Source organism: Anser brachyrhynchus, assembly GCF_964034855.1.
Source record: "Anser brachyrhynchus genome assembly, chromosome: 3".
NCBI classification, from domain to species: Eukaryota; Metazoa; Chordata; class Aves; order Anseriformes; family Anatidae; genus Anser; species Anser brachyrhynchus.
This window is the reverse complement of record NC_137696.1, coordinates 106,012,027-106,588,742: the sequence shown is the minus strand read 5'-3', so window position 1 is coordinate 106,588,742 and position 576,716 is coordinate 106,012,027. Positions and strand designations below refer to the sequence as shown.

Below are 576,716 nucleotides of genomic sequence, written 5' to 3'. Positions count from 1 at the left end.
AGAAATTGATGGGAAATTTCCTATCATTCTGGTGATTTTGTTCAAAGTTACCTATTTACGGATTTTTTTTTCAGAGCTATTAGCTTACAGAACTTAGCGTTTTTGGCAACTACTAGCCTGTTTTGTTAGAAGTTAAGAGCACTTAAAAATGAGCCTGAAGCAGATACTAGAAATAAGCAACACTGTCTTTAAGGCATTGCTATAATCAGGTAAAACTTGCAAACAGAATAGGATTATAGATTAAGAAGTGTTGGGTAACTGAAAGAAATATACAATGATGACCTGTTTTTAGACCATCTTTTGTACAAGTTGTACTTCATACCTTATCAATGTGTCATTTGTTTTTTTAGTGACTCCTGTGTTTGCCAGTGTTCCGAGTGACATGACAGTAGAAGTTGGCACAAATGTGCAGATCCCATGCAGTGCTCAAGGAGAGCCAGAGCCAGTAATTACATGGAATAAGGTAATAGATATTTCTTTGGTTGTTTCATAAAGGCGGTGGCCTCTCCATCTCTTCATAACAAACTGCTTAAAGTGCAAACTAACACAATGATCACTTTGATTCTGAAAACATTACCTTCAGTCTGATCAGCAAGTCAACTGCAATACAGAATATGTATGTACATAGCAAACCTGAATTGTGTGTGTGTGTGTGTGTACGTACACAGACATATATATGGTTATGCAAATTTTTGGAAACATTATACAGGCCAGAATCAGTAATATAGATATTAATAGTCCTATATATTTCAGTGACAGTTCTTTGTTAATATCCAATAAATATTCCCACTTTCAATGACATTATAGCAATAAAAGCATATAGCACCAAAACAATGAGAACTACTATATTGCTGAGTCCTTTTATGCTGTTAGGGCTTCAACTAGGACATGTTTTGGTAACTCTTTGGTAACCCGTCTTTCTGTGTCAACTTTTCTAAGTGTTTCCTCTAACAACTGTACTGCAAATGACAGAAGATTATTAAACATAAAAAAAGTAATTGATAAAAGCAAGAAAAATCAGGCTTTCACTCTGGTTTTGATTTCTGTCAGTGCAACATTTGTAATATTAAACATTTATAAAGGTAGAATTACTGGTGAATTCAAGGGTTTCTACTATTAATCTTCAGTCTTCCTGATTATTTTCAGTTAGTGAGCATTAAAATAAATGTACCTTAATGTATCTTAAATGCATAGTATATGAAGAATTGACACATACGCACTCTGGAGATCTTTTTAATTGACAAATTTTGAGTAAGATAATGCGTACATATTCTCAAGAGGTGCTATCTTATTTTGGGGGCTTAAATTCTATGTGGTGAAGGCCTAAACTATTAAAATACTTTCATTTATAATAATGAGTGCTTTTAAAAGTAAATACACTGTATGATTTAGATCTACATGCAAGTCCTCCTGTCACACATGACAACTGCGTGTTGAATTTTGTATAAGTTTATCTACTTCACTATTGTTTTTTGTTTACTAAGTCACTCTTTGAGGAAAAAGAATGAAAATTCAGGTCTGGAAACTAGGATTGGATATATCAGAATAAAAAAAAAGCACTCTTCTTTGCTGCAGGATGGAGTACAGGTAACTGAGAGTGGAAAATTTCACGTTAGTCCAGAGGGATTTCTTACTATTCGTGATGTTGGAACTGCTGATGAAGGTCGATATGAATGTGTTGCCCGGAATACCATAGGATACTCCTCTGTTAGCATGGTGCTTAGTGTTAACGGTAAGGTGTATGAGTCAGTTGGAAGTATGAACTAGATTACTTTTAGAATTTGGCTTATTTGTAAGATGCAAAAAGTTCATAAAATGCTGAATTCTTTCTTTTATCCATTTTTTTACCTTTCCCTTAAACCTCTCATTTTTATTTTTTTTATTTATTTTTAATTCAGGCAATTATCCGCACAGATGTGAGTAAGATGGGAATATGTCAGCCAAAATGTCTCTAGGACTTAAGCTTCAAAACAACGTTTTGGGCTCCTGTTAGTCATGCTATTTTCCTCTTGATTTTCAATTTGGACCAGTTCAAATTTTCTTGTTGAATACGCAGTCTAATTGACCAAATTAGACTTGACCAAAACTCCAATGACATCTTTCAAGGGACATTTACAGCTATTGGTTGAAAACTGGGCTGTAACCACTATGACAGAGTTCAGGAAAGTTGTAATACTCTTAAGAATTTAAAGGAGAAAATAGAGAGGAAAAAAACTACAACAACAAAACCAGAAAACATGAATTTATAATAATGATTTGAAAGTAACAATGACAAATAAATATTAATTATTATATGTAATTGTTTGTAATAAAGCAGTCAAAAAGGCTAAGGAAACAACTTTGTTACATAGACTGATCCCAATGTTTTCCTGACTCATCGTACAAACAGATTTTCCAGTCTTATTTTGATTGAAAACCTTAAGGAAATCTTGTGATTTTTTTTTTCTTTCAGTAGAAAATGAAATAACATGATATTTCTGTATCATTGAAAATGACTATTGAGCATGATTTCTTTAACATATTGGATATTGTTTCCCAGTGTTGTCTAATGTTCTGTATTTTGCTTATTATATTCATGAATAAATATCAGTGACTTTTTTTAATGTACTGATTATCATGAGATATCAATCACCTGGTATCTTGAGTTCTGAGAGAAAAATTGCAGGGCTGGGAATCATTCACTGATGAGTTTTCATCTCCATTTATAGTCTGCGAATGTATGAATGTAGGAAAGTCCATAAAATTTCAGGTCATCTTGGCCACTCTGGAGATGCAAAGAAAGAAAAGGATGGGTGGTTTGATTTATCTGCAATCAATCTGAAACTGTAAATGATGTTTCTTCTAAAAATTAGTGGGATATCAGATACTGCTTCTCTGGTTTTGCCATTAAAAATGAAGCTGTCAGAGAATCAAGGAGACAAATGGGCAGATTATCAGTACTGGGTACTTGCTATCTGGATAGTATTAATAATGCCAGGAGCGCATAAAAACTTGCATGTCAATATTTCTTTTATACAAAGTTAATGTTTTATAGATATTTCTAATACATAAATATATTTTCTTACCATTGAGATGGAAAAAATCAAATGCATATAAGCTGCGGGGCAGTTTTTGCTGGCCACATTTAATTATATTTTAAAGACGTTTTTCTTTTGTCATTTTCTTCTGACCTTATCTGCTGCTGTTTTGTAAAAGCCTCTAGGTTAGGTTTAGGGCAGGGCATGTGTAGATTATGTTTTTGTTGCTTAAAAACTGTTAGGCTGCTTTTAACAGACAAAGTGACATTTTTCTTTTCCCCTGAAAAAAGCATGGCCTGAAAGGCTCGCATGTAGCTTTAACTTTTAATATTTATTAGTCTAAAAAGTGAGCTACTGGCAGCAAATAGTTCATACAAAAATAAGGTTCTGTATAGTTAACATCTGACCAAGGTTTATGATTCAGCCCACATGCACCATTAATCAGAAAGATAACCCTGCAGGAGACATATCTAAGGTGAACGCTGAGATTACACCTAGTGTAAGCAGCCACAAGGAAGGTAAACAGCCACTGGATTTTTATATGTATAATGTTGAAGTGCTAAGATGGTTCATGGCATGCAAGCACTCTCTGAAACAACTCAAACAAGGGCAGCAAAGCCATAAATATTTCTCCTTAAAATAGGTGGTTTATCTCATTATGCGTCTATGTGGCTGTTATGCAAATGAAGCTCCCAAGCAAGGAGGGCGGTTGGTAATTAGCACAAATCAACAATTATTGCCATTAGGTCAGCCCATTTTGGATGCTGAGAGTGTGTTGTCAACAGCCCAAGGCAGCTGGCCTCAGGGCAGAGCAAGGGGCTCCAACTCCACCTATACAGTGCCAGAGACCATTTTATTTGACAATATAGGTGGTAGAATTTGATTGCCCAGATCTAGTCTCTGAAACTCATATGGATATGACCTAAGCTGCCAGTAATGAAGGATTAATGAAATCTTGCCTAGAAAAGAGAGAGAGAAAAAAAAAAAAAAAGAAAAAAAAAAGTCATGAAAAGCTTGTAAACAACAATTTTTTTGTCAGCTGATTTTGTACATCTGCTGATTTTATTCCAGCGTATTTTCTTTGGATGTTTTCCCTACTTTACCCTTCTTCCTGTGTGGGTTTTCCAATCTAAACACACTCTGGAAATTGTTAGCTGTTGCCCCTGGATCTGGTAGTTCTTAGGTTAGGCTGAAAGGAAGGTTATTAGTCTTAGATACGCTATACAAACATCCAGCTGCAATAGAGCAGCACATAAAAAGGCAGATGGATAGGCCCATGTTTCAATGTTCCTGTACTATGAGTAGAAGAGCTGTAAATAGAATCATAGAAGCATGTGATTTTTAATGTAGTGTTATAATGTTAGATAATTTTAAAATGGAAAACAAAGTAGTGATCAAAATAAATGAAATTTTTATGTGTTGCTTATCAGAGTAAAATCATGACAGGAGCAGTGGTAATTATTGTAGCTGTTTGGGAACATGTGCACATCTGTATTCTCTCTTCCCTTCCTTTTTTTCCAATTTAATTTTCTGTGTTTTATATGTTTTCATGAAATCTCTTCAAATTTTTGTGATTTATATATTCTAAAAGGAAAAAATAAGTCTATAAGTATTTTCCTCTCATAACACATACCTTTTAACCCCTTAAATTCTTGCATTAATGCTTTAAGAACAGAAGTTTATTTTATACATCTGAAATGATGTCGTGCCTAGACCCTGTCTTGCAGAAGTATCTTTTTGTGTGTGGTCATTTTTGCAATAACGCATGAATTCCTCTTCCTGTAGTCCCTAACGTCAGCCGAAATGGAGATCCTTTTGTACAAACATCAATTGTGGAAGCAATTGCAACTGTTGACAGAGCTATAAATTCAACACGGACACATCTTTTTGACAGGTATCCCCTTCTTTTTTAACTGAGAAGTCAAAATTAATATATATAGTAGAAATAATGAAACATTTAGTAAGCAAGAAGCCATTTTATTATTTAAATGGCAATGTTAACACATCTGGTTAGTTCTGGGAATAGTAGTCATTTAGCATGGAAAGATTCCTATTACTTATAGGAAACACTAAGTTGCAGAGAACAAATTTTTTATCTGTTGAGATCTCTGTTCACTAAAGTAGTTTTTCCAGGGAGACAGTGCGTTATAAAAGTCTAGTAAATGTTTACTTCCATATTCTTTTATTAAACATATATGTTTATTTTTGTTTGCCTTCCATTTTGAGATGAGTGACCAAGGTATGTTCTAATCATGTTGAACTTTTACAGTATGCAGTGTTATGTTGCAACTCCTGTGTGCACTTACTGGTTGTTTTTTTTTTCCAAATTATCTATTAGTCGTCCTCGTTCTCCAAATGATTTGCTAGCCTTATTTCGATACCCAAGGGATCCATACACTGTTGAGCAAGCAAGAGCTGGGGAAATATTTGAAAGGACATTACAGCTTATTCAAGATCACGTACAGGATGGTCTAATGGTTGACCTGAATGGAACAAGTCAGTATTCTTTCCTTATTTTTCAGTGATGAAGTTTCTTAAGTCATTAATACTTCAAAAGAGATTGTCAGTATCTGGGTCCCAATTGTGGAACCCTTACATTGAAATCAGTGGAGTATGATTTCACAAAACTTTACGAGAAATATGTTTATGTTATTCAGTCCTTGGTTTGCACACTGCTACATTATGGTCAAGCTTGATTTGATTGAGCTCTCCTAGTAGAGTGCTTCTACTTTTCATCACGTTGACATGTTAGGGAAAAAGTCATGTTCAGATTCTTCTCCTGATCATATTTGGTATAATGGATTTGTCTAATGCATCCTGTTTGTTAACTGTGTGTTAATTCATTAGGATCATTATTTCATTGCAAACCTTCTCTGTTATGTATTAAGAATCAGTACTTTATTGCTATTTCTTTAAGTAAAATTTGGTATCATCATGCAGAAAAAAAAAGATGATAAGAAGGATTTATGTTCTTTGTGAAACAATGTTTCCACAAGTGCCCCAGTAGTATTCAAAGAATTATTTGCTACTCATTCTTTAAGTACTGTATCAAATTAAGCTAATTGTTTGCTTTAACTCTGATCTCATGTATTGAAAAACACATTTTTTTTGCTGGTTTTTAAAAACAGTGGAAGAATGCGGTATTTAGTATTTCTGCCTTTTAGGTATTGAACTCCCAAGTACAAATTCATGAAGTCCAGATGGAGCATATACAACTAGTGTGTGTAGATATGTGTGTGGAAATGCTGGAAACATAGGACCGAAGCATTTGGAAATAATGATGGAGTTTTAGGAGAGCTTTTGAGACTTGAAACATAGCCAAAAGTGACACTGAAAATCTAGAGGAAATATTTTTTTCTTATTATATTTCTTTTGATGTTTATAATTGAGTATTTATTGTAACTTCCGAAAACTTTAACTCTGACTGACCCTGAACTAGTCAAGTATTTATAAGACCAAAGACTGCAGGCTTTGTGGAGTACTGTAACATTTGATAGTAAAAGAAGCTTGTTACTCATTATTAGAACTGAGTAAATAATTTGTGATAAAGTTAACCACAAAAACTTGCACTAAATTCTTTAAAGGTTTGTATTTTATAAGAGCATGTGATTGAATTTGCCTCTCTGATTAGATGGGTGTGCAAACATATCAAATATAATACTCACACAGTGCATTGTAACAGTAAAGATATGTAAAATCTGATGTGTGAGAATAACTTGACTGCTTTTCACTAGTATTTGTAATAGAGGAAATCAATCACCTAAGGCTTAAATCACCTTAAAAATTATCATTAAAGCATGCAAATACAAGGTAATGAACGCAAAATCATCCAACTTTCTGTGATACTGTGAATTCTGTTCACAACCAAAGCTTACTTCTCAGCCCTACAAAATCTATAGAAATCTGGCTTTTAGAGAAACTTGAATAATAAAATAAATCTGTTTTCATTTAAACAGCCTAATATTCAGATTTTGGTACTCATATTTGTCCTTATTTGGTTTTATTTCAAAATGCAGGGCCCAATGAAAGGTGTTATTTAGCACTTTTGCATTGGGAACAGTTGAGAAATTTGACAATTTCCTATTCAGAGACTTTTATGTAAAATCTTGGACTATTGCAAGGAAAGACAATGGAGCCAAATTTTCTTCCACAGTGCCAGACAGTATAACAAGGGAAATGGCCACAAATTGCTGCTTGGGAGGTTCAGATTGGATGGTAGGAAACGCTTTCTCACCAGGAGGCCAGTGTAGCACTGGAGCTACTTATGCAGAAAGGCTGAGTAGTCTCAGTCTTTGGAAGTTTTCAAGACAGCTAGACAAGGTACAGCTGAGCTGGTCTGTTGCTAGAGACAGCCTTGTTTTGGCAAGAGCCATTGAATCTAACCTATAGATGAGATGTCACCTCCCACTTATATTTGAACTTGAAGCAATATATATGTCATAGTCCCAAAGGTGAATGGTATGGATCCCAGAGGAAATCTGTGTCAAGTGTTATGCAAACAATAATTTTCTTTACAGTGAACTGCTGAGTAACGTGAGTGCAGATTACTCCAGACCACTTGTCTAGGAGACCACTCATCTGTTTAGATAAATTGGTCATGATTTTTTTATGTGTTTTTTGTTCTTTCTTTTTTCATTTCTTGCAATTCTACAACTTTTTTTGTGATAAAGCAAAACAAAATAGCAATATACTCACTGAATTAGCAAGTCTCAAAAGAGAAAGTCTTGATATCTGTAGAAATGTTGCTGAGTTTTCAGAATGTTTTTACTGACATGGGGAAATTTTTCCGTTCTTTTCAGTATGAGGCTGTTATTTCTGAAAATATCCCTACTTTCTTTGGTGGCCAAATAAGAAATTAGTTCTTTTTGTGAATATTTTATAAAAGTTCTGCTTGAATTGTCATTTTACAAAATCACCTCCTGACCTAATAGTAGTTGTTGCTCAAATGACCTAATGCTCTAATATATGTATGTGATTATTCTTTTTTTTTTTTTTTTTCCTGAACAGTAAGGGTATTAATCATGTGGAAAATACAGTATTATAAAGTAACTTTCCAAAGAAATGCATGATCTTTGGGGACCATGAGTCTACAAATCTTTGATTTTCTTTCTTCTTTCTTCTGGTTTCAGGTTATCACTATAATGACCTTGTATCCCCACAGTACTTGAATTTGATAGCTAATCTCTCAGGCTGTACAGCCCATCGACGAGTGAACAATTGCTCAGATATGTGCTTTCACCAGAAGTACAGGACACATGATGGAACATGCAACAACCTGCAGCATCCCATGTGGGGCGCTTCTCTGACAGCCTTTGAACGTCTGTTAAAATCAGTCTATGAAAATGGATTTAATTTGCCTCGGGGAATCGAACCCAGGAGGCTCTCTAATGGATATGCACTCCCAATGCCTCGATTGGTTTCAACTACTCTGATTGGAACTGAAACTGTAACTCCTGATGACCAGTACACTCACATGCTCATGCAGTGGGGTCAGTTTCTTGATCATGACCTTGACCTCACCGTTGCTGCCCTAAGTGAGGCCAGGTTTTCAGATGGTCAGCATTGCAGTTCAGTTTGCACAAATGATCCTCCATGCTTTTCTATTATGATTCCACCAAATGATCCCAGAGTTAGAAATGGTGCACGCTGCATGTTTTTTGTACGCTCCAGTCCAGTTTGTGGAAGTGGCATGACATCTCTCTTGATGAATTCTGTGTACCCACGAGAACAGATCAACCAGCTGACTTCATATATTGATGCATCCAACGTGTATGGCAGTTCAGACCATGAAGCACTAGAAATCAGAGACTTGGCAAGTCAAAGGGGTCTTCTGAGACAGGGCATCGTACAAAGATCTGGCAAGCCCCTTCTTCCATTTGCTACTGGCCCACCAACAGAATGTATGAGGGATGAAAATGAGAGCCCAATTCCCTGCTTCTTAGCTGGTGATCAGCGTTCTAATGAACAGCTGGGTCTTACCAGTATCCACACCTTGTGGTTTAGAGAACACAACAGAATTGCCACAGAGCTACTGAAACTCAATCCACACTGGGATGGTGACACAATATATCATGAAACACGCAAAATTCTTGGTGCAGAAATGCAACACATAACATTTAGCCACTGGCTACCTAAGATCTTTGGAGAGGTAGGCATGAAGATGCTTGGCGAATATAAAGGTTATGATCCCAGTGTTAATTCTGGCATAACTAATGAGTTTGCAACTGCCGCTTTTAGGTTTGGTCACACACTCATTAATCCTTTTCTGTATCGACTGGATGAAAATTTTGAACCTATTCCACAAGGCCATCTACCTCTTCATAAGGCATTCTTCTCTCCATTTCGGATTGTAAATGAAGGAGGCATTGATCCACTTCTAAGGGGATTGTTTGGTGTTGCTGGTAAGATGCGTGTCCCATCACAATTACTCAATACAGAGTTAACAGAAAGACTCTTCTCCATGGCACGTACTGTGGCTTTAGATCTGGCAGCTATGAATATTCAGAGAGGCAGAGATCATGGAATTCCTCCCTACCATGATTTTAGAGTTTACTGTAATCTTTCTTCAGCTCAGACTTTTGAAGATCTGAAAAATGAAATTAAGAATCCTGAAATCAGGGAGAAACTTAGCAGGTGAGCCTGAGGTGAAGAAAAACAATCCATTATCTAAGTGTGTATGTGAAATTAGTAGCTAAATGTCTTATCTGGAAGAAAATATTTGTTAAGAAAATGGTAAAGAGATTTTTTTAAGAAACTTCCAACCATATCAGGAAATAGATGTGGAAAATTCCCACATGCAGTTAATTACTCCACTTCTAGATCTCAGTGAACAATATGAAGTTGCATGCATTCATGAAAGTATTGATTTGAAACAATTGTTTTTATAACTGCTGCTAAATATGAATGTTATTTTAAGGTGAGGTCATATTTAATGCCGATCTCATGCAAAGATTTACATGCTCAGTTCCATCCATTCCATACTAAACAAGAACTAAACTAAGACAGGAATATCAATCACTCTATTTTCACTGTATTTTCATGTGTACATCCTTCATCACAAGTAATCTGGTCTTCTTTAGAAGGATCAGTGTCTGAAACTAAGCCTTCAGCTACCTTCCATCTCTTGCTTATCTACACAAAATAAAAGAGAATGAGTCTTTGGTAGCGTAAAAGGAAAAGTGTTCAGAGGGGCAGGAAAGAGAAGCTATTGAAAAGGAACGTTATTAGGAATCAAAAGAAATCTACTGGGAAAAATGAAATTGTGGAGTAGACTTACAGTCCCCCATGCTATTACTCATGTACATGCAATGCACATTTCTGGATTTCTTGCAGTACACCATAGGTTCTTCACAAAATATGTAGCACTACCACTGTCATTTTTATTGTGTGTTATTCATATATTTTCCCCTTAGTTTTATTACTTACTGTTGTTTTGTTTTTGTAAATGAATAATATTTGATACTAAATCTTCATGTTATTCTTTTTATAGGTTGTATGGTTCCCCACTGAACATAGACCTATTTCCTGCTTTAATGGTAGAAGACTTAGTTCCAGGGAGCCGACTGGGGCCAACTTTGATGTGTCTGTTAAGCACCCAGTTCAGGCGCATTCGGGATGGAGACAGGTAAATTGAAATACCATGGAAACCAAAAATAATTTTAAATAGAGGACGCTTAATAGTAGTTGCAATGTCTTGTTTCAAGATCAAACCACATTTCTTATTTTCATTGGAAAGGTGAAGAAATGAGGTTTAAAACTTTGTTACAATCTGTGATTAATTCATTTTTTAAATCTATTACTTTTTATGATGAATGTGTCTTACTGAGCTCCAAAAAACACCATAGCCAACATATGCTGATCAAGCATGGTTCTGGAAGCTAGAAGTTCATTCATGATTTTCCTGTTACCAGTTATTCAAGTCACTTAAGTTTCTGCAAAGTGGGTGTTACTTGTCTTTTATTAGTGTTTAATTATTTTATTTGCAGAGAAATTGGGATGCTTGAGACCCTTTCATCATCTCTGCTGCTAAGCTTAGGTTGAAAAAGTACTTTTCTGTGTAGGTGACCACACCATACATTTCAATAGAAGCAGTCTGTGCACTTAAAGTGCATTAAAAGCAGACAGGTTGTCCCCAAGTACACAATTGAATAATTGTTCTTAAATTACTTTACATGCAAATTATGAACAGTTTCTCATTGTGAGTTTCTATAGTACCAGGAACAAAAACAAATGAATAAAAAAAAAAAAAAAATCATTGCTTTTGTTACAGCAGCCAGAACTCCTCTGGGTAGATTTGGCATACACATTTGGAATTTGAAAGTCAACATTTTCCTCATTTTGACATCATTTGTGACCTACAATCCTGTTCTTTACATGGCATGATGGTTGAAAGACTAATACTGATTAGTTCTGTCCTAGTTGAAAAAGAAATAGAGGATGAATTAGGAAATTAGATGTGATTTACATTATCTAATATTATTTGCTTTATCTTAGTTATAGAATTGCTACTTAACGTAGTATAAAGGCTTTTTTTATTTCTGTAGTCAATAGCAAAAGTCTTTTTGTATGCTTTATGTTTTTTTTGTAAAAACAGCTTTCTTATATAAAATCTGTTTAAACATTAAGCTGTGAAACATAAAAATCTCGTGCCTGGAGGCAGAGAGAGTGAAAGTAGAAATATATGTAGTATGTGCTCCAGATTGCTGGTGACAAGTACCTATTTGTGTCACAACAGGATGATTTTGCTTTTTTGTGTGTCTGTGTGCATTTTTCCAGCAAAAAAATTCTCTCCCCTTCCTGAAACAATATTTAGTAACTATAGGAAAACATTTAATATTTAGGAAATGGGACTCTGCTGTCCAAAGAATACAAATATTTTGAAGCAACCTGCCAGCAAATAGTAAAATATTATTAGACATAATGAAAGCATCTCTCACTTTGAAAAACCCTCACAATGGGCAGAGGATCAAAGCTGTCAGCACCATGCAAAACAAATGTGCCTGTGCAGGGAAAAGGAGTAATGTTTGAAGTGGGCCTAATTTCATGTCAAGATGGAGATTTCTTAATCTGTTTATCTGATCCTAGTGCTTGAAATTGCATTGGCTACTATCCAACACCTTATGAAAATGATACAATAAATTTCTGTAGTAAATTTAACAATCTCAGTTATCTTAATCTTAAAATATGTGTAGATTAGCCATTCTCTTATCTTCTCAGCAATTCTATATATATATTTTATATATATATATATATTTACCCATAGGAAAGTTGTCTGGAAAAAGAAATGTATGGTAATCTAAACCTACCCTAAAAGAACCTTGAACCTGGTAGTCTAGATGATGTCTAAATCTACCCATTTTAGATGTCTGAAGGTATCCAAGACATTAAAATGGAACAAGAAAATATGTCAAAGATTTTGTTGACAAATTGGGCCCTTTCACAGTTTCAGCCCAACACAAAGTGGGATTGAAGTGACACCATGCACTTACCTTTAGGCATCTGGATCACACCTTCAGATACATTCCACTATGTGCTCATTATGGCCAAAGAACCAAGGAGCATGGGCTCAGGCTGATGCAAACCCAAAGAGTTATGTATGGCATCACCTTAAACATTGTGTGTGTTTCTGGGCTCCATAATATAAAAAAGATGTTAAGATACTTGAAAGCATCCAGATGAGGTCAACAAAACTGATAACAGGGCTGGAAGGCATGTCCTGTGAGGAGAGGCTGAGGACCCTGGGGTTGCCCAGTCTGGAGAAGAGGAGGCTGAGAGGCGGCCTCGCTGCTCCCTGCAGCTCCCTGAGGAGGGGACGCACAGAGGGAGGTGCCGGTCTCTGCTCCCTGGTCACCGATGACAGGACATGAGGGAACGGCACAGAGCTGTGCCAGAGGAGGGTCAGACTGGGCTTTAGGAAGAGTTTCCTTACACTGAGGGTGGTCAAACACTGGAAAGGGCTTCCTAGAGAGGTGGCTGATGCCTCAGGCCTGTCAGTGTTCAAGAGGCAATGCCCTCATTAATATGTTCTACCTTTTGGTTAGTCCTGAAGAAGTCAGACAGTGGACTAGATGATATTTGAAGGTCCCTTCCAACTGAACTATTCTATTCTATTCTATTCTATTCTGTTCTGTTCTGTTCTGTTCTGTTCTGTTCTATTCTATTCTATTCTAATGTAAAGATGTCTGGTAACGGGATCTATAGAATAATTAATTTAATTCTGAATACAGTATTGCAAAATCTGTGCATGTTTTGTATTTTTTTTTTCACTAGCAAACCTGTCTTTTCTGTGAGATTACAGGTTATGGTATGAGAACCCAGGTGTGTTCACGCCTGCTCAGCTCACTCAGATCAAGCAGACATCTCTTGCCAGAGTTTTGTGTGACAATGGTGACAACATAACCCGGGTACAACATGATGTCTTTAAGGTGGCTGAATTCCCACATGGATATAGCAGCTGTGAAGATATTCCTAAGCTGGATCTCAGGATGTGGCAAGATTGCTGTGAAGGTCAGTATACAGGTGGATTTTGGTGTATTAATGTATGCTTTGTTTGGTGTTTGTTCATTTTATTTTAAGAAGATATTTGATTCATGTTCACTTTTTGTTAAGATATATTGCATGGTTACAAACTCAGATTTGGAGCACATTACTATTTAACTTCCCAAGAGAAAAAAAAAAAAGAGTGAGGAAGATTCTTATTTACTGAAGTGTCCTCTTTAAGGAGTTATCTGTTCATCTGACATTCTACCCAGGGATGGATTCTCTCTTGTTGCTGATCAGCTTTCATGCTGAACAATCTCTTTGAGATAACCTTTTTATCTCCTGTAACTGCAAAGCCTTAAAGGAAAGAAGTGTAATAATGTTCCTTGCTTGCTAATAATGAAATAAGATACGAAACAGCTACCACCACCCTTGTTTAATGAGTGATCATTCATATATTAAATTACACATGGTAATCATAGATTTGAGCAGTGCATGTTGTAGATAACTGCTTTCGCATTTTCCTCTTTTTGTGGACAAACATTCCTGCTCATTGCCATCTTCTTCAACAGTTAGGACAGTGGGAAAACATTTTCTTCAGCAATAGGCTGAGTTTTCCCCAGAAACAGAGTTTACTTAGCACTGTTGTCATGTAGCAAAAGAAATCGAGAATCCCATGCTGCTTGGTAGCCAAAATATTGGCCTCTAACCCATGTTGCATACAGATTTTCAGAATGACCTCTCTTTAAGCATCGGCACATCAGATGTCACTGCATCTTTCACACGGTTAGAAGATCCCTTCCCAAGAGAATCTTCTGCATCACACAGATTTATGGAATGATTTGCAGTAGCATCAACAACAACATTCTTCAGAGGACAACGACATCTCTCTGTTGAGCTCTCCTTGACAGTATTATCTTCTCATGATGCAACTTAATTGTTATCTTCATGGCTGAAAAAGTAGATTCAGGAATTTCATAGAATATAATTATTTAGGTTGGAAAAGACCCTTAAGATCACTGAGTCCAACCATCAACCTAACAATACCAAGTTCACTGCTAAACCACATCTCTAAATGCCACATCTTTTAAGTACCTCCAGAGGTAGCAACTCCACCACCTTAATGGGCAGCCTGTTCTGATACCTAACCACCCTTTACATGAAGAAATTCTTCCTCATATCGAATCTAAACCTCCCCTGGTACAACTTGAGGCTGTTTTCCTCATATCATTTCTCACCTGAGAAAAGACTGACGACTTTGCTGCTTCCAACTCTTTTCAGGTAGTTGTAGAGAGCTATGAGGTCTCCACACAAGATGCTTTCTTCTGGAATAAACTAAGTTCCCTGAGCCCAGTTCCCTGATCTGCTCCTCATGTCTTGTTTTTTAGTCCCTTTACCAGCTTCATTGCTCTTCTTTGAATGCATTCCAGCAACTCAATATCTTTCTTGTAGTGAGTGAACCAAAACTGAACACAGTACTCAATGTGCAGTATCACCAGTGCCATATAGAAGGGGACAGTCACATCTCTAGTCCTTCTGACCACACTATTTCTGATGCAGACCAGAATGCTCTTGGCCTTCTTGGTCCCCTGGGCACACTGCTGGCTCTTGTTCAGCCAGCTGTTGAACAGCACCCCCAGGTCCTTTTCTGTCAGGCAGTATTCCAGCTGCCACTCTTCCCCAAGCCTATACCACTGCATGGGATTGTTATGACCTGTGTGCAACACCTGTCAGGAATTTTTCCATGGAACTCTGCTCATCTAGAAATTACCATCAAACAAATTGCTAACTGTAAAAAAAAAAAAAAACTTATTAAAGAGGATAATGGTATTATCTGTTGATGATTATTAGTATCTTAAAATTTACTTAGTAAAAACCTCACTTTCAATACCAGTAGTGCGTGGAAACACTGATGAGAGGTATCTGGATCTGAGATATTCTGATCTGAGATACTCATCTTTTCTTCTGGTGATTGTTTTGGATTTACTGCTGCTGAATGAGCTAGTGAAATTCAGTGAAAAGATGTGCATGGATGAAGAACCAGTGGATTGTACTTCTGAGAAAGCAGTCACACTCTTTTAGTAGTGTCTGTTTAATTCCTTTGGGAAAAATGTAATTATCCTGAGGAACAGAGCATCCATTGGTGACACATCTCAGAATTTAAGAATTTTACAGTTTAACTGTAAATTGTAAACTGATGGAGGATGTCCCTTCAACCTAGTACAGACACAGTTACTAATGAAGAATTGTTCTATTATGTCTTTACCATGACAATAAACTCAAGTGTCATTAAAAGTGTAAAACAAACAAACAAAAAGAGAGATTTACTGCTCAAAGATGTTGCATAGTTTAGCTTTTAAACTGATGATTGTCCAGTACTGTTTCTTTGAATTTATTACTATTGTTTGTTTATTTAGAAGAAAAAAATATATAAACCATATTCATTTTCCACATTTAAAATACTACTCATTTTATAATTAAAATTCTTCTAGAGTTTACTGAGTTAAAAAGTAAAATACAGAATACTATATCATTGCACTTTATGTATGTTTAATAAGCGACCCATATGTTCAGCTGTTTTAGTTTGGTTAAAAAACACATCTGTTTTTGTTATCCTTCCTGTTTTGTTAAAGTCAAAATACTTTTCCACATGAAGAATAGAAGAACTTCTTAGTTACAAAAAGCTACTTCTTAGATTTCTTGAGTAAAGCCAGTGTTTGTTTCTTATAAAGCAGAACATTATTCCTTTTTATAATAACAATACCAGATTACCTTTACATTTCAGTTAACAAATCATACAACAGAATTACTAGTTTATGGTGTGGAAAAAAAACCATGAATTCCACTGAAGTACACAAGACCTTCTTCTGGTTTCCTTCACTTTCTATCTTTCTTTATATTGTTGGAAATAGATCTATATTGTTGGAGACAGAAGTTACTGAAGAATTATTGCAGTTCTTTGTTTCAGCAAAGAGCATCCAAACTTCAGATTTTCCAAAGAAGCACTTTTGGTGCTTTATTTCAGGCTTAGCGCAAAAAGGACTTTTTAAAAAAGTACTCGGTATAGTTTCTGTGATTACTGTTACTGACTTTTTATTTCCACTTTTTAATCTCTTCACTCAAAGATGAGCATATTATTCTGAACATGACAAATGTTTCTGAGATGAATTATGTGAGAATAAAAAAAGAAGGCTGGAGATTACGTGCAAACAGATAGTAGCTCAAATGGAAACATGGTTTTACTCCAAATATGTAAAGTGGAAATGTTTTCCATTGTGAGTCTTTAAAAGTTTTGCACAGTTTTTATAAATCAAAATGAAAAATATCTTTAATCTTTTGTTTTATGTCAAATAATAACCCAGTAGGAAGTGATTCATTCAAGGCACAATTTATCCCCCTAAGCATAAACTGGTTTATGAAGACAATTTTCCTTAACAGTTTGTCAGTTAGCAACCAACATATCTTCTGAATCAGATAATCTTCTTTTTGGATTAATTCTGGAAAACACTGTTATAGAAATTAGGATTAAACATATTTAAATCCCACCGGTTCAGACACATACTTCCTCTGAGTCCATTTATATTTGGTCTTTCGGTGGGATAGACATAAATTTATGGATTCTTGCATTTTAAGACCAGACCACGAATTATGTCATAGTTTATGTTTGTATTGACCACATTAATCTCTTTAATTAAGCATGGCTTTCAGAAAGGCATCAACTATTTGTTTTAACTATTGTGCTTTCTTCCAAGCTACAGCTTGTCTGACTTTTACTTCTAGTATTATATCTTATTATGTTCTTATTATGCCCTTTTGTCTTCAATGAAAATACCAAGTAACACTGGGCTAGGCACTAAATGTTGTGGAAGACTTTACAAATTTCAAAATGTTAACAGCAGTCTCGGGGTGAGACTGCAAGTTCTTCTGCAACATTGAAAATTGTTTACCAAGAGATCTTCAAAATATCAAAATGCAATTCATGCCTGGGCATATTTTCTTTTCACACAGATCTTACATTTAAATGTACATTTAAAGACAGTGTCTATTAGCCTCAGAAAACTTCTAAGTATATCAGACTACTAAAACGAAGTTCCATGGTCTGAGATTTAAAGACCTTTTAAGACCATTTAAAAACCTTATTTTTTCTTTGAACTGAATTTTGTTTATTATAGTCCATTATATCTGCATGATAACACATTTTATTAAGAGAATCAATGTATATATATATATTAATATTTCATCCAAATCAATAAAATTATTTTTTCTGCCTATGTTGAGTAACATACAGTTCTACAGTTCTGTTCTCTGACAGTACTGCATCTTTGCTAGCAGGATTTTCATGCCAGTAGTTTCTGTAGCTAGTGAAAAGCAAGGGGAAGCAGCAGGCTGACATTTATTCCATTTAAACATTCCTGAACCCCAGAGATAAGACCCCAGTCTCTTGAAGTCTGCTGCAGGCAGTAGAGAAAGAGGTGTTTCTACAGGACAATTCAGGCTGCAATCTCCTTTTACTTTGCCTTTGTCTATGTCCATTGACTGTAAAAGAAGCATTTGTAGGAAGGCATCTTAATGTAGGTGTCTCAGTGATTTGTAACAAAACAAGGCAGACTGAGTCTCTTTATTTGTGAACTATCTTTCTCAGACACTCATACCATCACAGTCTTATGTGCAGGTCAGTTCTTGGGGTCCCTTACTTCACAAATTTCTATTTAGTCCATGTATTATCTGTCTGTCTGAATCCACCTTTTCTGACTGTTCTTTGTAGTCCAAAGATATGTGGTTTTAATCTGCATAACTTTCTAAATAGTCCTGTTTAATTTTTCTTCTGAGAAGATTGTATTTGCCTTGCCTTGTTTTTTTGTTTTGTTTTGTTTTAAGAACCTAAGGCTCTCCTTTATTTTCCTGTTCATTTTTTGTAAAGAAAATGAATTGGACTGGTTATAGCTAATTTGGGCAAATTTTAGGTAGACTGAAAAGAAAAGCAGAACTTTAGGCTGATTTTTAGGCTGATTTTTCTCAGTTGCCAGTACCGATAAGGTGTTAATATACATATATAATACATATATATATACACACATAAACTTCTTGTTTAAGTCTTTCTGAAAGCTAAAGCATTTTATCCTGCAACTCTCAGCAATAACAATTTTCTCCCTTAATCCTCTGAAACTGAAACCAATAACTAGATTAGTTCATTTGGCAAGTTGACACTTTTAAGTCCTTAAAAAGTGCAGAAATGTCAGGTCTGGGTACAACTAGAGTTGCCCCTGAACATATGTTTCTCATATTTATCAGTGTAAGGCGCTAAAACTTTCCCAGGATTTTGGTGCTTTGATTGTAAACACCAGTTTAGGATTAGAAATAAAGAATAGGCCATTGTGCTTTTGTACCAAAGAAAAATCTAGAGAAGACCTTAGCAGCGATTAAAGAAAAGAGATTTTTTTTTTTTTTTTCAGAAATGACTTCCAAAAGAAGCTAAAATTTCTATGGCATTCAGGAAAATTTTAAGCAACAGATTGCTTTAAGAAAAAAATTCTTCTGACCAAAACTAGTTCTTTCTCCAGTGACCCTTCAGAGTGACCCTTTTCTCATCACACTAAATATAGAAGTATCTAGGGGTAATCAAAAATGTCTTCATGGCAAGTATCTTACAGACACAGCAGTCTGTTCCCATCTGAAAGAGCTTAGTTTCTGAGTGAGCAGCAAGACGTTTATGTGAGAAGCAGCAGAACACACAAGAAGAATGAACAATATGTTGGCAGCCAATATCATGTAGTTCTTTAGTGCTGCATTTATTATAGGAGGAAGGGAATAAATTTAATCAAGGAGGGAACAAGCTGCAAGGAAGGAAAATGGAAGGAGAACTGAGTGGATAAACTGTTCAAGAATGATTTGCAGGTACTGCCTTCGAATTGAAAATTAATCAGGGCTTTTTTCGTCGGTCTTACTTTTTCCCCGTCTTCATTAATATCAAACCATGAACAAACTGTTTTTTTTTTTTTTTTAAAGTAACAGATGATAAGTCTTACTTAAATAGAAGTCAAAAACAATAAAAATAGCCCAAGATACATATTTTCATATAAGTACAGAGCAACCAATATATTATTTGTTTAATTTACATGGGACAAGAACTTTACATTCGTTTTTCATGTTGCTCAGTTCAACAGTGTTTTGAGACTCTTTCTTGACTTGAAACTTGTGCAATGATTTTTGTTAATACTTTTAAGTATTTGGTGTAGATACCGCTAAATTCCAAAAGAATATTTGCGAAGATTTTACTGCCTTTTTGAATAAACTTGTTCTGCTGCATGTTAAGAGAAACATCAGAGAAAATATCTTCTTCCCCTATTCAGTTGCTTTCATTGCTCATTCTGCTAATACCAGACTTAACTGGGATAATATATCCTGTTATTCAGCTTTCCATTCTGTTATGTTAGCAGACTCTTTGCTTCTAATAGTTGAACATGCTGTTGGTTTGTGCAACACCCTGGCCCATGATGACTTTTTGTTTTTAAAGCTTCTGCAAACAGAAATAAGAAAACTTCTATTTTCTAATTCTCTCCTCTCCAAAGTGCTGTTCCATTTTTTTTTATGGGAATCCTTTCAAATACTCAATGTTTTTGGAAGGCTAAATAATAACTGGAAAGACATACTTCATCCTGTGAAGTCATCCTCTTTGGATCTTAGGAGAAAATTTCTGTTATAATTGTTCTCAGGCTTGAGACTTCTACTCTACCAAATAAAGTGTTTTAGTTCTTAGTGACTGGTGATACCTTCGAATCTCTTAACTTTGTACATAGTGCAAATGTTCTCCAGGGTTTAATTAAATATTCTCTTTCAAATGCCAAATATAACAAACCTGGAATAGATGAGAAAGCAACAGGCGTTTTTTTCTATTATTGTTTTCCTCCATATGTAACTATCTCATTCCAAAAGAAGAAAATAATTAAAAGCCAAGAGAGTGGAAATTTTGGATATGAAAAGGATGGTTAAAGTAGCAGTGATATATTTGTGAAAAATAAATAAAAAATTGCTTTGTTTCATAGCAAAAAAGCTGGTCTGTGGATAATAAAATTTTCTACTTCCAGCTGACTTAAGTATTGCATCCCTCAGAGATATTCAGTTGCCTTCAAGCTGATTCCATAGGGATATACCTTTGCCAATTCAGAAGATACTGTGAAAATATATTAACTGGTGATAGTATGGCTTGTAACGTTTAATTTCTTGCTTAATTTCAGACTGTAGAACTAGAGGACAGTTTAATGCATTTTCATATCACTTTCGGGGAAGACGTTCTCTTGACTACAGCTTTCAAGAGGACAAGCCCTTGAAGAAAATGAAGATGTCCAAAACAGTAAGGTGAGAGGGTTTCTTTTGTTTTGTTTTTTTTTTAAAGTAAGAGAAAGCATTTGTTTTCAAAATGGAATGAAACCGAAGGATTTCTTTGTAAGTGCATACCGCTTTTTCTCCAGTCTCTGCTTTCTTCAGTTTATCATTGATGTATTTCATTCTGACACTTCTGCATAGCCACTAACAGTAAATCAGTTTCTTTTCAAGCTCAAAATTGTGTAAGTCTCTTTGTGTGTGACACAGTATAGTTCTTCTTCCTGTGCTTTACAGGAAAAACAGCCAGTAGTAAAGTGTAATTTGGGGGATTTGGAATCCCACAGCCCTGCTGTGCCTGCAGAAACCAAACTAAATTTCTTCCTTTTCTGCTCAGAGCTGCCAGGTCCTCCTGTAGAAGTAAGAGGAAACCAAGTGTTGATAACACTAACATAAAAATTTATTATGATAGGGGAGATTGCTTCTAGTACCTCAAAGCAGGAGTGGAGGGCGGGGTGCTGCAGAGAGACAATGCTGTTTATAGCTCTATAGTCCTCAAAATACTCTAGCAAGGAAGTAAACCACAGTGTAACAAATAATCTACATAGTGTCCCTGCAGTTTCCAAGGAACCAAAAGTTATCTTTGAATTAGTGTGATGAAATGAGTTCTGCTTGGACACTTTATAAAGAATATAAATGGAGATCCTTCACTCTCTTATTTAACTGAACATTCTTCGTTGTTTCCATATATACATGTTCTTTTAGCAAATAAAATTATCTGCTTGACTGAGAAGAACATTGGTTCATATTAAGAGTCTACCCACTCAAGGCAAGGAAAGTATCTGGACAGATATTTAGAAAGTTATGTTTATTTCAGCAATTTCAAATATTCAAGTGAATGTACTGAAGATACACCAGCATTATATTTCTCCTAATTGGTAGGAAGCTGTCCTGAAGAAACAGAGCCTTTAGATGTTAATAGTAAAAAGTTTCTAATCTTAAACAAGACAAGGCAGTAGCTAAGTCTAAGCTTACTTAGAAACAATAGAAAAAGAAAAGAAAGGGTCATTGGAAGGAATCCTTGAATGAGGATGTTTCATGTGGTTATGCAAGTGAACAGTTAGAAGCCATTGAATTTACAAATTAAAGTAATTCATTTTTAAAAGAAATTAGTCTCATAATTATAAAGCTGCAGAAGGGTTAAATTGCATAAAAATGTAAGCAAGAAAATATAAACGTATCTGAGAAACAGCTTGTTTTTGTTAACATGCTGTTAACTTTTTCAGAAATGAAGCTTAAAGATCTACAACAGTCAAAGTACTGATTAGGACTACAAAATTGTAAATTTACAATAATTTATTTAAACCATATATAAAGCTAGAGCAACAACATTTTTTTAACATTCTTGTCAATTCTTATGCTCATTGTATTTAAATTACATTTCTGGTGAGATCTTTTTTTCTTTTTTCCTCATTTTCAATAACATAAGCAGGTGGAGAAGATTAAACATTTAGTTACAAAATAGCAGCTGGTTTACTCGAATTTTGGCATGTTATGTTGTTTTGAGTTCTTTTTCTTTAATTTAGATGAAAAACTATGGGAAACTAAGTAGCTTGAACACCTGCCAATAAGTGCAGTTTTAATTTATACGGGAAGATAAATCATGAGTCCTAATATAAAAAAGAGTACTTTGCCTGTTCATTCTTTGGGTATCCCTTAGCTCTGGGGAAGACATGCTAACAGAATAGGAATGCTTGTATGGACTCAGAGATCTTAATGTAATAAGTGTAATTAGTGTTTTCCTGGTTTTGAATACATTTGTTTTTTAAGTCTTGCCAAATAATATATTATATATTACAGACAGTTACTTTCATAACTGTATACGTTTTTCCCATCAACAGAGTGAAACAAGTAACACAAGTTAGTGTTGTATGACACTTACCAGGAAAGTGCTAGAAAGTGCTATAGTCAGAGTACTCTAGACTTTGTCTATGATAAACAGCATTCATTTCAAACATTAATTAAATTGGACACAGGAATGTGTCTATATTTAAAAGTGCTTTTTCTCATTTGTTTATGAAAACCAACTTCTTTTTAAAGACATTTCTTTAAATACATTGTTTGCTAATGAGTAAGTAGGGGAGAAAACTATGGATCTTAATATGAGAGATGAATTTCATGTTTTGAAGTAACACTTTTTAAAGCTCTTTCAGTTTAGTCTGCTTTCCTATTTAAGGCTCAAGAGATTCCAGGGCTCTTTTCCCAATGATTTTAAGGTGATGCTCTACAGTGTCACAGATGACAACTTTGTGTTTCCCCATGCATTGTATATATACATTATTCTTCTCAGCAGAAGAAATTCACTGTCACTAGTGACCTCAACAGTAATTCATAACTCACCTGACCTGAGGCTGTCTTCAGCACTAGTGGGTCTGGTGTACTGTTGTGGCTTACTGGTGTTCAGTGTGGCCAACTGCCTACACTTGTTGGTTCCTCTGATTTACATTTGTGCTAAGTGTTCTAAAATATCTAGACAAATAAAAATGAGCTAGGTGAATATCCTGACATGGCATCAATTTCTTGCAGTTCTATGAAACAGAGTAAATATTTTCGTAATGCCACCTCAGCATCTGATGAAAATGCAAACGTGCCCATAGTGAATGACTTCAAAGAATTTGTTTTGGAAATGCAAAAAACTATTTCAAGCCTCAGAAACCAGGTAAGGTGCTATACTGAATATTTTCTAATTCTAGATTTAATTTATAATGTTCTCCTAACATCACTTGTCTTATGTTTTTAATATTTAGACATCCACTGCAGCCAAAAACCACCACATAGTATCTCAAACAAAACACAACACAGAACATGGTGTGTTATTATTCTTTATTTCTATATTCTTCTGAAATCATATCAAAATATTCTTTGATCTATTCTATAGAACTTTTTGACTTTTGAACCTGAAGCTTTCTGTAACCATTGTATTCTAAACATGAGATTAGTCTTGCTCTAAAAATTTGCCTGTGTAGTTGAAAAAAATCTTTTTTTCTTATCTGAAATGCATAGAATCTAAGTAAAACTATGATTAAAATGTAGAGTCCATAAGAAATCATATGCCAGATTGCCATGAACATAGTTAAAATATAGATCACTTACTTTTACGATGCAGCATAGCCTCCTTATTCAGAATAACTCAGACATAATGACTCAATATCAAAATAATATCAGAACTTGGTTTCAAAAATGTATACTGTATAGGACAAATAAATCCAAAATAGGCCAAAGATTTTGCCTAGAAAATTAAGTTCCAGCTTTTCAATGTTATTTATAAATACACATTGTGTATTTATTTACATAGCAGATTGCTTCCATCTTTGATGGCATTATTTAATCATTGTTACACTCATCATCAATGAGCGCTTTGACAGTGGAAATGCTTTGGTAGGCCAAGTTAAGTCTTACTACATTTCAGTCTGTTTTTCTGTCCTTTTTGGATGTCAAAAAGACCAAGGGATTTTTAAAGATGGTTCCTTTACTGTTCCCAAGCGGCACACAACCAGCAAGCTATAACCCCTATTTTTCATCATTAAGAAAAAAAAAAAAAAACAGTCAAAGATCCAAGATAACTTTTTAATTAAGGTTATGGTTTTTTTTAACCTCCTTTTCATTCAGACTTTTTGGAAAGTTTATATTTGCCTTAGTATATATATATGTCAGATGTAGTTTGCTTGTCTTTGTATGTTCAAGATGTATATTCCAATGGTAGGAAAGATGTATCCTTTGTTAGTTTTCCTTTGAAAGGCTGTTTACATATTCATTACACATTTCCAGGTTTTTAGCATTATGCAAACTAGATAGAAGAAAAACGTATCATGGGTGGCATAACATAAGAGAGAAGACAGAATAAGTTGCACGAATAAAAACTTTGCTTTTATTCAATTTTTTTTAATACTTATAGATAAAAAAACTTGAATCACGCCTCAGTAAAACCGATTGCACTGATGAAAAGGGTAAATCATATTCCAGCAATGAAACCTGGAAAAGGGACCCTTGTACTGTGTGTGAATGCAAAGTAAGTATGTGGAATTCCATTTTGAGATAGAAATCATATTTGATTCTGTTTCTAAAACAGTATTTTCAGTTTTGTGTTTGGTAATTACTGGGTAATAGTTTCTAATTATCTTTTAAGGATCTTCAGTTATTTGGTGCAAAAAAAAGATTCTGTTCACATATCCCTGCCCATGACAATGTTTTTTAATCCACCTCTTGTTTCCCTTTATTATATTTCCATTTTTATGGATGGTACTGGCAAAATTAGCTACAAAATTAATTGGACTTCTTGAAAAAGTCTATTAAAATCCTTGAAAATCAATAAAAGCATATCTAGCTTATTGCTAAATTTTCATTTTCTTTTATTATGGTAGCATTTTAGAAAATGTAGTCAAAGAAATATGGGGGTACTTGGCATCCCAGTTTCATGCCTGAATGTTAAATAGGATGACATACTGTTCAGGTATAATACAGAATGTATTATAAGGCATAATAAGAAGGTATAATACAAAGAGCCTTCTCAATATCAATTGATACTGAAATAAACTATGTGAAGGTTTTTTTAATAACCAGAATCTTAGAGAGGATGAATGAAAACACATGGTTCAATAATGGGAAAGAGATATTTCTTGTTTGGAAAATGTATCTAAATATGGTCTGTTTTTGTTCCTTGTTTTCCTGACACAGGTTGGTCAGATTACCTGTTTTGTGGAGTCATGCCCGCCAGCTGACTGCGAAGCTCCTGTGAAGATTAAAGGAGATTGTTGTCCAGTCTGCTTAAAAGAAAATATTAATAAAAAGAAGCCATAAGTCTTCTTTTTTTTTTAGATTTTAGGGTGCATACTCTTCAGATCGTATCAATGCCTGCTGATGGCAAAAACAGGTAACTACAGGCTTAAAACAGCAAGAAATCAAGATTACAACATTCTAATGGTGCTGTAACAGTATAACGTAATGTATCATTGTATTTTCTGCCCATGAAGGTAATCACAATGCAAAAAATAATGAAAGGGAAACTAGCAAACAGGTCAAAGTTAATTGTGTGTTAAGCTTCTCAGGTTAGACAAACTAAAAACTGGTGCTACTTTAAGAGAACACTGTCAGGTAGTTTTAGGTATCCAAAATGGCTGGGCTTCAGACTTAGGCTAAAATGAACACTTTTTTCCCCATCTGTGATTAGTAATGTTGAAAGTTCCATTTTCAGTTTCAGTCTGACTTGAAATTTAGCTCTTTATTATTACTTAGTAAATGACAGGAAAACAAAAGGTCACTCACTGTGCCCAAACGAATGCAATAGAGGACCAGTTTCTGCAAACCACATACGCATGGAAATGCTGTTGAATCACACTATCGCTTCTACGTATGGACCACCAAGAAAGTAAAGAAAAACAGTGCACCTTTCAACATCCTCTTGTTAATTCACTGAGCAAATTTTCAAACTAGAAAGGCTGGAATTACTAGAGAAACATGAGTAAATGTAATTGGAAGATAGAAAAAGCAATTGAATGTATATTGCAGGTATAATTGACAGTGTTCCTCATTTTAGGAAAACACACATGGCAGAGTAGCATTTGATCTTAACATGAACATAATCTTTTTTGTCGAAACATATGTAATTGCTTGGCAACTTATTTTTGTTTCATCTATTTTAAATCATTGTAACATGACCATCCAGTCCAGTTTTTAAGCATGCTTCTCTTAATCTCAGATCAGCTCACATATATGTATGGCTCTGTTTTGAGAATGTGAAACCACGTCACATGCCATTTTATATACAAAGATACCTACTGACTTACTGTGCATATTGTCAATAGACATATGTTCCTGATTATATTGTGGCACTGTTTGTTGGAAAAAAAAAAAAAAAGAAAAAAAAATAATCTAAATCAAACATCATGATTAATTGTGGATTGACTACTTTTTCTGACAAGGTATTTGATTTTTTTTTGTTGTTGTTCAATTTCATCTAATGCATATATATTTTTACCTCGTATTTTTATCATTCATGTTAAAAATGGTCTGCCAATGGACTTTAGTTCCCATTTAATAAATGTTTAACATAATAGAGTATATGTCTACACTAGCATTTCAAAGTTGTATACTTTTTAGAATACAAACTGCATATTTTTGACCAGGAATTATATATTATATTCAGTGAAGGACAACTATCATACCTCATTTTACAGTTTTTTTTGTTTGTTTGTTTGTTTTTTGTTTATGCAGAATTGATTCTCTCCCTAATTACTTAATATTTTAGAATTTATGGCTCTGTCCTTAATTCCCAAGTTAGGATTAACATGAACCAAGCTCTTCTTTAGTTTTTCACTGATTTCTGAATTTGTTGTTCAAATTGAGGGAGCAGAGATCTGGAATCAAAGAACTCCGCACAAAATTTAACATTCTCATCTTAAACGCTTCAGATTATGCAAACAAACTGAATACTTAATTATTGCATGGTAAATCAAATACCTGTCTAATAACTAACCTTGCACAACAAAATAAGTTCCACTATTATATTTTGGCACATAATTTCTCTGATTACTAACATTAATAATTTCAAGTTTGATAATCAGATACCATGACACACATTCAAACTTTGGTGTATCTTTAAAGCTTGCTACAGAAAATCATTTCATACTATAGTAAGAGCAATATGTACATGTGAGTGGTGTGTTAAAGATGTGTGGTAGAAGGTACACGGAACTGCAATTTATATTTTTTAGAATATTTTAATTGATTTTATATACAGTGTTTTGACTTATGTAATTTTCTATTTTAATACTATAAGAAATCGTATGTGGCGAGCATGTTTGAGTATCATATGGTTTCTAGAGGCTGTCATTCCTGTATTTCTTTGATACTCTGGTATTTTGTTGACTTTTGCTGAGAGTCCAAACCACATGTCTCGTCCTGTAAGTCCAACTCAGATGGAACTCCCATTGACCTATAGCAGGAATTCCTCAAAGAGGAAGGATTGCGGAGCTGAACCAAATATAATTTAACCGTCTAAACAGATATATAAATCAGTAATACATCCAGCTGGTTACTACTTACATTCTTTTATTCCAATTTTATATTAAATAAACTTTCTCAAAATTTCCACTTATTGGAGAAAAGAGTTTCCATTTATACATTATAAAATAGTAACATATATCCGATTGTTCATTTTCTTCAGCCTCCAGAATAAAGAGGGAGGTTTTCTTCGATGTTCACTGTTTATTCATATGGTATATAAAATGGGCTTAGGAGTCTGGATATGCTTAAATAAGTGTAATTTTGAGTTATTTTCCGCTGTCCATCTGATTATAAACCATTCAGGAAAAACAAGTCTTTATGCACAGTTTAAAGTGTAATCAGTCATGGATTGTGCTTGTTTTATTGTCATGTCGCAGAATCAGCATTAATTTTAACATTTCTGAAACAGTGGCCAATGGCTAGATGACCATTTCCTCAGTATCCACTGTGAGAATATTGCTGTAATATGTTGCAAATTTTACATATTTATTTTCTTTTTTTAATGTTACCTAAAGCAAAGTCTTTGTTGTTTTTATTTTAATCAGTAAATTTACCAAAGAACTGTTTGCACTGTATAATGAATGCTTTTCAGTTAAAATAAAATGGGCCACATTTCCAAGTAAACACGATTTCTTCTTGATAGATATATTGTTTAGATTAATTGCTGAAGATTCCAGTATGAAGATTTTATTCAAAGAACTATACCACTTCTCTTATGCAGGGTAGTCATGACTCCATTTCTGAGAACTAAAGAATGAGCTAATGAATTATGTAGATAGATTCTTTAACATTATGACATATCTATTCACTGTTCTAATCTAGGTGATGGGAAAAAATGCATGTAGGGTCACAAAAGAATATTTAAATGCACTCTTATTTCTTAGTATAAGTTTATTTGAAAATGTTCTTAGTGTTGGACATTTTTCCCAAAAAATTTGGCCGAGAGGTGAAATATCTCTTGATGGAAATGACATAATACTTGCATACAGCCTGGTCTTACACAGTTTCTTTACTTTCCTTGGCTCTTCAGATAGATCCAGTCCTGAATTGCCTTGCCATGCATTTGATTCCACATTTGTTCTTTATTGACATCATTCCACAAGTACAGGAATACAGGTTCATGGAATCCCTTGTCTGTAGTTGACTACTTCTAGACTTCTGAGACTGTAGACAATGTATGAAGAAGTCCCACCTTGTATCTGCTCCATTCTGTGCCTTTTTATGTTTTGCTCTGAAACAAAGCAAACAGGACTGTCACCTTCCTGGTGATAATCCAAGGAAAGCAATGACAGAGCAAGATTAGGATGCTGAGAGGGTAAAGACAGTCATTGAAACACATGTGCTTGGTGCAGCTCTGAAATTAGTCTCCTGTACAAGAGATTATTCTTTTTAGTCATTAGAATAAAATTCTTGATCTGCTACTGATATATTTTGAGAAAGATTCAGAGATTTGAATACTCTGAGTAAATTCACTTTATTCCCTTTGGTTGAATTCACCTAAGAATCATTTGGTTGCAGTATGATTAAAGTTTTCATTACAGGGAATGACCTCCCATACTCAGTAACTTTGTTTTGTAAAACAAAAATGTTCTGCTGCCATACTGCAAGTTGTTATATGATCAAAAATTTTTTTCCTTGTGTTTTCTTTTTGATCCCCCTGTAGCATTTGCCAAATCAGTAATCTTCACAGTGAGAGTTTTAGACATTCAGGGGCTGTTCCTTGGCTTTGTGTTGGAAATTAAAATGAGGTATCAAAAGCTGGTATATTTGAGTAGTTTTATCAAAACTTACACATTATTGTATTGTACTTTTCTGGAAATAGATTAAGCATTGTGCATATACAGTATAGTACAATTAGAAAATTACCATCAGAAAGAAAGACTACTACTTTCTCATGGTCTCTCTCATCTACAATGTGGGGTTCAGCTTAGTATATTTTTGAATTCACTACACTGATTTTTATTATGTACAAGAAAAATGAGACCTGGTATGTGACAAAAAGCTTGTTAGATGGAGTACGTGAACAACAAATAACAATATGACCATACCTCTAACACTGAAAGATTGTGAGTTTGTGTTAGGTTCCCAGTGGAAAGCAACAATGTTATACATAATAAAACTAACGAGAAACAGTAAATTAGTAAACATGTTACTAGATTTTAGATTACTAGATACTAATATTGCTGCAATCAGCTTTGCATTATGATGTACCTAAAGAGGAGATTGTACTGAGTGATGAAAAGGCAGCACTGTTGTCTGCTAATACCATATTTTAAAGCAGACAACCTAGCAATATTAAGCTTTTATCTTACAATTATCCTGGCTGCCTAGTTCCATGCTATGGTTGCTTTTCTTTCCTGTTTTCACTCTTTGCCTGCTGTGACATAGCAAGGAAACCTTTCCACCTCCAACGTAGTTTTCCTTCTGTTTTCTGCCCAACATATTTGCTATCCACCCTCAGTGTTATAAATGGTCCTTTCACTCTGCTTTAGCATTCCAGCCCCGTAACAGACAGAGCTGAGTACAGTTCAGATATAAGTTACAAGAGAATCTCAACAGCTGTGTTTAGCAGAAAAACTATGAATTGAATATCTCTGTTTACACTCAGAGATGGAACAGAACAGAAACTCCTGCGATAAAGGAATAAACCTAATTGTTGCATTCAGTAAAGATATTTGTATCTGTTTGATGCCTCCCTCAGTAATACAACTTTACAATCCCACAAGTCACATGCTTTAAAAATGTTGCCGTGTTGCCAAAATAAATCGCATTACCTACTAATATCTTTATGAGATGTTGTCTGCTGTTGGTTAAGCAGCCAGAATGGCTCACAGCCATTCCTAGGATAAGCCCAGTAAGCACTTCTTGTCTCTTTTTATAGAGATTAGCATGAAAAAAGTACCCTGAGGGACAAAAATAATAATAATAATAAAAAAAAATAGAAATAGTCCCAAGAAAGGAAAAGGAACTATTGCTTTGTTCTGGTGGGGAGAAAAATAAAATAAAATACATCAGCTAGTACTCTTAATTTTTTCAGGCAGAATCAGACAGTTCATTAAGAATATAGGAACATATTAAATATATCAAAGTAGCACTTATGCTAGATTGCAATAGAGTCCCCAAGCAATGGGAATCAATTTGGCCATTTATTTGACCAAATATCGGAGTGGTAATAGGGATGGCTTTCAGTCCCCCACCACAAAGCATTGCCTCTCTTTCATTGAAGATCACCATTTCTTTTTTCTACCCCATAGTTTTACAACTAAGGGACTTAAAGAAGAACTCAAGACAGCAAGGCCAAAAAGTTTATTCTGGTAAATCACCAGCCCAGCCCCTCAGAATGGCAGGTCTTAGCTGGTGAATTAGGACTTGGTTACAGGCCTGAATGGATTGCTCGGGAGAAGGATTCAGAGCCAGCCAGTCAGAAACATTAGACAAAGGGGTATACTGGGGTTCCTGTCCTTTTCCTGTACTTGGGCACTAGATTCAGCATGGTCCATTATGAATTTCCATGATTTGGATTTCAAAGTTCCCAGGAACTCTTGAGAAAAGATACTGAGCACAGCACTTGCTCTTTCCTAAATCACTTTTACTGTAGAAAGCAATCATCTTGCTACAAATAGGAGGCAAATGTGACAGCTTTCATAATATGGAGAACAATTCCAGTTACTTTCCATTTACTGAAGGAATACTCAAGCTATTTTAATCAAGGATTTTCACTCCCTCTGGACAAAATCCAGTTATTTTGGAAATTATGCTTTTATCTAAAGCATCAAATGCTGTTAACAGAAAATGCTAAGCTTTTTTTTAGTTGTAGTTTTTATTTTATTTTATTTTACTTTATATTTTATTTTCATTATGCATTGTAGGAAGGGCCTTCTTGTATGCAGTGAAACAGATTGGAGACATTGTAGGAATGGAATAAATGTTTTCTTTCAGCTGACCTGGCTCGACATGGTTGCATATAGCCTTATTTGTTGCCAGGCTATTCTCTTCTAGTGAGGGTATTTAAAGATTGCCATGGGATTATTTGGATTTTCTTTTATATCAACAATCAATTCAAGCAATAACAAACAATAGCTGCCTTGAGGTCAGACCACGACAGATTGTTTCTGGTGCAGGCAAATGCTGATGTGGATTTTAAAACTGTTGTCTTATGTTCCTTTCTTTTTTTTCTCTGGTGGAATGCTATTGTTACCACAAATCTTACCTCTCGAGTAGCAATATTTTCCATTTGAACTTTAGATGTACTCAGAAAACATGTTGCCTGACTTGTTTAAGATCAATGACTTTGCACATTGGGAATGATAAAAAGGGGCATAACTCCTCTATTGCTTTAGATTAGTAGACTCAAAACCAGGGGAAGTCAGTCTAGTCTTGTCTAGCATCTGCACAGCACATTAAACTGAATTCATGCAGTGTTTCTCACATTAAGACAATATCCTGTGTTTCAATAGAATCTTAAAAAGACATGCAGTCTTGACTGAAAATTTTAAAATGTTACTTCTGCATCATCATAATACACATTTTAATAGTGGGTTACTTACTCTCAAAAAGAACATTCAAGAGTGTCTCTGTGTGGGTATTTGGCTGCTGAACTGCTCATCCTGACACCTTTGTTTCACTTTTATATGCAAAATAGATCATGCTCCTCCTCCTCTTATTTTTTTTTTCCATTACAAGGTTTTATGCATGCACACTTGTAGTTTAAGATGAATCTGACTCACTAAATCATACCAAGAATTCATATTCAGCCAGATTCTAAAACTGCTTTTAGGTCTTTTACAGCCCCCATTTTTGAAAGTAGAAATCATATTCTTTATTCCCCTATGCATGATTTTGCATTTAACTATGTTATACTGATTGGATGAGTTCAGTCTAGAAAACAATCTGGATCTGTCTATAATTACTTTAGTTATCATTAAAGTTGTTTACTTATGGTTTAAGATTGTTTAATAAAATCTAAAAGTAATAAATCTAATAAATCTAAAGTAATTCTGATGCTGCTACAGGTTTATCCCTCTCTTACATTCCTTACACCAAAATCAGCCAACAGTGACTGATCACACTTGAGAGACCGAGAAAGCAAAGGAAAAATAAAGAGAGATCCTGCTTTCTTTCTATAGTGAGAAATTGTTCACAAAGGAAAAAATGCTGATGACAGCCACTCTTGTTTTTCCCCATCTGCTGCTGTTTACTTCATTCGTAATACATTATTGAAAAGTATGATAGCTTAGAGAGAGAGGCTTTGATAGAAATGTCAGGATTCAAGCTGCAGTAACATACTGTGGAGTTTGTGTGTTCCTAGTGATACTCTTGTCTCTCCTTTCCCTTTCAGGCCACAAGCTTGTCTGTATTACTGCCTATGGTTCTGTCTTTAATTTAAATTAAATTTAAGCAAGAATAGCCCTTATGAAAGAGCAGAAAAATATGGTTGGGGAAAATGTTTATATTACAAGTTTAAAGAGTTTGGGCTACATTAAGCTATAGCTGTGGTCAGGAATTTTGCATATTTTAGTGTTGGATTTGCACCACTGGAAAATAAAATGCCTTGTTGGCCTACTGAACAGCCATGGTTCGCAGATGTGAGAGCTTCCCAGTGCCAGTGAGCTTCACCACAGCTTTGGAAATTTCAGACACAGATGAAGACCTGAGTTCATTCAGGCCTTGGTCTTGGTTTCTCTACTGAGACTAGCTCTGCAGGTAAGTACCTGCAGTGGTAAGTACCTGCTGGGCTTTGTGACAATTGCTTGTTTGCAAGGGAGTAGAAAGGAGTAACTCTGTTCTGTGCAGAAATACTGATAATGTTTTTGCTTCTACATTAGAAAACTGCACGCTGCCTTATCCATATTCTAGAAGCACTGACAGGAGCCATCAGTAAATGATGACTCTGGCCACCTTGAAACCCAAAATATGTATTATATGGGATATTAGAGTATATCTTCACAGAAAAGTTGCTTGTACAGTATTTTCTTTCTTTTTTTTTTTTTTTTTTTTTTAATTACTGCTTTGAATGGCCAAGGTTGTTTTAGAACAGAAAAAGAAAATGCAAATAGCACAACAGTCACACTTAGTTTATAAAACAAATATTGAAGTGTAGACTGCTAATTACTGGATTACAAACTAACATGTTAATCCCAGACTTTATAGAAAATAATATAGTTCCAAAGTCCCTGATACTTACAAAGCAAACAAGATGGTAATACTAAGTCTGGTTTGACAAAATCTGATGGCAATAACTGGGCCAGTTCACTTCAGCTGTATTAAAATCATATACTTTAATTTTCCTATGAAATTACAGAGAAAAAAAAAAAAAAAAAGATTTTAATAGAGTTTGACCTTGTGGAAGTGCTATAGAAATTACTTCCTTAAATGGACCATTACTTTTCAAGTTTGCCTTCCTATCTTCATCTAGTCAGTTGACTTCTCGTCCTTCTGAAAACCCACGAAAATTTGTTAACAGGAGATAAAAGACAGGGCTGGAGTCTTGTCTCTAATAAGCAAATGTGGTCCTTCCCACACTATCTGGCTGGGATGGACCCTGGTTGGGCCAGGATTTCCCCCCAGATATTCTAATAATATTCCCATGGTTCTGAATTTTGTGTCTTAAGAGGATTAGGAATTTGCTGTCTAGGATACAAGAGATCAGTTTCAATAATGCCGGTCTACTAGAAGTCAGTGTGAAAGTGCTGAACATTAAAATGTATTCCTAAAAAAATCCTATTTGTAACATCCCAAACTTGCATCCTGACTCTTACCTGTTAACGTATGCACAACAGAATTGAACAGACAGAAATGTTAACAATTGCAGTTCCTGAAAACAGAAGTAGCCCAAGCAACATTTATATCTAATTTCCCTACAAATCTTTCCTAATTACATTAGTATATGCATATATACTATAACAATAGCATGTGACTACAGTTTAAGGGCAGGATTCCACTAAAGGTATGCCTTCTATTGGAGACCATCAGGTTTGTCATTTTAGAATCAAAATCTCGGCAACATTATCCTAGAAAATATTTTTACATTTTTCCCAGGTCATCTCTGTTACACAGGGACCATCCCTGTGAGTACCTAGATAAAAGTAAAATTGAAATCCATGTTAACTTACAGGATTTTGGCCAGATTTCAGGAAATCGTTTGCTCTTTAGAGATTACCCATAATCCTCCCAGTATAGATACCAAATTATCCCAGGCAGCTTGCCAAACTGTCAAGATGACGGCTGCTATCTCAGATCTCAGTTAGCACATTTCAGTCTTCAGTGAAGATTCCCAAAGTTGTTACATCAGTCTTGGCAATGCACCCCAAGGAAGCATGCACTGGATCATTACTTACATTAATACATTTTTCTCTCAGGCCCTGAACAAAAATTCTGGCAATCAGGCAGAAAAACCACACTTCCCTTTTGTCTTGTAAAATTGAGAGCCAATTAGTTAAAATATCTCTACGGAGATATTCTGTAAGCATATCTCTGTAAGCAGGAAGGCAACTTCCACTGAATATAGTACTCCTTTATTATATATATTTTCATTTTATTTATGAAACATTTTATGTAATTATATTTGAGACAGTTTTTCTGTGACTGTAGTGGCTACATATAAGAAGGCCCTGTATGTACTTCACAGATGCATGTGATATTTCTTAGGCCCATCCAATGACACCTATAGTCCAAATGCCTCTCTCTTATATGACACTAGTGACCCTGTACCTAAACAATGATCTAGTCTGAAGTATTCTGTAAAGGGACTGGATCTGTGAAATAAACATTTCTGGTACCATAGGGACTGATTTCATGGGGAAGGTCAAATGAGCTTTTGCCAAACAACCATCAGGAAGGGACCAAAAAAATCACAATTATTTTGAAGGAAATATTTAGAAAAAGCATATGGAAGGAAAGGATTGTTTAAGGTAATTTTAAGAGAATGCAGTTTTGAAGAAAAAATGTTACCGAACATTAAGCAATTCTCTAAAATTCTTCAAACTGGAATAATCACTGAAATAAGCTCAAGAGTTTCATCTGTTTAATTCTTGGTAAAATTTTCACAAAATATTAAGTACAGAGGGCACAAAAATAGTAAATTGCATAATAAAATCTTTATTATCAAGAATTGTAGCATATCTAAACACATCATATCTACTTTTTATTTTTATGCTGATTTCATCAATATCTAGAAAGTTCCACTCTAAATGAAATGAATACCATAGTGTAAACAGTATCTACAGTATCTGATTTTTTTTTTTTTTGTCACTGTGTTACTAAATTGTATACTCCTTTGCTAACAATATTAATATGACAGCATTATCCTGATTAGGAGTCTAGCTCTCAGTATCTGATATTTAGTACTTTACACATTGATTCTGATTTTAGTTGCCTATTTAGTAATTGGATTTTCTCTCCTCTATTAAAATTCTTTTCCCCTGACCTGAAGGAGGCACAGACCTGTGTATTGAATGGCACAAATAAGCTATTTTGGAGTACTCTACAGTCTGTATAGAATATCCTCTACTTCATGCGTTTATGTAAATGATGTAACTAGGATCAAATTTATTTTTAAAGTAAATGTCAGAGGTAGAATTAATTGTCCAAACTAGAATAAGAAAGAGAGAAATTGGTTTTCAGCTCTGCCAGTGAAGATATAAGTTAGCTCAAGAAGTTAAATGGAATTTAGAGGAGGAGTTTTTGCAGTTAAAGACATCAAAATGGATTGTATTTTCAATGGTGAACTTAAAAGGATTTGGCTGCAATATGCTTGTAAAGATTGTTTATCTGAAGTACTCTAAAGAAACCATCTGGACTGATGAATGGTTAGGGAGGATGCACGGCTAACAGAGCTGCTGGCCCTCCTGCCTCCAGCAATGCTGGATTCTACGTTGACCCTTTGTGTCATCTTGATCCTAAAAAGTATTCTGGAGATAGCCACAAAGAGGGGAAAACATCTCTTAACCGTTGTCTGGCTAAATCTTGAACAGTTAATTGAAGGAGGGGTGGCCTTGAAGATAAGAAACAGGATGGTTTTATTCTTGGATTAGCTTTTGGCATGCTTGGGGAAATCATTTGATCTCTCAACATTTAAGCCTCTCATCTGTGAAAAAAAAGGCACAGTAATGCAGGCCTGAAGTCTTTTAAATCTACTGAAGCTAGTCTTTTTTGACCAAAGGTGGTCTTTTTTGTCTCAGGGAAAACCTACTGTTATTCCTTCTTCTTGTCTTATTTCCCTTTCCTGTTTGTTTTTCATTATTACTGTCACTGCCTTTGTTTTGAATATGAATTTGTTTGACCAAGTGAAGACAACACTTCCATGAACCTGAAACCAGAAGGGGAAGTTGATTCCTAGATGGCCTGTTAGAAGTTTTCCAGGTCTGAGAGTGGCTGATAATGCCATTGCAGTGCCTGCACATTCCCATCAGCTGCTCTGCTGGGGACATTAAGGGTTACAAGTGACATTCTCTGTCCTTTCTTCATTCCTTTCAAGTACACAGAATTAGGTATGTGGAGAATAAGTAACAGTGAGGCCATATATAATTATGCATATCTCATTCCTGTCAGAGAGCCTATATATGTTAACATTGTTTTTACTGTGATATGAAAATTAACAACATACAAAAATTTTACAATGACATCATTTTGGGCATCTCACGAATTTATTGCTAACTAGGGATAAAGCATTGCCCTCTTGTTCTTTGAGAATTCACTTCAGATTTAGATTTTGATTACAAATATCATGATTCTGGTAGCCCCATCCCAGAAATTACTGTCTTTCTATTAACACCACAGATAGTCTTTATCAGGACTCTATGCTCGGAGTCCAAGGAACAAGACTCTACATTGCAGGAGACCAGATTAAGATGGTTTTGTTTTGTTTTGTTTTTCTTTAGATTAAATTTGTTCCAAAGCACATAACTAATAGTATACAAAAGTCTTCAAGTGACATTCCAGTCTTGCTCGGTGGACATTTTAAATTTAAGTGCCCTGTGGTGAACTAACCATGCTATTATTATAAAGGCATGTATGAAGTACAAATAGTCCAACTTTTAAATCTTTTTGAATTATTACTGTGCTGATGTACTTTTCCTAATGGCTGAAACACATATCAAGTAACTTCATTTCCACAGTTCATGTTTCCGTGTTAAAGAATAGCTTTTTATAAGTCATTCTTAAATGAAAAACAGTATTTTTGTGTCCAAATTTGCATTAGCTGTGGAGTAGTCCCCATTGGTCTTGATAAAGGGGAGCATCAGCTTCACTTTATTGTTGCAGTTATCATTGTAGACCTCTGTCGGACTCGCTCCACAAGGTCCATGTCTATCTTTTGCTGGGGAGTCCAGAACTGGACACAACACCCCAGTATAGCCTCACCAATGCTAAGTAGAGTGGAAGGATCACCTCCGTCAATCTTATCGCAGTACTTTGCCTAATGCAGCCACAAATACTGTTAGCCTTCATAGCTGCAAGGGCACACTGCTTATTCATGCTCAACTTGGTGTCCACTACAACCCTAAGGGCCTTTTCTGGAAATCTGTTTTCCATCTGGGTGGCCCCCAGCGTGTCCTGGTGCCTGGAGTTGTTCCTCCTCAGGTTCAGGACTTTGCATTTCTTCTCCTTGAACTTCATGAGGTTCCTGTCAGACCATTTCTCCATTTCTCCAGCCTGTTAGGGTCCCTCTGGATGGCAGCACAGCCCTCTGACATGTCAGCCACTCCTCCCAGTTTTGTGTCATTTGCAAGCTCGCTGAGGATGAGGCACTCTGCCCCATCATCCACATCATGATGTTAAACAGGATTCACGTATGGTCCAGCATTTATGCCCAATTTGATTAGTCACAGTGCACTGTGATTTCTTGGCTGTGGTATATAAGTGGTCCAAAGTACAAAGTTTTTGAAAAAAAAAATCTGAAATGTAAGTGTTGGATATTAAGTTTAATATAATGTGTTATGAGAATTAAGAAACTGAAAATGGAATGTATGAAAAAAAAAATATGCTGAACAGTTAGCACCCTACACTAACCTAAAGGGAAACCCTGAAGATAAGGTTGTTTATTAAATATCATCCCTGTCTGGATTTTATATTCCATTTACAATGGAGTCCAAAAGACCATTCCTTGTTCCAAGGGCCAGCAGTGGACGTATGTTTTAGCCAGTCTTTAAAGCAATCGCTTCTGTGAATTCACATTTTCCTTCATACATAACTGAGAAAAGACATGCTACTGTTAATTTTCAGTTACATGCTAACACTTAATTTAAAACTCTGCTGAGACATTACTTTTTCAGTGCTTTTACAGTAATTTGATGACTTGTAAAGTGACAGAGGAATACTTGAGAGGCTGAGAACTAGGTGTTGTCTAATGTTAAATGCTCATGGAATGAACACAGAGAAAATTCACAGCAAAAAAGAAAAAGAAAAACTTTATACCAAGGCTCGGCTGTTCTAGCAGCTGATCGTAAGCCAGGACAGTCTTGCTGCCATGCAGCTGACTCCAAAGGATTGGGATGATGAAGCTTTGTATGACAGTAAATAAAACAATGTCTGTCTCCATGCCTGCAAACTTTAGTGCTTTCTTAGAAAGATCCTGCACACTTTCAGCTCATGCCAACTATCACTTTCCAAAAAGTTACCACTATCAAGCCAATTGGTTTTAAAGGGTAGCAGTTTTTAGACATCTACAGACTTTGAGGAACCAGTGAACTAAGCGATCCCTGGGATAACTGGCAATTAACCTGCGCTGCTTGAACACTACAGTTCTATGCAATTTCTACTTTGGCTAACTATCCCTATTTGTATGTAGTCCATAAAATAGAGGGGGGACCTATTCATATCACTCTGTTAAAGAAAAATATAAAAGGAAAATTCAATATATTCCAGTGAATACATAGTTTTAAAGTACAATAAATGTTCTCAGATAACCTAGCTCCTACCATGTTAGTCCATTTTCTCCAGAAATGTCTATTAATTGCTAAAGATTGACAGATGCTTGAGATATGGACTGTCAAAATTCAAGGCAATTATTTTCTAACAGCTGCATATCCTGCAGGTTCCTGTGCTCTGCTGACACTTCTCTGATGCCTTTTCTAGTGCATGGCCACCTTTGTTGCCTTTTTTATTTTTTTTTCTTCTTTTTTCTTTATTTCTTTTTTTTCTTTATTTTTTATATTTTTTTCCCTCCGTGCATCCTTAACCTCTCATCTTAATCCTTCTACTCCCATTAACTTTTTATCCAAGTCTGCTAGCATCACTCCCACTTCGGCTCCAAGTTGGGCTTAGCTGGAAGAATCAAGCATGTCAACAAGCCCCAGCAGAGCAATTTTGAGTCTAACATAAGCAGACATTTCCTGTAAACCTGATACCTGGATTATTTCCATGTTACAAGGATGACAAATGGCTCACTAAATAATAGTCTTCATAAATACATTATCATTTCAATGAAATGTTTCATAGCATTTCTGAAAAGGCAATAAGAAGTGAACTGTAGTGCAATTCTCTCCTGAGCTTCACAGCCAGACCTAGTTCTAGGTTCATGTAAGATGCTGAAAAACAAACAGGGACATGATATCATCACCAGATGTTGGATATATAACTTGATGTATTTCTTGTGGTTAGTGGGCTGAAGAGCTGATCGAACCATTATTCCTCTTTGTGTAAGAGCAGCAATACATCTGTTAGAAATTGCACTAGGACTTTTGGGATTTTCAAATGCAGCAACACAGTTTTGCAGATGTTGCTAATTTTACACTGCTAGATAATGAAGATTTAGATTTTGAGGGTGGGTGAGGGGAAGGGAATGTATTCCATATTTTATTTTCTTAGGATTATAACTAATTGTCTTTCTATCTGATTTTGGAGAGGGTAGGCTTGAAAGCAAAGCCTTTTATTCAGTTTTATTTTTTTAAGAAGTAGCAGCTACTTCTCTTACATTGATTCCTTTACACGACACTTGTCACATAAATGTCACAATATTTCAAAGATGAGATGAACTGACTGTGGTAAAGAGTTGGTCTTATGCATGGCAGCACAGAAGAACAATGCACAAATTTTATCAGTGATACATAAAAATTTGTTAGAAAATAGTGTTTTAACCATTGTCTTTTGGATTCTAATATGGAGATACAAAAGAAAACTTCAGTTAAACTTTGTATTTTCTTGACAATAGCTTCAGATTATTTTCTTTGAAATTTCAGTGCAGGATATAGGACTAAAACATTGTTCTTTGGAAATCCCTGTGTACATGTCTTAGAGCTGAGCTGTAGCATGTAAAGGAGTGGTGTGATTCAGGATTGTAAAGCCGGCAAGCAAGCACATCTGGTCAGAAATTTGTCCCTTTTGGAACGCTATCTACCTACTAATATATCAATTTTAGGCCAACAGTTTAGGATGTTTGATGAGGCAACCGGTTTTTACATTTACTGATGAAATGTGTGTATCTTGGACAAAATCTCTTGTCTTTGACCAGTGTTTTTTTCTGCACATGCTACTCCTCCCTATTCCCAGCAGTAGTTAAGAAACGCCTTACCTCATTTACCTAACAGTGATGACATTTCAGGTCATCTTGTAAAATAAATTCAGGCAATGTATTTTTATCTTAATGTGGGAAAGGTCTGGTCAGCCTGTGAAAGTGGTTAAAAAAAAAAAAAAAAAAAAAGATTCTGCTTGACCACGTGAGAAATCCTGAAGTTAGCTAGATGAAAGTATTTGTGTTTGTAATTTTCATCAACAGTAGCGAAGGCAAAGAGAAGTCAAACAGTTCCTGTCACCTGATTGTTAATCAGATATTCTGGGGATGCAATGCAGTAACTTGGCTGTTTATATCTTTTCAATGCAAAAGGAAAAGGTAGGCTAGCCAGCAGGTTCTTTCCTTGCAGTCCCGTATTCCATAGATTAGGATAGTTCGCTTGAATGATAAAAACATTATAGCTGTGCATGTCCAGCCTTGGTCCTCTGGGGTAGTGTCCATGGGATGTTTTGTGACTGAAAGTCCTTTTCTTTAATCATGACTAAAGACAGAGGAATAAGAGGAAAGAGACAAAGAAATGAGCACATATATTTGATATGTGCTATAGCAGGGGCAGAACAGAGGGGCATCAAAAGAGTGCTTTAAAGGCTTGAACTAAATATCCACTTTCTGTAGCTCAGCCTGTGGCTCATGAGCCTCAACTCATGGCCTCTGCACATAGGAAGGCTCAGTGTGCACAGTCACTGTGAAATTACAGCTACAGTTGAGAATTTCCATCTTGAGCCAACTTTGGCATTTCTTCTTTTGGGGGCCACCACTGATCCTTTGAGTCCACACGATTGTATCTGAGCAGAGCAGCAAATCAAGCTGTGAACCATCTGCAGTTCCAGTGCTCCCTGTCTGAAGCTCTGCTCCAACTACAACCTTGCCATCAGTAGGTGAAGTTCACTCAGTCTGCTCACAGGCTCAAGGGTGCTGGACACATGTTTTGTTTTTCAGCCTAAAGAAGGAGTCAGATGCCTGTCTTTCAAATGAGGGAATGGGGAACACAAACTATTTGGGCACATTTAATTGTATTGAGGGGAAGCAAAGAGGGACTTCAGCAAATTATATGGCTAGTTCTGTTTGTGTATATGAAATAGTTTGCCTGTTAATTTCAAGGAGATCTGCAACAAGCCGAACATCCCACTAACGGAATCAAATCCCATCCTCTGGGCTGCCATTTGGGCTTGGCCAGTTTTCACAGAGATCTTTTGCTCTCAACCTCAAGTGTATACTTCAAGTGTATCTTTTCCCCAGTAAAAGAATTTAAGAACCTAAAACAGCCTCCTGAATTTCCTATAACGCCTGCTAAAGCTGTCTAGTTTACACTGAATTGCACACAAGTTTGAGGTTTTGCTCTCTTCAGTTTCTCTATTGCAGCATAAGACTGAAAAATACATTCACAAATCCTTAATGTCCCCCCAAAACAGGACACCAGGCAAGCTACTGTATGTTAATTTTAAGCCTTGCTAGTCTCTTGACATTTTGATTTCCTTGAGAGAAACCAGCAATTATATGTTTAGCCATTTGTTTTGCAATTGGAAAAAAAAAATCAGAAATATTTTCTGTCTTATTAGCCAGACCAGTTTGTGGACACCAGGGAGTCTTTAAAAAACAGCTTTTATCGATATTTTACTTTCTTCCAGGTGGCTGAGGAAAATAATGCATCTGTTCCAAATCTCAGCAGACCTACACATTACGGACGTCACCGGAGCCCTAAAACAAACACGTTGTATAAAGCTGGAAATGTTTCAAGAGTTCCCACAATTATGAATTCATCTGATATTCACTTGAGAAACATAACAGCTTGGAACAAATTATCTTTTCTAAACTAGCTAGCTATAGCTACATTTTCCTCTGTGTGTGTATGTGTGTAAAGAGGTAGGAAGGCAACAGGGCAGACAGATAGGTTGAACAGTGTCCTGTCCTGAGCCAAGAAGGGACAGAGGTGGTTTCTGGCAGCCGCAGTTCTATGATTGCGAATGAGGTAATGACTTACCAGTCCCAGTTTTTACTCTTCTCTGGTGGTTTGAGATGTAGTACCCATTGATTAAACTTGTCAGCAAAAGATACATGAGGAGAGAGTAAGTTCTTAACAACTCAAAGCAGACCCCTTCTGCCAGAATTAACTCCCTTGCTTACTTTATTGAAGCTATTTATACATTATTTCATCAGGAAAATCCCCCTTGTGACACACTTCATATTTTCAAGGAGGTCCTGGGAAATCGTTGTGATCTCATGGTGGATATTTTAGCTGTCTTCTGCTTGGGACATAGCCAACATCACTCATGTTTCCTTTGACAGGAAATTTTATAAAAGTTTTTAAATTTTTTTCAATAACATTTTATCCCAATTTAAACAACAACAAAAAAAGTTCCCCTTAGAGATACTAGGCTGCTTTATTATGGTATGTTACTTTTTAAAATTTGTTTACCCTTAAAATGGCAATGTTCAGACATTTTTGTCTCTTCTGAAGTGTCTATACTTTTATTTGCCTTTTAATTGAGCCATAATACTGTAAAATAATTGTATCAAATAATTAGGTTGTATTCATTTAGTATTTAAAATCTCTCCTTCTGTCAAAGATACCAGAACAATACTGTTGATTACAGTGTAATTTAAAAATAATAATAATAAAAATTAAGAAATCTGAAAAATACCTTTCTGAACATGAGGAAAATTATCTACAAGGGATAGGACCTGAGAGAAGTGACAAGATACATGAGAAAACAGGGAGAAGAAATAAAGAGAAATAGAAATTTTACTGAATAGTAGGGCTTAAACTGTTGATACAGCCAAGGCATTTTTATGACTTCTTTTTAAAGGTGACTGTCTAAATTATTTTAGGTCCCATAGCTTGAACTGATGCCAGCCTGTCTCTATTTAGACTGTTTCTAGATTTTAACTTATGTCTGTTTCCAATTTCTTTTTTATTGTAACCTCTTTTCAGTCTTTCTGTATTTCTTTTCCTTTATTTATATTCTTCATTAGTTCCCCTCCTATTTTTGGCCAGGAAGTGTGTGGCAGGGGAAAGCAATGATCTTCTGTCTACCTTTGGACAATTTTCTTAAGGCTCTCCCTCAGCACACGAAGGAGTGAAAAACTGCCCTTCCCTTAGATAACTAAATTGGGTGCACGGTACAAGATGTTATATATATTTGCAGTCCTCATATAATTTAATAGCGAGTTTGTTTATTCCAGAGATATTACTCTTTCTCTTCTTTTGTTATATTCTCCCAGTTGCTGGAACTGGCAGGAGAAAGAGTACGACTTTGTGAGGCCAGGACTATTTTACTGTCTAATTAAGTATGTGTTCATTTGAGTATAGTAGCACTATTAAATCCCTTAGGACCCTGCAAATCCAAGGACTTGCACTAATTTTATAAGGTACACTGACAAACCTCATGCCATTTGGGATGCCCTGGAGCAACCCACCAAGAGTAGAAAGAGGAGGGTTTTGATGAAGGGAAAAGGAGAAGAAGAAGAGAAAAAAAGTGCATACATCCTTGCTTTGAAGATTTGTCAAAAAGTGGATCTTCTATTCACCTTCTTCCTGATGCTGATGACCTTTCTGAGACTTGTATCCTCCTTTCTGAGAGAGAAGGGGTGTTGACAAGTACATAATATAGCAAAATTAAGCACAGCATGCATAAAAGAATTAAGAGGTACGCTGTCAAGAATTAAGAGGTGAACTGAAAAGAATCTCATGAAGTTCAGCAAGGAGGAGTGCAAGTCCTGCAACTAGGGACAAAAAAAAAACAGGCACCAGGATATGCTGGGGGCCACCCAGCTGGAAAGCAGTTTTGCAGAAAAAGACTGGAGTACTGTGTCCAGTTCTGGGCCCCCAGTACAAGAGACCTAAAGGTACTGGAAAGAATCCAGTGGAGGGCCATGAGGATGATCAAAGGACTGGAGCATATCTCCTGGGGAGAGCCTGAGAGAGCTGGGACTGTTCAGACTGGAGAAGAGGAGGCTTATCAATGTCTATAAATATCTAAATGGAGGGTACAATGCGGGCAGAGCCAGGCTTGTTTCAGTGGTGATCAGTGACAGGACACGAGACAATGGCGATGAACTAGAACAGAAGTTCTGTCTGAATATCAGGAAAAACTTCTTTACTGTGGCAGTGCCCAGAGATGTTGTGGAGTCTCCTCCTTGGAAATCTTCACAAGCCACCTGGATGTGGTCCTGGGCAACCTGCCCTAGGTGTCCCTGCTTGAGCAGGGGAGTTGGACCAGATGACTTCCTTAACCATTCTGTGATTCTAGGGGAGATTTGGGTTCCCTGCATAAGAATGACAATAACAAAAATGACTAAACTTTTCTGCTTTGTGATATGTAGGATGGGGAGTCCGGTATTTCTAAGAGATGAAAAAATAAATCCTGGATTTAAAAAGCAAATTCATACTTGATGTTCGTATTCCCTAGAAGCAGAGTTCTTAACTGGGTGGACATGGATGGGTATGTCCCCTTTTTCACCTGAAAATTTTATCTGAACAGAATCTATGAGGAAGATTTGTCCTATGTTAGCCACTAACTTTAGCCACTACAATGCAGGCTAGTAGTGTATTACGTGCATTGGAACTGCGCTATTAGCTGTATTGTGCATATGGTTCGTTGATAATCCATGTTTTGGATGGGCTATAAATTACAAATATATGCTTCTGCTTAGAGAGGTCAGTCTGTGCATCACTTATGCAGTGGGTTCCATGTGTCCCAGATCTGTGTCCAGCTCATTCTATTTGTGCTGTAGGGCATGTGTACATATTCCTGCCTAGGAAATGCCAGTTAAAAACTGCCTAGACTTCAGTTTACCTTACCTGGGGCAAGACGAAATGAATTTGCCACCCTTCAGGTCTCAGAAGCTTTGCTAGTTGAGTTACAACTGTAGCCAATATTTTGGAATTGGTAAGAGGAAGGAAGAATATGTTTTCTTTATTTAACAAAATTAATGTGTTGGGTTTTGTTCTTCCTCCTTTTCAAGTTAAGGGAGAGAGGTATTTCAAGGGGCAATGGCTACTGAGAACAACGAGGTGAAGAATTTATAACAACAGTTTTCCTAGATTTACCATGAAAAGCATCATTCAGTGGCAGTCTGGCAAGCTGCAGGAGAGAGCTCTGACTATTAGAGTAAGATGCAAGAAAATATTTTTAAGCAATCATCTATTTGGTAGAAAATAATATTTTGCTAATTTGAGCATCATGGGAATGCTCAATTAGTTATTGGGACAATTATTAAAATTAAGTAAAATAATTAAAATATAAAAATACTTATCTGAGTGTGAACTGCAGGAATATCGCCTAATAACGCTTTGCCTTACTAGTTGCTTTACCATCTGACATACCCTTGATGAATATGTCCTGTGTCCACACTGATTCCTGTGTTACAGTTTCTTGCAAAGCTGTTCATTATTGCAGTTATTAATATATTGCTGCATGATATTTTTATGTTTCAGAGTATAGCTGTATGTTTTTAGAAACTGCATTCAATATATGTAGTTTTAACTGCTTGGTACAGATATAGTGTTCTCATGTAAAATCATGTTATGAACTTGAATTACTATGCCAGGTGTTCACCTTCCCCAGCTAGTTCCTCCAATTCTCTGCTGAAAATTCATGCATCAGATCATCTTCCTTTCCCCTGTGTAGCTCGGTAACATTTCCTTCCTGCTCTCTGTGCTCTCTACATCAAAAACAACATGATTACTTAGCTTCAGCATATCAAGCTGATCTTTTATACATTCAATTATGAGCAATTCACATTTTTCACTTGTGAAAATTCACATAAGATATTGCTGTGACACGAAATCCAGCTTAGTGAGCTCCGTCAGGAGTGAGTGCTGCAGTTACATTACACTGATCGTAATAGGTATTGCTGCCCTGGAGTAAGGAAATTCCACTCATGCCTGGCAGTGGCTTGGATGCACCACTGAAGATGATTGATGTTGATTGCTGAGCAAAACGAAGAGACTGTCAAGGGAGAAAGTGAGAATTCAGGAAAAGAAGGAACAGCAGCAGAGCCACCTACAGTGCTTAGGAAGTATTTGGAGACCTGCTACTATGTGGTAATTTTATTGTGATCATTGCATTACTTAGAGCCATGGGACTTTGTTCTGAGGATATCCAATTAGGAACCCTGAAAGAGGAGAGATTAGTCTGGGGAAACCTTGGCAGAGGCATGGAAATATTAATTACAGGCTGAAAATTACCTCTGTACCTTAAGCTCCATCATAAAACCTCAGAGCCTTGGGCCAGCTCTTTATTTTTCATGCCCTTTGTGACACTTGGATCTCTGTTTGCATACTTAAAGTTATAATCACAGTGTACGTTATTGCTAGGAGGCTGCAGAGATCATGCCTTTTCCTTGCTGTAGTCAGGAAGGGTCTGTTTTTCTCATAACATTATTTTCCACTTGTCCTGAGAACAACTTATTACTCCAGTGGTTACCATAGGGACCAGAAGATTTTCAGCATATTCTTCCACAGTGTTTTTTCAGGCTGCTCTATGAGCCTGCACAATTACAGTAGCGTGACACCATGTTATCTTTATTTGTTTAAGAGTTTATCTTCTCTCTTAAGGAAAAACTTATTCCAAATTCTGAACAAGTTCACAGGAAGCAACAAGTAGCACTGGCCATCTCATTAGCTCATTTTTTTTCCATTTATTCGTTCTGTCTTTTCAAAGAAACCATTTTTTTTAAAAAAAAAAAAAAAAAGTTACTTTAAACCTAAAAATCTCTGGATCAAAAAACAGAGATTAACCTTAAGCTAACAGATTTGTAGTTACTTTTGTCTTGCCCTCTTAGACCTACAAGACATACAGACATAGTCAAGATTACAGAAAGTTAACACAAAGGCCTTTTCGTTCGTGTTCTGGGAGTAATAGAACAAGAATCTTTCCTTGTTATTAGTCGTTAGATCAAAGCTACTTTATGCAGGAATGTTGTATTTATGTTCCAAACTTGGATTTCACTCAGCAAATGGCTTCAGGCCCAAGCTTTGGTGATTAAATTAGGTACTTAAAGTCTGATTAAGCACTTTAATGAAAAAAATTAAAAAATATTTGACCTGTAGTTCACATTTATTTCTGCCTTGTTTTACTGGGGAAAAAAAAAAAAAAAAGTCTTTTTTTTTTTTTTTTTCAAAAGTACCCTGGTGGATTATAGTCCTGTTTATTTTTCAGTGCACCTAATTATTTACATGTCAAGTGACTTTGGATCTTAAGGGTCTTAAAACTGTCCGCTGTTTGGCCTACAAAATTTCAGGGATCTGAAAACACTCTGGAGATCAGAGACTCTTACCTTATCTTTAAAACAGTGCCTTCTTTAAGTGGAAACTAGTAACTACTGTAATTGTTCTATGGCTCAAGTAGTAAAACCTCTACTTCTAGCACTGGGATGGGTGGCGTAATAAGTGGCATTCTTACCCTTTTGGAAATAAAGTGAAATTGAAAAACCTCCAGAAATGTTCCCAAACTTGACCCTTTCGCTGAAGTTCACCTTCTCATGTGAATAGCTAGGTTTCAAACTAGACATTTTCTGAAGCTGACATTCCCTGGGCATTCTTCATAAAGCTGGCCCTGTGTTGTTTTCTTCTGTGAAAGTGCTTCAATGCTGTTTGTCAGATGGTCAGGCCAGGAGTGAAATAAGGCTTAATTACTGGGCATGAGTCAGGACACTACAGTAGGCCCAGCAGAAATCTCCTATTTACAGAAAATTTCCCTTCTTAATAACCTTCTTAATAACACAAAAGGCATGTGGCTGTCTACTGAGTATTAATATCCAGGTTACCGCAAGCAGTCTAATGAGTTTTTGTTCTGTGCTGCAGAGCTATGCCATACTCATAGCCCTTTCTGCTTGTCTTCTCCATTTGCTTCTTATAATATATTTTGCTGGACTGTAATGTGTGGCATGCATTTTTGTGGAGATCTTCACATCTTCAATATTTGCTGGACATTCAGCAGGAACCAAGTCGTGCGCTTAATCTGATAAGCCCTCACAGCCCTGACTCTGTGAGCTGTTCGCACTATGAGGTTACGTGAGAATTCATGCATAGTTGGATGTGATGGGCTTCTAAAAATATCGCACTCCAATGTACATGCACACTGACAGAGAAATGCCAGACATTCCTCACCGCTCAAGGCTTTTCTGTTGAATGTGTGTGCATACAGAAAAGAAACCAGTTCGAGGAATGAAGCCACCTCCCAGTAAGGCAGTATTCTAAGAATTCTTTTAGCAGAGTTTCTTTGCTAATTGTTCATAGGTTCTTTGTTTCAAATAACCAGCAGCTGTAGCCTGAAGTACTGTAGATCTTCTCCTGCCCTCAGCTATTCAGTCAACTTGACTAACTGTGAAAAAAATCAAAGGCATGACTGAGGGAGGGCTGCAGTCAAAGAAAAATTGCTATTGAAACCAAAGTGAATCCGCTTCCCTGCCAGACTTTCCATGGACAAAAGGGTATTTGTTTTCCCTTTGGTACCCACGGTGGCATGGCTTTCATTAGAAAGTTAGCAGGCCAAGGTTACAGCTGTACAGGATTGCCAGCCAGCTTTTTGCAGCCAAATGGTGTAAAGCAGTCCATGAGAGCACAGCTGTCTCATAGTACAATGAGGTGAGGAACACACGATGAATAGCTACGTCTGTATCTGTGGGTGAAGTGAGGAAGGAGAAGAGATCACTGAGGCTATCACAGAACACAAGTAATACAAATTATTCCGAGAATTTGCTGTCAGCTAAATGAGCTACGCATCTGATAGTGCCTGAAAGAACAGATGGGTTGAAACAAGGATGTCACATCCAACTCATCTTATCCATGTCCAACAAGGGAGGGGAAACATTTGAATTCCCAGCTTCAGCATCACTCTTATGCTTATGGCTTGCAGTAAGGTCCCAAAGCTGGAAGAGCCTGTTTCCCATTTAAGATGCAGCCACATTCTCAAAACCCAACAATTCTCAGGAGATTTCATGAGCTTTCTGCCAAAACTCACAAAACTGTTAAAAAAAGATGTTGGCATGGCTGCCAATGGTTGTTTGCCACCAACCCAAACTATAATTCTGGTAAATTTAAACCTTCAAGCTTCAGACAAGACCAAAACATTGCCCCTCAGCCCATCTTTACTAGCAAACATATCTGATATTTTACTGTTGTTGGAATTGACTATATTTGAATTCAATACTAGTGAATAAATCATTGCATTTATTTAATTTTATATTTTATCTTTAGGACTTACAAGTGCTATGTGGAGTTAACTAATTTTAAATAAAAATGTCCTTAAAATCAGCCAGGTGTGTGTTAAATCAAGAGTATGCAATGTTTTTGTTCCTTTGAAATTTTCCACGTGTCAAGGCCACAAAAGCACCAGTAGGCCTTACTGGTCCTGCCCAGCCTCCCCGTGTGCTTCTCCCCATCATCCTTGCCCATGGGCCCTGGATCCTAATTTTAGCTCAGCCTGGGACCTTCAATCCCTGCCTGAATAATTTTGCAGCTGTGCCTGTTTGCAGCCATTTTTATGGCCCCATCTCCCTTTCCTTCTTGATGGGATACTCTGGATGGACCCTGGACCTGCATCCTGGCGCATTTGATGGACCTTGCAACTAGCCCACAGATCAGCCTTGTTGCTCAGCCCATGTGAGACTGCACCCCGTTGGTGAGGGCATGGCTTCAGCTGGGTCACCTTCAACTTGCATGCATTTATGCAGCAGCTGGCCCTTGCTTCTCCCTGACAGCAGGTTTTTATCAGTGCTCTTATTTATTTATTTTTAAATAGAAGCACATTTTGTGTACAACTCCGCAGCACTGTTGAAAGAAACAGAGAGATGGTCAAGCTTCTTCATTAAATTATTTTTGTAGCTTGCCTCTGTTTCTAACTCAGTCAGCTCTTTTATGTGGTGTAAAGTCTTCACACAAATGGAGGTTGATACCCAGTATAGGGTAAAAAGACATTACTAGATTTGGACAATCCTCAGTATTTGGCAATAGCTCCACATTTTCAGAGAGCCTTCTCCTGCCAAAAGTCTTGCTCTTGAGGGTGAGCTAAGCAGTTGTGATGGGCTGTTTGCATGGAACCCGATTGTGATGCACACAGAGGGGAGGATAAATCAAATAGGCCAAGCCTTTACTAGGCATCAGCACCAGAAATACCCTTGCTCCTTTTTCTCTTCATTGTTACTCTTAGAGGCAGAAAAAGTGAAGTCATGCCAAATACCATCCTGTCCTACTCAGTGTTTATGAGTGACCAATGAAACTGCTGCATTATCCGCCTACTCTCAAGCACTCTGTGCTGCTAATGGTATAAACTACTTATATTGTTAATACATCTTAGAAAATTAATGTGAATTTTTATCTGTTGATGTGTATGCAAATATGCCAATTCTGAGCCAAAATTTAATTTGTAGGCCAGAACACACACACACTCTTACATCTCAGAGAATTTCTGGAAAAAAAAATATCTTTACAGTACAAAATGTTTCTCTCCCATAGAAAGTCAGTGTTACCTTTGCTTGGAGGAAAGACATATTCCCAAATGACATGCCATACAGCCCTTGCAGAAATCCACTTAAATATGCACCTTGTGAAACTTTCTCTAAAATGCTCCATATATATCAATGAAAGCCAAGCTAGAGCTGCTCTCCTGTCTCCTCCAATCTATTAATTGACTAAACCAAACTCAAATCTAATTCCGGTGTCTTCTTTCCATATTTAAAGAACCTAAAGGGAATAGGAAAAATCACCACACAGGTGCTTCTTGAGAATGAGCTGTCCTCTCCTTTATTTTAAGCCAAACCATGTGTGAGCAAGTATCTGAATTGTCACAGAATCAAAAGTTAGAGATAGACAAAATTATAAGTCTCCTCTTACTCCCTAACAGAGCTCTTAAATACATGCTGGGGAATTCATTTATGCATACACGCACCGTCCTCTCGATTTCTCCTTTGGCAAATATGCATCAACATTGTCTTTCTCTATACAATCCTACATGCAATCTAGAATTGTATGCAAACAAACAATCATAGGAGATAGGTGTAGGAGAGAATCAGAAGGTTTTCAGATTGATTCCTGCTTGTACTAACCTGTTGCTAATCTAAACCAATGGCTAAGATGAGATTCGTCATTATCAGTTCCAGTATCAGTTCCAGTACTGCTCAATGAATCATGGGCGTATGGAAGACTTTATTTTCTTCCTTTCTGTGGATAAGTTTCACATATATGGTTGCAATTTGTTTTCTCTTCTCAGCTCTATCTAGATTGCCCAATCCTAATTCATTCAACCTTTATTTATAGGCCAAATTTTTAAGACCTTCAGTCATTCTGGCTGCTTGTCTGGACTGACCCACATTCTTCTTGATCTGCAGTGCCCAAAAATGGACACACAACTCCAGCTGAGGTCATACTACTGACAAGTAAAATGAAGGAGTTACTTCATGTGTTTTGCAGACAAAACTATTGTTTATCTATCCCAGTATGGTATGTTCTTTTTTCCCTTCTTTTTCTTTTTGTAGCAGCCTAGCGTTGAAAAATTTTCAACTTGTGACTCACTCACAGACCCTTTTCTGTAGCACCAGAGATCATAATTATTCATCCTGTCATTACACAGCTGATTGCTCTTACTTATGTGCAGAACTTGACATTCATTCTTGCTGAATTGCATTGTATTCTTCCCCAGACAATTTCTCTAAAATTGCTCAGTGATTCTGCTGTAAGCCTATTTTTAGAACCACTCTTAGCAGAAAGTGGCTAAAGCCACTGTCACTGATGCCTCATTATCATAGGTAATGTTTGCAGTGTCACTTCTGTCACTCTGCATTAGGGTAGCCTGGACACTGATGGCACTAAAGACACCTCCATTTAGATACTTGGGAACAGATATCTACATGCCTGTTAAATGTCTAAACTTCCACTGCAAGAAATTAAACTTTGGTTTCATGTGATTTCTGAATGTTTGAAGATTATTTGCTTAACCAACCCATCGGCACAGTGGCTCTTGAGGGCTACTCAAGATGCCCTAGACTGACCCAGACACACACAGCAGAATGACAGAGGGGCTATGGAACCTCCGTGAAGTCTGTGCCTTTCTGGACGGCAGCAGGATGTCAAACAGGAGATCATAGGACCTTTCAAATGGCATCAGATCCTTCCTGTAAACCGAATCAAGCCCTGTATATTTAATGGAGTGGGAACAGAAATATTCTCCAGGCTTCACTGACTGCACACACTATACAGTGTAATTGGAACGTAGCCTGTCAGGCTTATAGATGCTTAGGTGTCGTAATTACAAATTTAAGTCCTTAATATATCCTAGAAGGAGAAGGAAATCCATTGTTGAGAGGAAAAAAATATATATATTTTAAATCTTCACATAAGTGCAATGTAAAGGATTTCCTCACCATTCATCCCTTCTCTGAAAAGAGAAAATGGGACACTGGGATTAGGAAGGAAAAGGTAGGGATTTCACCCAAATCCTAGGATATGCTGTTTTAGGTAGTAGACTTTCTCCATGTTACGGAGAAAAATTAAAATCCATGATGAATGTTATATTGTATTTCCTTGTGAGCAGCACTTAAAGGTTCAAGATGATTGCACATATTTTGGAAAGGATAACCAATCTCAGCTTAGCTGAGTTACTTGTCAAAGTCTAAACAATGACTGGGAATTTTCCTTCAAGTGCAATGATCTTTTATAATGTGATTAATGAGATTTTCACTTGCTAGAAAACTCAAGGAATGCTAAAATCAAATGTTTTACAAACTTCTAAATAGAATTAGTTGATTTTTTTTTTCAGGATCTCTTTTGTAGTTTTTTTTTTCTTCCAGAGAAATGTTGCAAAAATAGCATTTCCTTTCCTCACACAGGAGTAGTCTGTTGTACTTAAATATTTTAGTCCTTGAGGTTACTTCTCATTCTTAAAGAGAAAAACATTTGGAATCCATTTCTGGATCATTATTATCTCAAAACAAACACGCAAACAAAAACCTTACAGTATTTCAGTTTCAGGGCTATGGCTCTACACCTCATACTATTCTACTTATTACAATCATAGAATCAGAGAATAATAGAATATCCCAAGTTGGAACGGACTGAGAAAGATCATTGAGAACAACTCAAGGCTCCACACAGGACTACCTAAAAATTAAACTGCATGTCTGATAGTGATGTCCAAATGCTTCATGAACTCTGGCAGGCTCAGTGCCGTGACCAACTTGCTGGGGAGCCTGTTCCAATGCCCGACCACCCTCTCAGTGGGTAAAGAACCTTTTCCTGATATCTAGCCTGAACCACCCCTATCGCAGCTCCATGCCATTCCCTCAGGTTCTGTCGCTGTCACCAGAGAGCAGAGATCGGCACATGCCCCTCTGCTCCCCTTGTGAGGAACCTATAGTACATCCCAGGTGTACTTTCAGGATGTCTCTTTCATATAATTACTTGTTCACTGTGGTGGTTTAACCCTGCTACACAGATGAACTCTACCACAATTGCTCTCTCACTCCCCCTGATCAAAGGAAAGGGGGAGAAAATATGACAAAAAGGGCTCAAGGGATGAGACAAAGACAGGGGGATCACCCACCAGCTACCATGATGGGCAAAACAGACTCAGCGTAGAGGGACTAATATAATTTATTGCCCGTTATTAGCAGACTAGCACAGTGAAAAACTAAAAGCAAATGAAAAACACCTTCCCCCCCATCGACCCTTTTCTACCTCCTCCCCCAGAATAGTACAGGAGAATGGGGAATGGGGGCTGCAGTCAGTCCCTAACGCTGCTCCTTCATGGTCACTCCCTGCCCCTGCTCCCCGTGGGGTCCCTCCCACGGGATGCCGTTCTTCCCAAACTGAGCCTGCAGGAGCTGCCCACAGGCAGCAGCTCTTCAAGGACTGCTCCCATATGGCTCCGTACCACGGGGTCCATCCCCCAGGAGCAAACTGCTCCAGCACGGGTCCCCCACGGGCGGCAGCTCCCCCCAGACCCCTGCTCCTGCGTGGGCTCCTCTCCACGGGCTGCAGCTCCGGCCCGGGGCCTGCTCCTGCGGGGGCTCTCCATGGGCCGCAGCCTCCTCCAGGCCACATCCACCTGCTCCACCGGGGGCTCCTCCACGGGCCTCAGGGAACTTCTGCTGCGTGCCTGGAGCACCTCCTGCCCTCCTTCTGCACTGACCCTAGGGTCTGCAGGGCTGGCTCTCTCACACTTCTCACTCCTCTCTCCCAGCTGCTGTTGTGCAGGAGTGTTTTTCCCTCCCCTTTCTTCAATCTGCTCTCCCAGAGGCACAACCAGCGCCTCTCCCTGCCTCGGCTCTGGCCAGCAGCAGGTCCCTTTTTGGAGCCGGCTGGAGCTGGCTCTGATCTGACATGGAGCAGCTGCTGGGCTCTCCTCACAGAGGCTACCCCTGCAGCCCCCCTGCTACCAAGCCCTAGCCCCATAAATCCAATGCATTCACCCAGTTCTTTACACTCATTATGGAAGTATTTTACTCCTGATCAGTACCTTCAGAACATCCCCAGATTGGACAGTAGTATTTAAGTGTCTGGCATGTGCAAGGGTCATATAAGGAGATTAACTTAAAGCTTAACTGATCACTGTATTTCCTTTTGTTTCACTCTGCTCAAAAATAAATTACCTTTACCTGTTTTCAAACCTTATTGTCACATCCCTTAAAACTGAAGGATTTTTTTTTTTTTTTCCAAGGGAAAGAATGGAGCTCATAGAAACAATGTTTTATTACAGGCCAGTGAGAAGTCTTCTTCCATAAAAAAATGTTCCAGACTACCAGGGGGAGGCTGGCCATGCCTGGTTTGAGGGTACAACTTGTGTTGCAAAAGGGAAGCAATGGGTGTTGGCGGTCAGAGGCTGCATTCTGCGGGGAATGGCAGCACCTATCTGCTGACCAGGCCTGGGAGCTCTCTTGGGAGCTTCACTGCTTGCCAGAGGCCTGGATCCATGGTGCTGCAGAAAAATTGCTGAGGCTCATCTGGCACAAAAATTACTTCTCTTCACTGCAGTGGATGCTGTTTTGTTTGATATTAGCAAGGCAAGAAATATTAACAAAAGGGAGCAAGTCCAACAGACATTCACCAAGGTAGAAAGTGCTCCAGAGCACATAAAGTATAAGAGGCTAAGAGAGTAGGGCTTGTCCATCCCAGTGAAGAAAAGGAAAAGGGTAACTATCTAATTGTGGTTCTCAACCACCTGAAGGGGAAAAAGAGTTTTAAATTCATTTTAGATACAGTCAATGAAAGGAAGCAACAGCTACAAGTTAGAGCAAGGTAAATTCCAGCTGTATATGAATATGAAGTTTTCACTGTGACAGTGGCCGAGCACTGGAGGAATTGCCCAGAAAGGCTGTGGGCATCTTCATCCTTGAAGCTGTCAAAACTCAGGTCCTAAGCAACCTGGAAGCGGATGGACTAGATGGCCTCCAGGATTACCTACCAACCAAAATTATCAGATTCTAAACAATATGCATGTTCTCAAACCAAAGCAATATTGTTTTTTCATTTAATATTGCTTTCATTTTCACATCATTTTTAATTAGGATACAGATGGACAGAAGAAAATAAGAGAAGGGTAGGAGGCACCAGTAACTGAATCTGTTTGCTTTTTTTTAACTGAGAAAAAAAAATATGGTCATGGCAACAACCGAAATTCACTTAATTCACCCTTAATTAAAATGAATATATATATATACTTTTAAAATCAAGGCTGCTTATAAAGTTTATGTTGTATTTATTTCTTATATGACACTATTATTGTCAGCCATGAATTGAGAAACTTGACAAAATAGAGAAAGAACAGCAGTTCACATGCAGAATTGGGAACAAAATATGTTTCTCCCAGAGCAGTGTTCAAAGCTTTGGACATCTTTGTCTGTTTCCTGTCAGGAGAGCTCTTGTTCTAACTGCTGTCAGTTACAATAGATATTCAAAACTAGGTGACAACTGTGCATGTTCACAGTCAGACAAGACATGGTTAGCTTGCTAGATCATGTTAGAAAGCTCTCCTCTGAAGTAACTTCTCCTATTTTCTTTGTCTTAAATGTCATTCACACCATTTGAGTTCCCATATTCCAATGAATTTATGAACAAAGAAAAGGGAAAGCACAAATGGAGTCTGTTTTTTCTCCCAAGATCCCAGCATAAAATAGAAATGTGAAGAAATAGCCACCATAGGAAAAGGTTCTTCTGTTCCAGCTGTTCTATTATGACAGCTTGAGCCCTTGAACGTTCTGTCTCCTGTTGAGCTACTCCTTTTCCTGTCTTGTTTTCTACAGCCTGACAGCTAATTTGCTGGCTCCCTATTCACTTCTGCCTTTCTTCAGACTTTTTTTCACAGGCTGTTTTGTAGCTTTGCTATCCTTTCTGCTTGCATTTTTGGATCATGGTGGTGTGGATTCTCTTGGCAGGTCATTGTCATTAATCATGTGCATGCGTCCAATCTTGCTGTAAGACCTCTCAGAGAAAACATACAGTGGGATTCCAGTTTTCCTGGAAATTTTTAGTATTTGAGCTTCAATGGGTTCTCCATACATTTTGAATGATCACACACAATTAAGTCCATACACCAAGTGGATTTGTAACTTTCCTTCATATTTATATAGATCTAAAGTTAAAATTTCCATTCCTTTTTCTATTTCTCACTCAAGTAAAAGGCTGAATTTTCTCTAACTTCAAAAACTTTTTTTTTAAGCATATTGACTTTTGAATCAACGGCTTTGTATTGGATAGTGGTGTAAGGGGAGAAAAAGCCCTCAGAGATCCTATGAATAAGCACAGTCTGTTCAATAGAAAAAAAAAATTAAAAAAATATTTACAGAACTGAGGAAATACTGAGTTCTGAGGAAAGTAGTAAAAATGTCATTAAAAATTAGTTGTGTAACTCAGGGACAGGACTGGATATTTTACTATTTGACTCTTTTTCATTTGGCAGTAAACCAGAGAAACCTAAAGTCAGCCACTGTTGCTTGACTTGCAAAATTCGCACGACTGGATTTATTTATTTTTTTTTTCCCCTGTTGGCTAAATTCATTTCTTATAATTGACTTCCTGACTTGAATGCGTACACCCACTTGTTTTCTACTTTTTTTTTTTCATACGTATTCATTTGTGCAAACATTTATGATGAAAGGCAGTAGTAAGCAGTGGGTATGACATGGGCAAATTTACTACGTTAAAACTATGAATAATTTAAACATTTGTGAAGACTGTTAATAATGATGAAAGGAACAAAAATATGTAAATTATTTTCATAAAGGTATGCGTGTCTTTCAGGCCAATATGTCTGGAAGCAAATGTTTCAACTTGGAGTAAGAGGCACATATTACCTGTGGGGAAGTTCCTTCTCCTCCAGCAGTTAGATGCTGACTTATATATCAAAGAAAACTTCTCCAAATGTTTTCTATCCTCTGGACAATTTCATTATTCATACACAGGTACAATAGTTTTTGGAAAACTGCTAACTGATTTGGCTTCAGTAATGTCATGTCTGAATCCTGTCAAAATATATTTGCTCTTCACAGCCCATAAAACATATGGGAATATTTCACAAAACAGAGTAAATTCAAGTTGATAGAATTAATGTACTGGAAACAAAATAAAAAGAAGAGAGAAATTCTGCTAAAATTGTGGGCTAGAAAGAAAGGAAGATCTGGGTTTCTGTGTTTAGCACACGGTACGTGAATAGTATTAGAGTAAATGTGATGACTCAGTATTGTTAAACAGAAGTATTAGCATCAGTCCCCAAAGGAAATAGCTTGTTTTTAATTTTCATATCCAACTCCCACTTGCAGCAATAACAGCTGCAAATGAAGGTCCGGGTTAATAGAAGATTGTATGTGTTTTAAGATTACTGCTTCTGTACAAAAAATATTGGAAAAAATGTGTAGTGAGTAATATAAATCTTTCCCATTCTAACAAATATAATCCTAGAACCAGTTAAGAAGCATGGGCTCCACTAATCAAATGTATCAGTAGTGTATGCTTTTCTGGATGAAAACAGAGAAGAAAAACAGCTGGTAAAATACAGTACTTTTTTGAAGATTGTTTCAGATATGGAACTGTGCTAATTTTGGATGAGATCCATTCCACCTAAAACATCTACAGCAGTAAATTAAACAGTACTAGAATCATTCCAGAAAGGCAGTTTGGATGAAGCTACCCTGCTTTGGAGTGGTAAGACCATTTATTATTAACGACACGGGCTGTTTCATGCCGGGTTGCCTCAGTGCCAAATGCAGCTCCTGAATATTTTTATCTTAGTAGTACAGATGTACTCCTAAGGTCTCCCTTCTTAACTTAGAATTTGAAATCCCAAATCTTTTCTAAGTTTCAGAAAGGAAACTTTCAATTTTAACTTCAAGATGTCCTAAGATTTTGCGCACCAATATTAATTTGTCACATCTTAATTTAGCTTGGAAGCTCACATGACACTTCTCAGACGTTTTACATTCATGTGCAGAGGGGCTGTTCTGAGCAGAGGATTGCTTTTGTCTGTTTCAACAGACACCAATAGCACTTTTTTTCTTGTATGATACCCTTGTGGTTAAAGCACTAATTCTTAAAGTGGGGTGCACTGGTTTCAATGCAAAGATATTGAACTCCCCTCATTGGACATTTCCTTAATTCATAAGCCATGAACGTGGAGGAAAACATTCCTCATTTCACATAAAATCCACTGCACACTTCAGTATACAAGCTGCTTTGTGTGAAAACCAGTAGGGCACAGGCACCTCAATCCTGCTGAGAGGCCGGTGCTGGGTTGATTTCAGTTTTCAACATATGTTTCCTGGAAGGTGTACATGTTTTATCTTAGACGACTAATAAAACAAATAAAACTTTCTTGCAAGCAGGCACCAGATCTCTGTCTCTGCTTTGTCTCACCTGCCTAGTTGAGCAACAGCATAGGAAAGTGGTGCCATCTTCTCAGCTCTGGTACAAGCTCCAGCACAAACTCCAGCATACTTCAGTGTTCGGCATTTTGCCTTCAAAAGGGAATGGTAGGCAAGGAGCTTCCACCCAGCTATTCCATGTTTGTGTGTTTAAAGGTTTCTCTTTTGAACAAAATGGACCCAAGAACTCAGATTTCTTCTTTGGTTCTTGAGTGCTCTAGTCATTTTAAACTGTTAGGCCAAAGATAAGAGTGTATGCTGAATGCAGTTGTGTGGCCTTATCTAGAGAAAGACAAGGATCAGATGCATCCTCGCCCTGTGTACTTTTAAAGGCAGACAGACTTCTGAATTACTCTGAGTCTTAGGGTACAGGTGGGCTTTGGGTATGTCACTGGAGCTGCAGAAGGTGCTTTTGCTGGGCAGAAAGGCTCTCCTTTACTGGTGTAGGGAGGTTTCATAGTCAAAGCAAGGAACTTGGGCACTGATTTTAGACAGGTTCACAAATATTATATTTGAAGGTATTCAGGTAGGCTGTGCCATCATTCCTGAAATGTTCATTCCATACCACAACTGTCATGAAATGGGAACCATCATCAGGAAATCATCAGTCTACACCATTCTAAGTTTGAAAGTATGAAACATACACATTTCAAGGTTTTCCCATATTCTCCTTTAGGAAGCTGATAGATTTGCTTTGCAGTGCTAAACAAAGTCATGCAGAAAAAAAAAAAAAAAAAGAATTAAAATGACTGAAAAACATTCAAGGCCCTCTGATCCTGATATGGAAAGGTGCGCAGAAAACTGGGTCTTATAGTAGTAGAGTATGAGGATAATTAAACCCAAAGCATAGCTTGAAAATAGTCAAATAAAATGACTTTGGCCTGGGAACAGTTAAAAGTCATGGTTAAAAATATGATAGGACATTGGCTCTGGATCTGAGGAATTAATTCTGAATTTGTCTTTATTTGACCTGACACAAAAGGCTATGCATTTATTAAGAAGCTGTGTGCCTGGAACTATCCTTCAGCAGTAGGGCATGGGAAAGAACCATTTTCATCTTAGTCACCAAACCACTTTGGGTGACCATCCCTTGAGACCAGTCCCTGTCCTGCACTCTCAGTCCATGCCTCAAAGTTGTTTGGTAGAGCAATTGTTGGCCTAGGGAGAAATGGTGCCAGGGATTTTTTTTTTTTTTTTCTCAGAATTCAACACATTCAACTTCTAGTCCCCAGGAATTTTCCGTGTCACTGCTTTATTTGTTAATGCAGATGCAGTGAAAATCCTTTTGCTTTAGACACTGAGGATGACACCTGAGACACAGATAGCAAAGATGAGCTGTATGCAAAATTAAAGTATTCAAGTATTCATAGGAGAAAAATAGCACAAAAGGATGAAGAAGATGGTTGAGGGGAAATATGAAAATTGCACCTTTTTTTTTTCTGGATAAATCACTGGCAAAATAGATGCTGATTGATCTCATTTGATTTTAAAATTCTGAGACAAAGAATGGGACAGTACTTTTAGAACTATCATTCTGATGGCATTTTGCATGTCCATTCTGAGGCATTACTGTGCTTCCTTCTAAATTCAAAAAATACTGACCATCACTTTTTACCTTTTCTGTATCATTTTAAGGATGTATCATTTCTACAAAATAATAGACTGTTACAGTTTTAATTTTTATATACTATAATGTTTTTCTCTCTCTCTTTTTTTTTTTTTTAGTCAGATTTCTGATTTCTTTCTTGCTTTTAGGATTATGATTTTCCAGGCATAGAGCAAAATGTTCATAATTTATTCCCAATTATAATATGATTTGCCTGCTAAAATTTCTAATTCCTTCTACCAGCTCATAATCCTTTTCAACTTTGGGGAATGTCTCCTTTCAAGGCACTAATTACCTATATTGCCTCCTCAGACTTCATTGTGCTTAATGTAGCAAGGGTAATCAAACTTATTTCTTGTACTTATACTACCATTAATTTTTATTTATATAACCAATTCCTCTTTATCTCTCAAAATGAGATTTCACCTTGTTGAGAATATAGTCACTGAATGAGGGAACTGCTGTGTAACATATTCTGAAATTCCAAGGATGGTTAAGTCCTGGCCGTTCACATTTTCACGTCATTCATATTGATTTCCTCATATAATGAATTAATTTTCTTTATTCATTAAGCAGATGTTTACAGAACTCACTCTATTTTGTAGAATAAGTTGGAAATTTTCAAAACACAAGTAATAGTCCAGCTTGTACTCTACTGTCTAAGGCATAGATCCTTAAATCTTTAAGCCTATTTTAGGTGAAAACTATTAATTTTGCCAATGTTTCCTATATAGGTTATATAGCACTAATTTTAACATTCCAATCACTGATTAGGTTGATTTCACTGAATCAATTATTCCATTTCATATCTATTCTGTCTGCAGGTAGGGAAGAAAACAGAGCCCAGATCACTGTTGATGTTCTACTGGTATTTACCATGAAACTGAGTTTAGAAAGCGATTTTCTTGTTTCCAGTTTACATGTTTAGGGAAGATTAATATGTCTCTTTAATTATTTGGGCTTCCTTAATATTCAGTGTAGAGCTCAGCCCTGTTTCCATTACAGTGTAGTGGGTTTACGTGGCACGGTTTTGGTAGCAGGGGGCCATAGGGGTGGCTTCTGCGAGAAGGATCTAGAAGCTGCCCCATGTTTGGTAAGGGCCCCACTGCTGACCAGAGCTGAGCCAATAAGTGATGTTGTTTTGCGCCTCTGTGAGAGCATATTTAAGACAGGGGAAAAAAAACAAACGCTGCACCACACAGCAGCTGGGAGAGTGAGAGGAGTGAGGAACAGCCTTGCAGGCGCCAAGGTCAGTGAAGAAGGAGGGGGAGAGGTGCTCCAGGCGCCGGAGCAGAAGTCCCCTGCGGCCTGTGGTGAGGACCATGGTGAAGCAGGCTGTCCCCCTGCAGCCCGTGGAGTACCACGGTGGAGCAGGGTTGCACGCTGCAGCCCGTGGAGGAGACCACGGTGGAGCAGCTGGACCTGCACCGACGGAGGCTGCAGCCTGTGGAAGACCCCTGCCGGAGCAGATTCCAGGCCGGACCTGTAGCCTGTGGAGAGGAGACCACGCAGGAGCAGGTGACCTGGCAGGAGCTGCTGCCCGTAGGGGATCCAGGCTGGAGCAGTTTGCTCCTGAGGGACGGACCCCGTGGTACGGACCCATATCTAGAGCAGTTCTTGAAGAGCTGCTGCCTGTGGGCAGCCCACGCCGGATCAGTTCAGGAAGGACTGCATCCCGTGGGAGGGACCCCACAGCACAGGGGACGAGAGTGACCGAGAAGGAGCGGCGGAGAAGAAGCGCTATAGACTGACCATAACCCCCATTTCCCCGTTCCCCTGCGCCGCTCGGGGGGAGGAGGTGGAAGAGGGTGGATGGGGGGGGAGGTGCTTTTGGTTTCTTTCCTTTGTTTCTCACTTCTCTAGCTTGTTAGTAATAGGTAATAAATCTATCTCCCTATGCTGAGTCTGTTTTGCCCATCACGATAATTACTGTGCGATCTCCTCGTCCTTATCTCAACCCTTGAGCCATTTTCATCGTATTTTCTCCCCGTTCCTCTTTGAGGAGGGGGAGTGAGAGAGCGGTTGTGGTGGAGCTCAGCCGCCCACCCGAGTAAAACCACCACGACTCTTTGTTGACTTCATGACAGTTGTATTGTCACATAGCATATATATCTATATATATTTCTTTTTTTTTCTGCTTCCCTATTTTTGATCTATGAGCACTGCTGTTAAATGCTACTGATGTAGAAATATTCACATTTATTTTTTTTTTCGCAGTTGTGCTATCTGTATCCTAAAAGATGTGTGAAAACAGTTAAAGAAAGTTTTTTTTTTTTTTTTTTTTTTTTTTTTTTTGTAGCTGTAGGCAATGTTTGACTGTACAGAGAGGAATCTGAATGAAATCTTACGCACAATTTGGTATTTTTTTTTTATGGTAGCCCATTGCAACAGGTAATAAGAAGATGAATGTGAACATGTGTGCTCTATCATCATAGTTATTACCTAAGTTCATATAACATGGATGTTTTCTAACCTAGGGTAGGAGTCATAGGCTGTATAAAAATTGAAACAGTTTCTAGGGAAGAAAGTAAAGCGTTGTTTGGGGAATTTGCCAAATTAAGGTAAGTAGAAGAACTTTTCTAACAGCTCCATCACTATAGCTGGAAGAGAATAGGATACTCCATCTCATCCCTTGGATTGGCAAACAATGGATGTGTAGAAAAAAATAATATATTTTTTCTGCTTATTTTGCTCTGCGGAGGAATCTGAATCCTCAAGATTTTGTCTGTTTCCATTACATTGTTATCCTGCTAAAAATGGTACTGCCCACATTTTTGTTGTTTTATTCTTCTACAGAACCAGCAGGATTACAGCTTTTTCAGTGTAAATATCAGATCCTGCCCTATAAATACCAAGATGCTGAAAGAATTGCAGGTGTTTCTGACTGATTCTAGCTTGCAATAAGAAAATATCATAAGCAATCCAAATTGGAAGTGCTCCATATAAAAGAACAGGAGTGATGTTGGCCAAAAAACACTCCTGAAGGAATCTTATTTAGATATTTGGAAAAACCAGAACAACCACCCAGAAGAAAATACAAACTAACTGTAAGCTATAGTCATAGGCAGACGAGGAGAAATTAAGTTAATAGGTTTGAATGCTTAATATATAAAACTGGCTGTGCCCTGGAAAGTCTCAGACTGCAATCTGTAATTTACTCCATAATGGCTGCTGAACTGCTAGCTCCCATTCAGACATTAATTCTTTGCAAATGTTTTTTTGGTGCAAAGGCTCAAAATGTTCAGTCTTGAAAAAGGCTCCAGCTTCAAAGCAGTTTGTCTTTCCCCCTCACACATATTCCAACTGGATGGTCTTCTTTCTCTCTCCTTTTTTTTTTTTTTTAAACTAAAAATGGGAAATACCTTTCTCACTGTGAGATTTACTGCTCTTTACAAATATCTGACAGTTAACCTTGGCACTGATTTTATTGCAGAAGGATGCAAGAAAAATTTGTGAAAGTTCTGGGACTGCTAATCTGGCAGCTAAAGGTTTCCAGTGAAGCCTTGCTTGGCCTGAGACTGAAAGTGTGGAAGTTTTAATTGTCCATGTGACTAATCGAAACCAAAGAATACCCTGAATATTGAGTGGTATTTGCCAGTGTACTAGTCTGAGAGAATACATGAGAGGTTTGGCCGTTCCTGTGAATGTTTCATAACAGTCTTGTTGTAAAAAAATGTTTTATACTCCTTTGTATTCATTGAATGTTTACACTGTATGATTATTAACATAGATTAGGCAGATTTCCCTATTATTTTCCTGAATAGGTCATATAATGTAATATTTCCCATTGATGTATGATATATTTTCTAATGATTTGCAACAAATATATGACCTGATGCACATTGATGTTACTGGGACTACTTCCATTCACTAAAACAGTCTGTGGATCAGGAGTGTACCCATAAATTTCTCAATAAATATTTCTGGAGATTTTTAAAAACACAAAATCTCAGAGCTGGGAAATTATGAAGTGTGGCAATAAGCTTTTTAATAACATAAAGATGCAATAGAAGTAATATGATAATTCCACAGAAGTCAATGGATAATGAAGTTGTTCTTCAATAGGATTTTTAATGTCCTAACATTTTTTTTCTCCTGTAAGGCATTTGACTTCCTATTATTTCATCAGGAATTTGATTAAGACTAATTTACTATGGTGATCTATTAATGCTATCCATCCATGGATAACCTTATAAACACAAACATTTGTTGCCTGAAAAACATTTCTGCAGAAGATAAAATAGTCTATCCCAAATCAAGAACAGGTCCATGCACCTTGCATGGAGTCAACTGAATAGGTAAAATGCTATTCTGTGAAAACAGTAGTTGTGTGCATAGTAGCAGCATAAATAGGAATAATATTTGGAGAATCACCAGTTAAAGCTCCATTATTTAGTCTAATGTGAGGCTTGGCATAACAGTCACTAAGAATCAGATGCTTTTGCTTGTGCAGACAGCTTCATTCAGGAATGTCCCTGCTCATCCCTGCTTTCCCGTCTCCCTGATGCATCTCATCCAGCAGGAGGGAAATGAGCAGAAAAATCCAGTTCTGAGTTCTTGGACACAAGGACTGTAGAACCAAAGTAACATTGCAAAAGGATTCTTAATGTCAATATTTTCAGTGAAGTAAAGTCTGTACCTGCTGGTGATCTGAACCATATATTTTAAATATTGTATGTCTGCTACTTTTTGTGACATCAAAAAAAAAAATCAACATGTGAATATGTGAATACAGAAAATAGTTAATTAGAAACAAAGAAACAAATAAAAAAACAAAACAAAACAAAAAAACAACACCATCCTGTGATCTGTGAAAAGAACTGGTTCCATTTTTCTTTTCATATATTAAAGAAATGACGTTAAGAACAGGTGTCCACTAAAAAGAAGGCCAAATCAGACAGAAGAATTTATATGAAAAAAAATCTCATATTAAGTAAAATTTAAAAATTGTGAAACCAAACAACCAGCAGCAGAGATTTCCTGATAATGAAACAGTTTAAAGAGAGATGGAAAACAAAGACACCTGCATATTTGCAAAGACACCTGCACATGTTTGGCTATCTGCTATTTTTCTTCCTACTCGTTTGATTTCAGATTTGAAACTTTTGGCTGAATCACTGCTGTTGGGATTTTAGTATTAACAAATTCTAGAGCCACATGCTATGATTTACATTAACACAATTATACTAATGTTATTTACACTAACAGACATGTTTCTGCTTAGAGGTGTCAGAAGAGTAACTCTGTGTGAAGCAACACTTCCACTGACATTATACAATATTTTTATGATGGATGAAGAGCTAAACTATTTTGGGATCAGCTTTAGGTGTAAGTTAAATTTACATTAGAAATAATCTCACTGAAATTATACATAGGAATCAGTAGCAATTCTTTGCACTTATTGTAATGCTAGTTTGGAAGTTCTTTTCTTTTTACACCTAATTGTTAAAACAGGGTTTATACCTAATGAAAAGGACTTGCATTTCTGCTGGTCTATAGTGTAGAATTTTTGTGCAGACTTCTTGGCAAGAAATCTTTTTTTCTCAATAAAAGATTGCCATGGACAATACCTTTCAAATCTGCTCCAAGTATCTACTGCCAGAATGGCTTGACTCCAAATGTTTTGCAAGTAGATGTTTTTGAATGTTGCCAGAATTAATTCTGAAGTCTTCTGTTAGTAATATAGATTCAGTGCAGACAAAACTGTCAAAAGTTTTAGCACATTGCCTCTTGTATGGCTTACTTTATTAGAGAACGATGTATTGCTAGATCTTCAGTCAGCATAAATCAATCTAATACAACCACAAGGACTTTTGCCAGCTCTGATCTAGTGTCTAGTCAATCCTTGGCTTGTCCACTAAAACAACAGACAAGTTTGCCAAGTTGGACCAACTATCTTTATTTGTATGCTTATGCTTAGATATAGTGTGAGAAATATGGGCCTATAATATTGATTCAGAATGTACTGTTTGGTGTCCCAGGTAAAGAATCTTCCCCGCTATTAGATGAATTCATTTAACCGTCCCCTTTCCTTACACTTAAACATGTATTTTTCACCAGTTTATACAACTCAAAATAGCAGTCTTTGTCACTGTTTGTTCTGGATCTTGACCCAGCTTCTGTTGAAGTCAAAGGCTAACTTCCACTGAGACAGAAGATCAGTGATCAAAAGCAAAAAAAGCCAGGAGTACTAGTTTTTCACAGGGACATGCAAGAGAAGATTATCACACAGCAACAGTAGTCACTATGCAGAAGGGAATTTTTTCTGGGAGTGTTGCAGTCAGGATGTTTATCAGAGCTTTTGTTATGTTATGTTCTGAAGTTATCATGCTTTTCCACAGCTAAAGTTCTTTTATTAGCTGGCTTCTTGCCAAAGAGTATTTTTGTTTCCACATTTCCTTGCAAATTTCCCTGGAAAAAAAAAGTATTACTCCAAACTGTGCCTGAATATTAAACTTTTTTTTTTTTTTCCTCCTTTTTTTCTGGTACCTGTTAAAAAATTGTTTGCACTAACATTTAAAAAACAAAACAAAACAAATGAAAAAAACAACTAATAGAAATAAAACAGGAAGCAGTAAGGAATGTAGGTCTGATATACCAAAGTTTTTATATACCAACTTTGATGGTATTCCCCAGGAGAATTAAGTATACTTAATTAAGTACATTTCAGTGTTGGAGTCATCCCTTGAAACAAAGATTGGGTTCTGATAGAATTTTTGGGTGAATCCCAGAATTTAGGTCTTAAAACAACACTGGCATCTTAAAGTAGAATACCATTCTGCCTTTATCAGAAGTTTGCCTGTTGAATAGAGGCTTGGTTGGAAGGAGTTGAAAGGAATTCCCAAAAGAGTACCCCAAACAGCATTTCAAAGGCTGATGACTGGGAGAGGGAAATCTTACGGGGAAAAGAAGGGGTGTTTCCAGTCCTTCTCCTTAAGTAATGTACTCATTTTTTTACTCATCTTTTCCAACCTGTCTTACATGAGCTCAAGTTTGTGCTTCTCACTTACCATACCATTCACTTCTTTTGTGAGGCTGCTGTGGACAGTATCATGGTTCTTGGCAGTGTACTGGCACAGGACAGTATTTGTATTGTCAGTGTTGCTAAAGGATTTGGAAAGGTTTGTCCTACAATATCAGTGTACAGTACCGGGTTATCCAGACAGTGCAAACTGGTGGTCAGTCTCAGCTGTGATAACACATAGCACTTATCGCATCATACTGGTGAGTATGGTTGGCTACCTTTACTGTAGTTGGGTGCTGTGGCGTATAAGAAGCTATGATTTTATATTACGGTACCCAATAAAAAGCTCAAGAGATTATTATTTTTGTATGTTTATTATCCTAGCTGGCAACATTTGTATTCCTGCTTTTCTCTTTCTTATTTGCATAAATCTTCTGTGGAATGTACAATTTTTCTCCACATGTTCTTATAGCTATACATTTCTAGTCAGTGGTGGGACCCCATAGGATTATAGTTAGTAATCACTAATAAATGGACATTCATTTATTTCAATGGATTCAACTGGCTAAAAAGTGTTGTATTAAGATTTTTCTTGAAATTGTGTCTAGTCTTTCCATAGCCAGTTAGAAACTGGTAACAGATGTACCATAAATTCTCACTTTGACTTTGGTGTTTTGAGATTACACAGTTCTATAAAATATACTTTGTTCTTCGTTCAGCTTAATCTCAGTGGCTATCATTAGTTTTTTCAATGTAGCCCCATTATACTTTTGCCCTCCATAAAGACACATATTTACATACAGACAAATACATATGTACAAATCCCAGTTTCTTTATCATAGTCCATCATACCAAATGCAGATTTCCTTCTATCTCCTTTTTTTTTTTTTTTTCAAGGAGGATAAATTTTTATGAGTCCATAGAATTTGTAGTGGAAAAGGGCCTGGTAGGTGATGCTTATGGGGAAAAAGTTTGAACTGATTTCGAAGAATGAGCTTAAGATCATTTTGGAACAGTCCTTGGCCACTCGCTGCTCAGTACCATAACATACATCTCCTATAATTCTAGCTATAAATGAACTGACTCTTAAATTAAGATTTTTGACTGTCTTACTGAAATCTCTTCATATTGTGGGAGAAATTGTAACATTTTCATTAATAGATGTTATTTTTAGTCCTGCTTTTACTGGTTTTCTTTGCATTTTTATCCTTACAATAATTTTTGAGTCAAAACAGTTTTTTTTTTTTCAAAATATCCTGGGAAGATAATGTGACATAGCAACATTAGTGAATGACATCTTGTATGAAAAAGTTGAGATCTGTATGAGATTTAAAGGTTTTGTTTATAATCACTTTGCAATCATTCTGGACCATAAGCTTAAAAACCATCATTTCTAGTAGAAGTAATGCAGACAATATAGGATTTGAAGCTGTTTAAGTTGGTTTTGTTTTCTGAAACCGGTAGTTCTCATGGATGTGGCAGACATTCTGTGGTGTCATTCGCATATGTTTTGTCAGAAACAGTCTCATGGTTTGAGGGATAATCTCATTTCACATGGTACAGGGCAGGGAGAGGAATTTTTAAGTGCAGTCAGTAAAATGACATTAACTACAGTGAATACACATATGCAAACAAACACAAAGTTCTGTGTGAACTGATCCCCAGCTTCCTGTGGGAATGACATCTTCAATGGATTATATCTGAGCCCACTGAGAATCAGACGGGATGACATCTGAGCTGGAAGCTATGCAAGAATACTGGCTGCCGTCTGGTTTCATATATGTTAGTGATACCTATACTTAGCCTGCTGTCTGGGGTAGAGACGGTAAAACTGGTATGAAAGATGGCAGTAAAATGAGCCTGATGTGTGATTCTTCCAGACAGTTGTAACATTATTATCAAGATGCTTACTGAAATGTGTTTTCTATTTATGACTTGCTTTATGGCTGAACGACTTTTGCATTCAGTTGTTAGTACTGGTTATTGTCATGCCTTGTTTGGTGCATTTTTTGATAGGAAGGTAGCTTCTTGAAAATAAAAACTCTTACTGTGTCAGAATTACATGCATAGAGTAGAATTGCAAAGTTACATACTGCACATTGTAATATGAAGCTCAGGATAGAGATCTGGCCTTTCTATCTGTGAATATATATTTAAAATAGTATAACTTTGCTTCATCAGAAATGGCTTTATATGTAGGGCTGGTATGTGAACAGACTAAACAAAAAGCCTTTGAACAAAAGCATGAGCGTGATGTGTAAATTAGATTCCCTTAGTTCCCTCAAAAATCCTGTCATCAAGTAATGCTATTAGGATCACTTAAAAGCGATTTACTGATGTGAAAATGATAATGGTGATATAACTTACATTTTGAGAAGCAAGAAAAAAATTCAAAGAGGAATAAGAAGGTTTTTATATACATTGATTGAGGTTCTCCTGAGCCTTCTCTCCTCCAGGCTGAACAAACCCAGCTCTCTCAGCTTCTCCTCACGACAGATACTCTTCATGCATCTTCATGCCCTTTTGCTGGATTTGTTCTAGTATGTCCATGTCTCTTCTGTCCTGAGGGGCTCAGAGGTGGACCCAGCACTCCAGATGGGTCTCACCAGTGCTGAGTAGAGGGGAAGGGTCACCTCCCTTGACCTCCTGGCAATGCCTCACCTAAAGTAGCTCAGGAAGATGTTGGTCTTTGCCACCACAGCACTTTGCTATCTCATGGTCATCACGGTGTCATCCAGGACCCATCTGGTTTCCAGCTGGTTGCCCTCAGCTTGTTCCGTTCCATCCACATGATGTAAGTCTTGCTCTCAGTCTCCCTCAAAGGAGCTGTTTTCCCTACAGTTTACATAAGGAGCTCAAGGCATAACACCCTTTTAACTTAATCAGCCAAGCTGGATGTATAAAGCTGAGTGTTGCAAATATCCTTCCTGTCAGCCTGTGGAGTATTTGTAACTATCTTGTCACACCCTTATAAAATAAGCATTAAGTATGGGTAGCAGGCTCTGTCTTAATACTTAGAAATTGTTCTGGAAAGGAATATAAAGAGCAGAAACATGACAGAAGTGTTGAAGTGCAGTAGCTCTATAGGACTCTGGTGTGCCTCTTCACTCTCTTTCTTCCTTCCACTGAAATAAAATCATTTTTTAAATTATGATTACTACTTTAAATTCATTGCGGTGACATTTAATATGTAATTAAAAATAAATAACTTAATAAACATTTGTTTAAAAAGCTAATTCATATGAATTCCTTTTTTTCAACTTAATTCTAGCCAGGGCTTAATGATGGGTCAAACTTTTGCTGTCTAAAGGTATCGTCTATCCTTCTTTGAATGTGAATATCCTATTTCCAGACTGCCAGTCAGTCAATGCTAAACAACTTCTTCAGTCCTGATCTGTTGTTCTTGTCTTTGTGCAATTATCACAGCATCTTAATTCACAATATTTGAAGTGATCCACAAGTTTCCCTGCAGTATTAAAGTTGTTTGACCCTGGCATATGATTTGTAGGTGTAACGAAGAATATGTCCAATGTCTCCTGTATTTATAAAGAATCATCAGAAGTCACTACTAATGGATAGCTTGCTAATTGGGCAATAGTTTTATAGCATTCAATCTGAAATTAAATTCATTAAAGTGGATTGAACAGGATGAAAGTTAACAGCTGACAATTTTAAAATAATTATTTATGCTAAAATCTCCAGGATGCAAAAGAAAACAGAGTAGCTTGGCAGTATAAAATGTTGTGTGTGAAGTTGAAGGATTTCCTGCTAACATTATTTTTGGCCTTTTCTGCTTTGTACATTGAATCAGTGGCACTTAATTCAATGTGTATTTTCCTTGAATAACCTGAGAAAGAGAGGGCCAAATGGAAAACTCTTTAAAGGTCTTGTTGATTTAGTTTAGGAATAAGTTCTGTGATTTATTTCATATACTATTCAAAATCACGTTGTTTGTCATAATTATGTAGCAGTCTTTCACAATGTGTTTTTAATTCGCTGCCTTTCTCATTTAGACTGAGCCTCCATTTTATATATAACACAAAGACAGTATACAAACTCTGTACATATTATACAATCTCAGGGTACCTCAAGTGTAACAACAACAAAAAGATATCTAAGTCCTCGTTTTCATTAAATTCATGTCATTGGTCATTTTGAATGCCTGAATAGATGAGACCATACCTGTATGTACCTTTAAAATACACAAATCGTTATAAACATTATACCATAAACAGAGCTCTGCTCAATTCAGCAACATAATGTCTTGAGTTGGAACGATAAATTGGATTAGACTCAAGAGCAGCCCCTTTTCTTACCTTGAAAGGAAGAAGTTTCTAGACAAGCAGCACTGTAAAACTTCTGTATGACACATTTGAAAAAAAATGATTAAGTATGTTATGTAAACGGTGTTTCAGTGCTCTGCAGAGGAAGGAGCTCTCTGCTCCCATCTACTGGTTATCAGCGGGAAATCTGCTGGTTTTGTGTTTTACAGTGCATTTACCCAGGGCTCCATCTGGACAGAGACTCCAGGTCTCCTGACGGGATGGATCTTGCAGATTAAGCGATCCCTGTACTCGAGAGCACTTCTGTGCACTGATAGATGGAGAGCTGGATGCTGCCTCCAAAATCTTTGCTGCTTATAGTTTTAGAAATCACTGGTTTGTAGCACCACAAGAGTCAAAAGGGAGAAAGGGCTCCTTTGGGTGCAGGTCCTTCCCAAGAGAAAGAAATTCTTCAGCCTCCACTCTGGAAAGGTTGCTGAAAACTAGCACAGGTGACCTTTCACCAGGATACCCCGAAGGGCTGCATGATCCCAGTGATCACCTGCCCTCATTGGAGTCATGGCATAGGAAGAAGAGGAATGGAACAATTTTTTTTATTTTTTTTTAACTTCCTGAGACACTGACAATTGGCCAACCTGGCCTGTTACACCCATACACCTGGAGATGAGATTTTCACTAACATCAAAATGTTAGCAAGGCTTGAGTTGTGAAGAAGAGTGGGATAATGTAACAATTTAGCTCTTAGCATTAGCATTTAGCTCGGGTTACCATACCAAACACAGAATTGATTTGAAGAAGACCTGTTGATGTCAGTTAAGTCTATAATTGCTGTGTTTTCTCATGCAGATACTGCATATGCTTCTTTCTTCATTGCAGTCTTCCTTGATTTGTATGCATAATCAGTGCTTATGAGGGAGGGAAAATTGTCCATTAAGGGTGCTTTGGGAAGGTAGATGATAGTCTTTAGTGCAGGCTTGAGATGACTGATGATGGTTATCTGTTTTAAGGGGACTGCAAGTTGTTGGGTCCAGGCCTCTCTGTCAATGATCTCTGGAAGGAAGTTCACACTTACACAATGAAAGTGCTTTCAGATCTCAGTTAGTTACTGTTTTAGAAGAAGAAAAACCAGCATATGGCAGCCTGAGAATACAGTGTAGGATACCTATGCAATACATGAAATGACTCTTCCAGACAACTCAAGATTTAAGGATGTAACTGATACAGTTTCGCGACTTTATCCCAAAGGATGACAGCCACCTTCCTGCATTACCTCCCCAGTGATGCCTAACTGTGAAAGCAGTCACTATGGGGGCTCCACAGAGGGCTGAGGAGCAGAAGGTACTCATCCTCTTCAGCTCTCGCTGAGCTCCTGTCACCTTGCCTGCCCATTGGCACAGAAGGAACTGAGAGGAACAAAAATCCAGTTAAACTTTGTCTGGGTTCTGCATTTCCTTATGGATTACTGGCAAAATTATAAGAACCTGACAACCTCAGCATTTTTTGCAGTCAGCTGAACAATGAGATTTTAGAGAATTTTTTATTATTTTCTTAGCAAGACACCATAAATTCTAAATTTATTTCAAGGAAAAAGCTGATTTTTCTCATTGTTTGTTCTCACTTAGATAAAAGTTGAAATTCTTGAAGATGCCTGTCTTTTTCCTATGTTCCCTTTTAACATGAAACCGATACAATGATTCTGGACTGCTTATCAGCCTGTTCACCCAAGTAAGGCAAAAACTGGTAGGAAGAATCGTAAATAAAAAATGGAAATTTACATCGCTGGAATTCTTTGTAACACACAGTAATAGTCAATAGTCAGTCTTAACACATAATTAAATTTTAACTCATCTTCTTCACAGTAGGTAACTCAGGTTACCTGGGCCAGATCTGGCATATGTAAAGGTATACATGAATTAGTTTTGTTTACATTACGTGTGCTTCATTATTTATTAGAAATTCAAAAGCTGCAGACCTAAGCATTGAATGCTGTAGATTTGAGTGTCTTCCAAAAGCTAATCCATTCTGTTCCTTAGAGATGATTTTGGTTACCACTCACTCAAAATGGAAAGAATGCCCCAGGATACCATAGATACATAATGTAACTATACAGCATTGGGAGTTGGCGTTAGATGATCTTTAAGGTCCCTTCCAACCCGAGCCATTCCGTGATTATGTATGTGTCTGTACATTATGCATATCATAGATACAGGATAAGTGCAAGGTGCTACACCTGTGTCAGGGCAATCCCAGACAGGAGTACAGACTGGGAGAACTCATGGAGAACAGCCCTGCAGAGTAGGACTTGGGGGTTCTGGTAGATGAAAAGCTCGACATGAGCCAGCAGTGAGCGCTTGCAGCCCAGAAGGACAACTGCGTCCTGGGCTGCATCAACAGAGGTGTGACCAGCAGGCCGAAGGAGGGGATTGTGCCTCTCTGCTCTGCGCTTGTGAGGCCCCACCTGGAGTGCTGCGTCCAGGCCTGGGGCCCCCAGCACAAGAAGGATGTGGAGCTGTTAGAGCGGATATGAAGGAGGGCCATGAAGATGATCAGAGGGCCGGAGCGCCTCTCCTATGAAGAAATGCTGGGGGAGCTGGGGATGTTCAGCCTGGAGAACAGAAGGCGCTAGGGTGACCTTATTTTAGCTATTCATTACTTAAAGGGGGTTTATAAAAAAGATAGAGAGCAACTTTTTGCTCAGTTAAATAATGACAGGACTAGGGGGAATGGTTTTAAACTAAAAGAGGGGAGATTTAGATTAGATGTTAGGAGGAAATTCTTCACTCGGAGGGTGGTTAGGCACTGGAACATGTTGCCCAGAGATGTTGTGGATGCCCCATCCCTGGAGGTGTTCAAGGCCAGATTGGATGAGTCCCTGGGCAACCTGATCTAGTGTTTGTCAGCCCTTCCCATGGCAGGGGGCTGGAACTGGATGATTTTTAAGGTCCCTTCCAACCCAAGCCATTCTATGATTCTATGATACAGGATACTAATTTTAGGGTTGAAATTGATGTAATTAACTTTACTCCTAACTGCAACACCCTGCAATGTAATATCTAAGTAGTATACCTGGAAAAAAAGATCTCACAAATCAGTAAACACTGTTGTCTACGTGATGTCTCATCCATACCCACTGCAAAACTGGAAAGAACTTCTGTATGCAGATGTTTTGGTCTTCAGAGGAGGAACTGGACACATCTTTTCTCTGTAATTTATTGACTTATAACTGTGAATGAATAGTCTTCAATCTACTTTTTCTCTCAGAGCATCATTCCCAAACTCTATGTCACTCAAATTCTACCTTCCCATCCCTGGATATAACATTATTGCTACCTGAAGTAAAGAAACAAAACAAGTCCTAGCCCCAGTGGACTGCAGTGAAATGGGCAATGAAAACCAAAATCAACCCAGAGTATTTGAAGTGCAGCTGTGACGGAAATGAGGAAGGAAAGAGAAATGTGGGAGGATGAGTAACAAAACCAGAGAAGTGTATGGAAACTGCTGGATTTTCTCAGGGGCATTCTCCACCCCACAATACAGAATGCTGGTTAACTTTTTGTCTCCTACATAATTATACAAACTTTTTTTCTCTCTCTCCCATTGTACCCAGGATGGGTTTCACCTATGTGCCATTGACCCCTGTGCAAGAATGTGAGTGCACTGTTTGAGCCAGAAAATGCAGATCTCTGTGATTTGCTGTGAAGCAACTTTAACCCATAGCTAAGATGTCTGGCAGGAGATTTGATTCTTCTAGTTTCTTAACCCTGGGGCAAACTACAATGTTTTCCTGGGCTAAACTTTCTTTCAGGAAAAGACTTTGCAATTGGACTAATCTTTTGAGCTCTCATGCAGGGAACTCTCTGTTGCTTTGTTCTCACAGGATGTTTCTCAGAAAACAAGTGTATTTATAGTGAATATGGGAAGATGCAAAATTAGATTTCATCTGCCTTGTTGATAATCGTGACAAAATACACAAGGACTAAAATGAATGTCTTCAAAAGCTGCCCAATTGCAATAAGCATCTTTTTTTTTTAAGGAGATAGCCTCCACACCCTGAAAAGCAGACTCTAAATTTATCAAGTCCCAAATATTAAGGGAAAAGAACTTGTATTAGATCTGAAATATGGGTGTCATAATTTCAAAGGAGCTAGTTATAGCATCCACAAACAAAACTCCTGAATTTTATCCATATTCAACTTCATTATATATTTGTAGTCACATCTCAAAGGAATTTTAGTGGAGATTCTGGTTTAGGACATGTGGTGACTGATAAATAATAATAAATAAATAATAATAATAATAATAATAATAATAAAATAAAAGATAGTGTAAGTGAAATAAACAAACTCAGAAGTTTCCCTGGACACCAATCAGTTTTGCAAAGAAATGAATTTAGGTTTATATTTAGTCACAAAACTCTTTTTCACAGGCTAGCAGCCTGAGAGCAAATGTAGGTTGTTGGTCCAGAAACTCTGTTTGGACAATATTGTGTCCAGATGTGCTTCCTGCAAATAAATGGAGTCCAGAAACTGAGATTTTGAAATATTAACCCAGTTAGGATGAGACACAAAGGCTCAAGGTCTAGTGCCTGAATCTCAGTTCCTCAGAAGGCAAAATGCTAAATGAAAGTTTGCTGAAGGCTGATGTTCCTGCTTCAAACCTTCCTAGCACTTCTGTGTGTAATAGTGTGTAGAAGTACCACATGTAAATGAATGAGTAGCAAAGAGAGATCAATGTAGTACAGAAATATTAATAGAAGTGTTGCTGTTTATTAACTGAAGTCCTATCTGCAAGGATGAGGGTGGAGAGGAAAACCTGGATTAAAAAGCAGTAGATGTTAACAGAGTGCAGTGGGAGTCTGGACCCTAAATAGGTGACCTTAGCCATATATCACTTTTAAAGACTCTTTTAATATCTTGGCTTAACTGGGCATGAAACCTCATAAACCACTGGTAATCCACATCTGCAGACATTTATTTTGTGAATGGATTTTTGTGAACTGTTTGAAGACACAACAATCAGCACATCTGCTTCTTACACTTTCCCCTTAGCTCTTCAGAACCAAAAAGTCACCTCTTACCCCATCAACGAACCTCTTACCCATCAAAAAGGAATTATATATATATATTTATGAAAATAAACATAATGTTTATTCTTCCAAAATGACAAAATGATCATTTCAAACAGAGATATAGTCTCTTGGGAGACTCAATAACAGCAAATGTTAAATTCTGTTTGTTTGCCTGTTGTTTTTTCACTGAAAATTATATCCCTTTCAAAGAAAGGACTGGCTTGTTTAGTCACCTGTACTGGCTTTCCTTTAAGATCCCTGTTTGAGTCGGGAGATCCTTGGAAAGGCTGCAAAATCTTAGCGTGAGCAGAGTGATAATGCAGGCAAAGGGGAGCTTTCAATTATTTATTGAACACAGGAAAAAACAGCTGCTCTCCTACTTTGTCTCTTCACTCTGCTGCTGAAGAAAGAGGAGATAACTAATAAGAGATAACTAATCACCCTGAATAGAAGTTACTGTATTGCAGTCCTTCAGCCTCATATAATCCTCGAGGAGTGAGCTCTGAATTACTGGAAGGTACTGTTATAAGGCAATCATCAGCTTCTGTGTCTCAGCATGACTTTGAGTTTTTCAGCATACAAAATTACTAAGAAGTGTGGAATAACTTGTTAAGCGGTGAATGAAGCATTTCACTTGCACAGCATATTTTTAAATTTAACAGATACGGAATCATTGCAAACCTGGCACTGTCACAGCCTTTACAAAGGTAATTATGCAAAGGAATTTACTCAGAGATTGCCTTTTGTTTTGTGACAGAAATCTGTGATTTAGACTGCGTAGCTGTGCCAGCACAAGAATATATGTCATGCTTTAATCAACTTGAATGTTTAACTCCAGTTCACTTAATGTGACATACATGGAAAATATGAAGTACTCTTGATATTGTTACATGTAAGTGCTATTTTGGAAAACTGCCATACCTCAAAAGAATTCATAAACAGGAGAAAAAAAAAAAAAAAAAAAAAGGTCAAAATTTCAGTTATAACAGAAACAAAAGTCCATAGAAAGAAGGCCCCACACTGAGCGCAGTTACATGATGAAATAGCATAACTACCTTACACTGGGTGCTGATCAATGCTCAGAAAAGCCCCTGGAAAGTTTGGCCTTTATCAATAGGATGGACTCTAAGGAACTGAGTAATAGTTAGGAATTAGCAAACTAGCCACTGCTGGGACACTACTGAGACACTCCTTGGGCCAATTTGCTGCTCTAGCAGGGCTCATTTCCTGGAGCAAATCATTCACACAACTGTCTATGGGAAAAAAAATTGTTAAACTGCTCTGAGGAAATTTATTGAGAAGCATCCATATGAGAGACATGTGGGTATATTTCCCTGGACAATGCAAAGTGTCAGAAAGGAAAGAAAAAATCCAGAATATCTTGAAAAGGAAAGGAAAGACTGTCTTTGATACTATGAATATGAATATTCATATGAATATGAAAAGCAGAAAGCTTGGTTTTAAGGCATAAAATGAATGAATGAAAAAGAATCATGAAATTTATATGTTTCAGAGTGTGAAATCTTTTTTGCTTCAGAGTGGGGAAAGAAAAAAAAAAAAAAGCAACACTTGAGATTTTACAGTCTTCCACTACTGAGCGTTTCTGGCATTTATAGTCATTGCTGTTGAAAGAGAAATGCTGAAAAATTTAATTTAACAGGTCTTTTCTATATATGTGATTTGAACAATCAGTGAGACAGAGAAGGAAACCTAAAAAGAACTAGCTTATACATCTGCTTCAGATGTGCAGCCACAGGAAATATTAAGCCCCTAAAGAGTATCTGGGCAAAAATAGGGACTCAAATTGCATTACATTTACAAGCTGGAGCTTTGCACCTGTCACTGCAGAGCACTTGCAGTCTGCAATCAAGAGGCAGAAGGGAGAGGGTATTCTGCTCTGCTGTAGTAACACAGAGGGTGATGGATGCAGGACAGAGGAGTTTCGCAAAAGCAATGGGATGCTAATTTGTGGGCAACCAGGGGTGCAATATGTAACCTAGTCTGTAATTTACATAATTTGTAACTTCTTCTTTCATTGCTTGTTTTACTTTCTATTGCACTTTAAAGATATTCCATCTTTTTTGGAAATTTCCTGGGAGGCCACCAACCTTCTGAAATGCTGTGTTATGGTCTATACCTAAACAACAAAATCACTGCAACACAAAAGACAGGTGATAGACAATTCAGATTCTTAAAGAACAGCCAGGACCTGCTTGGTTTTGTTCTACTTCACTTTAGAAATCTATAATGTGAGTGTCTGTGCTCAGATAGTCAAGCTTATTTCCCTTTACCATCAATGAAGAAAAAACAACACTTTTACATTTGATAGGATATAATATTGTGAATTTGTATGCTAAGGTGATTCCTGCACTAGACACAACTCACTCACTTTGTTGCCTGCAGAAGAAACCAAGGCTGACTAGCTTGGAAGTAAATGTATATTTTGCAGGTATCCAAAGTTAAATGAGATGGCTCTCACTGAAATTGTTCTTTATAAGCAGACAACTATGTTTTGTGCCATTTTGCTTTTCATTGTCACAGTGAAGGGTCACAAGAGCTCTTTAAAAATGTCAGCTTCAAAATATTTTCCATGTAGCAAGAAGGAGAATGTGTAAGAGCAGCCATAGTACCCACAGTGAGTTCCAACTTTCCCTTTCCTGTGGATGGTTAGTTAAATCAGCACAACATTTCTTCAAACTAACAAGAACCTTATGAATATCTTCACAAATAACACAAGCTCGCTTTTTAGTGGGAATGACATTGTTAACTGAGAGCAGACGGTTTAGGTCTCTGGTCATTTAAATAATCAGAGAAGCAAGAGTGACCTGATGCAAAGGAAATTACAACATCAAAATACAGAAAATTATTGCTGTTCCTATGTAAATGAAAGCAATTCACTCTGCTAGGTATGCGTTTCTAGTCACAGCTGTGTAAAGGGGATAGTCATTTAAGACCATTCAACTCAGTTACTATTTCTAACTGCAGCTTGTCTGGCAATGTTAGACTTGGAAAGCGCTTACAGTTTGGGTTCTGCAGAATTTTTTCCTTCTGTCTTTCTGTCTTTCTTTCCTTCTTTCACAGAATGTCATCTACAAGCTACACTATTTTTGTTTTCTGATTACAGAATTCACCTTTATTATATAGTTTGGATATTCATAATTTATACAGTTTATAAGACATACTACATAGTAAGCAAATGTTAGTATGGTACCTCCACTGTAAGACGATAAAAATCATAGGCAAAATCAGAATTCTGCCAGTAGGTCCCACAAAAATAATAAAAATATTTTACTCAATCTCAGGTTCCTAAGCCCAAAAGCTATATTGAATTATTTTATTAAAAATACAGTGTAAAAGGCTCAAAAGTGTAAAACACAGATGTGATTTCAATGATTCTAACTCCACTTTCCCTGATGTTGATTGTAGGAGTAAACAGAAGTGTCCTAGAATCATCCCACTGATTACAAGACAAAAGCCAAGCTCATAGGCAAGCTGGCCAAACCACCTGGCTTCCTCCAAGCTCACATGTTAGTTAGCAGACTCTTCCACTAAAAATGATTAATTTTCTCCAATCTGGGACAATGTTTGGGGCTGTTTTGTTGTTGTTTTGCTTGTTTGTAGGATCATGAAGCAAGCTCTTTATATGAGTATGACTTAAAACAAAGAAGCATTCAGTTCTCATCCTATTTTACCTATTAGTCTTTGGACTTTTGTTTGTTTACTGTACCACATCGAGAAAAATGATTGATCAGTCTTGGCAACTGGTTGCATACACAACCTATGTGGGCAAATGTCTACTGCTCAGGCTGTCTGCTTTGCTGAGTATGGACCTAACCTCACCAATGAACTCTGGATTCCTTTTCTTCAGTTCCTTCCTTCAGTTCCACCTTGCTTCCGCTGTTCTGTGATACTGGATTCATTGGCCTTAAGTAGGATGCCTACAAGGTAAATGTTTATACTAGCCAATGAGGTGCCCTTCATCCTTGGGTGTAATTCATCTCATCCCAGAAGAGACATCCATGCTAACTCAAAGGAATGTGCTCTTTCATGCTTCTTTCTATCCATGGGTGATCTGTTCAGCCCAGAGGGCGAGACTGAGGGGCATCTGTCTGTATTTAAAAACTGATGACACGAGTGTGTCATTTTCACAGACTTCATACCTCCCCTGAGCAGAATCAAGGAGAATAATGTTTGTCCAAGGCTCCCATATATGCCCAGTAGAAAGCTATTGCACCCTGAAAGTTTTTTTACTTAGCATTTCTATTATTAGATGATAGAACTTAGGTGGTTGCCAAAAATACCTTACTTGCTGATTAATGTCTTCTCCTGTAGCAAGGAGCAACATGTTCTAAAGAGACTGCTTGTCAGGAATGACTGACATAAGTTTAAAAAACCACCCACAACAAAAAAAGAAGTTCTAGAAAAATGAATGTTATGTACTGTCACATTACTCGAATATATGGATTTTATTTATTTCCATGTTTCATACACAGCAATGTTTCAATGTCATCCCAGCACTTGAATGGTATGTTCCAAGATTTTTATCTAATTTTTTATCTCGAAGGCAGTTGAAATTGCCTCTCCAGATGTTGCTAAATAACCAAGGCATGCTGTAATCAGGCAGCATAATTCCCTGGAAAGGGAAATTATTTCCTGTACCTTATTTACATATCTCTAATTTCTTATAAAGCTTACAAAAGAGACTTATGACAATGGTTGCTGATGCTGTTTTCCCACTTAAGAACAAACAGTTCAAACTCTCTGCTGGCATTAACCCCATTCACTCCCATCAACCAGCCTCCTGGGAATCCTTCAAGAACAGTTCTGGGTCTGGGTGGGTTTGTCACTTTGTAGTGTAAGGATTTAGCTATCCCACAGGAAGAGCATAAGAAACTGCGTGGAAAATTGATGTAACCTTTGCTTCTGTGAGCTTGAGAGAGCTGGGAGAAATAAATGCATCTCTTATAAGAGAACTGGTTGTGTTCTTGCTCTCTTAAATGCTAGCAGGATACACATGCCTTTAATTGGATAATATAACCCTTGCACATTCCACAGTACCATTTTAAGGGCAGCTTCCATTATATAGTCTAAAGCTGTAACTTGTAGCAATAAAAAGCAATTTAACACTTTAAACTAGTGGTCTCAAAACATTTGCAGACTTAGACACTTTCAAGTAGTGCAGCTCAAAATTAAATTCATTTTCAAATAAATAAAATTTAAAAGAGACATTTAGTTTCTCCAGTCTTGCTCCACCCTATGTACAGTTTTTGTCCCCCATCACAAAACTGTACAAAATTGAGTAGAATGTAAGCCAGACCCTAAAATAAAAGCACATGAAAGTCACTATCTAGCTGACATATGAACTTAGCTTGAAACCCATCATTTGTAGCTGGATACTAACAGGCACAATGTAGTTTTGAGCACAGCAGGAGCAGTCACGTTAGAAAAAAATCATTTTATAGTTGTGATGTACACACCTAGCTTAAAGTTTTTTTACATTGTTCTATGTGTGAACATGTAATCTCCATTCTTGAACTCTACAATGACACAGATGGAATGAGAGGAAAGCAAAGGTAAAAGAATATTCTGAAAAAAAAAATATCTCTTTTTTATTTCTCAAGGGGACACTGGGCAGTTTCTGTAGCCTAACACTGGAGTATGAAATGTGAGAAGTTCCTCTCCTCCTTCTCCCTATGCATCATTAAAGGCCAAACCTAGTTAGACCTTTCTTAAGATTCATTCCCTTGAGCCCCTTACAAGTTGGTTCTGTGATATCCTATTTCAAGAATTTCCCATTTGTTCAAATGAGGCCTCATTAAATGCTAGATGAAGTCCTCCAATAACTTCATAACTCAGTAGACGTGTCCTGGGACTTTGTTTGCCCTGTTTTGTTGCTGCAAAATAACATGCAGATGGTTTATTATGCACAATCACTCCCAGTTCCCTTCTCTGACCTATGTCCTATGACATTAACATTAGACATTATAAACCTCAAGTGCATTAACATTTGAGAGCTTTCATCTTAGCAGTCATATAGTCTCAGTGAAAGACATCCATTAAAAGCAGCTCACTTTCACAAGTAAACTTTCTCATTAATGTTCCTTAAAGGTCACAGAGATGATGAAGGAAAAATTCTGTAGTAATAATTAATAGTAATGGTTTATATATATAAAGCACTTTTACTCTGAATATTCCAAAGTACATTAAAACATGATGAAGAGAAACATTTGTACTTCGGATGGCTTGTTGCAGAAAAACATTAATATCAGTGAAACAATTTTGAATAATTTGCCAGACTACACAGTGTATCATCATTGTAACTATTTTTTTTTTTTTTAAGTTCCCACTAAAACACCATTACGGTTGGTTCTCCTAAGGATGACAAAAGGAGCCCAGGTACCAAGTCAGACCTGAGTTAATATGACACTTCTCAAAATGGGCACTCAGAAATTTCGCAAAACCAGTGATTTTTTGACAAAGGCATCGTGCAAGCTATTATGAAACAATTTCCTTTCTGTTGCAAGTGTTTCCAGAGTGTCTGTCACTGGAAATGTTCAATTTTTTCCTTGAAGAATAAATGAGTCTTCTCATTCACCTCTTAACCTTGACAGGTGACAAGCAGCATTTCTCAATGAAAAGCTGATTTACACAATTTGCTGTGCTCTTACAAGGAAACTGGATCTTTATAAAGACACACACAAGAGACAGAGCATGCACTTTTCATTTCTTTGCAAGGGCCAGTAGCATAAATGGCACAGCAGTGAAGCAATAACCTTTGACAACTGACATCCAGCATCATGGTATGCAGGCAGCCAGATAGTGTGAAAACAGCTTAAGAACTAAAGTATACACAAACTAATCACTGTATGTCTACCTGGGAAAGTGATTATCCTGGAAATTCCTTTCTTGCTGAACAGCTCCATTCTTTAGTCCTACTCCACAACTGGAAATTTGCTGTTGACTTCTGTAGATTTTGAATAGGGTGTAATTCCTATTTAGGCCTATGCAAATGGCGGTACCCAATTCTCAGTGCGTGTTGCTCCTTTTAGCACTGCAAAGCCAACAAAGAGGTCTGCGAGAGGGAGTGAGATAGGAGGCAGGCTTGTGCTTCATCAGCAGATCTGTCTCCTCCATTCTGATTGCAGTTTCCTTACGGCTGATGATGATTACGAGCCAGGAAAAATCACAGCTGTTGTTCCAAAAGCACTTGAAAACAGAATAAATCCAATCCCATATCACTGGCAAAGCAATTAACATGAAATGATCTGATGCTGATTTTTCAGGCTTACTTTTTAGAGGCTATCAAATAGAAAGCTCAAGAATAAGGATCTAAATTATAGACACCCCATCTACATCCTCTGGTTCAGGAGCAGAAAGAAAAGACTCCAGCTGTCCTTATATTTGTTTTAATTTGTCCAGGACACACAATTTAGAAATGTTAATTAGGATCCAGAACACCCTCTGACTGAGTATAGAAACAGGTTGATTGGATTTGATGTATACAGACTCCATTTACAAGAGACACAAAATGTGCAAATTCCTTTTTATTGTGAATTTATCACATATAAAATTATTCTAAATATATCATATCATTCTCCAGTGTAAAATTAGATTTTACAGACATAGAAATGAATGGCAGAGGAATATTTGTGTAAAAAAATATATGTAGAAAACATTGTTTTGAAAGATGTTACCTTGAAAGACAACAAAAAAGATCAGGAAGCAAATGCTATTGCAATGCTGCCACTTACTGCTTTAACAGGAAAGAGGTTACCTTCTGCTTTGAAGTGCTCAGAGTAGAAACATCAGGCTGTATTACAGTTTGGAGACCTGTAATGCCAGATTTTTTATTTTTTTTTTGGTCTCTCATACGTACTGAGCCTACAGTCTTCACAGCAGGGACTACTGCTGTGAGGTTTTGTGTAACATGAGTGTGACTCCTAAATACCATCGTAATCCTGATGTTTTAATTCTAATGATAAAGCAGTTAAAGATTATGAAAAAGCAGGGAGTCAAAGTCACAGAATTACACTTGTCTATGCAGCCTTAATTCCTTTATGGTGTTTTAGAAGTGCTGGTAGAACTAGACATAAAAAAGAGTATATAGAGGAGTATGTAGGAGAGTTAAATGATACTTCTGAGGGAGGGTGACATGTCCCGTAGAATGACAGCGAGCTCCAAATATCAGAGTTTTCTGCTTCTTTAAGGTCTTGAGATAATCATAGAGCTGTTCTGCAAATAAAATGACGACAACTTGGATAAATTGCAGAACATAAACTACTTAATATCTGTGTCTGCTGGTGCTCGGCAGTCTCCTGGCTTTGTTTGCCCTTTCTGATGTGAAAATTTACTGTTCAAAATGACATTTGAACAGCTGGTGATGTTTGGGAATTTCTGTACAACAAATCAGAAACTGAAAAACAAGAAGACTAAGTCCTACACTGACAAAGCACCTAACTTTCATTGACATTGATTTAATTGACTTTGGTGCCTAAGTGCTTTCGAAATATGTAATTTAAAGAGATCTGGCCCTATCTCAGGGGAACGATATTAGAGGAAAATGATTTGAACATTAGTTTATAGAGTTCAAGGCTGTCATCAAAATTGCCCAATGGCTGGATCAAGAATATTTCTTTAAATGTTAGTAGTCACTTTGTATTACCTGTGAATTGAATCCAACTATTTATTTTTGAATGTGACCCATTAAATTCTAATATTAAAAAAAAAAAAAAGTTTACTTAAGTAAATATAACTATCACATAAACTACTGAGAACAGTCTTTATTAACAGTGAAAGACTTAAAGAAGTAAAAAGACCTAATGATGTAATAGACCTTGGGGTCTATTTTGCCATTAGCATATGTGTGGAATCTTAATTGGCATTTATGGTAGCTGTGCCGGCACAGAAAAACAGAAAAGACCCTTTCATATTAACTATATTGGTAACAAAATCTTTAAAGCTCTTTCACAGTGAGTATTTCAGCTTAAAAAAAAAAAAAAAAAAAAAAAAAAAAGTTCTCATACAAGCAACCTATTAAATAGGCTAAAATAACAAAACATATTTGACTTCTGGCAGATATATGAAAAATCTACATTTGTACTTGATTTATTCTGGAGCCTAAGACCTAAATGCATGTGTTTTCAGTTCACATTTATTTTATGACTAGTTCTTTCTATTTATTGCCTTCAAATCATAATCAGGTGAGGAACATCTTATCTGATAGAACAGTTTCCTGCATTGTGTATTTAGTGTAAACAACACATTTTTTTTTTCTGAACATGTGGGTTTGATGATATTTTTGAAGGATTTCTCCAGTTTCCCTCCAGCCTCTCCTTGCTGTGGCTCCAAAGAAATAAGGAGAGCAATAAAATGAGAAAGATGGAGAACCTTTAGATTGCTCTGCTTGATACCTGTTACTACTTGTCTCGCTTGCTAGTCAGAGTTTTGGTTGTTTTGACTGGATCCAGTTGCCAGGCTACATGCCCTTTTCAGCTCCATTAGTCTCTGGATGATGACTGATTGCTATTATGAGCTTCAAGCACACACAGCTATTAATCCCACAGCCATGGTAGTGGGTCTCCTACAGTCAGTGTGACTTCCCAGGCCTCTGGCATGGCACTTGGGCTTGTTCTCAATCAGGTATGATCTGTGTCTCAGAGCTTGGGATTCTAATCGCACTCAGGATTGAACAGCATGGCATTCGCAATGTTTGGGGAGAAAAAATGTGATCTGGTCATCTGGACCCCAAAACACAATGACTTTAGCATAAGAAACAGCTAGAAGCTGTGGCTGTCTATGTTAGCAACTCATTATGAATGGCTTTCTAGGGAGGGGGTTTGGTGCTAGCACTAGACATCCATGCTTTACACATTTTGGGCAGATTTTAAACTACCACTAGTCTTGTCTCTGTATTTCATTTATGTGGCTAGGGCTTGGTAGCAGAGGGGCTGCAGGGGTGGCCTCTGTGAGCAGAGCCCACCAGCTACCCCATGTCACCATGTCAGATCAGAGCCAGCTCCAGCCAGCTCTAAAAAGGACCCTTGTTGCTGGCCAGAGACGAGTAAGGAGCAGAGACGAAGTGTTAGGGACTGACCGCAGCCCCCATTCCACATTCCCCTTCACTGCCTGGGGGGAGGAGGTAGGAGGGGGTGGATGGGGGTGAAGGTGGTTTTGGTTTGCTTTTAGTTTTTCACTGCCCTAGTCGGTTACTAATAGGCAATAAATAATATTAACCTCTCTATGCTGAATCTGTTTTGTCTGTGATGATAATTGTTGAGTGATCTCCCTGTCCTCATCTCAACCTCTGAGCCCTTTCCCATTGTATTTCCACCCCCTTTTCCTTTGGGGAGGGGGAGTGAGAGAGCGGCTGTGGTAGAGTTGAGCTGCCCAGCCAGGTAAAACCACCATAGTCCCATAAACTGAATGTCTCCCAGTAGTTGGAGCACACTTTGTTTGGTTTATTCAAAACCGGTCTAGTTTGGGTGCTCTAAGACCACGAGCATGATAAATGGGGGTGACTTGGAGATTCCCTTCAAAAACAATGTTCAGATTTGGAGTGAAATGCTAATGTGATTCTTATCTATAATCCTTCCCTGTGAATCTGATATGCATCAAGGAGTTTAAATGCAGTGCAGATAACTGCTGTTTAGTAAAACCTCTCCTGAAGACCTTGCCTGGGTAGCCCATGCCCAATGCTGGCTGCTGGGAATTTCATGCATAGATCTGTCACTCTCCCTGTACTCACAGTATAAGGATGGGAGTACCTGAGACAGCACTGTCAGCTCCATGTGTCCAGCAAGGAACCCACCTTCAGGTGTTGCAGCCCTGAGCAGAACAATGTCTTAAACTTTTCTTGGCTCAGGAACAAACCCCACACTTTAAAGAATCATATGCTTTTCTGTCTAAAGAGGCTGCTGTAAGCTTTTTATCAGGAAAACTCTCAAGATCCTAGATTTGCAATGTTCCTTTAGATAGCCTGTTTTCATTAGCCTACACAGTACTTTAAACATGTTGTGCTATTTTACTAGGTTCGCTCATTCTTAGTGTCTAATATCTATGCTGAGATAGCAGTCCACACACATCCACGGAGTAGAAGTGAAATAAGTAAATGCGCTTCAGATTGTGACACTTGCTATTGTGAGGCCATTTTCCTCAGACTACTCCTTTTACTATATCTCCTGGAGTCAAAAATGACAAAAGTTTTGAAAGGTTTTCATTCATTTTTTTAACATTGCCCAAAAGCTCCTTCCATGTTTTTTCATGCTATACATTCATGCTGACTCTATGAATGTAATTAAAGCCTCCCGAATCATTGTTTGATTATAATCTGAGTACGTTTAAATGCATCCCAGGAAGAGCACCTTTTGAAATCTTGGAAAACTGCATTTAAATTCTTCTTGTTTAAATACTGCACAAGTTAATGTGGCAACAGCAGCCCCAGAGCCTGCTCTACCAACAGCCCCAATCTTACACCAAAGCTTCACCTCCCATTTGGAGCCTGGCCTTTGATTGTTATAAATGTACATCACACTCCCTATCTCACACCTGCTGGTAGCCAGAGCCACCTGGAGGAGGGAGCAGCTGCATAAGTTCTCCTGCAGTGAGGATGATGAGCTTAAGGGCAGTGAATTTTTACTTATTGAACTGACAATGTCCTGCCTCTCAGGTCTTATCTATTCTTATGTACAGTCTTCTACCTTAATTTTTCTGTTTGACTTCTTCCAGTAACCTCATTGCCATCACTGTTTTCCTTTCCCCTGCACATCTTTTCATACACATCAGATCAACTATCACTCTTATTCTTGCCTTTTAAGGCTATAAGTGATAGATATTTGGCTCCCGATATGCCCTTTCCACTGGCTGGAGTCAAAAAGTTTGTGATTATTTCTTCATTGGTGAAAAATGCCATATGGAAATCTATGTTTTATGAACAACAGGAGAAGGCATGATGGAGGCTGTGAGCAACTGGACAAAAGTGCTGTAGTTTGGAAGAAGGATCTGCACCAAAGGTATAGAGGTATAGATAAGCTGTGCCATGGGCAGTAGCCTGGATGGTGATTGCCTCCTGAGACTTACAGTCTGTGATTTGGTATTATCCCACTTAAAAAAAAAAAAAAAAAGTGACCCTATGGAAAAAAATGAAGATCTGAGACTTTATGTGTGTATAAATACATATTTGCATATGTAAAGAGATTGCTGAGGCAACTAAGGTGAGTGAATGGATGAAGACAGTTAGGAAACAACTTTACTCACTAGGCTCATTGGGAGTGAGGTTTGAAGTTTTGGAGGAAGTGATGCTGGACTGGGATATACAGTTTTGAAGTAAGAAGTAAAACATTTCTAAAACGTGTCTATTCAACTGGATTTGTGCATAGGAGTCCAATTACCCATATCACGCAGGTGTCGTGGAAGATGATATATGATTAAGGGAGTAGTCGGAGTGAGGGTAGTGAATAGAGGAATACATACTGAAACACATGAGAAATGTCACTGAGCAAATGCATAATGCTTTTTTGTGGCTCTTTTGTAGGGAAAATGCTATGTGAACTCCAGAGTGCAACTACGGGGGGTATATTATAGACCTGAATTTTCACTGAAATCTCAGCCAGTTTTGAAGATCATCTGGTTCCCAACTACAGGCATCAGATTGCATGAGTATGCTTCTGTAGTTTTGTTCCACTGGAAATAATAAAGAAATATATCTCAGGCTTCATGCAAATAGGGAGCAAAAATACAGTTTAGAAGTTATCAATGCCAACAGGAAACACGCTATGGATTTATTGCATAATTTTCAGAAGATACTGGTATGATTTGGATATAGATATTCTCTTCCCTTTCTAATAAATAGTAAATGAATTTGTTGAATTCAGCGGATTCAGTGGATTTAGCTAAGAAAAAAAAAAAAAGCAGAAGTGCGTAGTAAATCACAATGGGCACTTGAATTTTTTTCTTTAGTGGAGAAGAAATGCTGCTTCATATTCATGTCTGCTAAAACTTTTTTCACTGGATTTTACTAGAACATACATTTTTTTTAATTCTTGACCAAAAGAGTTTTTCAGGAAATATTCTAACCATATAGGCAAGTGAAAGATAATTACGGAAAATTTCACTCCTTTCAGGTACGTGGTGTGGAATATATTTTCATACATTTTCTCTCTTTTTTTTTTTTTCACATTATTTGCAATCGTGTAACCTTACATAATTAGTAATGGCATTTGTGCAATATACCATGAATGGACAGTTGTACTTAATAACCAAAATTAGTATTTGTGGTTAAAGATTATGATATGGATTAGAAAGACTTGGAAATTCTATGTAATTTAAAAAATGTTAATAATTAAAGAGGTAACTTGAAAATGTATACAATAAAACAACAGTATTTTTATGTATTACTGTTTGATGAGGTAGATGCAAAAGTTAATGTTTTATACATCAGACCAACTTTTTAATGTTATGTTCATTGCTATTTCCTCCCACTTGTCTAGGTTTGACAAGCTTCAAAATACCCACATATCGTACAACAAAGCTCCTGCTCTGCTATTAACAGCATGGGAAATGTGCTTATAAGCACTTTGTCAAGCCCTGTAGTTAGAAGAGTCAGCAAAACCTACTCATTCATGTTTCTCATGAGCCTTTCCCCTCTCTTTCCCCCTCCTCTCCAACTGTCTCAAACAAAAAGCTGGCTCTGTGTTTGCAGTGCACTGTGAACTGTTTCATTGCTGGTGATTAAAAACAAAGGAAGTCAAACCTTTGTGGGAATTTATAGAGTGGTAGTAAATCCAGTACATGCCATCCACATGTTTTTTAAACTTCTTCATATAACCTCTGCTTTTTTTTTTCTCTCTTTTCTCTTTTTCCCCCTCTGGGATAAATACCATGGACAACTACTTGAAAGAAGGAAAATCCCTCTGTCATGTACTGTGCCCTCCCCCTCCCATGCTATCTTTATAACAGGAGATTAGGGGTGGGAGAGTAGTTCACCAAAGCAACCAAAAACCTATAAAAGTTGGACTCTACAGATGACACAATGCTGTCTTTGCTGTTGTCAGACATAACAAAAAAGAAAGGCCCGATTAACAGGAGCCATGGCAGAGGGTAGTTACATAGAATGGTACAGAAGGAGTGAGACTTGAATTTAATCCTTTATAACTACAGATTTGTAGTAGTTACACTGTTGTACCTTTGGAGTAGAATATAATCGTGTGAGGTCTAAATCATCCTTACTGACAGCAAAGTTTGGACCAAAGTTTGGACTGGTCAAAGCAGAAAGAATGATGTCTGCAGTTAGTTTTGTGCTAATGAATATTTGGGAGAAAATGTAAAACTCCATTCACGGTTCAACTTTCTCCTTTGGCATTGCAGAATCAACTGAAAATGACTCTGCCTTGCCAGCTGAGGACTTGCCTGTTCAGAGAAAGTTATAGCATGCACACTTGGAGGATGATTTGTACTTGGCAGGGAGCAGAGGGAGAAGCGTGCCCGCTCTGTGCTGTGCTCCAGGAGCCATCAGCTGGCACTGCCATATGAACTGCCTGCCAGGGCAAGCGGACTGAAGGATCGCATTTGCTCTGAAGACTTAAAGAGTAAAAACAAACTGTATTGCTCCCTACTGATTATGTGCAACACTTACTAAAACATTTAGCAAACTGTCTTCTGAGTATTCATCATAGCTGTTGTATGCATAATTCCGAACAGAACTAGTGTCATAAGCAGCAGATAAAGTGCTAGCTAAAGCCATCAGCCCTTCCAATTTGAGAATTTTGATAGCTGGCTGAAGTACTGAAGCTGAACACTTTTCATCAGAGAGCATAGCTAAAGTGAGAAAGGAAACAGTAAATAGTGTTTGTTTCAGTCCTCCAAGACAGGGACCAGGGAATGGGAAATATGGACTTTGTGCCTTGGTTGACAGACTTGATTGCCCAACATGGCAAGGGGACTTTGTGACACCCTATAGGATAGAACTGCATTTTTCCAGGAATTTTTCTTTCCATTCCTCCCTGTCTCATTCATTTCTTGTCACCTCTGTTCTGAGACATATCAGGCAGAGGTCCTACAGGTAGCAAAACTATGAAATTATCTTCATGTTTTTTTTTTTTTTTTGAATCTTTATTTACTCATTTTTAAATTTGGAGTAAAGAAAGATTTTAAAGTCTTTCCAAACAGCCCTTTTGGCCCGCACACATTCATTCATCAGTTTCACAACATAGCTTGCACTGTGTTCTCATTTCCTCTTCAATCACTTGAACTCAGTGTTTAATTGATAGCAGTAATGAGTTGCTATCATCTCCGCAATAGCCATGAAAGGGATCTGAGACTGCTTGCCAATAGGCTTCATCAGAGCTATTTTGGAAGGAGTGAACTAAAGTGCCAGAACACTAACACCAAACAGTACAGATAGCCGATGGGCAGAGCCGTTCCAGTACACACTATTTTGGATCGTTCCAGCATAAAATTAGCTCTGGCCCTCCCTGTTATGTGCCGTCATGAGAAATGTCGATGCTCAGGAATGAGGATCTGTGTTTCAGTTTTAAGGGTGACTGTGTTGTACTGGATACCGACACTTTGGGCCATATCTTTTCCCTAGGGGAAACCTTTTTCCTGCTGTCCCCACCTCCATGCTTGGGCCAAGACTCCCTGCTCTCCTAGTTCCTCAGTCAGGTGTTTCCTGATTTTTACTCAGTCAGTCCACGCTTTTCCTTCTGAGACTTTTATCCAATATAATTTCTACCCACTCCAGCTTTCAGCTCCAATCTCCCCAGCAACAGTGTCTCTTATTAACACCCCCACAATCTTCTGGCCTGCTCAATCATCCTTGATTATGTCCAAAAAGATCTATTCAGTCCTACACCACACTGCCCCACTCCATTTCCACATTTCCTCTCAAAGCACAGTACTGCCTCGCAAACATCTCCTCGCTCACAAACCTTATCCCATACGCTCTCTTTTGGCCTTTCCTATCCTGTTCTTTTCCCAAAGTCTTCATGCTTTCTGAGCTGCCTCTTCCCCTTCCTTTGAAACCCGATCAGATGATCTCTTAACTGCCCCATATGCTTCTTTATTCTTGTTTCTCCATCAGCTCCTCCTCCTACCTCATTTCCTCCACTTGGCTCCTGTTCATTAGCCCCTTTTTAGTAGCAACCTCATTAGTAGCAACACCGCTGCTCCAGGAACTAAAGTTACCCTTGACTGAGTCCCACTTCTGCAGCTCACGCAAAGTACTGTTTAGAAAACTTCCTCGTGTGTATTCCCATTTTGGTTGCCAGCAAGAGCAGTGTCTGGAAGCCGCAGCTGGAGTAGAAACAGAGGGGTGGTGCTGGGGAGCTTAGGAAATTTGGACTGGCTTCAAACTTCCTTCAATGAAGCATAGGGAGGCAATTAATGGGGAAGCCTGGCACAGTGCCCATCTTCAGAGTCTGCTTGTGTTGTACAGCTGGCCTTATTCATTTGAACATTTTCTTTGGTTCAATTCACCACATGGCTTTACTTCACTAGGATTAGCTCTTCAGTTGTTGTAAACCTATGCAGCCTTATAGAAAGTAATGTAGAGATGCTGGTTTACAGCAAATAAGGATATGGTCTTTTTTTTTTTCTTCTGTGTTTGAATGGAACTAAAAATTGAAACAGAATTTCACTTGGTGTCACGTCAAAACTCCAAGTTAGACATAATTTCAGTGTAAAACCTCAAAGTGGTCTGGGTGAATATGAAAAGGCTTATGAAGTTTAGGGAATCTTTAAATGGGCTTGATTTCAGTTCTGTACATGCAATTATCTCATGTGGTTCCCAGTGTCAGGTTTTATTACAATAATTTTACATTAATTAATTTGCAGTTGGCAGAAAAGACATAAAAATGTGCATGATGTATTCAGACGTATTTTTTCAACCATATTCTGAATCCTGCATTTTTATCAGTCTGAAATTCTCAGTTTCATAGGGTTCCTAGGCATTAGGATAGATTTCCAATGGGAAGTTAGCTTTGTGCCAAGAGAGGATTTAGGGATCTTGAAGTTAGGCAGTGCAGCAACTCTATTTTAAGCACCTTTCTTTGGCATGCAATCCAGAATCAAGAGTTACAGTCCCCAGGGCATGGGAAGAGTTGTAAAATTCAAAATGGTACTCAGAACCCCCTGTGCACTGAGAGGGGAAAGGTAAGCAATAGAAATGGCCAATGATGGGTAATGGTGAACATTTTTGGCTTGTTCGAGTTTAAGCGCAGAGTCAAGGCTCCAGGCAGGCTTACTGACTAATTAAAATATGTTTTAGAGTTACCTTAATTATCTAAGAATAATTAAGACCATTTTCAAGTTCATGTTATGAACAGGATTCCCATGATGCTCAAGCTCTGATGTCAAAAACTGTAGCTGGTTCTGTGCCACCTCCAGGCATTAATATGTTTAGGAATTTGTGCCAGACCTCAGTGATTATACATTCTTTGCTTATGCTAGACTGGCATCAAAAATATAATGCTTCTACAAGATGACTATGGAATGGATTATAAAGGTGGTACAAAATTCCCATCTTTTGTACAAATATTTTTATTTAGGGTCACTTAGGGTCAATTAATTAGGTTTATTTACTGCCTCAGTTAAAGGATATATATAACTTCAAATTAATTCCTTGTTGAAGAGCAGCTCAAATGTGAGACTGAAGTGGGATGGGAAGTATTGCCATTGCTTCATTTGGGGTTTACCAGATGAAGGAAACAATGCAAGAGGTAGCCAGAAGGGGAACAAACACAGGGCAGCCTGGCTTGGTAGCTTAGTCATCACAAAGTATAGTGGAAGGGAGACAGTCCTGAGCTCTAATTCCTGCACTATGAACATCGCACATAGGGAGTAAAAGATGAGTAACCCTGAGTTGCTCCTGGTGTGCATAGAAATAGGACAGTTTGGTGATGATTGGATGACAGTATTAAGATTTTTTTTGAATTATATATCAGTAGATAGCAGATGCTCACAAGCACATGATTCCCCAACTGAAGACAGCCCACACTGCACATGCTCAAAAGATAGCAGGGAAAATCCTCAGGCAGAAACCCTGAAGCTGAGTTTTGCATGCTGTCACCATCTTAATGTAAAAAAGTACTTGGCATATGTACACAGCAAGTAATGTGAGTAACCCTTCAATATCTTTATTGATGATCTGGATGAGGGGATCGAGTGCACCCTCAGTAAGTTTGCAGATGACACCAAGTTAGGTGCATGTGTTGATCTGCTTGAGGGGAGGAAGGCTCTGCAGGAGGATCTGGATAGGCTGGACCGATGGGCTGAGGCCAACTGTATGAAGTTCAACAAGGCCAAGTGCCGGGTCCTGCGCCTGGGGCGCAACAACCCCAAGCAGAGCTACAGGCTGGGAGATGAGTGGCTGGAAGGCTGCCTGGCAGAGAAGGACCTGGGAGTACTGGTTGATAGTCGGCTGAATATGAGCCAGCAGTGTGCTCAGGTGGCCAAGAAGGCTAACAGCATCCTGACTTGTATAAGAAGCATTGTGGCCAGCAGGTCTAGGGAGGTGATTGTCCCCCTGTACTCAGCTCTGGTGAGGCTGCACCTCGAGTACTGTGTTCAGTTTTGGGCCCCTCGCTACAAGAAGGACATGGAGGTGCTCGAGCGAGTCCAGAGAAGGGCGACGAAGCTGGTGAGGGGTCTGGAGAACAAGTCTTACGAGAAGTGGCTGAGGGAGCTTGGATTGTTCAGCCTGGAGAAGAGGAGGCTCAGGGGCAACCTTATTGCGCTCCATAGGAACCTTAAAGGAGGCTGTAGAGAGGTGGGGGTAGGTCTATTCTCCCACGTGCCTGGTGACAGGACAAGGGGGAATTGGCTAAAGTTACACCAGGGGAGGTTTAGGTTGGATATTAGGAAGAACTTCTTCACTGAAGTGTTGTTAGGCATTGGAATGGGCTGCCCGGGGAAGTGGTTGAGTCACCATCTCTGGAGGTCTTTAAGAGACGTTTAGATGTTGAACTTAGTGATATGGTTTAGTGGACGATTTGTTAGTGTTCAGTCAGAGGTTGGACTAGGTGATCTTGGAGGTCTCTTCCAACCTAGACGATTCTGTGATTCTGTGATTCTGTGAACCCTCTTTCACGTATGTTCAAAAAAAAAAATAATCAAAAAAAAACCACAAGACTCACAGATTAAGAGCCTAAAGGAAGCAGTACAGCCCAGTTTCCCAACACACAAAAGCCACAAAAAAGGGCAGCTTTAGCTATCATTTAGATTAATTACTTTCCTCTTTTGTCTTTTTTTTTTTTTCCCCTGAAAATAAGGTCATTGTAGTAAAATGGACCAATGCTCAATTGTTTATCGTTAACTCTCTTCTTCCAGTAAGGCATTTATTGTTCCTTCACTAAAGCACTCCTTTCCTACCAGTTTGAAAAATAAAATATTTTAACCAGACTGTTTAGCCAGGTAATGAAAAAAATATATATTCAAAACATTTTCTGCAAAGAAAATGCTTTAAAAAGTAATTATATAGTGACTGCAAAGAGCTTCATAAGAATATACCGCGAACATGTTAATTATTTTCTCATCTAACTTCTCCTTAATTTGATTCAAGGCAAAAGCAAAAACAAATCAGTTGCTAAGGATTTTAATATAAAACATCCTATTTACAAAAGTACCTTCATTTGTCTCTTCTTAGGCTAAGGCCGAACCCTCAGTGTTTTTGGGAGTTTCCTCTTAGCTGCCTGCAGTCAAATTTTTGCTGCATTTTTTGTTGCTGTTCTCCATTTGCAAGCTGTTATGTGAAGCAATACTATTCAGAGCAGGTCACTCCTCACTCTAGATAATTTTATCCTAGAAATGACTGATACAATCAGTGCATTTCATAGCTTGGAGTAAAAATACTTCCTCTGAGCTGAGCTTAAATGTGTTTCTCTCACATGATTGCAGATGCATCAGTAACATTTGCAGACCACCAGGCTTCCTGAAGAAACCACTGAGTGCCAAAGTCTGCTTCCATTTATGTGAAAGTTAAATTCTGCCATTATACATGCCGGTGGCCAATGAACCAGGTTGTAAAATAGTAATTAAGAATATCATTTCCCCAGTGTGAATAGTGTGTGCATTTTTGAGGGCAGATTTTAGCTGTTTTACCATTGTTTTCCAAAAGTTTGTTTCCCATGCAGTTGCACTTAGTTACACTTTATTAAGATTGTTTTGGGCTATGCCAAAAATTTGTACAGAATTTTACTATACATAGACTGGTAATGTTCAGTGCCATATTTTGACTGAAGTGAAAATCTTAGTATCTGATATATTCTCTCACTATAGATATTGCTCTGATTAAAGGAGAAATGTGATGCTTCAGCAAAATAAAGTTTAATGACTTTTTACCAGGTTTAATGTTCTAATACGTATACGGCTGATCTAAAGCTGACAGTCTTTGCATCTATAAAAAACCTTTCCCTTAGAAATGACATGCCAATACTGTTAACAATGTTTTCAGATTTGTGTCTTCAGACACCACTTCTGACCTGATGTTTTGTGCAGCACAACACCTGTATACTGATCCTCCCTGGAAAAAGCCACTTGCAACACTGCCTGATAAACACCGAGCAATCATAAAAATGACCCTTTCTATCTCAAGTGCACAGATGGTTCCAGATAGCAACGTTTCTGATACTTTGATACAGATGTTTTTTGGCGGATTGGGATATCAGCCATGCTGTGATATTCAGTTACTCAGTTCACTTTCCAAAATAAGTTTAAGATAGGACAGACTTACTGTCTTAATAACTACAGTGATATCTGAATTCTCTGCTCCATTTCTCTTTGTGTCTGGGAGTGTTTTCAGCTTATTGCCTTCCTTCCTTGCACTTAAAAAGCACTACAATGTTTGCTGTTCTTTCAAAATGGGCATATAGCTAGAAAACACCACTCTGAAACTTAATTGATTATTAATTTATCCAAGCAATTTTGAATATTTAGTGATGAACACTGATTTTTAATCAATGACATAAAAGAGATTTTTTTATTCCACCATGCAGTTTAGCCAATTCTCCATTCCGCACAACTAGGCACACTGGCCATCAGCTGCCCAAAACCCGCAGGTGAGCTGCTGAGAACACTTAGAAATGTATGTGAGTGCTCTGTCTAGCTAAGATCCAACACCTTTAACCACACAGAAAAGCTTATCCTTCTGCATCTCTGTTCCTGGGTTCTTAAGATAAAGTTACTGTCTAGGTAATTCTATGTAAAGATAGCTACAAAAGATATTTTAATCCTAAAAGTTGAAAAAGTTGGAGTAATCTAACCTTTTAATTAGAGAAACATGAGCTTAAATTGTACTGCTCTAGTTACATGAAATGGCATGACATTTTCTTCCTTTTGGAAATACAACTGTTTAAGTTTGTTGCAAAACAAAAATACTATAAGACACAGTAATATCACCACCTTGTGGGGAAGAAATGTGTCCCAGCATGTACAAGTATTCTTATGTCTGTGAATATTCCTGGAGCTCCTATGTACTCAAGAGGGAGAACCAAAACCAAAATATAGTTGAAAACTGATGAGTTTAGAAATAAAACAAATATTTTAACAGAAAGTAATTTGTACTACAAATTAGAAGGTATTGCAATAGATGGGTTTATCTTCTGATTTTTGCTTAGCAGTATCAACTGTCTACACTTCATAAAACATTATGATTTAAGTTTGGATTTGTAAAGGCATTTAAAATTTATAAATACGTTTAATGCATGCATAAATAAAAAAAGGATAAATGTATTTAACAGCCAGTTTGCACAGTGTTTCCAATAATTCTGCTCACTGTCATAAAATATGGTTAAATTAGGTTTTCCTGAGAATTTGGACCTCTGGCAGAGGCAGAAAAGTACCCAACCTGTACTCAGAGAATTTACAGACAAGACCATCATTTCTCCTCCTTAAGCCTCCCTTTTTTTCCTTTCCTTTTTCCTTCCCTTTTTCCTTCCCTTCCCAACTTACAAACTCTATCAGACGTAAGGCAGGGTTTGTACAGACAACGGTTTCATTCACCTCAGGCCTTACAGTCTATCCTATGCACTGAATGACGTAGCATCCTGTGGAAAATATAGTATATGCTTATGTTATTAAAGGGTGTAGTATAAAAGCTATACTCAAGGTTTAACAGCAGAATTGGAAACTTAACTCTATAATTTCCTAATGCTTTTGGATAATTTTCAACATGTTTTACAGAGAAAGGTGAAAACTTTTTTTTTTTTTTTTTTTTTTAATCTGTTACTGTAACACCACTGAGGTACTCCTCTAGGTCTTAGAAAAGTAAAAGGAAACTTTGAAACACTTTCTAAAATATAATAAAACCCCTAAGAAGGGGTTTTGTATTTTTGAAGAAGGAAATCATTTTACTACTAGAAATGTTTTTTTTTCTCTCTCTTAGTACCTATGTAGCAAAAAAAAGAAGTCCATGTACAGCAGAATGCTATCAGGATGAAATAATTATTTGATAATTATAATTAATAATAATAATTTAATAAGAACGACATAATAATTTCAAGCATAACTTAGCATAATTATGTTATTTATGCCTTTTTAGAAGACATTATGGCTTTAACTTTACATAGGTGAAATTGTTGTTGTTGGTTTTGCTTTGTTTTGTTTTGGCCTGCACTGGAGAAAAGCATCGCAGAAAACCTACGCTACTCAAAGATAACAGAAATTTGTCACTCAGACTGCCCACCTGATGTATTTAATTCAGATCCTTCAGTACTTAAAATCAGACTCCAGGCTTTCATGAAATTATTCAGGAAACCTAAGCTGCTCCTAGGCTTCCTACCCAGACATGGGGGTCTCCAGACAGTGATTTCAGAGAGCCTTGGTTAGGAGTGCACCACTCTGTTACCTGGGAAGTCCCAGATTGGTGAATAATAAGGTGACCAGCTTAGGATTCATAGCAGGTACTTCTGACAGCTTAATATCCAGACACTGGTTACTCTTTTGGGAGAAGGCACTTACAAGCAGGATGGCTTATTTCAAATTGTGATACAGCAGTTGCCAAGAAATCAGGAAAAGTCTCCAGGTTTGTACTAGCCTGAGGATGTTTGCATTACAATTTCTACTGCATTGTAGCCCCCCAAATGGCAGAAAACTCAGAGTTGATTCTCTTTTGAGCTTTCTCTATTTAACCTGCAATTTTTACAGCACAAACTGTAAAAAAAAAAGAAAAAGCAAGTAAGCTAAAGAAAGCCTAACTCCTGGGCGAAGGGGATTTTACTGAGAGAAGTTTCTAGTTTTCCTCCTCCTGGAGTTGGTTGTTCACAATGACTCTTAAATACACAAGTTTCTGAGTTCTGTGTATATATATATGTATACACACATATACATAATTTCAAGACAGTTTCCATGTCCCTTTTCTTTTTTTTCCCCTCATTATATAGACGTTCTGAGAGCCCAAATGCATTCATTGTTAGTTATTTTTGTCATCTAATTTGTTTCTTTTTATCTAACTTTCAGACATAGTGTTCTTTCAAAAATCCTACCAGCTTCACAGCTCCACCAGATCCACAGCCAAGAAGAGGAATTTGGAAAATCTCACCTCCAGACCATACTTGTGACTGCTGTCTACATTTTGCATTTGTGAATTCCCCCAGATATACAAACACAAAGAAGATTTTTTAGTCTTCTGTGTCTCGCCTTTGTCATGATTCAGAACTGAGACAAAGAGATTACTAAAACCCTGGAGAAAGCAGTATCTACTGGGTATCATCTCTGTGCACCACTTGCCTCACAGTAAGTACTGAAAAGCAACCACAGATGGTATCACCTGAGAAAGGGGAGTTGTGCACCACTTTTGCAAAACAGACCAACAGCTAGAGAACTCCCTTGGGAGAGGAGAGGGGAGGTTCTCATGTCGGGTGTTTATTCTCAAGAGTATTTCTGTTTTTCTTATTAGCCTCAAAGGGAATGCAATGAAGATGTATAATTGATCTGGGGAGAGCAGGCATAGGTCTGTCCTTAGTCATCAAGCTGTGTCCGCATCACTACGTGACAGTGCTACACTTTGTGTTTGTTCTCAGCCCGATTTCAAATAGAGTTGATGATGTACTTATTCTATCAACCATTGTATAAGGCATTCACAAACATGGTGGAGAAAATAGTTTTTTATGTCCACGGAGGATAAAGGTTCATAGAATCATAGAATCATAGAATATCCCGAGTTGGAAGGGACCTATAAGGATCATCAAGTCCAACTCCTGGCACCGCACAGGTCTGCCCAAAAGTTTAGACCGTGTGACTAAGTGCACAGTCCAATCGCTTCTTAAATTCAGACAGGCTTGGTGCAGTGACTGCTTCACTGGGGAGCCTGTTCCAGTGTGCGACCACCCTCTCAGTGAAGAACCTCTTCCTGATGTCCAGCCTAAACTTCCCCTGCCTCAGCTTAACACCGTTCCCACGGGGTTCTGTCACTGGTGATTACGGAGAACAGGTCACCTGCCTCTCCACTCCCCCTCGCGAGGAAGTTGTAGACTGTGATGAGGTCCCCCCTCAGCCTCCTCTTCTCCAGGCTGAACAGGCCCAGTGACCTCAGTCGCTCCTCATACGTCTTCCCCTCTAGGCCCTTCACCATCTTCGTCGCCCTCCTCTGGACACTCTCCAACAGTTTAATGTCCTTTTTGTACTGTGGTGCCCAGAACTGCACGCAGTACAGGGTAGTACAGGTAGGCTGCATGCAGCCTCTGGTGAGGCCGCACCAGCGCAGAGTAGAGCGGGACAATCACTTCCCTCGACCGACTAGCGATGCCGTGCTTGATGCATCCCAGGATACGGTTGGCCCTCCTGGCTGCCAGGGCACACTGCTGGCTCATATTCAACTTGCTGTCAACTGCAACCCCCAGATCCCTCTCTGCAGGGCTGCTCCCCAGCGTCTCATCGCCCAGTCTGTACATATAGCCAGGGTTGCCCTGTCCCAGGTGCAGGACCCGGCACTTGCTTTTGTTAAACTTCATGTGATTGGTGATCGTCCAGCTCTCCAATCTGTCCAGATCTCTCTGCAAGGCCTTTCCACCCTCATCCGAGTCCACAACTCCTCCAGGTTTGGTGTCGTCGGCAAATTTGCTCAAAACACCTTCTAGTCCTACATCCAAATCATTTATAAAAACATTGAAGAGGACTGGCCCTGAAGTGGAGCCTTAAGGGACGCCACTAGTGACCACCTGCCAGCTAGATGTGGCCCCATTTACCACAACCCTTTGAGCCCTGCCCATCAGCCAATTGCTCACCCATCGTATGCTGTTTTTGTTAAGTTGTATGCTGGACATTTTGTCCAGTAGGATCCTATGGGAAACCGTGTCAAAAGCTTTGCTTAAGTCCGAAAAGATCACGTCAGCTGGTTTCCCTTGATCGACTAGATGGGTGATCTTATCATAAAAGGAAACCAAATTTGTTAGGCAGGACCTACCCCTCATGAACCCATGTTGGCTGGAACCAATGATGGCATTGTCCCCCAGGCATGCTTCAATAACTTCAAGGATCATCTTTTCCATAATTTTACCAGGCACTGACATGAGATTGACAGGCCTGTAATTGCTAGGGTCTTCTTTCTTACCCTTCTTGAAAATTGGCACATTTGCCAGCTTCCAGTCTACTGAGACCTCTCCAGATTCCCAAGATCATTGAAAAATAATTGAGAGAGGTCCCGCGATGACGTCAGCCAGCTCTTTAAGCACCCTGGGATGAATCCCATCCAGACCCATGGACTTGTATGGATCCAGGTGGAGCAGCAAATCCCGCACACGTTCAGGGTCAGTTGGGAGTTTGTCATTCCCACCATCATGGTCCTCCAGCTCAGGGCACCCTGGGTCCCGAAGCCCATCATTAGTGTTGAAGACAGAGGCGAAGAAGGCATTAAATGTCTATGCTTTGCCTGTCATTGTCTGTGAGGAGACCTTCCCCATCAAATAGCGGACCTATGTTTTCTTTGGTTCTCCTTTTTCTGTTCACATATCTAAAAAAACCTTTTTTATTGTCTCCCACAGACATGGCCAGCTTCAACTCTAGTTGGGCTTTGGCCCCACAAATTTCCTCCCTACAAACACGAACAGCATCCCTGTATTCCTTCCTCGTCGCCTGACCCTCCTTCCAGCAGCCGTACACTTTCTTTTTTTGCCTAAGCTCCAGTAGAAGATCCCTGGTCAGCCAGGCTGGCCTTCTGCCCCGCTTGCCTGACTTCCAATATTTTGGAATAGCCTGATCTTGTGCTTTTAGGAGGCAGTGCTTGAAGATTGACCAGCACTGATGGACGCCAATGCCTCCAAAAGCAGTTTCCCAGGGGACCTTGCTGACTAGTTCCCTGAGCAGCCTGAAGTCTGCTTTCCCCATATCCAGGGCTGAAGTTTTGGTGACAGTTTTCCTTCTGTCACCATAAATTCTAAACTCAACCACTTCATGGTCACCATGACCGAGATGGCCTCCAATTGCCACATCTCCCACAAGACCCTCTCTGTTCTCCAGCAACAGATCTAGGAGGGCACCTTTCCTAGTTGGCTCCCTTAGCACCTGCTCCAAGAAGTTATCATCTAGATGCTTTATGAACCTCCTGGATTTGCTTGTGTCAGCCGTGTGGTGATCCCAGTTGACATCTGGCAAGTTGAAATCTCCCATAAGGACAAGGGGAGTTGATCTCGAGGCATCTCTTAGTTCTGCAAAGATTAATTCATCAGCGTTGTCGTCCTGGCCAGGTGGTCTGTAATAGACTCCCACAACGACATCCCCTTTATTTGTTTGTCCCTTAATCCTTACCCAGAGGCTCTCAACTTTGCTGTCACCAACTTGAAGTTCCACACAGTCCAGCCCATGCTTCACATACATCGCCACCCCGCCACCTCGCCTACCCTGACACTCCCTCCTAAAGAGCCTGTAACCATCTATTGCAACACACCAGCCACAGGACTCATCCCACCAGGTTTCACTTATGCCAATGATGTCGTAGCTGTGGGACTGAGCCAAGACTTCTAGCTCATCCATTTTATTCCTCATACTGTGTGCATTTGTGTAGAAGCACTTCAAATGCGCCTCCCTACACGCAGCACCTTGTGGAGCTGACTGAAGGACCTCACTAGCACACAGTCCCTCTGATTCTAGCGCACCATCCCTTAGCTCATCACCAGCGTGCCTGGTTTTATCCCCTTCCCCCTTCGACTCTAGTTTAAAGGTTGGTCTTTCTTTTAGGATATGTTTTTGCTAGTTAGCAAGGACACTGGAACCTGATTGTATGGTTAAATTTTCCCTAGGTATGCCTACAGCACAGGCTATCTTGAAATTTTCCAAACAATCCTGGTTTCAAATCAGCCCTGGTTGTCCTGATCAGTTGATGCATCCCCAACTATATCCTTTGTTGCTCACGTTTTCCATCAATTGTTATACCCAAATTTCAGCAGCAAGTTCTCAAGGTTAGGGTACCAGGATGCACCCTATGTGAGTAAAGTGGGCGAAAGAAACACATCTTCTATGAGGAGCCAGTACTTTTTTCATTTTAGTCTAAAGTAGGCAAAATTATTACTAGGCCAGTTACAATTATATTTACATTTAATTCTGTCTACCTAGCTATTACAACTTTTTCCTAATAGTGGTACAGTTAGCACAGATTTATATAATTCCTCAAGTATCTAACATTTTCTTGCACCAAGCTCATCTTTCTGTATTTCTTATGGTTCTGGCAATGATACCAATCTGCTTTGGTGTTTAAGAGAATTTAGTAAACAGTGTTGTCCAGATTCTACCAATTTCGTGCTCATGCATTACTACTGCTACTGTAGTTGTGGTGTTGCTGATGAGTGCTTTAATTGCCAGGCTAGACTGCAGATGAACTCACACTAATCATGTGTTTGTCCTTAGGATGGTAGAAGGACTTGAAATCTCAAAGCTCTGAAGCCCAGAACAGGAATATTTCTATCCTGATGCTCTGTGCTGGCCAGCTCTGGGGCCTCTGCTTCACTCACCTTTGCAAACACCTGCTGCAACAGAGTGCTTGCTGTCACTGTATCACAGAACTAGGCTGGTGGTCCAAGGCCATCCAACCCAACCTCCTTCTCCAAGCAGCACTGCTTTCCAAGTCCATTGAGGTTGTTCATGGGCTTGGCCAGACAATTTTTGAATATCTCCAGTGACTGAGATACCACAAGACCCCTGGCAACCTGTTCTTAATCTTTTTCATAGGGACTTTCTACATGTCAATAAAAACTTGAAGTTGTCTTTGTTGCAAATTGTAACTGGTACTTCTTGTCCTTTTGTTGATCACTGATAAGAAAGTTCTAGCTCTGTCTTGTCTATAGCCTTGCATTAGGCAGCAATCAGATAAACCTTTATCTCTCTTCCACACTAAGACATCTTTGAAAACAGGTTTTGTTAAAGTACCTCATTCCAAGAAGATAAAAATTAAGTACCTGGTTTCAAAGTCCTTTTCAAACTTCTGACTACAACTTACAACCAATCCGTTACATTTCTTAAATGACCGTAGCAGATGAAATCATTAATTGTATCTGGGAAATAAAAACCAACCAATCAACCAGACAAAAACCACACACGAAAGGTAACAAGCCCAAGTGCTTGAAAGCTGTGTGTGTGAATGTACTACCCTAAACTTCCTGCAAGGGTGTTTGTCCCCAGACTGGTGCTGCTGCAGAGGAGGATGACTACCAGGCAGGTTAAACAGTAACCAGGCATTTGCCAGGGGACTTTTGATTCATGAAATGGCTCAGCTTGAAAGGATGCATAAAAGACCTTTTTTTTTTTTTTTTTTGTTTTAACCTTGGGGATGAAGGTGTGAGAAAAGCACATGAGGCTAGTTTGGCACTGCCAGGAGTTTCTCTGTGGCATCACAGACTTTCTGATGACCATCACAAGCAGCCTGCTTCTGGCTGGGGGCCACATGTGGGGACCCACACCTTGATGTGCCTGCAGGACCTTGTAGGGGATTTCACACAAGCATGAGCCCCATCAGGCTGTGGAGAGCTGCAGGGGCACACACAGAGCTGGAGCACCCACATCTCCAGGAGGAAATAGAAGTGTAAGTTTGTAAATGGGCAGCCACCAGCCCCAGGAGAGGGGGTGCGTGTGTAACCCACAGGGCCATGGAGAGGGCACGCGCGTGCTCATCTGTGTGCGTGTGTTGGCATAGGATTACAGCCTTTTGGAGCTCATTATAAAAGGGCATCCAGAAATTTGTAGGTGTTTGTTGACATTTTGTATGTATCTAGTGTTGTGGTTTTGTCATATTGCTGATATTGATTGTGAATGTATTGTTCACTGATTAGCTGTAATTTTTCATCATTTACAAATCAATAAACTGCTTTGATCCTGATTTGATTCAAACAATATGAATTGAGTGGTTCTCCTTGCATGACTCTATTAATGCATATCTCCCACACCCTGTGGCCAGAGACCCAGCAAGTGTCCCAGCTGCTATTTTGGGATCAGGCTTGCTTGCACAGAGGTGCTGCTCTGGGTGTCAGATTCCCCCAGCAGGCAAACATCTCACTAGGACTGGACACTCCTGCACAGAGTTTTAGTTTGGGTGAATCACCACGAAAAAGTTGAGTCAAAGGATTCATAATCCACTTGATTTTTTGTTTAGTTGAGACATCAACTTTAATTTTGTTGTTTTTAAAAAGTAAATGAAATATTTTATGCTTTAAGTCTTTTGTATATAAATGCAATAAACCAGGCAATAACTTAGATCTACATAGCATCTGGTTGTGTTGAAGTATCTATTCAAGACTATGTTTTTATGTGTGGCATCATTGAAGCCTCCTTAGAGTTTCGTTCTCACTGCAGACCTCATGTTTATGTCACAAGCTCATTTTCCCCTATCTGTTACAGAAATGGAATCACAAGTGCAAAATGAGGATATCAGATGATCTGACAGCTATAGAGCAGCAAAGAGTGGCCGTCACCTGAGTTTTTTATCAGCTCTTTGTACTTATCAAGAATTAGGGTGAATTTACACCTGTGTAGAGAGCAAGCACTGACAGCAAGCAGTAAAACATCATATCTTTGAAACGTTGTGTTACAAGTGGTAATTAAGTGCGAAACTTGCTTGAGTTTTGATATACATTCTTATACAGAACTCCTTCATATAAACCAATTTCAGGGCTAATCCCTGGAGGATTTTGCTAAAAACACTATAAATTAATTGAAAGATATCTCATTTTCTCAATAAAGTCATCCAGTTTTCTAATAGACATTAAATAAAATTGATGGAATAACTTTGACAACTTGTCTGACAGATGGCTTTCAACCACTGCAGCACTGCCTTGCTCTGATATATGGACTTTAATGATTTTATCTTCTGAGGAGATGAGTGTCTTATAAAGGCTGGGGCAATGACGACAGTTGTCTGTTTCTTATTCAAGATCAAAAACTTAAAATCTTTTTATTTTTTTTTAACCACAAACACAATTTTCTCCTTCCTGGCATGACAGACCAGGGGATGAAAGTCCAAGTCTTTCCCCTGCAGTCAGATCTGGGCTCCCTCTTTCCTGCCCTCCTTCTTTCATGACTTTCCACTTCTGCACTTTTGGCTCCACAACTATAAAAGGAGTGGAGACAACCCCAAAAGCTAGCAGTTAGGGCATTTCCCTGGAAGAGAGGGGAAAAAGAGTTTCGTACACAGCTGTCCTGTTCTGACCACTTTGCTATAGTCTTTAAAGGAAGCCAGCTCTTTGGGTTGCCAGGGGATGTAGGCATTTTCAATTAAGTCAACAAGAGAGGTAAATACCTTAGTGTATTTTAACTTTATAGCTCTCCAAAGGCCTTAAAAGCTATAGTGTTTTTTTCTGCTAACTGTAGAAAGAATTTCAGTGAGTAGATTGAGTTTTCCCCACTGGTGCTGTTTGCCCAATATTCAGATCCCTTTGCACCTAAATTAGGTACCTCAGTTAGTCACCCTGGCTCTGTGGTATGATTTCTACCTTCTTATTGTGACTATATTTCATTACCATCTCTCCTATGTGAAAATGAAAATGTGACCTTTCTGGCCACAGAGTATGGGGAGTCTGGTAATTTGCTGATGCAAATTAAGGCTTCTGGGTTGCTCTCTTGAATTGACAGGTCACAGCTTCTAAGATCTGTTCTTTTGTCCAGGATCATTGGATTGTATCGTGTTGCAACTGCCTCCTGGGAATTTGCAAGCAAAATCTTCTGGTAATGTTTTCAAACAACTACTGCCCACAAAAGAATATTGAGACCACATGGCTGACAGCAACAAGTCCAAAGTTCTGCTTAAATTTCCTGCTGAGAATTATGCGTGAGCATGCTATGTATAGCACTTCAGAGAGCCCAACATGTCCAAAAAGCATCAGGCATACTCTACATGCCCTATACCTTTTTTTTTTCTTTTTTTTTTTTTTTCTATCTGCAGTAACCCCAACATGTCCAGACATGATGACGACATGTTCAGTAGAACAGGATCAGAGCTGTAACACTGGACATTTTGATGCTGTGATGATGGTCTGAGGTTTCATAGTGGGCAAATGTCAGCTACAGACATTATGACTAGAGCTCCTGCTATGCTGAAGGATGTCTGGAAATCCTGGGAAAATACTGAGAAACTATTTCGCCCTGAGAAGATTTCCAGGAATGAAAAAAGACTGTCCTTGCAAAACTCCAATTCATATTAACTCATCCCTTGGTCAGACTGGATGAATTATCCCATTCTACACTTCCGTTCATCTGCAATTCCTCTTAATCATATTCCTCCAAATCATACCTTATATTGCCTTTTAATGAAGTTAGGCATGACCTTCACTTACTGTATTTTATTTTTACATTTTTCATGAAAGAATTTGATGCATGATGCTCTCCCAAAGGAATTAAAGGATTGTAACCTAATTAATATCACTATTTTTCTATAGCTATTAGGTCATTCTACTAAAAAAAATAACTTTGACTTAGGAAGGATTTGATGTTTAGACTACTAAAAGTCAGCTGATGTAGCACTGCATAGTATTTGGATAAAAAATTTAACATTATAATTTCAAGTCTACACTAAAATAATTATCTTATCCTTAAAAGATGAATGTAAATGGTTAGTAATTATTCAGTAGGTACATTTCAATTGAGATTCTTCAAGCAAATATTCTTAGCTTCCTACTACCCTGAAGAAAACTGTTAGTGATACAAAACCTTGCTGGGACAGCTGTTTTCCAGAACAAACTTATTTGTGCAGCTAGCTGAACTCATTTGAACAATACATATTTTAACGCAGCTAATGTGAGGCTATATTCTAGAGAAAGAGGATGTTACTTACAAGTTAGGACAGCACAGACTCAGAAAGGGAATTAACCTTATCATGGTGGATAACAAACTGGACAGGAACTTATAAGGTACTGCAATGCTAAAACAGCTGATATCAATCTCTAATCTGAGTCTAGCAAGAAGCTGAATCAAAGTCTTTAAGTACCTACATGCGAAAAGATTTCTGAGAGTATATGGGTCATTAATCTTGCAAATTGAGGCATAAAATTGTCCAGTAACTGTCAGCTAAAGCTAAACAAGTTCAAAATAAAACAAGGTATAAGAACCTTACTAGGAAAGCATTCTATTTACACATCTTGAGAAGTGAAGTGAGCCCTCCTCTATCTGACCTCAAGTTTGGAAGTCACCCTAAGCTCAGCAGTCTTTCCAATGCTGTTGCTCAGCTGAAGTTGTGATCCATGCAGGAAATACTGAGGTGTTTTTGCAAAAATGCAGACTAACGAGAAAATATTATTGCAGAAATACGGTGATATACCTTCAAATATACCAAAGTGATCCTCCATTATAAAGATGAGTTGTTATGAGACAATTATTAATCAAAGCTATTTTGAAAGATAGTGATGATTTACTCTTCATGCAATCCAATTACATAGGTATGTATAGATACACCTGAAATGACTGGCAAGGCATACTTTAATATCACCACGGACCTATCTTATTTACAGCTTGTGCCACCATCTGGCTATGATCCCCCAAGGAACACAGGTTGGCGGAGCCATTGTAGTGATTTTTGAATGTGTTGTGAAAGCAGAGGACCAGAAGTGGACTGATGTGTTGGAGATGAGCTGTTGGCCAGAGCCCATCATCGAACCAGCTGGGGTGAGTGCCACATTTCCCCGCAATTTGCCAATAGCAGGAAAGCAGATGAGGAACAGGAAAGCTTCAGGAGAGGTTGATTCATAGAGTATCAACATGAACACATAAATATATACATTGAGAGAAAACAAAGCTAATATATCTTTCTGCCCTGAAATAAAAATTGATAGTTTTATTCAACTCTGGTTTCAAGTTCCTACAAATGATTATTTAACATCTGACATAAGAATGTTGAAAAACTTGAAAGGAGTGTTTTGTACTGTTTTAGTCTCTAAGTGCATGGCTGTGACTATAACTTTAGCAATGCCTTTGTATAACCCCTGAAGACACACATATAAATACAACAACCTGACCGAACCCCAAAATATTTGGCTTATGGTAGATTGAAATTTGACATGCAAAAATATTTGCACATATTTATTTTGGCATGCTGGTCACTTAAATGAAGTTCTGATGATAAAAATAATAATTCATCTGTAAAAAATGCATATTTGAACTGAAGTATTAAACAATTAGGAGAAAAACTAAGGCAAAAGAGAATCTGGCTGGGTGTTTCCAGGGTTTCTAGCCTCAAATCATCTTCTTGTGCTGAGGTGTGAACTTAACTTACTATGATACCCCTGTATTTTTCTTCACTGAGGGCACTGGCAGCATTCAGAGAAGCTGATACTCTCCTCAGAAAAGGCTGTTTTCTGTTTTTCTTGTTGACAATTTCGATTTATTTTTTTAGGGAATTTTATTTTTGTGTATATGTTAATGTTTATGTAGTTTCCAAAGGCCTGCTGAACCATGACTTGGCTGTCTGTGTCCAGAACTGTCCTGCTGGTCTAATCAATATATCAATGGTAGTGAATGTATTCTGCTGGGAAGAGCTGGGAGGGGGTTATGAAATCAGTAACTCCCTCACCTAAATAATACTTCACAGCTTTGAGAAGCCTTGTGGAGGAAGCTATAACAGATAAAGGCAGAAGGATTTTGAAATGTCTAAATGTGTGCATGTAGTCTGTGCATGTACTAAACCAAAACAAGAATACAGCTTGGTCACGGTTTGGGAGGTTGTGTTCCAGGTCTGGGAACAATTCCCTTTGGAATTATAGGAAGATGTTAAAGGACTGCTGACGTTTGTGGTTGGTAATGTTCAGCCATACCAGCAATGAATAGTGATGAAAAAGAGTTTCAAGCACTTGCATGATCTGGGAAATTCAACTTAGTTTGCTGCAAATCACAAGACATGATTTAAAACCCTAGGAAGTCAGCTCACTGACTTAGACTCAAAAGTCATCAAAAAGGACTGGAGTGGTTGTATAGTATGAGTATGTAGAATATTTAGCATGGGGATCACAAGCCAATAAAGCTGATATGAAAACTGCGACACAGGTAGATTTTCAGTGGCATGAAATCAGCTGGGCCAGGACCAGGACTGAGAGGGTACTAAGAGGGAGCCTGTATCTATGACTTTCAGTAACTGAGCTCCTCCAAGCTCCACATTCAGTAAGAGCCAAAAGCCTCACACCTCTCTGGAAGTACTATAAGCCAGACTTCTTACAGCTGGTGGAGCTAAGAGTAAGGTTTGTTATGACTAAACTGTGTGTGAGCATGTTTTTATTAAAAATTATGTCATGATTTTACTTCAAGTTACCGAGTGTGGTGTTATCTTCACAATCTCTTGTTAAACCACTAAGACTATACCCATTTTCTCTTCGGTGAGACAACTTCTGAAACAATTTTTATTTTATAACTTCTAACATGACTTTTCCGTGTGCTTCTTTCAGTCTCTATTGATTTTGTGGGAAACTGAAATATTTCCAGGAGAACGTACAATCATCTAAATTTTAGTGTGGGACTGTGGAAAGGAAGAAAACCTCAGGTACTTGTACTGCTTCCAGGACCTTCTCATATCCAGTGAAAGTGTTTGAAAACACACACTCATTTCAGCTGAAAAGATATTCTGCTTCTTCCCAAGTAAATGTCTTCTCCACTAGGCTAAAGTCAGGTTTTCTGTCTTGTCCTACTGTCTTTGCATTTCTGCTTGCTTCTGCATCAAAATGGTGAACAGCGTTCCTGGTACTTTTTATTTTTATGGATAGTTTGGGTCAGTCATGGTCTAAGCTGTTGGTAGCTTCAGCTCCTAACCTAATGAGGATGATACAGCTTTAGCATTGGTACTGCTTCACAAAATGGTGTGAAGTATTAGCTAAGATATACAAAACCAATATGCAGTCTGTTCCTAATGAAGAAAGGGATTCTCTTCTAGAAATAGGCATCTCAGAAAGGTCTTGAGTAATACAACAGAAACTTTCAAGGTACTACTGTTTCAAAAAAAGCTGATGTGATGCTAGCTTAAAATTTAATACAAGAGAGAAGTGAGTAGTGGATGTCATATTACATTCTATTTATACTCAGCACTGCTAGTATTTTAAAATGTTGAAAAAGTTGAAGAGGTGCAAAGAGAGTTTCAAAAATCAATTGAGGACTACAGAAAATACTTTGTAGTAAAAACTCCAGCTTCTTTAATAATAATAATAAAAAAAAAAACTGTGACTTTTTTACAAAATCTTAATATCGCCATGAGTAGAAATCATGCAGCAGGAAAGGCTACAAGATGCAACTGAATCCTGAACCCAGAGAACTACATTCAAAACAAGGCACAGAATCATTAACAGCTGGAGAGGACTACCCATGAAATGAGGGATATCTTCTCTCCCGCTCTCCAAATTATGACTAATTCTCAGCCAGGGAGGCACAATCATGCTACAAATGAGGTATCAAATATAATTAAAGCTAAAATGACATCTCATGCCCATTTAGAAACAGGGGAAGAACTGGAGGCAGCAGGTAGGAGAATATGACAGCAACCCTAGAGTGTAGGAAATAAAAAGACAGCACCACCATGAGATTAGGATGGACAAGTGGCTTAATCCAGTCATGCAGAGTTCTCACTGTTTTCTTATTTGTTTTTCATCTATGAAAAGATCAGAAAACCTTGCTGAAATTTTGATCAAACATAAATTATGGGGTTTATCATAAATCACAGGATCTAAGGCAGGAGTAACTATACAAAAAAGAATGGTGTGTCAGACATGATATATCAGACCAGTCAGTCTAAAGTTTTTTTAATTGCCTCAAACCTTATGTGTCATTAAGTGAACAGGCTGCACATAATAAATTTCTCTCCCTCTTAGTGTACAAAAGGCCATCATTTCTTTCTAACTGGAAGATATATAAAGACAAATGAACACTCTTGGGAGGACTTTGTGATTGAGAAGACTATTGAAACTGACTCAGCATTTAAAAACAAAGCACACACACCACCACCACCACCCCGCTGAAATGAAGTAAATGCCACATCCAGTTACCTGAAGTTATAAATTACAGACAGTTTGGAAATTTTCAGACATCTCTGTTGCCCTGCCCAATTTACAGGAAGTGTTAGCTGGCTTTTCAATTCATGTACCTTCTGCTAGTATTATTGAAAAAATGGAGCAAGCTGTGCAGCAGCTGCTTTATCGTTTCAGATGCATGTTACATTACACATACCTTCAGGAATTATTCCACTTAAGAGTCAGCATTAGGCCACCAGTACAGCTCCAACAGCTCCTCCTTAGCTCTGCCAATATTTTTCTGACACTCATGAGGTAAAGTTATTAACTGTGAAGGCTGCTTGCAAGGAGCCATTATTCCAGCTTACAACAGAGTCTTTCCATACATTGAACTCCTCTCTTAAATTAAATAGGATTGTAATTCTAATTCCACCTGTTTCTTAGGTCAAACTCATGAGCTGTGAGAGGAGAAAGTATGAAATGAATCATCTGAGACTGCACTATATTGTCAGAAGGAAAATAATTTGCTGAAACTGTTCAGAAGTATTTGGTTAAGAAGATTTGCCGTAGGACACAGGAGAGATGTTTTTAAGTTCCTACCCTGGGACTTCTCATACTTCTGCCCCATGCCTCACCCCCTGCCTTACTTTTTTCTTTGCCTACAACAGTTTTTTCTTTGATGAGTAGAATTAAAGGATTAAAGGGCTAGTAATAGTGCAGAAATAAGCACTGTAACTCATGCGTACCAGTTTCTGGTGCAATTTGTTCATGTGCTCTTTTCTACCATGACAGTAAGTAACACAGAATTGTGGGTTTAGAATAAGTTTATTTTGGTCAAATAATTCAATTTTAAGCTTTAGAGCATTTGGGAGGGTAGCGTATAACCCCCAATCCCACAGTGCAAACTGGTATAAATTAGTAATAAATATATACAGGGAAATTATTTGTTACACCTTAAGTAGGATTTAAAGAAAAGGAAAAGATCATAAGCAATGGGCAATTAAAAATTCTGTATTAAACTACAGATAGTTCCAGAAAAAGTTACACACTTAACAGAAATACTGAATTTAAATGCATACAATGAGGTATACAGTGACCTTGTACAATTACAAGGATTTCAGAGGAGGGTGGGATAGAATGGAAGACCAGAATGAAAGATGTTGTGTGTGATAGTGCCCTCTAGAGATAAAACATTTACAGCAACTCAGGTGGTATGGAAGAAAAACATGATTTTATCTGTTCTCCTTCGCTTCGGAACAAGAAACAACCAAAAACACCTGGGAACTGCACTCATGTGAAGCTAATCAGTTCCTTTAAGAGCAGTTGGGCGTGATCTAACACACATGTTAGTGGATGACCAGTGGACCAGAATGTGGGCACAGTGGGGCAGCTAATTCATCTGGCAGCAAGCACCTACCTGTTGTGATAAAAAAAAAAAGAGGTAAGTGAAGACACCTGGTCACAGACCACAACGTGTGACACAGCTGAGGAGTTAAGTTGCAGATCTCTGCTTCATTCACAACATCTGATGTGACCTAAATACTCCTAGGTCTTATAGAATTAGGAAGAATTACAACAGACCACAGTATTATCAAATTGAAAAGTAGGAAAGCTGGTATATAAAATATAAACAAGTGAAACAAACTTAGAATAAGAATCGATGAGAAAGCAAAGGTTATCATCAATTAATCAGAAAATAAGCAGTTTTGATATTGCAAAGGGAGGCTATTGGGATTAACCATAAGAAGACCACAGACAAATGTAAATTCAAGCCTATGGTGAGATTTGACATCTGATAAAATACAGTCAAACTTTACTACCAGATATCTCAGTCCTTACTGTAGATGGTGCTGTTGCATAAAATATGCCTTGCACCCTGACTGCTAATTTAAAACCATTTAGCTATGATTAACATAGTTATTCTGCATTCAGGATTAACGCACAAATCATTGTGAACAGCCATGTAAACATGTTGCAATTTATGTGTGATTTATATTTGAACATAGGATTGTTAAAAAGAAAAAGAAATAATGAAAAATATGTTGAATTCTTTGCCATAATACTAGTATGTATTGTAGCATATGCTATTTAGTGAGGTTTAGAAAGACCTCTGGAATATCCTTTCTGAGAAGGATAAAGCTCTTGCTTATTTCTTTTGGTTGCTCTGCCTTGGATGTAACAAGGCGAGGAGATTTCATCCTTATATTTTTCCTGAGAGAAAATTCCAGCCATCATTGTTTTATGGACAAACACAAAAGACTTCTTCCTTCATTGGGAATCAATGTGAATTAATTTTCACTGCTCAGGGAAAATACATTGCTAAAAATCAACTTCAGTGCATATGGCACAAGCAATTCTTATTCCAGGGACGTCTCAAAGGACATAAAGTTATGATGCCCTGCGTCACACTGAAAGGTAACCTGTGTTTGCAGAGCAGAAATGAGTGGCTGAAACAGCTGCACACTGCAAGCTGGAGCTGGCCTTGGTGACACGAGTGGCTCCGGCAATAGGGTGGGAGTGGAGGGGAGCAGAGCATTGCTCTGTTACTGCCCATGCCCCTACACCCCTACAGCCCTATCCCCAATCTCACAGCAATTTAGGGAATTTATGTTTGGGAAATTTCCAGTTCTATTGCACATTGTCTGTGCTACCTGTTTTGGAGTTAAAACACATTGCTTGTCTCTTTCAAGTGGCCTATGCTGATGCTTTTGATATACTGTAGGAAAAAAAAAAAAAAAAAAAAACTCTCTTTTGTCTCAGTGGTGACTCAAATGGACTCCTGATGGTAGCAGAAGCCACCCTATTTAGATGTAAAATGTGCGGGAGGCTCTCCTCACAGCCAGTAACAGCAGTCTGGCTGACTCCTGCAGGCAGCCTGAGCCACAAGCTCAGGCTTTGCAAAAGGCTCAGAGCCAGTTGTCCAGCTGCTCAGGGTCACCCCTGATCTGCCTGGAAAGGTGCTTGCAGTGGGCAGCAAGCCGCTGATCCTGAAGGTGATGCATTGCCTCGCACTAATGCAGAATGAGCAGGTCTCTGTGATGTTTCACTGCTTAGCATTTCTGCTGAGAGTGCTAAGTAATCCCCACATTTTTGCCTTGTTACAGGAACATTTATCTCATGGACACACACACAAAAAAAACTTTTCTTCAAAGTTGTTGGAGCTACATCAGCATACAACAAAGTAGGCTCAGGCCCACTGAACACAATAATTGTAGGGTGAAGTTAGCAATGAAAACTAAGGAAATTTATTCATTTGCCATGGTAAAAGAAGGTGATATTACTCAATGTTGCAGAAGCAAAATCAGAACACCTAACATGGAATAAACTTCTGATTATTATTCTGGATTTTGTTTAGCATCAGAACACACTGATAGAAGCAGATGAGAATGTGGGTTTTAGGTGAATGTTGCATGCCCCTTTGCTGCAAAATATAATGTGTTTACTTCACTGGAATACCAAGACTGAGAAAATTTTTCATCCAGTTATATGTGTATGAATCCAGACATCTTTTCCCATGTCACTGTGTAAAAACCTGGCTTTTCTTTCCTACAAGCTAACTGGTTTTATAACAGAGAAAGCAGCTTCAGCTCACTGTTGCGTACTGAAGATTTGGGTCCCCTTCTGCCGAATGAAGGCTGCAGCCCCACTTTCAGGACCTGTGTTCGTCAGGAAAGGTAAGTGCTTGAGAAGATATTTGCAGAGTGCATGGACCAAGGCGCTTGCTAATCTGACCAAGACCAAGTGCACAGATAATGGATTTTCAACCACACCACAAAACCTTTCCTGGATTTTCATTTCATGTTAAGTTTCAAATGGAAGTATCTCCAGTGTAGCAAGATTTCTGAAGTTATCACATTGAGACCTTCTCTAATTTTCTTGTATATCTTTGACACCTTTGAGACTTCTGTTTTTAGAAAGGAGGCCCAACCTTGCTTACCTTGTCTTCTCAGGCTTGCTTCTAGGAAAAGAAAAGAAAAAAAAAAAGAAAAAGAAAGAAAAAGAAAAAAAGAAAAAGAAAAAGAAAAAGAAAAAGAAAAAGAAAAAGAAAAAGAAAAAGAAAAAGAAAAAGAAAAAGAAAAAGAAAAAGAAAAAGAAAAAGAAAAAGAAAAAGAAAAAGAAAAGAAAAAGGAAAAGGAAAAGGAAAAGGAAAAGGAAAAGGAAAAAGGAAAAAGAAAGAAAAAAAAGAAAAAGAAAGAAAAAGAAAAAAAAGAAAAAGAAAAAGAAAAAGAAAAAGAAAAAGAAAAAGAAAAAGAAAAAGAAAAAGAAAGAAAAAAAGAAAAAGAAAAAGAAAAAGAAAAAAAAGAAAAAGAAAAAGAAAAAGAAAAAGAAAAAGAAAAAGAAAAAGAAAAAGAAAAAGAAAAAGAAAAAGAAAAAGAAAAAGAAAAAGAAAAAGAAAAAGAAAAAGAAAAAGAAAAAGAAAAAGAAAAAGAAAGAAAAAAAGAAAAAGAAAAAGAAAAAGAAAAAGAAAAAGAAAAAGAAAAAGAAAAAGAAAAAGAAAAAGAAAAAGAAAAAGAAAAAGAAAAAGAAAGAAAAAAAGAAAAAGAAAAAGAAAGAAAAAAAGAAAAAGAAAAAGAAAAAGAAAAAGAAAAAGAAAAAGAAAAAGAAAAAGAAAAAGAAAAAGAAAAAGAAAAAGAAAAAGAAAAAGAAAAAGAAAAAGAAAAAGAAAAAGAAAAAGAAAAAGAAAAAGAAAAAGAAAAAGAAAAAGAAAAAGAAAAAGAAGAAAAAGAAAAAGAAAAAGGAGGAAAAAGCTTTTGCTGCACTGTAGTGCTTATAGTTCAATATCTGCTTATCGTTTTGTTGGAAGCAACGTCTCTTGGGCCTCCTAGGCTCACACGCAGCCCATTTCAGTAAGCTCTTTCACATCATTGTACACTCTCGCTCACCTCATCTAGCTATGGAGGCTCCACGAGTCCTGCTGTGCAACACAGATTTGTTCCTGAGCCAAGGAAGCAACACACAAAAAAGAGACGTGAGGGTAGCAATGCAGGGAAAGAGAAAACACTGACTGGATAAGCAACTTCACATTACAGTGGATACTCAGGCAAAACACTGAGTTATCAACATCTTATGAGAGTCTTTTCCGGGTATTTTTTCCCTACTTTTGTATTGGTTGCCAGTCACAGCTCTTATTTTTTTTTTTTGTTCTGGGAGAAATCCTGCACTTAATCTTCTGGGTGCCGATGGAAGTAGTGGAGCAGGGGCAGTTGCAGGAGGGTGTGTATTTCTGATCCTGACTTATTTTGCTTCCATTGAAGTGGAACAAGAAGCAAAGTCTACCTGCTTTTTGGTGTGCTGCTTTGAGAAAGATGCTCATGCACGTGCCTCCCCTGGCCCAAGTTTTTTGCATGTGGCTAGAAGAAATGTAAAGCAGTGATATAATGTCCTAAAAACAGACAGTCTAACTAGGAGTTTGATGGTATGACTATTAAGTAGTTAGAGGCTAACACTGCTATAATAATGCCCTGAGTAAAGGTGCCAAATAACAGCACTGCTGTCAAGCTGCATCATATGGCTGGGCAACGCATGGGAGCCTGGTCTGTGAATGATGCTGGACTGAAAGAAGAGGCTGGAGCAATGAGTTTTGGTCAGCCTGTGGTCACCTTCACTGAAGAAGGCAGGATGTGATCTCCTCTTTGGTGGCCACCTGTCCCTGGAGCACCCTGCCTGCCAAGAGGTGGGACAAACCCTGGAAGCATCTGCCAGGCACTTTCATCCAGCTTCTAATTTAACACCTGAGAGTTCAGCTATGTTTTCTGCCCTCAGCTTTTTGTTTTCTGAGCCTAGCTGCTGTCTCCCACATCTTTCTCCTTCTCTGCAGTGTTTTACAGGACTGAAGCACTGAATATATGCCACTTCCAGTAAGAAACTATGAGAAACTATGAGAGAAACTATGAAAATATGCCACTTCCAGTAAGAAACTGGAGTAGCAGCAAGCTGCATGATCACAAAGTTCATTAAGATGCAAATTTGGTAGCAGAAATTGTCAGTCCCGATAACTCCTTGAAGTTATATGACAAAACTGTTTGTCATCAACGAAGTTTTTATTTATCAATAAAAAACTGACATGGTTAACATGATTTAGTCATAAGCTATTTGTAAGAAATAATTGATTGTTGATTTGTCTTCTCAGTTCCTGAATTTGCAATCAGATTTTTGTTAATTGTCTTAGAACTATTTACAATATATATATATATATTATTCCAAAACAACATCAACAACAACAACAAAAAAGCCAATACTTTGAATGACCATTGAACAGGAAAGAAAACTCCCACCAGTTTCAAAGGGGTTTCTTATTTCCCACTGCACTGCTGGTGTTATACCATTCTCTTACCACTGTGTATGTCTGCTTTAGCTTTGCTGTAATTTCTTTCCCTGACATGTATTTACAGTAACCTGATTGCTCCTATACCCTTCTAAATGTTCAATATATTGATGTAAGCAACTGGTTCAATTCTATATAGTTTATCCTGATGACCAGATTTACATAAGAAAATAGCTCAGTTTATAGATAGGAGCTTAGAGGATTGTTTTGAACACTGAACTCTTGTTTCTTATGCTTTTAAAATCCCATTAGGTTGAATGTGCTTGTACAATCTAGTTCACTGTTAACATTTCTTATCTCCTTCCCATTCCCCCAGTCCCTGTCTCCATTCCTTTTGTTCTGTCCCCAGATCTGCCCTCTCTATTCAGCCATTCCTCTTCTAAGTGTTTTTGTCTTCTAAAAGTGAATGTGAGTTTTGCTGGTAATCTTGAATAAATTGAGGTCCCTGGAGTACTGCATGTGGGGATCTCGCCTTTTAATGGTTACCTATTTAATGCAACTAATAAATCAAGAAAAATGTAATTTCCAGCACTCCACATATAGTCCTGAGAAATGCAGCTATGTCATTTCTCCCATATGTTCTGATAGAGTTGCAGTGTTTTCATTGGTATGCTTTTCTACAACTGCTGGAAAAAGCAATGAATATCTTCAACTACAGAAGGACACTGGAATACAAATGAGCATCATTACCATAAATGAACTATGTAGTATTTTTAGCAGACGTTAATTAAAAAATAAATAAATAATAATAGCACAGCTAAAGGCTAGTTAATTTAAATAGTTTCCACCATGATACCTTATCTATTTCATAGTATACCACTGATCTGTTCTCTATATTTTTAGCCATAACAGAAGCTTGAGTGCTGCAATTAAACTGGATGATACACATTTAGCTTGAATATACCTATTCTAAATAGAGATACATCAGAATTTTGATGTAAAAGTGAAATTCCATTGAATTTTATTAATTTGAACTTTCATTCATTAATTTCACTGTTGTTAATAATGCTTTTAGTGTTCTATTGTGGGATTAATACTCTTAATGTGTATTTATTTGATGTGTATATTTAACCAATTTATATTTAAAACCATAGTACTTGGTTTTGTAGGGTTCCTAGACTCATAAGTACAATATGAACCAAAATGGGAGTCTCTTCAAAAGCGTAACTAATAATAAGTGAAATTCAACACTCAATATGAAAATAATTTTTTCTCAAGTACCAAGATTTATGGACTCATGCATCATTTTTATCTTAATGGATTAGGAGGAGTTGGTACATGTCTTCAACAATTATTTCTGCAGGTTTGAAGAGCAGAGTGAGACTGAATGAATCAACCATCTCTGTTAAGCGCAAATACAGAGCATTGCAGATATATATTTTTACAATAAAAATTATCTGAAACAACTGATATTTATGCGCCTTAATTCACTAACACAATTTATAGTTTTATTTTTAGGACATTTCACCCATTTTCTGAGTCACTCTATGTTTTCTGAAGTACAAAAACCTGTACTGTTTCAGTCACTTGTATACTGAGTGACTCAGTTTGATAACTATTAACTTCATACACAAAAGAAAGGGGAAAAACAAGAAAGTTTTCCTCATTTTATGTTTTCAAAGATTGAAGTTGAGGGAAAAAGAATGAAAATGCTTTGCTGTATTTCATGCGCTTCCACTTAGACAAGCATATCTAAAGTGTAAAAAAAGGAGGAATGTAAAATATTGCAGCTAACAAACTCCTAACCAAACTCCTTGTCAGCCAGTTGTGGCTGCTGTACCCATAATAATACCCATAATAATAACAGCAGATATAAAGCTGAGATAGGTTTATACCTTTCCTGTCTTTAGGATGTTTCTGTTCCCAAGAATTCATTACAGATAAACAGTGTACTACAGGCTTTGATTCAGAGACTTTAAGCCTTGTTCTAATGCAAAGCGAGGTCAATTATAAGCGAGGTGTTCAAGATTGGGCATATAATATCAGAAACATTTGTTTTTCCCTCTCATTTAGAGTGAATTGGTGAATTTTCAGCTATAATAGGAAAGGTTTGAAGAAGAAAATGCCTGTGCTGGCTTCAGGGACATTCTCTCAGCTCTACTTGACAGATGTAGTCGTATTTGTGGGCTGAGCTCAACAAGAGAGTATTTCAATTGCATACAGTATCATTTCCCCTAACAGCCTGTTCAGTTAGAGTGGCTCCCATGATGTGCAACTCCATCCATGGTATATTCATTTAGTTTTCAGATGTAACAGAACTTGCATTAACATTTGCATTCATTTGAATTTCAATGTTGACATGAAAAATACTGGAAATAGTTATAAAAAAAAAAAAAAAAAAGAAAAGATATATTTGCCCATTTACCATTTTATGACTAAGAAGCCCCATGGAGGGACTGCAGTGACTGGCAGCTTCTGATAGTTACTTAAAAAGATTAAGGTGCTTTGGTTTGTGCCAATTTATGGCCTCCTGCAGGCAATCAAAATTCCCATGAAATCATTAAGACCAGAAAAGAGGCTTACTTCACTCACATTTACCTCAAAACCTACAACTCCCTGTTGTATCTTTACACTTCCCACAAACCGTTCTCAGCAAAATGAGCACCGCTCCTTGCTCGTCAGATGTTCTCTGACAGGTGCACTAAACACTGATTCTCAAGTCTCCAGCCCAAGCACTAAAAAATGGATCACTGCCTGGAGGGGGAGACTACCGGTGAGAAACTGGCTGAGTTGTCAGGCTCTTACAGGAGTATTCAATGCATTGTGCTCTATGCAAAGATCTGAAACAAGTGAAAGTACCTCAGGGTCTCTAAAGCTTTCAAGAGTCTTACAGACTCTTTCACAACAGCAGTCATAACTATCAGCTTTGTTTCTATCTTATGTACATGAATCTCCTTCTTACTCTCAGTATTTCTCTACAGGTGAAGGAAGAGGTTTTCCTCTGCCGTGCTAAAGAAGAGGGTATAAAATGATGGTAATGATTTCTCTTCCTGTCGACTACTGTTCATTAAACAAATATAAACAAATGTAAACATTTTGCAAACATCTTACATGAAGTCACACCAAGATTTTGTCAAAATCAATACCAATTACATACAATAAGATGTTAATGATGTAAATCATATGAAGAGAATTTTCATACATATTACAAAACTTCACACTGACACTGAAGATTTAGTACACAATGGAAATAGCTCACATAATTGAGACAAGCAGTTTAAGTACTTGTGTGTATTGCTGCCTGGAAATTTTCGTAGAGCCGTCTGGTCACAGATGCTTAGTCGCTAGTGCTATGAAAAGATTCATTCTTGCTCCCCAATATTGTTGCCTGAAACCGTTCAGAACAACGATCACTGTACAAGCTCTGGAGCAGTTAGCCAGTGCATCTTCACAGCTAAATAGGGCACAATACAGGAGCTCCCAAGCTATTACGTTAGAAATGCACACAGGATAGACACGATCAATGTAGGCAAATTATTATGGAGCCCCATCCACACCAATTAGTCTGCAAGGAGTCACAGACTACTGATTTCTCACTCAAGCTGACTTTGATCAGAAAATTGGTTTTCAACACTAGGAACTACTCCTGTGTTATGTGGGTATAAGCCAGGCCAGCCTAAATGCTTTTGTTTCTGTTGATTAAATATATTCAGAGAGGGACAAGAATGGTTCATGACAGAAATATGTTTTATGCATATCGTGGTAATCTAGACTTAATTTCTGCCGAGGAAATGCTTTGTAGATATGAACAATTAACAATTATTGGCTTAACAATTATTAAAAACACCTTTACACAATCAGTGAATGACTTTCTGTTTGTAATGCCCAATTCTTTGACCACTTAAGCAATCTTTTATAAAACTAAAAAGTATTAATTATAAAAAAGATTATTATAATCCAATGTCTCACTCATGACCAAGAACACAATTTCTGGTGACTGCAAAGATTTTTAAACATTAAATTTACACTTTTGCTTTTCAATATGCTATGTACAGTTATGTTGACATTACCAAATTCAGAGAGGTTGGTAAAGAGGTAGGGACAGAAATTAGTTGCCAAGTTGAGATGGATTTCAGCATTAATAATGCATTTCTTTCACTGTATTAGGTTTTCATGGAAAAGTTTTAGTAGCAGAGGAGCTTACAGGTGTGGCCTCTCTGAGAAGAGTCCAGAAGAATCCATATCTGCCCTGCATTAGATAAATGCTAGTTGTAGCTGGCTCCAAAAGGGACCCACTGCTGGCCAGAGCTGAGCCAGGGAGAGACGGTGAGTGGGCCTCTGGGATAGCAGATTGAAAAAAAGGGAAAAAAAACTGCTGTGCAACTGCAGCTAGGAGAGAGAAGAGTGAGAAAGTGTGAGAGAGCCAGCCCTGCAGACCCCAAGGTCAGTGCAGAAGGAGGGCAGGAGGTGCTCCAGGCACGCAGCAGAAGTTCCCTGAGGCCTGTGGAGAGGCCCCTGGTGGAGCAGGCTGTCCCCCTGCAGCCCATGGGTCCCACACGGAGCAGATCTCCACGCTGCAGCCCGTGGAGGAGCCCCCGGTGGAGCAGGTGGATGTGGCCTGGAGGAGGCTGCGCCCCATGGAGAGCCCCCGCAGGAGCAGGCCCCGGGCCGGAGCTGCAGCCCGTGGAGAGGAGCCCACGCAGGAGCAGGGGGTCTGGGGGGAGCTGCCGTCCGTGGGGGACCCGTGCTGGAGCAGTTTGCTCCTGGGGGATGGACCCCGTGGTACGGAGCCATGTGGGAGCAGTTCTTGAAGAGCTGCTGCCTGTGGGCAGCCCCCGCAGGCTCAGTTTGGGAATGACAGTATCCCACAGCAAGGAGCACACATGTCCTGGTTTTGTCTGGGATCACAGAATCTTAGAATGGCTTGGATTGGCATGGACCTTAAAGATAACCTAGTTCCCCCCCTTCCGTCCAGCTATGGGCAGGGTTGCCACCCACTAGACCAGGAGGTTGCCCAGGGCCTCATCCAACCTGTCCTCGAACACTTCCAGCGATAGGGCATCCACAACATCTCTGGGCAACCTGTTCCGGTGCCACACCACCCTCTGAGTGAAGAATTTCCTCCTAACATTTAATCTAAATCTCCCCTCTTTTGTTTTAAAACCATTTCCCCTTGTCCTATCATTATCTGCCCAAGCAAAAAGTTGCTCTCTGTCTTTTTTATAAGCCATCTTTAAGTACTGAAAAGCTGCAACAAGGTCACGCGGAGCCTTCTCCAGGCAGAACATCCCCAGCTCTCTCAGCCTTTTTTCATAGGAGAGGTGCTCCAGCCCTCTGATTATCTTCGTGGCCCTTCTCTTGACTGCTCTAACAGCTCCACAGCCTTCTTGTGCTGGGGCCCCCAGACCTGGATGCAACACTCCAAGTCAGGCCTCACAAGGGCAGAGCAAGGCGGGCAATCACCTCCCTTGACCTGCTGGCCATGCCTCTCTTGATGCAGGATAGAATTAATTTTTCTCCTAGTAACTGGTATGATGTTATATTTTGGATTTGTGATGAAAATAGTGGTGATAACACATGGATGTTTCAGTTGTTGCAGAGCAGTGCTCACACAGTGCCAAAGGCTGTTCTGCTCCTCATGCTGCCCTGCCAGCGAGGAAGCTGGGGGTGCACCAGGAGCTGGGAGGGGACACAGCCAGGACAGCTGGCCCAGGCTGGCCAAAGGGATGTCCCATACCGTGTGGCCTCATACTCATCAATAACAGCTGGGGGGAATTAGCTGAGGTGAGGGGGCTTCCCCTGCTTGGGGGTGAGAGGGCTGGGCTTCAGTTGGAGGGAGATGAGCAATTGCATTGTGTATCACTTGATTTGTATATTCTTTTATCATCATTATTATTATAATTTCACCTTCATTTTCTTTCCTATTAAATAAACTGTCTTTGTCTCAACCCACCAGTTTATACACTTTTTTTTTTCTCGTTTGATTCTCTCCCCCATCTCCCTATGGGGGTAGAGTGAGTGAGCGAATGGCTTTGTGGTGCTGAGCTGCCTGCCAGGCAAAACCACAACAACCACAGTGGAGCAGGGGAAGAGAGTGATCATGAAGATGAAGCATTATGGACAGACTGCAGAGATGAAACATTACGGACTGACTGTAGCCCCCATTCTCCATTCCTCTGCACTGATCGGGGGAGGAGGTAGAAGAGGATAGATGGGGAGGAAGGTGTTTTTAGTTTGCTTTTAGTTCTCACTGTTCTAGTCTGTTATCTGTTAAAAAATTATATTAATCTCTCTTATGCTGAGTCTGTTTTGACCATGGTGGTAATCGGCGACTGATCTCTTTGTCCTTATCTCCATCCATGAGCTTTTTGCATCATATGTCCCCTCCCTGTCCCCTGTGAGAGAGCGGTGTGGTGGAGCTGAGCTGCCTACCAGTGTTTAACCACCTCCAATTCATATACAAATATGGGAGAAAGGGAAGGCATTGCTCATGCAGGAGATGGAAAAATAAATGGAAGGAACTCAGTCCAGGACAAGATTGCAATGTGAAAGTCTGCTCTGACTCTTCAACTTGTTTTAGTCTTTAAGAAAGCTCCACAACACTGAATAGGGTCTAACTCTTGGAAGCTGATTTCCTGGTTCCCCCCTTTTTTTTGGTTTGTTTTTCTTTTGTGATATGTATATCCAGTTGTTCCAAAGCTCTACAGCAGGGAAGTAGAAGGACACGAGGCCAGAATACAAAAAAAGGAATAGGTTTGCCACACAAAAAAAGCATAATTAAAGCTGCAAATTCAAATAGAGATGCCAGTTTGAAGATCATCTGTGATACTTCAGTCCCTTGTGTTTCTGCTTCATTTCCTTAGCTTTATGCTCATATATTATCTTCTTTTCCACATGAACCAGCACAGCTCATTTTGTGAACAGCATTTTCTTGCTCTTCAGCATTTTCTTGTCTCGTTCAGTATGTGACCCCATGCCATACTTACTGCACACCATTTAAATTCAGTTCCGAATAAGAATTATTAAATTCTTTGTGGATTTCATGCTAAGATCTCCACCTTCAAATTCAGGCTTGGAGCAATCCATCTCACACTCTGTGCTGGAAGTGGTGCTTGGAGCCCCAGCATTGTATAGGAGAATGTGAACTGATACAGGTCAAAAAACCACATGCATGATTGTGAGAAAAAGACCAAATCCAAGCCCCAGCCTTATACCTTAATATAGATGTAGCCTATATACAGAGCTAAATTGCATTTTTAGACTGCCTGTTCTTGTCCACAGGATTTCTGGGCTGCATCTTCTTGTTCAGCTTTCTACAGGCTTTCTGTTGCAAAAAAATACCACCTAAAATTTTACCTCTACTTGTATGGTTGGGAAGAGTTAATGATTTGGCTAAATCACTAGGAGTTGTGGACTCGGATGAGGGTGGAAAGACCTTCCAGAGAGATCTGGACAGATTGGAGAGCTGAGCGATCACCAACCACATGAAGTTTAACAAAAGCAAGCGCCGGGTCCTGCACCTGGGACGGGGCAACCCTGGCTATACGTACAGACTGGGTGACAAGACGCTGGAGAGCAGCCCCACAGAGAGGGATCTGGGGGTTGTGGTTGACAGCAAGTTGAATATGAGCCAGCAGTGTGCCCTGGCAGCCAGGAGGGCCAACCGTATCCTGGTATGCATCAAGCACGGCATTGCTAGTCGGTCGAGGGAAATGATTGTCCCGCTCTACTCTGTGCTGGTGCGGCCTCACCTCGAGTACTGTGTGCAGTTCTGGGCACCACAGTACAAAAAGAACATTAAACTGTTGGAGAGTGTCCAGAGGAGGGCGACGAAGATGGTGAAGGGCCTAGAGGGGAAGACATATGAGGAGCGGCTGAGGGCACTGGGCCTGTTCAGCCTGGAGAAGAGGGGGCTGAGTGGGGACCTCATCACAGTCTACAACTTCCTCGCATGGGGGAGTGGAGAGGCAGGTGACCTATTCTCCGTTATCAGCAGTGATAGGACCCGCAGGAATGGTGTTAAGCTGAGGCAGGGGAAGTTTAGGCTGGACATCAGGAAGAGGTTCTTCACGAAGAGGGTGGTCGCACACTGGAACAGGCTCCCCAGTGAAGTCGTCACTGCACCAAGCCTGTATGAATTTAAGAAGCGATTGGACTGTGCACTTAGTCACATGGTCTAAACTTTTGGGCAGACCTGTGCGGTGCCAGGAGTTGGACTTGATGATCCTAATGGGTCCTTTCCAACTCAGGATATTCTATGATTCTATGATTCTATGATCCTAAATTTAGGCATATCTTCCTCACCCCCCCCCCCCAAAAAAAAAAAAAAAAAAAAACCAACCAACCAACCAAACAAAAAACACCAACAATCCAGCAACTCCTAAAATATGCATCCTGCTATCATTTTCACATCTGTGTTCGAAAACATGGATAGTTTCAAAGAACAGTTGTTGGCATTTTGTAATTTACTTTTGAAGGGAACCCCTTTCATGTTAGTTTCCATTTTGAAAAAAGACAACATCTTCAGGTGAAAAATTTTAAATAATAAGTTCAGACACAGAACAAATCTTATAGTGGCAATGCTTAGTTCATAAAGGGACGAAATAATTAGGAAACATGGATCATGGTAACTTGGGGGAATCTCAGTAATAGGTAGTGGTACCAGACCTGCTTAGAATTTAGGTGGTTTAATATCTTAGTTTCATTTGAGGTAACTCCATAACCATCTTAACACAGGACTCCAGAATCACAGAAATGTTGTTTTGAAGAGGGGTCTGATGGCCATTTGGGCAAGCTTCCTGCTCACAGCAAAACTACTGCCAACAGAGAAGTAGGTTTGCTAGGGCTTTGAATCTTGAAGACCTCTGAGGATGGAGACCCATTACCTATTTGGATACACAATTTGATATCATCTACACTTATGTTGAACATGTATTTCATGTCACCTGTGTTACAATGAATAGTAACCCTGGTATTGACCCTTGGTTTATGAAGATAATGGGAAATAGCTTTCAATCCATCAGTTTTGTAGCAAACTCACAAATCATGTAAATGCTTAAGGGTACATCTGTAACATATTGTGCAGTTTTGTCAGGAAAAAATAAAATTTAAAAAAAAAAAAGGCTGGTTCTTACACGCCATATCCGTGAGTGCCAGATCCTGTCTCTATATTGTGCTATGTAAAAATACCAACTCATTTGGAGTTAAACAGAATATTTCTTTGTGATGCTGCATTCCAACTGTAGACTCTATACAGCAAGTAATTGATTCTTCTTACTGCTACAGAAAAGAGTTTAAGACCAATTCAGTCTTTTTTTCTTTTCTTTTTTTTTTTCTTTTTTTTAATATTGTAGGAAGAGTTTAATATTTTGTATCCCTGTGGTGCAGGTGAATTTGTCACTTCAAAGTGATAAATGCAGCTCATTAGAAGCTCCCTGTTATTTTGTAATGCCTTATAGTAAATCTGTATTGTACCATAGTATGTGTCTATTCTGCCTTACAATGCAGAAATAAGGCATTGTTCAACCATCCTTTTGGAAATGCAGTGTGAATTTTAAGACAGAGAGCAAGGAAAAATTCTGATGGCACAGTCTGAAAAATCTTAGCGCTACTACTTTAAACAGGTTTTTGATAGCCATTGGCAGTGACAACAACTCAAATAGTTTGTGCTAGGTAGCATTACAGGCATTTGTTTTCTGCTTTGTGCATGCTTTCGTGTTTACATTCATTCATATGCCTTAGGAAAAATAGTTTGTCAAGCATTTTTTTACCTCAGCTTCTTCTAATTTTTTCATTCACAAGGGAAGACTACAGATTTTTCTGTATGTCTTTGCAGGCTTGTTGGCTGTCTTTTACAGATATTTAATTAAAACCAAACCAAACCATTTCAAATAGCTTTTTTTTTTTTTTTTTTATAATGTCCTTTTTTCAAATAAGAAATTAATATGTAAAAAATCTGTATTCTTACTGGTGCCTGAAACTCCAAAAAAGAGCTCTGAAAAAAGAAGGAGCAACAGAAGACAAAGCTTTATTAGAAGGAAGGAAGACCATATTTAAAATTAGCTCAACCAACATCAATAAAAATGAGCTCTTTTCTGAATACGCAGTCAAATGTATCAGAAATGTAAATAAATAAATAAATAAATCACAGACATTTTTATGGTTGGTTGTATACATGGGGAAGCTAAAACATCACCTTCAAACCTGCATGAAAAGACAATCAGCATCAAGACACTGTGTCTTAACTATGAGTCATGTTCAGTGATCTTTGTGGATATAAATATCAGCAAATATGACAATCTGAAATATTGCTATACACTTATGTAAATGCAATTGTTTCATTTCAATCTTCATTTCTTAGGATATGCAGCTATCTTGCTTATATGTTCCTAATTTGTTTTTTCGACAAAGGTTGCCAAAACCTAGGATCTTTAAAGATTCTAAATGGCTAGCATGTGAAAGTGGTAATTTGGATGAATAGAAAGCGAGGAAGCTGTATGTCAAGTGGATGTGCTAGTGGCTTGGAATGAAGCATTTATGTGCATGAAATGGAAATGAATGAAATTGAGAGAGTATGACAGCTCATTGTTTATTTATTTGTTTGTTTGTTAAGTTTTTGCTGTTTTTTCTCTTGCTGAAGATTGCTCTGGAGCTAGATAAACAATACATTTGTTCAACTTTGTATACCATGAAATGAAGAGGACATCTTGGACTTCTCAGAATAAATAATGTACTTCTCTTCAATTACTTCAAAACATTGGAGGATCACATAGATTTAAATGTACCATACTATGAATGAGGATATTAACAATATACAGGATACTAAAACTCTGAAGAGTTTAAAGTAAGATATTAACTATGAAAGCTTTTTGTTAAAGGAAGTTCATAAATGTCTGGATATTGAATGCTTTCAAATTAATTAGATATATTCTGAATTTCTACATTATCTTCCAAGATGTTTTAAGACATTTACATGCTGATTAAATTATGAAGAAGGAAAAGAAAAAATAAGTTTTACATCTAATGCTTTGCCACACACATGAAGAAAATCTTCTGCTTATTTGGATCGTAAGTATCTAATTTTAGAAATCTGCAGCTGATGAGTGACTGCACCGACAAAACTGGCTTATGTCTCACAACTCAGAAGAGGATTTTCACACTACACAGCTTCATCAGGCAATGGTGATATTGGGCACTAACTTTCTGTATACATGCTGCTGCACAGGGTCTTAGGTGCCTTGTGTAGCTGAAAGCCTCCTCTGTGCAGGTGTGCAGCTTCCTTCCACTGGCAGACTGCACAGCATCACCTGAGCCATCCCAGCGCAGGATGCTCTCCTCCTTGCTCTCACCAGTCAGGGACAACAGCACGATGAGCAGGAAGAACCAACTGGACTATGTACAGGTTATGATGAAACCTGTGTCATTTCTGCAGGAGACTGTCATGGGGAGACCCTTTCCTTTTCTCTGTCTCTCCCTCTCTCTTTCCTTTTAATTAGCTCCCCCACCTCCTGTCCTCTCAAGTAACTTTCAGTGTTAGAGTTGATGTATGCCATCAGCTATGAACCTTGCTGGTAAACCTTTGTGCATATGGAACTGTCTCAGCATCCACTGGCTCTTTCTGCACCTTGCTAATATAGTCCTGCACTCACTCATCTTTTCTTTTCTTGACTTTTAAATATTTATTTTCTGTGTCTCCCAAGGTCCACATTCCTTAATTTACACAGAGTATAGTTGCCATCTGCTCTTTCATATGTGTGCTGAAGTACTCAATGTCATCATCCACATCCTTTCTAATACAGTTTCACTGGCTCCCTGCTTATTTTGGGATTCAACTCAAAGAGCAGTCTACAAGCAAAGTTTTACCCCAGTCTCCATCTAGTGTTCTGACATCTGTAGTATTTAAGGCTTATCTGTAATCTTCCTTCCATATCGAAGGAAAGGAGAACTAACTTGATTTCAAGTTCCTGAACAAGGGCAATTATCATTATTATTATTTGTATCAGTATGTGCCAGGTTGTCTCTGACACTGATTCAAGTATTTCACATATTTTCAAAGATATATTGAAATTAAAAGACAATAATCTGCCCCAAACTACTGAGCAAAATATTAGGAAAACATGTAAGAAAGTCTCAAGGCTTCTGCAGGGTTTTATATGTCCACTTTCAAATTTTCTACTGCATCCATTTTCTATACTCTTACACTGAATTTGGAAACTGGATCATTCTTTGATAATACATGATTCTGTGAAACCACTTACACTTTTGTTAAATCATTTTTGGAGTTCCGCTGAAAATCTTTTTCTAAGTTTAACCTACTCTTAGCTCTTTAAAACCACTTCACACTTTTTTTCAGACTATCAGTAAGGTAGGACAAAGGATATGCTGTTAAAATACTCATCTTTAAGTTGAGTATTACATCTCAAACATCTGAGAGTTTTTCCGTTTTTCATCTCCCTTCAGCTAATTGACAATTATTTTGTCAAACAATATGTGTACATACAAGCAAATACACATATACACCCACAGACAAGGACATACAGATCAGCTTTAACATTTTGCAATCATTCTTCTTTTCAATATAATTTACTATACAACAACAACAGCAACAAAAGCCAACATAGAATCAAAAAAACATAGACTTCTTTATTACTGGCATTTAAGTATTTCAGCTAGGGGCCTTAAATGAAAATATCTCTGAGTAACATTTTGTAAAAAATATTTTTAAAGCATTTATATTTTAACATTTGTTAATTAAAAAAGAAACAAACAAACAAACAAAAAGACAAAAAGCGATTTTAAATCCTGTTCACATGTTTCTACCTACGATGGCAGATAAATTATTAAATATGAATAAGATGGTAGCAGAGGCATTTATCTCTGAATTTAGGATAGGGATTTAACACAATATTATTAGAGAATACTGACAAGACATTGTTAATTCATCATCTGTAGAGTTCTTCTGCAGCAGGTTGGCTACTAAGTAAGCTGCTTGTAGACGTGAGGTCAAACATAAATTAGCTCAGTACAGGTTGTTCCTTTCCTCCAATTTGCCTAATGGAGATATGCTCTATATGCCACACAGGCAATAGATTTAATCCCATAAAGAGTCCCTTTATTATCACCCCGTATTTTTTGATAGGGAAGACAGTTTAACAGGTCCTATCAGTCATGGCATGTTTATGGGAAAATTAAAAGAAAAAAAAAAGGCAACAACAAACAAACCCTCTTTTAAAATAAGTGCCACGTACTAAGACACCTTCTTATATTGCTAATTCATCTTCACTGGATATCAGTGCACCATGGCACAACATCAAGCATCAAGTTTAATCTTCTAATTACTGGTCTCCCGGGATGTGCTAGATGTAGCTGTGAACCCTTTAAAGTCTTCTTTTCTCCAGCCTGTAAGCTATTAGCTGGTATGGGTCTAGCTGAGAAGGAAAAGGTAGGTTCCAGACATTTTTTCAAGAAAACTCTTATCAGGGACAGAGTCTAGTTTTTGGATCCTGAATACAAGAATGCATTGGTTTTCAGCCTTCAGCTAGGTACTGAGATCTATGGGTTGCCTGGACATGCTTCATACTTAGTATTTTCAGACAGCCTAATTATAGACATTTCTCTGTGTGTGAGTATTTGGTGAAGGGAGCTGAATGTCATTCTGATGCAAATCTCTCACTGAATAGCTAGCTTAGCTGCTGCTAATTTGCCATTCTTGATCTAGCCCTTGGGCTCCTATGTACTTTAAAAAAAGTTGTCTGAAGAAAATATGCGAAGTGTTTCTGTAAAAATGCTCATTAGTAAATATAGTTTCACTGGGAATAAGCACAGGAAATTCAAAAGGCTGTGTAAACTCCTGTTTTGTATGAAAGTCAAATTAGAAGATCAAATTTTATTGAACAAATGACTAACCTATGAATGACCTAGTCCTTTGCAAGAAGACAATTTTTAAACTTTTTTATTATTATTATTATTTATTTTTAATGTATGCCAGCTCTTGGACCATATGTGAAAGAAGGCTGCAGAGAAGAGAAAGAGGTCAGGGGGTGAAAAAAACATTTTATTCAGAAGAGGAGAGGAAAGATCCAGGCTGTAGCAAGCATCAACTTACTGATCTACCACTCTTCCCTTTGTGTTTTATTAACACTATTAATGTTTTAGGTATAACTTCAAAAACTAGAGTTGCTGTAAAGCTCATGCAGCAGTTTAGAATATATATATATATATACATAAAATATATATATATGTATGTATATCTTTAATTTGTTTTGTGCTTTTTCTTATGGGTATCAGAAAAATAGCTCCCAAATATTAGGTGACTTGTCATTACAAAATCAGAGTTTGTGCAAGAATGTAAAATGCAGGTCAGTGTGCAATGGATACAAGGAATAAAGTGTAGATCTATTATTTGCTGCAGGCAGGAAAGCAGTCTGGGTGTCAAATTTACATGTGTTCAACAGTCTTACATAAGTAAATGAACTGGATGAGTTTCTTTATCACAAATTCTTATTAACCAACGTAAGTACATCTCAGTAATACTTTTCAAAGTATTAAGCCTGTTGCTGATCCTAATTTTCCAGTTTGCTAGAAATCTAATTCCTCCATGCTGTTAAAACCGAAGAAGTTGGTTTGTGTTCTTTCTTTTCTAAAAAAAATAAATAAATATATATATATATATTTCATTTGTCACTTTTCTAGTGAAGAAATGGTGCTGTAGTTATTTACAAATCCAATTATGTAAAAGAGTTTAGACTGGGCTAGCCGTCTCCAAAGTATTTCAAGAGCTTACAGAAGAAGAAACTCTTTGCAGAGATAAGATTAATCATTATTAATTTCATTAAGTAAATTTCAGTCTTGCCTATTATATGTTTCTGTAGTGACAGAATAATTAAATAAACAATTCTCCTAAGCAAAAATTTCAAGATGTATCAGAAATTAAGTTCAGACGCAAATAGTTTTCACAGAAGGTGTCTCACTTATTAAGTGTCATGCAGTCTTTATTGTAACAGAGAGAAACCTCAGATTGCAAAGATCATGAAGACTCCGTAAAGTAACCACGAATCCTCATTTGTTCCAGAAAAATAAAATATGCACCGTCTGACCCCAGTGCCCCCCGCCTCCCTGGTCCTGTCTAGGGTGATGGGACAGGCCCCAGCTGCCAGGCTGTGGCCAGCTGCCCCCACCACTCCTGGTCCCTGATAACAGACAATTAATCTCATCCTCATGTAGACAGCTAAAGTAGGTCAGAAGAACTATATCAGAAGAACTGTACCCCAGGCAAGCCCATTTTTCCTAGACTCCCAAAGAGGGAGCCTGATTTCAGTTACAGGCAGAAATTAAAATTGATATAAATCCCTTTCTCCTTTCTAATAAAGTATATCATAGTTTGCAAGATAATGTTGCTGGAATGCAATGCCTGTGAATTAAGAAAACCAATGGATTGGATTCACAGTAAGGGAACTGTCTAACTTAAATCATTGTAATCTCAGAAGTTATATATATATATGCATATATATATATATATAAATTTTGGTACTTTTACTGTAATACAAAATTGGAAAGAAAGTAGATGTTATTCCACTTGTGAAAAATATCATTGCTTCTTTCATAAGTACAAGTGACAAAGAGCTTGACTTCATGTATCATCATTTTCCTTCTTTTATTTTAAGCTAAGTTACTTATGATTTTGCTTTTATGCAGCATGCCTCTAGCTGCAAGAAATCAAGGGCCATGTGTGTTGCAGGAAGACTTCTGGAGGGAGGAGCATACCTTACATTAGCTGTTTTAATATTCTTTTTTTCTTTCTATTGTTGCCAAGCTTTTTTCATAGAAGTTATACATAATAATTTGGTTTTATGCTAAACGTAAAGAAAATTAATACCAGAGTTTGCCATAATCTAAGAAGAAACAAGTGTAAAAACACAAGAAAGAACACAATAGAATCGCTCTGTATAATATACTCACTTCAGTACTTCAGTATTCATTGTACTCACCTCAACTAAACAGAAAGATTGCCTTTATTTTAAAAGTGTAATACATACCAGATAGAATCCAGATATCACAAGCACAGAAACAGGTCAAAAAGAACAGTAATGCTTTATATGGTAACAGCCCTAAGGCAGATTTTTTTTTTTTTCCCGTGGAAGAAAATGGCAGAATTTTGTAGTGTGAGGACTTGATCTCATACCATGATAAATAATTTCATTTACTGAGTTTATTTGAATAATATGTCAGAGGGATGTCATGGAATTATTCATTCAAAAAGTCAAAAATAGGTCAGAGCTGGTTATGAATAGCATCACTCTGAAACATAACAATTATTTTATTTCCTTCTGGTGAAATCTTATGCAACTGCCACTGTCACTTTGTCATATTTCTTATATTTTAATTGAAATTAAGAATTAAAATTTGAATTTATAGGATAGAAGTAAGCATCAGCAATTATTTACAGCCAGTGAGCTCTCTGTAGCCACCAACTTTGCTTCCAAACCTGACAAATTTCTGGGGTGGTCAGCAATCTACACACTTGATATTTGGAGACTGTTTGCAGCAGATCAGAATTCCCAGTGAAACCCAGAATCCCCTGTCATGGCAGAAGTAAAAAACAAAAGATATCTCCAGAGCTATTCTAGTTGTAAGATGACCTGGCCCAGCCGAGAGTTTTGTCCTTTTCCAAAAAGTAAGAACAGAAGGCAGATAAATCTTGCAAATTTGATCACAGAATGGAAAATAGTTGAAAGCAGTTATTAATGCCATAGGCTGGCATTTTGTTTTTGTCAAAGAAAGTAGTGTTGTTTAAATACTTTCCAGATGACATCTTGGTTACTTGTCATCTCAGTGAAAAATGTCAGAAACTCCCTGAAGCATTGTGGAGTATATGAACTTTGAACCATAGCTCTAAATCTCTACATTCACACAAGACCTCATGGGATTTTAATGACCTCAACGGGTCAGTACCTTTGATTTAAAGCTCATCTAGTGGGGCACTAACCTCAGCCTGTGCTTGTTTACCTTTACTGATATTTGGCTGTACAGAGTGACAGTGTACATTTTTCTTCTTTCTAGGAGCTCAAAAAGGAAAGGAAATACAAGACTTTTATTTCAGTCACGTCAAAGATTAATGAAGATGTGAAACTGAGCACTTGTAGTGTATAGTGCTCAACCAAGCTGAACGACAGATAAATGCTGGGAAGAAATAACTGGGAAAACAGCAGTTCATTTGGAACATTGGTTGAAATCTCTCTTGCTACCTTCATGGGACTGATCCAATATTAACATTTCTCGTGTTCTTCCAAAGATAATGTTCATCCTGTCCCTTGTGGCCAAATCTCATTCAGCAATCAAAGCAGTGAAGGTGTAATTAATTACGATTAATATACTAACCCCTTAGAAACCATGAGTGGGAATAAAGGATAAGCACTGTACACTTTTATGATAAAAAAGCAGAGAAAGAGCTTGCAGGCCACATATGTGATAAGAAAGCAGGTACATTAAATATATAAAAGGAGAATGGAAAAAGGATGATAATTCTGCCTGAGCACTGTCTGCCTACACCTTTTTCAAGCACTACACAGGCAATTTGGCAACATTGCTCTGCAAAAGCAGAGCATCTAAAATCGTAGCTCCGACTCTGCACCATGTAATAAAGTGCAAAACATCACTCTGGGGGAAATGCTCAGGACACACACCTTTGGCTTTTCACTGGCATTTCAGCATGAGTTCAGCCCTGTGGTCTGGACTTGCTTGCCTTGAATTGGTTGCCTCTGAGTTAACCCTGGGTTAACAAGGTCTACATGAAGGTTGGCTGTCCATGCTGTGTCCACTGACTTGGGATTCACATTTACATATCCACACACCCTGTGCTGATAGATATTCAGAAGCCCATCACAATGAATCTATTCTGCTGTGTCAAGTGCCAGAGCATCTTGTGCCTTTTTTCACTCTACTGTGCTGTCATTCTGATGCAAACAGAAGTATGATCAAGTGCAAACAGGCACATGGTGATTAAGTGACAAAGCTTTCCTGGGAGGGTGGAATTTGTGGCCGCGCAGTGATGGGTATGCAATGCATCTTCAGCTGCCATCTGTATCCCAACAAAATTGGTTTGCTATCTTGGGAGTGGGCATACTTCCATCAGCTCAGCAGATGTGTATACTTCCAGTGCCATGTTGCAGGCCATATAAAATAAAGCTGACCTTCCAACCTGGGAAGTCTCATCATCAGTTCAACTTAAATTTCAGTATTCAAGAAATGCAGTCACAAGACTGACAGACTTCTGGAGCTTAGTATGGCAAGTTCATTTGAGCCAGGATGTTCATGTGAGCCAGAATGGGAAGAATAATATGAAGAAATTTAATTTCTCATTAGCTGTCCACCAAAAGCCCTACAGAAGATCTGAAAAAAATTATTAAATTGGTTGCATAGTTGTGTCATTGTCAATGCCATTAACTTGTTATAAATGTGCAAAAACTCTTCTTATGTATACTGAAATGCTGAAAGCAATTGTCACAAATACCCACAGAAATCGTAATTCAGCCTTAATATTTTTCATTGAAATAATCTAATAGAAGAAGACATATCTGAAAAGAATGTAACAGCTGCTAAGTATTGAAGAAACAAACTCCAATTCTGCTTTCATTCATGTGCTTTGTTTTGCTTTTACACATCTCAGTCATTAGTGGAATAAAATCATGGTTTGAGTTCAGTACATTGTTAATTTGAAGTGCTGTACTCTTTTGCTTCAATCTATTCTCTTTACAGCCCCCTGAATACAGCTCAGTATTTATCTTAGTTTCTCAGTTAAATATTTACAAGGACATCAATCCTTCTAAAGGAAAATAAAAAAACAGTGTGTCAAAATATTAGTTTTTAAAGACCTGAATAGCACGGAATCCAGGGATTCCTTTGGAAGAAAAAATGTTAAATGAAGAATAAATCTTAAATAAAGGAACCATTTTTATCATAGCTTTGACAAAGGTGTCAAAAGTCATGGTTTTTGTCACTTCAAACCAGCTGGCTTTCTCACCCCCGCAGGGGGCAGTGCTGAGATTACTAAGTGACTGCAGGCCAAAGCACCTGCTGAGATGAGTCACTTAGAACATCCTGCATTTTGCAGCACAGCAAAGAAAGTTTGTCCTTTATTACATTTCGAGCAAAGTTTAAAGAAGTATCATTTTCAGGATTTATGTAGCTTTGACATAACACTACAAGCACACAAAAAGGTAAGAACATTTCTCCAAAGGTTACAATCTGTCACTGTCATAAATTTCAGTACAAAAAAAAAAAAAAAAAAAAGCCAATTAAAATTAAGAGGCCAATGACAAAGTTTTGGGTTGAAGGATTGTGAGGACATTTTATTGTGCTGGGGTAAAATGAACTTTAATAGAAAGGTATTTCTAGTAATAATTAAGGATGATTATATACTAAAAAATATAAAATTAAAAAAAAAATCATGTAGGCTAAGCTGTATACTCAGAACTGTATTAAATAATAACATTTTCACCAAAATTAAATTCTGGCATATTATGGAGATTGACTTTGAAAATCAGAGCTTTCAGTTTCCAAGTTCCTATGGGAAAAATATGCAATAAATTCAAAAGTTCTTAGAAGCAGCAGTCAGATTGTCTAGAGTTGTAACTTCATGATAGACGATTCAGTGTCCCACGTATTGTCATGGTTATTACTCCTGATCTTATCAAAAAGACCTCAATAACTTCATTCTTTTAGAATGCAATGAGTCAGAAAGGTTTCCAGGAAAGCATAGTCTTAGAGACATACCCAGGGTCTAATCCATTAAATCCCAGGTTTTATATTCTGTCAACGTTGCTCAGGTAGAAATGTAAAAACAGCAACAAGTAGACAGAATCTGATTTTAAAACACATATCAAAAGAAACCATTTCCCCTTTTTTTACTCAAACTGTATGTTTTCAATACCGTTTCATTTTAATTATGTTAACTTCAAAATATACTGCATGTGCTTTGTTGCATTGCTTGCATGTGCTTTGTTGCATTCTACAATAAGTAAATGTAAAAGCTTAGAATGCCCAATATACTCTGCTAAGAAGGAATATTACGAATGTTCAAAAGTTGGAACTTTCCATCTGCTGCTATACAAAACTGCTACATGCGGCTATACAAAACAAAACAAAACAAAGAAGCAACCCCCCCACACACTACCACCACCACAACAAAAACAGCAACAACAACAACAACAAAAACAAAAGGCAGAGGTTCTGCAAGGAAGAAAAGAAACGTTTGCATGTGTAGCTTAAGATAAAATGTTGGTTAAAAATACCACTGACTAAATACTTTAAAACTTAATATCAAAACAAACAAACAAATAAATAAATAAATAAAAATAAAAAATCATGATGACTTCTAAAATGAAGGAAACTAAAGATTCTTTAGGAAGTGTTCCAGAATCTGCAAAATCAAAAAGTATGCCATATATATGGTACCATACAGTACTTTTTACATAAACATTCTGCCCATACAGTAATTTCAAATTTGAAAATAAAGGTGTGTTTCCTTAGAAATATTCAGGGTTGACAATAGCCTATTGATCAAAAATCCTAAGTACTACAGAATTAGATCACAATTGTCATACCATTGTTTTGTAATACCTCCCATCATATTTGTAGTATCCACATCTTTTTTCTTCTGTCTGAACTATAAGGAATTCATCTAACAATGAACTGGTGCAGATCTTGCTCTTATTGGACATCAATATTTGATACAGAATTTACCTTGTCTGAATGAATCATATTTACATAGTAAAGCTATTTGGCAACTAAATTTCTTATGTACTGCTTTTCTAAAGTATATATTTAAAGTGAGAGAGAAAAGGTGAGGGCACATGCTCAAATATACTGTCACTTTTGTTGACAATTTTATCGGAGATTTTAAATAGACTAGGTAAATTAAAATAATTTGATTGTGTTTGTAAGCACCTTTTCCCAGAACAGAGTATATATAACACATATTCACAAGAAACCACAAGGTCCATGCCCTGAATAACAAAAAAACAGGGTTTCACCATCACTCTATTTTTTCCAGCCAAACCAATGAAAATGTCTCATTTTCATTCTGATTTACACTGAAAATATTTTATGTGAAAGAGCACCATTACTTCTTGACAGCTAAATCTCATTTCAGTAGTAGAGATGGAACTAAATCTTACATTTCACTGTGTTTTTTCAGAACGTTTGGTCTTAGAATTATTAAAATATTATAGGTAAACCTGACATGCCACTTTTGGCTCTGTATCTTCTCTTAAGTTATTTGGTGCTTGGGATTAACAGTTAAGGACCATATCTCACTGGGAGTTGTCCTAAAATGAAGCCAGTAGCAGCTGCAGTAAACAGTTTCTAAATTGCTCTTTTGTGTGTGTGTGTGTGTATACCATAAAAATGGGTTAAACTGACTACAGAAATATTTATGTTCAGTTCTCAAGATATAATAACAATAAGTTATTATATCTTATATAAGTTATATACTATAACAATGTTATTATATCTTACATTATATCTTATGTTATAATAACAATAAGATATAATATATATAAAGATATATAAAGATATAATAACAAAAAGTTACCAACCATATTTTAACATCATCCAAAGAAAAAAGCAAATAGATACTGTATAATTTCAAAGCTAATAGTTATGAAGGCACAAAAGGAAAGCTACTGAAGTAAAAACAGCAAATACAGCACTTGCAGTTGAATGATTAGTAGCAGGTGAATTAAACTGAGTGGAAGGAAAATCAAGTATCTGAAGACCAAGATCTTTGGAAACAAGGTTTCTAGAATATTGAGACTAAAGGGCTTCAGAAAAACAGAACGTTTACGAGTGTTAAAACTTCTAGTGAGTTGGGCTTCATAGCCTTAAAAAGTAAGAAAGGTACCAGGTATATATGAATATTTATGTCAAAGCAGACAAGTAATTGTTAGCACTGCGGGAAACAGCAGGGTAGAATGAATGAGTTTCTTCTCAGTTTGAAATTACATTTGCTGCAGTATGCAGTGTTGGAGTTACTATTAACCTGCTCATCAGGACTACAGAGATGAAGATGAGACTCTTTCACACTTACTTATACTGATCTTTTAATTTTAAATCTATCCACTTGTTCGTGCTAATTCTTTTGGTCACCATTAACGACAGAATTAAATCTTTACTGCATTTTGAATGAAGATCTGAGTAAGAGTCCAATATTGTTTATTTTTTGTGCACAACATAGACAGGAGGAAGACTGAGGGCTTTCACATAACAGGTTCTTATCCTTCTAATGTATAATACATTCATATAATAATGGCACTCAAAGATCCAATTAAGGTTTCAGAAATTTAATACAGTGGATATATTTTTCATGGATTTATCATGTAATTTAAAAATTAAAGTCCAAACTATATTACTCATTGAATTACACAGATGTTTCCCATGATGACTTTGGATAATCTTCATCCATCAATCTCATAAGCACATACTAGTCTGCAGACTGAATGTGTTTTTAATACAGCTGTTTTAAATTCTAATGTATTTTATATTTTTATACTTATGTTGTTTTTGTAAATAGTGGCTAAATACATTGAGAATCCTTTTAGTTTGAGATTAGTTCAAAGAAAACAAGATTAAAAAAATCAAGCTTATTTCCATTGTTAGAAAGGTAGGAACATGTAATTTAATGTAATCATAATGTATCTTATGATACACTTTAACTTAAAAAGCTTCTGCCAATTGACTAAGCCTTCAAAAAGTATTAGTTTTAGCCTATTTCATCTGGGGGGCTAAACATAAGTGTTTTAAATATCTGCATATTGTGTCAACATAACAGTCTTTTTCTCATGGTTAGAGTACGCACAAATCAAAAATTGGTACTTTTCAGTTCAGCTTTTTTTTTTTTTACTTCAAACACTGACAAACAACAGACCAAACTGGCAAGGGGTAGTCATCTTTGGTTTGAGGATACGTAACGAATTCACTTCCTTAATGAAATTACCATATATAAGTTTCCATCTGAGTCAAAAACATTATCCAGCCTTAAAAAAAAAAAAAAAAAAAAAAAAGGCCATGTGCCTACTGACGAATTCTACTGATAAAAATAGGAGTGAAGGTTATATGGATGCGCAGTATTGAACAGTTAACATTACTAGAGTTCTTCAAAATTTTAAGAGCACTTCCGTTTTGAAGATTGAAATGCTCATAATAATATGAGGTGATCTCATAATTTTAAATCACTCTATACTGCAGATCTCCAAATTCATATTACTGCTAAAATTCAGCTGTTCATTTATTATATTCAATATGTTGGTTTAGAAAAGTGTTGTACTGTCTTTTTCATTAAGGTTCAGAACCTCATTCCAAATAAACAATGAAATTATCTGGGCCTTATGAATGGTGTTCATAAAAATGCAAAAACAACAAGCAAACAAAACCAAGACACCAACAATATTCATAACACTTATTATATTAGCTAAAGTAAAAACACAGAAAAGCTGTTTTATATAAATTTGTCATAAATATTTCTAACATGGAAATTGAACAAAGTAGAACACAGTTGACTCTTGGTGACATTCTCCTTCCACTTGTTAATACAAATATTTTTTAGAGAAATCTACCATCGAGTAGTTAATTAACTACTTCTTTCTCAATGGAAACAGTATGAGAAATGACAGCAAGACAAGCATATGGGCCAGTTTACAAAGAAACCATATAAAACACTACTAGAAACCTCTTCCTCATCATACCTAATTACAGAATCACAGAATTGTTGAGGTTGGAAAGAACCTTCTTCTGAGATCACCTAGTCAAAATTCCCCATATAAGCAAGTTTTTGGGGGTCCTGTCCAGTCAGGTTTTGAATATCATCACAGATGGAGGCTCCACAACAAATCTGGGAGACCTGTTCCAGTGTTCAGTCACCCTCACAGTAAAAAAGTGTTTTCTTGTGTTCAGTTGGAATTTCATGGTTTTTAATTTGTGCCCATTGCCTTTTGTCCTGTCAGTGGGCACTACTGAGAAGAGCCTGGCCCTCTCATCAAAATTCTCTTTCAAAAGGCATTTATACACATTGATAAGACCTTCTTGAGCCTTCTCTCTAGGCTGAACAGTCCCAGCTCTCTCAACCTCTCCTTGTATGAAAGATGCTCTGGTTGCTTCATCATCTTCATCACCTTTCACTGGACTCAATGTAGTAGTAACTCCATGTCTTTCTTGTACTGGGGAACCCAAAACAGGAGAAGCAGTACTCCATATGCTGTCTCACCAGTGCTGAGTAAAGTGATATGGTCCACCTCCACTGACCTGCTGGTAACACTCCTCCTAGTGCAGCCTAGGACACTGTTGGTACTCTTAGCCACAAGGCTGCCTGTCTGGCCCATGCTCAGTTTGTTGTCCACCAGGACCCCGAGGTCCTTCTTTTCAGAGCTGTCTTCTAGCAGTTGGTCCATAGTGTGTGTCACTGCCAGGGATTATTCCTCCCTAGGTGCAGAATTTTGCATTTCTTTTTGTTTTTTCAGCCAGTTTTCCATCCATCTCACTGTACACTTATCTAACCCATACCTTGTCAGCTTGTCTATGAAGTTTCTATGGGAGACACTGTAAAAAGCCTTTCTAAAGTTGAGGCAAGCAGAATTAGTGATCTTCCTTTATCCACCTATCGAGCTGGGTAACCTATAAAGGTTATCAAGTTGGTTAAACATGATTTTCCCTTCATAAATCCATGCTGACTATTCCCAATTACTTTCTTGTCTTTCACGTGTTTGGAAATGTTTTCCAAGATTAGTTTCTCCATCACTTTAACATCCTTTTCCACCAGAACCCTGTCCCATTTTAGTCCCACCTTGGACTAGCAGACCCTCATTTTAATTATGCTGTTTAGGTACCTTTTTTGTTGCCCTTTACATCCACTGACAGATTCAACTCTAGGTTGACCTTGGCTTTCCTGACCCCACCCCTGCAGGCATGGTTGGCTAGTAGCTCTGTATTTCTCCTGGTTCATCTGCCTCTGCTTCCACATCTTGTAAACTCTCTTCTTATGTCTCTGTTCAGACAGAATCTCCTTGATCATTCAAGAAGACCTCTTGCTACCTCCTGCTTGATTTTCCACTTGTTGGCATGCATCGTTCTTGAGTTTGAAGAAACTGATCCTTGAATATCAACCAGTTCTTTGGGACTGCTCTTCTCTCCAAGCATATCTTACATGGGATTCTTCCAAGTAGATCTTTGAAGAAGTTGAAGTCTGCTGTCCTAAAATCCACGGCTATGGTCCTGGTTTTGTCCTGTCCCCTACTCTGAGGATCTTGAACTCCATCATTTCATAGACCCTGTAGCTAAGGCTGCCTCTGACTTTCACATCCCTTTCCTTATTTGTAAGGATCAGATCCAGAAAAGCAACCTTTCACTTTTGTCTTCTGGATCACCTGTGTCAGAAAATTGTTGTAGAAAACTCCTAGATTTTTGTACCCTGATGCATCATCCTTCCAGCAGCTATCAGGGTGGTTAAATTTCCCCATGAGGATCAGGGTCTGCAAATGTGAGTCTTCCTGTTGTTTGAAGAAGGCCTCATCTAATTTTTCCTTATCAGGTCTGTAGCACATACTCCCTAAAACAGAACCTATGTTGCTCTTTCCACTAATCTTTACCCATAAGTTCTCCACTGATTCCTGACCTATCCTAATGCAGACCTCTCACAGAAAGTGCAACATCCCCCACACTCCCTCATCACTTTCCCAGCCTGTCCTTCCTAAACAGCCTGTATCCATCCATTGTATCACTCCAGCTGTGTGAGCTATCCCAACATGCTTCAATCACCTCATGAGATCATAGTCTTATAACTGTACACTGACTTTTTATTCCTTCAGTTTGTTCCCCAGTAACGCATATCTGGGTTACAGTTCACATAATCATAACAGTGGAACTTGGACGAAGCACTAATTCTTCAGTATGTATACCTCAGATGTCGCTTTTTAGAAAGTTTAATTTTCAAACATTTTCCTTTGCTTAGTTTAGGACCAGTATGGAAGTAAAGAATAGCTGCAATTACATCTTTGAATCTAAGAAAGGGGATGATGTCATTTAAAAGTTTGTCAATATAAATTATAGCTAATATGTAATGGCTGACACTCTGCAGTGGCTTAAATCACTTGACTGATTAATGCCACAATTTTGAATTAACCAAACAATTTTAAATGCAGTTATAGTGGAGATATTGTAAAGTAAGACATATTATTTCTATAAAATACTGCCAGGAATACTTGGGAAATCACTTGCCAATTTTTGTCAGTCGCTTGCCAATGAACTCTTTCTTCCGTATCTTAAAACTTTAAAGGGAAGAAATGAAATCAGAAATCTGTGTCACACAGCAGAAACTGTTGTAACTGACTCCAGAGATCTAGCAAACCAAGCTTTAGCATCAGCATACAAGGATAGGTCAAAGATGGAGGCAACAAGCTCTAGTCACTCTGGTCTACAGGATTTTGCTAGCCTTACATCCTAGACATTCATCAGCAGACTGGGTTGCTGTACCTGCACCTGTATGTTTGAGTTGTCAGAAGGCCAATGAGGCCTTTAGAAAAGCACATTTGGCTTGGTCTGGGACAATGATTACTTGGCACAGTAGCACTGTCTGTAAGCACTCTCTGTTTCCTCCCTTGAAATATAAAATTTAACTAATATTTGGAGCTGTCTTGGATTCATGCCAGTGCAGTGTCCTCATACCTAATCTCTTTTATGCTGTGAACTAATCTCTTTATGCTAATCTGAAGACAGGTTTTGTCTCTGGATTTAGAGCGGTAAAGAAATATGACCACGGTTGAAAGGGTAAAGAAATAAACTGTAAATAAAGATAAGAAACACCTACAAAGAAAGTGTTTTTTCTCTTTTTCTGGTATTTTAAAAGATGAAACTATGAATGACAAGCACCATTCCTTTTTAGTTTTATCCCAGAAAGAAATAAGTCCACAGACCAATAAAAAAGGCTCAAAGAGTGGTCCTGAACAACAGCTAGAAAACCAACTGCATATACATCATATTATTGAAGTATTTTGTTTGTTTGCTTGTTTGTTTGTGAGACAATATTTTTTGCTGGGGAATTATCATCCTGTGTTTTCTTTGTGCAATTAACAACAACGGACAGCTCAATCTCACATCACGACCAGGGTATTCACTGAAACAGGAAACCAGAAATGTGCCTTCAGTGAGATTCAGAATTCGCATATAGTTGTGTGGCGTACAGCACTGAATATGCAAGTTTTGAGCACTTTAAAGTTTCTGTGTTTCTTTTGGGCACTTTGGCAAGGAAAATATTCATCTACCTGAGTTTCTATTGTAGGTTTTCATGGAGTTTTAGAGAGATCTAGTCCCTCCTTCCCCAGAACAGTAGTACCTGTATCACAGGTATATCACCTGTATAACAGTAGTACCCAGCATCAGTGTGCAACTACACTCAAGCTCCCAACCTAGAGTTTAAGGCCCAATACAGCTTCCAGATGTGCTGAAATGATGAAAAAGAAGGAAGTGCATAATTTATGCTATCCCTAAAAGGTTTGACTGTTTGGGAATGTAATAGGTGGAAATTAGCTGATTCAGATGCTGAATTTAGATACTAATTAGAACTGAGACAGATTAGATATCCCTTCATAAAAACACTCAGGAATAGTGGTTTATTTACAACAAGAATGGAAAATGAAAGCTTACTTCTGTGTCTGTGTTGTTTATTCAGTACCTTCATTTATTTTACAGAATCTGGCTGTACCTAAGACTGTGTGCATAGATTTTTTAAGTATGTTAACAGCTTTTCCATAGATCTTAATTTTACGATTTTTACAGCATTGTAAAAAAAAAAAAAGAACAGAGAAAATCTTAATGGGCAGTAGGCTTAAAAGCATTACCAATGCATGTTCTTCCATCTTCTGCCAGCTTGTAAGGATCAGTACAGAGACATATATAGCTGCCTTTAGTGTTAATGCATTTAGCAGATGGAGAGCATGGTGGATTAATTTCATTTTCACATTCATTGATGTCTGCAAAATAAATACACAATGATCAATAATCATTATAAATTAGATAGGGATTACTACCTTCTTATACACTCTCACTGAAAGGATCTGGAAGTGAAAGTTATCACACACTTCTGGTGTGTTACACATTGATACTGCCAAAGGTCCTCACTGTTAGTTTAAAGCACAAAGTTGTTTTTACTTCATTTTCATGCTACTTCTTCTTTTTTTTTTTTTCTTTCATTTTTTTTTTCTTTTTAGCTGGAAATGATGAAAAATAAAGATTTTATTTTGGTAATCTGCAAGAAGCTATAAATGTAAACAAGCTGAATTTTCAGAAATACAAACCATATACTTGAGAACAATTCTTGAATGTGTTTGTGTCCTAAGACTTCGAGTTCTTCTATAAACCTTCTTCATATTGTGCTTTATAGCAATAATGAAAGTAATAACACTGACATGGTTCCATACACTTCTAGGAATAATTTTGACGAGTCAAGCATTCAGGTTAGCTTTGGATACAAAATTTATAACGGTAATCTGTGATATTACTGCAAAAATGGTTGTTCCTAGAAGCTATGTAAATTCTGTGAAATGGCAGTATCTTGGCAGAATGATGAGCAGATGCACAATTACCCATTTGAAGATGCATATAAACATATTTTCCCTGAGGCCACTCAGGACCTTTCACAGTCTTATTATGCAATGAAATGGGAATCAGTGTAGAGTGAAGGAAAGAAAATACTCAATGAGGAAAAGAATACATTTTTTTCCTAATTTCTCTTTCTCTCTTCTTTCTGTGCAATTTTTGTTTACACTCTTCATTTGGTTACTTAAAGATAGATGTCCAACACTGTTTTAGATGGTTTCCCATCAGTGCTGTATAATTGTCAGCCTATTCAATGTCTCAGACCCCTTGTCTTGGGAAGGACTGCAAGCCCATACGTGGGCAATAGCCTTCAGTAACTTCTCTTTCTGGTTATACTGCTTCCCTTCATTCCCTACAGCAATGTTTGATCTGCTACTTCAGTGTAAGTAACTCTTTTTTCATCAGTAGTAGAAACTGATCCTGTAAAAACAACTTACTGGCTTAGCTTAGCATTGTCTCTCAGACTACTTAGGGAAAGCTGTCATTGGAAATGGGATCAAACCCGATCCTTTCTTAAATTTTAATACAAAGCAGCAGCTGTGTCCAAATCTGTCAACTGAGACACTCAAAATAATCTTAAATTTATGAATCCTTAAGAAATATCTCCCATAATGCCTCTGTGAAGCAGGAAACTGGTCTGTTGTTTGGGAGTTATTAATTTTCCTTAATGAGTGTTACACACTTCAAGACCACATTTTCGGTTAACTTCCACTGGTTTCATCTTTGGGAAGGAAAAATCTGAACACGCTTTATCTGCACTGTAATTCAAAGGTGCTATTTCCGCTTGCATAGGCCCATAGTCATGTTATCTGTTAACTAACTCATTTTACGACCACCAAATAGTGTATGTCAGATCTCACCAGCCTACACTACTGCTCAAAGACAGTGGTACTTTATTGAAGCAAAGTAAACACAGTTATGTATCCAGTGTAAGATAACACTTAATATAAAGGTAGCACAGTCTAGCACTAAATGACTTCCTGAATCAATAGAAATGATTTCTGTCAAAGCCAAAGTTAGTAAGCAGGAATTAACAGCTCTCAAATTCCTATGCTTTTGCCAGCAGGCCACTCTGTCTTTTCCAGAGCAGCATGTAATTTTGAAACCATCTGCAGAAATGCTAAGCTCTATCCTCCTCATTATATTGCTTGACTTATTCCTAATTTGCTGAACATTTAAAAGAATGGGAACACATTGCACAGACATACATGGAACAAAGTGCTTTCTACTGTAAAACTCAAGTAGCATCTGCATAAGTGGGTTTTGATGGTTTTCTTTTAATAAAGGCATTGCTTATTTAATATATGCAGCAGCTTGTTTTCCTATAGCAGATATACAGTCTTTTGTTTACATTGCTGAACATATTAAAAGAAACTAGGACAAGGAATGATTCATTCATATAACTTATTTATTCAGTTTGCTGCCAGAACATTAATCTATTGAAAAGATTTTATTATAATTCATTTAACAGCTTTATTTCTTTATATGGTATTTATGTGGGTGGAATTCAGTGGATAAATAGGATTTGAATAAAGGGAAGAGCTGCAAATTTCATTTGACTTTTTATATACCAGGTATACAATTAGAATGAATAGCTTTCTATTCTGCTGTCACAGAAATACTGATAAGCAGACTTTATTGCAGATCAGCTGCAGCACTTGCATTCAAATTAATTTACCACCATCCATAATATATTCCTAAATACAACCTTTTCAGGTTTCATTTTCTCTCATGCTCTCATAACTCTGAACAGAGTATGCATATAGAGATACGTATATATACATACATATCATTAAAAACACTCATTTGAAATATGAACAGAGAAAGACTTCATACTTCATAGTTGTGAAGAGTGAAAGTCTTGTAATGAAACATTTACCACATTCTCTTTCTCCCTATCCTCTTCCTTTCAACAGCAAAAACAAGGCAAAAAGAAGAGAGAAGATAAAAATTAATTAAAATAACAGGAAATCGTTCCTCTGAAATTGTTCATGGAATGAACTGTTTTTAATGATTTCTTACTTGTTCTACTTTTCTACCTGCAGAAATAACTCACTTCTGGCAAATCTTTTCATGGATTGGAGTGAAGAGAGAGAGAGTTTGGAACAGAATGATAAATAATTTGTTTAATTTCACTTGTATTCATTATTTTTCTCTTTGCCAATTTTGCTTAACTTATTAGGATAATACACCAACTACTGGTGCAGAGTTCACTTTCCATCTAGAGAATCCATTGAAGCAATTGCAGGAAAATGACAAAGTCTGGTTTGCTATTATATTGAATGTAGCAGGGAGCAATGTATAATTCTGACTTGCCTTTTTTTTTTTTTTTTCTTTTCCCTACTGGTTGTTAAATGACTCTTTTTTTTTTTTTTTTTTTTTTTTAATTAGGTAATTTCAAATGACATTTCCCTATCATCAACCTGATTGCTGAATCAGGATGGGAAGATATTAAGATAGCAATGCTGGATCAAGGAAGTTTCATGTTATTGTGTCATCCTACCTATACATACAGAATGCTGACTATCTTTTAATCTTGTGAACTACATAAGATTAATTCATACATACATCCAGGGAACACAAAGTAAAAAAGACTTTTAAACCATACATTTTGGGACAACATAGAAAGGAATTTACTTCTAATAAACTGTGATAGACTTTAGCTTTCAAAAATTTCAGAAACAAATATATATGTAGAGATATACCTATACAAACAGGAGCCTGAAAATTCCATCCTTTACTTGTGCAAGTTAATTGCTCTTCTCCTTGTAACTGAAATCCATGGTGACAAGAATAAGTCACTGTAGATTTTCCCAATTCTGAACAGTATACAAAATCACCATTTTCCACCTGTTTTGGTGTTCCACATGTTTCCTCTACAAATAAAAAATAAATTAAAAAAATTTAAAAAATCACATAAAAAAAATGCCAGCTTAGCATCAAAAATTGACATTATTCTCCATTATTGCTACAAATTAACTTAAGTTTAATTACTCACATGCTTGAGGATGATCAAGAATTTAAATTTTCATTTCTGGACAAGAATTTATATGGAATAACTCATGATTGATTTATAATTCTCATAAAATTAACATTACCTTCTAACAGTGTGCTCTACAGAGATCTTAGTTAATTTTTATCTGTCCAAGAACTCCTGCCTCAATTACCATAATGTCTGGGTATCTCACAAAACCATTCATGTTATCAAGGTGAAGCTTCAAACAGTAACCTGATATAGAGGGGAAATTTGAGAGAGACAAAGACCAAGATCCTATTTCAAAGTGATAGAAATGCTAAAAGTTTGTGAAAGACCAAGAATTCAAGACCTGCGGTAACCATGGTCAGTGCTCTAACTGCTGATTACTCATTCTCCCATCAGGAAAAAGAAAAAGAAAAAGAAAAAGAAAAAGAAAAAGAAAAAGAAAAAGAAAAAGAAAAAGAAAAAGAAAAAGAAAAAGAAAAAGAAAAAGAAAAAGAAAAAGAAAAAGAAAAAGAAAAAGAAAAAGAAAAAGAAAAAGAAAAAGAAAAAGAAAAAGAAAAAGAAAAAGAAAAAGAAAGAAAAGAAAGAAAAGAAAAGAAAAGAAAAGAAAAGAAAAGAAAAGAAAAGAAAAGAAAAGAAAAGAAAAGAAAAGAAAAGAAAAGAAAAGAAAAGAAAAGAAAAGAAAAGAAAAGAAAAGAAAAGAAAAGAAAAGAAAAGAAAAGAAAAGAAAAGAAAAGAAAAGAAAAGAAAAGAAAAGAAAAGAAAAGAAAAGAAAAGAAAAGAAAAAAGAAAAGAAAAGAAAAGAAAAGAAAAGAAAAGAAAAGAAAAGAAAAGAAAAGAAAAGAAAAGAAAAGAAAAGAAAAGAAAAGAAAAGAAAAGAAAAGAAAAGAAAAGAAAAGAAAAGAAAAGAAAAGAAAAGAAAAGAAAAGAAAAGAAAAGAAAAGAAAAGAAAAGAAAAGAAAAGAAAAGAAAAGAAAAGAAAAGAAAAGAAAAGAAAAGAAAAAGTTAATTACCAGATTACCAGATTACCTTCCTGATAGATTTCTTGCCAAGCTTCTAAATTCATCCCCTCTATATAGCCACAATGTTTAAAATCCTGTGGAAACCTTCCAAGTTGAAAGGCATCTGCTGGCACTTCAGAAATCCCTGTGTTGTCACAAATCACGCGGGACAAAGAGTGTTTTTTGAGTTCATGTTTTTGAGCCTCAGTGAAAATATTATCATTTTCCCACCAGAATCTGGAAAGGTTGATAGAATTATTTTGAAAAGATTAAATTCAAAGAGCTGATTATTCTTGCTTTCACAGTATCCTACGTAAGAGACCAGAGAATAAGAATTACAGCAAAATGTAGGTGGATACAACAATAATAAGTTTAAACTCCATAATCTGTTGTTTTGCATACCCAAAATACAAGTCATGGCAAGACTAGTGTGAGTCCACAGTACTGTTGACCTCAGATGTCTTGTAAAAGTCAGATGGGTAAAATTATTAATTATTCACGTATGCAGAATAATTCTTTAATAATGATACAAGACCACGAAAGTTACAATATTGAGAGAAAAATTCTTGAAGGTAAATTATTTGAATTGGATACTTAATCTTATGCAAACCAGCATTCACTGTGCATTCATAAATTGTTCTAAATATATATTACAGCGAATCACAGGAGCAGCCATAATAGATACCCATACCATAACATTTGAACTTTTCTTGCTATTACAGAATTGTTGCTATGAAAACGGGTATCACTGAATGCACTGAATGCTTCTTTGTATATCTCCATTCAGTTCTCCATTTGCTAAAAAGATGTAGGTATGTAGATTAGCTATAGCAGAATATTTACAAACAGCAAATGTCATTTTGATCATACAAAATGGAGAGATTAAATGCTTCTTCCATTTTGTCAGATCAGAAGCATGCTGGCAGAAAAGAAAAAAACAGTGCTAGTATTGCAGCACCATATTAATGTATAGGTATACATAATATATATTATGTATAATATATAATAAATATTACAAATTATATATTAAATAATAATATCATTTATTATATATTATATGTTATATACCATGTACTACATACTATATTATAGTATATATTTTAGCATATATACTATATAATAATAAATATAAATAAATAATATATTATGTATAATATGTACATGCACACATACAAATGTATATAAATATAAAAAAGCTTAGTGAGAAAGGGAAAGGAAAGAAAAAAGATAAACAGGATATTATCATTTTTATAACAAATGGGGCAACTCTATGAAAGATCACAGAGAGTGTATTTGGCTTAATTTTATACATTGAGACATCATGAATTGCACTTTTTTTTTTTAAATAATTTATTAGCACATCTCTGTTTACATATTAAACACTATCAAGCAATGTTAAATTGCTAAGATAGTCCCCTGTGGTAGTCAGGTCAGTTGTTATTTTCCCCACCACTAGGCAAGCAGGATCTGAGCTAACATCACCTTGGACTATTACCAGTAGAGTATGGATGAAACAGTTGAACTCAGGATAGAATCAATTGAACTCAGGATTGAACCAATCGAACTCGAACCAATTGAACTCAGGTTTGGGTATCTGTAATACTGGGGGATCAACACTAGGGTTTCTAGTAAGGGCTGTCTGTGGTGTTCATGTTTACACCCCTCTAATTGGAAGGGAACAGCAGTGGACCCTGTACAAAATCTGCGTATGTGTGGTATGTTAGGTTGAATATGAGCCCTTTGAAATGTTTCCATGCAAATGAGAAATCTGATAATCCTGTTTGTGTTCTGGGGAATATAGGGGCTGGTGGTGTGCCCCATGGGGTTTTTCAGGACAAATTGCACCCTGTTGACAACAGTTTTCTCAGAAGTGCAAAGTCACTCAGAGTCATAAAACTTGGTTAAGTAAGCTAAGTGCATGTGAAATTTTGCAGAGCAAGCTTTAGGTACAGGAAAATAGTTGCTTATGGTAAGATAGTTTGGGGAGAAGCCTATCCCACTCTGCCTGTGTTGGAGGAGGAGGGAATCTACACAATCAGGGATGGGGTGAATGTCCCGTCCCATACTTCAGGAGCACTGTGATAAGAATCACAGAAGAGAGAGGGGCGCTGGAGAGAGAGAGAGAGAGAAAAAAAAAAAAAAAAGGCACCTTGCTTCTACTCTCACCTACACAGTGACCCCAGACTTCTCAGAACATCCTGAAATGTCACTGACTCTTACCAGAATCTTTCCCATATCCAAAGCTGTCAAAGGCTTTGCTTCACTCAGTTCCCCTGTACCTTCTAATTTCTTCTTTCATGTACATTAAAACTTATTCTACTTTCGTCACAAAATTCAGTTTCGTCTACGCTGCTGAGAAGGCTTGAGCAGATCATTATTTTTTAATCTACCCAGCAGCTAGGGGATTGCTCTAACAAAAGTTGCTCCAAAAGATATGTATCAGATCACCAACATTTTACAGGTGAATTTTACAGGGTTAAAATAAAAAAGAAGAAAAAATAAAATAACATAAAATTAAATAGAGGCACAATCCTCTGCACAATCCCTATGCAAATAATGACAAAGTCAGCTACAGGCCTTTCATCCAGTCATTACAAATTCTGAGATCAGAGAGGGATTCAGAGCAGGAAGGAACAGAAAAATAAAGTAACATCCGATGGAATGGAAACAATTGGTTCCAGGTGACCAGGTGATTTGACCAGATAGGGCCTGGGTTTAATACATTGGAAAAAGAAATCCCTTTGTTTTGGCATACTACTGACTGAAGATTTTAAGGCTATGAGGATGAAGTCAGTCAAAAATTCTGTTTATCCTTGATTTATGAACTTAAACCAGTACGTTCAAAAAGATGTACATGGATTAGTGTATCTAGTATGCATGTAGTGTTGCTAATGCAGACACAGGTAGTATCTGATACAGCATGTGACAAGTCACTGCAATGAATTTTAGATTTTTCCATTCTTACTCTTACTGTGAGACAATGATAACTTTATACCCTCCTAACTTTCATAAATAGTTCCATATCATAGTCTCAATAACTGAATATCATTTCACATCTAGGTTAGCTGTCATAAAAAAATTATGACAGAAACTTGGGGAATTCATTTAGCATTAGAAATATTCTTTTCACAATTTGGAGTTAACATGTTAAATTATCTTAGGTTTAATTAATGTTAATAGTATCATAAGACACTGAAAAATAGAAGCAAGGCTAGAAGGACCCCAATAGATATCCTTCCCCAGATAGGGTCAGGGATACCTATACAATTCAGAAGACTTACAACCATTTTTTCTTAACACTGTTGAGTGGAATGTTTGCTGTATGTACAGTTTGTGTTAATAAGATACCACCTTTATGATTAACGTTGTTTTTTCCTGTGAGCTAATTACTTAACATTTTTTAAAGTTCAGATTTAAATTCTGCCTCGGATGCTTATTTACATAATGGCTTCTTTCCACAACAGTGACTTATGAGAGGAGTGTAAAGGTGAGAGAAAGGACCAGATAGATGTACTTAAAACACAACTGCTAGCGTGGTGTGAGTCGTTTAAAATTAGTCCTCTCAGAAGATTCAAAATTACTGCCACAAGTATATATCACAGAAATGAAGAAAGAAAGGTTGGTTTTGTAATTGCTTCAGGAACAGAAATATGATAAAGCAACACCTCACACCCTTTTGTGGCCTGAGACTGCATTTCTGCTGCCTTCCTGGTGTGGACTGTTGTACTGGTGGCACTTGTGCAGGATTAGGTGAAGGAAGATCCTCTCCTCTGTCTGATAAGGCTGTTCTGGGAGTACTTTGCATTCCTGAATCCCACAAGACCAACCTGGTGTTTTTATTAACCTTTCTACGAAGCCTGTATTACAGCTCTCCAAATCTCTCTTCTGAATTTGCTGTTTGCTGTGGAAAATGTTGAGGTACTTCCAGTTAAGGACCCTGAGCCTAGTGCAGCCCTCAGGGACTGGATAGCTAAGACTGTACAGTGCTACATCCATCCACACAGAATTTAATCGCCTCGGCACAATTAACTGCTGTTGGCACCTTGCATTTCCACCAGAAGTACAAAGTTGATCATTTCAGTACCATAGAAACAATCTCTAAGTCTGGATTTGAAACTGTATACAGACTAAAGAAGGAAAAGCAAAAGCTCACCCAACAAATCCTAGAGGAACTAGGATAAAAATTAGGAATTGGCAGTGAATAATTTGTTTAAAGCACGTATAAGCATCATGTTGTCTTACATTCTGGGAAGTAGCCTTACATATCTGTAAGATGACCATTGGTTCTGATTAGTATACAAATGATTCCACAGCATGAATCAACTTACCGGTCACCATCCCTTAGTGCTTTCATTTGCTTTCCAATTATACATGCAAACAGGGGACCAGTTCTAGCACCTGGAAGAAAGTCTTCTACTAAACCACCAAGCCAAACATCAATATTGCTAGGATTATGGTACAATTCCATGATTTTTTCAGTGACTTTCTGATTGGTTATTATTGTATTCAGGTCAGTTTGAGTTTCCAGTTTTGGTAAGCCACAGAATTCACGCCAGTCATTATAACCTATAAATATGATTTTAAAAGGAAGATTAGACTTGACTATAAACATGATATTTTAAATTAATAAGTTTAAAAGCACTGGATTCTGACAACCTTAATCTCAATTGTGGACAGTTATGTCTAAAAATAGACCTATTATTATTGATTAAGTTGATTGGAGAAATTATGGCAGGATCTGAAACAACAAGATATGCAAATGTTACATCATTTCCATGAAGGAAAATAAGGTTCTTCACTATTTATTAAGCAATGAAAACATGATAACAAAGGGTTATTTCTGAGCTGATCTAAACAGAAGCATGCACTATGTGTTGACATTTTCAGACCAGATTGGGATGAAGAAAGATCAAGAAGTAACCTGAACTAAGTTAGTGACTAAAATACATTACTAGGGATAGTATCCTAAGACATATGTACAATTCCCTGGGGAGAAAAAAATAAATAAAATTACACATACACACACATACACACACACACACACATATATATATATAATTCTTTTGCGTCAATAGAATTAACTTCCCCCACCTCCCAACAATACTCGTATTTTGGTCCTGGAGACCAAAACTCCATTTCTACTCTAGTGTAGCTGAGAGCTTTAAACTCCAGGCTGGAGTCAGACTTCATTTCTACTGTCCAGGGTCACATTCCTAGCTACAGGGTCACACAGCTTTAACAGGAGAAATGGAGAGAGTTGTCATCCAGAAATATAACATCTTCAGACAATCAGTCAGTCCTACTTCTGTGGGTAGAACATCAGGCTTGGAGCATAGAAGGACAGCCAGATTTGTTCCTTATTCATGCAGACAAGTGGTCTGATCAGGCAGGGAGTCAGGATTGAAAACCTACCGTAGATTTAACAGCCAATGTAATTAAATTAACTAAACTCCAGCACAGTCTTCTCTAAACTTGTACATCCATGGCCTGATAGGCTCATAGTCCTTGAGAGTTTATTTCTACCCTGGGTGCACAGAGCAAGAAATCTAATGCAAAAAGTGGGCATAAAAATGTAATGTTTCTCAAAGTGACGTGTACATCTAACTAAGCTACCTATACCACTCCTGGGGACATCTCAACACCTTTTACTCTCAGTCCAGCCAACGAGGTTGTGTCTAAATAGACCTCTCCCACAGGCAGGGTGCAGCCTGCAGACATCAAGTAGCTGCTGCAGACAAAAAGTCCCTCTCCTCTGGAGCTGGATTCAGCAAGAACTGGTATCAGTTACCTGCACCAGGCATACCCACATCCACTCACCAATACTGGTCTTCCACATTCCAGAACTGAGAGGTTATTCTAATTTCAAATGCTGGGCAATATTTTGGTTTCATCAAAGTCAAAAATATTAGCAATATTAGCAGAAGAAACGTGTATTACTTTTCTGATAAAAACTTATTATTAAACAACTTATATACCAAATACAAGCAATGATAGTTCAGCTACTGATTGGAAGTAAATTTAAGCAAAATCAGTAGACCTGGGAGTCCGTGATCACGGCCACGCTGTAAATTTAATGATGCTAAATCAAGTGAACCATTATTGGACAACACAAACAGTTTTTCTGTTAACTCTTCATTCATCAGTTGATTTTGCACCTGTAGTTTTGCTGAATGTGCAAGAAGACCCCTTAGCAAAGGATCCAAGCCTCCTTTAAACATAAAAATAATATAATGTTAGAGCATGTATATAAACCATTATAATGTTCTTAACAAATGTAAATGTATGTATGCTTCTATATATTTTTTAAACATTGGTCACGTAGCCTTTTATATTCAAACAAATGCAAAAAATCGCTTCAGGTTGACATAACAGTGGTAATCTTACGAAACGGCTCCACCTATTTCTTCAGGTATAAGAAAATTTTAAACCTGATAATACATGTATCCAAAAAAAAAAAAAGTATATAAGATATCATCAATTTATTGTCAATCTACCAGACTGATTTAATCTGGAGAGTAATTTCTATTTGATTTAGTGGACTATTTACCTAAAATAATTGTTCCAGTATTCATTCTCTGGAACCTGTTCAACAGCCTGAATCAGTGATGTAATTAAATAAATGTTCCTATTCTTAACTTAAGACCAGTAACCTTAAAAAAGTTATAATATTCTGGGGGAAACAAACAAAACAACCCCATTCCCCCTGCCCCCACCCTCCACACACACACATAAAACAACAGTTTAAATAAAAACATACCTTCTTTAATGAGCCTCCAGGGACTAAAGAAAGCTTCATGCAAATGAAGATTTGGGAGTTCTGGATCATCTAAATACTGTGAATTCAATCGCCTTACTATTGGTTGGATTGTTGCATGACCAAAACGAAAAGCAGCTGTTGAAAATATGTTAGAAACTGTAGGATTTATTGTGGGATCATAACCTGTATAAAGGCCAATATACTGATTAAAAGCATCTGGACCAATGATTTTGGGAATGTAATCTCTGAAAGTAATAATCTGAAAGAAAAGAGAAAGAAACATATCATTAATGTTTTGATAGTTGAAAAGTAATGGTTTATATGTATAGAATACCTTTTTCATCACTCATCTATTCCCAAGCATTTGGCATGATGAACATGTGAGTTGGTGAATAATAATGTACTTCTTGTAGTCAGGAGACAAATGACTGAAGAGAAGCAGTGGCAGGGTTCAGTACATTAGTGAGGTTCCTTTAACCTCCTACCAAAAAAGCTAGACCAAACCCTCCTCAGCAGAGAGTACCAGTATTGCTCACTTCTAGTCCAAAGGGGGTAAATCCAGCTCTTAGGAGCTCTGCTAATATTTAAAACTTGGATTGTGATAGCATAAATTCTAATGCCCTTAAAAATAGAAAGGAAAGCATGAATTACTATAAAAACATCCATGAATGGTTGTTGATAGGAAGAGACTCTATTCTCAGACATATATATGTGACACAAATCCTCTTTATTGAATACTTTAAATACCCAAACTTTAAAATACTGATGCCAAGAATCCCTTGATAGACATTTTATACTAAACTCAAGCCAATTTATAGACTCCTAAAAAACACACTTCAAAAATGAAAATGGTGATAAACACTTTCTGACAAATGTTTTTGCAATATGATAGTATTCCAGTCACATGAAAAAAAAAATCATATAGGTAATACTGAGAAAAAAAAAAAAGTGGGAAAAGGTCTAATGTACCAAATAAAATGAAAGTGTATTATAGGCTAAAGATTACACTGCACTCAGTAAAGCATAACAGGATGAATATGAAGCATAGTGAATTCAACAAAACACATTATAGATTCAATATATTATGCAGTAAAATATACTTTGTGTAAACGTACTTTGAGCTTGGTATAGTGAATACTGAATAGCTAGCTGTCACAAAATGACCGTATGAGAAACTTGTATCTTTATTTTAAGCATGACACAGAGAAACAAGCCCTTGCTGAATTCACACACTTTTCTCATAAGGCAGAGCTCACAACATCTTTGTTTTCAGGTATATTAAGTCAGGTCATGCAGCAAACACAATATTTGAAAGAATAAGTTAGAATTCCCTTTACAGGTCCTTTAATACAGCTTAAAATTAAAATCAAATAATTGTTGGAAATTAATACTCACATCGTCATTGGAGAAGTTAAACTTTTCCTACATTCACAAAGGTTTTGCAAAGCAACAATTCCTTCTAATTTTAGATTTAGTTAGTTTTTATGGGCAAGATAATGACACATTGTTTCATTACTACAGAGGGCAGAAATACAGGTTTTCCAAGCCTCATTCATCTTGACTTGGGGTTAAGTGTGACTTGAAAGTATGAATGAGGCACCTGTACCCATAAATTCAAAAGAATGGGTAGAAAAGGATATTTTTTGCCATCATCTTAACAGACATGCAGAGACCTTAAATAGGTCTAGATCAGCCCTGGACACAAACATCCTGATATGACTCTCATTTTTTGGCTCATTGTAAATGAAATCTGAAGCAAAGCAGCCCATAAAGGCCAGATTGCCCAAACAAAAGGGCAATTCAGATTTTTCATTTGCTCCAGAGGCAAGATCTGAATTTTATGTTTCCTTGGCAGGGAAAGAGAGATTGTTGTTTCTACACAAGAAAACTAAAAGGCTAAAGGTAAAAAAGAGTCATACGCCTGCCTTGAGCTAAGAGAGACGTATATTTGATGGAAACTTACGATGGCTAAAAAAAAGCTCCATCAAGCAGAGGTGATTTTAGACGATATAGACTAAGGTGATAAAGCAGAAAAATGATACTGACAGAAAGAATCTGGAATCTGACAGAGAACCATATCCAAAGTAGCATGTAGCATCCTTCATGTAGACTCTGAACATACTTTACCTAAATTTGTCTGCATGAAAACAAGGAGAGGCTCACTACAAGTTCTAACTGACACATAAACAAGTTTTAAAGAAGGTGTAAACAGCTCAGAAACAGCAAAATTATTTTTCTTAAAATTATTTTGCATGCACTCCCTGCTATGAAAGAATTATTTGAAAGGTTTTTTTTCTCTTTCATATTTGGCATAAATAAGCATAATACATAATTTCAATACAGTTTTTCTTCCACAATTAAGACTCTTCTGTGGAAAAGAAGGAACATTCTTGTCTAAAAATATGTCAATAAAATCAGAACCAGAAAGAGGTAGTTCTATAACAAGAAAGTACAAGCAACTGCAATGAACCATGCTGCCATTTATTACTTATTTTGAGTCTATTTATGAAGAATAAGTTAACTTTGGGTGTGGTCTCAGCTCTTTGTGACATTTATGACATTAGTGGATTAGTGATAATCCAAGTTCCTCTTAAGAGACATTTAGCACCTCATAGAATCAGCTCAGAATTCCATAGAAACCTCATAAAGAAGTTAACTTTAATCAGAAATGTCAATATTTCTACTGTCTCAAAGCAGTCATTGTTTCAAAGGTACAATTTAGTAAAAAATGATGAAAAATGAGCACTATCTTTTAAATCGAAGCCATGTGCTCTGTATTTAAATGACTTTAATAGCCTGTATGACCAGATAGTAACAGAGGTATTAACAGTATTTAAATGTTATTAATTTAGTCATGTCAGAGAAAATAAAATTCTGATTTCCTAGCAATACAATCAAACATCTGGTAATTATCCAGAGAGAATCTAAATAATAAAACTGTCAGAAGAGGCCTTGTACAGATTAATCATAGCATGAATCGTATTCACTGTGTATAGAAAGTAACTGAATCTTGACATGCAAACACAAATGCTACTCAAAGTCAAACAGGCTTCGTGGGAAAGGCAGCATCCTTCAGAAGGCAGAACTACAACAGGGAGCTGAAACTTCCTTATGTACTCAGCAAGCATCCTGACTGGATTTGCCTCCAGGATGGGCCACCTCCAGCTAAATTCTTCCATACATTAGTTAATTGAAAATATCTTACAAAATTTCATATTATTTTTGAGATTTTGTTGTTGTTGTTGTTGATGTTAAAAGCTATCTCAAATTAGGTGCAAAAAATATAGAAATTCATAATACTTCCTCGTTAGGTTCAGCAGACTTTCCTTTCTTAACCCACTCCAACATTTTCCAGAAAGCTGTGAATTTGTCATAAAGGATGGAAAAGGAAGATCAAAAGAAGATTGCAGAAGAAAATATATGAATGACTGTAAGAATAAGTAAGGTTAAAAGGGCAACTAATCTTTGCCATTGGCCAGAGGTAACTGCAAAGAATAATAGTATCTCATTGAGGCAGTGAAATGCCAATTAAATGAAGCTCATGTGCTTTGGAAATATTTCAGAAATAATAGAGAACAGGAAAATCTATTGATGGTGTTTAATCTCTTAAAGTACTACGTACAGTTGTTTGAAATTCTCATAGTAAATATTAAAGGATTTACAGCCGATGTTGAAGCCCTAAACACTTTAAAAAATGTTGTTTGTATGAGAGTTCAAGTCTTAATAAATAATGAACACATTATAATAGCTCAGTCAATAGTCTGAACTATACTTTTATAGACATGAGTTATGTCAGAGTGAAACACATTCTTTTATAATATATATTATTTATCTATTTTTCATCTATCATTTCATAGTTAAAGCTTAAGTTTAAGCTCTGAGAGGAGTTATTTAATGATCCAATTTCACAAACAAGTTTCATCCATGTTAGCCTGGTGAACCCTATAATTTTACTTCAGTTAAAGTATGTCAGCTGTTTAAGAGACCCATTTTCAGCCCACACATAAGTATAAGGCAGAGAAGGATGCAAGATACTTTGAGAACACAGGAAGGTATACAAGGAAGAGAAAAAAACCCACACACTGAAAACTAAATGCAGTTTTCAGCTACAGGTGGGATCAACTGCCAGTAACACCATTATTTCAGAGATCCTTCTCTGAAATCATGAAAAATTAAAGAGAATTTGAATCAGACTGATCTGTGAAACTCTTGCATCACTCTTTGACTAGTGCCACTTCATTCGGCATTCACAATCAGAATGAAACCAGCACACATGCATGCAGTTTCAACTTGCAAACCAGATATATAAGAAACAGTAATGTTAAGATTCTAGCAGTTCCACAACTGAATGGTTTTCCTGTTTTGTCTACACTTTTTGTTTAAAGGAAAAACAAATTTAAACTATTTTCCCTCTAATAGCTTTAAAGGGGTTCTTCCAACGTTAACCATTTTGTGATTTTGTGTCCTAGTTCTGCTCATTCTGTTTTCTCAGGTCAAAATAAGAATAACTGAAACAAGGAGTAAGTTTCATTTTGTTAAGCAGATGACAATAAAAAATGGTGTTTTTGTTTTGTTTTTGTTTTTTTTTCACAAAACACTGTATAAATCGAGGTGTATATTTTTTACTACAGCATATTGCAGTGTTTATAGTTTAGAGTTAAGCATGTGTCTCTCACATAAAATACAAGAAGAGAATTAACCACTGTTATGGCTTATTTAAACTACTACTTACCAATGAAACATGCCAACAATGCAAACAAAAATCTGTTTTGTCCAAGACAATAATAGGCAAATGTTATGTTTGGTAACTTTGTCAGGTTCCTACTATTAAATGCTTGCCACTAGAGCTATTTATGCTGTCAGAAAGCATCAAGGAGGAAAAGCATGGTCTAGAGACATCTACTTTTTTCATTTCCTTATTCTAGAAAGAAAGGAAGGCTTTTTGTCCAATTCCCTATAATTACATAGCAGCAGGCAAAAATTATGTTTGAAATTATTCATTCCAAAAAGAGAGAATTTGAGAAATGTGTAGCAACTGAAATAAAATTTTAGAGTGGAGATCTCAAGGTAAGTTCAGCTAGAGCTGTTATTACTGTGCTGGTTAGCATACCACATTAACAGAGATACTCCAATTATCTCTCTTAAATGAATTTCTCTGAACCAGCCAGATATAACTGAAACACAATTCTAATGAGCCATAAGCAAATCTCATTAGACTGTGATACTGGTAGAGATAATGAGTAGCCCAGATTTATGCAGCATATTGCCTTGCACAAAGTATTTTCTTTCAGGCCATAATGCTACTGGACATAGATCAGAAGTACTTGAACACATAGAAGTCTGCTTTTGGATTTTCACTTTTCTTCTAACAAATACTAACAACCATTTTGACTTGTCAATGCAATTATTTTAAGCAAAGAGCACATTTACAGCAAAGGAGCTGACAGTTAATGTAAATAAAATATATAAAAAATGAATGCCAATTTTTTCAAAAGGACTGACTAAACTAAATTAATGTTATTTTTCTGAAATTATCTGTCTTTAAGTGCAAATAACAACACGCCAGAGAAGGAAGGTGGTTTCTTACAGGAAGTATTATGCACATACTTTTAACTAAAACTACTGGCAGAAGAAAGGATATGTGTTTTATCGTAATAGTGAAATTTTCCTACCCCTCTCCCAATTTAACTTCATAACAGTCATGTTTTGACACCAAATAATCTGTTTCTAACAATCAGAAAGCATATGAAAATCATCTAGTTTTCAATTTAATCTGGTCCTGATATAACATTAATGGTGAATCTCCATAAAGACAAAAGCCTTGGTGAGGATCAGAGGAGCAATGCCAGGTGGAGTAACCTGAGTACCCAAACTGTCAAAAAGGGATTGGCTGTTCTCTGAGGCAACCAGAGAGAGTGCCCATACCCCAAACGTGAGGATGAACCCACCAAGATGAGGCAGTGAAAGAAACTGTCACCTGAATGTTGGGCAAGCTAAGTGGGTGATGGCCAAGAGGAGGTAGGACACATTGTGGGATGCAGGGAGAAGAGGATTTGAGGACTGTGTAAAACTTGGTATGCAATATTTAAATCATTGCATTGTTGGAATGTGTAAAACACTGCGGTGAAACACGTGATTGTTGGAATGTGTGAAACACTGGGGTATTCAGGGTTGGGAATAAAGGTGGTGAAAAGGAGAGATTGGTGTGGACTTTGTAAGTAAAAGAGGTTGTCTGAGCATGAAGCGTTGACTGATCAGTTTGCTTGTCTGACTGAAATGTGCTTGATCACTGCAGTTTATGCTATATTCTGCAGGAGCAGAAGCTGTCCACACTAAGCATATGAATTGTAACTGTGAGGAAAATAAAAGTTAAAGCCTGAATAGCTATTTTAGCTATTTTTAGCTATTTCAGGAAGAAAAATGAAAAATGAAAAAAAAAAAAAAAAGAAAGAAAAGAAAATACTGAGCAGGAATAGATTTTCCAATTCACAGGTGTAATATAAATATTGTTACGGTCTCTTATGTACTTTTGGCATATTAATTTCTCCCATCTCCTATAGAAATATATCTTATAGAGATCTAGATTAGACCTTAAAGTTTATATATTAATACAGCATTAAGGAATTCACAAGCATTTTTACACAGGGAAGTTACTTATTTATATAATTATTATAAGAAAATAAACATTTGGGGCACTATAAAAATGCAGAAACATAGCTTTTTAATTGCTTTCTTTACCAACCAAAAAAACAAAACCAAATCATCCAACCAAACAAACAAGAACAAAAAAACACACCACAACTGCAAAGAAATGCATCCAAAATTGCTTAGACTTCAACAGACAAAATAGACATGGGAGAAATCTGCAGAAAGATGAAGCAGAGTAGAAATTGCCATTAAAATCAGAACACTGAGATCTGGGGTCTGAACAAACCAAGGAGGAAGACATCGCATTCAGGAAAGTGAAGAACAGAGCGAACTTTAAACGTGCCAGAGTGGAAGCACAGAAAAAGTTGGCACAGAAAAGCTAGTATGATCTCCAAAACCACTCAGAAACCTATTTGAAGTTCTGTGATTGGTTCTGCTCTACACTGCAACCAACACTGCAATGTGTTGATAAAGCAACTAAATATCCCACCTGATGGAGAGCTCCGACAATTTTCCGTGCTTCTTGGTAGACCGTCTCAGCGCTCCAGTGGCTGTTGATGGCTTTGAGGGCCCGGGCCAGGCGGTTGTGCTCTCTTAGCCACAGTGTGTGCATGGCTGCCAGCGACGTCACCTCACTTGATCGGCTGTCCCCAGCCATAAAGCATTCAACCCTTTCACCTTCACTTGCATTTGAGTCCTGTGCACAAGGTGATGGGATCCGGTCTGTAAAGGGTAGGTATTCCCGGCTGTTGTCATAATATTTACTGTTTACTCTAAGAAGACCTTCTTCACTTGTTAAATTCCTCAGCTTGTTTTCAACAGCGGGGGTGCTGCCATAGACGGTAGAAGCATCAAGGAAAGATGTTAAACCATTTATTTGTTGTCTTGGAATTAGGGCTGATAGATTTCCAAAGAGAATACTGTGATCACCAGTGCCACATGCAGGAGATGAGCGGTAGAAGGGCAGGCAATCCATCCCTGTGGATAATGTGTCATTGCTAGTTACCTGTGTAACAAAAACATATTTCCTGAGCTAAAGGCAACATAGCTGTGGATGTTTAATTAAGGTTTGTGTAAATATTTCCATCTCATCTCCATTTTCAGTTGTCCTCCAGATCTCATCTACTGGCGTGACATTCTCTAAACTCACAGAGATCATTTTCTTTCCTCTCAGATTGAAGTGAAAATCAATTCAATGATTTTTAAGCCGACTGAAAAAAAAATAATAAAAAAAAATAAAAACCTTAATCATAAGATCAGGTTACTAATGTAACCCTTTTTGAATAGATCTATGCCTGAATGTCTTCACAAATAAAATTCCTCACAAAATGTATCACAGTGGAGATGTGAACATCTGGTCAAATTATTTTGTACTGAATACCAAATGAAACTGCAGGTTTACATGTGTACATAAAAATGTAATGAAGAGTGTCAGTCTGCAGCAGCATGCTGTAAGAGCATTGTTTCTATACTATTTTAATCCTGTTTCCTAACTAAAAAAGTCATATATAATTATTCACTCTGCTGGCCCTCCATAAAGATTCCCCCACATTATTTTACAGGGACAGCTGTCTTGCAAGTGTTACATTCTGACTATCCTTATAAAAAGCAAAGACTGCTTTTTATAGTCCTCCCCAAGTGAAACTCTTCCCAGCCCTTTGACCCACAGACAACCAAGAAACTGAGGTCAAAAGGTAATCCAGCATTTGTCTGCTAGTCAGCAGAGGAAATACGAGAAAGGTTTTATGTGCGTAGTAGGATATCTAAGAGAAAAGCTCAGGCTAGCAATTCTATTTCAAGTAACACAATAGCAAAAATCATCAGGTTTCAAAATGACTGAAATCTATCTTCATTATCTAATGCATATTTAGCTTTATGAACTTTGTTTTTCAGAAAAGAGCATTATTTCCAAATTTTAACAACGGTTCATTGTGCACCAACACAATGAGACATAGCTGTTTCCACTTTGTGAGTCAGTTCCATGAGTTTCAAAAAAAAAAATAAAAAAATTAATATCAATTAAAATTATTAAAAAATGAAGGAGTCTGAATTTCAGGGAGTATAAAACTAGCGTTTTCTTATCAACAGGCCAATATGAAATAGGTACAGATAACACTTACAATAGATGCTTAAATATCTCAAAACAAATAAGTCTTTTGACGAATAGAAAATGTTTTGTGCAGACACCTGAGCTAATATTTTTTCCTTCTATTTTGCTTGCTGTTCATTTTTGAAAAAACTCTTTGGCACATGACAGTGAATACTGCAAAAGCTATATAAAATGATATAATTTATTCTTTTTACTTTTAACAGTGAAGGGACCAGTTCTGAACCAGAAGTTCAGAACAGTCCCTTAACTGGGATAAAAGTAACAGGGCAACTTTCGAATGGAATTAATGAGCTTCATTTAACAACTTTATTACCTCACTTATTATACCAAGTAATATTTTCTTATTACTGAGAACTTGTGCCAGTAGGGATTGATATCAACAAAACATTTAAGTTAAGAAAGGGTTTCATTTGTTTTTCAAGTTTTGTTTGGTAAAGAACTTCTATGAATATTTTTTCACTAGTTAGGTTTTAACAAATTAAAGTAGGCTATTTCTGAAGGAAATACATAATTTCTTTTTCTTTTTTTCACTGATGGCTGAAATCGGTAATTTTACTGCCTTGGGTTTTCCACTTAGTATTTTTCGCTATGATTAAATCCCCTGCTATTTTTTTTTCTCTTCAGCTGATAATATAAACAAGAAGCTCATCTCACACTACAAATGCATGAACTTGGCAGCTGCAATGTTGTAGGTGTCTGAGTGCCTCCTTCTTCTATTTATCAGGGAAGCCTGGAAGAATTCAGGTATCACTGGGAAAAATGTATGAGCCGCCTTTAAGTTGTTAAGCAGTGAGGTTCACAACAAAACATATTAACAGTGAATGAAGTTCATACTGATTAATCTTTGGTTAACTGCCTGTGCAATTTCAATTCAAATTGTTCTGTGCCCCAGTGGAGAAAAGCAGCAGTAATGAACATTAAGGGACTGGCAGAACTGCGTAATGTAGTCCTTTCCCCTTTCATGGGGTAAGCAATGTGCAGCTAGCAGCTGAATGTGCAAATGAGAGATTCCTTATGTTATTATTCAAATGACATCAAAAATAATCTGAGAAAAATAAAAACCTTCTGCTGAAATGGGTATGGAATTACATTTTTCTCCAAAACTGTTACAGAATATTCACATAGATTTTTTTTTTCTTTGTCTGTATAGTTCTAGAGTGGAAAATATCAGAAAAAAAAAATCCCTCTCTGGCCCCAATAGTTTTCCTGGTACAGCTACATGTTGATTTAAACTGATTAATTGCTAACTGTTTTGCACATTCAAATCTGCTTGCAGTGAATTTTTTGATGTGTAGGAATCGCTAACTGTTTCAGGGTACCATGATGTCTAAACCATTATTGCATTTAAAGAAAAACTTTTTTTACTATTTTTTCTTTTTCCTGTGGCAAATGGCCTCCTTGTAATAGGACTTTTGCAGTACTCAAAGAAAAACAAAAACAAAAAAACCTAGCTTATGGTTTATGAAAGTATGCCAGCAAGGAAGACATAAACGTGTATTTTGGGACATGAAGCTTAGAGAAGAGTTAGGGGCCCCATCTGACAGGGAGTTGTTACCTCTGAAATACAGGAAAAAGGCAGGTGCTCACTTTGCTGGCTGTTTAGTGCACAGAATGATCCTTTTGTAGCTGAGACAGGAACCTGTCATATTACACATCACCTTTTGCAAATCACCTCACTTTTCTTTGTTTCTTTTTCTTTTCCACCTCTTCTGTAGTTGAACTAACTGAATGAAAGCATTTCAGGATTGTATATGACTATGTGTATGCGCTGTGCCTATCTTAATGTCAGCAATGTAATTAATACTGAATACAGACAGTAAGTCTTTCTAATGCCTCATGATTATCTCAGCCTTAATCTGAAATAATCATCTGTGGAATGACAGGTTATCTCCGCATCCCAGTTCCATGTGCCAGGCTGCTGAAAAACTTTTTTTTTCTTTTTTTTTTTTTTTCATTTTCTTCATACTATGGGATTCCAAAGAGATACCAAAAATAGATGTTCAGGCTCTACCAAAAGCTATAGCCTTGGTGTGAGAATTACTGTGTGACTCTCTATAGCTTTTACTCTGAAAATGGCCAGAACAGAAAATTGCAATATTTCCTGCTACCTACACATCCTTAATATTAATGTTCTACCGCAACATCCAAACTGTCATTAAATTGCATTGACTCAAAACATTTTCTAGACAGCTTCCTAACATGCACAGCCAGGAGCTGCTTTTCCCTGGTGAAACACCCAGAGAGGCCCTATGGCTCAGGGTGCCCAGAGAAGCATTTTTGTCCTCTCCTTACAGATGAATTTTCCCTTGGCTGCCACTTTCTAGGAACACAGCGAGAGTGCAAACGGCAGCTTTTCTGTTTGCATTGCTGGACTACGTGCTATCAGTTTTACTGACTTTGGAAACCAGATGCAGTTTCTTCATATATAAAATGACTGTATGAAAGCATTAAATGTATGAAAGGGAAGACATATATGAAAATATTAAATGTATGAAAGGGATGCCCCATCCCTGGAAGTGTTCAAGGCCAGGCTGGATGGGGATTTGAGTGACCTGGTCTAGCGGGAGGTGTCTCTGCCCATGGTGGGGGGTGTTGGAATTAGTTGATCTTTAAGGTCCCTTCCAACCCAAACCATTCTATGATTCTATGAAAATAACCATGGCTGTTTTCCAAATATTTATCAGATGGATTTTAGCTTTACTGAAGATTTCAGGAGAAAATCAGTTCTAGGGGGATATAGTTCTAGTTATATTATTAGCATTTTGTTTCTATGTTCACAAAGTAGTTCTCTGGTCACATTAATGAACTACCAAAAACCATACATTGGATACTTCAGATGTGTCCCGAGAATGTGATTCTTTAAGATCTCTGTGCTCTTTCTGAACTCTCTCAAGCTATGACTGCCAACGTTCAAAAATCCAAATCTGCTGGATAAGAAAGAAAACATTTACCTGTCTGTGGTAAAATTCCAGGCAGTCATTTCACTTAGCCTTCCTGAATTTTAGATTATCTTGCTGAGTGGAAGATGAGCCACATTTCAACACAGGAACTGATTCAGTTCCCATTACAGCAAGCAGAATATTTTCCTTTATGTATAATGGAAGTGGAATGATACACTTAAGGGAAAAGGAAACTATGTTATACTTATCAGTTAGTTATCAATTCGTTAGGGAAAAAGAGTTTTCTGTTCTGATGGAACTCATACCCTACACAAACTTCAGTGCATAGACAAGCTGGTCAGTAATTGAACTTCAGCCCTAAGGAAAGTAATTTAGGTTGCTCTGGACAGAAACTGGGGCATCAGTCCAAGGGCTGTGATAGGCATGGGGATCTCCTGCAGCATGAGGAGATGGACAGTGTGCTCTCTGAGAAACAAACAAACAAAAAAGTGATTTGACTTTGCTACTTGATTTTTTGAGTGACAGAATGGCTATATTTTCAAATTAATCAGACAAGAACATAGGCTTCTGTATTTATACCAATTTATGTTTCTTCTAATCCTCTAACAAGCTTTGAATTGTATTTTCCATCTACCCAAAGCGAAGATGTGATGTAAGTTTCAGCAAATCCCTGAAGATCATTTTATACATACATTGAAAAGGTAGCTCTCTTCAAAAGTTTGCTTTAGCTGCTGGAAATATCTTTGCTTTTAGTGAGTAAAGGTAAGTTCCTTTCACTTTATCTGGCTGGCAATTTAAAAACAGAATTATTTATGACTACTTCCCTATTTTCCTCAGTGGAATGTGAAACCTTGAAGCATGAGAAAAATAACACTGGGGGGAGACTAATAAGGTTTCTTTGCAACATAAACTTGAGAGGTAGAAAACTATGATATTTGTACTAAATACTGTAGCTATAGTTTGTTATTTCTGTAAAACAATTTAAACATTTACCTGATTCATTTAATAATTACACCGGGTTTCAATATTTCGATCACCATCTGCTGTATTATTTATTGATGATCTATCAAATTCCCCTGCAATTACTTTAGTGTATGCATATCTCCAATGTATTTTACATTACTCACCTGTTTAGAGTCTGGAATTTTTCTTCAAGAAATTCATTCAAAATCTTACCTTTATTGGAAAACATGGATTTTGTTTTTCACATGTCATCTGGCACTCCATTCCAGTTAGAAAGGCGGTTCTACTCGTGCTCTGTGGTGTGAATGCAATGTCATGGTCTATGTACTGTCCCCACACCATAATGATATCAGAATATAAGTTGTCTTCAGTAACAGCCTCATTAGATGCATGAATAATTTTTCTTGTCACTTCACGAACCTGTGAAAAGAACTAATTTATCTTGAGTGCTACGTAGTATTTATTTACTTCTTACGAAATGATAAAACACTATAAAGCTGGAGGAGCAGTGATAAAAGTTATCCTCCCCATCCCACCCCCACCAGAAACCCCTGGAGTACTTTTAATGGCTTGCTTAAAGGAAAGAAAAAAAAAAAAAAAAAAGGAAGAGATAACAAAAACAACAAAATCCAACATCTGACAGGCTGTTAGTTTTGTTCAGGAGCTGAAATAACTCTGCCACAAGCAGATTCAAGATGTTTCAGCTGAGTTTTTCTATATATTGCCAAATGAGCAGTGGCAGTGTATTTTTGATCTGTTCCTTTCCAGGTAATTTTGAAAACTGCATGTTTCTTTTAGACAGCCTAAAAGTTTTCTTTCTATTTATTCTGTTTTCTTTTCCTTTAACAAATGGACTTTGCTGGGCAATCTCAGATCAGTGTGGATACATAGGGGCACTGGGCTGCTCCATGAGTAAATGGAGCAGCTTATACAGCCCGGGAGACAGGCATGGTTGCAAAAAGCTCTGCTTCATTTTTCCAGGCAGGGAGAAGCCACAATATATTTCTGAGGCACTTCTGTGAAAACTGCATAGAGATATAGCTTCTTTGAGTGGGAACATGGAGACATCTACGTCACACATTCAGCCTACACTGATCATCAGTTGAAGCCATTGGAACAAAATCAGCAGTTTGTGATGATTAGGATATTATTATTCACAGATTCCTCCCTCATGCTGCAAAATGTTCCATCACTTAGGAGAAAAGCCCCAAGAAAGGGCAGTACATAGAGAGTCACAGAGTCTGTAATAAATATGAGGCCTATATAACGAATGCATAAGACAGGTTAAATATAACTGGTGAGGACAAGAACATGGGACTTCTTAGGAACATCAGGATTTATATTGAAACTGCCAAGGTCAGAGATACATGGCATTCATCAGAAGTACAAGTCCTTATGTCATTATTTGAATAGCTTTGGTGGTCACAAAACACAAACTTTTTTTCCTACTGTAAGATTTTCTTACCACATTTTACTTGCTCAGCTATGCTATGTTTGAATGTCACTTTATAATGACCCTTACACTTATCTATTAGCTTCGTATTATTTTCTTGTTGATTTTTAAAGAATATATGTAGATAGTCAAAAGTACACAAAGATGAAATTATGCAAATGAGAAAAAAACATCTATGTCATTATTTCTATCCTATCTTCAAATCAAAGCAGAGAAGCTTGCTGGTGGTCAGATATGACCAGATTTTGTGCAATCATGTACGTTTTGGTTTAGTGTGTTTGACTTCACAAGAATGTACTCTAATGAATCTAAATATAGGCAGCTTGTACAATCTACTGGAAATTTACTTGTGCAAATGTCAGATTTTCATCTTCAAGCACTAAATTATGCAGCTTAGAGACAATGTTATTTAATTAATAAAATGAGTTGCAGGTGACATTAACACTAAATTCTCTTTCTTATCCTTATTAAACATATAGTGGTTAAAATAACAAGAATTTGAGTGCATTAAAAGTCATGTTTCAAAGCAATGATGACAAACCAGAAATAGTAAATCCAGCTCAAATCATTGCAGACTGCACTGGGGAATTTTTCATCCAGTCCTCTATGCAAGTATTTTTTTGTTCAAATTTCCCTCTACATCAACTCTGCTATTTTATAAGTATATAGGCTGCTAAAATTCCTAAATATTGCAATGTCTTCTTAAGTCAGTAACTTGGGGTTTCTAAAAAACTGAAATTCTGATTTGATAGTAATACTTTAGGACCCGGGGGAATGGAGTCAAGCGGCACCAAGCCTGTAGGAGTTTAAGAAGTGTTTGGACTATACTAATAGTCATATGGTCTGAATTTTTGGGTAGACGTGTGGTATCAGGAGCTGGACACGATAATCCTCATGGGTTCCTTCCAACTCAGGATGTTCTATGATTCTATGATTCTTTCCAGCTAAGGTATGCTAACCTAGGAGGCAATGGTGGTATACATTCATACACACATAATGTATGTTGCAGATATTGTATGTGCTTTATATTTATTTAGCTAACACCCACCCTTGTCTTCCCCCTGGTCTTCCTTCCCTGAATAAAGAGAATTACTGGGAAAAAAAAAAAAAAAGCAGTCTAGATTGGAAGGAAATTCTGGAGACTGCATGATGCAACCTTCTGTTGCAAGAAGGGACTAAGTTACTCAGAGTCCCATCAAGCCATGTCTTGGGCATTTCACATGAGGAATATTCCAGCAGTAGTCTAGGCAACCTATTGAGACATTTAATCATGATCAGATTTTTTTTTTTTTCTTGTATCAAGACAAAATATGGAGCAACTTGTAACTGTTGTCTCTTGCCCTGTCAATGTGTATCCTTGTGGAGATGGTACCTTCAGCCTCTTCAACACAGGGAGTTTGTGACTAGGTCCATCCTGGGCCTCCTTTTCTCTAGACTGAGAAATCCCTACCCTGGGTCTAAAAGCTGCCTTACGACTGGTGCAAGCCCTGCCTGTTCTCCACTATGCACCAGATTTTTTTGCTGTTACTGATGAAAATGGACATCTTTGGTGGTAGGTATAGCCAGTATTTCACATAATCTAATGGTGCACTTTCTAACCAGGGGTAGCTGGACTCCATTGTATCGGACTTCGGGATCCCATCCTCGAGGTTGGCTGAGTCCATCTTCATAGGCTGGTGGAAGCCATCTAGCCAAGGCCGTGTTGGATGCTCCCCATCTAGGATGTTCCCTGGGAAAATAAAAAAGAAGAAGAAAAAACAAACAAACAACCAAACAAAAAACAACCAAACAAACAACCAAACAAATGAAAAGAACCTTCATCTCTGTATAATAATTAATATAAAATAATTATCAACACAGGCCAACATTTCCTTGTAGTAAGATGTTTGTATAATGGTCTTTGGAAAGGCATCAACTAATGGTTTTGTGTATACCAACAACAATTTAACTGAAAAGGAAAAAAAAGAAAAATTAAATCTAATTAAATACTTCTGTCTGACATGTTTCTAATTGATGTTGACTACCTTTTGATATCTTTGAAATACTTGCCTCTGCTGTGATCTCCTGATAATGAAATCACATTCCCTATGGGGTCAGATATACTCTTAAGAGCTTTTCCTGGCATTTTTTAAAAGATGCTTGTTTAGACCAATAATGAAGAAATCCAGATTTAGAATATAAAGAAACCCTACAGTAAAGGTGAAAGTTTAAAAGAAAAATGGATACTAGTCATACAGAGGTAACCATTTTACAAAATCTAAGGAGAAAGGTTGCAGGAAAGGGAAAAGATGGCTTAAGTTGCTGAATTCAATGGCAGTGCTCCCTCTGGTTGCACCTGTACTAGTAGCTTGGCTACAGCTTTGGGAAGGCCTACACAGAAGCTCATGCATTGATATGTTAACACTAACCATACTGTGTTTTTGGCTCACATCAACTAGCATTTCTGCAAACGGCACCTGGCTTGGTGCACCTTGGGATTAGTGCAGGTTGCCATCCTGCAGCCAGCCTGTTTGGAAGAGGGTAGGGATGTAAAAGGGTTTAGAGAAGATTCTAAGAGTAAAAGAGTACATATAGACAGCAGTTGGGTCATCTCTGGTTTGGGGGCCAGGAAATTATTGCTGGTCCTTTTTATTTAAGAGTTTAGTCAGTGAGTGCTGGGCTTGACCCAATTAATTTTCCTTCTATCATGAACATTCCTATTGCATTTCCCCTAAGAAAAGAATATTTTGTGGCTTTTTTGTTTGTTTGTTTGTCTGTCAATTTGTTTTACATGGGTTGTTCAATAAATTTTATAATTGCTAAATATATGTAGATATTAACAAGAAGAAATAAAATTTGAGAAATATACCCATTTGACCAAAATCATAAAATGAGCTACACAGAACTAAAAATATTCTCTGACAGTTAGCAGAAATACAGAAATACAGGGTGTTAAAACATACATTTATATGTCTATTGGGATGCTAAAGAGGGAACAATTATTTTATTAATACTTCATCGATCTCTAGCATACTGAAATGACTCGATTTGCCAAGTTATATGGTACTGTAATACACTTAATTATCTACAATAATTCACACTTGAAGGTTTAAGTATGTTTCAATAAAGCATTCAAATTAGTTACAGTTGATTTGCCTTTATTGAAATTACATAAAATACTGCACATAGTGTAGTGCTATTTTACTCAATTAAAAATAATGAAATGTTAATTTAACTGCTTAACTAGTGATTTTTCTCCTGATTGCTTTTATATTTTAACAGCTCACTGGAATGTTAGTTCAGTGAAACGCCTCTCAGATGCCTTTTTATTATTATATTAGACATGATAATGTCTTGGAATCTTGCATGAGTTAAAAAGGTTTTATCTATGGCAGATGAAATAATGGGAATTCAGTACCACAACTTTACAGAGAAGTCAGATTTGATTATGATACATTCTGTTTATGGGAAGTGGGACTTTTCATTGACTTGTTAAATTGCATACAAATAGTTAATGGCACAACAATAAAATAGAAAGCTTACAGATAAAATTCCTACTAGATGCCCAAATATTAGGCATAAAAATGTAATCTAGTCATCTAAAATCCTGCCCATCAACCCAAAAAACAACTCCTAAGTGCCATCCTGTCATCCTGTCCTATCTGTCACTATTAAGAACAACCAAAGATGCAACCTCACTGTAAACATAGACCTCAGAAATCTAAGATTAGCTGATGTTAATTGCACTGTGAGATGCTCTTCCTTTAGTACCTGTAATTTCTTTACCTTTGAATCCCTTTGCACTGAACATTAAAAACCACACAGATCAATGCCAGTTAGTTGGGATAAAAATGAACAAATAAACAAACAAAACCTATTTGAGTGTACTTTTGTTTATTAAAAATAGTATTGTAAATTTGCTTATTATTTACATAATTGCCTTCAGACACAAAGATGTGTTGCAGGTGAATGTGCATAATGATACTGCTGGGCATGTTTGATGTCCTGTTGATATTCTCCATAGAAGACCATGTTTAGTCTGTTATTCCTTTGTTCTAGGAATTACATGCTAAAATAAAGTAATCTCAGTGCTGAAGAATAAATACATTGTAATTGAGCTGATCTGTCCCAAATATGCAAACTGATTAAGCAAAATATCTGTAAATAAATTCCATGCTCACTTTTAAATATATTTACTAGATTTTTCTTATATGTAAACAATTAATTCCACTGAATTTTCTTTTTTAAATATCACCCATGAAATGCAAGATTTACTGACCTAAAAGCACAGCTGCACATTCCTACTGGGTGACTAAAATCACTAATACAGCTTTGAGTGTTTTTTTCTTCTTTTCCTTCCTTCCTTCCTTCCTTCCTTCCTTCCTTCCTTCCTTCCTTCCTTCCTTCCTTCCTTCCTTCCTTCCTTCCTTCTTTCTTTCTTTCTTCTTTCTTTCTTTCTTTCTTTCTTTCTTTCTTTCTTTCTTTCTTTCTTTCTTTCTTTCTTTCTTTCTTTCTTTCTTTCTTTCTCTCTCTCTCTCTCTCTCTCTCACTCTTTCTTTCTTTCTTTCTTTCTTTTTCTTTCTTTCTTTCTTTCTTTCTTTCTTTCTTTCTTTCTTTCTTTCTTTCTCTCTCTCTCTCTCTCTCTCTCTCTCTCTCTCTCTCACTCTTTCTTTCTTTCTTTCTTTCTTTTTTCCCAGTTGAACGTTGCAGTTGTAAAACAAGAAGTACAGACTGGTACTTCATTTAATGTTTGAAGTCTTTGAAGCTGGCTTACGTTATAGAATATGTTGACTACGTTATAGTATAATGGACCTTTTCAGTAGATGTATTTCAGTAAAGCTTGAAGTATTTCAAGGGACTCACAAAGATTTAGACTAAGTTAAGAACTGGCCTGATGATTTCAAAGTCATAGTTTTTGGCTTTTTGTTACCTTGTGCCTTTTACAGACATTTAGAGCAAAGAGTCTAAAATACCACCAAATGTAAGTGATAACTTTAAAGACTGGTTTGGTACAGGCATAAAACATGGTAACTAGACTAACCAGACTCAGTGGATCACAATTACTCCAGCCAATTTTAGAAACTTCTATATACATCCAGGTAGTATTACTAGAGTCACTAAAGAGAAAAAGATGTTTTACCTTACCCACATCATCGTGTCTTTCTCTCCAGAGACGGAGAGAAAGACTACAGCAGCCATGCCAGCAAATTAAAAGCTTCAGCCATGTGCCTAAATTCAGCTGCTTGGCCAGTGTTTTCAAGGTCTGATGGAGTTGCCAATGCAAATAATAATATTAGCTGTTAGTTCAGATTCCAAGCAATTCTGCAAGTACCTAGGGGAATTTATGGATATCTACATAGTTAGATTTATAACATCAATGCATGTCAGGCTGTGTCCTTTCAGCAAAGAGCTTATCATGCACGTTTCAAATAAATGACTTCTGATATAGCAAAATTGATTAATCTCTTAAAAATACACAATTTGATTGAATAACAAAACCACAGAATTTTACTGCTGTTCCTTCACCACGTTACAGACTGCCTTAACCTGTGTAATACTAATGGCCTTCCATCTACAGCTCTGTAGCCTTGTAACATTGCAACCTGCCTTTGAGCTTGTGACCCTATGGCTATGTATCCAGAGGCTAAGTATAAATACCATTTACTCTTATACTTGAAAAGACTCTTACTCTCTATTTTGCATCCTCATTGCACTTGAAAATCCTGAAAATGTATTTGCATCTGTTAGGTTGGGTTTGGCAAGAAACAATCCACTTATATTTGGATACAAGTAGGTAAAAGTAATCAATAATAGTCATTCAGATAGTCATTAAGAACATATTTATATAAATAGATATATGAAACTAAAAATTCACCCAGGACTCTCAGACGCATGTTTGCTAAGTATTAAGGTTATGGAAAAAATGCAAAAATGAGAATCTTCTTGATTTTCTTATTGCTCATTGTGAATAAATACTTTTCCTGTTCTATCTAATTTAATGAAAAATAAAAGCTGGATTAGCATTCAGTCAGTTTAATTGGTGTAGAAAAAGGCATCTACTGAATAAGTCTACCCTAAATTTAAAGTTCCTTATATAATATTGGAAGCCTTCAAAGGAAGAGCCTGTCTGCAAAAATTAGTGTACCAAAGTTTAGATGAAGTGGCTCTTCCCCTAGGAGCTTTCAGAGTTACCTCATTTAGAGAGACATTGATGCCAAAGTTACATGATTGAGGTCACACCCTCAACTTTTATAGAAAAAAAAAATAAATAAATAAAATAAATAAATAAATATAAATTATTGAGTTTAAAGAAAAAAGAAAGAAAGAAGGATTTTTCATGGCACAATTCTTATCATACATACCTGTTATTGCAGGCACCAGTGATGAGACGATATTTATTAGCTAAGCAATTGTTTGGACATTTTGGTGGCAACATATAAGGCAGACATCCAGAAATGTTAGCAATCATAGTAATCAGATCAGCTGATAAAAGATCTGTAAGGAAGAACCCCAACAAGCAATTTGCTCTGTTGCTATATGACTGCTGCAGGAGAAAAGACATTACTGTCAGCTACAATTACAGCACTCTTTCTTCTTTCTAGGAAAGAGCACTTAGTGAGAAGTACTGCAGAAAGTAGTCTTAGGGACTTAGAGGAGATACGGGGTAAAAGCAAAGAGATGGTTTTATTATCTCATGAGTAGAGTGAGGGTCCAACCATAGCTGAGACCTGAGATTGACCTGCTCCTTTTTCTCCTTTAATTTTCTCCTCTCTGCTTCTCTCTTTCCCCGCACTGTGGTCACATCACTTGGCCAGTCCCTCTGTTTACAGCACAGGTGTAAAAAATGTCATTCAGGAATGAATGTATATACTAACGAGCAAAAATGTGGGACTGGAAAGCTGCAAAAATTTAAAGCAAGGCCAACTGACTATATAGCTAAGTGTGGAGTGGGAGAGGCATAAAATTATTAAGTAGAATTTGAAGGTTAGAGAAAAACAGGCTGCATATTGTTCATATATTTGTAATAGGATCCCAGACAGGTATCCAAGTGACAAGGGGCAAATTCACATTATTCTGTGAGCTTCAGAGAGCTGGCACCCTCTCTCAAGCTCACATGTATGTAAATATAGGTATGTCAGGCTGGAAGTAGAGGTGCAAATGCAAGAGGAAAAATATCCTTCCCAAACTCAGAAATCTTGCATTTCCAACTGACTGCAACTGTCATGTGATGAAAAAAAATTGTAGAGGCAGCAACTGACTCTTGCTCTTGTCTCCCCCTTGGCTGCTGTACGTTACCCAGTCCCACCACTTGTCTGTTCTGCCCATCCAACTCTGAACTAAGCTGATTAAGTCCATTAACCAAGGAAAAAAAAAAAAAAAGGCAAGCAGAAAACAAACAAACAAAGGTTCAAGAGTCAAATTAGGTCAAAAATGTTCTGCTGAGCAACTAGAATCTGTGCAAGGTAGGGGTGGTAATGAAGGAAGAATGGGCTGTTCGACCATCTCTGTAACCTCTCCATTATGTACTTGCTACTGATGTTAAATTTGTGGATATGGCTGCATTTCCATGTTAGTTCAGGTTCAAAGTCATACTAAGAATGCAATTTCTGGTATCTGTATTGCTTAGGTATTGATTCACATGTTTTCTTTAAAGTCAGTTTAATGCTTTGCTTCACAGAAAACTACTCTTTGTCATGGCACATAAAATGTATATAAGGTCTATTCATCTTCCATGTAAATTGGTTCACTTCTGTAAATTTACAAGAGTTTTGTGTGCTTAGTCTGTGATTTGGAAGTTCTTTTGAAACTGAACCAGCAGAAAGACCACTGTATCTTTATGTATGCCTGTGTATATATATATAAATACATGTACATACAGATGGATATATTTTTAGTTCTATGAATGTCCAATTAGTTTAGTAAGCCAGTTGTTTCATCAAGGAAAAATATAAAGGAAAAAGAAAGAACAAAGATAACTGTGGAGCTTTATAATGCTCTAATGCTTTCATATCTTAAAAATATTGTCATGGTATAATAATAAAATAGAGAATACAAATTATAATTCTCTAGTTAATACTGCTTTTAGTGAAGGAATTACATTTTGAAGAAAAAAAAAATAAAATTATTTCTAGGTTTTGAGCCTTCCAGACACCAGGGACTCATCTTGAAATTTATCTTGAATTAGCAGCACCAAGATTTTTACTTTACTTAGACAAATGTATATTGCTGAACTTTCTGGAGCACCTTCCTTTATTTCTCCATTTAAAATAAAAAACAGTTAAAATATAAATAAAATGGAAATAAATGTGCAACAGCAATGCAGTATTAAATTGATTTTGGAAATAAGAAAGTGTTTTCCTAAAAGAGGAGTATTACTAAGGCCATCTATGACCAGAGGAAGTGTATTTCAAAATGTCAGTGTCATAGATTCATGGAAATCATATTATTTTATCTGTAAGCTCCAGGATCCAGAAGCACTAAACCCAAAGTACTGGGGAAGATAGTTATTTTGCTGTAAACAAGAAGCTTGTGACACTGTGGATATGCAATATACAGGATGTCAATAGCAAAGTGCTGCCCTTCTCAGTGATAGGAACACAGCCAACTCTCCAGTAAAGAAAAGCGTACAACCGTGGCTATGTGAGGTGTTTTCAGGAATAGCAGAGAGGGCATCCTGGCCCCAAGGTGTGGACGAGATATGTACTCCTGCCTAAGGTAAAACAAAAGTGTAGCTAACCCAACTTTTAGATTAAAGACTACATTCAAGAAATCAACAGGGGTTTTGGTCAATGTCAATACACTATATTTACCAGCTGGATGCAATGAACGTTTGTGCTTCTGGCAAACTTTTTGTTTCAACACTTGAATAGACATTTCCATTCGTTCAGCTGCTTGGGAAATATCTTGACTGTCTTGTTCTGGAAATTTTGAGAAAGCCAGCAGCAAGGTAGGAGTTGATATTCCCTTTCCTTGGATACTTCTATAATTGAAATAAAATAGAATAAGTTTTTTAAAAACATATTGCTTCAGAACTTATTGATAACTGTATTTATCTATGCTGGGTATATTATGAGTTTAAGTTATCAAAGGATGTGGTGTGAAAGCAGAGAGGAAAGTTCTATGTGCAAAGCCTTAAGGATGAGACAGAAACGTGGCATGGACAGAGCGGGCAGCACAAAGTGTCTGGGAAGACCTTATGCAGAATAGTCACAGTATAGGACTCTCCATTTAGAGACATCTAAGTGAGTAGGCTTCACTTTTATGTGACATTTAATATCAAAGACCACCTCATTCACTGCAAGTATGATGGGCTAGACTGATGGGCTGAGGCCAACTGTATAAAGTTCAATAAAGCTAAGTTTCAGGCCCTGCACTTGGAGCAAAACAGGCCCATGTACTGCTACAGGCTGAGGGAAGAGTGGCTGGAAAGCTGCCTCACAGAAAGGGACCTGGGGGTATTGGTTGAGAGCTGTCTGAAATATGAGCCAACAGTGTGCTCAGGTGGCCAAGAAGGCCAACAGTATCCTGCCTCGTATCACAAATAGCGTGGCCAGCAGGACTAGGAAAGTGATTGCCCCCCTGTACTCGGCTCTGGTGAGGCCGCACCTCAAGCACTGTGTTCAGGTTTGGGCCCCTCACAACAAGAAAGACATCGAGGCCCTGGAACGTGTCCAGAGAAGGGCTACAAAGCTGGTGAAGGGCCTGGAACACAAGTCCTATGAGGAGCGGCTGAGGGAACTGGGGTTGTTTAGCCTAGAGAAAAGGGGGCTCAGGGTAGACTTTATTACACTCTACAGTTACCTTAAAGGAGGCTATAGCGAGGTGGGGGTTGGGCTCTTCTCCCAAGCACCAAGTGGTAAGACGAGGGGAAATGGCCTCAAGTTGCACCAAGGGAGGTTTAGGTTAGAGATTAGGAGAAATTTCTTTACTGAGAGAGTTGTGAGGCATTGGAATACGCTGCCCAAGTGGCTGAGTCACCATCCGTGGAGATTTTCAAGAAATGTGTAGATTTGTAGCATGGTTTAGTGGTGGACTTTTGTACTAGGTTAAAGGTTGATGATCTAGATGATCTTAGAGGTCTTTCCCAACCGGCACGATTCTATGATTTTAAGTAGATTCACAACTTGACCTTCCACCTAGGAGACAACCACAGCTGTCTAGACACCATCTGCAGGTGACAATTAGAGACATGTCTCCTCTCCGAGAGGGTCCAAACACCTGCCTTGCACTGACTAGCTGTATACAAAGTTTCAGCATCTAGTTTTGCAGGAGCTCATTAGACATACATGGCTATACGTTAATTATAAGCCTGACATTACCTCTAGCTTTAAGTAGCTCAAGTTTGATGAGATGACTTGTTTTCCACTTAAAAAATCCTTTTTACTGTGAGGTTAGATACTGCAACAAGCTGCCCAGAGAGGCTGCAGAGTCTCCATCTCCGGAGTTATTCAAAGCTCAAATGGGCAGGGCCTGGACTGACCTGCTCAAACTGCCCCTGCTCATAGCATAGGGTTGGAATAGATGATCTCTAGGCCTCTCTCAACTATTTGGCGATTCACTGAAATATTTATTTATTTATTTATTTATTTATTTATTTTTCTCAGCATGGTGTGTCTTGTCATAGTGGCAGAGGATCATTGAGAAAAATGCATCATGGAGAACTCCCTTTTTGGCTGGAGGTCACAAGTCCCATACTGACTCTTACAGCTTAGAAAAAGTGTTTTCAGTCTATTCCATTTCCAGACATGGTCATAGATTGACAAATACTCTGAGGGCTTCTCTGCAGTAGTGGTTTTCATGGAAACATTGTATTGTCATATTCACTTGAGACTGCTTAAAGCATGAAACAAAGTTAAAATAGAAAAAGAACTTTGATTTGAGCAAAATAAACAGTTAAATTTCTCTTCGCAAAATTAGAAACATGTTTACATAAAAGCATAAAGTAAGAAAGTATGTCTCCAAGGGAATTTCTAGTTGTTAAATGTGTCCCTAACTGATTCGAAAGTCTTAGCATGTTCAATTATCATTTAAACAGAAGATATTCCTTGCTTTTCATGAGCAGAACTCAAGGACTCTTCTAACTACAAGACTGAGCTATCTTGCTCCTCAGTAGTAGGTTTTTCAAGTTTTCCATAGATGATTAGAAATTTGGCTGGCAATCTGGAGTATTATAAGTCCTGAACTGTCTAGTAATTAAAAAGAAAAGGAAGATGACTAAAGAATGATGTTCTAAATGCAAGAACTCAGGTTTAATATTTAATACCCACATAAGGACAATATTGGTCATGCATCACTTTAAAAAAATGTATATGAAAAGGCAAAATATTTCTGTACCAATAATCTACATGAGAACACGTGCAAATTAGCTAGAAGTTAAGAAAAACAAAAACACAAAAACCAACACCTGTAAGGGCAAATTATATTCCATATGTTGTCTTCCACCTTTTTGCTTAATCTTACAGATATTGTAAGATTATCACACTTGTTATTGGTTTGCCACACTTCTCCTTCCTCCCCTATTACCTTTCTTAATTCAACATATGTGTGCTAGCCCCTTCTTACCCACTCTCCTAAAGCTGAGCTCTGATTCAGGAAATAGATGCTGGTTTTCTCATAATGTTAAAAATTGCCTTGACATTTTGTAATACAGAAATAGCCTCAGGAAGTTAAGACAATGATGTATTATTGTTTGGAAGATGAAAGAGAAGAAGTGTCTTTCATACTCATTTAATGATATAAACCCTTTTGTGGGCCATTGTATTTGGACAGAAGGTTTTTTATGTTTGCCAGGTGCTCAGTTACTCAGTCTCATTACAGATCAATGCTTAAATATATATATATATATATGCACAAAGTAAATTCTCCAGAGTATGAGCCCATATTTTCCTTCATCCTCAGATATTTTAATTCTCAGAGATTTCTTTCTGCCTTAAAATTTATTTAGAGATTTCTAACCTGAACTAGTGCCTTACACATTTGCCACCATTCAAACCTCTGAAAACAGCAGCACTGTACAGAATATAAAGGGAATATCATTTCTTCATTCCTGAAATGTGCATGCAGCTGGCTATTATTGCTTTAAGACCAGAGTGGCACTAACTAAATGATGATGTTCAATAAGTTTCTGCAAATGTAACTGTAATGATGTATTTGGAATATTCAAAATGATTTTCCATTTCCTTGTGCACGTAAACGGTTCTATAGATGGTTCCTTCTGTAGATAGTCCTTTTGAATTGGCAATAGACAGGGCCAATAGAAAAATAATAATAATAATAATAATAAAATCTTAAGTTGGGAGTTTTACAATTCAGATTCTTTTAAAATGTGAAACGGACTAGTTCAAATGTAGTAAAGAACAATTGAAGAATTTAAGTGATCATATTAACCAGCTGATGTGGGGAAACATATTTGTCCATTTCAATCACAATTCAAGGTTAAACTGAAGTCCCAGCAGAAATTCAGTTATTTTGACTCTGTAGCTTGCAGTTCAGACCCCTTGATCACAAATTCGGTGAACATCAGGTTGGACTACTGTACATGGAATGATTATGAGTTTTCCCATTCTAACCTGAAAAAGAAGCTGCCGTTTCATCTCAGAACTAGCTCTTCAGTCTCAAAGACAGCACTGAGCTCATCTGTATTGCACTGTAGTTTTCCTCAATTACTTGTAAGCCAAAGTAAAATGAGTTTTCACAGTACTGTGACCTCTATAACTTTCAGAAGTTCAAATATGCAGTCAGATGCATTTCTTTCTTGTTTTTAGCCTTTGTGCTGACCAAAGCTTTAATTCAAGTATACAGCATTCTTTTTTAAAAAGGAAGAAAAGCCTTAGCAGTTTTAAATTGATATGAAAATGCAGAAGTCTTTAATTTAAGGATTTAAACGCATTTCCTTCTCACTATAATAATCAGATGAGACAATAGCTCAGTCCTCTGTACTTTGCAAAGGGCCAAGGACTAATGTCTAAGAGGTAGGTGTAGAACCCATTTACCAGCCTTTATTAAAATTCCCAGTGACATTTATGAAATTCACTGCTCCACTTAATTGGGCCACAATGAATTGAATTATATAAGAGCACACAAGGGAAATACAATTTTCTCTTCTGTTAATGATCATTTTTAAATTGGCAGTCCTAATATTTTACATCAGCTAACACAAAAGCAAGTGATATTCTTATGGATATCAGACTGCTCATGCAGGCATAGGACACTTTTGCCTCTAATTCTATTCCACTGAAACCTTTCCACTGAAAGGTTGAGATTTACTTTTCTAAAATTTGGGTACCTCAGTATTGTCATAAAAGTACTAACAATACAAAATTAAAGTGACTTCAGTTTGTATGTAGCGAGCAGCCACAGCACTTGAAAAGTTCTGTCTACGTAAACACCCACAAATTGTGATTTATTTTCAAAACACACAGATAAATCCTCACAGCATAATACCTTTAGAAAAGTCTAAGCAGAAGGTAGTGACTGCACCCCTAGAACTTGGCTGATGTGTTTTGAACACAGGAGAGAAGATTGGTTATTTTGGATAGCACAGAAATGTTGTCAGAGCCACCCAGAAAGCAGTTGAACTTTTTCGACCCAAAGCTCGCCATCCAGAGGCACGTTCATCATTCCTGGAAAGGATTCACTGTGTGCTTCTCTTTTAGCATAACTCAAGCACAAAGGACCTTTCCTTAATTTGTTTATTACCCATCAAGATAAATATTTTATTTCCTTTCCTTTATCATTACATCTGTTTTAGATGGAAAGGGGAATGTGAGACTCACTTCAACAATTTCAATTGCATTTAAGGAAATAGGAGTTGTTCCCATCTCAATCTGCACTTGAAAGAGAAACTTAATATTTTATTGCTCAAAGATACATAACATCTATAAAATTAGAAACTTCTGAGCTACGTGTTCATGGAATGTGATGTCTTCCTTAGATCAGAAAAACATTTCTATTTGTTTTCATATTTCTTATTTTTCTCACATTTTAAAACAGCAAATCATGTGGTGATAATGCACAACGTTATATTGGTTCAGATCATCATAAATATAATGCATCATTATATGCTTTCTCAAAGAAACAGTCTGATAAAAAAAAAATCTGTTATGAAAGCTTTTTGCTGAATAAATCCTTCGCTTTTTTTTTTTTCTTTTACCTTTCCAGTGTATATTGTGCAGCATAATCCACCAGATTTGAGCCCTTCAGGATAGCCTCAGTAATGCAGTTATCTTCAGTTTCTTCTCAACAGGAAAACAAACAAAACAAAAGAATATGTTTTTCAATAGCATATTTATTCAATTACTAACATTTATAAAATATTTAGGCTTGTAATATTAAATTACATGTATTTTTCCCCATTAAACTGATCTCCATATTTAACATTGTGGCTCCTGACCTTTCTGAAAAATAAGGTAAAAGTAGTAAATCAATTCTTTCATAGTTTATAAAATGTGAACAGTTAGGCCTTCCTTCCTTTTCTTTCAGCAAAATTCCAGCAATGTACATTAGGTAGTACCAGACCTTACAAGTCCAGCTGAAAAGTGTGGTGTTACGTGTATATGATTATGCCCCTTAGGCTTCATGTGTTTTATGCATTAAACTGTCCTTGGACTGAAAGGACAAATCTGAGCTTCCCTCATAAGCAGCATGAGCTGGCCTAAGCCACTTCAGGAATTTAAGTCCATATTCAGGCATAATTAACACAATTATCCACCTGAGATCTGGTACAGGTAACCAATGTATGAAAGCCCTTTTCCTCTCATTTTTCCACCTGTGTTTGATGGAAAACAATAGATGAAACTTATAATATTTCATCTGTGCTATTTTGCATGCTTGTATCATGGAATATAGTTTATTCCCCTTTCATGTAGATCTAGTTTTATACTAAATGAATCAGTTATGTTTAAAACACAGTGGTTTAATTTCTATCTGTTTTCCTTGGGATCAATAAACTTTTTCTTAGTAAATGAATCATAAGTAATGATTACTAACAATCATTAATGTACAATTGCTCATCATTTGTGCACAGTGCAATTTTAGGTGTCATATCTTAATGGTAGTCCATGTTGTGTTATTTCTGTAATCTATTTTTTGAATCAGGTGCTCAGATAAAGGGAAAAAAATAAGTCTGATGAGAAATAAACTTTCCAAAGCAAAATTCTGCTTCATTGTCTTAAATATCTTGTCACCATCCAAGTATTTCACTTTTCAATTATTTCACTAATAATAATTTCAGTTATTTCACTTTTTTTCTACCTGCATAAGGTAAAATATTCATATATTCATATATTCATTTAATGTTATCGTTCAGATTTCTTACATCTGAAAATATTTTGGAGTCTAAGTTAAAAATCAAGACTGATCTTTATAGGCCATAAATTACTCTAGAATTTAATATTGCAGGATTTTTAATTACCGTTATGAGTTTTATCTCAAAATGTATTTTGCTCAAAGTACTATTCATCATGTGGTATTGATTTAGATGCTAATCTTGAAGAGAAGATCCATTTGTTATACCTGAATTACACTGTCTCTCTTTCTTTTTTACTTAGAAGTATGATTTTGTCACTAATGCAGTGTTTTCAGAAATGCAGTTCTTGCTCTTTGTGTGTGTGTGTGTGTGTGTGTATAGTTCCCATTAAACCAAAGGACACTCCCTATAAAAATAAAAGAATCATATGAAATCTATCTATTCCATTTTTTTACAGTTCAAATATATTCATTTTTTTATTAACTAACATAAAATATAACCTCATTTTAATCTATATCTTTCCAAACAATTCATACAGAAAAATCAGAGAAGTAACTATGGAAAATAGATCTGGTCCCCTGCTCCAGGGGGATCAAAACAGATTTGTCATCTAAAGCAATGTCTTGTGGGTTTGGTTCATTTTTTTTCTTGTTTTGTTTTTTAATAATCTGGATATTATTTTATTTTATTTGTGATTCTACCCTAACTTGAGATGAAAACATTCCTAATAACTTTTTCTTCCAAACCATATCTGCAGTTATAAAATTAATTAAGAAAATGTAAAGATTGAAAAATTCTGTTTCTTCACAATCTCTGCCCTACTTCACTGTAAAATCAGTCTCTGTGAAATTCTCTTCTTAAAATTCAACCTCCTATTTACTGTATTTCTAGTTTATTAAATATCACTGATTTAGATTGAACAGATGCAAATTAATAGCTCCAGTATTTAAGAAGGTGAGATTTCATTGTTTGAACACAAGCACTTCTGCAGCCTGAGATGCTGTAAAATCTCCCCACTATCCGCAAGGTGCCAGTGGATAACAGACCCACTGGAGATGTGCACGATCATGGGCCAGGTGTAAGATGCCAGGTGGGACATCCCATGGCAACTGACTCTAGCCCAGGGTTAGTAAATGTAGGGATCAGCACTCTGGGAAAGAAATCCGTCAATCATGCCTGTAAACATTACATCTGACTTATGGATGCTACTAAGAAAGTTAAATCACTCCTACTCAAAGAATACATAACTGAGATACATTGCACATCCAGTGTTTTCTTTTGGCAAGTTACAAACCTGCATTTTAAAAGAAAGCACCCATGAAACAGTTCTTACAGAAATCAGTGTATTTTGCACATAAAAAAGATTAAGTTAAACTGCCATTGCTAAACTGTCTGCAGTCTAAGTGTATTTTCAGCTTAATAGTAATCACTGACAAAAGGAAATAACAGGTATTTTATATATTACTTACCAAAGAGGACATCTTTGCCTATCTGAAGGAAAGAAAATAAAATAGCTGTGAAGGCTATAGCCGCTGAAATTCCCAAAATAATGAACACTTTCATCTAGAAGAAAGAAGAGATAACTATTGACAAAATAAATGCCTTCATCTTATAGCTAATTATAAGGCATACTATAAATAACTTCTTGCATATTGTAAATTTTACTTTTAAATTAGACTTGTAGCCATGTGTTTGAATATATTTTGGAAATTCAACATACTAATTTTCAGAAATAATTGTAGTTCCTTTTCTCTTTTTTCATTAGTACTTTTTTTTTCCTTTTGAAAAACTTCTAGCACAAGGAATTACATCACTTTTTTTTTTTTAATATCTTAATATGTTCTGCTAACATTAGCACTTAGCATATATATTAGAAATTCAGCAATATTTTACCAGTCATTTTGAACTGCTCTGTGTATTAGCAAGGTTTGTTGTAACTTTTGTTTTGCATATAAGACAGTGAAAATGGAAAAACTAAGAACAAAATCTATCAGAACTGTTTATAGTCCTATCCATGTATAATCATAGTCTCAAAGCTGCACAATGAATATACTCATATCGCAAATAAGAGCTACATTCTCCATTTCAGTGCACTGGTTTGCTGGTAGATATTACAGCAGTGCAAATACATACATAATCTATCCAGGAAATAATATTATTCGTAAGCTATATTGTGATCAGAGTTTGAAAGATTTAAAATATTTTTAGCTCTCTATTCCATCGATATAAAAAAATAAAAAATGAATAATTCAAATAAAAATTCAGGAAAGTAATATTACCCAAAGGAAATCAATGTGAAAGCACTCCTTTTTATATTTCACAAGTTAATATGATTAATTTGTTCTGGAAAATGGCAAGCAAAAGTTTCACAGTCTGACCTTTTGTCTGCTGAGGATCTGATCTTCCACAGTTCTGTACTTTATTGATGGCAGTAACTCTGCTGAAATATGAAAGTGAAGTACTTTCCAGGGGCCCAGCCTACACTATCAGCTTGATGCAGTGCTACTCACTCAAGCTTTAAAAGTGCAAATGATTTCAAAAAAACTTTTTTGGCTACAGTCTGTTCACACAATGCAGAAATTGACGTTAACACTTAACTTGTTTATTTTTGTCCTGTTAATGAACCAAGAACTACCTTTGCAGCCATTTCTAATACCAGATTTTTTTTCAAGGATATGCAAGAGAAAAGTATTCAGATTAAATAAAATTATATTGCTATGTTACTTACAGAAGTACTTTCTAGGCACACTGTTCATTTTGCCAATAAGTTTGGAAGAGAAGGCAACTCCGTGCTCCTTTTTCTGTGTTCTAGTATCAACACTTTATCAAAATAATCTTTATAACCTCTGCTGATAGTCCCTGGTTCGCCTACCAACTTTCCTGCAGGGCTTTTTATTTTGTTTTGTTCTTTTAGATAACTTATTTTACACTTCTAAGACTACCTGTTATTATTTAGCTATACTTTTTCAACCCCAGTGCATATTCGAAAGTCAGTATTTAGACCTAAGGAATCTACCTGTCTGTTTTTTGCTTGTCTTTTTTTTTTTTTTCTTTTTCTTTTTTTTTTCTTACTATGTAGGGGGAAAGATGATTTCAGCCCTGCAATCAGAATTGAGATTTCCCTCATTTCATCTTTGCTGGTCTTGAGATGGAAATCACAAGGTGGAGCCAAAGATCAGTGCTTTGATCTCTACCATGAGTGATAAGTAGGGGTTGGGTAGCAGGGAGCATCCTGGAGCTTGTGTACATAGCATATGGTGGTAAAAAAACAAAACAAAACAAAAACAAAACCCCAAACAAAACAAACAAACAAACAAAAAACACAACTATGAACATGTGAAAAAATTGGAGGTAAAACTCAAGGCTATTATTACAGCAAACGTCAGTTAAGGAATATCACCATAATTCTGTTCCCTGCAAGGACGAGGGAACTTGGGTGAAAAGTAAGCAGAGAGTAAAGATAAACAGACCCTCATTGGATAAGTAGGTCTATGCCACTTAGATGGGGGTTTTAAGATTGCAGACAAGAAGTCAAACTTGTAATACCTCTCTAATCCCATTCCAAATTGCAAATCTTTTAAGTTTTTTTCCTTACACGAGAAAACATAAAACATATGGCACAGCAAATCATTGAGAAAAGCAGATCCATTTCAAACACCTAATAGAATAAGGAGCTTTCAACTGTATCCTTTCACATGCTTCACAAGTATCATAGGTCTCACTTCTATTCTGACACTTGAGAGACTTTCTTAAAAGTGTCAAAATGGGTCTGCTTTTTCTGCAGTTTCACAGTCCAAAATTAAAACGTTCCCATTTAGTTCAAAAAGAGCTTGCCTACAACAATTTTTATTTAAGAATCCTAACCTCTGCTCATCGGTTGTGCTTGAAGTATTTTTCAACAGCGGAATGTAAGTTGCTAGATGCAGTAAATCAATCTGTAATGAAAAATTTTAAAGGCAACATCTATTTTGTTTGTTTTATCTGATGATGTAAGTATATTTTGTATCGCAACTTGTGCTTTTAATATAAGAGTGTAAATGTTAAACTGCCCACTGAACCTCAAGCACAGTTTTACTTAGAACATGGGGGAAGTATAGGTTACACTGGACCAGTGTAGAGAAATGCAGTTGTATTCTTATTCTTACTGGAGCTCATTCAGAATCCTGTTATTGAACTTACTAGAGTATTCAGAGAAAATATCTTACTTAAAATATTATGCAATTTCAACTGTTGTTTGATACAGGGAACAGACATATTTCTCTAAATTCAGAAATACTCTTGCATTTGCACTGTAACAGCCTGCAGCCTCACCAGGCTCTCTGAGGCATTATCATTCTTATATTCAGTTCTTATAAGCAGTGGATTAGAGTGAGAGACCTCCAAGATATATCTGTGCAGCTGCAGAAGCTATTTTTGATAATAGATTATACTATTTTGCAGCATTTAGTGGCAATCCTGGGCTCTAGCCTGGTGTGAAGGACACTGTTATTATGGGTGTCTAACTTGTTGTAGAAAAATTAGTCTCTGATCTCCTCTGGCTATTAAAATTCCATGAACACTTTTGCAGAGGAGAAGCAAAAAGTGCATGTAACTATACAGTACTCTAATTGAAGTAATTTTGCTGAAGTTCCAGCTTAACATTGTACAAATAACAGCAATTAGTCTCTTTCCAGTTAGTTCAGCAAAGTGCTGCCAAGTCAAAAAAAAATTCAATAAAAAGGTTAAAGAAAAGTAGTTTACAAGGAGAATTTACTAGGGCTTCACTGATATCATGAGTTTAGTCGCTTTAAGGACTTTAAGAGGCTGTAAGGGTAAATTTGGCTGTAAAGGTAACTTCAGCTGCAAAGGAGAGTCCATTCTATTCCTTGCATCTGAATTCATGACAAGCTTGCAAAGCGCTGTTTGAAAACTCTGCCATAACTAAAGAGCAAATTATGATTTATGCGGAAGAATGTGGAATAGATGAACAATTTTTAATATATAGAAGGTCTGAAATTCAATGTCTTGATTCACAAAACAAAACAAAACATTTTAAAAATGAGACAAAAACATCTTCCATCTCAATAAAACATTGATTTCAGACCAAATTTTGTCTTTTTCAGACATATCATTTTAATGGAAAGTTTAATGGCAAGATTTCTGACTTCTTACAATGCATGTCCTTCTTGCAGAGACCACAGAGGTATCATATAATGAAGATGATGTCTTGGATTTAAGGATGGTGTGTAGATACATCATATATCATGAAGTCATAAAGCTGATCAAGTACTTACAAGGTAAAAAATGTGATCTTTTGTAACTTAACAGTAAACAAAATTTGATTTGGTAAAATAAAAATAATGACCACATAATACAATTATGGCAGACCAATTTTTGCCTGTGAATGAGGATCTCAGTGTGACTACTGACAAATACACAAGAGGATTTAAGATCCCCAAAGGAAAACTGGGAGGTGCGGGTACAGAGAGTTATTTGTTGCCATATTCAAAGTGCCCAAAGATGGGGGGTGTTCCTGTCCTCTTTTTGTAGTGTTTTGCAATGAGTGAAATATTTACAGAAACCCTGGCAGGAACCATTACACGCGGATCTCTCATGTGAGAAGCTCCTTGGATAGCAGCAAGAACTGGACCAGTGTCTTCCACCTCCTGCCTCCCAGCACTGAGTTACTGCAAAAATTCAAGCAGTGGCAACACGCTTCCATTTTGTACCCATCATGTGAAAGAATAAAAAGAGGTATTGTAGTAAAAGTGCTCAGGAAAATGACATAGATAGCTATAAAAGGAGAGGAGCAGAGAATCCTGACTGGACAGAAACTGGCCTTACAGTGAAAAGTGCAAATGCTATATACCATGACACACATTTTTTGGTATATGTATGTTCCCAGCTGTTCTTATTACCTGGTTCAGGTGTCTCAGTATGACAGCATTGGTATACCCTGTTTTGAAGAGACTTAATCTCTATCCACTCTGTCTAAAAGGCTTGAGTTTTGCTAGCTGGATATTTTTCCCAAAATCAGAGATTACATTTTTCAAGGTTGTGTTGTGCAAGTGTCTCCATGGACAAAAATGTTCCAATAACTTGTAGCAGCAGTGCTTGAATTCATTCTTACACTTAAATGTTTTCTACTGGTCTGCTTCAGTGAATTGCCTGGTAGGCTTCCCAAGCATGACATTGACATTCCAAAATTTATTATTTAACTTGAAATTATTAATTTTTTGATCGATTCAAAGATTTAGGCAACATTAGATATTCACACAGTAAGAAATCATTACAGAGATGGAATTGTGAAACAGTTTGGAGAAAGAGGTAATAAAGGGAAACACCTAGTGAAAAATTAGACTTCTATTTAGTAAATCAAGCAATAAAAGAATCTCTCAAGATGGCCACCAGATGATTAGATGGATATTCAGTAGACACATCCTACACTATAAACGCATTTTGTTAATTGAAAAACACATTTTAAAACTAATGAGATACTCAAACTGTTTTCAGCCAAGTTTATATGCACTCAAGCAAATGTGTATGCTTCTGAATTCATCTTCAAATTTTCATTAGTCTGTCTCAAATCAGGAAAGTAAATGGTCTGAAGAAGTTAAATGAAACATTCTTCACAAGCACCAATATTAAGAGGTCACACAGCACCACTCTGGGACATTTAGTGTTCAAGTGAGCCTTATGACTGTGTAGTAGAAACATCTTGGCTATCTGACGTCACGTCAAGGTTCCACAGAACTTGAGCTGTTATTGTTAATGCCCTGGTGAGTCTGAAGCATTCTGCAGCTTAATAAATAAACTCTCAGGCTGAAAAAAAAACAAGAGATGTTACAGCTTTCTCATTTTTGTGTTTAAACATACACACGAATAAGGAACATGAGGATTACCTGGCTTGTAGCATTAAATAGTAACTAATGACAAGAATGAAACCCACCATATTTAAATGAATATTAATATAAATCAGCACTTTATGAAAGATTAAGAAGAGAATAGTTCAAATAGTTGAAGTCACAAGAGAGTCCGTGTCTGTGTGGGTACTTGTATGTAGGTGTACATATAAAAGCATATATAGATAGTCACAACAAAATAACTCATTTTTCACTAAGGTCTTCATATGTGAATTGAGGAAAAATAATAATATATACGATGGTATACTGAAAAATCCAACAAAATGTTTTCAATGCAGCCAAATAAAAGGCAATGTATTTGAAAATTAATTGTGTGGGTAATGTAGACATGATGGGATATTCTTGAAAACCTGTGACTCAGGAAAAAAAAAAAGATATAATGGAAAAGATATAATGGAATGTCATGTTTTTGTCTGTGATAGAGTTAATTTTCTTTGCAGAGGCTCATATGATGTTGTGCTTTGGATTTTTGACGAAATCAATGCTGATAACACATGGATGTTTCAGTTGTTGCAGAGCAGTGCTCTCACACAGCCAAGGATTTTTCTGCTCCTCATGCTGCCCTGCCAGTGAGGAGGCTGGGTGTGCACCAGGAGCTGGGAGGGGACACAGCCAGGACAGCTGGCCCGGGCTGACCAAAGGGATGTCCCACAGCATGTGGTGTCATGCTCAGCAATAACAGCTGGGGGAAAGAAGGAGGAAGGGGGGTACGTTGGGAGCGACACTGTTTGTCTTCCCAAGAAACCATTCCATGTGATGAGCTCTGCTTCCCAGGCAGTGGCTGACACCTGCCTGGCGATGGGAAGCAGTGAATGGATTCCTTGTTCTGCTTTGCTTGCACGCATGGCCTTTGTTTTCCCTAGTAAACTGTTCTTATCTCATCCCATGAGTTCTCACACTTTTACCTCTTCTCCATCCCACCTGGAGAGAGCGAGCAAGTGTCTGGGTGGTGCTGAGCTGCCTGCTGGGGCTAAACCACAGCAAAGAATTATCACAGGTAAGTTTTTAAGTAGTTTTTCAAGGTAGGGCTTCACCAAGAGAAACTAATGTGTGCCCCTGAGATGTAGGAAGAGAATTAATAAAAATCATTGATCTGGTGTCAATGTATGGAATGGATAACACTATTATAAGTTCATCATATCCGCTTCTGAGGTCTGGAGATAGGGAGCAAGCTTTAACAAAAGTGAGACTTAAAGCAGTGAAGGGGCTTGGTTTGGTGAGAAAATGCTGAGAACGACATTTGTTGCGATTGAATATTTACACTTGGAAAAAAAGAGCCCACAGGGAGCAATTTTCAATTTTGTAGAAAAAGGCTAGATACAATACCTGTGAGCTGTACTGGAGTTAAGCAACTTCATCTATGAAATAAAATGTAACTTCCAAGTAGCAAAAGCAATTAAAAGTTGAAAGACGTTACATGAACAATGAGGAAAAAAAGAGAAGGAAAGCTTTTCATACGGCCCCCAGGCATGCCTTAATTCAGGGCTCTCACATATGATTTCTCTGAGTAGCGGTAACTGGTCCTGTGGCACCAGCTCTACGCAAGAAGAAGCACAAATACAGGAACTGTACACAGTGGTGAGAAGACCCCACTCTTCCCCCATATTCTCCACGCTTTAACCTGCAGATTAAATGCCCAGTACCCATCCCCTCCCAACCATCTGCTTCTGGCCCACCTCCCAACTGGAGGCAGTGAGCTCAGGCTGGGCAGCCCCCAGTCGATAACCACCTAGCTAGCTGATATTTTAACCATCAGCTTGGTGCAAGGTACATAATAGTAGGCGAGCAGTTATTTATTATGGGTAACTGAGACAAGCTGGCAGATCAGCTGATACCTGCTCATATGTATATTGCTGTAAACCACCGGGAAATTTTGCATACTGCTATGTGTACCATCACTAGAAAATATCTAAGTATTATTTTTTCTTACAATGTATCTGAAATTTCTTTACTTTTGCAGTTGATCCTTGAAGCAAAATGTAGCCCTTTCTCAGCTGATAGAAAAACAAATTTATGCACTAGTCAGCTCATTGGTATTTAACAACAGTATTTTTGCCTTCGGAGAGGATCATAGTTCCCCTCAGAAATAATGAAATTTGTTTTAATGAGAAAAAAGCACTTTGCAGAAATGTCGTTTTGTGGGAAGCAGCGGTTATAGATGGTTTTTGTTAGCATAGTGGTACCATGTGCCCTCCAAAAGGACTTTGACCCTATGGTTCATTGCACTGCTAAATGCACTCATAGTAACATAAGTGTTTGTATTACTAGACTATAACCATTATAAGTCTACAGCATGTTTTGTCCTGTATTATTTTTCAGCATCTTGATACCCAGGTCTTTTTTCTAGTTTTCAGTAATGTCATCAAGGATCAAAGAGCTTCTTATCATCCAAAAAAACAAACATACAAGACATGGGTGCCTTTCATTGGTACATGGTACCAATGTTGTGTGGCTGAGATTGTACACGGACACTGGAGTCTCTGAATGGAAAGCTGCTGCTGTACAGTAAATTAAAGACCTGAGACACTATAGCTTTCATCTGTACTACTGAAAATCTCCTATATTTCCAATCAGAATGAGTGTAGCTAAACTGCCAGTAACAAACTGCTCCTTGCTTAATTCCTCAGACATGCCTACGGGTTGTTTAACAGACAATTGGCTGGCTTTGGGCAAAATCATGCCAGAGACCATTTTCACAACTTTACCACAGAGATAATCATATCTCAGATCCCCTGAAGATTTCCTTATATGTTTTAATTTACTAGCACTGAAGTAACAAAAGGGTCTTCACTAGAGAAACAGCCAGGGGAGAAAAAAAGAAAAAAAAAAAAAAAAAAAAGGCTCTATTCAATTTTTCAGTACAATTGAATATTGTCAACATGAAAGACGGAAGTATCTCAGACTCTTCCCTGTGTGGTAGAATACACCAAATAACATGCCCAGGCTCTCCTGATAGCCACTCTCTAAGATAAAATGAGCTTCCCAGAGCTCTAACAGGAGTACATGATTAATCAGTTTGGTTTGGGTATTCATCCACAAATAAGGACACAGTACATGACAGGACCAGTAGAAGGTTTGGGACGTGACAAAGATAATGTAATACCTTTGAAGGAGCATGAATAAAAAATCACCCCTCTGCAGGCAGAGAAGAAATTATTAATCATAGTCTGGAGTCCTGTGTTTACAATCTTCATACATCATTTAAAAACAAATAATTTTATGACGCCAGGTAGCTTTTCCTAATATATATAAATCTAGAAGTGATGTTCATATTCTCTTCCCCTTGAAGCACAGAGAAGTTTAGATCCTCCACTTCTGTTCAGTCATTGAGTATTGTTACTCCATAACTGTAATAGCATCTAAGCACCCGAATTTGCATCAGTAAAACATCATCACATTTGCATGCCCATGCAAACCCACCATGATCATACAGGGCTTTAATAGCTGTGGGGAGGAAATCCTTGTCTTCCAGGTTATTAACAGGTTATTAGTTCTCAAATCTGTCTGTAAAAGATAAACACAGTGGACTTGTGGCCTCCATTGGACGACTCTTTGGGCACAGGAGAGAGCTATCCATACACACGGGAAAACAGTGGAAAGAAGATGCTGGTGAGCACAGATCTTTTATTTCCCAGAGAACTGGTCACCAGAGGAGAGTGCCCTGATTGTCCTGAATTAACTGTCATCTCTTGAGATCTCATCCGAGACAAAGAAAAACAACTTGCAGAGGCAGTGAATATATCTGCCGTATGAAAAAGGTGATTTTTATGCAAGGCTACCAGGATCTTCGTAGATGTAAAATACTCCATTGCTACATCAACATTAGCTCAGTACAAGCAAAGTTCTTGCAGCACAGGAAGCCTGTACTTTCACTGGCAGAGAGACATTAGCACAGGCTGGGAAATGCAGGTGCAAGCAGGTTGAAGGGAGGTGGAAGGTGGCAGAGACAGCAGGTCTACCTTTTGAAGGGGGAACATGCAAAAAGTGGCAACAGTAATGGGCAGGAAAAGGCATAATGTTCCTGGAAGTCTGCCTGTGCCAGTAGCAGTACTTATATGGCAGGAGGAAGCTGCCAGCAGTGATGTTTGTTTTCTGTGCAACAATCAGGCTGTGGTATACATAATTAGCAAGCAGATGGCAAGAGCCCCATGGGGACCTGAGTTTGTGATGACTTTTGCACTCCGCTGCTTGTGCCATAACATTCTTTTTAAAACAAAGCATGTGCCAGGTCTGGGTAATGGTTTAACAGATGCTTCATCTTGGTTTCAGGACAGCAGATGCAGGAAAGTTTCTCTGAGAGCCAGGAAGGAGACATTCATGAAGCTATGGATGCTCCAGTATATACAACATTGTATGGGTGTACATATACTCCTTTAGCCCTGGGTATGCCAGGGGCCTGTAGATTCATTGTGCATGTTCAAGGAGGGGGAAGATGCAGAAGAAATTTCCTTCATCCTTTCCCATGAGAGCCAATGCTTCATGGCTTCCATTATACAGTGAACTGGATGGTTTGCTCAGTTATTGGGTTGGAGAATTTGGATCCAAGATGCTGGAAGGCTGAACAGGCACAGGCACAATCCAGGGTTAGTTATATGGGACCACTTGAAGAAATCTGAAGAGTCCTGCATCAAAAATATTAGTAGTAAATATGTCCAGTAATAGTTTTGGCATCTTTCAGGGTATTTCCATCAGTTAACTCCAATAGCTTTCAAGAATAACAAGCTTGCTCAGAGAACAAACAGGTAAGAATTGGCAAAGGCCAGTTGCTCATGAGGCTTTTGGTATGCTTAAATACAATTCTGGTGTTAAAATAGCATTGTGGCCTGCCATTTAAATCTGCTTCATGTGTCAGTGTTAACTTGTCCCATGTGTAAGTCATTTTGTTCAGGTGGCTCAGCTGTTCCCACACCTGTTACAGACTGCTCTGACTCTCTGCTTTTCCTCACTATTTTCCATTCAAACCTCCAACTACTTTCTCCTCTTTTCTTCTCAGCTGTATGTTACCTCTAGCTTGTTTATCACCCGAAGTTTCACTTTGTCTCCATGTTCCCCACATTGGCCAAAACTCTGAGGTACAACTGTCTCCTTAAAGTGAGTGCACCTAATTTCTAAAGTGAGTTGGACCAGAGCACAAATTACAACAAAGTAGCTCTGAGCATAGATAAGATTTAAATATCCTGGGAAAGACATGAAAGTCCAACCCCTTTGAGCTCATTCCCCCAGTCCTAATCTTCTTCTAGCAACTTGATGTACTTTTAATCTTTAACTCTACCAACTCCCCTGCTACAGCTGGAAATGTCTTTCCTTCCAACTTCCTTTTGCCCCAGCTTTATTCAGTATTTTTTCCATCCTGCTTCATGCTCACCCACCCCCACTGCACACCTCAAAATGCTCAATGTTAATATTTGAAAGGAGACACCAGTCTGATTCTCAAACAAAGGTACAGATATTTGTCACTTTTCTAGTGCAGGACACCCACTCTCCATGTCCCCCTTAATTTTTATCTCTTACTGTCCTCATACAGATCCCTCTTGCTGACCCCATCTTTCTAGTTCTCATTTTCCAACCCCTTTCCATGCTCCCACCCTCCATTTTCTAACCCCTTCTCTATCCCCTTCTCTTAATTTCCACTATATTCTTTGTCCTTATCCTACTTCTTCCATCCTGGGTCTCCTTTAGTTGTCAGTTAACCATTCTCCTGATTTCCACCACAATTTTGGATTCAGCAGGGAGGGTCTTAGGTGCTTTAAAAAACACAAAGAGGTAATACTTTGTGCTAGTTAGACAAAATATTTTTTGGTAAAATCCTTGGATTTGGTAGTGCTTTCGAGGCTGGTATAGGTTTGCACAAAGGATCTGGGGCTGCTGCTTGGTTGGGAACTACCCAGTCTGAGACCACAAAATGATTGTTCTGCAAATCCGAGCTTGTTGCAACTCCTTAGGTAAGAAGGGGTGGTCTCTTAGACCAGCTAGCTGGGTAGGTAATAAGTATTTAATGCAATGGGAGTTTCACAGATATCAAACAAGCAGTCTCTTCTTGCTCTACTTTTGACATAGTCAAGTAAAGTTCCCCCCTTGGATGCATTAAAGCAGCACCTAAATCATTAAACAAGGCTGCATGGGAACAAGAAAGTCCAGCTTTAAGAATACAGAAAAGTAAGACTGTCTCTTCTCTTTAATTAGTTAAAAATTAACCTACCCCAATTCCCTGTCAGGTGCGATGCTACCAGTTCTGAGTTCATAGGCTGCAAAAAAAAGATTGACCATGACCTACTTTAATAAAAGTGAGCTGTGCAGAAAACAATTCCCATTTTGGGAAAATAAATAAATAAATAAATAAATCAGCTTGCAAATAATAAATAAAGCTTGCAACTAGCAGCAACCAGCATTAAAAATCCTAAGAACAAAATCATTGCTATAACTTTAAAATTAACCACTGTCTAAACACTTTGGCTGCAGTTGAAATAAAAACATTTTTCCAATCAGTAGGAATTTTCTTCTCTTTTGAACTGTGTATGGCAGGAAATAATTCAGCTCTGTAGTTCCAAGCATGAAATAAAACAAAGCAGATGAAATAATTAATATAATTTAGTGCAAAGCAATTACTTCTATTGCCAGGAGAAGCACAATTTACTACTACAGGGAAGTGAAAAAGTTCAGGATGTCAATATGTCACAGTAAAATACAAGATAATCTGCACATAATGCAACCTTCCACACTGCTCTGCATTTTGCATCACAGAGCAGAGCCACTGGGTGAAGCACAGATGATTTCTTTAGAAAGGGGACTATTGGAGTTGGACTTGATGATCCTTATGGGTCCCTTCCAACTAGGGATATTCTATGATTCTATGATTCTATTGCTCTGGATTACACCTCCCCAGCTGAGCGTCCTGCCTGCTGGGTTACAGAAGCCTGCAACTTCAGCTGTGCTTACGCTCCCTCCCCAGCAAACCTTTCTCATCAGGAGGCCAAAAAGTGTGCCTCTTGAGTTGAAGAAGGCATCTATGACATTGCACCAAGGGCTCAGGAACATGCTGAAGCAAAGAGTGGTTGCTTAAAAATGTGCAGGCTCTTGGCAGTGACACTGCTCAAAGCCTGGCACGCTGAACGAGCCCTCTTCTAGGGACCACTGGAGTTGAAGTGCCAGACTGTTAGCCACAAGGTAGGCAAGTATTGTGGTCTGCAGCCTCTTCTTAGGAGGTAGCCCAGAGGAAAGAGGGTGGATAGGAATACTAGGATACCTCAATTCAAAGGCTAAGAGATGAGGCAATTTTGAAACGTTTAAAGTATTTGCAGGTTGTTTTTGGTCACACTGTGTTGGCATTAACAAAGAAAGAATGCTTAGCTCCATTACAAGCACAACCTTTTTCTTTTAGGTTTAAATTCAGGATTTATTTTTCATTCAGAATATATTTTCTTGAAATGCTGTTATTTCCTTTAGGAAGAATTTCCTCCTACAATTAACCACCACTACCCATCAACGATTCCATGGTTAACAATATGAATATTATCTTTATGGGGGGAAGTGTAGAGGATGTCTTTGTAGAAGCTAGATATACTAGAAGACTTGGAAAATATATATATATATAAAAAATGTTTCTGAAGTCCCTTTTTCCAAAGATCTTCCCAGTAGATGCTGGGCTTTGAATAATTCAAGCATAGTTGTTTGGAGGTGGATGGGCACTATGTTTTTCATCTGTTAGTGAAGCAAGGAACAATTATAGAAAAATCACAAGTTACAAATGAATTCTGCCAAGATTTGAAGGCTGTGGACTTTTTGCTGCGTAGCACCTTTGAATTCAGGATTTGAGCACTGATCTCTCACTGAAACAAATAATATGTATTGTGATCATTATGTCTCAGGAAATCTCAGCTGGCTGTATTTAAACCATGAGAAGTGGGAATGTTTCTAATTCCTTATTTTAGACTATCAACAAGGGCAAAATATGACTCTGCCTTGTTATGTATCCCTTCCTCCATACCTTGATTTCCACTGCCAAAACCGGTCTATGTGTCTGGAGGAAGATGATGTCCCCTCTCTTGATCAGGACTTCTGGGTGAATCATGGATCATACCTAGGCTTTATCATAGAAATTAGGTCAAGCCAATGATGATTTATTGAATTAAAGGTGAAATTAAGTCCAATTAGAAGACTTTCCCCTTTTATCACGAAGCCCACCAAATAACTAATGATATATAAACTTCAAATAACTGGTAACAAATCCCTTATACTTATTTTATAAATGAGGAAAACCCACTGATGAGCAATAAATTATTTATTCAAAAACATCTATACAAAATAACACTCTCAGAGATAAACACTTTTACATTTTTAAAGTGCATCTCTTCATTGCTACAATATTTGGTTTACTAATTTACACTGTACATTCATAATTTATAAAAAAAATAATTGGTGAATATTTTTTGAGTTGGATGTTAGTAACAGTGACAGAGAGCACATATTCCATTATAGAAATCACTTTTGAAGTGTGTACATATACAAACTATTAATATTCAGATTTTAAGACAACACTGTGACAATAGCAAGAGCATCACTAGAAAGTGGAATTACAGTATACTGTATGATAATAGGTCCTCTTATTATAAAAGATTATTTAAAAGTGCAAAATATATACACTCTGCCTTTATATTACTTCCTTGTTTAATCTTTACTACCTTTTAAATCATTTTCTGACTTCCTGAACTGAGCAGATAAAATTACAGTAATTTTACACTATTTACTACAACCATGCACATGTTGCAAGGTCGGAAAAAAAAAAAAAAAGGAAAGAAAGAAAGAAAAGAAAGAAAAAAAAAACAAAGCTTCATACACAAAAACACTGAATTTCAGATTTTTTGTTTAATTTGCCAACTAAAATACATAAAACACATAACAAAACATCATGAATATAACTTTAGATGTGAAACATTATTAATATGAAAAAATCTTGTTAATTTTTCTTTGACAGTTAACAGATTACTCGTAAGCAGTTCCCTATGCAGTCTATTGAGGTGATCACATTTACTACATCATTTTGTTGCACAATATTTTGGCCCTCGACACAACCTTCCACTAAACTGAAAAGAAACCTGCAATATGCAAAAACTCATTAAAAAAACAACAATCATTTAATTGCCACATGACCAAGAACAATGACATTCAAACAGTCCCTATGTGATTGTATAGAACTTTAATATCCATTAGGTTTGGCTCTATTATGATATGTTGTACATTTTAGTGTATTTTTAGGACAAATCTAGTAGACTGTCAGGAAATGCTTAATAATACATGGCTATTGGTTGCAATAAAGTATACTAATTAAAATGTTTTTCTATTCTTAAAAAGAAAAAAAAAAAAAAACAAAAACCTCTGCATTTATGTTGTGTAAAGTTTAAAGCTGAAAATTTCATGCTAATTATCTGGTGTAGCTCACTTTTTTTTTTCCTGTGCCAGACATTTCAACAGACTTAATATTTTAAAATTTATGTCAATTTCTGGAGAGAAGATGATTTTTCCTTTTCAACAAAGAAAGATTTACAGGGTAGAAATGAGAATGAATGGCAGTTAGGGAGGAAACCTGAGTGTTAATGGCACCACTGATGATTTAATTCTAGATGCCCTGCATTCTTAGGGAATTCCAACAATGTCCATTGATTTTCAAAGACATGAGTCTGGAAATGGTTTAAAACATTTCCCATAAAGTATCTGAAATATTAATATCTCCTTTTCTTATTTGGCTGACAAAAAGAAGATATTAAAAATAATATACACATCTTTCATTGAACAAGAGTAAGCAGCTATCAGCCTGTTGAAGAAACACTTTTGTTATACTGTTATATGAACTTCTGATCAGTGTGAACAAACTAGGAAGTTTGTGTGATAGCCACACACAGTAGAAAAGCATTAATTTAATGATTTAAAAAAAAAAACATCCACACTTCACTTCCACAATGTGTTTTTGTAGGTTTTCACTGAGAAACAGAAATCACTTTTTACTTCGCAAAAAAAGATCACATGATGAGGAGGAGGGGAAGCAGTGGCCACATATTTCACACTGATAATTTTGGGAAGTAAATTCCCGCAGCTGTATGTAGTACTTGGCTCTGTTACAGATGGTGTTTTCCACCCATAGTGGAGAAATTTACTGCAGTGTTTGAGATAGAAACTCCTCGAAATATTGACATAAAAGTACATGCGGGAATGCTATTAATATAAATTTTGGGGACACAGATATAATAACTACTTTTCTCAAACACAAAGAAGTCAGTTATTTTTCCCTTGCTTTTATTTACCACTTTCATGAAGAATAATGTCTTTTCTCCATTTTTTTTTTTACAGCTATGTGAAACCTGAGAATATTGTGAGGACTTTAAATCCCTTTAGTTTGAAATAATCAGTTATTTATAAAATTTTATCTTTACCAGCCTAAGACATTAGTCATATTTCTGTTGAAACTGGAGTAGTATTGGATGAATATAATAATATTATATATAATATAGTAACATATGAATATGCCAAAAAAGTTGAATTAAAATTAAAACCCACCAATCTCGCTGCATAGCATTTCATTCATTTTGTTGAATTTTCTAGTGGTGAAAAAGACAAATACAGATTCGATTATCTAAAATCATGAATTTTTTTTTTTAATAATTGTATTACAAATATTCAATCTTTTTAATATAATGGGATAAATATATTGACATAACCATATAAAAAAAAAAAAGGATGACCACTCGATGGTGTCAGGTCAAAGGAAAATTTTAAAATAAATGACATTTTGTATGTCAATACAATGGGCTAACAGAAAACTCTAAATGAGGCTAGACTCCTATCACCCTCTGTCTCTGAGAGACATAAGTACTCCAAAATGTGGGCTGGAAATGAGAAATTCTGAAGAAATTGTTTAACAGAATGTAATTTTTGGTATATAGAACAAATGAATGAAAGGCACTACACCAGATTAAGAGAAGACAGAGAGAGAGAACAAACAGCAACTAAACACCACCACCACTAACAGAAAAGCAAGGATGTTGATATACGTGAACAAATACAGTCAAGAGCAGAAATAGGACTAGTGAATGGGCACCTGCTGCAGAGCGAGCACATGTAAAGGACGTTAGGACATATTAGGACAGCCTGCAGTGACCATCAGGGATTTGACCTCTGGAGATCATAATTTTGCTCAGTGAATGCTAATAATGTACCCCCAAATGGATGGATGACATTATAATCTGGGTAGCAGAGTAAAGAGGTATACGTTTACATGCTTCAAGAAGAGATACAGAAAGTACTTGCACTTGCAACATCTCTCACTAGAACAAAAAGCATAAAAAAGCACAAAAGATTTTATTTTCTCTGATAGGTCTGCTGTTATTTAATAATTGAGCAGTATTTCTTCTTATGCGATGTAAGGAAATGCTGTGTAATTCTCTTTTCCTGATCTTAACATTTTTGTTATCACTTACCCTGCCTACTCTAGCCAGTTTAGCAGTTCCTCAGGACATGCTCAGCATATTCCCAAGTACCTGGCTGCATCAGTTCCAGCAGAGATCACTAGCTTGCATTTTTTCCTGTTCATATCCTTTTTTTTTTTTTTCATTTAAGAGAGTCCTTCTACAGCTCAAATATCATTTTCTTTCCCACCATTGAATTCATATTTGAAATGACTTCTAAGCATCAGTGATCTAATTGACTGTTCATGGAGCAGACTATGGAGTCCTGCTCTTTATTATGAACATTGCACACATCTATGGCACAAAGAAAAGTGATTCATCAGAAATATATTACCCTGTGTATAAGAGGAGGTTAGAAGTATTTATGTATGCTTTTGTGGAGCTTTGTGGTCTACAGAAAAGTGCCTTGCAAATGCAGTTACCCTATTTACCCAAAGGTTTTACTTAAATTTTGTCTTTTTGTCTGTAATCACATGTTGTATCATGGATATTGTTTTCACACACACATGCACACAAAAAAGAGCACAAACATTAAATGTTTGAAACTGAATAGCAAGTCTTTCTAGATGAAATATACTTGTCTGTCACTGTAAATATCAAAGTAGTCTATTTTTGTTTGAACACTTTTGACAAGAGAAAACTACAAATTTTAGGCAGTGAATTAGCCCAAGATACTCCATAATTTGTTAACTCCTCTGTACGATTAGGCACCATTTTCAATGTGGAGAAAACTTGTGAGTGCGGTCATAACCGTGATAAACAAGCTGAGGAAGCACAGCTAAAACTGTGGAATAATACAGAAACAAGACAATTAGTTAACACAAAGAAAGAGGAGAATCGGACATCTCTCACTTTTAGTACATCCTGACAGTGGTTTAATTTCTGCCCTGATCTGCAGTGCTGGAAATTGTAATGAGAATCCATGCCTTTCTCCTTGAAACCTGTGCCATTATTAAAATGGAAGAACCTGGAAACATTTTTAAAATCCAGGGCCTGTTTTCAGAGATGAAGAATGACAGCTAGCAGGAAAACCGATGGGTTGAGAATTTCCCATGTGCTGGATTCTAGTCTCTGCTGTCCACTTTTCCCTATCAAGATCATTTCTCCTTTTCCTTCTAACAGCTGAGAAACATACATTCGTTTCAGAGATTTAAATACAATTCCTGGTTTCCATTCCTTTTTTTGTCTTGCACTCCTTCTCCAGGAACACTGTAATGTGTTTTTGACAAATTCTAAGCTTTGCTGAATACCTTCAGGAACTAGATGCTATAGAAAAATGTATCAGACATAGGGTCTCTCCCGCACAAAATCTGTGCTTTATTGTAACACTTCCATTGCCACCAATATTTCTGCCCCTTGGCAATCTTGTTTGTGTACACAAAGCACTGAATAAGTCACTGTGCCTTTTCCACTTCAAATCATCTGTTAATCAAATCATTTTCTGTTCAGGCCAAGCTCAGCCTTCCACTACTTGCACTTGTGCAGGGACAATTGAATTTGCCCTTTAGAGCTATTACAGGGACATCAAGTTTCCTATTCCTCACTGGGTTTCAGCAGACCAGTATTTACTGAAGTGATTCATTTTATGACGGAGAACAAGGGACCTAGCAGTCTGCTGAACACATTTTATTGCTGGGCAGTGAAATGCCTCTGTGTGTGCAGAAAACTGGGGCTGAGGCCACACTTGCTTGCTAACACCTTGCTGATGGAATGCTTTCAGAATGCTTGCCCTGTTTTGTTTCATTTTTGGTTCAAGGAAAGAAAGCATTTTTCTTCTTGGTCTGAACATAAAACTGTCCTTTACTCTCAAACAAAAATCTGAGACAAAATATGCTTATAAGAAATGGTGAACCTTTGCTTTCTAATGTGGCAGAGTGTATTTGTAGGATGTAGGGCCTCCAGGAGTAAGATTGGTGATTATTCTGCATATGGGCACAAAAGAAAGAAGCATTTAAAGAAAGAAGCATTAAATAGTGATGCAACTGGTAGTCAGATGCACCAAATGACCTCTCATATTTGAAAATGTTACAGCATTACAGTTTAAAGGCTGTCTTTCCTACTCTGTATAAATATGTTGCAATGAGTACAAAATAGATGACTTAATTTGATATGATTAGAAGTTAGAATTTAGGAAAAAAAGGGATGAATTTTCAATAGACTTTTCAAGTGCATCATGCATGCTTATTTTCTTTTTCTACTTGTAATATTTGTAGATATATCTACTTATATTTGCTCTTGTTACACTAAGAATATTTTGTAGAAATTTTTCTATATTCTATATTTCTATATTCTTAATTTGTTTCAAATCCACCAGTGAAGCACACTTCTAGTGGGGCTAATCTATTTGACCCCAAAAGTCACAGGACATATTCACAGATAAATAACCATAGGTAAACAGCCTATTAGACCTTAATGACTTCCACTCATCAGCTGAGGCACGGCAATCATCTAGTAGCATATTCCCAGCTCATTGCAGATATTAAGTGAAACACATTCAGTAAACAACTGCAGAGGTCTAGGAATTCAACGCGAGTCTGAGTAGATGGCAGCATATTCAGCAATTTTAATTATTAGGCCCATGGGGGGGGGGAAATCTAAATAACCACATCTGAATGAAAGACTACGTCTTTTTTTTTTTTCCCACTGCAGGATCCATTAATAGCGAGCTATTAATGGATTAATTATTAATTATTAATTAATTATAATTAATTAATATTATTAATTATTAGCTAATTAATAGGGGGAGCTGGTTAGGATTGCTGACTTCCAAGCTGTCTCTGAATGAACCCATGTGTATGTTTCATAGCCTGGTCTCCGATGTCACAAACTATGGCTCATAAAGGCACTACAGTTTTGTCTTTGTCTTGCTCTGGTTCCTAGCTATTTATCCTTTTTGAGAGCATTTTCAAAATATCATCACCTTGGTTTTTGTTAGTTGGAGGTTGCTGCTTTTTGGGAAATCCTACAGGCAGCCTGCAAACAGATTGCAAACAGCACACAGTGAATGTAGTTGGGTTATACTCTCAAGTGCTAGCATTCGGCTTTTTAAGATCTTGCATACAGTACTTTAAAACAAGAAGAAGTCTACTTTTTTATTATTATTTTTTATTTTTTGAAGAGCTGCATCAGTTTGGATAACTCTTTCATAAGTATTTAATTCGGGTCACTGGCTTTTCCAGGTTTGGGAAATCTTAGTTGAACCCAAAATGGTAGTTCTTTTGCTTTGGATAAGATTTTAATGTAATGAAACCATTATACGTCCAATAATGGGACATTTTGTCTTCATTATGCTAGACAAATGTTCCTTGTATTTGCAATACTTAATGAAACACCCATTCCCTCAGATTAATTTTTACTTGGAGTTCAAACTCATTAAAGTACCTCTGCACACACTCCTGGCCATTTTCAGTCTGAGATTTCAAAGAATAGTGAACCGCTGACCTGCCCTATGCAATTTTTTTTTTTCCATACAGTTTGAATTCCAAGCATTTGCATTTGGAGCAGATGTTTTCATGCCAAAGAACTGGTCCAATTTATCTTCTAAAAAATGCTGGTTTTGCTTTTGAAATCAAAAAGGAATGTAGGTAAATGAAGAGAAGGATGGAGCATACCATTAAAAAAATCCAAATCTTAATTTCATTTATCTTATTGTCAGCAAACCAAAAATGAAGAGAAAGAAAAATACCATAAATAAAACAAGTTGTTTTAGAACAACTGCAAAGAGCTTTTTTTCAGGCTGTTGAATTTTTTTCAGGAGAAGAGATGGGAATGCAACTATAAAAGAACAAAGATTGATTTTGGAAAGACCTATGACAAATGAACACAACATATACTCTTCAGAAAAATTAAAAAAAAAAATAAAGTGAAATGCTGTGATAAATCAAAGGGCAATGTATATTGCAGATTAAAATGCACCAACAAAATTGAAACAACTGAATAGCATTAAGGAAAAATATGGCCCATTATTACACAAAGTTTAACATACATACACTTTCAGCCAACACACTTTTGCAAGCAGTATTAGAAAATTTGTACAGCTGTGGATGGGAGAAAAAATACTGTGATTATTAAAAATAATAATAATATTAACAAAACACAAAACAAGAAAACAAACAAAACAAACAAAAAAAACAAACACCTGTACCTTGTCCGCTTGCTTGTATTGTTAGGAAAAAAATATCAGTCATGTCAAACTAGGAGAACAATTCCTCTGAAGGCAAGGGAGCTAAGTAATTCTGACTGCAAGGAACCACTTGATGATGGCTGGCAAAGCTATTTAGATAGAGAAAGGGGAAACCTACATGCCTCTTAGCTAGATTAAGTAAAATCATAAGAAGACACATAAATGGATTTAATACTGATGAAAAGGCACCTATTGTTGAAGAATGCATGCTAATTAGCAAAAGAAAAGATGTATGGTACTGCTGTGTCTAGAATCCACCAGACAAGAAAGGAGTATGGTGCAAGATTTTCCAAGGGGAATAAAAAAAATAAAATAAAAAGAATGAAAGAATATTTTAAAAAAGATTCACAAAAGGAAAATGTCCATAAAAGGAAGAGAAAAGCCTTGTTTACACCCTTTTTATATGAACATTCAAAAACTAAAGATTACAGGGTTGTTTTATGACTTACTGCAGAACTTTCTCTACAGGATATAAAAAAGGGTGTTTGAGAAATGTATTAAGAAAGTAAAATGAAATGCAAAAAATATTGAGAGTTGAGAGAATAGAAATGGTTAATGTGGCAACAGAAGGCATTAGAATTATTTGGCATGTATTTTATAGGAAATTATTACAGTCAAAATGATTGTAATAAAAAACAACAACAACACACATTTAAGAGTATTTTGAGATCTCTTTCAAATGAAAAATTTTAAATGCAAAATGAAGAAACAGGCAGCTAAATAGCAGGACTGGTAAGAAGTTAATTCTGTACAAGTTAAATGACCACAAACTCAGAATTTGGCACAGTTTATGGCACAGAATGATAGTATTCTCACCTACAGTATACAGTAGTATACAGTATATTAAAATTTGAAACTCCACAGTGCCTTGATCCAAAGAAAGGTGAAGGGCAAAAGAAGTAGAACTTTAGTTTTGAATCTAATTCCTTTTCCTCTCATCCTACTATAATATTCTGGTGATGGGGAGAAATACATCTGTGATAATCCTAAAAATGATGATAAAAACACCATTGGCTTCCAGGAAGAACTAAAGCCCAGAAGTGGTTTTGATACTGCAGGGCTTCAACCCTGCAGCTGTTTAATATTTCCTACTTCTCTCTGACTGCATGTATTTACAAGTACATACAGAATACTAAGCATGCAGGTAAGTGCTAGGGCTTTGGTGGTGACCAATGTGTTTTTAGTAGCAGACAGGTGGGAAAAAACACAGCGTTTACTACAAAAACTCTTCTTTGCAGTACTGTATAAAGCTAGAACACAAGGCAAATGCAAACCATAGAATTTCCCAAAGTCTCATCTTGGTATGAAACATTTAAGAAAAACATTTAAGAAACAATTTTTTCTTCCTTCCTGTTTTATCCAACAGCAAAATAATCTAACTAAACGCATTGGTTCAGTAAAGGATTTATGCTCTAAAACACAGGGAAAATTTTATCCCTAAAGCCAATTAAATATTCATATTAAATCAGCCAGGGAATATTTGTCCAACTTCTGTGCAATAAGAAAACAGCGAGCTGATTATGTACTCTGTTTATGGATGTTTTAGGGTGTACTAAAGGGCTGTAGTTTAGCTCAGCTCTGAATTTTAATTGAACAAACTGCTTAAAGACACAGTAAAAGATCTCTAATATTTTTGTTATGTGTAGCTTGATGTTATAAGAGTCAGTGTATCCCCTGAGACATAGAACCAATCTACAAATTAATACAATTTCTACTGCCTCATTTTAGAAATATTTTCTACTAAGCACTAGGTAGTAACTGCTGGCTGGAAAAGTAGGCTAAGTTCTTTCTCTTTCCTCACCCTCACTCCAGACTTGTTTAAGGGGATGACAAACTTCTGGTTTATACTCCGTTCATTTCACGATTGTTCTACTTTATTTTCATAATCCTCCAACATTGTTCAGTGTAGGACAGGCAATGGAGAAGGATGAATATCTTTTCAGAACATGATTCAGCCCACTGGTTTTAGGCATCCATAACAGGTGGGATTAAAGCACTCTCTGCAACTGCCAGTGTCTTTTCACTTATTATGAGTTGAGACAGCTGACTAACAGAGACTGGACAACTAATTTCTCCATGAATTCATTAATAAGCATCATGTATCATGTTTCTATCATATTTGAAAATTTAGGGACATGTAAAAACCTGGCAGCTTCCTAGCATAGAAATATAACAGAAATAATGTTCCAATAATAACTTTTAACTAGGAAAGAAAAATAAAATCCTCCTCACATTTAACTTCCTTTCCCTTTTTCCTATTCTGGCAATCCTACAGACTATGTCAGACTGTCATGATTATGACAGTCATGATCAAGTTAGTGTTACAGAAAGAAAGAATGAAGCACTCTCACAGCTCTAACAGTAATAAAAATATTAAATACATGAACATTAAGTATCTTTTCAGTTAATTGTTCTTGTAAATCTGTCTTATTTCTAGTAAAAAAGATGATTTCGGCATTAAAGTAAAAAAAATAAAAATAAAATAAATTCTGTATTAAAAACAAACCAAACCAAACAACAATAAAAACAACAAAACCCTCACTAACAGAATTTCCCTCCAGCCCCCACTCACCTACTCTAGAAATTAAAAGATTTTGACTTTGGGAAAAACAAAATAAAAAGAAAGAGCAATGCTTTCCCTAGAAATTAGCACATCAGTGTTTACAAGAGCAGAAGGCTCTTGTGCAGCCCAGTTTCCTGTGTAGCTTAGACCCTTCTGCCACTCTCAATTCCCAATGTAGTGACATTTACACAATATATCATGCTTTTTCCAGAGCCTGTGATGCATCTAGACTGAGGTATGAACACCTGCATAACTGTAATTCCCATAAGGCATCATAGCAGCCTTTCCAAATAAAAGATTACAGTTTTCTGTCCAAGTAGTCTGAGTTTGATTTCTCACTGAAAAGTCAGCTTTTTTTTTTTTTTTTTCCTGCAGGAATAAACCCCTTTACTGACAATGAAGGCAGCTGTGCACCAAGGCAATATTAGAAAAGAAAACAGTTTTTCTCCCTGCCTGTATTACTTAAAATTGTGTATCTTTTTCTCATTTTTCAGCTTAAGTCCTATTTAAGTCACTTGGAGCCTGTTCATCAACAGCGGTGGATTTTGCCTCCAGTCCATAGGACTTAATAACTTGAAATTTAATGAAAAGATTTTACTTGTAGAGTTCTTCTGGCTGAACCAGATTAAAATACATCTTCAATTTCATCTTGCATGCAACAGAAATCCTTTTTGTACTTTCTAATAAATTTACTACAAGGTCTTTTACTTCACATCAGATAATCTCTTCTCTACATGCTTCAACAAAAAAGTATGTAAACATTCTTGAAGCATACATTAAGAAATTAAATAGATGATTACATGATATGTTTTACATTATTTTCTTTGAAATAGCTCCCTATTCAGCAGATATAACTCAATGGCAATCAACTTAAAGTAAGAGGACTACATGAAAGAATTTCTCTATGAAATGTCGAGAGTGATAGATACTTTCAGCTTGTATGTTTACGTAAAGGAGACATTTAAGACTGCACAGTCTGTCCATCCTTCCCTTGCCTCCATTTTTGTAGTGCTTTGATCCATTTCCTATACATTGGAAAGAGGGACAGAAATCACCGCTGTCTTCTCTTCACCTCTCATGTAGGCATGGAGGAAAGGGATTCCTTCCTAATGTCCATCCTCTTTGATGCACTTTGAATATTGCAGTAGAGGTGATATTCAGGTGGGTGGGGAAGTGTTGCAAAATACCAACAATAGAAGCATTTATGGAAATCTACTTAAAAAGATCTTCAGGCATTTGTAAATAATGCTTATGCCACTACAAAGATTAGACTATTCAAGGCTTTGTGGAAAAGCATGCCTTGTTGGAAGTTACCTATGAATTAATGTAGTTCAGACAGAAAACAGGTGTTAGATTTACAATTGCAACATCTGTCAGAGTCTATCCCCTCCTGCCCGCCCCTAAATAATAATAAAAAAAAAATCTTGTTTGAGCTTCAAGCTTACTGGTAAAAGAGTGGCTATTACTCTGAAATACTTTCTGTTTTTTAAGATCCTAGTGTGAAAAGAATTAGGTCAGATATCCAGAACTTGAGCTTTGGCTGGATCAGCACAGCTTCAATATTATAATTCTATGCTTTATATCTATAATCAAAAATAAATATAAATAATATAGGTCAGCTACACTGGGTGAGGCCCTGCCTCCACTGAAGTCAGTGAGAATCTATAGCAACATCTAAATTTATAACTAAAATTGTCAGGGCTCATTTTCTATCCCTGAAGCCATTTGGCATGGTCTGAACACATCACCTCTATTAAAGTCTCCCTTGTTTTAAACAGGGTAGGCACAACCAAGACATTTATTGGGAACAGACCTGAGCTCACTCAGCTCATGACTGTGCACAGAAATTTTCTGCAGATTTCAATTAACATTGATCAAAGAATGCCAGGAGTTGTTTTAACAAATCTACAGTACAGTTCAAGTCCAGTTCCCAAGTCCAGTTCCCATAGCACTTAGAATATATATCACTGACGTTAAATCCATGGCACAAGTCATTTACTCAGTATCATGTTTCCAAGTGGAGTCATATTTAGTTTTGAGCTTAAATTAAAGACATAATCAGGACATATAGAAAATACCTTGGTTTTACTACATTTTTAATCATGAGTGGCTATCTTGATTTTGTGATGTTGCACAATTTTCTAATATTTCTGTGTGTCTTTACTTGGCCTTCTGTTTAGAGCTCTGCTGTAGCAAATGCCTCTCTCCTCCTACCCCTTACTCAACTCTGGCATCACTTTGTCTTCCTGGAAAAAAAACAAGAGGAAACTGTACACAAATGAATAATGAGGTAGCAAAACCACCAAGTACAAAACAAAGTATATTAAATTTTGTTTTCAGTTTTGATTATTAAGTAAATATTTGACATTCCAGCTGCCCAGATACCATAAAACATCTGTCCTCTGCTTCAGTGATTGATTCTTTCGGGATGACTGTGGAAGGTATGTAGCCACCAACAGATCTATTTACCATTTGTGGATCCTACTGTTTTGGGGTCTTCAATGAGCTGAAAAGTAGTGACAATAGTGATGATATCCGATGGCAAAAAGTATATACATGTTATATTACACACACTGTGAAGGTGATGATAAAATAATATGCTTTAACGACATAAAAAAATGTAACAAATAAACATAAGACACCAAACAGTAGTGTAACATTTTCACATATGACATATGATGCCCTGTTAAGAGAACTACAAAGAAATCCAAGGTCCTGGGGAAGTCCTATACAACCCGTATCAGAGCTGAATAACAAGCTCTGTGTTAGCTTTTCCCAGGCTCTGCCAATTTCCTCTGAAGGCTGGCCTTTAGTCCCTGCTTTGGGATTGTTGCAGAATGTGAAGGAAAGGAAAAAGAGAGTGAGCTAACAAGAAATTTCAAGTGTCTCTTTAAAAACATCTTTGGAGAATTATTTCTAAAATACAGCCCTAAAATCCAGTGGGTGAACTGCTAAGAACTTTTTCTCTTATTTTGCTAGAGATTGATTTGCACATATTAAAAGAAAAATCCTATCTTGCAAAAATGGTAGAGAACGTTACAAAAAGACTCTTAACAGAATTTAGGAATTCCCTCAAACAAGTAAGAAAATTCCTTCAAATAAATATAAGCAACTTCATATAATAATTCTGAAGGTGGCTAATGAAAATATGCAATATCCAGATGCACTTGACAAATAAATAAATAAATAAATAAATTTACAAAACTGTTCTAAGGAAAGGAAATGCAGGATTCTGATGGAGAGAGACAAATCCTTAACAGAAAAATAAATAGAAGTGTTTTGAAAAATATAACAGATAATCACATATTTTGAAATGAGAAACTGAGAAATAATTTGCAAGCAAATGTGTGTTGTTGAGAATAATCAGTAATCTCCAAGTGTAAAATAAAAGGGGCATGGGAATGAATTGTCAAAATGAAATACTAGAGGCATCCTTATAGTTATTTCCAAGAAATTGTTCTTTACCAGAAAGTTTATTGTATTGACCTCTAATGTTAATATTATTAAAATTCATAAATATAGTCTTAACTGCATCTTGTATTTGCAATTAGTTTGATATTGACTTTTTTCATTCTACTCGTATGGACTTTCTAAACTTTCTGAATAATGCTTACTCTGAATTGCAGAACTTTTTAGGACAAATGAAAGATTATTTAATAAATTGAACTTAAATTCTTTTAAGGTTTTAATTACAGTATTTGGAGATATATTCTTTTTTTGTTTTGTTTTTGTTTTTTCCTAGTGCTGAACTTTGTATATAAGGGAGTAACAGTAAAACAGAGGAAGAATTCCATCATTCTTCAAACTACAGTCACTCTGCCATCTATAATTGTTCACACTAATAACTGGGAATTGACTGTAAAAAAGCTATCATTTGTGTTAAAATCTCAGTAAGCACAAAAAGCTGAAAATTAAAAGGAAAGCTGAAAATTAAATGAAATATTTTCAATAAAAGCATGTTTGAGAAAGACATCTTTGAAAAAAAGTAATATAAAATTTAGATGCTATTTGTTTATAATGGTTATAAATATGTATTTACAATTAATAAAAATATTTCTCAGTTTTGCTAAATAGTGTTTTAACAGTAGCTAGCTCTTCTACTACGCCTCTTGCAAACATTAGAGCTGTAAACAGCACTAGAATTGCTAACAGCATCCCTAATATTGAAATTCTCTCAGGATACCACTTTGCAGTAGGCAATCATTATGGTAGGATCAAATCACCTTCTTTTGACACTTTATTTGTGCATTAGCTTTAAGTGGACAGATAAGCATCCCTTTAAAGTAGGTGCCTAAGGCCCACTGCAATCTGCTCTACCTGCCTTACGATAAAGGAGGAAGCTCTCTGACTAAATTTGAGTACTGAAGCTATGTAAAAAGACTCCTCACCTGAGAGCTTTTAAAGGCACATACCTTCTTTCCATAGTATACAGTGATTTTAGGCTTTTACTTTATCAAGACACTTTCCTATACTCCTAAAATATAGGCAGGGCTTTGATCATTTTGATCCATACTCATTGTATATATTTAGGATATTCTTCTTGCTTGATTTCTTGATTGTGTGCTTTTTTTTTTTTAATTTCTTAGGGAAAAACAAAACAAAACAAAACAAACAAACAAACAAACAAACAAAAAACCACAAAGATATTGCCTGATGCTGACTCAAAACTGCACTTAAGAACAACTGAGACTTCCATGACAAGTCTGGAATACTTGGCATCACTTACCACTAAGATTAAAATGTCTTCCCTTTAAAATTTTTCAGTATCAGGATGTTTTCAGTAGCTGTGCAAGTAAAAAATTGATTTCAATAGGAATGTTAGGAATATGCTAAAAGTAGAGCTGTCTTATTTTCTTAGCAAGGAGAAACTCTTTTCATTTGTATTTAAGCATGTATGTAAATCAGGGTTAGAGGTGAAGGAAAAAAAAGTTAGGTGGGCTAGAAAAATCTTTATGTCCAGCTATCACCCTACTGACAGCATCCTCTGCCAAGCAAAGAAGTCACTGAAGAATGTCTGCAACCATACACAGCATCGCATCTGAGGCTAATGTCAAGGCAATCTATGAATGATTAGATGATTGATTCATGGAAACATCAATAATATATAAGAAAACCCTACAGGTCGGTGCTTATAGTTATGTCAAATGTCTGCTTATGCCTTTTCCCCAATCTCAAATAGAGTACATCATGTTTTGCCCCAGCTAACCCTCAGGCCTCCAAAGAACTGGACTAAGGAATTATACTTTTCAAACATACCAAAGCAAGATGAAAGATCAATTCTTATTGCAGTTTTCTAGAATAATTAGTTCTTTTCTACAGTGAGGGCTGCAGCAATTTTCAAAATGCACTTCAGAGGCCAAACTTTGGACACACGCTTTTCAAACGTTAGTCCATGTTTTTATCTGATATGTTATTGTGTTATGTTGGGTTATGTGTGACCATAAGAACAGAAATCAAAATGACACCACAAATGTTATTGAATGAATATTTGCTCAGAATTTTACATTAATGCCAAAGACAACAAACTGATTCAGTTTGACTTAATACTTGTTAACTCATAGATTCAAAATTTTGAACAGATTGTGAAAACTGTTAACATTACAGATAACACAACTATAGACTTCTTAGAAAATCACAAAGTTGCAATATTGTGCATGAAATAACTACTTTCTTTAAGAAAATAATTTATTTTCCATAATCACAACATATAGTCTTATATCAGTTACTGTACATATATTTTCTTGCAATGCTCTGGCTGTCTATGAATACTGGATCCACAGATGCCACTTTTGCTGCTATAAAGGAGTGAATACAGTGTAATACTGCCGTCAAATCCTGAAATTCAAGTTCCTGAAAGAGGAAGCAAGAGAAAAAAAGAGAAAACGTGATTTCATATTCAGGTCTATAACCTTTTTACATAAATACAGAAAAGACTAATCAGCAAATGGCAATTGACTTTAAATGAAAATTTGAACCTTTAAAGGGAACTGTAAATTTAAAAGTGCTAAGAATAAAAGATGGATATCCATACCTCGTTCACTGGAAGTGCAGTACGTCAATTTAATTTTCACCCTATGCTGCTTTATTGTTTACATTTCACTCAGCTTAGGCAATGAGAGCATTCAGCTTGCAAGAACATTTAAATATCACTCCATGTTTTAAATTATTTGAAAAGTTAAAGATGTTTGGGAATGATGTGGTCTCAAGTCTCAACCAGGGGAGGCTGATGAGGACACATACCTTGGCAGCCTCTGAAGGAAGGAAGCTAGGAGGACAGAGGCCAGGTGGAAGTGAAGATAAAGTCATACCACAGTTTGCACATAAAAATAAGGCTATTTGAAATATGCCCCAATTCAGCAAGAAAAACAGTTTCTCTTAACCAGGTTTCAAATCCCCTTGACTTTTTATAAAATATTTAATTTTCTGTGCACTACGGACAACGTTTCTCTTTCCCAATCTCAACAGACAGAAATGGAGTGATATTCTAACAATGACAAAAAATAAAGTATAAAAAGCATGTTAAATTTACACAATATTACTATTTGTAAAATCTGCAGCTGGATATTTGGTATAGTTTTTGGTTTGAGGAGAACACATTTGATTTCAACAGGATATGCATTTAAAGGTATTGGTTACACAGTAGCTTATCAGGGAATAACCTATCTGCTTATCTTTAAACGAAAATTAAAGCACTGAACTTCTGATTTTCCTATTACAGTATTTTACAGTATCTCCTAAACATAATTGTCTTAGACAGAACATTTGGAATGTATTCCTGTTCAGGAAACCATTTTGCTATCAAAGGCAACTTTGTATTGGGCATTGCTGGCAAACTTTTGGCAGTGGGAAGACTGCATGGGCAGCCTCTGTAAGGAGAGCAAGTTGTGCCAGGGAAGGTTTAGGTTGGAAATTAGGAGAGGAGATATTTCTTCTCAGAAAGAGTGGTCAGGCATTGGAACAGGTTGCCCAAGGAGGTGGTGGAGTCACCGTCCCTGGGGGTATTTAAGGAAAGGTTGGACGTGGTGCTTAGGGACATGGTTTAGTGGGTAATGTTGGTGGTAGGGGGATGGTTGGACCAGATGATCTTGGAGGTCTTTTCCAGCCTCAATTATTCTGATTCTATGAGAGGCTGGGGATGCCCCATGCCGGACACACCTGGTTTCAGCTGGCTCCAAAGGCCCCACCGCAGGGCACGGCTAGGCCCAGTAGTCAAGATGGTAGTGATTAAAAATACACTTAAGAAAGGGCAGCAAATGAAAAATAAAAATAAAAAAAATAAAAAAGACAACAAGGAGGACAGTGCAGCAGAAAGTGCTCCATGGTAAACACCCTCAAAAGGACTGCAGCCCATTGGGGACCCATGTTGGAGCAGAGGAAATGAGTAGGAAGGAAGGAGCAACAAAGAAAAAAATGAGAATCGAGGAGTGTCAGAAAGAAACCATTGCACCTTGACCCCAACCTTATGTGCCACCTCACCAGAAGGCCTGAGTATATCTTGTAGCGAAGATGGGGGGAGACTGGGAGCAGAGGTCTCTGAACTGGGGAAAAGGGAGGAAAGGTGTTTTTCCTAAGTGTTTAAATGTGATCTTCGCTTCCCAGCACCTGAACCAGTAATTAAATGTCTTAATTTAAGTTAAATTCTGCAAGAGATATTGCAGATTTTATTATTATTATTATTATTATTATTATTATTATTATTATTATTATTATTGTTGTTATTGTTATTGTTATTATTATTATTATTATGATATATTTTACTGTTTTGCCTTTGACAGTAATTTAATTGGTGAATGATTTCCCTGTCTTTATTCTGACCCACAAATTTTCTCATGTCTGCTCTTCCCTCCCATTGCTGGTTGGGGAATAGGCAAGTAGCTGGGTGGGTGGTCAGCTGCTGGGGGGGGGACAGTAGGCATTGTACAGGCTCAGTCCATACTCAGGGACCTCCTAACTGAAAGTACAGGAAGTACTCCTGAGAATGAGAGTTACTTACATGAGTAATAGCTTCAGGATCAGCCCAAGCTTGCTAAAGAGGACATTCTGAAGATACCTGCATTAACCACCTTCAGCATGAAGAGGTACACTTCTGCAACGACTTTGAGCGTTTGGGGAACCAAAGGAGTTAACAGGAATATATCAGGAAATGGACCAGTATAATGAAGCTCATCTTTCTGTACTACTATGTTTTTTAAAAATACTACAGGTAGTCAGAAACTGTTTTTCATCTTGTCCAGATGTGCGGTGTTCACTGTAAGATGTTTGGCATTTGAGAGATTTTGAGAGATTTATTTTTCCATCATGGAATTTTTCTTTTTCCAGTATCACTTACTACCCTACTTCCAATATTGTTCTGATTAAGCACTTCCCTGAAATATATATCTTTTACATACATTTTTTTTTTTTCTGCTTTTCAACATCTTTATTTTACTGACTTTTTATTTTGAGGTAGTTAAGTTGATTCCTTCAGAAGCTAAAGATAATGGGACAGGTGTCCTTGTAAACATCTGGTATATGAACATTTCGTGTATGAACATACTGTGAAGTAAGTAACAGCTATAGTGATAGATACCTTTATTATTTTTAATAAATATTTTATGTCTCTTTGTTATATGATAGTAATCATACTGTCTCCTCTTCTGTGGCAGTAAAGCATTACCTGAATACGAGGTCATTTTGTACATCTCCACGGAAGGCAGATAATGACTAACTCAGGTGCTGATACACAACAAGTAATACTGTGATTTCATTACTGGAAAGCAACCTGTAAGCATTTGGCAAGATTCATAAGCCTGACTCACTATGTTCACATAAAATATGTGAATTAGTTTAGCCATATTTCTTTGCTTCTGCTTGGCAGATTCCCCAGGGTAAGTGAACTATACTTTGGTTTTATTTCTACTGAGCCAGGTACAACTTTTTTTAAAACAATCTGGATGTTTTAAGTAGACACAGCTAATAAATAGTCTGGTGTGATACAGGACACATTGTTCAATCTAAATACAGGAAAAACTGCTTGATTTCCCCCTAAGACAAATGCTAATAAGAGTTTTCACAGGACAGACGTGGTCTCCAAGACCCTGAATAAAATTAACTCACTGGGGATTTCAAATTATTTAAAAAACAAACACTTTTAAAAAAATAAAATGATCAAAAATAGAGGTTCATTGTTCATTTTTCAATATTGACTAGGTTGCAAGCAGGAAAACACAAATTGTAGATTCTTATTCTACCTCACATTCTGCAAAATAAAACAAAGTTGATATTTGCCTTTTTACTGTTTCATTCAGGAAATAGCCAGGGATTCTGGTGGAATTATGACGAGAACAGGATCAGACACATGAAAAATAAAAACGTGGAAGAAGAAGAAGGTGGCATCAGACTTTCAATATTTGAAGACTCTAGTTCATGATGAAGATGAGTATATATTTTTTTTCAAACAATAGTGCACTGTTTCCTTACAGCCTCAGGTACATATAGTTTATTGTCTCAGGGATTTTATTTTCCGCTAAGCAAATCTATTATTCTCAGACAAATGTAATTTTCCTTTACTGTCTACTTCCTCCAGCATAAGGTGGCGATAAGCAATATTACTGTACAACAAGAGTAATGGGATCATATTCAGCATGCTTCCAGGATATGCCCTTACCATGATGATAAGTGGCTTTACAAGTGCCTTTATGCTCAATGAAACATCCAAGAAAGCTACAGAAAAGTCCTTCTCAGACGCAGTAACCTTTGGACAGAGAAAGTTTTGGCAGCAAGCTCTCCTCAGAGATTGTTCTCTCAGTGCACACATAAGCCTGGGAGAATAATGCTTTCAGCCCTTAAATCCTGCATAGAATATGTAAGCAGAGATATTTGGATGTATATAATAATTTGTGTTCATCATCAATTTGGTTCATCATCAGACAAATAAATTTTAACTTTCCAGAATCTTGAACCACAAGAATTTTGTAATTACACAGCTTTAAGAATTTGTTAACATAAATGAAGCGACTCCCCCATCCCTTCAAAAAATTTTGAAGTTTTCCTACAGCTTTTGAAGTAAAAATAGGTGAATTCAGACACTATGCACAGGCCATTTTTTCATGCCATCATTTGAATTAATAAGCCATTATAAACAGATTGTTATAATTGGATCTCTTACACAATGTGCCTCTGCAATATTTCATTGCTTATTTTCCTTCCATGCAATGGGAGAACATTTTAGTTTTTATGACTAGATTTTAAAGAAATATGTATTGCAATAAAAGTCAGATATTCTTTTATCTAAAAGCAGCTAACACAGGAGAATAGATTATAGATGCATGACAAAAATTAAGGAATCTTAAACATTGCATCTTGATTAAATCAAGGTTTAGGGAGGTGTGCTGTTATTCATCTTTCATGGTTCTTCACTACAAAATTCTGCTTTCTGAGTATATCATTCCATGCATTTGAAATGCAATGCAAACTGCTATGTGACCTCCCACTACTTCCAGTTTCTAGTCAATGAGCACAAGTTTATCAAAATGTATTATGGAAAAAGTTGCTACCTGCAACATCTAATTGAAAAAAAGTTTATAAACCCTTACCCCTTAAAATGCTGCACTTGGTTGCTTCTTTGTGAGAAGATAAATATACCTTAACTGGAGTAAAACAATCTGTCAATTACAGAAGTTCTCTTAATTGTGTTAAACAGCTACGCACCCCCATGTATTTAATGGAAATTAAATTGAAATTAAATTAAATGGAAATTAAACTGACACTTCCAAGATTCTAAATAACAACAAACACAAAACACCCTATAATCTTATGAAAACAATAGAGGCATAAGCCAACACAACCAATGAGCATACTGTGCAATTTATTATGATTCATATCTAGTTAAATAAGGAGAAAAAAAAAGATAACATCAAGGGAAGTGGCAAAACTCTCTCAAACTTCTGTTTTTGTGTACTTGCTAGTTATTAGGTTAAGAAATAATTACCCTAAAAGAAGAAAAATCTCTTGAGAACTTATATCAAACCAAGCACCTTGGTAATGCATAATAATTGGCATCCAGTTGCTGAAGTATTCATTTGGGCCTCTTACTCAAAATCAGATCTCATTGTGGAAGAAAAATGAAGCGTAAATGTTGGTTAAAATCCTTTGAGGAATTTAAACCCATGTGATCTTTATTCTGATTTTTTGGAGGCATAAAGAAACCACTTTTTCTATTTTGATTGATAGATATGGTCATGAGGAAATGTTTCTTAAAACATTTTATTGTCATTTTATTTGTATTTTATTGACAATATATGTCTATTGTAAACATTAATATAAAATTAATGTAAACATTCAGAAAAAAAAAGTAGTGCCATTATTTAACTCTCTTTGTATAAATTTTACATAACTAAAATCGAGTATACACACAGGACTTTTAATAAATGCAACTCAATAGAAAATAATATGGAATAATGTATCTATTCTCAGCTCAAGTCAAAGTTTAAATCTCTTGAATTACAATATTTAAAAACAATAAATCATAAAATACAAAAGCACTCACATTAGTCTTAGATTTGCTCCAAAATGAACGGAAAACATCCAACAATTTCACCTCAGGTTCTGACTGATTCATTCTGACATTCAACATATTGAGTTACTGCAGCCAGAAGAGCTCAGAGACAAGAGCCTTTTACAAAGCTTTTCATTTCCTTACTGCAAATATATTCACTTCAAAGCTGTACATATTTATCAAGAAAAACAATTAGAGATAGCTAACACAGATTGTAGGCAGGATTTCAGACTGCTCTAACAATGTTATGTGAAGAGTTTTTGGATAAGAAAAGAGGAAAGATAGGAATGTGTCAGCACTGGGAGTCAATCCAATTCCCCTACTGCACAGTGCTCATTGATTCTATCAGAGTACACATCAAACTGCAGCAGTCCCTCCTGTGTACCTCAGAATTTTGTCTAATCTGTTACAATTAATCTTTTGGATACTTACAATATGATTTTATTTCTATATAATATAATTTACATGCAGTTGAAAGAGGAGAAGCGTTGCCAAACCTGTGTTTTAAGTGAAGACAGCACTTTATTTTCTCCAGATCATGCTGCAGGTCCCTCAGAGGGATTACTTTTAAGAGTGGTACTGTTTTTGGAAGCTGTTACAGAACGGGGTATCCGAACAGGTAGCATATGAGCTTTCTACATGTAATTTACCAGTTGGCTCACTTCCCTCATGTTCTCTCCCATCTTCACTATTTTATATTAAGTTTTCTATTAGGGTGTGAGATCATGGAGGATTATAAGAAGAGAGGAGAACTCTGAAACTATTCTGTTGCAGGGCTCTGATATGGTCAACTTTGGTAGACTGTGTTAGATATGGTCATCGGAGAGGTAAGGTTCACCCTGAGGCCTGAGAAATCCAATTAATCACAAGAGTATTTGACACAGTAGGACATAAATGAGGGTGGGGATGTGGTGCTTTGTCCCTGAGAGACACTTGATGTCTGCACTGGCTGCCTTCACAACCTTGAAGCTGTCTAGCAAGGGGCAGTCATGTATATCCAGAACAGGCATTGGGGTACAGGTTTGTGCAGACTGAGGATAGGGTTTGCTCAGAGAACTGGTGTTCAGGTGGTGAATATAGCTTGGATGAAGATTACAACAGGAAAAGGGGAAGAGGATTGGGGGGTTAATTTGGAAATATGGATTTGGTGAAAGATAGGGATGGCATGAAGGACACGGGACATGTAGATACTGCATTGTCAGAAGACATGGAGACAATATGTCTGCTAACGAGAGACCATCTGGAGTATGGTTTATAGGGTGGAAATTTTGCTTCTTCAGGTTTAGAATGTAATGTGATTTTTTTTTTTCTAGAAAATAACACCAATGATACTTCTTTCTAATAAATGAATCACTCCAATCTCTCTGTCTATTTTTTAAAGTAACATATTTCACCGCATACCCAGCCAGGCAGATAACTGAGTAACTGATCATTTTATTTGCCCTGCATCATCTAACTCCACCTTTCTGCTTGCTCGCCTCATCTGTGATTGCTGTTTTTTTTTTTTTCTTAATTACAATTGTCTATTTTATGTATATTTAGAAGAATCTCTGCATGTCTAATATTTCAATAATCAAGGCTATTTCAGTTTACTATATGCATCCTAATAAGTAGTTAAGGACAGCAAAGGCACTAGAGGGAAGACAGCGAGCAAGAAAGAGCATAAAAGATCGGATCAAAGCAGTGGAAGATAAGACTACAAAACTGCCTGCTGGTACTGAGAATATAAAATATGTGCACACTGCACTGACCTTGATCACTGTATGTGCACAGCCAAGTAAGAAAAATGTATGTTCTTGCTTTGCCCACCCACCTATAACAGCTGGATATATGATGTATCATAAAGACCTTAACAGGCCTGTTGCATCACTACCACACACACACTTAAGTTTATTGATTACTTCTGAGAGCTGTTGAATCACTATTTGAACAAGACATGAGCCTGTATCCTGTAAAGGCTCTCTCAGTGTCTAATTTTCTGCACCTGTGCATTTCATGACTTCTTTAAGGACGTTGGTGAGTCTTAGTGTTTATTAATTGTTGACATTAGTATAACTGTTGCTACTGTATTCTTCAGCATATTATTTCATTCTTTTTGATTGAAGTGCTAACCACACTTTTTTGGAAAGTAAAACAAAACAAAACAAAAAACAACAACAACAAAAAACAAATAATATCTAGCTTTTAGCTGTAGTCAACAGAAGAAATTCTAAATTCAGTTCTAAATTTTAGCAAGTATACCACAGCTTGGTTGCCATATCATGATTGAAAAGAACAAATGTGTTAGTACAGTGCAGCTTAAGACTGTTATAAACAGGTGTAGTGGGTTTACATGGCAAGGTTTTGGTAACAGGGGGCCATAGGGGTGGCTTCTATGAGAAGAATCTAGAAGCTGCCCCACGTTTGGTAAGGGCCCCACTGCTGACCAGAGCTGAGCCAATAAGTGATGTTGTTTTGCGCCTCTGTGAGAACATGTTTAAGTCAGGGAAAAAGATAAATATGCTGTGACACACAGCAGCTGGGAGAGTGAGAGGAGTGAGAAACAGCCCTGCAGGAGCCAAGGTCAGTGAAGAAGGAGGGGGAGAGGTGCTCCAGGCGCCGGAGCAGAAGTCCCCTGCGGCCTGTGATGAGGACCATGGTGAAGCAGGCTGTCCCCCTGCAGCCCATGGAGTACCACGGTGGAGCAGGGTTCCACCCTGCAGCCCGTGGAGGAGACCACAGTGGAGCAGGTGGACCTGCACCAACAGAGACTGCAGCCTGTGGAAGACCCCTGCCAGAGCAGATTCCGGGCCGGACCTGTAGCCTGTGGAGAGGAGACCACGCAGGAGCAGGTGACCTGGCAGGAGCTGCTGCCCGTGGGGGATCCAGGTTGGAGCAGTTTGCTCCTGAGGGATGGACCCCGTGGTACGGACCCATATCTGGAGCAGTTCTTGAAGAGCTGCTGCCTGTGGGCAGCCCACGCCGGATCAGTTCAGCAAGGACTGCATCCCGTGGGAGGGACCCCACTGCACAGGGGACGAGAGTGACCGAGAAGGAGCGGCGGAGAAGAAGCACTATAGACTGACCATAACCCCCATTCCCCCGTTCCCCTGCGCTGCTCGGGGGGAGGAGGTGGAAGAGGGTGGATGGGGGGGAAGGTGCTTTTGGTTTCTTTCCTTTGTTTCTCACTTCTCTAGCTTGTTAGTAATAGGTAATAAATCTTACTATCTCCCTATGCTGAATCTGTTTTGCCTGTCACGATAATTACTGTGTGATCTCCCTGTCCTTATCTCAGCCCTTGAGCCCTTTTCATCGTATTTTCTCCCCGTTCCTCTTTGAGGAGGGGGAGTGAGAGAGCAGTTGTGGTGGAGCTCGACTGCCCACCCAAGTAAAACCACCACAACAGGAAAAAATAAATTTTTGGCTATGGAATGAGGTATGAAAGCTTGTCCAGCTGTAAAGTTTTATTTAAAACTCTTTGTGAATATTTGTGACTATCATTTACACACACACACACACACACACAAACTAAAATGGTGCTTTTACATTGTAAGCCTAAGAACTTGATCCATGATGACAAAAATCAATGCCAGATGAATTGCAACTCTATCTATGAGTTGTACTTAAGTTTTTTAACAGTGTTCTACAGGGACCAGGAAGAGTCAGACGGCTTTTCAGTGCCAGCTTCAGTGATTCCAACTGCCACTGTCTACTGTCAAATCTGGAACAAGTTTAAATGTGGCATTGGCAGATGCAAACTTTACTAACGCACAAGAAACGCGTCTGAAAAGTTGTCCTGGAGATGCTCGTCTAGGAGCAGGCAATTAAATTCACCCCTTCCAGAAAATATTAAAATTAATTTCCAATAGCAATCCAACTGTCCGATACTGTCAAATGGATAAAGTCTTAACTCATATCCATCATAATCTTGCAAATGTTTTTCAAGCTCTCAAGATGTTCAGTAGTAAACTGCCAGACTTCAGCAACAAAAGACCCATATTAATAAAAAAACAGAAGGGCTTGAGTGCTAGATTATGGTTTATTGATGCTAGAGATTAATGTTGTTGTAAAGAGAGAGCTTTGCTTGCACTCTCCTTAATATCCCATAGTTCTCAACTAATGTGGAATATATTTCCTCTCAGGTGCATATAGTAAATCTAAAGACAGAAGCACAGTTGCCGACTTGTCCTTGATCACTTTTCTGAAATTCTCCTATTTTAAATGAAAAGGATTTGTTGCAAACTGTGCTGCACAGTCTAATTGCAAAAGCGTATCAGAGTGTGCTCCTGTACCACTGCAAAATTACAATAGTGTTGAGGCTTGAAGTCAGTGAAGAAAGAATACTGTATGCACTCTGATAAATATGCAGGGTTCTTAAATTATATGCATAACAAACAGGAAGTGCATGAGAAAAGCAACATTTACTTGAATGCTTAAATATGGCTCACAATTGTCTAGTGAAACTATGATTTATTTTTGTATTCTTTCTTTAATTAAATATTTGTGACCAAGTTGGTAAAAGAGGAAATGTAGTGAAGAAAGATAAATAAGGTCTCTTTCCCTTCTCAGTGTGAATGAATTGCTAAAATATATTTCCACTTTTCTTTTCAACAGAGGATAGAAAGAAAATGAGATGAGAAAAAAAAATGCTTATATGGCTCAATTAAAATATGCTTGGAAAAAAAAAAGATCTTATCTTCCAGGTAGCTACAGTTTAACTAGGGAGTTAAAACATGAATGCAATCTTAGAAATATTAATCTCTCTTTTTATTTTTTTTAAAGCAAGTGTACTTGCTTTAAAGGCTCAGAATATCTATAGGTTCTACATAAGCTCAGAATATCTAACGTTATTAACATTACTTGGAACTTTTTCTGTACTGGATCCTGTGTTCAGGTACATAAGTTATATACAACTTTGCCAAATATAAAATGTTTTGGCCAATATTTACCATGCCAGTGACAAAATTACTTTTCAAAAGAAAACTTTAGCCAAAATTCCTGAGACTCTAAAATTTGGCAGGGAGATTTGCATCAGAGGTTGTTTTTTTACTATTCCTGTGTAATCTGTCCAAATTTGTTAACTGGAAAATTTACTTGCCAAGATATTATTTTCGCTGAGCATGCTCCAGCTTCAAACTTCTACCAGACAGGAAATTAAAGGAGTGTGACTCTTGATCAGGAAAATTTGGGTATATTATATTCTTCTATTTTTCAAGCAACTGATGGAACCTACTTTTTAAATTGCTTTTTCAATTACTCAATTTATTTTATGGTAACTTAAGTTTTATTTACCAAAATTACTTATGAAAAAATCACATAAAACTTGAATAAATTCAAGACAAATCATGAGTATTGTTTCCCCCCACAGCAGTTATCCTGCCAAAAAAAATGGAAATGATGTAACTTTAATAGAATCTCATTTCAAAAATCTACCTTGCTTCCTACAATTTTGTTATTTTCTCTATAATTATGTAATTACAAATTGCTTATTCAATAATCTTTGTGTTTATTTAATAATGTTTGCATTTTTCTACTATCAAATTGAGGCTGACTGGTCTATATGTTTCTACATCTCCCCTTGGTCCTTTAAAGAAAAAAAAATATCTTTCTGTAATTTTATTTATTTACCTGGACTTCTCAAACACAACTTCCACTACCTCCTAGTGTGAAAACTATCATTTAAAAATACTCCAACCACTTTCCCTCCATATTCTGGCTTTTCTTTATAACCCCTTGATCTTACCTGTAATGTGAGATGTAATTGCATTTTTTTTTGATAACTGAAGCAAACAAAAAAGCACAGAACGTACCCTTCTCATCTGCTATTTGCTCAGTTCATGCAGTAAGCTATGAATTATTATTTGCCTTCAAGCCTTCAGCTCTCCCCTGCTACTAAAATATTCACAGATTCTTCTTACTTGTTGTTATGCCTTTTTTTTTTTCTTCATTTTTTTTACTGTTAAGAAAATACAAAAGCAAGGATTTTACATAGAAACTTTTGACATGTAACAGGTCCATGTTGTCTCACTTCTGTGCCTGGCAAGATTATGGAACAATCCTCCTGGAAACCATGCTAAAACACATGGAAAATAAGGAGGTGATTGATGATGGCCAACATGGCTTCACTAAGGGCAGATCGTGCTTGACAAATCTGGTGGCCTTCTACGATGGGGTTACAGCATTGGTGGATAGGGGAAGAGCAACTGACATCATCTACCTAGACTTCTGCAAAGCATTCAACCCTGTCCTCCAAGATATCTTTGTCTCTAAATTGCAGAGACATGGATTTGATGTATGGACCACTCGGTGGGTAAGGAATTGGCTGGATGGTCACACTCGAAGACTTGTGGTCAATGGCTCAATGTCCAAGTGGATATCAGAAAAGAGTGGTGGTCCTCGGGGGTCAGTATTGGGACCAGAGCTGTTTAACATCTTTTTCAGTGACATGGACAGTGATATTGAGTGCAGCCTCAGCAAGTTTGCTGATGACATCAAGCTTTGTGGTGTGGTCGAGCTGCTGGAGGGAAGGGATGCCATCCAGAGGGACCTGGACAGCTTGAGACGTGGGGCTGTGTGAACGTCATGAAGTTCAACAAGGCAAAGTGCAAGGTCTACATATGGGCTGGGGCAATCCCAAGCACAAATACAGGCTGTGCGAAGAATGGATTGAGAGCAGTCCAGCGGAGAAGGACCTGGGGGTGTGTTGGTTGATGAGAAGCTCAACATGAGCCAGCAATGTGCGCTTGCAGCCCAGGAAGGCAACCATATCCTGGGCCGCATCAAAAGAAGTGTGGCCAGCAGGTTGAGCGAGGTGATTCTCCCCCTCTTGCTCTCCTGGGACCCACCTGGAGTGCTGCGTTCAGGTCTGGGGCCCACAGCATAAGAAAGGCATAGATCTGTTAAAGTGGGTCCAGAGGAGGGCCACAAAGATGATCAGAGGGCTGGAGCACCTCTCCTACAAAGAAAGGCTGAGGGAACTGGGGTTATTTGGCTTACAGAAGAGAAGGTTCCAGGGAATCCTTATAGCAGCCTTCCAGTACCTAAAATGGGCCCTACAGGACAGCTGGGGAGGGACTCTTTGTCAGGTAGTGTAGTAATAGCACAAGGAGTAATGGCTTTAAACTAAAGACAGGAGATTTAGATTAGATACAAGGAAGAAATTCTTCACTCAGAGGGTGGTGAGGCACTGGAGCAGGTTGCCCAGAGAAGCTGTGGGTGCCCCATCCCTGGAAGTGTTCAAGGCCAGCTTGGATGGGGTTCTGAGCAATGTGGTCAAGTGCAAGGTATCTCTGCCAATGGCAGGGGGGTTGGAATTAGATGATCTTTAATGCCCTTTCCAACTTAAGCCATTCTGTGAAACTGTGTGTAATGAATATGTTCCATCTGGTTTAAGAGCCCCTCGCCAAAGGGACATGAAAGGGCATCTCCAGCTCAAATAATTTCAAACTTTTGATTCAAGGAAAAGCACATAGACATACAAGCTCCACATTAATGCCACGGTCCAGAAACACTTCATAACTAATCTTTCTCTTCCTCCTTTCAAAACAGCTACAAAGCTACTCCTTCATAGAAAAACATGTACATGCTATGCTGCAAACAGATTTTTTTAAGAGCCTTTAAAAAAAACAACTGATTTCCTAAACAAATAACATGCTGAAATTACATAGGTACACACTTGTGCTATTTTTACATTTGTTGAAGTGGTGGATACCTCAAAGGAGCTGAACTTCTAGAATTGTGTTACAAGTTGCTGATGCGACACATTGGGAGGTCCTGTTACCACCCCACACTGAAGTGAAGGCAGGAAGAGCACTGTCCTTTCCTGTCTTGACCAACAACTGGGGCAGGGGTCACTTGGCCACCCATTAAACAGGGGTTGTCTAAATACGTAATACACACATACCTGCAAACTAGCTGCAACAACTGCTTTTTTTCCCATTACCAGGCATTCTGCTGGATTTGCGGGGTTTTCAAGGATTTGAAGTGGTATTATTGGAAGTATTAAAGGAAGAGTAAGTACAGAGTAGTATTGAAATGGGAAAGTACAAGGGGAAGTTGTAGGGAATATGAAGGACCTGAAGAAGAAACAACTGACAGGAATCTAGGACTTACTAGTTCCTTTAAACAGAAAAAAAAAAATAAATGGAAAAATATATTGTTCTTCACCTAAAACTGAAGTGCACAGGAAGAAGCACTTCGCTCAAAATTTGTAGGAGAAAAAATACCATCTCTAGTTAGTAACCAAGATGCAAAAATAGAATTCCCAAATGTGTTTTTTTTTTTTTCCCCAAAGAATTTATAAGCATATAGAACTCGATGTAATCTGGAAAAATCTTTTGCAACCTTAATGCTACTGATTACTGCCAAGTGAACATAAGTCATCTGTATCAAGCTTTATTTCACATGTAGTGGAAATTAAAGTTCTATTATTTGATGACATTTTCTGTTCCTGATTATTGGCTGCATTTCACCATACAGCAACATCTGGCTCTTTCAGTACACTAAGCTGAGGCAGATACTGTAGTATATACTATGGGTATTAGAGATGCTTATTTCATGATCACTCTGTAATTCCAAAGTCTAAGAAATAATACCATTTAGAAGTGTAGTGGACATAAACTTGAATATATGAACCAAGTATCTAGAGCAGGGAGGCTGCATAGTTTTAGCCCAGTCCCATTTAATGTGAAATCTTAATGAGAATGGGAAATCTTAAAGGATAGGTAAAGATATTAACTCTTCTACCTTTGTGATATGGTCATTACAGCAAATTTTCACTTTATAGGTCATTTTAACCAGTATAACTCCAGGTAATAGTATTTGAGAGCTTTCATAGATCTTCGTGTTTTTGTTTGTTTGTTTGTTTAATTTTTCTTTGACTTTTGTCCACCAAATCCCAGCTGAACCTCACTCTTGCCTTCCTCTTCTTTGTCATATCACATCAAAGTTCTGATTCCTTTCAAAACGTCATGATTGAATAATTCTGTCTTCACTTGTTTATGTTTTATTGAATTATTCTTTACTCTCTTTATTCATCAATGATCTCTACCTTTGTATTCCATTTCTCCAATTTTCATCCAATCCCTTAGGTTGTGTGTACAACTGCAAGAAGCTTAGGATCACAGAGGAGAATCTGAGGCCAGATTCAGGCATTACAGCTACACCTCAAGATGATAATTCAAAGTACAATCCTGAATTAGAAACTGCTGAAGTTCAGTTGGGAATCTGAATTCTAAGTTTCACAACCATATCATATTGCTGGAAGCAGAAACAGACACCAGCGGTATCTCATCTATAGTAGTGACTGGCTGTCACCACAACTTAATGCCAGATCCTGCAAAGCACTGAATGCTCCTAAGTCACAGTAGAACCAATAGGTTTCAGGAAGTGCCTGGCCTCTTTCAAGGTTATTTCCTTTTTTTTATTTTTATTTTTAACTAATAAAAGTTACACAATATTTTATTTATTTGCGTATCTTAAACACATTTGCTTGAAATTGTCTACTATATAGCAGCTTAAAATGTATTTAGTCATTAAAAAGTTTTATTTTTCCTTTATCCTTTTCAAAAGCAATTTTAAGGTACCGTATGATTACAGGTAGGCTAAACAACTGCACTAAAGAAATCATCTTTCTGATATAGTGAAACGCCATCAAAACACAGCTCAGTAACAGACTTGTACAAATACTGCAATAAATTTATAGATGTTATATCACTTTATTTATTGTGGAGTTTCTACAGAACAGCAGAGAAAAAGATAAAGTGTGGTCTGCAGTTCACCATGTGCAAGTGCAGCAGTAAATGGAATTGATAATTGATGATTCCATTTCATTTTTTACTAAGCTGAGAAGGAATATGTCACTTACCTTTGTCTCAATTTGTTTGGTGTCTAGATTCTGAAAAAGCAGCTTTACTCTTGTTTTCCCATCATCTGAAGAGCCTTTGAGCTGAGAGAATTTAAATCTCCACAGCACGTTCTAAAGAGAAAGAAATTTGATTAAGGACTCTGTTACACACAGTTACCTAGAACTACAGATAAATGATTAATGTTTATGTATTAAGATGAAGCATTAGGGCAGTAAACACAGTGCATGATAACAGGCTGGTTGCAGAGCAAATAAAATTAACAGCTCAGTATCACATGTGGGAACAAAAGACACAATAATAATATTTGCTAATTAAAAACTTAACGTAGAAGTTCTCTGAAATGTAAATGTTTCCATCCCTACATGATACAATATCAATATCCTTGACAAAAGCTTAGTTTTAAAAAGTGGTTTGAAATCCAAAGATAAATATGAAATAGAGATGCAAAAACTTTATTACTGAATGTGGTCTTGCAAAGTACAAAAAATATGTTCTATGTTACACAGTTGTTTCTAAAATACATAGGAAAGCTAGGCTTCTTGCTCTTTTACAGGTTTACGCATGGGTTCTTACTACTGCTGGCATATCATAGATTCACAGGAGTCTTTTAATATGTATAGAGATACTTTTCAAAAAAAAGAAAAAATTATTTTTGAAACCAGCATTATTTGTATTTGAATGTTTTCTATTGATACAAGTGTATACTTTTTATTTTTTTTAAGGAAAAAAAGCTGTCTAATTGCATAAAGGCCTTCTGCTGATGTTTCCTTAATACCTATAACATTAACGAAAATTCCATGTACATATTGAAATGTGATTCAGTCCCTGGACACTGTTGAGAAAACACAATTTAAATGCTTTAAAGGCTATTGCAAAAGCAAATATAGTCAGAGAAAAGTTTGCTATGTTCAATTTTTCAATATACCTTACTGTAAAATATTTTCTTCATGTAGACCAATGCTATACCTTCACCTGTAAATTTTCTGACTTTTTCTCTGTGCATTTTTCCAGTATTCTATAGATAACGCTGACTGGATTTGGGGTGGAATAGCTGCTCTGTGAGTCAGATGCAGTCCTTTCTACAATCAGTCCTTTCTACATAAGTTCAGACTACTTTCACTGTCTGAGAGGAGAGGTATTCTGCTAAATTTTAAACTACTTCTACATATTTGAGTCCTGCGGCATAGTTAGTAAATTCAAGGGAAGTGTTGGATTACTCCTATTTTAGAAAACGTAATTTGGAAGAGAGCAGGAGACCTGCTTCCTTCAAATTAGCACTTTGGTAAGTTATTTCTTCACATTGTTGCCAGCTATTACAATAGATGCCTTGATGCCTTTAATGGTAATTAAATATTTACATTTAACTTGATATATCCTTGTTGAGACTAAATCCCCACTCTTCTGGGTGCTGCCAGAACACAGAAAAGAAGAAATACCAGTCTGCGAGATTATTAGAATGATAAAGGAAAGTAGAAGTTTTGTATTTGTCTCATTAGCCAATGATTTTCCTTTTTTAGTGGATATGGCAACACTTGTATAAATGACAACTGGTAAGTGTGATAATCTATACACTGAATGATGAAAGCCTCACGAATTTCAATTATTTTTTTGTGTGTGTGATCTTTAGAACCCTACTCATGGTTTGAGAAGGAATACCCTATGCACAAACAAAACAAAACAAAACAGAAAGTGTTTATGCATTTGTTTATACAAATAAAAAGGTATGAAAAGCCTTATTTAATCTCCTGGTTCCCTGCAGACACAAACATCATTGGCTTCTTAGATTTCTTAATATAAAGGGTGAAAAAAACTCACCCCACCAACAATGCTATGGCATTCTGCTGGTGCTTAAACTTTACATTCATGAACAAATTTTAACTGGGTCCAGAGGGCCTAATTAGACCACCTGAAAGGTATTCTTAAATAGGTTTGGATCTAAATAGGATAGAGGAACATTCACTATATACTATAATTGCTTAGATGGGGATGAAACACAAACAATTTAGCAATAATAGGCGTTGCTGGAGTCAATAGTTGACACTGAGTGGAAAAGAGAAATAGATGGCTCTGGAAAGAAGAAGAAAATGCACACTTGGGGATCCCTTTATTTCGGATAAGTGGCTGGAGGCATGGAATAGGGAAGATGAACCAACTAAGCCAACAGATAAAGAAAATCTCTATGATCAGACACAAAGCAGCTGCAGGATGCAATGGTATCTCTGTGATGGGCGCCAAATGGTATATCTGAATGCGTTAAGTCCATGATGACCCCAGAACAGACCATGTATGTCATGAAGCAATTATTTCAAATATGTTTGAGAATCCCCCAAAACTGTTCTAATGAAGAGTTTTCTAAAAGATGCATAAACTCCTAAGGAGAAGTTCTTGCCCTTTCTATTTTGTCATTTGTAATGTGGAAGGCCTCTTTACATCCCCTTAAAGGCTGTAATAAAGAACACTTTTTAATGAGTGCATGAGCTTTTTGCCCCAAATTTGAGATCCACCTTAGAGGTGTAGGTCAGACCAGAGGAATGTGCTTCATTTTAATAAGCCTGTATGAGCACCTGCTGTGCTTTAAGATGATTTTCTTTGCATCAATAGATGACCTTAATTTGAAGTTCATTGTCTAGAAGATAAAATATTTATTTTCAGCAAAACTTTATGTGTCCCTAATGAACTGCTAATTACTTGACCACTTCAACAACTTACTCAGTCTTGGTAAGAAATATTCTAAAAAGACTGATTGTGTAGCAACACCATCAACTTGAGATGACAGTTACGGGCAGTAAGAATGAACAGTGGAAGCTGCCCATTACTGCCTCACACAGGCTTGAGGATACAGAGCAGGTCCATCTCTCACAGACATGAACAATAAATGTGTATGAACTCTACAGAATTTTTACAGTTTAACAACAGAATTAATATATCTAATGTTATTTTTTTCCCCTTTTGGGTAAGCATCAAAGGTTGATCAAAATCCTCCTCATCATATATGCTGAAGGTAGGCACATTGGGTCAAAGTCCTACCCTTTCTATAGGTAATACCCTGGTTCTACTGAACGCAGTAGGAATGAGATTTTAGTTATGACTCATTTTCTGATCTTGTGAAAATGAGTATCAATTGAGAAATTCTTTTTGTTTTAAAGGTGGCAGTACACTAAATCAACATTCACATATAAAAGAAACATCTTCCATAGTCTAAACTAATGAGATGATTACTGTCTATACTTCATCTGTGGCTACATGCAAAATGTGCTATGCAGAGCATAATTTCAGAATGCAGTATCACCAAAAACAAAGAAGAATATGGAAGCATATGTTCTGAATTGTTATGCTATTCATAGCACATGTAAGGCAACTAGTCTAAATTTTCAAACAATGATCTTGGTCATTATTTCACTGCACAGAGATTTCAATAAACTTGTGCGTTTTTGCCAAAATACCAAATAAGCCAACACACAAAAACTAGATCCTGTGTCAATGTTTCAAAATGCAGTATCTTTCATCTTAACTCAGAATGACTGATTAGCATATATCATAAAAATAATTTCAGTTTGGATTTGAAGATCATATTTTAGAGGACAGACCTTCTACTGTACAGCTCTATTAAGGTAGAAACATTTTTTTTTTAAATGTAAGTTTGCTTTTACTGGCAAATAAATTTATAAATTTATTTAGAATCGCTTCAAATTATATTTAAAATAGTAGAATTATAGATATGGTTTTGAAGTTGGCATGTGCCATAAACCACTCCCTACAGTCACTTTATATAGCCACTCAATTTTGCAAGATAAGTGAATTTAATCATATAGATTGGCTTTAAAATGCATTTGCCCTTGTTCTGTTTAGTTTAGATATAGCCTAAATTTCTTATGATGGAAGAATAATTCATTCTATTTTATATCTGTAGCTTCAAAACAAATAGAACCAGGTGAAAGTTCAATATTTTTCATGGCTGGTAATCTTTTCAAAATCTTGAAGTTTCTCTGTTACTAAGAAACCAAGTTCTCTGCTATATATAACCTTCTTTTTTTATTGCTTGGAAAGGAAATTACTTTTTTTTATATCTTTCTCCAATATCTATCTTTACATGCTATGGCACAAGTAGATTATCCTTTTCTAGTCTCAAACTGACTGCATTTTGGAGGTGCTTTAAAAATAAAAAGTACAGTATATTTGAGGAAAAAATACTCCTCATCAATATATGGTTACTGATAACTTCAAGAACAGTGGAATAAAGCAGTTATATATGTATATGTATATATATTTTTTCATCTTACCTTTGTTTTACTGTCAAAACAGGTAAATCCCAGAGCAAAGTCAACAGTGAAACATAGGGTATCCCCTTGCCAACTGCACATATACGTTTTAGACTGGGAAAAAAAAAATAACAAAAACAACCACACATGAATTTTAGGAGAACAACCATTATCTCAATTTCTCACATAAAAATAATACTTCATATGATTATTTTTGGTGTGTGAGAAGACACTCAGCTAGCAGCACTGGTACTGCCTTATCGCATCTTAAAATTGTCAAAAATTTCTGACTAAGTTTGTATGAGATCTGTAAGCTAGAGATGAACTGGAGATCTTCTTTATGTCAAATCACTCTTCTGCAAAATAAAGACGGTGTTCCTGAAAGCCATTCCTTACCAAATGCAACAGAAAACAAAGTACAATCTGACTATTTTAAAGCTACTGGAGAACTGCATGGACTGCACCTATTAATGACTTCTCACATCTTCTCCAGTAAATATGGGGGTAAAACTGCCTAAATGTTTAATGATTGCAGTCTAATTATAAAAGAACTGTCTATCTACTTGATCTCTCTGCTTGATATAAAGTTTGAAGACAGTCTTTTACTTTGCAACGTCTTCAGTTGTAAACTTGGCTGACATGCCAGTGACACACCGTGATGGTTCATTTTGTTTAAAACAATTTAACAATTACAACAAATAACTAGTACTCATTATTTAGCACTGCTACTTGTTAGATACATAGCCAGTGCTATATATATGCCAATTCTTCAATCTTCTTTCATTCTTCGATCTCCCTTAAGAGGGAGTACAAATATTCTGTTTTATTAAAACAACAACCAGCCAACCAACCAACAAACTCAGAAGTTTTTGTTTTAACTTATGAAAAAAATTTACAGCAAAAAATCATTTAATGCTCTTTGCATGTATTTTTAAGGCTAGCTAACTTTGGTCTTTCCTAGATTCTGAACGTATGACAAAGTATGATGCTGATGTAATGTGAAAAAATTTGATGAGATTCACATTAAAGTAAACGGCAAAAAGCCCACTGCCTTCAGCATGAATAGAGGTCAGAACGTGCCTTGAGCCTTTCCTCACCTCACCTTACCAGCCATTTCATGATATATACATACCCTCAATCTTTATGAAATCTTTTTTACTTTTTTTTTTTTTAATTTTCCCCCAAGGGAGCATTATTTTGCTCTCATTGATATTTCATAAACCACACTGTTGCCTTACCCTTAGACATTTATTTGCAGGATTTTTATTTTTAACTGGATAGTTTCTTTAAATACAGAAACATGGTATTAACATAAGAATTTCCTAAAGGAAACTGAAAGCATTAATGAAATTGCTTAAGTTGAAAATTGTCGCATGAAGTTGTTCTTCAAAATTTTTTTGCATAATATAAAACTTCTGTTTTTAGTAATTGTGAAGGTTTCCTTTTCCCACTACTTAAATAAATATTTAGAGTTATACTAGAATAAGAATTTCTGAGTTATAGACTAGAATAAGAATTTCTGAGTTATAGACATGACATTATGTTAAGGATTTTGAAAGGGCTGGGAATTAAATTCATTTATTAGTACAGGCTAGTATTATAATCAACTGAACAATGACAGATGTAAATTATTTCTGAATAAACTACTTTTCTCATTAGTGTTCAAAGATCATATTATTTGGTATTAAAAAGATTTCAGTGATTGATAATCAATCAGAACACTTTTTAATTTAAATATTTATATATATATGTATTTAATATATTTAACTTAAATATTCCCACATTTTATGCAGTAATTGTAAGGTGGTATTAAGCATCAGTCTTAACTTATTCTCTATTATTATCCAATTTAAATAGTTAAAAAGCTGGGCTCTGACTCAGAAATGCAGTTTTGAAAACGTATTAAATTAGATTCCCCCCATGAGTAAACATCTAATTGCTCTGTCACACATGGTGATTATTAAAATGAACTATTTACAAATAATTAGCCTGGACAATTTTACAAATATTAAATATTTGTAAATAATGGAACTGGTTTAGAAATGATTTGCAGGCAAACACTAAAGGCAAACAGATTATGCTGCATTTTCAGTGTGATAACCATTACAAATAAGGTTTGTACTTAACAAAAAACAAAAAAACAAAAAAACCACACATAACGTTTTCTTTATAACAGAAGTAGTTTCAGTTTTGCCATATAAGAGAGATAACAGCAGTTATTAAATTTAAAAACCTGCCTCTGGCATTTGCTCAGTGACTTTGAACAGGTTCTCGGATAGCTCTAATAAGGACCCCATCCCGACTTATTCACACTAGTACAGAGCACTATCCCTTCTAATTCTTGTCTTTGGAATAAGCTTCCCATACACTTGCAAATATGTGATCACCCTTGTTTATCTACATAAGTTGTTTACATAGAGGTTTAACAATAGAAATCTGATCTTAGCTGTCTTCAAATGTAATTTTCCAGAAAAACATCTTGCTACATATCAGCCAGCTCTCGGCAGGTGTTCAACTTGAGAATTCACAGTTTAAGCACCAGTGAGGAAAAATATAGGTTATTTTAAGCAGTCTTCCTTACCAATTGGAAATTAGATTTTTCTTCTGAGCTTAGGTCTAATACTGGTTTATCACAGAGCACTTAGGAATTGTAAATAGCTGAGAACTTACAAGGTATCAATTTAAATTTTGCATTAAAATATTTTCCTATCATTAAGCTATACTCAAATAGTCACATTAATTTTCATTAATTTACACAGCTCATGTATATATGAAAGTTCAAAACTGTAGCAAATGTGGCACAGTGACAATGTTTGGCTTGCACTGCTCCAGAGTAGGTGTAGTTTTCTAGCTATAATCTTGGTGTCTCTGATGGTAACTGATTATCATAAAAGCCAGTGGTTATGGAGACTGGGAGTTTAAGCCCAATGAACTTTCTTTAGTAAAAAGAATTAAGCTGTTAAAAGCAAGGCATCACATCTGAACTGCATCGGGTCAGAAAATTGTCGTATATATCCCAGATCAATTACTTAATCTCTTCCAAGCACAGGTGAAGTGATCTCTAGAATAATCATTTGTAATGGAAGACAATTACAAAACTCTTACCTCTGTAACCTCTGTATCTGTTTTTTTTTTTTTCAGATATCAATATCATAATGCATATATATTTAACTCATGAAAAGATCACTAAGTTGACAATATGACTGTCCAAATAGGGGAAGAATGGTGTTTATGACCCATTCGCCAAAGGAATTTGTTAGACTTCCTGTGCCTACTCAGAAACAGGGTGAAAGTGTGACAGCATCATGGTAACAACACACTGCAAACGTAGGCAGCATCAAGCAATACTAATATTATTATGCACTAATTAGCATTATCTTGCATGCTGGCATTACCAGGTTTGAGCAGTCCTGAACACACATGCTCTCTGCCTACATCTTGTCCATGCCTCCAGACTGGGTCCTCTTCACCAGCAGGTCATGTGGAAGTGAGCAAGCCTCTCTGTTCCGGCAACAGTAGGGGAAGGCTAAAAGCTTCTCCTTCTAGATGATGAAACTCCCACCTGTCCTCAGCAAATCACTAATACAAAGCTGAGCCCATGCCTTTACATAAACTGCAAGCAACTCAGATTCTTAGAGAGGAGTATGGAGAAGAGTGGGTAGAGTTTCTCTGGGAGGTAGAAAAAAGACAGTCCTGGAAGCTAAATGATGGGAAAAGAGATCCTGTGCTTAGGGGCAGGAGGCATCAGAGAGAGCAAGTACCCTTCTACTGTAGCCTTCAGAACAAAATGAAGTCCCTATGTTTATCCTAGGGCAAGACTTCAGCCCTGTAAGGAAGTCACATCTGGACAGCTGTTCATCTTTCATTTGCCATCTACAAAACTCTTCACACATCCATCCCTCTGCATGACAGTACAGTTAACTAATCTTCTGATGCTTGGGAAACTTAGCACTTTTTTCCCTTCCCTTCCCTTCCCTTCCCTTCCCTTCCCTTCCCTTCCCTTCCCTTCCCTTCCCTTCCCTTCCCTTCCCTTCCCTTCCCTTCCCTTCCCTTCCCTTCCCTTCCCTTCCCTTCCCTTCCCTTCCCTTCCCTTCCCTTCCCTTCCCTTCCCTTCCCTTCCCTTCCCTTCCCTTCCCTTCCCTTCCCTTCCCTTCCCTTCCCTTCCCTTCCCTTCCCTTCCCTTCCCTTCCCTTCCCTTCCCTTCCCTTCCCTTCCCTTCCCTTCCCTTCCCTTCTCTTCCCTTCCCTTTTTTTATTTTTTTTCATTTTTTTTCCCCCCTTTTTTTTTCTCTTCTGTCCACATAACCAGAGACTTAATTAGTATCTTCCATGACTACACACACATCCTGGAATCTGCAGGAGGTAATTAGCACTGAAGGCTTGGGTCAACTACCTCTTAATGGTAAAAACAGAAAGACTTCTTTAATGCTTATCTTCCATCAGTTTTTAAAGCATGGAGAGGACAGAGGACAAGTTGCTTCAGTACTCTAAAACAAAGACTGGTGTAGCATTCTGTGTAACAATGAGCAGAGACTTTTAAAATACATTCAAAGACAGGCCAAATAATTTTAAAGCTGGCTTTTATGATAAACAGTCACAATGACGGTTTCCTCAGAAAGAGGGAATGTGTTTGTGAACAGATCTGGTAACTCAACACAAAGGGCTTTAAACTCGATTCATAGGTGTCAGGTTCCTAAGTAAAAAGGTAAGGAAATGCTAAAAATGGAGAACAAATTCACAGGAAAAGGCAAGACAGACTTTCTTATTTCCACTCAGAGACAAGAGTGCAGAGGAATATGCCTCAAATTCCTGTACGGTGAGACAGAGATGGGGACACAAAGAAAGAATGATTAGTTCACGTGTAGACACTGGCCTACGACATGGTTGGAATGAGGCCACATGGGAGCATTGTGTCCAGTTGTGGGCTCCCCAGTACAAGAGGGACATGGAACTTCTGGAGTGAGTCCAGAAGAGGGCTATGAAGATGATGAGAGGACTGGACCACCTGTTGTACGAGGACAGGCTGACAGAGTTGGGCCTGCTTAGCCTGGAAAAGAGAAGACTGAAGGGAGTGTGTATACATCAATGTGTATAAATATCTGAGGGGAGGGTGTCGAGAGGATGGAGCCAGTCTCTTTTCAGTTGTGCCCAGTGACAGGACGACAGGCAACGGGTACAAACTGAAGCACAGGAGGTTCCAGCTGAATATGAGGGGGCACTTTACTGTGAGGGTGACAGAGCACTGGCACAGGTTGCCCAGAGAGGTTGTGGAGTCTCCTTTTCTGGAGATATTCAAAACCCGCCTGGATGCCATCCTGCACAATGTGCTCTAGGTGATCCTGCTCAGCAAGGGGGTTGGACTGGGTGATCTCCGGAGGTCCCTGGCAACCTCAGCCATTCTGTGATTCTGCGATTCTGTGATTCTGTGCATTAGAGACTTGGCAGGTAATAGGCACCATTGCAGCTGAGGCACTGGCTGTTTATGAAGGAGAAGCAAGGAAGAAAAAGAGGTCCTCTCCTCTTCTTGAGTTGTCTTCTGTGTAAAGGGATCCTTGACCACACAGAGCCATAGTATGGAGCAAGAAGGAACTAAGTATACCTGCCAGATCTGAGGCCATCTGATTTCAGCACAGGTATTTGGCTCTCCTGCCTAAGCTGAAGCCATAGGTCATTTGGGTTGCTTCAGGGACTGCAGTCCAAATGCTTCTGAATAAATCTGCACATGCAAAACATTTTTGCAGTTGATGGAATATGAGCTTATTGAAATGCCTTTGCTGGATGACCTAATTTGTCTAAATTCTGTCATAGGTGGCCAGTGTAGCACCTCTGGACTTTTCCATGACATGCAACCTTTTAGTGTTCCTCTGACTTGGGACTGGATTCTGACCCCAGACTGCCCAAGTGGCATAGGGGTTCCATTTGTTTGTGTCTTTAAAATATGACTACTAATAATGACTGCTGATTGGGATGCTGTGTTCTGAGATCATCAAAAATGTTTCATAGCAAAAAAATTAATTTAATATATTTTTCTAAAGAATCAGGGTGATCTGTTCAGTCAGCATTCCTTTTCCTAAGATTTCATTTATTTCCTTGGCAAATGAAATTTCCTGTGAACAACTGAGATCCAGTGACATCGCTCATGTAAGGGCAACAGTGAGAAAAATGATATATTGCATATTCCTTTTAATGGAGTTTACTTTCATGACTTTAGTGCTCTTGTTCCTAATGCCCCATCAAGCTTACAATTTCAAAAATTCAGCTGAAACCTGGCTATATTTTGGTTAATTTTTGTCTTGAATGAAGAGAAACTCGCTTCTGCTTTAACTAATGTTGCTTGCTATACCATTCATTCATATTCAATATATTCATTCATTCTGGACTAAGTTATGTTCAACTAAGCAGGAATTCTGGTGTTTTTTATCAGCCAAAATACAGGGGAAAAAAAAAAAAACACACACAATCTTTTATTCTAATTGCATACAATTTTGGCATGTATGTTATTTTGCTTATTTCTTTTCCAAAAAAACAATTGGAAAGTAGACAATATCATTGCACTTTATTGCTTAAACTTCACATTTCCCCTGCTGTTTTGTCACCTACTTTATAGATGTATAACAAGCATTTGCACTAAGATGGTCTGTAAATGTTCATTACATGTGAGTAGGAACACAGACACTATTTCTCAGTATACTCATGTTGTACAGTTCAAAACATATTTACTTTATAAAAATAAATAACAAAAATAACCAGACAGCAAAGATGTGGGCAAGAACGATATCCATACCCATACGCAGAGAGTATGCGTATTGCATAAATTTCTTATTATTCATTTAAAGTTAAAAATGTGCTGTGCTTCTGTGTAGAAATAATACATTATCAATAAACTGGGAAAATCTTAACAACATTTTTACTTTGCTTAGAGCTAGGTAGTATTTGCATTCAAATTAAATTAACATTATTTTATTAATCTAATTAATTTTTATATTATAAACATCTATTGTTTTCCAGAGACAAGCCATCCCAATTACAATATAGAATAGAATGTAGAATAAACAATACAAATGATGAGAACAGTTTTATCAGATTCAGATAAAACTCCAGATACTATAAAACAATTATCATCACCTGGTTCTGATCTTTTTCATCTTTTATAATTAAATGCCAGCCAATATATATAGAAACCAACAACAAGAATTTATGCATTTAGCATGGTTTATTTAGTCACGATCCAAAATCTGACAGATTTAATGGCAAAATTCTTTTTAGCTACTCAGTACTTGTCTGTTATTAAAAGTCCAAAAAAGTAAAATATTAAGATCAGCCATAATCAAACTAAGAAGTTTTCTTTCTTTCTTTCTTTCTAGCAGTGAGATTTCAAAGTGCATTCTTAAACCTTGGCTTATGTCAGAACAGATTGTGCTTCCTCATCTCTATGACTGAGCAACCATTTTTTGGTTTTGTAGTAACTGATTTTTCCATAGGAAAAAAAAATACAACTATGAATTAAATACCCATAAATTGCCCCACATATATTTTTACATACCTGAAGCAGATTCACAGCCATAGTAATCAGGCTGGCATCATTCATTTCAGTAGAAATCTACTAGCATACTTCAGCAAAGGCACTGACTTGTTTTTGAGACAGTTCTTTATTATGTAATAAATTATTTTTCTGGTGATTTATAAACATCTGAATTTATAAAATGCTACTGATTTTGCTGTTGAGAAATGATTTTAATTAGAAGTATCAACAAGAGACATTACCAATTCAATTCCGGAACAATTAAGCAATTCAAGAATTCAAGTGTTCATTACCAGAACAATATTCAGATCAACGATGCTTAGATAGGGATTTTGTTTTTTCTACCTGATTCTAACAAAGAAATCATAGGCAGAAGACAATAGAGAACACCAACTTTTGAAAATAGAAAGTAAGATATCAAAATACTAAGGTTATATTTCTCTATAAATTTGAAATTCCGTTAGAGTAACTTTACACTTTGAATTGTTTCATCCTTATTCAAGTCTGTAACACACTCTGGAAAACAGTAACAAAATTAGACTTACAACACATCATTATCTAAATCTTTGGATTTATAAATAAATATAAATATATTGATATACATGACTTTGGATTTAGCCTTTCAATATCTGTAATTTTAAGAACACATTATTTTCAGAAACGTTGGTTTATCTTCATGAAAATCAACATTTTATATTAATCATGTTTAAAATATAGAATATGTTAACGAGATTTTCTTCAATATCATTGTAAATTACTAAATTCTTATTGGAAAAAATGCAAGAGAATTTACCTGCTGTCTGAATTGCTCAATTATTAATCATTTTTACAACTATATTTACAATTAATCCGTATAGTTCTCAGCATATTTATTTGGGTTGGAGAATTGTTTGTGTGTTTCATTAGTGTGAAAATGAATTCGCAACTAATCGCATTTCTAAAGATGACCGATTAAAAGCTTTCTGTACATAATGAAAACAACCTAAAACTTAATTGTGTAATTAAAGTACTCAGTTTACTGAGTGCTTCTGGTAACAAACTCATAAGTATATTTAATGATCCTATAAATCTAACCTAATTTAACAGCTTTTTATTATCTTACCTGAATTTAAGAAGGGTATTCAGTTTATTTATTTATTAGTTCGTTTCAGAAATAAGAATGAGGTATCTTCTGAAATTATTAATATGGTGGCATTTCCAGTATTTAAGGTATTCCTATATATGTCTGATGCTTTGTCATCAGAATATAAAATTGAGATAGCATTGCCAGCTGTATTCAACATTTTTGTATTTTAAATAAATTATTTGGAGCTTAGAAGTATTACCACTGTAAACAACCAATCTTGTTTTACTCATCCTCTCAGGTTACCATAAAGAAGTAATAGATTCACAAGCTGGAAATGACAATTATTTATTATTCAGGCTGCCTAATTTCTGCTTTTTTGTTTGTTTGTTTGTTTTCCATTGAAATGGACTTCTCTTGCACAGTCTCAGAAAATGATTTAGACTATCGTTTCTCAAGCACCACTTAATTCCCAAATTTTCCTAGACACAATCAGTGTGTGTTTTTTGACCACAGAGTTGCTGAGACATTCAAAGTTTTCTAAACATCTCAGAAATTAGGTAGCCAGAAGAGCCAGATTAGCTGTGATACAAGGATGAGTAGAAAGATACTTCACCTGTGCCCAAGTCCCAGTGGGAACACAGTCTCTAAGATCTATTCTGATTACATCTAACTTGGGTTGTAATAAGATCAAACTAAAACACCATTTGAGAATGACTAGAAAACACCTTTTGTGTAATGTTCTAGGAAAGAGACCCAGGAACTAAACTTTTAGGCTGCTTGGATCCAGACACCACAAGTTTCATTTTAGTCTGTTTTCTCTAAATCCAGAATTGTCAGTCATCAGACTTGTACATTTCACTCTACTAAACACCTTCAGATGGGGCTGTTTTCACACTTCTGTGCAGCTTGGTCACTATACAGCAGAAATGTGAGGACTCCAAATCACTGACCAGTGCACTCCACTGTTCACACTTGTAGTTGCTTGCTTAATGCTCACCTCTATGTATAATCTGCTTTATAATGCTAGGTTGCTAAAATATTCTTTTGCCTTAGGAAAAACAAAAGATTACTGCAGAATCCAACTTGAAGCACATGTGTGCTAAATGTGGTTCTGACCACATTTTAAGGGTCCACATTTTAGGTATTTTTTAAAAACACTTGGCATGCATAGTGGATTTCAGTTGTTCTCTTTTCTTATGAAAATATCAGACTACTTGATAAAATGTATTATAGAAATCTACGTGTATACTCTTCTACTCTTCTTGTTGTGCAATATATAATCTCATCTAGATCTCGGGCCATTTGGAATAAAATCTTTTGTCCATAAAATAACGTCAATTGGCATTCCAATACATCTTCAGTTATATATTACTTCAGACCAAAAATATTGGCCTGGTTTAATAACAGAGTAGTATATTTCAGTATACTTATTACATTCTGACCAAAGTGTTGGTCCTTAGAGATTTTTATTTTGAATAGAAATAATAAGACCTAAAAAAAAAAATAAATAAATTGAAAACATACATATAGGCTAAGATATATCTATATATATCATAATAGAACAGAACTAGGTGCAAGATTGTACTGCTGTTCAGTAGAAAAAATGTTTAGAAGCTGCTTAGAAGCCTTTAATTTAAAGGTATTTCAATGGGAGTTTACTGTTATCTCCAGTGGACTGAGAATAAACCCCCAAATATGTAAATTAATTTTGTGTCTTTCCGGAGCTGCTCCAAATATGGAATCTACTTTATTCCTTTACTCCATTATTAATTCATTTAATTTGATGAAAATGTAGTTTTTTAAAATGTCAGTGTAGTTTTTTTTTTTTTTTTTAACTTTTCAAAAAATTAGTGTATCCAGAAGGTTAGGAAGTAGTGACTTCTTATAGCGAGTATATTCATATGGTCACTATTATATTGATATTAAATACAATATAGTCAATCTATGCACCTGAAGGTAAATTCTGAGAAACACTGCTTTCCTGTAAAGGTTACTGAAATCAGTTCTGTATGTTTTCAATTAGTTCTAGCGAACCTTTTCAGAGCATTTTTAACACAAATATGCATGAAAAATTAAGTAACAGTCCAGAACAAACAGCAAGTAGTTTGTAGGAATGATGAGACTGCACAGATTACTTTCTTTATTTTTATACAATAAACAATATTACTTTTATACAATAAACAATATATGTTTCACGGAAGACAACTTGGATTAGAAGTGAATTAAAACTGTAGAACGGATAAAATTTATGAAAAGGTAATACAAGGAAATTTGAAAAGATGAATAGAAGAGAGGATAGCAAAAAGTACCCAAAACCAGAAACAAAATCAGAGGTAGGCCATCAAGCAAAAAAGGGAAGAGAAACAAAGCTGAAGAAAGGAACTGTGTAAACAATTTCTTCAAAATAATTACAGGATTTGGTTGTTTTTGTTTGGTTGGTTTCCTTTTGCTTTAATCATCAATAAAGTGGTTTTAGACTTGTCAGGCATTTCATGTAGATCATCCTGAATAACATACAGTGTATAGAGGAAAATGTTAAAATCTTGCGTAGGAAGCTCACAAACTAAGGATGCTGTGATATATGTTACTTGCATGCCTGTCATCTTTCGTAACTGTGGAACACTGCTCATGTTCACAGATGAACACAGAGATTGGCAGGACAGAATAATATTGAAATGAAATTTATTGTTGCTTACAAAACAGAAAAGGAATTAATTAATTGCATTTAAGTATTGCTTTATTTTTTTTTTTTTTAGGAATTTTAATCATGGTGTATTAGCAGAAAAGCAGTTTTGAAAATAAAATTGAGAGCTTCATATGGGAGTCCTATAGAAATAATGCCCTGGGTTTGAATGCACAATTATTCCTAATAATCATTGTTGCAGTCAGTCAGGAACAGACATAATCAGCAACCAATTCTGCATCGCAATGAGCCAGTCTGGCTTACATGTTCAGCATCAAGAATCTCATTATGAAGAATTGTTTGTTGCTAACTCTTAGGAAAATAAATAAATGTTAAAAATGCATAAAAAAAAGATAAAACATCCAGGGAAGCAGATACGTGTTAATGAGAATACAAAGGGTGAAAAAAAAGGATACTTGTTTTGTACATTTATGTTCATATAGTTTTTTGGATTTCCAATCATGATTAACATGACATGAATTTAAGTGAAATATGATTACATTGTTCATGAAAAATGATTGGTGTCTTGTTATTTTTAAAGTATTTTCCTGACAGGAAGAATTTATGTCATTCCAGAAACTGAATTTTACTCCCGATGTATCTAGTATGGTGATACATTCATATCCCTGTCCTCAACAAATACCTATTTTATTTTGACAGACAAATTCTGGAAGTCAATGGAAAGAAATTTTCTAGAAGTAATTACCTTTTTGTACAGAAAGTACGCATTCAGCAAAATTTCTCAATTATTCTATTATGAATGGTTAGAGATCAACATCTGACCAATTTTAATTTTGTTTTTTTGGTAACTCATTTTTAAAAAGTTTTTTTTTTTTTTTTTTTTTGTCCAAGAAAAGTAAATGTTTTCATGAAACTAGGTTAGCCAGCTGTATTAGGATGGGACAGCACTTGCAGCATCTGCAACACAGCTGGAAGGAAAAATTTACTTTCATGTTTAAAGTTTCTAGATAAATGATGAGAGTATGTAACTGTGCCTCCTCGCTATAAATCAACCGCAGGTTTTTCAGAGATGCTGCAGTGGATGATTTTACCCTTGTGTGGTTTTTTTTTTGCAGTCTCCTGGGAGCTCTTCCATTTTGTGAAACAGATTTGTCTTAGACTCTGTCTTCTGCCATCCATGTAACAAGGACAAAGTTTTACGATGCCAAAACAATTAACCCTTTGTGTTTTTTTACAGCGTTTGTATAGGTGAAAATGAAATGTTGTAACTCTTTCTTCTGTCCCCTACCAAATATGACTGCAACATCCTTGTCTGTCCTCCTATGGGACAATAAGGAAGGCTCCAAAGATCCAAATCATCCTACCAAAGAGTTTCTGCATTAAACAGTCATATCTAAAACTTAGATGGGGTCATGATATGCTTTGGAAAGAACAGTGTGACAAGAGGGAAGAATACTGAGAAAGTAATAAAAAAGACAACGTTGAAAAAGCATGGAATAATATCGCATCGTACTGGCAAGCCAGTACTAAGGGTCAAAGAATTAGTAAGGAATCTTGAAAAAGTGCTGGCCTTTTATTTTTGAAGACTACAAAAAAACTTTTTTTTTTTTTTTAAAAAAAAAAGAAAGACGACTTAATCTGACAATCATTAATTGGTCTTGTGCTGCTGAGGGTGTTCCAGCTGAGACAATATGGCTGGATGGGACTTGTGAGAGATGACTGAAGTTTTAGTTGAGAGAACTTCACAACCTATCTTTAACACACTTTTTCTGCCTTTCAGTTGCCTTCCTGCCCTACTTCCACTGCATTTCTAATGACCCCATCTGTCCAAATTATGCCATCCACAATTAAAATGTTTTTTTCTAGGAAGAAAATATAGATATTTCTGTCACAAGTATTTAACATAAATTCACTTGTTATCATTGTTTGCAAATGGAGTAATTCAGAGTCACTGAATTTCACAGTTTTGTGGTAAGATCCTGTTTGTAAACACTTGCAGCTTGAAATAGGGCTTTAAGATACCTGAAAGGGAAGTGATATTGTGAGGGGAATTTCTTCCTGCCTTATCACATTCTTCCCATTATTTAAAACTGGTATCATTTTCATAAGAAATGTATAACAAATCACAATTTTGAACATACCATTGCACCTTAACATTGCTTTTCATAGACTGTGTAAGGACAGAATTTTCTCAGAACTACTATTCTTATAAAAATACCATAGCCAAAGAACAGGTACAGGATGTGTTTAACAACAGCTCTGACAAAGACAAGATCCTAATGGTCCTTGAAAGCAAATAGAAGGAAGCCACGTTTAAATACGAATGGCTGAAATGATACAGTGACATCCAACCCCACCATGAATCTCTCCCAATCATTTATGAAAGAAAATGAATTTCCAACTGCAATTATGGTTCTTACCCAAAAGAAAGATTTTTTTATGGACAATCTAACCTACAGGTTACAGCCTTTAATCTTCTGGGTACTGAAAAGTTAATTCTTTTTCTATGGCTTGGAATAATCTATGTAATATAGATATATATGCAATTTAAGAATGCATATCATTCATGCTGCCTTTGATATCTATCTGAAAACCAGAGCATGCAAGCAGTATTCATGTTTTGAAGGAAGACTTTGCACTGCTTAAGAGTGACCACACCACTATATGTCCTACTGACATAGCAGCTTTCAGCAAACTTGTATGCATACAACTGAAAATTAAAATGAGAATAGACATGGAGACTTAAGCATTGTAATCAGGATTTTAATAGATTGCCTCTCCTGGAGGTTTCAGATAGGTTAAACCAATGATGGAAGAAATATTAATGCCTTTTATGGATATTGGTCTAGCAGCTTGTTGGATTGAAAAGACAAAAGGTCATTGCATAAGCAAAAGAACATCCCTTAATTTAAAGACTGTTAGTTGCAATAGAACAAGAAGTTTTGAGTTTTACCAATAAACTCTTCAGAATCAATCAGTTACAGAACCAGTTGATATCCACCCTTATTGCACTTAATTTTAATGAAATGTTATCTGCTTTTTATATGATGATAAATAGGATAATTGAATGGTTGGTCAAACAGATGCACCATAATTTCTTGACAAGTTTATGCAAGAAAATATTTTATGTATACTCAGTTAGCATTATGATTCCACCCCTGACACCCAACAACTTTTCAGGAAGAATCCTTTTATTTATTTATTTATTTATTTTTTATGAAGAACTGCATTCTTTCTCAGACACACAGGAGCAACAGCATCACCATTGCAAAATCATTTTTGTTACCCCATCAGTTCGAAGAGACAATTAGAATTGTTCTATGCGAGCGCCTGCAAAACTCCTTAGGATCCCAGAGACTTGGAAATTTAGAAGAGCTGATTCAGCAGCTATGCTAAGACTCCTGTTCCTTGCATGTTTTGTTAATGCAATGCTGTGATCCAGTGCTCCTGATAACTATCTTTAGGAGGTCCCTGTCAACCAGCACATGCCAGATCAAGCTTGAGTTTGCGCTAACTATGTAAATATGTTTATCATTGGAGAAGGCCTATACTCTTAATCCATATATTCCCATACCACTGGACCAGTTCACTTGGATCCACATGTTCAGAAAATAATTTTTTTAATACAACAGTACAGAGTTGCTTTAGACTACAACTTAACTCAAAATCCATAGATGTTCTCTGTCTTCATACCACAAAATATATTTTATTTACTTTAGGATGATCACATTTATCCTCTGATCTCACTGATCTAATCACGCTGATTCTAATGGAAGCTTAGTCACCACAATACTAACAGACACATATTTAGACAGATACACCAGGTACCATAACCTTAAACATGAAACCATCTAATGGGAAGTGTATCCTCAGGTCTAAGAAAATAATTGGCTTGAGAAAATTTGACTAGCCAGCAGAAACTAGTCAGCTGCTGTTTAATTAAGAGAATTTAAGATTTAATATGACAAACTTTCATCTTTTACTCTGATTCTTCACATTCTTCCAATGTTAACATAGTCAGTCCCAGTTTTCAATTAACAGTGTAAAAATGAAATATTTCTTTTTTTTTTTCCTTTTTTTTTTTTTTTAAATAGAACCATAATGTAAAACAAATGTACCTTATGTGAGCTTTATGGAAGAAAATGTTCAAAGTGGTCTAAAGAATCTCCTCAAAAATGTTTTTCACTGGCAAAATATATCAATTTCCAGTTTTATGTAATCAAGGTAAACCTTACTCACAGAATGTTATTACATAGGCATACTAGGCATACTATCTAAAGATTTGTTTTACTTCTTTTACTGATGAAATGGCTCCAGGATTTAAATTATTCATTACTTACCCCAGTTCTTTGAACTTCCAAGAAAATTGCTCTTTGAAATGATTTCTCCCACACTGCCAGCTCGCTGCATAGCTCTACATTGAAATAATGACTCTTGCCATGTCCAACCATAACACTGAAACAATATGGCCTGTGGTCTTCAAGATCAAAGTCCTGATGAATACCTAAATACAAGTTTGCTTGTAGCCAGCAATCATCAGCAAGCCAGAGCTGAAAGACATGTTTCAGTATGTGATTCTTCATCTAGCAAAAACAAACAGTTAAAGCAACATTGTCTTCTGTAAGTGATGGGTACTTCGATATGTTACATCATTATGTTAATAATTAGCTTGAAGAAATATTCTGAGAATTAAGCAACACTGGCGAGAACAATTTATCTCATTGATTCTTATTCACCTTACCCTGTATCATGTAATCTAAGCTACTTCTGTAGTTCAGAATTACTGTCAAAGTTTTAGAAGCAACGCATATATAATTTAAAAGGAATTTATAGCAATATGTTCTTTACAGTGAAGAGGAAGGTAATTCCTAAATTGTGTGAATACAGTTCAAGAGCTGTTTATCAGCCTTCTAGCAGAATATAACTACTCCATTTTAATTGGGTTCCAAACTGCTAAACACCCAGAGATGCAGTAATTCATCAAACATATGGGCTAATTCTGGAAATAATGATGTCAGCTTTCAAATATCCCCTAATAGCTGCCAGTGCTGCTTTGCAACTACAAGAGGAGTGAAGTGAGATCCTGTCATCACCTTCAGGATGAAGAAGATGAGAAATTCCACATTAGTCTTTCATAATATAAAGTATCCCCTAACAGAAGGTTTTGTAAATGGAAACAAATTCTTACAAGAAGCTTCCCTAATCTTTCAAGTGTTCACTGACTAACATAAATATAGAGAAAAACAAAACTAAATTAAAAGCTTATACATTTGAGTATTTTCAATGGCTGATTTTCCAAGTTAGGTATTTTTTAAATTTCAATTTATCAGAGCCCTTTCCTATCTCTATTTCTCTATGATGACATGGGACAGGGAATACTGAAAGAACAATTTACAAATGGAATCTTATTTCTTATTTTCAAGAGTTACCCGCAACCAGAATTTTATTTCTCCAGTACTTCACGTTAAGTTTAGGAGCTTGAGTCAAGCAGATCTGAGGTAAAACAATAGTGCTGGACTGGACTTAGGTGGCTTTGAAAAGACCAGAACGCAGCTCTCTACTGGTACACAAGTCCTAGAATCTTGTAGTCAGGATAAACCTTTTAAAGAATTTTAACTTATTTTCCTAGGACCTCTAATAGTATATTATACTCTACCAAAGCCTGCAGCTGAAACTCTATGCACATAAAAAACAATCAATTAATTGGGATTTGTACATCAAAATGTAACCTGAAATATTTAGATTTATGTAAGATAAATGTTTAAAAGTTCAGGGTCTTGCATCCCTCCTGTCCTAGATGCACACACAACCACCCTCACAGGACAGCAGTGAAGATCCACTTCTGAGTAATAAAAAGCAGAGGTAACAAATCATCTATTGGTGCATGTGTATTGCTTCCATATACATATACTTCCAAACAGGATATACTCACATTGGAAATGATAACGTTGATTGTGCTGGTGAATTATTGAATAACATTGAGCTGGCATATGTAACCCCATGCAATTTACTCTGTTAAGTCATGGGTGCATTGGGGAATATCTCAGAGGCAGCACATAATGCCACCAGGGCACATGACACTGTGTTGTCACAAAAGGCCCTAAGCTAGCCTAGCAGAAAGGTAATGAAAAAAGCTATTTTTTGCCACTCCTTTGGACTGGTAAAAAGGAAACTGAACAAAATAACTGCATGTCATCTGGAGTAACAGTTATTAAGCCTACGTCTGCTTCAAGACTCAGTACTGCAATTAGACTCCTAGCAATTAGACTAATGCATTTATATTTTATACTTTCTATTTAGAAATGTGATGTGTGAAAATACTATTAGAAACAAAAAAAAAAAAAGATAAAATGTTTTAAGACAGGTTGCTTTTAAAAATGCATATAATGTTCTCGCCTCTGAGAAATACAGGTTTTCAGTAACAATTCCAGTAAATACGGAGTGTGAAGCAAGCTTAGGAGGAAACACCTGATAAATGAGATCATATTTTCAATCACCTGGTTGTTACCACCAAATGTTCATGTTATGCAAGTATGTGATATATAAATTTTAATTCACGTATTTGCATATGTATGTGAATACACATAAACATATGTATACACACATAAGCCTAAAATACAGCAAACGTTTGGTTTTAAAATGCTATTCTCATATCAAATTCTTATTTTCCATTTTCAATTCTTATGGCATAATGAAGATAGGTGAGAAGCTTACGTTTAAGTGAGTAACAAGTGCACCTTGCCTTATAACCATCTTTCTTGCGAAAATACAAAAACACTCTACACCACAGCTTTGCACTAGATCTAACCAGCTCCCCCAAATCCTTAAAAACACTCTCCCATACTGCAGTTTTTACAACATAAACTCCACCTTTCAGTCTGCAATGTAAAAACTTTAATCTCTTGAGATTATTTCCATCTTTTTGGATTTGCTTAGTTTGCCCCCTTGTCATTTATATCAAAGAATCAACAGAAAAGAGGTTAAAGTGTTGAATTTGAGCTTCTGCACTTTAGTTAATGTATTCATGAAGACTGGTAATTAAGCATTCATTTATTAAAATGTCAAGAATATTAAAAAGTTGAATCTTTGGTAGTTTATTTCCTACTTCTTTTTCGTAATGAAAAAGAATTTGAATTATCATAGAATTATCATAGAATTTGCTTTAAGGATAGATTGTCCTTGAAATTACCAGAATACTCAAGGAAGGAGTGAGCTTCAAATCACTCATATTTCAAGGAGAAAAAAAGAAAAAACAACAACAACAAACAAACGTGACAGCGTAAAACCTTTTCAAAAAGCTTAATGAATGTTTGCTTTAGTGCTGCCCAACTTATTTATCTGGAAAAATGTAAATTTTAAGAAAATTCAAGGAGACAGAATCAATAATCAGGGTTAAATTCTCTGCTTTTTGCAGCTGTCTCAGTGCTGGTCAGGATCTGATGTTACCCATAGACACCCAGTTGGAGATATGTTCACATTAAAATAATACTATTCCCACAGAAATAGGGTTGAGCTCCTGCAGCCTGTGCTCTGGAGCTCATCTCTAGTCCTGAACTTCAGGATTGCCAGATTCTTGGCATGGCACTGGCCAGGACCCTTCCCTCTCCCACTTCTGCTAGAATCATGCCCCCCTGTCCAGTGAAAGCAGGCTTATAACAGAATGCAGACAGGCAGCGATGGGCTGGAACTTCTGAACTATCAGTTAAAACTGCAAAACCGGCAACTGACATCAGGCTCTTTTAGCAGACAGTTAATGGCATTGACATCTCTGTAAAATATAGTTATCAGCTCATGATTGAGAGCTATTTTTCTTTTTTTGTTTTATTTTATTTTGTTTTGTTGTTTCAGTTCTGTGTGCTTATGGCCCTGTTTGTAACTTCATCAGGTTTTCAATTTATTTATTTTTAAATCACAATCCACAGAATTGGTGTAGGGCATATGCCCTTGTTGTGGAAAGTCAGATTGGTACAAGTAGTTTGAGCAGTCAGGACATGGAAACTCGCGGTCACCCCAGGGAATTATTTAAACACACCGCCAAGGGTTTGTCCTAAATACTTCCTTGGGACAAGCTAAACAGAAAACATGACAGCATCTCTAGATGGTGGAAAAAAATAATTATATGGTACACAAATGGAACATGTTGCCCTTTTTAAGGTAAAACCAACTATACTGTTATCAAATTACCCATTATCTAAGAATGACAGAATTGTCTACTTATTACTCAAACTTGAACAAAAGCATTTTTATGTACATCAGGAATTACACTGAAAGCATTCTTCATTACATTCACTTAAAAATCTAAGCTACTAAAAATATACAATATCCAGAGTCATTATGATTAACTGTTATTTCATTTGACTGGTTCTCACACAGAAAAAAAAAAAAACAAAACCTTCAATTTGGAAGAATTTTAGGAACTTGCTCACTTGGAGCTTAATCCATTTTCCATACTTATATTTATACAGGTAATGCAATAGCCACTGCAAAAAGGTTTTATAACAACATATAAGATATTTCTATGTTAGCTACTCCTAGTTGTGATTAAATTGAGCTCATCATTAACAGGAAGAGGCAAGCTTTCTTTACTATATAATGTAATTGTTAGGAAACCTACCTTGTGAATTTTAAATAGAACCTCACAGAGGTTATAGATTTTTTCAGCTCGTACCCAGTCTAGTGTGCTTACCTATAATATCAAAATACAGTATTAAGAACAAATTCTTCTTTATTCTAAAATCATATAAAGATGAAAATATTATAAAGATTTCACCAATCATTATTCTATCAGATGCTTTAAGTATAAGCAAGTGTTAACTACATTTAATATCCAGTATCTAGAAAAGACTGTCAAACAGTATTCAGTTTTTCCAGAAACAGCATCTACATGACTTTTGCTATAATTAAAAGGTATTATACACTTACATTGATTTTTTTTCCATTATTACTACAGCATGATGGAAACCTCTTTGTAATCTCTGTGGTGAGGTACATAAGCATATTTATTTTACAGTATGCTAACACACAAAACCTCCTTAAACCTAGAGGCATTCAGCAGCACATCTCAATTTAATAAAACTCTTAGAACCAACAGACCAAGATCTGTTCCTAAATTCAGGTTTGAGTTTATATACAGCAGGCCACCAGTATCTTTATATCTATATTAAAAACTGAAAAGGACTATGTGTTTACAAAATTTGAAATTAAAATCTTGTCAGCTGTGTGCTTCATAATGATAGATGTTACTAATAGATGTGTTTTTTGTTACTTTATCTTGTTCATATTACAGGCTGTTAGAAGCTGACAGTTAGAATGACAGTTGAAGATTTTTCCTAAAGCCTAGGTCATGACACAATGTGATAATCTGTTTTCTTAACCTACATAGGTTAAGAAAAAGAGAACCTATGAGTATGAAAAATACCAGGGGAATACACATTATTTTGATTACATATTTTAGAGCAAAATACTAGCTCTTTGTGAATGCATAGGAATGTCTGTATAGATATATGAAAAATGTGACTAAACTGAAGCTTTTAGCACATGGAAATAACTGTTTTGGTGACTGCAATAGATGCTTGGATGCTTTAAAATACCAGGGAAGATGCAGCTTTGTTTTCCTCTCCTGCCTTGCCCCTCAAAGGAAGAAAGTAGAAAATGTCACTTAAATTATTAGCAAAAGCAAAATTTGGCTATAAAATATCTGGCTTCTGTGGAAGAAACATAATCAGGAAAGAACGGTGGAAGTCCAATAATGGATTCTTTCTCTCTGTATTCATAACAACACAAAGCTCACCTATAGTATTTGAATCTTGCTTCTGTTGTTTTGTATGAAGAGCTGCTTTTTTTTTTTTTAATATGACTTTTACATTGAATTACCATGTCTTCATGAATTCTAAACCATAAGGGTTTAGAAAACCTTGAGTCGTAATAAAATGGTGAAAATCCAAACCAGTACAACACTTGGGAGCAGATTATTGTGACTTTTACTAGTTATCAAAAGTTATTTGATTGAGTGCTGACAGAGGAATAAAGTGAACTTGGTTTTATTTTCTGTCTAATCATATATGCTTTTTGTCCGCACCAATTGGAACCAGTGAACATTATTATCAATTAGCCCTTTTTTTTTCTGTGTGTTTCAAAGCAGTGTTTCAGAATTTACCTGAATTCTGAAGATGGCAATCACCTTACCTAAATTTAGACATCAGAAGGATCTAATTTTAACAACTGAATCTAATTGTTAATTTAGTTTTAATTTCTGTATATTGGAAAAAAAAAAAAAAAGTTTTCTCACAGCTCTCTTAGCTCCTTTCCATGAGATTGATGAACAGACTTTGGGAATTCTTTTTATCTTCAGTCACTGAATGTAGAATTTGATAAGTTTAGATCAGATCTTTACACTCTAAATGATTGAATTTGGATGAGATGAATCACCTACTGCAAAAGGGACTGAAGACGTCTGGAAGAGAAAGTTCTATCACCACTTCTATTCAGGGTATAAAGGGACTCAAAATCTAGGGTTCACCATTTGAAACTTTTTATATTTTAGCAGTCAAGTAAGAAACATCACTTGAATACAATGCATGCAGTAAAATAAGTAAAAGTATATAAAAGATGTATACTTTCTCTTTCTGTTATATTACAAGCAATTTCTCATTACAAATTAAAGCTCAAACCATTACTTAATGCTAACTTTCAAAGTTAGCAATTTCCTTTAAGGAAGTTTTTCAGATTAGAAAATTAAAGCAATTTTAGATAGTATATTTGTAGTCCCATCACCTCATGAAGTGTAGAAGTTTTTAGTCACACAGTTCTAATTTTTAGATTTCCATTAATCTTCTCCTTCAAGGTCCATTCAATATTTTATTTGAGTTTTGCTTTTTTAATTATTGCTAAAAGTAAGCAATCACAAAAGATTAGAAACAACTGAAACTGAGAAATTATAAAACTGATTCATAAAGAAATATAGTTTTAAACATGCTCACATACAGCAAGTACTGCAGGTTTTTGCTTGATCCTTTCTACAGGATTTTTTTTTTTTTTTTTTTTTTTTTTACTCTGATGGCTGTAAATATTATAGGTTTTGGATCATTTTTGGTTTTGATCCTCAAAGGGGATCTTCAAGTTTTTTGCAAAATAAGGTTTACAGGCTAGAATGGTGGCTAGTTCATTATTTGGTCTTGAATTTCTGAAAAGGAAAGATTCTTTCCAATCTCAGTTAAAAACATGAGAATCCTTCATTCCTGTTAGTGGTTAGACAAAACATAAAAGCATAAGCACCTACTTCATCTGCTGTTTATGAAACTGAATTTAGTGACATGGGCTATAACCTAAAAACTGTTGAGACAGGACTCAACTTACATTTCCTCATATCTTTTGTTTTGATTCCTGAAGATTAATTTAAACTGTTAGAGTCCTTTTCTGTTACTAATGATGTACCATGGACAATGGTTACACTGCTGTTAAATCCACTCTGAATACCCCCATTACCCTGACTACTGCCTTCTCCCCATTATTCTGTGCATTTCTTTCATCTTTTGTTTCTCTGTAACCTCTTATGACTTTTTCAGCAGAGATAGCTAATGATCACAGATCACTACCAGCAACTATGTAAGCCAAGATTTTCTTCTACTGTGTGTATCAGAGAAATACTACAATACTTAAAGACAAGTGAAACTGTCTGAATATCATAGTGTGCAAGGTCACCAGGAGAACATGAATGACATTTTGAGGAGGTTCCCCTTAAGGAAGGGAAACAAACATAATACAAAGGGATACTGGAATCCAAAGAGACAGGTGACATTATTACAGTTTTCACCTCAGAACTATCATAGTAAGTTTAAAATACAGTTGTTAACAGTTGCATATCATCACAAATTACCTTATAATTCTAGTTAATGAGAAAAGCTGGAAAGGATCAGGAAAAAAAAAAATCACAAAAAGTGCAGTATATCTAATTTGTTTTAAGGGACGTTCCCATTTATTAAAGGCTTATCTATAATCACCCATTTAAACACTGGGTAATGACATGTAGAATTATAGAATCATAGAATATCCCAAGTTGGAAGAGACCTACAAAAATCATTGAGTCCAACTCCCAGGTCCCCAAAGGACCACCCAAAAATACATGGTTGTATGGCTGAGAGCATTGTCTAAACACTTGAACTCAGTGCTATAAACACTTCCCTGGGGACCCTGTTCCAGTGCCTGACCACCCTCTTGGTGAAGAACCTTTTCCTGATAGGAGAATGCAGGTAACTAAGATAAAGGTAATATTGAAACATATTCCTTATATAATACAAAGTTTTTCTCATTATTATATTTTCTCATTATTTCCCTTTTTTTCTCATTATTTCACTTTGAAATGATTCCTGTAGGTATTCTAGACATTGGAATATCTTGCACTTATCTTAACATGTCAAATCTTAACTATTTTTGAGTAAAGTTTTTGACAAAACATTTCTAAAAATGTATATTCAGAATGGCTTAAGGAGATATACTTTCATTCATACAATTTAGTTCTGGCAAAGTGCCCAAAAAAGCGTAAAAAATACATTATAATACCAAGTGGCATTCAGTTAGCTTTCAATTTATTTCTTGTTTGTCTAACACACAAATTTATGACCATGAGTAGCTGAATGCTGCTATTTACAGTAATTTGGTGAATATACAACTCCCTAGCTAACTCATGCATTACATGATGAAAAATTGCAAAGGCTATAGAATATTTGGGTTTGTAGGTATTTTGCTAATTAACTCTTTCGGAAAGATCAAAAAATAACACATTTGTAAACTCACAAATAACACTAAGCTGAGATGAAAGGGAGCACGAGTGCTCAGAAGACCACAAAGATAACAGAAGTGAACTGGGATACAAAAATTGGAATCTGAACTTACAGTTTTAAGTCCATAATGAGAGACTAATAAGAAGCCCTTAAGAGTTACAAAAATGTTAATTATTCAGTAAGGACTTTTAACTTCAGTGTGAGTTTCTATAAGCATATCATGTTTTCAAAAAAAACATCACAAAGGATTCAAGAAACTAAAGAAGCTACTCAATTCTTCTTAAACCAAGTTATCTCAGCACCAATTCAGGAGAATGCTCGTATTCTAAATATACTTCGTTTTAGATATGTAAATAAATAATTATTTTTTTTCTTTAAAAGGTTACAATTTAAAATAGGATATATATTAAAAAAAAAAAAGTTAAATTCATTTTGCAACATACTTATAGCAAGCAACAAACTGAAGAACGGTTATTCCTTAAAAGAGAATTCTGTAATGAAACCAATCATAAAAGATTTGCATGCTTATTCAGAGATCAGCACTAAAGGATTGTACTACGCACATGGGAAATAAACGGCTGCATTTAAAGGAGTATCACACTTCAAAGCATCCAATTCACCTAGAAATACCAAAATGATAGAGACAAAAGATTGAACATTTTCTGGTCAATGGTAGTTCTTTTCACTAGCCTCTTCACCAATCGAAAAAATGAGCCAAGTCTAATTCTCAAAAATTATAAAAAAGATATTAAAATGGAAAAAATATATCGAGAAATGTTCTTTAGATGAATTGTGATATAGCAGTATAAGAAGCCTAAGGATCTGTAAACCAACTCAAACTAGATGCTACAAAACACACACTAAAGAGAAATCAGATCCTAGTAAGATGTGAAGAAATAAATAAAAAAAATAAAGAAAGAATTTGTACATAGTGTTAGAAAGTTCACCAAAAGCATCCATGGTCAAGTCTATGCCCTACAACTCATTGCCACCTCTTTCCTGTTGTTACATGGGCATACATATACTGTACAATTACCACTATTCAGAACTTATGTGGCAGTTCTCTCTACACACAAAGCACTGTCACGAACCTACGGATAAAAGTCATGCTAATAAAATTATGAATGCTTCCCTGCAATGTTTTTCAAAGATGGAACACTGATAAAATACTCTATATTAGTTTCATAATTATTTCTGTTACTTACACAGTACTGTTGCATTTATTCCTTTTCTTAAAACTATAAGCAGGATATTCAGTGATTGCTTAACTACCTTCACATAAATCACTTCAGTGCTATTTAATCACAACGAAAAAGACAGTTTTGTAATTAAGAGCAACATAACAACTTCAAAGGCATGGCTACTTTAAGACTTGAATTGAAAAACAATATTGATCTGTGAGTACGACATAAAAAAATTACTCAGTACCGTCTTCCCATACATATAGCACATATTCAATAAAAACAAAACATTTCATTTTTCTGTACATTTTCAATTAAAGAAACAAAAAAGTTTGTTTTTAAATGATAATTTTGAACGATGTCTCCACAATTTCTTCTAGGATATGAATTCAGAACATTTTCAAGACCTGAAAATTGACAGAAATGTATCAGATGCTTTTAGAATGTAATAAAATACTGCTTGTATATTAACATATCCAAAATAATAAATTCTATTTGCACTGTGGTATTTTTCATATGTGTAGTTTTCAGAAATGCGCCATAATCCAGATACAGCAATCTGTAAATTAAAGCTGCAGATTTCTTAAATACTGTTAGATGAGCCACTTCAGGGGTGCATGAAGACCTTTCTCTAGTGAGCAACATTGTTGACATTTACTTTTATTCTGAAGATTCTACATTTTTAGAAGCAGCATCTAAGATACTGTTGAAACAAGAGTAAAAATAGACTACTTTCCATAGATTCTTTCATATTATAAAATCAACATTTGCTCTATATTTTTCTTGATTCTTGTGCATGGTTAACCATATCTTTTTCATTCTTATGAAAGTTAGCAGCTGTATTTACATTCATGATCTTTTACACACAAAGAAACAGAAAAAGAATAAAAATTGTACTAGATCCTTTTATAAGCAGTTGTAAAGTTACAAGTAAGGTAATTACAATTAAAGATAACTATGACGTGTAGGTCATCTACTTTGTGTGATCTAGCATGCAAATAGCAATACCATCATAGAAACATCTTAAAATAAAACATAGTGGAAAATCTTATCTACTATGTTAATGTTAAAACATTTTTATTTTTGTGGTAGAACAATTCAAAATTTAAAAAAAGAAGTCAGTAGAAGTAATGATAAGAACAGCACCATTAAATATGTCTAAAAATAGCGAAGCAGCTCCCTGCATGGCTTTGTGCAACTGATGTTTCCAGCGACAAAGCTGGGACATACCATATCACCAGCGCCTGGGCTATGAGAGCTCTCCCTGGGGTCTGGCAGGGCAGGGTCTCTCAAGCCAGGGTATATGACACCAACTTGCAGTGGATTGACCCCGGCCAACAGCTAAGCATCCAGCCAGCCACTCACTCACTCACTCACTGCCACCTCCAGCAAGAAAAGGGAGAGAATTAGCACAAAACCAAGAAAGCTCACAGTTAAGACAAAGGCAGCTCAATAAGTGGTGGAAAAAGAGAAAAAAAACAATGGAAAAAGAAAAACAAAACAAAACACACACACACAAAAACAATACTGTCACACACTGCACACACCACACCTGCCCAAGTAGACCAATGTTCAGTGTCTAAGCAACATACTCTGTTAAAGACAAAATCCCTATTTTTTTATTGCTGAGCTATATGGTACGGAATATCCCTTCTGTCCAATTTGGGTCAGCTGTCCCAGCTGTGTCCCCTTCCAACCTCTTGCCCTCCGCCATCCTACTTGCTGGGGAGGCAATGTGAGAAACAGAGGAAGCCTTGATGTACAAGTACTGCTCATCAACAGCCAAAACACGGGTGTGTTATCAGCTCTAATTTAGCCACACATACAGAACACAGCACTGTAGGGGATGTTATGGGGAAAGTCAACTCCCTTCCAACCAGGCCCAGTACATTCCCCCAGGCAGAAGCCAGGCAGCTGGGGACACTGCAGAAGCCTCAGCTCACTAGGCACCTCCCTGGGGATGGGGCCAGGCAGAGGCCAGGCCAAGATGTGGGCCTGCGGGTGGAACTGGCCTGGTGGGGGCTATTGCTTGGCAGGGCAGGGCTGTGGGGAGCTGCCTTGCTGCAGCCTCACTGTCTGACAGCCCTAGGTGTTGACATGGAGTCCTGGCTGTCATGGACAGTCAGGGCTGGAGGTGCCCTCAGGGCCCTGATAATCAGCTTCAAAGTGTAGCCTTAGATTCAGCTTTGAATTCTCAACTGGTGTGGTTGCTGGAAACTTCTAATCTCCTTTTTTCCCCCGATACAATAAATCAGTGGCATGATTAAATAACAAGGCAAATGGTCTACAGATTTTTTATTATTAATATGCTCTGTCATTAATATTTTACACTCACTAGTGTATCTGATTACTGATGTAACATAACACAATGACTAAAGGGTCACCTTTGTGCATTTTTCTGAAAAGCCATTGTTTCTACAAAAATTTTGCACAGAAATCCAATAGAATGTAGTAGATACTGACAAATAACATGGTAAAATACTATTAAACATTCATCCTCATTTGTCTGTTCTTTTGTAAAGTGCTGAACATGATAAATGAAGCAGTTTATCCCCAATTAGTATCATGTAGATGGATAGTTTTAATTATATCAATAATGTTTCTTCAAAAACAAGTCTAAAAGCAATAACAAAAAATTATAAAGGAAAAGCATTCATGTGGTGTGTTATTTATTTGTTTAATATTTTTGTTTTGTTTTTGCATTTTAATTGGATTGCAGTAATTGAATCAAAATTTAGTTTCTTGACTTAACGTATGGAGTAATAATTTTTTTGCAGGGGAAAAAAAACACAAAACCTTTTCCCAGATGTGCTAAATTACTATTACTTAGCAACTTTAAAAATAATGTTTGAAGTTAACAGGAATAGCTGGATTTAGAATTACAACCTAGAGAAAGAGAAAATGTTACCGATTGGTTTGGCCTAAGGTTCATAAATACGGTTTGAAATTTGTACTTCAGTAACGTAAAGTAGACGACATACATGTAAAGGATGAGATTTTTTTGGATCAGCTGTAGAAATTGGGAGATTGACCACCTTCTGAGCAATAATGTTACAAAGCTGTTTAATTGAAATTGCATTCTAATTCCACATATTGTTCTTTTTGATTAGCTAAAAAAGCAAAGGCTTTCTGGAGAGAAAAGAAAGGATAAAAAATACAATGTGATAAGTATGGGTATTTTTTTAAGAGTTTAGAATTCTACAACTCATTTCTGTTCCATTCTTGTAATTTAATTTTCTTAAGGTGATTTTTTTTTTTCTTTTTTTTTTTCCCCCCAGAAATATTAGGTAAGTCATCTGTTGTGAAATAGAATTCTCTTTACTAACTATGTAATAAGAAATTATCAAAGCAAGATGCTGTCATTTGTTCAAACTGTACACTTAGCATTGGATTCTCTCTAACAGTTCAATCCCTTACCTGTGCGCAAAATCCACATTTACTATTAGTATGGATGGTGCATTTCATTATGTGTATTGTCTTTAAGGAGTTACTAGCAACTCATTACATCTCCAAAAATGTCTTAGAATAAATGTAAGATAAAAAAAATTTGTCTGTAACTAACCAGAGAAAAATATGAACTTAAAAACTTTAAAAAGTAAAAACAGTATATTCCCTATTAGGAATTCTTTTAGCTAATCCGATCTGGTATGATTTTCAGAGGACCTTGAAAGAGGTTAAATATCTAAAGCTTAGTGAAATTCAGTGGCATTTATGGCTCTAACTTCTTTTGAAATCTCAGCTGACAACTTCTCCTAGTATGGAAAAATAAACCCAGACATAACAAACAGGTTTCCATATACAATGGCACTGTAACAAAAATATTTTTTTTTACCGGTGGAGTACTGAAAATGTAGAAGGATGAACCCTTCAGTGCCAGAAACTTGAATTTGTAGAGCTGAGACGAATCAGTTCCTTCAAGCCTCTCATGTACCCATCCCATATGTATGACCTGCAAAAGGAAATAATTTAAAATGAAAGCTCTATTTTTCAGTGGGTCAAAAATATATCTGAATAAATTAAGTCTTTCCGCAAGGAAACTGGTCATCTTAGATTAGGATGCATCACCTTCTTCATGTTTGCTTTCCCACCGCTACCGTACTCTTGAAGCCTTTAATCATGCTGGTGTGTAAAAAGTCCTTCAAAGTACCTTTACAGTACAGGTTGTCTGAATCTTGCTCCGATCCCAGTCAGCAAAAGTACTAGATTTGCATACACTGTGTGTCTATCTCAGCCACAGAGAAAAGGTGGAATTTAATATGTAAAAATTAAGTAATTATTATAAAAGCAGATGTACCAAGACAGTGAATCTAGCTAAGTTAGAAGGTTCCATTAGTAATCACCATTTGAGAAGTCATTACTTGTGTCTCAGCAGACTCTCACTTGAGCCAGCAGAAAACCTAGGTGCACATAAATATTACAGCCAGCAGTTTATATACAATATGATTCTACCCTACCTATTGCACAGTCAAAACTTGGAAATACTAAACAAACCTTCAGTTGCTTACACCTCTAAAAAAATATATCTGAGTAAGTCACTAGATTTACCTGAAATCAAATAGCTTTCTGTATGCTCACGTTTGCCACTGTAAAGAAATTGTCTTTTTCACACTAATTGTCTTACAGAATTTATATACTTTTTTTAGGTACATTTTATCTCATGACCACGATTTATGTTTTGGTATAATTAAATGTCAACATAATTTGTTACAGAACTCTGCTCCAACAGTATTACAATACTTTTTTAATATATTTCAGATAAATTAATTTTAAGATAATATAAAATTAAGAAGTAAGAGTGCATGCTTCCTTTCTGAGAGAACTGCAAATTTGTAAAGGAATAATCCCATAGTGTGGTAGTAGAATATCACGAAAGTAGTTGCCCACCAAAAATAACCTAAATGTATTCAAAATGTTTTCATATTCTAAAGTTTTTAAGAGCATATTGCCCTTGAAACAAGAACTGGACTCTAGAATGCTCCACCAATCTGAATATAAAGCTATTGCGTTCTCATTTTCATTTAAGGCTACACTTATGAAAAATACTGAACTACACAGGGGCTGAAATGTCATAACACTTGCGAATATTTTGAGCCCCCAGAGTTCTGCTGCAAGTCAGTGAAAACATAGCCCGAAGAAAGTATTCATTAAATTGCATGAAAACTTCAGCATTTGCGCTATGGGTAGATTTTGGGAAAAACAAACGAACAAACAAACAAAACCCCCCCACACACAGACAAAAATAGAAAAAGTAAAAAAAAAAAAAAAACAGTGATCTCAGAAATACTTTTCTATTGAAAGCTTGGTATGTTCATGAGTCGTTGATACTACAGAGCACAAAGGTGGAAAAAATGGATAAGGATAAACTAATAGTATAGATGTACGTTTATACTCTTGTATCATGAGGATTTCACACATTGTTTTCTAGTTTTTTATTATATGAGGCTTATGTCTCTTACCAATCTATTTGTTTAGAAATGATTATATAGATCAATATGTTGAGCCAGACACTGCTTCTGCTATACTCTTCTACTGAGGTCCAGCATTATCATTCTAAAGAGTAAATAGCACAATAAATACAGTAGCCCTTTCAATTCTCACTTTGCTGTTTCATAAATCCAATAACTCTCCCCAAAATTTTGCATCTATACTAGTCAGCAAAGGTTTAGAAGCAAAATGTTCAGACACTTCATAATTCTAACAAAATATACCATAGTATTGCTGATAATCTACTACAAATTGTATCATATATTGCTTTTATCAGCATGGTAGTATAATACCAAATAACTCAGAAAACAACAATGTCCAAAACACAGGACCTAAACAATACATTATTCTCCTTCACATTCATGAAGTCATGTTTGCTGACTTGCAAATGCACACAATTAATTAACTTGTAACAGTATTATTTTTTTTCTAAAAAAATAAATTACTGATTAAATTGATAAGCAAAGGATTTAGCTCACTATTATGTTTTTCATTATCATCATTGCCATCACCACCATCACCACTTATTCTTAAAGCAGCATTCACCAAAGAATTTTAGAATTACCCACAACGTCAGATGGCAAAACTGACACAGATAGTCTTCAGCTTGTCCAGGCCATTCATCAAACATCATATATTAAAACAAACGTGGCACATCCCAAGAAACATAACTATATATCTTGTTGCAAATCAAAGATGTTTACTTAGTATATTAAAACAAGTTCTTAGAAGTTCTTAGCCGATACTCAGGGCAGGATGATATCAGAAGACTGCAATTCCATACAAGTGTGTTTTCACTTCCAAATAAGTTTGATTTTCTTTTGTTGACAGTAGTTGACAAAAAACACAGGTTGGCCAGTAAGCATTGGTTTTAAGTACCAACAGTAGTGCAGAAGACAACGATAACCTTCTTTTGACTAACATTTTCCATTTAGAAAAAGGGTATTGAATTTCTCTAACTTGAAAGAAAATGAGATTTCTTTCCAATTAAAATGTGCCTTACGCCAACGTTTTCCGTTTGTAAAATGGGAATAATAGTCTTTACTTGTTTTATATAGTCTTTACTTGTTTTAATAATAATAATAATAATAGTCTTTACTTGTTTTATAGAATGTGTGTGAAGACTGTCGCTGCTGTATTCTTATCTACGACTGCACGATGCAGTAGGAGTGGCAAACATTACAGCCCTGAATTAGTGTAGCACTTATCTTTTAGATTATTCTCTTACGAATGTACTGAGCTACAAACACAGACTGTACTGAGCTACAAACACAGACCGTATTTTCTGATTAGTTGCAGAGATACTCTTTGGCACATGTTCAAAGATTTTTGGCTGAGATGGAACTGATTATTTATTTTTATTGTAGTCACATCATACAGTGACCAGTCTACCAGTCTACCTAAGACCAGAATCAGCTTTAAATTTGATTCTCCACACTGCAAACAGATTTTTGTAACTATTAGCATCTATGAACTCAATAGTAAGCTGGTAAGCTGTCCTACAGGACATCTTTCAGAATCTTTTTCAACCTTAGACCAAAAAAAAGAATGGTACAAAACCACATTCACTGGATTAGCTTTTGGAGGAATGTGAACCCCATTTTGAGGGAATGGTACTTCTTGAGGGAATGGTACATTCAATGGTTCATTGAATTATTACAACATTGTAACATCTCTCATTTATTTTCTTATTCATTTAATTTATTATTGAAAAAAATACATGGATATGGAGTAAGTTCACGTATTCATTCTACTTTATCAAAGTCTACACAAAAAAACAAACATCAGTACTTCAGTTACCTTTCAAATATATTGCTCTGAGTATTAGTCTGCTTGACTGAAACAACTAACAAAAATTCCAGTTCCAGGAAGAAAGAACTCTAATCAAAAAAAGCCTAAATAACATATCATGGAAGCAAAGAGAGTCTTAGAACTATTAAAAACATAAGAAGAGCCTTTTTGTTTCTAAATTTGATTATAATTCCCAAGAAATATCAGACATTGATCAACAGTTCTTCAGTTCTCATTTTCTTTAAAACCTTTACTTAACTGCACCTTGTCAAAATAGGTTGTGGAAGTAGAAAACAATTTTATGTCTCACAGTAGAAATAAGGATGAAATGGCCTGCTGATTTTTTACAAAAGAAAATAAAAAATGATGCACAAAAACTAGACGGTATGTTATAATTCAGTGTAATTTGAAAAACAAACAAATAAAACAACAACAAAAAAATTACCACCCTGCAAACAGTCTTTTAAATCACAAGATTATAGCTTGTATATTACCACCATGAAATACTTACCTAAGTGTTAAAGGTGCTAGTAGACAAAATGATGTAGTATCTTAGTGTTTTTTAGAAAGATCTAAAGATCTAAAAAACACTTATAAAATGAATGCCTATATCAACTTGGTCCATTTTTTTTTAAACACAGATGTGAAAGAATTCAACAAATAGCACATTTGTAGATCAATTTTGAAATCAGAGAAGAGTATCCCTGAAGAATATTAACTGAAGTCTCAGTATTTATATATATTTAGGAAGAGAATTATAGTACAGCTAGAAGACATAAAAGCTTTTTTTGTTTGCTTGCTTGTTTTAGAATTTTTGTGTATTTAGGAGAAAAACAGGGCTTGAGTTGATTTATATGCAGATTGCTGCACCAGATACGGAAGATTGAATGAGATACTCTCTAGGGGAAGAGGGAAAGTCAAGCTAGGTAACTGAGGAATGATTACTATTGAAAGATTTGTAGTGAGCTCAGTGGATTTAGAACTGTATTACCGTTACTTGGGATAAGAGGAAGGCAAACTAGAAAGTAAGTACTAATGACTATGAAAAAGAGGAAGAGCAAGTGTAAACCAAAACGATGAAGGAAAAGACACTCAAAAAGGAGAAATAAACTAATTTGTTAAGGCAGGAAATAAAGAAACAGGAGAAAATATAAAATTAAAAGAACAAGAGAAAGGACGCTATACAGGTGTAGAAAGTGAGAAGCATAAATGCAAGAATATTTGGAAGGAAAAAACATAAAGAAAAAGGAGTTCCAAATGTATACTTGTCTACAAAAATATAAAACACTAAAAAAGTAAAGAAGGAAAATAGAATTTCCTTCTTCAGAATCAGTGTTTGCTTGAATTTTGCATATATGCATACATATAGTATGTATAAATGCATCTTTTTATATGGATGCAAAAAAAAATCTATTATTTTTTACTTTCTCTCCCCATGCCTTTCTTACTGACAGGTTTATTTAATGGTCATTTAGACCATACGAGTGGACAAAGAATAATTATTCGGTTCAAAAAAAGTCTGTATGGAACAAAAGCAACCAAGTGCTGGTACCCAATACCAAGCTATTTGTGTTTCTTCAGTATGTAAGTGAGATTTTAATTGAGTCTCAGTACGTGGGTGGGATAAAAATTGTTCTGTTACTTGGATTGAAACCTGCCATTTGATTTCTTACAGCGTAATAAGGCATAATACTCCAAACTGTCCCATTCTCAGCACAGCTTTCACCACTCTATTCCCATACTGCATAACCAATTTGAGACTACTATTGGAAACTGCATGGAAAATTACCCATACATCATCAATGTATTATTAAGTTTCTAGTGTGTTCTAACATACTTTGCAAAAGTTCCTGTAGGAACAAAATGAGCAATGGCACTCATTATGAGGAGATAAAACAAGTCACTAACAAAATGTAATCCAATCATAGCAGATAAATGAAAGTTCTTATTTGCACTTACTGTTTTCCTACAGCAATAAAGCATCTTGATGCTGCAATGACTAGGAACCTAACATGTGTTACGTTTAATAAAGCAATCGGTACATTTTGTGTATAGTACTTTTAGTTAAATGGTTAAGAAAAGTAAATGAAGCATAACACTCAAGAAGGAAATGAAGAAAGAAAATCAAGTAGATCTCTGATGTATGAAAAGTCAGAACAGATGGGTACACTCATGTAATTAAAGTGGGATATGAATCTACAACAGATGCCAGCTTGGTCTGCAAGTCAAGAACGAGCGTCGTACCATGAAGCATCGTGGAACAATACAAAATTAAGAAAGCAAAGAGAAGTACATCTTGTGGTAACATAAGTAGTTGCTTTTGGTCTTTCCAAAAACAAGTGGGTAGACTTGTTTTAAAATTTTACATATTGGGAAGAAAAAAAAATCTTATAGATTTTCTCTATCAACTTTTGTATTTGTATGCCTTTCACATATACAATGATCTACTCCCCCACCCCCCAAAAAGGAATACTAGAAGTTTTGATTAATGGTTACAGAATTTTTGCTATTCAAAACATAATGTTATAGAGATGAAACCATGGAGGAACTTAGAAATGATGACACTCAGTGTTTTACATGCTTCAGCTTCAAAGCAGGCTTTCTAAGTTCCAGCTAAGCACAGCTTGAACACCACAAATGGCAACATGTCTGTACTAAGCCAAAGGAAACTATGAAGACTGATATGTATGTGAATTCATGCAGCTTCCCACCAGTTAGCTGCTGATGCAAAATATGGGTTCAGAGTACTTTGGGTAGTGAAAATTGTTTCACCTCTTTGCTTGGTTTAACAAGGAGGCTTGGAGAATTTGGGGCTGATGCCACTCAATTTTTCTCATAACTGTCTTGTTCAGGTTACAATCCAAAACACAAAACTCTCTTGAAGGCATGTAGCAGTAAATCACCTTTGAAAAAAAAATCCTTCTTGAGTGCAACAGGCAGTGGTACCCCAATGCCCACCTTTTATACTGTAGCTCAGTGTAATACTGTCCCTGCATTCTGTGGCCCTTCCACAGTGCGTGGTTGCCTCTCATGTGAAAGGAATGTCTGGTGAGAATTGTAGGTCAGCTTCCATGACTAAATGTCAAATATATCTGTCCTGTGAACAAGTACAACCAAAATAAACAAAATGCACATCTCTACACAGTTGAGAATTTCTTAGCCCCTCTGTCAGACATCAAAGCAGCTCTGTCAGAGCTGACATTGTTCTCTTTGATGATATCTAAGAGCCATTCTGGAAAGAAGATCCACACAGAATCATATGCTGACAGAGGCCTCTAGAGGTCATCTAGTCCAACACTCTGCTTAAAGCCAATGTAAATCAGTTTGCTCAGCGATCTGTCCAAATGAGTTTTGAGTATCAACATAAATAACATATAACACATGACATAATGCAATTAACATAATAGCAGGTGGTTTTTTTTGTTTGTTTTTTGAATATCAAAGATGAGGATTCCATAGTCTCTCTGAGCAACCTGACCTGGTGTTTGATCAAATCAACAAGTTTCTGTACTTGAACACATTCACATCTTCTCTTTCTGGAAGATCATATTTGTGTCTAAGTTAGTGAGATGGATAGGAAGATTGTCAGGTTCCCTCATTGAATCTGGAGATCATGAAAAATGGCTATCACCAAAACAAGACTCATATTCTGTAAATGTTTTAAATCTAGTTGTAAATCCTTTTGCTTTTGGTTCAATCAGTTCAGTTCAATGTTTCTCATATCAAACCCAAGGAGTTTTGCCTTGACTTCTTAACCTCTTCATTTGTGTTTTTCCTCCTATATTTCCTTGCTAGTTCTTCCAGTTACTGTGTTTCTCTGACATTTTCATGGAAATCATTCCACAGGTTATGTCCTGCAAGAATTCAGAATTAATGAGCATTAATTGCACCTGAATCTGAATTTAATTTAGCTTAATTAGATTTAATTCTTTATTCATGCAGCGCATTTGCTCCTTTTCTCTTTCTAAAAGCAACATTCATATCACAACAGTTGATGGTCAAGTCTTATTTAACTATTGTGATTCTTACTTTTCTGTACTAGCAGATGCCCAGTTCTAATTCTCGTATTATACTAAATCAGTAGAACTATTTGTGCAGCAGAAACTGTCCAAACTAATTACAAATTGAAAGCTCAGGTCCTTCATATATGTTTGTTTGTTTTACATGCCTACTCTATATTTTAGTGATACTACAACAACAATAAAGTATACCTAAAACACTATTCTCTTCTTCACCAAATAAAGACTGTGATTGTTCTGCCATTTTGGAAAAATAAATAAATAAAAAAAATCTTTCAAACTTATCTATTTCAAAGGAATCCTCAAAGAAGAAAATGCAGTCTGAAAATGAGTCTCAGCTTCCTTCTGCATGTCATTCCCCCAAACAATCACATGACATTTCTGCTTAAAATTGTGTTAAAATAATTTTAATTGGAGAATCATCCTGAAGGAGAAGGACTGATCTCATAGTGTTAATCCAGTGAAATAGCATCTCTATAATACTGAGTGGAAAAGCAGTGTGTTCTAAAAGCTGTTAAGAGCGTACTCTAAATTCTTTCTGACAATCCACAAGGCAGAAATAAAGTGAAAAGGAGAATAAAGAACAATTGTTATTTATTCAATTTTCAGATGTATTATAACAGCTGAGGAAGACAGCTTAACCAGAGAACATGACTTTTAACTGAAGACAGAATTACATTGTTCCATGCACTCCCAGACACACCATAGATCCAGCTGAATGCTAGAAGACGCAGTCAATATATTAGGGTAAGGCACACTACTTAAATACACTCCTCTGTATATATTAACTTAAATAGGAGTAAGTTTCTTTCATCTGACCCATTCTATAGCTTCCAGAATCCAATGTTTACAAGTCTTACAACTTTGAAGAGAATTCTAATATAAACTATTTAATTAACACACAAAAATGGAACATATAAACAGCATGGATGCACTGAGAAACGTGTTTTAGAGAACAGTATGTTCAGAAATGCAACCATGGTATTCAGAATTGGTATTCAATATGAAGGCTTTTTTTTTTTCCAGAAAGTTTGGCAAATCTCTTGATTTTTTTTTTTTTTAATCTGCAGCATGCTCCTCTCTAAAATCAGTATAGTAGTAATAATTATTTACCTCACAGAGGCACTACATATTAGCTAACTGACTACAGGTTGAAAAGTTCAAGTGCTTTGAAGTGGTGCTTAGAACAAGTTGTATTTTCAGTGAAAGAGCAGAAGTCCAAGAAAGATCTCTGAAGCAGATCAAGAGAATTTCATTAGGAATTGCATAACTGACCTCCCATACAAATAAATTTAAAACAATTACCAGGGAAATAACCTTTACATTGTTACTTTATGCTTGAAGAAATTTAGTCCTGTTCCTTTTCTACTGGTGTAAATTGTAAAGCTATTGTTTGCAAGAATTGAATTTCTCCATATTAACAAATGGGAGAAAAAAATTATTGGCATATAATATAATTTTAAAACTTTTTTTTTTTTGGAAATAAAGAAGGAAATTTGATCTTACAGGAGTATGTGCAGGGCTTCTTTTAATCTGCAGCATGAGGCCAAGAGAAAATGTTCATGGTATATCTGGGGCAGCAGTTCTGCTATAAGGAACAAACCCTCCATATCTGAGAAGTTCCTTATTCAGCATTAGGATTCATAAAATCATCAAAAATAAAGAGGAAAAGAAAATTCTGAGAAATTTAGTACGTTATGTCTCTGCAATGCAGGACTAATGACATCTACATTGTTTCTAACAGATACTTCCTTATTGGCCTAAGGGTCTCAAGTAAAAGGGCCTTCAAAATTTCTCCTGGAATCTCCCATGAATTTATTAGCTTTACCAGTAATGAGGAAATCTATTCCTCATGTTTAACATGAATCACCATTACCGTCTAAGAGTTTTTACCCTGGCCTGACATTAAACTGATGAAGTAATAATGTGAGAAACTGCTGGACATTGTGTACAGTGCAAAAAACGGTTGGCCAGCTCAAGCCCAAGGCTAAACTAATTAAATAATAATGGTATAAACTAACAGGTGAAATATATGGATAGGAAGTACAGGAACTCAATTTGAGAGAAGAATGTCAAAAGATAGTGAAAAAAGGGGGCTAGTTTACTGACAGTTGTTGCTAGTATCACAGCCCAAAGCTGAAATACTCCAATAAGCATGTAAAATCATAAAAAATAAGGAGCAACAGAAAGATTAAAATTTGTCTGGGTTACTTTTCTTGGGAGGGGGAGGAAGAGAAAGAAAAAAAAAGAAAAAAGAGGTAGATAATCTATGTGAATGGGGCTTCTGGAAGGTCTGGCTGACCAGCCCTGTACCTGATTACAACAGGCTGATGTAAAAATACACCATAATAGTAAATCTGTTGTTTTGTTGACCATCTATCTGACTGGCTTCTGCAGTCCGGAATCAGTGAGGTGTCCCCTCCACTCAACCTGCAAATGCTAGCAATGCAATGGAAGACGGACCAAAGCTCACTAACGGCGGAATTTGCCTCTCCATATACTTTTCAAGTATTTTCCAGTAAACACTTTTCCAGTTGTTCCTGTGGCCTCTGACATACAATCGCTGATTATACTTGCTTACATGCTGTACTCTAACTGACTTCCACCCTGTTTTTCAGACTCGTTTTTCAATATGTCAAGATCATTCTTATGTCTAGTGCTATTCTTTAAAGCCTCATGTCTGCAAAATTAATAGGCTTACTTTTGTTAATACACCATAAAGAAAATATTCAAGAGAACTGGATCCAGAACAGGTCTTTTCAGGACTTCTAGTCAATACATCATTCAGTTTTGAAAGTGAACCATTTATAGCTATTATTGGATTATCTAACAAAGTTTGTACAACCAAATCTTGGCAACAGTTGTTTAAAATATTGTTGTGTCAAGAAATGTCATAAGCCTTACTGAAATCAAGACACGTTGCAGCAAACACCTGTCACCCATGTCACCCATCCACATGAGGAAATTAGATTGGTTGTCACTATTTATTCTTGACAAATCCTTCAGGGCAGTCACTCATCTGTTATCTCAGATGCATACAAATATTTTGCTTATTTATTTCAAATTTCTTTCTAGTGATTGATGTTAAATTGACTAGTCTATAATTCTATTGCTTTTCTTTCTTTTTCATTAACAGCCATGATGTTTGACCCTTGCTAGTCTTTTGGTATGTCACCCTGCAAACGTACTTTTTTCAAGTATGTTAACAGTAAGAGGAGGTCGAAGGAAACATTGGACTACTACTTGGAGTGGGTGGTCACCTTACACGTAAGAAAGGGGAAAAGGCAGATGCATTTAATGCCTTTTTTTTTTTTTCCCCTCAGTATTTAACAGTAATGACAGATCTTGGGCTGCCCAGACCTCAGAGTTGGAGGATCGTGACTAGGGGAGCAGTAACTTTCCATCTGTGGTCACTGAAATTGTAAGGGATCAATTTTATCAGTGTAACATTCACATCCATGGTGTCTGGCAGGATTCACCTCAGAGACCTGAAGGAATTGGTGGATGTTCTATTTATCCTTTGCTGGTGCATCTTAATCTGTGTCCTAGCCTTCCAGCTAGTCGTATGCTATGCTTTTATAATCATTGTTTCTAGATTTCATTTTCTGTATGATTTCCTCCAGAGGTCAATGAAGAGCTCATGATTTAGGCATCTGACTCTTTCTTTATGGAAGACATATGTCAGAAACAACAAAATAAAATGATTCAAACCCCAGTTAATTCAATTACTGTGTTACTGCAGTCTTTGCAAGCCTTGACTATGGCTGTGAAGGCCAATGAATAATTCTGGTGAAGTATCTCTGCAGTGAAGACAGATTCACAATCATTTTATGGGTTGACAGATACAGATGTGAAACTTTGGTATAATTTAGTGGGAGTTTCACAACTACAGGGCTGCAGATGCAGAATGCATTGTCTCTGAGATACCACCATGCACAAGCCTGCTAAAAAAACACAAGAGCTTGACCAAGACTCCAAACTTAAGGGATCTCACAATGCTCTAAATTACTGACTTTTATGAATATTGAAATCCTCTCAATCACTACAGAAGAAAAATTAAATATACAGATGCATACGTAGGTAGGGATTTTACCTTTTCCTTGAACTACAAAAAATCAAAGCAAAGAAAGAAAGAGACATCACAGGAAGCAGCAAAAGCCTGTTTTATAGCATAAGAATAAAATATATAGTCTTAATTAATATCTGATCAATACTTTGCTATTTCTACCAAGAAGAAATCACATTATTTTAGTGGAGGACAGGAAATGTTTTTGTTATTCTTAAAAGCATTAAAAACAGTAAATGAAATATAAAAACACCTTGAAAATAGTGTTTCTGTACAGAGAATCACCTAATTTACTGTTTTATAAAAAATATATGGAAATCCAGCAGTGTGTGCCTTTTTAAAAATTGAGTCCCCAATCTATGCCTGCTAATAACACAGAATCAAGTGCTTTCAAGTCTCTAGAGCACTGTAATAAATTATATCAGGTAGAATCAAAACTTATAGTATTTGGAGAACGGTGACTGTCAACAGCCTTTGTACTCAATAAAATAACGTACAAACTGCCTCAATCCCCCTCTATCCTTGTGAAGCACCAATATTCTCTAAAAGTATCCAATGCCTAGATGTTATCTGAGATCTACACAGGTTATATATAAAAAGAGCCAGGGCTTTAGCAGTGGTATTTACTGAACACTTTTTTATTTATTGTGATTTCTGTATATTTGTTAAATCCTTGTAGTCCTTAACAAGTACTAACTAGTACGGCATGGCTTAGGGTAACTCTCAACACAAGAGAATAATCCATTGTTTGCTACTGTCAGTCCTGCCTTAAATTTTCAGTTCCTGAAATTAAGTTTCTAATTGTATCTTCTTTTGCTTTCATATTCTGCATGGAAATAGTGGGATAAGTACTACCTAACTTTAGGCACCTACCTTAGATGATAAGCTAAGAGGCTACTCTTCTTAGGACTCCAGTAGAGCAAAGACAGAAAAGGCTCCTACAAAGAATAATTTAAAGCACCAATATCAAGCGCTACATTTGAACAACTCTCAGGAAGAGAATAATTTTCTGCACTGATTATGCGGGTAGTTTATGGACACTAACCTGTTAATTTAGGTGTCATGGTTTTGGCTGGGACTGAGTTACTTTTCTTTGTAGAGGCTTGTATGATGCTGTGTTTTGGATTCTTTTATGAAAATAATGGCGATAATACAGGGATGCTTTAGTCATTGCTGAGCAGTGCTTACACAGAGCCAAGGACGTTTCTGCTCCTCATGCTGCCCTGCCAGACAGGAGGCTGGGGGTGCACCAGGAGCTGGGAGGGGACACAGCCAGGACAGCTGGCCCAGGCTGACCAAAGGGATGTCCCACAGCGTGTGGTGTCATGCTCAGCAGTAACAGGGGACAGAAGGAGGAAGGGGAGTACGTTGGGAGTGATGGTGTTTGTCTTCCCAAGAAACCATTTGGCATGATGAGTCCTGTTTCCCTGGGCGTGGCTGACACCTGCCTGCCAATGGGAAGCAGCGAATGAATTCCTTCGTTTGCTCTGATTGCACACATCGCTAGTAAACTGTCTTTATCTCAACCCATGAGCTCCTGCACTTTTACCTTTCCAATTCTCTTCCCCATCCCACCTGGGGATAGTGAGCAAGCAACTGGGTGGTGCTGAGCTGCCTGCCGGGGCTAAACCAGAACATTAGGAAATCAGATTAGGTAGTTAGGGTTGGATCGTATGATTGTCCTCAATATTTAAAAAAAAAATATGAGAATGTCTTTTTAAAACTGTAACTTTAAAGCTATACATTACATATATCAAAATTGATATAAGTAAACTTTAAATAGCTCCTAAATTACTTGTAGTAGAGGGTTTACCCAACAACAGACATTCAAATTCAATACCTTTTCCCCTAGCTTTCATAATCACCAGTTTTTCATATGGGTTTTATTAATAATTAAAAACCATGGCAGAGAGATCAATTAAATGATTCCTTCTTATACAGAAGAGGTATTTGTTTTGGTTTGGGGGTAACTTCCGATCATCTGCCACATACAGAATTAAATTGTTTTTTTTTCAAGTGCATTTTTATTTCAAAATACTGACCTAAATATAAGAAAATAATTTAACACAGGAGAAAATATTAATGGTTAAATATTTTTAATAACTTATTGAAAAGTCTATAAATTTCCAAGTACTTTTTACAAATAAGATGACAAAACAGTGACATATAGAAAACATACAAGCTGTCAAACTAGTAACAGATATTTATTTCTTCCTGATACGAAGCATTTTGACCCAGTTTTTGACGTCTGTAATAAAACTTCATAATAAATTTCTACAGTAAAACATTAAATATTAAAGACAGCTTGCTTAATTTTCACTTCTTTAATCAACGAAGCCAACATTTTTGCAAACTGCAAGGACTGGACACTTTCTTCCTGAGTAATGGTACAAGCCAAATTGACGATATGAAAGCACATATAAAGTGAAGTTTTCTAATAACACATTCAGAGTGCTTCCCCGAATTACAGGATTAGCCTGGAAAATGCTACAATTATGTTTTACAAAGTAAAAGAAAAAAACTCTTTACAATGCTATAAAAAGTAAGAAGGCTTCCCAGTATGGTAAATTCACTTGGGTCTTTGGGACATTTGGCTAGCTGGAGCAGAAGCATTATCTCACCAGGCTGAGCTCCATAAATCCCAGACAAATGCTCATGGCAAACATGTAATCTGCACAGCTTGACATATCCAAAACAGATTGGTTTCTTAATGCACTGCTTGGCTGTCTGTGCATGATATGCAATGTAAATACAGAGTTAACTTGTCAGACTCACTGTAATTATACTGCATGCAAACACACACTGTGCTTTCCACGACATGGTTGTAATTTATGTTGTCCCCCTCTTTCATGTATATACATGATGTACTAAAAAGGACAGTTCAGAACTTAAAAACACAGAAAACATTGTTTTATAATTTGCAAATGGGCTAAATGTGTGCATGTAAGCTCTTAAATTTTGCAGCTGAACAAGAATTAGAAAAACTGGGTAAAATAATGAAAGTCTTACCTGGTCTGAGGGAGAACAGCATTTATTTGCCATTTTCATCTATGAAACAAAGATGGAATAATACTCAGAGTTATTAATACGCTGATATGAAGAGTTTCTCAATTAGCATCGAGGTAGTTATTGAACACTGTATTAACACTTTCAAATTATAAGAAAATATATAGTTCCACGCACAAATACTGGATTTTTACTATTATACTAAGTTTACAAAACAAAAGACTGGAAACCTTTTATCTGAGTTTTCATGAAATCCTTCATAAAGATTTGCATTTATGAATTTAACTTTTCCACTCTGGGTAAAAATATTATACTGTCCTGTAGACACCTCACTTATGAAAACAAATGCCATACTGTATATGACATGTTTAAGGATGAAGGGAATATTGCTTAGAATTTCCTTTAGTTTATTGTCAGTATAAAGTTTCATATCTTTCTTCTCACAGTTCAAATAAGAGTCCTGCTGATTTTAGATTTTCTTTGGCAGTCATAGTTTCCACAGATGAGTGGTGGACAAATCCTGGCAGATATTCCCTTCTTTAAAGTGAAATATTAGTAAGTGTAGTAATGAAATGGAATAAGACTAAGTGACTGTATATATAGACTCCTTTACACTCAGGGTTATAAACTGCAAAAAGTCACGCAGCTGATAAACACTTCCAAAGGATCTTGTCATTACACAGCCTATTTTGTAACAAATGAAAGGTTTGTGATAAATACCAAAAGCTACAATTATGCACAGGAAAAGCTACAATTTCAACAGAAAAAGAGCAGAAGAAATCTGGGGCCCTCTCTTGTATCCTGGCAAGAGCAGATTTGTAAGATCAAATCTGCAGAAAAGCAGAGCATGTCTGTAGTCATGTAGCTTAGTAAACACAGTGACACCATTACCTGTTACGGTGAGTCAATTCTGGACAACAGCTGAGGGCCCACCCAGCTGCCCTCACTTCCCATTTCCAACAGGAATAGGAAGAGAATAGGAACAGGAAAAGCAAGAAGACTTGTGGGTCAAGATAAAGTATATTTAATGAGTGAAGGGGAAAAAAAAAAAAAAAAGAAGTGATGTAAAGGCAATCCCTCACCACCACCTACAAGAAGACCAACACCCAGCCAGTCTGCCAGCAACAGCCACCAGGAAGACAAATGCCTACCTTCTACTGCTCCCCCAGCTTTACTGCTGAGCACAATGATGATGGTATGGAATACCTTCTTGGACAATTTGAGTCTGCTGTCCCAGCTCTGTCCCTTCCAAATTTCTTGCCCATCCCTCACTGAGGGGTGGAGGGGGTCAGAGTAAGAAAAAGAGAAAGCCTTGGTGCCCTGCAAGCACTGCTCAGCAACAAACAAAACACTGGTGAGATATCAACATTGTTTTAGCCACAATTGCAAAGCACAGAACCACAATGGCTGCTACGAAGAATGTTAATTCCATCCCAGCCAGACCAAGCACACCTGTGAGAGGCCAACAGGCTTTGTGTTAATGTGAATGACAGAGACCTCAAACTGTGTAAGGGTTTGTCTCAACTTGTCTTGGGCTGTCTGAAGCTGTTTTACAGCTTGTTTAGCGATAAAATAACAATATAATGACCATTAGACTATTCTCTATTTGGTTTTAGCAATGTATAATTGCAGGATGTAATTACATATATGTGTATACATGCGCTTGTAACTAATAGATGGCAATAACATGTTGTAATTCTCTATCGAGTTACCCATGACTGCAAACAAAATAGCCTTAGAACACAATGTGACGTGGAGGAGTATAAGATGACAGCAGGAGCCTTCACTTTACGGACACAGGCAGATACAAAGGCCCAGGCCTATATGAAGTCATCAGTCATCCCTAACCCATCACGGGCCACCAAGCCTTCTTCCCCACGCACTCACTTTTTCAGCGTGTTTGAACTGAATTGTTTGCTTGAATGGTGCAGGTGTGCTGCTGGGACCAGACAGGTAGGGGTAACTGATGAACTTCACAGGTGCTTCCAACCTCAGCCATTCTGTGATTCTGTGATTCCATGCTGGGAGAGCCTGCCAGCCCCTCAGAGGGGTCCTGCCATGCTTTGCATCACCTCCCCACCACCCTAGAGGAGGAACAGAGATAACCACGACAGAGGCAGGGCACAGCCTGCAGGTGCGGGCACATGTACCATGGCACAGACAAGGACAAAAGGAGGGGACTGGAGCTGACAGGCAGCCGCTAAGCAAAGTGGGGGCTACTAACATGGCTCCTCACAGCTTCCACACACAGCTCTGCCCAGAGCAGCCTGACCCCAGGCTGCACGGCCACATGTGGCCCGGACGGAGATGAGGCGGCAGAGCTTCTTGTTCTTGGGACACTGACAGTAACAAACCAGTGGGAACTCTAGAATCCTACACTGTAATGTGGATAAAACAAACTGGTCACATGCTCAGTGTTGCTGAAGGAAGCAGAGCTCACGGGTCTGCTTTAGTGAGTGGCCTGATCCTACCGGCCTAATCCTGAGCATTTGTGCAGGACATAATGAAAAGGCACATGGAAGCCTGAAACATCAGGAGGAATGCCATCACACCCTGCCCAGCTTCAACTTCAGCTTCAGCCTGTCTCCACTGCTTCGGAGAGAAATACACACGCAAAGTAACTACACAGAAGCCAAGCTATATAAACTTAATATATTATTTCCATGCAGGTGACCACAGACATGCTAAGTAATAAGATTACGATAATATAAAACAGTGCAAATAAGCAGGGCTAGCAGTGATCCTGTCTCGTTCACCTGCCTCTCTGGCTCAGTCCAAACTACTTAAGCTCCCTATATAATAGGAGTAATTTTTCTTATCTTACTTTTTATTTTATTGTGTTCAGATGTGCCTGGAATATTGAGTGTGAGACTGGCCATGCAGTTTTTCTGGAGAATGAGGGAAGAGCACCGTGAAGAACATCTTCACCACCAGTTAGCTTCCTGTTGGTACAGGCAATAGGAAAGAATGCTTTGGACTCTGCAGCTTTTCACTGTACAGACCTAGTTCATTCAAAGCAGGGATGGCTGCAGCCCTAATGTGGGTCTGTGGGGAGAGGAAAGAACTCCTGCACCACGTTACATCCTGAAGAGAGAGAAGTATGCACTCTGCACTTTGCCCAGCACCACATGCTCTCTACATTCCTCCACAGCTGGTGCACTGAGACAGGAATACAAATGGAGTAGGCTACATCTTGCTGGGACTGCATTAATATTCAGCACTGCAGTATAATAACTGGAGCTGGAGACAACAAGAGAGCTAAAACCAAAACCCTGGATCTGCGAAGACTGCAGGCAGTTTGGAAAAGGAAGCATAAAGCAACTGTAAATACTACACTGTTTTAAATAAATACATACAGGGCAGGAACAGAATGGGGATGAAATAATTCAGAACCACATGCTTAAACTCAAATATCTCCTAGGCTGGGATTTATCTCACTTAACTTTGAAAATCTAAAAAAAAAAAAAAAAAAAGAAAAATTTTTACATCTAATATACCTATACTCCATTTCTAGTGAGCAGAGAGAAAAAGCAAGATTTTGACAGGTACTTATTTTTTTTTCTAGGTAACAGAGGGTTATATGCAACTGCTTATTGTTTGGCTAAATTTAGGTGATGTGGTTCCTAGCCTTCCTGACACAACCTTCTTTACAACCTCAATGGCTTGATTTGTGATACTTTCAGATGGGAATTTACGAGTTAAAAACAAAAAAAAAGGCAGCAAAGAAATACCACGTTTTTCTACCACCAGCAGAACTGTTATTGAGGTAGTCAAATTTGTGTTTCCTACATATTGTAGGCACCCAAGGATGTTGTTTCCATCTACAGGTACCCCACATATTGCTATGGAAAGAAAGCAAGACACCTTCCCTCCTCTTTCTTTTTTATATGCAAGTTCAAAACTCCGAGTTCGTAAGTCTCTCACTAGCCAAACAGAAATTTCACTCCACTTTGATATACAGTATTACTTAGATATACCTGTACATGAAGGCATAACAGAAAATGTTTAATACTACAATATGTACAATTAAAACAGCTGTCAAAGACAAATATCCCTGTTTTGAAACCAAATTTTAAGTTTCAACCACTCTCCAATGAAGCTGCTGGAATGATTTAAAAAAACCTTAAATGATACTTTAAGTGGAACAACTGTATCCTAACTCATTTTCTTACCTGCTTATGATTTATTCATCTATTTGTGATTAAAGTTCTGAAAAACAACACCTTTAAAATGTACCAAAAAAAAAAAAGAAAAACTTGAAAAAGTTATAAATACAAGAAATAAGTCTCAGTAATGCAAATGAACTGGCAGCATTAAGTTTATGTGTTTCTGCATATCATTACTATATTAATGTTCAGTGTTATATTTGAAAGAAAACAAGATCTATGAGAAAAGCTTCACATATTTAATAGCTTGTACTTGAATGGCACAAAACAGAAAAATATCAATTATTCCAAATTGTGAAGAACTTCCCCAGCACAGCATTGCTGCACCCTACAAAAAACAAACAAACAAACAAAAAACTTCTAACTAAGCAAATAAGAACAGGAGCAGTGCAATGCAGATGCACATTCAGACTGAGTTGTCCCTGTGCTTTTCAACTCATCATGGCAGCTTCACTGGCAGTTTCTGTTCCCTCTCTCCCCTCAGCTTCTTCAGCTGCACTTCATTCTGTGGGAAAAAAGGTGCACGAAAAAGTAAATGTGAGGTCCTGATTCACCTCTATTATTTTCTTCTGCCAAAGGTAAATGTGAAGAGCTTGGAGAACACTGAGAAGATTGGAGATCATATCACAAAGAAAGAAGATGGGGAAATTTCACGCTGGCAGAAAAGTATGTGAAATACAAGAATATGAACGGAGCGGTGAATAATTTCTGGCAAGAGTCCTTAGAAAAAAGTAATCCATACTGCTTCTAAAGCTCACAATTACAGGGAGATTTTCCTAGCTAAACATACAAGACATGTATCAGTAAGGAGGGTTGAAAAGACACCTTTACATCTTTCTCAATGTTGCAATATTCCGTGTACTCCTCTGTCTTGTAAGAATTACCACTCTGCAGGCTGGTACCAGAATCATTATTTCTCATTTACTGAGTAACGCTTTCTAGATACGCTAGCATCCAGGGGTAGCATTCTTATGCAGTGATGATTCCTCACATCTTCACTATTGAAAGACAACTCCTCCTTTACACTTGATCCCCAGAGAGCTTGCCTTTGCAAAGAAGTTAGATGTTTCAGTACTTCAAAAAAGTAGTCTGACATTAACAGAAGTGTCACATTGTGGCAGAGTTATTTTTATACTGCCTACATTAGGATTATCTTCTGGCATCAGCAGGAGATCTGACAGAGCTGCCAGTTGCTGAATGAGACTATATTATTGTAAAGTGGCAAAATAAAATATATTAGGGTAAAGTGATGTATGAAAGAGAGGGTGCACTACAAGAAAATAATTCATCTGCATCAGGAGCACTTTACGAATGAAAATTCAAAGAGAAATTATTCAAAATGGTATGCAAAAGTATATGACAAAGTTATGTATAAAAGAGTAGCACAAATATGCACAGCTGAATTAAGAATGATTAAACTGCAGGAAGAGTGGATAAAATCAAGAGATAAATATTAGCAGAATCAAAATAAAAAACCGTGAAGAAGTAAAATTGAACAATGGAAAATATTGCTTAAATACATAGTAATGGGGCAGGTAAGAATGCTGACATTCTTTATGCCAACAGTATCACTTGGAAGATCCACTGTTATTGTGTATCTAGCAATTAATCTCTGAACCAGTAGAGATTATCTTCAGGGACTGCGGGAGAGGTACAGAAAAAATACAGCAACAACAACAACATTTTGTGAAATGATAATAGTGAGGTAATAAAAAGCATCCGGAATGGATTTTCAATAGATCTAATCCAAAGGCCTTGCCCTAAACAGCGTGGATGTCCCTTTCCCCGTCAGAGACAGGGGGCAGTCCCTAGCTTTCTTTTGCTGTACACTTAAGTTACACTCCAGTCTCACATTCTTGGTCTTAAAAAAAAAAAAAAAAAAAAAAAGTAGTTCACAGTGAAAGGGATTGCCACTGGCTGTTACATCTCCTATTCCAATCATTAGTAATTAAAACAGCACTGTGTCCAGACCTGTCTAGTTGTTCTATAGGCAGCACCTCTGACAGAGCCTGTAAAGCACTAAATTGAATGAAAAAGTTTATTCTCTTCTTATACGCTCTATATAGACTTTACTCTGTATCTGACCAAGAGCACTGAATACAGGAGTTTTTCACATTTTTTTTCTTTTTTTTTTCTTTTTTTTCTTTCTATCAGATCCTTCTCCTGAACAGCCACTTAGATGAACACCAGGTGGACTACTTGGTTTAGAGAATTCACTATTGTGATAAATAACTGAGAAGACCAAGAAAAAAACTCTGTATAAAATAAAATATTTATGCAGACCGGTCACAATACACTGAAGATACTACATCAGAACACATCCTACTGTATATAGTGCATTTTGAAAAACAACAGACTAGAACCCTACCGCAGATAAAATCTGCGTGTACCTATAGCCACTTTTTATTGGCTTATTCATCTATATTCTTAAAATGACATTTATTCACTGGATTTTTTCAAAAGCAAAAGAATTGGGTTTAGGAACTATGAACTGGAAGTGCTCTAAAAATATTCCCATACGCTTCTTTTTACTATTAACAGTGCAAGAATAATGAAAATTCATGAATAATTTACATAGCTTTCTTAGAATTATCAAATAGCAAGACCTATATTTATAAAGAACGCATCATAAGCAAAAATATTTTATTTTGTCAAATATATTGCTTAAGTAATTGAATATTAAATAATAACTAATTTATTTAAAAAGTTATTTTGATCAAATCTGATTCCAAGTAACTTTTGAAGACCAGAAAAGTAAATTATAATCTGTTTTGACCACAGATTTACATTGAAATCTAACACAAAGTCTACACAATATAGTCTAAAGAACTAAGCAACAATTAACCAGGAGTATGAAGTAGAAATTAAAGATATTTATGCCACCAGATCATGATTACGGTCATGAAATGAAATTACAGTCTGACCACATCTAAACAAAAAGACATTAAAAACATGCACAGAAAATTATTCCAGGGACAGCTGTGCAATAGTTTTTTCATCATTGATTTCTTAACATTTCAGAAAGACTGAAATATATTTTCAATATACTACATGTTCAAGTTGCCTATTTAACTTTATGATTCATTCCAGAATCTTCAATATTTTTTGTTGTTCTTTCTTGGAATAATAACGTGCTGTCCAAATGATTTCTTTTGCTCCAAGGATTATTTAATGCTTCTGCTTGCAATAGCAAATGCTACTTATGAATTAGCAGTAATAATTTATACTAACATAAGCAACCTTGCACTTCCATAGAGAAAGATGAAATAATGTGAATTTAAATAAAACAACCTCTAGACAACTTACAGAGGTAAAAAATACTGTCTCCTAGTAAGCCCCTATAAGTCACACTTCACTAGCTACAGAATTTCCACATGCCTATTTCAAAATCAATAAGTGGTAATTTCAAGCATAATTTAATTACAAAAATGTAAAAATAAATATTTGGTCATTTCTAAAGCTCTGTGTAATGACCAAGAAGGATCAATACTTTTCCTTAAGAAGTCTTTAAAATAATAAATGCAATCTGAATTTCTACTACTCTCTTATTTATAAGAACACTGCAACGCTTGAAAACTTGATACTTTTGATTGATTAGACAACCTCTTCCTGTTCTTTCCTTCCTCCTTTTTCTCCCCCAGAACACACATTTTATATATATGGTATCTTAAATGTGAATTATTTTCTGCCCTTGGAAAATTAGAAATAGTTTTACAACAGCACAGACAAGAAAATATGCAGAAAGTAACATACATTTTGAAGTGTCAAATCACTGATGTTAGTTGATATTGCTCTCAGCCAGTCAGCACTCTCCTGGGCTGTATAAAACTGAAGTATCCCAGTACTAACTCCATCGAGTGCCAGCACTTCAAATGCGTTAGATCTGCAGTAAGAAGAAATATATCCGTAAAGGAAGATATATCAGTTTTCTTAAACTGTCCAATATCTCTCAGTGTTTAAGTGATCCTTAAAACTTTTGAAAAGTTTTGGGGTTTTAGTTTACAAATAAAAAGAAAGGTAACAAAAAGAAGGATAATAATGGACTGTATTAGCAGCAAAACATACAATAAATACTTTCTCTGTACCAGCAGCTATATGTGCTGATCATTTACTTCCCTTAAGTATACAGACTGTTTATAATTACTAAACTCAGGGTACTGTATTCAGGAAGAATGCATTAGACCTTTTTGAACAAATATTAACATTTTTGAAACCAAAAGACTTTTTTCTTTATTGAATTTTTGGTTTCATTTTCTGGCAATGTGTCTGTTGCAACAAACTGCCTTCCCTAGTTTTAATTTATTCCATTCCTATACTTTCTATGTAAAATTCTAAGCAAAGTTTTCTTTAAGTTCTTTTATGACACAGAAATTTGAAAAATGTACTTAAAAGTTTCTTTATAATATTTTTTAATGTAAGGCCCTTTCTCATAACAGCATCTACATGTGCTAATATTCAGTTGATTTTTTTTTTCAATTTTTATGCTTCTTTTATATCTTTAAAGCAACTTCGTTCTACAAATGCCAGTGTTTCCTTACTATCTGTAGGAAGTTGAGCTCTATGCATTTACCTCTAAAATCCCACACATCTGGATGATGGTGGGATACACTTTTTCGACTGTTAAATTTTTCAGTAGGAATAACAGAAGTCTATTCAGTAGTGGCATGGAAGTACACTGGTCTATATATCTTTAAAACATATGACATGCAATAGTTTCAACTAAATTTCAGAGAGTTACATAGGTTACTTAGATGTCCATGAGTGTTATGAGAATTAGATTTTACTTATATACTATTGTGCACGTTTCTTTTTTATAACTTGGAGAATATCACTGCTCTCTGCTATATTTACACAGTCGATATATTTATACTTTAACGCTATATTGCTTTCCTTTTGGTACTAAACTAGAAGGAAGTAAACTATTGAATCCAGAATACTGCTCTGTGAAGTTGCTGGGTTGGGGGTTTATCTGGGATTCTCTTATCTAAGGTGAAATCTTCTACCGTTTCATTTATGATATATGTTAGTATGAGCATTCAAAGTGACACACAAAGGTTACCTGAGTCACTCACTCATGACTTACTGAAAAAGTTATTAACCTAACAATTGTAATTTATAGGGAGTTTGATAGTGAGCATGAGGACTTAAAACTACATGCTAAAAAGGTAATATAAAATACCCATCATATACAATATTAGCAAGATGCAATATTCTAATATATATATATATATATACACACATTAACTGATATCTTTTACTGTTAAATGAGTTGTTAAGTGTTACACTTGCTGCTAACAAAAATAACGTTCTTGGTCTGAAGACTTAAATGTTATCAGCAGATTCCCTTGTTTTCCTTTCATGATTGAATTATCTTGTTACCTACTAAAACCTAAAAACAATGTCAAAATTCTGTGCAACTTTCATTTCAGGAGATCTCTGTTTCAGCTCTTCAGAAAGAAAGAAAAGGTGAAAAAAAAAATAAATAATTACATTATCTTCAAGTAAACTGAGTGAAATAATCACCCCTCGAGCACACAGTTCCTTTTATCTAAGGCTCTCATAAATATCGCAACAGTGCTGTAATGGAATGATTTATGGTATGATCTCTTCAACATCCCTCTGAGACAGGGAAGATCTATCATTGCCTATTCATTGATACACGGTGGAGCATGGAAACAATCAAACTGCTGCCTTGAAGAGGATCCATTCACAATGCCTAATTTAGACAGAAAATTAAAATATCAAAACTAAGATACTAGAATCTTTACACAAATGAGAGAGGACAATCCAGAGAATTTAACAGAGGCAGAAAACAGTGCACTCCACTGTCACCACATAGGGTGCCTACATAATAACTCAGGTTCAGAAGATACATGAATGTATGCAGTGTGAATTCCTTATCTAAGTGGCACAAAGTTATACAAGTGGCTGACGAAAGATCACAGATATGAACTCTTAGGGTAACAACTAATACAGCTAACACACAATCAAGCTTTTTTTAAAAAACAAACAAACAAACAAACAAAAACTCCACTACAAGTTTTGCTATAAAAATTAGCCAATCTTTTCTAATTGGAAACATGGTGCTGGCAATACTGCAGATGACACTAAAGCTCCCACTGTCCTTTACCTTATCAAAATATTGTTATCAGTTATAAAAGACAGTTAAGAGATTCAAACAAAGGCAGCTAGATATCTGAACGATTCACTGACAGGATATTTGCACAGAATCAAAATGTAGGGTGTGAGGGATCCTAAATTCCAGGCCAAAAATGGATACAGTATTTTAGATGCAGGTATTTCAGATGTGGCCTCACAAGTGCAAAGTAGAAGAAAATAAGCACTTCCCTTGACCTGCTGACTCTGTTATTACTAATACAGCCCCATTTGTGGCTACCCTCCATCCCTGAAAGTGCATACAGCTGACTCATGCTCCACATACTAACCATCCAGTGGGTTTGTTCTCAACCTTGCTCAACTTTACTATACTATTTCTTGTTTTCAATTACAATTGTTTCCCTCTACAAATTCCATTAGGTATTGTTGTATGTATCACACTGTGGTCTGGAAAATATAATGTATATAAGGCAAGAAGTGAAAACAATTATCCAAACTAAAACCAAAAGCTAAATGAAATGAATGATGAAGTTCTTTTTTTCCACTTTAAGTGAAACAACCAGTACATACTGCAAGCAACAAGACAGCACTGAAATTTAGGTGAAAATAAATTCTAGAGGCTTAAATAGCACACTTTTCTCCATTTTAACAAAACGCAGAAAATAAAAAAATAGAGGGACCTCTAAGCACCTACTCCTGCTGGCTGACAAGGATGAGCTTTAATATCACATAAGAGTTTTGAGAGGTTTCAAGATGCTATGAAGTCATGTCACCACAAAACAAGATGACATGGCTTTTTTTTGGGGGGGGGGGGGGGGAGGTGTTGGAAAGCAGTAAAGGAGGGGGAAGACTTCAAGACTTTTAAGACACAGCTAGAGGAGTTTCCTGTCTCTTTTATTCCTGCTGTTACTGTATTATTGCAATGAGAACCAGAAGTGAATGGAGTGGAGTTCTGATAGTTTGAAACAGCAGAAAATGAATACTGACTGCAACTTATAACCTATACACAACTATATATGGGGTTAACAGGCTTCAAATCTTTCAAGACTGCAAATGCCACCTACCACCAAAAAAAAGAGAAAAAAGCACAAAAAAAGGAAACAGAAATGTAGGCAGTAACTTCTCTGTCCCTTTCTTTACACTGACTATCACTTGAAATACACACCTGATGACACTATCAAGAATTTTACATAACTATTTTAAGACACTACCAAAGCTCATTAAACTCTTCTCTGAATGAAACACAAGACAAAATCCTTCCAGTTTCCACTTCAATAGATGCATCAGTCATATGGAATTTCCCCTTCTTCCATATGATTGGAGGCATTCTTCATCACGAAGTAGCAATCACCGAATCCATCACGTAAAAATAGTCTTACTGATGCAAGAATTGTTTGAACTCCAAGGCTGAGAAAACTGAAGGCCTTTTACTCATCTTGAAAGACTGGAATTTCATGGTGGTTTCCAGTGCGGTCTGGTCAGAGATAAATATCACAGTTGCTGTGAAGTCACAACCAGACATCGTTTGCCGGCATCTGAATAGCATCGCTTCGTCAGGTGTGGATGAAGCATTCCGCTAGCAAAGATTAATTGCCAAGAATATGTTTCAACGTCTAATGTTAGAGATCCTTTCTGCTGATGTGTGTCTTCTATGGGGAAATAAACAAATGCTGCAGATACAGAAAAAGCTCTTGGAAGATGGAAATATTTTCCTTTTCATATTTCATATATTAAAATATATTAGTTTCTAAAGCTTCCTGACTCTCTCTTCTTACATTTCTACCGAATATGGCCATACTATCTTTAACTCTACACACGAGTGTGAATGATAATAATACCTAGAATAGTTGCTTTTCTTAAATTCTAGAAATTTGGGATGAATTACCCTCACGTTTCCTATTATTTTCATATTTGTATCCCAATCTGAAACTTTCTTTCCCACAAGCATTTCCACTAAATAGCATGAGGCACTGGTTTCTTTACTCAGCCTATTTTTATCTCACTTTCACTGTGAAATGTCTTTTTTTTTTCTTTTTATTACATTAATTTATTTTAATAAAATAAACACTGTCTGAGCAAGAGTAATGTCAGTACAAATAATAGATGGGTATTGGTAGACAGTTCTCTTCCTGACATTGACACTTTTTGTCAATTAATATTAATAAAACAAAAAATGGCAACTGGGAGTTTTGTGATACAGAGCAGTTGGTAAATAAAGAGGTTTTAAGTCAAAAGACTTTTCTGAGAGAAAATCTATTTTCAATGCCAGCTGAACTGCGAAAATCTGAATTTTTATGTTATTGGAGGGTAAGGATTTCAGTCATCCAGTCTTCCTTCCTGTTTGGATGATTTTTTGATGTCTGATTTCAATTTTTATTGCTTTTCTTACAGTGTTTTCTAATGGCTTGTTTACATTTCTGTATGACTCTCTTGCCAGAATTTCTATTTCTAATTAGCCTTAAGTATTGTGGATTATGGAATGAAAATTCATCCCAAAAAAAGAACTGTCTAAATTATTTAATCTCTTTGAAATTATGTTAAAAAATAATGGGGTGTACTACTGTAAATGAAATACAGCCTCAAAAGATGGTCAAAGTTGCTTATATAATTAGACTAACAGAAACTATTGAGCTAAAAAGCTATCAAGGTATTAAACATAAACTTGGATTGCATGTCAAGTTTGTTTCTTCTTTTTTAAATGAACATTTTACTTCTGGTATTGTAACTTTGCTTTATTTTGCATTAAACTTGGAGTAATGAAGTAAGATAATTTGAAGTGACACAGACATTTTGCTTCTACAGATACTATCTAACTGATATGCCACTAACAGCTCCCAGTTGTATCCCATTAAATTTGTAATAACTCACGTAGAAGAAAAAAAGGATTGTGGGAGATGGGATGGTTCTAGCATTGATTAGGTGTCTTATCCTGTACCCCATGAAGTCACACAAAATGTTATGCTAGGACTGCTGATGGGAACTAACAGGCGTACTATCACCAGCTGAAAAGAGAGTAGGATGCAGGTGTGAGATACTTGGCTTTGTTGCAGAGAGAAAAATCTGTGGAATTACAGTCTGCCAGACTCAGCATGCTTTCCTTGTCTGAAGTCGCAGAACAAAGAAAGAGACTGAGGAGCCTTGCTGGAGACCAGAAGCAGCCTGAATGACTGAAAGACATATGCAGTATCACCATGCTACTGTCCTCTCTTGAGTGCAGAACTGTAGTAGGATGGGTCACTGTGGTGGGGTGGAGAATGGAATATATGTATCCTTATCAATATGTGTTTTATAATTTCAGCACAATCATCGGTTTTTGATAATTCAAGGGAGAGCATTTCAATTTCACCCCCTTCAGGCAAGTAAAATTCTGTTGCCTAAGTAGATGAGAGGCAACAGACACGATTTGTAGAATGGCAAATTCAGATTTGACATCAGGTTTTTCATTTTTTCATTTTTTTTTTCTTTTGTTTTTCCCATGAGGATGATTACCGGCACAGGTTGCCCATCAAGTTTGTAGAATCTCCATCCTGGGAGGTGTTCAGGAGATGGCCATGTGCAATGTGATCTCATTAGACATCTTTGAGCAGGGAACAGGACCGGGTGACCTCTGGCATCCTTTCCAGCCTGACTTATTCTATGATTCTAGAAGTGAGACATACTGAACAGAGGAACTATTTTTTTTAATCATAAGTGACTGTGCAAGACAGAAGAAACACAAGACATCCTTATTTCCATCCACTGACTCCCAGCTGAGTCCAGGGATTTAGCATATTTGTAGGTGAATGACTACCAGATATCTACAGTCAGATGAGATGAATCTCATCTATTAAATTCCAATCCCAATAGATTGTGAGCATGCGAACAGTCCCAAAGAACGTAGGTGAACGTCATTTTACCTTAAGTTATCAGCATGCAGACAAATTTTTAGATTCTCCTTTGTGCTCCTTTGTCACAATGGAAGCATGCTGGAGAGATTAAAAATTTAAATAATAAACCACCAAACTGTATTTCATGTTATTCATTATAGGAAGATCGAATTTATCTCAATGATGTCTTCAGAGCTACCTTAATAGTCAGTAGCTTAAATCTCAAATATAATACATGATTTTTTCTTTCTGGCACATATAAGATGGCTAACACAATACATACATGGACAGTTTTTACTGGACTGCCTCCCACTGTAATGCCAGCTAAGTTTCAGTTTCAAGCACTATATGTCTTTCGACATGAGGGGAGTCTATAGCTCATGACAACAACTTTTTGTCAAGACTACAGAGTTCATCATTATGTTTAAATTATATGCAAAAGATTACTTCTTGAACATTTTCAGTTCTCCATCTGTTTATACTGTATATGGAATTCATACACATTTGTTAGAGAAAGATAGATGGCCATGTGCTTGATTTTCACTTAGTACTGTGGCAGGTTTACTTTGAACACTAAAACCTGTCTGCCTTCAGAAGACAGAACAATATTCCTTTATCGTATTTTTATTATTACTATTATTGATAATACAATGCAAACCAGGTTCTTTCCCATAACACCCGTCTATGCCTCAGAAAAAAATGCATTTCTGGAACAAAAACACATTGTGAAAAACAACAGCGATAAAGCTAAATAATGAGCACCACAGGCTACATGCTTCAACACATTCAGCTAGCTCCAGAATTCTTTATTGCTATTTTGGTGTCAAAGTTAGTGGGAAGAAAGCAGGCCTGCCACAGAACCTCAAGGCTATTTATCCTGAGGCATTTAGTGGGGACAGAGTCTTGCTGAGCTAACCCTGGTGGGTTAGAATTTAGTATTTTGTCAGACAGCAGAAGAAAAGACAACATATGTCTCACTTCCTCCAGAAACAGAAAAAAAAAAAAGGTAATAATTCTTTGAACTCTGGCAATATTAATATGCACAATCCCCCAGAGTAATAACTTGTTATTTGTTATATATATATATATATATTTTATTTTTTTTTTTTTGGGTGGGGGAAGGGAGGGAGGAGAAGGATTTATTTTACTTTTCCTTTTCCACTGTTTTATCTTCTAAGGGAGGTTATTTACTAGAACTAAGAGTGAAGAGGTGCCACATCAATTTTCCAGAGCAACACAACTTCGGGGGAAAGGGCGAATGGTTCCTGAGTACATTCGTGTGCTTAGCTGCAGTACAGATTTTAAAACTAGATGCTAAATATTGTGAGGATGAAGAATAAAAAAAAAAAACACCTCACTCTCCTTAAGTTGGCTTCCTGCAACTGAACAGAATTAAAGGGATGTATTTGAGCATGTGACTGTATTGCCCTAGACTGCAAAGCAGCAGCAATTCCCTTAATTTTGATGCCATTGATTTTTGATGCACTTTTAGACTGCAAATATCTTGCATCCAGAATGTCTAAATTCTGGCCAAAACGTAAGGAACAGGTACTTAACTGGTCCCTAACTTTAAGAATAAATATTCAGTGCTGATCTTTAGTCTAACTGCATGGCATAGGTCCTGTCTAGCTCCTTTTTCCTGCCTATACCTTGACTTTTCTCTGAGTTAGCCCTTATTTTAGCCAAGGGTATGTCAGTCTCTCATTGTGGAGAGATCTACAGAATAACTATTCACTTCTTGGGCATCTCTCTGTTAACAGTCTGTTGAGCAGAGCTTATCCTGTATCCTGTATTTACCTGACCCCTAGCAACTGACTTCCAGAACATCTTGCTGCTTAAGTAAAATTGTAAAAGAAGTATTGGAAATACTTATTTCAACATTTTTTTTTAAATAAAAAACACACATGGCAGTGGTCAGGCAGTTAATAGAAAAGGGTGGATAGCACATTTTTAAGAAGAAAATCTCAGATTTCATGGCTTTTTCACATATCACCTTAACAATGTAGCAAAAAGCAATAAATTGTCCTACACCTCATATTCTTAAACACAGAAAAAAAAAAAAAAAGCACTTTACGTAGTGCTACAAAGGTCAAGAAATTCAGAACAAAGGTTACAGAATGGACTTCCTTACAGGCAGGTACCAAGCTCTTCAGTACTTTATAACTACACTCAAAAATCAAGAGGCATGGTAGAAATCACGAAACATTGCCCACAGCAATATATCGAATTTATTACAAGGCTACCAGGTCTAGAAGTCATTGAAAATTGCTTTCACTTTCCATATCTATGCTGAATGGAAAGAAAAAAAAGTTTAAATTCCTTAAGTGCCAAAAGAAACTCCAGTTGACAAATGCTAAAACCCTAGAAGTAGGAAATGTACCTGAAGAGAAAAAAAAACTCCTCTTCAAAATCATACGATATTTGAAACGGATTATATACATAACAAATTTTTTAATAAGAAGCTGCTACATTTAACAGAATAGTAAAACGTCTTAGAAGCACAGAAGGAAAACGACATATATAGATATCATGCCCATTGCTTTGCCATCGCAAGTTAAAAAAAATCATATATTGCTCAATGCTCATTACTATTAAATCTCATCGCTATTAAATTCTATCTTGCTAACCAGTTAGACAGGAAAAGTTCCACTACTACAGAGACAGATCTAGAATATCACCATTCCAGTGGTTAGAAACCATTGGCTAATTTTTATCCTAATTTATTCATGGTCAGTTAGTGCCCTTGTGAGTCAGTATTTCCATCTAGCTTAACTAGCTTTTGTCCTTCACAGTGTTTTTTCTTCCTGTTAACCCTACATGCTAAGAAATCAAAATAATATATTTCTAAAAACACTGTATGCTTATCTACTGTATCCATTCATATTTTATGTTTTAATTCAAATAACCAGAATTGTAAACAGATTCTAGACGGGGTCTTAGCAATGTTTGTACAATGGTCTTTATGCTTCTCGTTTCTGGAAATTGCTTCTCCTGCTATACTCTAAAATATCTGTTTTTCCTTCATAAGTCTGCAGAACAGTGATGTCCCAGAGTTATTTTCTGCCGAATTACAGTATGGACCTAATCCTCACCTTACTCTGCTGCCATCCACCAAAAGGCTCCATTAGGTTCCTATGGAAAACTATTCCATAGATTTTTGTTCTAGTAACAATCCTTAATGTCATCCCCCTACACTTGGCACTATTACATTGTATTCCATTTCCAATTGTTCTATCCTTTCATAACTATGGTGCTCTTCTTTTGTATAGTGGATGCTGATTCTGTCACTAATGATTTTAATTAATATACTTTTATTTTCTGTATCATCAGTCAGATAGTCCTTAAGAGATAATAACATCCCTCAAAACCTTTACTTTCTTTTTCTACTTACTTTTTATCAGATGTTACTCACTCTCTCTCCTTCTTGTTGCAGTTCAGTTTGGTTATGATACTTTTTATGTACATACTCATTCAGTCCTCCTTCCCTCACGTTCATTCTAATCGTTACCGAAAGTTGTAATCAAACACTTATTCAGTTTTTGTAACTCAGAGAGATTATGTTTAATTCCTATACATTTTTTCAAAATGGTTTGCTTCATCACTTGCTTATTTATGTAAATAACTAAAGGCATTTTGTTAATACACTGGAATGTTAAAATGGGAAATAGAATCCTTCAGAAAGATTCTCTCTTAAGAATATAGTGAGCCAATGATTTAAAAAAATAACAAAAACACTCACCCGCCCCCAATACACTGTAATAATTGCAATTGCCAGAATGCCAGCAAATATAAATTAATACCAAAATTTAATTAAGTTGTTTATGTAATTGGGATCACAGCTACAAGGGCTTATAGGTACTGGACCAGAGTTACTTCCAGCTCACCCATTTCTTCTGTTCAATTTCCATCTTCCAAATAAGCAATTTTTTTTCAGTCTCTAAACTTACAACGTTCAAGAGGTTATAGCTATACTACCTTCACTTAAAGCATCAGTCAATACAGCAAACAAAAATGATTATCTAGGGTTGTCAATGCCTGTTGTAAGGACTAGAAATACTTATCTACGCATAGTCCCAAATAAGGTTTTATATATTCTGTTACAAAATATGAAAGATTATAAATGAATATAACTATGTTCTTCATCTTCTATATGACTACCGGTCTTTACCTTTTTATCTTAAAAACAAAAAGTCTGCAAACGACACCATGAACAACAAATTTTTTGGGGTAAGCAAGGCTTACTTATTCCACTGTTAAACTTACATCACATTTAGTGACCAACTCTGTCTTTAACAATCAAAAATTACTAGCAATTGCATGTACTCACAGGAGTAGAATTCTCTCTGTCCATATTACCTTAATACTTACAGAGAAAAATAGCACAAATGGATTGGCGAGAATTGTAGAATTATAAAAGTAGTGGTGCTATATAATAAAGGCAAGGCCGTTTAAAAGCCATTGAACTAGTAAGTAATCAAAAAGAGCAGACTAACCTATATATTACAAAGAAATATTCAAATAGATTCCAATTGCACCATCAATATGAGCTGCACTAATAAAAAGTGACTTGTGTAGTTAAGCTAATGTTTATCTTGATGTTCATACTTTCTGAAGATATAACTGGAAAGATCCTACATTGAGAAGATGAGAAACACCAACTACAATTTTCATCTTTCCTTTAAAATATTCTAGGGTTAGGGCGTTTTTTTATTTTGTTTCATTATGTGGAAAAGAGACTTCAGACTCTTTGAAGTATTTTTTTTTTCATTCCTCTTTATGTATAAGGAAGGAAAACCATCTATCCCATTCTTTCTTTTTTTCTGTTAATACCTACAGTGCTGACAAAATCTAAAATATATGAAAGATATACTTGTGTCATTAAGTCACCAACCTTCAGACTTTGTGGGAAAAGTCAAATGAAAAATCCAGTGTAATGAAAGTCAAAAGATGACTCCTTTTTCTTACACAATGAAAAAAGAATAATAGTCAAACAGATAGAGGTGCTCCTGACCATCTCGTGACACAAAAGCTAAAAGTATGTATTTTCTTGCCAAAGTTACTGGAAAACTCCAATGAAATACTATAACATACTTTAACCACAAAGGAAATAATATGGCCCAATCTGATTAGATTAGGCTAGATCTGATCTAAACCACACTAAAATTATGCCATAGTCTAACAGAGAGCTCTAATTATATAACCTGTTTCTAACTGAAAAATGGTCAAAAATATTGAGAAAGATGCTGACAGTTTATACATTGTTATACTCTGCCTTTTTTAAAGGAAAGGAAACAAAAGTTGTCTTTCAGTAATAAATCAGACTCTGTTTGACCTTGTTCCTAAGGATGTCTGAAAATTAGAGATTATTAAAACACTAGGAAAAGAAAACTGAAAATATGACAATATCTTAAATATAAAAGCAAAAGTGATAATGAGGTCAGAGGGGCTTTCTAGACTGTCTGACAGCAGCATACTACATCAGAACAGCAACAGTAGTTGGACGTACAGATACTATATTTAGCATACACAATGCTATATATTAAAACCATCAGTTTGTGATTGATTTTAGTAAAAGAGTATGCTATGACTTCTGTGACCATCTGCAAGAATTTCAGAGGTGAAAAAGCAGTTTTTCTGTCAGCGTTACCTAGGAGTGAATAGATGGCCAAATAATCATACAGGCTTTGATATCCTTTCCCAAGCTGTAATATTTTACAAAGTTACAAGAGAATGTCAAAAGCTAAAAAGACATAGATCGTTTTGGTAGAAGAATGATCCAGACCTCTCTTTCAGAATTTAATTCAGGTAAAGAGTAGGGGAAATGTCCTTTTTTATAGTGTCCACCTAGCAGAAGAGAAGGCACATAGCTGTGTATATGACACCATAGAAAATAGTTTCAATTGCTCAATGATACAGACTTAGAACGGAGACAGGGCTGTACCAGTGCCAGAGTGCCTTCTCAATACCAACTGAGAGAATATAAAAAGAAGCATTACATCAGAAAAGAAAACAAACAAAACAAAACAAAACAAACTAATGACAGAAAACATAAGGGACACAAAAAGTGACAAGGATTACATATGGATTCACAGAATCCTTTAATATTGAAAAAGCAAGCATTCTCTTTACCAATCTATGCAGATAGACCCTCCCAGACCTCCTTCCCCATAGTTTTTGATGCTGACCATGATGTTATATGGTATGGTTATGGAATAATCATTTGGTCAATGTGGGTCAGCTGTCCACACTGTGTCCCCTACCAAATTCTGGCCCACCCTCAGCCTACTTGTTGAGGGTGGGAAAAGAGAAAGCCTTGATGCTCAGCAACAACAAAAATACTGGTGTGTTATTATTTTAGTCAAAAATCTAAAACACGGAACCATATGGCCTGCTATGTAGAATATTAACTCCATCCCAGCCAGACCCGGTACAGTACCAGAAGACGTGTTATTTCAAGGCATTTTCAAAATGTACAGGCTGCTGTTTTCAGAAGTGGAATCTATTGGGATTGCTTCATCTAAAAAGTTAAAAAACATATGATGCATGCTGCAAAATGTTAGAACTCTCCCAAGCATATTATTTACTGGGGTTTCAACAGTCTTCACTTTTGCTTTCACTTATGTCCTGAAGCCCACAACAATCACCTTTGCTATCCTACTCCACTGTTGCTGTATGAACTATTGCCTAAGTACCTGAGATGTGGCAAGATTCTATGATGAAAAATAAAACACTTTGTACCCTCTACTTTGAGAAAATCTGTTGTCAGTATGAGTTCCTATATGACAATGATAGGCACATAACATTTTGCAGAATGTTATCATTTTTAAAGAAAAAGGAATGTTTACTGACAATATCTGAATTTATTCTATTACAGAGATATGGAGTGAAATGTAATACCTTAAAAATTAATTCAAGTAATGCCAAGCTTAACCTCTGTGCTAGCTGCTGATGAATTCCCAAGAGACATCAGATTACAGAAACATATTTATAGGAGCTATATTTACAGTCCTTTTTTTTTTTTTTTTACTTTGTCTCATAATCATCATGCATGGCATTAATCTCAAGAGAAAATGGACTACATAGATTTTAATAACAAGACTTTCATATCTCCACTCAAAGAATCCTTACATAGCCAACACGCCACAGTAAAATATTAGGTACAGCTAACTAACACAGTGCTTCCCCTTTTAGATTACAAACCTTAATTTATCTGTTCCAGCTTTGTACCTCGAGATTCGAGCCATTGACAGAGGAACTGATAAGGTGTCTAGCCAGCGCTTCTCATATTTTGGTTCATTAGCTATGGGTGAAGAAGGTGATGATGGAGCCTGTGCAGAATAAATGAGAATCAGTAAGTACAGTCTACAAAACAACATAGTGCAAAAAACATGAATATTCATCTCTGGCTATGCTTGTCTCAGAAAGGAATAATATATAGTGATAAAACTATTTAAGGAACCATAGTTTCTTGAACTTTGTAGATTTAGAAACTTAGGAATTTAGTAGAGAAATAAAAATAAGTATTCACGAAGAAAGGAATGCTGTCCATCTTGATAATATATGTGACACAATTTGATACTATTTTGACTTAATTTTAGTATTGCCTTAATACTAAATAATATATATTGCCTTAACACTAACTATATATAGTTTATGTTTATAACTGAAAATAAGAAGGAAATTTGTTTTGTTTTAATCATAAATATCCTGAATTTTATCTAAATGCAACATAATTATCTAAATTTATCTAAATGCAACATAAATTAAATTTTTGATTTAAACTAATTTAGTCCATGAAACTCTTTGACATGTCTCAATTATCAAAGAAAAAGACACAGTATCCTAATGTAAGTACCACAGGAGTCATTGAGAAGACTGGTTTCTTATTTATGCAACAGACTTTTATCCATAGTATTGTTTAATAGTTGATTTAAAACTCTGTTTTCTTTATTATCAGTATCCATATATGAAATTATGAATTTTGGAAACTTCATCTTAGAAGTTTTCCTTCAAGTGCCTCTACTGGAAAGACAAGATTGCTGATACTCTCCAAGCAGTAGAGGTGTCCAGATCTCACAACAGTGAAAATACGTACTTTTATGATCTACTCATTACAGCATACAGAAGAAAATGATGTTAAGACAAATGTGTGCAAATGCCAGTGCAAAGTTAGTGGAATTAGCCTGCATATATAGCTATTAGTCAAACCTGAAGTAGAGGTCATATAGATTGTTCAGTCTGGTCATATGTGTAGCATCTTATGTATTGCAACTGAATATTTAATTAATGTATGAAAGCAACACAGTATGAAACATGATTAAAATCAAATACTTATGAAATTTAAAAAGTTGTCAAGGAACTACTGACACTAAAACTTTCATGGAACTTCAAAGGAATACACATCTTAGTCAATATACAGTTGCAGAATATGCAGTTTATTCCTTGTGAAATAATATCCAGAGGTTTACGCTATTGTATCACTGACTGAAAGTACAAAACTATGTCTAAACTGTGAAGAAAAATAAAGAAAAAAAGACAAAGGTGGTAACTGTTTTTCTTTGCAAATGATTTGAAAATAGTGTTTACAGGTAAAAATCAATTAAGTTATGAACGTTATGTTATGATTAGAAATAACGTTAGTTAAGTTATGATTAGAAAATGATGGAAACCAATGCTCAGCATACCAATTCAGATTTATAATTATGATTATGAGCATATAAAAGGCTTATTAAATGAACAACAGAATGAGATAGGATTTTCTTACGGAACACATAAAGACAATACACTTGAAAGTTTACATTGGTATTTATATCTCTGCAGTACCATGACATCTGCATATTTCACTTTTCTATAAAGAGAGCCATCACTATGTACAGAGAGGCAGTTAAGAAGGAATCAAAGAGATATAGGTATTTAGGTCAAAGTTAGGCATCTATGCTATCTGTATCTGAACCGAAATTACCTGTCCCTTAGAACTTACCAGTAGAGAAGTGAGTTGAAAGATGTTTATTTTTATAAAAGCCATAAACATGCACAGAGTAGAACAAAAGCAAATAAACCAAATGATGACCCAGCATCAGCTCTCTTATGCCCAGGTGTTTAAAAAAAAAAAAAAAAAAAAAAAAAACTTACTCAAAATAGAGAGCATTCTGAGAATTGCTCCATTTCTATTTTTTCTTCCTGCTCATAAATCTTTTAGGTTTTTGTTTGTTTCTTTCTTTTTCCTAAAGCTCTTTCTTATAGTCAGTGGCAACTGATCTTTCTATTTCTTTAAATAAATCAAAATACTGACTTTCAGATTCTAACAGGATGACTGAGAGTTAGTGACTGAGGAACACTTCTCCAGCAAATAAATAAAAAAAAAAACAGTAGTGAAATTGGCAGAGTTGGTTAACAGTAAAGTACTTACTGTTGTAAGCACTACTAAATTAACTACTTAAGTTGGTTAACAGTAAAGTCTTACACTGCAAACTCTTTAAGGAAAAGAATCATGGAGTTTCATTTAGAGTATTTGCAATCCCTAGAACAATCCGGCTTTCATTTGACTGAGATCTCCTGATGTTGCAGTATGAATATTTCATAATCAAGTCCATTGACTAATTCTATTTCATAGAATTAGCCACAAAAAGATAAGGTGTCTTGAAAGCTTAGTTTAAACTTGGTAATATCTTAGTGAAGAAACTGATGCATATTTTAGCGTTCTGTACAAATGAAAATCATTGACAGAATGACAGGCAACCTGAAGTTGAAAATGATCATCAGAGTCTAACATACCTGTCCAGAAGCTGAAATGTCTAAGAATAAAGTAGAAGGTAGCTTATTACAGCCAAACAAAAATGCTTGAATATAATCACTGAATTTAAATCCAGGAATCAGAAAATAGGAACCATCTTCACCTATTGTTCCTGTCCTCTCCACTCTCAACACAGAGGTAACATCCAGATAATTTAAACATAAAAACCCTTTTCTTGCAAACTGTTAGCTGTATTTCTTTTAGTAGGCTGTATTCTGTCTATTATGTAATATTCAATTTAAGAGCATTTTACAGAAAAAAAATAATGGAAGGGTCACTAGCAATTTGATATTTCATTGTGGTCCCTTACACTTCAGTCAAATGCTTTAGTAGGATAACAGTGTAAAGAAGAAATATCTCCTTGTAAGTAAGGATAAGAATTTTAGAAAATCTACATCACAATTCTCCACTGGATTCATTAATTAAAGAGGGGAAAACCCTTGGTCAAAATTTATTAACCTCAAAGTTATGATTCTAAATGCTAAACTGTTATAACTTGTGTAAACTCCTAAGGAAATTTGGTTTCTGCAGACCATTTCAAAGTTTTGATACTTGATAAACATACCAGAAAGTGTTTTCCAGAGGGTTATGTGTTTCACCCCCTTAGTTCTGGGTTACTTACACAAGCAGAATCCATACTGCATGATCCAGCCAGTAATGACCAAGAATAGGAAAGTGATACAAAGTGGTCAAGCTGGTCCAAGTCTCAAATGTCTGTTTCTTACTAAGCCATATTGTACTAACCTGTTTATGGCAGAACGGAAATTAGAACCCTCCTTACCTTGTTACAGACAAAAGAGAGCATACACATGGCCACAAGGCCACTGCACAAAAATTAAATACTATCATAGGCCCAGCAGCCCATTTTATTCAGTTTGCCCTATAATCTACTAATATGTCAATCAGAGACAGATCCTTCACTACATCCCTTCAAAACATGTGGATAAATGTAACAACATGGGGAAGAAGAAAGCCAGTATCATTTTTGCAAACAGAGGTCATGCTTCAGAAGTCTTTTAGAATTATCCAAAGCAGTTTATTAATGAGAGGACCAATCACTAAGACGTACTTGGGTTTCCAAAAAGCAGGAAAAAAAAAAAAAAGATTATTAACTGATTTGCTATGAAGTAAGGGAAAGCCCCAACACAAATTAGTAATTAGGTAAATAAAACAAGCAAAACACTTCACTTAGTAACCAGTTTTTACTTCAGAGAGTACTATCAGTGGACTCCCAGATATACAAGCTATTCAGCATACTGATTGATGATGTGGACAAGGTAGTAAGCAATAGACTGATGAAGTTAACTATGTGCAGCAAGTAATGAAAAATAATAAAAAGAAGAACAAACTGCAAACTGCAGTAGAAGCACCTCATGATACTGAATGACTGAGAGGTAAAAGGACTGCTAAAATATAATAGATAAATGAATACTAATGCATATGAGGGAAGTCTATATTAACTTTTCCTGGACTGTAATGAGTTATGAACAGATGATAAATACTCAAAATAAGATCTTGCTGTTGCAGGAAAAGCAGATGTTGAAAGGTATGGAATGGCTTTCATGCAAATAATTATTAAGTAAACAAAGACTAATTAGACTGGAAAAGAAGCAGCTGACATGACTGTATGACAAGTGTATATAAGAACACAGAGAAAGGGATTAGGATATAATGGCCCACTTTCCCTTAAAATACAAATCCTAAAATACAGAAGGATAAAAACAATGAAAGAATGCATTTCTGTATATAAGAAACTCTAGTTCAGGAAGAATCTATCCAAAACATCATGAAGGTGCACAGAACATACCCTATAAATAATTCTACATATTTCCTCTGTTCTTGGATTCTTAAGGGCATCTGTTGGGGACGAGCTTTTTGGCTAGGCGGTCCTTTGGTCTGACCCAGTGTACTGAGCTCGCTTGAACTTCAAGCCTTCTGTCTACTAAACAGTTGCTGCTCATGCTCTGCACACCATTCCTCCAAAGGACTGAAAAAAATTGGCGGTTTAGAGATAATCTCTTCAACTGTGGCTTTTATCCTCTGGTTCATTTCACACCTTTGGCTTTCTGCAGAGATCACCAACAATGTTGCCAATTAATGCCAATTTGCTTGTAACACCTGTCCATTAAGAAATGGATTGAGTACAAAAATCTCATTTTTGACAGAACACTGAACCAGGATCAGTTTGTAATGACGCATAAACACTATCCACCTGGGACAGCTGTGTACTGTTGACCTGGAGGAGGGAATGATCCTATATCCCATTAGCAATCACTGACCTATGAAGGACAATGTGGGCAAGTGCTTTGTTGCTTTTAAAAACATATTTTGTAACTACTCGTTATGGGACAACCATGAAGTCATACGATAAGTAGAATGAAAAGGCTTCCGTTAAGTGGGAGACCTAATCAGACATGTCTCTATAATTAAGCTTGCACTAAGAATATAGGAAAGACATAAATAGATCATAGTTCACTGTGATTGTCAACTTTTTATCTTTTTGTGACATATTATTTGCTGAGCTTGGGCAACTCAATTATTTTACCTTTTTAATTTTAATTTTAAACTGTCATTGATTCTAAAACCTCTGCAAGAAAAATGTCATGTACTCAAAAGGAAGCATTTCTGAATCCACACTAGTAATTTAATTTGTAGTTTCTGTTAGGCCTGCACCTTGAAAGCAGCCACAGTGATATTTTAGGATGAATGACACGCTGCTGCTTCTTTAAACATGGGCTTTAGGCAGGCTGAAGCTGGGTTAAATCAGTTTTGGACTCAGAAATACAGTCATGTTGCTCAGCAAGCTTAAGCTTGCTTTTTAAATATACTTTTCAACTTACAGTACAAACACTGTCTGGTTTGCAAAAATGCAAGTCTTGCAAAGTCTTCATAGTAGATGAAGATAAAGGACTACACCTGGAATAGCAATGTATATATCAAAACATTTTCATATCACAATTAATCAGAGGTATCAATAATTGGTATAGTTTTTTTTCTTAAAGGACTAAACTAACTGGCATCAATGATTTATTCCCTTGAAAGCTACTTTTCTTTATTACCATGATGCCTTGCTGCTGCCACCAGCCTTAAGAAATAAAGAGAAGACAGGACTCTTTCTTATCGATATCTGAAATTTCAACTGTATATGCAACTAGCGCAAAGGATTTCACAAAAGGCTTGTGTTCTATAACTTTTGTATTTTTTTGCTAAATTATGCTTGAGGGTTTCAGAAGACTGGCAAGATGTACACTGGAAAATTAACTTTCAGTTAATTTATTTTAATTTAAATTAATTAACAAATTTAAGTAATGACAGTTTTGGCAAAGCCTAAAAGGTAAAAGAACATAAAAGAAAATGAATAAGAAGCAATTGTGATATACATAAGGAACATTTTTAACTTAAATTCTGTGATTTTGTCTTTCCTCCTGTAAGACTTTTTCTGACAATTGCAATTCATCCACTTTCTGCTTTAGAAGATTTATTCTTTCAAAATGTATCATTAAACTCTTGAGACTGTTCCATAAACTGGTACTTCTACCAAGCGCATGTGTATGTAGCAGGCATGACTTATTTTAGATTACTGCTTGTGATGAACACTGGTTCAATTTCAGATGATATTATTTATCTTTTGAGCTGTTGTTGTTGCTATTTCCTCTTTAGTGAACATTGTTGAGTTTCTGAAAAGAATATCAGATATTTCTCTGAAGATATGTGTATGAAAATGCTAGCAATATTAATATAACATTTGATCTTCATATATTGAAATATTTTCCTAGGAAAAACAACTCTGACATTAAAGTGCTAAAACATGGTGTAGCATAGCTTAATTTCTTTAAGCTATAACTGAAAAAAATGGCTAATACATGTTTATGGACTTTGGTATAAAAACAAAACAAAACAACTCAGTGTAGTTAATACTAACTTAATTGCTTTTTTTTTTTTTTTACAAACTGGAGAGCATCTTGTCAAAACTCCATTACTGAAGATATTGCAGTACACTCAAAAGAAAGCCCTCAATATGATACGCTTTTCAAAGTAGGCAGATTTGTCTTACAGTTATTTTGGAGGAAGGGATTTAGATTTATATCTTTTCTTGCAGCAGCACTGGAAACCCCTCAGCTCACAGTGAATTGGAGGAGCTCTCTCTACACGTTTCAGTCAGGTCAGTGACTGAAATCTGTATGCATATTGCATATACATATGCAATGTACAAATGAATAAATAAATGTATATGTAGGGTTAGTTTTCAGTGGATCAATTAAGTAATCTGATTAATGTGTAGCTGAGCATTTGCCAACTCTTCTTCTAGGGTGAGACAGGAAACAGAGGCTGCCGACTAGCTGGGGAAGAAAACAAGTCCACTCCATTTAGCAGTAAAAGAGTCTTAGTTAGCTGACATTAATCATGGAACAACACAATTACAAGTGTTCAGTAGAGACATGACTGAAATTCTTGCAGTGCCCAGCTAAAGAAACACTTTATTGAGGTATCTATTGTAAAGAGGAGTCAATTAGAGTGTTCAGCTTGTCTCAGATGATATGATGATATCAAAATACCTGTGCATTTCTTTGATGTAGCATCAATTCAGAAGAGGGTCTGTGTTTATTTATTTTTAATGGAATGCTTAGATGCAGGTGTGCAATTCTGTGACAGCTTTAAGAAGACAGTAATTATGTGGTAAAGTATGCATCACCAAATCATTTAATAAAGGCTTTTATACGGGAAACAAGCTCTTCCAGATGAAGTAACAATTTGGACACGTAATTTAATGTCTTTAAAATTCGATGAAAGAAGCAACTTTTAATTATACAGCTCTATTCTACACTATTTTAATTGACACACATTGTTTAATTAAATGTGAAGAAGGTGAAACAGCATGTGAAACAAGAATACTGCCCCTCCATTTCTATTACAGAAAAACTGATTTAATTCCAATGCTGCATCACATGTAGGCTTCTGAAATTTAATGTCTTCTCTTGAAGACATGTAGTGCATTTGAATTAATGGATAGTTTTGCAGACACCGAGCACCTATATGTGGTTACGTGTTAGGGATCTATGCTGCCCTATTCACTGCAGTAGCTATGCATTTAAAACAATGGGATTGCTATTCTGCTGGTGAGGAACAAATTAGAAATCTTTCAATTATATAAATTTTTCTAGAAGTGATTTACTATGGAAAAATTAATGAATATTTCATTACAGCTGTGCTGCTAGGTGGCTAGGTGCTGTACTTTTTTTTTTTTTTTTTAAATGAACCAATAAGGTACAAGCCTGACTAAGATATTTTTAAAGAAAATGTATGGACTACTGCACCTTTTTCTTTAATTTGTTTCCCTTAGGCTAAATGTAATTGGCTCCTGAGTAACCTCAACAACCTTGCCTGCAACACCTTTCCCAGACATATTCTTTCTTTGGGGGATGAGGGGGGTTGGAAAAGAGGGTAAAGTAGTTTTTAATAAATCTCAGCACAAAAGCAGAAAGTAATTATGACTCTTCTCAAATTATAACAGACGTCAGGAAAAAAAACACCATGTTAAAAGTATGTGAGGAAAAATACAGAAGAGAATATAGTGTTGAAATTATTATAGTGTCACTTTATAAATGCAACTGTACTGAAACTTCAGTGTTACAGACAGCTTTTGGCAGCCTTTCATATCCCCAGATGGGGTGTGCTGTCCTTGCTGAGAAGAATTAGCTCAACGTTAGAGAAGTATTTTGGCCTTCACACACTGCAAATCCCTTGGGACAAATTTGAGGTTTGTCTCCTGCTCCTATCACTGACTGGGAACTCAGTAAGTGTCAATTTGTTGCAGAAACTTGTGGAATGACAATGGATGCAACTCTGAGGGAGGACCTGTTGCCTTGATTTCACTGTTGTTTATTATTATAAACCTTTTATGTATATCTGAACCACTGGAGTTCGTCTATGCTAACATCACATCTAGATCCGGGTCACCACTATTCACCTTTGTTTCCCTGCGGATCATTACCAGGGCCTGGTATTTGAAACACTAATCTAACACTAACTACGGCAACAGTAAAAGGATCTTTCTAAAAATAATAACACTAGTAATGCTTGCTTTCATTTCTAATGCTTCATCTTCTAACACATGCAGTCTTCAATCCCATGAATGCTCCCACATATTTTTTCTTTCTAACCAAGGACTTCTGATACTCCCTGCTAACATACCTGAAAGATTGCTGCTCTTTCTGTTGCCAAAAGGTGATAAAGGATCATAATTTTGTTTAGTCATGCAACGGAGTTGCACATGTATAACTTCTCATTATAATCTAGCTCTGCCCTGAAGCAGTCCACTTTGTGCCTTTGTAGTTATAAGCAGGAGAACAGATAATGAGGGAAAGAGAGAAGCTTTTGTACAAAAATCAAATGCAAATTTAATTCATCCCCAGTTCTCATTCTGCATTCCTGAACATCATAAGCCAAACATAAGAGCATCGCTCATTAATAATAAACAACATTCCCCCAAACTTCTTTGTCTGTCTGTGCAAATGAAAGGTACTCAATGCACTCAGTGCAATCTACAGAGCAATACAACTCTCTGCAAAGCAGATTCCCGGTGACTGGTTAGATGAACTACTCCCTACAATCCATCAAGTAAACAAGGTTCTCCAAATATTCTAATCACAAGTGTAATTAAAAAAGAAACTGTGTAATCACCTCATTTCTACCAGCACTGATAAAAAATAAACAACTTAGGCTTTATCTCCTAAGCCATTTTCTTTTTGCTACTGCTGAAAACTAAAATGAACAAGTTCATAAGAAATATGAGAAGTGCATTCACAAGAGAGGGCTGTATATGGGAAAATAGGTAGAATCAAAAAATGAAACCAGATACCTGACAAAAACAGGTTATTATTTTTTTACTTGACACATTATTTATATTATGATCGTGCTGCACTTTTTTTTTTCTCAAAGATAAACAACAACGCCAGAACCTTCTATTTGACCTTTCTTGGTCTTTGATTTCTTTTACAGGGGCTAATCCCCACTTAAAACTTCTTCTTGGGCTGTGTGTGAATATCAGTTTAACTTTCAGTGCTTAAGTGAGTACTTTCAAAACTAGTATTAGATGTCACAAAGCTGACATGTTGCTCAGTGTTCATTTATTTAGTATCTAGTAAGCCTTCCTTTTAATTTAATGCCATAAGTCCTTTCACCACCATTTTTAACTAAGTTTAATAAACAAAACAAAAATCTTAAACAAACAAACAAAAAACACTAAAACCATATATGACTTAAATTTTATTGGGAAATTAAACAAGTGCTTAATTTCTGTGCAGAAGAAATAACTATCCTGATGAATCACATATTAAATAGAAGAAGAAATAAGCCTGTGGAAAGGATTAACAATGACAGTGGGAATCAATAAAAGATGAGACTTTCAAAAATACCTTTTATTCATTTCATTAATATAGCAAAAGTCCTAATCAATTCAGAATTAGAGAAACATAACACTTTTGAACATCTAAATCTCAGATAAACAATTTCCTTACTCAATATCAAAAGCATTTTATAAGCAGATCTAGAATAGTAGAGTAGGAAGTTATTATCAAATAGCTTTTTTTCTATTGATATGATTTCTGAGAGGTGTAATCAGAAACAGAAAATTTGGATTATTTTTCTCTGTATGTAGAAAGGGAACGGTTTCATATTTTATTAGTGGAGAAAAAGGAGTATGCTTATTTGCAGTGCGTTTTATCTCTTTTCATATAGGATCTCACCACAGAAGCAGTTCAAGATATTCAGTTCAAGTGTAGCTAGCTATGTTTGTCTGTTTAAAGTATTTTCTGTTCAGGAAATGGAAGACGTAGTGATGATTACTTTCATGAGAGTAACCAGTACTGTCTCTCTAAGTAAGCTACTTTTTGTATTTACTAGATTTATTACATCTTATGCAAATACATTACCAAATGACACACTATGAATTACAAGTCAATTTAAAGTTATAATTCTTTCATACACAGTGAGAAAATCATGGATTTTCAGATCAGGAGTTGGCAGAGTCTACTGGTATCACATACTGAATCACTCTAACAGAAAAGATATTGATCTGAATCTTGAAACTTCTTTAAAGTGAGCTACAGCATGACAAAAATGAAGAATAAAATACAAATTAAGAATAATAAATAGTATGTTTATACTGAACTGGAAGGCACTACAGAAACAGGAAAAAAGTAAAATTATTGAAGCTTTTAGATGTGGCACATCCATTTGATCTCAGCTCAATGGTCTGGTTACTTACTGCATTGAAGTATCCATCAGCATAGCTTTTACCCTCAGTAAGAGGATCTCCAACCCCTTGCATGCACCCTCTTCCCTTTTTGCCTCTGCTTGTTTGGGATTGAGCAAATCCCTCTGCAGCTGGGATTGTTTCTCTCACTCTGAAACCAGGACTACCATATATGTTAAAGACATAGGACCTATAGGTCCCACCAGATGTTGGGCATCTGTATTTTTCCTTTTTTTATAAACTGTACGTGGTGCTGAAGTAGGCATCTTTCTTAGATCAAAACTTTTTAATTGAACAGATGAAACAAAGCCACCAAATAATAAAAAAAATAAAAATAAAAATAAACATGTAAGCAACTTAGAAAATTCTAAATGCTTGTTTCATTTAATTTAACCAATTAAACATACACTATCAAAATTAAATTAGAATTCTTAAATTACATGATCTACTCTAGTCGCAGTCCATTTATCAGAATATCACTTTTAGACAATTCAGGGAAGTTGGATATTCAAAGAAGTGAAAAACTACTACGGTTTCCCTTTGTATAGCAACTTTTATACTATTTAATAGTGTCTTAGTAATTTGTTTTATTTCAGACCTCTTCTTTATTTATTTGTCCAGAGGGATGACTTGGAAATCCATCTAGGAGAACATCCCTACAGTATTTTCTCCATTGTTTTGTAGTTAGAATCCTTCATGTACATGCACTATAATCACTGGCCTAGAGAGTAGCTCTTCTAAACCTTCTATGTTCCCTGAAATTTCAGAGTACGATTAATAAACCATGTATCAGATACAGATGAATGTATCTGATACTACCAGTCTCTACAGCATTTGTCACACTGCTCAAGCACAAACTAATTAGGTGTGAAGAGAACACTTCACCTCATTTCTCTATGTTCAGGGCAACCCCTCTGAAGCACTCTACTGCAAACTACTCAAATACTATAGGAAAGATTTCCATAAATCCTGAAGATGATATCAAATCACATATAACAGACGCTTCACAGAAGATGTGATAAAGATATGTCTAACAGAGGCAAGCTACCATGAGAACTGAAAACAGTGTAATCGTATCAGGCAGAGACAGCTTGATGTTAACATGGCTAAACCACTTCCTATATGATAAAAACTAGTAACACCACAATATATTCTGGTGTCATGTGAATGTTACTGACTGAGATAGCATTAGCTCAGGTGTCTCTGTATTACCGGTTTTCAGAACAGACACGCTGAATGACTGTTTGGTAAAACTGCCATAATAATCATTCTCTACCTCCTGTCCTTTCCTTTAATATGCATGATTTTTGGAGTAGCATTCATAAATACATGTGCATTGTCTAATATAGCAAGGATCTGACCGTAGTTAGGAAGATACATACAACATGATGTAACATTATTCATAGTGAGTCAGACCTCCCTTACCAAGATGATATTAAAATGGGGTTTAAATATCTATATTTTTACTGGGCAATACTGTCAGAGGGAATGTCAGTCCAGCTCTTCCTTTACTGAAAAAATGAAAATACCTAATTAAAATTAGAAGCACCCACTATTTGGTACCTGAAAAACATGCAATTCTGAAGTTCTAATCACAGCTCATTCATATCTTAGCTGGATAGACAATAGACCACACATTTTTAGTGGACTACCTCAAAAGTCAGCCATATCAACATAGAATACATAGAACCTTGCTTTTGGACCTCATAATAAGAATCTGGCAATTTTTAGTTTTGTTTCCTATGAAGTGAGATCATGACATTTTTACTGGGCTACATTGTTTTGCTGGGCTAAATTGTTTTGCTTTACTTCACTTCTAGGTCATTGTGTCTGGTGCACATATATAGCTCCCCACATGACTTTTTGTCCAGCTTCAGAAAAAGACAGAAAAGTTCTGTATAAACGAGTTAGTACCTCAGTATTCCCCCTTCTGTTTTTACAGAAGCTTACATGCAGTCTTTTGTGTGCTACCTTGGAAACTAACTCTAAATTACTTTGTGTTACAAGTCCATAAAACTCCAGCCACTTCTTGTTGTAACGTGTAGAATTCCAAGTGTGCAATCCCCACTGTATAGTCATAATGATGATTGAAAGTTATTATGGCACACATTTTAGCAGTTAGTAGGCATTAATTTGCTAAAGCATGCTAATGCAATCAGAGGAAATCACCTGACCATAGCCCTCTTCATATAATGCAAGCACTTTGAAGAAAGGACTTGTTTGGCTGCATAGCACCTGGTAGACAGGCATTTCAGAATAATGGACCCTGATGACAGACAGTTTTTTTGCTAAGACAACACTGCAAGGTAACTAAAGGTAAAAATTATCTGGATGATTGCAAACAAATAAACATGATATCTTCTGTATCTATACTCAGTTTTTTCCCCAAGCACTAAAGTACAGGTATCAAAGCAAAACTGAATACTTTTATTTATTATTAATCATATATATTTATATAATAAATATATGCATATTTATATTATCACATATATATTTATCAGAGAAAAATAGCTTTAAGGATTAATTTAGAGGGGTAGTGGTGAAAATGTGCAAAGCTTGAGAGAAGCAGCAGACACTTAGATGTCTGAAGAAAAAGGAGAAACAGAGGTCAGCAGAAGCCTGTACTCCATTCACAGGGCATTCTTTAAAATTCAATATCTAACTGAAGAGACTACAGCTGCAATTAGTTAAGAGCTAAACAATTTTTCAGCATGAACAGCTGTTCTTGTACAGCTATTATTTACATCTTCAATCTTCATTTTAAGAAAAGAGCAACATTGTCACCTACTAAAACATCCTATCTTCTTTGGTTTTGACAATTTCTATCTTTCCCAGAGAAAAGAATATATATATATATTATTTTTTTTCCCACAATGCTGCACTTAATTCAGTCATAGCTGTTTGCTGCAGAAAAAAGAAAGAAGGGACTATCCTCTGGATTAAAGAAATAGACTTGTTTTCTTAAGTCTGCTTTCTCATTTTATTTGTCTTTTTCCTCCTTTTTTCCTTTTAATGAAAGTTTGCCTCAATAATTCAACCTTTACATTCTCTTCTGAATTCCATTTGCATTTCAGCATCTTTACTAAATTTAATAGCACAATGCTATAATTCAACAAAATACGTTAAAAATTGACATGAATTCATCCCCACACAATGATCCAACCTTGCTGTGATCATTCTTAGAAGCTTCTCAGTTGCCTCATAGCAACTGAGAATAGCAACTCAGGATACCATGTTGGCTATTTCACAAGAATTTTACAGCACAGGCACTTAAAAAAATATCCAACAAAACAAATGAAAAAAAAAAGTCAAAACCAAATCAAACCAAAAAACACTCAAACAACCAATCAACCAACCAACCACTAAAAAAACCTTAGGCTAGTCCTATGGTGTTACATTAGCATTCTGAAGCTCAAAATGGAGCAAAAACTTGCATAATTTATGCTGGTTTTGGTATTAATTTACTTACAGTATTAATTGAGTTTCCATTTAAATGTAAGCCACTATCAAAGAGAGGTGATGAAGCTCCACTGCTGTGATCACTGGATGGTCCAGGGGAACCTGGAAATCAGATAACAAAAGATAATCGCTTATATTAAAAATATATGTATATATCTATTCCAGCTGTAAAACACGTGAAGAATTTCTAATACATATCACCAAACCAAAACTGAAGTACTGTGTACATTTTAGGAAGATAGACAATAAAATGTGTCAATCTTGTGCTATACTTTACGTCTAACCAGAAAAAAAGTAGCTGGATGTCATTTTATGGAGGCTGTCATTCTATAGAAGCTGTGCTCAAGGTACCTTCTTAGATGCTTAACTGTTTGCAGGATTAAGCCTTTTAAGCCTTTTTTTTTTTATTTTTTTCACTGAGAATGAGATATTCAAAATCAAGTAACAAATTCAGTTACACAAATCCCATTAATTTAATGAATAAATTTCCTACTCAGTGTTGAAAGTCTCATTTTGGAGTATAATTATGGAGAGTATATCTATACACAAAGCTAATAAGAAACTCTCAAGCAAGTACTAACAGTACACATACTTACATTTTACTAATGGATATATATTTTTCATAAAGTGGCAATTACTTTCAAGAATAATGCACCTTCTCAAACTAAGAAATTAAAAGTAAATTGTCATCTTGCAATGTTGTTACTGTGTTAATACTTTATTATAACACAGCTATATTCTATATATATCTATATATATCTATATATAGAGATATCTAATCCTTTAAACAGCTATTCATGGTCCTACTTTAGCAGTTAATGGGACTCTAGGAAAGCTTAATGCATTTGTATGTAATAACTCATTTAATATAACAGAAACAACACAAAGCCACACCATTGTGTAATTTTTGCTTAAATATAAAATTATAACATATAGCGCCAATAATACACAATTACTGTCAGAATATACTTGGCCTTACCAATAAAACACATAAAATCAGTTTCACAGCATTATATTCATCATCACTGAAAACTCATTTTTCTGTCCGAAGAAGTCACCTGAAATTGCCTTTAAATCATTTCACATTAATAGGTCTGTCAAATCTAACATCACAAGAGTCAAAATGTCATTCCAAGTCATATATTTTTATATGTATCTATTCCACATATCTGAAAGATTTAGCAAAATGGAAGTTAATTCAACAAAAGCTCATTTTCTCCATAACAGCTCTCTGTCAGTCCAATATTGAGATCCCAAAATTATACTCTGTGTTCTGAAGTTTCAGCATGTTTTCATTCATAGTCTTTTCCACACAATTTGAGACGATATCAGCAGGAGGCACTGCTATGCTTTGCTGATACAGGTCTAACCCAAGTGCCAACTTAGTAGCTAGGTACATTTTGTAGCTGCTGTAAACCTACAGTACACCACAAAAATCGATGTTCAGAGTTGTAGCTGACCACAGGGAATTATTGTAACAGAAAATGGTATCTAATTTTTTATTTAAAAAAATGTTTAAATAAAAAACTTGGCATTAAATTCCCTGTGGAAGAGCCCGCCTGTTGGAACCTCATTATCTCCCATAACAGACATGTATGACAGTTCCATGAGTCGATCAGATTCTTAATGTGGACCAATCCCACATCTTCTGCAGTTTCAGCATATCCAAATAGACAAATTTAATTATTTTCAAAACTCTGAATGAAGGATTTACTATAATACAACATACTACATTAGTGTTTTTAAGTATGTAAAACTGACATCTGCTGCATGGGAAAGCTTACAATAAAAGGTGAAGTAACGTATTTTCCTCCTCCCAACATATCCCTCCAGACTTGCTTTTCAGTTCAGTAGCTTTCTTTGGTTTTCTGAGTCACAACAAACTACTCAGCCTCCCTCAGTCTAAGTCACCTTCACCACTTGATTGCAGGGAAGTTCACAAGTTGTTTAGTCTGCTCCCTGCTTATTCGCACACTCATGGACTATTCCTTCATTGCCTTGTTCTGTATTTTGGAAGCTTCCCCTGTTTATGTACAACTGCTTTCATGGAAGGTGCAGTCCTCCCATCTCTCCAAGGAGCTCTACCTGCCTCCTGGCATGGCAGTCCCAAAGCTAGCAGGTGGGCTTTTCTCTTCAGAACAAAACATAGGATATACATACACAGCATATACACGATCTAAAAAAATTACACTAACACAAAGCAATCTTATACTACCTGCTACTATAGCTCTTGCCCAAATAGATGAGACTCCATATCAAGTGCTGGGTACCAGTTCAATCTCTGGAACTTTATTAGTTCATAACCATCCAAAAAAAGTGCTTATTTAAAATAAAGCGTCTGGTATAGACAACTCCCCTCGCCATGACTACAGCATCTTACTGGGGACTGATGCCAGAAGCTAGGTACATGGTATATTGTGAGACTTTCAGCAACCATTATTATCACCTAGCTTTCTTTTTATTCCACCCAAATTGTAGTTAGACACTCAAGCTATGAGAAATGAAAACTTGTACTATGACAGGTCTTATCTGTTTAATTTTTTTCCTTTTTTTTTTTCTTAGCCGTGTCATTTTTGTTATCTTAAGAACGCTAGTTCATAAAAGATCCTGTGACTAAGGGAAAGAAAGATTTTTACCTGAGCAACAGATTATTATGCTCAGAGGAAAAAACTTCCCCTGTGACGTACGAAAGGGCCGGAGAAAGAGAGAGATATCCAGTATATAGGATTTTGCAGTCCACAAAAGAGACTGAGATACTCCTGAGGGTGGCAAGAAAAAGCCAGAACTCAGAGGTGAGTGAAAGAAACTTCTTAAGGACCACAGGGGATTTTGCAGATCTAGCAGTAACTCAGGAAAACCACCAAGTTATCTGACACTAAACCTAAAGCAAGAAATCACTTGCAATGGAACAGGTAGGAGTTGTTTATAAAACCTTTTAATTCTTTTTGACAGAATCACTGAGATTTTTCAATTTAAAAAGTCAGATATTCTGCTACTTAGTTTAATAAAGCCTGGATATTTTTTTTTTTATTATTTACACCTTAAAAGCCTTAAACTTAGCAGACCTAGAAAAGTCTATTTTAAAGTTCATCAACAGTTTTATTTTTTTAATGTATTTCAGTCAGTGAATTACACTGAACCTCTAAACAACAAACAAAAACCTCAAAATGAGCATACCAATGTAAGGCAGTCAGAAAGACATTATCCTCTATAGCACTACAATTTTTCTTTTGATTAACATTGCTGAATGATACTGGAGACGTCCTGTATAAAAAAATAAACAAACTCATTTATCTGACTTGCTAAATATGTCATAGACAGCCTCCAATAGACAAAAAGACCATTCCAGAACAACCACAAAATTAATGTCAAAAGAAACAGAAGCTTTGCAGCCTTCGAATATTCTGATAATTTGGTATAACCACCAAAATCAAAAAATTCTTAAGATATCCTGATTTACCATAAAATGCCCTGAAGACTCTTTTCAGCAGCAGTGTATCTTATCTAAAAGGGTAAACACCTTATGTCTTGCTCAGCTCTGGGATGGGTAATGGACTTAGAGTATCCTCAATGATGGTACCCACAGGCTGAAGCTGTAATATTCTGTAACAGGCTAAGAAATAACCCTCATATCCACTTTTAACCTCTTCAAAAAAGGAAATTCCTTCTTTTGGTTTCCAGAAACATATATCTGTTTTCTTTCTAGCTGGAAGCCACCTTAGAGCAAATCACAGGTCATGGGATGTGGAATCATCCCAGCCACGGGGCCAGACAATGCAATGAGCAGAGAGTTACTGATCATGCAGTGTAGCTCCAAGAAGATGATACCTGACTGCTGGACTCTCCTCAGCCCACCACTCCTTAGCTGGCCCACTCTATCCTTCTGAAGAGGACTGTGAATCCCAGTGTCCAGACTCCACAGGATGGTGCCCCCAAAGGCACATAGCTGTACACCCTGAAGCTAAATCCGGTGCTCCTGGAGTATGTCAAAACCTATACTAGTTGTTCACAATCCCTGAAAGAGTGAAGTAACCAGAAAATGTGAGAACTGTAGGCACATATTTTCCTGTTGTGACATCTAGTGTCTTTGGTACCTATAGTGTGAGATAGTGTAAGGAAGAAAGAGCTATGAGAAGGAAGCAAGGGAGGCAGATGCTGCTCCTGATGATGTGCTTATAAGAAATAGTAGTAACAATGATTAATGGGAAGAGACAGCATGGTTGCATTTGAAGTGAACACGCCACAGTACTAAAACTGCTAGGGTCGCAGCTGGTCTGACTGAATCCTTGGAGGTAGGGGACCACGTGCCTGAATCTTCTGGGATGCCAGGAAAGCCTAAGATACTTCAGATTTATGTATACATGCACTTTAATCTTGCCTGCAGTGTGAGTTGGGATGCATGTAGTTGTATAGTAGAATTGATACTTAGGTTGTTATATTTCTCACTAATTCTTCATGACTGGGATTTTGCCCATGGATTTGTGAAAAGCTCCTCCTGACTTGGGGTCTTACCACTGCTAATTGCCTTAACTTCAGCTGGCTGCAGGCCATGAAACAGGCCCTTTGAAAGAGAACGATATTTTTTGTAAGGTGAAAGTTTCTTGTTGAAGTGTTCAAGGATGCTGTGTACCTCTTTCTGGTCACGTGAAGATAGAAGATGGCCTGGTCTTCCTGCTAATTATTGCTTTCTCATTTCCAGGAACAGCACCTCATACAAGCAGTGCCATGATCTCAGCCTCCCTGGTAGCACTGGCTGCAGCACCTCCTGGTGCAACACAGGCAACGCAGGAGTCACCTAAGTTCCTCTTCTCTCCCATGGAGAAGACACCAATGTTCCTGGACCTGCATGATCTGCCATGTGAAAGTGGCAGCTGTCTCACACGGGATGTGTACTGTGCGTAGGTGGCAAGGCAGCGGGGCTCCAGGTGTGGCCTCTGTGAGAAAAGGCCAGGGGCTGCCCCGTGATGGACAGGGCCAGCTCCAGCCAAAACAGACCCACCACTAGGCAAAGATGGTAGCACCTCTGAAAAAGTGCGTTTAAGTAACTGCAAAACTCCACACAACGCAGAAAGGGGTGAGGAAAAAGTGTGAGAAACAGCCCCGCGAACACCAAGGTCAGAGAAAAAGGAGGGGGAGTATTTGCTAACCAGAAGAACCAGAAATTTCCCTCATCTATATTGCCCATAAACAATACAGTATTGCTACTGTTAAACTGTTGTTTATGTCACAGCATAATTCTGCTCTCTGACAAAAATGATCAAAATATCAAAGTAGTTTATGAAATATACACAATTAATGTTACCCATTTGCTTTGTAAATGTTCTGTTTTTCCTGATTTTTCTGAAAAGGACAACATACAACTCAGCATGAATACACGACCCAGATGTTTTGTAAACATTATTTTATTGCATTCAGTCAAAGCTTCTTTAGCAAAACTTCCAGCTATCATCCATGACTGTACTGCATTTTAGTGGGTTTTACACTTTTATTTTGAATAAACTATACAGACACAATCATGAAGTATGTATTAGATTCTTACAAGTTAAGCAGAAGAGTACATAAATAATTTTCTGTTTCTTGCTGTAAAACACTCAAGGATTGAATTCTTATTTCTGTCAGTATCATATTATTATGAGAATACTGCAAAGAGGCAAACAAATTACTCCTATCAGTTAATTTCCTCTTACCTAATGGAAGCTTTAAAAATGATGGAGCTTCCCTGAGGTACTGAACAGTGATGGTAACTTCATCGCCAGCATTTCGCAGTAGGTGTACCTGTCAGTGTACAAATAACAGCTACTTTAAACCATAGAACCACAAGCCATGGAAAGCATATTATTTACAACGAAATCAGCATCTCTGTTGATCTGTAAGAAACTCAGTATGAATACTTCTGACAGGAATGGAGAGTATCAAGCCACACCAATAAAGGGTAAGAATAGGCAGGACCAATGGAACAACCTGAAGAAATAATTTGGTGAGTAACTTGTTTTTATAGAAGAAGCTTTAGATAACTTCTACAAACAAACTCATTTTATAAAATTGCCGTAGGGTAGTAGGGAAATTTGTGTTTTGTAGATATAACATATTAATTGTGTGTATGCACACATATACAGACACATAACATAAATTAATAACATCACATATATTTCATATCTGATTTATATTTGGTTTGATTCAGGTGTTATATTAGACACATTTTTCTGTTTCAAATATAGTTTTTGTGACTATCTTCATTATCTGTAAATATTTGCTCACCAGAAGAGAACACATATATAAACTCATTATGCATATATGTATACGTAAATGTATACGCATATATATATGTGTAAAGATATACACGTATTAAAACATTAGAATTTAACTAAAGGCATATCACACTACTGCATAAGGAATTTTAAAAAATCGAGAGCTTCAACTAACATCTTTGATGGAACTCTGTTCCTTTTACGGTCAGAGTTATTCCCTTGTTTCATATCCTTGACACCCAGGAAATAGGTATTGCATTTGGTTGGTAAGGTTTGCAGCCTTGGTCCCCTTTGTCAGAAACAGATGCCAAGGCCTGTGGCTTCTCAGCTGAGCACAACCAGAGCTTGAATGCATCAAGCAGAAATGTAACAACAGCAAACAGTAACTCCTATAAACGTACTTACTGATCTAATGTGCTTGAAGGAAGCACATTGTTTGCAGCACAATTTTGAACACATTTTTGAGCACATTGTTGAAGCACAATTGCTTGTATTGCTTCAGACCTCTATTTCAGCACACTGCCACATCGACTAACATCACAAGATGCAGGATTACTACTAACAAATTAATCACAGCAGGGATTACTTACTTTATACCTTTTCTGATGTGTATCAGAATGTAATCAGATATGTTTGGGCATATGTGAGTATTTTTCAGGCAACTAATGGCTTTCTGGAATTGTTAATTACAATATTGTAAGGCTGTTTGCAGATGAGAAGGAAGAGAGGAGTAAATTCAGGACATTGCAATAAGGATCTGCAACAAAATCAATATCCTCAGCCTTTAACATCATACACCATATAATGTCATGTGGACAGATTTTTGTGGACAGAAGAGCATTCATTAGCAATATTATAGACAGTTGTATTATTCATCTTGTGATTTGCTCAATGGCTATGAAAGCTACAAATCTCTTCAGGCACATACACAAATCTCTGAAAAAAGGTAAAACAGAGAAGTATAAGGAAAAATTAAATTTGAGGTAGATAGTTATGCAAGATATCTGTGATTGATTTATATAAAAATAATTTTTGTTTACATTACAAGATACCAACTTGAAAATAGAATGACTGAGAAAGTTCCAATGAGAGAGTCACTGAAGAATTAAGATTTAAAAAAAACCAAAACAACAACAAAAAACACCTTTTGTTTTCTCTAGATTTCATAGTTTTGTTTTGTTTTGTTTACTCTTATATTTTATAGTCTGATTCTCTTAGAATCACAGAATGGCCTGGGTTGGAAGGGACCACAAAGATCATCTACTTCCAACCCCCCTGCCATAGGCAGTGACACCACCCACTAGATCAGGTTGCTCAGGGCCCCATCCAACCTGGCCTTGAACACCTCCAGGGATGGGGCATCCACAGCTTCTCTGGGTAACTTGTTCCAGTGCCTCACCACCCCGAGTGAAAAATTTCCACTTAACCTCTAATCTAAATCTCACCTCTTTTAGTTTAAAACAATTCCCCCTGAGCCTGACAATATTCAATTGAGCAAAGAGTTGCTCCCCATCTTTTTTATAAGTCCCTTGACTACAACTTTTTGGTCATTTGCCTTCATAGTGTTCCACCCAGGTAATTTTCAAGTCTAGGACTTGTACTTCATGAATATTTCAGGTGTTTTATTTCTGAAACATACTTCAAGATCAGACATTCATCATGAGAGTCACTTCCTTTTACTTTATGACTTTTGCTTCAGACTTTAAGCCCGTATTAGGTGTTTAGTCTTAAGTTTTCATCTATAGATGAGAGATTTGATTGATTTCACTGAACTTCGTATGTTTAAAGTATAAGGTTATCATCTAGGCTCTTTCTTTATTCAGAGATAAACACCCACAGGTGATGAATCCTTTTTATTCTAAGATCTCTACAGATTTCTAGGGAAAGCATTGGCAACCACTTTGGAATTGAATCTTAGCAAAAGGGCCATATGGATGAACTCATTCTTCAAAGAGATGCTCCTTTTCAATTTTAATTGCTGATACAGTTTTGATCTATATTAAGACAGAACCCAATTCAAACAGCCAAAACCCCATCTAAATCTCTGAGCAATGTGAATATTAATGATCATGTACGTTTGAAGGGTTAGAGTAAGCAATGGTAAACACAAGGCACCAGAATTTTAAAAAAATGCACATCATCTATGAATTGCGCCACTGACTTTCCTTGCTGAGTTAGGAATACAGGATTTACCTAAAGTGGGCATTAACAGTAAAAATGAGGAAACAAATATAATTTGGTTTTGCTAAAATATCAGTCACATTTTGCTCCACAGACTCTTGAGTGTAATTAGGTAAGCGAGATCTAGGAGCTCCTGTTTGTATTTTTTACATTCTCTCTGTTATATTCTTGAGAAATAGACGTGAAAAAGAGAAGCATAATAAAACTTGGCTTGATAAATGCACTTAACTGAGCTATGCAAATTCCACAAATTAGAGCCAGCATGAAAAGTAAGCATTTCCTTTGATGCCCTTTTTCTTTCGTACGTATGAGCACACAAGTACGTGTACACACACACAAAGTTAGCTGCAGCCAGTGTACTTGATCAACTATAAAAAAATAATTCAGTCACTTTTTAAATTCTCCTTCTACTGCTACACAAAGGCAATCGTGCAACAGCTAATGTAACTTCAGAGGTACTAGATTTGTCTTGCTGGACTTACTGGACTTGTGCAAAAGCTTCACTACCACAGAGAAATACATTATTTAGTGACCTTCTGCACCATTAATGTCTTCTTGTGAGCACTGAAATTGAATCTTATTTTTGTTCTTAGTATACATGGTTCAATAATCCCACCTCTTCAGGCATTAACAATATAAAGTGGCTCCAGGAAAGTGTGATACAATACCATGTCTCCTAAGGCATAGGTTTGGTAACTTTAAATGAAAACATTATGAGTTCTTTTCTTTTCATAATATCATTTGAAATAAAAAACAAATTTAATTCTCTGCAACAGTTTTTAAGCTAATGTTTTGTTTTGTTCCATACACTTTCTTTGATGGAATTTATCTTTGTAATATTTGATTAAGACCTTCTAAAAGTACACTAGGCAGTATGTTGATCATGCAGTCTCATAGAATCATAGAATGGTCTCCTCTTCCCTCTTGATAAATACTATAATGTGTAAACATTCTTTGATTCAATAAAGAGGAAACATAGTTCTTGTGCTTTTTTTAAAAAGTCTACTTCAACATTTTTCTGTCCATTAGGTTGAAATTCTTGTTATTCCACATATAAAGAGCTAAAGAAGTCAACATTTGGAGCTTTTCTTTAAAAAATATTAACAATAGAGTTCTCTGTATCAATTTTATTTGGCTTATGTTTCTTCCCATTAGGTATTTCAGCACAGTACTGTGACTACATTATAAATTTGTGATTTTTGAAATTATCTGTTGGATTTACAAAATACTGATGTTTCTACACTGAGTGTAAGGTAAGCAGTGTTATATGTACCACATAATGATAAGTAGAATGATATCACAAGATACAGGCACATTTTGTGACATGAACTTGCAATTTGCAGTTGACAAACTCTGAACTCCTGTTTCCCTTATACTAACTTTTTGAATGATAATAGAGAATTCATTATCTGTTACCTTTATACTTGTACACGTAGGAAATATTTCCAATTAAGCTTTGTTGGTCCATGACTCAGAAATTCCGTGATTCTATCAATACAGTGTGGCAATAATTTGATTTACTCTTATACATGTTTTGATCAAATATAAAAGCATTCAGTCTAGTTGTGAAGGCTCCATAGCACATTAGTGTAACTGCACATTAGTGTAACTGGTGCAAAGTCATTAATTGGTGTGATTGGGCTAGAAAGAGAACATCAATTCTTTGCAGCTCCTAATGTGGATTAATGTGGATTAATGCAGTTTGGGAAGACAAATTAATCAGCTGGAGAGTGGTAAGTAACTGTAGTCTAATTTAAACATATATAAGGATATACCAACAGTTTCTTCAATTTTTAACAGAAGCGTTTTTCATGTGACAGTTCATATATACATATGTATAGATTTACACATATATGAAATACATGTAAATGTGTACATAATTCTGTCTGTACTATGTTTTCGCATATGGTTCAATATGAGTCATATGGTTTGACAGACTATTATCGTTCTATTTCAGCTTTTGAACAAAACAAGCAAAACCTGTATAAGTATATATATGGATGTCGCTCAGCTATACGTGACAGAATGATAGTGAAAGTCTGTAAGATAAGTACTGTATTTTTAGCTCCCATTGAATTGATCATGGATGTTTTTCAAAACAGAACTACATTCAGGAATATTAATTTCTAATCTTGCTGGTGCATCCAAATATTACGTGATAATGGATCTGTATAAATACTCTAATATTACTTTCTAGGCAATGTTTACATGAGTCGACACAGCTTCATGAGTTCCTGAGCATTTTGTGCAAAGTAACTTGTTTAAATCCATGAAACACATATTATATTAATTTATTTAATTAAATTTAAACTATTGAGATTCATCTCACTTAGATGTAATGTAAATGTTTTGAATCTTTAAATCAGACTAAATTTAAAAGAAAACATCCAGTTACTGAAGAATTTCAGAAGTATTTAAAAATAACGTCATAATGGAATAAATGGAATAAAATATTTGTGTATGTATATGTATTTGTATATATATAATTATTTTAATATAGATTAAATAAGAAATATCTATCAAATAGACTTTTTATTATATATAAGAAATATATAGTCTTCAGATAAACTAACAGCTATCTTTTAACAGTAGGACATAATTTGCATAGTTACCTACCAAATTCAGCCCTTCAGAAGTAATAATGTTTGCAGATATTAAAGGAAATAAGTATTTTTCGTAGGAAATAATTGTAGATTGAACCTAGGGGAGTGAGGAAAGAGGACTGGGGAGCATGCTTGTAAAAAGAGCAAGAAGAACAGGGAAGTGGGGCCCTGGAGGAGGGAAGATTCTGGCCATGAGGGAAAAAGAACTGAGCTTAAAAGGAAATGCAAGTCCTTTACGGGAAACTTAATAGAGGTGTAGGCCTTTCCACTTTTTTTTTTTTTTTCTTCTTACTGCTTTTACCTTTTTTAAATTATTTTTTCTCTTTTTCTTTTTTCCTCCTCCTCTTGCTTTTTTCTTTCCTTTTCTTCTTTTCTCTTTTTCTTCCTTTTTCCTTTTTTCCACTTCTGCTTTCACTTTCATTGATCCATTTCTACCCATCATCTACTTGGACTTGTGTAAAGCATTTGATACTTGTCCCAAAGCATGTGGGACACCACACAGCATTCTTGTCTCCAAACTGGACAGACAAAGATTTGGTGGATGGATTATTCAGTGGATATGGAATTGGCTGGATGGCTGCATCCAGACAGTGGCAGTCAACAGCTCAGTTCTCAGGTGGAGGTCAGTGACAAGTGGTGTCCCTCAGGGTTTGTACTGGGCCTGGGACTGTTTAATATCTTAATTAATGGCATAGTCAGTGGGATCGAAGGCACCCTCAGCAAGTTTGAGGGTGATACTAAGCTGAGTGGTGCAGTCAAAACAGTGGAGGGAAGGGATGCCATCCAGAGGGACCTGGACAGATTTGAGCAGGCCCTCATGAAGTTCAACAAGGCCAAGTGCAAGGTCCTGCACCTGGGCTGGGGCTATCCCACACTTGAATACAGGTTGTGCAATGAGTGGATTGAGAGCAGCCCTGCGGAGAAAGACTTGGGGGTACTGGTGGCTGAAAAGCTGAGTATGAGCCAGCAGTGCAAGCTTGCAACTCAGAAAGCCAACCGTATCCTGGGCTGCATCAAAAGAAGAGTAGCTATCAGGTCAAAGGAGGTATTATTCCCCCTCTGCAATCCTCTCGTGAGACCCCACCTGGAGTGCTGCATTGAACTCTGGGGCCCATAGCATAAGAAAGGCATAGACCTGTTAGAGCAGGTCCAGAGGAGGGCCACGAAGATGATCAGAGGGCTGGAGCACCTCTCCTAAGAAGAAAGGCTGAGAGAGCTGGAGTTACTTGGCTTAGAGAAGAGAATTCTATCATTGTATGATCCCCTACCCTTTTGCTTCTGGACCCTTGTTCCCCAAGCTCTGTGATCTGATTGGACTCCCTGTTATGTGCTTTGGCCTTGTCAAGCTCTTGCTTCTCCCTTGCAGAGCTGTATTTCTAACTTAATAAGGGCAAGATGACATCATTCCTTCCATAGTCTGGTCACCAACCCCAAAAATAAAACATACTGTTCTGTTAGAAACTAAGTCATATTTACTACCACTTAAAAAACTTCTCGTGTCTATTACCTACCTATTAAGGCAATGCAGCATATGGAAATTTTCAGATTTAAATTAAACCACCAATTCTCTTAGTTTATTCAACTGACTCTTTTCTCTTACTTCCGTCAACAAACTCAGTAAAAGATGTTTTGAACCACAAAGCTTCACTATTCATTTTGAAAAATAATACTGCTCCTGTATGCTATAATTACTATGAATTATATACAATAACAAAAAAATTATTTTTTGATGATTTTGTATATTGCTTTATCTACTTAATCACACAATTCAGTTTGTGTTTCACTTCGAAACAATGCTTACGCAAATATCTGGCATATGAAAGACAATGCTACAAACTGTGGATTGGAAAATATTTTCTAAGCTAAGTCAGCTGTTCCCTGAAGCAATGGAAGTTAAAATAAATTTGCTTAAGGCTAACTGTTAACTGAAGCATGAAGACTCATCCCTCAGAAAGTAACACTGCCATCCTTCAATAACTCCAAGAATAACCGTGCACCACAGTGACTTCTCTCTGGAACTTCAGATCTGTCTCAACTGTCATTAATGTGCTATAACTGAACAGAGTTCAAAGCCATGGAATTCATAATTTTACAAGAAACAGTATGTTTTATTGCACAGCTACTATTACGTATTACTTGTAAAAAGAAAAACAATCTCAAGAATAAAAAAAACACAGTAGACAGAAATGGTCAAATAACCAGAAAACAAACGTAATTATTAGATGGAAACTTAATTAAATCATTACTGATATATACGGTATGTAAGAAACACAGTATCAAAGTGCCACTTTCAGTTCTAACAGATAAACATACCTAACTGAGATTGGAAATGTGTATATTTAACTGGAATCAAAATCTGTAGAAATACACAATTTCTCCTCTCCTATGAAGACAGGCTGAGGGAGTTGGGGTTCCGCCTGGGGAAGAGAAGGCTCCTGGGAGACCTTATAGCTGCCTTCCAGTACCTAAAGGGGGAATTGCTCATGGCCAGGCTGGATGGGGCTTTGACCAACCTGGTCTAGTGGGAGGTGTCCCTTCCCATGGCACAGGGGTTGGAATTAGGTGGTCTTTAAGATCCCTTCCAATCTAAACCATTCTATGATTCCATAGGATAGGGAAAAAAAAAAAAAAAAAAACTTCTGATTTCCTGATCCAGTTCTTTAATAGTTTTGATTCAATGAGTTAGCTTGTTTGCTATCTAAAGTGTGTGAACAGACTCACATTCTATGAGCAAGTGTTTTGTCTGGTATCTACAAAAAGGAACAAGTACCAGAATCTAGCCACCATTCAGTGGCTAAACAAATGTGCTTGAAATACTAATGACAGCCATGAGATCTATTCACTTGTTTAGATCGCACTCCCGTTAAAGTGAATGACTTTATGAAGAGAAACAATAGAATCACAGAATCATAGAACCATCTAGGTTGGAAAAGTCCTTCAGTATCACCAAGTCCAGCCATCAACCTCGCCTCCCTAGCCCATCACTAAACCAAGTCCCTTAGTGACACGTCTACACATCTCTTAAATACCTCCAGGGCGGGGACTCCGCCCATTCCCTGGACAGCTCACTCCAATGCTTGTACTTACGTACAACTAAAAAAGTGATCTTTTCTAACCACAATACAAAATGAGTTTATTCATCTCACCTGTCATCAGAAATACAATAATTTTATCAATAAGTTGATTTTATGTGGGTGTAAGTACTCTGTATAACTTGCATTTTCCTTCCCATTTGAGGAAATTTACCAAATGCAAAATAACTGAGCTTTGCTTATATAAACAGATTAAGTCTAATCTTTTACAAACACATTTATTTAATTAACCAATCCAACATCACAAGAGTGTACACTAAGTCTTTTTTAACTTTTTGCTGAGTCCTCTTAATAACATCAGCCTAGATTATACAGGGCTCCATAGTTCTTTCTACCCTAATGAAAAGTTGAGGCTCATCCAATATAAGGTAGTGAATTAGTCAAAAGCACAGAACATCGTTTAGGTAGAAAAGGCTGGGAAAGGATGTTAGAAATGGGAAGGAAAGGATATTGCTTCAAAGAAACTATGTCAACTGTAGCTGAAACCCACAGGAGTGACCAAAAATTAAAACACAAATTAGTTGTTGCACATGATGTAAGGATCAAAGGAAGCAAGGGTGGAAATGTTTTCCCAGCAATTGTCAGGAAAAACAAGGGACATAATACAGTCCTTATTTATTTTTTTATTTATTAAAAAAAAAAAAAAAAAAAGAAGAAGAGAGAGAGAGATATGATTTATTTTCCTATCAGCTTTTTAGAAGACACTCCAGGTTTATGCATGGATGTTTTATACCCTTTTGTTCTTATTCTAACATTCTCCTTTAGCAATATTTGGTCTCCCTCCATGGTGCTCAGTTTCATGCAGGTAGAAAAAGAAGTGTGGAAAAATAAGAAAAGTAGGGAGGAGCAATAAGTGTGGTGGGTGACCAGCACAGGGTTCTGACCTCCAGGGTCTTTGGTTGGCATTGCACAGGAGTCCAGGTGCTGAGGATGCACAGAGGAGGTGCTGGCAGCAATGCCAACAGCAGTGTGGATGCAGGTGTAGTTGGTGGTGGTCCCCTTGTCTGCGTTTGGGGAAAAGTAAAGGTTGGCTCTTTGCATGAAGAGGGCAGGAAGTCCTGCCCCAACCAGTCACACTGCTGGCTGACCCTTTCTTTCTCTCCTTCTCCATACAAAAAAAGATAGAGAGGAGATGGACTCAGTATAGCTGTCCTGAGCATGTTATGTAGATTCTAAAATCGTCCTGTCTTGTACCAGTTCTCTATATTTCATATACTTGAAAAAATCCTGGATGCCCCTTTCACTTCTTTTCTGTGGCAGAAATATTACATAATCATAAAACAGGTAGAAATATGACTAATCTGACATGACCTACTTGTAAACTTGTATTGTTTGACCCAATCTCTCTTTGTCTGTTATACTTTCCAAGCAGTGGATTAAGACCAAAATTATCTTGCATCTTATTAAAAGCAAACTCCTTAGATCATGCCTATCCCTATTCCATAAAAGACAGAACTCTGTTAAATATACTATATTTGCTTTCTCCTCGTATTTGTACAACTGATTAAATTGTTCTATTTTGTAGAAGAATCTGCAATGTCATGTGCCAATTTTTTTCTGAATACTACGACAGGGACTCCCCTATTTTAACAATAGTAAAATATGTAAATTGTGATCCTACTTCAAAGATACAAAGTTTGCTTTTATATTTTCATTCCTAACCAGCCATTAGTCATCCTGCTTCCCCTCCAGCACTATTTTTTTTTCCTTTATAAAACAAAGTTACTTTCAGTTTCTGAACTACTCTTGTATTTTCTGTGGTTTACACATTCCTCTTACGGCGATCCCATTTTTGATTATTTATGACTGAAGAGGCTAGCAGAATTTGTTATAAGTCTTTCCACATTTTTAAAATTAGAAGGAATAAAAGAGATATAGATACCGCAGTCAGGAACTAAATGAAAAACAAATGAACAAGCAAAAATTTTAAATCTTTTTACCCTTAGGAAGCATTGCTTTAAATATTGGTTGTCCCACCACACTCTCTTCATGCTTTATCTAAGAAGTGCTACATTTTGTGTCCACAGTATAAAAAGCGTTTAAATTCTACCTATTGCTCCTTTGTGGCAGGTAGCTGATTTTTTCTATAGGTTTTAATTATAGTAATTCTGCTTTTGTGCTCAAAGAATATGTGCACTGTAAATGCTCATAATGCCAGAGAACTCACTGCTTCTCTAACCCAGGGAATTAATGATTGTGAAATAGATAGGGGTAAAATAATAGTATTGAAACCTAGAACTCCTTAATTGTGGATGCTTTCTTAACATGCTTACATCTTGAAAATAAGTCAGTTTCCAAGAGTACATTATAGAAACTATGTAATATTTATAAGTACACACCTAATACAGATACCATAAGACATACTCTATTTTTTAAACTTTTTTTTCCTGCAATCTTGTAATCCTTTACAAAAGAACTATAAAGGTGCAAAAGGGTGCAAATTTAACTCACAAAAATGTGTGAGTTTTATCATTTGCATGTAAAAGACATTGGAGATTAAAAGTTCATTATAACTTGCTTCTTAATGAGGAATGCAGCCAGATGTATTCAGTGATAAAATAATCACATTTCTTAGGGCATCTGGCAAACTGAGGTTGAATTGTATATCACTCAACATTTGAATGTAGTACTACAATTTGCTGCTTTTATGTGTTTTTATTTTTATGTTGTGTTGGCATACAGAATACTTATGGCAAATTAGCAGCTGGAGAAATAAAACTAAATTCAGATCTTTTTAACCTAAGAAATGTGAAGAACATTTTAAAATTATTTGTATCACTGTCAAGTAACAGGGCTGCTTTTCTACAACAACCAAATCCCCAGGAAAACAGCTCAGAAATATTCTACAGGGTAACTGAAAGAACAGGAAAACTATGAACACCACAACTTCATTCTGCAGTCTAATGACACAAATTAGCCTTCTTGTTATAATTGTCCAATTTTTTCCTCTCTTTCTGTTACTGCCCACCTACATAGCAGCAGCTAATTTTCTAAAAATGCACGTTAAGTCCCAACTAATGAAAGCAACTATGCAATACCCATTACCTGCTCCCTAATAAAAGGTTCGTTCTCTTCTTTCAGCTCCTGTGTCAGCTCTTTTATAAATGCAGCCATTCTGTAGCTATATACTCACTGCAACAGGTATTTGCCGTCCATGTAATATGTGGGATTGGCCTAGGCAATGACAAAGGAAACCTGTGAGAACTACCAAGATGAAGAAAGCAAAATCTTCTAAAGCTTGGTATCTTTTCTCTCTCTCTTTTTTTTTCCTCTAATCCAAAAAATATATTTTAAAGTTTTAACTAAACTGAGTTTTTTGGTACGCTTCATAGTTAAAGAGGTCCTCCTCTTTAAAAAACAGAAGAGATTTTTTACAGAAAAGTTGTAATTTTTTGTTTATCTGTGTCTGGAAAAAAACATTCTGTTTGAAAAAGATTTAAAAATGCTTTCAAATCTACATTCCTGCTTTGGCTGACCCCAAATGTAAATCACCTAATAATGGGGAACACAAGCAGTCAGAGTCTGGGATCATTTCAACTAGTTCTCCTTCATTAAAATCTTCACAGCTGATGGATTCTACCCATGTTGCTTTTGTTCATGTGTCTGTGTGTAACTGGAGATAGCCTCTTAGCCTGGAACACATCAAGAACTTCTGTCAGTCAAGATATGACCCTTTTACTTAGTGCCCCAATCTTCCCATTTAAAGAAATAATGATAACAACGATACATTGGGAAAACAATACACCTAATCACAAACTAATGAAATTACATATCATATACAGAAACTAGTCATAGAAAAGTCAATAGGAAAAAAGCTCTACATTTCTTCTTCAATAGCCAATAACAATTTAGAGTAGTGTTAGAAATCAACTTGAGTAAGAAAAGTACAATCTGTTCAAGGTTTTGGCTTTTTTTTATTATTATTATTTTATTTTTTTCAGGAAACAATTGTGAAACAATCTAAGGAGAAAATTCAGAAAATGCTCGATCTTCAAAAGATTAAAACCATTTCACAGAAAAATACTTCAGTAAAAATAAAAGGAGACTCAAAGATATCCATCAGTATGGACCCCCCTAAATTATTTTACCGCATAGCCCTGTCAAGTTCTTTCAGAAAAATCTCCATCATTTTCCTCTCTATTCAGGTCTCACAAACAAAAAAGATCTCAATTTCATTTGATAACTCTTAGTTCTGGCTTCTCTACTGGCAGAGACAGTGAACAATCTGTCCTTTACTATTCCTTTCATGCCAATCAACTTTACAAGTCTCCACAATATCTCATCTCAATTATCCCATTTTCATAGTAAAGCTCTACCTGCCTTTTAGCTACTCACTGTTTAGAAGCTGTTGCACATCTTTGATCATGCTGCTCACTGCCTTATTGCTTTCTCTGAACCTTTTCCTGTTTTTTTCTTTTTTTTTTTTATCCTTTGAACTGAAAGGACCAGAAATACTGTCAATATTGAAGATACAAAGCCACCTTAGATGCATACAGTGATGTTTTCAGTTCTGCTTTCTACTCCTTTTCTAAAAAAAAACAAACAAAAAAAAAAAAAAAAAAAAAAAAAACCACCTCCAACATTTGGTTAGCTTTTATGAATTCTTAAAGCCTGAGATTTTATTTCACAGCTGCAGTGGTCAGTTCAGAGCCCATCATTCTTTACATGGAGCAAGGACTCTTCCCTCCCACGTTTACAACTTAGCTTTTATATGAAAGGAGGTTGTGGCAAGAGGGGTGTCAGTCTCTTCTCTCAGGTGACAAGTGATAGGATGAAAGGAAATGGTCTGAAGTTGCACCAAGGGATGTTTAGGTTGGATATTAGGAAGAATTTCTTCATGGAGAGGGTAGTCAAGCATTGGAATGGGCTGCCCAGGGAAGCTGGGGAGTCCCATCCCCAGAGGTATTTAAGAGATGCGTGGACATGGCACTAGGGTTTAGTGATAGGACTTGGTAGGTCAGGTTGATGCTTGGCCTTGATGATCCTGAAGGTCTTTTCCAACCTAGATGCTTCTATGATCCTAAGACTTCACCTTCTATTGTATTGTCACTTAATCAGCGAGTCCTACTGTCATTCTTCAGAGCTGTCCCTTACCCTTCCCAGTCTGAACAGTTCTGTTGAATGAGCAAACTGTCACCTCATGTTTCATTCCATTTCACAGTTTGTTGTGAATATCTTGAAAACAGAAGTCCCAGCAAAGTGGGATTGTGTGGGATATCCCTTCATTGTGAACTTCAACCCAACTACTCTTCCCCTCAGTTTCTATCTTTCAAACAATTATTTATCCAAACCATTGTTATTAAGTTTCCTTTAAGGCACGTATGAAACAAGGATTTTGTTGGGAGTCTGTTCAAAACCCAAGCAAACTATATCAATCCTTTATTCGCATTTTTATTGATTCTTCACAAAGCACAGGCAGGTTTCTGACACACGGCAACTCTTTGCCAGATTGTTTTTTTTTATCTATATATTTGTTAATGGTATTTTTTAAAATTATGATTGTTAATTATTTCACTAGTAAAGACACCAGGCTTACCAAACTGTGGTTCTACAGATCACCTTTTGCACCTTTCACAGGTATGTACTTTTCATCTCTCAATCCCCAAACACCAACATACCTTAGACAATGTCTTTTAATTTAAAACAATTATATTTAAACTAAATGATGGTTTATGATCTTTATGGTTTATGACCATTATGGTGGTTTTATGATTTTATTCCATCACCTCTTCTGATACAAAATACTTTATAGAAATTTACATTTTTATAAGAAATAATTCATTTTAATTATATTTTCACGTTTATATTAATTTTTATCTTACTTTATATTCATTTTTAATTGAATAGTTAAGTGTTGTGTCATCATTTATCAAATAAATGATCCCTATGGCGACATTTAAATTAGCAAATTAAACATGATCAGGACACAGATTCAAACACTGAGACATGATTAGCTAAATTCCATATAGTTAAATTGTCAGCACAGAGCAAGGTATGGTTTAGACAGTGACTACTTAACACTCTTCTCAATCCAGTCCTGGTGTGGACTGGGTTAGCCTGAGCCAAGGGCCATTATCAGTAAGTGTTTTGCAGATGGGCTCCCTGTTTCAGGGGAGTTACATGGACAAAAGTCATGCTGTACCGGGCAACCTCAAAGTGACTGGGTAGGAAATGATGTAGCGTGCAGTGCCCAGCTAATGCATCACACCGACTTCGACTCATTAAACTGCCACCGAAAGTCTTCAGTACGAGCACCTGCAAACCTTCCTATCAACAAAAATATGAAAATGAAATCTTCACACTTTCCTACTATTGTAAATGTTTGGACACAGTCAGTCAATTCCATCTCCCTGCCCAGAGAGGCAATAACTAGTTCTCTTCCAACCAACATCCACTCAGCCAGCAGAAAGGAGCCTCCTCTGTTGCATCCTCCCTGACTGCTTCTCCTCACCGTGTGTTAGCGAGAAAGAAGAGAAACCAGTGATGTCCCGAATTACAAATCTCCAGACATTCACAACAAGAATTGCTGAGGTTTTCTCCACGTATAATACTCTTTAATTGGCAAAAAAATGTCTTTGCTTAGGGTATTTCTTATTGCTGCTTAAAAGAAGTAAATAAAGAAATTCAAGGCTGCTTCCCCTGTGGCTGTAAAGGGCCAGCAAGCACATCCTTGTATAGCTCACCCTTACAAGGAGCCATTTATTCCCTGCTATTAGATATGCCTTACTATCAATATCACAGAAAATATATTTTATTTTGCAATAATCTGATCAAATGCACCAGCAAATGCTTAATAATACTATTTGATCATATGTATCTGTACACTGTAGACAATACAGGGATGTTTAATAGTAGCATACCCCACAGCAGTGTAGAACAGCTCAGAAAAACAGGGTCTCCAGTGCATTGCTATGGACATAACTCTCCTTGACAGTGATCCGAAAAATTAAATGTAAATTAATATACTGGGAGTTTGTCAAAGAAATTTTATAGTTTGGCAGACATCTCTTCCCCATGCCCTAATGAGTCCTCAATAGCATTGGAGGAATAGGTTCTACATTGCAGAAATATTTTTCAGTTGAAATAGACTACTTGGAAAGATGCATCTCTAAGACAACAGAAAAAAAAAAACACCTTAAACAGCACGATTACTGTAACTCGTGATCCAGAACCATTAAAATGATCGTTAGTTTTTATTTCTGTTAAGTACTGAAACACTGCTACTGAAAAAAAGAAAAAGTGAATCAAAGATTTTCATTTTAAATTTTGAAAGGAGTAAAAAAAACCCATATATATGCAGTTTTCATTCCAAAACAAGGGAAGAGATTGATGCAGATGAAATATAATTTTGCATCCTGAAAGTGTACTTTAGGGTGAACATTAAAATGACATTTTATCAGGAGAACTGACTATTCCATTTGTGTTGTACAGGGTGATAATCTGATTAGCCACCAGGGAAATAAAATAAATTTCCCTCGCATATAATCAATACAGAAACTATATTAATCTCCACATTAACATTCTCTGCACTCAGCGTCTCTCCACACTAATATATTATTTATGAAAATAAACTTATTTTTCAAAAAATATAAATTATTTTCAGTTCTCCACAGTCTATTGTGTTACCTACTGTAAAAGACGGATTTTCCTCAAACCCCATTTCCATTTTTTCATGTATCTATTCATACCATTAGCCAGAACTAAGCTGTGAGATTACAAGTCAGTAGCAGCTTGAAGAGTTATGAAGAAAAGCAAATCTGAGTAATTGGAAGTTAAAACCAGGAAAGCCAGTTGTTTGGCTTGCACAGAAGTAAGCACCTTTCAACCTTGCTCAAGAGAAAAAAATACAGGAATTTGGTGCAATCAGGATCAGCTGCATACATAACAATCTCCAGAATGTCAGTTGTGAAGATGGTAGGTAGTAAACACAACAAATTGGCCTCCTTTCCTACTATTCCCAGACCTTGTAGCCTTCTCACCCCTGTATTTACCCCAGTGGGTTTTAAGTCCGTGAGCTGAACTGATACATAATTATACATAATCTTCCATTTAATAAAAGACAGGTTATCTAAAATTACGCTTATTCAGTGCACTTACTCACATGCAGAATGACGCCCAAGCAGTCTCAAAGAAATGGCTATCTCCCCCCAAAAAACCTGTCCCCAGTTTTTATTGCTGAGCATGACGTTATGTGTCACAGAAAATCCTGCTGTTCAGTTCAGGTCAGCTGCCCAGCTTGTGACCCCTACCAACCTCTTGCCCACCCCCAGCTTACTTGTTGAGAGTGGGGAGAGGTGGGAAAAAGAGAAAGCCTTGATGCTGTACAAGCACTGCTCAGCAACAACCATGACACCGATGTGTTAATTAACACTGTTTTAGTCACAAATCCAAAACAGCACCATACAAGCTGCGTGAAAAAATTAATTCCATTCTATCAAGCACCAGTACATAGTCCTTTGGATCACACAGTGCAATATGTAATCTTGAATTCGGTGTTTGCAAATGAGGTCTTCATCACCCAGAATGGAAGTAACAAGAAAAGAAGTGTGTTCAAACTATATCACAGGATGACCTTTCACAAGTCCTATCTTGGTGTAGATCACTGAATATATGAGATCATGGTGCAAGAAAGAAAGAAAGAAAAATAATTGCTGAATAACCTTTGACAAGCATATTCCCATCAATTAAATACTTTGTAGGATGTTAACAAGATTAACTGTAAAATGTAACCCAGTGTGAACTGACGCTAGCTAAGCCTCATTGCTGAGTGCCTTTGGAACAGAATTGCTCGATGCCTCTCAACTAATTTGACTGACACAGTTAGAAAGAAGGAGACTCTTTACAGAGACAGAAGATGCAGGTATGTTTTCCCAAAAGTTAGATGAATCCTCCAGCCCTAGCCTCCTGCTTTCTGGGAAAGTACCCTTAATCACTAAATTGCTATATTAATAGTAATTAAAACAACTTGCAACACTACCTTCTCCCGTGGCCTTTCTTTGTGCTCAAAAATATTGCACCATATGCAAATTTCAAAGTTATAGGTTTGTGTTCTTTGAACGCTGAATGGAACTTAGGAGTGGGATTTCCTATTCTGCATACCTTAGAAACCTTACCTATGAAAAACAAAAACCAACCAAACAAAAAAAAAAACACTGAAAAAGCAAACATTATTGCAGTTATGGATCTGTGCCATACCAGAAGTTTAAAAACATAAATTTTCATCATACAAAAAAGATATAGAAATCCATGGATCCTCAAGAACTTGAACTGAAAGCTTGCTTTTTCTCTCTTTCTCTCTCTTCCTTTCTTTTTCTTTCTTGTTTTTCCTTCCTTCCTTTCCTTTTTCCTTCCTTCCTTTTCCTTCTCTCTCTCTTTCTTTTTTAAAAATTAAACGGCTAACATAGACTTATTCCTAAATCCAATATAAATTTCACTTTAGATGTTTATGGGTCATGTTTGTGAGCATGGGCACACAATCTGGGCCTCTGTACTCTAAGAAAAATGAGGTGAGAAATATTAGCCCCCTGACAGATAGCGGACAAGGGCATCATTATAGTTCCATCTACAAATAGTGGATACTGACAAATACTGATTCCTACAAGCTGAAAGCTTAGGAACATTAAATGTACCCTTGTTTCTTTTTTCTTCTCAGTTATAAAGCCATCATATTCAATTAAGGAGATCTCTTTTGGGGGTAAGAAAACACAACTATTATTTCATAAAAATGCAATGATATTCTTGATAAAAATAAGAAATAAAACCTCCTCTGTTCTCCCAAGACATTTTGGGAATAGCCTACTAAATCTCAAATCTCACAGAATAAGCCCCTTCCTCTACCACTTGACCCATTTATCAACCCCCACTCTGATTATGATAGCAGACTGTGGTAGTAGAAATATCTCGAGGACTACTGACATCTCTTTTTCTTCTGGAGCTTCCTTCAGCCCTACGAGGTTAAGTTCCAAAATTTTGTTTAATGCTTCTGTTGAATTCCCATGCACAGTGTAAAGAGTAGTATTATACACCACTACTCGCCACTGGAGCATAGCTGTGTTGCACTGACAGTTCTGGAGTGCTTCTTGGTACTGGAAAGCAATCCTTAAGGAATGTAACTTATCATTTTGCATTGAATAACATTCATGAAGTTTAGAGTTTTGTATGTAAGATAACAATACAAGCAGCATGAGGGAAATTCACCAATAGACAAGAGACCTGACTGTGCTCTGTGAAATTCTGTCTGTAATTATTTCAGAGGTTCAGCCTCTGATGGTATTAATTGGAGAATGAATGGAGAAACATTCAACAGTGAATTGGCTGATGCTGTCAATAATGGTTTAGTGGCTTCCAAAATCAAGAGGTTCTCAACCACTTCCTTTTCTCTGTGCTTGCCAATACATTAGTCTGAGGGTTGAAGTGGAAGTGATTCTCAAACTGATATAGAACATGAAGTGCAGAAGAAAGTACAAGAAATTCGTCCAGAACATTGGCATCAAGTATTCATCTTAGGCCTACTATAGAATGTGTGATAGTAATAATGTTCTGGAAATTCAGCTAGCAACCTTTGTCTTACCTCTCATATAAACTCTGACAGGTAATATACAGCAACTGGCAAGCATTTTCTCTTTTCAGGTTTGGCTGCAAACATCTAAGCACTTAAAATGCTACAGAAGGAATTACATACAAAAATAACATATTTTAGAAAAAGAAAATACTTCCCCTACTTTATTTTTCCCCCAAGAACAGAGTCACTCCTACTGAAATCTATCACCTTTTAAAAGGGGGATAAAGGAGTTTGAGAAGCTACCATGTTATTTTGAGAAGTCCTTGCCATCTTAATTCTACAAAGCAATATAGAACCTTTATTAATTTTCCTTTTAAGAAAATAAAATCCTTTCCAGAGTTCTTGGCCTAAAAAATATCAAATAATCTTCTGATCACTGTAAGCCATAATCTTTTATTATACAGAAATAATAACTCCCCAGAACTCACTGGAAGACCTTGGTCCACTTCTTGAACAGTACCATAAAAATGAATCACTTGCAAGATTCATAATATTGTGCTAGTAGTATTTAACATAATTCTGCTCTAATCTAGAGGTTTGTCTAAACTGAACAAAAATTAAATACTGTTAACATTTCTTAAAAATCAATGTTAGTGAGCTTCAGCTGAAAAAAAAAGAAAAAAGTAGGTATGTATTCACATCATGCTTCTATTTATTTTGTGAAATGCTTCAATATGAACAACCTTATATGGTGAAAGGCTAGAAACAAAACACTATGGGCACAGGATATTCTGTGTGCTATCAAAAAAATCAAAGTGGAAGGACTTACCACTTCTTCATGGGTAGCACTTTCTACATTAATACCATTAACCTAAAAACAGAGATGCAATAGGAATAGAATGATTTCCAATATATAAGTGAGTTAATGAAACAAACGTAAAGGCAAGTATGAAACAAATGTCTGTAGAAAAAAGCAAACCTTTACTGACCTGCATTATTGCATCTCCTATAAATAACATTCCTGTTTGGTCAGCTGTGGGATAACAGAAAGAGTACAAGTTAATTCAAAGCAGTACTGAAAAACAATGTTTATTATCTTTCAGCATTTGGTTTAGCATGCTGTTTGTAAGCATCATTTGAAACTGATTTGCTTGTGAAAATACCAATGGCATAGCAATCAGTGTTCATTCTAAAAAGGTAATAGATTCCTAGCAATTTTAAACAAATTAAGAGAGTTACCTCCCATGCACAAAGAACTTATTTAATATGGAATACAAATGTCATTTCTCACTAATGAAGGATTTAATTAAATTATGTGGAAAGCATGATTCACACTTTTCATTATTATTCTACAAATGGGAAATAGGAATTTCTGAAAATACTTAGCAATTCCTTTCCCCCTGAACAAATTTACAGGGACTGCTATAATTAAAGAGGTTGTGCCTAGAATTTAATACAACTCTTTAACGTGAAGTTTGAGTTATCTTTGTTCCTGAGAATAACATAATACATTATTTCAGTTGGTAATTTGCATGTTTCCTGCCTTACAAAATCAATGGGAATGATACAATGAAACTGCAAAGAAGAAAAATTCTACACAGACACAATGACATTTTTGAGGTGTATTCACCAGCTTTTAAATTTATTTAATTTTTAGCAGAATTCATGGATGTTTACCTTTTGAAATTTAGCATTTAATTGAAAGTAAGTCTCTGATCCTGCAGACTGATGTGATTAAATTAAGCATATGAGTAGTCTTATATATACGATCTTATAGAGTCACAGTTCGAGACACTGAATAATGTTAACCAAGATAGTATTCTGAGATATGTAAAGAGAGGAAAGAGAGGAAAGAACTAAAAATATTCTTACCATTTCTACAATAAAGCTTTTGCCACTGAAAATGTCACACTTCTGGTAAAAAAACAGCTTCTTTCTATTAAATTTATATTTCTAATAGAATTTTCATCACTCTTTTGGCAGATAAAAGATACATTTTATTAGTATTTTTATCAGTACTTCGGAAAGATTTTGTGATTTATTTTAAATACCATGTTACAAGTTGTATTGAAAGTCTTTACCCTGCATTTAATCCCACTTTGTATTTAAAAATATGCACACAATTTGTAATAGCAGAATTCAGTTGCACAGAAGCGCAACTGATTTAAAGCACTTTGAAAAAAACAAGCAATTCAGTGTAGCCTGCATAGGTACCTGTATCCCTGTACTGGGGAGACAGATGCTACCTTGGGCATCTCAGTATTAAACTTCTGGTCAAGATGTCAGCAATACATACACCGATAGTGAAAGTCACCTGATCCATTTTTTTATTCAACGTTTATGCCCACTGTGTGTTAATGACTGGGAACAAAGCTAAGAAATGTTGACTGCTACACCTGTAATAGCAGGTGATGAGGCAGAACACAGATGGATTATAGCCCAGTAATAGCTCAGGACTGGCTCATTATGGGTGTCCTCCTGTAGCAGGCTGAGACCCACTCACACCTCCGTGACCCCTCCCTAGCTTATTTCTGGTTCAACAGATGTTCAAGCACTATATTATGAGGAGGTCAAAGTTTCAGGGAGTGTTGTATTGCTTTTAAGTAAGGTCAGCTTCTGCGGCCCTTTACAGCTACTGTTGGTAGCAGGAGTGCATCACTGTGTGAGGCTGGTGATCCTCAGGATGGGCTACTTGGGGGCCCGCATAATAGTGAAGTTTTGTGTAACAGTTCCATAAAAACAGGAAAGGGAAAATTACCAACACAAAGTTCTTGAGATAGGGTTAGTAAACAGTTCAAGGACTGAAGAGGAAAAACACTGACATGTAAAGGTATAAAAAAATCTCAAGGAACTAAAACAGGTAGCTGAAGGATGGTAACTCAGCAGCACTGAAGGCAAATCCCTTCCAGGGAGCAACAGAGGCTGAACATTCCCCTGCTGACTAACAAGACAGCAAAGGCTTATTGGCTGTCCCACAGTGATGAGTACTGCAATGCCCCTAGCTACCTATTGTGTGCATTGGCCAATAAATACTACAGTTTAAGTGCACAAAGCAATTGTATTCTGCTTGCAGAGTCTTTACACACAACTGAAGCTGTCCAGCTAAAGTGAATGAGAGGAGGAGAGTTACACAGCTGATGCCAAATGCTCTATGAACTGAAATAGAACATGGAAACTAGGCAGAATCAGAACATTTACTTCAAAAGTGCATTATACAGCAAACTAACACAATAATGTGGACACCTCCATGGCTGCTGTCATCATGGCAAGTGATGGTACTCTGGCAAATGATGCTTACAAGTCTGTGATGAAACACTTTGCTTTATACATAACCTCTATAGCTTAAAATCAATGATGATTTCTGACACAAATATTTTCCACAAGTCAAATTGTAGAGGAAATGTCACTGCGAAGCAGAAGATACAATGTAGTTGGCAAGTGTATTAGAACTAAAGTGACCTGAAAAACTCCATGGAAAGAGACAAAAAGACAGTCTTGTTCTCTCTCATTTTAAATCTGAACACAAGTAGTGTATCACTTCAAACTCTACTTATGCTTTCATTAAGTTATACCTTCTCTGCATGAAAAAAACATTGTTAATTTCAAGTGCTATGTTCCACTTCATGTAGAACTTCGTCTCCCACTGGTAGCATCCTCATATACAAAGATGTCTATGAAAGGTTGCTCTGCAATTATGAGTCACTCTGTGTAGAATTAATCAGTACTAAAAACAGACCACTTGAGCAAGTGTATTGAGATACCAAGTAGCATATAATCTTATTCAGAGGAAGAGTAAATACAACTTTTCTGGAATTCGGTATACCTCTTGAAGCTTTACTTGAAATAATATTTTATTAGTAATGAACTGAACATGGCCAGAAAAACACTTTCAAAAGAAAATATGCACAAAGTAGTAATAAGCAGAAATATACCAAGATTTAAAAGAAAATTAGGTGCGTGCTGCAACAATTAGTATTTGTCACTGATAACAACTCTACATTTCAATTATCTGTTGTACATTCATTAAATTCACAAGTGATACTGCAGTAGGAGGAAAGCATCAGGGAAACCCAAAGGGGCTTCTATAGAGGAAGTGATACAAAATAAACCATAAAAAAAAAAAATACTATTCTTAAGAATATATTAGACCTGAAAAACTTTCCCAAGAGTAAATGACCTATCATACTAGTTATTCAAAAAAAAATAAATAAATAAAAGACAATCAGACAGAAACATGGACTATGAAAAGTTATTTTGCACCCTTTGAAAGGGGAAAAGAACAAGTAATTCTTCTGACCTCTGTTTTATTTCCTCTTCATATTCATTAGCTGTATTAAAGTTTTGAAAATTTAAAAGACTGTGAAATGGTTAATTCACCAAACAGATTCTTGGGAAATTCTGACTTACCACACGGTAATGATGCACAGATCTATGCAGACTTGAGTCTGTAAGTAATACGATGTGCTTGTATTTTTCAAGCCTTATAACAATACATACTTTCACTAAATTTTTGCTGAATTCCTGAATACTATGAGAAATGTACCAGGTGCTAAGTCCTCTAACATTGTATATATGATACACAAAAACATGCTGTTTAAGGCATACAGGTAAGTTCATCGACTTCATGACCTCTCAATTCTTAAGTTTAACTTAAATATATGTAAAAGTGTCCAACTCCATAAAGAGAATTTAAATGACAAGTTAAGCAAGTATACAAATTAAAAAGAGAAGACTGGAGAAATTGGTATCTAGAATGCAAGAGGTTTCATAAAGTTATCTTCAAGTGTTTTTCCCTTCCCTCTTGGACATAGTTACAGTCGTGACTGTAAAGACACCACTGGTGCAATTCACTTTTATATTTTCTTGAAAACAAGCAGTCTTGTAACTGTATTTGTAATCAATACTTTAAAACAGAACTATATTAACTCAAATATTAAATACAGCCTTGTTAAGGAAGTTTTAAAAAATTAGCATGTTCTTTAGAGGACTTGAGCCAAAAACTGAGAGAGGTCATGCAAAGTGGTTGTCAAGTCTCCATCCTTGGAAATAAAGAAAACTCAACTGGACAGTCCTGGGCACATTGCTCTAGCTAATGCTGCTTGAAGGGTGTACTACATAATCTTAAGAGGTCTCTTCCAACCTCAAAAATTCTGTGGTTTGCAAAGCTGCACACAAGACTTTATTGAATATGTTTATATATTTCAACATATTTGTTCAACAACTATTAACCTATTAAGGAAGTATTTGTTGTAAATAAGGATATTTGGAATGAAAATAGAATTTAGTTTGATAGGTTGATTCTCAGATGTTAATTCTTCTCAGAATTATCTTTCGTACTCTATGCAGCCCATCTTGGTTTCTTGAAACTTTTTGCTGAGAGAAACCAAGGTATTGATTTTCTTACAAGAAAACAAAAAGACAGATTTTCTTACAAGTTTTCAGTATGACTAGTAAGGAAAGTTAAGAAGAACCATCACCTCACCCTCCTCTCCCTCTGCTCCACAAAAACAAAACAAAACAAAAAAAAGAATTGATGGACATTTCTATCCATATGTACTTCCATTTCTTAACATCATATCCAGTATTGTGCTGTAACGTGACTTTCTCTCTTCCATTATTACTGTCTTTTTTTCTTCACTGATCTGATTTATCTATCTGTATCTGTTTGTGTCTTTGATTTTCCATCTCACTTTCTTTTACTTTTCAGTGTATCACCCTTAAGGGCTGTACTCTCAACCACTCACGCCTTATTTTATTTATATAAGCACTTTAAATATCTTATTATTTATTTATTTTAAGGAAAGGCATGGCAACTGAGTTGGGGCAACAAGAAAAGAAGAGTAATTTTTTTTTTTGAATTGTGGACTTCAGTATATGAAGGGGGCTTATAAGAAAGATGGAGAAATACTTTTTACCAGGGCCTGTGGTGGCAGGACAAAGAGAAATGGTTTTTAACTGAAAGAGGGTAGATATTTGGGTATATATTTGGTGGTTGGACTAGATGATCTTCCAAGGTCTCTTCCAATCGCTAACATTCTGTGATTTAGATTGGACACAAGGATTTATTTATTTTACATTGAGGTGGTGAGACACTGGAACAGCTGCCCAAAGAAGTGTTCTAGGAGATTTCAGAGCTGGGTTGGATGGGGCTTTGAGTAACCTGATCTAGTGAAAGATGTCTCTGCAGATGGCAGGGGGATAGGACTAAATGATCTTTGGAGGTCCCTTCTGACTAAAACCATTCTATGATTCTATAATCTTCAGAAAATTTGAAAATACTAATTGCCACTGTTATTTATTACTGGGGATACCTGCCTAACCTTAGCTAGGAAGTTCCTTGCTTTTGAAAATAAAAGTAAAAATGCTTATGCATTGTATACATACAGAATTAAGTAGCAATAAGTAAGAGGCAAAAGCAATACTTAAAACTACAAGCAAGCTATTTTTTGTCATTTTTTAAAAACAAAGTTATAATAGCCAGGCATAATAGCTAACACTCCATTAAGAGTCGGTGAAAAGCTATTTAAAATGACAGAATTGTGGTCTTTCTATTAATATGGTTAGTAGTATTAGAAGCTCTAGGTACTCTATACATATAATCAATCTAAATCTGATATTTCCAGATTTATTACAATATTTTTTCAGGTAAAATAGTTGTGTGCATTTAAAAAAATAATCACTAGGTTAATAAATTGATGGAAAAATGTAGTACAATGTAAAGGAAAATTAATCTGATCATACAATTGCAATACTCTAAGGCATAAGGTTAGCTCTAATAGACATGATTAATATCACATCTAAAAGGCTTGCTGAGCTGAATAACATAGTCAGACAAGTTATGAATATGTAACATTATATTAGGATATAAATTAAAGGCAAATCTGGCATCTTAATTTTTTTTTTTTTCAAAAATGTGTAACAGCTTCCACTAAACACTATTACAGAATGCAAGAAAGTTTTAAATGCTGTAGAGGGGAAGACAAACTTGCAGACTAAGGGGGGATGCCTGAAATAATGGAAATACATGCATTAAATGAGACACAAGAGAAGAAGAGATACATTTCCTAAAATAGCCTAGAAAGTCTTTAGTTCAGAAACCAGTAATGGAAAGATAAGAACACTGAAAAGATCAAAAGTAGAACTTTTGTGAAGTTGCCGAAGGATGTTATTAAATCTCTCATATTATTCCATATAACAGTATCTCCAAGCAGAAGGGTTGTCACATTTGCTCCTTCCATCAAATATTCTGTATGATTCTTGACTGTGCTTCAGCCCAAATAATCTGAATGAGTTTTACTCTGTCTTTAATTCATATTTTTCAATGCAGTAGGAATCTTTGTTACATATTAGATGGTTTCTGCCTAGTTGCTTGCTTCTCCAGCTTCAGTACTAAAACATTATGATAAAAGCAAGTTTCAAATCCATAGTCCAAAACACCATTCATCTTAAGAAGGACTTCAAACAGTTCTTTCCTGAACAAATTACCTGAGAGAACATGTACAATACAGTTCTCTGATTTCCCTACATGAAAAAATTATCATCAACGTTTGTCTTCAGTCTGGACTGTAGTGGTAAATTCTAAAAGTAATTTTAAATGTATTTCATTAGATTTCTGCATTTCATAAGGGCACTACACTGTTAGTCATTCAGAATCATAGAATCATAAAGGTAGGAAAAGACCTTCAAGATCAAAAGGTAAATAGAAGAAAGAATAGAAATTGTACATTTAAAGGGCATCTTAAGGTCACAGTTTTTTCACCCAACTGCTACCTGCAACAGATGGTAACTAACACAATATTTTTGTACCTTTCTCTATGAATTTTGGAGTACAAATGATAACCATAATATCAGAGGTCCACTGAAATTACAGATATTGTTTTTCAGATTTTATCAACCTTTTTGCTTCAGAAACTGCTAAATGCACCATTCAAAGAGAATACTCATCATAAAAACCTAAGGAATTGAAATAATACTCCCAGAAACATTTTACATTTTAACACAGCTGTCAAGCAAAAAATAATTATTTTTTTAATCAAAAGTCGATCTTCTTCACATTCATTAAGAATAATTTTATTATTAACATACCCTATGAATATAATTTCAAAAAAAATTAACAAAAAAGCATTATCCTTTATCAGGAACTTAATGCACATTTTTTTATATACATCAACAGGCATGTATACATAAATATATATAGAGAGAGAACCTCACCTTGGGAAAGTATGTAAGTGACTGTTCAAAATCTAGAGTTGGACACTAAATTCACTGTTTCTGATTTTTAGCCAAACCAAATGAATGAAAACAAATTCAAATTAACCCATGACAATGCTTTAATTTTCTGTGTAAAAATGTGTTTTAGATTTATCACGGTCTTAATTGCTATAAAAAGAAAACTAAGACGAATTCTATAACAAAACAAAACTGCAAATATTTCATCCTGTTTTTTAGAAATAATTTAAATGCATAAAAATACATATTTCATTGTAATAATGAAGACGTTATCATTGCAAAAATATTCCACAGATTAGATTTAAACTATATACCTGCTCGGTTAGATAAACACATAAAAGTTGACCATTTGCATCCTTCTAACCAAAGAATTCTTAAGGTTTAGGTCAGTAACTTATGTTCCATGCTTCAGCACTTAATCCTTGAAACAAATCCGAATAGTATAAAGTGTTCAGTTCAATAATTTATCTATCTATATGCATCTTATTAAATATACGATGACTCCTGACTCCTATTCATATAATTGGACCTTAAGTATGCTCTTAACTATTCTGTTGAACAAAAATACTTTTCTGAATCAGGGACCAGAGTATGGGCACTTTGCTTGTTGACTGCTCTTCAACAGTTCGTTAGGATATCCTTTCTACCATAAGAACTGCTGGTCTCAAGGATGCAATATAATAATAAATAAATCAAAAATGCAAAGAATATTCTTCGCTGTCCTGTGAAACTAAGTTTAATGCTGTAGGCATGGATCCAGTAGAGATAATGATGAGTCAATGTTATCTTTAAATATAATGAGCTATTCAGTAATAAAGAAAAATAACACTGACAAATATAATTAAAAATGACACACAGAAAATATTAATAATCCTTCAAAAGTGTATGTATATTTAATATGTAGGTGATACTAGGAAATAGTGTACATAGATTAAGTATCATCTAACTTTAAAAATTTTATGTTCAAATCAGTTCTATCTTATGTTTAAAGATAGCCTTGTATTTAGCCTTCGCTTTCATAACAGATAATGAAAGTTTTTGATTCATTCTGACCTCCTTATGAACACAAATATAGAATCATAGAATCATAGAACATCCCGAGTTGGAAGGGACCCATAAGGATCATCAAGTCCAACTCCTGGCACCGCACCCCAGATCCCTCTCTGCAGGGCTGCTCCCCAGCGTCTCATTGCCCAGTCTGTATGTATAGCCAGGGTTGCCCCGTCCCAGCTGCAAGACCCGGCACTTGCTTTTGTTAAACTTCATGTGGATGGTGATCGCCCAGCTCTCCAATCTGTCCAGATCTCTCTGCAAGGCCTTTCCACCCTCATCCGAGTCCCCAAGTCCTCCAAGTTTGGTGTTGTCGGCCAATTTGCCCAAAACACCTTCTAGTCCTACATCCAAATCATTTATAAAGACATTGAGGAGGACTGGCCCTAAAATGGAGCCTTGAGGGACCCCACTAGTGACCATCCGCCAGCCAGATGTGGCCCCATTCACCACAACCCTTATCTCCATCTTGGCTTAACTATTCTTTAATCTTGATCTTGCTGAGGTGAAGCTCCATGGCTGATGAAGCCAAGGTGATGAAGAATATAAATTACAAATACAAACATGCTGTGCATCTTGCTTGTAATCTCACATCATGCCCAATGATTTATCCATATTAGGCTTGGTTACTCTAGTTGCACCACCTTTGTGGATGACTGGAGTCAGCATAGAAAAAAATACTTCTGCGGGCGTTATCACATATGCTTCCATATCAAACCATCTTTGCCTGGCATATATGTGTAAGTGAAACTGCTGTAAGCCCTCATCAAACTGGCACTGTGTCCTCCAAACAGATGGTCCTGAATGGAGGCAGCCAGGATGTGGTATTTGGACACAGTCTGTGTTTGGAGAGCGCCAAGCTCTTTGTTTCAAGCCAAGAATGTTTCAATGGCTGAATGTCCTGAGTTTGTTCCAATCCTGCCAGGTTATACGGCATCTCCCCTCAGAAATGGGCTAAACACATAAAATAACAAGTCACCCTTTATCACAGGAGGTGGGAAAATGCTTTCAAATTAAAGTTTTAACCAGTTCTGGCTCTCAAGAGAGGATCCTCTGCAAAACTGGCAAAATGCAAACTATCCCTAGTACACCAGCTTTTATTCTATTTTATTTAACTATTTTTGTCATGCCTCAGTGATCTGAACCCACTGTTCTGTTTCATCACTGCTGCTTTTCTGACTCCACAGGTTATATGAGATACGAGCAGAGCTCACAGCAGTAGTCAGATTATTGCAGCAGTGCTCACAAAAACGGAAAGCTGCATCAAGGTAACCAAATGTGACTGCTAACTTGGTAACTCTGCAACGTAAAACAGATATTCAATTCCTTGACCAGAGGAACATAAAAGTTTTTACAATTAATATATACAGTAATGTATGCAATAAAAGTCACTTGCACCTACAATCAAGTTACATTTCTAAGTCTGTAACTATTTACTGCCTCTACCCTTCAGAATCCACAAGTTCATAAAAATATTTTAGTAATTACAGATGGGAATAACGGACACTAGATGGAAAGATATAATCACACAAAAGCTTGTACAATTATCTCTATATTATTGATGAGGATTCCTTTAAGTACTTTTAATGGATCTGACATATTTTCTTACAGGTTCACTGTACATCAAGTAAGCCTGAATGATCTGATTCCTTTCAAAGTTCAGGATACTCAGCTACACACATCATAAGAATAGGACTCGGCAGTGCTCAGTGAATCACAGAATCACTTATGCTGAAGGGCACCTCAGGAGCTGACCTGCTCCAGACCCCCCCACACCGAAAGCAGGGCCAAGGTTCTCATCTTCATGACAGAGATGCAACTGATAGTATATATACAGCTTTCTTCATACTTTGTCAGGTATGCCAGTGTCCTTATGCCATTCACTGATTCAGCCATGAACACTGTATAGGAGATTATTGTGATGCAGCATTGTCTCTGGTTATAACTGCTACTCACTTTAGAGCTTCCTTGGACAAAAGGCTACAAGATCTTGCAAATATCTTTTGATTTTCAAATATGCGGTAACCCACTGACACCATAAAGTTGTTGTTGCACTCATTACTCCACAAATAAACACAGTCAGTTCATGAAAAACTGCCCAGACACAAAATTGTGCATTCAAGTATTTGATATATAAAACCAGAACTAACTTTGATTCAAAGCACTGTGTCCTAAAAAGGGCAGTAGATATCTTCCCGTCATTGGTGATTAATTGTATAAACTACATTCCTTAGACCTCAATGGTTATGTTAGTATTTTTTATTATTATTATGTATTTACTTTCTTGATATGGTTTATTATGCTGTGTATTCATGGAACCTATTATTGTTCCATCTACATAAACACAACTGGCATAAAAACATCTATTCACTTTCTTCTGCAGAAACAATATCATAAAAGAGAATCATCATGTTGAAATATATCTAAGTGCCGTAACACAGGAAACTTGAAGGAGTCTTTCTAATTGGATACTGGCATAGACAATCTATTCAGTGTTCACTAGATATCACCTGAAACTAGATTACCAACTTCAGATGTTACACTTCAAGCAAAACATGGGCCCACAGAAGAAAATGCAAAGAAGAAAAAGTACTGTCTGTGATCTACTAAAGCATGAGGTTGGACACAGTGCCAAGTAAAAGCAAATGTGCACAATTTCCACTGCGGCACAGCAAGAAGAGAGGCTGATGAGTAGAAAGATGGTGTCAACGGTTTGAGTCCTTTAAGGAGCAGGGCATGCACTAGGTATTATAACATAGTGCTCTGCCTTTTCTTGCATAAAAGGTTACATGAAATATGTAGATTTATTCTAGGGAAGAGGAAATACATAGAAGGTTTATCATAGGAACACAATACTTCTTCATCTATGTAAAAATTGCCTCAGCAAAGAACAAACTAGTCCCCATTTCCACGTCCACCCGAAATGAAAACACGTTAAGAGCCTTAGGCCATCTTGCAAGGCACTGTCCACTCACATGCAATTGTTCTACTTTACTGATCGTCCCCTTTATTTTCCAGAGCAGTTTTCAAAGATCAGTCCAAGGTCTATCATTGTCCCCAAAAGGTTATTTTTGCTAGATAAATGCCAATGTAATACTTAACTGTGTTGGGCTACACCAATTTAGATCTAATGTTATTGTAACAAACATTACAAATCACCCTCTGCAACTAGGCAAAGTCAGTCATGCTATACAATGAATTACTGTGTACGGAAAAGATATGTTCAGTTTATATTTCTTTTTAATCGTTTGGGTTATTAAACTTAAGTGCATCAATAGGCACTATATCATAGTTTTTTTTTTTCACAAGTAATGTTAAAGGCTTTGTTTACAACACAACTGTATTACTGTAGTAAAAATATTTTTGTGAAACTATTACTTACCAGTACAACTTCAAGTGCAGGTCCTAAAGACTTTAAAAGATTATAAATTCAATACACATGCATGTGGATCACTTGGACATTTACAGAAAGGCTTAAAGACCGTATGATGCTGGAAGAATTAATTAGAATTAATTCTGAGTTTAAAGAACTTTTTTTTTTTTTTTTAAATCATGTACACTACAGTACTATATATTTAAGTAACATAAATATATATTTTACCTGCTTGGTCTTTAAACATTTTTGATATGACGACAGGCACTTTGTGCTCAGCACCACCCTGTAAAAGATGCATATTAACTATGAGATCTCAATTAAGGCTGAAGTGAACTAATCATACTGAAAATTAAAAGAAGAAACAAGAAGTTATTCATACCTTTATGCTTAAGCCCAAGCCACCAACTGGTTGTCTACGAAGTGTAACAGTTCTGTGCTTTAAAAAATTGTAGAAAAAATACATTTAGGTGAAAACACAATATCTGAATAAGTACAGAAGATGCTTTAAACTTCCTTCTACTTAAAAAATAATGATTTTCAAAGGTACCCTGGAAACTAAATAAAGTTCTGTTTTGAAGTGTCATTCAACACCGATTTATAGGCACTTATTTAACTCCTTAGCACGGAGAACAGAACTTTTCTATGAACTCTGCATGCAGACTTTTAGTATGTTTTTCTACCACTGATGTGATACTCTTCCTAAAAAGAAACTTTTACATGCTTTTGTTTTGTTCTGAGGAATGTTTTCACAGTAAAACTATATGAACAGCTTTGGGATGCATATTTTCATAGCTGATTTATCTTCTTTAGTTGCTATCAGGTATGCACGTTATATTTATTCCCATATTTCAATCATATATACCAATGTCTTCTAATCCATATCTTCTGTCATATGCCATTTTTTGCAGCATATGCTAAAAGACTTTTTGTGATTGTCTGCTTCAAATGGTTATTTTCTTGCATTTCATGTTTAACTGCATAAAGAAGATAAACATTTATCAATACTTTTCTGTATCAACCTATCATATGTTTAACAGTACACTGAATTTGGCATTGTATTAATGTGCAAATCTTGGTGCCTGACAACACAATGATATCAATTCATCCATTGACGATAATTACAGAGTTGGTGAGAACTGTTTTGCAACATACTGAACAATAGTGCATATAATGCAACCTTTCAAGAACTGGAACTGAACATGTAAGATTATTTTTTTTTTTTCATTCTGTATATCAGAAATCATATACAAGATTACTTTTATATGTACACCTACTGATCAGATATTTTATAATTTCTCTAATTCTGATAAATGGATTTTTTGATTTTAATACTGAAGCCCATGAGCACATATTAACACGTTATTTTTATTTTCTGAAATCCACCATACTTGCCATACTTAGATTTATGTTAACTCAGGGAAAAGGGGAATACAATGCATCATTGATTTCACCCTCATTTTAGAAAGGAAAAACAAATGCATATGGGAAAACAACAACAGCAACAACAAACTTCCACACATTTTCAAAATTTCTTTCTTCTATTACCATGAACATTATAGTACAGTAGTCTGTGCTAAAAATGGACAACTATTTTAAATGTTGACATATAGTACCTGATTTAAATCAAAAGTTGTATATGTTTCAATCTCAGACCATATAATACAGCTTTATTGAAATCTGCACTAATTTAAATTGCTTTATTGGTACATTTCTTCATTTTGAACTGACTCAAAACTTTCAATCAAAATATTCAAATGCACTGAGAAAGTTCAGATCCAATCTGAATTAGAATACATGTTTCTGCCTTCATAGTCAGAAGAGACATTTTCTATGACATAAATCCTGTTTAATTATTGTTTCTCTCCACTTATACTCACAACCTGTAAACTAATTATCACAATATATCCCATCGCATAAGAATGATGGAATAAATGCTTTAACAGCTTGATTGCTTGAGCATTATTGGACTTCAAATACACGTACACTACATGGATAGCCTTGGCCCTTTTATAAAAGACAAGCAAGGTACTACGTAATGCCATCTTGTCCACTCAACTATAACTAACATTCTTATTTTTATACAGTAGATACATTTCACATGATAATACTGATTCTATAAATTAGTTTATAGCTCTACAAAGCACGCTATTTGCATAAGATATTTTTCTAAGTTTGGCATTTGTATTTTCATAGCTCATAGCATAGCTCATTACAGAGCTTCAAATATTCCTGTTGAAGAACGCTTTCACAGAAATTATTAAGTATGTACCTAAAAGTTTCTTACAAAACAGCTTTTAAAATCAGAGCTACTTGTAAAAATGCAAAAATCTCCTACATTTGAAGATGTTCATATTGCAAATTAAAATGTCGTAAGCTGAGCAGTATCATAACCAAGATCATTTACACAAACTTATTCAATCCTATGATCACATATAATTCACTATGATTGCAACTAATAGTCATATAAGACCAAACACCACATTTCGTTTCCTATACATAGATTTTTCTTACTGACTTCGAATTTTTAAAAATGTAATAGTGTCCAATTCCAGAAAATTAGAAGAAATATAATACTGGGCCAATACTGAAAAATTATAAATAGAGCTGTGGATCTTCACTATATCCTAATGCTTAAAGGTCAGATAATCATAGCTCTGGCAACACATAAGCCATTCCGTTATGGAATAACTATAACCTAGTTCATAAAAAATTAAAGGTAAATAATTTTAAAGGGGAATAATGTTATGGAAAATATATTTTCAAATGAAATTGATGACAGAGTACCAGTGTTGTAACAACCCTTAAAACGAAGGGATGTGATAACACAGAAAAAGGTGATTAAAAACATAAAACTGTTCAAAATAACATGCTACATTTTTACTATATTATTACATTTTTATTATTTTTATTTACATATTTAAATTGACTAAAAGATTTCAAATCAAAATGTAATTAAGATAGAGTTACTATTTAGTGACATCTGGTGAGGTAGTGACAGTACTCGTTTTAAAAATATATATTAAAAAAATCAGTGATCTGAAGAAAACCTAAATTAATTGCAATGATGTTTGTAGGTGACACAACAGTTGTGAGAGGGTAATCATGAACAGAACAGAGCCCGAGTATACAGCAATTCAAGGTCATTTAAGGTCATTCTCGTAACTTGGAAAACAGTTCAAACAAATAGGGAAAAGCATTCAACCAAGTCATGCTCAGTACAAGAAAAAATGACTTTCCTGCATAAAGCTATGGCCAAAAGCAGTAGTGTAATTTTATATCATCAAAAGACTAGTAACTAGGAGTAGGGAGAAATAAATTATTTCTCTGACAAGATATCCACACACTTGAAATAATACAGCCAGTACTGATATGCTCATTTTCAAAATAATCCAAATAAATTGCAGTGGTAGCAGGCAAGAGCCACCAGAATGCCCAATACTTTGAGACATTCGTCTAGAAATGCAACAAATACCAGGACTGAAATATATTTAGCTTTTCAAAGCACTTTTCAGGGATGATCAAGCACAGACTTAAAGCATCTTCCTTGGCAGAAGATGACCAAATCACACAGACTGATGCAATGAAAATTTCAATGACTTGAGTTCAAAACAGACACATTCAGGATACAGACACAAGACATGATTTTAAACTTTTGTGGCATGATACACCTTAACTGGATTTAAAAACCAACCAACCAACCAACCAAAAACAACAAAAAACACTTTTAAAAATAGTAATATGAGCTTGAGACCTTACAATGCACAGATATTTCTTCTTTTATCTCTATTTAAAGCACAATTTGTCACGTTATTTCATGAACAAAGATTTAATTTAGCTCTAATTGTAGGATTACTAAAATACTCAATGGAGTTTTTTATGGCAGTAGCCGGAACAGTGTTCAGTTTTTTCCACATCAGTGAAATTAGTTTCACAGCCTGCTACAAGTACACTCTTTTTACAGAGAAGGAATGCAGACACACAAAGATTTAGGGTCAATGAATTGTTCTACTGATTTGAAATGACCGAATGCTTTTTTAAGTATTTAATTTTTGTATGAACTTTATCTGTTTGAAATGTCTTGTGGACAAATTGCAACCTCAGCTTTGAATGCTCAGCACTTTAACACATCTTAGTTTTATACCAGATGATGAGAAGCACCTAATTCCTGATCAGCAGTGTAAAGTCGGATGTATATGATACAGCCAGGACCACATGGCACCTCTGTTTCCAGAGAAGAATCATTCACGAGGTGTTGGGACTACCCTTCAACTAATCCACTGCATGTCTTCCAACATTAAAAAATCAACACAGGGCCAAGACTCAAAAGAGAGCAGCCCATATAATTCTATTTTCTAATACTTGACTTTGCAACTTTGTTTTAAAGGCAGAAAAATTAAATAAAAAAAAGAAGAAGAATGGGGAAAAAAGCCCACAAATTCACATGGGTCACTACAGGTTGGTTTCCATTTAGTCATTTGTTTGGACCCTTAAATTCATAGTACAGATGCCCACTGCTTAAGAAAAAAAAATCTGTAAGTAATTTAGGGGGGGATGCACCATTAGATACCTGCTGAAAGCAAGACACTACCAAATTAGTTATCAGGTTTTGTAGACAAATGTGTTAAAGAGTAATTATTCATTTTCATTTGACCACTTCTCCCTGCCTCCTCTCACTTCTCCTGTTGAGGTTCTTTTCTCTTCTCAGGACCCTTCTTTGCTTTTATTCTTCCCCATCTTGTAACTCAAAATTCTGGAAGCTATTTTTCACTTTTCATTCAAATCAAAGTGCACCCCTCTCTATGATGAAACTTATTTACAATTTATAAACAGAGAGGAAAAAAAAGGCATCAATATACAAGAACTACATGCACAGATTTAAATTAAAGTATTTCTAACATATCCCTACAATACTGGTAGTCATGTACAGCAAAAAACATACATTCAAAATAAAATTCATATTAGTGAGCATTATATGTTATTTAAATTCTGATAGAAAAGCATGCAAAATTCTGGCAGATGTTACAGAGTGAGCAAAGTCCTTGGTCCAAACAACATGGAAGAATTTTCTCTTAATATGTTCTAAATGATGATGTATCTCTATTGCCAGCTAACAACTCTTATCTGCCAAAGCAGATTGTGCTGGTTGTGCTCTTGACTGACTACTGGTAGCAGAACTCCTGAATATGGATTACCATACAGGTAATTCTACCTGTTTGCCTCTGTTTTTTCCCTCAAGCTGTCAGCTGTGCAGAATTAGGAACGACAACTAACTGATGACATTATCAATAATCGTTTGTATTACACCCTAATCTGTTATACAACTGTGGATTAAATATCCAACTGACATGTTTCAGCATGGTTAAGAAGATCTGTACGAAAACAGAACTGTCTGCACACATATTGTATAACAAATGTAATCTAAACAAAATAATTGATGTTCACTTATAGAGGTGGCAGAATAATGTTTCCATCAGATCTTTGATTGCAGGGACACGCAATGAAACTAACCTAAAATTTTCACAAAGGAACAGAAATCAGTGAGAATGTCAATGTCCACCTACTGCTGGAAAGCAAAAAGGCAAAGGAAATTGCCAGATTTCCTTTCCTTTCTTTTCCTTTTTCCAGAAAAGGAAATTGGCAGATGTTTGGCTGCCTTGAGAATGCATTAGCTGGGAATTAGTTAAAACCTTTACATATGAAAAGCTACTCTGTAATGGTAACTGCTATGCACTTTTTATTCAACATTTATACCACTGTGATCCCAAAAATGAACTATTCAAAAGTCAGGAAGGTTGTTGAAAGGAAGAATAAAGGGGAGCCAGCTAAGAAAAGTAAAACTCCATAGGCAGCATGAGGAGTTCTTAAGGCTACCACACAGATCCACTGAATGCCACTTATTAGAAAGACTTAGCTAAGAAAAAAGGAAAAAAAACATGGCTAAACAGGAGGTTATTAGATGTAAAAAGTGGTGGACATCATGTTTAAAAAGAAAATGAGAAAAAGGAACATAAGCAAATAAATTTAAAAACTGAATTGGGCAGCAACAGTAAAGAGAGTTTCAACAATTGCCAAAAGGAACCACAATTAATAATAAATCTTCAAATCTATCAGGAGCAGGAGGTCTGCCAAAGAAACCACAGGAACAATTTATGATCAAGGCATAGTCAGAGGAAAGAAGGGTACTGAAGGGAAGATAAATAAACACTTTTCATTAGGTCTCACTGTAAAAGAAACTAGAAATGTTCCTCCAACATTTTTTGTAGCACAAAGGATGTATGGACCTGTCTTAATTTAAAATCACTTTAGAAGCAAATTGACTAAATAACAGTAGCAAATCACCAGGGTCAGATACCATTCACCCTGATCTTAAAGGAACTCAAGGATGAAACGAAGTAATAGCACTGGAGTGTTACTTCTCAAGAAAGCCTTGATATTCAAAGACTACAACACTACAAGTAAAATTCCATTTTTTTTCATAAAATGTTTCAATTAAGGTTTAAACTTAAGGCCTGCGCTATACAAATTAGAACTGTAGGAAAAGAAGTGTATGTATCTACAGACAGTAAGAGAAACTGTAACAAAGAACAGAATTGCTAGACACTTGAATCTACCTTGAAAAAGAGAAAGCATTTTTTTTTTTTTTTAAAGAACAATGCCTTCCAAATCTACCACGAATCTCTAACGTGGTCAACAAGCACACTAGATTTTTTATTGAAAAAATAAAATAAGCTTAAATTATTCAAAGACTTTTGACAAAGACTACTTTTAAGGAAACAAAGGAGCCATGAGCGAAAAGCCTTGCACAGATATACTGCTAACTAAAATTAGTTAAAAAGTAGATAAGAGAACAAATGGATGGATTAAATGAGTAATTCTCACAATGGAGGAAGGTCACCAGTGAAGTTCCACTGCTGTCTATATTGTAACCTGTATTATTTAAATTACTTGCAAAGATATATATATATATATGTATAATTAAAGGTATGAGCAATGAGATTATCATCACTGCTTACTGAGGTAGGAAGGATGAGTGAACTGAAATTATTTGCAGATCTTATTAAACAGTCATCAGGCAAAAAACCAGCAGTACAATACTATAGTAGATAAATGCTAGAAAGAAATTATTTTTCCCATGTACATTATTAAGTACATTTCCCATGTACATTATTACATAATGTAATGCACATTAGGATTGATTCTGAATGAGCTGTTTCTAATATGAAGACCAATAAGGTCTAACAAGACCTTAAAGTGCAAGGGAGAGACTCTTTATCAGGGAGTTTAGCAATAGGACAAGTGTGAGTGGTTTTAAACTAAAAGAGGGTAGATTTAGATTAGATATAAGGAAGAAATCCTTTACTATAAGGGTGGTGAGGCACTGGAACAGGTTGCCCAGAGAAGCTGTGGATGCCCCATCCCTGGAAGTGTTCAAGGCCAGGTTGGATGGGGCTTTGAGCAACCTGGTCTGGTGGGAGGTGTCCCTGCCCATGGCAGAGGGGTTGGAATTACATGATCCTTAAGGTCCCTTCCAACCCAAACCATTCCATGACTGTACGACATCATCAGTTCATTGTTCAGCAGTGGTCAAAAGCACAAATTAAATTTTTGGAAGTCTTAGCAAAAGGACACAGACCAAGCAAAGAACATTATTACAGCAATGTAAAAATCTGAAGTTCACCCCACATTGAATACTGCATACTATTCTGGTCCCCTCATACCTAAAACTGCACAAAAAGGTTCAGAAAAGGCCAGTAAGGTTGATGGAACACCAGTTGTGACCAGCCACCAACAGGATTTAACTCCATTCACAATGACCCTTTTGGACTGGCCATCCAGACAAATTTTACCCAGTGAACAGTATATCTGTACTGAGAATGCTGTGAGAAATGGTATCAAATGGTTTGCTAAAACATCATCAAATGATACTACTAGGAACTAGGTTTAGAAAAAAAAAAAAGTGATTCTTTGTGCAATGTTTGGTGAGAAAAAAAATCTGAATGTTCAAAGTCTACACATAATCATGGGGAAAGTAGACAAATATACAAAACCATATTCTGCTCAGGAATAACTTGAGGCAGGAAAACTTTTAAAAGAAGTACCACATATCCTTGTCTTATCAGCTTTCCAAGGGACACATCAACAGCTACTGTCGGACAAAAGATACTGTACTTAGAAGATGTCATGTCTGACTCAGTTCTGAACTCAGAACTCATTTCTTATAAATTAAAAATTTCATGGCAGCAAAATTTGGACAGAAACCCATACTAGCTTTGCAAGCAATTATGAAAGAAAATTCTACTCTAGAACTTCATGCCAAAACTGAATTGCAAGATTTGTCAGGAAATGAAAGGTTTTTTTGCGATATTATTGATAATTTCATGCACATAGGCAGATTAAAATACAGTGTTTTTGCCTCAATCAAACAGACAAATGATTTATTTAATTTTCTAGTTGTCTGCAGGTTATGCATCTTTTTTATTTTCAGACATTTATTTATTATTTGGGGCTAAAGTAAGACAACCATCATTATCAGTAAAAAAAGCAGAGCTACAGTTGACTGTACAATAGCTGTGTCATTTTAGTTTATTATAGGCAAGAAAAACTCTTTAGAAAGTGCTAATAATCATCAATCTGAACAGAAAAGCTGAAATTAATACTTTTATGCTTCTTAACTAGCACTTTGTCTTGCTAATTATACACTTCAATAAAATCTAGAATTTATTTAATCCTTCATTTTAAAGGTTTCCAAAGTACTAAGTGTGTACACTGTAATGATCAACTCCTTCAACAATTATGTACCTCCTATAGCATAGTGCATAGTAGGTTTTTTTTGTTTCATTTTATTTTTTACTTCTAGGCAACAAGAGAAAGAATAAGTGCCCTACATGGAACTTCGGGATGCACTTGAATAGACAGGATGTAATTACTAAAACTGTAACTGATCAGGATACTAACATGAACTATTATTATTTTTCTGTGACCTTTTATTGCTGCAAGTTGTTGAGGATTCTATCATATATGCTTCTCAAAGTGATACTGCCTCTGTCATACCTATATTAAGTTCAAGAATTGGATTAACAACTTGGGTATGACAGCCCTAGCATCAAGCTTTTTATAAGCAAATACATTGACCAGTGTCAAAGTACCAGCGAAAGAAAGAGAAGGCAGATTTACCCACTAAGTGTTTGACAGGAGGTTTGACCTGCTTGTATGGCCAGCAGATCTTTGATTGGGTAAGATGGCTGCTTCATTTTGACTTAATTTACTGTGGAAGAATATGAAGTTTAGAAAATTATTTTCTCTTTGAATGACAAATTGCAAATCTGAAAAGGCTACTACCATTTTCATTTTTGTAATGCTTAAATGTTCTACTGTCAATATGTAGTCCAAATTTTATAACATTCATTTTCTAATAAAACTTGCAATTAAGGAATCTTTTAGAAGGAAACACAGAAATACTCACTGCAGAAGTCCAACTAGGACTACAATTTTTCTAAATATAGGAGTAATAGGATTTATATTTTAAACAATTAATATAGCACTATAATAATACATGTTTCAAGGATGTGGATTAACAACAGATCTATTTCATAAAAATGCTGCATTATACGGTGCTTGAAATTTAAGCAAACAGATAAAGGTATCTTTAAAGAACAAAAAGCTTGTTTTATGTTCATGTTATTTGGGTTGTTTCCATTTTTAAATGAAAATGTTACTTACGAAAAAACAACAAAAATATAAAAAGAAAATAAAAAATAAAACTAGTGAGGTTTTTTTTTGTTGATATTCTGGAGCTAACAACAGTTCCCATATAGAAGATTATTTCCTTGCTTCCAAGGTAGAAGATTCTTTTTTTTTTTTTTAATTTTTCACAAATTTGTTCCTGTTGTTCAAATATTATTTTTATTATAAAAAATGATTTGTTCAAATAGTTCCTTTTCATTTATCCCTAAGCAATGTTATCCAGTCACAGCTTCAGCTGTGTTATCTTCAGATCTCTGAAAACAACTTCCAAATTAGTCGACAACTTCCAAATTAGTCAGCATTCCTTTTACCACAGAAAACTTATCTGATTGTCCTTAATGGCATACCTGCGTGGATGTCATGGTTCAGACTGAATTACTTCAATCAACTGTTCCAACTCTTACCTTGCCAAAGGTCTCAACTCTTTCTTCTCCATTATATAGAATTTAAAAGCCAGTAATAAAGGCAATCCATATTCCCTAATCACACATGCCCAAGTGGAACTTTCGTCTTGTTCCAATGAACAAAACCATTGAAGAATACGTGTGCTGACTGAACTGGTTTTTTTTTTTGTACATTCAAAGACAACTGAACTGCGTTTAAGAAAGCAGCCTACTTTTTGTGAAAGACTAACATTTACAACCACCAAGACTGCTAGCTAGGTACAAAAGCAGATTTCTATGGATTAAACTCACATAGCTGCAACAGTGGAAGGACAGAATTTAAATTTTTGGTTAGAAGCAATATTGAGGTGCTTGATTTGTCTGTCTCAGTCACTACCCCTCTCATGGAGTAGCATTTACTCTGCAGGAGAGCCAGAGCGTGACCACCAGGTTCATACCTCATCAGCATATACAGCTCAGGGACAGAGGCTTTATTTCTTTATTTTGGAACAATATCATCTTCTGTGCACTGAGGCAAACAACTGCACTGCAGAAAAAGTTGTTAAAGATATGAAGAAGCAGAAATACTTTTGCTCCAGCCTAAGATGCAGATGCCTCTGTGCTGAAAAAGAACATGTAACTAGCTATACATGGGGGGCGGAGGGTCTTGAAAGGTCTCAGCAATCACTGCTGAACCAGTGAGGCAGAAGCTTTCAAGAACTCCAAGAATGATTCTAGACAATAATATGCTGAAAAACAGATCCAGTATAAACTTAACAAATATAACAAATTTAAACTTAACAAACATAACAAATGCAGACACCGTATAAAAGAACATGTCAATACCTGTATAGATTATAGTATATATAGACTAGTTAGTATCTGTAGGTGTAATGCTGTTTATAACAGCTACTGAAATTCAAAACTTTTAATAATAGATTTATTTCCAATAGGCTTTAAATTATTTTTTGAAATCTTTTCCTCTTGGGAAAAAAACATGAATGGCCACCCTCATTTTAAGCATATTTCCCTAAAACAAACAAACAAACAATAAATATCACTAACAACAACAAAACCATCTTAATATATATGCCTATCTACTGAAAAATAGTTAAAAACAATCTTATAGTTTTAATGAAGTTTCAAAAAGAATAGATATTTTTAAATGTAATTTGGAAAACTATATGATCAAGTACCTGTCTTTTAGGTATGAGGTAGCTCTTGACACAAAAATACTCTAGATTCTTTTAAAGCACAATGACTTGACAGAAAAGTTTCTCTTTAGAAAGGTCTTTTATATCTCCATTCATATGAAGTGACATGACTGGAGCTTAATGGGCAATGTGAGAAGGCAATTACAGTCCTTATTTTTGTTAGGTTTTTAGCAAAATTTTATATCCCCTGTAATGCCTGCCCATTTTGTCATTATTACCAGATTGTTAAAGCACAGGACCAGCACTTGTGGAAAAGGATCTTTCATTAGAAAAAATATTATGTACCTTAATGAACAATGTACTAAAGGGATCTCAGAAGGTGAATGCGCTTGAAGTGCTCCACATGCATTGACATAAATGGATATACTTGGAAAAGATTCCATCCATAGATGGATCCACAATATTTTCTATCCACAATAGAAAATAAAAGCCAGTCTTGGTCAACAGTGGCAATAACAGCAGTTTGCCATCCAAGCCCTTGGGAAACATAGGGAAAAGGAAGCACAAAACCAAAAAAGTTCAATATGAAGAGTTAAGAGAGAAGTCTGCAAACATGGATGCAAGGGAAGAAACAGCCTGACATAAGAAGGAAAAAGAAGATAGGTACTTAAAATAACAGCCATATCTTATCTTTTTTTTCAGCAACTCTTCAAGCTACCACAAGGAAGTTAGGAGATAAGAAACGATCGAAGAAACAGATCCAGTGAGAATGTGAGACCCAGTGAAATGTGAGATAAAATGCAGACATCCTGCCAGTTGCTGTATATTCGAAAGGAGCAAAAAATGGTGCATGGAGAAGGATATTTGAAATCCCGCAGGAAGTTGTCTCCTCAACAAAGATGAGGATAGACTATGGATATGGATTTTCTCAGCTCGCACTCTCTGTCTCTGCATTCCCAGAGCTTCCTCAGCAACTTGAGCAACATGCATTTAGCATCCTGCCATGTGCTGAGATTTACACTTCTGCTCACACAACCCCCACTTCACACTGATTGGCAGGGCATTTCCACCTTCCCAGTGGTTGCAAGCTGCAGACAATCTTTTGTCCGTCTCTCTTCCCAGAAATGTGGATTTTAGACTACAGCAGGGGCTGCTCTTGGCAAGATTCACAATTCAGAAGAAACACCATGCCTAGGAGAGTGCGCTCAGCAGCCCTTACAAGAGAAGGTTATGGGTTATGGTTAATCACCTTGTCCAACAGTTTAGGCATGATACAGCAAGAACCATACAGCTTTATGCTGGCACGTAAAGATATACGACATATCATGCAGCATGTCAGAAGAATTACAGTGCCATCATCAAGGACTGTCATACAGAGATTCTTTTTTCCACTACACTTTGAAACTAACTGTTGAAAGAACGCTTAACTTATCCAGAAAGCACCGATTTTTAATTGTTTCTTTAGCCACTGCTGTTACTATTTATGTTACCATATGTTCCATAGTCTTTATTAAAGACCACAAGAACAAAAAAATCTGATGAGATCAGTGGAGCATGAGGAAAACGTAAATTTCAGTTAGCCACTTTGGCCAGACATCTGTGCATTTTCACAGGTTGTCAATACTGCCCTCTTCAGAACTATAAACACCAGCATCTTATAACTGATCATATGAACAATCAAATAATGCACTGAAAACTAATGTAACCGCTTTTTCATAAAACAATATTGGGGCTGGGATGTCAATTGAAGAACTTTGCTACAAATAGTATTTGCTATACTGTTGGTTATAACATGCCTAGCCTGTAGGAAAAGCCTTTTGCTAATAAATAAATAAATAAATAATAAAATTCAAAAACGGTGTTTGTATAAACTTTAGTCCCAAGTCTGTGTCATTTTTAAGTATCTTTATAGTCTTAGAAATAGTTATACAGGTATTAAAATGAAAGTCTAACATCTTGGACAGTGGAACTATGAAGACAATGGAAATACCATTCAATAAATCTCAAAACAGGTATGAATTAATCCTCCATGACATCATGTGATGCCTCACTCCACAATTCCATGAAGAGGAGGCAGGCTATACTAGGGAACAGGTAGACAGAAAGCAAAAGATTACTACGAATGGAAAAGAGTTGAAACTTTCAACATTTTGCAGTGCACAGGATGTAATATTTTCCCCAAAGGAACAAGAAGAGTGAGTGCATCTATAACAACTGACTGAGGCATGCCAGTAGCTGTCGAGTTTCGTACAGAGACAAAGCAAATCTTTTCACATGCTAGCTGAGATCTAGGACAGCTGCAGAGAATCCTTAATAAGTATGGTATAGTATGATATTTTTATTGGTTTATCTTATTTTAACTGTTTCTATTACCGTAGATCAAAGTCTTCTTTTTTTTTTTTTTAAGAGTAAAACGAAATCACTCGTTTTATTTTAGCCTGCCAACCTAAAGGAGGATTATTCAGAAAAAAGAATCAGATTGTTCTCAGAGTTGCCTAGCAAAAAGATGAGAGGCAAGTTTCTACTTGCAGTTAAGAAAATTCCAATTGAGCATAATTGTAAAGAATTTCACAGTAAAAATGATTACGCATTAGAAGAGGCTGCCTAGGGAAGTGATGAAATCTCCATCTTCAGAAATATTCTGTACTTGAAGGGACAAAGCCCTCAGCAACTTGCCTGGGCTGTTGTCCTGCTCTGAGCAGTGGGTTGAATTAGGTGACCTTGAGAGGTCCCCTTCAATCCAAATTCTGTGATATATTCTAGTAAAGATGACCGTGGCAAACCCCACTGCAGTTTACTCTCAAGGGTGTAGTGATCTTATTAAACGTGTCTGAATGAAACAGTCAATGTCAGTATGAGTTCACAACAATCCTCAGGTACATCTCCAGATTTGTAAAATGCTTTATTTGGGAGAAGAGCTTCCTTTGGTAAGCAGTATGAAGGACCTAGACTACTGCAACTGACAATATAGAGGACATCATCTACAGATATGGATTTCCAGAGTTACTAACATACACAGGAACCTGTGGCAAGATAATATTATGCTTCTTTTTCAAAAAAAAAAAAAAAATCTGATTTCTTTCAAATCAAAAGGCATTCTATAACATGAGTTATAGCTAACTCCTGCCAGAACACCTGTTCTTTATTTGAATAATTTCATCTGCATTCACTTTGTGCAACATTTCACATGATGACTGCTGTTTTGATGAAGATGAACAGCAGAGCTTGCATCCATCATTATCCAACATACCATCACTGGAAATGCTCATTTCCGCTGCAGGTATTCTGCCTCTAGCTTTTAAAGACTTTAAACTGCCATACAACCTCTCACAATATATACGATTGCAATTTACTGATCTTGACAGTCTGCCATGTCTCCATGTACAATAGATGAACTGAAATTTTAATAAAGGATACATACTTGTATGTATGCCTGGTTTACCATAGTAACATCAGGGTTGTGCTGCCTTTCCTCTCTATCTTGCTGGTATGAATGCTCACCCTCAGCTGGACTCTCCTTCAAAAGATTATTTTTCAGGGATATCCATAGTCTCCTTTGCATTCCTCTGATTTGTTACAGTTATTTTTCTTTTTACTTAAGCTACTTACTCCTTTTATCTTTATTATTAAAGTTTGTCTTTTTCATCGTGCTGATGAATACTCATATTTATCATTCATTTTGTGATACTCAGTCTTAACTGTTCTCAAAATGACAGCAGCTTGTGAGCTTTCATAATAAAGATCCTAATCAATTACTTGATTACTTTTTTTTTTTTTTTTAGATATCTAGGTCAGTTTTCCAACTTATTAAAACAAATAACAAATGGTTAAATAATGCATTTTCTCCATACAAATGATTTTAGTTTCAAAAGAATAGTCTTCCTTTAATCACCCACTTGATGTTTCAAAATATAGAAAAAAAATAATATTTTTTACCTGTTTTTAAAAGCTCTTTTAAAAATTATTTCAGACTAAAATACCATACCAGTGATGGCAGAACAGGTTCTGGGAAAATACAGTAGTAACAGTAGTTATCACAGAATCACAGAATTGTAGGGGTTGGAAGGGACCTCAGAAGACCATCGGGTCCAACCCCCCTGCCAAAGCAGGTTCCTTAGAGCAGGCTGCCCAGGTAGGGTCCAGACAGGCCTTGAATATCTCCAGAGGAGACTCCACAGCCTCCCTGGGCAGCCTGTTCCAGTGGTATCTTGACAGGAAAAAAAAATTACTTGGGTTAAAAAATAAACTTTAGCCCTTAATACCTGTTCCCTAGAAGTATGCTAAAATAACATTCTTCTGTGTCTGTAGCATCTAAGTTATAAAGAAAAAAAGATATAGCTGTCTCATCAGGGATTGAAATGGTACTTTATGGCCCTGTTTCTATTTTTTGAATTAAAAAACTTCCAGTCCTGCTTTTTTTTTTTTTTTCCCTCTCCATTTAGAATCAAATCAAATCGAATAGTTCAGTTGGAAGGTACCTTATTCACCTACCTCACTTTATTCTGTCAAACTCCAGTTAAGACAGGACTTGTGAAGCTGGACAACTGGGTACCGAGGATGCAAAGGTTTTTGTCATTCTAATTCTATTAGCCTCACACAAGCCTCTGAAGACTCGTCTTCCCACCAAGAAGCCAGGAGCCTGCCTCAGAAACCTGCCTGTCCACTCACCAAGTCAGAAATGTTTCAGCTCTGAGACAGGGAATCATTGTAAAAAGCCCGATACATTTCTTTTCTTTTTCTTACTTTGCAAGTAGAATCGTCAGGGAAAAAAAGATGCAGAAATAGAATACAAATTAAAAGAAAAAAAAAATGTTTATGAAAAGAAGAAAGCCATAAAACTGTGGGCTGATAACATGAAAAGGATGGTAGCAACACACATGGAAGAAAAACAGAGTACTAAGGAAAGGAGTGAGACATAGAGAATGTGTAAGAAATTAGTTTCAACATGGTAAATGACAAAAAGTTATAGAAAATCACACTATACAGGAAAAGCATACTATGAAAAGTAAAAAAAATAAGGAATGCGTCTCTGTTTCTTCTTTAACTGACAATGGATCTTTCCCTGGATTTCATACAATTGACTCCTTTCTGTGAGTATTATTAAACTACATGTCTAGGAAACAAATCTTTTCTCAAAAAATACTTAGAAGTTAATTAAAATTTCTTTCTTTTTTTTTTTTCCCTATATACCAGTTCCATCAATATCTCCATGCTTTGTTTCTATGAGTGCACACCAATGCTGATGCACCCTTACACATTTCTATTTCCTACGAGTCTGAACACCCCAAACACAATAGTCAGGAAGATTTGCTTAGAATGTTTGGATTTTCCAAACTTGAATTTCTGAAATACATTTCGGTGGAAAGATCAGATGTTTAATAATATAGATATAAATCATTTAAATATTACATATAATCAGCTTTATGATTCATAAATGTAATAATATATAATCAAACACTGAAAAATGCTATTTCCTACAATTGTTCCACTTCCAGAAGGATTTTTACAGATATTTAAAAGCCATCTTGTCTACTGTGGAAAAACTTGAAAACTAAGGAAAATAAACAGTTGCCTTTACACCATTTGCTTCTATACACATCTTGAATTCCAGAAACCATGTTCTTTCTCATTACTGTACATCCAAGTCAAATGATAGAAAGACAGCTCTACAATTTCTCATCACAGGTGAAGCTTTCTCTGTGCATAAAAATAGCACCTGAATGAATGCAGGGTGGCATAGTATGAAATAAGATCAAGATGATGCTCGTAAAAGACAGGTATTTTACAGTGACAGCCTTTTATCTGTACAATCAATATGAGATTGTTGGGAATAATCTGTACTGCTGAAAGCCCAAACCACCGCAGTACCTGTGATTGCTGGTGTCCGCCACTCCTCAGCATTCATTGCTGCGTGGGGCCAGCTGAGATCTGAGTTAAGCATCTGCAAATCCTGTCCTCAGGATCAATGAACCTGTAAGCTAAACTGGGGCTGGAAGCAAATGTTGTCCTACAGAACTAGCTGGAGACCAAAGCAGTATCACAAGTAGACACAGAGATCTATTCTTCAATTTCTCTTTTCACATACATCCCACCTAAGAAGAAAAGTTACTCTAAAAGCAAAATCTTTCTGAATTCCTTCTATGAGTTTGAGAAGACTACAGAGAAAAAACAAACGTTATTTCTACTTTTGTTGCAAAGGAACTAGTCTGATGAATGGCCATGTGCAAATACAGATTAACTCTGAGTAACTGAGAAAGAAAAGTATAGAAAGGAGAATAAATCAGTCAGTCAAAGTCATTGTTCACGACTGCCACAGAACTGACTTTCAAGTTACAGTTTCCTATTAATATTTTGAATCATACAGACGAGGAATGAAAATTATTTTTTTGAACCACTTGAAAAGTAAAGCATTTATCTCTTCTGAATTTAGCTTGTGTAGCTATAAATTTAAGACTTCAGAATTACCAAAAATAGCTCTAGAGAACAACCAGCTATTTCAGCCTGATTTCAAATTCTTCTTTTGAGCTCCTACATACTAGTAATTCATACCCTGTAAAATAAACAGGGTTCATATTAAATGGCCTTTATTTTAAATGCTAATTCTCCAAAAGTTTTTATTTTGTTAAAGTATAATATAGAAAAAGCAAATATTGCCTTGAAGTCATGACTTAATCCATTTTTTCTCATTAAACTTTGATGAAAGAAGCCCACATGGATTTAATATAACACTTTCAGAGCCTGTCCTTCTATTCTGTCTTCCTCCAGGAAATACTATTTAGGGTATCCTTAAAACGTAGAAGTAAAGAGTATCAAAATCATAATCAACACAAATTTTGACACTTTTAAGTCAATATCTGGGTTAACCATTCCTTCTTTATTTTTTATGAGAGATCAATGAGTGATGATTAATAGAAATATAGTTTTGATACAACTTTTCCTCAGATCCAGTCAGCCTGTGCTGATTCATTCAAGAATTAGTCTAAGACTAGGTAGGATAGAATTTCAAATCTTTTCCTATGAAAGGAAGTTTATACACAAGGCATTTAAATACCACGAAGTCCGGTGCAATCATATACACTTATATGCACAGATACAATATATTGCACAAAACACAATATACTGCAGCCATACACATATTATTATAACTATTGTAATCGTAATTAGTATAAAACTTATCAACACTATCAACAATGTCTGCAGTTAAAAGCTGCAGCATTTCACATATCCCAGTGAAGCACAAAGTATATGCATGCTGATTATTTTTGGCTTAGGTTTATATTTATTTCAGCAAACCCACCAGCATGTGACATGTCTCTCACTTCACTGAGTGGTCTCCCACTACCTGCCAACTGATGCAACCTTTTTTTTTTTTTTTTTTTTAAGAGCACGTCATGTTCCATTGAGTTCCACAGTACAAAATGCTACCAACCACTAAAAGCTGTTTGTTTCAAATTAATTTTTGGTGTGACATTAGACTATATATATACATATTTACTTTGACAGAAATGAAATGCGTTTTTGTGGTATATAAGCAGACTCTCTCACATAATCACACATACATGTATCTGTATATGTATATACTTATACTCCCTATATACTTTTTGGCTCCTAATTTTCAGCAGGGTATCACAAACTCACTTCCTGTCCCCTGGTGCCAGATTTTTTGCTTATCTGAAATGTGCAATACAGCAAGCAGACAGAAGATTCCCTCTTGGCCCTCTCCAAGGAGGTGCATTGCCATGCATTGTTCATCCTAGCAAATACCATTACAGTTCATGAAATTTATTTCACTCAATAACATTTGGGATACCTATACTTAGTTTTTAGAGGAACACTGTTTATATGAGGAAATAAAATACAGTGTTTGGGAACACCCATAATCTAGAGAACATTGCTGTATGTCTTATGCAAAGTGCTACTAGTCTTTCTAGTGACATTATGAAATGGTGATACAGAAGACTCCTCTGTAGGTTAGGGGTGCAAAATGTTTTTGAAAAAGTACCATAACTGAATTTGGAAGAAAAGGCAGAAAGACATATAAATATATACACATGCTGGCACTAATTAAGCCCAATCTCTGCCTAAAAAATTGAAATAAGTGTCTGTCAAGTATTCTCTCAGCCGCCTCTGTGCCCTTATCTGTGAACGGATAACAGACATGTCTTGAACAGACAACTGCCCATACTTGATACTCCAATGAAAAAAAAAAAAGACTTCGGTGTATCAGTTTCTCTTAAAATGTTTTCTATAGGAAACAGAGCTTTTTTTTTTTAGCTTTTTTTTCCACTTTTTTTTTTTCCATTTAATAGCCTAACAATATTTGGTGGAAGAATGCTGTATTCTCATCATTCATAGATATCTTCTCTACTGTTACGGTTATATTTGTCAGAATAAAGGACATATAGCACTGGTAGAAAAAAAAGTAAGTTTTTGCACACAAGAATGTATGTATGCACAAAAAACAACTCATCATTACATATTTCTATTACCCAATAAAATGTCTTGCACTCCAATACCATAATCTGACCTCTGTAGAAGATATTAAAGTGCAGTCGAAAGCACAGAGATATAGAAGCACTTACATTTGCACTGTGATCACTTCCACTAACACAGACGACATCTTGTTTTTGAATTGTTAATACCTCTTTTGTGAGCTTCAGTCGGATGTCATAAGCATTTTCAGACACTTCGTCATACAACAAAGCAATACCAGTTTTAGTCTGTGAAAGCAAGGCACAGAAACAAAAATTTAAGTATATGAACATTTCTTAATGATAAATAACAACCTCTATCCCATTCAATGCATAAAACACATATAAAGAAGCATCGTTTACAGAAAGTGTTAAACTGGTCTGCTATTCAAGCTCCAAATGGATTAGACATAAAAAGCCTCTTCTGTGCTGTAAAAAGTGGGCTAAATTGCCTTTGAAATAGGCATTAATACATAAAACAGTACATTTGTACTGTTCCACAAAGGAATGTCGTAGAAGCACGTTCTGTTTTTAATTCTATGACTTACCAAGAAACAGTATTATAAGCAGATAAGTAATGTATGCATAAATGTACGTGAATGCATTTTCCTGTTCCATAAAAAAGTAGAGATGTGCAACACTACTTCTGACTCAGAGACGTTCCTTCCACTGTGTGACAAAAAGTTCTGCATCCTTTATAAAAGTTGCCTTGAAGACAAGGAGTTTTATTATGGTTAAATATTAGGTTTTCATATTGTGAAACTCACAAATATACACACTGTAACCACATATAAATACAGGTGCTACAGGGCTTCAATTCTTTTATGTAAAGATGGGCATATATTTCTGAAGTTACTACTGGACTATTATCGAGTAAACTCTTTTGAATAGTCAAGGATTTTGGTATTAAAAAGGATTTCTCCATGAGAAGTTGTAAATAAAATCTATTTTAATCTTTGGTTTGTTCATTTATGTGCAAATTTACCATTAATATTCAGTCAGCTATTTCCTTAAACAAAAAATGGGGATTTAGGACTGCTTACAGCTATTTGTTAAAATAAGAAGAGTAGTACAATTCCATAGCTTTATAGTCTTTTCACAAAAGAGGAAAAACAACAGATCTTTTCTGAAACAGATGATCATATTTAAGAATAATATTTATTAGTTTATAATGTATATAACAATATTATCAGATCACTGCACTTTTCTGTATGCAAATGAAGAATAATCATGCCTAATTTAAGGTTTAGCTGCAGCATTTGTTTTCAAAAGACTGCTCTAAATTTCATTAAATAGTATATTACATAAAGAACAGAGTAATGAATTAAAGAAGAAACATGCCCTGTGTACTTTTAAGTCCTTTGATTTAAAAGTAAAATCTAACATGGAACATTATAATACTATTTTCATTTCTACAGAACCAAAGAGAAGGGTCTGTGGTGTCTGTTAATAAAAACTTTTGATCTTTAAAGAACATTTAAACTTAAGGCACTTAAATACTCAAATTCAGATGTGGTGTAGCTCTAAGCATCAACAAGTTTCAAAGACTCCCTTGCAGTTGGTGGAAATGGAAAGTGAAGCAATTAAATTTCCCCTGAAGTACACACACAGCACATGCTCATGGCCACAGCTGCCATTTAAGACACCTTAGGATATCCAAGATATCCACAAATGTAAGGCTGACACAAGTGTTAGGGGAGATCTGGGTCCTTCTAGCTGGAGATGAGGCCAGACCTCCACTATTATACGAGGTTGTAGACACTGACCATGCCAGCAGACATCCACACGTGGGTATCTTAAGCTTGAAAAGAATCTCACCAAAGGTAGAAATTCACATCTAGGATGGTCATTTAGATTCTGTAAAGCCAGTGGTGAGCAACAGACACCTCTGAAACGTGATTTACACGATCCCTTCTCCACATCCAGAAGGGAACAAATTGCATCACAGCTCTCTACTGTGACTTAAAAAAATAAATATAAACGACAACTCAGACACAGGTCTCTCATTCTGGACAGATAAATCTTGCCCACGGTGTTCTCTGGGAATGCCTGAAGGAAACCAAGTTCAGCGAGGGTGTAACCTTTAATCATTCTTGCCTGTTTGGAAACTGATGTGTATCAATATTCCCAAGGTTTTCACATTTTTTAAACTTCCAGCATGTGTGAATGATATATTAGTATTATTTATAAATGAAAACATACAAAATTTGTGTCAATGCTTTCTGCTTAAAAGCTATATACCACGTAACAGCAGGTATTTTCGAGCAGTAGAAGAATTGCCTGGCAAAACCACCTTCCCCACACCATTCTGCTGTTCACAGGTTCTGCACGGCATCCACTCGGACCGGCAATCACTGTTACTTTTGCTGACACACCAGACTGTGCTTGACAGACACATCTCGAGAGAGCAACACCCTACAGGAGCACTTTACACAGTCTAAAAGCAGACCTTTCTCTGGCTAGTAACTGCTACATAGGTTTAGAAGTAGCACATTGGAAAAAACTCTGAACTTTCATTGTAACAGACAATCAAGTAATGAATGAAATATGCATAGTAACTGATTAAATACATTAGCATTTTCTATCACATTATTTAAACTGAAAGTCTCATTGAAGCTCATCTATTCCTATTAAAATCCAATACCTACCTCGCACTTCATCTAACTCCTGATGTGATCTACGATGACATGCAACAATACCTTATTTGCTTTCAGAATCAATACGATTAATCTAGATTTCTCTCAGCCTTTCAAGTCTGCTTTTTTTAGACCATTATAAATGCCTGTGAATCAGAGTTCAAACATTCCCTTGTTCACTCTTTGTGTTGAAAAGATGATACATGCAACTCTATCAGGCAAACTTCAGCCCAAAGTGCTTCTTCAAAGAAAGAGGTTTTAATGGGAATTTAGTCTTTGCATGTACTTGTATATCTACCAATTTAACTATGCTAGGTTCGTCCTGAATTCTCATTTAAAAAAACTCTCTCTGTACAGTACCTCTTCCAAAAACTGGTATCAGAAAGAGAGGATTGAAAAACAAAATAACTCTCCAAACAGACATAGTGATGTTAGAGTTTATACACCAGATTTACATGTGGTTTGTTTTTTTTTTAAGAAAAAACATGTAGAAAGAGCAGAGAGTTGCATAAGATTTAAGTGCTTACAATGAGAGATAGGGGAATATAAATTAAAACTCAATTGGCAAATGAGGAAATTAAATGTTGGTTTCTATACCTTTGATGAATTTTCTAGACACTGGACTCAGGAAATGGAGAGGGAGGATGTGTGTGTGTGTGCACATGTATGTGGAGGGAAGAAGAGGGAAAATAAAGGAGAACAGTAGCATAATTGTCACATCAGACTTGACTTTTAAGAAAGCTTAGTCACTATCCTGTTTTTGAAAGAAAAATTACTGAAACTTACTTTCTCAAGCAAGCCCCAAACCTGTCAATACCACACAAAAGAAAACAGCACTCTCTAGAGGGAGCTAAAACTGCAGATGAATACTTTTATCATTTTATTCTTGTCTACTCCAGGCATATCCCTAGCCATTGTATTTGCTTTAAAGCACTCCCGTTTGCAATAATGTTTTGATACCCTACTCAAAATACCCCAGTTCTTTCAGAGCACTAAAGACTAAATCTCAGAGCTCCAAATTCTGTTTCCAACTAGACATCTCTAAGCCAAACTTTGGTCTAACTGACATAAAACACTTGTCTTCCCTGCTCTAAGTTTTATTTTGAAAAAGCTTGCAAAAAAAATAGGCAGAGTGTAAAAGTGGCGTTGAGGTGTACTGGGTTTTCTGTAGAAACTATTGATTTGTTTATGGCCATTTGTTTCTCAGGTGGACGCAGCAGTATTTGTCAGGCTTTTCATCCTCGTAACTGAAGACTAGGGGAACATGTTCAAAGCTCTTACACAGACCATCAGAAAATTCATATGAGAGTCATAAAAAAATCACAGAATGTATTTGTATGCATGTAGAGGGAAGGTCAGAATGCATGTGTTGCAGTGATATTATTTTGAATTAGACTGTGAGGTTCTCAGTAAATCCAAACCTCTCTTCCCGCTGTCTATGTATTTTACCACATGTGATCTGTTACCAACTAAATGGAGTATTAGTTCGTTAGACCCTTATGAAAATAGTTCCTCTGGAGTTTCCCCTACTTTACTTAAACAGTCATTTTCACCTGTCCATTTAGTTTCACTGATCCTCCTGCAGAAATCAGTATTTGCTGATTCTCATCCTCAATAAATGTAGCTTCAGTGACACGGTAGTTTGATTTTTAACTGATAAAATGCATTTATAAATTTATACACTTTCAACATTTTAAGGACAAATCTTTAAGCATCATATTTAAAATTCCACATGTAAATACTTTACAAGCAATATTTACACCTCAGAAGTCTAGTGAACAAATTCTCTAATCCAGTTTAATTTTTTTGTTTCCATAAAAACATTCCATTGAAATTTCCTATTTATGGCATACCCATGGTTGGGACATCTGCTGAAGGCATGTGAAAAGAGGAGTCACTCATTTTTATCCTACCATATTTCAAATTAGGCACCAAGAACACTTTGGGCTGTCCCACAGAGTCTGTGCTCTGACCAATAAATTACAGCAGACTCAAATTTATTTTCTCTCATAATTCCTTTGATACATTTTATACACATCTACTATTGTGATCAAAAGACAAAGACATTTTCTCAGAGCAGGACAATTTAAATTTAAAATAGCCTTGACTGATGAAAAAAAATTAAATATAACAAAAAAGAAACAGGATGAAGCATAATAGTTAGAAGGCACAAGCTGCTACACTCCAGGAGGAACAGCAAGTTGCACAGAAAAAGAAAAGCTTTCACTATTTCTTCAGGAAAGGAAATGTAGCATTGAGGATCAACAGCAAAATATTGTCATCAATATCATATTGCAATAAAGGCAAACATAGAGATTTTGATTGCTCTCCTTTGGGTTCTTTCCTACAGATTTGCTTTTTCTCGCTCTGTCAAGACAGCACCCAAACGTAAACACGGTTCTTCTTCAGCTGTGTAGTACAAAACATTCTTCAACACCACTGAATGAGGGAGGAATAACTTCAAGTCCATGAAGTAATCCATCATCAGTGTTGCATTTAATCCATCTCAGTATATCGTTTCCTTTCATACAGTATTATGACAGTGTTGATTCATGACTACACTACAGAAAAGAGATAATGAACTGAAAAAGAGTCCTTAGAAACACAAAAAAATTGAAAGTGATCAGAAACCTGGAAAATAGAACCCATAAGTAATTCTACACTGATTAAGGTTGTTTAGTTTAAAGACAGAAAACAAGATGACATAATGACAGTTTTAAGTACTTAAAAACATATTGCAAAGGCAAATGGAACAATCACATAAGAAGATAATTCAGAAATCTCTTTCTTTTAAGATGTTTTAACTAGTCTGCCTAAATGGCACAGGTGCTAATCCTCTCACAGGGCAAAATCTTGAAGATGATTTATTTCACATCTGTTTATCTCTGACACTAACATTGAGAATTACATTCTTGCATATGATTGAACCTCTGCATCCAGGAGGAAGGTTGACTGGTTTTAGAAGGGCACCCGCACTGTACAACTTGCAAATGATATAGAAGGGATGAAATATAAAACCAAAAGAACTGAAGTTTATCTTTTAGGGGCCTTGTCAGTGGATGAATGACATTTAAAATAAAATTGTCTGATAATCATCATTCTTATACCAAATAATCTGAAGGAGGACTATAACCTAAAAAGAACTGTACCTTTGCCTTTCATGATCAGAAGTTAATTCCAGGCTTAAGAGGCCTTGAGTAAGAACACAAGCAGGCTTTTCAATAGACCAACATGGGATGAATGGATAAGAAGAGCAGATATGTAGGGTGAGCGATAACGCAGCTGTGGAATGCAGAAAATTAATGATTCCATTAGTACTGTAAGCACACAAAGAACCATGCAGTAAAACTAAAAGTAGATACAAGACAGAGATTAATTATATCTTCCTGTAATTAGTTACAGAGAGTGCCTTTACAGAATATGTTTCTCCTCTTAATACACATGGACTTGTGCTTTTTCTCAGCTTTAGCATATTACAGCTCTTACGCCTACCAACACTCCTTCACAACTGCCAAGACCTTAATCCTCTTTCCTTTAAGGAATTCTGACTGTAATGATAGTGAATCCCTTAAACAGATTGTTCAGATACATGAGGATTCCCTAATACTGGGGGGCAGAGCGTGCATGCATTCTAACAAAAAGTTTAAAAAAATACATAAAAATGCTATGGATGTCAAAACAGTATGCATTTGCCCCATATCTGAAAAAGTAGTTCAAGACTGCCGTTTTTAATTGAATAAGGAAAAGTGGAAAAAAAAAAAAAGAATTATACCAGTACATGCTGGTACATGAAAGGCATTAAATCAGGGACCTGTGAGACTCATTGAATATAAGCTATATGAAAAATTCCACATTGCCTAGTTATTACAATATTTGTTAGGAAATTACACACATGACACTAATATCCAAAGTTGTTTCAAAATATGGATGTTCCGTCAGAGAGCACCAAAAGATTCTGCTGGGTGGTTTCCCCCCTCCTCCTAGTCAAGGACTTCTGGCTTCCTAACATGAAATATTGCAGAGGGGGAAATTAAGAAGGAACACAAATTTCCAGACACCCTTCTGCTCTAAATTACTATTGCCCACCATCACCAGTGCCACAACCATCCAGCTTCCAAGTACAGAGGATGTGGCAGTGCCGTTACACCTGTTAGGCCCCGAGGCACTGTCAGGAGATGCTCTAGCTCAACCAATTTTGGAGTCCAAAGGCCAGGACTACGGTGGACACACCAATGCCTTCCACACTGTGCTTCAGGAAGGGTCTACAGCCCCCACTTCCCCCTCCATGTGCACATGTAACTCACCACCAGGTGCTTCCATCTCCCTTCACAACAAGCACAAGACCTGCAGTGGGGACCACAGCACTAACAGCTCAGAGGACCAAGAAACTTGTGCCTGACCCAGGGGTCCAGCCCATCAGCTTCCATCCAGGTTTGAAGAGCAATTTGAATGGAAAAAAAGCAATTTGAATGGAAATATTTTAAATGAAAGCAAAACCAAACTAAATCTGAATTTCATTCCAGTTGGAAAGCAACTGCTAATGTGAATGTTTGACAGTAGATTATTTCACAACATTTCAACAACAAAAAACGTATCTAGAACATACAAACATCCAAACCAACTTTACAGCTGCCTAACTTTTAAGATGTATGCAGAACATGCACATTTTCTTTCAGTTCCTGTTTAAAATAAACAAAGCATCAAGTCAAACTCACCAAAAACTATGCAAAAAGGCAAGCAAAAAAACCCGCTCTATAGCCTCAATAAGTAGCTAGTAAGAATATTTATTATTTTCTCACTTTTTAAAAATTCTCTTGAGCATTTCAAGTATGACCTTAGATTCTACGTTTTTATTAGAGCTGTAACACCCTATCATACTTCATAGTGCCCACAGGTACTGCTACCAATTAATGGAGAATATCACAAATTCCTGATAATCCCTTTTAGATAGGTGATTTATATACACACCAAAGCTAGTGGAATATATCTGATGGACATCAGTAATGCTAGGGCAGGTCAATTAAGGCTAAACAAATTGAATTACAATATGTTGTAAGCTTTCAGTGTGAGGTGTTTAATAGATACAATATGATAAGAATTAGAAATAAAAATTGTCAGCAACAAATATTGAAAAATTTCAGTACATTTTCCCCCAAAGCACAGTTTATAACTAAAGTATCTACCTTGAAAATTACTTTTTTTCCATAAATATTGATCTTATTTTTATGTCTGCATTTATTAATGACATTAATGTCATTTATTAATGACATTATGGATTGATGTTTCACTATATACAGTTGCAAAATATATATTAGCATTACAAATTTGTAGTAGATTTTACCAGCAGCATCACAATAATTTCTAGCAATTCATAACGAAGTTTTTCCTAAGTATCTGTAGCATACAGAAATCTACAAAGATGAGTATTAACTAAAGACAACACCAGTTGGAAAAGATGCTCAAAATACAAACTTTAAAAACCCATTTTGTTGCTTACATCACAGATTATCCAACACAAGAGCTCTGTTAAAAATAGCTTTAAGGGCAGATTGTTGGGATTTTCTGTTAACGACATTAGCCTTGCAAGAAAAGTGATTAACAGCTGGCTCTCAATCTGTGTGATCTTAATCATTAGAAAGTAAAGCGGTAATGTCTTGCTTAATTACTGCAAGCACAGTGTGTCACCACCTAATTACATATGATTGATTATTGTCATCTTCATGCACCTCTCAAAACATCTGACACAAATATTTGAATCCTGTAATGCATGTTTGGAAAATTAACTTTCAGAATGTCATGTTGAATTAAAATTGCCTGTTTAAAAATAAAAATTCTAATCAATGCTAAATAATAGTGTTACACAGTTGAATATGTTAGAATTCAGTTTCTACCCCCGGAAAATAGCCAAGGCAGAAACTATTGGAAAAGACGTCTCATTTTATTTTATGTAGATAATATCTTCAAGGAAATTGAAGATACTAAGCCTCATTTTTCAGGCAACAAATTAAGTAGCGTAAGAATATAAAGATGCTCCTATGCTTACAGCATGTTCATACCAGTTAAGTAAGAAAGCATAACTTTCACACTTCAGATGAAATAATTTAGTAATCGACCAAAAAGACCACAAGAACATAGTCTTTGGAGTTTATTTAAGAAACAGCTAGGAGATTCTCAGAAAATCAGTATCATCATTTCTATTAGTGGTACCAATCAGCCTACTCTAGTAGGACTTCAGCTGATACACAGACACTCCTGTTTAAGTATCAAAAGGTAAATGAAGAACTTCTTACCTTAATAAACACTACTGGGAGTATAATTCAAAGTGACTCACTCTATTTTCTTATTCTAGATTAAGTATGGCTACTGATTCATTTCTCTGTCCTTCCCCTTAACACTGATACAGCTCTACCACATTCATTCTTTTTCAAGCTCTACCATGTATATATATGTATTTCTATTCTATTATCACAGAATCATAGAATGGTTTGGATTGGAAGAGACCTTAAAGATCATCTAGCTCCAACTCCCTTGCCATGGGCAGGGACACCTCCCACCAGACCAGGTTGCTCAAAGCCCCATCCAGCCTGGCCTTGAACACTTCCAGGGATGGGGCATCCACAGCTTCTCTGGGCAGCCTGTGCCAGTGCCTCACCAGCCTCAGAGTAAAGAATTTCCTCCTTGTATCTAATCTAAGCCGACATGCTTTTAGTTTAAAGCCATTCCCTCTTGTCCAATCCCTACACCCCCTGACAAAGAGTCCCTCCCCATCTTTCCTGTAGGCCCCCTTTAGGCACTGGAAGGCCGCTATAAGGTCTCCTGGAGCCTTCTCTTCTCCAGGCTGAACAACCCCAATTCCCTCAGCCTGCCTTTGTAGGAGAGATGCTTCAGCCCCTTGATCATAAGTCTGTTTCTTCACCCTACAGTGACTTCTGCTACAGAAAAGAAAAAAAAAAATCTATCACCATTATAGTATGAACTTCTCATACTGTATTGGCTTTCAGTGCTACTGGACATAGCAAGATTTAGGTAAAGATTAATCAAAAGAATGCAATAGGATTTAAAGATTCCCTAAGCATTAGAGTAAGTCCAGGGAAAAATATTTACTTTCTTCTGTAATTATTGTTTTTACAGTCCAGTTGCTCAGGTAAACCCAGTGATTGGAAATGAAAATCTTTTTAGCCATGCATTTGGCTGCTGCCTTGGAAAGTAATGAGACAGTTCAATTTAATCCAAAGACTTAATGGCATGTTTATGTTTATCCTCTGCTACATCACCTTCTTCTTCTTGGCTGCAATTCTCAAACGGAACTGTGATGTGCGGTAACTTTTTAATACTTCTAATATTTAGCAGACTGAACAATAACAAAGTACAACAAACTGGATGAATTACTGAATATGGGTGATAACATCAATAGGAATACAATGGTTTAATTACTGCAATTTACGAAGAAAAACAGAATTTAGGGACACGTAGAGGAGAAAAGAATAAGATAAATGATATGAAAAATAAAACTCTGTAACAAATTTATAAGTCTCTGTGAAAAGTAATGGAATTGGCAGAGAATGACTAAGATGGAAGCCAGGCAGGAAGATAAGAAGTTACCCTTTGATAGAAATTTCATATACAAGAGCAAAAAATGGCAGCGGCACCTGGAGAGTCATTATTTAAAGGTGGAGAAGACTCTCATTTATAAACTGGTGGCATTTCATGCCACGAAAAAAGATAAGAAAGTCTGTTTACATCTAAGTCACGGAACACCATGATTTCCTGCAGCAAGAGTACACTACCAACAAAACCCTACAGTTTCATTCCGATTTTGAGAATATCTTCGGAATAAGGAATAGAAAAAAAAAATCCAAATATGCTATTTTTATACAGTTGTTGAGTACATTGTAAATTTTTCAAAGAATGGATGTTTTCAAATGGATAAGATAAACAAGATTTTAAGCAATTAGTTTCTGAGCTTGCTGGGACTGCTCCACAGTATTTATTACATTTATTAAATCATTGCATCAATGGTAAGCACACAGAGATTACTCTGGTACTCACTGGTTACTTTTAACAGTGGGTTAATATATATCACTTCAATATTATTTCAGAATCAAGCGTGAAACAAAAGATGGTATTGAAAATAAAATTAAAATAACCAAATAAATAAACAAAGAGATGTTCACAAAATGCAGAAGATGGAAAAATACCTGAAAATATCAGAGATAGGAAAGGAAAAATCAACTCCAAGTAGGGAAATAAAGTACTAAGCTTACTGAAGGGGACTAAATAAATAACAGACTCAAGGTGTTTAACAGGCATCCTTTAGAAAGTGGCATTTTAAAGCAAGAAGATTAATAAATATATATTTATAACTGGCAGTTTCACATTAAACTTAATTCACATCTTTCTCAATTTGAAGAATTCATGGATTTACAGCCAGTGTATACAACTGATTTTGAAACACAGGCACTAAAACCATTTGGCTTATGCCTATTCATGTGCATTTACACATCCATACACATTTAACAAGGCAGAAAAATAAAACTGCTAGAAAATCTAAAAAGATGCAACTACAATTAAGTACAAAAGCACTTCAAAATAAGCAGGGTGATAAAGCTGGAAATTTCAAGGCTTTTGGCAGAATTCTTACCAAAACAGATATGCTTCAGAGTATAAGAAATTTATAGAATTTGCTTTTTAATCCATAATTGTCCCTCCAGTGTCATCTGTCACTCACTATTGCTTGCCAATAGTGCACACTGCGTGCTGCAGAGCAGCGCAGAGGCAGCTGAATTAGCTCTGAGCAGACCCTAAGCAGCATGGAGGCAGTCACTCAGCTGTGCCTGCATGAAGAAAGCAGACTACAGAGGGAGTGGGGTAACAGCTTTACTAAACACATCCTGAAACAGCAGCAAGTCAGGAAAACAGAGCTCCTGCAGAAAATTAAGCATGAATTGGTGCTTAGCATGGAGGAGTAGGAAAGGGAAGTCGGACAGACAAGTGGTATGAGAATTTTTAACTCAAGATTTTTAGGAAACCTTAAGTTAATCTTACTGTCAGGGAAAGATGTCCATCGGATGACAGTATAAACAGTAACAAGCAAACTCATTTTATTGACAAATGGCAGGGACAAAAAGAAGGGATCAAGAGGATTTATTTTAATTTCAGAACATGGAAGCAAAAGAACTTTAACAGAGCCAGAAACCAGCAGAAACTACAATCAGATGGAGAGAAAGCTGGTATTTTATCTGTTATTTTCCTGTTCTTGAATCTTCCTGAATAAACTTTACTACTGTTGTAGAAAGCTACTTAGATGAAAAAAAGTCTTCAAAAATGGATGTATACATATACATATTATACAGATATGTAAAGATAACTGAAGGAAAAAAAAAAAAAAACAAAACAAGCAGAAAGATGAGTTCAGAATTTAACAAGCAAGTTTCAAGTCATAATGTATCTAGATCAGATTAAACAACTACAGATTCATTACATCAGAGTAATGTAACTTGAGTAACTTTGTAACTTGAGTGCACTTAACCAAAGATAAACAATTTGAAAACTTCAATAGAATTATTTTAGATCATGGTTGATAAAGTAGTGAAGAGCCTGATTCTAAAAAGAATATTCCTTTATGAAAATGCATCTGAAGCCAGAGATAACAATCTGAGAACTGAAAACAGTGTTCTGAAGTATCATGGAAATCCAGAACTAGTGCCACTTGTGAAATTCAACTTTGCATAAATGCAGGTAATAAAACCAGTGAAATGAAAAGAATGTGCTTCTTCTGTGTTGAATTTGGCTTAATAAGTCTCAGAACAGAAAACAACTGTATCATGACAAGAACGCTACCCAAGTTCAAACTGTTTTGTAAATATCTTATGCAGAACCTCATTTATAATCAAGTTTCTTCTCAAATGGCAGATCTCACCTCTCCTCAAAGTATGTGGCTTAAGCATTTTGAGATTCATTTTTGGGAGGAAAAAACAAAAGCCTACAAAACGTGAAATCCCACAGAATTTAAATCCTATTTGCATTCTTGCTACTTGTGAGAAAGTCCAACTATCTTCTTTATTTTCTTTTCATATTTGTATGAGTTAAATAATAACATTTACAGAAAGCAATTTCAATGTTTAGATATTATAAAAGCCATTTTAAATGTGGTAACACCTGTTTTTTGTTGTTGTTGTGGTTGTTTGCTGTACTTTTCAACAATGCCACCAAAAAAAAAGTGACAGATAACAGAAAAATTAGGCTTCTAGTCATTCCAAGGAAAGCTATCGCAGCAAAGACACAATGAAAAAGAAATTACAGTGTGTCAACACAAAAGTACTCAGCACCATTCAGCATAAAGATAGTCCATCTATATAGCTGACAGATTTCACTGAAGAGAAGTGTGTACTTGGTCTAGAAACCCGTGGGAATTAATTTCAAAAACACACCTCCCATAGAACAGGTCACAACCACAAGCATTGCACAGTATTCAAGGCAAGCACAGAAGTGCACAGCATATAAAATGTGAGCTTGTTCTTGAGTTAGTGTCTTTTCTTTCTCTTCCTAACAAAGGTAATAGACCAAAAACAAACATACAAACAAAAACAACAACAAAAATCAACAATGCTGCTTGCATGTTCTACTTTTTTCTCCACTACCTCAAAACAGACAAAAATTTGAAAAACAAAAATTCATTTAGCCAGCAATTTACCTCAGGTGATCCTCTTTTAAAGCATTGCACAGTTGGAAATAACACAGACATTGACATATCCTGCCAGGTAGGGATACAAAGTGAGTGCCAGTTTTCCCAGGTAGCTCAATTAAAGTGGTTTTGGTAACAGCATCAGCAGCACCATATAATCATGCCAGTGCTGTAGCAGAACTGTTGCCTGATTATCCTAACGATATTTCACAGTGGAAACATCAAGGAGACAATGCTTATGTATCCACAAGTATTTTGGTGATGTGACAGCTTGAATAAAAACTCCTGCGTTATACACACTTGAAAACAATTTATGAAGTACTTTGGCTGGAAAAAGGTATATACTCCTAAACCACTGACATTTTCAGGTTTTTATACAAGTATAAAAGTGAGATTTGCAGGGCAAGAGACAAGAGTGTTTGTAATTTGCGAAGGAATCTAGAAGAGTACAAGCACAGGTGTAGAAAGACAGGGGAGCTGTTCTTGGCATGACAAAATCTTGTGAAAAAAAGAAGAGAATACAGAATACTTTGAATAAGAATAGAATAAAAGGAAGAGCATCAAGAGGAATTAGCAGTAATAACAAGGAAAGAGAGAAAAACTGAAAAAGGAATATACAGAAAAATGAAAAAAAAGGCAAACTTTTAAAAATTGCATGCTTCAAACAGAGTAGTTGTCCATCAACAAATATGTCTATCTTTTGCAAGAATGTGCAACTCCAGGTTACTAGTCCGTAAGAGAATGTTAACTCTACTCAAGGCTGGTATTCAAAATCTGTGAGAAAAATGGAAACAGAATTTACAAAATGTACTCTGCAGTAGTGCTAACCCAAACAACTGAAAGCCCAACTAAAAACAAGCCCACAAAACACAGCTGGCGCTAAATAGGATTCTGCCCGAGGTGCACCAATGCAGAGATCACTGTCAGAAGGTTCACTGGGGTGACTGCCAAGGGAAACTGTGCCACCACTTTCTACAACTTGCTTCCTTATGTGTGCTGGTGCACAGATGCACCAGCCACCCTAAGGATCACTGTTAATCATTGATTATTTAACCCCATTTACCCCTGCATCACTATATGTTTACATGTGTGTGTTTTATATTCCTTTTACGTACTGTGGTACTTTCTATTATCCTTATTCTGTACAGTAGAAAAACAATACTTTTTTTTTTTTTAAATACAAATATTAAGAGATGGAACAGTGAGAATATTACTCCTTCAGCCTTTCTGTAAACAGCTATTTTGACTTTTGAGTTTTAGATCTAACTACCCCTGCAAGTGAAAATTTACGGTGTTTTTCACAAAACCTATGCCTGTGAGGCACTGAGGATCTTCTGATCAGAAGGGTCAGTGCAAGGCACCCCCCTGTTCCTGCTTAGGTTTTCCCCATCTCATAAATGTCAAAGGCTTACTTCAGCCTTTATTACCTTCCTTGGATTTTTGCGTTACAGGGATGCACATTTCTGTACTCAGATGATCAGCACAGATTTTACTAGGCCATTAAAAATCCTGGGAGTAAATACTAAATAATCTATCTCCTTTCCTTATACCTGAAACCAAGCTATTTCCTCTTATATAAAAAGAAACAGCATCCTAACACAAACGGACCACAAAATACCATGGATTTAATTTTAGTCTCAATGAAGTTGAAGTCAATTGAAAGTTCCCAGTCAAGTCAGGCTTTCATCAGAAAGATATTTAGCGGAAATTGTCAGAAACGTTGACAACTTTTCAAATTGCAAAATCCATAACACACTTACTACTATAACTGTAAAAATTCATGCAGAAGGACATCTTTCAGGATTCTTCAAAGTTTTTTTTTAGATGAATCAGTCTGAACTCCTTTGTTAACAGATATCAAGACTCCACAACATATGCTGTTTTTCATAACTCATTAACGATTCCTTCCAGTTGCTGAACAAATAAGGGGTAGATTATCATACAATAAACATATGCAATTTCTTCATTCAAGATATGAATATGACATTAAAAAGAATCTCAGTTGTATTATTTTGAATTTCACTGTTTTAAAGCAATTTCATAATATCATGGACCTAATTAAATACTAAATACTTCAGATAACTATCAAAATATTTACTAAAAACAACAAAGAAACAATCACACAAAAGCAACATAAAATCACATTAAAAAGGTGAAAATTAAACAAAAAATAAAAACTTTACCAGACCGTTAGGAAACCTTTCTAAAAGTTACAGTTACGCTCAACAATTATCGTGACAGGCAAAACAGACTCAGCATAGGGAGACTGATGTAATTTATTACCTATTGCTAACAAGCTAGAGCAGTGGGAAACAAAGGAAAGAAACTAAAACCACCTCCTCCCCCCAAGCAGCGCAGGGGAACAGGGAATGGGGGCTGCAGTCAGTCCCTAATGCTTCATCTCCACCGCTCCTTCACGGTCACTTTCTGCCCCTGCTCCACGCGGGGTCCCTCCCACGGGATGCCGTCCTTCCCGAACTGAGCCTGCGGGGGCTGCCCACAGGCAGCAGCTCTTCAAGAACTGCTCCCACACGGCTCCGTACCACGGGGTCCATCCCCCAGGAGCAAACTGCTCCAGCACGGGTCCCCCACGGGCGACAGCTCCCCCCAGACCCCCTGCTCCTGCGTGGGCTCCTCTCCACGGGCTGCAGCTCCGGCCCGGGGCCTGCTCCTGCGGGGGCTCTCCATGGGCCGCAGCCTCCTCCAGGCCACATCCACCTGCTCCACCGGGGGCTCCTCCACGGGCTGCAGCGTGGAGATCTGCTCCGTGTGGGACCCATGGGCTGCAGGGGGACAGCCTGCTCCACCAGGGCCTCTCCACAGGCCGCAGGGGAACTGCTGCTGCGTGCCTGGAGCACCTCCTGCCCTCCTTCTGCACTGACCTTGGGGGCTGCAGGGCTGTCTCTCTCACATTTCTCACTTCTCCCTCCCAGCGTAGATGTGCAGCAGGTTTTTTTTTTGTTGTTGTCCCCCCCCTTCTTTCTTCAGTCTGCTCTCCCAGAGGCCCACCCAGTGTTGCTCCCTGGCTCAGCTCCAGCCAGCAGTGGGTCCATTCTGGAGCCAGCTCTGATCTGACATGGGGCAGCTGCTGGGCTCTGCTCATAGAGGCCACCTCTGCAGACCCCTCTGTTGTCAACCCCTTGCCTCATAAACCCAGTCTGCATACCAATGCTGAGTACTGTCAGTCACCTTCTTGTCCATTATATGCTTGGAAATTGATTGCAGGAGAATGTGCTCTTTCATCTTTCCAAGGATCAAAGCATTGAGTACCTTTGCCTTTTCCATCGGATGGACCACCAATCTTGAGCATTGAAGAGGTGATCCTCGAAAATCAATGAGGAGTCTCTCCTGGATCCTTCTTTTCCCCAAGACTGTAACCCATGAGGTTCTTCCAAGCTGATCCTTGTACAGGCCAAAATCTGCCTGCCTGAAGTCTGGTGTTAGGATCCTGCTTTTTGCATTTTTCCTTCCTTTGAGGATCTCGAATTTCCAATATCCCACGATTAAATAAGGGAAAATAAATGGACTTATAGTATCATCATATCAGATGATGATACTGTACATGTTTCTTAAAACTATCTTAAAGGTAAATATTGATTCTTATCTGGAAACAGACAGTAGATGAAGAATTGACAGCTCTTGCATTTGGGAGAACTATGATCCAACATTTGTAAGTTTATGTTTATTTAAACTTATTTATTTATATTATTCACTGCTGATCCTGAAATGGTAAATCAAGTGAAATGGTTAAAGGGAATCAACAAACCCAAGACAATCTACTAAACTGAAATAGTCACATGAAAGGCTGTGGGGAAAAAAAAATCTCTTACAAGATTAGCAATCTATTTTAAAGAATACTCTGCAATGTAACAGTGGCATGCAAATATATGTGTAAAAGTGGACAATAAAATATAATGTTTTGATATCTGATCTCATACTTAATGCATATTTCCATCCGGGGGGAAAATCCTTCCCAAAATGTTCTGTGCAAAAATGGTGGTTTTCACTCCGGTCAAAATTTAAGAATCTTGTGGAGATGTGTGTTTTCCACATAGGAACAAGTAAGTCATATAAAATCAAACTGGGAGAATGGTACAATTGTGGATACTTATGGAAACACATTACTTCAGAGTTCTTCTTATCATATCATTCAAATAATTATGGAAGAGAAACCAGGCATACCAAAGTTCTGGCTACAAAGAGAGAGAGAGAGAGAGAAGATAAAAATGAAGAATTAATTCCTTTCCCTGAGTAAGCCTATAAGCAGTTCCTAACCAATTTGGTTACACTATAATTTTGAAATACAAGTATGTAGAAAATCAAAATAAGCACCAGCTCTTGCCATTCTCCCTCAGGAAAAAGACAATGAACATACTGATGAGTAATCCTACTGTTTCAGTAAAAAAAAAAAAAAAAAAAAAAAGGTTTCCAATCCATGCAAGTGTGTGTGTGTGTGTGTGTGTTTTTCTAACAAAACAAAACATATATGGGATATACATAGGCTAAAGTAGCTAACCTTTACATGACCTTGTTTGGAAAGTGAGAAAAGACTAGCTGTTATGAGTTGCACACAGCAGTTTAGCTTGTTGACAATTTTGTTTTCTGACAGCACCATACTGCTATGAGTAGACTAGGACAGTCACTTCAGATCTTCACATGGAACAAGAATTCCAATGCCTGAAATCAGTCCTCCTGGAGACTTTTTGTTGTCTTCTCAAGCTTTATGTTTCAGCTTCCATGTTTTTATATGAAGATGATGTATGCTTTAGATAATTGTTTTAAATTATTTTGAGATTACTTAAAAATGTTCCAAAAATATAGCTGCAAAAATTCTTGTTTTCAATTTTATGCCTAAAAGCCACTTCTAAGTTCATAAACTGAGTATAAATTTGTGAAGTTTTTTTCATGTTATACTGCTTCATAATTGTACATAATTCCTGTTTTCTTCTAATAGTCATAAAATCTGCTTCCATCATACAGAAGATAATGGATACAATGGGTAATTTGCCTGTTCTGAGATGGCTCCATCTATGCTCCTGTGAGCTGAAGAAGAAATCAACTGGCAAAGTAGCTTCCTGAAGTATCTTTTACACTAAGCAATAGTTAAGGCTGTCAGGTAAGATGAAGAAAAGAGCAGTTGAGAACAAGATGTTGCTCAACTAAGTAGATTAGACCCAACAGTTAAATCCTGAAAGATCCAGGTGCCATCTTGGATTCTGCTAAGCAGCCTAGCTCCTGTTGATCATTTTCTTCCTTCACAGGCAGGAAGGCAACACTCTAGACTAAACACAGATTTTTCATATAAAATATGCAATTAAGTAAGTGAATAAAATAGGACTTTCGGGACTCAGGTAAGAGAAAATCATTCAAGATAATAAGGTAAAATGAAAAAAAAAAAAAAACATCTGCCAGGAAGATGAAAGACTCGAGATTGCCTAGTTTCTTTAATGCACTATCAAAAACAGGAAATTTTATTCTCAAATTTTCAGCCAGGTGTTCCTTTATAAACTTTGAGTGCAGAATGCATGGAAATGAGCCCTGTAACATAAGGGTATTTTCTCACTCAATAAAAATCTTATTTTGGAAACTATAAATTATTCCTCAAAACAGAATCAAAACAGCTCATTTACCATTAGACAGCAACAACTTTAAAACAGCTGATGGATGAAATTGTAGGTTCCCAGGCTACAAAGAGAACCTTAGCAGCATTAAAATGTTATTCAAGATATCAGCGTCATCTACCTGATGAACTATCTGCCTGATAGATATTTATTTACTTTTTTTAAAAAAGGGCTTTCAGCATCTATGGGTGTATTTGATTTAATGTAGGAACTGTAGTAAGACCTCATAATGATTAAAAAGATCTAGGAACATTTTCCTAAGTATGTACCTTATAAAATGCAGTTCTTAGTTAAATAAAACATTATTGGAATTGCAGTTTCAATATTAGTTTTTCATTTTCTATTATGTATGTTCAACATATCTTAGGACTGGAACAGTTAATGGTTTCTAATCAGCTTCAGTGCCTTTAAAACATCAAAATAATACTAGCAGAAATCTTTAGAAGTCATGAGGGTAGGAAAGAGATAACTAGTTATCCAGCCAAGCAGATTTACTATTTGTACATTGTGTATAGTAACTAGTACCTTAATTATGGACCAAAGGCCCTTGTTCTGTCTTTACTGAAGCTACTAAGATAACATAGTACAAATTCATCCCCATTATATTTTGGGTACATTTCTGAAATCCCTGAGATAATCTTATCTTTATACTAACCTCCCTGTGATTTTAGGGAACAAAGGTAGCAATCTCCAAAGGACTCCTAGAGATTAAGCACCCTCTGAAGATCGATCACAAACCAGTAAGCCAACATAGAAACACTGTAATTTAAATCTTGTGGAAACACTTTCCAAACACAAGTTGAATTTTAGGGAAGGGTGTTTGTTGTTTTTGTTTCTGTTTGGTTGTTTTTTTTTGTTGTTGTTTGTTTGTATTTTTAAATGAGGCCTTTTGAAAATAAAATTTTAGAAAATGCAACTTGAAAGTATAGTGAAGAAAACAAGAACTGGCATATGATTTGTTGATTAGCAAAGGCCAGTTCCATTACCAAGCAAGAGGAAACAGGTATGGCAAGAACAGTTACTGAAGAAAGAAAAGAGGACTGTGTTTGATACACTACAAAAGAGGCAGAAACAACAAAGAATAAAAAAGGAAAGAAGAAAGCAACAGAATCTTGCGGCATCTTCATAAATCATAGGCCTCCTCTGCGCATCCAGAAACACCAGATTATGTCCTTTTCATTTAATCAAAGAATCATCTAGGTTGGAAGAGACCTCCAAGATCACCTAGTCCAATCTCTGACCTAACACTAACAAGTCCTCCACTAAACCATATCACTAAGCTCTACAGTCTAACGTGGGTCCATCAAGGCTGAACACTTCTAATTTTGAAGAGCAGGTAAAGATCAAAACAAATGTTTTTCCATTTCTTCAGACATTTTAAGTCATACTTAATATGTAGTGGAATTTTCACAGAGTGATGAAGATGAGCTGCTAATCCTATCATAGCTTCATTTAAACCAGCACAACTATACCAGTTCCACCGGCAGCACATTTTTTCACCTATTTATTCAGTGATAACTTTATCATCATTCAGGAAAAGTGAAAAACTTTATCTTGAGGCTGCAGGACGTGAAATGCAAGTGAAGACTTGAAGACCCAGTACTGTCCCACCTGTAACATCTATACCATAACTAGAATAAGTATACAGTTCTACCACATTCAAACTTTTTTTTTTAACCCTGAAAATTAGCAAGGAAACCATAGATCTTCAGTAAGTTATATACACATATAACTAGATACTAGTAGATAAAAAAGTAGCTTAAATACTTAACAGTAAAGTAAATTTGAAGTGTAGGTGTCTGAAGAGTTTCTTCAAAACTAGCCAGGAATTAATTATAGCAGGGAAAAGTTGTCTAGCCTAGGAACTTCATGTTCTTTAGAAAAACATATAATACATATTATCTTCAAAACCACTACTTTTATAATGCAAAATACAGTTTCACTATTTAACTCTTACTATTATTATTTTATAATTACTGTTTATAAGCTTCTATTTCAGAACATTTCTTTGAGTGCTAGACTAGGTTAGTGAACAGGGTATTCATCTCTGTTAACTAAATGGAATTCAGAAATTCTCACATTTGGCAATGTTTCTTGTCCCTTCACTACAGTTGCTTACAGAGAGATTTCTTAAACCTGATTTAATAACTCATTGAATGGTGATATTTAAAACAGCTATATTGCCCTAACTAGAGGACAGTATACGTTGTAGACCTACACTTTGACATTAATTGATGGTTCCCAAACTAGAAATCTTAATATACAAAGGAGGGGAAAAATATAGTAATCCTCCTCCTCAAACAACTGCTTCAGGAAAATATTAAATTATATAAAGCCCTGCTAATCAGATGTTAATTCATGAACTGCAGCTTTACATACATCTTGATGCTCTGCTGCTAGCACCTGTTTCCATTGCTTGAAATAAATTAGATATTTATAAAACATTTTTTAATTCTAATTTTGATACTGAATCAACTACAACTACGATCGGTTACACAACTTCCCTACCCAAAGATGGAGAAATGATAAAGCCAGATACCATAAGCTGTCCTAAATAAAAATAAGCATTCCCCACAAGATAAATTTTCAGTTAAATGAAGTTTTCTTTGTTTATATTCAGAACAGCAGTAAGCTTCCATCTTGGCAATCTCCAATAATATATTATTTCCTGATTTTCCTAACATCTCTCTAACAAAGCCCTTCTTTTATTAAAAAAAAAAAGGGGGGGGGGGGGTTCTGCTATATCTACTCCCCAAATCACAAAATTGACTGTCCTATTACATAGGGTGGGTTTCCTTTTTTTTGGTAGACCTCTTTCCAGTCAGTAAAAGCAAAATTGCTTAAGAAATGCTACAGGTATTTGCCTTTCAGCATACCAATGTCTCTCACTTAGACTTCCCCACATTTATTCATATTTCAGAAATGCAAAAAGTGCAAGGATTTTATTATTATTTTAAATCAGGACATTAGTTTCAGAAATTGTGTCTTGTTTACACCTAAAAACATGATCCCAAACTACTTTACAGACAAAAATAAAAGTATGAGCATTCTTCTGAATATTTAAATTTTTGAATGTTTGAATTTAGTTATAAGCCTTCCTATTACAGTTTATGTGTTATTCATATAACTGGCACTGAATTCCAAAACAGGAGTGCCAAATTAGAATATAAACAGACATAATCCTATTTTTTTTTCCACTGTAATGCTGAGCTTCTGGCATCATTCTCTCTGCTGCACGTATACTGCCTCAAGTTGGATATTTCTTACAGTTTGTTGTTTCTTTGTTTCTTCCATGGAAAACAATATATTTTTGTGTCTTTTTATCTTCCTATAGCCTTGTTCTCATACATCCAGGTAGTAAGTAGTTTGGTAAGAAAAAAGATAAGCAAAGAGACAGAGAAAAGAGAATTAAATCCCTGTTGAAACAGTAACGCAGCCTGTAACCAGAAGAGATTCGTTTCTTGACAGACAAGGAGACAGACAGAAACAATCTGTATGGAACTAAAAATCCAACAACTTTTTTTCCTCTCTGACAAAAGGTAGAAAGTAGTTAAGCATACCAATCACAGGTCTGTAACAGTAGGTGTGGCAGATGTTTTGTTAATTCTCACAGCTCACTTTCACATTGGTACAACTGTTGCTCAATACAAAGTGGACAGAAAGAAAGCATTGGGTAGATGCATGGTTCATACTCTGACGTGCATTAAACACCATTCTAGTATTAACTGAACCACATCCACACAGATATGAATTGTGTCCTCTTAAACTACATGAATTTGAATGTGAATTTCATTAGTGCGACAACACTTCCTAAACCTGAGATTGGAAAAAATATATTTAGAATGATGAAAAACACTCTGTGCATTCTACAGTCTGTTCTCAGGTTTTAAAAAGGTTCTGGAAGATCAGCAGTAGGATTCGGCCCTCTACATCTGCGTTACCTTCATATTTTCTGCTCTAGGATAACAGTGTTTCCCAAAATGAGACATGAGGAACAGTATTTGATGAAACAGGTAGACTGGCTGCTCAGCTTAATGACTTCTCGGATGTACTATTATGCGTAACACCTCATTCCTATCCAATACGATGGCCAACAGCAGATGAGAAACATTGCAATACTAATGTCTGCAAGCATTACAGCTTCATTTTCATGATTTTTGGCTGACAGATCTCAACTGCTTTCATTAAACACTTACTCTATTCGTTCTGTCTAGATCCACTGTGCTAGTTACATTGTAGTAGTATCTATGGCAGAAATCCATAGCAGCAAGGAACTGATTATGAACTGTAACTCTATAAGAAAAACTACCTTGTTTGTATAATAAAATTTAAGTATTATTAAATGTTCATCTTTTTAATTCCTAAGTTTATAATTATATACACAATGAACATTTTCTCCACCCCAAATTTGCTATAGTTGAAAGACTATGCACAGTAAAAAATTCAGCAAGCTGATTTTTCCTAAGATGTTTCAGGTTTCCAACAGATTATTTACTTCACATATTTAAAGTTATTGTAATAGTTATTAAGAAACAATTTTATTATTAAAATACACTACACATATTGCTTAGTTTTTAGTACATCAGTATCCTACGTTAAAATATAGGAGGATGGACAAATTACTTACTGGGAAAAAAAAGAATAGAAAGAAACAAGTTGTGAGCTGTTCCTGTACACCATACAAATTGGACATTATTCCTCTTCTCAATGTTCCAACAACACAATGCTTAAAAATAAATTATTATCATCACTATGTAAATGTGAGCAAAACTCCCTTGCATCAGTGAATGATGCCTACCTACGTAGAAGGGACCTTTCAATATTCCCTCTTTGCCTTCAAAACACAAGCTATCAATAAAAAAGATTTTATGTATGTATAGAACAATTGTTAAAAGAATCAGGGGAGATTATAGAAGATGCTATTCCTTTTATGTGAAAGAGACAATGGGTAACCTGGACAGAAACACAGAAAAAACAATTAAAGGACAGTTTCTAACATTTCAGTATACCTTTCACTTTGGTTTGGACTTTGAGTGAAATGCAGGGAGTTTGAATTACACTCCAACATGCAATTTCCACATTTAATCCCACTGTCTGTCAACACCTCCATAATTACTTTTACACTGCATTTCGGTAGCCAACAAGATAGCTAGGAGCACCATGCGAAAAACTTACTTGTTCACACACTGCAACTTTTTTTCTGGCAAAGAAGTGAAGACAGGATAGATGCTGCACATGAATTCAAAAATAGTTTTAGAATGGGGAAAAGAAAGCCACCTCAGATCACCTATATGGTAAATCCCTCAGAAGCTCCTCCATTCTGTCTCTGCCCCTATATAACCACTTCCACACCATGTAAAGCACATCAGTGTAATTGATACCCTCATACCAAAGCCTCACTCTTGTGACAAAACTTTACAGGTCTTCGTGAGGTATTGGACCAAAGCCCAGATCTGATGTGCAAAAAAAATATGAAGACTCTGCACACTGGCTGCCTGGATAGCTGAATTTTGCCCAGCACTCTGACGGATTTATTTCAATAGCTTAATTATAACCTAACAGTGGCTTACTGGGGTGGGTCAGACTGGAGGTCAGAGCGAGTGCGTGCTGACAAATGTATTTTGAATCATTTTAAGATATTAATTTAAAAACAAAGCGAACGTTATAAATATTATATAACACTAACCTCAGTAAGACTAGGTTTTGCAATAAAGTAGAAATCTTTCCATTTTCATCACAGATAGGCAAATTTGTTAAATGCTAATCACCCTAATTAATTCAGATCTAATGAGAATCTGCAGATACATAATGGCTAAAATGCAGAGTTATCACTGTTCTGAAGAAATACAATTCATGTGTGTTTATAGTGAAAGGCAAAATAAAACCATTATGCATGCCCAAGTTTTGCAGGAAAAAAAAGTGAGCAAAGTCAATGACAGAAGCTTTGGTCAGGGCTCGATTCAGCAAACCACTGCAGTGCGTATTCAGGATTTAACCAGAACACTGCTGAAGTATAGTCCTAAGAATGAAATCATCAGGTTACTGCAGGCCACCGTGAGCCACCCGTGTCCAGCTGGTGATGCCACGCGTGGGGACCCACACGTCGGTGTGTCCGTGGGACCCTGCAGGGGCTCTGGCACTAGTGTGAGCCCCAGTGGGCTGAGGGGTGCAGCGGGGCACACGGAGCTCAAGCACCCAAAGCATGAGATGTAAATGTGTGGTGCATAAATAGGGACTGTTCAGAAACGTGTGGTCTCCTAACATTTTGTGAAGTATCCAGTATTGTATTTTATCTGCTGTATTGCTGATACTCATCCTGAACAGGCAGTATCATCAGTTAATTATCTACCATTTCTAAATAAACAAGCGGCTTCATTCTTGGTTTGATTTAAAGAATGAGAGTGAGCTTTTTCTATGCAATATCCCTCCAAGGAAAGGGAGAAAGACAGCTTCTCGTACCTGTACTCAAACATACTCATACTGAAAGGATAAGGACAACCAAAAAAATGAGCAGACCTTATTTCTTCACTCAGACACTCACTAGCAAACTACACTTATGAAAGAGCTAACACTAAGGTCAAAACGAAGCCCAAAGAACAGCCTTTAGAGCACTTTACTACAACATCAGAAATGAATGAGGGCAGATTCATAAAAGGTTAACATAACAAAGAAAGCAAGATTAAAGGTTATCTGGTCAAAGACACACACTCCCACCAAGAGGCTAAGATAAATAGACAGGACAACTTCTAAAATGCAGGTCCCTTACTTGCATCTGTATTTATGCAAAAATTCTGTGTGTCCTCACTCCTGACGCTCATCTTAATGGCACATGTCTATTTTCATGACCAGAAGAATTTCAAAATCTGATAATTTATTTTTTCCTGTTTGCATCTTCTACCTTCTGAAACTCTGTAAATTTTTCTCTTCAGCTATCTATTCAAACTAACTCAAGGAATGAAAGGTGCAATCAAAAACAGATTGTTCTTCAACAGATTTATGAAATTTAGTAGTGTTTCTTTATTGAAGAAGCAATGATGAAGGTGATTTCAGCCTGAATTAATATATATATATATATATATATATAAACGTATATAGCTATCACTATGCACCTGAAAGCACCATGCACAAGCAGGTGCAATAAACAGCAGCAAAAATACATTAAAAATTTGATTACATCTGATGATAAACGTATGCATTTTTATATTGGACAGAACAAGATTATAATCTTATGCACAAGATTAAAAATGGAATTTAATATGAAGTCCTAAACCACCATTGCAAGCAGTTTCTGCTTAAATACAGCACTAACAACGTTAAAAAATAACCTATGCCATAGAAAAAAAAACTGCATACACTGAAGTTTCTTTGCTTTACTTCTACATGCTTTGAAATTACATCCTACTATATGGATTGTCCAAACATAAATTTTGGTGTTATATCCAAGTTCTCAAACCTTAATTTATTTGCTATCAAGATTTTTTTAAAAAGAAGTTTTAGGGATTTTTTTTTTTAATTATCATCTCAAAACGTATCTTTCCAAAATAAACTGTTCAGAAGCAAGGCTAGAAAATTTTAATTGTCCATTAATTGTCCCCTTCCACTTACTTGCTAGCACTGTTCGTAACTGTGCAGTTATCTGTCAAGGATTAATTCAGTGTGATTTCATGAGCTCAATTCTGTCTTTAATAATGCTGATAAAGCAGGACTGTTACTTCCCTTTTCAGAGTCCAGTTTGATTTGAGTTCATGAAGTTTGTATGCTCTTCCACTGGGTTTTCACTGTGGTGAGTGCAGACATTGGCTTTAAACATTCATAAACACCTTGTTACTGTAAGTGGATTAGAAATCGAAAATAGATACCCTTATGTCTTGCGTGTCCCATTTAATGAACAAAAGGAAAGTAAACGTCGTCTTTAAGATCTAAACAATCCCAAACATTTAAAAGTAAAAGGAGAAACCACCTGAAGTGAGCTGATACAACAGCCGCCTTTAGGAAATTTGTACTGTTCTCCTGTAACACAGGCAATGTAATTGGTTTTCTTAATGAAGGCTTTATATCAGCATTCTTTATATCACATCTGCAGAGATGCAATGATAGAGACTAGGGAAACCATACTGACAAGTATTACATGACATGGATGACAGAGTTAAAAACAAAAACTAAAACAAACAAAAAACGCTCTGGAAAGGGATATCCATGAATAAAAAAAATGCAAACAAATAGAACATACTCATCACAAATTTTGCTTTATTTTGGAATTACCTTTTCCTTTCGTTTTAATTTATCTTTATTGTTTCTACAAAAACAAAAGACAACTTGATGTTTGAAAAGTCTATTACATTTCATTTGTTCTTATCTGTCCAGCTGAGGAATCAAGACTAAACTTTACGGGTGAACTTTCAAATTGAGTACATGTCCAGTTTGGAGAATATTCCCTACCAGCACCAATCAATTATAATACAAGTCAAACTCTGACAAGATGGACAAGTCATTTTCAGTAAAAGGCATTTGAAATGTATATTACCTGTACAAGGTACTGAAAATATAAGCTGCATTTTTAGAAACTAAATCCGAAGTAAAGATGGAATTTTTAAATTTTAAGTGACAGCTAAAGTGCAGTACTGCAGCCAAAATACAGACAAGAAGTGAAGAAAAGTGGCAACTGAAGGGGACAGACATACTTTTTAAAATTCCTGTCTATCATTATTATTTGCAAGATAGATGGGAAAAAAAATATGGCTGTCACACTATTTTACCATTACTGAAATCTCTTGGAAAATTATTTGTCCTTTATAGACAAATAAACTTTTACTGAAAATTTGGGGTTAAGAAGAAAAAAAAAGTAAGGTTCTTTGACAAAACAGCGTCATCATGATTTGTATCCGTATATTTCTATATACAATCATAGAACCATTCTGGTTGGAAAAGACCTCTAAGATCATCTAGTCCAATATGGTCTGAAAAGAAGCTGGAAAATACATATTTCTGGTTATTATGCTTTTAAAGCACAGCTAAAATATGCCAAAATCCCACCAAAACCAAATTGACTAGCCACTTCTGTACATTTCATAGATGTTATGTTAATCCTGAAAGGTGCATTATCGTGAACGTGGACTAAAACACCCAGAGCAGGAGAAAAAACTGAGCAGGATAATAAAATGCAATATATATATATTATGGATGAGGTTGCTCTTTTCTATTATTTCAATTACACAAATAGTATTATTCTATGATGGCAGGAAAAAGAAAATTCCTTTGACTAGTAATTTTTGACACTGCATACACAACACTGACATTCTCCGCTCAAGATCTCCAGGATGTCCTTGTGCAGATGGCAAGAGTCCATATCTGAAACCGAAAAGATCAATTTGCCATGAAAGTACAAAAATCAAGCCCTCTTCTCATTCTCCAAATCCCCTGAAGACCTCTGCGCAGTTCTTGCTTATCTGTTATTACTCAGTCATGCTCAACCTGGCTGCTGGCTGCTATTTCAGTCATGAACATCAAAAAACAAGGCATTTCTCGCAGGCCTAGGGATGCTGTAAGTGCAGAAGGAGTAATGGCACGAAGGCCAAGGCAGTATTGTCACCGTTCCCTGTACTTCTGAAGTCTGCACAGTCACAAAAGACACACAGACCAGGGTTTATCTGCAGGCGTTCCCAGATCACATCCATTACCTTCATCGGGCTTCAACCTCTGCAGTTTTAGAGTCATTTTTTTCACCAACACATAGTCAATCTGGCTATGGGCTGCCCCAATGTCAGCCCAAACATGGGCTGCCCCATGTCAGATCAGAGCCAGCTCCAGCCGGCTCCAAAGGGACCTGCTGCTGGCCAGAGCCAAGCCAGTGAATGACACTGGTTGTGCCTCTGGGAGAGCAGAGTGAAGGAAGGGAAAAATAACTGGTGTGCAACAGCAGCTGGGAGAGAGGAGTGGGAACGTGAAAGAAGCAGCCCTGCAGCCCCCAAGGTCAGTGCAGCAGGAGGGCAGGAGGTGCTCCAGGCACGCAGCAGCAGTTCCCCTGCAGCCTGTGGAGAGGCCCCTGGTGGAGCAGGCTGTCCCCCTATGGAGGAGGACAGGGAGTGAGAGAGCTGCATGGTCCTGCTGAGCTGCCCAGCAGTGTTACACTGCAACAGCTGGGTTAGCCAAGTAGCTTGTAAGTACAATCCATCTGTTATCAAAAGAAACAGTAAGAGGCTTTTTGCATTGAAGGCATTTAACCTGGAAGCATTTGTGTTATAGATGCATATTGGCTTCTGACAATGAGTATTGACATTGACATACTTACAGTGAATCGTTTAAAGAAAAAGGAGGATAGCAAACCAGTGCACACTGAGGCTGTTCTTAGCTCTGCTCTACCTTTATGCATGCAAAAAATATTAGTAATGTAACAGTTTCCAATTGCTCTCATACTGGGTTATTAATAAAAAGATGGTCAAGAAAGAACTTGATCTGTAATACAGTGGAACGTAACTGGATTTCATATTTCTGTCACTTGATCAATTTGTAAAACATCACACTGAATGAGCAGGAAAAAGAGAACTGTATCAGCACTATAATTATCAGCATTCTTCTCTTCATTAATCTTCTTCCTTCCAAAATTAAACACTTGGATTCCCATTTTTTACTGTGCATAGCAGCAGCTCTGTGAAATCCCTGTGCCTGGCTGCCTGTATTCCACCCATTTGCACTTTGTTTAAAAGTTGTATTAAAAAGTTATAATCAAGTTATTTAATGAAAGGGTAACTACGGACTAGCTGTCACATTGTTTGGGCACATGACATTGTCATCTCATCATTTTGTGCTTGCTTTACTTCCTTTTTATACTGTAAACCCACACAGCTGTGTGTGTGTGGAGGAGGCAGGAACACGACAGAGGAACTTGTTAGCTATTAAAATTTCCCAAGAATCAATGTGAATCAGCCTTATGGTATTTATTTGCCTAATCCAGTTGTCACCTGAAGACACTTAAGGCAATACACTTTCATGATCCCCTATCTGACCAGACACAAAAGACCACAACAGTGCCAGAGCACAAGGCTTTACATTTCTTAACCATCCACTGTACCAGTGTACAAGAAGTTCAGCACATTCCCCTTTTACAGGATTAGATGTCTGATAAAACTGCACTACCATGATAGCAGAGTGCACAAATACCTACCTGATTGTTTAAAATGAATTTCTAGTTAAAAGTAAGTTATTTGGTCATACGAGTACAGATACAGAAAAGCGCACCTATGTTATTCTTAATATCTTGGTCTGAAGTACCTCCATTATTAAATTATCAAAGAGATTCAAATATTTAAGAAAAACATTTTCATAGAAATATTTCATTAATAGTATAAGTAGGAATTGTAATAAAAAGTTAAGATACATACTGCAAAGAGGACAGTGTACCTCTCTGTAAAGTGTACTATATCTGACCAAATCACTTATACAATATATCAGAGTATCTAAAAGTCCACATGAAATATTTGATATAAGCCTATAACAAAAAAAGCCCTTCAATCTGCAATATTAAGCTATGTGCTATATCACAACAGTATGCAAAGACTGAAAAACAGATACCAGCAGACTTTACACTGAAATTTTTTCACTAATTATATATTCTAATAATTTCTATAGTCCTACATGTTTTTTCTAAGTGTAATTAATGCCTTATGCTTCACAATAAGGTGAGAAATGCCAATTATCTAAGATTGTATCAAAAAGTTTGCATTTCCAAAATATACCACCAAAACTTAAGAACCTAGCAGCACCACTAATAATAAACAAATACAGTAATATAATGCTGCATATACAGGAAAGACTCTAATGTGATTGCACTTTACCCTAACAAAAGACAACATTTTTCTCCCTATAGCCAAATTAAAACCTACTGAATCAGAAAGCATAATACAAATACACTGCACTCCTACCAAAGCAATAGTAAGGTGAGAATGGCCAGAGAGCCTGAGACAAAGTTCATCCACAGCCTTCAAAAGTCATGTTCTGCAGGACTGAAGGATTAAAAATTGCAACTCATTATAAAGCCTCACTCTGCCACTAACCCATTAGGTATCCCCTCCATCTCTACTGCTTTACATTTAAATAGGAAAAAAGTAAAATAAAAATAAAATCGTCCACTCCCAGTCATAATCTGAGGGCTTCTATTCTCAGCATGTGAAAACATGAAAAAGTCTAGGTAGGAGTCTACAGTTTAGCAACTCCTCTGTGGCAGTTTGCCTCCTGGTATACTATTATCCTCAAGTAAACAGAGATACATTATGAGAAGTGATAAGCCATACATTCATCACTGTTACTGTGGAATAAATCATCTATTTTAAATTCACATAACTGTTTGCACCTTCGAGAGAATAAAGCATACTCAACTGTAAGCAGCTGGTTGTATAACAACACTTAATACTTCAGGAAGAAATAATATTGAAAACAGAATTTGAGTTCAGAGTTACATAGCAGAAATAATCAGTGATTCTGGTTTCATCAAATATCATCTGAGCCTTTTACCATTCCAACCATAATTATCAATGGTAAAAGTAACAACGCCATAATACATACACTATAAATCATTTAAAAATAATTTATGAATAAGGCACCTCCCCGTTTACGTCTGCCATCTCTGCAAACCATAATTAAGTGGGTTTCTTTGACACGGGTGTGCATGCAGGTGTAAGCACTCTGAAAGTCCCACCACACATGTTTGTACAGCCTCCAACAGCATTCCAGACAGGAAATGTATTATTCAATGAATGTGTCAGCAAGTTTTCCTAATAATGTGAGGCCCCGTCACCCTGATTAGCATCAGTAAGAAGCAACAACAGTCTGACTGATGGAAGAGAAGGAGTAGTAGCTATAATCTTACTTCTGGAGACTGACTATAGCAGAGCCTCATTAAGAAAAACAGCCTAATACAAGAACAAAATTCCACTCTAAAGAACAATCTTAAGATACTTTACATTCACTAGTCCACTAACATTTTTAAACAATCCTTGAAGGAAATAATGCAGAAAAATTTTGTTGAGTGTGCAGTGGGCCCTAAGGATCCTGCGCATGGCAAGTTGTCTAGGTGCACGTATGCACGCATACCCACAACCGAATATCTTTCCTTAAGAAGTCAAAGTGAATTAATGGAAACCTTTAGACCACAGTGTGATCTTTCTACATGCGTATGTGCAGCAGACCTTTTCACCTTTTGAGCTTCAGAACACGTTTACTTCTACAGATACAGCAGGGAAGTCAAAGAGAAGCTCTGGTGGAATGCACTTTTTAGAAAGCTGTCTTCTGAAAATTGTGAATAGCTGCTATGCCAAAAGCACTGAATCAAGAAAGCACTTGTCTTTTTGTGTTCTGTTTTCCTTCAAAGTTGCCCTGATTCAACTTAGGGTGGTCATGTTTTGTTGTCATTTCACACTTCCGTTTGCTTGCTTTTATTGCCCTAGTTGGGCAGAGCAAGATGAACAAGCTGCTAAAGGTGAATTTCATCCATGCCTTTTCATGGGATCCTTTTGGTTGTCTTGTCTCTTGCTCATAATATTCTGTATTTCTCCTACTTCTGTTTTCATGCTCTTATAGGATTCCTTCTTCCGAATTACATCTGCCAGATTTTCAACCTATTTTGCTTCAGCACATCACTCTTCCTATCTATTGCCTTGCTCTGTTTCTCGTTTGCCTCCACCCCTCCTTTTGCTATTTCACAAAGGGCACTTCCATTGGAAGTATTAGTCATTAGCCTTATCTGCAAAGTGCAGACAATAAAATCCTGATTTTTCATTTTCACAAGGAAACATGGAACAGAATTGGTGCAAGGAACTGTTTGAAGGGATTTTAAGGGAACCCAAGTAGAAGATTGTATCTAAAAAATAACCTTGGAAAAGTCTATGTCACAGCTTTTCTCCCTCTTATTTATTTTTAAGCTGAATATGATTTACTTTCCGATGCACTACTAATTTCTGCACCAGATATTAAACAAAAGGAAACACACTGTACATAGTGCAGCTGCTTTGTGACTTCTACACACCTGTTTTTTTTACAGTTGTGTCACTTTTTAGCCATTTTATTCAGACCAAGAGGAGAAAACCAACTATAAAACAAAAATTATGAAGTGAATAGGACATTATATAGTATGGCACTACCTAAAGTGAAATCACTAAAAAAAATAAAACCAAACAAACAAAAACACACACATAAAAAGAAAAAACAAAAACACAAGTAGTAGAAATTTTTAGAAACTAGTCCTCTAGTCCTTGTTTTGAAATAGTTGTGGCCTTTTCCAGTGTAGCATATATAGTCAGATAATGCCAGTATGGAAAATGCCGAAAAAGTGATGTTTCTTACTTAAGGAAAGACAGTGAAGGGGTAATTAAGTAGCACGTGATTTTTTTTTTCTTCAATTTTAGAAGTTTGCGTTGGGTCTCCCAAAGAACTCAGTAGCTTTTACTATTTTCTGAAGAAAAAGCAACTCTTTATTATATATCTATAGCTAGCACTTTGTGCAAAATTGTGCCATTTACTTAAAAAAGCCTGTCAAATTTTCCATTGAGAAAAAAGGAAAGTTGTTTTGACAGGTTTTTTTTTTGCTATAATGTCTGACTAATGTACATGGCAGATTGTGGCACTAAGCAGTGATTTCAGCTGCATTCTCAAGACCTGCAAGGAGTTGGGGTTTGGGGGTTTTGTTTTTATTAAAGGACTTTTTTTTTTCTTCAAACACTTCTTGTAGCTACTTTTGATTTTAAAATGCTATTTCATGAATAGACACTTACTCTTTGTGGAAACTGCCTTTTTTCTTCACTTCACTGCAGGAGATGAAGGACACTGTGAGGAGAGGTGAGTGAGTTGGGCTTGAGCAGCCTGGAGTAGCTGCAGCTTCCCTGGGACCTTAGAGCAGCCCCCAGTGCCTGCAGGGAGATTACTGAGCCAGACTCTTCAGTAGGGCATGGCAGAAGGACAAGAAGAAATGGGTGTAAACTGGGAAAAGACAGGACAAAGCAGCGTGTTCCCCCTGAGAGTGGTCTAGCAGTGGAGCAAGTTGCCCACAGATGTGCAATCTCCATCATCGGAGGTTTTCAAGACCTGACTGAAAAAAGCCCTGAGCAACCTGATCTGATCCCAGACCTGCCACTGTGTCTGGCAGGAGGCTGAACTAGACCCTTCCTCAGATCCCTTCAACTTGAACTATCTTATCAACCTCCAGAAGTTTTGAGAAAGCACCCTCCCATATATTTCTGAAAAAATCTGCTAAAAAACAATGAAAAGAAACCTGTTTAATGTTCAAGTGACCTGCAAAGCCTGTTGAGTATTTGTGTTTTGAAGAGTTATTTTACCTACGTATCCTGAAACTGACCTACTAGAAATTTGGTGACTGGCATACACAGCTCTGGCATTTTTCTTGGAACGTAAACTAGCATAGCATAGCTTTACTGCAATGAGCTCACCACAGATTAGCAGACACAGGTATCCTTACTTTTAGTTTATCTGCAGTTTTTCTGCAACCACATACTAACGGTGAGAACAACTGTCCAGCTAGCCACAACCTGATTTTCAGCTCTACCTAGTTTGCCCAGGTAGCTTTAACAGCACCACTGCTTCGCACAAGTCGTGTTGGTGGGAAGGGATGCACGTGCAGAACCCCAAAAGCAGAAACCCCTGCAAAAGCAAAGCACTGCTTTGCTATCCTCTGCCGTGGTACGTGTGCAACCATGTGTGCAAACCACTGCAATCACCATTGTTAAGCCTGTTGTGTCACCCCACCCTCCCAGCCTTCCTACTGCCTCAAGAGACTCAAAGCATGCTTTGCATTTACCTCAAGTCTCCGTGGCCTCACTGGATCTGTGGCAGGTGAAGAAAATATAGAGCTGCATAACAAACGAAGCTGCTAAAAAATGTTTCCTTTCAGACTACGGCACTTCACAGAAGCATGGTTAATTTACTAGATCAAACAGTGGTCTAAGTCATTTTTCAGGGCCTTCAAAAATCCTGACTCAGTACATACTCCTTTGCAATTAGTCCCACTATTTTGAAAAAAAAAAAAAGTTTTTCACTCCATTCACATTATTTTCCTAAAATCCTGTAGGAAGCAAGCACAAAGCACTGCCCAGCTGCAAGTATCCACCTGCGATCCAGCTCTTTGTTGAAATTCAGACTACTCTGTGTCACCACAGGACATGTTCATTCTAACAGCGATACAAACAGCTCACCCCAGCCACTCCAGCAGCTTTGGGTTTCTGAAGAGCCACTCTAAAAAGCCATTTTTTATCCAAGCCCAGCAGCTAATTATAGAGAACTACCACCTTCTGCCTCAGACCTCCTTTGGCTGAGCAAAAAAGCAACATGAAACTCAGACATCTTTCGTGAGATGTTTTTTCTTTACCTTAATAACTGCAGGAGCTCATCTTATACCTGTTCTGTTTTGAAGCAGTCTTTCCAAAACAGATGACTGATCCAGCACTGTATGTGATTTCCAGAACAGCATTTGTTCTCTCATCACTATTGGACATAATTTATTTGATACAGTCAAGAACTGTATTTGTCTTTTCCCTGACAAAATTCTAACAGTGCATCTCCACCATCCTGCAACTGCGAACATAAACTAACCCTGCTCCACCTCTCCTTTGGCAATTTCCGAGTTTCATAGTTAACAGCAACATACATATACTTTTTAAAAAAAAAATAATCATGAATGACCTCACACTTTTTAGTATTAAGCTTCATCCCATTTCATTTTATGACTTTGTCATTGAGGCTGTTTATGTTATTGTTATCTTCCCAGGTACGTATTTTATTTTGAATCATCAGTAGCTTTGTTGATTAATTGGCAGATTCCAAAGCTCTCCTTCCAAGGTCATTCATGAAAACACATTGAAGATGAATATTTCAACTACTTTTCACTAGCAGAATACTTAACCTTTCAGCCCACTGGTACCTCCTGCACAGCTAGTCTCTAGCATTTTTACAATTAAGTTTTAATTACTCCACTCACTCTAATTTTATTCAATGCTTATCTTCATACATACAAAAAGTCAGTGACGAAAGCATAAGCTCCCTGCATATTTTCACACTACTGAAGCAAAAATAGTCTGTATGATGGAAAATACATCTCCGTCAATGCAGTTTGCAGAAACTTGTTTGGGACCAGTTTGAAATTTCTGAATATCAACTTAACCTGTCTTTAGTCCTTTTGTTTACCCTCTTAACCCATTTCACGCAAGGGTTCTTGAATACCTGCAGAACTTCTAGGCTTGGCAAAAATTCATTTTTTTTCACTGTTTATTTAACTATGGGAGAACAACTGAGCTAAGTAACTCTTTTCTCCACCCCATCCTTTGCATACAGAATCATTCTTCATGCACAAATTGATTTTTGTTATACTTCTGCTAAAGAATTGCCACTTCTATATGTGAGTTTTTCACTCCGACAACAGGCAGCTCTGCATAGTTCAGCTTTTCAGCTGTGTTCTGAAGTGTGTGCTTGCAGTGGGATTAGAAGAGAGACAGCCACTGCTCAGAGGACTGTCTGGCTAGAAGTACAGAAAGAAAATAGGAATTATTTATGCTGTTTTATAAGCACTTGGCAATACTGAGCACGGTTCGTACATTTTTTCTTGTCACACCTCCCATAGCTCACTGAAAGGGCAGATTCTTGGGTGCAATGAGATGGTAGTTCTCACAAGCCAGAAGTGGACTTAAGCATTTCCAGATTACCTCTCCACTTCTCTCTTAACCTCTCATCTTCTTTCCTGGCAGGAAATATTTTGGCCTTAATAGCCTACTCAGAACAACTTGAGGGTTGTTCTAATTAACATTAAGTGTTGATGCAGAGGCTAGGTCAGGACTTGCAGAACATAAGACATGCTACCTAACTCCCATGGAAATAACACATTCCTCAGAAGTGTCCCATCTGTAATGAAAGGCAATAGACAAAAGGGAAGAAAAACGGAATCATAAAAGCAGCAAACAGTGACATTTCCTAAGTTTTCTATTTTATCCCCAGCCTACTTCATTTGAACACTTTTATATTAATTCATTAACTGGGAAGTCAAAATTACTCCAGATTTTTATCATACACGCACAGGGAACAAAGTCTGTGTGGCTAAAAAGGGAGGGGGAAGTTTCCTGACCTCAGAAATCTAACTTCTGATTTCTAGCCAACATTTGCAGATTTGTTCCAGTCTGCATGATTTCCAAAGCAGCTAAAGGTAATGCTGATATTCCCAAATATCATAGACAGTAATATAAACTACAACATAATTATAAAAATTGTAATTCAAAGGTTAATGATTCACTAAACAATGTGACGAAGAGAACTTGTTTTGCAACTGTAATTACATTATTTCAAATGACACCTATAAAAAGGTAACAGATTCAGCATCTGAACTTGTGTGACACATTAACTTACCCCGACATGAAAATCAGTAAATGGGTAATTAGTAGAAATGCAATGATATTGTCAACATTTTCAGAAGAGCCTACAAATGGATTAATGCTTTTAAGATTTCACTAATAGTTTAAATGTGTGAATCAACTAGTTATTAAAAAAAAAATTTCTCAGTGTTTTAATTGAAACTATTAAGCATTGCAGCCAAATATTCACTCTTAAGTTACCTTTCCCTTGGTAGGATATTTATAATTTCCAAGTCACGAGAAGGCTAGAAAATAGGTGGCATACAAAAGCTGATTGTGAAAGTATTTAAAATGATTGGTCCAGCATTAAATAGCTTAATAAAATTAGCAAAACAGTTTCTTAGCTACTCGGTATCATATGGAATAAACCATTATTCTAAAAATAGGAATTTGCTTTTCATTATCTGCTGAAATTCACTCAGCTTCTCTAAGCAAAGTGATTTTTACTGCCCCAACCAACCTTCTGATTTTTGTATCTCTAAAAATCCGTCTTTGTGCCTTAAGATTGTATGTTTTTATATATACACACACTCTATTGAATGTACCAACCAGTACTACAAACAAGCAGTTCAGAAACCTAGGATCCTTTTTTCCTGCAGCAACTCAGTATGAATACAAAAAAAAAATACAAATTACAAACAAAACACTAAAAAAATTATGGGTATCACAAGGCATCACCATAAACTCAAATAACAAGGGAGAATATCAACACAAAGGCATATATGTATTCTGCAAAGTAATTGACATACTTCACCCACTGACAGTTATACAGTCATCTCAAAGAAACTCAGTCTTTTTGTATAAAGACTGCTCCTCTAATGGTCTCAGCAGTGTTGTGCCAGATACCTCTGTGGCTATTTAATTACTGCACTTGTGAAACTGAGACAGCAATTATATTTTAATTAGTAAAGTAAGCTTAAACTGGTCTCTTATTAAGCACATCCCTAAGGCAACAAGTCTGGTTGTCTGACTCCCAAGTGATGGGAGAGAGAAGAGGGGCAGAACCATAATTCAGACAAACTCTAGGAACAAGTTAACTGTATAAACACAACAGACCCAGATGCTCTTAATATGATGTTCTTCACCAGATCTCAATAAAGATGAATATATTCAAGAAAAAAAAATGTTACTCATCCCAGCTACATCCATCTCCGGCATCTAATCTCTAGTTTTATAGTAACACTGTTCTACTGAGCACTTCCACGTCTTTCTTAGTTTCCCCTCATGGCAACACTCTGTTCCGCCCCACTTTTGTAGCACCAACATTAAAAGTTTTATTGTCCTCTTTGGTCCTAGAAGAAACCTAGAGAGAACAAGGTTTGCCAGCCTTACTGGAGCAAGGCCAGCAGTATTCCCATATCCACTACTATTCCACTGTTTTCTCAGGCCCCTTGGTGCTTTGTGGATTGTAGCAGTCATATTTAATCCTGTTTATAACTGCTCATTTCAAACACTGACTCCATCTTCTTTCACTCTTTACAATGAAACAGGCAGGCAAATATCAAGCATATGATAGCCAAAAATAGTAACAGTGCTCTTCATGAATTCTTACAGATGCAAAACAAAGCCATTATGGTCTAATTACCTTTTTTTTTTTTTTCTGAATAATACAAACCATACAATTCCATTCCAAAATATATTAAGGTGTACACAGTTTTTTTTTTGAAAAGCAGCCCTTTATAAAAATCAGCAACATCTTTAAGCAAATTTTTGAAGCATACTATATGAAGAAAACTAAGTTGAGTTCAAAAATGCTAAAAGATATAACAAATCAAAGTGAGCTAGTCATCATTAACCCCTTTCATACAAAGTGGAGTAAATAAACCATTTGTAATTTGTATTTAAATTCATTCAGTTTCAGTATCTAAGTCATTTTGATAAAAAAAATCTAACAATCAAACTATCAGCAATATTTTCTAGGCAGAAACAGAGAGCTAATTAAGTTAACCTGAGCCAATAATTTCCCCTTATAAGAGAACTGTATCAGAACAGAAAATAAATCATTGCAGTTAATATAGAAGTAAATCACTAAAAAGTTAACTGTTACACTAGACACAAAAACTATGCTGAATTCTGGTCTTTGACCATGAATTAAATGTGTCTGTTGTCTTTGCAGAGCAACTTCTTAAACCAAGGCATAGCCTGGTTCTGACGTGTGTAGTGGTCCACAACTTCCAAGGAATAATGCATTTCCATTCATTTCTAAATGAGAAGTTACTGGATGCAGATACCTCCACCATCTACACAGGACGTGAGCACAGTAACAGGGCATACAGATCTACTCCTTTTCCAAGGTTTAATCCTCTCACCTTGAAGCTGGTATTTTTCAAATTGCAACAAACTTCTCATCCTTGCAAAACCAAACTGTGTTTACTGTCTATCCCCATTCACAACCCTTTGAAACGAAGAGTAGGCCCTGCACTGTATTATTTTTAATTCTTCTGAGCCCTGACCTGACGATTCCACCCTATTGAGGGGAGACTATGGAAAATACAGATAAATTCCAGATGCTGCTGAGAGCACTACAAATGTAGCAGTACACTGCAGAAGCCCAGCTCCATTTAATGCCTCTTTACGAAGTTTGTCTCAAAGCAGACAGCATAATAGGAACCATGGCAACTGCTCAACTATGGCGAAAGAGGTAAGAGCATGAACTGTAAATAATCAAATTGCATGCAGCTTATAATTTTACTTTTGAATACAGAAAGAATAAAGAATTATGTGGCTTCATACAATACATGTTTTCCTGTACTTTCCACTAGCACAAAAGCCTCAAAGTTTTCAAATGCTGTGAGGCAGACAAGAGCCAGAGTGCCAATGAACCAAAGTGGCAATGGATTCATGCGAGCCTTGACCATGAAGCATACTAAGCATGTTTCATAAATTAGGTTTTTACCCTATGAACCACTCATAGCACAGCCTAGGGCACCCCAATCAGTTGTCAGCTAAGAAGGCAGGAGTTCAGCCATAAGATGCCCTTCCTTTCTTCTGCCCTGTTAACTTCCTGTAGAAGCTGAAATCTCCCTCTGAATTTGAACTAGCCATATTTTCCTGGCCACCTCCAGTTTCCCAATATTCTGCAAATGAAGGACTTCCTTAAAATTAGTCTCTTGACTGCATTATTTAGAATGGCACCTCAAAACACTTGTGTCTTTACAACAGCTTAAATGCACCTAGAGAAAGAGATGTCTTCTTTCTGATTTTCTTTCCCTCCATTTTCTGCCTCTTTGTACTAATACTATTGCTTCAGCATCACACTGATGAAAGAACACTTCCAAATTTTTCTAGGATTAAATTTCTATCAGATGAATGCCCTGGATTGGGCACAATGAATGCTCCCGGTCTCCAGAAAGTTGTAAAACTTCACTGCAGTAGTAGTCTTTGGAAACGGGGATTAACTTTATTGAATGAGATGTAAGATCTTCAGAGTCTAGATTAGTTTTCAAATAGTGGCTTTCTTTTGTTTTGTTTAAATCTTTTAATTAATTCTAATTATTTTAAGAAATAAAAGCTAAATAAAAATTATGTGAGCTTATGCAGGTCAGGAAAGCATCACGTCTTAATGTCCCTAACTGCTAATGCAACAAATACAAAATGAGACTCACCTTCCTATTGCAGGAAGAGACGGCAGATCACCTTCATTTGTTGTTGTTTTTTGTTTGTTTGGTTTGGTTTTGTTTTTGTAAACAGATGATAATCCATCTTCCAGAAAGATGCAGGATGATTTGTTTAGCTTTAGATAATGACCACTTAGATGTCTAAATTAGGATTAAGAACACCAATTTATCTGCAACAAAATGAGACACTATTTTTCCCTGTTTAATCTCACACAATTGTCCCAAAGGACACTGAACAGAAAACTGGTACTTCTATTTAATGTTTGATGTGAAGTGTTTCCAGTTCAAGAGGTAGCATCATCTTCAAATGAATCAATACAAAAACTTCTCAAAACACTGACAGCTATTTTTAATGGATCGTTTTCTTGTGGCATTAGAAATTAGCTATTTAAAGTATTCTATTTTGAAACATTTATTCCTTTAGTTTAAGACTGAATGAACATTATGGTGGTTCAGTTTAGACATAGTACAGACAATAACATAACAATAATCTTTCCCTATTTATAAAAACAAAATTACTCAGTGGTGTCTCTCATTTTGATTATTTATCTCCAAGCAGTGCTAAGTAAACAAATTTATACAATTCCACAATACACTTAGAAAACTCACGGAAATAGTTCTTTAACATAATGAAGGACTGCAAGCAACTCTCATTATTCCTGTTGGACATGCAATGTTTCTTTAATAGATATACACTTTCAGCAGTAATGTCTCCATATAAATAATTCATTTTAAAAGTACATGTACTCTACCCTAATAAACATGTTTCCTAAGTATACTTACTAAAAAAATCTATTAAACAAAAGAAACACCAGAGTATATACACTGATTTCAAAACTCAAACTCCTGCCCAGTAATTATGCAACTTATACATATACACAAGTGATTTATACCTACACCTGTACCTTATACCAATATAAATACTAATGAATATAATTACAATGATATATTTTATGCAAATGCATATGAATATACAAACTATACTTAAAAAGTCTGGTTTTACAATCCCAAATTCAGTCCAGAATCAGTCTTAAACTCTTAAAGCATCTTATACAATTAGACCTATACAGAAATACTCAAAGATAATTCATCACTTTATTCTTCACCTAAGAGACCCCAGATATTTTACTCAAATTCTGCTCAATACTTCTTAAATTCAAACAATGAATAAAAATGAAGTAAATGACCATAGTTTATTTATATCTCTGAGCTGTTTATGATCCTTGCTTTCTCATTTACAGTACCTTTAATATAAAATACCTTGAGTCACAGTCTAAGTGCTCTTCATCTGCTTCCAATTTCTTGCTTAACATTCCTACCCCATCTTACAAATTTCCTTACATAAGTTATCAAACCCGGCTTTCAATCATATTATCATAAAAATCCACAAAATAGTTTTTCAACATTGCTATAAGGATATCCACTTGCTATAATTACACCACTAACAACTGCATTATACATCAACTACTACGTTCCTAGACAGAAGCTGCACGGTAAATCAATATATGATACACTTCTAAATTACTCCCTCATCTGTAGGGAAGGATCTTTAATGACTAGCAGTTCTGCAGAGTACCAGGTATTTGTGAATGCAAATCAAACTCCTGTTAAAGGAAGCCAGTATTTCACGTTAAGGAGTCATTACGCACGTTTCTGAATCAATGTAAATGTCTACTCTATTGCTACAGAAGCAATAAAAGAAACGGCCTTATTACAACAATATCATAATTGATGAAGCACTTTTTGTTCCAGACCCAGTGTTCCCTCTAATTACACTTAAGACAGTTAGGATCTTTCTTCAGGAAGTGGTGATTTTCTGCTCATTTTCCAAGATAGCCAGACCAAAAAACAATCTTGGTTGAAGGGTGTCATAGTTTCAGCTGGGACAGAGTTAATTTTCTTCATAGTAGCTGGTATGGTGCTGTGTTTTGGATATTGGGTGAAAACAGTGGTGATAACACATGGATGTTTCAGTTGTTGCAGAGCAGTGCTCACACACTGCTCCTCGTGCTGCCCTGCCAGCAAGGGGTTGGGGGTGCACCAGGAGCTGGGAGGGGACACAGCCAGGACAGCTGGCCCAGGCTGGCCAAAGGGATGTCCCACACCATGTGGCATCACGCTCAGCAATAACAGGTGGGGGGAGATGGCTGAGGGAAGGGACAGACACTGCTCAGGGTCTGGCTGGACGTTGGTCAGCAGGTGATGAGCAATTGCACTGTGCATCACTTGCTTTGTATATCTTTTTATCATCATCTTCTTTTCTGTCCTATTAATCCATTTTTATCTCGGCCCATGAGTTTTACCTCCTCCCTCCTGGATACTCTTCCCCGTGCCACTGGGTGGGGAGAAGGGGGACAGAGCGAGCAGACAGCTGTGTGGTGCTCAGCTGCCTGCTGGGTTCAGCCACAACAACGGGGCATCTGGCTACTTCAGTGAAGTGCTGTAACTCAAAACCTTCAGCAAACTGGAAAACATTCTTTGCTGATGAAATGATACTGCTTCCACACTGAAAATGGTCTCCTGCTGGCACAGACTATGGATAATAGCAACTTACATTTATACCCATCTGCTAAACGTTACTGTAAGAAAGAAAAATATTGGCCTCTGTTTAGAGTAAGTGGTTTGGAGAGCTTGATTTTAACTTGTGTCACCTTTCAGTTTTATTTATTTTTCATGTGTGCACTCTAATGAAGCCCAACCTACACATTCTCTCCAGACATTTTATCCTTGACAATGTTCTGAATGAGGAAGAATAAGATATTGGTAAGTTAAACAAAACTCACAGCTTAGTTCTATATTGTAACCTGCTCAAGTAGCTACAGAAAGTTCATTAAAAAAATAATAAAAAGCATTAGGTAAAAAAAAAAAAAAGTAAAGTCTTTCAAAACAACTTTTGCTTTCACAGTACATTTTTTAGCAGTCAAGACACAAAGCCAGTAAGATCCAAGTGTAAAATATACTTAGAGAAAAATATGACTGCTTTTATTCTAATGCCTCCATCCCTGTACATGTGTAGAGAAGAGCTTTTTCCTATAAAGTTTATTGGACTCTGTGCTTCATCCTGTTACTTACTCCAATGAGACTCTGAGCCCTGAAGATGATGAACTGGGCTGTGGACACCACAGAAGAGCAACTCTGTTGGACACCGGTTTCTGTTCCTACTTAGCATAATGGTATGGTGCTTTCTGAATCCTGCAGTGGATCTTTATGCACATCCCTTTTATTTTCTAAAGGCATAGTTCTAGAGAATATTCCTCTCCAGGGTAGTGAAAGGCTTTTGCTTGTTTGTTTTCTTGGTAAGTTTAAGGGGAGAGGTAGAAAAAAAGGAGGTAATTGCATTCACATCATTTCTATCTGTACTATTACGCATGTGTACCTATACATATATTTACACAGACACACACATACCTAATAATGTGTGCATATATATATATATGGCAATGTTAATAAGCAAAAGTAGTGTGTTTTTTTCTGGTTCTACTTGCTCAGCCAGAATAATGTAATGCAAACTAACAACCATGTCAAGAAATATCTGACTGTTAACACTCCCAAGGCTAGATAACACTAGATAACTAGATAACTAGATAACACTCCCAAGGCTAGATTAACAATATTTTAGACGTGAGCTTGCATTATTAGTGGATGTTTCAGTTACCAAAAAAACACTATGACCAACACAAGTTATGTTACCCCATGAGCAATCTGTTATACCCTTCCTTGCTGGTACAGACAGGGCATAAATGTTACCAATAATCAAGCAAATATCTCCTTTATAAAGACTTAGAAAGACTACCATGTATGTGAAGTGCCTACATTGCATTTTTACATTTGGGAGGAAGGGAGAAAGTGATCTGGGCAAGGATGGCATCGTATTCTGGCCTCACTGATCATGATGGCATCATATTCTGACCTCACTGATCATGAAAGGACTCAGTACAATTTGTAAAGGCAATAGTTAAAGAACAGTGTAAAAACAAAATACGGTAAAAAAAAACAAACATAAAAGCTACATTATGCAACTTAACTTGGTACCTTATCATTCTATAAGAGAAATATTTGATAGAACTAATTTGCCTAGATGTCAGTAAAAGAAAATTGAAAGCAGAAGACAAGTAAAGCAAATAGTAACATTGCACTGAAAGGAGAAAGTATCAAGCTACTGGTATACTACTTGCAGAACTCCCCAGTGGGTACTTCTCTGTCCAAACTTATCTAATATTGTATTTATTATTTGTTATAAAAGTTTGTTAAATTAAAATTGATAATGGCACAAGGGTAGGAGATACTGTCAGTACAAGGAAGGTACTATGTACTAAGAACTTCTGAATAAGTCATATTTAATAGTTTTTATTTTAAGCTTAAAGAAAAACAGAGAAGATTTAAATATATGTTCACTGAGGCTGGAGCTGACAAAATGAGACAGGCTCCAAGCCTCACTCCTGGATACTTAAATATTGATGATTAGGAAATGCTTGAAGTTTAATTAATAAAGTATCACTGATTTGCTTTGAATATTGCCTCAATTTTCTCTTTTCCATATATTGCAGCACTTTAAAACATCTGATATTAAATACTTACTTTTCAAAGACTAATCTTACAGACATGAACCTTCTGAAGTGCACTGTGCCTCTTGCTCTCTTCTTGAGAAAAACGTATGATGTTTAAAATGACAAAGGCATCTTGCTTCTTATGCAAGTATACTCTGAACGGCTATATATTCAAACTAAAAAACTGACAAAATCAGAGTAAAGTCAAAGGAATGAAAGAAAATTCTCTTTACCAGCTGAACTATTCTCTTGTTCAAGAACCTAAAAATGCTTTTAGAACAATTCAACATCATTAAAAATTCTAAAGTGATTCCTTTCCTATTAAAAACAAATCTACTTTAAAAGCACACAGTCCACCATTAAACTTGCGCATATGAAATTAGAATTTACTACTAATAACTACAAAGACTGACACTCATTGTTCTACAAAAATAGTTTTACATTTCTCCTTTGCTAGGAGACATACTACTAAATTGATACAGAAGAAAAAGTTCTGTGAAAATTTTTATTTTTGCTGTGGTTTTCAAACTGGAGATAATAGGACTGACTGCCTGACGCCAGCTTGGAATGCTAAAAAAAAACTTAAGACAATAGAGTAGCTGTTGAAGCAACTGTAATTTAAAAGGTCAAAATTTTCATAACTACTAAGCTTGAAAGGATGACAGACAAATTTATACCATTTCTTCCTGCAATAAAATCTATACTTTTGCTCTTTTTTGGGGGGAAAAAAGTATTTTCTTTGTGTAAGTTATTGCCAAACAGAACAATGCAACACTATAGTGACATTAGAGTCAACACCTGTAGGTAATTTTAGAAGTTATTTTTGAAAATGAAAGCTTAACTGACAAGAAAATAAAGTACATACAGGCCAAGTGGATTGTGACATATTGAGACATTAACTGTATCAAGCCATGTATTGCCTTTTTCACTTACAAAACAAATTAGCACTGATTTCCTCTCATATAGTGGCAAAAGAATACACTAATAAAATCCTGCTAGAGTAGCTTCTGTTTTCTCTGTTCTTCAGCGGCATTTCTTAAATCTTAACTAGCATTTGGAGACTGTGGGAGTTAGCATCAAGTGGACTACAGCGATTTTTGCCCACTTTTCCAAGTAGCAAAGTGCACAGATGTATTGCAGACTCATGGCATATGATTTAAAGGGATGTAGAAAACTGTTGAGAAAGCAGGCAAAAGAACAAGACATTGCAGGATAGGATCAAAAGAGGCTTTGTGACTTGTTAAGAAAAAATGAAAACCTAAACAGAGTTCACAAAGCATGGTTACTTAGGTGGACATATAATACATAATTCTACTCCACCAAAACAATCATGGTAGAGTTAGGGTTGGAAAAGAACTCTAAAGATCGTCTCATTCCACCCCTGCTCACAACGTGGAAAACCAGAGCAGGCTGGACAGGACTGTGTCCAGTCAGTTTGTGTGTGCACACATGGGTTGTTTTTGTTTTGTTTTTAATATTTCCAAGGATGGAGATTCCACAACCTCTGCCTGAACTGTTCCAGTGTCTGACCAACCTCACAGTAAAACCCTTTTTTTTTTTTTTTAATATAAACAGAATTTTCCATATTCCAGTTTGTGCCCATTGCCTGTCAGCAGGCAACACCAAAGAGAGCCTGGCTCTGTCTTTACTCCCCCTCATCAAGTTTCTATACATATTGACAAGAATATTCCCCTTGCCCAAGTCTGCTCTTCTCCAGGCTGATGAGTTACAGCTCTCAGCTTTTCCTTATGTGAAAGTTGCTCCATACCCTTCAGCATCTCTGTGGCCCTCTTCTGGACTTCCTCCAGTACATCCATGTCTCTCTCCTACTGGAGAGCCCAGAACTGGACACAGCACTCCAGGTGTGGCCTCACCAGTGCTGACTAGAGGGGAAGGACCATTTCCCTTGACCTGCTGATAACACTGCTCCTAATGCAGCCAACAATGCCATTAGCCTTTTTTGCTGCAAGGGTGCATTGTTGGCTCATACTCAACTCTGTGTCCCCAGAGTTCTTCCTTTTCTACACAGTCGCTTCCCAGCTGGCTAGCCTCCAGCCTGTATTATTGCCTGGGGATATTCCTCCGCAGATGCAGGACTTAGCATTTACTCTTTCTCAAGCTTCATGAGGTTCCTCTCTTCACATTTCTCCAGCCAGTAAATGCCTCTATGCAGCCATCTGGTGTTATCAGCCACTACCTGTTTTATATCTGGAGACTTGCTGACTATGCAAGCTGTTGCATCGTCTAGGTCATTAAAGTGTTGAATAGTAATGGCTCTAATACCAAACACTGGAAACACCAGTGATCAGTCCCCAGCTGGACTTTCTACTCATTTCAACTCCTTAAGCCCAGCAGTTAGTTAATTCAGTTTTCAACATACCTCACTGTGCACTTATTTAATCCATATTCATCAGTTTAGGTATGACAATGGGGAGAAAATATATAGCCTTCCTAAAGCCAAAATAACAACATCCATTTCCAACCCCTCACAATTGAGTGACAGACAGTTGTGGAAGGTCATGAAGTTCATCATGCCTGATCTTCCCTTTGTACATCAATGCTGACTGGTCCTGATCACCTCCTTGTCCATCATGTGTTTGGAAATGGTTCCAGGATTATTTATTTATTTATTTATTTTAATTCACCACCTTCCCAGAAAAGGAAGTGACCTTGACTGTCCTGTAGTTCCCCAGATTCACCTTCTTACCCTTCCTGAAAATAGCAGTGACATTTGCTTTCCTCTCCTTTACAAGAACCTCCCCTACTAACTCTGACCTTTCCGAGTTCAGGAGCGACACAACAACAACACTGGCCAAATTGCTAACTGTAACAATTGGGTACATCCGATCTGGTCCCGTGCACTTGTCTATGTCCGATTTGTTTAAATTTTCCCTAACCTGATCCTCTTCCACCAAGGGAATGTCATCTTTGCTCCAGACTTTTCCTCTCGTTTCAGGGACCTTGGATTCCTGAAGACCCAACCTACCAGGGAAGACCACTGTGCAGAAGCCATTTAAGTATCTTTCTCTCTCCCATATCCTACATCACCAAGTTCACCACAATATTCAGCCACAGGCCCATGTTTCCCCTAGTCTTCTTTTTTGCAGCTGAGGTAGCTGTAGAAGCCCACTCTGCTGCCCTTCAAAACCCTCGTTGCATTCAACTCCTGATGAGCTTTGGCTTTCCTAATCCTGTCCCTACACAAAGTATTTTTATACTCTTGAGGCCACCTGTCCCTGTTGGCATCTTCTGTACACTTCCTTTCTAAGTTTGAGTTCAGTGAGAAGCTCCTCTGTCAGACGAGGATCTTTGCTCGATTCCTTGCTTGTTAGGATGGACCATTCTTAAGCCTTGAGGAGATGATCCCTAGAAAAAGAAAATAAATCAACCAGCTCTCCTGGACCTCTCTTCTTTCCAGGACAGCATGCAGCAGAAGCAAGCCATCATCCCATACTGATCTCTGGCCTCAGCAGCAGGTCCCAGAGCAGGCCAGCGTTTCCTCTCCCAAAGACCAGGTCCTTCATTATTACCTCACTATCTCTCACCTTAACTTCACCATCTGTCATTCCACCCAAGATATAAGATGGTTTGGAAAATACAGGTGGATTGCTCTACCAGCTTTTCTCAAGCAGCATGAAGGTCTTCCTGTCTTCCCAGAAAGAGATCAACTTTACTTACCCTGTCCCCCTTTACCAATCACTAATCCTCACTAACTCTGTAAAAACTTCACTATCTTTCAGATTTCAGAATAAACTTCCAGAACCCCCTCAGCAGAACAGAAAGTGTCAGAAGGGGAATATCAAATGTACAAATGAGGACTGATAGAGAATTTTTCTTGTGAAAAATTGTGGCATGAGAAGTCAAAGAAAAATCACCTGAAAGCATTAAGACATAAAAAAAAAATCTATACCATCATAGTCTTACCTTGCTCAGACAGGGGAACATATTGCTCCACCTTCTAGAATTTAATTCTCTATCAAAATTTTGTATCACAGAAAACCAAATGCTTCAAATTTCAACCTCCCCCCTCCCCCCCTTTTTTTTTTTTCTCCTGGATAAGTTAAAATTAATTCAGTCAGTCACTGATACACATCACTGAGAAATGTTTGTTTATAAAGAAAAAAACACAAACAACCCTCCACTAGGAAACCTTCTCACTTTAAAAAACACGAAAAGTAACTTAAAATTAAAAGGACCCGCAAGCTGAACATAAGAAATCTCTGTATTTGTCTGCTAAAATATAGAATGCAATTCTATGAGACACGAAGTGTAAAAGTATTTGCCAACTTAAAAGGTAAGGAATAAATTCAGATTACTCTTTTAACAAGACAAAAGGAGCAAATCCATAGGTACTTTCATCAGAACTGATCAAATATCTATGCTTTCATATTACATGTGTAACTGATAACTGCTGTAATCAGAGAAATTAGACTCGCATCAATACATAAAAAGAAGGATAAAATTTTCTTCCTCTGCTCAGCCATAAGTATATATATGTAGGCATACATGAACATATATACACACGTTCTAAATATTCATGGCACCTCTGTTTATAACATATGAATATGCATTATCAAATGACAGAGATGCTGGTAGAGAGATCTGTATCTGCTCAAAGACACAGAGCAAGATGGTATGCAGAGGTACATTTACACTAAAACTGCCACACTTCCATTGGCAACTGCTGTCTACTGAGCCTACATCATTTCTGTCTACAGGAGGAAAAAAGAAGCCTCAGCTCTTTAAGTTAATTAAGCTACATGGAAACAATCATTAAAAGCTTCCCTTGCTAAGATCTTTTGGAGAGAAAAGGGGAAATATCCAAAAATCCAAGTCACTGCTTTATGTGAATCTAGTTTAATTTCTTTTCGGGCATAAAACCCTCTAAAAATAAGACAAAATAAAAAAAAACAATAAAATACTAAATATAAATAAAGCACAATATATAATAGATTCTACTTATAATAAATGGAAAAAAGATAAGTTTTTGCCTATGAAATATTTAAATTTCTTGAATACATAAAAAATTACTATTGCCTGTGCTTCAGAGTACTTGGTATAGAAAACAGCTCCATTAAAAACATTTGACTTCATATTGATTATTCTGGAAAAGCCGAGTATAACTAGGAGCTGACTAGCCTAAAAAGCAATCCAAAGACACCTTTGAAAAATAAACAAAAATGTGAGAGCAATACAAATATTTAAACCTATCCTCAGTGGTGAAGAACATTTTTCAAGCCATTATTACTTTGCCAGATAAAATCCGTGAGGTATACAGTTTTCTGCTGTAAACACTTTGTGAAGTACATATAGGCAGATTAAAAAGGCTTTAAACAGGAAAGGTACCTGAACTTTTGCGTGACATCAGATAAAGACCAATCAATAGTGAAAATGTTTATTAAAGCTAGTTAATGATAATGCATTATTGTTTAAATACTGTTGTGTAACAAACAATAAATAGGAATTTGCTACCTATCAATAGTCCACTCCTTCTCAATTTTTTTTTCAACTTGGGTTTGCGCTTAGGGGATACACTGCAATGCCAAAACTCCCAATAAGTTTTTCAGCTAACAGTAATATTATTACATAGACTCATGTTCCTATTTATAGTCCATTTCACAATGGATCCACAATAACTGCAAGTTGCGGCAACTATGTTATTAGGAAGTTTTGTTTTGTTTTTTGTTTTTTCTAAAATAAAAGAAATTCATATTTTTGAAAGTGCTCAGAGCACAGATTGCTTTCCTTCTTCAAAGAATATTCCATCCCCACAGGATACCATTCACATCCCTACCTTTTCCATTCAAAAGATAAAGATGTTACACAGTCATTATATTCTCCCTGAAGTTTGCACTGACAAGTTGCATACTATGTATTCTGCATACTACGTATGTTATCCTCCTAGAAGAGCGTTTATGGCATTGTTAACTCACAATAACACACCAAATCCATTATCCTTTTCTCATTACTGTGAAGCACACTATGCGCAACATGCGTAAGTGTAGCCATAAAATACTTACGGTACAAGGAGTTTTACTTGTATTAGCACTCAGTCTATATTACTAGGAAATGATTTTGTATTCCCTCACTGAGTTAACAGCTATGATAAAGGTCAGTAAGAATGAAGCAGGCATTAAACCTAAAGATGAAGAATGGTAAGCAGAAAACTGACTGCCACGCCCCACTCAGTTACTAATGCAAGATTGTAAGGTGTAATGTTGCAATTGTAATTTCATAAAGAATACACAGAAGACCATGCTAGAGTACGTGTGATGAAGACCCTTGCAACCCACTAATGTAGTTATCCACTAATGTAGTTAAAGTAAATATTAATATATTAATAAACATTTTCTAGTACTCTAGCATTTAAGTTTTGAGAAATCAGACAAACTATATCCAACTTCAAATTTACTTTGCTCATGTAAGTATGCACAAAATCAACAGTACTTTTTGGTCAGTTAGTATATGGCAGAAAACACAGGATGGAAATTTACGAATGATTGATCATATAGCCAGAAAGGAATGGTAACTATAGAGAACCCTAAATCACGTATGTAGTGGTTCTAAATCATGTATGTAGTGGTTATTTAATACATTAGACTTTTACAAGGACTCAAGGCAGTAAATAGTAACATATTTTTGTTTAAGAAAAAGCTGAAACATTTTCCTGTCAAATTTATTTCTTCATAAATACTTTCTCATTTGCTAAGAGTATTTTGTTTCTCAGTCTTTGACAAAGATGCTTACAGGAATCTGGGAAAAAAAAAGGGGGAGGTTTGAGGTAAGAGCTATGTTAACAAATCTTGCAGTAAGCTTTAGGTAATTGATAGGTAAAAGTCACGTTTTGTGATTATAACATTCATAAATTCACTAAGCATTCTTGATGTTACCACATAATGCAGACAAATGCAAAACAGGTAGATTAGAAAAAGAACACTTGTAAAAAATAAGGTTGTGCCCTACACAAATGCAAGATGGTAAAAAAAAAAGTAACAAGAACACATACTCATCTTAAAAGCAGTCTAAGCACTGCAGTGGAACATTTTTAGGTAAGCAGGACTTCTAGATTTAATTGTAATTTGTTTAGTGACGTAAGAAATATAAGAATCCAAACCAACAAACAATCTGCTTTACTATGTTTTCTATGTTGGATTATTATTATTTTTTAATTCCTAAACCCAATTATTCTTTATTCCAGAGTTCATTCCCTCTGTGATCAGTAAGTGAACACTGGTGAACTGTTTATCACCCTGGGGTCTGCACATCATTCTCTGCGCTTGTAATTTTAATTCCCTTGCTGTCATTGCATACCTCTATTCCTCCAAGATACACGTTTCGCTTATGGAGACAGTTCATCCTAAGCAGAGTAACAGCTTGTTCCTACTGCATTATTAGTCACAAAAAATGTATGAAATTACACAAAAAATGATTTTTCACTAGATAATCCTACAAAACTAGGCTAAACCTAAAAAGGATAGGTGTCTTGGTTTCAGGCGGGAAAGAGCTAATCTTCTTCCTAGTAAATGGTACGGTGCTGCGTTTTGGATTTTGGATGAAAACAGTGGTGATAACACACCAACGTTCCAGTTGTTGCTCAGCACTGTTTGCACAAAGCCAAGGACTTTTCTGCTTCTTTTGCTGCCCTGCCAGCAAAGCAGCTGGGGTCACACCTGTCGTGGCTTTGGTAGCAGGGGGCTGCAGGGGTGGCCTCTGTGAGAAGAGCCCAGCAGCTGCCCTGTGTCAGATAAGGGCCAGTTTCAGCTGGCTCCACAAGGGACCCACCACAGGCCAGAGTCGAGCCATAGAGAGGCACTGTTTGGGCCTCTGGGAGAGCAGACTGAAGGATAAACTGCTGTTCAACTGCAGCTGGGAGATAAAGGAGTGAGAAAATGACAGAGAAGCAGCCCTGCAGACCCCAGGTCAGTGCAGAAGGAGGGCAGGAGGTGCTCCAGGCACGCAGCAGCAGCTCCCCTGCGGCCTGTGGAGAGGCCCCTGGTGGAGCAGGCTGTCCCCCTGCAGCCCAGGGGTCCCACACGGAGCAGATCTCCACGCTGCAGCCCGTGGAGGAGCCCCCGGTGGAGCAGGTGGATGTGGCCTGGAGGAGGCTGCGGCCCATGGAGAGCCCCCGCAGGAGCAGGCCCCGGGCCGGAGCTGCAGCCCGTGGAGAGGAGCCCACGCAGGAGCAGGGGCTCTGGGGGGAGCTGCCGCCCGTGGGGGACCCGTGCTGGAGCAGTTTGCTCCTGGGGGCTGGACCCCGTGGTACAGAGCCGTGTGGGAGCAGTCCTTGAAGAGCTGCTTTGCATATTTTTATCATTATTATTATTCCACCTTCCCTTTCCTTCCTCTTAAACTGTCTTTATCTCAACCCACAAGTTTTTACTTTTTTTTCCCCCCCAATTCTTTTCCCTGTTGCACGGGGAATTTGAAGTGAGCAAACGTGTGGTGCTGAGCTGCCTGCCCAGTTAAACCACAACAATAAGATAACAATTACATGTTTTTTTGTGTGTTTTTGTTTGTTTTTTAACATGTTTGTTTGCTTTTAAGACATGATTGCAATTACAGTTGAGCAAGCTGTAACAGAGCTCCAGGCAAGCTTAAGGTCAGATGAAGCAAGCCTGACAAGCCGCTGTGAAGAAGCGAAGTGAAGAAAGACAAACCTGTGGCCTGTCACAGGCAATGAAAACATTGTGATACAGGTGTGCACTTCCTACCCTAGCAAGACTCCTGATTTGGAACCAAGTGCTCTGCTGTTAAGAATGGCTGATCTACAGACCATGCAAATACAGACAACACGGAGAAGCATTTCCAACTATACTCTTTGCCCAAAAGCAATCCCATAAACTTTTAACACAGAAGTACAGTTACATATCCTGTATCTGAACTTAACTGAACGTATACCAATCCATACCTACTGGGTGCGCACACACTTTTTCAGACATTTAAACTAAAACATTCAAAGTTAGCTGGAAAAAACAGCCTGCAAAACAAAATCCAAAGTGCTCCCAGCAGCTACCACCAGCTTGAGTCTCCAGAAGCAGCCAGAGTTATAAATTACAAAGTAGGTCTACTTTGGGGTTTTATGATTACCACGTGAAGTCTTCCAAAATTAAGGGTCCCCTCCTGTGCTGCTTGCGTCTCTGCTGTCTTCTAGATTCATTAACCTTTCATCCAGGTATCTGCTTGGCTGTGAGCAAACTAGCCAGATCAATTGCGATCAGAGGGAGGTAAAACACTGCTTGTCAAACAGACAGAAAACATCCCATTTCCTTACTACCAGGACTAATGCATTCCCTATTCTGTTACAACTTTCCAATAAGAAAAGACTTCTGGAAAAAAAAAAATGAAATTGGCTATAGGAGATAAACATTTCTAGCTATCCAAAAGAAAGTAACAAAGCAATGTAAGAATAGCTTATTTTCTTCAACTACTTGTGTGAAAAGTTAATAAAATACATATTTTGCAGCTAACAGTAGACAAGGAAAACGGCAAATCTCAAGTGAAGATAGACACCTACATATTCTTCTAAATCCAGATCTGAAATTCCCCCACACCATCTCTGCTGAATACCATTAGTGTTTGCTGTATGATGTGTTTGGGTCTTTTTTTTTTTTTTAAATCATTTGCTTTAAAGAATAATATATGTATATGTATACATATTGCTGCCCGCCCCCATTAAGACTGCTCATTTGAACTAGTAACAAGGCATTAATCACAAAACCTGGCTCTCCACATAACAAATCTCCCATTAGTTCACTGACAGGTCTATCTGCAAGGAATGCAAAATCATCTATTTCAAAAGAGATTATTGTTCTGAATCATTTAAATATCCACAGTCCATTTTTAAAGCAGTTATGTTTTATCTTCAAAGAAAAAAAAAAACAAAAATAATGAAAGTATCTGGTTCCACATAGTTTAAAAATACTTTAAGTATTCAAAAAAGGCAGCTAATATAATACAAAACTAAAACATATGCATATTTATAAACCTACAGCTTAAGTGAACAGTTACTAGGCCAATAATCACACATGAGTAGCTGCTAAATGGATCAAATTCCCACGTGAAATGGGAACGTTCAAGAAAGTTATTTTTAAAGTCTGCTCTTAATAAAGCAGGTTTTTACAAGCAAAGTGATATTTAAGTAACCTAATTTTATCTGTTAGAACCATGCAACTTGCTAAGGATTAAGTTCTTTCCTTCAGCATAAAATGAAATGTGTTTCAATGTGGTTTGCTGAATGCCTGAAGCCTTTCTATATTTATCTGTTACTCAGAGAAGTCGCTGTTTAGTAGTTGGTGGTCTGCTCCATCACATACATGAGATGAAAGTGTGTTCTAAGAAGGTTCACGAATTTGGATAAGAAAAGGCATAAAGTCTGAAAAATATGTTCTTCAGAGAAAATTACGTTTTCAGTATTAGAAATATATTCCTCCAAAGAGATGATCGAATGACTGTATAAACTTCTCTCATAGAATCACAGAAACACAGAACCATCGAATGGCTCAGGTTGGAAGGGACCTTAAAGAGATCATCCAGTTCCACACACCCCACGCCATGGGCAGGGACACCTCCCACCAGACCAGCTTGCTTAGAACCCCATCCAACCTGGCCTTGAACACCTCCAGGGATGGGGCATCCACAGCTTCTCTGGGCAGTCTGTTCCAGTGCCTCACTACCCTTACAGTGAAGAATTTCCTCCTGATCTTTAATCTGAAGTAATTAGTATTTTGTAATTCTAAGTATTGAAAGTAGTAAGTAATTCTAAGTACTGAAACGCTGCCATGAGTTCTCCCCAGAGCCTCCTCTTCTCCAGGCTGAACATCCCCAGCTCTCTCAGCCTTTCTTCATAGGAGAGGTGCTCCAGCCCTCTCATCATCGTTGTGGCCCTCCTCTGGAACTTCTCTAACAGCCCCACATCCTTCTTGTGCTGGGGGCCCCAGAACAGGATGCAGCACTCCAGGTGGGACCTCACAAAGGCAGAGCAGAGGGGCACAATCACCTCCCTCAACCTGCTGGCCACCCCTCTGTTGGTGCAGCCCAGGATGCAGTTGGCTTTCTGGGCTGCAAGCACACACTGCTGGCTCGTGTCCAGCTTTTGATCCACCAGAACCCCCCAAGTCCTTCTCCACAGGGCTGCTCTCAATGAGTTCTTCTCCCAGTCTGTACTCCTGTCTGGGATTGCCCCAACCCAGGTGCAGAACCTTGCACTCGGACTTGCTGAACCTCATGCGGTTCGTGTGGTCCCACTTCTCCAGCCTGTCCAGGTCCTTCTGGATGGCATCCCTTCCTTCTTCAGTATCAACTGCACCACTCAGCTTGGTGTCATCTGCAAATTTGCTGAGAGTGCACTCAATCCACTGTCTATGTTTGTCTATGTTGTATTAAACAGTACAGAAGCATGGAAGACAGACTTTCTGCTCTCAATGCCCATGCCCAGCATTAGAATGATCACCAACAAAAGAGACACTTAGAGATGTTAAGCTTGGTCAAAATTGTGCATTATTCCACAGGAAAGCAAAAAGCATTTTTCCTCCAGGTGTCACCCTCCCCAGTCTTCAAATCATTTAAACTACATCCCCTTAAAAGAATATTTTCAGTAGTTTTTAGAAAGAAATTGAGAATGGGTGCAGTCTTAAATTTGTGGTATCTATATACAAGTACTATATGCTAATAAATTTAGATTCCAGAAAAGTGTATGTAGTTAGTTCCTCAGATTTAAAGACTAATTAAAACCTGCTGGTCCCCCAAAACAGTTTCCTATTAGAAGACAACGCTGTTTATTCATCCAACTAGATTTACTTTTCATCTTGTTTTCTATTTAATTCAGGGATTTTGCTCATGTAATCTGGAGCTATAATTCGATATTGCTGCCCATGCACCATCCAACCATAAAATAAACACGAGTCTTTCCCTGATGCCCTCTGCTTAACCTGTCTTCTCTTTATGCCTGTATGCTTCTGGTTAGGTAAATGGATTCTTCTAACACCTGTAGTTTTACAAGCAAGTGAAAGATATTTTGCTCAGAATCTGAACTGCCTGACGCCAAGAGACTAAGAGTTGTATTAGAAGATCGTATTTACTTCCCCCTCTAACTGTGTTGCATTTCACTAAGTAGCCTTTCCCCATCTAAAGTCCAGTATTGCTTTACCCATACATTCCTGTTACTGCTTTGGCATTAGCAACTAAATGACTGCAGGGAAAGTTTTTATCAGAGTGCCAGAAAGCTGGAAAAAAAATTAGTTAAAACTGCTTTCCACTGGAAACACTGTAAATCTTCAAAGGTCAGGCCTGATATAGGAAGACCTGGGAATACCTGCATCAGAAGAATGAAAAATGCCAGGCCTAGTCCCTCCCCTGGAAGTTCACTGAGCAAGTGGCTTAAATGAGGGAATACATGTTTGAGGTCTGGCTGATCCACTTCAATATTGTAAGTTACAGGATCATGCCAACAATACCATGTTCATGCCAACAGGATCATGCCAACAATAGACCTTACTTTCACCTCAATTTAGAAGTGCTTAACCCAACAAACATTTTCCCAGGAAACTGCATTTGGACCCTTTAGAACCTGAACTGCATACCAGCCTGGGAACGTAAGTTGTCTAAAAAGGTATGTAAACCTTTACACAGTGTAGTAGCCAGAGTCATCAGAAAAATGGCTGTTTGCAGCTCTCCTGGTGAGGCTTCAGTCTTTGAAGATATCTGTGCTAGAGCTATTTGAAAACATGAGGAAAAACAGCAGAGTGACTGGGGGCTATAAGCGAACCGTGACAGCAGATGGTTATACATGCCGGGACAGCTGAACTGATTATACTGAATATATTATCAGAACAACATTCTGGAGCCACGGAGGCATCTCTCTATTGGTGAGCTCTCTCTAGACCCTGGAGAAGGTTTTGCTGAATTCTGCTACACTGCAAAGAGTCTCTCCCGAGACCCTCTGCAAAGACGCATCTCTTTGCTGCCACAGTAAGGCTGTAACAGGCACCGTGAAGCCTTCGGGCAGTCTGATTTCCACTGGAGTCACTGGTAGCTTTGCTGAAGTAAAGAGGAGCGGGGAATAAATGTTTTTGGATAAACAGTCTTTAGAAGAATATAAAAACACTACAAACTTTGTAGAGAAACTTACCTAAGAGCATAAGAGCACATCATTTTAGCAGGTGTAGAAGTAGCAAAAGCAGAACTGTAACTTCTGCCAAGGCATAAACAGAAGACTCTGCACGTGTTGTTATGCTGGCACATACTTCGCAGCTTTTGTCTCAAAGTGAGGTAGAATTAATTACTGTAATATAATTAATGTTCTATAAACTTAGTGCCAAATGATCACTTCTGCTGAAAATATTTTGTCAATTAAAAACTCCAAATCTTAGCTGAATATACTTCAAATTAGTATGGGGATTAACTATGTAGCAGGCACAAACGTGCTTGGGAAAAGGGGTTTTCCCTTTCCTGTGTTTCATTTAGTGGTGGTTCTCTTTCATAACAAAATTATTCACATGGCAAGGAACAGCTTGTTACTAAGTCTAGAATACCAAGCAAAACTGGCCTGTGCACATGAGACTCCCATATTTCCTATTTTAAATACAGGACATGTTTGCCTCTCCTTGTGGGAGGCAACCCTCTAGCTGCTTTCCAATGGAGTTGGGAAATAAAAGTTAGCAAGCAATTAGATTTTTTTTTTTGTTGTCGTTCTTATCTTCTGCAGTCCTTCCTGTCAATTCCCCTGCATAAAATGAACATTAATTTATTAATCTTCTTTCACTTCCTTCTTGCTGATCAAAAGTTTCTAAAATATAGATATAGAACTGAAGTTAACAAGGAGAAGTAAGATTCAGGCACACTACCCAAAGTATTCCTAATGCATCTTTGAGAATCAAAATAGGTTAAAAGTTGACAATGATCAACAACAATGATAAAATTGTTTACATGATATATAGTATATAATTAGAAGAATAGTAAAGATTATTTTTACTCTTTTATATCGATGTATTTTACTGACTGCAGCATAATGCAGAAATAAAGTTCGGATCACTAGAATTACAAGATCTCTGAAGATTAAAAAGCCATTATTTATGGGAAAATAAGCTATTGGGTAAATCCTCAAATGCATTATTAAATTGAATTCACTGCCTGAAGTGTTGTCAAACAATATTCATATGATAACTCAGATCTGAGAACATCATAATGGACACGTCCCTCCTGTTTACACCTGAAACAAACCCTATTGTCAAAATAACCATCTTTCAGAGGGCACGTGCTACCCCTTCCCTTTAGGGAGAACTCTTTCAGGGTTTCATTTTGCATTTTCTTGTTTACTACAAAGTTCTACATAAAGCCTACATAGACAAACACCACTAAGTACTGCATTAATCATGGTGATTAACTGGTACATTGAGTTATTCAGTCAAAACCTCTCTAAACAAACATCACTTTTCCTTAAGAGTGCAAAACCAAATCTAGCATTTTACGGGTACTTGAATTTAGTATTTTATGTTCTTAAATGCATTCAGCCATCTGTGAAAGTCAAAATACGAGTTGAGATATTCCAATACTATTTCCTAAATAGCATCATCTTATGACTTCCATTACAGTGTTTGCTTCACGGAAGCAGAGAACTAACTTAGGTCCAAGTGGCCTACGTGCTTCTCCAGAAACCCAGGTAACTTCAGGACCCAGGCACCTTGACTCAAGCACAGAACAGCCCATGAGGTCCAGGTAAATGCCTCTAGCAGGTCAAACTGCCTCTAGCGGGGCAGACATCTCCCCCCATTGCTGTGCTGAAGGACACCACAGGATTTAACATTCCAAGTGAACATCAAGACTGGCGTAAAATAAAGCATGCAAATCATTTCTATTTGGACGCACTAATCCCCTAACAGTTAAGGTAATCCTCTAAACTTCTCTCCTGGAGAGAAAGGCTGCTGTCAGGTAGTCAACAGCATTCTCATTGTAGGGTACAACTTTGTTTTTGGAAATAAATAATTATAAAAAATTCACAAGTATTTCAGGCTGGCTTAGTTTTCTAGCTATTAATTTTTGACAATCTTAATGTGATCAGAAACACATCATATATTGTATCACAACAAAAATCTGCTTAGCACAAAATTAGGCCTTTAACAGTCTGAATGCATTTTCAATAAATAATATGACTAAAGATCAATTTAGAACCTACTGGGAAAACAAATATTATTTCAACGGTGTAATCAAATTCTTCAGTTGGATACAACAGTTATCACAAGCCAATAATTTGAATTTGTATTGCTCTCATGTACCCTCTCATATCACAACTCTCCTGTTCAGGAACACAAACTATGTAATGATTGGAAAATTCTATTTCTATTATACTGTTAAGATTTATTATACTCATCGGGGATATCATACAAAACATGAAGTAGTCTTATATAAATACTATCACCCTGACATTTCCCTCAGCAGAAAGAGTAAAAGCTATCAGGGATCTTCTGACTATTCCCATTGAAGATAACATTCACACAACAGGATAAAAACCAATAAATTCAATAAAGCAAGGATTGTCCTCCGTCACCAAGGCCAAATGGCCAAAATAGCTCAGGTCCAGACTGCTTTATCTTGTTCGCCCTACAGACAAGAAGATGAGATGCTTCTTGCCTACTGGGAGCGGTCCCTGTCCCAGTTAGTTCCCACCGCATGCCCAGGATGGCAGATGGGAGAACACCATGTAGCCCATGCCAAAACAAAGCTCAAGATCATACTAGCAAGCTGCAAGAGCAGACAGCTGAACTGAAAGCCCAGAAGCACTGCCTGGGCTGGCTCGCCGTACTGCAGCACACATCACCAATGAAGCAGAAAGATGATACCTGGCAGAATCTGCATGGCATTCCAGCAGTTTGGTTGGCAGTTATTTGTAACAACTTCCATCATTTACATTATTTTTCTTCGTTGCCCTTTTAGATTGCTTTCTATTTGTCTGTCCGCACGTCATTTCTACCATATATTACAATCCACATGCAACCAGCTCCAGAGGGAGGGAATAAAGCTAGTTTGGTTTTGTTTGCATCGAACTATAGTAAATTGTACCTTAATCTTAGCGCAGAAACAAAAAGCACATCGGTGAGAATTTCTTTCCATTCTGCAGAAGTTATGCACAAACTGAAATTTACAAAAAATCTCTTAGTTCAAAACTGTTAGAAATTGGAATTTTTAGCCTTTCCTCAACAGTTTTCTTCTTTTCCCCCTTGTTTCCTGCTTAAAATAAGTTCAAGACTAAATACCTAAATACCTCTTAATTTCATTTACAGCAATTTCCTATTAAAAAGGTATACCAAATCTCAAACTAAGCTGTAAGAATATCAGTATTTGCTTATGTTTACCAAATAAGTCTTCCCAGGGGACCTGAACACGTCTTAGATTAATTGTAATGATAAATTCAATAATCTTCAAACTATTAAAACTGAAGAGAAAAAGGTGGAGGAATAAAGACAAATTCTCTAACACATATGCCTACATTCTGCCTCCAGCTCATCAAGTGTATTCACAAAGATGTAATGGCATGTAGTTTAAGACAGACACGTGAAGAAAATCATAGAATATCCTGAATTGGAAGAAATTCACAAAGTTCATCAAGCCAAGTTCAGCTGCTGTCTCCACACAGCACCACCCAAAAATCAGACCATGTGCCTGAGAGCACTGTCCAAACACTTCTTTGAACTCTGGGAGACTCAGTGCCATGACCACTTCTTTGGGAAGCCTGTCCCAGTGCTCAACCACCCTCTCGACGAAATATAAATAATCATATATGCTGTTATGGAACTACATGATACAGAAAACATCAACTAAGAATTTATAAATACTTCTTATCAAACCTGTCAAAGCAAGTCATCTCATTCTAATGCAGCTCTTTCACCCTCTCCTCTTCCTCCTTTCTTCAACTAGAAGCAAAAAGCACTGTTACTATTGAGACCAGTCTACCTTCTCTCAGTGCAAGATCTCTGCATTTGCTTATCCATCAGTCATTAGCAAAACACCCTCACCATTAGAAAATTAGCTTAGTTGTTATTAAATCATCCATGCTTCTATTTTTCCCCATGTTTGCTTCTTTATTTTATTTACCTTGGAAATATTAAAAGGAATTTTTCTTCCACAGCTAATCTAGCTGAATTAGACTTTGGCATCACACAGAAGGTGGAGCAAGATCAAAGCAAGCACCAAGTCTAGGCCTATCCTTTAGATAAACAAAAATCCTTCCAAACTTTCACTTTTCACCTTAACAAGCAGAAACCTCTTCCTTTGTAAAGGGAAGTCCGAAGTGTTAGTCTAAGACATCAGCCAAGGAGCAAGTACCATTCCCTGCAAAAAACATGGCAAGAAGTTCTCATTTATTCCCAGGGTTTGACTTCACTGATGAAAACGCAACAAGCTTCATTACATGATCTCATTCTTTTCTTTCTGCAACCTTGGTTTTCCAGCTCTCCCACGGAACTGCTCCTCCTAAATGCTACAGTCTCCTCTGCTTAAATCTACATGCTATCACTTGCCTTAATAAATCACCAAAACCTTAATATTTTCCCAGCAAGAGCTATGATTCCTGAAGGAATACCTACCAAACATTTGGTTCTCTCTCAAGTAAATAAACTAAATAATCTAAACCTTTTCAAGGGCCTTTTTATGACCAGGACACCAAAGTGCATCCAGCCAATATGGTAAGAAAAAAAAATAGTTAGAACTACTGTACTGGTTTTAGCTAACAGCTTGTTTTCTTCACAGAAGCTAATATGGTGCTATGGTTTGTTTTGTGATGAAAAACAGTTCTGCTCCTCTTGCTGCCCTGCCAGCGAGGGGACTAGGGGTGCACCAGGAGCTGGGAGGGGACACAGCCAGGACAGCTGGCCCAGGCTGGCCAAAGGGATGTCCCACACCGTGTGGTTTCATGCTCAGCAATAACAGCTGGGAGAAAGACGGAGGAAGGGGGGGTATTTCAGAGCAATGGCATTTGTTTTTCCAAGTAACCATGATGTGTGATGAGCCCTGCTTTCCTGGAAGTAGTTGAACATCTGCCTGCTGATGAGAAGTAGCAAATGCATTCCTTGTTTTGCTTTGCTTATGTACACAGCATTTGCTTATATATTAAAGTGTGTTTTAGCTTAACCCACGCTCATTTATCTCACTTTTAAATTTCGGATTCTCTTCCCCATTCCCCTGTGGAGTCAGCTGTGTGATGCTTAGCTGACTACTGGGGTTAAACCATGACAACAACTTTTCAGTTTTCAGGTTGTATCAGGCGAAAGCAGAGAAGGCAGTACACCTTTTACATGTTCTTTGTTCCCTGAAAAAATAAGTGCATACAGGAATACACATTTCTTCAAGAGGCACTAAAAGTGTCAGAAAGCAATAGGCTACAATAATACCATTACCTACCTGAAGATTAAACCAAAATATAGTCCAAATATTGAATTCTGTTCAGTTTAAAAATATAGTGTGAAGCACAGAACACTAACAGCCAGCAATAACACCTTTTATAATTTTTCATTTTAATTGGCAGCAATAAGAGTAGAATTTAGTTTCTAGCAGGATTCAAAAGCTTCAGGACTTGACAGCTTCTGGTTTGGGGGAAAAAGCTCTTCCATCTAATAAAAGAACATTGTTGTCCATCTTATTCTAGTGGTCCCTGCTCTAACTGGTTATTAAGAAACAAATACAGAAAAGAGAAGAATCTTTCCTTCACTTTATAGAAGGCATACTTGCTGTCCTCAGTGTCAAAACAGTTTGTGACAGGACAATTATCTGCAAATTGCATTTGTGCTACCAAAATGAAATAGTTCAACTATTAAATATCTCATATCTTGTGAAGTAACTCTGACAAAGCTTGTATTATTTTTTTTACAAGTGTCTGGCACAAAAGATTCAATCAAAAAGTATCTAGAATTAATGAAATCTCCACCTAAATACAACTTAATAAAATCTCTACAGAGATATGGAGTTCATAATTAGTTCAGAGCATGCCATACAGAAACTTTACACTTACAAGTCAACAGAAAAGGAGAAAACTTTATCTCAAACAGACTTCTTGTATAGCTCTATTCACAACTTTCACATACAAACATGCTCTGTTTGGCAATGTGCAAGCCACAGCCAGAATTGGATGCAGTGACCATGAGATAGTGCAGTTCAGGATCTGGAAGAAAGCAAAAAGAAGGATGCTAACCTTGGATTTAATGAGAGCAGACTCTGGCCTGTTCATTGACCAGCCTGAAAGAATCCCATGGGATAGGGTCCTGGAGAGAGGAGTCCGAGATAGCTGGCTGATTTTCAAGGATCACCTCCTCCAAGCTCAAGAATGGTCTATCTTGACAAGCAAGAAGTCAAACAAGGGTGGCAGGAGGCTGCACGGGTGAATGACTGGACTGCAACAGGAAAAAGAAGCATGCATAGGTGTCATCAGGGACAAGTGATCTGGGAGGACTATAGAGACACTGTCCAAGTATGAAGAGAAGGAAAGCTAAAGCCCATCTGACAGTTGACTTCGGTGAAGGTCGTGAAGGGCAACAAAAAAGATTTCTATATGTATATAAGCAGCAAAAAGGAACACTAGGCAAGATGCAGACTAAACAAGTTTCCTGTGAGGTGTACTGAAAGATAGTCAAACTTCCGGGTCCTGTGAGGTGTACTGAAAGATCGTCAAACTTCTGGGCTTGTGGGTGGTGACAAGCAGTAGGATGTCCAACTGGAAGCAAGTCACTAGTAGATGGGAGGCAGATATTAGGGCAAATACAGTTTAACATGATAATTTATGGCCTTAAAATAGGTCATAGTGCACCCACAGAAAATTTGCAGACTACAAGCAGGAAGGGTGACATACAAGATGTTTGTGGGCCATTCAGGTGGACCTTGAGAGGCTGTAGAAAAACAAATATATTGAATACAAATCTCATGAAATACAAAGGGAAGCACAAAGCCCTGCACTTTGGAAGGAATAACCTCATGCACCAATACAGCATAAGAGCAACTGGGTATTAAAAGCAATTTTACAGAAAAAAGACCTGGAAATCCTGATGGACACCAAGTTGATCATAATTCATGACCATGAGCCAACAATGTGGCCTTGTGGCAAAGAATGCTAGCAGCAATGGACTGCATGAAGAAGGCTATCCAGCAGGTCAAGGGAGGTGAGCCTGTCTCTCCACTCAGCACTGGTGAGCCATCTGGAGTGCTGGCTATAGTGTGAGTCTCCCCAGACGAGACAGACATGGACATACTGGAGCAAGTGCTGGAAAGGCCCATGAAGATCAAGGACGAGAGCATCTGACATGATTAGGCACACAAAGCTGGGACTCTCCAGCCCAGAAACTGAGGGCTCAGTGGGGATCTTAGCAATGTATATAATTACCTGAGAGAGGCACTAGGGAAGATAGACCCATACAGATTCTGAGCAAAGAGGCAGTGAGCATGAATTGAAATACAAGAAACTTAATTTAAATATGAGAAAACTTTTTTTTTCCTTTTAATACTGAAAGGTTAGCTGAACACTGGAACAAATTGCCTAGCAGGCTGAGGAGTCTCCAGAGCTGGAGACACTCAGCATTCAACTGGATACAGCCCTAAACAACCTCTTGTAGTCAATTCTGTTTTGACCATCAACTAGATGATCTTCAGAGGACCCTTCCAACTTAAACAGTTCTGTGATCCTGTTACGACTTAATTATGCCTAAGATAGAAACAATAGTTTCTTTGGGGCTAGTAGGCATGATTTTTACTGTAGTACCTACAGTATTTTGTGGTGGAACACATACTTCCTGTATTCACTATGAGCATTTAATATGTATTTATATGAATTACTCATTTTGTTGGGGCTTGCAATCTAAGCCTTTAGATGCTTGAAATGAACTCCACAGTTACTGCTTTTAAAATCCTCTGCTACACTGACCTTAAAAGATGCTGGGACGTTACAACTCCAGGGAGAGTTTGCTCTTTACATATAACCATTTCTAAATGCAAATCTGCTGGAAACAATAAGGACACACATCCGTGAACCAACAAAATGAATAAATGGATTGTTTATAAATTTCTTATCAGGTATCACTATTCTAGCTATAAACAATGAGGAAATAACTGTCAGATCTTTCTCATGTTGAACAGCATTTACCACATACAATATTAGAAACGTAATTTGAGTTGCAAAAAACAAACCCCAGGAAACCCCTTGCAAAACGATTCTTACAGATTTGGTAGGAGCTCAAGCAAATAAATTTTAGCATGAAATGTAATAGCAGCATGTTTAAAGTGACAAAAAATGAAGATGTTAGAGAAAGCCTGTCATTTTAAATGAAGAAGGATTTAGTGTCAACCAGTGATTACAAGCTGAAGCAATCTGAGTCAGACGTATGCTAAAACTGATGACAAATTGCGCAGAAAATTTATGACTTCTCCCAAAGCACATCCATTCTCTCAGCACCAGGGATAGAACATGCACAGAAGTCACCCATACTAATTAAATGTTAGTCTACTCCTTGGTACAGTTTGGCCAGTGCTAATTAGCATTCTCCCAGCAAATGCCCCAGTACAGATCAGGTGACAGCACTGACCAAGGACACTGGTCCTAATGGGAGGTACACGTGGGGCCATCCACTTCTGAGCAGAAAAGAGACGAGCTGCTTCTAAGTGAGCTGAGTGACACCCTCACTCATCCCAAGGTAATTTCATCACAACATCAACTCTCCATCCCTTCCTTTATTTTGTCAGTGCTTACTCACCTGCACCTTGTAGTAGTGTAAAGTTCAGCAACTGCATCAACCTTAAGTACAACACAGAAAATATTCTTCCTTTTTAATAGAAGTTAACTCAAAGTGTGTGCTGTTTGCTAAATTGCACAGAGTATTTACACTTCTTCCAAATATTTTATGAATTACCTGTTATTTAAAAAATAAAGAAAAAAAGCTATGAGACACCTGGAACACTGCCCTTTCAAAGGGAAGTATTTAAAATAAATTGGAATTATAACCTCTACTATGATATATAACTCACTAAATATTTGTATTTTAGCATTTGCATTAAATGTTTACGAAAATTATGCTCCTTATGGTTATCTACCAAGGAGTTCTTGTTTGTATCAGAGAATATAAAAAATTATTGCAACATATTAAGGAAGTATAACATGCTCTGACCTTATAAAAACAGCAATCAAGTTTTTACCTATCAATTTCAAAGTATCGATGTGAACAAGTTTCCTTGAAAAGATTAATAAGATCTCAAAGCTAAAAAGCGAGCAAACAAAAGCAAAGTCAAAATGAACACTAGTCAAAATAGAGCCCATTTGCATTTTTAATGGCTCCAAAATTTTTCTTTAAAAAATCCTACTTATTAATATATGCCAGAAGTTCTACAGTCACTATATATCTGGACTGCTAAGCATTTTACATACTCAATTAGCAAAAGCATTGCTCAAAATTGCACCTAAGAATGAGGGTAGAAAATGCATTGCTATACATTGGCTTCATCTGCAACAAATGCCTTTTTATGGACAATTCCAATCTCTGTTTTTCATTTAATTTTAAAGAACAGTTTGTAAGCAAAGATTACATTTTAGTTCTCAAAGACAGCAAGATGGGCATATATTGACAAGAAAGATATTCAGCTTGCCAAATAGCTATGCAAAGTTTATTTAGTGTCCCTTTGCCAGCTAAGCTCTAGATTCTGTCATCCTTCAGTCTGACTCCGTAGACCTTTTCATGTAGTCCTTACAAAATATTTAACATCTCTTTATTACGCCTATACGACTCTAGAATTGTTCATTTGAAAGGAGTTATGAACTCCACTCATCCACACAAGCCATCTTACCAATTCCCCAAGTGTTAGTCTTTCAAAGAAGTCCATTCAAATTAATTTCTGCTTCTTATTAAAAAAAAAAAAAAGTGGAGCTTGTGATTTGAAGCAAAATATAGAAGTTTACCTTATCTACGTACAATCTGAAAAAGACAGCACAACATAGAGCACAGGCATTATGGTTTCAAGGTTAAAGAAAATGAATAAAACAGATGATACCTGCTGAAAAACAACAAATATAATGAAACATCCATTAAACTGAGACATATGCAGATTTTTTAATTTACTGTAATTCCACTCCTGTGCGTAACTAGCACTGCATGTTTATGTAATATTATAGATGCATGGAAGGAGTTACCATTCTAACATGTCATTCTCCCATCACCATTTTATATGGCCCAACCACAAGCTGTTACCTAATTCTACATGACTCCATTATCACCTGGTACAGCTTAATTTTCAGCTCTCTGAATATAATGGCACTTTAAAGACCTCTCTAGTATCTTAAACCTACAGTATCAGTATAAGATAAAATAGCCTTATCTACTGTCAAAGGGACTGTAAAACCTAGAAATGTTATTTCTGTTGCTAGTGCAAAGACTCAGAAAATAATTTTCAAGAACATTCCTAAAGATTTCTAAGAATATCCTACAGCTACCTGTACTCTACATCACCTTAAAAACTATGTTACCTGAAGAAGTAATTAGTCAAGAAATAAGCTACACTCGGTATAGCTTTATTGATATGGATGACTTAAAGAACAAGAGAAATATGCAGAATTCAAGGGAAAACACTCACTCATGCAAAACTGCACCTGTCTTGGGTGCCTGGCCAGGCTGGGCCAGAAGACTTGGTGACTGATCCAACTAAGTCACAGCTGATGACCTCAGCTGGCCATCAGCTGATGGCCTCAGATGGCCATCCTTTCTAGCCTCTGCTCTCAGTCTGTTTTGGTCCCACCTTCAGTTTGCACCATCATCTGTCCTCACTTCCCTGCACTGCCAGCAGCTCTGCATCACCTCACAAAATGGCCTGAGCCCCCAGCCTGCAGGAAAACCAGATCTCCAGCTGAAAAATGTTAACCTTTTCCTAATCAGACCTTATATATTTATCTTGCCCAACCCTTTTCCTCCCTTATCTGGAATGAGCAACAGGTGACATTAAAAGAGCAGCTCACACCATCAGCAGCCCTGCCTCTTCATGGAGACTTCAAGGAGGGGGAGACCTGAGCAGGATTATGGCACTAGAAAGGTGCCTATGCACCTCTATCCAAGCACAGCCTGGCCCTTGAAAGATGCCAGAGTTGTTAAACAGTGATGAGCACACCCCTAGGACGTGGTGCAGAGAAACTCACCGTGCCAAGGCCAGAGCGTGGTTTCCCAGCTTGCTGCCCACTGCGCACCACTGCCCAGTGCAGATGCTCTGCCTGTTCAGCAGGCAGGGGCTTACTTGCTCCGTTTTCACAGCAAAGAACTTTGCAAGGTGAAGAAGAACACAGACAGCTCTCGCTCAAGCTATGACTGACATTGTAGAGGTCCACAGTCTGTGCGCTCTCCGTCTACTCTGCTTGGCCGCTGCCCTGAGCATGGCTGCAGCCCAAAAACCATGTCTAGACTCATGAACTGAATGTGCCAAGGACTGTTCCCTGGCCTGGAGCCCTGCTGACACGGCTGTGTCCTTACTGTTAAGCTCTTCCCGTGTCCCAAACGTGGGGACCTCATCCGAACTCCTCCACCTCCTGCTAACCTCTGACTGTCTGAGAAGCGTCCAGGTCAGTGCCAGCTGGTTTGGGTCAAACACTGCTAGGCTTCGTGCTGTCAGCTAGCAAGCTGCAATGCCCTGGAAGTTAGCGGTATAGCAAGATGCCGTGTCTTTGTACCCAAGTAAGGAGACAGGTATGTATGACTTGGCAAGACATCACGGCACTGCCCCTGCGTACACTATTAATACTATATAAAGCAAAAGCCTATAATAAATGCACCTTATTTGAAATAGTTCCTAACTTAAGAGTGTTACCTCTGTTTTTCGTTCTATTTGGTGCTTTTGTTATGGCATCTTTATTAGCAAGTCAGTGTTAAAAATAAAAGTAAATAAATAAAAAAGTCAGCACTTTCCAAGCCCTTGCACAAAGGGCTTTGGAAGGAAGGATCCACATCCAGGTATAGTGGCATCACCAGCTGAACAACGTTGTTCTCCTGCCTCAACCCACTGCTCTGAGAGCTCATAAAGCTGCAGAAGGACAAACAAGACCCCCACTGTGCCACCGATATAGCATCAGAGTCCACACGTGTAAGAGAGCCATTAAGCATTCTTCTGTGCGACAGCAAAACTGTATTTCAGACTAAATATTCAGTCTATCACAAATTGAGTATGCAAGACAGTTCAAATTTATCCAAAGAGTAGCCATAATTTCATGTTACATCCACATAACTGAGTTTCACAGCAGCAAATAACCTCATATATTCCAGCAATGTGAACTTTGTTCATGTTTTGTACAGAAGAGCAATTAGTTGCAGCACCGGATTTTTTATTTATTTTTTTATTTGTAAGTAACATCCCTACATGAACTTATTATTAAACAGAGTTGTTGAATTAATCAGGGGCGGGGGTAGGCCAGCTAGAATTAGCAATGGGATACAATTTTTCATGACAGAAAAAAATACCAAATTTCAAGGGTATATATTTAAAATATATATATATTTTTTTGGCAAACAGGCAACAACATTTAAAACAGGGAAGTTAAACTGTGATACACTGATGAATCTTGTTTTATATAATGAAACTGAATAAATGTGCAAATAAAAATCTGATTTATCTTAGATCTGACTTTAAATACACTTTATATATATGTATTTTTAGTGAATTTTAGTCAATAATATTTGAAAACAGCTGAAATGCCATCTGTATCTATTTTCCTTAAAAATGTTATAACTAAAAAGCCAAGGTTTTAGAAAAAAAAACAAGTGATTGTGTTACAAAATAGTTCCCTTTTTTTTGAAACATTAGATTTTCTTTCTGAAGCTATATGATTTAAGAGACAGGGGTTGAACATAATTTATAGTACTGTGACAGGGGCCACGTTAATTTCTAGCACTGTCAAGCTATAAATAACAACAGCTTATTCTGAATCACACACAGTTAAAATCCATTCCCGTCTTAGTTTTGTCTCATTGCAAGTAGAAATGTTTCCATTGACAATGTTTTCCATACACATTTGTGCAAACACTTGATCTCAGTTTGAGATCTTAGATGCTGTTTTAAAATAAGTGACAATTTGTTTTTTGAGCTAACACTTATTTTGGCACTCCAGGAAGGGATATTGTCACATGTAAAGACACAGAAATGGTTTGGTGATTCTGAATTATTTGCATTATTTTGGAATAACAAAAACTGGGGAACAATGCCAAATTATCATGAAGAATAAATTATTCACAATTTGGATAGAAATAAAAAGTTACAGCTCTCATTACAGAGTATTTTTTTTAAACAGCAATCATAATAGCTAGTCATTAAAATAAAAATAAAAATATAAGGCAAAATATATACTTTAACAACAGCCTTATATGCTGACACGTTCCACAGTCTGAAAAATGTCATGAAAACAGCTTTGGCCATACCTTTGTCAACACCCAAGCAGACAGACATTGTTCATCTCTTTAAAATATCCCTTTAAAAATAAATACGTGAAGGGAGGGTCCAGAGAAGACATTGACAGGCTGTCAGGACAAGAGGCAATAGGCACAAACTGGAACACAGGAGGTTCCACCTTAACATCAAGCAGCACTTCTGTGCTGTGCAGGTGACAAACCACTGGCACAGGCTGCCCAGAAAGGCTGTGGAGTCTCCTCCTTGGAGATCTTCAAAAGCCACCTGGACACGGGCCTGGGCACCCTGCTCTGGGTGGCCCTGCTTGAGCAGGGGTTGGACCAGATGCCTCCAGAGGTCCTGCCAACCTCAGCCATCCTGTGGTTCTGCAAAACCGTCAGTATATCATACCACTGGGTCCACTTGAGACAGATGAGGTCTTTGGGTGTCTTTACAAGAAAACAGTTGTTTTGGGATACAGGGAACAGAAGACAAATCAAAAACTTCAATAAAAACTTTTTTTTTTGCATTTTTCCTTTTCTGAAATTTTTCATTTTTGACAGTGCATTCTGAAAGTGAGTCCAGAGGATGGCCACAAAGATGATCAGAGGGCTGGAGCACCTCTCCTATGAAGACAGGCTGAGAGTTGGGGTTGTTCAACCTGGAGAAAAGAAGACTCCAGGGAGACCTCTTTACAGCCTTTCAGTACTTAAAGGGGGCTTACAAAAAAAAGCTTTTTTAGCAATAGGACAAGGGGGAATAGTTTTAAACTAAAATAGGTTAGATTTATATTACATATTAGGAAGAAATTTTTCACTCTGAGGGTGGTGAGGCACTGGCACAGGCTGCCCAGAGAAGCTGTGGATGCCCCATCCCTGGAAGTATTCAAGGCCAGGCTGGATGGGGCTTTGAGCAACCTGGTCTGGTGGGAGGTGTCCCTGCCCATGGCCGGGGGGGTTGGAACTGGGTGATAGATGGTATCAATCTTGGTAGTCCCTTCCAACCCAAGCCATTCTGTGATTCTATGATCAATCCTAAAACCACATTTTATATGTAATCCTGGTACATACGGAAAAAAATCACTTGACTATTATGACAGGATAACTTATTACTGCAAAAGTTCTCATGAGCAAACTCTTGAGTACCTTCGCAAAGATCAGAAACCAGCTGAAACTCTACATGACAGTCAAGTAGGATTTGTTTAAGAACTGCTCTGTGGGAATGCATCCCAGGGAATCCATTTAATTTAATAATTATGAAGAATAAAGTAGGTGCTTAATTAAGAGAAATTAAAAAAAAAAAAAAACTATCAAAGTCTCAAAGGCCTGATTTTGAATTAGACACCTTAAAAACAGGTATTTGACATTGCAGCCAAAAAGGGTGCCTTACAGCTTGGAAAGAACAGAAGTCAATGTTTAGGGTCTCAGTAGAATTAGAGAGAGGTACTTGAGCTAGCCTGGCTCTGAGAAGCAACATTACGTTATGAGAGTAGCCACAAAATGTCTGAAGTACTATGTTTCTCAATAAAGATAATTGGTTGAAGGATGCTAATACATCTCTATTGCTTTGGCACTGAAAAACCTCAATGGGAGCTGGACCAGGTATCTCTTCATTAAATTGTCTTCCCTTCCATCAAAGATTCTTCAGAAGTGGAGTCCAGAACAGCTCTGTCAGCTACACTAAGAAGCTATAAAATGTTATTGTTTTAATGTAAATATTAAAGATTACCCCACACCTACAACCTCATCAATTAACATCTTAATTATTCCTTTTCCTACCTTCAATTACACTGAGTCTTTTGATCCCAAAAGAAAGCCCTCAGTCTGTAGCATTGCAAATATACAGTTCTGCATTGGTGGAAGCAATAAACTTAACCTTAAATACAAGGACATGCAAGATATTCTCACACAGAACTCATACTACGAGTTATTTAGTTAAAGCGTTTTTTTTCTCCTGGGAGCAACCACGACACAAATGGTACACATTTTTCTATTTAACAAGTGATATCTTTATCTCTCTCCAGTCACCTCTCATCTTTCCCTACCATTTTTCTTTCTCTCCACGTTTACCCATGCTCATATTTATATTTTTATTAGACATCTAGCTGAAAAGGCAAACAACTTTCCTCAAAATCAGTGACAAAGATCTTACCTGCTGAATTACTAACTTTTCTCTCATGGACAAAATCTTCTCTACCCTCTTTCTGTGTGTAGAGTAACTGTATGCTTATAATCAAATTTGCAATGTTGTTTTTATCATTTCTTTGAATAAACCAACTCAAGCCAGCAAAAATTTTTCACTGACTGCAGTTGGCTCAGAGCAGGTTTACCCAAATACAATACTGCTACTTTATAAGGACTACTCTATCAACACAGTATTCCAGATGAAAAGAAACATTTAGTAAGTTCATTATCGTATCTACCCCAAGCATGCCATACAAACCATTTTTGTACTCGTCTAAAACTTCAGTACTGAATAATGACTTAATCCAGTCTTTGTGAAATGATCCCCTTCACTTCCAATTTTATATATGACAGCTAATATATATCTTTGAGAATTCTGAGAGTTAGTATTCTCTGTTCCATTTATTTTGTGTGGTATATAATGTGATGCTTTTGCACACTGAAGCTTGCATTTAGATTTCCTTTTTTAAATGCATATTATTGTTCTTGTATATGTTCTTCAATGCCTTTTATATATATAAATAAGGAAAGGAAATCTGTGCAATGCAAGAGAATAAAAATTCTTTGTTTGGAAAGGAAACAGCTTTTTTTTGTAACATTCTGCTTATCTCTCTATGTATTTATATTGATACTATTCTCTCTGTATATTCTTTCTCTCATTAACTACAGATTCCTCGTATGTTCAACAATGCAGCATTAAATTCACCCAGTTATATATTCTCAGACTTACTCTGCAGACAACAGTTGAAGGAATTATCACATTGCTGTATTTCATTTGGTTTACTGTATTAAGGAATCCTAGACTATTAATAAACTAATATAAATTTGCTCTTCTTTCAACGGGTTTGACTGTTTTCACTAAAGAAATGCAAATTAAAACAAAATTTATGTTTTTATTAGCATTGTATAGAGACATAATAGTAGTATATTATATAGGCAGGTTTTATTAGTATTGTTTTAAGGCTGAAATAAAGAAAATGAAACACTTCAGCATAAAAGGCTAACCTTTGCAGCTCACTGTCATCATCCATTTTATGGCCGCAGGGTAAAACACACACAACTTGCTAATACCTTGAAAATACTGTACACAGGGTAAGAGTCATGAACTTAGGATTATAATGAAATTTTCACTCAGGGTAAAAGTGATGGGAGAAAATATGAAACAAGCTTTCTTACTGAGAATGTGTTTTACATAAAATCTAAAAACTGTGTCAATCAAAACCACTAATTACTTGGACAATATCATTCAACAGCTGACACTAAAAATCTCTATTCAATCTCCTCATTCTTTCAAAGTCAAGCTGTAATTACATTTTACACACAGACAGATGATCCTCAGAGATTCAGATTCAAATCACAAAAACAGATCAAGAATGTACTTTCCTTGCAGTCATTCCCACTGTCACTTTTACGCTCTCTGAGCTACTTCAATACTACATACACTCACAACTGTTTCACATGGCGCTGAAAGCTAAAAGATAATGGGTTTGCCCACCTCCATTGCAACACTCTTAACACAAAGATTCCCCCATGCTGAAAAAAGAAGTGTTTTTCTGATTTGATTTAAAAGGAAAAAAAACACAACCCAAAACCCTGAAGATATATAGAATATTTGTACGAGCAAGGTGAGCTGAATTTCACCCTAACCTATGTGTCAACCTTTTGTCTGTTCAGGCAGCAGTTTTACAGGTAGGTACGTAACAGGTATGTTCTTTCTTATGCCACTTGCCTTTGTGATTAGCTGCTCTTTAAAAATAATGGAGCTTTGAATACTGATACTTTTGAAGGGTTGCTTACAGTGTAAAAGTTATGAAGTAAAAATAAAATACAAAGAACTACCATTCTGTCAAACACCTTCCATTATCCTTCCTTCTGCAGAGGAGGATATGATTTTATAGGAGACCCCGGGGACACGAAAAACACTTGGAAAACATACAAAAATAGCATGTAAATTTCTGTCTATTCCTCTTCCACCTGAACCACAGTAATTAGAGCAGTCCTCTTTCTTTTGAGGTTCTTGGCACCCAAATTCCTCCCCTCAAGCACGTTAGAAGTGCTCTGTTCAAATGTTCTTACTTTTCTTTCATTCTTACTCCCAAATAACACTAAAGCTTTCCAAACTCCTTTTTCATTGAAGATATATAAGCATTTTGTCCTTATTCTTTACAGCCGTATTTTTTTCTTCCACAAACTTAGTCGCTTAGATCTCTGTACAGCCTTCCTCTCCACTCTGTTCTGCCAGAGCACCAGCAACAATATCCTGCTCATGTCCAACAGCACAAAGCAGTCTTGACACTTCTCTATACTACTCACAAAGCACAAAAAGGTGTTTCTGAGCAACGCTGCTCTCTGTCAATGACCAAGAATATTTGACTGATTTTAGTCTTACTGTGTATCAGGATAAGTAGCAAACACAGCATAAATTGCTCTGGCCCTACTTTTGGTAATACTGAGAGGTACTATCAAGAGGTTTGATAGTGTGAGGGTGGTCAAACCCTCGAACAACTTAAGCAGAGTGGCTGTGGACTGTCCAGCCTTGGGGATACTCAAGACCCAACTGGACATGGCCCTGACCAACCTGCTCCAGCTGACCCTGCACTGAAGGAGTTGGACTGGATGAGGTAACCCCAGTGGTTATGCGGCTCTAACAGCTGACACAATCTCATCTAAGTCCTGACTAAAAGACCTCACTGGGATGTTTCCCCATTGTCTCCAATGGGCTTCAGTTCAAATGTCTATGACGAGCTCCTGCAACACCTCTTTTTGATTCCTACACTTCTAATTCCTTAGACTCTATAGCATCCTATTCTCTTTTGTCTTCTTCAAATGTTTAGTTTATAGGCCACCATGATTAGAAAACAACTACTTCCATATTACCAGCATTTTCCCTTTCCATACTAAAATTTAAGTTCTACTGTGAATATATAATACGATACTGAAGATCAGATGTTTACGTTTTGCAGATATAGAAACTATACATAAAAAAGTAAAAGGCACCAAGACAAAATAAACAAAACAAAAAAATAAGGGCTGAACAAGCAAAATAAAGATGTTGATGTAAAACAGAAGTAATATAAGAAAATGAATAGCTAGGAATAAGCATTCTTTATATATCTGGATGCAAAAAAATTCAGGGATTCAAAGGACTATTTAAGACAATTATGTTCATCAACCTCAAAAACTTCATGCAGAATTATGAAGGATTTTCATATACCTCTTGGCAAATAAACAGTTAGGGTTTTATTACATGATTTATTTTTAGAGAAAATTTGAAATCCAACGGCAACAGCTCACCTATTTCAGTGACAGTTTTATTGCACAGAAACAAAAGGTCTAGTTTCCTGTCATGACATCTGACATCTGACCATAAGTCTAGCTGTGTATACAAATAAAGCACAGTAAAAACTGTCTTACGAATAAATTCAACTTTCAGTCTTCATCAATCCAACAAAATCTAGAATGTCTGTGCTGCTGTTTGCATTAGACTTAATTGTTAATTGCCAAATCCCATTTTCACATCAGCTGCTGAAATCTAGGTCTCAAACTGACTTATTTCTTATTAAAAGTGTTTGCCGGGACAATCGATACTGAAATAAAATCACTAAAACAAAGACCTGGAGTAAAAAATGTGTTAAAAAAAAAAAAGTAAAAAAGAAAACCACCTGTTCAATAAACAGTTGAAGCTGGGGACTTGATTTAGATGCCCACCCATATGTATCCAACGTCATTCAAGGCCTTCTGGGGGAAGATGGATGGAACCAGAAGACAAAGCCAGGCCTACAGGAGACCTGTGTCCTGCAGTGTGGCAGCAAAGAGCAGATCTTCAAAAGACACTTACAGGCATCTTAGTAATACTAGGTACTTGTGCATGTACAACAGAAAGCAAATTTGTGGAGGGATATAAGTGAAGAACCCAGCAGTATTCTGATGCATGCTTGAGTAGAAAACCTAAGCTGTCACTTCTCAGCACCAGGAGCAAGTACTAGTTCATGAGATATCCCCTCGACACAGCATCTTCACACCTCTAATGCATTACCCAAGCCATACCCAACAGTAAGCTACCAGATACACATTTCCACATGACAGGAGAAATCCAATTCAAGGGTCCTCCCCCCTCTCACGTGAGCTGGAAAAATGCCACAAAATTTTTTGCTACAAAAAAAAAAAAGATGCCCCTACCACTTATATAGCTGGCACCACAGCACTTACTGTCTGCTCTCCTACCTGAGAAGTCTGCATCACCTTCCTGCTTACTACAACCTTGTCATCCTGAAAGTGTCAGGTAAGTCAACACTGTGTGGAGGCATCTGGACATGGCAGAGCATGTCTACCGCTGCACTGGGGACAAACCCACTGTCACCTACACCCATCATTTTGCAGACCTGGGGCAAGAATGACCAGCAGGATCAAATAATGCCATACATCTGCAAAGACCGGAAGCACTTATAGGACTTACATATGAATGTGGACATCAAGTATCAGCATATCTTTTTTGTGAGCCATCATCACCTGCTGAAGTCACCATGTTCCAACTCTGACAACAGGTAGGTCATTTTTATTATGGCTAGGAACACAATGAAAATCTATCAAACTATCACTCTGGTAACAAAACTACAAGCACACCACATCACACCGTGAATACTTTCATAGTCTGAAGTACTCCTCTATTACACTCACACATTCATTCCCACTTATTAGTCCAAGAATTGAACCCTGCTGACAGGGCCAGAAAGCCCTGCAGAGATGCAGGCCTGCCCAATTCCCATTGCTCTACCCTGTAGACAGGAGGGAAAAGAAGAGAAAAAGAGACACACAGGAATTCAGAAAATAGAGGCTTCAGCAGCAGGAAAGCAATCACAGCCAGAACATGAAGTTGTCTGACTCCTTGGGCTGAGTTATTGGCCTTCTAAGCTGCCGACATTGATCCAGGCTGTGAGGAGGCCCAGTCCATCACTGCTGTCTCAACATCGGGCTGGTTCTGCAATGCGCAGCCAAAATTAAAAACCTGACATCTGACCAAAGTGAATTTGTGAGCTAGACCTCGGCAAGCTTTGTCTTCAACGGATCCAATACATTAAGCACATGTTGCCTAATAACCTAAAGGCCATTTAGTGCCTTTAAATAGGTATTTCACAGGATGATAAATTTGATCAATGCAATTAACCACTTGAATAGCTGGAAGCTGCCTCAAACTAAAGCAAGAACACTATTTATAGATACACATATGCATATTTTTTTTCTTGAATTAAAGAACAATTATCTAGAACAATATTTCAGAATGTTTCATTCTGATTCTGTTTATTTATTTATTTATTTATTAGGGAAGTGTTTTTTAATTAGAAGTCACTCAAGCTTAAGTGTGGAGTTGCCAGAAATCTGGCCTACTTTCACTTTTAGAACAATTAATTTGTGCAATTTGCATACATTTGAATAACTCATTGTTGAAATTTCCCAATGCAAACTGAACTAGATATAGATTGAATCAAAAACTCAAAAAACGGTATGGTAATATGTGAGAATGTACTTGTTGGTTATTTACTTCTTAATTATTTAAGATTATATATGTGTGACTTCAGAATATAATGATCTAGTTTACAGAAAGTTGAAAACTTGGTAACAGAAGACCTAAAGCAAAGCATGGTTGCAAAATCTTTTCTTACAAAGAATGAAGATGTCAAGCATTGTGTCTGAATTAGAGTGGGCACATGATAAGCGCAAATTATCAAGTTTCCGCTGCATGCATAAATTTTCATCATTTAACAAATTAAACAAGAACACACGCTCTCCCCAACAGTAGAGATTTTTTTTCCTGATTGCATTTTACTTCTTGCTGAATTTTAGACATGCTAAATTGGCATTATAAAATGCAAAACTTTAAATAAAATTTGAGAGCCTAAGTGGCTCGATTGCATACTCAACATATCAGTTCAGTATAATACAGAAAAAAGTCCAAAACAATTACAGAATCATAGAATATTCCAAGTTGGAAGGGAGCTACAAGGATCATTGAGTTCCAACGCCTGGTTCTAGTTTCATATTAGTTATTGCTAGACACTGCATATGTACATATACACCAAGACTATTTCTTGGCTTTCAGAGGACTTACGCATGGACCACAAGTATTCTAGGTATCAAGTACCCCTAGCACTTGTATTCGAATTTGTCTGATAGCATCAAACAGATGAAAAAAAATGTTGATATCGGTACTATCCGTTCTTAAGTAAAGGAACTCTATTTAAGAGCATATTATATTTAGAGAATTTAATAAAGCCACAAGGATCTTTACAAGTAATGTGTAATGATGGACAAATGGCTGTACTGAGGCATTTTGATGAGAGAAAGAGTTGACAGTCACACATCTGTCACACAGAACAGAACAAACAAAAAACTGTCACACAGAACAGAACAAACAAAAAACCCTTCACACCTCTTCTTCTAGCTCAAAGCTTACTATTTTTATGAAGTTTCATGTGAAACACTAGATACCTTTGCAAATTTTAGTTCACCAGTAAAGAAAGAAAAATTGAAAACAGCCCTTCCTGAACTGAGAACGGAATTCCTTTGCAGGAAATAAAAGGAGTAAATCTGATAGGAAGTGACAGAACAGAATTGTTTGTCATGTCATTCTCCTAGAATGCCTGGACCCCCCTCCTCCCCCCCCAAAAAAAAAAGTATATATATTTTTTCACAAAACCAGAGTTTTTTAAAGATTGGGAAACAAATAAAAAAAAAACTTTCAAAACCTACTTGTTAGAAGTAACTAAAACAGGTTCAGAAATAGAAAACACAATAAAGAAATGTAGAAGCACAGGTTTCTACACGAAAAATATCATGAGAAACTTTTCTTGATGTTCAGACATGCTGCAAGGCAGTATTTTGGTGTGCATTACTTTAGGAAATTGTCTGGCAAACAGCCAACAGCTAGAATAAATGGTAAAACACAGGACTTTTTGACTTGAATTAAATACCCCTGTTTACAAACTTGAAAGACCACAAACCAAAAACTTGGGAAGTGATTATGAGAAAGTGAGAGCATTTATACCCATTTTGCAGCATTGTGCCAGTGGTCTGCTGATAGAGATGAACAGAAAGCATCTTCATTATGAGGAACTTCACTAACACAAGTGAAACCAAGATCTCTCCCAGGCATACCACTCACAAACATACCAGCTTTTCTTTGAAACACATTAACTGTCTGCATGGTTTTTTTTCTTTTCCTTTTAGCTCTTGAGCAGCCATCCAGTAACCTCTGCCAATTAGGAACCAATAGTGATTTCATACACCCTACCTTTCTTCCACTGCTGTAAAAACTGTGTTGATGAAAGAACAGAAGAGCGATAAGTTAGTTTATGAAGCTTTTTAACAGCCTATTTAGTGAAAAGCCACTATACCAAAATATGTCTTTATGAAATATATTGATAGCATGAATATATTTTTCTTCTCTAAAATGTGCATTTTGCTATTTTATCACTATTTAACAATATAAAAATGCTGTTTATTACGAGCATCTCCAGTATAACTCATAAGCCTTTCAGATTCGTATTAACTAAACATCCAGTTTCACTACGATAATATTGCTCTGTTCTTCCAAAAAGTATTGTCATGTTTATTGTCAAAAACTAATTTTTTACATAAAATAAAGTCTCTTTAAAGCAGTCTTCACTACAGAGATTTTGGTATTTGTTTCTCAATGAAACAACGTTTTTTATTAAAACAAAACAGAGTATTTTCATAACTAATTTACTTTTAGTCATAATATCGCCTTAAAGGATTGCCAGAAGTATTGTACTTAATCATAACACATTAGACTTTCATTGGATTAGCAAGAAAAGCCTGAGTGACAGCCACAATACTATAGCATTACAGAAAATGAAGCATTCATATGTTTCATCTTCTTGGAAAAGTAAGACTTACTCATCAAAAATTAATTTAAACTTTTCTATTTTAAGCTGATTAAGACTTCCATACCTGGAACACTCGGTTATTTCTCTGTTTATGCAACAGAAGGACAGTTCACTAATGTAAAAAAAAAAAAAGAGAGAGAGAAAGAGACAAAGAAAAGTCTGTAAGAAAGATACTGTCTCCCTAAATATGTGAAGAAAGTACAAACACATTACATGCCAGCAATCACTCATGTAATGTACTTTTTAAGTCCCTTTCACACAATGACTAATTGTTTTACAGCCTTGAAAGCATTTCACACAATAGACTTGTGAGACGAAGCACTATTTGCTTGCCGTGTAAGTACCTAGAGAAAAAAGAAAAATGATGGGCATGAATGCCTGCTACTGAAAAGTCAGGAACGAGCTTTCTCTACCTTGCTACCAAAATGATCTACAAGAAAAATCCTAGAAAGTAATGGTACAGATGTAGTTTGCTCAGACATGTTCACAAATTTCTAAAGTAGAAAGTAACTGTGGTTCAGTGCAAGCATTCTAAGTCAAAATTTACCTTTTATGAGAAAACCAACAAAAAACAACAAAAAATGGGCTGAAGGAAGCAATAAATTCACAATTCTCTTAAATATTGAGGCTGTACCTTTACCAGAAAGGCAACACGTTCACTTCCCTGTAAGTGGAAACATTCACTTTGACAGCTATTACCAGATTTGATTATTAACGTGATTTTGCATGATTTTCAAACAGATAAGATCAGTAAGCAGCTAAGTGATATAACTGTTCAGTGTGGGAAACTGGGTTTGCATTATCCCAAATACCTTGACAGAAACCATATGCAAGGAATACTGGAATTTTCAATAGTACAAGAGATACTGATGTTTTGATTCTTCTTTTATACATCAGTTCGCTCAATTCCACTTAGATCAAGATTGCACAGACTGTGTATCAACTTTTCCCACTGCTCATCTCTTTTAATCAGATGTTTATGGCTACCATATCTCAGTCACATGTTCTGATAACGCATACAGACTCCTTCAGAGGAGGGCACCAGCAGTTAACTATATAAATCTTTTTTGATGTCTGTAATGGCAACTAATAATTTATTCTCCACATTCATCTTGATTTCAAGTTCCAGAGGGCTACAAATCCAATTTTACAAGTAGAATTTTCTTACATACAAGATACTATGTTTAATTCTTATTCTGTTTTTAATTTGGGGGGAAAAATAATGCCGTTAAAATCTTTCATGTTAACATCACTGTAGAGAGGATAAAGAGGATATCCTAGAAAATAAAACCTTTTTATTCCAAATCCCTACGTTAACTTACTTTCTTTTTTCACTGTCTGCATACAATTGTCTCCAGTTTTAGAAAATAAAGAGAAGTAGGATGATAGCAAAAATGCTAAAACCACTAATAGAATCTACTGATAACGTAAAATGGATGGTTACCACCAGTTAGGACCTTCCAGAAAGAAGGTAAAGCCTTGACTACTGGTATAAAAGGTAGGATATAAAATTAGTTAGGACATAATGCAGGGCCACACAGCAAGGACAAAGAATTTCTTCCTTAAGTTTATACATTGGAGTCAAAGGATAAGAAAGACTCAGCTGTGCCAGACAGAAGAGGACTGCAAGCCGTAGTATTATGAGAATGGAAGCTAAAAAAAAAGAAAGAAGACAAATAATCTGTAATATCAGATAAAGATGAAAGACAGATGAGTACACACTGGTAAAATGTTATCTGCATGCCCAAAAGTTTGGCTATATTTGAGAAAAATGAAGTCATATTATAACAGATATAGAAGCTGGCAAGGAGAAAAATCGGAGGAAGGAACTGTGTTTCACATAAATCTAAAAAAAATAAAATGGATTTATAAGCGAGGAAATGAAAACCAAGGGTATGGTTGCTCCTCACAAATATGCGAGAAAGATCTGCTCTGTGTCTGGTGATTTTTATTTCTCCTAAAGTCACTATCAGCATAAAACTAATAGGCATAAAACAGTCAGGTCTAAAAATACTAGTATTTCTAATCAAATGATACAGCAGCTTTCCAGAAAAAGTATGGGAGATGAGGAGAAGCAAATCCCCACCTGATCATAAAGGTATTTACAGGTTACCTGAAGTTAAGAAAGAAACTGAGCTACAGAAACCTCACTTGTGTTATTTTCCAAGAGCAGTTGTCTAAGATCTCAGGTATCCACATCCTACAACCTTAGAAGTAAACAATGTCCAAATAACTAATATATTATTAATTGATGGCACCTGATCATGGTAAAAATGGCATTCTCAAACATTTTTACTTAAGCAACATATTTGCTGCTCAGAAACTTGCTTATTATTATTTTTAATAGCAAAAAGTGCTGATTTTCTTTCTTAATACATTCTGTGGTCTTGCACACGCAGGCAAAACTTATCTGTCTTTAAACAGCCCTGTTTATCAACGTATCAGTAGTACTTGCAACCTGGCTTCTCCATTGTCATCTCCTTTTTCAACACCAGAGAAACAAACTGAAATGATTACATATTTGAATGGAGACAGAAGAGATGCTATTTTCTGCTATAAATTCTTGCGATACCACAGACTTAGGTGTGGTTTTCTGATCTGCACAGTTACATGAAGCCCTGCAGAAGTCTTGCAGATCTGCAGTATATCCAAACAAGGGCAACTGAGACAGCCAAAAAGAGGAAGTCAGAATTCAGTGGTGTGGCTAATTGATTTAGCAACAGGATGACCTGAAAAAAATGTGATGTATGAGTTTCTCTTCAGAAGGCACTGGTGTGACAGTGCACAGTCTTATCTGTTTGAAGCTTCGTTTCAAGCTGGCTGCATGGTATTTTACATATAAGAGCTTTAGCTATCAAAATTTTCTCATTGACCATATCTTAGTCTGTAATCTTCACACAGTGGAAATCCTGTTTCCAAACACGTACAGAGGCTTAAAGCAATAAAAATTAAATTAAAAATAAATAAATCAATCAACAATTGGCTTTCACAACTATCTGCTTAATTGCTTAGAAATTCACAATTAATTTTATTTGCACTTTTTGTGAGGAACATACGTCTGTAACGGTGATCATATAATCTCTAGAGGTTGACGAAAATATTCTCTCCAGAACTGTAACAGCTTTTCTTGTGCTGTCTCACAGCAGGAGAAAATAGGCAATGAACTTTCTTACCATTCTGTTTTTTCCTTCTTGAACCTCAAGCAATTACCCGTCTGCCTCTCAGAACTCAAACAAAGTACTGTCTGAACTCTTGGGATAATGCTGCATATAAATGTAACAGTGCAGGTATCAGTATAGCCCGCATCTATTAATTGATGGTTCAGAGGAACATAAAAAAAATGCAAAACCAATGTGCATCATTTTATACCCCATTACAGAAAGTGTACATGTTCCTAACGAGTTAGAAACACCCCCTGAGCTCCTTGCACAGCCACCCTCTCCTGCTGCCTCTTCCATAGACAAGGGAAGCCCGGCAAGCCCAGCACTCTGCTGCCCTGACCCCACATCAGTAAGGCTGTAAGTGATGCTGCCTTAAACACACTGTATACACGTTAGTGGAGGGCTGTCATGGCACACAAGATGCAGTAAATAAAGAACTTCTTGGGATCCACCCCCCCCGCATCTGAATTGGGATAATTTTATAGCACTACACTATCAGAAAAACTAATGTTTTTCATAGCAATAATATGAATCAGCACTATACCTATATTCACAATGTTTTCTCAAAGCAATGTGAGTTAACACTTTTTTCAGGATTTCAGACAGACCTCATATGATGCACCTCTACCACAGAACCCTGGGGATGTGAGCAGTGCGACACATCTGGTATCTCCTTTCTTATCGCCCAGAATAGCCATAGGGCCCTTAGAAAAACTTAGCAGTGCCACTCAGCTGCTATGCAGGGTAAGAAGGGTTTGCTTTTCTAGTGGGGGTTGTTTGCATAGTTTTTGAGGGGTCAGGAGAGAGACCATCAGATCTGGCATGCATAACTGCAGAGCTCTCCTTGTCTTCACTGACAGAAAGAAAGGGGCCCCGAAGATCTGGGTTCCAGCATGACAAGAACAGCCACATAGGTTAACTGCCACAATACTGATGGATAAATATTTTTCCTTTGTGTAAAAATCACTATAATTCACAAAGCATTTTTGCAGAACACATACAAAAGCTTTGTAGATTACAGGTGGGCACAGCATTTGGCGTACCTTAACACCATTGACTCACGTCTTCAACTATTTCACTTTTTCCAGCTAGCACAGCTTGTACAGGTATTTGCTGTTGGAATGAGGTTGATTTTAACTGTACATTATTCTCTACAATGCACAGATAATGCATCATTCTAGTCACTGCCACACCATTAATCTAAATTTGATAATTTGATGACATCATTACATTTTACCTAAATATTCATGGGAACTATTGAAAAAACAACGAACAACAAACAACAAAGGGGTTAGAAGGGATCTCATTAGGTCACCTGGTCCAACTTCCCTACTCAAAGCAGGGTCGGTTATGAGGTCAGACCAGGTTGGTCAGGGCTTCATCTAACTGGGTCTTGACAACTACCAAGGATAAGAACTGCACAGCCTCCCCTCTGGCCAACCTACCCCACTGCTTGGATGCCCCTGTGGTTCAAAAGTTTTGCTCTGCTTTTGCCATGCACTCAGAAAAATCGCATTGCAGCTTGTGCCTGTTGTCTTTCCTGGTTCCACCTTCTTGATAACATCCTCACAAGTACTGGGGGGCTGCTGCTAGGTCACCCTAGTGCCTTTTTATCACCAGCCTGAACAAGACCAGCTCCCTCACCTCCTCGTAAGACAGGTGACCAGCCACTGAACATCTTGGTGGCCCCCACAGAATTCATTCAGTTTATGAATTTCTTTATGGTATTGGAGGGCCCAGCTCTAGATGCAGTCTAAGAAGTGCCAAGTGATGAGGATAGATAATCCCTTCCCTTGACCTGTTGGCTGTACTCCTGTTAGCACAGCCCAGGATGCTGGTGGCCATTACTGCTGCTAGGGCTTACTGCTGGCTCAGGCTCAATGTTCTGAGTGCTGTTGCCAGGGTCTCTTCCTTCCCAGGTGCACAACTTGGCTTTGTTACCACAAAATTTTGTAAAATTTCCTGTTGTTCCACTCCTCCAGCTTGTCCAGGCCCCTCCGTCTGCCAGACCTGTTTTCAAAAACAGCAACAAATCCGTCCAGGTTTGTGTCATGTGAGAGCTCAAGCAATGTCATCTCTTCCAGGTCACCAGTGCACACATCAAACAAGACAGGTCTCAGAACAGACTTCTGAGGAACTGCACTTACCAACCTCCGTGTAATGTACGACTCTTTAAACTCTAATCCCAAACAGATTTTCGCTCACCTACTTGTCCATCTAAACCATAACAGATTTACAGATTTTCAGATTGTTGGATAGGATATTTTGGAAGACAGTATCTAATGCCTGGCTGAAGTTGATATGAGTGATGTCCACTGCTCTGTGACATGTTTCCAACCATTCTCCTTCATGTTCCCAGAAGCGGATTCCATGAGAACTTGCTCCATCATTTCCCAGGGAACAAAACAAGGCTGGCCAGTCTGACGTTCCCCATATTTTCTTTTCAGTCTTTTTTAACTAGTGCAACATTACCTTCCTCCAGTCATCAGGGACCTCCCTTGAACTCTACAGCCTTTTGAAGATGACAGAACATGAGGGGGTATCATGGTTGACATGCGTGAATGATATGCAAGGCTATCAGCCAATTCTCTCAGTGCTCCTGGATACAGCCCATCATGTGCCAAAGATTTGTATGGGACAGGTTCTCCAAAGCAATGCCAGACTCGATCCTTGCCCACTGGTAGTAGTTCTTCTCTTCCTCAAGTCTTTTACTAAGCACACTTAAATCTTAGTTTTCAATACTCTCTACAGTGCTCAGCAAAAAAAACAGCATTTTCTAAAACGTGAGCCAGGTGGAAATAGCACCCATCTGTGACATGACAAGCAAGAAGTTTTTGACAGTTGCTATTCCGCTGTGTTAGACTTGAAAGACAGACACAGCAATTGACAACCATAACCTCGAACTAGCAAACACTTGGACATCCAAGTAGCACCAGTGAAAAACATGGAAGTGCTCCTATGCCTGAATCTCACTGCAGCTGTAGGTCTGAGCTTTCTCATTCTCCAGGTAACAAAAATTTTACAGCTTAAGAGTTTCAGGCATGTGATAGAATTTTTGAGTTACAATTTAGTGGCAGACTGCTTTAAAAAAGAAAAACTAAGACCACCCACTCACTGTTTTATATGACAACCTAAAAGGGCTTAACTGGCTCTTCCTTAACACTTTGTTGGCTTTTACTATGTTTATTCTTGAGACTCTCGTGTAAGGTCACGCTCCATCACTCCCTTCCCTGGAATCTTGCAGGGAAAGTTTATTTCAGGAAAATGAGAGCGTATTTGTATCTTTCCCTCCTCTCAATCCATCAATCCAACCAAGAGATAAGTATAAGATCTGGCACAGACATGATACACTAAGATAAGACAAACAATCACAGTTTATCATATCACATCATAACTACATATAAAGCCTAAGCATGATGTTCCCTCACACATATTCTGGCTGGCCTTAAATTTTCCGTGAAAAGGAGGAAAAAAGTTTTCATTAACATTAAAAATTACATGTACAATCTTCCAATTTTTCTATTTTTTTCCCTTATTATTATTGATAATCGCAGTACAAACTTAGTGAATGACTATTTCAGAAAAGACAGTAATTCATTGTGACTATTGTCAGTGACATGGCATTTTCAAGATATTTAGAAAGTCTGGTTTACATGAACAGAAGTAGTCAAGAACACACACATTCTATGTTGAAATTCAATTCTTTTACACCATTTCGAACACTTTATTTGCTTTAAAGTAACAGTAGTTTACAAGATGTTTAAAGTATGCATGCATTTCACCAACTTGAACTTTGGCCCCAGTTCCTCCACGAAAACCCTTTTCTGGAGACATCCACGTTTTCTGTGCTTGTTGCCTCTTACTGTCTAAGCATAGCAAAAAGACAAAAGATAAGCTGTTCATATGGCTATGAACAGGACCTCCCCATGTTGGTGCAAAAGAGCCTTTAACTCATGAAACCATGCTCTGATACCTGACGCAGCCACAGTCTACAGGACATTTCTTAACCAACAGGTGAAAAAGCTGCAGCACTACGTGACCAAGGTGAGAGAGAACAATGAAGACACATGATGATACATGAGGAGTCCTGCAAAGACGAGATGAAGCAGCTGCCAGGGAAGTTTTCAATAACACCAGTAACAGAGGAGTGTATCTGGCAGTGAAACAGAAGCTTGCTGCATATCGTGTTAAGGTAGATATAATTTTGTTGAAATTAGGATTACGTGACTGAGACAGAAATGAATAAAGTGTCATAATTGTGTCTCAAGAAATTTAAATAGAAAGTACGTGTACAGCTTATATAGATGTTGCTTTAACAGATTGTATCATTTTCATAAAAATTATGTTGTCTTAACCCACCCTCCAAGCACTATAGTTCCCAAATGATTATGTGAGTGTCAAACCATCACTATTCCATGCCATGAATAATGAAGTTAATCTACGGATATACATTTACTCAATTTAATCAAGTCAAATGCAGCTATATGCATTATGAAATGAAAACGGCTCCAGGGAAACACCGTTTAAAAAAATACCCTGCTTCTTTCAGATAGTCTACAGCATATGCAATTACCCAGCAACTCATGAGGGATAGCAAACAAACAGGAAAAAGATAAATCTTGCTTCAGTTTCCTGGCTGCATTCTTAAGAAATTATTTTGACAAATCAACCTTTACTTTGTCTCCTCCGGTAGTTTTTACCTAATTGTGTTAGTAAGACTTGCAACTATGCTCCACATAATTGCACAACATAAGCACTGCGACCATCCCTTAAGATACTCCTAATTTTGTTAACTACTATGTTGTACATATATTAAGGAGTCTTACTCCTGAGACACTTGAGTCAGCTTTAATTGTTTATGGAGGGTTTTAGCAATATACTTTGAAGCTAGACAGCAACTCTTTGATCTTTAAAACTTTAAATGAGAGACTCAAGTGTATATCCTCAAACCCACAGGTAATCTGAATTAAGGCTCAAAATGAAGGACTGATTCACATTTCAAATGAATCAGGCATTTTAAGATGACACTGGCTAACTGATTAGTCTCCAAAATATGCCATTCTTGAAGACAAATAAATCCTAAGAAACATTTGTCCCAGAAAATATGTTTTTGTAACATTCTGATATAAAGACCTCATATTCTGTAACATACTCAAATGGAAGCAATTTCAATTCTTACTGAAGTCAATGGACACTAAAAGGTATACAACTATTCACATGACAGAACTGAATTTTGGCTTTGCTCTTAGAACTTTACTCACAGCTAAAAAAAGAGCAGTATTTCAAAACTGCACCAGAGCATTTCACATAAATGTACAAAATTCCACTGTAGCTGAAAGCTAAAACATAAGCTTTAGTGATTTTTTTCTTTACATAATGGTAGCTTGATAATCTCTACATTATTTCCAAAACGAAAAAGATTCCTTCACCTCTTTCCCCTTCCACTTCCATGATTATGTTCCAGCTCCCTCCAACCCCAACCCAACACACATATGCATACACCTTTTGAAATGATTAAACCAGACAAATCTGAGTTTGAAAAATAGATGAAAAGGACACTTGTACTTGTTCCTGATATTTTGGTAACAACACATGACTTCTCTTGCTTCAAAATGACAAGACTGTTTTAACAGAGGGGCTCGTGTATTTAAACACACACTTTGCAGGTTCAAAGAAGGCATATGGATTAACAGAGACTATGATAAAGTCTGCAAATAACCTCAATAAGAAGGTTAAGCCTAACTCAGTGTCCTAGCATGACTCAACTCTTGCACCTCGGGGACGCCAAGGTCCTCTTTAGTACAAGAAGAAGGCAAGCAAGCAAGTTAGACTTTGCCAGGCACCTGCACACTAAGCATCAGATATGCCCCGAAGTGCAAACAGGAATACTGAGGAATACAGGAATACTGAAGGTCTTTCCAAGAGGACGGGTGGACACACACGCGCTGAGCTGAGAACACAGAGCTGCTACCCCTCTCCTGAAGTCAGGAACTCAAGAAAAGCCACCCTCCTCAATCAAGCAAGAAGACCGATTCTACAGCCTTATACTGCTCAACAACAGAAAAATTATAAAGTGTCTGTTTGATTTGAAATATCTTATTATAGACAGCAGGATCCTACAATGCTATAAAATTCGTAAAAAGTTTGGAAGAATAGAGGGTAGGGTCTACACGAACACCTAGCTCAGCATGTTTCCTCAGTAATTTTAATCGCATTCACTGGACGAGTATCACAGAATTTCTCTCATGCATTTTATATACCTGCACCTACTTAACCATATTCCATGCTGTTTAATCTCTTTTACATGCAACATGTGGGACAGTAATCCTGAAATCCTTGATTTAATGTCATCACACAGCTACCAGTTGACACTTATTTGTGCTACAGATGCCTTACATTCTTAGCACTCGCTGTGGTCTTTAGCTTTAATCATACCATGACTGCAGAGCCATGCTAACAGAGAGTATGCCCTACAAAAATGAGACATAATCCCTTTCTTATTTGTCACTTATTGCAAAAAGTGCTGAGGAGTAGCTTCAGGCTTTCCTCATCTGTAGCTAGTTTCCTAAATTCTTGTCTTTATTTTAATATTAAAGTCTTATGAGCCTGACAAGAGGACGATAGAAATGTATCTTAGTTGAGCATTCAACCAAGTGTCATTGATCATAGGAGGTTATGAAAAGTTTGCATACCCAGCATAAAATGAAGCATTATCAATCGCAGGGAACAGTATTCATACTTACAAATAACTGTTTTCACACTATAATTATCTTTAAAATGAGGACAGCATAGCTTCTCCATACCAAGTAAAATACCTGATTATTTTACTATCCAGTGAAGAGTGATACGCGACTTTCTGAATTCATCTGCACTGTCATTTCCAGTATCTCCACGCTGCCAGCTGCCAGTCAAGACACTGCAGTGCCTGCACACAGAATGGCTGTTGGTTAAGATTCAAGACTTCTGTATGGTGCTAGGGAACATATGGCAGTCCAGCGCAAACACGGACACTCTTTGAATGACAAAGCAGCCTTAAAAAAGAAGTCTGAAAAGAGCATACAAGGATCACCGTTCATCTCAGTGCGATGGCAATTACTAATACAACATTGTCACTGACGCTACTAGGTTTCAGAAAGAATTTCCTGCTAAAAACAGTAAGACTGTTGTGATGCTACCTTTGGGCTCCCACAAAAAACAAATGCAAGCCCCACCTTTCCCATATTCGTTTGCCATCTCCCAACCTATTTCATGATGAATTTGTGAATTTTCAATTCAAAGCGTTATGTCTACAGAAACAACTTGAAATTATTAAAACAGATACACTGTATTATTCACAAATTTGATAGATTAGAAATTTCCATTATTTAAACGATATAAAACATACACATTGCTTTCTTTTGGGTTTTGGTCAAGCTTCCTCCAGACTACAGGAGATTTGAAACCAGAAGCATTGCTTCTCTGTGGAAACACATAGGCAAAATATTCCTCACTTGACTTCTTATCTCCAACCACTGTTGTCTTTTTATCAGACCTTTACTGAACAGCACAGACATGTTTGGAAATAAATTCTGATGACAGAGTTGACAACTATTTTATAATGCCCTGTTATACATTTGAAAGTGAATCAGAAACAATTAGTATTATTTGTTCTTAATGACAGAACAAGAGGCAACACTTCAAGCTGCAGTACTATAGCATTAGCATCCCTACCACAGGAAAAAATCGTAGTCACCACATCATTAAACGATCTGCCAAGTGAAGTTACAGACTCATTATTGCTTGAAACATGACACCTATCAGAGAAGCCAGAAGTAATAAATCTGTCTTGCCAAATTGGTAATGGGTTGTCCATACATTCCAGAAGAAACACATTCCAAAAGTGAAATGGTTTGATTAGATTACAAAAATTACTTGTTATTGCAATCTGAATTATTTCATTTAGTTAGTAATAATGTACAAGAGAAATGCTATTGTAAACAGCCTCCTCAAAGATTACTAGACTGGCAATGTACTTAATAAAGCTTTTCATTATAAACCTTCCCTTCTTGTCCTACTGTTTTGAAATTCATAACTTCAGAGAATATAATAAGATTGGGGGCAGAAAATGACATTAATTCAGTTGTATTTTTTGCATATATTTTCTATACATGTAAACAAAATCAATACTGCTTGCTTGCCATTTATCCCACTCTATACCTTATCTGAGGAAAAAAACACCAGCTGGTACAGGAATAAATGCAGCCTCAGGCAACTACTAAAGCAGTGGCAGCCAGCCAGCTGCCACAGTCAGCTCCTGCACAGCGGGAACCTGATGTCGGGGAGCTGCAGGAGGAAGGGGTACACCCCAGGGGGAGACGAGCTGGCAGTGAGGGTGGTCTTGGAGACAGACCTCAGAACATCAGGCATGGGGACACGACAATGCCAAGGCAGGAAGCCCAAACGACAACTCAGGAAGAGAGCTGGTGCCAAGCAGTGGCGGCATGGCTCATGCAGGGGCAGTGGTTGCAGGTCCGGCCTCAAATGGGGCTCCTGGGACACGGGCAGAGGAGGCCCCAGTGGAGGCTGGTCAGAGACGTTGTGTCCTGCTGGAGACTCAGGGCTCTGCCGCTCAACTGCTGCCAAAATGCACCTCTCCTGTTTCCGAAGGCACGAGAACTCTGCAAAATGTCACCCTGTGACTGAGATTTTACACTGTGTTTTATCTCAGCTTTGAAGTAAGCTCTGTTTATGACTTCAAAATTGTGAAAATTAAGCAGTTTCACCACAGCTAGGCTAACCTCTGTCAGCATGATGCAGCCAGTACAGCACAGAGCCATGTCGTGATTAAAATGAGCAGATTTGTGCCATGCTGGGATGAGGCTTCTTGCATGCCTTAGTGATTTATGTAAATGATACGGGAGTCTAGAAGAACCCAAGTTAGAACTGTGAAAATATTAAATTTAGTGGTGTGCATATGTTAATTTAAAGGGAAAGAAATTAGCAAGGGGTGTAACTGGAAAGATTACTAAGGCAGCAACAATCACTGCACTGCCTACTTCACAAGCACTGCCTTTGAGCAAATTTCCATGGTTTAGAAGAGGGAGTAGAGGCCTGATATTTAACCCTAAAATTCATCAATCTTATTATAGAGATCTCAAGCCTCACATTAAATGGCTTTCACAGACAAAACATCAAGATGCCTGCATCAAAGCTCAATAACAGTCCCCTCACAAACAGAAAAGTGACTGGCAGGTTGGCGAACAATCAACCTCAGTCTCACAGATCACCCACTTCAGTTTCAAGGACAGCTCAGTTTAACAGAGAAGCATTTTGAAAAGACAATGAAAAGGAAATATGTCAAAAAAAATTACAAGATAAAATCTTTTGTACAGAAAACTGTTAGCTGTAAAATAACAACCAAAGTTACTAAGATTGACAATTTAGGAAGATTCTTCCTTCTTCTTAGATATTAAAGTTAATTAAAATTGGCGAAGTCATGAAGTCATTTGTGACCTATCCTCAATGTAATATAATCTCATCTGAAAAGCATGAAATTACTCTGCCTATATCTATTACTTCAATTCTTGATAACTACTATAGTCATTCAATAATCCAATTACTATAAATTACGTTGCAGAAGTAGGTCCATGCAATAACCAAAATAAAAGATTTTTGACGTTGTCTACAGAACATTAATGAAGAGGTAAAGCAAACAAACAAATAAACAATAAAACTTGCTTTGACTTCCCATCACATATATCTGAAAGAACATGACACTCTTGGAACCCAACGTTTTCAAAGGCAAGAGTCAAAGTGTATACTGAATCTAGAACGTGACACTAAAACCAGCTTTTAACATAGTTTGGAAGGCAATTTTGACACCAGTAAACAGGCACTCTTGGAAACTGCCTGGAAAAACTTCCGAGAATGCAGGACAATATGTGCATTTGTGTAAAGCTCCATTTCCTGGTGCCTAACACAGAAGGACTTCATCTAATACTGAAGAGTATGGAGCTATTTAGAAACAAGCTTTACATGCAACATTATATATGTATCCCTAGTAAGGAAAAGGTTCCCAGAGGAAGGGACTATTAAAAAAGTCGTCGGTGGTCACTGACCATACTCAACCGGTTCAAAATCTGTTCTCAGTGGAGCTTTAGTTGTTAATGTAAGTTGTGAAGTAACTGCAGATTTATTTTCTCAGATATCCATCCTTCATTTCATACAGAAGAGATCTGCTTTGCTTTTTACTGCTCGAGATAAATAATTCAGTTATATCTAGAAAACCAAGACAACCATAGTTTCAAAAGGAAAAATGAAAGTTTTGCTGAAAATAATGCCACACTTTTTTTTTTCCTACTATTTCTTCTCTACATTTTGCTCCATCCATATCTTTCCTTTTACATCTTGTATTAGTAGTTTTTCATCCATGGTCATGAACCAGGTTTGCTGGTTTTGTGTCCTGCTTTGAAACAATAACAATAAAAAAATAAATAAAAAGGAAAAAAAAATTTCCAGTTTCCAAATGCTGTTCAGCTGCTTCATGATTTGTGTACTTCTATGAAAACGAAAATCCTGGACAGCACGACAGATTTACTCAGATACTATTTTAAAAGATCTGATAATAAGTAATTAAAAACTGTAATAACAAAACTAATGTTGGGTTTGAATTTGAAATGTAGTTTTGTCTGTCCCCAATAATACATCTTTAATAAATTTTGTCTACTGTAATTGTTAATATGAAAACAAATATTCATTACTGAATGCCTGCATTTTCAAGGTTTTAATAAATGAATTGCTGCAGAAAAGCACCACACAGTTCACATTACAGAAAAAAAAAAAAAACGAAAGCATAACATTAGCCTGCAAAAAATACTTTCTTCTATACCATTGATATATACCAAAAAAGTTAAATTTCTGTATTAGAAAATAAAATATTCTTAATTACTCTTCAATACAAAAAAGCATCTGTCTGATGTGGCATTTCTGGAGTAACAGTCACTTTATTGTGTAGCTTTCCCAGGTTTTGTCTGGGGCTTAAATTTCATTTTGTCCTATTTTATTTCCAGCAATTCTGAAGGAGCAAGAGCCTTAATCACAGAATCACAGAGTGGCAGAGATTGGAAGGCACCTCTGAAGATCATCTAGTCAAAACCTCCTGCAGAGTAGGATCATCTAGAGCACACTGCACAGGAGGGCATCCAGGCGGGTTTTGAATACCTCCAGAGAAGGAGACTCCACAATGTAACATGACTTTTCTTTTTTACCTACAAAATCAAATATTATTATACTATTAGCACAATATCTGTAACAAAAGTGCTAGATTTTAATTTTGTAATTCTATCCAGGTTGTATTACTTATATTTTACTTGTTAGAGGCACCACATAGACTGTTTGGATCACAGAATCACTGAGGGCTGAAGGGAGCTCTGGAGATCTCCATTGCAACCTCCTACTCAAAGCAGGGTCACCCAAGACTGGTAGAATTTGGTAACCACCACCCCAAGAGTCCAGTCATTCAGTCTGTTTCTTACCCCCACAGTTGTCCATCCATCCAGACCATAATGTGGCTGGATCCTTGATGCAAGAATATTGTGGAAGACAGTTTCAAAAGCCTTGCTAGAGTCCAGGTGAACGACATCTGTTACGCTCTCCCCTTGTCCGCAAATCCAGTTATTTTATCACAGAAGTCAATGAGGTTGGTCAGGCATGATTTAGCCTTGATAAATACACACTGACTGTTCACAATCACCTTCTTCATCTTCATGTTCATGACATCTCTTTCACGTGTTCCAAGAGGGACTCATCCATGATTTTGGCTGGGCCCAAGGTGAGGCTAAAAGCCTGTAGGCCCACTAGGCCTGTTCTTAAGGTGGTTACATCTGCATTTCTCTGCTCATCCAGGAGCTCTCTTGATGTTTGTGATCTTTCAAAGATGTTAGAGAGTGGCCTTGCACAGACATCAACCAGCATTCTCAGTATCCTTGGATGTAGCCCGTCGGGTCCCATGGAGTTGTACAGGATGAGTTCTTGCAAGCAAACTCGGCCTTGCCCCTCACCCACTACAGGTAGTTCTCCTCCTCAAATTATCCTGAAAAGCACAGAGGTCTGGGATACCTGACAGATGAAAACTGAGAAAAAGAAGGCATCAGGTACCTCAGCTTTGTCTGTGTCCACTGTCACCTGCCCCAATCAGCAACAGTCCCCCATTTTCCTTGCTTAGTCTTTTATTACCAGTGCAGTGGTAGAAGCTCTTGCTGCCCTCCACATCCCTTGCAAGTCAACTCTAGCTGAGCTTCTGCTGTCCCAATACCATTCCCACACAACCAAGCAATTTTTTTTTTATTTATTTATTTTTTATATAAATTCCTCCTTTGTATTCCATCTTTGCTGTATTTTTGCACTGAAGCTTAGTCATGAGTTCTCTGTTCAGCCAAGCTCTTATCCAGCAAAGTCTACTTATCCCAAGTATTGTGATGGACATTACTGCTTACAGACCTGCTGGCTTTCCTGAATATCTTTACCTTTCAGTGTTGTAGCTGGGATTTCTGGGATATAACTTCCCCCGATAAGCTGAATTGTGCTCACTTGATCAGGTAGCCTGTAACACACTCCTACCACAGGGTGACCCTCATTGGCCTCTCCTGATCCTCATCCATAAATTCTCATCCAGCCTGTTTTCCATCCCATGCAGAAGCTTTATACATCTAAGCTGCTCCTTCATATACAAGCTAACTCTTCCTTCTCCATCTTCCCCAGCACGTTAACTGTTCCTGATCCATCTGTCCCTCCTGAAGAGCTGGTATCCACCCTCCCCAGTGCTCCAGTTGTGCAAACTGTTCCACCGTGTTGTTGTCCTTCTGTAACCACACACACAGATCTTGTTCTCCATGGTTCTGCCAGCACCATCATTAGTAGCAGTGGCAATAGTTTCAGTATTTGAGTGGAGACACACATAAATATAGCAGCATTGCTGCATTTTTCCTACGGGGAAGAATTTTCTCCAGCAGTTCAGCAGGTAATTGCTGCAGTGGATCAGGAGACTACAAGGATTCCTTTGAATCTACTAAATAAATGAGTTAGGGTTGTAGTACAGAGGTTATTTATTTTATTTTTGAGCTGAGAATGGTTTTCTGGTTCCTATGTTACTCTAACAAGGAATAATGGGAAAAAAAAAAAGAAAAAAAAAAAGAATTTCCAGATATACCTCAAAGAGATTCAGTTACAATTAAGTCAATTTTCTGTACTGTTTTTATCTTGCCTATTGAAGGAACAAAGCCTCCAGCCCCTCACTAGTCACTAGGACCTTATATGAACAGGCTCTCACTTTTAAAATAATTGGAGAAAAATTATTCTACGAGCAGTTTTGAAAACTAGTAAACAGCATATTCAAAACCAAGCTTTGTATTTTCAAGAAATGAATAGTTAAACATTTGAGCAAAAATTATAGATTAACTTCTAACTTAGAAAAGTTAATGTCACAGCCTTCTGATAAGAATTCTAGCACAATCCTTTCTGATCTGAGAGTAGATTAGAGTTCTTGTACCAAAGCAGGGGTTTATTTAAGAGAATGAGTTCTGGCACAAGTAGCATCTCTGCCCTAACAATTACCATATGAATAAGCTTTTCCTTCAGTTAGATGGTTTCTTCACCCTTGGATGAACAGGGATCATAACAATCCTTTCTTACAGACTTCTGCAGCTCAGACAAATTTCAAGATTGTATTTAAGTTTATATTTTATCATAAAGTGTAGCGAAACTAGCCAAAAAAATGAAGTAGCACAAAACAAGAAAAACTTGTCATTTCATTCCCTATTTCATACTAATACACAAAAGCAATATATAACACCAGCTCTGCATTTTGTGGGTAAGTCATCTTTTGCAACCCTTTAAGTATCAGGCTGTCAGCGGCTAAAACACATATACAATGTGTGTCCACAAGATCCTTTATGCAAGTAAGACCAAGATTTAAACTTTCCAGTCTCCACTCTGGTTGGAGAGACTGGACCTAATTAGCTACAGAATTCACCATTACAAAAGCAATCTCATGTGGCAAAAAAGTCAAAGCAAAACAGAGTATCATTCCCATTGTTTACTAGTATAAAGATACATTAAGATCGTAAAGATAGATGTCACAGCCAAATCTTTATTTAATTTACTCTCAAAATTGAGGCTTCCTTCATTCTCCTTCATAAAATAATTCCAGGAATAAAAAATCTTCAGAAAAAATGGGAGAGAATGAAGAACATTTCATAATCCCCAAAACTGTACTCTTCTACAGATCCCCTTTAAAGGAAAAGACTGCTGTTGGTAAAACAACGCTACTTTTGATGAGTTGCCTTCATTTCCTTGTGTTTCTTCATTTTCTTCTTTTTAGAAACAATTATTAGAATTTAAACTTGAACTTCACCATGAAGTGTCTAAGGAGACGGATTCCACAATTTAACTGGAGAAAGCCCTGGGCCACCAAATCTAAGGGATCAGGGGATCATGACCTCACATACAAGGCAGATATTTCTGATACCTTAAAGAGGCAGACTGTCCCAGCTCTGACACTTAGCTCTACCCTGGCAAAGTAGAAAAATACAAAATATATGCACATACATGCACGTGGGTGACAGAGGCATTCTGTATGACATTCCATTCCTGAAAGGCTTCCCGATTCCTGAACCACAAATTCCCAGGTTTACTTTGCTGAAGAAAAACTAAGCAGAAAATCAAGCAGAATGATTCTCCCCCACAATTCATGAAGTAAACTGAGCAGCAGTTAATAATCCTGTTGCTCCCACATGCACCAAGCAAACAAGAGTAGTTTGGATCTGCGGACTTGGCTGGCGTGTATGGTTCTGAATAGTCTTTATGGGACATGCAATACAGAAACCACACAAGTAGCTCAAACATTGAACCTGGTATCACTGCTATAAAAAAAGAACAGCATTCACTTTGCAATCATATAAAGGTATTTTGCCCTCCAAAAGCTAGAAATACAGATACTAAAGAACAACCTAACAGAGCCAAGGAGACAAAACCACATTCTAACACAAAGAAACAGCTACAAAAAACTTTGGTACCCTTTCACCAGAAAAGAAATTGGATGATTAAGGAAAATCACAAGCTGAACATAAATCAATGATGCATTTTTATAGACAGATATAGGCCAACTGAAGAAAGTCAAGAGCAAAGAAAAGGCATAATTGAAGGAGTCAGGAGACGGATGCTGCTTATGCTATAAAATTAATAGTCTCAATTATTGTTCAGTTTATTAATAGTCTTCAGATACACAGAAAGCTGCTGCACAGAGCAAATATCCTACTTAAAAGACCAAAGTATGAGCAAACCTTAAATGCAGGGAAAACAAACAAACAAAATATATAAAAAGAGTAAATCCAAAGGAATGAAGAAATGCAAATTAATAAAATTAATCTGATAAATGATCAATTTGGAGCTCCAGGTGCCAGGGAGCAGCCAGAGTTGGCTGCTCCAGCAGGAAGGGTGAGCGGGAGCCCAGGGTGGCTGTGTGGCAGGCAGGGGCAGCGACCTTACCAACCTGAAGCACATCCCAGAGAGCACAAGCAAGAAAAGCAGTGTAAAGCACCAGCCAAAGTGCAACATCAAAACAGACAAACGGCTGAGGAATGTTTACAAATAGGCACAGGTAATTCATAAATCAGAGACATGCCTATTCCCCTTAAACTTGATCTAATCAGAAAGTTTTGCAGGTTCAGGAAATCAGAAAGTCTGCCTGTTCATAATGAAAAACAAACAAACAAAACCAACAGCTGTGCCATATTTTCACTTTCCTTCACTATCGCTATAATCAGAGTGGCGACTGGCAGACTAGAAGTCAAGATATTAGTAAGACTTGGCAACCTGCAACAGGAATTAAGAATAACTGTGAATTCAGTCATTACGGCACTGGGGATGGCAGTCATATTTATATATTACTTTTTGCAGAGAGAAAAAGCCCTACCTTACTGCTAGATTGTGGGTGCTATCTCTTGTGAAAAGATGCTCTAAACCAGATTTAAAGAGCCTGCACATTCTTTTCAAAATGTTTTTTTAAAGTCTAATCCCCCCTCAATTTTTAATTTATTTCCTAACTTCTCCTGGTTGATTAATTTATTTAAATTAGGAATAATTTCCCCTAGCAAAAACAGGGTGTTTTCCATGCCTCAGAAATGAGCCATGTCTACTGCCTGGAATATTCTTTAACAATCTGCTCTGCCACCTCAAGAAGCAGAAGCTCTGTGCTTTACAAAGTTCCTCAGTTTGTGCAACTAATGGAATTCACAAACTGAGGAAATATTTTCTGTCATACATCTCAGCACATTTAAGGATAATACTCAAAATCTGGCCTTCTCAAACATAAGAAAATTGGAAAAGAGTCAGAATAAGGAGTAAGAGAAAGTGCTGTCAACATTTATTCATTCAGCCTGATCTCCAATGCTATGTATGCTTGAAGCTTACATATGCTGTATTAGAGCTTGCAGGTTCTAAGGAAAGAGTGAGTTTAGCTGGCAAAGGCGAGGAAGAGACAGGCACTCTCCTCATTTGTACACTAATGGGTAAAAAACAAGAGACAACAAAAAGCAGATAATATGAAGGCTGCCTCTTTTAATCAGCTGGAATATGAACATAGAATGAAATTTACTGAGACTATGTCCACACAGACTACTAATGAAGAGAAGTAGATCTGCAGAGCAAAACTGTTCCTTGTCAAGGACCCAGCCTTTCAACCGTCAGCATTTCGGGGAGGTTCTATTTTGGACTTGCATAGTCCCTTGGACCAAACCCTCATTAGTGGCTGCTATTAATCAGGTGCCTTCCTGAAATATCTTTCAGGATGAAAGAAGTTCTGCTAGGTACTAGCATTTTAGTTCACATCTGAAGTACATTTTCTGAAGTAAATCTCTCCCAGTCGTTCCCACTTAACTGTGCTGCGGTTTGCATTGTAGCATGGTCTTAGGGCACGTGAGCTCCACTAACAGGTAGACAGTCCTCAGGATCAGGCTATAGCTAATCTGAAATAAAACCTCAGTTATTCATGTAGTTCAGTGCCTCTGCCTTACTCCACAAATCTAAACGTACTCAGATGCATTACTTACCAATGCCTAATGTACCTTTGGTGCACTCCAAACCACTTTACAATGCAGACTGCAGGGCAGTAAATTTGGACAATAATGAGATTCACTTGAAAAGCATATCCCTAATCCAAGGTAAAATACGGATGCACGTTTCTTAGGATGAAATAAAGACTCTTCGGAAGGGAGTATTTTCCACTGCAGTTCTATGCTTTGTTCTGCAAGCCACAGAGTGTATAAATACATGTTTGTTTTGAAAACAGTTTCCTTCTCAGCTCTTTAGTCAGCTCACTGGTTGTTAACTCCCCTGAATAAAAGGGTCAGCAAGACTAAGAGACTTCTGAGCACATCAGGTTAATGTCACTGACGAACAGGACAGCCACAGCGAGAAGGACAAGTCCAAGTGGTAAAATCTATACTACCAAATAAAGCAGCTGAGGGCCTGGAGCTACAAAACTCTGAGGTGTGGCTATACATCTAAATATCACGCGTGGAAAGATTAGGAGACCATTATGTGTTGAAAAACTATGACAAGTTGTTAAGTTCCAGATAACTAAACACTCATAAAAACTGTCTGTAAGAGCTCATTAGTTAAAGTACCTTAATTTCACATAAGAACATGAAATTAGTTCCACAAGATATTTGATCTGTAAATATCAAGCAAGCTGATAAGTGACTATTTAGACTGTAATTTACAATTAGCATATCTAATTTTTTATCCTGTGGAATAATGTTCAAGACAACAATTTTTCCATGATATTGAAGAGAGGACTTCTCAGATTTCTTGCAGATCATATAAAGATCTCACAGACTCTGCTTCGATTGTTCTTTTAAACCACATCCAATTAAATACAAGATAGAACATTAGCTCTCAGTGAGCAGAAGCCTTCCTCATGAAACATCATCACCACAAATAAAAGCAAAAATTACAGTCAGACAAGTAAGGTAGAAGGAAATACTGTCCTTATCCCTATTAATTTAAATGGAAAAGATCCCTCCTCCCTAGGTCAAGACTTTTTAATTTATGTTGGTAATGCTCTCTTGGACTGGAGCCGGTTTGCCAAAGTTTCACAGAAATTCTTGAAAAATAACGATGCTCTAGAAAACAGTCTACTTTTTACCACTTATAAATTCCAACCAAAAGGAATTTATAGAACTACATTATGTTCATCTCACACCTCAGTGCCATAAACCATGGCAGTATGCTGGTGGGTTTGTTTTACTTTTATTTATCTTTCTTCTGCTAGACGTACTGCGCTAAGTCATAACTTTTGTAGGGCTGCATAGTCTGGAACTAATTTTCAAAGAAAAAATATTTTTATAGTTCTCCCAGAGCCGACAGCACTAACACTAATTGCTTAAAAATATACATGAAGCACTCTTTGCACTTTTTTGTGGCACTTGGCAGTGAATCACATTAGATTAACAGAAGGGAAATTTTATAAAATTTAGATGATGAAGTCTTCATTTTATGCTATAAATTGATGAAGCAAGATCTTTTTGCAGAACAGAATTAGATTGACCCTGGACAGATTAAAATGACACTAGAATTATGAGAATTACAGAGTCAATTCAAGCAGGTTTACTACATTTAATTTTATTTAGCTATGAAACCTACATCCAATAGACATTAAGTTAACCTTATTGACATTTCTGAAAGTCTGTCAAACTAGTGAAAGCTGAAAGGAAGAAACACAGCTATCAGACTGAAGTATGGACTCTCCCTTTTACACACTGACACAAATCACATGGAAAAAAACCACCAGGCAATCCTGAGGACTAGGTAACTCCTGGCTGCCTTCTCACTCCATCTTTCACACCCACTCCCTTGAACAACTACCCTTAAGTCTTTCCTCCAGTAATGATTCTGTTCTTTATATATATATTTCTCCTCTCTCCGTTTTTGTTTACTTCTTGTCAACCAGTGTGACAGTGAAATAGAGTGTCTCTGAAAGGTAGATGTTGAGTTAATGAGAAAGCCAGAAACTCTTCGTTTGAGGTACAACACAAAGATTATAAAGAAGGAAGGAGCAGAAATGAGTGAAATACAGAAATAGAGGGGTATATAAGCAGTTTGTTTGCCCTGCTCCTGGCCACCCCCTCTGAATTAGTCACACAATAAACTAAAAAAAGAAGAGGTGATAAAAACAAAGTTGAGTCTGATTATTAATCATTGAGGTTTTGTTTCGTTTTGGTTTTGACTTAGAGTCAGTACAAGATTACCCATTCTTTCCTACTTCCTGACGTCTGAAAGAAATATTCTTGAGGGTTTTAGTCACAGATGACTCCAACAGCTGCAAGTTTGCTCTTGGTAACAATCATAACTCTGATTTTTGTTTTCTTTCTCTGAAGGTTGAATTACAGGTGGTAAAAGACAGGAGAAGGAAGCATTCTTCCAAGCTACAATTTATACTGTCTGACTGTCAAGATTAAGAGAAAGCTTTTCTGGATTGTGTATGTAAAGCAGATCTAAATAATTTCATTTCACTAATCCACATCACCAGACTTGTGGTACCATTTTGACAATTCAAATTTCAGACTTGTTTCCCGGAATACCTCCCTTTTAAAATCTCAGATTACAGAATCACAGAATGGTTTGGGTTGGAAGGAACCTTAAAGACCAGCTAATTCCAACCCCCCCCTGCCATGGGCAGGGACACCTCCCACCAGACCAGGTTGCCCAAAGCCCCATCCAGCCTGGCCTTGGACGCTTCCAGGGATGGGGCACCCACAGCTTCTCTGCGCAGTCTGTTCCAGTGCCTCACTGCCCTCTGTGTGAAGAATTTCTTCCTAATATCTAATCTAAACTTACCCTTTTTTAGTTTAAAGCCATTACCCCTTGTCCTATCACTACACTCCTTGACAAAGATTTCCTTCCCAGCTTTTCTGTAGGCCCCCTGGAAGGCCTAAAGGTATCTCTAGATAAGGTATCTCTGGACTCTCTATCTTCTTGGCCAAATAACCCCGGCTCTCTCATCTTTTCTTTGTAAGAGAGGTGCTCCAGCCCCTGATGATTCTCGTGGCCTTCCTCTGGACTAGCTCCAACAGGTCCATGTCCTTCTTGTGCTGGGGGCCCCAGAGCTGAATGCAATACTCTAAGTGGGGTCCCACAAGGGTGGAAGTTGAGGTTGGAGTCCCTCAACCTGCTGGCCACATTTCTTTTCATGCAGTCCAGGATATAGGCAGCTTTCTGTGCTGTAGGCGTAAATTGCCGGCTCATGCCCGATTTTTCATCCACCAGTACCGCGAAATCCTTCTGCACAGGGCTGCTCTCGACCTATTGCCCAACGCAGACGCAAGACCTTGCACTTGGCCTTGTTGAACTTCATGAGGTTTGCACAGGCCCACTTCACAAGCCTGTCCAGATCTCTCTGGATGGCATCCCTTCCTTCTGTTGTGTCAACTGCGCCTCTCAACTTAGTGTTATCCTCAAACCTGCTGAGGGTGCACTCACTCCCACTGTCTGTATCATTAATAAACATATTAAACGGATCCTCAGGAGGACCCACTCAAAGCGAGAGATGCTTAAGAGCAGATTGCTTTCTTTTTTGAATCAGTATTTCTTGGAAAAGATCACCTTTTTTTGAAAGTCTTTTGAGACCAGCACATCCCACATCCCCAGTTCTGATTGCTGAAATTGAGTTGTGATAGTGCCATGTTTTTGTCAATGCCACATTTAACACAGAAAAAAGAAAAACAAAAACCACAGCTAGTAAATTTCTGGAAGTCTAACTTCAATGAAGAAATTAATTTTTGAAAAGGGAAGATACGATGGATAAATTTAAGCTTCATCTTCTGAAACTTCTGAAGTAAAAAGGATAATACATATCTAATTTCAGTCAATTGGGAGCAGAGATGTAAAACTGCAAACAGTGAATAAATTGATCCATATTCAATTTCTGTCATCCTTCCCTTGGTGATGCCACAATATGATAAATTAGTAATTCAACCTTAAACTGGTGTCATTTAGTAATTTTAGCTACAGTAGAATTCAGTAATTTTCTAATGTAAAACAAGCATGGAGTTTGTCTTAAGCATATATCTATTACCTATAGACTGAACACTGAGAAGTTCTTCATTTAGTGTATGATAACCGTGGAGGACATAATTTCTATAGACAGTAAAAACTCCTTGCCTTACAAACTGTAAACAGAAGTATTTGTAGCAGCAGTATCAGGAAGCATCAGTATCAGGTAGCAGGAAGAAGTATCACATAACTTTCCCATATATAATAAAGTTCTTGTCAGAAAAGTGTATCTTTTTTCATGTTTTGACTACATTACAAGTATAGATGCATACAGGCATGCATATTTTTTCCAGTAGAATCAAAGATTCCTTTAATGATCACAAAATCCGGAACAGACTTGGAGATTTTAGTACTGTAAAGTAACTCTTCAAAGCACACTTGAAAGTCTAATCCTTTTATGCAATGTCACTTTTCTCTTATTTAAAAAAGACTATTCTGTTTAGCACATCCAGCATATACACCATATGATGCACCAGATGCCTTAGTAATTAATCCATCTTTTAAATGAAAAGTACAATAAATACTTGTATAAAACAGTGTGTTGATGCAACTGATAAATACGCTGACAATTTAAGACTAGAAAAAGAAAGGATTTTATAAAAAGCAATAGCTATATCACAAAACAAGAATGTCAGACTGATCTGGCAACACTTCCTTATGCTTCAACTGTATTCTAAAAATTAGCCCATATTGTGGATTGCTGTACAACCTTATATTGCCATTCACTTGGGGCTCATGGAGGGTAGCAGAACGATGACTAACATTACATTTACTAAAACACTGCGTAAGACAGAAGGGTATCATAAAAAATAAAGGAAAAGACAGCACATAAAACTAGATTCTAATTCCTGCTTGAAGAGAGTAGAATATTTTATTGGTACAAAAGAAACTTGCATTATATTAACACAACCACACTTGTAAGTAATTTCTTAAGCCTTTCTAAAAACTTGGCTTAATGCCGTTAAATGAGATTTGCATGGAAAGATATGTGCCCATGAATTTTCTTGCAGTTATCTGCGTCTTAGCTGCAGCCAGAGGAAAAAAACAAACAAACAAATAAATAATCTCTTTCTTTGCCTGTTGAATGAACAGCTTTTGCTCGAGAGGAAGATGGCAATACATGCTTGCAATGAAAAGTTTTTAAATATGAATGCATCCTCCTTATAAGCAATATCAGAACAATTTAGATGCTTTCCTCCAATAAACTGGATAGTCTTACATATACTTAGAAGCGAAAAACAGCTTCCATAGACAACACAAAATAAATACTAATCACTGTCTCCCATGTTATTTAAGACAGCTCTTAACGTGCATGCTTGTTCTTCTGTTTAACATATTCATGTTACATATTAGCTATTATATAAATTATATTACAAACCGACATTTTCAGTAAGGACAAAAATATGACTCCTGATTTACATAAGCACATGAGCAGCATTTACAAGTATGTTTATGCTCTTCAGTTTGATGAATTGGTGTTCTTCAAAGAAGTCCATATCCATTATTGGATGGGACAGGACAGTGCATGACTTATTCAAGCACCCCAAAAATATATCTAATTGAGATATGGAAGAAAACATTAAAGCTGAAAATCATTCTCCATATAATCTTAAGGGAAGTTTCTGCATGTATTCAATAAATATAAATTACTGAAAGACAATTTACTCAATCAAAATTTTAATACAAACAAAATAACCCAACACCTTAACTAAAACTTCTTTAGCTTCTCCATGAGTGAAGTAGGAATAGTAATGCCCACCCACTTGGCAGCATAATCTGCAACTCTCAGTGGTGTTTTACTGTTTCTAATTTTTCCAGTTTACAGGCAGATGTTAATAACTGTTAGTACAAATCAGAACAGTATCACTGAGGAAGCTCTTGTCCACCAGAACACACACTGTAGCCTACATAACCGTTTCTCTATAGGCTTCTACTTCTAGTTCATCACAACAGAGAGAATGAGCTTCTCCGAGCCCCATTTGAACCTTGTCCACTTGTTGTTAGTCCTCCAGCAAAACTGGGCATAAAAAGGGAATCCCCATAAAAGGATGCAACAACTAGAATTCCTTTTTGTGGCAAGGAACAATGATCGCGAGTTGACAATAAAGATTTGACACCAACAGGCTTTGGTTTCATCCCTCTTTGGATAAGATTGCTTCTGTGATCCTCACCGCGTCTACTAACCCCTCTCTACACAGCTCCATCACAAAAATGGGAAGTCAGCACTGCTTTAAACCACAGAGGTGCTATGAAACTGGGCTACTCAGTCTGGGAAACACAGCTACAGCGTGGCTAACAACTGCCTTTCTTCAAAGCTATCCCGGCTGCACTTTCCCCAGCAGATTGTGTTACACAGAGTGTGTCTAGTCACAGGTTGAGTTTCTCCTCAGATTTTATTCATCTGTTGACTTTGAAATCTTATACAAACTGTGCAAAGACAAAAATCCCAGAGCAACAGACATAAACAGTTGCGCAAGTTCAGGATGGCAGGGGAAAGCATTGTAAGGCTAATGGCTTTACAGTAGCATATGTGGTGCAAGCGTGCACCACACCTCTTCAAACACAATACAAAACTGAGGTTCTGCATTGATTTTCCTGCCCAGATCTTCTCTAAATACTACAAATGTGTTTTGTGCCTACTACAATCTGAACTTCACAAGGTGATAATAAATGAGATAATATTGATTAGGCTGTGCTAAATGGTTCCAGCTTTCAAGGTTATAGCCTTTAGAGAGTTTGTTAATCTCATTACAGAAATCTGCCTGCTGATAAACATAAATAAGGAGTGGCAGAAGGATTCCCGCACGACAGATCTCACTGGAGTCACTCTGTTCTTCAGACAGAAGTTCAGACAGCCGGGTACAGAGGAGTTCAAAACGTAAGAATCAGCCTGCCCCTTTTTAAAAGAAAACAGGCAAAACAAATATTTATATCACCTCTGGATTAAATGAGTGAAGCTGATAAATGGCGTCTGGAATGAAGCACCGTCTTGGGCCTCTGTTGGCTTTAACTGTCAGCTTCGTCGGTAATGTGAAGGATGAGCAAATCGTTCCAAGTATTTTACTTCAACATGCAAATTTTTTATAGTAAATGAGTATTAACTTCAGATGAAAGTCAACATCAACATTTCTTTGCTTTTGGCCAAAAAACAAAACAAAGAAAAAAAAAAAACGGCAGCCACAAAGGCTAGAAGCATCAGCATCAACGGAGGCAAGATCACCCTGAACACTTCCCTTTACTTAACGCTCATTAGAGCACCTCCAGAACACTGCATCCAGTTTTGTCCCCCCCAGGACAAGAAAAATATCGAGAAACTGGACCAGTGGCAATGGATGGCCACCAAGGGGGCTGGAGTACTTCCCCTGTGAGAGGCTGGGCTTGTCAAACCTGGAGAAGAGATGGCTTCTGAGGTCCTAGCAGCACCCTCCCAGTTCACCATGGGAATGGCCGAGCAGTGGAGCAGGCTGCCCAGGGAGGTCAGACGGTGTCCATCGTTGGAGGTTTTCAAGATGCAATGTGAAAAGCCTCGAGCAGCTAAGTCGTAGTTCAACACTGTCGCTGCTTCTCACAGGTTTAACTCACTGACCTCCCAAGGTCCCTTCCAACCCGACTCAGTCTGATTTTTGCATGCTGTCTCTGTTATCACGGTGTCACGGACAAGCAGTATTAGCTGTCCACGTTGTAGGAACACGGTCATGCACTATTCTTCCTGCTGAGCTCTGCTACCACTTCTATTCTCAGCAGTCTCCGCGTGCCCAAACGCAGGTCATTCTATTTATATTCATCTCATAAAATGTTTAAAACATCAGGAAAAAAAAACGCTTACAATATGAAACACAGATCTGAGGTGTAAAGAGAATACCAACGCTGTTCTTTTTCTGAGATCAGACATTGTTTTTCAGAGCAGCAGGTGGGCACAAGGCTTATTTCCATTAAGTTGTTAAAACCATAAGCTTGAATCTGATTTTTATAGGTTTGATAGCTGTCTTCATGGAGATACATATAGATAGAAGCAGGAGTCAGATTTTGTTTTTGAGGGGAGGGTTGAAGAGTAAAGGAATGGGAAAAAATTTTCACAGCCTTATGTTTAGTAAAAGCTTGGTAAATTTTTAATAGGATCTTGAAACTATTATTTTCCAGATTTTTAGTGGGAAAAAAAAAAACAATAAAAAACACATCCTTCCCAAATTAGTGGGAAATCAACAAAAGTTGCACTGATAAGTAATCTCTTGAATTCACGCAATGGAATACCAGGACACCCCCTCCCTATCATGAAGCTCTACCATCTGTTTTCTTGTGCTTTCCATCCCCACATCAGGAGTCAAATTAGCTCAATTCCTGACAAAAAAAATCTGAAATCTGCGTTTCCTCAGCAATAAATTATAACCAAAAATGACTGTGCGGTAGCAAAAGCTTCAATTAGTAAGTATATCCTATTGATTCATTTTGTGGTGTAGACAGACTTTGGAAATAAACTTGAAATCCATGCTAAGTGCTGGTATAACTTCTAATTAACAAATAAATAAATAAATAAATAAACATAAGAAAGTTGAAGCAAGCAGTGTTTCTTATGGTCACATGTAGCATGGCTGAATGTTGTCCAAGCCTACCAAAATACTGGTGCGGAACATCAGTGGTGGCCATCTATTTTAGGAAAATGGCAAGCTTGAATGTTGATCCTGAAAAGGTGACTAGGGAAAAGGCAAGCTGAAGAGATGTTTGTGGTAACATGACACCTAGTGTTCACCTTCGGGAAGTTTCTGTGTTGGTGGGTGCCGAACTTAAAAACAAACACACACATCAATGCCCCAGGCCTTGCTTTAAAAAATACATAAATAAATAGGAAATATTTATATTAGGATCTCTACCCAAGTATCTGAATTACATAGACATAGTGAAAAAAAAAAAAAAAAAGAGGGGAACAGGATCAGAAAATCTGCATGTGTTGCACTTCATCCTCTTACTGAGATCTCAATTTGGGTAACTCCAGAGAGGAGCACCATCCAAAAAAGTTCCCCATCCCCTTTTTCCTTGGGGTTTCTGCTAAATAAATAAATTAAAAAAAAAGTCTGCTGATAACTTCCATACAGATTCACAAGAAAAGCTATTAGAAAACTTAATTTACTAGTTGATGACATGTAATATAACTAACAGAATTTTAAATATTCCCTATTCCAAAACACTACTGACAAGATATTCATACATAAAAATGAGCTATATACTTTTATTTCTTCATTCTAAAAAAACTAGTGTATCAGTAGTATGAGTGACTGCAAGGCTATCATTCTCTTTCATGCTTTTAGTAATACAATGAAAGCCACAGTACTTAATGAATTAAGAACAATGAGACTGAAAAATTCATGTAAAACTGTGGCACATACATGATGACGTAGTGGGTAACAATCCCTAAGGAATTTGACCTCTTGAGATTGTCTGAGGGGCAAAGAGCGGAAGAATTATACTGGAAATCCAAACAAAAAGCTCACTATAGATGAAAGAAACACACAGCTTTATGAAATCAGCTCAATACGAGCATGTGTCTGATCCAGAACAAGACAAGTATCAAAATGTTAGAGACAACATCTGACTGAAACTTCAGTTCTACAGAACAGAACATCAGCATCTAAACTTTAAAGTTAATAGACACATTGGAAAAATAAAAACCTTAACAGAGCCCTTAGTGTTAAAAATACACACATAAAATAAATGGGGATTATGTTTCAAATATAGCATACCGTCTTCAATTTAAAAGTAAGCTGAGCTACTTTCCAAGGACTAGTATTAACTGTCATCCTTCCAAAGATAAAAAAAATAAAATAAAGGTACCTTTAAGAATCAAAACTGCCTAGCTACCACCATCCCAAACAATGAATTGGACTCAGCATGCAGTACTTAGTAGTTAAATGGCAACTGGTGTTGTCATATCTTATTTCTGAGAAAAACTTGCACAAACACAATCCATTCACTGATACTAATAGATGTTAGATTTTCATTTTAGCAAGGTAAACAGACCCAGATTCCAGTAGTGTTAAAGCAACTGAATTAATCAAGCACTTATCACACTGTTAATCATAAAATAAGGCCTTATTTTTTAAGATGTTAAGAGTATACTTCTCTGCACAAGCACATGATATCTCTGGGAAGCTATGCAGTTATGAACTCATATAAATAAATATCTGAGTATCTGCCATAAGATGTCCCTGTTGAACTTAAGGTCTATAAGGCTTTTTTTTTTTTTTAAAGACTATGCATATAGGCATTCTTTCAATCATGTTTCATATACCCTGGAAAGTGAGGCAAAGTTGTTCTGCATTTATTTGAAACAGCTTGACAGAGATTTTGATTCATGTTCCTATTTCTCATTGAGGGTCCAGGTAAACTGTACACCCATGAGCCTTTAGTTCCTACCACACTCGCCCAAGGGGCCAGCTCTCCTTCATTCGGGGACTAGCTTTGCTCCAGGCAGTATCACAGGCAGAAGTCCCGCAAGTATCAGAAGGAACAGCATGTCCTATTGGCCTTAAATGTATGCATTTAACACCACTACAAGAATACCAGTCATAAATTTCACCTAATGATAGTGATTATTCCTCACCTTTAACGCTGAAATATTCTGAACTGCCATACAACCTACTCAGCTGTTAACATTTTAAGTAATTGCTGCACAAATTATTTTTACAGTTCAGGAACAGGTCTTGCAGATCAAGAGCTGTGCAACAGCTTTGCAACACAGAAGATCCTACAGCATAGTAGTTCGATTATTTTCTTTTTAATTAAAGAAATTCTAGAACCCCAAAAGGAAATGTTTGCATCTCTTCCTACACAGAGAAAAGAGGGATGCAAACATGCATGCAGTGCAAAAGTGGGCTAGGACAAGACAACAATTTGTTTCCACAGATCTTCAGGCAGTTGTACCTGCTTGTGATTTCAGGTATCATCTAAAACATTGCATCTTTGCTTCTCCACCTGTGTTTTCCAAATACCTACCCTCTGTCTCAAGCTTACAGAGACTCAAAGAAGTTATGAAATTACTGTGAAGGAGAACGCGGCTTTAAGTCATCCTTCATGTGGCTGAAAGCAGGTGACTCCTAAATAATGCGGCAGATAAAACACTAGGAAGATAACAGTTTTCCTTCATAAATCACAAGATTGTGGTCACTGAAATAGCTTGAAGGACATGGCAAAAAATGAATCAGCTGTTTATTTTAGCACCGGTAAACTATTTTATAACAAATGCAACTTTTCAGACAGTGGCTGAAAAACACTGCAATTACACTTCCACAAAGCAACCCTGCATGCCAAGACAAGTGCGGTACTAAACCACAAAAGCCCGTCATTATTTTAAAAGGTACGGAGGGCACACTAGATGACGTTAATTTAATAAATCAAGGACAGCTGAGAAACCACCATCAGAGGGCATCGTTTATAAATGATTTCTCAAAGGCGCTGCCACCAAAGTCGCAAGTATTTCCCAACTCCCCGTTCCCCCCCCCCTCACCGCGCCGAGCCCCCCAGCCTGAGGCGGCTCCCCCCTCACTGCCACCTCCCTCCCTCCCCTCGGGGCCCCCAAAACTTCCCGGGGGGCTGCCCACAGTCCCCCGTGAGAGGGGGCAGTCTTGCAGCGGCTGGGCTGCCTTGTCGCCCCGTTCCCCACCCCGCTGCCCCCCGCTCTCCCCTCAGGCAGGCGCCTCCCTCCGGGCAGCGCGGCGGGAGTTGGTGCCGGGACAAGGCGGCGGGGAGCTCGGCTACTTGCCCAGGTGGGGACGAGGAGGCTGCTGGGGCGCTCAAGCGGTGCTGGAGGCGGCTGCTTCCCCGCCACGCTCATCTCCTCCCATGCAGCTGGCTTGGCTCCTCTCAGGCGGGCGGCTCGGCGGGACGCGGCGCCTTCAGGCACCGAGAGGCGAGCGGCGTGTCCCGGCTCCGCACCGCTCCGCACCGCGGCCCCGGCACGGTGGGCGGGGAGCGGGGGGCTCGCCGGAGGCTGCGAGCCGGGAGGGGAGAGAGGAAGGCGGTGGAGGAGCGCTGCCTATTTAACTTCGCTCTTCTCCGGGGGGAAGGCGCCGCCGCTCGGGCTCCCCTCCCCTCTGCGGCCGCATCCCGACAGACGGGGCTCTGGGTGCAGCCGGGAGTGCGGCTGTGCTCCTCCCCGGTACGGCACCGGCGGGCTGGGCAGCTTGCGCCCGGGGAACGGCCCAACCTCCTTAATATCTTTATTGATGACTTGGATGAGGGAATTGAGTGCACCCTCAGTAAGTTTGCAGACGACACCAAGTTCGAGGGAAGTGTCGATCTGCCCGAGGGTAGGAAGGCCCTGCAGAGGGACCTGGGCAGGGTGGATCGATGGGCAGAGGGCAATGGGGTGAGGTTCTGCGTGGCTAAGTGCTGGGTCCTGCATTTTGGTCACAACAACCCCATGCAACGCTACAGACGTGGGAGAGAGTGGCTGGAAAGCTGTGCAGAGGAAAAGGATCTGGGGTTGTTGGTTGATGCTCCCCTGAATGTGAGCTGGTAGTGTGCCCAGGTGGCCAAGAAGGCCAGCGGCATCCTGGAATAGTGTAGCCAGCAGGACCGGGGAGGTGATTGTTTCCCTGTACTCAGCTCTGGTGAGGCCGCACCTCGAGTACTGTGCTTGGCTTTGGGCCCCTCACTGCAAGAAGGACATCGAGGCCCTGGAGCATGTCCAGAGGAGGGCTACGAAGCTGCTGAAGGGCCTGGAACAAAAGTACTGTGAGGAGCAGCTGAGGGAGCTGCGGTTGTTTACTCTGGAGAAGAGGAGGCTCAGGGAAGACCTTATTGCGCTCTGCAACTGCCTGAAAGGAAGGTGTGGGGAGCTGGAGCTTGGCCTCTTCTCCCAGGTAACTAGTGACAGGACTAGAGGGAATGGTCTCAAGTTGTGCCAGGGGAGGTTTAGGTTAGAAATTAGGAGATCTTTCTTCTCAGAAAGAGCAGTCAGGCATTGGAATGGGTTGCCCAGGGAGGTGGTGGAGTCACCGTCCCTGGGAGCGTTTAAGGAAAGGTTGGACCTGGTGCTTAGGGACATGGTTTAGTGGGTGACATTGACAGTAGGGTGATGGTTGGACCAGATGATCTTGAAGGTCTTTTCCAACCTTAATGATTCTGTGATTCTAAGGGGGGTGCTGGGCAGCTGCAGGAGCTGGGGTTAGGGGGTCCTGCCATGCTGGTGTCGGGGTGCAGGCCCCAGTGACACAGGGCCATCCCACAAGGTGCGCGTCCTGATGAAGTCATCTTCAAATCAAAACCAGGAGGGGTTTGACATCCCTCTGCTAATCTTGGCACGACCCAAGAGGGAAATGTCTGCTCCTCCAAATGTTACCATAGGGTTTTGTTCTTCTGTTCACCTTAAGCCTTCATCCCAGTGTTACCAGCAGCTAAGTTCCTAACCTGGGTAGCCTGGGCCATCAGTTTTGGGAAAGTTTTTGTAGACCTGCAGTGTAACACTGAGCCTGGAACTAAGGAGAAGAGGTGCAGTGTGATCCCTGAGACACTAATCTGTTAGTAGGGTCTCTGAAGGGACACAGGGGAAAAGCTCTGCTCCTAACTTTTCCCTTGGTTTATTTAACAAGATTGCAGTTTCACACACGCAACCGTCTGTTTTCTTACCTAACTGTGATTTTGAAAAGACACTCCTTTTCCCTTTTGAAGCTGTTGTTTTGTTGTGCAAGCATGAGAAGCTATCGTGCACAAATACATAAGAAAAAGGGATGAGTGGAGCAAGCCATGTTTTTTGTGAAGTTAATTTTAAGGATGTTCTCTGTCTATTGTTTGCAAAAGTTTTTTTGTTAAAGCAGAGCAGTAGTAAAAGCAGGAATGAAAAGTGCACCATATTCTCCTTGGAGGTAACTCTACAAAACACTGCTGTGCTTTACTCTGTCAAGAACAACTCTCTTCCCAAATCCAAAAATACCTGACTTCTTGGAACCACCTATTATCCCAACCAAGTACTGCATGCCATGCTGCATGTCACTTCTGTTTACTGATTCAGCTTTGCACATACCAGAGCCCCACAGAAGATGTGGGGAGGTGGACAAGATGGCAGTTTGCTCTGAGAGGTTATGGGGTTTTGGGTGTTCTCCAGATGTGCTCAGGGCTCTCTAGCTGTGCCTGAGTGGGTTTCTTTGCCATGCCCAGAGCCTTGGAGTTTGCCATGCAGCAAGTAGTTGCTGTAATTCTCCTAAACAGGTAGTGCTCATACTCAAGCCACTCTGCCCTGTGGGTTTAAAAAAAAAAAAAAAAAAAGGGAAGAAGCCATTTATCGCACTCCATGCCTGAAGAAAAGTGTGTGACGACAAGCTGGCAGTATGAAACATTAGGGAGTCCAGGCCAGAACCTAACACAACCATATAAACCTGCGTGTGTGCAGAGTGTGCTGATGCTGGGAGGTGTGAGTCTTTCTGCTTACGGTGAAAGACCAAGGAAAAAGAACAGCTGTGCAGAAGAGCTGCAGCCTGTTTGGGGATGGATTGCCCCAGGCTCCCAGGGCTGGGGATTGAGAGGAAGCAGCAAATAACAGTGGCTGTCCAGATTAACTTGAGAAACATCACACCTAGCCCCTTTGTGGTTGTGCTTTGCAGAAGTCACAGGCGATTCCCATGCACCCAGCATGTTTTGTTGGCCTGTACACACCTCTGAGTAGTGTGAGTATGTGTGAGTAGGGTATTGGTTATTAATGAAAATGTGCTTAGACAGTTTAGGAAGGATGGAAATTACTAAAGTTTTGCTTCTGTGAAGAGATATGGATATTTGCTAGTATAGATACTAGTTTTGCTATAATTACAAACTTGTTATCCTGCCCATATTTTTCATGGTTATTCATGTTCTTTCATAAACGTGGTGCATAAGTGGGGATTAAAAAATAGAGATGCAAGTAAATACAAAGGTCATGGCATAGTAGTATTGCAGTGTACAGGAAATTATATATATATATGGAAAATGACTTACAGAGATAAGTCCGTCCTTTTCAGAATGTTTCTATTTATCTATAAGCTGTACTCTTTAAATTTTATACTCTTTGTCAATTGGATATAATAACCCTTGCACAAAATATATAACTTCCTGAGAAGCTTATCTGAAAACTGACAATTGCATAAATGATTTGTGTAATGCACTGAAAATTGGATAGCATCAGACAGCTAAGGAACTACTAATACCATTTTTATTTATTTATTTAATGAATGCACTTCACAAAATTATATTCTCCTGTAGTATTGCTGTACTGAAAGCAAGTGGGAATACATGATTTGATTGAAGATTAAGAAAAAATAAGTTTTTTTATGTTATTTAAGCTAAGCCAATTTGTGATAGTTTGCAAAATTAATTAATTTGAAATAATAAATTTCTTTACTTTCAAGGGACAGTAAGCTTTAATACCTTACGAAACCTGTAAGCTTTTCAGGAGTTGATGCATCGCTCAGTTTGTAACTAGTGAAAAGCTTATATGTGTTTTTCTCTTTCCTCTGTACATAACTTTTCAGTTTCACTGCATACCCAATCCTTGCTTTTACCATTCCTGAAATACACCTACTGGAAGCTAGCTGTCAGGTAGCTTTTGTAGTGATGACAGGTTTTACTTTTTTTTTTTCCCTGGGTTACACTGTGTCCTATACTTTGGAATAGGGAAAATATTTAGAAATTTCTAGTCATGGAGATTTTATTTAAAAAAAAAAAAGAAAAGAAAATAGTAATAAAGTAATGTTACAAAAAGAGAGATTAAGTCAAGAGAATGCGAAATATGATTTCAGTAAAACACCATGAGCATAAGTCAAACTCATGATGTGTTATGTTAGATAATGCCTAAAATGTTTCATTAAGTTTTAACCTGGTTGATAGCAAGATTTCAAATTGTATGTGAAGTTTGAATAAATTCAGAATTCATGAAAACAGATGCAAACTGGTGAATTCAGAAAATACCGCGTTACACATCTGTCTTTATTTCCTTCTGTTTTCATATATATACTTGCATTCATACATAAAAGTGCATGCACACAGATGCTTGGCTTACAGAATGAAAAATGAAGACTATTTCCATTAAAACAATTAATAATTTATTTTATTATGCCAAATAGATGTCGGGGTTAGAGGCTTTTTAAAGAAAAGTGGATGAAAGTGTGTAATTATATTTTTACAGGAAATGTTGCTAAGTCTTAAAAAGACATTACAAACATTTCTCTGTACATAAACATCCGCACAGCTACTGAAGTCAGGTTGTTGTCTTAATATAAATATGAAAAGTTGCAGATGTTCCAGTTACAGGTTTTAGACATTAATATTTGCTGTGTTCTTCAGAAAAAGGAAAAAAACAAACAAACAAACAAACAAAACCAAAGGCCTTTCTGTAAAACTTAATTGCTTTCTGAACTTCATTATACTGAATATTGTACTAACAAAATAAATGCTCATTCATTTAGTTTTGTGGAGAGAGATCAAAGCTATGAGGAAGTAGACCACGCTTTTCTAAGGAATGCCAGTTAGAAGTTTCTCACTTAAAAATCACATGTAAAGCAAGGTAAAAATGCCACATGTCTCAAGGAAACTACAGTCTTTGATGGAGAGGTTGCCATTTAGCCACCAGTATTCCCCAGTTTAGGAGAAAGAGTAAGGAAGACTCTACTACACTGAAAATCAGCATTAGACCCCTATCGTGATGTACTGTCCACTTTTTTTTTTTAATGGGTGTTCAGCTCTTGATTAAGGGACAAATTACAGGGCATAACAACTTGCCAACCCATCAGAGCACGGTAACATGCCAGATATTGCTTAAAATATACAATGATAAATTACTAAAATTTCACAGGTATGTTATTTTGCTTCAAAAGACAAACGCTTCCTTGTTCTCACAAATCTATAATGTGAATCAAATACCCTGTAACTTCCTGTCCCAGAAATTTCCTCAGTTTGTTGAACAGGGTAAGAAACTATAACTGTACATACAACAGCAGCAAAATGGAAAGAGGCAGTAAAATTAGCCATAGCATCCAATGAAAGCAAGACACTGCTGTATTACAAACAAGCAAATAAAAACTTTCTTTAAACAAGCGTTCACCGAGAAAGGGTGGATGAAATAAGCACCTCATGGTTTTACAGCAGTGGGATTGAACCGTGGGCAGGAGAGATTTTTCCAAACCATCCTGCCCCGCTGCTGACTGACTCCCTTGTTCAGGGGCAGTAGACCTTAGCAGGGCACCCTGCTGCCAAAGGTTGGCTAAGGCAAACTGGTACGATTTTGTCTGTTCCTGCTGAAGGGATGAATATTGACTGCATCAATCAGGAGTTCAGCATCTCAGGCTGTACAAGAGAGGAATTCATCATTGCTGCCCTGAGCAGGTTATTACAAATGATGATCAAAAATAGGTATCTGAACAACTGGGTATCTGAAAGATGTATTCCCAGCAGGTGTTCAGAGAGAGATATTGGAGTGATCAGTATGTATTCTTACTTCAGAATCAGACAATGTTGATACCTCTGAAAACATCCATGTATACTTCTTTCATTCATCACCAGCAGTGGAATAGCAGCAAGGAGTAAGTGGACAAATGGCAAATGTTTTGGGTACTGTAGAACCAAGTGGGATTTCGGTACTATTTCCTGAATCTGTTCTTAAGCACTTTTTTTTACTTGCCTGTCCTTGAAATCCGCCTCGTATTACCAAACGGAGGAGCTGATGTTCTGCAAACTAGTATTTTATGTGTACTCGTTCTCTGCAGATAGCAACATGTCAAGAAGTTCTTTTAAAACTGTACGAATGTGCAAAAAAGAAATAGAAAGCACAAACAAGTGCTTAGCTTGTGAGAGGGCGACGACCTGAGTTCTGGAAACCTACTTTCACTACGCAGTTTTATCCAGTGATTACCTGGCACAGTTCTGAGAAAAGGCACTAGGACACAGAAATCTTGGAAAGTGTCTATATCACTGGGATAGCATGTGATGCCCCTTCCAGCTTTCCCTTTTGTTCTGGTTTCTGCTCATTACATTTGGCAGTAAATGTATAACCCTAATTGCAAGCTATTTGGTGTAGCTTGTTTGCTTATATTCATTATTTATGTTTCAACAGTATCTGACCAATGAATCATATGAGTGTATGCAAATAGCTGGGACTCAATTAAGAAAGAAAATGCGTTTTGTAAAGAAAAAAAATTTGATTGTAGGTAGAGGCACAGGTAAGTTATAATCAATGAATAGAGACAATGTTATGTGGTTTGGGTGACCAATAAATAAACCAGATAGAAACTTCTGAGTAGATAATTCATGGGCTACTTCTGCCAAAAATCCCATAGCCCTGTACAATGGATAATTTTGGTACTGATGGAGATTATTTTTATGGGTTTGTTGATTTGTTCATGGGCAATTCATAAACAGAATTAAGAATGCAATACATATCTTGAATTGTTCATGTAGCTGCATGACTGTACTATACCTTTGTGAATCAATTTTCAGCTCATTTTCAAAGAGACATAGATGCAGCTACCTTTGAGACAGATGTGCTTTGTTAAAAAATAAAGTGGTGGAAGTGGACAATTAGAAGAAGGTAAGAATTTTACTGCTGATTTTATTGCCTGAAAAATACCAGAAGAGTCTGTATTTAATAGTTCCCATGCAAAATGGAATAGGAAGTGAAAGAAAACGTTCATTGCAGTGATAATTTCCCTTTTCTGCTCATCTTTCTACAACAGTGCAAAAATTTGCTACATGTGTTCTGGCACCGCAAAATACTCCTTTTATCTTTTTTTTTTTAAATCCATTTTTTCTCTAAGATTTACAGTTGTATTTATATTTAAGATATTGGGGAAAAATGTCTAACATTCATACCAAATGAATGTTTCCAAAGACATTTAGCTACCTTTATCAAAGAAATTGTATTTTTTTTATTATTATTACATTGTTCAATTATACTCATTGAACAGATAAAATGTTTGGTAAGCCTATTTCCTGTGATTGCACAGTAATTAAACACAAAGATTAAGTGAATGTAAACAAAGGCAACTAGGATTTTTATACACTCTGTGAGCAGCTGATCACAGGCTTTCAATTAAACTTAACAAATAACAAGGACTTTTCAGGAATTGCCTTGGGGGATCATGTGTTCTGTTTTAACTGCAACAGCAAAGTTGCCTAAGAGTTAGGGAGCTATTGCTCATCTTGCTTTTGCTTTAGTTTAACATTGACTCTGCAACTGTATGGTCTAAATAATGGTCTGGAGATTTAAAAAAAAAAAAAAAAGTGATCATTATCATGGTGTTACTAACCTGAGGAACAATAAGAATAGGCAGGGTGGTCAAAAATACTGTTCAAAAAATGTATAAAAAGAACCCTAAGTAGACATAAGAGCAGGGAAAAAAAAGCAAGATCAGACTTCCTGGAGAGAACTCAGATCATGGGTGACTTGGTCCAAACATTTTCCCTTACAAAGTGAGGCTGTCAGGATCAATTTTAGGATGCAGAAGGTCATGGGTGGTTAAGCCTAACACTGAGGTAAGGTTAGGTTGCAGGAAGCCAGTATGTAACAACTCAAATTGTAAGATTAATGGGGATTAGCAGTAATTGGATAACTTCGAATACACGTGTTAGTGTCATTGTAACTGGATTAATAATACGTCTTTGTTGTACTAGACTGCCAAGACACTAATGAGACTACTAATAAATTCATGGTTCTGCATATGACGGGCGTTCTGTTAAGCCAAAATTAATTGCATGTGGTTTAATGCAACAAAGTGGTGGAATATGACAGCAACGTAAGCAAACCTTTAAGGATTTGCTGAATATCTGAGAGATTGCCAAACGAGAACTTTGGGAAGTCTCTGTTTCACTGATTAGAAGAAATAATCAGAAGAACCTATTTGAAGTGTCCTTTGGCCAAGGAGCAGAGTCCTCTGCCTCCTTATTAGAGGAGAGAAGCTTTGAATTTATAGAGAAGCCAACAAAGAGCAAAGGGCTAAACAAAACCTTACGGCTCTGTTGAGGGAATAAGATATACAAAAGGGTGAATAAAGCTCAAGGGGATAACCAACCTTACAGAAGAGGGACTAAAACCCTGCAGTTTTTTTGTTTGTTTGCTTGTTTGTGGGTTTGTTTGTTTGTTTCAGAATAATCATTTCTGAGGAATCTGAAAAAACTTCTGGGGGATTCCCTGTCCCTTATACACACAAATGCACACACAGATGACCTGGTTCAGTTCTGATGTCAGGGGAGAGGTGTTTTTTTCTGGGGAACAGGCCTTTCTCTGAAGTAAGGTAAAGACCAAAAGTCCTGGCACACTAGGACAGGAGTTAAGAGAAAGGAAGCAAACAAATCCCCATCCTTTACTAAGATTATTCAGGAGCAGAAGGAAGAAGCTCACCTGCTTTGCTGTAGTAATGCTTAGTCCTCTTTCTCCATTAATCATGGCAGAAGAAACGACTGAGATGTTTGATATAATTGTACAGTGAGAACCAAACCCATTGGACCAGGAATTGTAAAACGACTTCAGTAGCTGACAGAGTTTTTGAGCGTACCTTCTTCTGGAACATGGTGTTGATGGCTTTAAGCTGGCTACTCTTCTTGCAGCAGTGTCTTTTGAAGATCTGTATCATACACCTCTTGTCTGTGAGTTTCCCTATGTAGCACCTGTTAGCCAATGAGCAGTTGGACAAAACCAAACTAATGCAAGGGGAACCTATCTCAATTCCCATATAACCGAAGAACCATCTTCATCCAAGTAATATTGAAGTGTTTGAAGACTCGAAGTGTTGAAGTGTTCAAAGTGTTATATGGAGAAAATCAGGAACTCCGTATAGTATATACTGTACTATATATAGTATAAAGCTGTGCTTCCAGAGCAAATATATTTATTTTTATTTATTTTTATTTTCCCCAGTCCATAAGAACAGAGGCTCCCCTGATGATACAAGAACTGTAGCATCATACTAGCAGCAAATGTGGGTCTTCTCATAATTTCATGTATTTCGTTCTCATATGGAAACAAGAAGAAATGGAGTCTTTGAGGTCTATTGATCGAAGAGATGCTAAACAACTACATTCTCTATTGAGCTGTATCCATTCAGATGTCCTCCCAAATGACAAGTAACTAAGAACATTATGGACTTTTGGTGTTGGTAAACGGTGAAAGACCCACAACGGGGTTCTCCAGCAAGTGGTTCTGTGGTTCTTGCAAAATGCAAGTAAGTAGTGGTAGTCATAGAATCATAGAATCATTTAGGTTGGAAAAAACCTCAAAGATCATCTAGTCCAGCGTTTAGCATAACACTGCCAAGTCCACCACTAAACCATGTCACATCTACGCATTTTTTGAAGACCTCCAGGGATGGTGACTCAACTAGTTCCCTGGGCAGCCTGTTCCAATACTTCACAATCCTTTCAGTGAAGAAATTGTTCATAATATCCAACCTAAACCTCCCCTGATGCAACTTAAGGCCATTTCCTCTTGACTTACCGCTTGGTGCTTGGGCAAAGAGGCTGATCCCCACCTCTCTCTAGCCTCCTTTAGTCCAAATGTGATGTCTTCATCTTGTCCAAATATATATTCCGTGAGGTTAGCAGCTATCCTCTTAATCTACTCTAATAAACCCACTGGTTTCCCGTTGAAGACACTAAAATGTTAATAGTAAAAGTATTAATAGTAACTGGGGATGCATAAGTGGAGCTACCAGAATAATTTTGAATGCAACTTTTATAAAATACTAGGAAGAGCCTTCTCGAATTCACAGAACTTTGTATAAGATCTTGTTCTCAGACTTTGACCATTTCAGGTACAAGACCTGTATCCTGTATGCTGCAACTACGTAGATATCCTGTATAAGGAGCGTAAAACCATGTGGGTTTCGTAGATCCCAGCTGGGATCTAAATAGTAGACATAGGGCTTAGATATAATTTTGAGTGCATCTGGTATCACAGCAGAAGTTTAAATTCAATCAATGTAAAGAACCATGTCTATAATTACTTGTTACTTGTTTCCCCACCACCACCTTTCCATGGTTTCCTTTACAAAACTGGCATATTCAATAAAAGATTTGTTCCATTCAGTTCCTTCAGCTTTTCTTAGCAATTTTTAATGTACTGAAAGACAACAGATAAAACTAGCAACTGATTCAATTGCTACTCTTTCTGTCAGAGGTGAGCTGTTTACTCTGAATTCTTATTAACATTTATGTTCAAGGCAGTGTGCAGTGAGCTTCAGTGAGACAAAGATCCAACTGTAATTGTTATATTTTGTGTAAAAGTGTTGTTAGTATTCTGATCAAGTCAGTGGTCTCTTTTTCATAGACTCAGTTGTAATTTTTATTAAGCAAGAGACAATTATTTAGGTAAAATAACCTTCATATAATTATAATCTGATGTTTTATATAAATTTTAATGATCATTCAGGACAATGAGTTCTGATTCTTTTTACAATTATTGTCCACTTCTGTGGTCTCTTACTTTTATTTTTGAAACCAGTTGGAATTTGTAGAATTAGGCAGATCTGAAATTCAATCCAATTTGGTATATATGGATAAGCAATATGCAATAAACAGAAAACTAGAGAGCTGAAGAATTCTCTGCTCACCAAGGATATAACACAAAAGCCATTGTGAATGTTTCATGTAAGAGGATCATTTGGGCAAGAGGAAAATAATATAAATAAGGTTCTTTTTTACTTAGAATTTATCTACTGAAGAGTGAAAGGGGATCATATGGTTTGCCATTTGTATAGTAAAGAAACTGCTGTAGAAAAGTTGACAGCACTTTTATTTTTCTTTTGTTTATGTGCTCTTCTCAGTCTTCATTCTATTTATTTTTTTCTTCTGCTATGAAAGCCAATTATTTTATTTTTGGTTCTATAAATTAAGGAACTGCTTTAGTCTTCTATTGCAAAGTTTAAAAATGAATGAATGCAGTGATATGTTTACTTGCATTAACATTGTGATGGAAACAGGAAGAGTTTTTTCAAAAGCTTGGGTGTGTTCTTGGCCTCAATTATAGTACCAGTGATTGTGTCCAGAGAAAAGCAGTGTCAAGAAAGAGGAATCTGAATTAAAAATGAAGTGTCAGGTTTGGTTTTTTTGTTTTGTTTTGTTTTTGAGGAACTATAGATGTCTCGAAACAGTCTGGGATACTAAATAGTTCAAGAAGATCTACACAGAGACTCACACTGTATATAGTTTGGACTTTTTTCAGAGTGCCACAATGAAGTTCAGTTCTGTGCCTTCACAAAGAAGAATAACAAAAGAGGCTCCAATTCAGGTAGTAATACATAGTTATAGAAGAGTAATCAAATTTCATTTGGAACTGAATTTTTTTTGTCTGTCAAGTATGATACTTCAGTGTCTGTCATTTGTCATTCATGGACAGCAATCATTTACAGCAGAATTCCCCTACAGAAAAATAGAAAACTCAATAAGTGGTAAGGAAAAGAAATATGTTTTTTCCTTTCGAATTTTTAGGAAAAAAAAATGCTTTTTCTAATTATTATTATTTTATAGGAAACCTGCAGTCACAACAAAATTTTTGATTAAATCTATGATGACATATTTAAATGTGATTCTAAAATTGCAAGGCTATATTGAGGAGAAAATGTTGCAATACGGAGAACTAAAGAAGAGTAATGAAGAAATCTTTTCACTTAGGAAAGTGTCATTGACTCTAAGGTGCCATTGGGAGAAGCACTTATTTTCCTCTATTTCCCTGTTTTCCATCTATACAATTAGGATAGATGTGGGGTTTTTTGTTTGTTTGTTTTTTGTTTCATTAGAGGAGTATTAGTGTGATAAACAAGCTAGGAATTCTGAGGAATAAAACTAACATCAGGACATAGCTAACAGAATTAGGTCAAGACATTTGTTATATTAATTAGTACAGAAATTAATTTGTTCTGAGGCAGATAGTGCTTGCCATTTTACATTTGTAGTAGAACAGGAAAAAAAATAATAGGTTATGTAAAGAGAAAAGACATTAGCATAGGCTGTATAAAATTAGGGAGAAAAAACCAAACTGCTAAATATGATGAAATACTGAGTAAAGTCATATGCATCACTCAGAAGCAAAGGATAGATCTATTTACTTTAGGCAAATATTGTGTATCTGTACCTAATATGGGGAAAAAAATGTTTTTCAAGGTGAGAAAGACCTTTCAGTTTTAATAGTCATGATATACGAGTCCAGAGTTCTACAATGAGCGTAATTTGGTGATAGCACTTGACTGAGAAACTTCCACATCCATCTTGTGTGTGAGACCCTTTGGCTTGTGCCAAAGCAATTTTGTTTGTATCGCTGTAGACTGTACCCCTGAACAATTCAATGTTAAAAGCACCTATTAAAGGGGAATGAGCTGGTAGGGGGGCAGATAGAGTAGATTCTCTCCAGACTCGGTATTGGTAGTAAATCCCTCATAAATTAAAACTTCAGACAAATTATTTGAGTATGTCTCAGGAAACAGAAGATTTAAGTGTTGTAAACAAACAAACAAGAACAATAAACAAACATCTCCTAATACTTCATCGCTCCTTGAATTTAACAGCTATGAATATACAATCAGTAATATAATTAGTGTGGTCCGAAAATACAGTGCAGAAGTAGAGAACAGGTGTGAGGACCTTATGCCTGCATAATGCATGTTTCAAGGAGAGTAATTCTAGTCTGGTCTCCTAAGCTGAACACTCCAGCAGTTCAGGTGCACTTGAGAGCACCTTTCGTTTTAGTTCCAGCTAACACATCATCTTGAATGAATATACAAAAATAGTTTAAGCACTCCTCAGTGCAGACGCAAGGATGGTAAGTCAGAAGATTTACTTTAAATCAGAAGATTTACTTTAAAAGTGAATCCAAACTAAAACTTTTTTTTTTTCACTTCGAACACTCTCCTGAGAAATTATCAAAATATTGCATAATTTGCTTAGAGCTTTCCTCTAAGGTTGGAAGGAAGCTCCACAAGAACAAATCAGGGTGGTGAACAGCACACCAGTGACAACAGTTCATGCTCAGTATAACCTCAATGCAAAGACCTTTGATAAATATAGAATACATTAGTAAAACTCAAGGCTTGTCTGAATATGAATGATGACCTGAAAACCAAGTTTCTGCTCTGCTCTTAAGCAGGAGGAGAATTTAAAGGTGGAGGGGCTGCCTTCTGTCCACTTAACGTTATGATTTTTGACCACAGGCCATAGTCTTGCAGTGACTTTCATAGAAAGAGTGAGATGGACTGATTCTGCTACCCGAAGGTTATAAATATTTGGCAATTTGATGGAAATGCTTGAGGCCAGGTTAATTTGTTTGGGCTATGACTTTTAACCAGGAAAAAGTAAAAGATCTTGAAAAAATGTCTTGAATAATCTTGCTACTCTGTTCTGTAACCTGTATCTGTAATGTGTTTCATTATATACAGGTTTAAAAATATGATATCACACCGAATGAAATAGACATTATCACTCTGAACAAGTGATAAGCCACCTCATAAAGAACTATGTCTATATAACCTCTTCTCCATACATCTATGCAGTTGGCATAGGATACTGATTAGGCAACATATCTGTCCAGTTTGATTTAGCTGGAATTTACATGAACCACATGTTTATTTGCAGGGAGTCAGTCATCTGCACTTTAAAGAATTTATTCATGCAGTGCAGTAATTCATCAACACTTTTTCCTGTCAGTGGGATTTTCCTAATATATTTGTGTAACTGCCAACATCAAAGATTACTCCTGAAATAAAAGATCATCCCATTTCATAGCAGAAAGAATTAAAACATCAAAGTTTGCTAGTGTTTCAGTAAATTCGTATGTTAATTTTTAGTGCCTGACAGAAATGCCTCACTAGGTCAAAATTTTGCAGCTTTTGCAGAAAGGAACAGTTTGCCTTACAGAAATGAGGAATAATTAGTGGTTTCATAATTAATCTATTAGGTAAATATTTTATCCAAAAGAATTGATGTCACCTAAACCAAATGATTTGATATGCTCAAAAAGCATTTGTTTCATTTTAAAATAAGGAGAACTACAAAATACTGTGTACATCTTTGATCTGAAGTTTGTTCTTTATAGCATAACAATGGGACTCAGAGCATCCTTATAAGGAGTTTAAGACACAACATCAAGACGTTCCTCTTCCACAGAGGTCAAGTGATTGTGTTTGAAACAAACAAACACAAATAACAACACTTTTCCTTTACTGTAAAAGCAACTAGCATTATTAAGTTAACTTCTCCATTGTATCTTATCATAACAGGTCAACCCCACACATAAAGTATGGTAAACTGGCTTATGAGGTTTTGCCCCACTTGTTTTTCAGTGTCATTTAAATTGAAGAGCTTCAAAACAAAAATGTTTTGTTTCGCTAATTCTCTTCTTTGTATTTGAAACTGTTCCCATTTGTCAAAGGACCCAACTTGTGCCTCACCAAGATCAGTAAAAAAAAATGAAATTCAGGGACAACGATCAGATGATACTGTCATTACTTTAAAATGTTCAGGGGAATCCGATATTTTCCTTCAATATTAGAAACAAATAATATTCAACCATTTCACTAAATTATTCAAACTCATGCACTACAATCAGGTTTTGAAAAGGGCCAAATTTTCAGGTTGCTTCTAATTTGCAAGCCCACTTTTATGTGTACCATTGATAGCATCTCTGTTTGAATCTGCAAATTATGTTTTGAACTGTGAACTGTTGTCTCTAATTTGTGCTATTAGTGTTTTGAATAAGTGCCTAATCTTGGTCCTCAAAAATATGTCAGGAGCTGTGATTGGAAAGCCAGTGTAGGTATAATGTTATAGATGATACATTGTGCATTAACAGTAGAGCATTTCTTATGATTGCTGCACTGTTATCTTGAAGTAGACCTGCCCTGATTAAACTAAAAAAAATAAAAATAAAAAAAAGTACCAAAAGACTGCTCCTCCCTTGAAATTCCAGTGTTATTTATGAAAAATACTTTTGGGCTTCTGTGTTCATTTGCTGACATTATTGCAGTTCATTGTGTTATAATAGAGTTATAATTTAGATCTAAAATGTAATGACCAGTCATTGTTATTCTGTTCTCTATGTTCTGCCTTAGCTGAAATGGTGTATTAACTAGTATAAACTGAAAAAACAAAGGTGCCTTACAGAAATTTAAAAACTGGAACGAAATTGTATAGGATTAAAACAATTTGTATATATATATATGTATAAAGCAAGATTTGTTATTGTATTAGCTAGCATAGCTGAATAATAGCCTTTAACAAGATTACTTCTGTTATTTAGTTTGGTAATTTGTATTGAGGCACTATCCAACTAGCTTCCATTGCCTAGCCAGAGGTGTTGACAACAGAAATGCTACCCCTCCAAAGGGTCTATCCTCTCCATCCTTGGGGCAGGCATGGCACCTTGACATATGCAGGTAGAATAACTGTGATTTTAGCTATAAGTTAAACTGGTAGTAAAGAACAAAGAACATATATGCAATTTCTGAGCCTTGCAATCTTTCACTATGGCAGAATGCCTTTAAAAAACAGTATCACTTTTGTAGGGGAGAAAGGAAGTGGAAAGCATCAGTTGGTTTTTAGTGTGTTTTTTTTTTTTTCTTTTTACACAGGATGTTGCCTCTGCTTCTGCTACTGCTGATAATACTTCATCTTTCTGGCAGCATAGTAACATTTCTCTCAATGTTATAACAAGCAAAGATGCTTAACGATGAACATAGTATCAGGCAGTGACAAGAATTTTAGGCCTCTATATCTGCAGGCTTGTAGTCATATTAAATGTAACTCATTTGGTGGATTTAGAATTAGTTAAAATCTTGTAAAAGCAGTCACCCAAACTAAAAACTATTTCTGTTTTTCTCTACCTTCAACGTGCTCTCCAGTGTAGCAAAAAGTAGATATATATATTTTGTCTGAGAAGATTTGCAGGGAGTTTATTTTTCCCCTTCGGTACACAGAAGGTTCAAGTAAACAGCATCTGTAATATCTGACCTTCTGTGCACAGATTTCCCAGTGTGCCCTGAACAAACAGAAAAATCCAACCCTTTTGTATTTCGATCCCTTGACGTACAGGGATATGCTGTAAGGCACTCAAGATCAAAATATTTAAATAAATTCTGTTGATTTGAAAATTAAACAATAGAAGTAAAATCCATGGATTTTTCTTACACTTTCAGAACTTGTAATATATTTCAGAAAGGTCTGCTCAAAATCAATTTCTCATTGCAGAAAGCAGTAACTGCAATATAGTCTCAAAGCACATATTTCAGTTGTCCATCACTTTCCTTAACTTCAAACTTTGAGGAACAGTTTTTTAGACCTAATCTCTTCCCACAGGTTTGTTCTTTCTCTTTTAACATAAATTCACCATTTTTAGAACACCATGAAAAAGAACAGTGAAATATGCTTCTCTCACAGTAAAAGAAAAAAAAAGTTGCAATTTTTTTAACAGCACCACTGTCGCTGCTGCTGGTTTCAACTGCTGAAACTTGGCATGGAAAGACCTTTTGCTCTTGAGAAGAGCCTCTGAATGCTCTTGCAAGCGTTTGTTTTGAGTTGACCAAGTTGTGAGAATTTACAAATAACATGCTGGTTACATGCGACAGGTTTACTTTCTATATGTTTGCTAAGTTTGTAATACATGGAGTTAATCTCCTGTACTGCAGAATGAAATGTATCCCGCAGCTGCACAGATCTGAGAAAAAGCTTCAGCAGGAGTCCTGCTGTGGGTAGCATATGACAGAGAAAATCCAGTTACTGCAATGCAGACTGTGAGGTCTGCAGCAACTGAGTCAAAAGCTTCCTTTTTCCTTCTTTCCAGGAAACATCAAAACTTGCAGAGCTCTCATTCTGCTCCGTACTCTTCTTGTGTAGTTTGGGAGTCCTGTGGAAGAGAACTCTTCTGGTGACCCTTTGCTCAATGGAAATAGCTTCTGTTCTTATGGCACGAGAGCCTGGGCCCTTCAAGAAGATGCCTCCCAGCTTGACAGCTGCCTGCAAGGATGCCCTCACAGGCCAAGGCTGGGCACATATTTCAGATAAATAGAAGTATCTGCCTAAATATAGGCTTCCTTCAAAACTATGTGCATTCTGTGATACCAAGTGTGTTTCTGAGACGATATTCAATGTATATTGCAGTAATATCTGATGAAAGGGGGCAGAAAATAATGCAGAAATCCCAGTACTAATGAGAGTTTTCCATTAATTTGGGATTCTTCTCAACAGTTCGTTTGGCAAGATTTCTACATCAAAACTTCATTTTTTTGACACACCTTGACTGGAATTAATTTCTTATGTGTCTGTGGTATTATAAGACAGTTGAAATATATCTGCAAAAACACATACAAAAAATTCAAGCAGCTGTTTGAATGTGTGCCTTGTTAAAACAGTTTTAGATGTGCTCTTACTATTCTTTCAGTGACAGAAAGTGTTTAATGAATGAGGTTTAGAAAGAATGAGAACATACATGCAATGTATTAGAAAAATGGAAAATTTTAAATGTAGAATCCATTGACCACTTCTCAGTTAAAAATGCTGCATGTAAATTATAAACAATGTGCTGATATTTACTAAATCATAAAATTATGTTTCATAGAATATCCAAGTTGGAAGGGACCCACAAGAATCATTGAGTACAACTCCTGGGTCCCAGAAGGACCATCCAAAAAAAAGAAAAAGAAAAAAAAAATCAGACCATGTGTCTGAGAGTGTTGTCCCAATACTTCTAGAACTCCAGCAGGCTCAGTGCTGTGACCACTTCGCTGGGGAGCCTGGAGCCTGTCCGAGTCCCCAACCACCCTTTCAGTGAAAAACCTTTTCATGATATTCAGCCTGACCCTCCCCTGTCCCAGCTCCATGCCGTTCCCTCGGGTCCTGTCGCTGTCCCCAGAGAGCAGAGCTCAGCGCCTGCCCCTCCACTCCCCTCGTGAGGGAGCTGCAGGCCGCCATGAGGCCTCCCCTCAGTCTGCTCTGCTCTGGGCTGAACAAACCAAGTGACTTCAGAAGCTCCTCATACGTCTTCCCCTCCAGACCTTTTACCATCTTTGTTGCCCTCCTTTGGACACTCTCTAACAGTTTTATCCTTCTTATACTGTGGTGCCCAAAACTGCACAGGGTGCTTAAGGTGAGGCCACACCAGCGCAGAGCAGAGCAGGACCATCCCTTCCCTTGACTGGCTATCAAAGCTGTGCCTGATGCATCCCAGGGTACAGTTGGCCCTCCTGGCTGCCAAGGCACACTGCTGGCTGATGTTCAGCTTGCTATCCACCAAAACCCTCAGATCCCTTTCTGTGGTGCTGCTCTCCAGCATCTCGTCCCCCAGTCTGTACGTATAAGCAGCGTTGCCCCTTCCCAGGTGCGGAATCCAGCACTTGCTCTTGTTAAACTTCATGCGGTTGGTGATTGCCCAGCTCTCTTATTTGTCCAGATCTCTCTGCAAGGCCTCATCACCTTCAACAGAATCAACAACTCCACCCAATTTGGTATCATCCATGAACTTGCTCAAAAAACCTTCAGATCCTTCATCCAAATCATTTACGAAAATGAGGACTGATCCTAAAATGGAGCCCTGGGGAACCCCACTAGTGACAGGTTGCCAGACTGACGTAACCCCATTTACAAGAACCCTCTGGGCCCAAGCCATCAGTCAATTGTTCACTCATCTTATTATGCTTTTATCTAACTGTATTCTGGTCATTTTGTCCAGAAGGATACTGTGAGAGTCAGTATTGAAAACTTTACTGAAATCCATAGTGATTACATCAACAAGCTTCCTTGGTCAACAGGCTGGGTGATCTCGTCACAGAAGGAAATTAAGTTTTTAGACATGACCTTCCCCTAGTTGACCTTCCTCAGAACCCATGCTGGCTCTGACCAATGCTTGCATTGTCCTTTAAATGCTTTTCTTTAACTCCCAGAATAATCTTCTCCATAATTTTACCAGGCTCTGAAGTGAGACTGACAGGTCTGTAATTGCCAGGATCTGTTTGATCATTGTAATTTTGAAAGTCGCATTAGGTGCAGCATTTACAGTAAAGGAATGAAACACTTGTAAACACTTCATCATTAAAAGTGTAGGATTTGAATTTTAACTTTTGTAATTGGCGTAATCTTTTTTAATTCAAGCTTTCATGCAGTTCAAAGTACAGAGACTTTCCACAATGTAATTTAGACCAATCTGGATATTTTGATGTTGTTTTTTATTATTTGTATTATGGTAGTGTATTGATGTTTATGATTCTCTACACAAATATGTTTTAATACGAATGGCATGGGAAAATGCTGCTCTTAGAAAGGGCAGATAGACTTGCTAGGAAAAGTCTTGGAAGACAGAACTTTCAGTAAGCTCTTAATTGACTTAGGAAAAAAAGTCCATTAACACTGAAAGGCTTATGCATTTCTGGAAATTACATATGCGGCAATTTCCCTAAGGTTACACAGAGGGATAAAAGAGTTGTGAAGAGTACCCAAGCCTTCTAACAGACATTACAGTGATCACTTGACTAGAAAACTATTCAAATAATTCACATAATGCATCATTGGTATGACGTTAGCTATCCTTATCTCCATCTTTCTTGTCCACATGACCTATAAAGTCACAAAGATCTTGTGTAGAAGCTGCTAGAAGACAGTATTCCCAAATAATCCTTCAACATAAATTCATTTGGGTTTATGGCAGCTTTGTAAACGATGGGAATAGATTAAGCAGTTTCCATATTTCTGACCTATAATCCAATTCTGTACCAAACAATGAGGGGCTCTCTGCAGTTCTTTTAGCCGCTGGAGAGAATAAACCAGCAATCCAAAGGTTTTGCATTGTCATAGTATTGCTTCTTCTATCATAACACACGTAACATATGCATTTATACAAATCAGCTATTGAACTGAGGTGACTGCAAACAGCAACCATTTCAGGCATCCATGCTAATATACCGAGGGCTGCTTGTCAGAGGGAACTGTCTACAAAATTAGCTCCAGAGAGCTTAAGGCAAAGATGAAACTAAATCTTGGAGGTGTAAAATACATCAGAAAGCTAACAAAATCATTCTTAAAGGATTAAGTAGCATCCATAACTTGTAAAACTCTGTGGTTAGAAGTTCTTGATAAAGCCTACTGTAACAGAATATTTCAATAGATAAGGAGAATATTATGATCTGAAACTAATATAAAATTTTATTTGAAGAAGTGATTTAAATACACTATCAGTTTTAATACAAGATAATAGGGTCAAATATTTCAATGAGTCTCATGTAGAGAAGTGTTTTCATGTAGAGATAATCATCATAAATAGAAGAAATACAGAAGCAGAAACAATAAAAATCACCAAAATAACCTATAAAGAGTAAACGTAAAGCACTATCAACATGAATTGATTTTAACTTCAGTGTCTCAGCAAAGGGATGTCTTTACTTATACCGGGATAGGTGCCATGCAAGAGATTATTGCTCTTTCTCACACTGGCTCACAGTCAGACTTGGGGAGGCTATCATAATGTTCAGCATACTACAAGGTTTAAGATAAGAAAAAAAATGAGGAAAGTGAGATTAGCACCGTGAAGAACCTTCACGTTTTAGTTTTATAACAGTAATGCAGCAAGAGGAATCATGAAATCCCCAGAGAATATGCAAGAAGAGGAAAACAGAATGAATTAGGAAAGATGAGATGTAATTACTGCTGCTCTCTGACCGGACTATATTTGTAATCCTGTGAAAGTAAACAGGTTTGTAGGTGACCTTTTGGGAAAGCAGCTAATGGAACACACAAACAGCAGACGGAGAAGTGTAAGGAGTTTAAGAACATTGAGATTCTAAATTAAATCCTTTGCTATTACCTTGGACATGACTAGGAAATGAAAAATATTTTTGAGATAATCCATTTAAATGTTTGTAATTCAAGAACTCTTAAATATGTCAACAACAACGAAAAGAAGCACCCATCAGAGACTACATGAACGTTTTTGGCTGTTTATTTTTAAATGTGACTGCTATTTATGAGGGTTCTTAAGACTGCAACAGACCCATCAGTCATTGAATTCAGTTTCCTTCTGCTATAGTAAATAAAATCACATAGGCAGTTTTATTTTTAAAAAAAATGTAATTTTGAAAATGACAGCAGGCTTGATAGGCTTGAAAGAAGTACACAGACACTATCTCTCAGGTCCTTTCAAACTGCTGAGCTGTCCTCTACCTTCTCTGTCCCCAAGATTGCTCTAATCTCTTATTGCTCCTCATGGTGGAAAAAGAAAATTGTTATAAATTCAGTTTAAGTATCAGATTAGAACCACTGGGTAACAAAATACAAGCGCCACTTAGTTAAAATATGCAGTATTAGACCTTAAACAGAAGAAACTAAGGGACAGTTTATAAAATCCATGATATACAGGTTGTAAACCTATACAATTCAATGGCACCTTTTAATTTTGTGTTGCACTGGAACTACTAAGAGATGCAAATTTCAACATCAGTGTAAAATGTTTGAAAGTTCAAAGCCTGTTGAAAATTCAAAGCTGAGTATAACTCTGTGTGGATGTTTCACTTGATATTTTTGATTATGCTCATGGTTGTTTTGTACCTCTTATTAGTTACAAGAATTTTAAAATCCAGGGATGCAGTCATTTTTTAAAAATATATATGACTGAAATGTTATTCTCTAAATTGACTCATTCACTGTGGATTAGGTACAACTAAGGAGTCTGGAGTGCTCAGGATTTCTAACTTCAGAGTGTTAACTGATGACAGCAGGACAAGCTTTTAATAACATTTTTCCTTTATCAGCATCTTTCAGTCATTAAGCTGTTATTAATAAAATCAAGCCGTTCTTATTAGTAGCAGGCAGCTACTCACACAATACCTGTGCTTCTTCACTGGCGCAGGTCGCTGGCACACATAGACATGCTTTCAGCTGCCTGCTGGTGCATGGCTGAGACAGCAGCTCCAGCTATTTGCTCAGAAGCACAGAGTTAAGTTATTCTATAGCAGATACCAGAAAACAGCCTTAGTAATGCAAAATCACCTCTCAATCATAAAGTTCTCTCTCATGAAAGAAAGATGGAAGCCTACACTTTCCTATTCATATATGCAGTGTATATGTGTACTGCCATCTATTACCAAGACAAATGCCTGATCACAGCTAGATGTATGATGGTATCTTTCACAGTCAATATTATACAATGGAAGATTAGTGATCCAGCAACCATACACTATATCAGCTGGCCCAAATTCATTTTTCCTCCAAAACCTATGTAGCAGTTATAATGCTTTTAGCTTTGGAAGTGTTATAGCATGGCTTCAGGATCCTGAGCACCAACAGGTTTTCCCTATTGATCTTCCCCCTGGTGATCTGGACACAATCATTGTGCTGTGTTTAAAAATGTACCATATATTTAAATTCTTAACAATATAACTAGGAGTTATTTTCTTTCATTATCAAAGTTGGAACCCATGTCTAGCAGATATCAATGCTGGATTACTTGAACAGCTGCTTTTTCAGGTCCCTAAAACAAACTAACGTGAGATAATGTGAATAATAATCCAGAAGCAGGGTATAATTATTTCTTCAGCATAAGCAAACCTATGCAAATCTTGCAGCATATATCTGACATTTCTTGAATACATTTTCACAGAAAGATTAAGATTCTGATATATCTTATTTGTTGTGTGCTTTAGTGTGTCTTCAGTCCATAAACGTGTTGATGATACCACAGTTTTCAAATCTATGTTCTTGATCTCACTTATTTGATTGTCTTCCCTCTTGCCAATTTTAAGCTTTTATTTATTATTATTTTTTTAATTTACTTTCATTTGGTTTGTTCTCTTTTTTTCCTATCCTAATGTTTTCTCTGTGTATACCTTTTGCTTTCTGTCTCCGTGAGCTCTCATTAAACACATTTGACTAACATTATACGGGTTACCTAAACTACATTGAACGTATTCATATTGATGTCTCTGGAAGCCAATGGAAGCCAATAGTCTTTTCTAAGATGGAGTTTGTCTCTCCTTAAAACAGGTATTTAGGAGGAGTCAAATTCTAAGACTGGTTATTTCTCCAACACTACCTACATGAGTAACCTGGGGGACCATCTCAGATGTCTAGCAAGTACACATCTAAAATCAAATGAGCTATATCCAACACTGAGAGTTTCCTGAACAAATTCTGTGAAGAAGTGCTACTGAAGTTGATGCATCTAAAATCATTCCCACTGTTCAGAAGTTCCCTTGCTTGCAGCTGCTGCCATCTTTATACAGCTTGCTGTTGTTCCGGGCACTGTTGCTTCCTGTGTGCCAAAGACTTATGCTTTCCTTCTTTGTATGCTGTTCCACTCTCAACATTTCAACAGTCTTTGTTACAGCAGTTCAATTTAAAAGCAGGATGCTGAAGCTGTGTTTCATTCCACATCTAGCGTATTAATTGTCTCTTGCTGAAAAGGCTAAGCTGCTAGTATTTTGTGCATTTACTGGAATAAATGTCTGTGTGGGCGCCTGATTTTCTCTTCTGCAACAGACTCCTTTTTGCCTTGCCAGAACATGCAAGCTGATCTGAGTGAATGTTCTGTTTTTTAATTCTCTATGGTATAGTGAACTTAAGTCAACCTCTCCTAATGTCACTCTCTGTCTTAGGCTGCTGAGGTCCATTAATATCTGATCCCAAGTGGGGGTCTGTAAATTCATCAAAATTGAATATTCATCCCAAGATCACAAAAATCTTTATTAAATAATTCAAGTATTTCTTACCTTTTCCTGCTTTATGAAATGAAAGTAAGATCTCTCAAAAGTTTTTTTTCTTGTTAGGAATGCAATGATCTTGAAACTTTTGTGGCACGGTCTGGCAACTTGTTCTTCTTGTCTTAACTGAAGGTAGTTAAATGACTGAGAGCAAGCAATTTATTTTTAAAAAATATATTTGTGTTGTTGCTTTTTGTGACTCCTCTCACATTCATGAAGAGATTTTTTTTTTCTTTTCAGATCTTTATTTCAGCTACATTCCCAGTGCTATATTTAAGTTGCTTCCACACTGTAATTGCTTTTTCCTCTGTGCCGACATTCAAAGATACTTTCTTCTGTTTCCGCTCTCATTTTTCTTTGTTTGTTTGTTTATTTTTTTCCCTTTCCACTTTTGCTCTAACGACAGAGTTGCTGAGTTTTTTGGTGGTGTTTAAGAGGACTCTAATGTACAAACAGTTAAGCTACCAACACGGATAGAAAGATTTTAAAATGGAGAGAGAAGATCTGTGGACCATGTTTTCACATATTACGTCTTGTGTAAACCAGGAAACTTATTTTAACCGGCCACTCTAACACTTTGGCCGTATATCTCATCCTCAGGTCCCTGAGGCTGCAGAAGCTTACTTTTCTAAAATCCATTATCCTTATTTTCTATGCACTATTAAACAAAAATACCGATTGTTATATATCTATATGTTCTAAATACTTGAGGGATTATTTCTTCAGCACAATGAAATGAAGATACTTTAATTTGGCAAAATACAGTAGTTGTATGTTTCAAGCAGCTCCAAAAATATTAAGCCATTTTATTTTACCCCAGAGGGACAATGTTCTGAGCTCACTAATGGTCTTATATTCCTTTACCAGAAAATTAAAGTTGTAAGTATTGGTAAGCCTATTGCTGTTTTTGTTATTGCTTTGTGTTCATGTTGGAAATAATTCATTGGCTAAAGTACAATTAAAATCTTATCTTTAAGAATCCGAGCATGATACTAGGGATATGTACTTGGAATGCTACAAAATATCTCTCTGCAGAATTACTGTGCTTTATTTTGTTTTACATTAAGGTTGTGTTTGTGACATTCCTCTGGTTTCTAATCAACATATATAGATTTTTAAATAAATCAGTAGAATGCTCTCAAGCCATATTTCAAGTCGTCTTACATTTAATTCCTGTCTGTGTATAATGCAATCCCTATAAGCTTATAGAATCACAGTGGTTCAGATGGTGTCTGAAATCTGCTATACTTCTAACAGGGCTCTTAATAGATGGTCTGGCTATATCTGTACTAGCAAATTAAACATGCCAAGGACGATTTACAGGCACAGAGGCTGTTAGGAAGCAGCAATTAAAATTCTGTAGCCTCCAAATGGGGAGGGAAAATGTGGGAGGTATACTACACTCAAAATACCCATGAATTCTATGAGAGATATGTTACTCAACCTGGACCATAACCATGCCAAATTTTGGCAGGTTGTTGTCTACTGACTCCATATGGAGATCTGGTGACCTGGAATATTTACTGATGCTAATACAGATGTGACCTCTGAATCCTGAATCAGGAATTAATTCTGCTGTAAATAATTTGAGTTCTTTCCTGGCTTTAAGGAATTATTTATATTAGTCTTTTCATTTGTCCGTAACCTATAGCTTGCTACCTACATGTGTAACACACAAATTATTTTCCTGTGACTGAATCTGTTGTGTTGTTTTTTGTTTTTGTTTTTGTTTTTTTCCAGAGATTCTACTTGACTTTTCCAGAATTCTTCTGATCCTCCCTAATAGGAGGACACTTAGACAGTTACAAGCTTTCTGAAGAAGCTATAGATGGCAGGATAGCATCTACTTTTAGAAATCTCTGATATACGCAACAATTCTACATACATGCAACACTGTTTTAGCTGGAGGAAGTAGGAGCTCAAATGTTGCAGTCGGATGCCAATAATAGTCAGAAGCAAGTATTAAAAGCTCTAAAAATAGGGATTTAAATAGAAAGAGTAAAATAATTCCAGTCATAATATGGTAAATAACACTGAAACTGTGGCTCTGGTACTTTTTAGCTGGTGGGGATTCCCACTGTGCAATGCTATCTACTGGCAGCATGTAGTTGTCCTGGTATATTGTGGTGCGGGGCATTGTACTGGGATGTGAGTGCTATCCGTGCTTAGCAAGAGGGAGAAATAAAACTCAGTAAGATTTTAATGAGGATTATGAAGTTCCCATGGAGTTCCCGCTGCTGTCCAGGTAAGAACTGCCCCTGCACCTGAGTGAATTTCAGAAAAACAGACGCGGAGGTTCAAGTGAAATGCAACATTTTTTTATGAACACATACAACTAGTTTACACTTACGGAACAAATTAAGCAGTGCTCTTAGGCTATCTTTTTCTTCCTGATGACACCTCACTATAATTTATTAGTGATAATGAGTTCTGGAAGTAAGGGAAAGTACTGAGAAAGAGCTCTGGGAATAGTTCAAATAAATTACAAAATTAACAGTGTGCCCTGGCAGCCAGGAGGGCCAACTGTGTCCTGTGTCTGGCACAGCATTGCTAGCTGGTCAAGGGGAGGGATTGTCCTGCTCTGCTCTGCGCTGGTGTGGCCTCACCTTGAGTGCTGTGTACAGTTTAGGGCACCACAGTATAAGAAAGATATAAAACTGTTAGAGAGCGTCCCAAGGAGGGCAACAAAGATCGTAAAGCGTCTGGAGGGGAAGACATATGAGTGGCTGAAGTCACTTGTATTGTTCAGCCCAGAGCAGAGGAGACTGACAGGAGGCCTCATGGCGGCCTGCAGCTCCCTCATGAGGGGAGCGGAGGGGCAGGCGCTGAGCTCTGCTCTCTGGGGACAGCGACAGGACCCGAGGGAACGGCATGGAGCTGGGACAGGGGAGGTTGTAGTGTTTTTACCCAGCTGAGCAGCTGAGCTCCATTACAACCACTCTCACTCCCCCTCCTCAAAGGAAAAGAGGGATAAAATATGATGAAAAGGGTTCAAGGGTTGAGATAAGGACAGGGGGATCACTCAACAATTATTGGCATGGGCAAAACAGATTTAGCATAGGGAGATTAATGTAATTTATTACCTATTACTAACAAGCTAGAGCAGTGAGAAACTAGAAGCAAACTACAAAAACCTCCTCCCCCCAAGCAGCGCAGGGGAACAGGGAATGGGGGCTGCGGTCAGTCCCTAATGCTTCATCTCCACCACTCCTTCACGGTCACTCTGCCCCTGCTCCACGTGGGGTCCCTCCCACGGGATGCCGTCCTTCCCGAACTGAGCCTGCGGGGGCTGCCCACAGGTAGCAGCTCTTCAAGAACTGCTCCCACACGGCTCCGTACCACGGGGTCCATCCCCCAGGAGCAAACTGCTCCAGCACGGGTCCCCCACGGGCGGCAGCTCCCCCCAGACCCCCTGCTCCTGCGTGGGCTCCTCTCCACGGGCTGCAGCTCCGGCCCGGGGCCTGCTCCTGCGGGGGCTCTCCATGGGCCGCAGCCTCCTCCAGGCCACATCCACCTGCTCCACCGGGGGCTCCTCCACGGGCTGCAGCGTGGAGATCTGCTCCGTGTGGGACCCGTGGGCTGCAGGGGGACAGCCTGCTCCACCAGGGGCCTCTCCACAGGCCTCAGGGGAACTTGTGCTGTGTGCCTGGAGCACCTCCTGCCCTCTTTCTGCACTGACCTTGGGGGCTGCAGGGCTGGTTCTCACTCCTCGTTCTCCCAGCTGCTGTTGTGCAGCAGGTTTTTTTCCTTTCTTAAATCTGCTGTCACAAAGGTGCAAGCAACATCACTTATTGGCTTGACTCTGGGCAGTGGCAGGTCCCTTTGGAGCTGGCTGAAACTCTCTTATCTAACGTGGACGCAGCTGCTGGGCTCTGCTCACGGATGCCACCCCTGCAGCCCCCCACTACCAAAACCTTGCTATGTAAACCCAATACACAGGTTCAGGCTGGATATTAGGAAAAGGTTTTTCACTGAAAAGAACCTGAAAAGGTTCTTCACATCACCAAGCCTGTCGGATTTCAAGAAGCATTTGGACAACACTGTCAGACATAACATCTGATTTTTGGGTGGTCTTGCGTGGAGCCAGGAGTTGGACTTGATGAGCCTTGTGGGTGCCTTCTAAGTCAGGATATTCTACGATTTTCTAAATATTAAGGAACAACTTTCCATTAATAGCTTTGGCTAATTTTTGCGAGCATCTTTATTCTCAACAATGGAATTTTCTATAAAAGAGCAATATGAAAGTAACAGATTTTCAAATTATAGAGCTCACAGCTGAACACTTAAACCCGAAGCAGCAACTCAGAAATATGGGTGTAAGGAGCTTCTTACCTACAGCTATTTCTCTAAAAATAAGCACACAAAAATACTTATGCACAGTTTCTTAAGCAGAAGAAATGCAAGAAAACAGCAAATACATGGAAAGATTCAGGAAAGCTTCTCAACAGAAGTTGTAAATGCTTTATTGCTCATGAGTGTTTGTGATATTTCTGCCTCTCTGACACCTAATGTTTGCTTCTCCTGTCCTCTTTGATACTTTCTCATTTCTCCCACACTAGTCTATGTGTTTTGTCCCTTTGTTTCCTTGCCTGCACCACTGTCATTGCTGTCCCACTCTCTGTCTAGCTGACACATCTATTCACTTCGATATTTTATGTGAAGCTGTCACATTAAATTCAGTTTATTAGCACAACATTTGTACGAAATGATTTTATGGTTTAGCTATATTTTTTTCTAGATATTTTTTCCCAAAATTATTGCAATATGGGAAGCCAAATACAAAAAGTGAAGAAGGTGAACTGAAATTTTAGATCACATTTTAAGACTGACATTCTCATGTTCCATAAAAAGTTTGACAGGCCTATTTAGTCACCTTTTTAAAAGCAAGCCTGATTTTATTCTATTAGGCTATAATATAATCCATAAATGTACCCTATACATGTCAGTATTCTGTAATTTGTTGACATCTTTTAGATAGAAATAAATAACCTCCTATCTTATTGCTTATGCAGTCCTCCTTTTCATCATGGTGAGAAACAGGCAAAATGACTACACTGCCTCAACTGAAACAGGAATTAATTAGCTGTATCAGTACTTTGTGAAGGATTAGTACAGAGCAAAACCAAAGTCTGAGTCCAAAAACCTGAAAAACAAATCACTTAATGTTGCATAACAAGCTCTTATGAAGCAAAGCAGTCACGTAAGTTTCTTAGAACAGAATAACTTCACCTATTCCAAAACACTGTCGGATATGTAAGACATGGAGCTATAGATGTTCCCAAGCTAGCACTATGGATGCGGGGAACATGCATCAGAATGCACGATGGCCTTCACCTGCTACATTTGGTCCAACACTTATGATAAGGAATGAAGAGAGTTGTGGACAGCTTCTCCATTTACACAGAATTAAGTACAGAATGGCAGAATGAAGTACAAGGAACTACCTACCTGACTTCTCTTTTCAAGAACATAGCAGCTTTCATAAATTCTGGCTTTTCACAAGCTTGCTGATTTTCTGGCTGGCCTGCTAAATTATGTCAAAGTAGTTTTGATTTCTTACAGAAAGAAATAGTTCCCAAATATGTCAGTGACTGCAATAACAGTTAAATGTCATTGTATGCTCAGGAATTAATTCATTCACCAAACAAATCTGAACTTGGACCCATTTTTCAACCTTCAGCTTCAGACTTGAACATGAAATTGGTTGTTAAACCTCATTTTTTCCAGCTGTATCAGTTGGTCTAATAATGGCATTTATATTCTGTGGTAGATTCTGAACACCGTAGCTACCCAAAAACCAAGCTAATACAAAATCATTTAAAACTGGAGAATATTAATGAATAAATTGCAAAATACACTTTCTGGGTATTTTTCAGAACATTTTCCTTTTTTTGATGTTGTTGTTTTGTTTGTTTGTTTATTTGTTTGTTTGTTTTTTACCACCTCTTATGAAGAATGTTAAACAGAGGTTAAGTATGGAAATAGTTACATCACTGAAAATAGAGACTATGAGTGGAAAAAAATCAAAACGCCATTGTATTTACAGATATTTTCTTTATTGTAAACTATAGCACCATGGTGCATGTTCACGTCATTTTCCAGTGATCTTTCAGTACAACAAAATTATTATTTTTTTTATTGTTAATATTATTTTATTTTTATTTCTTTCTTAGAGAGAGAGAGATTTTTAAGGTTTATTTGTTTATTTTGATCTTGATGTCTCTTCTGGAGCATCACGATTGCAGGGGGTATCAAAGGCTCAGTAACAGCAGAGTAACCAAAAGGTCTGGGGAAATTAAGAATCACAGAATCATCTAGGTTGGAAGAGACCTCCAAGATTACCTAGTCCAACCTCTGACCTAACACTAACAAGTCCTCCACTAAACCATATCACTAAGCTCTACATCTAAACATCTTTTAAAGACATCCAGGGATGGTGACTCGGCTTGACCTTGTCTCCTTTCAGCTTCCTCTGGGTGCTCAGGTGCCTTGACCTGCTCAGCTGCCATCAGGGTAGCAGCAGTAAAGCAGTGCTGGAAAGAACTGGGGTGGGAAAGGACTTCAAATTCTCTACTGGAGTCTGAAATGGCTCTCTACATTCACGTTAATGGAATGAGACAAACCTCAGACCTTTTCACTGAACAGACACAGATACAAACTTATACGTTTCTTTGGAAAATGTTTACCTCGTTCGTCAGTGCTGGAACTGAATCAGAGGATTCAGGCAATAAAGGTAATACTGTCACTGCAAAGGTGGAGAAAGCAGTTTGGCTGGGCAATGATGGCTGCTGGTTACTGAGGCACTTTGTGACCATTCCCTGGCAAATATCTTTCCCTGGCAAATATCTTTCCCCCAAGAATCACTAGAAAGAAGCAAGCAGCCTCAGTGGTGTGCATGAGACCTGATTACATTACCTGGAGTCCCACAAGCAGGGTGGTACCGTAGCTGTTCTGAGCAAGTGGGAAGGAAGTTGTCTCTCTGCTTTTTCTCTAGTGAGCAGAGAGCAGCTGGGAGGTGAGCAGACATCAATGCCAGCTGAGCCTCAGTGTAGCTTTACAACAAATTAATTCATTAGCTGGGATATGTGGGTTTACATGAGTCTTGAATGATTAATAGCATAACAAGTGCACTGCAGACACTCAGAGGGCACTAAAAACATATGGATTTAAAAATTCTTCTGAGGAAAATTCTTGTTCTTACCCTGAGACCTAAGTAACCTGCTTCAGTTCTTGTTCATGTATATCTAGATGGACCTAAGATAAAATAAGCCCATTTTCTACTGCTCTTTTCCAGAATTCACTTACTTCGTACCATGGCAAGTACTCCAAATGCCTTGTTAAAACAACTCAAATGTCTGGGAAGTTCTTCTTTGGACCAGCAGGAGAGCATGAAGAGTCAAATAGACTAAACAAAAGCATAATATAGATGGGGAAAACTGATTATTAAAGGTTACATAGTTAACAATGAAATAGATCAGCTTTGAAGGAGGAATTTGTTCAGAACCTTTCTCTTTTTTTTTTTCTTTTTTCTTTTTTTAGTCCATTTGGTTCTTGTTGATCTTGTTTGTGTACATATGGAAATGTATACATTCATGTCAAAAATGTTCAAAACTAGCTGAGCATTTATTCACAAGTAGAACTATCTGCAATAATCATTTGCTACCAAAACCAATAATTTCAGTAAGATGTTGGCTGTCTTTCAATCCCATCTTAGTTTCAATATAGAAGTAAGTTGCATTTATAAATATATCTTCTTTAGATGCTGGTTCAGATGCATCATGCTTTAGGCAGGGAAAAATGCTAGAAATGACATCACTGCAGGATGGAAATCTATGAGCCAAATCCGCCTGACGGTGCATTGAAAATAAGACTCTTTTTTTTCTTTCTTTCTCCCAACATGTTGTTTAGATTTTTGTGTAATAGAATTAAACATTTCGAGTTTCAATGAGAATAAACAAATAGCTGAAAGTTAAAGTGCTCCTGCATTCATCTTAGTAGTGTGCTAACTGAAAACAAATGGTGACAGATTCATTGCCAGTATTGTTTATGTATATAGTTTGATTTAATCAAAACTGCATAATTGCTTACTGTTGTGAATCATTTAAAAGCATATTTCAAATTGATGAAATGGAACATAAAAATCTGTTTTAAATGACTGTCATTTAATACTGAATTATTTTATCTTAAGCTTGATAGGGTTACATTTTCTATATTATCTGGGTAGAATAGTCTCATAATATTTGAAATTTCTTAGGTCATAATGTCTAGAATAAGTAGTGGTCGTGAACAGTCAAAGGAAGAATAATCTGCTAGAAAGGCGTCACTGAGCAGCTGCTGCAGTTAACTGTAGAAAGCAAGAGCAGAGGAGATAAAACAGACTGCCACAGCCTCATTTCCTGAAAAAGCAAGCTTTATACAAACATGGTGCACATACATAAGTATTTCTCTATGTTTCTTCCTACATTTTTTAATACATGGCTATACCACAGTTAAAAATAACAAATTCGTGGATTTGGCATGGAACAGAGGAAAAAGACTGTGCTACTGATACAACTGAAGGAATCCTTTGAATTTATTAGACATCAATGATCTGAATCAATTTCTTAGACATCAATGCGGCCTTATAATGCCACTGCCAACGTAAATATTTTACTTCCATTCAAAGTTAACTAGCAGGCACAAATCTAAAGGAAATCATACATCACTGGTTCCAGTGTTTACAAAAGTATTTATGTCTATTTTAAGAAAAATATTAAAAAGTAACTGTTTTTGTTAGATCCTGGGATTACAAGTTTAAAGTATGGATCTGTAGCACTGAAATAAAATCTGTATGGTTCAAGCTTTCTTACAGAATACTCTCAAGATACAGCCTTTGATCTATACATGTAGATTAAATGTCCAGTATAGAATAACTCAATATCCTACCTCAGATACTAGATAGCAGCTCATATATAGGGAAAGAGTATAATTACCATTAACAACCATGCAAATTTTAGAGCTTGATAAAGCTTTCCAGGTGGAGATTTCTGCTTCATGTTTGGTCTTTCCCCATACAGAAGCTGCTCTGTAGTGCTGACAAGCCTTGCTGATATTATCTTCACAGAAGTAGTTTCAGATTTTAGAAGTTCAATAATTTTTATTTGTCTAATATTGTCTACAGTAGGTATAGTCCTAGTTCCTAATTGATGAAATTCATTGAAGTTAAATAAAGTTAATTTGCTTAATGTTGCTTGCATTAGGTACAAGTCTTAATTTCAGATTGTTGAAAGTGTCATCCATCAGTTGTAGTGGAAGAACCAAGAAAAAATGGATGGTGGAAATACATGAGTCAAAGATGATGTTGAGGGGCTATCTCAGAACAGATGCAAAGGCAGAGGAATTAAAGTTTCTTCTTGGAAAGTACACACTTTCTAGGCTGGATGTAGGTGAGCTACTACTAAGTACTTACATGTTCATATAATCACATGGCTAAGAGGAAGTTGGAATTCAGATGTCATTACTGGCCAGTGCCAAAGATCCTTCCACTTGCTTTCAGAAATTTTACCCTATGCTGCAGAAGACAAACTTTCTGCTTGAAAGTATTCTTGCTCACCAGCAGGAATTCTCTTAATAGTTATAATCTTTTTTAACTGTTTTATTTTATCTGCTTTTTATCTGGTTAGATATCAAATGAATATATTACCCACATAATTTCTGTGGATTCTTAACATTTGTATAGTTATTTAAGTAACTGTAATTCGGCAATGTAATATTATCACTATCAAGGCGTCTGTTATTTTGCATTCAATCCGAAGTGGTACTATGTCCCAGAGGAGATCTTCCAACAGTTACCAGCTGTTCCAGGATTTCTATTCTGGTGCACATCAGAAATGTATAACAAATCAGACAAAAAGCTACACTAGTTAATTAATTAAAAGAAGGAGAAATACTAAATGTTTGCAGCACTAAATAGATCTGTACAAGAGCCTTGAACAATGCTTCAGTGACTTTAATTTGCATAAGAGTTGGCAGTGCAACCTCCTTTGTTAACCAAATTTTTATTCACCATGAAACTTTCATTCTTATACATACTAAAAATATGTGTATAAATTGAGTTACTTATGATCTGTTGATAAACTCTTATTAGTTACTGTAGATAATTGCAACACAGTAAAGGAATGAACGTGAATTTTATTATAGGAGGTGTGAATACAAAATCTGTCTACTATCCCTTTTCAAGTAACTGAATTAAATTTCTGGGCAGTTCAATTACAACTTGCTTGAGCATGGCATTACATCTTCTGTAATGTGCTGCCAAATTGAATGACATCTCCAGATGATTAGATTTCATTTAAAGTAGAATTTCAGCAGTGTAAAAGCTGTAATGTGCTACCGTCTATACAAATATCATAATTCATTATAGAGTAACAGGATATTTATATTGAGGTCTTTAGGACATGGTGATTAAAAGAATACAAATAACTTCTACTGTACTCTTAAACCACTGACAGCTTTACCACAGTAAAAGTGTCAGGGTGAGGCCCTTAAAGCTATAAAATAATTTAAAATGTTGCATGTCTTTCACATATTTTACAGACTAATCATTTCAATTAAAATTGAATTGTCAGAGTGTGTAGCTTTTAGGAAAGCTGACTGAATCACAGACCAAACTTACTCACGGTGAAGGAAAATGACAGGGAGTGTTTCACAGAACCATAGAATAATTTAGTTTGCAAGGGACCTCCGAGGATCATCTAGCACAGCCTCCTGCCTGATGCATGGTCAACTATAACTAGAGTTATCTCCAGGGTTGGAGATCCCACACTACTGGGCAACCTGTGACAACATTTAACCACTCAGTGGGATGGATCTAGTCAAAATTTCCTTTGTTGCAAGTTGTGTCCATTGGTTCCTGTCATATTCCTACAAGCTTCCAAGAAGCACCTGGCTCTTTGCTTTGCATCCTCGCATTAGGTAGATGAAGACCACATAAGATAACCCTGACTGCGTAGATATTTATTCATGTTGTACATGCATTATCTGCAACTTCCTTAGATTTTTATTTTATATTCTTAGGGCAGCTCTTTAGCCTTTGTTGGAATACTTGTGTCTCAACTCCAAATATTATGTGATTTGCTGTTCAGATATCACCCTGCCTATAAACAATGAAGGGAAAATAATCTTTCAAGTTCCTTCTCAGCAGCCAAGGATTTTTAAAGGGGGTAGGGACTTCAGTACAATATATTATCACTTTAGTTCACTTGCATTCAGCAAGCCAAAAAATAGTAAGTAGTCTGCTCTGGAAGGCTATATCTAGAAAGTGTTAGACTAGACGATAAGGGAGGAATATGGGAGATCTAGATCTCACAAAAATGAAAAAGAGAAGTGTCACCTCACCAAACGTAGCTATTACTTTGTCAGACACAACCAGAAATTTCTCCTATTGATATCCCTAAGGCAGGAAGTTCTAATAATGCTTTTTGAAGATGTATATAGCTAAGGACTTTATTTAGATATGATAACTTTCTATATATAATACTGTTACTCAGTATTGATACATTACTAGTAATAATTCTGTTAGTGAAACATGTATCTATCAAAAAAAAGTATAATTATAGTGTGATTAGACAAGCTTTGTATGCATTTTAAGGCGTTTTATATATCCATAGATTAAAAGAAATTCTTACCAAAAATAAGAACCCAAATGTAAATATATGAACATATATAGACTAAACATATTGCACTATGAAATTAAGATGATATTTGAAAATGCATTAGAAGAACTAGGCAGAGTGTGCCACAGTTCTTGTCCTCTTCCACATATATTCAGGAGGGATTTTGCACACAAGACATCTCTTCCCCAGAAGAGAAGTTGTTATAGGTTTGTAGCCTGTGCATTTCTGTCAACTTGAGCCTGTTGCCAGTGACTGAACACTCAGTGATTTAACAGGTGGCCCAGGGAATCAAGGCTGTCATGGTATCTAACTGATATCATTCACATATAAAGTCCACCACAGATGGACAAAAATATAAAACCCACAATGTGTTAAAAACTAAAAAAAATACTATTAAATTTCCATTACAACCATCTTACTGGTAACAGGTATACTTCAGACAGATGTATGATTCATGAAAATGAGTAATTAATTATAAAGGACTGTCTCAAAATGCACTTAGCAGATGCCATCACAATTATTTAAGTGCCACTTCAAAGTGAGTAACATCAGCAGTTTAATTATCCCATGTAAAAAAAATTATTCTATGTTAATCTAAGAACTAGCTTGTATTGAACTTTGTAGAGCCTGACTGCAGGGTTGTGAGAATATTCTTCCATTAACCTTTAGATAGATCCTTGTGTAATGTTCCCAGATGCTACACATAACACTGAGAAAACCGCATCTTGGAAATATTTCCCTGGAGCAGAGAGAAGGTGGAAAAATACTTGAAGTTCACTCATTCTGACTATTTCAAAATTACTGTACTACTCCCATCTAGTACTTGTGTTGCCTTAATACAAGGAACTTTATCAAATGAACAAATTATGCCTAATAATTTTAGTGCCTTCAGCACTGCACATCATGCCACTGCTTTGTACTGGGATGGGGCATAGGGGAGAGGGAGTCGGTGCAGGGTTCTTTCTGGATCACAGTAAGAAAGGCCCAACAACAAATGGCTTAGTATTACAGCAAGTTAACTGGAGAGATTAAAAAAAAACAAACAACAAACCATAGATCATGAGTAAGTCAGATGCTGGGTACCCTTCATTTGTGCAGACGGATCTTCCCAGTGTAGACACAGATGTATCTTCCCTGCGTAGACACACTGCACAGATCCCCTCCATCCATGGAGGAAGGTTCCTGCTTTCTGATCATTTGAGGTATTATATAATTTTCTTGTAAGAAAACAATTCCATCCATAAAGGATGTTCTCACAATAACTTCTTGCTGTACTTTTAGATACAGGCAAGCCCAAGCAGGTGGTGTAATTGCTGGTACTGAGTGGCAGCTGCCTGGGGGCTCCTCTTTTAGAACAAGCTGGCTGAGGTTATCCTGCAGCCAAGGGGTCTTGTGCAACACAGCACAACTTCAAGACCAGGCTGTATGCACAGCATAGTGCAGCACAGCACAGGCTCAGTTTACCCACTCAGTTTACCTGCTATGTTGATCACTAAATCTTCAATGTACAAGGTCTTCAGGTCAGGATCACTACAACCACCTATATGGACATTTATTTTGTGGAGAAGTTGGCAATAGATGGGATCTTGCCTTGGCCGGAAAGCTTATCACCCCGATTCTGTAATTTTTTGACTGAAAGTAAGGGAGGTTTCTTTCTTGTTCTCTGCATTGGAATCATGGAAAAATCTTCTATGTCTGTAACACCAGAAGACATGAAACTGAACCTGTGGTCTGGCATTGACAATTATATAACGTTGATTTTGCCCTACTTATTCACTGAAAGCTTAATTAAGGACTTTTTTGAATTGCTTATCAATTTTTTGGACGCTGAACAACTGTCCCCGCTATGAACTGCAGTGTTTTTAACGCACTACGTCAACAATGTATTGTGCTAAAATGGTATAGAAGTGCAAACGAACATTTTGGTGATATTCAACACCTTGTTGTTTACCTGAGCCTAATTTCTGAAGGCAAAGGGCTGTGTCAGATAACTACTGACCAAGATATTTCAGTGTATTGAACATTCCAGTAAACTCAAGTTGTCTATTAGTGTTTTCCCAGAAAATGGTGAGAAGATGTCCCTTACTGAATACTGCTAACGCTGTGTGGAATAAAATAGATGATTGAAGCAGACATAGACAGTGAAATTTGATTGAATTTTTAGGGTTGAGGAAGCCACAGCTCATTTCACATTTTGTACTTAATGTCATCTCGAAACTGGAAAGCTGTGATTTGGTTTCTGTCAACTATATTTCTGCAATATGTTATTTTTTGGCATTACTGTCCGTCATTATGTTGTTCTGATAGACAGTAAATGTCCCTTTGTAATTATAGATGATAGTATTCTTGTGTTCTTCCAAAGTTTAAATCCACTTAGATCTGCTTTTGATTAATAACTTTATAGATTCAAAGGTTGCACTTTGAAGTCAGTCTTTGTTACCACATCTAGATCACGAGAGTGATATATTTGGTTTAGTGATCACAGTTCTTGTTATTCAGCATTTTCTATTTCTGAACATTCAAAGTCTGAGCTGCCAGTCTCATAGTTGTGTGCAATATTGTTTTTGTCATCTTCACTTTGAATGCACAAATAGCAATGCAAGTATACAATGCTTTTTTGAAAGACATTCAGATAACTCTTTGAGAGTCGCTTAAGAACTGAATTAGAGTGTACGATGGCACAGTACTTTAAAAGTAAATAAGCATCCGGTCTCGGAGTCTGAACTAGTTACAAACCAGAGTCCACTGAACTGCATTTGTTTAGCCCTGTGATTGGTACTATGCTTCTGCAGTCAAAATCACAAAATGACAATGAATGGACCCTGACACCTATCTTCTTGATTGTGACATTTCTCACTTAAGTATTTGTATAAGTCCTACCTACCTAGTTTCTTCAAAGGTTTTGTTTTTCCTCTGTTAAGGAAAATGAAGGACTCAAAAACTTTTCACTGTGAATATGCTGTTTCAGTTATATATAGCCTGGGGTATCTTGGATCAACCATGATCTAATCAAGTACAGAACTTAAAAGGAATCATAGATCTTGAAAACCCTTACAAAAAGATCCATTACGTCCTGAAATGACATGACTCTGGTATTTGGGCTTATTGAAGCTCTTTGAACTTTACACATCTTCTGTGCTTGCTTATGAGAACGTCTGTTTGCACCTTCTACTTCAGAGCTTGGTTCCTACTTCCACCACCTATGCTTCAAACAAACCTGTGTTATTTTAAGCTGCTTCCAAATCTATTGAGGTTACGTAATAAATAATAGTAGTAGTAGATGTATAAACAAAACTGGTACTATAGCATCTAATTTCCACATTGTTGGCAATCTTGGAATGTTGCATAGAAAGGGAAGAGATTAATTTTGAGCTTAAAGTACCTGTGTCTACACATACATGGAAATATGTAAACTGGGTGCTTGACTCGCCCTCTGAGTGCTAAAAATTTTTAGTGCTACTTGAGGTGATCTGGAGCCTTCTGTCTGTTGTGCAGTTCAAAAAGACTTAGATCTATGCTAGTGCCCACATCATATATCTACTAACCACATTGTAGATAACTCAGATATTCTAGTGCTATATCACATGGCACTAGATGCTTTTTTCTGGATACCCAAATCAATCCCAGTGTCTAAGAGCCTATTTTAGCGAGCAGAGTTCTAGTCAATCCAGGCAATGGAGCCTTGAGAATAATTCAATTTACTGTCTGAAGAAGACACTTGGTGACTGGTCAGAATATTTGCAGCGTAAACTGGTTTCTGTATACTGGCTCAATTCAGGTGGTTAAACATAGACATTCAGTTCAGCTTATTAAATGCATCTCTTCCTACCTGTGATGCCCATATAGATTTCAGATGCAGCTTAAAAAGGTCAAGGACCTCTTGTAGGTTAAATATCAGTTCTTCAGTGTCATGCAGATGTTTCCAGTATGTTGGAGCATCTCAAATGGTACAAGATGCCTACCTTTAGGCAGATGAACTCAGCCTATAATGTTCAGTAGGTAAAATAGGAGCTAACACTCATGCTGTATAAATAAGCAACTATGTGCAAACACACAAGTCTTGGTAACCTGCATACTCTATCAATGGAGAACTCTGGCCACACAATATACCTCACTCATTTTCTGCAGTCTCTAAATGTACCGTTTACTATCCCAGCCCATGTATTCTGAAGAATTAAAATCGAATCAGAAACACAGGACTGGTGTATTTTTCCCAACATAAATGATCTATCATTAAATAACGATCCAATTCCTTTTTCTTGATTCTTTCATATGGTTATCTGGTACAAATATTCCTCAAATAATATTCCTTAAGATATTTTTTGCCCACGAGGCTCACATACTAATGCCACGTTTGACTAACTCTTTTTTGTGATTGCAAGAATTTTATGAGCTCAGTTTATGCAGATTATATTTTCATATTTATTGAATCTGAATCTTGACTTCCCATCATGGCAACTTGCTTGTGTTGGGAATTAATTTTGGTAATGTGCCAGTCATATTCTCGTAACTTACAGTGACTAATGACAAGTGCTTACCAAAGTATTATGTATCTATATCATCTGATGGTCCTCTATGTTTATGAGGTGAGATATTCTGTGACCCCTGAGCAAGGATGTATGTATGATTAAAATAGGCTAATCAAACATTATTCATGTCATCAGTAAGTCACCTCTTAAAGGCTGTAAGGAAAAATATCAACTACATAAGGGAAAGCAACTAATTGTGCGGGTTCCTTAAGTCAGAACTGGGCACGGAAAACTAATCACTCAAATATCTAGTAAATAAGTATTGCTATATATTATTATTGTAATAATTAAAGGGAAATATATATTGGTTCTGTTTAGAAGTCTTAGCATTCTATTGCTTTTGTTTGGTCTGACACTTTGCCCTGGAGGTTTGCTTGTAATTTTGATGCAATGTTCTACAGGTATAACATTTCATTTGACAGTATTGTTGAAGTTAAACAACTGTCAGGAGATAGTATCATCCTGAAGGTTAATTAATTTTAGATTTCGGAAAGAGCCACTTTTATAGATGAATGAGAACAATATATATATATTTTTCTGTTCTAATAGGACAATCTTATGTATGTATTATGAAAATAACTGGCCAGTATTCATTACACTGAAGATATATATATATAAAAATATATATATATATATTTATTTAATAGTGGAAATTGGCTTGCTGAAAAGTGAGAAAAAAATGAGAAAGTGGAAAAAAAAAAAAGAAAACTATTAATGAAAATAACTTTACTCTGTGAAGCAGCACTAGAGTAAAGGTCACTAATCTAATGACAAACAATATCCTGTAACACAGCCAGGGGGCTGAACAAGGTGAGACCACTACCAGCTAAATTTTGTTTTATTCAATTAGTTATTATAACATTCATCCATATCACAGATTAGGTCACATGGTGTTACAGGTGTTTCTGACTTTCTTTAAAGTACTTTTTTCCTTCTGCTGTCTCTATATAGTATTTGGTTATTCAGAAATTGTAGCATATAATTTTTAACTGCTTAAGAAGGTCAGTGTAATTTAAATCTGCTATACTTAAATATTTTATAACAGCTTAAAAATTGTTTCAAAAATAAAGATCTATTTTACAGTCTGGAAAAAAATAAAGATACCTAGATAAGTCCTTGTATCCTGGGTCCTGGTGGACAGCAAGTTGAACATGAGCCAGCATTGTGTCCTTGCAGCAAAGAAGGCTAGTGATGTCCTGTCCTTCATTAGGTAGTCTATTGCCAGCAGGTCAAGAGAGGTGATCTTTCCACTCTTTTCATCATTTGTGAGGTCACATCTGGAGTACTGCATTCAGTTTTGGGTTCCTCAATGTGACAAAGATATTGACATAATGAAGAGAGTCCAATGAAGGACCATTAAGATAATTAAGGGACTAGAGCACCTCTCTTAAGAGGAGAGGCTGAGTGAGTTGGGGCTGATCAGACTGGAGAAAAAGAGGCTTAGGGGGAATCTCATCAGTATATATAAATACCTGAAGGGAGCATGCAATTAAGTTGGAGCCAGGCTCTTGGACAAGCAGGACAATGGGCAGTGGGTACAAACAGGAACATGGGAGGTTCTGTCTAAACATCAGGAAGCATGTCTTTACTGTGCGGGTGACGGAGCACTGGCACAGGTTGACCAGACAGGTTGTCGAGTCTCCCTCATAGAAGATCCTCCAAAGCCACCTGGACATGGGCCTGGGCAACCTGCTCTGGGTAGCCCTGCTTGAGGAGAGTTTGGATCAAATGCCTCCTGAGTCCCTTCCAACCTCAGTCAGTCTGTGATTCTATGTTTCTAAGTGTTGTGTATCCACACTGAGATAAATTCTCCTGATTTTAAAATGCAAAGAATTTTTTTTTGTTCAAGATCTTTCTTGATCCTGTGTGAATTCCACAAAGAGGTGCAATATAATTAACCACAAAATAGCATTTTATATGTAAAATGTGGAAAAGATGGAAAAACTTGCATGTTCAGTGACATGACCTTTACAATGATTGTAGCATCCCTAGTTCCAGACTGAAGACTCATGTCTTTTTTAAATTATTCATTTAGTATTTATTTTAATTGACCCAGTATACAATCTGTCTGACTGAAGTAAGCTGAAGCATATATAGCATCAGGAATATTCTCTCACTTGCAAACTTAGTGACAATGCCAAAGCCAGTTGCTCCTCTTCTGCATGTTCAAATCACCTGCAAATGTCAGTGTTTCCCAATGTACTTACTCAACGAATTGAGCATGTGTATTTTATTTTTTTGACCGTAATTCCTTACGCAAAGGAAATAAGTGTAGCATGATGCTAGAATACACCTTTGGTATAGTAGGGCTTTTATTCAGATAAGGAAGGAATACATAGTACTACCACGATATGAGTAATAATAGCAAGCAATGCAGCCTTATCACATATTTTATAAGAGACACCAAAATATGAGTGGAAAGCCATTTCTAAATAAAATCTTTTGATTTTAATTGCCATAAATAACACAAAGAGATAATATGTTGTGAATTCCTCAAAAATTTGCAAGTCTTCATTTGAGAAATACAGGAATAAACAAGCCTGGTACATTGATTGCTGTGACAATTCAAGTAAAAACTAATCAAATATTTCAATAATATCTTGAAGGAAAAAGTGAGCTAGCCTCACGTGTGTGTCAAGAACAGATTCTCTATCAATGTAGTTGCAAGCACTAATCCTTCCATAAATATTCACGCAGTAAATCTACAAAGTTTGTACATATGCTGTGAAAATTTTCTCAAAGGAAAAAAAAATCCTTCCTGAAAATGTGCTTCATGTTGAAATTTCCATGTTCTTTGGAAATGAGTGCTATTTCTAGAACAATGTTGCACACACAGACCTAAATTCACGTTGGGATTTGTATAGACCTTTAATTTCAGACATGTAATTAGTCTTAGTCAGTTAGTATGTTAATGTTTATGCACGAAGTTACTAACTATATTTAAGTATTTTGCTGAATTGGGGTCACATAACAGCAAACCAACAGGAGCCCAATCTTTGGCAGATCTTAACAGGGAACTCTCTAGGAGTTGATATTGCTACTGCAGCTGACAGAGACAACTTAGAAATTGAAAAATCATTAATGAAAGCTTAACATTTTTTAAAATAAAATAGAACAAAATCCCTAAGGCAGATAACTGTGGAAACTTTCATGAAACAAGGAGAGTTGAAGACATGATTCTGTTTCATCAGTAAGGACAGAAGTAAAACTATAAGCCGTATGCTGGTATGGCAAAGCATAATATATTAAAAAGAATTCTAATGTCTTTTTCTCTTTCATCTTTTTTTCATGCTTTCAAAGATAAGCACTATATGAGATTAATATTAGAATGACAGGGACACTGAACTGGAAATTCATTGGGGATTTAAAATACCATGTTTCAGGATTTACTGAAGGGATGGGGAAAATAAAACAGGAAATGGCATATTCAGTGCAGTAAAGCAGCAAGATGCTTTTATATTCATAGAATCATAGAAAGAGAATATCCTGGGTTGAAAGGATCCACAAGATTCATCAAGTCCAACTCCTGGCTCCACACAGGACCACCGAAAAATCAGACCATGTGTCTGAGAGCGTTGTCCAAACGATCCTTGAACTCTGACAAGCTCAGTGCTGTGACCACTGCCCTGGGGAGCCTGTCCCAGTGCCCGACCACCCTCTGGGTGCAGAACGTTTCCCTAACACCCAGCCTGACCCTCCCCTGTCCCAGCTCCATGCCGTTCCCTCGGGTCCTGTCGCTGTCCCCAGGGAGCAGAGCTCAGCACCTGCCCCTCTGCTCCTCTTGTGAGGAAACTAGGTCAGTGAGGTTGCCCCTCCTTTTCTATGCTATAGACCCATCTTTCACCATCTTTGTAACCCTCCTTTGGACAATGTCTAATAGTTTTATGTCCTTCTTATATAGTGGTGCCCAAAACTGTACACAGTACTGCCATTTAGGTTGCCATTTAGTTTGAAGCATTACCATTTATGTTGAAATAATAGGCAATGATAAATAGAAATCAATATTAGAAAAAAAGTCCCATTAAAGGACTTTATTTATTTATTTATTTATTTATTTATTTATGAGTAGCTCTAGAAATCTTTATAACTTTATAAAGATTAGAATGATGATAACAGTTCTGTTATAAGTAAAGGAGCATTTTGAAGAAATGAGAATTTGTGTTGCCTTTGAATAGCCAAGGTTTGCTTTTTCCGTATATTGATGTAGCATGGATTTGTGCTAAGTCTCCTAACAGTTTTCATGGACAGAGAATTTTAGAAATAGCCAAAGAAAGAAAGAAAGAAAGAAAGAGAAAGAGAAAGAAAGGAAAGAAAGGAAAGAAAGGAAAGGGAAGGAAGGAAGGAAGGAAGGAAGGAAGGAAGGAAGGAAGGAAGGAAGGAAGGAAGGAAGGAAGGAAGGAAGGAAGGAAGGAAGGAAGGAAGGAAGGAAGGAAGGAAGGAAGGAAGGAAGGAAGGAAGGAAGGAAGGAAGGAAGGAAGGAAGGAAGGAAGGAAGGAAAAGATCAACGAAGGAGAAGAAAAATGCACAGTGGAGGTGGATAAAGGAACATATACATTAGTGGATACAACAGCTCTTGAAACCAGGCTGAGGTTATCTGAGACATGATCTGCTTTGTGTAGATAGTTAATATTTTTCATGGTAATTTCCATCAGAAAACAACCAGAAACTGAAAGTAAGTCAAGTTGCCTTCTGCACACCTCAGCTGCTGCTACTCCTCATCAACTGTTTATGGCATCCTGTCTGCCCTTGCTGCTGACTTACGCTGTCTGTATATATGTGTGTGTAAAAATATGCTCACTTATATTCAAGAATTTTGCTAGTGGTGTACTTTAAGAACAATCTTTTGTAACCAGAGCTCAGGTAGGACCCCTAGAATGGAAATTGCTGCTGCAGATGTGAGTAAGCAACAAAAAAATGAAAATATGAAATGAAAATAATAAAAGCTGAACAAGTATATATTTCATGTCTTTATTCTGAATGTATATAGACATACACATATGTGCATACATACATTCATATCTGTTTTGAAAGTTTTTGAACAAACAAATATAATACTGAGGGGAACGCACTTCACTGAATTACCATATGCTAAGTTTATTCAACTGTCATTAGTGCTGCTCGTTAAATTGTTCTCTAGAAACAAATTCTTGGCTGAATTTAGTCTTATTTTTTGTTCCTGTTTATAAAGATTATGCAAAACTATCTTCTCTTTCAGGCTGATGCATTCATTATTCACACACACAAGATGAATGATTTCTCAGAAATTTTCCAGCTATGTATTCTTTGCAAACTATTTACACTGACTACTTGGTAAGTGTGACATAACTCATAAATCAAATTTTATTTTTATTCTCTTTAATTGGATGACTGAAACTCTTTAAAACTAGAGAATAATAAATGGCAAGTAGTGAATGAAAAGAAAACAAAGCTAGAGCAAATGTTTGATACATTCCTATTTACGCTTAATTTGGTAATGCTTTAAGGATTTATGAATATTTTCATGAATAAGTAACTAGTTATAAGTGACAAGTAATATGACCTAACATATAGCAATAAAATGTTTCTTTACTATAATATTAGCAAATTCATTCTTTCTGCATTTGACCAATCCAATCTACACACAGAATGACATTTAAAATCCAAAACCCTTCCCTTAGGCAATAACTATTGAAATTGATGGAACTGGGGTTTCTGTGGAAAGTTTAGCATGACAAAAAAAAAAAAAAAGTTTTTTTTTTTTGTATTTCAGATAGTATAATTTTTAATTTTTCAAAACTTCATATTGAAAGTTTATGGCACGATACAAGATTTTCCAAGATACCTTTAACTGATACATTTGTCCATCTTAAAATTGCCATTTAAAAGTTTACAGCACAATTGCTTTGGCATGTTGGCTCTTTCTTATGTTTTGGGTTGTTGTTTTTTTTGTGTTGTTTTTTTTTTTGGTTGTTTGGTTGGTATTTTTGTTTGTTTGTTTGTTTGTTTCCTTTTGAATGTGAATTGCTGGATGTTGTGTTTTTCTTTTAAATGCTGGACTACATAGGATGATAACTCATAGCTATAAAAGAAATTCTGGATCCAAAAATAGCACTGCTTCCAAAGATGGAATGAAAGTAGCAAAGAAAGAGAAGTGTGCATTTGTGCAATTCAGTTCAAAGAATGAGTTCAAAGGACCTCTCCATGGACAGGTCCCTCACAACTGTAGAGATCAATTCTCTTACCATTCAGCTGTAGCTGCTAGCATGGGTGGAGAGGTCAGCCAGCCCTGGGACGTTCATGAGCTTCTGAGGATGAAGCTCTTATTGAGGATGCAAGCTAGCGCCCACTGACATGGCAGATAAGAATCACTGAGATTGTAACGTCCTATAATAAAAACAACTTCTATTTCTTTTATTTATTTTCCCTTTGTAACTTCCTGTCACAGCAATCCAGCTGTGTCTCCTTCAGAAGGGGGACAAGAAGAGAAATGCAATTAGATATATTACTCTGCTTAAATAGTTGGGAAGCAGTTAAATACTGAGATGATGACAGCTACATGAATGCTTACACAGATAAATAAATGATACTTCAATGTGCATGATAAAGAATTTTTTTTTTCAGTATGTGCATTTTTTTTTTCTCTTTAGCAATAAGACTACCACATTCTCTTCTGAGTATTGCAGATTGAAAGGATGGTTGTCTAATCTTGAATCCAGGTTAGCAGAGCATTTTGACCTCAGAACAAAATATTAATGTATGCTTTTCAAACTACAAATATCTGCTAAATAGACATAATAGATCAAAAAAACACTAAAAGAAGAATCAGGAACACAAAAATACACTAATTATTGAATTGCAAAGTGCATTTCAGCTAATAGTAAATTGTTCTTCAACTATATTTACAGGAGACTGAAGACAAAAAATCACTGAAATTATAGATGAATAAGGATAGAAAGGATAAAAGAATAGCAGATTTGTTGAACTGGTGCTTTTTTTACGTCTTTTCAGAGGAAAATGAGGACAGTGTAAACAAAGACAGGAATCATATTTCTTGATGTAGGTGAGAACAGAGGTATTAGATACAGTGTGGATAATAATAGAAATAGTGTCAGATCAAAGATAGATGACCTTGCAATTGGTAGTTTATGGGTTTTCCTTTCATATATTAATTCTATTTATATATATAAATTGTCTTTTCCTTGTCACTGTCCTTGGAAGACTTCACAAATTTAAATTTGATGAATAAGTACTCCTGAAAGAAGAGAACAGTTAAATTAAAAATGTCATAAGCAAACTACAAGGATTATATACAGAAGATATCTTAATTAAATTTTGCAAAAATAAAAATAGTATTTGTAAAATTCCAGATTTTTTATTTAATATAGTCAGCATATAAATTTTATTTGCCAGGATCAAAGAAGAAATGCGTATGCATAAAGACAGTTCAGTGTAATGAGGTGTAATCTTGGATCCTTTGGAAGAAAAATGTGTTGAATTTGAATTGCATCTCATTTTGTGTGCAATGCTACTTGACATATTATTCTGATAGATACAACCAAAACATGGTTTTGTTATAAATTTATAGAATAAATATCTAAAATTGAACAGGCAATGGTATCTTCTTACTAATAAGGTAAATTGGGAAAATGGCGATTAGTCTATTACTCCTATTAAAGGAGTACTTTAGTTCAGATATTAATCACCTTATAACTCTCTCAATATCTTTTTTTCACTTTTCCCCAGTTTATTTATTTATTTGTTTGTTTGTTTGTTTATTCTTGGCAAAAATGAAGCATGAAAAATATGCTTTTGGTTGGAGAATAGTGTCCTAAAATACAGTCTAGGCTTTCTGAAGAAAAATTGCTACACAAGTAAAGAAAAATTACAAGTAAAAGAATGTTTCAACTACTGCCAAGAGAGAAGTTTTTAAAAAAAAGAATAAGAGTTATTTAGACACAAATCAGACATATCTGCTTCTACTATGCTTGCTGATATGACAGCCTTTGACTGGTTTATGTTGTAGAATGATACCAAAGATGTAATAGTATAGAACATGTTATGGAACAAATTACATGAGAAGTGTCAAATACATTGAATAGGTATTTACCTGAGCTGAACTTCTCAGATTTAATATGAATCTGAACTTGTAAGGTGCTTAAATGTGTCTTTAGTAATGCCAAACATATGTCGAACTGCTTTGGTAAAATAGGTTTAAGACACAATTTTGTATCAATATTTTAGTTGTAACACCAACTTCTGTATTAAAGTTAGTCTTAAACTTTTTCCTTCTCTTTTTATAAGCAATTCTTTCTCACGCATAAAGTGTGAAAAGTAATTTGAACCCTGTAGCAAGTATTAACATTTTTAGAAATAGACCTCTTTGTCTATATCATTAAATATAAACAAGAAAAATATCCTCTTGTATACAAATTCAAAGGCACAGTTATTTCCAGAGTATTGTGTCATCATCTATGTTCACATGCCAGGATAAAATCTGACAGGAAACATATCTTTATATAATGCTGCTTTAATAAGCAGATGAATTTAGCCAGACTTTCAGTTCTTTAATACAAATTAAGAGGTTTAGTAAAACAAAGAACTTTCTTTGTCTGGAAAGTGCATGATGACCCTTGTAAACTATAAGATTCTGACTTTTACAACATGCAAGATTCTGAAAATCTATGTGTGGATAATAAAGTGGGCCTGAAAAGAGCTTGCTACACTCTAATTTTGGTAGCAGATCCTGGCATAGATCCAGGGTGTTGCTCATATGAAAACTGGATACCCTCTGTTGAGAATTTTTGGATCTATAAAAAGTATTGATAGTGAAAGTCTAAAACCATCATAAGACATCATTAAATATGGCAATGTTAAATCATATAGAAGTCCACCTATACGACCTTTCAGAGTGTCCAGCTGCAAATACCTATGGAGGGGTGTAAGAATGATAAAAGTGTAAAGTAACATTTATCTGTGTTCAGGTTTTGTCTGGGATAGAGTTATTTTTCTTCATAATACCTCATATGGTGCTATGTTTTGGATTTATGATAAAAATAATGTTAACATGCTGATGTTTTAGCTGTTGCAGAACAGTGCTTACATAGAGCCAAGGACTTTTCTGCTGCTCTTGCCGACCAAAGGGATGTCCCACAGCATGATCAGCAATAAAAGCTGGGGTAACGAAAGAAGGAGGAATGAAGTGGAGGAGATGGGGGAGGACATTTGTAATGATGGTGTTTGTCTTCCCAAGTAACTGTTAGTACATGATGAGCCCTGCTTTCCTGGAAATGGCTGAACATCTGCTTGTGGATGGAAAGTAGTGAATGAATTCCTTATTTTGTTTTGCTTGTGTGCACAGCTTTTGCTTTATGTATTAAACTGTCTTCGTCTCAACCCATGAGTTTTCTTTGTTTTTGTCCTTCCAATTCTCTCCCCCATCCCACTGAGGGGGAATGAGCAAGCAGCTGTGTGGGGCTTAGTGCCTACTGGTGGTTAACCCACAATACCCCAGAATATTTTTCTAGCATCTGTTGACATGGGGTTCAGAGATTTGTAAGGTAGAGGAGCTAAACTCTGTAGGTTTTCATTCCATCAATTTGTCCAATAATATATTGGTTATTAAAGGCCTAAAGTTTGTGGATGTTGATATTAAAGTCTGTATCTGGTCCCTGTTATGACTTCATGGCCTCTGAGAGGAGCAGGGCACTGGAGTCATTGCTTTGCACATAAACTGGGATTTATCTTTTTCCAGTGATTATGCTGGCGCAGAGATATCTGTGGTGATGCTATATGGTCGTGCTGGGTAGCAGTTCTAACTGGAGCGTATGGGGTTACTTGGAGAGCTTATTAGGGCTTGTTAGGCTGCAACAAGAATTTGAAGGATAAGTGACAGTATAAAACAGATGCACTACAGTATTCTGGAGTTAAAGAACCTAAAGTGTGGACAGGGGTACTGGCTTGAAATATGTTTTTATAAGGTGCTCTTCTGGACACACCTTTTAAAAAGACGTTAAGAAAGTAATTTTGATATACGAGCAACAAGTTCTGCAAAACCCAAACTATCAGCAAATATTTCATGTTTCACAAAGATGAGAAATCCTGCTTTAGAATATAGGTTTTTTTTCTTTTTTCTTTCCATTCACTGGGATTAAGTAGTTGTTGTAGTTTTGCTTTTTTCTTAGTTTCTAGGCCCTTGAAAATCAAAAAATACCAGAAGCAAACTGATGACACCTTAGAGATTCTAGCTAGATTAAATGCAGAAAATTAATCTGTCGCCAGCAAAAACAGAGCAAGTGAATTTTTATCGAACATAATCTCAAAGGTTACTCTGAAAAAATGACATTACACTATCTCAGGATAGTCTATGGTTTGATGATTTTAGCTTCAGGATACAGACTCATTAGATTTAAGCTGTAAGACAAATTTTGCAAAGAGGAGGGAAAAAGTACTTTCAGGAGGGTATATATCACAGCACCTCCACATTCATGATGGAAACACCTAGATTTCCCCTCTGCTTCATGATTTTGTGGCCCCCCCAGAGTGTATCACCTGTCACTTAACTAATGCAAGTGAAAACTTGGTCCATGGTAGCATTGCATTTTATAATATAATGGGAAATTCTATTTTATTGAAATGGAAAAGTTAATAAGGACAAATGTCCTGTGCTGTTTTTCACCTTCTAAAACTGACATTACAGACACAAGGAGCTAAGGCATGGTAAGCCTAATTATGTTAAAATTATTTAAATAAGCATAGAGAAAACAATGGCCCTTAGGTGAATGTAGTTCTGTTCCCAATACATTTTACACCAGTAAAATCAGAGTGACTTCATGGAGTCATTCCAAATTTATCTGTAGTTCAGATCAGAGGAAAGGCCTAAAGTTCTTTAATACATTTTCATACCATAAACAGCAACTGCATTACCATAGAATAGCTGGGATAAATGTTATAGAGTTTTGTGAGAAAGAATATATATATTTTTTATGTTCAAAGAGCCAGCAAGACTTTATGAAAATATAATATGCAATGAGACATGAATAGTCATGCAAGATTCAAAGAGAAAAAAAAAAGTTTGTGTAATGATGAAGGCCCCTGAAGATCAGGTGTAATGAGCACTTAAAATTCTGGAAGCCTGTCCAGTTTATCTAAATTCTTAAGGTCTAAGACCATGCTGAGCAGATGGTAAAACAATTTTCCATGACTTCTTATTTCATGTTTGCAGCAGAGTCATACTAAATTAAAAATAATATTATTTTTTTTTCTTAGGCATTTAGGTTTATGGGATGGAAAGATAGATTGAGAGTTAAAATATTGTTTACATTTACATTTGAATATTAGCATCTATACAAGCAGATCTAGAATGTTACAAAGAACTTAGCATACTAAAGCTTACCAGCAGTTACCAGTTTGTAGTATTCATAGAATAATAGAATCATAAAATATCCAGAGTTGGAAGGGACCCACAAGGATAATCGAGTCCAACTCCTGGCACCACACAGGTCTACCCAAAAATTCAGACCATATGACTAAGAGCACAGTCCCAACGCTTCTTAAAATAAATATTTAAATATTGGAACAAGCCTGTGGAGAAGCAAGGTATAAAGGTATTTCCTTTGCAAACTACTTGAATCTTATGATGAAGCTATGTTTTATTATTGGTTGGACATTAGCGTTAAAGAGCTATGTCATTTCAATTGTGATCACATGGTGAAATCTTTTAGTAAATATTGACTTTCCAAATTAAGTGCTTTATTTATCTGAGAAAGTGATTCCTAGTAAAAGAAACACAAATTTCAGCCTCTGGACTTTTATTCAAAGTGGTTTTAGTAAAAGAACATGCAAAGAAGTAGGGTATGGTTAAGAAAAGATGATTATTATTTGTTATAAATTAAGCTCTGGATTTAGGTGCGGGGTTATGGAGTTCTAGTGGCTCTCCTCTGCTGATTTACTGTGCCACTTTGACAAAATACCTAATTTATTCATTTTCCATTCTGCTACAGACTTTTTAGAAGAGTTAGATTTAACTGGACTAGTGAGGATTTTCACATCACTTTTCTCACAAATCCTCTAATTCTATCTAAGGTTCTTCAGTGCTCAGAGTCTAGTATTTCACATTCTCTCTAGCTCCTAAAGCCTGTGCTGTGAGGACCCAGGGAAACCCTGCATGTAGAGCTGCGGAAAGTGTGTTCCTCCCATCAGCAATTACCTGTTAATGGCCAACATTAATGGGACCCTCTCTCTGTCCCAAAATGAAATTTCTGGGAAAAGAAAAAAATATTTAGTCCTTTACAGCTGTATCTAACTTGTACAAATATTAATGACCGAGCCAATTGAATGCACCCAGTTTGGTCATTTGTTTATTTAGTGTGTGTGTAAGACAAAATGGTAATCTTAGTATATGTATTCTCCATTCTTGGAGATACCCCAAATCCAAATCAACAAAGCCCTTAGCAACCAGCTGTAGCTGACTGCTTTTTTTCATGAGATGGGAGATCCCTTCCAACCTCAATCATTCTGTGATCATACCTAAACTATGTAAGTTTATGTAAGACCTTCTTCCATTTGATATATGTTATAGATGTATTGTGAAACCTGGCATTATGAGCATTTTATTGCATCACTACTGGAAGAAAATAGTCTTTATAGGAAATAATGCAGCGAGAATTTTTACTTCAAAGATTAATAGGAAACAGTTTCAAATGTTGCAAATCAAGTCCCTATTCCATGATTCTCTGCACATAACTCTGTAAGTTTGAGATCCTCTTTTGGCTCTTCTCCCTTCTGGGAACTTTGTTTTACACAAATATACTTCAGGTATGCTTTCTGCTCTTTATTTATTTTATTTTATTTTATTTTATTTTATTTTATTTATTTTATTTTATTTTATTTTATTTTATTTTATTTTATTTTATTTTATTTTATTTTATTTTATTTTATTTTATTTTATTATTTTATTTTATTTTATTTTATTTTATTTTATTTTATTTTATTTTATTTTATATATTTTTTTTAGTTGTTTGTCCCATCTGGTTAGAAAGTAAAGGAAAGAAGAAATTTCTTTTCCAGTTTGACAAAAATCTCTCCCTTTTGAATGCTTTTATATCTTTGATTTACTTTAAACTTACATCTGGTCTACTTCCTGAGATGTTGTTTTGGGGGGGAAAGTCAAAGGATTTGTCTTTAAATCTCTGATGGAATACCTAAGGGTCACGATTCCAGTGTCATCTCATGATGCTCAGAAGATCTTTACCTCCTTTTCTCCTGAATAGGTTATGACAGAAGAGGGTGCTGGGGTCAACTCCAGGAATTGTTCCATGGTGACACTGATGTTAGGAAGAATGTTCTTCTCAGCTTCAAAGGTATTCTCTGAAACCCTGGAGAAATAAGTACCAAAAGAGACTTTCTCTGAATTTGAGTTACAGCAAAGGAATGTAACCTCTGCCTTACACATTCTGCAGCATATATAAAAATTGTTTTCTTCTTAGAAAAGATGGTCAACCTGGGAAGTGACTTCCACTTTTGACTTCTTCACGGAACTGTCGTAAATAGAAAATTAAGTAACAGTTCTGTATAGTGATATGTATTAAGTTGTTGCTTAGAAGCCATTGTAGAAACTTATTAAAATAACTTTATATTTCATATTAATAATTCCAATATTATTCCAACATTATTCCTCCAAAATAATAGGGTCTACCTGCCTTTTTCATCTTAAGCATTGCTGTTTATATTTCGGTAAGTGGTAATACTGTGTATAATTTTATGCTATCTGGACATATAGCACTTTACCTGCTTTCTGTATACTTGTCGTGGTTTTGGTTGTGTCAGAGTTCATTTTCTTCGTAGGGGCTCACACAATGCTGTGTTTTGGGTTTTTGATGGAAATAGTGGTGAAAACACACTGATGCTTCGGAGCAGTGCTCACACAAAGCCAAGGACTTTTCTGCTCCTCGTGCTGCTCTGCCAGAGGGGAAACTGAGGGTGCACCAGGAGCTGGATGGGGACACAGCCAGGACAGCTGGCCCAGGCTGGCCAAAGGGATGTCATGTGGAGTCAGAAATAACAGCTGGGGGAAAGAAGGAGGAAGGGGGAGACATTGGGAATGATGGTGTTTGTCTTCCCAATAAACCATTCTGTGTGATGAGCCCTGCTTTCCTGGGAGCGGCTGAACACCTGCCTGCCCTTGCCGATGAGAAGCAGCGAATGAATTCCTTGGTTTGCTTTGCTTGCGTGCATAGCTTTTGCTTTCCCTAGTAAACTGTCTTTATCTCAACCCATGAGTTCTTGCACTTTTATCTTTCCAGTTCTCTTCCTCATCCTGCCTAGGGACAGTGAGTGAGTGGCTGGGTGGTGCTGAGCTGCCTACTAGGGCTAACCCAGAACAATTCGAGAGGGTGAAGGTTATCTGTGGTGAGGCTGCCTTTTGTAGCATCATGTGACAACTGACTTCCACTCACTGGGATTAGTCTCCCAGCTTCAATAGTGAGTGAGATTAGGAAGCAGGAGAGAGAGATTGGGGAAAAAAAAAAAAAGTAGAAAAGGAAATGGAGAATATTGACAATAAGGACTTAAGGACTACAGTGACATATGGCTGCCTACCTTTTCTGAGAGTTATTTTCCCTTTGTTTGACTTAGGCAAACTGATCAAGGGAACAATAAATGTTTCTCTGGGAAACCCTTATCTATTCTACTGCAAATCACTTCTGGTTATATTGTAGTTACAAAGGCAATGTTTCCTTCAAAGGCACACGGTAGAAAAGTGCAGAGCCAGGGAACACAACCCTTATACATCTGATCTAAAGTGAGAGGAGATGGCAGTTCACCCCTTTGAGGAAGCAATACCTAGCTTCCACGGTTTGCTTCAAGATGCTATATGAAGTCTAGGCTCCTGTTTAAAAGATTAGAAACAAGCAAACAAAAATAATTACCATTAACATCTATATTCTCAACTAAATAGTGAATATATACTAAAAATGACTACCCTGAATAGCTTGCAGTTCAAGTATAAGACCAAAGATGAATCTATGATGTTTTTCCATGATTGACTATTTCTGCCTTTCTCACACAGATATGAAAAATTTTTCATTTTTTCTTTTCAAAAACCTTGTTGACAAGACAATTAATATTTTAATAGCTCCCTTTTAAAACAATATAGTGAAATCAACACTGTCTTATAAAGGCAATCCACTGCACTGTTATACAACTGAGAATATAGCTCTCTGTTCGGTATTTTTGGCACCCTAATTACCATTTCAGCTAGTGCTGTGCAATGCGTGAGTTTGTCGTTGCTTGTGATAATTTGAATTTGGTGACGCAAAAAAACCCTAAATGTAAGTATATACTCCTTAAATTCAGCACATCATGTTTGTCTGGTTCAACTATCTATAGAATTTTATTAGAATTAAAAAACAGGTTAGACAGAAATGACATCCTTGATATAAAAGCCCCTCTTGCTGCACAACATTAAATGTTTTATATCTCAATAGAATTATCTTCACCAGCGAGAGAGAACTTTCTCTATATCAAATTCACATATTATAGAGAGCTTATAAGAGGGAGAAAGGAAGAGCAGCTGATTAATGAAAAGAAGTAGGTGGGATAGGAAGTATATACAACCACTATAGTGTTTAAGAATACTACACATTGATTTATGTTGCTCCTATTTACAGAGGGGCTGTTTCAGATCTTTCTGTCCTCGGGGAAGTGAGGAATATGTGATAGGTGTTATAAGCAAGAAATTATTTCTTTGCCTTTTTAAAGAAAAAAACAAAACCAAAACCAAACAAAAACAAGAACCACACACAACAACAACTAGAGAGTAGGAATGTAAGTTTCTTCTCTAGAGGGCAGGTGGATAAGGACTTTAAGTCAGAGTCAGTAACTGGCAGTTGATAATGATGTTTCTCTTACAGGACAGAAAGGGCAAATCTGCCATGATAAATTTTTACAGAGATTTCATTCTACCACCACTTCCATTAAGACAAAACAGAACGTTAAGCGTGTAGTAGTACTAATTATAAAATGTTTTATACCACAGGTTAACAGCAGAAAGGAAGAACGTCTAAGCTAAAATTAAAGCTGTATCAGAGGATGCCCTCCTGGTCACAGACAGGAAGGGACAGCAACACACCCCTACAAAAGTGATCACTGCTGCTGTTGCCTCTTCCATAATCTCCTCTTTCCACTGTACATCTAGGGGAGACATAGAGGAAACAGGAGATGGAAGGCTACCCTTTGGCACCTGGAGGCTGACAGCTCCTTTCATCAGCTGTGTTCTTTCCAGCATTTCTCACCCTTACAGCCACAGGGGAAATCATGACAAAAATGGAGGGGACTAGTCTTGTTTGATTCAGGCATCAAGTCTGTCTCAGAACACTTCCAGGCAACAAGTGGAAAGTTGCTGAGGGAAGAATTTCTCAAGCTGAAGATATCAAATGAGGCTATTTCCCAGCATACCCTGGACACTCATAAAATCTGCTGGATCTGTTTTTTGTCAGAACTTTAAACACCTCTGATCCACTGCATATTCCTACTGTACTGCCTTCCTTCTTATTGGGTATGGCAGGAAAAGGAGAGCTGTTTAGAGAAGGACTAGCAAGTAAAAGTCACTAGCGCTAAGTGTGGGATGCTGAAGGATCCTTTCATAAAGTGAATAAAGAGAGCTGGGAAGTGGTAGAAAATGGGTGAAGGCAATGTACAAAGCTTGTATTGAAGATTGGACAATTGAAAGCAATATGGTAGGTAGTAGAAAACCAGTGAGAAGGTCACATCTAAATAACACAGTTAGGAGAGTTTATAAGATTATGACCTGACAGAGAAAAGATTTCAGTAACAGTCAATGTTAGCACTGAAAGGAATTTTATTAGACTAAGGAAAGCAATAATACAATATTCAATAATCCGGTAATTGCTACTTTTATCTAGGATATCTGCATTCCCTTCATCCCTGCCTCGGTATGCCTGTCCATTTTTAAATCAACTTATTTAAGTCCTGCAGCTGGGGAGGAACAAATCCATGCATCAATACATGCTGGGGGACTCCCAGCTGGAAAACAGATTTATAGAAAAAGACCTGGGGTTCCTGTTGAACACCAGGTTGAACACGAGTCAGCAATGTGCCCTCACTACTAAGACAGCGAATAGTATTGGGCTGCATTAGTAGCATTGCCAGCAGGTTGAAGGAGGTGATCCTTCCCTCTATTCAGCTCTGGTGAGTCAATGCCTGGCATGCTGTGTCCAGTTCTGGGCTCCCCAGTACAAGAGACACATGGGGCAACTACAGAGAGTTCAACAAAGGGTCACTAAAATGACTAAGAGACTGGAGCATCTCTCCTTTGAGGAAAAGCTGAGAGAGAGAAGGCTCATCAATGTCTACAAGTACCTAAGGGGAGGGTGCAAAGAGGACAGAGCCAGGATCTTTTCAGTGGTGCCCAGTGCCAGGACAAGAGGCAGTGGGCACAAACAGAAACATGGGAGGTTCTGTCTGAACATCAGGCAGCACCTCCTAAGTGATATCTCCTATTGCCTCTGCCAGGGACACACTACAGAGGTGGAAGGACAGCCAGTGTGAGGCAGTAGCACATTTTTTTGTGTTTACATGTTCTTTAATCTGAAAAAAAGATCTTCCACAAGGTATAACACTACAACAATAAAACAAGAGAGTACTAAGAAAATAAGACATTTTCCAATATTACACATAATAAACACATCCTGACCTAATGGGAGATTTCATAGAGATTCATTTTACAGGGGTAACAAGTCCTGAATGAATCTATGAAAACTGTAACCTACCAGGTCTTATTATTGTTTTATTATTATTATTTAACAATTATTATTGTTATAATAATTGTTATTATTATAACCTACCAGGTTACAGTGGTTACAAAGATAATTCATTAAGATAACTATGGTAAAAATTAGTGTGTATTGCTTTAGGTTGTGGCAAATGAAATGAAATGAAATGAAATGAAATGAAATGAAATTAAATGAAATGAAATATCCCCTACCTATTTCTGTTTTGGAGCTTTAAAAAAGTAGAACTATAGTTATTTTGTCGTTAATGAGATTTGGATATTTTTGATGAAGCATATAAGGAACTAATACTAGATTAAATAGGATAAGAGAAAATATTAGTTTGAATAGGATAAGAAATATGTTGGAAAAATGTGCTTTCTCCCACTTTGTTTAATCCTTACTATTAAAGAAAGGAACCTCCATTTTAAAAAACAGAGTATTTTCTGTTTAAAGCTATTTTCATTCAGCTCTGTAATAGCCTTTGTAATCATGTCATGTATCTTTACCAATGAATGTCCTTAGTGATAGATGCTCTTGCTGTTAAGTGTTGCAGTAAATCTGGGAAAGTACTGCTTTGTTTTGTGTTTGTTCTGACAATACATTTCAACTTTGTAATGTGTTTTCATAAAGTTGTGGGTTTAGTTCATATCCACCAATTACATCACTGAGCTAAATCACACAAATCCCTGACAAACAAGGGCTCTCCTCTTCTCTGGTTTCAGGAGTTTTCCCTGTTAATACTGTGAGTAGTTATGTAGAGCAGTTATCTTCAATTACTTAAAGCCAAAGGGAAATAAAGTTCAATGTGAAGGAACTTCAAAGATCTACAACAGTAGAAGTGAGATCCATTAATCTACACAATGTCTAAATACCATGCAAGCAACGATTATAAAAGTTAATCTTGTTGACATAAATCTTTAATATTCGAAGCACACTGCCAGAATGCCTTTGCCATTTGATTAGTGTTTGTTATAAGTAAAGAGAATTTGTTATGTGGAGTGCATAAACTGGGCAATAATGTCAAGGAGCAACGCCTTACAGGTTGAACAATTTACCAAGCTATTGAATATATGGTCTATTAAGACACTAAATGAGTTTGTAACATTCTGCTAAGGTCAATGAAAAGAGTCAATATATATAGGAACAAACTAATTAGTGGAACTGATGAATGTGTCAATGAAATTGGTGGGTATGTAATATATTATGGGTGTAAAGCACTATTGTGTAATAGTGTCTTGTCTTGTTTTGAGAGAGCTCACTGTATGATCCATGTTATAGCACATTACATTAACAGATTGTCAGAAATAACTTCATCAAAGGGTGTGTTTTGTAGTGAAAAGTCATGTCAATCCTGATTATACAAATTGATGTGCATGCAACATGGACAAAATGTAGTGATATACCACTATAAAGGTGATCCAGTTTCCAATGAGATGTTATAAACCTGAATTGGTACATGCACAGACAGCCACCACTTTCCCTTCATATCCAAAGTGTTGTGTCCAGTTCTAGGCTCTAGTACAAGAAATATAGGGACACAGAGATGATAAATGGACCAGAATATCTTTCACATGAAGGGAGACTGAGAGAGCTGGAACTGTTCAGACTGAAGAAAAGAGGGGTCAGGGAGAATCTCATTAATGTGTACCTGATGGGAGGGAATGAAGATGAAACCAGACTCTTGCCAGTGGTACCCACTGGTAAGACAAGAGGCAATGGGCAAAAATGAAAACTTATGAAATTCCATCTTAACACAAGAAAACACCCTTTTTTTCCTTGTCAGAGTGACCAACTACTGGCACAAGTTGCTCAGAGAAGTTGTAGAGTGGAGATATTTAAAACATGGTTCTGGAAAACCTTTTCTAGGTGACTTCTGGAGCAGGGAGAGCTAGACTAGATGATCTCAAGAGGTCCCTTTCAGCCTAAACAATTCTGGTATACAGTGAGGAATGTGTATAGGGTGGGAATTTTCACCAGGAAACGTCACGTGTCTCCTAAAAGATCCCCATTTTAATGAGATTTTAGTGCTTGAACTATCCCTTTGCATGATTGGATACTGACCACAAATTTTATTATTCATTAGTAATATACACTAATAGTACAACTACTATATGTGATATAAATTATAAATGATAACAGTAATGTGGGCTGTGATAATAATTAGCTCAAATACTAAGGTGTAGGTATCTTTAGTTGCAGAATGAGTGTCAAAATCTGAAATCTTTATCTGTTACCTGCACTAGCCTGTATTTATGAGATGAGAGATCAGCGTTGTCAGTTTTATTGTGGCCAGATGCTTTGCCTTATTCTGTCTTTAGCTAGGGAAACAGTTCTGAAGTGTTCCTTTTAATAGATGTGTTACTGAAGTAAATAGGATATTTTATTATTATTATTATTATTTTGCCTAAATAATATAGACACAAGCAAGATAAAAGAATTCACAGGAATTTTGAATGCTGAAATCTTATCTTTCACAGTGTGTAAAACTGAATCGACTCTGAGCAAGTTCTTTGGAATCCGTAGGAGAAAGGAACAGCTGTGAACTGAGATTTGGGTCATGATTAATTTAGTTACTTTATCTGCTTATGTTGTTGGTGGGTTGCAATCACACATCACTGGCTAGTTCCAGTGGTGACCATTGGAAATGGTCATATCAAACTGGTTTGCTTATTTAAAGTTTATGAGTTCCTATTCCCACTTGGAATAAATAAGTCATTCTCATTTAATGACTAATGTTTTATAGATCAGGAGTTCATAAAGTTTTGCATGTATGCTGAACTATTTTTTGGTAGCCTTTTTTCTTCCTCAATATTATGAATGATCATCAGGCATTCAACTGGATCAAGTTGTAAGATTTTAGTAATTTTAATCAAATATTGTTTGTTAGAGTTGTTTTACAATTCATGCTATTTATTGTTTGTGGTTAATTTTCTTTGTAATTCAGTGTGACAAAAGAATTTAAAAAAATATAATTTCATTTTTCCACAGTAAACATTTCAGTTTATTTAGTTAATGAAGAGCTGATCTGCATACATTCCTCAACATGACTGAAAATCAAAAGCTGACATGGCCCCACAGGTTTATTTACTTTATATCTGAAGCAGTGAGTATTGTCAATTTTATATCAAGTGAATGTAGGCTGTTTCTGCACAGTGTCACAAAAAATCAATCTCAATATCATAATATATTGTTTTCTAAATCTAGATCATAACACTAGGAAAATAAAACTAATCATATGGACCACTGGATTTTGAATGTTTTGTTTCTTTGAAAGTCAAAAAGCACCATTCTTTTTAATCCATTAAACTACAAGCTATACCCATCTTTAAGCCGATATTAAAGCCACTTTATTCATAACAGAGACTGAAAACAAAATCTGTTTTGAGTTACTATGTCTTGCAACTTGCTATCCTGTGCAATGCGACTGGGCCATTGCTCAGCATGCATGAGAGTATGTTGTGTCACCAAGGGACAGAAAGTGTCAGTGGGACAGCAGAAGCAATCCCACTGGAATGGTGGTGCCTTCGGGCATTCTCTCTTCTTGATAAGGAGCTGTGGGCTGCAGTGGTCAGTGGTCTTGTAGAAAATTAGAAAATGATCCCTGCAGCAGAATTGTCCTGCCCCAAAAATGACTGAAAAACCTCCAGGAAACATAAATTTTGTCTTAGGAATGTCAGATGTCTTTGAGCTCTTGAGATTTGGCACACTTCATCCTAGAGGCTGACTGGCTTCTGACAAAGTTGTCTGGTTCCAGGTTTGAGCATATGAAGACAAAGCACCAAAACTCACCTTGGCCTTGCACTGGAAGTACATGTATTGATGGCACCTCAGGATTTACGGCTCTGGGAGAGGTTTGCCAATGTGACTGTGTAACTGGGGGCACAAACAGTACACCTGTTGAGCAGTACTCTTTCCTAATCTGCCCCTGCAATGCCAGGGCAAAGAGAGCATCAGCAGAGTTGGACCAGGTGATGAGCCTACACCACGAACATTGCTGTGCTCTATTTGTAAATAACATGAGCCTGAAACAGTAAGTAAAATAGGCCTTGCATGGTTATGAGGGTTTATGGAATACCTGTAAATGCTTTTTTCCACCAAAGCTTTTATTGTATCCACAAAGCACTTTGTTCACTCATCATGGACAAGAGCTTAACAAAAACTGAATCATGTCCTGGACCTGTGAAGATTACTAACGTGGGTGTAGCTTCTGAGGAGCACAGGCGAAACCCTGCTCACAGCATTTCCCACTGCAGCATAAGCGGCAGAGATGGGGCTGTGCACAACGGGAGCTCTGGGTGTGTTTCTTTCAAACTGGCTGCAGGATATTCTGGGCATAGCATCTGGACCGAAACAATGTAAAGGATATTCCCAATGAATTTCTAGTAACCTTTTCTGTCACAGTAGAGGGATGAGACTCTAAGCAGAAATTCACTTTTTATAAACACTGGTATGAGAAACTTACCAAATTTTACATATTAACATGCAAGTTAATCTTTAGATTCATCTGTCACTTCAGTTGTCTCCAAGGAAGAGTAAGAAGGATCATAAAAATAATACATAAAATGTGCCTGTGCATATGTTAGATGAATATAGAATAAGGACAGCATTTATTTATTGGTGAAATGCTGCACTAAAAAGTGCATTTACAGATATCTCGCATAAAAATAACTGTGGTCTTTCAATGGACAACCTTATCCTAACAGAATTGCTACTCTTAAATGTATCAGTACATCTTCAGTTAAGCAAGAGCTTTTCAAATACTTTTCAATTTTAAGCATGGTATTACAGAAACACACTAGTTTTAAAAATTTTAACATTTTCTTTCAAATGTTCATTATCCTTTTAAAAATGAAGCCACTACAATTCAAGCAATTGTATTTGAAACAGCTGTGATTATAAATCTTACTTTCAATAGCAGTGGAATTAATTGAGACTAAATAAACCAAGATTTTCTTTTCATGTGAATAGTTAATTAATCAGTCCTGCTTTTTGTGAATATCTTTGTGTTCAGCATGCATTTACTGGAACAAAGCACATCCTCTAGATAATTTGAAGTTTATTTACTTTTCTTTTGACCATTTACTTTTTATTCTTAGTAATATTTCAAACAATATGCACAAGATATATTCTGCCTCTTAGTTAATGAATATGTATTTTTAAAAATAAGAAAAAAAAAGTTATGTGATAAATCAGTGATGAATGGCTTCCTCTGAACTTAACAAAGACTAGTCTGTTAAAAACGTGCCTATATTATGGTCACCTTACTTATGATTTTGGAAACAAATCACTGTGCTTATTCATAAACCTTCTTAGATGATAAACATTCTTATCATGGATTCATAAACATTCTTAGATGTAAAGAGAAGACTGAAGGGAGACCTCATCAATGTGTATAAATGTCTGAGGGGAGGGTGTAGAGAGGGTGGAGCTGGTCTCTTTTCTGTTGTGCCCAGTGACAGGATGAGAGGCAACGGGCACAAACTGAAGCACAGGAGGTTCTGGCTGAATACAAGGGGGCACTACTTTACTGTGAGGGTGACAGAGTACTGGGACAGGTTGCCCAGAGAGATTGTGGAGTCTCCTTCTCTGGAGATATTCAAAACCCGCCTGGATGCCATCCTGTGCAATGTGCTGTAGGTGATCCTGCTTGGCAAGGGGTTGGACTAGATGGTCTTCAGAGGTCCTTTCCAACCTCGGCCATTGTGTGATTCTGTGATTCAATGATTATTAATATTTTTGGCCAGTCCTAATTCCAGTGTATAATCTGTTATTGTTTAACCTAACAGGCAGCTCAGCACCACACAGCTGCTCACTCACTCTCCCAAGATGGGATGGGGGAGAGAATCAGAAAGCTACAAGTGTGAGAACTCATGGGTTGAGACAAGGACAGTTTAGTAAGGAAAGCAAAAGACAAGTATAAAAACAAAGGCAGACAAGGAACCCGTTTGCTACTTCCCATCAGCAGGCAGGTGTTCAGCCACTCCCAGGAAAGCAGAGCTCATCATGCAGAATGGTTTCTTGGTTTCCTTTCCCTCTTCTTTCCTCCAGCTGTTATTGTTGATCATGATGCCACATGGCATGGGACATCCCTTTGGCCAGCCTGGGCCAGCTGTCCTGGCTGTGTCCCCTCCCAGCTCCTGGTGCACCCTGAGTCCCCTCTCTGGCAAGGCAGCACGAGGAGCAGAAAAGTCCTTGGCTCTGTGTGAGCACTGCTCTGCAACAACTGAAACATCCATGTGTTATTCTCATAAAAAATCCAAAACTCAGCATTGTGTGAACCTCTATGAAGAAAACAAACTCTATCCCAGCCAAAACCATGACAGAATTTATAGCTGTTTTGTTGGATGGATTACTTCTTGATCTTTGAAAAATTTCTGAATCTTGGCTAAGAAAGAACAAAAGTCTCCAGGTAAGAAAATGCAACAGTCGTTTATGAGATGTTCATAATTACTGAAATACTATTTCACTATAATAAATATAGATGATAGAGACAGATACAAGTCTGTCAAATGTTATTATTACTTTAAAGGACATCCATAGTTGTTTAAATGAGAAGATAATGTAAAGTTAAAACTTACATGAGCCACCAACTTAAAAAGTAACAGAAATTACTATGAGAATTTAAGGGTTGTTATGAACTTTAAATGCTATCCAACAAACACAGGTAGCGAGAAGATTTCAGAGTGACAGAAACAGTGGCCTACGTGTTCAGTTTCAGACTTGTAAGAGGCCCATTGAAAAATGTTTTCATCTACACAAATGCACCTGTTACTGATGTCAACTAGACTTACAGTTGCAAATGAAGTTACCCTTGTGGTTTCGGTATATATTGCTACATCTGTCAGAACTCATATTTGTAAGTCAAAAAGAGGAGAACCTAAAACACACCAATAAATTCAAATCTAACAGAATTTTTAGGACTATGCATGGGAACATGTTTTACTTATTTCATATTTCCTGGCCCATGTGAAAAACTAACCTAGGAAGATTTTAAAGTTTTAAATGAAGTTTTAATAATAACCCAGCTTACTTGATTGGCCAGTAAATGCACTTTACTTTCGAAGACCATCTATATTCATTTTTCATTAATCATTATTCATCTGTCTGGGCAACGGAGGACAGAGAATCTGAAATGCAAACCCATTTTAGTACAAATGACTGTCATTAACATCACAGTCTAGGAATGCTTTGTGTGATTTTCTTAACAGAATAGTTATCCATTCGTAGAGCAGAAACACTTCACATGTGACTGAAAGAACATATGACTACATATGACTAATAGCAAATATCGGAGGACCTGAAGCCAGTTCTGAAAAGTATTTATCTAGACTTTTTAGTGAACATCCATGAATAATGGATACAATCAAAGACAATCAAGCCTGGTTTAAGTGGTTTGCATATGATTTGCTAACCAAAGGAAAGGAGCTAAGAAATACAGTAATCGTCTCAGAACAACTCAACTAGTCAGGATGTTATCCCTTCTCTCAAGAACTGGAGAGCAAAATCTATCAAGCTTGTCTCCTAGTCCCTTGGCTCTCTTGATTGCATTTTACAAGAGTCTTCTCTCTCTTTTCAGTGGTTTTCCATGCCAGGACAAGAGGCAACGGGCAGAAACAGGAACACAAGAGGTGTGTGAACACATCAGGAAGCACTTTACTGTGTGGGTGAAGGATCACTTGCACAGGTTGCCCAGAGAGGCTGTGGAGTCTTTTCCTTGGAGATCTTTGAAAGCCACCTCGACATGGTCCTGGGCAACCTGCTCTGGGTGGCCCTACTTGAGCAGGGGGTAGGACCAAATGACCTCCAGAGGTCCCTTCCAACTTCAACCAGTCTGTGATTCTGTGAAAAAAAGTCCATTCACAGGTGTTTGCTATTATGTGCTTCCTAAACACCTTTTTTTTTTTCCTCTCTTTTAAAAATCTTTCTTATGAATCCATCATCACTGAAAAAGAAGTTGACAGCTCTCAGTATAAGGAAAAAAAAAAAAAGAAAATATTTTTATATATTTATGATCCTTTCAGAACAGTCATACTTATTAATCTGTTCTTGGTAGTTTCTGAGGGTGAGGAAGGTAAGACGTTTAACTGTAATCCCATGTATTACTCCACAGACGTGGATAGAATTATTTGGGTGATACAGACTTCTGAGATTTGCTGATTTACAGCCTATTTTGAAGTTAATAAATATGAAAAAAACATAATGAATTTATAATTTTTACCAATAAGTTGACTGTAACTGAACTGATAATTCTAATTATTCTGCCCTAATTTACTCTGAAGCAAAATGATTCAAGTATTTTTAAAATGTTGAAATTACACCATTTGTAAGGTGACATGGAGAAAGCCGCATGCTTACTTGACAAAGAAATAAAATGATAAACCATTAACTTGCCTAACATAAACTACGTAGTGTGCATAAACAGCATAATACGCCTTATACTTGCTTCTGGGAATTCCTCCTGATTTAGCCTTGTATGTTCAGAGTCTTAACAGATGGGTACTACTACTGGTAAAGAAGATTCTTGGCTAGACAATTCATTTTCATGATAGTAAGTTGTTTAAAATATTCTAAAGGAGTGAGTCCATAGATTTTCAGATTTCAGTTTTATCACTAAGAGGGAGCATAAATACTGTTAGAGCTTTAAAAACTAAGTCTTCCAGTTTTGAGATGATAAACCGTTGACAACACCGTATTCAGGCAATAGTATCAAATCATCTGAAATATATTAACTTCCCATATGTTTAAAAAATATAAGCAACTTCCATGTGAAAAGTGGTGTTTCTGCAACTTGAAGATGGCATGGAGCTCATTGGAGAATTTAGCTTGGGATAGTAGAAGAAGTGGGGACTTATTATTCAGAAAAGAGAAGCAGAAGTTTTTTACATCTAGGTCCTACAGTTGTAAAAAATTACTATAATATGTGATTTTAGATGCTCTGAGGATATGTTTGCTAGTTGTTCAGACACAATTTATACAGTCTCCTTCTGCTTTTCCCCTCATAGGATAGATTTCTTTCTTCAAAATGCAGTACATAGCAAGTCATATTGTGATGCCAAAGACAATTCACTGTTACAACATCATGTACCTTTCACCATCAGTTGAATGTGCAGAATGCTCCTCATATAATTTAATGAGCCCTTCTACTTCTGTTTCCCATGGAGTTTTCCTCAGCCAATTGCTGATTAAAGCTGTTCAGGTTAAATGAGGAAAAAAAATATATTAGGGTTATAATTTGGGCTTTTAGATTTTACAAAAACTGTATGGAATACTTTCACGGTTGTTAATGATACTTAATAGAATCGATGGAATTCTCCAGTCCAAGCAGAAGCTGCAAAAGAATCTCTAACAGGTATGATGTGTCATTCAGTTCACACCCTGCACACTAAGCCAGAATAAATCTAAAAAAGAAGGATGCTGAGGAGTTTTGATTGTCTTGATGAGGTATTCCCTATATAATGCGTTTTGTTGCTAATTTGCTGACTTGGAAACACTTGCAAAGAATTGTGTTGGGAGTTTTAATTTTTAAACATTACAATATTAAAGAGGGTACATGCTGAGACACAAAACTTAAAAAAAAAAACAGAAAATCTGTATCTACATTGCAGCTTTAATGCCCTCTAAGGACTAATACCCACATCACAATCATTCCACAGGCCAGCTGCTTGATTAAAATTGCTGGTCCAGACCTTAGTAAATAGCTGAAATTGCTTTAATATTAAAATCATAAAATCATAAAACTCATTTTGGCAAATTCAGAAACTTCTGAAAATTCTGACCTCTAAATCTTCATAGGTCATCATCCACCAACAAATATAGACCCACCCAGATTATCAAAAACACTTGTAGGTCTCTGTTTGTAAGGTACCTAGATGCCTAGATGCCATAGGTATTATAATCACAATGAAGAGAGATTCTCAGAGTAGGTATTTCCACTCCCGTCTGGGGAGATACTGTAGGCAAGCTTAACACACACGTAAATATGTACTTGATAATGGACTTTTCCATGTAATACTGGGGAAGCTGAGGTTCAAATCTTTGTTATATAAGCCTGACTTAGGTCTCCAGTATCCTCACAAACTAGTCTGTTGACTACATTCTGTGGTGGTTTTACTTGGGTGGGCAGCCGAGCTCCACCACAACTGTTCTCTCACTCCCCCTCCTCAAGAAGAGGGGAAGAAGAAAGTATAGTGGAAAGAAAAAAATAACTCATGGGTTGAGATAAGGATGATTTAATTAAAGGGAAAAGGAAGAGGGAAAAACAAACAGACCAAAAAAAAAAAAGAAAGAAAAAAAAAACAAAGGCCATGCAGAAGCATAGAGAAAGAAAAATAATTAATCTCTACTTCTCATCAATGAATGATGTTCAGACATATCCTAGGAAGCAGGGCCTCAATACACATAGAGTTTTTTTGGGAGTATGGACGTTTTCACAATGAGAGCCACCCCCTCCTTCCCCTTTCCCACCTTTTATTGCTGAGTGTGACACCCTATGGTATGGAATATCCCTTTGGTTGATTTAGGTCAGCTGCCCTGGTGATGTCCCCTCCCCATCACCTGCCCACCCCAGCCTGCTGGCTCTGGGGGGTTTGGAGGGAGTCCTGATGCGGTGCCAGTATTGTGCAGCAATAGACAACACAACACTGGTGTGATACCAGTGCTGTTCTAGCTACAAGTGCAGAGCACTGCACTGTATGGGCTGCTGCAGGGAAAGTTAACTCCATCCCAGCCAGACCCAGCACACACTCATAATGGCTATTGTTGCATCTTAATCAATACTTCCCTTTCAGCTGCTCCCCAAATAGAAATTATAATTTTTTAAATATCAGAAATTACAGATATATTAAATGAAGTAGAGAATTTAAGACTCTTAGTACACATTCTAGTGTTTGATTAACCTCAGAGTAAAAATATATTTTCTTGTGTTCAGATGGAATTTAATGTATTTTCATTTGTCCCCAGTGCCTTTTGTCCTGGCAGTGGGTACCACTGAAAAGAGTCTGGGTCCCTCTTCATTTTCTTCCATCAAATATTTATACGTGTTGATAAGATGCCCCTAAGCCTTCTCTTCTCCAGGCTGAACAGTCCCAGCTCTCTCAGCCTCTCCTAACATGTAAGATGTTCAGGTCACAATCATTTTTGTAGCCTTGTGCTGGACTTTCTCCAGTAATTATATGTTTTAAGGGCCACAGAATATTTTCCTCATAGTGGTCAGTCATAATTATTGACACAGCCCGAGTCTGTTTAGTTAGAAATAATTAAAAGGAATATTTTTATACTATGAACAAAACTTTAGCATAGCAAAATTCTGGGAAACCTTTCAATGGGTTAGACATTTCATTGTACCTGAATAAGTGCATATTGTTCTTGTATAAAGTAATGTTTTCTCACCAATCAGCCATTCAGAATTTCTCAATAATGCATTAAAATATATTCAAGGCTGAAAACCTGCTTTATTTTCAGATGTGTGGTTAGTAACAGCTGATATCCTTATCCTTAGTAATCAAGGTTTATAATGAAAATGTTAATGAGCCCTGAACTACAGCAGAGCAAATTGAAGAGTCAGCTCTTATAAAAATTACAGTCAAAATGCTATACCTGAGTAACCTTTATGTTTGCTGAATACCTCTCTGATAAGAAGCTTAGGTATAAAGACTTGCAGAAGAAAGGCTTTTGAAAATATTTGCTGTACACAAGTTAAAAATAAAATAAAATAAAATTGTTTTATGTGCAATTGTTCTGCAGTAATATTATAAACTTTAAAAGGCAAAAACCAATAGCAGACAGATCAGCACTGTAAATATGATGCCAAGGTTAGAGATGAAAAACTTCTATTAAGTTATCTAAAATAGCCTTTTGTGTTGTAATAGTGACCTGTCCATGAAGATGTGAATTCTGTTAGTTTAAAATCTTGTAAGGGAGACACAGGTTGGAAAATCTAGACATTCCTGTTCCTGCCATACAAACTTTGAAATGCAAGAACTGTCAACAGGAGTTTGTGTAGCTTCCCACAGGAAGGAAGAGACTGGAAAAAAAAAAAAAAAAAGTAGTCTTTTACAATGCTATTTAACCATTTAGATTATCTGAAAGAATGAGCTCACATGGCTTTCCTTCCTGTTCAAACTGTTTACATGGATATTTACAGCCTTTGCAGGATCAGTTGGAGGAGAAAAATGTTACTACACACATTCTCTAATTCTATGTCATTCAGATAGACTCTGTGCACAACACATCTAAGTTCATGTCACAAGGGAATCAAGTCCTGGACACTTAGGTAGGTCTAGGAAACCTCCAGAAATGTCTTCCCTAGATTAAAAGTAATGACTGCAACCATTATTAAAAATAATAATTACAAGTAATGTTGAAGGAAACTCAAAGCCATCATGAGTTAACAAGTTGTCACATAATATTCTGTGAATCCAGGAGCTTGCACAAGTTTTTACGTTTGTACCTTTCCAGTTCTCTCCCTCATTCTGCTAGGGCTGACTGAGCAAGTGCCTGTGTTTAGCCTAGCTGCCTACAAGGAACCAATACCAAGGAACTCTCTCTTTTCAAGTAGTTAATGAATTAAATTGATATTATTCAAAATATGATGAAAAATAATGAACTGCATATGTCTTTTTATATTTCTCCAGGGTATGAACATGTTGGAAAGGAAATAATCAATTCTGAAAGGTGAGGTATGAAGACAAACCTGGTGAACTGATTTTCAGGAAGCATTATTTGGTTTTATACTCTCTAAGATCAAGAGCTTTCAGAAAAAAAAATATTCTGGTATAGTAAGTCAAAAGAAGGAGGAGGGAGAGGAGCGACACAGGAGGAACTGTGAAACATTTTCTACCACTATGCAATTTATTTCTGAATACTGCAAATTGTAACATAGACTGAAAAGAAATACGCTTTCTTAAAAAAAATCTGGTTAACTCTCCTTATAATATCTAGTAGCCTGGGGTGTGGAAAGAAAAGTGACAGGAGTTACTCAGTTCTGCCTCAAAAAATAAAAGTGCTTGTAGAAAATACTAGAAATGAACTGTTTAAAACATTTGTACTTTGTATATGACCTTTGATCTTTTTAATTGAAAGTTGTTCTTTCAAAGCCTACAGTACTGTATGGTTACATATAGAGTTTTAAAAATAGCAAGTCTACTTCTCTTACTTCTGAAGGATTTTTACCCAATATTTAAACTGTTACATAGAGTAAGAAAATTACAAAGTTAGACAGGTAGTGCATCTGGATCTTTCAGAAAGAGTTAGTAAACATGCTATTGACAAATAACACGTGTACAAGTATGGCTGGAAAAGTGTTTCAGGAATTCTCTTCTGATGAAGCAAATCAACTTGGATAATGAGGCATACCACTGCAGTGTGCCAAGCCAAATAAACTGTTCTGGGCAGTGCTTTGGTGGTGTTAGGTAGGTGCTGGAAGTGAGGATGAGACAGCAGCAGCTGGTGATGTTGTGCAGGAGCAGTAAGAAACAGTGCAGGAGGTCTACAGGGAGACAGCCATCTAGTGAGATACAGCAGGAAAACAAGACATCCAGTGAAATGGAAAAGGAATACAAGAAATTTCTCTCTGCCACCAGCCTGCTGCCTGGCCTTGTGTGCTCCGGGTCTCTCTGGAGACTCATTTTCTGTCTAGCTTACCTCTAAGATAAATTCTGTAAATTCCCCAAAGCAGGTTATGCAGCTTGTTTTGTGCTTTGAGCACAATAGTCTCCTGATCACAGAAGCAATTTTGGTCTTATTCTGTTTTTTAGTGATTTAGGGCAAATGACCCAGTCTAACTAAAATCTCTGCACTATATATGCAAAACTTACTCTTCAGGTAATGGAAGGGTAAAGCAGTGAATTAACACATTACATGAGAACATACCTCTGTACACATAGATATGCGGATAGCAAAGAATCACAAAATCACAGAATGGCTGAAGTTGGAAGAGACCTCTGAAGACCATCTAGTCCAACCCACCTGCTGAGCAGGATGACCTAGAGCACATTGCGCAGGATGGCATCCAGGTGGGTTTTGACTATCTCCAGAGAAGAAGACTCCAAAACCTCTCTGGGCAACCTGTGCCAGAGCTCTGTCACCCTCACAGTAAAGAAGTGCCCCCTCATATTTAGCTGGAGCCTCCTGTGCTCATTGTTTTTGCCCGTTGCCTCTTGTCCTGTCACTGGGCACAACTGAAAAGTGGCTCCATCCTCTCTACACCCTCCCCTCAGATATTTATACACATTGATGAGGTCTCCCTTCAGTCTTCTCTTTTCCAGGCTAAACAGGCCCAGTTCTCTCAGCCTGTCCTTATACAACAGGTGGTCCAGTCCTCTCATCATCTTCATAGCCCTCCTGTGGACTCGCTCCAGTAGTTCTATGTCCCTCTTGTACTGGGGAGCCCAGAACTGGACACAATGCTCCAGATGTGGGCTCACTAGGGCTGAGTAGAGGGGGAAGATCACCTCCCTTGACCTGCTGGCAACACTTCTGAATGCAGCCCGGGATACCATTGGCTTTCTTGGCCACAAGGGCACATTGATCACTCATGGTCAGCCAGGACTCCCGGGTCCCTCTCCGCAGAGCTGCTCTCCATCAGATCAGCCCAGAAGACTCCTTTTCAGCAAATGCCAACATGTCCCTACTCTGGAATGGTGACAGCCTAAGTGACAGCCTTTTTTAGTGTATTTTGCAATGTCTTCTTTCAGATTTTAAGCAAAAGAAATTGTTTCCAGATCAAGTTTAAAATGTAGAACACGGAGCTTTGAAAAACATGATGTTCCCATTTGCCAGATGCAGCGGTATCTTGATAGGATTTTCTTCATGCTATAGTGCAGAACTGTCTGACAAAGAAAAAGGAGGTTCATATGAGGAACATTTATTTCAGTAGACATGTGCCTACCTGTTCCAGCCATTTGAAATGCAAATAAAGTTTGAAGCAAAATAATAAGTTTTCAAATTGGTCAGTGAATAATGTTTTATATCTCTCAGTAAAAGGCCTCAGACTTTGAAGTTCACATGACCGCTCCAAAGCTGGTATTTTGATACTCTGTCTGCTGATAGATGGATGGATTTCAGGTTTTTTTAAGCCCATATATTTTAGGGTTTCCATTGAGAAATACTATAGCACTTGCTTGCTTACATTTCTTCTTAAAGGGAAAAGAAGAGAATTCTCATCTTTTACCATTCTTCATTTGTTTATAAGCTATTCCCAGTCTAACAGATGGTTCTCAACTAATTTCTGAGAAAAAAAAAATAAAGAGAGAAAAAAAAAATAAGAAAGAAAAAAAAAGACCATATAATTAATGTTTGCAATATAAAAATTTAATGTTCAAATTAGGGACTTTGAAAATTGTCATTGAAAGTTGTTTCAGAAAGAATTGTCATTATACTCTTTTGGGACAAAATATGTAATGCCTTCAAAGGAAAAAAAAAGTCATTAAAAAATCCAACAAAATATGCATACATGTATATCATGAATAATATCATTCTAAATGTATTTTATAATAGTTTATATCTTAACCACTGCTTGGAATGAAAATTTTCTCAAAATTTTCCAGAGGGAAGGAATAATCAAAAAAATGTTTTGCAATCATCAGAAACATGAATAAAACTATATAATGAATAAACCATTAATTTAACACATGCAATCTGCCAAACAGATATCAAAAATAATGTAGAGGTTCTTTGTGAAATTTCTATAAGGGCTACATTTTATTTTTCTTTTTAGGTTCCTTTGAACTAAATAGAACATAGCAATTTCTTTACAGATGTTGATGTCTGATATCCATCCTGTAGCCAGCCTTGCTGTGAGATATCTAGATATTTGAGGGGAAGTGAAAATGCACCTGCTTTTTGAAACGTAGTAATTGTATTTACAAGGGACTTTTTCCTCACAAAACGAAGACACTTATCCAAGCACCCTTAAATAGAAAATACAATATAATAAAATCATTAGGCTGTGGATTTTGAACGTAACAGATGTGTCAGAATCCAAATCTAGGACACAGTTTCACTTACGGGAAGCTCTTGAGTAACCTTTTCCCAGCTTTTTTTTTTCCTTTCTCTGTACAATTCTTCATTTAATGCTTCTATAAAAGGTCTCTTATTTATTTATATATATATTTATTTATACAGAATAAATAATATTTTTAACATATTTTTCAGTATTGCTCCTTTCTGTGGCTCTATCATAGCAAATAATTAGTCTCTTACAATCACCAGCTAAAAATCACTAAGTAAAAAGAAGAGTTACTGACGATCACCTTGGACCCAAAACCCCTGTCATAAAGACACACAAAATGCTCTTTATGGTGAGAAAGCAACAAATAGAAGTTTTCACATCAGTGCTGCAATTACCTTTCTCCAAGGGGAAAGATACAGTGTCCACGCGTCATTGAACATAGATTCAATGTATTTCTATTACAAGGAACAAGTACTTCATTATTCCTACTGCTATAAATTGATGAGACAAATAAATAAATAAATAAAAATGGGGTTTTGAAATGATGCTTTCGAAAATGAACCCTTAGGTCATTATGAAATAAGAATCTCTGTCACTGTATCTGCCAATCAGTGTCAGCAGACTGTTAAATATAATTGCCTTGTTATTTTTTTTGTGTTGACATTTATTATTTCCCACCTGATAAAACAGGCTCCTTTACTCTAGAGACTGATGGTCCTCCTGGAGTTTACATCAATGTAGCATTAAGGCAAATGATAAATGTTTCAGATTTTCTTTGCAATAAAGGTGCTACATTTTTGATAGCACAATTAGAGGACTCTCTTGAATACATTATTTCACACAAATACTTTGAGACTCTCTGTATATGAAATATTTTCACCTTGACAACTGCATCAAGTCAGTATTTCAGTTCCTTTTAATAGAATACCACCTTTTTTTTTTTTTTTTTTTTTTTAATATTGTTCCCTGATAGGTCTGATTTTACAATACAGTTCAAAGCTGTCTCTATAACCCTCATTGAAAGTCATTGACATATCTTTTTAGCAGGACACTATACAAAACTGTAATGATTACTTTGCTTGCTGCAACATCATTTCCTGTCTTCTAAACTGGTAACTTGAATGTAGCAAATGGTGTAGGTGAAAAAAATATCTTAATTGCTTTCCTTTTTTTTTTTTTTTTCCCAATTAATCTGCCTATATTAACAGAACAGATTTTAGTGGTCTATTTTGAAGGAAATGCTTCACACCCTGAAAAGGATCCTTAAAAGTATTTTTCACACATATGGTAAGATGGCACGTTTACGGAAGAGGAATTATTCTGGGATTCAGGTCCAGTTTCTATCTGCTATGTTACTTTGTATAAGCTCTTCATCTCTCTGACCCTCTGTTTCTCTGTGTTGTTCAGATCATAATCTCTTCCTGACAAGAGCTTTTTTTTGTAATGTGTATGTGTGGATTGAATGCCCAATACAATGGAGCATCAAGGTGTTTTTGCATATCTACTTTACTGTAATACAATAATTAATTATAATTAGGCAGAAGTTAATGATCTGATGTATTTTTGCAGCTCTCCCCTTGTAAGAAATGTCTTGGTAATAAATGAAATCTTTTTGTGAAAAGCAAATAATAATTTACCATGACAGGGGTGGTTTTTTTTAGAGTCTTTAAAGTATAGAAGTAATAAATACTGGTTCCAGTAAAAACCATGAACTATATCTTTTAAGATATGAGATTTGCTTGAGGATCTTCAAATTTTAATATATAATTCACTTTCAATGGCTTTTGTTTAACCTCTGTTAAAGGCCTAAAGGAAAGGAAGTTTCCACCATTTTTTTTTCTGGAGCCATATAAATAATAATTCACTTTTTCACCTTTTTTTTTTTTTTTCCCCACCTTTTTTATCTGATCTCTGATTTCGGGGATCTAGGACTATATGTATTGCTCTTTTTGCAATTCTTTTATGCATGTTGGCAGTAATGAAAGGAAACGTTTTTTGTCTGGATTTGGGGAATATTAATAACACGATTTCATTCTGCCCAACTCTTTTAAGAAAGTCCAATTTCATTACAAAAGGCTGATAGTACATAGACTAGACACTACTTTCCCACAGCAGAAATTAAGCCCCGTGCTTATATCATATACCTATTCCAAGTGATTCAGGAATGTATCCCCATCCTGTTGTCTGTCCTATCTGAATGTCTCCAATTTGGATAAAAGGATATCATATAGGACATTGTTAAATGCTTTGCACAAGTCCAAATAAATGAGCACATTATTTATGATGAGTCAGTAACTCCCTCTCTCATTCTCTTTGTCTAGGTTTTGGAAATGTTGTTATGTAAATATAACAATTAGATATTTAGTTGCTAACAGAAGTTCATTCTGCCTCTGATGAAAGTGATGGTATGTAAGAGTACATCCCTACCTCATTTTAACTTCTAGTGGAGAACAAAGAAACTGCCATGTGAGAAATCTGTGGTGACACCAGCCACTAATGATGATGAGTGCATCCCACCATGCTGCTAGAGAGGTGACAGAGAGAGGATTTGATCTGGGGTCTCCCACATCCCAGAGGATTAACCAAACTGCTACTACCATGAAGTGAATTCTTTCAGTATTCCTTGGGATGAGAAAACTAGCCAGATCCATGGTGTATTAGATCTCATGAAGTCCTTAAAAGTGAACTTCAGTGTGCTTATTCTTGATAGACTGGCCAATCCTGGACTGATTTATTTGCCACAGGGACAGATAAGGTGTAGGTAAACTTAAGTTCTGGTATTGAATGAAAATGGAAACATGGGCACAACAAGAAATTAAACTCCCAGCTCCCTCAGAATGAAAGATTGTTTGCAGCAGCTGTTTACATGTTGTTTATAAGCCTTAAAATGTTTGCTTTTTCACATTTTGAGTTGACAAACTAGTCTGTCAGACATGATCAGTGAGGTGACAAAAACTAATCTTCTTTTCTTCCATTGGATACCCTCCCTCAAGCCAGAGTAGCTGAGACAGAAGTTTTCTAATGAGAATTGGGTGGTGTTTTCCTTCTTGACAGCTAAATTTTACTCCTTTCTTCCACAAAGCCACTTATGATCCCCCTCACTCCCCAGTTTTCCCTTTTTATTCATACTTTTAACAACTCAGTTGTTCTTTGAACTGAATCAATTAGCATATAAAGAATAACATTTTCATTCAAGGGAATTTTTAAAATTAGTGATGCTGGGCCCCCTGAAAACAAGCCTGCTTTTATGGCTTCTTTGCCTGAGAGCTCTCGCAGAGTGCATGTTGTTCTGCTGACACTTCTGTATCAAGGTGAGCTGTTTATTCTGCACCTTCTTGGACAAATGTAAAAGCTTGGGTGCAAAGGATATCCCTTTTGTCCTATTAATTTTAATGAGCACTTCATTAAAAAAAGAGATCTATAGTCTTCATTAGGGCCACCTAATGTTTTATTGTAATAGTATGTGATTTTCTACTGCTTTCTGGAACAGAGCAGCCAGAAATAAAAAATCCTCACCCTGTTTTTAGTTTTTTTTCTAGTTATTCTAGTTATTTTCTAGTTATTCTAGTTCCTTTCTGAGTTTCATAATGTCTCAATTGGAAAGTTAGGGAAAGTTTTGTAGGTCAAATAGAGGAATAAACAAAAATGATTTAAAATGTACTCCATTTTAAAATTTATTATTACTAATTCTCATTAATTCTAATTATTAATACCAGTATTAATATTATTAATATGTTGAAGTGTAAAAAGAAAAATATTTTTTTCTAAAAACCAACAAAATATTTTTTTTTTCTATCCATTAAGTGATATCACTTATCCTAAAAAGAACTGATAAGCTTGGAGTTTAAGATATCCACTGATACATTTTATGTAGATAAGCCTGGTAGTAGTAATTCCTAGAATTATCAAAAGGTAGGAAGTAGAATTGAAAAGAATACACTCAACGCATGACTTTCTTATTAACATATCATTTGTGGACTTTGTAAAAGTCTCAAAGTAAGCCAGAAACTATGATTTTGGAAAGAGAGATGCACAGAGATCAAATCTCATGCTCATTAAAGTTGAAAGGAAAGCAGTAGTTATTGGACACAACAGGAAAGTACGCCTTCAGAAGCCCACAGGAAGGATGAGAGTTCTATTTGCTAAATTGACACACGGGCAAAGAATGAAGAATAAGGGAGGGAAGAACTGCCAGTTATAAATGTTAAGAGCTCTATGTTATTGAAGCTACATTAATCTATTACAAAGAGACCTACAGGGTAATATTGAGGATAGGAAGAATTCTCCCTTGGAGAAAGTAGGAGTAGTTAAAAGATGAGGAAAAGCTCCCCAAACCTTAGCTGCTCTAGAGTCAAGGATGCTCAAGCATTAAGAGTTCAGAATGCTATTGAGCAAATAGCAGCGTATTAGTTTATATCTGGGGAAACCTGGAAGAAGTAGAGAGAAATATGAGGGCTAAGGATAGCAAAAGTGTCATTTATTTATTTATTTATTTTTCACTTTTCTGATTTTTCAAATTTTATAACCTTATAAAATGTTCAGAAATTTAAACTTGTCTATTTCAATCAAAACATATTTTCATTTGAAAGCTAAGTAACTTTTACACAGATTTAAATGAATTTGACAAATCTTGGATTCTCTTCCATATGAAGAAAGCAAATTAAATAAAGTGAACTGTGAAAATAAACCCTTTTTAAAATTCCAAGTGACAATTTAGAGCATTTGTGTTGGCTGGTTTTACCACTCTCTATATTCATGTGAATGAAATAGACCCTCAGAGAATATGCTAGGAAATATTAAAAATTCTTTAGTTGTTTAGTCATTTTAATATCCAGAATTTACAACGTAACTGTCTTTTGCATTTTGTAAATGTAGAGTTTAAGATTTAATCATATTCAGATTAAGATTTAATTATAACAAATTTATTTTTTGTGATATGAAAGAGTTTATTTGGATTTAATAGACCCACAAAAGCTGAACTTGATCAAACCATGTCATTAAAATAAAAGCTATAAAACAGAAAATAACAGTTAAAAATAAAATTGCAATGTAAAACAACATATGTAATAAGTTTATAATTTGTGCATAAACTGGGTTTACTCTAGTGAAGTCCATAGTGAAATTCATATCGACTATTACTGAGTTCTTGTTTTTTCCCTCAAATTCTGTTATATATCCTGACAGCATAAACAATGCTGTCCTGACCTTAAATTCAAAATTCTTGATTTAACTTTGTGTTTATGCATTTTCTTTGATTAGCTTCGAGGTATGCCACAGTTTATAAATGTTAGGTCTCTAGAATATGGTTGTTCTTCACATTACTGAAATTAAATCTGAGCCTTGAGTATTTCATGCCTTGCCTACTTATGTGCTTCTCCAAACTGTTCTTGCATAAATCTTCCAAAATGTTCCTGCCAAGATCACTATGGTTTCTCATATTTTAGTTAATCATAGTGTCTTTATATCATCTAGCAGTCCTCCTTACTATCTTAAACTTCATTTCTTCTTCTCACTACATATTATTAACCCAAGTAGCAACAGTAATAGTGGTAGTAGTCCATCTAGAATTCCTTACTAAGTAGATGGACTGTTTTGAATAAAAACTGTATACACATTATTACATAAGGTACTTTTAGAGAATACTTATTTGTATGTTATTTGTAGAAATAGCTCCCTTGAAATATCTGTGCTCATTTTCCTTCCATCTTACCTGTAAAACTAATTTAATACATACATCTGATCTTTAAAATAAAATACTAGAACAGTGTCATCTTATTTGAAGTAGTTTCTTTAAGAGATTTATTTTAACCAAAGTTCCCTCGAAGATTTTACTTCTCATACTGTAGGATTATTCCACTGTTTGTTCAAACACTGAAGAGAGACTATTTTTCTGACATATCATGAAGCATTTTATGATGTATCATGGAAATTGTAAAACCAGAGTCACTGAGTTTTATCGTGTTTACATTTATCACATCTCATTGCAAAGGTAGATTCATTACACTCAGTGAATGTGCTATGAAAAAGTTATTGGTTTTGTTCTAGTTGTCTGTTATAATTACAAGTACCTGATAAGCTCTACAAAATATAGTATTTTAAATTATAAATTCAGTGTACTTTTTTTTTTTTTCTGATAGATTAGCATCATTTGTGATGACCTCTGCTATTATATGCATTTATTTATTTTTACCTTTCTTGTCATGTTAGGCTACTCTATGACATGATAAATATGCTTCTCTTGCAGTGGAGAATGAAGATGACTTTTTTTTAAGCTAGACATGTGATTGCACTATAAATGTCTCTTGGAAACATCAGAAACTTCAGTTTCCATACAAAATGTTGTCAACGTTATCTCTATAAAACAAGTGGATGAAGAAGAGTCTTTGTGGTTGTTGCAACATTGAAAGTCATAATATTTAAAACTTCTCACATTCTTTTTGTTTCCCAAACTGTTTCCAAATATAATTTTTCAATTCAGCTAAAGTTATTTCAAAGGAAAAAGTTCTAAGTAAACCAACATGCTGATAAAGGACTTCTTAATATAGAGTTCATATCTTAACATCCCATCTTGTGTTAAGAGCCCCTGGAAATTATCAATTGTGTTGATAAAAATTTATGTGCAAACTGAAGGTCTTTGCATGATCTAGCCTTGAAAATAAATGGCTTCTGGTTTTCTAAAATACTATTTCTATGATATTGTTGAAAAGTTATACCTGTAGCTCTATTTTTCTTGATTAGGAATCTTCAAGATCATTTTGAAAGTTGGTCTAATCATTCTATATATATTGCAAGTATTTTAAAAGCATGAGGAATTAAGTTTTTGCCTCTATTTTATCAAAAATATCTAATGTATTAAAACTAATTAAAATTTTGAATTTTCTCCTTATATTTTGAATTCTTCAAGATATTGAACTGACAGAATTAATATTTATATGGCTAAGTGAAGAACATTTTTCTTTTTGTTTTTGAAATATGAAGCCATTAAACAAGGAAGCTTTACTGAAAGTCAGTATATATCAGCAATGGTTTTCAGTTGCTTTTTTTTTTTTTTAATTCTTTTGTAGCCCCCCAAAAATGGCACATCCAAAGTAATGTCCTCATTTTTAGTAAAGGAGACAGAACTAAGTACAAGGGAAACAAGTTACACTTAAGTGTTAATTTCTTACCTGAATCTGAAGCAGGGAGCTTAACAGAACAAGCATTTTTACAGTTCCCCACCCCCGTCTTTATTTCTACATTATTCTAGCTCTTTTGCCCAGAGCTTTCTCTGGCTTTCCTCCCTACCCACTCATCATTGCACTCCAGGGTAACAGTACACTGTAACCATATGCCCAGAGACAGGTGCTTTGTGCACTCCTAGGATGCTAAACATTAATATTAAGGAAAGTTGTGCTATGCGTCTTCTTGTTGTTGTAAGTTTGGGCTTTTTTTTTGCTGGACAGATGTCAGATCTGTCTCAATGATATAGCTTTAAGTGGAGCAGTGAGTGTAAAATTGTTATTCTGGGTGAAAATATGGAACATGCAGTTTTGCCTGAGACAGCTATTAGTGTTCTGTTTACTGGCTCATGGGAGATGCAACTTCTCCATTCTTTCCTAAGACAGCTGAATGCAGAACATCTGAAAAATTAACTAGGAGAAACCGGGAAAAACCTGCAGATGAACATAGAATCAGAAATGTAATACAGATTATGAAAATTAAATCAACTGTGAAAGAACAAACTTAAAAGGAAAAATAAAGGGAGAAAGGAAGGCATCACAGACATCAAGAAATCAGGTATGTTTCAGATATCTGTACATACGTGTAGGACATCCAGCTCAGTAACAGTAATGTAGTATACAATTACATCCTTGTTTTCCATTCAAAGTGGTTCTCTGAACAAGCATGTAGTCTTGACTGTACACTGTGACTGATATATTCAGTGTTTGTATCTTCTCTTATCTTCTGCAGATTCTTTTTCTTTTGACACTTAAAAGCACTATTTCAAGTATTTTGAGGTGAATAGCTATTGTTTCACTTAGCTTCTCTTTTTCTGAGGTGAGGGATAGACTTTCCACTACAGCTACAGAGCTCCTGCCCTGCACAGGAGGGAAGGGGGCATTGTTCCATGAACCCCAAACAAAGGTCAGAAAGTTGTTGTCAGAAAGTCCTTGTTGTGCAGCTTGTGACTTTTTTTTTTTTTAATCTGAATTTGTCAACTTTCATCACCATGAGCTGATGATCTTAGATGTTAAAACTGTGACCTTTAAACAAATAATTTGTTGAAACAACATGTGAAGAGTTAATATATTTACATTAGTTGTCCCCCCCCCCCCCCCCCCCCCGGGTAGATAATGAAGTAAACATCTCCTCCCTTCTACAAGTGAACACTGTTGAGGAACATTTTTCCTGAAACATTGCCAGGATCACTCTGGCAAAATGTAGTAATCAATGGCAAGATAATCAATGCGCAGCAACTGCATTGAGATTCTTTAGTTTACATCTCCACAGACATGAATTTCTTCCTCAACTTATATCTAGGTATGCAATATTTGTATTAATTATATATACATGTGTTTATACATCTACATATACACACATTCTCATAAACATGGGTGGTTACTATATTTAACCTTCAAGACATTTGTAGCTTTAGCCCAATGCATATGCCAAAGTCTATACATCTTTGTTTTGCTTTGTTGTTTTTTTTGACCTTATCCTCTCCCCAAAAGCAACTGAAGCAAGCTATTTCTTTTTTGATGACTACAAGTTCAAGTGAAACAGAAAATATCCAGAAAGCCTAAATAATTTTTTTTTGTAGTAAGTTTGGTAGTGTTATGTAGCTAGATAGCTAGAAATTAAGTGGCCTAAAGTATAACTATGCATCTTTCCACTGAGCTGTCTTGAAAATGATCAATATACTAATGCATACTTATTTTCAGTGACATACAGGAAATAAATATTAGAATTAATATATGTATTAATAGTTGTGTTATATTAAAAGAGATTATTTATTAATTTGTGCTTATTTATCTATAACAATTATTTTACAAAGTTATTTTTTGCATTCAGAAGAGAGCAGTAAACTATAATTAAACATTCATATTGATACAGTAATTAATCTATTAGGCAATTATATTCAAATTGAAAACTATTTTGCCTGTTTTCTTTATAAATATTAACAACAACAACAACAACTCAAAAGCTTAACAGAGAAGTAAGAAGTAAAAATGAAAGAGCAGATTAATGTCATTCTATATTAGAAAAAAGTGAAATAGAAGATAGTCTTGATTACAATTAATAGTGGAACAGATCAAGTGTTTAGACTACTCAAGGCACTCGGGTATGACAGTGAATAATCAAGGAGTGAGTTATTAAGTATCTACGTTTTTCTTCAAGTTTCTTTTAGAGAATTCATCAGCAGAAATGCATCCTGTATTTAAACAAAACAGGTCTGTCAGCAACAGTTTTGTATAACAACTCAAAGAAGATTTGACCAAGTTAAGAAAACTTTGACTCATGGCTGGATCGCCAGAATGCTTTAATTTGTTAAAAGAGCTGAGTTTTCAAATGGACCTTTGAAGTATACAGCAGCAGCAATGAGAAAGCCCAGTGGGAAACTGTACTTGGATAGTTAGAAGTGAGGCTAAAACTGCCTTGTGTAAAAGTTTCTGCTTATGTTCCATAGTTACCTTAACATTTCTGTTCTTCTTCTCCTTTGTTTTCTCAAATGATAAACTTGGATAGGACAAAAATAATCATATTCTATAAAAAAAAAAAGTTAAGAAAGATCATTCATCATTCATTAGCATCACAGTTCCTTCCCCTCTTTCCTCACCCCTTCCTCCCCTTAACAACAACAACAACAACAACAAAATTTCTCGGGCTCTCATAATCTGTACTGAATTTCCATGACAGCACAGCATTTCAGGAACAATAAAACCATTATCATTGCCCATTTTTTGTTATTGCTTTGTTTCATCAGACTTAGGAGTTAAACACTGCAATTCCATTTGTGTAAGTAGCGTATTCCGTAAGAAGGCTTTGAAACTACAGTTTGATTTTCAGCAGAGAAAGCAGTGACTAGTGTTCTTTTTGACATATGTACTCCATAGCTGAAAAGAAAAAGGAAGCTTTTAAAGCAATGTTAAATTAATCAACATAGGGTTGTGCCTAAAACTAAAATGACCCCTCTTGCAATCAAGATATGTGAAGGTAAACTAAAAGTTGGTATGTTATGTGGTGTCTAAAGTCACTCTTAAGTGTTACTGCTGATACTCATGTTTTGGGTACTCCCCCAGTTGACTAATTACATAGCTTGGGGTACAAGCTCTGACTGAGATACTTTTGGGGCAGAAGCAGGCTTTGAGTTACTTTGGAAACATGTTGAAAATTGGGACACTGAGAGATCTCAGGAACCTCTGAGAATCTTTGTTAGGTTAAAAGGGAGTTTTGAAGATAGTATTTTTAAACTTGTTTCCCTGGCCTGTTAGTTACATGAGCACCTAGATGTTGTTTGGATCCCCACTGTGAATATACTTTCAGGAATAATTCAGTGAAATTTCTTTTTACTGTAATGTAGATATAAAGTTTAAGACACTAAATAGTATTTTTTAATATGATCAGGATTATTGCAATTCTTTTTCCACAGCCTATAAAAGTTTCATTTGACTTAATCTGATAAATTATTTTCCTGACACACAAAGCTAAATGAGTAAAGTAAACACAATTTATTTCATGACACTGGCACCCAACTATCCAAGAGCAAGGAAGTCAAGGTCCTAAAGTCAAGGTCTTTTAAAATGTCAATCTGATAAAAATGTCTTGCTAAAAATAAACATAAGATTGTTGATCTGTGGGCTTCTTATTTTGTATTCAAATATTTTAAACTCCTGTGTACCAGAATTCAGACTCTAAGACACAATAATGAGGTATGACATAAGTAGACAGCTACACTGTAATGAGGAATAATTGGTTGTAATATGTATTCAGTGCAAACCGCAATTGTACAGAATAAAATGTGTTTTGCATTCAACAGAGTATTAGGCAGTGGAAAGTTTGTAATCTGTGAAATGATATGTAGAGCCTCAAGCCACCATAAACAACATCAAAAAACTTTGCAACACTCATTATAAAGAAAAAAAAGTAAGTTGACAAGAATAAAAATAGTTACTATATTAAACCAGTACATAATACAACTTCTATATGATTTATGAGTGCGGCTCTTTTGAGAATATGATCAAAGAAAAAAGGTGGATTATACTCTGCAATAAATTTCATATACATTTTTTAACCTGACAGAAAAAGTTTAAAATGTAGTCAATACTGTAAAGATATGAAAATTCTCCTTTTAGACTGGAATAAAATAACAGGATGTCTCAAGGTCATTGATGGTTTACAGTTCCATTACTGCCAGTTCTATGCTATGTTCAGAGAAAGCTTGCCTGGCTGAAACCCTATTCAGTCATGTCACTGAGGGTGAGATTCATCTGGCCACATCTAGATATGGCTTTGTACATGTGGCTAGTGATCTGAAACTCTCTTTATAATCAAAGGAGAGATTGACACCTCTAGGGTACAATTCATCTCATCCTGAAGTAGATGTTAAAGTAGGTCATATGAATCATGTCCTAGAGTATCTATTTCTTTCTACTAATTATAAACGGGGAAGGTCACAGGTAGGTAGGTATCTCTGCAGTAGTGTGCTAAAGATAGGCTAGATGAAAAGCACCTGAATGTCCACCCACATGAATAAATGATTGTAGTAGGTTGCTATTTATCACTATTTCCAATGTGAAGAGATTTTAAGTGAAGTTGGTTCAGTCTTGACAAGCAACCAGCAGAAGTCATTTGGTGTATTAAAACATATTTAAAAGACTGATTAGAAACACGATAGTGCTTAAACTTTAAACATAAGCAATTTGTTGACAAAAGTACTGCTGTAATAAACAAAGTGTTTAGGCATTGTAATAGCATGATCACCTTTGAGTACAGACACCTAATCAATCCTTGGTGTTGACTCATCAAAGTTTGTACAAAGGTATAATGCAGGACAATGAAGCTCCCACACTATTTATTTGGTTCTAAAGTTTTATGCTGCAGTTTTCTCCCTGTGTATATTTACAGGGAGCTGTACAGGTCGGCATCTCCACAGGGTCAGGGGCTGGCACCAAGGTCCATCCCACTGCCCCAGCCAGGAGCAGGACAGCCAGGAGCACTGGGGCAGCCCCAGCCCTGTCCATTGCGTACTTCCTCGGGAATCAGGCTGGGCCAAGGCTGGCTCAGGATGTAGGCCCACGGGTAGGCCTGGCTCAGCACAGCCCATGTCTGGGCAGGGCAGGGCTGGGGAGAACCAGAGACTGTCCATGCTGTGTCCTCGTTGGGGCAGGGGATGATGGCCCTGGGGCTGACATGGGGTCCTGGGCTATGTGGGAGGCCCCAGAGAGGCTGAGCAGGGACAGTCAGGGCTGGTGGTGGCCTGAGGGC

General features: G+C 36.7%; 3 protein-coding genes and 2 long non-coding RNA genes across 24 annotated transcripts in view; 2 read left to right on the top strand and 3 right to left on the bottom strand.

The window, feature by feature from the left end:
- The window catches only part of PXDN (peroxidasin), an 80,721-nt gene extending 52,219 nt beyond the window's left edge, over nt 1-28,502 (top strand). For both annotated transcript variants that reach the window (XM_080586028.1, XM_080586027.1), the window contains 11 exons: nt 351-463; nt 1,576-1,732; nt 4,803-4,911; nt 5,356-5,513; nt 8,147-9,650; nt 10,507-10,641; nt 13,315-13,523; nt 20,732-20,852; nt 23,403-23,535; nt 24,772-24,885; nt 25,551-28,502. In XM_080586028.1, coding sequence (XP_080442154.1) covers nt 351-463; nt 1,576-1,732; nt 4,803-4,911; nt 5,356-5,513; nt 8,147-9,650; nt 10,507-10,641; nt 13,315-13,523; nt 20,732-20,852; nt 23,403-23,535; nt 24,772-24,885; nt 25,551-25,673 — 2,876 coding nt within the window. In that variant the 3' untranslated portion in view covers nt 25,674-28,502. The remainder of the gene's footprint in view (nt 1-350; nt 464-1,575; nt 1,733-4,802; nt 4,912-5,355; nt 5,514-8,146; nt 9,651-10,506; nt 10,642-13,314; nt 13,524-20,731; nt 20,853-23,402; nt 23,536-24,771; nt 24,886-25,550) is intronic.
- Nucleotides 28,503-64,041: 35,539 nt separating this feature from the next.
- LOC308192442 lies at nt 64,042-88,922 on the bottom strand. 2 transcript variants are annotated; one of them, XR_013948814.1, is made up of 2 exons: nt 85,033-88,922; nt 64,042-71,932 (listed from the first exon to the last, which is right to left on the bottom strand). It is a non-coding gene; the product is annotated as an uncharacterized lncRNA (long non-coding RNA). The 2 variants fall into 2 exon arrangements; XR_013948815.1 differs by lacking the exon at nt 85,033-88,922 and adding an exon at nt 73,124-85,024.
- Nucleotides 88,923-148,463: 59,541 nt separating this feature from the next.
- TPO (thyroid peroxidase) lies at nt 148,464-201,437 on the bottom strand (the record flags this gene model as incomplete). Its single annotated transcript, XM_080588602.1, has 13 exons — nt 148,464-148,816; nt 152,147-152,317; nt 153,451-153,659; nt 157,751-157,988; nt 159,460-159,630; nt 160,180-160,438; nt 167,318-167,833; nt 173,014-173,220; nt 175,853-175,982; nt 180,595-180,727; nt 183,043-183,212; nt 188,385-188,466; nt 201,344-201,437. The coding sequence occupies 13 exons, from the start codon at nt 201,435-201,437 to the stop codon at nt 148,656-148,658; spliced, it is 2,541 nt and encodes an 846-aa protein (XP_080444728.1). The 3' UTR covers nt 148,464-148,655.
- A 3,297-nt stretch (nt 201,438-204,734) lies between these two features.
- Nucleotides 204,735-491,475, bottom strand: SNTG2 (syntrophin gamma 2). Of its 16 annotated transcripts, XM_080588167.1 has the most exons (18): nt 382,253-382,385; nt 377,016-377,175; nt 376,579-376,716; nt 357,095-357,146; nt 356,941-356,998; nt 345,050-345,093; nt 344,890-344,931; nt 325,123-325,210; nt 319,446-319,537; nt 305,130-305,257; nt 291,700-291,829; nt 283,784-283,822; nt 269,247-269,363; nt 260,069-260,140; nt 255,795-256,037; nt 240,245-240,337; nt 235,964-236,074; nt 204,735-220,433 (listed from the first exon to the last, which is right to left on the bottom strand). In XM_080588167.1, the coding sequence occupies exons 3-18, from the start codon at nt 376,614-376,616 to the stop codon at nt 220,302-220,304; spliced, it is 1,479 nt and encodes a 492-aa protein (XP_080444293.1). In that variant the 5' UTR covers nt 376,617-376,716; nt 377,016-377,175; nt 382,253-382,385; the 3' UTR covers nt 204,735-220,301. The 16 variants fall into 16 exon arrangements, with proteins under 16 accessions (XP_080444293.1, XP_080444290.1, XP_080444292.1 ...); XM_080588164.1 differs by lacking the exons at nt 377,016-377,175; nt 382,253-382,385 and adding an exon at nt 490,435-491,475 and having other exon boundaries at nt 357,095-357,151; nt 376,639-376,716; XM_080588166.1 differs by lacking the exons at nt 377,016-377,175; nt 382,253-382,385 and adding an exon at nt 490,435-491,474.
- Nucleotides 475,719-507,960, top strand: LOC308193452. Of its 3 annotated transcripts, XR_013949641.1 has the most exons (4): nt 475,719-490,438; nt 497,133-497,223; nt 501,756-501,915; nt 507,454-507,960. It is a non-coding gene; the product is annotated as an uncharacterized lncRNA (long non-coding RNA). The 3 variants fall into 3 exon arrangements; XR_013949639.1 differs by lacking the exon at nt 497,133-497,223 and having other exon boundaries at nt 501,765-501,915; XR_013949640.1 differs by lacking the exon at nt 497,133-497,223.
- Nucleotides 507,961-576,716: the final 68,756 nt, after the last annotated feature.

Coding starts and splice junctions, on each gene's coding strand:
- SNTG2 (XM_080588152.1), bottom strand. CDS start 392,475: ATGGAGAGCCCCCGCAGGAGCAGGCCCCGGGCCGGAGCTGCAGCCCGT. Junction 344,932..345,049: donor TAGGAGATGCAATAATGCAG/GTCAGTAAAGGT, acceptor CTCTGTTTTTAG/GTTAATGGTATTAATGTAGA. Junction 256,038..260,068: donor TTCTATTTAAAATTCACAAG/GTAGGTTTCCTA, acceptor TGTTTTTGCTAG/ATGAAGAATCACATACTGAA.